Source organism: Lynx canadensis, chromosome A1 (genome assembly GCF_007474595.2).
Source record: "Lynx canadensis isolate LIC74 chromosome A1, mLynCan4.pri.v2, whole genome shotgun sequence".
NCBI classification, from domain to species: domain Eukaryota; kingdom Metazoa; phylum Chordata; class Mammalia; order Carnivora; family Felidae; genus Lynx; species Lynx canadensis.
The window spans coordinates 170697209-171273924 of NC_044303.2; the positions used below are offsets into that span (position 1 = coordinate 170697209).

Below are 576716 nucleotides of genomic sequence, written 5' to 3' on the forward strand. Positions count from 1 at the left end.
GCCAGTACCTTCTGGCCTGCAACGTTTCTTCTGAAAAATCAGCTGATAAGCTTGTGGGGTTTCCCTTCTATGTAACTATTGTTGTTGTTTTTTTTTTTTTCTTCCTCTTGCTGCTTTTAAAATTCCCTGTTTATCACTGCACTTTGCCATGTTAATTACTGTGTATCTTGGTGTGGGTCTCCTTGGGTTGATTTTTCATGAAATTTCTGTGCCTCCTGGATTTGAATATGTGTCCTTCCCCAGATTCAGGAGTTTTCAGTTATTATTTCTTCAAATACATTTTCTGCCCCCTTCTCTCTCCCCTCTCCTTCTGGGATCCCTATAATGCAAATATTATTACTCTTGGTGGAGTTGCTGAGTTTCCTGTCTATTCTTTTTCTTTTAATTTTTTAATGTGTTATTTATTTTTGAGACAGAGAGAGACAGAGCATGAGTAGGGGAGGGGCAGAGAGAGAGGGAGACACAGAATCTGAAGCAGGCTCCAGGCTCTGAGCTATCAGCACACAGCCCGAAGCAAGGCTCGGGCTTGCTCACAGACTGTGAGATAATGACCTGAGATGGAGTCGGACGCTCAACCTACTGAGTCACCCAGGCGCCCCCTGTCTATTCTTATTTTGCATGTTTTTTGTCTCTCCTGTACAGCTTGATTGCTTTCTATTAGTCTGTCATTCAGATTGCTGATTTGTTCTTCTGCTTCCTCTAGCCTTCTACTTCTTCCATCTAGTGTATTTTTAATTCAATTATTGAGTTAAGCTGTTTTTTTTTTTCACATTTTTTATGCCTTTGTTGAGGGTCTCACTGAGGTCCTATGGTCTTTCAAGTACAGTGAGTATCTTTATGACCATTACTTTTAATTCTCTATCAGGAATGTTACTTATCTCTCTTGTGTTTGACTCTCTTGCCATTGATTTTGTCCTGTTCTTTTATTTGAGGCATATTCCTCTGTATCCTCACTTTTTTTTAACTCTGTGTGGCTGTTTCTCTATGTTAGGAATGCCACTTACATCTCCTTCTCTTGAAAGTAGTGGCCTTATTAAGAGGAAGTCCTGCATTGCACTGCAGTACAATGTCCCATGTTCCCCAGAACCTGGCACTTCAGGGAGGTCTCCTATGTGTGTTGTATACACCCTGCTGTTGTGGCTGAGCTGCTTTTGCCTTTGATCAAGTCATCTGTGATGCCTCTCTTTTGCCTTTTGTGGGCAGGATTTGATCCCCCGTGTTGTTAGTGGGCCAGTCTGGGGTTACTTTGGGTTTGAGTTGAGTCAGACCACGCATTTGCCAGAGATGTGGTAGCACCAAACTGTAGGATATTTTCCCTGTGTTGTCCCCTAAGAAACTTTTGTTGTTGGGCGGGGCCTGCATTCAGACCCAATGTATGCCCCAGGCCACTGCGGGACTACAGTTGTACTCTTTGTTGTGGTTATTTTTCCCTCTTCCTGGGGTAGGAGTAATTTTTGGTGGTGCTGGTCCCTATAAGGGCTGCTTTCACCCTGCCAGGCTTGTGGCACCTCTTTGGATGGACTCTGACCAAGGACATATTGGAGAGGGCAGGTCCACAGTAAAATATGAGGCCAAGGCACATGATGTTAGCAACATTTGAGCAGATCTGCTGTGGGAGGAGATCTGGAACTGCTTTAGAAAACTGCCACAGGGTTGGGGGGTGTCCAGAGGAGAACATGAGGGCGGGCATGCAGTGCCGCAAGGTCCTGCCAGAGAGGACTTGTAACCTCCAAAACTCCAAAACTCCTGCTGAGCCTTGCCAGGTTGGAGGCTGTGGATATGCATTAGGACATGTGGGGAGGCACACAGTGTTTGCAGTTTGTACGAGTCTGCTATGGCAGAAGAACTGGAGCAGAAGGCCTGGATGGAGGAGTGTGTCCACAGGAGAACACAATGATGCACTGTTAGCAAGTTAGGTAGAGAGTGTTGCTGCTGCACTGGTTCCCCCTAGTGTCTATATAACTAGGCCAGGGCAAGTCAGAGCACTGGTGCCTGCCAGCAACTTTGTTCCTGGAGAAGTTTCCCAAAGATCCCTGCCACTCCAGCACACACTCTGAGATTAGCAAACAAATCTCTCTCCCCTATTCTCCAGGCATTTTTCAAACTGCTGCTTCTATGCTATATCTCAGCAAGGCTGTTTGTTATGCTGTGTCTTTAAGAACAGAGACTCAGTTTCCTCTCAACCTTCTGGCTCTCCCAAAGCCAAACCCACTACATTGTAAAGGTCCAGGTATTAAGCCCTGCTGATTGCAAGAACATGGAGAATTACGTCCTTCTTGTTTTCAAAGCCAAATGTTATGGGGATTCCTCTTCCCCATGGGTTCCCTATGCTGGGGCTGCTTGGTGTGAGGGTTCATTTCTCTGTGCCCAAGGCATCCCCTCCTCCCATGGACAGTCCTATGGGTCTGTTTGGTTCCTCACCATGTCTCTGCTCCTCCAACCCTCTTTGATGTAGCCTCTTCTATACATAGCTATGAAGAGTCTGTTTTTCCAGTATTTGGGTCTTTTTCTGTGTTATTTACATGGATGTGGGTGTTATCTGGTTGTATCTATGGGATGAGGTGAGCTTAGCGTTCTCCTATTGTGCCACATTCCCCAAAAATCTCTGAATAAGTGTTTTATATGTCTCAAATCTATATAAAGTATCATAGCCCAGCTTCTCTTATAGGTCAAGAATAGAATGCACACATATTTTAAAAATCAAATTGGTCACCCATATATAATAAACAGATTATTGCATATTTCAGGTAGACATCAATATTTTGGACCACTTTTTTTTAATCAGAATATCTAGCACTACTCAGCTACCCTTCCTCAAAAGCAGCAATTGAAAAGAGTGAGGAGTGTTGCCTCTTGTGAAAGGCAATATTCTCCAGTGTCTGAATCCTTATGATCCTATTGTTTCTCTGAAAATGAGGGCGAGTTTCAGTAGCCATTTGTCATTGCACTGGCATTGATGTTTTCCTTAGAATCAAGCACTCTGTCTTTAGGCATGTCTCCATCAGAGGTAGAAAATGAAAAGAGGTAAAGAAGAGGAAGTATAAAAGTGGGCTATATTATTTCTTCATGGAAGTGAAAGTATCACAGATGACTCACCCATTTGCATCCTTGCTCATTCCCAACAGATACTTCAATTTGCAATTCCAGTTATAAACCCTTCTGGATTTAGGAACCCAAGCACTGCCATACTGATCCATCATTTTCTCTACATAGAAGATTGCTGTTGCTACTTGAGATTGCTCCCTGACTAAATTTTTCACATCTTGTTACAGTCCCATAAAGTATCAACTTCTACTTAAACAGCTTTTTCAGAACTTTTATCTAAATACTAAAATAAATATTTGTGCTCTGAAGAAAGCAGAGACATATTATGGAGTAGCTAACCAGTCTTAAGATCATCTACCATCTCACTGACTTGTCACATTTGTAGGAGTGATTTTCTTTGGTGCAAATAAGATAACCCTGGGGAATTTAATTAAAGGAAATTTATTAGAAGAGCAGGGGATGGCACCACAGTCAGTGAGAGGACTGAAGAGAACCCGACCCAGCAAGATGGAAACAGATACAGCTCAGAGAAGTTGGATGGCAGGAGTGGATGACAGTTTTATTAACACACTGCTGATGACAAGCAACATCTCCAAAAGTTTTTTTGGTTTTTATTCTTCTATCCATTAACTCAAGATCCAAAGTTCAGATGTCCAGATGGTCTGCAGTGAATGACACATGTCTCTAAGGGAAGGAGGGCAGTATACCTTGACTGACAATCTCAACAAAGCTACAGACAGTGAAGCAGAGGTAATTTTGCTAAAGAAAATTCAGATGCCTGTGGCCAGAAGAAAAAGGGAATAGTTACCAGAATACAGCTTAATTCCACCATAGGATCTGTTCATTATAATCTAGCAGATGATTTCTAATGTCTTTTAATTCTGCATTGTTTTGACAGAAAGAAAAATAAGATGACTCAATTTGTTCTCTTGACACATTCTGAACTTATATTTGTACTCATAGTTTTATATTATTGTCAGAAAAATTCTTCCCAAATTGACTGAGCTTTAAGGACCAGATACCTACATCTCTCCTGAAATAATTAAACACATCATTCATAGTGCAGTTTTTTAAATCAAGGAGACATTAAGACAGACACAAGATAAATCCTACATGGGATCTTCATCAAACACTTTCTTCTCCCACTCCATCATCTGTCACCTTCTCTTCTGCCACTTTCTATCCCTCTCTTTTTACTCAAGAAACTGAAATAAAGATAAGGGTAAGAGTTTATAACAAAACAGAATGGAGTCAAAAAGCAAAGGAGAAGCCATGTTGGAGGCAAAGAATTTGAGTAGATTTTAGAGAAAGAAAAAGAATTTTGAGGTATGTAAGTTAGGCCTCTAGCAAATTTAGATGTCGAAATTAAATTCATATATTCCATTTTACTGCATTTCATTTTTGACACATAAAGAGGGCAAGATGGCAGAGGGGTGGGGGCGGGTTCACAGTCCACAGGGAGTGTGGCAGAAAGAGGGGTGGAGAGGGAAAGGTAAGGTTGTCGTGGTCAAGAGGCAAAATAGGAAGGAAACTTCATGCATGGAAAAGTCCTACACCAATCCACAACCCTCATCACTGTTTTGATCTTGTAAGTAATTCTTCCCTGCCTCTCCTTTCTCCCAGCTTAGAAGATTTGCTTAAAGTTACAGCCAAGCGCTGCTCAACATATTCCCCTCTCCCACACCTTCCCTCCTCACTCTCAGCCCACACCACACACAGTGGAAAAGCAGTTTAGAGATCTCTCAGCTCTCCCTCACAGGCCCAAGCTGCAAATGAATATTTCCAGCCCACTACAGGATCTGTTCACCATAATCAAGCAGATGACTTCTAATGTCTTCAAATCTGTGACGTTTTGATACGAAGAAAAATAAGGTGACTCACTTTGTGCTTTTGACACAGTCTCTACTGATTGCCTTTCATGGTTATAAAATCATACGCTGTCAACCTGACTCCTAGCAGAAAAGGTCCAAGCCCCTTGTATAAATAGAAAAGATTCAGTCTTGATATTTCAATTCCAGAGAAAATTTTAAGTAATGAATGTCTTGTACTGGGCATAGAATTAGAAAGTCTACTTAAACTACCATAAGGCAGATGAATAGATCTAAGTGTCAAAATGTATTTGGAATTTTCCCCCAATGTGTATGGCCCTCTTTACCATCACTCTCAGCCTGATAAAACCTACTAATCTACAGTGCTGACTCAGGATAGAACACATGTTTCCCCTCAGGATTTGCTGGGATAGCTGAGGATGTCCCATATTCTTACTTTGATCTGTGTAGTTTCAGCTATCCATAGATTGTCAGAAACTAAAAAAATTCCTTGGCAGAGAGCTGCCAGGGACCATTCATGGCTCAGGAGATTTAAAAAAATGATATCAGAGAATATCTAAAGCTTATGAGCTGCAGACTGGCTGCACAGATTTGGTAAAAGCAGAGGAATTATTTATGCTGGAGGGAAGAATTACAATAGAAACACATAGGGATTTGGGCTGATGAACTCAAAACTTAGTTGAATTTAGTACATACTATGAACCTCTGTTTTTAATATAATTCAAAAATCTTTAAAAAGTAGTAAGCTGGAAGTGATCAGTGTGCAGCTTGGGCCTGTGAGGGAGAGCTGAGAGATCTCTAAACTGCTTTTCCACTGTGTGTGGTGTGGGCTGAGAGTGAGGAGGGAAGGTGTGGGAGAGGGGAATATGTTGAGCAGCGCTTGGCTGTAACTTTAAGCAAATCTTCTAAGCTGGGAGAAAGGAGAGGCAGGGAAGAATTACTTACAAGATCAAAACAGTGATGAGGGTTGTGGATTGGTGTAGGACTTTTCCATGCATGAAGTTTCCTTCCTATTTTGCCTCTTGACCACGACAACCTTACCTTTCCCTCTCCACCCCTCTTTCTGCCACACTCCCTGTGGACTGTGAACCCGCCCCCACCCCTCTGCCATCTTGCCCTCTTTATGTGTCAAAAATGAAATGCAGTAAAATGGAATATATGAATTTAATTTCGACATCTAAATTTGCTAGAGGCCTAACTTACATACCTCAAAATTCTTTCTCTAAAATCTACTCAAATTCTTTGCCTCCAACATGGCTTCTCCTTTGCTTTTTGACATCATTCTGTTTTATTGTCTTTATTTCTGTTTCTTGAGTAAAAATAGAGGGATGTAACAAAGAAAGTAAAAAAGAAGTGACAGAAGAGAAGGTGACAGATGATGGAGTGGGAGAAGAAAGTGTTTGATGAAGATCCCATGTAGGATTTATCTTGTATCTCTCTTAATGTCTCCTTGACTTAAAAAATTGCACTGTGGGGGTGCCTGGCTGCCTCAATTAGTAGAGCATACTACTCTTAATCTCGGAGTTGTGAGTTCAAGCCCTACAATGGGGTAGAGATTACTTAAACAGATTTTTTTTTATTGCACTGTGAATGAAGTGTTTTTTTTTTAACTTTTTAAGTTTATTTATTTATTTTAAGAGAAAGAGAGGGAGGGGGCAGAGAGAGGATCCTAAGCAGGCTCCACGCCATCAGCTCAGAGCCTGATGCAGTGCTCAAACTCATGAACTGTGAGACCATGACCTGATTTGAAATCAAGATCAGATTCCTAACCGACTGAGCCACCCAGGTGTCCCTAAATGAAGTGTTTTAATTCCTTCAAGAGAGATGTAGGTATTTGAGCCCTAAAGCTTAATTTAATTTAGGGGAAATTTTGTGAAAAATAATATAAAACTATGAATATACATTTAAGTTCAAAGGTGAATATTATCTTCTACTTCTAATTTATATGAAGAATAACCAAAGAATCTTTCTGAATCATGGTAAGAGCAATATCCACAAGACAGATTAAGTAAACATCATTTCCTAAAAGGATAATGAAAAATAGTAGATATAATAAAGGCTTAGTGAACTGAATTCCAGAACAAGCAAGTGCTGCCTAGTTGTACCATAGCAGGTTCTCTACCTGAGGGATAGTTGTTGGTCTGAATATGGATGGATGGAGATGTGGATCTGCAGTAGGTGAAGAGCCTCTGCAGGGGCAAAGAGAAAATAGCTGAGTTTTACATGATACTGAGTTGGCAAGAGATGTTCAAATCTGGAAGGGTCCAAACAAAGAACAGTTAGCTCAGCCATATAAGTTTTCGTATCTGAATACTATAAGAATTCAGCCATGGAGGAGGGGCCAGTTAGCAGAAAGAACTCACATATTCTTGTGTTCCCTGGATCCCAGAGCACTGCCAAAGTTGAATCCAAACAAAAATTTCTTAAACTGAATCCCACCTTTCTCGTAGTTGAAATATGGACAAGCTAAAAAAGATAGTGATGATACAGGAGAACTGGGACAGGGCTAATCACAGGTGAACTCAGTAACTAAAGCTGTGATAGAATTCCAGTTTAGTTTGACTCTATAAAGATTTTTACCTGGCAGAGAGGGTCACTGGCTTCCATTATCTGGCAAAGAAGCAAAATTTGAATTGAAAACTTTATATTGCTTTTTATACACGTTATTCATAATACAATAAAATGTGTGATGTAGCAGAAAAATAGGTCTCATTATCAAGTGAAAAAAAGTCAATAATGTAAACATAAGTGCTTCAGATACTAGAATTAGCAGCTCCAGAATCTAGCATAATTATGAAAAAAAAGTTAAAGAATTTATGGGAAAAGATCAACAAAATGGTTAAAGGGATAAAATATTTTGGGAGACGTAGAAATTCTAAAATACAAAAGAATCAAATTCAGTTTCTAAAATTGAACTTTATAATATCTCAAAACAAAATTTTATTGCAAGAGTATTAAAGCAATTTAGATAGTGTTTCTAAAGATCTTCAGTAGAAAATTTCTAACTGAAGGTCATAGCAGAGAAAAAGGTAGAAAAAAATAAACAGGGCATCTGTAATTTCTATAATTAACAAACTATCTAAAATGTGTGTACTTGAACTCCTAGAATGAGGAAAAAAAGAATGATGCAGAAAACATGTTTTGCAAATAATGGGCAAATTTTTTTCAAATTTAACAAAAGGTATCAATCTACAGATCGCAAAGCTTAAAAAACCCCAAGTAACAAAACTCAAGTAGAATAAAGAAAATCACACCTAGGGATACATAGTGAAGTTGCTAAAAGCCAAAAAGAAAGAAAAAAAATGTTTAAAGCATCCAGAGGGGGAAAAAAAGACATGTTACATATAAAAGAAATAACTGTAAGGATGATAGCTGACTTCTGTCAGAAAAACTGCAAGCCAAAAGGTGGTAGAATGACTGATTATTCCAAGTACTGATGCAGATATGGAGCAAATAGAACTCTCATATATTGCTGGGGTGACTGTAAAATCATACACCAACTATTTAAGACATTTGAGTTGTTCTTATGTAGTTCAGCTTTCATTATCTATGACCGAAGCATTATACTTTTGGTTACCTACCTAGAGAAATGAAAATATTTGTCCACAAAATGTCTTATATGAGAATGTCTATTGCTAAAATTGGAAGCATTGATGAAGAGGGGAATGGATAAATAAACTTTGTTATAACCATACAACATGTAGAGCAGAAACTTGAAAAGCTGAGCTATCTAAGTAACTCTCATGTAATCCAGCTGAACCTCAGCTGACCTTCAGAAACAGGCATGATAATAATAAGTTATATTTAACCACTGAGTTTGGGGATGCTGTTATGGAACATTATTGCCAATAACTAACCAACAAATTCAGTAACAAGATGTTACACAGCTTCTTCTACTTATGTGTATCTTCCTTTTAAGGTCCTTAATTCACTTTGTTGTTTTTTTTGCAAACAAACATGGAGTTGTAGGTATATTTCCAATAATGAACATTCGTTTCACTAACAACCAATTTATACCCTGCTGTTCTGTTTCTGTATCTTCCTGCATACAAGCTAACTTTTGTTTCAGTGCTAAATCATAATCTAATCTTTTCAAAGACATTTTAGATAGCAAGGCAACATGACTTGTACAGAGCCAAAAATGCACACAGACCAAATTAAGTAAGGTTGGTAGTGAACAGTAATGATCGAGTTTGTGTATGCACTGACACTGATACCTGTGTCACAACTGTTGTTTGGCTGACAGCAGTTGTAAAGTACCATCAGTTATAGGAAACATTACAATCCCAAGATGTTAAAATGTGAAATAAATTTGCTTCTTAGAATCAGTGGAAAATGACACATCCCGCCACTATATTTGCAGCCAGAGTTGCTCTTTCTGGAGCTGGACTTAGCTTCCTGGAAGAGGCTCATTCTTTTCAAAATGCTTGATTTTAAGAATGTCGTAGAGATAACTTTCTATGTCACTCCTATGCCTCTGTTAAGCATCTTTAGCCCCTGCTATTTATTCTTTCTCTTCCTCTCTGACATTTAGCATGTTTCAGGATTTCCTTCCTTTCTAATGATGAATATTCTTCCATTCTGTGTATAAAACACAGTTTGCTTATCTACTCATGTATCAATGGACACTTGGGTTGCTTCTGTCTTTTGGCTATGGTGAATAATGCTACTGTGGCCACAGGAGTGTGCCATCCCTCGGAGTACTGTAATATTAAAACGATGGTGATCTTGAGAAACTTAACAGAAGGCCCTGGGGGAAGAGAAGGGGAGAAATAGTTACAAAGAGAGAGGGAGGGAAGCAAACCACAAGAGACTCTTAAATACAGAGAACAAACTGAGGGTAGATGGGGGGTGAGGGAGAGGGGAGAGTGGGTGATGGGCATTGAGGAGGGCACCTGTTGGGATGAGCACTGGGTGTTGTATGGAAACCAATTTGACAATACATTTCATATTAAAAAAATACAAGTCAATAGAAGAACTGATTACATTTGATGCTGGAGACATTATTTTATCCTGCTTCTTAGAGCAGGAAATGATTGAGATTTCAACTCCAAGCAATCCCATCTGTTGAAAATATTGTTAGAGGGAAGCTACTGCCAAATCCAATCAAACCTATTTTCTTTGCCATTGATATGGAAACTATAAAGTGAATGAAAGCCCCTGAAACACCTACATGCACACATTATGAGCTTCACAGTGCCCCAATTGCAAATTATGACTCTCTGCTTGTGTTGAAGCAATCACACCCATTGATATGATCAATACATGCCTTTCTTATTGAGAAGAAAAGATAAAGTAGTCACACTTTTCCTCTTTTTGAATAGAGCAACAATAACACAAAGAGCATCGCTCTGCAGCATAAAGTTATGCATTTTTAAATTTCTAACCTTGTTTAAACAAAGTTTTAAGACACTTGAGTCAATTTTAAGTTTTTTTTTTGTTTGGCTTTGCTTTTATCAAGTTAGTTTCATACAATTTTATAAATTTCTAAATGTTTCCAGTGGAAAAATACTTAGATCCATCCTTGTTTTATGTTGTAACTTATCCAAAATGTTGGGTTCAAGTTGAAATCTTTTCAGCCCCTAAATCGCTATTTTATAATTTGTTAAGTTCTCAGAAAAGCATATTAAGCCTTTGGTGAATTCAGTAACATCTTCACTTAGAAATCATTATGTTTTTTAACATAAGTTTCACAGTATTACAAATTAGGCTAAAGTTGTTTGCTTCATCATCCCGCTACAATAATTTCCCACCACTCATTAAAAATTCCAAAGCTAGCATCATGACTTTCATAGTTCTACATGATATGGCCCAAATTTACTTCTAACTTCATCTCCTTCCCATGTCTCTGGGACCTACTCTTCTCCAGCCCCAGTGGAGAACATACTAACTCAGTCCTATCACATCAGGATAGGCTGGGTTATTCTGCAGTAATGTAGTAACTCCAAAATCTAAAACCCTCACAACCAAAGGTTTTGTCTCTTGGGTCCATCATTTTTATTAAAAGATATAAAGGTTGGACAAGACCCAATATATTGACCATTGTTAATTATTATCTAAAAAGGAAAAAAAATACTGTAAATTTTCAATCCAAGTAAATGCTTCAGTCCAGAAGTGACACTCATTTCTTTCCACAATTGTTGGCCAGAATTTGCCATATGACACATCACAACACAAAAGTGCCAGAAAATACAATGCTACCATGTTCCTAGAAGGGAGGAAAAGAAGAAATATTTACCAAAAAAGTGTCAATGACTACAGCAGGTGTTTTTACTTGCTGTTAAAACTGCAATGTTCTTCCCTCAGGAAATTAGAATTAAACAAATTCTCTTTGTTTCAATTTTGCCAAAATCCTTAGAAAGTTCATCCCTGATGACCCCATCTGAAACACTTTCCTTTATTACTTTCTCCCTACCAGCTTTATTTTTATCCTCACTTATCCCTATGGGGAATTATATCATGTTTTTATTACTTGTTTTATACATATAGATATATATTTTTAATACATAAGATACTATATTTTCTTTGACATTCACTGATTCATTGATATATCCCCCATTCCTAAAAGAGTATCTGGAATTCAGCAGACAGCAAATAAATATTAGCTAAATGAATTAATAAATGAATGCATATATCAGATTGGTGCATAATGTTTAGACTCTCTATCCATCTATATCTATGTGATGGATATAGGTTTCACTTATATATTGCAAGAATGCAAATTTAGTTTAATAATATATTTTAAATACAAAGAGAAAATTTAGTTTCTGAAGTTTTATAAAACTGCTTGGATCTTCCTTGAGAGACTCCCTCTGCTGGTTATCTTGGGGCAGGGCAAAGATGAAGCTCAGTCTGATTTAAAAGGAAATCAGGACATTCTCTTTTTTTTAATTTTAATTCCAGTGTAGTTAGCATACAGTGTTTTATTAGTTTCAGGTATACAATATAGTGATTCAACAATGCCATGTATTACACAGTGCTCATGATAAGAGTGTTCTCAATCTACTTCATTTATTTCAAGGATCCCTACCCATCTTCCCTCTGGTAACTGTCTATTCTCTATAGTTGAGTCTATTTTTTGGTTTGTCTCTTTTTTTTTTCCTTTGTTCATGTCTTGGTTCTTAAATTCTACATATGAGTGAAATCATATGATACTTGCCTTTCCCTGACTGGCTTATTTCACTTAGCATTATACTCTCTATGCTCTACTCATGTTGTTGCAAATGGCAAGATTTTATTCCTTTTTATGGCTGAATATTATTCCATTGTAAATATATACTACTTCTGCTGTTATCTATCCCTCTATCAGTGGACACTTGGACTGCTTTCATGATTTGTCTATTATAAATGCTCCAATAAACAGAGGGGTACACATATGTTTTTGAATTAGTGTTGTTCTATTCTTTGAGTAAATATCCAGTAGTGCAATTACTGGCCCATATGATAGTTCTATTTTTAATTTTTTCAGTAACTTCCATACTGTTTTCCACAGAGGCTATACCAGTTTGAAATTACACCAACAATACACGAGGTTCATTTTTCTCCACATCTTCACCAATATTCGTTTCTTGTGTTTTTGATTTTAGCCATTCTGCCAGGTAGGAGGTGATATCTCATTGTGGTTTGATCACTGATGATGAGTGATGTTAAGCATCTTTTCTTGTGTGTGTTAATCATTTGTGTGTCTTCTTTGAAGAAATGTGCGTTCATGTCTTCTGCCCATTTTTAATTGGAATTTTTATTTTTTTCTTGGTGTCAGGTTATGTAAATTCTTTATTTATTTTGGATACAAAACCTATATCAGATATGTCATTTGCAAATAACTTCTCTCATTCAATAGGTTGTCTTTTAGTTTTGTTGGTTGTTTGCTATGAAGAGGCTTTTTATTTTGATGTAGTACTTAAAGTTTATTTTTTAATTTTATTTTCCTTGCCTCAGGAGACGTATCTAAAAAGACATTGTTTGGGTTGATGCCAGAGAAAGTACTGCCTCTGCTCTCTTTGAGGATTTTAATAGTTTCAGGTCTCACATTTAGGTCCTTAATTCATTTTGAGTTTATTTTTGTGTATGGTGTAAGAAAACAGTCCACTTTCATTCTTTTGCATATGGCTTTCCAGTTTCCCCAACACCATTTGTTGAAGATACTGTCTTTTTCCTATTGAATAGTCTTGCCTCCTTTATCAAAGATTAATTGACCATATAATCTTGAGTTTGTTTCTGGGCTCTCTATTTTGTTCTATTAACTTATGTGTCTGTTTCTGTACTAGTACCATACTGTTTTGATTACTACAGCTTTCAAATATGACTTAAAATCTGGGATTGTGATATCACTTTTTCAAGATTGCTTTGGCTATTCAGGGTCTTTTGTGGTTACATACAAATTTTAGGATTTTTGGTACTGGTTCCATGAAAAGCGGTGTTAGTATTTTGATACAGATTTAATTAAATCTGTAGATTATCTTAAGTAGTATGGACATTTTAACAATATTTGTTCTTCTAGTCCATGGGCATGAATGTTTCAGTTTCTTTCATCAATGTTTTATAGTTTCAGAGTACAGATCTTTCATCTCCTTGGTTAAGTGTAATCCTAGGTTTTTTGTTATTTATGGTGCAATTATAAATAGGATTGTTCTCTTAATTTCTCTTTCTGTTGCTTCATTATTAGGAATGCAACAGATATGTGTACATTGATTTTGTATCCTGTGACCTTACTGCATTAATTGATCAGTTTTAGTAGATTTTTTGGTGGGATCTTTAGGGTTTTCTATGTAGTGTATCGTGTCATCTGCAAACAATGAAAGCTTTACTTCTTCCTTACCAGTTGGGATGCTTTCTCTTTTTTCTTGTCTGGTTGCTGTGGCTAGGACTTCCAGTACTATGTTGAATACAAGTGGTGAGAGTAAACATCATTGTCTTATTCCTGACCTTACGGAAGAAGCTCTTAGTGTTTCACCATTGAGGATGATGTTAGCTGTGGGGTTTTCATACATTATGTTGATGTATGTTCCCGCTAAACCTATTTTGTGGAGAATGTTTATGATAAATTACTGTTGTACTTTATCAAATGCTTTTTCTGCATCTATTAAGAGGATCATATGTCTTTTACCTTTTGTCTCACTGATGTGATGTATCATGTTGATTCATTTGTAAATATTGAACCACCCTTGCATCCAGGAATAAATAGCACTTGATCATGGTGAATGATTTTTTTTAATGTATTGTTGGATTTAGTTTGCTAATATTTTATTGAGTATTTTTGCATCTGTGTTCATCAGGGATAGTGGCCTGTACTTTCCCTTTTTTGTGGTATCTTTATTTGATTTTGGTGTCAGGGAAATGCTGGCCTCATAGAATGAATTATGAAACTTTATTTCCTCTTCTATTTTTGGAATAGTTTAAGAAAAATAGGTATGAACTCTTCTTTAAATGTTAGGTAGAATTCACCCATGAAGCCATCTGGTCCTGGAATTTTGTTTGTTGGGAGCTTTTTGATTCACCTTTATTGCTGGTAATCATATTGTTCAAATTTTCTATTTCTTCCTAATTCCTTTTTGGGGGGTGATGTGTCTCTATGAATTTATCCATTTCTTCTTGGTTGTCCAATTTGTTGGCATGTAATTTTTCATGACATTCTTTTCTAATCCTTTATATTTCTGTGGTATCAGTTGTTTTTTTCTTCTCTTTCATTTCTGATTTTATTTGGGTTCTCTCTCTCTCTTCGTCTCTCTCTTTCTCACTTATTTTTTTTAATGACTCTGGCTAAAGGTTTTTCAATATTATTGATCTTTTCAAAAACCAGCTCCTGGTGTCATTGATCTATTCTGTTTACTTTTTTTTTTTTTTTTTTTTTTTTTTTTTTTAGTTTCTATATCGTTTGTTTCAACTGGACTCTTTATTATTTCCTTCCTTCTACTGCTTTTCTGTTTTATTTGGTCTTCTTTTTCTAGGTCCTTTAGGTGCAAGGTTAGGTTGTGTGATATTTTTCTTTCTTCTTGAGGTAGGCCTGTATTGCTATAAACTTCTTTCTTCGAACAGCTTTTGCTATATCCCAAAGATTTTGGACCATTGCATTTTCATTTTCATTTGTCACCATGTATTGTTTATTTCTTCTTTGATTTCTTGGTTGGCCCATTCAGTGTTTAGTAGCATGCTATTTAACATCCATGTATTTGTGTTCTTTCCAGATTTTTTCTGGTGGTTCATTTCTAATTTCATAGTGTCATGGTTGGGAAATATACACAGTATGACTTTGATCTTTTTGAATTTGTTCAGATTTGTTTTGTGGCCTAATATATGATCTCTTTTGGAGAATGCTCTGCGTGTACTTGAATCAAATGTGTATTCTGCTGTCTTAGGATGGAATGTTCTGAATATATCTGTTAAATCCATCTAGTCCAATGTGTCATTCAAAGCCACTGTTGTCTTGATTTTCTGTTTGGATAATCTTTCCTTTGACAAAGTCGGGTGTTACTGTCAATTACTTCCTTTATGTTTGTTATTAACTGTTTTAGGTATTTGGGTGCTTTCATGTTGGGTGCATTCACCTGTGATATATCACAGGTGTGATATATGCACCTGTGATATATCTTCTTTTTCTCTTCATACTGTCTTTGTTTTAGAATCTTTTTTGTCCAATGTAAATTTTGCTACCTAGCTTTCTTTTCACGTTAATTTGCATGATAAATGTTGCTCCATCCCCTCACTTTTAATCTGCATATATCTTTAGGTCTGAAATGAATCTCTTTTAGGCAGTATATAGATGGGTCTTGCTTTTTTATCCATTCCTTCACCCTGTATCTTTTGATTGGTACATTTTGTCCATTTGCATTCAAAGTAATTATTGATAGGTATGTATTATTGCCATTTTATTACTTGTGGTGATTTTTGCAGTTTTTATCTCTTCCTTTCTTACCTTGTTCTCTTCTCTCATGATAAGTTGTCTTTGTTTGGTGACATACTTGGATCCCTTTCTCCTTATTTTTTGCATATCTATCACTGGTTTTTGATTTGTGGTTACAATTAAGGTTGTGTGTAATGTCTTCTGCATATAGCATTCTGTGTTAAGTTGATGGTCACTTAAGTTTGAACCCATTCTTTAGTCCTCTGATCTCTACGTTGTAGGTATACGGTATCATAATTTTCATCCTTTTACTTTGTGAGTCCCTTGACTTATTTTTACAGATATACCTAATTTTACTGCTTTTAAGATTTCTGCTTTTCTTGCTGTTATTTATAATGTTTCCTTTCCCCTCAGAGAAGTCCTTTTAACATTTCTTGTAGTGGTGATGAATTACTTTGACTTTGTTTGTCTGGAGAACTCTTTATCTTTCCTTCTATTATAAAGGATAGCCTTGCTGGATAGCCTTCTTGGCTTCAGATTTTTCCCTTTCAGCATTTTGAATATTTTATGCTAATACCTTCTGGCCTGCAAAGTTTCTGCTGAAAACTAAGATGATAGGCTTATGGGGTTTCCCTTCTATGTAACTTTTTTTTTTTGTTTCTTGCTGCTTCTAAAATTCCCTGTTTATCACTATACTTTGCCATTTTTATTACTGTGTGTCTTGGAGTGGGTCTCTTTGGGTTGATTTTTCATGGAATATCTGTGCCTCCCAGATTTGACTTTGTGTCCTTCCCCAGATTCAGGACATTTTCAGCTATTATTTCTTCAAATACATTTTCTGCCCCCTTTTCTCTCTCTTCTCCTTCTGGAATCCCTATAATATGAATGTTATTACACTTGGTGGTATTGCTGTTTCCTCTCTATTCTTATTTTGTGTATTTTTTTCCCTCTCATGTACAGCTTGATTGCTTTCCATTACTCTGTCATCCAGGTCGCTGATGTGTTTGTTCTTTTGCTTTTTCTCATCTTCTGTTTATTCCATCTAGTGTATTTTCACTGTCATTTATCATGTTCTACATCTCTGATTGGTTCTTTTTTATCTCTTTTGTTAAGGCATCACTGATGTCCTCCACTATTTTCTCAAGTCCAGTGAGTATCTTTATGATTATAACTTTACATTCTCAATCAGGCATATTACTTACCTTCATTTCACTTAAGTCTTATACTGTGGTTTTGTCCTATTCTTGCATTTGGGACATATTCCTCTGACTCTTCATTTTGTCTCACTCTCTGTGTCTGTTTCTATGTGTTAGGATAGTCAGCTAAATCTCCTCTTGAATGTAGTAGCCTTATGAAGAAGAGGTCCTGTAGTGCCTTGCAGTGCAGAGTCCCCTTTTTTAACAGAACCTGGCACTTCATGGGTGTTTCCTATTTGTGTTGCATGCACCCTGCTGTTGTGGCTGAGTCATTTTTGACATTTGTCTAATCATCTGCAGTGGCTCTTTGCCTATTGTGGTCAGTGTTTGTTCCCTGTGGTATTAGTGGACTAGTCTGAAGCTACCTTGGGCTTGAGTTTAGTCAGACCACACATTTGCCAGAGATGCAGTAGCACCAGTTGCAGGGTGTTTTCCCTGTGTTGTTCCCTGAGAAGTTTTGTTGGTGGGCAGGGCCTGCAATCAGACCAGCTATCTTCCCCCAGGCCACTCAGTAGGCCACAGTCGGACTGGTGTGTGTGGTTATCTTTCCCTCTTCCCAGGGCAGGAGTTACTTTGAAGTGCAGGTGCAGGTTCCTTTCAGGGCTGTTGGCACACTACCAGGCTTGTGACCCTGGTTTGGATGGGCTCCTGCCAAAAGTGTATTGGAGGGGGTAGACCCCAACATGCTTGGGGGTGGGTCATGTAGTTTTAGCAAGGTTTGTGCAGTAGTCCTCTGTGAGGGAGAAATCTGCTTCTACTTCTCCTGGCGCTACTGCTGGGGCCAAGTCTGGCTGTGTTGGATGCGGCAGATCTACAAAGTATGTGAGGGTGAGGTGCCCAGTCTTTGCAAGATTTGGGCTGGTCTTCTGGGGTAGGGGCCTGCAGCATCTGGACTGAGGCCATCCTGGCTAGAGAAGGCAGATCCACTGAAGTGCTGTTGGGCAGGTTGTGGTGTAAGCAAGTTAGTTAGGGAATGTTGGTGCTATACTGTTCCCACAGGTTCCCACAACTGGTTCCAGCTGTTTATGCTGAGGGGCAGGGGAGGGAAATGGTGCCTACCAGCTCCTTTGTTCCTGGAGGAGTCTCCCATGGTTCTTTTCCCTCTAGAACATGCTTTGAGATTAGTAAATAACTCTCCCGCCTGTATGTGCCAGGAAGTTTTCAAACTACTGCTCCTATTCTTTACCTCTGTGGGCTGCCATGCTGTTTCTTCTTAGCACCCTCCTGAAGACAGTCCTAGGGTCTGTTTTGTTCCCCACCAACTCTTCACCTTTCCTACCCTCTTTTATGTGACCTCTACATTTAGTTTTTGAGTTTATTCTGCCAGTCTTTGGGTCATTTTCTGAGTTATTTACACTGATGTGAGTATTATCTAGTTGTATCTGTGGGATGAGGTGAGCTTAGGGTTCTTCTGCTTTGCTATCTCCCCAGCTTCTATCTCAGATTATTTAAATGTTACCTTGTTTCTTTTAGGAAAACTGCTTTGCCTTTCAGATTCTCTATCTCCCAATCTCTTTTCTAAGATGACATTTGAATACATGGAGAAGATGTATGGCCTTTGTAAGGCAGTGGAGGGGCAACGGGTCCTTAAATCTTCCCAGTGTCTGCTAGATCCTGCCTGACTTGTACTGCAAAATGGATGGACTGCTACACCTTCTGCACTAATGTGCAAAATCCTCTCTATTTGAGCTTCTTGTGCTAACACCAGGTATCTGGCTTCTCATCTTACCCAGACAACAGACTGTGTATTTGGAAATGGCTGTATATAATACCTCTCCCTCCCTACCAACCAGCTCCTTACCAGCAGGTCATGCCACTAACCTGAGGTGCTTAGGCTCCTTATCTATCTGGATATTTATAACCACCCATCACCTTGAGGGTGTCAGGTGCCCTTAAATCTGACCATTCTAAACCTTACTCTCAGTCTCCATGCCTGAAAGAGGGTTGGGCCCTCTCTTCCTCAAGACCCATCTTTCTTCTCTTCTTAGGCCACAAGTCCCATGACCTGGTGATCATGTTGGAGGGTGAGTGCAAGAGAAGTAACTCTACTATAGGTATACTTAAATCATTGCTTTTGATTGAGAAACCAAATCAGACATTAAAGATGACCAGGAATAAATATATCGGTACAATATAAAAAACATGCCAGTATTTATAGTACCTGTAAAAATTAATTTTCTAAAGGCTTTAGTGTCTTCCTTTATATGAGGAAAAAAATGTAACAGACTCTGTCAATGAACTTGGAGTCAGGTAATCTGGGAAGGGCATTACATTTTCTACATAACTAGGGTGACTCTTCTTTCTTACAAATTTTCCCCGCTGTGCTCTGACCCCAGTATTAAAAATAGTGGCTTTGATGTGTCAGTTACAATGGCATTAAACTACATTCTGTTTTATATGTTATGTATGATGTACAAACCTTTTGGATTTATAATAGATATGGAAGCCAGCAAGCAGATGGTAAGCTTCATGAGAGTAGGCCCTCCATTGCACCCACAGCACAACACAGCATGGTGTGAAGGGACACTCACTCACTGCTGTTAAATGAACAAGCTTCTCTAAAAATGAACTTCTTAGTTTTATATAAAAATCTTAAACCCTCTTCATGTCATTAATTCATTCATCCATTTATTCATTCATTCATGCATCCATTCAGTTATTCCAGAAATGTGTTCAGAGTTGCTGTGGACTAGACACTGTTGTAAGTTCTGGGCAATAGCATCATTGAGTAAAAATACAAAATCTTGGCTCTCAAGTAGTTTATTCTCATTCTCCTCATTATCCTTGTGATTGTTAACATTTTTAATTTTAACATGCTGATATAATTGCAGATTCACTGCAGCTCATTTGCTTAAGAACATAGGCCTGGGAGTCAGATAAGTAAGTTCAAAAGGCTGACTTACTAGCTGTGCAAACTTAAACAAGTTAACTGACCTCTCTAAGCCTTAATTCCTCATCTAGAAGAAGAGATAATTGAACATATGTCCAGAGTTGTGCAAAACTAATAATTAAATGAGAAGCATTAACACAGTATTTGGCCCAAAGTAAAACATAAGGATTCAGTACACATTGACCTTATCATCCTTCTCCTACTCCTTATGATTTTCCTCCGCATCATCGCCATCCACACGTCCCCTTGCCTGCCTATTGTCCTTCTTTTAAACTGTTGCCTTGTATTTGTTTATCTACAACTTTAAGGAGGCAAGTGAACAGGAAATACAAGCTTTAAAATCATAGCAAAAGGTAAAGAAATAACAAGACCACCTTGGTAAATCCAGGTTTTAATACCTACTTTACTTTCCAAAAGCTATTTTTGCTGTCCCTGGAGGAACAGACATTCTGTGTCTACAACCTTGAATTAATATTCCATTTCACTTTTCACAAACACATTTAAAATATAGCCATCATTGTTCTTGAGAGGTATGGTGGTACTTAAAATTACCTGCATTGTATTGATGTAGAAGTGGTACAGATATAAGAATAAGAGCTAGGAAATCAGAGTTAAAATCCAAGGTTTGTCTTTTGAATTATTTGTGCCTTATGTCTAGTTGAAACTATTACCAAAATCCTTTTCTTCAAATTGTTTTGAGTATAGTTGACACACAATGGTACATTAATTTCAAGTATACAACATAGTGATTCAGCTTCTCTGTACATTATGCTGTACTCACAAATGAACTTGCCATCTGTCACCATACAACACTATTACAATATCACTAACTATATTCCCTATGCTGTGCCTTTTATTCCCATGACTTCTTCATTCCATAACTGGAAGCTTATACCTTTCACTCACCTTCACCCATTTTGCCCATCTCTCTACTCACCTCCACTCTAGAAGTTCCTCACAAAATTAAAATAAATCACCATATTATCCAGTAACTCCAATACTGGGTAGTTACCCAAAAAAAAAATGAAAACATTAATCAAACAGATGTATGCCCCCTTGTGTTTACTGCTGCATTATTTACAATAGCTTAGATACACAAGCAACCTAAGTGTCCATCGACAGAGGAATGGATAAGGAGATGTGACACAATAGTCAAAAATCATTTTTAAAAGCTGATTTTCTTCAAGGTTCAAACAATACATACTTGACAAATACAACGTGATAATAAAATAGAGTCAAGTAATGGGCAAAAAAAAAAAAAACAGAAACAAAAGCAAAGAAACAAAAAACAACAACAAAACCCTCCATTTGGTTGAATTGAATGACTCTACAAAGAACACAGAAATGGCAAAGCCAAAACTTTTTCCTATTGGATACTCCTTGCTTCCCAGATACTATTATCCTTTCAAAACCATCATAATAACTATACATTAGGATGAATACAGAATAGCATTTCACTATTCACTCCTGAATGATTACTAAAAAACAATCATGATTCATTTGACATTTCATGAATTGTCACACTTCTAATTCCTTTGAGAGTTCATCTAAATCTTTACTATCAATTCAACTTTATATGCTTGTGTTTTTATTTCTATTTTGTTAGTGTGTACTCATAAATGGCATGATATGTTTGGACAGAGAGCTTCAGAATGGTATCATAAGCAGAACTGCGTCTTGGATAAGATTCTTGATTGCTCTTTTTCCAAATCTCTGAGGAAGTGTAGTGTGGTTGTTAAGAGCTCACAGACCTAAGTGACGTTGTAACACATTACTTCTAAAAGTTTCTGTTTCTTCAGGATTCAACGGACATAATTGTACTTGCTTCATAGTTTTGTTGTATTCAGTGAACTAATGAATAGCTCGTGTTTTGCTTGGTGAACTGCAAGTGCTCAGTTTTTTCATCTGCAGAATGAAAGCACTGGATTATTGATTCTAATCACTAGCACACATCGTATAAGCTGTTTCATTTCTCCTTACGATCTCCCTCTTCTCATGAGTGTTGGCCCCAAGGGTTGTAATTGGCTCTAGAGTTTTTCTTCAAGGGACCTCAAACATTTATTATTTGGTAATTAAAGAGTAACTAGGTTTTAGGCTTAGTTTCACTCTTCTCCTTAAACCAGGTGTGGGGAATGATTGATGGCTAGTTTAAATAAAAGATTATTTCTCAGCATTATATTTCTCTTTGGCTTTTGGTTGCCTCGGTCTATTGGGAAGCTACCTATTTTCAGTCTTTCTGAGAATTTTGCATTTAGTCAAACTCAGTTTTCCAATGAAACCAAACTATGAATGTCCTTAAATTTTTTTAATGTTTATTTACTTTTGAGAGAGAGAAAGAGAAACAGAGTGTGAACGGGGGAGGGACAGAGAGAGAGGGAGAGACAGAATCCAAAGCAGACTCCAGGCTCTGAGCTGTCAGCACAGAGCCTGACACGGGGCTCGAAATCACAAACGATAAGATCATGACCTGAGCTGAAATCAGAGACTTAAGCAACTGAGCCACCCAGGTGCCCCATGAATGTCCTTAAAAGGAAACTTGAGAGTAAATAGTCATGGCATCACTGGACTGCCAGTAGTCTGATTATATATAAAAATGTTGTACTGGTGATTCTAAAATGCTTAACCTCTACCATGTTCATTAATTCATAAAAGAGAACCTGCCTTTTCCAGTATAGAGCCAGCTGGGGGAATTTCACTAGAAAGTTGGATACCACAAAGATCTTCCAACTAAAAACTGCTTTGGAAATGCATTTCTTTTTGTTTACTTTCAGCTTTCCAATGAAGCAGGAGTAAAAAAATAACAAGGCACTAGGTATTATGTAAATAGGTCCCTTAGCTAGAATGATCGGAGGAAAAAGTGAGCTTGAATAACATTACAGCCAAATTATCCTTGAAATCTATGTCACTATGAAAAATGCATGTAGCTCAAAAGTAACAAAATCATCAACAAAATTTGCAGAACTATATAAATATGTGAATTTATGTTATAGAAGATGATAATTTAAAATGAGTTTTGCTCTAAATTCCCAAACATATCCTGCATATCAGAGAAAATAGAATTAGCACACGGTGCCTTACAAATACTTTCAGTGGCCTGACTAAGGCTGTGAAGCACAGGGTGGGCTGAATTTATTACTAGACATGCCTTTTCTATACAGGCATTGGCAGAGCAGCTTCTCGTGACTTCCTGTCTTCATTTGTGTTTTGGCCACAGGAAAGGTGATACATATCACCAGTAATCACATATAAAACCAAAATCACAATATAAAATCACATTCATGTTCCCACTTCAGCAAATGGAGACATGAGGCGGCATGAAGTGGCTTCATGGGACCTATGGTGATTTTAAGTGGGAGTCACTAGCTCACCAAAAGTGAGATCTTCATGTATAAGCAGTTGACAAAATTTGAAAGCAGTCTGAAAGCAATCACCAAGAAGTTAACTTAGGAATTTGGAAGTCAAGGTCAGTGAAACTATAGACCTGTCGTCCCAAGCCAGGAGCAATTTTTTTCCCCGGGGTCCTTTTGGTAGTCAGGACTGACAGGGGTGCAGGGACCAGGACTGCTATTGTCACCTTGAGGGTAGAGACTAAAGATGCTGCTAAGTAGCTGAAATGCTCAGAAAGCCCAACTTAAAATGCTGAAAGTGCCACTTCTGTAAACCGTGCTATTGAACCCTGGACATAGTGAGATGGGTATGGTGGTATATGGAAAGAAGGAACTGTATTTACTAGTTATAAGCTGTAACTTTCTTTGGATTTATTGATATAAAAAATCCAAAACCAGTGAGAAAGGTCACTTAAAATCAACTAGTAGACAGTTGCAGCCATATGTCCCAGACATGACTTTTACTGGTAAGAGCAGAATAAATTACTTGAATAATTGCTAAACATTACGATAGAGTTTCTAAAATTGTTGCTGTGAGTCATTTTGTGTACTACCTTTTCATGCCCCTAAACACCCACTCAGTGATGTCAGAGGAAAGATATTTATTTTGGGCATTTTCTTTGGCATGCCCACAAACCTTGGTGAATCTTTTGATTTACCTTTACTAAACTGCACTAGCAGAAATGCTTATTTTCATGTTTCTGCTACTCAGAATTTATTTACTATTCATCTTTTCTCTCTTTTGTCCCCTAATATATGTTTTTAATTTACAATACCCAAGTAAACCTGGCTAAAAGTCCTATAAATATTTCATTCTCATAAGGGTAAAGGGTTTATTAGGTAATTTATGTGAGAAAGAAACTGCTTTCTTTGGTAGTTGCTAAAAGAAATCTATAGAGAATTCATAATAAAATGAACATAGGAAGACCTGGGTTTATTTTTTCAAAATAAAAGTAAACCTAGAGTAAAAGTAGCATGGAAATATGTTTTAGGTAGAAAAGAATTTAGACCTGAGAGAAGTTAGCACTTCCACGCTGGAGAGGCATTTAAAGATGAGTAAGAGCTGGGGAGGGTAAGTAGACATGGAATATGTTTCTCATTCTTCTTCCTCCCACAAACTTGAGAAGACTGGGAAAATAAGTAACTAGGGCTCAGAAACCATCAGCTGAACACAACAGGAATTGCTGAGACAATCCACCTGGTGCCCAACACACCCTGGAACTCAGAGAACATTTTGTACGCTTTGAGGCAAAATTAATATGAAGAGTAAATTACAAAGAGATCCAGTTAAGTTTGTGTTAGGTTAAGTACTTACTGGAACAATTAAGGGTTAGTTATAAAGATAAATTAGAGTAATTTTTTTTTTTTTACATTTCCATTAACTTAAAAGGTGATGCTCTCGTCCAAGCAACTTAAAAGGTGATGCTCTCGTCCAAGCTTTTTTTTTTTTTTTTTCCTTTTGGTCCTGGAAGAGCTTGTAGAAAAGAGGGCCAAAGATGCAGAAGAAAAAAAAATTGGATTAATTTGTATCTTTCAGTCCTAAACCCACCCTCTGTCTGCTTTGTGATGCTGGGGACAGGAACACTGGAGAAAGAGCTCCAAGATGGCAAAGGAAGAAATGGATTCTTTCCATTTTCTTGCTCTTCTTGGCAGCATGGTTTCAGCAAAAGACAATGTGTTCTTGTCTCCTTTTTTCTCTGTGCCCCCAAAATCACCTTATTGTGCCCTGTCAGAGGCCCCAGCAGCAGCAGGGCAGCACTTCCCTGTCAGAGGGCTGAGTCCCACTGTGTGCAGCTCCTCTTCCATGCTTCTAGATTTAATAATCCAGCCCACTTCTTTTTCATGCCCTGGTCCTAGAAGTGGTAGTAGTTTCTTGTAAGTATTATTTCTGGTTCATTTCCATGTTCTCAGTTCTCTAACACCATTAAAACAATTCCTTTCACTGGGGCATCTGGGTGGCTCAGTCGGTTAAACATCCAACTCTTGATTTCAGCTCAGGTCATGATCTCACAGTTTGTGAGTTTGAGCCCAACATTGGGCTCTATGCTGACAGCACAGAGCCTGCTTAGGATTCTCTCTCTCCCTCTCTCTCTCTCTCTCTCTGCACCTTCCCCCGCTCGTGCATGCTGTCATTCACACACACCTCACTAAATACATAAATAAATAAATAAATAAATAAACAAACAAACATTAAAAAATAATTTAAACACTTAGTAAAACAATTCCTAATGTTAAATTGTCTCTTAAAATACCAAACATTTCTGTTTTCTTGATTAGATTCTGACTGATGCCACTCATTACATAAATTGTATCCATTTTTTATTTTTTTATTTTTGGAAGATATTTTTTATCGTTTTTTATTTTTATTTTTTAAAATGTACATCCAAATTAGTTAGCATATAGTGAAACAGTGATTTCAGGAGTAGATTCCTTAGTGCCCCTTACCCATTTAGCCCATTCCCCTCCCCACAATCCCTCCAGCAACCCTCAGTTGTTCTCCATATTTATGAGTCTCTTCTGTTTTGTTCCCCTCCTTGTTTTTACATTATTTTTGTTTCCCTTCCCTTATGTTCATCTGTTTTGTCTCTTAAAGTCTTCATATGACTGAAGTCATATGATTTTTGTTTTTCTCTGACTGACTAATTTCACTTAGCATAATACCTGCCAGTTCCATCCACTTAGTTGCAAAGGGCAAGATTTCATTCTTTTTGATTGCCGAATAATTAATATATATATATATATATATATATATATATATATATATATTGCACACCACATTTTTATCCATTCATCCATCGATGGACATTTGGGCTCTTTCCATACTTTGGCTATTGTTGATAGTGCTGCTATAAACATAGGGGTGCATGTGTCCCTTCCAAACAGCACACCTGTATCCCGTGGATAAATGCCTAGTAGTGCAATTGCTGCGTTGTAGGGTAGTTCTAGTTTTAGTTTTTTGAGGAACCTCCATACTGTTTTCCAGAGTGGCTGCACCAGCTTGCATTCCCACCAACAATGCAAAAGAGATCCTCTTTCTCCATATCCTCACCAACATCTGTTGTTGCCTGAGTTGTTAATGTTAGCCATTCTGACAGGTGTGAGGTGGCATCTCATTGTGGTTTTGATTTGTATTTCCCTGATGATGAGTGATGTTAAGCATTTTTCATGTGTCGGTTGGCCATCTGTATGTCTTCCTTGGAGAAGTGTCTATTCATGTCTTTTGCCCATTTCTTCACTGGATTATTTGTTTTTTGGGTGTTGAGTTTGATAAGTTCTTTATAGATTTTGGATACTAACCCTTTATCTGATATGTCATTTGCAAATATCTTCTCCCATTCTGTCGGTTGCCTTTTAGTTTTGCTGATTGTTTCCTTCTCTGTGCAAAAGCTTTTTATTTATTTTATTTTTTTTTCCATGGGGGAGGGGAAGGAAAGAAAAAAAAGAGGTTAGAGTGGGAGAGAGCCAAAGCATAAGAGACTGTTAAAAGCTTTTTATTTTGACGAGGTCCTAGTAGTTCATTTTTGCTTTTGTTTTCCTTGCCTCCGGAGATGTGTTGAGTAAGAAGTTGCTGCAGGCAAGATCAAAGAGGTTTTTTCCTGCTTTCTCCTCAAGGATTTTGATGGCTTCCTGTCTTACATTGAGGTCTTTCATCCATTTTGAGTTTATTTTTGTGTATGGTGTAAGAAAATGGTCCAGGTTCATTCTTCTGCATGTTGCTGTCCAGTTTTCCCAGCACCACTTGCTGAAGAGACTGTCTTTATTCCATCTGATATTCTTTCCTCCTTTGTCAAAGATTAGTTGGCCATACGTTTGTGGGTCCATTTCTGGGTTCTCTATTCTGTTCCATTGATCTGAGTGTCTGTTCTTGTGCCAGTCCCATACTGTCTTGATGATTACAGCTTTGTAGTAGGGCTTGAAGTCTGGGATTGTGATGCCTCCTGCTTTGGTTTTCTTTTTCAAGATTGCTTTGGCTCTTCGGGGTCTTTTCTGGTTCCATATAAATTTTAGGATTATTTGCTCTAGCTCTGTGAAGAATACTGATGTTAACTTTGGTAGGGATTGCATTCAATATGTAGATTGCTTTGGGTATTATCGACATTTTAACGATATTTCTTCTTCCTATCCAGGAGCATGGAATCTTTTTCCGTTTTTTTGTGTCTTCTTCAATTTCTTTCATAAGCTTTCTATAGTTTTCAGTGTATAGATTTGTCACCTCTTTGGTTAGATTTATTCCTAGGTATTTTATGGTTTTTTGTGCATCTATAAATGGGATTGACTCCTTGATTTCTCTTTCTGTCACTTCATTGTTTGTGTATAGGAATGCAACTGATTTCTGTGCATTGATTTCATATCCTGCAACTTTGCTGAATTCATGAATCAATTCTTGCAGTTTTTTGGTGGAATCTTTTGGATTTTCCATATAGAGTATCATGTCATCTGTGAAGAATGAAAGTTTGACCTCCTTCTGGCTGTTTTGGATGCTTTTATTTCTTTGTGTTGTCTGATTGCAGAGGCTAAGACTTCCAATACTATGTTGAATAACAGTGGTGAGAGCAGACATCCCTGTCTTATTCCTGACCTTAGGGGGAAAGCGCTCAGTTTTTCCCCACTGAGGATGATATTAGTGTTGGGTCATTCATATATGTCTTTTATGATCTCGAGGTATGCTCCTTCTATCCCTACTTTCTTGAGGGTTTTTATCAAGAAAGGATGCTGTATTTTGTCAAATGCTTTCTCTGCATCTGTTGAGAGGATCATATGGTTCTTGTCCTTTCTTTTATTGATGTGATGAATCACATTAATTGTTTTGCGGATATTGAACCAGCCCTGCATCCCAGGTATAAATCCCATTTGGTCGCAGTGAATAATTTTTTAAATATTTTGTTGGATCCAGTTGGCTAATATCTTGTTGAGGATTTTTGCATCCATGTTCATTAAGGAAATTAGTCTCCTTTTTAGTGGGGTCTCTGTCTGGTTTTGCAATCAAGGTAATGCTGGCTTCATAGAAAGAGTTTGGAATTTTTCCTTCCATTTCTAGTTTTTGGAACAGTTTCAAGAGAATAGGTGTTAACTCTTCCTTAAATGTTTGGTAGAATTCCCCCTGGAAAGTCATCTGGCCCTGGACTCTAGTTTTTTGGCAGATTTTTGATTACTAATTAGATTTCCTTACTGGTTATGGGTCTGTTCAAATTTTCTATTTCTTCCTGCTTCAGTTTTGGTAGTGTATATGTTTCTAGGAATTTGTCTATTTCTTCCAGATTACCTATTTTATTGGTATATAATTGCTCATAATATTCTCTTATTGTTGTTTTTATTTCCGTTGTGTTGGTTGTGATCTCTCCTCTTTCATTCTTGATTTTATTTATTTGGGTCCTTTCCTTTTTCTTATTGATCAAACTGGCTTGTGGTTTATCAATTTTTGTTAATTCTTTCAAAGAACCAGCTTCTGGTTTCATTGATCTGTTCTACTGGTTTTTTTGGTTTTGATAGCATTAATTTCTGCTCTAATCTTTATTATTTTCTGTCTTCTGCTGGTTTGGGGTTTTATTTGCTATTCTTTTTCCAGCTCCTGAATGTGTAAGGTAGGTTGTGTATCTGATATATTTCTTCCTTCTTTGGAAAGGACAGGTTTGCTATATACTTTCCTCTTATGACCGCCTTTGCTGCGTCCCAGAGGTTTTGGGTTGTGGTGTTATCATTTTCATTGACTTCCATATACTTTTTAATTTCCTCTTTAACTGCTTGGTTAACCCATTCATTCTTTAGTAGGATGTTCTTTAGTCTCCAAGTACTTGTTACATTTTCCAAATTTTTTCTTGTGGTTGATTTCAAGTTTCACAGCATTGTGGTCTGAAAATATGCATGGTATCATCTTGATCTTTCTGTACTTTCTTAGGGCTGATTTGTGTCCCAGTATATGGTCTATTCTGGAAATGTTCCATGTGCACTGGAGAAGAATGTATATTCTGCTGCTTTAGGATGAAATGTTCTGAATGTATCTGTTAAGTCCATCTGGTCCAGTGTGTCATTCAAAGCCTTTGTTTCCTTGTTGATTTCTTGATTATATATTCTGTCCATTGTTGTGAGTGGGGTGTTGAATTCTCCTACTATTATAGTATTACTACTGATGAGTTTATTTATGTTTGTGATTGATTTATATATTTGGGTGTTGCCACATTTGGCGCATAAATGTTTACAATTGTTGGGTCTTCTTGGTGGATAGACCCTTTGATTATGATATAATGCCTTTCTGCATCTCTTGATACAGTCTTTATTTTAAAGTCTAGATTGTCTGATATAAGTATGGCTATTCTGGCTTTCTTTTGTTGACCATTAGCATGATAGATGGTTCTCCATCCCCTTATTTTCAATCTAAAGGTGTCTTTAGGTCTAAAGCGGGTCTCTTATAAACAGCATATAGATGGATCTTGTTTTCTTATCCATTGTTACCCTATGTCTTTTGATTGGAGTATTGAGTCCATTGACGTTTAGAGTACTGAAAGATATGAATTTATTGCCATTATGATGCTTGTAGAGTTGGAGTTTCTGGTGGTGTTCTCTGGTCCTTTCTAATCTTTTGTTGCTTTTGGTGTGTATGTATGTATATATATATTTATTTATTTATTTATTTATTTATAAATCTTTTCATCTTTTCTCCCCTCAGAGAGTCCCCCTTAATATTTCTTGCAGGGCTGGTTTAGTGGTCACAAACTCCTTTAATTTTTGTTTGGGAAACTTTTTATCTCTCCTATTTTGAATGACAGCCTTGCTTGATAAAGAATTCTTGGTTGCATATTTTTCTGATTCAGTACATTGAATATATCCTGCCACTCCTTTCTGGCCTGCCAAGTTTCTGTGGATAGATAGGTCTGCTGCAAACCTGATCTGTCTTCCCTTGTAGGTTAGGGACTTTTTTTCCCTTGCTGTTTTCATGATTCTTTCCTTGCCTGAATATTGTGTGAATTTGACTATGATATGCCTTGTTGATGGTCAGTTTTTGTTGAATCTAATGGGGGTCTTCTGTGCTTCCTGGATTTTGATGTCTGTGTCTTTCCCCAGGTTAGGAAAGTTTTCTGCTATGATTTGCTCACATAACCCTTCTACCCCTATTTCTCTCTCTTCCTCTTTTGGGACCCCTATGATTCTGATGTTGTTCCTTTTTAATGAGTCACTGATTTCTCTAATTCTTAAATCGTGCTCTTTTGCCTTAATCTCCCTCTTTTTTTTCTGCTTTGTTATTCTCTGTTTGTCCTCTATACCGCTGATTCTCTGTTCTGCCTTGTCCATCCTTGCCGCTGCTGCATCCATCCGTGATTGCAGCTCAGTTACAGCATTTTTAATTTCATTCAGGCTATTTTTTACTTCTTTTATCTCTGCAGAAAGGGATTCTAATCTATTTTCAACTCCAGCTAGTATTCTTATTATCGTGATTCTAAATTCTGTTTCAGACATCTTGCTTGTATGTGTGTTGGTTAAATCCCTGGCTGTCGTTTCCTCGTGCTCTTTCTTTTAGGGTGAATTCCTTTGTTTTGTCATTTTGAAGGGAGAAAAAGAATTAATGAGGTAGAAAAAATTAAAGAAATTAAACTTAAAAAATATTCAAATTAAAAATTAAAAACACACACACAAAAAAATCTAATAGATGATGCTAGATCCTAGTTGTGTTTTGGTCTGGGTGTTGAGAGTGGTTTGACAGATTAGAGAAAAAAAAGGGGGGTGAGGAAGGAAATCGGTTGAGAATTTTAAAAAATGAATACACTGAAGTAGACTAAAATGAGATGATGGGGGTAAAATAGAATTTAAAGAAATATACACAAAATTAAAGAATATAGTAGAAAAAAATTAAAGAAAATATTTTTAATAAAAATTAAAAATATGAATTTTTCATTTTCTGTATTTAGAAAAAAAACAAAAAAGAAAAAAGATTAAAAAAAGAAATCATTTGAAAATTTGAAAAAGTGAATACATTGTAGTAGACTAAAATAAAATGATAGAAGTAAAATAGGATTTGAAAAAATTTATATAAAAGCAAAAAATATGGAAATAAAATTTAAAAATATTAATAGAAATTGAAAATAAAATGAAGTTTTTCTCTTTCTGCATTCAAGAAAAAGAAAAGAAATGAAAAAGACAAAAAAAGAAAAAGAAAGAAAAAAGGAAACTGAAAATTTGAAAAGGTGAGTACACTGAAGTAGACTAAAATAAAATGATCGAAGCAAAGTAGAATTTGAAATTTAAACAAAGGTAAAAAATATAGTAATAAAAGAAAGATATTTTTAATAAAAATTGAAAATAAAAATGTATTTTTTCTCTTTCTGCATTCAAGAAAAAGAAAAGAATTGTAAAAGAGAAAAAGGAAAATGAAAAATAAAAAAGAAAGAAAATTGAATAGATGAACCTACTAACAGATTGAAGTAGGACTGATTTGTTTTTTTCCCCTAGAAGTCAGTCTATGTAGCTCTTTATAGTCCATGAATTAAGCCAGTGGTGAGACTTGTGTTCTTGAAGAGCGAAGTTGGCCCAGTTGGGCAGGACTCGGTGTAACAGCTCCGCTCTCCCCTAGCTGGCGCTGCTGGCCTACTGGGGTGAATTGTTGCGGTGCTTGTTGGCGCGCATGTGCATGCGTGGGGGTGCTGAAAAATGGCGCCACCCAGCCACCCAATCTGTTCTCCCGGATCAGCAGTCGCACACCGGTCCTCTGTCCTCAGCTCTCATCCACTCCCCGCTTTTCCATTCTCCCTGACCAGGCCCCAGGCAGCACCTCTCTCCCAAGTTTTGTCTCAGATGCGGCTGTTTTCCCTGGCCCCTTACTTCCGAAGGACTGCGCCCTTGACCCACTCCGCCCTCTGTGGGAGGGTCTCACTGAGCAGTGGCCGAATGAGCAGTGGCCAAGTTTCGGCTGCACCCAGGTATGCTCGCTGGACCCTGTTGTTGCCAGTGCCCTGAGACTGCGGCCAGGTGCCAGCCTGTCCCAGAAAATGCTCATGAGATAGTGTAGCAGCAGCACCTCAGGGATTATGGAAAATCACAACACACATCTGGTACCAGGCTTCACCTTTAATGATCTTGTTCCAGCACCAGCAAATGTGGCCGCCTTCTGGGGTCTGCTGGGACCAGGTGGCTCCAACAGTCTCTACCAAATGTCCTTCCAGCAGTGGAACCGCTTCTCCCTGTGTGGCCCTAGAATCTCCCGGACCCCACTCTGCTCCTGGGGATTCGCCCTTCCCGCCAGAGCACCACCAGGTATCAAGCTGCAGAGTTGCAGCCTTTGTGCTCCCCTTGTTTACAGTCTTAATGGAATTTAAACCTTCCCCTTTCTCCCTTTTTAGTTTAGTCCCTGTGGCTGTTTACAATTTTCTACTTTCTCTCCAGCTGCTTTTGGGGAGGGGTGCTTGTTCCGTATCCCCTTGCCTCCCCAGTCTCTGTCCTCTCTCCACCCGCATAAGCGGTTCCCTACCTATTGCAGCTTCTCGCTCCCCAACTTCAGCTCTCTGCGCCACGTACCTGCCGAATTCTGTGGTTCAGTTTGTGCAGATTGTTGTGTTAATCCTCCAATCAGTTTTCTAGGTGTGCAGGATGGTTTAGTGTTGGTCTGACTGTATTTCATGGATGCGAGACACACAAAAAGCTTCCATGCTCTTCTGCCATCTTGGCTCCTCCCCCTGTACCCATTTTATAGATGAGTAAACTGAAGCTCCACTGGGTTCAGTGACATACCCAGTGTTTCATAGCTAGTAGGAGGCATAGCTAGAATGTGAACCCAGATCTATGAACCCCAGCCTTTGCTAAAATTTAAGGATATACAAGGAAAACCAAGAGAGAGATGTGTTCCTAGATTCTATGAATTTTAAAGTATAAGAAAAAAGAATTTTAGAGAATAATTTAAGAATAAAGGTATAAGCATTCTGATTAATCATCTCTTTCTCTATATATTTATACGTGTGTGTGTATATTCTTTGCTCCCTTACAAATCTCCACTACTGTGATAGAAAAATAATTACTTTTATTTAAAATATTTTTAATGTTTATTCATTTTTTAGCAACAGAGTGATACTTAGCATGAGTGAGGGAGGGGCAGAGAGGGAGACACAGAATCCGAAGCAGGCTCCAGGCTCTGAGCTGTCAGCACAGAGCCCGATGTGGGGCTTGAACTCACAAACTGCGAGATCATGACCTGAGCCAAAGTCGGATGCTCAACTGACTGAGCCACCCAGGCACCCCAGAATTACTTTTTTTAAAGGCGTAAATCCATAAGGAGAAAAGAAGATAACACATTGGTAATACTAAGAAAAACGTGGAAGTTAGAAAACAGGTGAACAATTGGGAACAGACTAAGCAGGGCAGAAAAATAAGTAAATGACCCTAAGTCTACAGTGAGGAAGCCCTAAGGCAGACCAGTCAGTGCCCCAGAGAAGGAACAGTACAGAAATTGGAAGCAGGAGGCTTCTACGAAAGTGGTTCTGAAACAGCAGGATTTGCTGAAATTCTTGAAAGTAGCAGTGAGATGTCCAGAGTCCCTCCCCACAGCCTGCCGGCCCAGTGGTTCCCTCTCTTACAAATCATCAGAAAAGTTATGACTTAAAAGGGCAGTCTAGAAAGGCTGCTATCACTGAGGGACTGATGGAGAGAGTAGTTTGGTAGGAAGGATGGTAGAAAATTGAGACCTCCGTGGATAGGAGTGAGTGATAAGGAGCTCTTCAAGGGGGATAGTGAATAGCTGATAGAGGAAGATTTGAAAGGGGTGAAATTTAGGGAAAGGAGACTGTAGGAGAGATTTCTTTTGACATGTGGAGAAAGCACATATTAATGAAGGTATTTGGAAAGGTGCATTGGGAGGTATTATATCTGAGAACTGACTTACTCTATGTAAGAGGAGACAAGGATGACACAAAGGATTTGGGAAGAGCAACATAGATTTGAAACAGCCCTATAGGGAATCATAATAAAAACACCCTTCCCGGGGCGCCTGGGTGGCGCAGTCGGTTAAGCGTCCGACTTCAGCCAGGTCACGATCTCGCGGTCCGTGAGTTCGAGCCCCGCATCGGGCTCTGGGCTGACGGCTCGGAGCCTGGAGCCTGTTTCCGATTCTGTGTCTCCCTCTCTCTCTGCCCCTCCCCCGTTCATGCTCTGTCTCTCTCTGTCCCAAAAATAAATAAACGTTGAAAAACACCCTTCCCACCTTCCATTTTTCTACTATGTGTTATTGTTATCTTAAACAAAGATTGACACTGTAAGTTCACATAATATGGGTCACAAACTTGTGGCCCATATGTCAAATTTAACCCCAAATTATATGATTTTTAAAAAAAAAAATTAGTTGCCACCATCTTAAAATTAAGCAACTTTAATTTTATTATTTTTTTTAAGTTTTTTTTTTTAATGTTTATTTTTGAGAGAGAGAGAGAGTAAGCGGGGAGGGGCAGACAGAGAAGGAGACAAAGATTCTGAAGCAAGTTCTAGGCTCTGAGCTGTCAACACAGAGCCCGAGGCGGGGCTCCAACCCACGAACCATGAGATCATGACCTGAGCCTAAGTCAGATGCTCAACTGACTGAGCCACCCAGGTACCCCTAGCAACTTTTATTTTATTTTATTTTTTTTTAATTTTTTTTTCAACGTTTGTTTATTTTTGGGACAGAGAGAGACAGAGCATGAACGGGGGAGGCGCAGAGAGAGAGGGAGACACAGAATCGGAAGCAGGCTCCAGGCTCTGAGCCATCAGCCCAGAGCCCGACGCGGGGCTCGAACTCACGGACCGCGAGATCGTGACCTGGCTGAAGTCGGACGCTTAACCGACTGCGCCACCCAGGCGCCCCGCAACTTTTATTTTAAAAAATAATCCTATTTGAGAACTTCTTCTGGAAAGACTGTATGATCCTGTATTACTAACCATACATTGCAGAGTGTAGCAGAGTGCTAGGAACTTTCTTTATATAGCGTAGGTATTCCATAGCCCCTTTCACTGATTTCTGTTACCTTCTGGAGCTGGTAGGCATTTGAGTTTAATATCCCTGATAAGCTAACTGTCTCTTGAGTATCAGCAAGTCACCTGTGTGAAACTGAGGTGTGATTATTATCTATATTTTTCAGAAAAGGAATGTAAGCCATCACAGGAATCCCAACCCAATACTCTTACCCATAGTTTGAGAGCTTCAGAGGAAGTGAAGTGCCTTTTAAAAAATGACTTCTAACTGGATGAATCCCTCTGGGAAGTGTTACTGTGCCTTCCAGGACCATCCACATCCATCCTCATAAACTCATCTTGCAAAGTAAAACCACTGTCAATCAGGGGTCTCCTTTGGTATGTGCTAAAGACCAAATCATTCTGAGATATCTGGCCCCTCCAGATTTGTATATCTACTATAGTATATCAAATTCAAGTTTCTGACATATAGTTTGATGTGGTGTTGATTGACTATGAAATACAAATCCAAGCAAGTGCCTTACTTCTTTTATTTGTATAATAAGTAATATAGGAGTATCAGTTGGTGCTCATTCTGTTTTCAAGAAATAATCCTTAAATGTGACTAATAATTTGTAATTCACTTCCATCTAACTGTCCGATGAAAAATCAATACTCTGAGAATCATTGATTAAATATGCTGTATGATCACAAGAAAAAAGTCAATTAGGAAAAGCTCTAGCCGTGTTCTTGGAAAAGTTTAATTAGTAAAATCACTTCACTCAAATGTGATTAAGAGCTGCTAATTTAGGACTAAGAACTATTAAAGAGTCTGCACCAGGATAACAACTCCTAAGAAATGGCTTCCAATTAATTAGAAGAAGTTTTTCCTAATATCTAGCTAACTTGGTCTCTTTCATGCAATGAATTTCTGGCATTATGGACTTCAATTTGGGGTGGGGGTGGGGGGGTCATTTTATTTCTAATGAAATTACTTCAGTCCTAGGAGGAAGCTCGTAGGGTTTGGTTTGCTTGTGTAGTTTCTCTTCTCTTCTCTTCATAATTTCTCTGAAGTGATTTTTTTCCTCTAACTCTTTGTCTTTACGTTCTTGGGCCTCACATATTGCATCTTCTTTCCGTCGGATCTTTAGCTCTTCCTGCCACTGTCACAGAGAGAAAGTGTCATTTACATATGAATTTCCATGAAAAAATACATCACTTTAGCTTCTTAAGATGCAGATTCTATTATCCAATTATCTTCTCAGTTTTTCTCACAGATATTCTTAAGGAACTTAAACCCTACCATAACTGGAAAAATATATAAGCCATCTATTAGTAAGTATACAATTCTGCTCCCCTCCCCTCCCCCAAAAAAACAGAGAAAAAAGAGAAAATAAGGTTTACATTTTTATATTACAAAGGAATTTCAGTTTTTCATCAATATGGATATTTACATGATAGCATGGAATCAGAAAATAAAAAATCAAGCCAAAGCAAAACAAGAAGAAAAGCCAAATTAATGTGAAAGGTAAAAATTATAATACTATTACATATGAAGTAGAAAATAAAATTGATGGGCAGACAAATGCTGATTCTGCAGCAAATACAAAGACTGCTAAAGGATTCACTTCAATTGAGCATGTTAATCATGACAATAATAACAGCATCATCTGGAGGCAAAATTCTAGGAATCAGTAGTTAGAAGTAAGGACCTCAAATCAACCAGACATCATCATGAGGACCCTTTTCCCCTTCTACTATCTTTAATGAAGGAAAGAGTGAAAGAGGTGGTAATCTCTCCGGGTAAAAAGTTCAGGGCACAAAGACCCTTAGCATGAAATGTTGCTCATTTTGTCACCCTCAGTCTGTCCATACTCACAAACAATCAGACAATGCTTAAGCACCTACCAATTAACTTACAAATTACTATAGACTAGTGCTGTGAATTATAACTATTATTTGAGATATGTAGATATTAATAAGCAGGACTAAACCACAGAGTTAAAAAAAAAACTCAGCTTTCCAAAGGCAATACATTTTTTTAAATGTCAATACACTCAGAGTAAATATTAAATGAAAAAGCATGATAAAATACTCATTTTTCTTACCCCAAGTTAAATTTTAAGACATAGGAAATACACATGTTACTTTGATAACTATGATACCCATCTGTGACATACAATTTTTGTCATATAACAAACTAAATAATAATATTGTTTGACAAAACTACCAAATTTATGTTATAGCATAAAAGTGGTAGTTGATGTAATAATGACAGTATCCATAAACAAAGGCAACTAATCCACCTTATATGAGAGATTTCAATGTACTTCGTGACCTTGATCTTTACATTGTGAAAAATCAACAGAGGATTAATTCTTAAGAACTCTCAGCAAAATAGAACCCTTTGGTTTCCCAAACAGCATGTATAAAAGTGGTAATGGGGTATCACATTGCTAATGTCCAGGAGGCAGCTCTACCTCTCTCTTAGCTCACTCTCTTGTTAGAACTTGGCATGGTTGGAATTCACCACAACATTATTATCTTTCTTCCTGGTATTCCCAGGAAAAAAAGTAAACTTTTCTTCCCCATTCTGTCTCTCTTGACCATGACAAATTCAATTTGGATAAACCATTGTCTTGTCTTTACTTTATCTGATACTGTTATCATCGATTATGGCAGCAAGAAGGAGGATGCAGATATGGTTGAAGTTGATGGGAAATGGAAGCACTATTTACTGCTTTATTTAACCCACTCAGTCAGAATTTTAATCACCATAGTATAGAATACCAGCAGTGTACATGGCACCTTAATATATGCTGAATAATTAGAGGTATCTGCCTTATTATTTGCTTAATATGGCCACTTAATAGTATTCAACTGACTTAATGGGACAACTAAACTTGTAGGTTTTTGTTTCTTGTCAATACCACAGATTCCACCTTTCCACCCTGTTAACGTTAGGAATTATAAACCAAGAAATTAAGCAACTATGAAAACCAGAGAAGAAAAGTGGATTTGAAGTCTGGAAATCTGGTTTTGTGTGTAGACTCAAAAAGCATTAGTCATTTACTATCTTCAAAACCTTAGGCAAATAACTGCATTGTAAACTACCATTCTTTTTTATAAATGTTTTACAGGCTTGTGAAGATCACATTAACTAATGTAAAGCAAATATAAGTATAGAGCACTACTGCTATAGCTATCTAAAAGGAAATGATATATACATGAATATTTTTTGAAATGTGCTACCAGGAGAAACTTCCATAACCTTCTCCAATCAATACTGCAGACTATTGGATTAGGCTAGCCACCTATCAAACAATTTGGGTTCTATTAACTGTCAAACAAATTTTGAGAAAGAATTCCTTTACACTTCCGCGAATACACTATAAACAGATCTGTGGCAGCAATTACTTAGATAATGCTTACATCCTTGGAAAGAGAAAAAGATGAAGGTTTTTAGGCGCTACTACCTGGCCTCCTCTCTACCATTCAAAAGGATGTCCTCTGTCTCTTGAACTAGCCCTAGGCAGATGTGTTTAATTACAAAATGATTCAAGTCTTATCAATCTTTCAAGGCTAAAAAACTCACTGAAAATTCAATCAAAAGGTTTTTGTTCTGTTATTAAAACTACACTACATATACGTGTATATACACATTGGCTATTTGCTATCTCTTATCATCTATCCTAGATCATTTAGTTGAAGTGAATAGTGAAATACAGATGCTGCAATTTATAAACCGTTACAAAATTTGTATAATGTTCTGTATATATAATATATTGGTTTCGCAGAAACTTCATTAGTGAATAAAAGGATGATACAATTAATTAAACATATTCTATATGCTATTGAGTCCATACTGTATTCAAAGAAAAAGAGAAAATAAGTATTTTCTCTTCTACTCCAACTCTACTCTTAAAAAGTTACAAAATTATTTCATAAATCATGAACTAAATATAGCTGAGTGGATTAAGGTGTCTTAAGTGAATGGCCTTGAATTGCCACTGTTTAACTCATACCAAGAACAAAGTGATTAAAGTCTAATATTTCAGGGGTAAAGAATGATCACCAAAAATTGAGCCAAAAGATTTTTGTTCCATTACTAAAACCACATTATAAAAGAAATCAGTGTTCAGTGTTCAATACCAGATCCTTGTCACTAGAAATCAGTACTAAATTCAGGAAGCATGATAAGGCTAGTATTTTACAAATGACAGAAAGCCAAATTTTCTGTAACCCAATAAAGGCACTGAAGTATATATACAGCACAGTAAGATATAATTAAGTTTGGCAATGCCTAATCATGGCTTCATTTCTAAGTTTGATGTGTTAATGTTTTAGTCTCAGAACTGCACTTTCTAATTCAAAGTGCATTTAAGAACAAAGGTTTTGCTGCTAGTTTAAGGAAGTCAATCTTACATGATGGTCAATGATTCTTGCCAATTCTTCATCAGCTCTGGTGAAGAAATCCGGATAAGAAAACATGGGAAGTTCTGATAAAGAAGGATGTTCCCTTCAAAAGAGCACAAGAACAATATTAGGTATAGATAGTTCTCCTTCCAGGAATATATGGATTTTCAAGTCATAATTCATTACACAGCATTTTGACTCTACATTGTTAACATCAAGTACTTATTCTTTGTAGACTACTATCTATAGCTTTTAGTTTCTATAAATAATGTTGGGTTACCTAAACTGACATTTTAGAAGGTAGGGAATGATATATAGTATCAGAACTAGAAAATAATAAAAAGGTAATCTTTGGGATGCTTGGGTACTCATTCATACTTTTGGCTTTGGCTAAGGTCACAATTTCATAGTTCATGAGTTCAAACCCCACACAGTGTGGAGCCTGCTTGGGATTCTCTCTTTCCCTCTCTCTCTGCCCCTTCCCAGCTCATGCTTGCATTCTCTCTCTCTCTCTCTCTCTCTCTCTCTCTCTCTCTCTCTCTCTCCCCCATCCCCAAAATAAATTTTTAAAAAAAGTTATCTTCTCCTAGGAGGTATAGTCAGTAGCACAGGAGATGATAGGAAATGAAGGGTTTAAGGAAGCATGAAATAAATTTTGTCCAATGGGGAGATTAAAGTTCCCATAGCCATACATAACCCCATGGCCCTGGAAGGTCTGGTGAAAGTCTAAGCCTAAGAATTTGATCTAAGATACACTAAAAAAAAAAGCAAAAAATGCTGTGATTTCAGTACTTCTCCAAGCTCTTGTAGTACTAAGGGTGAAACTATGGCAAACAGTTTACAAACAGTTCAATAGAAGTGTTGGCAGTGCAAACCGAGGCTCTAAACTAGTGGAGACTTAGTGTTAAATTGTCCACATAATAGTTGCATTGTGTTACAATTATTATGAAGAAATGGTTGTGAATCCAGAAATACGTAAAGCAACAAAATTGTTGTATAGAATATGGTTTTAGAGGATAGAAAGTGGGTTTAAGGAAAAGCTCTTAGGCAAGAAGCTAAGGAGAGACATAGCCCATGAAAATTTTCCATATTCAGAAAAGTCTGATCACTTTTAAGACAGCAATGTCTAGTGTAATTTTTGCAATTTTCTGTCTATCCAGCAAATTTTAGTGAGCTTTGTACATTTGACATCCTATGTTTCCCTCATATCACTAGGTCCTCTTGCTTTATGCGGCACTAAATGCTTCTGAAATCTTTCCATTTATCTACATTTCCACCATCATTTCCTTGGTCTGAACCATCATCTTTCGCCTGGACCAACACTTCCTTTTTCTAATCCCTGCATCCACCACGCCTCACCCTTTTTAGTCTCATCTGTATACAGTAGCCAGAACTTTTTTCAAAATACAAAGGGAATCATGTCAATTCCCTACTTCAAACTGTTTAAGAACTCCCACTTAACTTTAGGATTTAGATCACATTTAGTGTCAAGAAAGCCTGAAGTAGACTTTGCACTTGGGAAAGTGGCTTTGCATGTTTTTTCCAGACTCACTTCTCTTCTTGGCCTGCATCTGTACGTTTCTAGCACATGGACTTTTTTGTAGTTGCTGCAGTGTATCCTGCCCCACCCTACTATGGTTTCCATGTGCTGTCACCCTTTCTCCAGTGCCTTTCTCCCCTGCTGCTCTCTGCCACAGGGCTGGCTAACGTACACTTACCCTTCCACTCTCTGTGCAAGCCCACTACCATAGCCCTCAGTCCATCAGGGCCTTTCCTTCATCATACTTACCTCCGTTGTAATTTTACATTCATTTGTGTGCCTGACTGAGTTTTGTTTTCCTGAGTAGAGTATGGGCAACATGAATGTGAGGACTTCATTTGTTTATTATTGGTCTCCCCAGTGCCCACCACAGTGCCACCAGACACTCAATGAATGCTAGTATGTTTGGTGAATTCTTGAATGAATAAATTAAAGCTGGGATATGCTTTAATCCCCTTTACAGTCCAAGCCATCAATAAGCGTCTCCCAGATAGCACTCTTAGATCAGTGGAACAGTACCCAGGACAGCAAGAGGATTGCAATCCCAAGAGACAAGTCACAGAATGAAACTGATAGCAGGAGTTCAAAGGAAAACAACTCAAGTGGTAGGTGAGCAGAGAACATATATGGACTCCTCCCCCAACTTGCAAGACTCAGAAGTATTATGGGGCAGAAGAGCAATGGGCTTCCCACCACATGTCCAATAGGGGCTTGAGCCATTCTATTAAAATATTAAAGGAAAATATGATCCTAGAATGCTGAGGAATTTGGGGACATATAGGGGCAGATCCTTGGGTTAACTGTATTCGTTCAGTAAAATTTGGGCATTTCGGATATTCAGAGAATTGTGCTAAATGCTGTGAAAAGATAAATAAGACAGAACTTTTAAATTATTTAAAGGTTGGGGTGCCTGGGTGGCTCAGTCAGTTAAGTGTCTGACTTCAACTCAGGTCATGATCTCATGGTTCATGAGTTCAAGCCCTGCATCGGGCTCTGTGCTGAAAGCTCAGAGCCTGGAGCCTGCTTCAGATTCTGTGTCTCCCTCTCTCTCTGCCCCTCCCCTGCTCACACTCTGTCTCTCTCTCTCTCTCTCTCTCAAAATTAAACATTAAAAAATTATTTACAGGTTAAAAGTATTCAAGCAAGTTTCCTCAATTACTTCTTGAATCATAAAAGTTGAAAGAAATGCATCACAATATAAATAATATTAGAAAACCTTTAAAATAGGAAGATTAAATGGATATGCTTGGGCATCTGTGATTTTTAGTTATCTCAGCTGAATAGTTTATACTAAAAAAGAAAAATGAGTAGATAACTATAATAGGAGACAACATGAGACATAAGAAAGATAAACATTCAATTATATAAACTGAAAAATACAGTAAAATGGTTAAGCACAGGGCTCTGCAGTCAGATCTCAAAGCAAATTTTCATTCTGCTACTTAGTACTATTTAATCCTTATGTTCCTCAGTGTCTTCATTTTTAATATAAAAAGATAATGGTACCTACCTTGTTATATCTTTATGAGGATTAAGAAGGATAAGACATAAAGCATGTTTGATGGAGCAAATACTAAAACAAGTTCCAGCTTTTTTACCCTTATCATCAGCATTATCAAAAGAATTCAGAGGAGGAAGCCATGGCTTTGGCTGGTACCAAAAAGAGGAAAAAAGAAAAGAAAAAAAGGGATGCAGGAACAAAACATTTAAGGTACGTCATGAATGAGATGTACAATTTTGACTTTTTGGAGTCAAATGGGAATTGGAGAGAAACCTTTCCATAAATTTCTTGTATGACAATCCTAGGTCTGCCATAACAAATTACCACAAATTGATCGGCTTAAAAAAACAGAAACCCATTCTCTCCCAGTCCTTGAATCCAAAAGATCTTAATCGTGTCGGCAAGGTGGGTTCCTCTGGAGGCCCCGGGAAAACATATTGCAATGCCACTCTTAGCCTCCAATGGCTGTGAGAAATCCTTAGCATTCCTTGGTTTATAGACACAACACTCCCATTTTCTCCATCTTCATGTGATCTTCTCTGTGTTTCTGAATGTCTTCTATTTTCCATCTCTCATTCATAAGAACACAAGGACATTGTCACCCCGGATATAAGGCCCACATGACCAAGACAGCCTTAACTTTCCCCTCAGCTTGACTAAACCTTAGACAAGGCTTCTTACTGACCCTGGGTCCCTGACCATCCCTTTAAAATACAATCAATCAAGAAAGATAGTGCCCCTGTCCTCCAGATCTGTGGTAGGGTAGGAGCTAACCTAGAAATTGACAATTAGCAAGCACAGATGACCTCATCACATTGCCCCCCCCACCCCCCCACCCCCGCTCCTCTAACATCCTCCAGTACTTTTCCACTACCTCACTTCAGCACTAAAAATCCTCCTGTCTTTTGTTTCAAGGGAGTCTAATTCAATCTCTCTTCTATATTGCAAGACTTGAATAAAGTCTTCTTTGTCTGTTTAATTTCCAGTGCAATTTTTGACACATCCTAATTCAAGATGACCTCATCTTTATCTTTAGTAAGGGATCTTTATCTTAGTTACCCAAATAAAGTCACATTGACAAGTATGGAGTCTTAAAACTTGGACATATCTTTTGGAGGACACAATTCAACCCACTACAAGTAACAAAGCGGAAGTACAGACAGGGATGAAGGAAACAAAGGACTCATATGAGAAGTACTTGGACTCAGAAGGATGGAACCTAGAATACACTTAAGGGAACAGTAGGTGACTCATTTATTCACTCATTCATTCATATGTTCCACATTTATTGTGAGAGGCAAGTTATTGTAAGGACTGGAAGAAAAAACATTTTTTTTAAACTTGCATACCATGCTCTAGAAATTCAAAGTTCAGATGGGTTGTAGACATGTAAACAGAAATCTACAGTACACTGAAAAAAAAAAAAAACTTCTATAAAATAGTAAAATAGGGTTTTGTGGAGTACAGAGGTAGGAGGTAAGAGAAGATTTCCTGAATGAATTATGCATGGTTGTCCCACTAGGATGTTTATGGGTTGAGTAAAAGACACATTTAGGACATGTTCAGTTTTTTTAATATGTCAAAGATGGGAAATGTTCAGAGATATTTGCCAAAATAGACAAAAACAAAAAATAAGGGATAACACAGTTTTTTAAACAGAATTGTGGTTTTTCAGGTTCCCGAGATTTTCTGAGGATATACAAGTATGGAGTGAACATCCCATCATACCGGAGGTATTCCCCAGAAACATGTGGCATGCCCATGTCTCAGGCTTCTGTAATCCTGCATTTCACACTCTGACCTATGATTCAGTGTTGAAGCATCAACTTAGCAGGTAAAAGGTTGCTTTTATCTCAAGCAGACTAAATAACCTTTGGAATTACCCATGAGGGAAAGAAACTGTATTTTTAAACAACCCACAGAACTACCTCCTTGTTTAGCAATTCAATGACTTACCCCTTTATCACACACTGATTGATTGATTGGTTGAATGGAGAGAAACTGGGCACCCAGACTCATTGGCTGGCATTTTTCTAGTATGCTTTATTTCCTTTTTGATGTTCATCATAGATTGTATGATCCTCAAAAACATTGTGGATGTATCACTTTTCACTGATTCCAAACTTGTTCCAATCAATTGTATACTTCTTTTTCCCTTTTGGGAAGCTTAAATTTTCATTATTTGGCTACTAGAATACTCTCCTTAACCAACTTATTTCTTCAAAACTTCCTCAGTTCTACTGCAGTTTCTTCTTTTTATTTCAGCTTTATTGAGATATAATTGATATATAACACTGTGTCAATTTAAGATATACAACATGATGATTTAATACAGGTATATATTACAAAATGACTACCACAAAATTAGGTAGCCCCTCTGTCATTTCACATAACTAGCACTTTTGTATGTGATGAGAACATTTAAGATCTACTCTCTTAGCACTATTCAAGTATATAACACAGTATTGCTAACTACGTTAACAATGTTACCATGCTATATATTAGATCTTCAGAACTTAGTCCTCTTATAACTACAAGTTTGTAACCTTTGATAAAGGTCTCCCCATTTCCCCCTTCCTCCAACCCCTGGCAAATACCAGTCTACTCTGTTTCTATGAGTTCTGCTTTTTTAGAGTCCACATGTAAGTGAGATGATACAGTATTTGCTTTTCTCTGTTGGGCTTATTCATATTTCACTTACATAATGCCCTCAAGGTCAATCCATGCCGTCACAAATGGCAGAATTTTCTTCTCCTTTTATGGCTAGATAATATTCCATCATGCATATATACCACATTCCTTTATCTATTTATCTGTCGGTGCATACTTAGGTTGTTTCCATGTCTTGGCTGTTGTAAACAATGCTGCAATGAATATGGGGGCACAGATATCTTTTTGAGATAGTGATTTTGTTTCCTTTGGATATATGCCCAAAAGTGGAATTGCTGGATCACACTGCAATTCTATTTTAAATTTTTGAGGACCTCCATACTATTTTCCGTAACAGCTGTACCCATTGTACATTCCCATCAAAAGTGTACAAGGATTCCCTTTTCTCCACACTCTTGTCAACACTTGTTATCTTTTATCTTTTTGATAACATCCTAACAAGTATAAGGTAATATCCCATTGTGGTTTTGATTTGATTAGTGATAATAAGCACCTTTTTTTTTTTTTTTTTTTTTTTTTGTACTTGTTGGCCATTTGTCTTCTTTGGAAAAATGTCTATTCAGGTCTTTTGCCCATTTTATTAGTGGATTATTTGGGGCGTTTTGCTACTGAGTTGTAGAAGTTCCTTATTTATTTTATATATTAAATTATTTTCTACATAGATGTTCTGGAGGTATTTCCTCCATTCTATAGGTTACCATTTCATGGTTTGATTTGTTTTTTCTTTTTCTGGGCAGAAGCTTTTTAATTTGATATAGTTCCACTTGCTTATTTTCACTTTTGTTCCCTTTGCTTTTCAGGTCAGATCCAAAAAATTGTTGCCAAGACCAATGTCGAGGTTATTTTTTCTTATGTTCTCTTCTAGGAGTTAACAGTTCCAGTTCTTATATTTAAGTCTTTAATCCGTTTCAAATTAATTCTGTGAGTGGTATAGGAAGGGGATATGAATAGATTCTTTTGTATATGAATACCCAAGTTTCCCACCACTTGTTACTGAAGAAACTGTTTTCCATTGAATTTTCTTGGCTGCCCTATCAAATAATAGTTCACTGTATATGCACGGGTTTGTTTCTGGGCTTTTCATTCTGTTCCATTGGTCTATGTTTCTGATTTTATGCCAGCACCATACCGTTTTTGATAACTATAACTTTGTACCATAGTTTGAAATTGAGAAGTGTAATGCCTCTAACTTTTCTCTCAGGATTGCTTTGCCTAATGGAAGTCCTTTGTAATTTCATACAAATTTTAGGATTTGTTTTTCTTCTACTTCTGGGAAAAACTCCATTGACATTTTGATAGGGATTACACTGAATCTATATATTGCTTTGGATAGTATGCACATTTTAACAGTGTTAAAATCTTCCAATATATAAGCGTGGAGTATCTTCCTATTGACTTGTATCTTCTTCAGTTTTTTTCATCAATGCCTTAAAGTTGTCAGTGTACAGAACTTTCACCTCTTTGATTAAATTTATTCCTAAGTATTTTATTGTTTTTGATGCTTTGTAAAAGAGGTTATTTTTAGATAGTTCATTGTCAGTGTACAGAAAAGCAACTGATTTAGTATGTTGATTTTATATCCTGCAACTTTACTGAATTCATTTATTAGTCTAATAGTTTTTCATGGATCCTTTTTGTTTTCCTGCATATAAAATTATGTCATCTGCAAAACAGAGACCGTTTAAGTACTTCCTTTCTGACTTGGGATGTCTTTAATTTCTTTTTCTTGCTTCACAGCTCTGTCTAGGACTTCTAGTAGTATGCTTTCACCATTGAGTACAATGTTAGCTGTGTTCTTGTTATTTATAGGCTTTATTATGTTGTGAGGTATGTTCCTCCTATACCCAATTGATTGAGGATGTTTATCATGAAGTAAAAATGGGAAATTTGTCAAATGCTTTTCTGCATCTATTGAGATGATCATATGATTTTTATCTTTTATTCTATTAATGTGTTATATCACACTTATTGATTTACACATGTTGAAACATTCCTGCATCCAGGGATAAATCTTGCTTGATCATGATGTATGGTCCTTTTAATGTGCTGTTGAATTTGGTTTGCTGGTCTGTTGTTGAGAATTTTTGCATCTATATTCATTAGGATAAATGACCTGTACTTTTCTTTTCTTGTAGTATCCTTATCAGACTTTGTTATCACGGTACTGCTGGCATCATAAAGTGAGTTTGAGAGTGTTCTCTCATCTTTAGTTTTTTTTATAAGAGTTTTAAAAGGACTAATGTTAATTCTTCTTTAAATGTTTGGTAGAATTAACCAAACCAGTGAAATCATTTGGTCTGGGATTTCTTTGTTGAGAGGTTTTTTGTTTTGTTTGTTTTGTTTTGTTTGTTTTTTGACTGCTGATTTAATCAACTTGCTATTGTCTGTTCAGATTTTCTATCTCTTCATGATTAATTCTTGGTAGGTTTTATGGTTCTAGGAATTTATCCATTTTTTCTAGTTTATCCAATTTGCTGGAATATCATTGTTCGTAGTAGTCTTTTATAATCCTTTATATTTTTGTGGTATCTGTTGCAATGCCATAACTTTTTATTATTTATTTGAGTCTTCTCTCTTTGGGGGGTGGGTCTAGATGAAGGCTTGTAAATTTTGATTATTTTTTCAGAAAAACAGATCTTAGTTTCATTAATCTTTTCTAGCATTTTTTGGTCTCTACTATTTCCTTTATTTCTTTGATCTGTTAGGTCTTTACTTCTGCTACCTTAAGCTTATTTTGTTCATCATTTAGTTCCTTGAGGTATTAAGTTAGGTTGTTTGAGATCTTTCTTTTTCTCTTAAGGTAAGTATTTATCACTATAAACTTCCCTCAGAACTGCTTTTGCTGCATCCCATAAGTTTTGCTATTTGTATTTCCATTTTCATTTGTTTCAAGATATTTTTTTGATTTCACATTTGATTTCTCCTGTGATCCATTGGTTGTTCAGGAGAATGTTATTTAATTTTCACATATTTGTGAATTTCCAGTTGTTCTCCTGTTATTGATTTTTATAGTTTTAGAACACTGTAGTTGGAAAAAACTATTTGGTATGATTCCAGTCCTCTTAAGTTTGCTAAATACATGTTTTGTGTCCTAACATGATCTCTCCTGGACAATGTTCCATGTGCACTTGAGAAGAATGTGATGCTGTTAGGTGGAATGTTATGTAAATGTCTGTTAGGTCCATTTGGTCTAAAGTATAATTTAAGTCCAATGTTTTCTTTTTATTTTTCTGTCCGAAAATTCCATACATTGTTGAAAAGGAAAATTAAAGTCTCCTATTATTGTATTGTTGCCTATTTCTCCCTTCAGATCTATTAGTATTTGCTTAATATATTTTGTTGCCTCAAAGTTGGGTACATACATATTTACAATTGTTATATCCTCTTGATGAATTGACCCCTTTTTCATTATGTTATGACCTTCTTTCTCCTGTTACAGTTTTTGACTTAAAGTCTATTTTGTCCAATATAAGATAGCTACCTTTTTAAAATTTTGTTTGCATGGAATATCTTTTACATCTCTTTATTTTGCGTCTGTGCCTGTCTTTAGAATTGAAGTGAGCCTAATGTAGGCAGTATCTTGTTTTGTTTTGTTTTTTAATCCATTCATTCACTCTATAGCTTTCATTCAAAAATTTAGTATATTTATATTTAAAGTAATTATTGATGGGTTAGGATGAATTAATGCCATATTATTGTTGTTTTGGTCTGTTTTATAGTTCCTTTGTGTCTTCCACTTTTGCTGTCTTCCTTTGTGAACTGATGTTTTTTTTTCCATACTGATATGCTTTGATTCACTTCTCTTTACCTTTTGTGTATCTACTATAAGTTTTTGCTTTGTGGTTACCATGAGGATTGTATAAAACATCCTATTGATATAATAGTCCATTTTAAGCTAATAACAACTTTGATTACATACAAAATTAGATCTTAAGTAGAACTGTCCATTAATACTTCAGTAGCATCTTTCCCAATTCCATTTCAATTCAGTGGCCTTAGGAACCATGGATCATTCAGGAAACTAAAAGTTTCAAGTCCTTAGAGATATATTTAACCATAACTTTCACACTCAGAACCCTATCTATTCAAATTTAATCTTTCATACATCTTTTTAAAGGGGGGTTAAAAATTAATTACTTTCTGGGCACATAAATGGAAGATTTTTATCTCAAATTAATAATGTTGATTTTCTATTTAGGAAGGGTAATTGGTTCAAGTAATATATCATATCTAAACATTTTTATTTTCCTTCACCATAATTAGATTGTCCAAATCACAGGACCTCAAGATTACAGCTTCCTATAAGGGACAAGATTTAAAGCACAGATATTTACAAGAGCTATCCAAAGTAGGCTAGTAAAAGTAGGCTAATAAAGAAAAAAGTTGTTCTCAACTTAACTAGTATTATTACCATTACTTTATCACTTATGTTAAAATATCTGAAACCTATTTAATTGCTCTGCAATTTAGTTCCTGCATTTAAAAACATTCTATAAATACAGTCTGCTCAGTGAGAGTTAAAAAATTGTTGTGGTCTCCCCTCTCTGACATCTTCAGGCTGGACAATGATCCCATTTCTGCCTGGCATGAGAATCACCAGTGAAGGGAAACTCCAGGGACCTTGGCCTTGTTCCATTCTCAAAGATCCCATCCAATGTGCTCTGTCTTAGACATCGGCTACTATAGTTTCAGTCGTAATTTTCCCTGCCAGTCAGACTATTGATCTGGTGGTTTCCATATAAAGCACCTGCCGGAAAGTTTCAGGTGTCACTTTCACATTGACTACAGCTTACCGAGAAACTATGGAACTCAAAGTCAAGGCTTTTTGAATTTTAATATCTTTTCAATCTAAGTCAAAATTTCCAATGGACATGTCACACAAAACAATTCTTCTTGCATTTCCAGAAACAAAATTTGCAGTCGTAAGCTAGGGATGGTCCTCTGCTATCCTAGAATTGCAGATTTATCCTCTACTTTTTAGTGTTTCTACAATCCTATGAATCAATTAGCCATTAAAGTCTGGGCCATTTATCATTCTCATTTTAGACACTAATTTGTGTGGTTATCACAACTGGATTATGATTGATTGGCTGAAAGACACAGTAAAATTGATGTTAATTTTAAAAAGGATGTTAATATTTTTAAGGGCAGCTTATAGAAACTTATGTAGATGCTTTCACAAAGCAGGAAGAATGTAATCTCCCCCCAGGCAGAGGTATGCTCTAGGAACACCTCTGAAACCAATCTCAAGAATGAGTAGGAGTTACTATAGTGTTAGTGAAAATAAAGGTACGTATAAATTAACTGTGTACGTGTATCAGAGTTCCTTGAGGGATACAGATTGCATGGAAAACAAGTGATAACTTCAGGTTTGAACTTATTGAGTTTAAATATCTTTGTACACCATTTGGAACTGGTTGCTTTCTAGGTGTGCTATATCACTGTCATTCTGGGAATACCCCTGGCGAGGAGAGATACTAGATCTTAATTGTTTGGCCACAGAAGTGTCATGTCATTTCGGCTCATAGTACTTAGCAAAAAATATATTCTAATACAGGGTTTCTAAACATGACCTATTGACATTTAGATTAGACTTTGCTATATTGTGGGGGGTTATCCTGTGCATTGTAGGACATTTAGCAACATTTCAAGTTTCCAAATGATTAACACCCCTGACTTGTGACAACCAAAAATGTCCATGAATGTTGCCAGAGTCTTCTGGGAGCCAAAATTACCCCTGACTGAGAACCACTATTCTAATCTAACTGCAAGGAAGTCTTCTGGAAAAACAAAAAACACATGAAATGTTTTATGATTGCTAATGGTTTCTGTCACAGGAAGTTTTAAGTTTACTTTTTCCTTAGTTTTTCAATTTTCACAATGAAGTGTGTGGTAGGCAGATTTCCAAAATCACCCTAATAATCCCCACCTGCTAGTACTCATGCCCTGTGTAATTCTCCTACAGTATGTATGGGCTTACCCAATGACTTGTTTCTGACCAATACAATTTAATAAATGTAATGGGATATCACGTCAATAATTAGGTGTGACTTCTGTCTTGTTAGCTAACTCTTTTTTTGCCTTCTTGGCATGTATGCATTGGTAATTCAAGTTCCCATATTAGAGAGGCCTACCAAGGCAAGTAACAAAAATGGTCTATGGATATCAGTCAATAAGATGTTTAGATTCTCAGTCTAACAACACACAAGGAATTAAATCCTTCTAATAATTTATGAGTCATCTTCCAAGTGGAGTCTTCCCAGGTTTGCCTTCAGATGAGACCTGAGTCTTGGCCAACACCTTGATTGCAGCATGTAAAAGACCTTCAAACAGTGAACCTAGATAAATTATGTCTGGATTCCTGACTCAATGCAACTGTGAGATGGTAAATGTGTGTTGTTTTAGTGGCTACACTTTTTGGTCATTTATTACATATAATGGATAATACAAAGTGCCTTACAATAGGTCTTTTAAAATTTATTTTTGAGCACTATTTGGGCCCCTTAAATGTATAAATTTGTCTTTAGTTCTTCAATTAAACAAACAACAAAAAGCCTTTCATTGATAAATAACTTCCCTTAGTCGTCTTTGTTCTTTTTTCCCCCCTGGAATTCCCTTTATTCTAATGTTAGACCTCTGGAACTGTGCCTCTCATTTCTTATCTTCTTGTTCCCATTTCCCTCTTCTTTGTGTCTTTATTTTACTTTCTGAGAGATCTCTTCATTTTATTCATCCAAACATTCTGTTAAATTTTAGCTTCCACTATTATGTTTTTAATTCTAAGAATTCTTTCTTGTACTGTTCTTTTTTATAGCATCCCCTTTTCATGGATGAGAAAATTTTCATTTATTTCTCAGAAGATAATTATAGTTTCTTTTTGAACTTCACTTCTGTCCTACACAGTTTCAGTTTTCTGAATGACTTTACATTTTATTTGGGTCTCTTATGTTAGAGTCTTTTTACAAATATTGGTGAATCTATTATCTCTATTCACATTTTAACAGTTTTATTGAGGTATAATTAGCAGACAATTATGCATGCTTAAATATATAATTTCATACATTTTGATAATACATATATGCCCTTGGCAACATCATCATATTCAAGAAAATGAACATAACCATCATTCCCCAAGTTTTCCTCATGCCCCTGTTCCCAATTATTTGTGTTTAAAAGCAAAATAGTAAAAAGGCAATGGGAAGCTCTGGGTGGGTTGTTGGGGCTTGTTGAATAATGGCTCTCATCATGGTGTGATTACATTAGTTACATATTACTGCATAACAAATTACTCCTCAGTTAGCAATTTTCATACATCTTTAAAACAGGAGGTTAATCATCTCACAGTTTTTCCGGGTAAGGAATTTGGACATGGCCTTTGGCTCAGGGTCTCTCTCAGGGCTGAAACCAAGGTGTTGGCAGAGGTTGCAGGCATCAAGCTCCTTGGGGGGAAAATTCAGTTTCAAGCTTATTCATATGACTATTGGCACGTCCTTACTGGCTATTGGTCAGAGACATCAGTTTCTTGCCACTCAAGCCCCTCCTCAAGGCAACATGGTGGTTAATTTCCCTCACAGTCAGTGAGTGACTGAGTGAGAGTCTCCAGGACAGAAGCCTCTGGTTTTTTTGTGAGTTTGTTTTTTTTTTTTTTTTTGTATCCCAACCTTAGAAGTGGCATCTTCTCCCTTTTGCCACATTCTCATCACCATAACAGAAGTGATTACACCAGGGCATGGATATCAAGAAACAGGAATCAATGGAGGCCATTTTAGGGGGCTGCTTAGCACAGGAGTGAAGCCATTTTCTTGAAGAATCCAGAAATATCAGGATTTATAGGCTTTTTCTTATATGCCAGACAGAGACATCAGACAATCTATGGAATATATCATTCTGGTCCTCAAGAACAGGAAGGAAGGGGGGAAAGTGGAAGTGATAGAGATGGAAACTAGGGGCTCTGAATCTGTTCTCTATGAAGATTTTGCCTTCATTCAGCACGACACCCTTATAGTCTTTGAAAGCTTTTAAGTAGTAAAATAGTATGATCAGAATTGTGTTTCAAAATGATTACTCTGACAGTTGTGTAGATTGAACAAGAAATACTTAAAGAAGTGGGACCACTTCAGGAGTTATTGAAACAGAATGGTGGCAGAGTATGAAAGATTGGCAGAGTTGTCTTACCAGAGGAGCAATTAATTGCCATAGCAACAACAGATTTGGGGTGGGTGAAGGGGGAAATATGAGAGATGTTTTTTCCTCTTTCCTGAATCTGAAGGACTCAACTGTTGCCGGATAGAAAATATAATAGTATGAGATTTTAGGCTTGAAGCTAAACAACTTAGAATGCCTAAATATTAATATTCTGTCACTGTTTTATTCTAGAAGTTCTTGACATGCTGGCATGTTTCCATAATTATGAGATGTATTACAAATAATTTGTTATTGATAATAGCTAAGGAAAACAATTCTTGAAATTATTCATACTTTAAAAATATACTATGCTATGTTTGCAGTATCCCTATAATAACACTCTTATTCCATTATAATATGTTCTTGATTGGGAATTGATCGAAAAAATAGATAACCCAGAATCTATATTTACTATGTGCAATATTTAGTAATAGAGGAATTGGATTTCAAAATGGAAACTAGGACCCACCAGCACTCTTCTGAAAGAAAGAGGGGGAAATGCTCACATGAAAGCAGGAAGTCCTTGCTCTATGAGTATTTGCTTACAAGGTCTTAACCAACCAATAGTGCAGGTAACTATTTTGCAGCACCTAAGTGGTTACTTTCCCCCTCCCTATATCTGCTCCCCTATATATACAGTTACCTTCTCCAGGCCATAAAAATTAATTTTAAAAATTAAATAGAAGAAAATTGATGGTCAGAGATTAATTATATCATAGAAATGTTACTTACCACAAATGAAGTTCTACTGGGAGTAAGCAGAAACCTGGAGAGATAGGAAGGGCCTCTGTTTTCCAAACAGACTGAGGATAATAGCACTATTCAGCAATCTGAGATCCAGGTGGAATATGGAAAATCTCCTCACATTCCAGCAGAGCCACATTAGATAAAATCCTACTAGAGAGACTGGGAACCAGGCTATCCAGCTCTACACCTAACTTTGGGCATCCACTAGCATGCAAATGTATAGAAAGGGACAAAGGACAATTTGTAAATCCTTTCTGTTGGCAAACACCAGTCCTATATAGACCTCTCTTCGCTAAATGGAAAGTAGAAGAAAACTTCCAAAATAATCTCTAACTTACTGAAAGTCAAGAAGAATGTACATCATCCCACATATACAGAAGAAAATAAATTTTTAAACAATTATTTACAGTAGAAATCTGGAAGAAGTTACAGAAAGCTACTTTCCACTCAGTAAGTACAAAGATATAATATCTGTAAAATGGGAACTGATAGTCATAAGAATAGAAAAGTTAGAAAAAATGTGAGATGATAAAGGATGGTATGAAAAGATAAAGTGCCATTGTAAAAGACCAAGACATAGGAGAGCATTTTAAGAAAACAGAGCAGACATTATGAAAAATAAACCAGTATTAAGGACTACCAATTCAGCAAGATTTCCAAGGGTAAGAGGAAAATATAAAGTTCAAATAGAGAAGAAATAACTAAAATGGAATGTTATATAACCCAAGAATTATCAATTTTTTAAAAACCCAGAAAATTTGAAATAGAAGCAGTATTCAAAGGTATGACCACAGAAAACTTACAGAGTTGAAAGAGACCTAAGTATGTTTATTTAAATGACTTTCTATACCACTTCAAAAAATAGTGACCCAGGAAAAAAAATAACTACAAGGATAAAAGCAAAATTCTACATATATTGAGAGGAATAAACTTAAGTAAAATCAACCTTAGATTTCACTGCTTCAATATAAAATGACAAAAGAACTGTTCCCAAAAATTTTTAGATTTTCGAGTACTAAGAAATTTGTCATGTATATTTTCCTGTTATATTTTTTTTATTTTAATTTATTCTAAAATGTATTTCTTTTTTTTTTTATGCTATTTTTTTTTAATTTTTTTTTCAACGTTTATTTATTTTTGGGACAGAGAGAGACAGAGCATGAACGGGGGAGGGGCAGAGAGAGAGGGAGACACAGAACCGGAAACAGGCTCCAGGCTCCGAGCCATCAGCCCAGAGCCCGACGCGGGGCTCGAACTCACGCACCGCGAGATCGTGACCTGGCTGAAGTCGGACGCTTAACCGACTGCGCCACCCAGGCGCCCCTCTAAAATGTATTTCAACAGCATACTTAACATATAGTGTTATGTTAATTTCAGATGTAAACAATTCTATACATTACTCAGTGCTCATTGTGGTAAGTCTACTCTTAATACCCTTGACCTATTTCACCATTTCCCCCCACTAACCGCCCTTCTGGTAACCATCAGTTTGTTCCCTATAGTTAAGAGTGTTTTTTTGGTTTGTCTCTCTCTTTTCTTTGTTTGCTGTGTTTCTTAAATTCCACATGAATAAAATCATATGGTATTTGTCTGTCTCAGACTTATTTTACCTAGAATTGTATCATCTAGATCCATCCATATCATTGCAAATAGCAAGATTTCATTCTTTTTTTATGATTGAATAATATTCACACATATACTATTCCTTCTTTATTTACCTACTGATAGACATTTGGGATCCTTCCATATCTTGGCTATTGGAAATAATGCTGCTATAAACATAGCAGTACATGTATCTTTTTGAATTAGTGTTTTCATATTCTTTGGGTAAATACCCAGTATTGGAATACTGGAATATATTGTAGTTCTATTTTTAATTTTTTGAGGAAACTCCATACGGTCTTCCAGAGTGGCTGCACCAGTTTGCATTCCCACAAACCGTGCACAAGGTTTCTTTTTTCTCCACATGCTCACTGACACTTGTTGAATCTTCTGTTTTTGATTCTGACAGGTGTGAGGTGATATATCATTGTGGTTTTGATCTGCATTTCCCTGATGAGTGATATTGAGCATCTTTTCATGTGTATATTGGCCATATGTATGTCTTCTTTGGAGGAATGTCTGTTCATATTTTCTGCCCATTTTTAATTGGATTATTTGTTTTCTTGATGTTAGTTTTATAAGTTCTTTATATATTTTGGATACTAACCCTCTATCCAATGTCATTTGCAAATATATTCTCCCATTAAGAAGGTTGCCTTTTAGTTTTGATTGTTTCCTTTCTATGCAAAAGTTTTTCATTTTGATGTAGTCCCAATATTTTATTTTTGTTTCTATTTCCCTTACCTCAGGAGATAGATCTATAAAAATGTTGCTATGGCTGATGTCAGAGAAATTACTGCCTGTGCTCTCTTTCCAAGATTTTTAAGGCTTCAGATCGCACATTTAAGTCTTTAGTCTACTTTAAGTTTATTTTGTATATGAAAGAAAGTGGCCCAGTGTTACCAACACTATTTGTTGAAGAAACTTTTTCTCAGTGCATATTCTTGCCTCTTTTGTCAGAGATTAATTGACCATATAATAGTGGCTTTACTTCTGGGCTTTCTATTATATTGAGCGGGAGGAGTGCTCTCTTTTCTGTTCCATTGATCTTTGTGTCTATGTGCCAATACCATACTGTTTTGATTACTACAGCTTCATAGTATATCTTGAATCTGGGATTGTGACACCTCCAGTTTTGTTCTTCCTTTTCAAGTTTGCTTTGGCTATTCAGGTTCTTTTGTGGCGTCATACAAATTTTAGGATTTTATTCTTCCTTTTCAAGTTCGCTTTGGCCATTCAGGGTCTTTTGAGGTTTGATACAAAGTTTAGGATTTAGTACCAGTTCTGTGAAAAATGTTCCTGGTATTTTGATAGAGATTGCATTAAATGTTTAGATTGGTTTTGGTAGTATGGAAATGTTAACAGTATTTATTTTTCCATGTCTTTATATTTCTTGTGTCATCTTCATTTCTTTCATCATTTTTTCATAATAGTACTTTATTTTTTGTAGTTGTGTATTTTTTAATTTATTTATTTCTTTACATTTTAAAAACATTGTTTACGTTTTTGTTTAAATTTCAGTTAGTTAGGGGCGCCTGGGTGGCGCAGTCGGTTAAGCGTCCGACTTCAGCCAGGTCACGATCTCGCGGTCCGTGAGTTCGAGCCCCGCGTCAGGCTCTGGGCTGATGGCTCGGAGCCTGGAGCCTGTTTCCGATTCTGTGTCTCCCTCTCTCTGCCCCTCCCCCGTTCATGCTCTGTCTCTCTCTGTCCCAAGAATAAATAAAAACGGAGGAAAAAAAAATTAAAAAAAAAATTATAAATTTCAGTTAGTTAACCTACAGTGTAATATTAACTTCAGGTATACAACATAGTGGTTCAACAACACTTCTATGCCTCGTGCTCATAACCAGTGCACTCCTATTTTATAGTTTTCACGGTACAGTTCTTTTACCTTCTTGGTGAAGTTTAGTCCTAGGTATTTTGTTATTTTCATGCAATTATAAATGTGGTTGTTATCTTAATTTCTCTTTCTGCTACTTCATTGTTATTGTATTGAAATGCAGTATATTTCTATATATTGATTTTGTACCCTGTGACCTTACTGAATTCATTTATCAGTTCTAGTAGTTTTTTGGTGGAATCATTAAGGTTTTCTATATATAGTGTTATGTCATCTGCAAATAGTGAAAGTTTTACTTCTTTCTTACTAATCTGGATGCCTTTTATTCCTTTTTGTTGTCTGATTTGCTGTGGACTGTTGGCACTGTTGTATAAAAGAGGTGAGCGTGGACATCCTAGTCTTCTTTTTGACCTTTGGGGTAAAGCTCTCAGTTTTCCACCATTGAGTGTGATTCCATTGAGTTTTCCAGCATTGAGTTATCTGTGGGTTTTTAATATATTGCCTTTATTATGTTCGGACATGTTCCCTCTAAACCTACCTTGTTGAAAGTTTTTTCATGAATCGATGTTGTACTTTGTCAAATGCTTTTTCTGCTGCATCTATTGAAATGATCATATGGTTTTTATCCTTTCACTTGTTGATATGATGTGTCACATCATTGATTTGCAAATATTGAAACACCTTTGTATCCCAGAAACAAATCCCATTTGATCATGGTGAATTATTATTATTATTATTATTATTATTTTGCTGTACTGTGGATTCTGATTACTAATATTAAGGTTTTTGCATCTATAGTCATCAGATATATTGGCCTGTAGTCCTCTTTTTTGTAGTGTCTTTATCTGGTTTTGGTATAAGAATAATGCTGGCCCAATAGAATGGATTTGGAAGCTTTCCTTTGACTTCTATTTTTTGGAATAGTTTGAGAAGAATAGGTATTAATTCTTCTATAAATGTTTGCTAGAATTTACCTCTGAAGCTGTCTGGTCCTGGACTTTGGTTTGGTGGGAGGTTTTTGGTTACTGATTGAAGTCCATTACTGGTAATTGGTCTCTTTAAATTTTCTATTTCTCCTAAATCAATTTTGGGGGGTTATATTTTTCTAGGAAATGATCCATTTCTTCTAGGTTGTCCAATTTGTTGGTTAACAATTTTTCAAGATATTCTCTTATAATCCTCTGTATGTCTGTGGTGTCAGATGTTTTCGCCTCTTTCATTTCTGATTTTGTGTATTTTATTTCTGTCCCTCTCTCTTTTATGACTCAGGCTAAAGGTTTATCAATTTTGTTGACCTTTCCAAAGAACCAGCTTCTGGTTTCACTGATCTATTCTATTGTTTTCTTAGTTTTATTTCATTTATTTCTGCTTTACTCTTATTTCCTTCCTTCTACTGACTTTGAATTTTGTTTGCTATTCTTTTTCTAGTTCCTATAGGTATATGGTTGGGTTGTTTATTTCAGATTTTTCTTGCTTCTTGAGGTAGGCCTGTAATGGTATAAAATTCACTATTAGAACTGCTTTTGCTGCATCCCAAAGATTTTGAGCCATTGTGTTTTCGTTTATTTTTTTACTTCTTTTATTTCCTGGTTGACCCATTCATTGTTTTAGTAGCAGGTTATTTAACATCCATGTATCTGTGTTCTTTACAGATTTTTTCTTGTGGTTGATTTCTAGTTTCATAGCATCATCATCAGAAAAGATGCATAGTGTGACTTTGATCTTTTTTAATTTGTTGAGACTAGTTTGTGGCCTAATATGAGATCTGTTCTTGAGAGTGTTGCATATACATTCAAGAAGGATGTGTATTCTATTTGAGATAGATTATCCTCAATATATCTGATAGATTGCTCTGGTCCCATGTGTCAAAGTCACTGCCCCCTTGTTGATTTTGTTTAGATGATCTATTCATTGATGTAAGTGGGGTGTTAAAGTCACCTATTATTGTATTGCAATTGATTACTTCCTTTGTTTGTTATTAGCTGCTTTATGTTTTTAGGAGCTCCCATGTTGAATGCATAAATATTTACATTGTTTGTATCTTCTTGTTGAATTGTTCCTTTTATGATTATATAATGTCCTCCTTTGTCTCTTCTTGTAGTCTTTGTTTTAAAGTCTATTTTGTTTGATATAAACAATATATTTAGGCTTCCTTTTCACTTCCATTTGCATAACAAATGCTTTTCCATCCCTTTACTTTGAATCTGTATGTGTCTCTAAGTCTGAAATGTGTCTCTTGTAGACAGGACATAAATGGTCTTGTTTTTCATCTACTCTGTCACCCTACGTTTTTGATTGAAGCATTTAGTCTATTACATTCAAAGTAATTACTGATAGCTATGCACTTAGTGCCATTTGTTACTTGTTTTATGGTGGTTTTGTAGTTCTCTGTTTCTTTTCTCCCTGTCTTCTCTCATGTTTACCGTATTTCTTTAGTGCTATACTTGGATTCCTTTCTCTTTATTTTTTGCATATCTATCAGTGGTTTTTGATATGTGGCTTATTACCTAATGTATTACCTAATATTATCATTAGGTTTGTATATAACATTTTCTACATACAGCAATCTGTATTAGGTTGGTAATCACTGAAGTTTGAACCCATCTTTATTCCTTTCCCCTCCATGTTTAGGTATATGGTATCATATTTTACTTCATTTTATTTTGTGACTCTCTTGACTGATTTTTGTAGATATACTCAATTTTACTGCCTTTGTGCTTCCTAATTTTCTTACTCCTGCTTATGATTTTTCCTTTCTACTCAAAGAGTCCCCTTTAACATTTCTTGTAGGGCTGGTTTACTGGTCATGAGTTACATTAGCTTTTGTTTGTCTGTGAAACTCTTCACCTTTCCTCTACTCTGAAGATAGCCTTGCTGGATAGAGTATTCTTGGCTGGATAGAGTATTTTTCTTTCAGCACTTTGAATATATCAAGCCACTCCCTTCTGTCCTGTAAAGGTTCTACTGAAAAATCAGCTGATTGCTTTATGGGGTTTCCTTGAATATAACTGTTTCTTTCATCTTGCTGCTTTTAAAATTCTTTCTTTACCACTACTTTCTGCTATTTTAATTACTATATGTCTTACTGTGGACCTTGTTGGCTAATTTTGTTGAGGATTCTCTCTGCCTCCTGGATCTGGATTTCTGTTTCCTTCCCCAGATTCAGGACATTTCCAGCTATTATTTCTTCAAATTCATTATGCTCCATTTATCTCATTTCTTCTTCTAGGATCCCTATAATGCAAATGTTATTATGCCTGATGGTGTTGCTGTGTTCCCTTAGTATATTGTCATATTTTATTATTGTTTTTTGTCTCTCCTGTTCAGCTTGACTGATGTGATTACCCTGTTCTCTAGGTGACTGATGTGTTCTTCTGCTTCCTCTAGTCTACTATATATTGCATCTAGTGTATTTTTAACTTTATTTATATAGTTCATTTCTAATGAGTTCTTTTTTATGTTTTCTATCTCTTTGTTAAGGGTCTCACTGGGGTCCCTCCACACTTTTCTCAAATCAAGTCAGTATCTTTACAATGATTAAATTCCCTACCAAGCATGTTACCTCCATTTCATTTAGGTCTCTTGCTATGGTTTTGTACTATTCTTTCATTTAGGATATATTCCTCTATCTCTTCATTTTGTCTCACTGTCTCCCTCTGTATGTGTTAGCAAAGTCAGATATGCCTCCTGAACTTAAAAGTAGTGGTCTTATGAAAAAGAGATCCTGTAGTGCCCTGCAGTCCAATGTCCCCTACTTACCAGAACCTGGCACTTCAAGGGTGTCTCCGGTGTGTATTGCATTATGTACCCTGCTGTTGTGGCTGAGCCACTTTTGCCCTCAGTCCAGTCATCTGCGATGGCTCTCTTTGCCTATTGTGGACAGGGTTTGGGTCCCTGTGTTAGGAGCAGGTCTTGGGCCACTTGAGTTTAAGTTGAGTCAGAACAGGTATTGCCAGTGATGCAATAGCACGGAATGGCAAGAAACTGCAGGGGCGGGGCATGCAGTGTCAGTAGTTCACACTGGTGGGAGGAAAGTCTGTAGCTGCCAGGGCCCTAGGCAGGCCAGGTTGGAGAGGGAAGATCTAAGGAAGCCCAGGGAGTTGGGACGCAGTGGTAGCAAAGTTTGTACATTTTGCTGAGGGAGGTAACCTGGAGCTGAGGCCTGGCTGGAAAGGCCATGTCTACAGAACAAGGTGGCATAGTATGCGCTGTTAGCAAGTCAGGTGGTGAGTGCTGTGCTGTGGTGGTTCCCATAGGTATCTCTGTGTCTAGGATGCGGATTGGGGAAGGAAAATGGCACCTGCCATCCCCTTGTTACTGGAGAAGTCTCCCAATGGTCTCTGCCCCTCCAGCACACTCTCTGAGATTAGTAGACAAATCTCCTCCCAGGTATTTTTCAAACTGCTGCTTCTGTGCTAATCTCTGTGGGGCTGTTTTTGTGCTGTCTCTTTAATGGTGCTGACTCCCTCTCCCAGCTTTTCTAAGAGCCTACTGATTTTTAAAATTCCAGCTTTTAAGGCCCACTGATTAAAGAACTTGTGAAATTTGGCCCCTCTCGTTTTCAAAGCCAAATGTTACTGCTACATCTTCCCCATTCTAGTTCCCTTTGCCTAGGGTTTGAGGTGTAGGTCTGTTTCTCTCCCTTCCCTATGTCCACAAAGACCCTCCATCTTGAGAATAGTCCTGCAGGTCCTGCTTAGCTCCTGACCTTCCTTCCTGGTCTCTTCCCTTCCTACCCTATTTGAAGGTGGACTCTTGTCCACACTTGTTTTCTGAGTTATTAACACTGGATAGTCCATTACCTAGTTGTATCCTTGGACAAGGTGAGGCTAGGATCCTTCTACCCACCATCGTTCCCTGGAACACTACTATACTTTCTATAAAATACTTACATTAAGAGATTAAGAATGGAGTTAACTCTAAGCTTCAGAGTGCTTTCAACCAAAATAGAGACCAAGAAGGAATAGTTACATTGGGAGAAAGCCATTAGACTCTATGTTCTTTGAGGACAGTGATCTATTATGTAGTTCCAGAACTATCATCCAGCCAATAGTTCTACTAGCAGTGAACATTGAATCAAATGAAACATATATTCAGTCTAATTGTTTTAAATTTGTTACAAAGTTGAATAAAAATAGTGTTACATAAAGTATAATTTATAAGTTTAAATTATATTGACGTGACTTCTAAAATAGACATAATTTTAAAATCTGAAAAAATGGAGAAGAAGTAAAATGTTGTTACATTGCAGATATGTCTCTTGACACAAGTGGGGAAAGAATCAAAAGGAGAATATGATGCCAAATATTTTTTGTACACTAGTAATTTTTGACATATAGAATTTTTGAGAAATTTGAATGTAATGAAGAAGAATTAAAAATAGAATGAATATATGCCATCCAAGCATGGGGTAAATAAAAATAGGAATAACAAATTCTACAGAGAAAATACAGCAATAAAAACAAGAAATCCTACAAAACACAGCAGACAAAACAAAAAGAAGACATATAAATTGTAACAATAAAAGTAAATGCCATTAATTCCATAATAGCCAAGGGAAAAATTAAGTGTAACTTAAAAGAAACTGTTAAAATTAGACTAAATTTTAAAAAGAAAAGGAATTAAGATAATTTGTTAGAAAAAAAATCAAACATTAAAATATCAAGAGTTGCAACACTGTTTCTAGATGAAGTTGAAATTTAGGCAGAAATCATTAAACAGCTCAAAGACCATAATGTTATATTGACAAATGGCACATTTGACAACTAATGCATTGTCCATTGACTATTTCCATATACACTGAAAATGACTGGAAGGAGTATGCCAAATTAAGCAGCAATTATCTCAAGGAGATATGATCATAGGCAATTTGCTCTTTCATGATACTGTTATGTATTCATGCCCATAAACATTTATAAAGGAAAATAGTGAAAGAAAGAAAACCTTCTACAAAGTAAAATAAATGTAACTAATTTTTAACCTTTCTTCTTCCTTCTCAACATATCCTGTCCATGCCACTGAATATGTCTAAACCGTCCCCTTTAAAATTAGTTCTCTGTTTTGTAAGATTTTTTTTCTAGTCTTCCTCTTCTACTTGGGGGTTGTGTCTTCTCTGGATTTTCTTCCCTCTAACTGTCGGGATTATTCCAAAGATTTCTCTCCTTGCTGTTACCTCCATCCTCATAATCATGTGGATATAACTACTGTCTCTCCCCAGGAAGTTTTTATTACCTCTTTACCCTGCTTCTGCCTTTGCAACTACTTGGTGGGTACCTCTACTTGAACATCTTGATGACACCAAAAACTCAGCACAGTATATCTAAAACTGAAGTTAATTTAGTGTCATTCATCATTCATTAAGTGACTATGTAGCACCTCGTCTGTATCAAATTTTGGGACTACAAAGTCAATTCTTGCCTTCAAAAGGCTAAGAATTTAATGGATCCTTCTAAAATTTGGCCCTCTTTCTTCTTCTCTCTTTGGTAAAAAAGCACTATCACTTCTGAACTATCTAGGCTAAACATCTCTGGCTTGCTTTAGTAAGTTAGTAGTTAATTAACCTAGTCAGCCAGTCAGTTTACTCTTCTCCCTCTCTTGCTTGTCAAATCCAAATAGTGGCCCAAGTTATATTTTCATTTTTCTACCTGGTCTTCATCACTACTGGCTACTCTCTATTCATACTTCACAAGCCTCACCTGTATTTTTGAAATAGCCTCGTAAATTATCTCATCACCTCCAAATCTCTGTACATTTGATTCATCTCATCTATTGCCCATTCAATCTTGCTAAAGTATATAACTCTTGGATTCACCCTCACTTTTTCAGGCTTAGCACAAGTGCAAGTAAATTGTGGCAGTGACATATCATTAATTAAACATTTCCTACTTCCAGCAAGAAGTTTTCTTTTCCTTCTATAGGCTTACCTTCCTTATAGCACTTATTATTCATCCTTAATGTTATGGGCATTTATGAATAGCATTTATTGCACACTTGGTATTTTTTTTTGTTTTTTTTTTTAATATGAAATTTATTGACAAATTGGTTTCCATACAACACCCAGTGCTCATCCCAAAAGGTGCCCTCCTCAATACCCATCACCCACCCTCCCCTCCCTCCCACCCCCCATCAACCCTCAGTTACACACTTGGTATTTTTAAAGCTCAATAGTATGATATATTTCCAGTATGAGATCTTTTTCTAAAAACAAGAATTATAATTGTTACTTCCTTATAGTTCAGAAGCTTACTTAAGAGAAGATTTGTTACAAGAAAGTGCTAAAATACAGAAAGAAGTTCCAACTATTATTTTTGTTGACTCTGGCTCAATAGCACAGCATGTTCTAGCAAAGTAAACTATCGAAGACTGGATTTTTTTTTTAAACATCTCACTTCTAAAGTGGCTGCAGAATCTTGGCTTAAGGAAATAAACTAGTACGATCTTTACGACTCTAGGAGAATAATAGTTGTCCCCCTTGCCACAAAAATATTAAGTATACTTAAGTATGACATGGTACATGAACTGATTTTATAGCAATAATGTCAGATGATTAATAATTAGACATTAGGAGGAACAAAATATATTTTGTACCAGACAACTGATACAGTTTTTGACTAGTTGGTTGGTTAAACTCTTGTAGCTTCTTAGTTTCACCTCAGTGCCCTTCCCAATTCTAAACAGTATAACACAGTACATTTTTATTTGAAGAACCCATCCGGACTGCTTAAATTTCCTTGGGATTGATTTTGCAGCCTCTAAGTACAGGTAGTAGTTGGTTCTGTGTGCACACACAAAAAAAACTTTGAATTGATTTAAAATGAACCAGGTCAGTGTAGATCAATTTAGGCCACAACGACCCATGAGGAGATGCAAATTAGGATTCTCCTACTGAGACTGAAAATAGATTCCATCAAGTCTTCTCTAAGCAGATTCTGAAAATGTATCTTAAAAGGGACAGCTATAAAAATTCCAAGATTACTGTAGCAATTTGAGTAAGAGAAAATGGAAGATAGGACAGGAAATAAAAAGATATCTTAACACAAAAAAATTTCCCAACATACAACCTAGTGTTAGGTTAGGAGGAAGTTTAGGAGGAAGACACCATTGGAAGAAAAAAATAAAAGAGCAATGTACTAACGATTTTAGACCACCTGCACTTGTCAATCATAATTTCTCCTGCAAAAGTGATAAAGGGCAGTTCCAAATATGATAGAAAACACTGCATGTGCATGCATATATTCTTTCCCGTGTGTGAGGTACTTAACAGACACTTTTTGGTTTTCCAGGTGCTTTACAAAAAAGCTAATAGCTAATTCATAAAGCCCCCGCACCAAAAACTGGAGCTGACTTTATTTGAGGGTCGCATTGCTATCACACACTGTTTCACTGATGTTGTGAGATCAAAATATGGAAAGTGGAAATGATTTTACAATTACTTTTGGTGTATTTCCCTGTAGCACAATGAGCGGTTTCAATTTATTACCGGAGTGAAGTAGAGTCCCCATTCTGACAACCCCAGGTGTAAGATACTTCACTTTAAATCTCTATTGTTTAACTTTAGAACTATTGGATAATAAGGTGCTCTTTAAGGGTATATTCATTGGCAAACATGTTTTAGTTTGGGTGAAACTATAGATCACCCAGTTTAAGGATCTTAGCCCTGCCTCTGCCACTAACTAGCTGGGTGTAACACAGCCTTCAGCCTCTCAACACTTTAATCTCCTCATCTCAGCCTCTCATTTGAGCCCCTATTACCTTGTCTGAACTCCCTGAGCTTTAGTCAACCTGTTTAGTTCTTTCACTGGTTTCATTTTATAACAACCAAGACTCCGTTTTAATACCATAAGGCAAGAAATAAAGACCAATATTATAAAACAAACACCTTAAGCAGTGTTAACTAGACCTCAGAACAAAAACCATTACCAGAGCTAAAAAAAAAAAAAAAAAAAAAAAAAAACAAACAAAAAAAACCCACGACATTATGAAATGATGGGGGGGGAAATCAATTCACTAAAAATAAAAAACAATCCTAATTATGCATGGACCTAAAAGCTGTGCTTACAAATACATGAAGCAAATATGGAAGTGAAAGAGAAATAGACAAATCTATACTTCGGATTTGAAGTATCCATAATACTTGGACACTTCAACAATTTTCTCCCAGCAATTAATGTGTAACAAGTAGACAGAAAATTAATAGGATATTAAAACCAGAAAATTAAAAAATCGAAAATTAATAAGGATATTAAAACCAACACTATCAACTTTATGTAATTAACATTATAGAACATTCCAACTAACAACAGAATATATTTCACGTAGGCATGGAAGATTCACCAAGACACAGTATTCTGAGCCATAAACCATAATACATTTAATAAAAATCATAAAAAGTCCATTCTAAGACTACTTAAAAACTTAAATTAGAAAACAGTAAAAGGAAGGTATCTGGAAAAATCTCCAATACTTGGAATTAAACTACACCTCCTAAACAACCCATGAGTCAAAGAGGAAGTCATAAGAAAATGAGAAAACATTTTAAATTGAAAGAAAACAAAATTTTTTTAATTTGTAAAATGCAGTTAAAACAATGTTTAAAAGGTAAATGTTTACATTAGAAAAAAAGAAAAAAGAAAAGGCCCCAAATTGGTGATCTAAGCTTCCATTTTAAGAAACTGGGAGGGGCGCCTGGGTGGCTTAGTCGGTTTGAGCATCCGACTTCAGCTCAGGTCATTATCTCAGGTCTGTGAGTTTGAGCCCCGCGTTAGGCTCTGTGCTAACAGCTCAGAGCCTGGAGCCTGCTTTGGATTCTGTGTCTCCCTCTCTCTCTTCCCCTCCCTGCTCATCGCTCTGTCTCTCTCTGTCTCAAAAATAAATAAAACATTAAAAAAATTAAAAAAAAAGAAACTGGGAAAAGAAAAGCAAATTAAACTCTAAGTAGAAGAAAATATAAATAAATATGGATGCAATAATCAATGAAATTGAAAGTGGAAAAAACAATAGAGTAAATGGAAATCAAATGCTTTTTCTTTGCAAAGATCAATAAAAATTATAAACGTCTAGCAAGACTTACCAAGCAAAAGAACACAAAAATGGAAGCTACCAATTATCAATATCAAACTAAAAAAAGAAACATTATTACAGATCCTATAGACATTCTAATGATAATATAGTATTACAAACTATTTAATCCCTATAAATTCAACAGCTTAGATGCAATAGGCCAAATTTCCTTGAAAGGCAAAAACATCAAAGTTCATTCAAGAAGAAATCAGTGTACGTGACTACTCTAATATATATAAAGGAACTGAATTCTTAAAATCCTTCCAAGAAAGGAAATACTGAACCCATTGGATTCAATAATTCTCCTAAACCTTTAAGAAAGAAATCATATCTATTCTACAGTAACTCTTCATGAAAGTAACACTTTCTAATTCATATTATGAGGCAGCACTGCTGAGATACTAAAACCAGAAAATGTGTTACAAGAAAAAAAATCTGTGGATAAATATTTTTCATGAACACAGACATAAAATTTTTAACAAAATGATAGCAAATCAAGTTCAGGAATATATAAAAAAAAGATGATAAATTATGAGCCAGTATGTTTTATTTCAGGAATGCCATTTCAACACTGAAAAATCAATCATCATGATTACCATATTGCTAAAGAAGGAAAACAAATTACAAATGCCACAGTTAGATAATATATATTATAATGCATTCTAAAATTTGTATGTATTTTGCACATATTTGCAAAGAACAAGCATGTGTGTGTGTGTGTGTGTGTATACACACATCCAGTCAAAATACATGTACATGGTGGCAAAGTAGTCAGTAGCCTATATATATTCACTCAAAATTATGACAAAGGTAGTATATCCTGATCTGTCATCTATCTAGAGACAGAATCTTTATCACGATAAACTCCTTGAAGCTGGGAATCGTGTTTTTCTGCCATTGTTTATCACAACTTCTTATAAAGCAAGTTCTCCTTTATCTTAAAGATCCTGTCTTAAAGATCTCTTAAAGATCCTGTGTGTGTTTATTATAATTGTTTTTTTATTTTTTTCTTTTATTCTAGTTTCATCCTAATTTATCTTTCAACTATTGATTTTCTCGCTAGTTGTCTTGTAGCATTCATTGGTGGGAATTTTGGTTGTAAGCTAATTGTAGGTTGATGTTTTAATTTCTCTCTTCACCCATCACTTGTTTTCCTTCTCTCTCTCTCTTTGCTCAACCTTTCCTGTGTCTTTGTTTTTACAACCATTTTCTTCAGGTTGTCACAGTGTTCTGGTGTTCTAATACAAAATAAGGTCACATGTTGGCTTTGTGGAGCTCTCCTTCTCTAGTGATATGAAGATATTGTAAATCAATGAGCCAACAGAATCTTAGCTCAGTACCTAGTTTAGAGCTTGTATCTGTGTCCTCTTAATCTCCTGGGAATGCAGCCTGATCTCAAGTGTAGGCTCAGGCAGGATTAATAGCAGCTATCTTCAGCCCCTTTGAAGAGAGAAGGGAAGCTGACAGAAATTATAGTAGTAGGCCTGACTACACCTCCCCATCTTATGTTGGGGTGCTTTTATTCTCTGATACCCCACAGCAGCTGAACCCAAAGAAGTCTCTAGCGCTTTTGGCCACCATGCTGATCCCCACTCACTACTCTCTATTTCTTTTATGTTTTTTATATAAGGATAGGTTGTCCTCATTTTTTGTATGATTATGAATTTTTACTTTTAAAACCATTTTTATGTACCTCCTTTGTGTCTGGAGCAGTTAGAAGGGATGACATGTTCTGGGGCTTCAAGTATGTACTTCCTATGCTAGCTTGGTTAGAAGTCTTGTACCTAAAACACTCCAAATATTTGCTAAAGTGACTCATATAAATTTTGCCTAATAGGAAATATTGAAGTTATGTTATACTGAGTTATTTTCTTTCCCTTTACTTCCAGCACTGTGTATTACGTGAAATCAAAATGAGTGTCTCTTTGAGGTTAACAAGAATTAAGCCTTTGGGATGATTATCAGGCATCTTTGAGGCCACAAGACCATTTGATGGTATATGTAGAAATTGACTTAGGCACATTTCTGTTTCAGCCTTATTATTTTGTTTACATACCTGTAGAAAATACAGATATTAGAAATCACATTTTATGCTATTGCCTTGGAAACATCAACTTTCTGTTATTCTCAACTATATCAGTAACATTCCTTGCCCCCTGATGCTTGGGAAAGTAGAACTCTCTGTAGACTACAAGGACCAACTCTTATTTGCACTAAAGCTTTTATTCTTTGATCCATTAGAGGTTGATATCTCTTAATGTCAAAAGGTGCACAAAGCTTCAAAGACACATAGCACTGAGTTTGATCTTAAAAATACAAAATAAAATTTTTTCTTTAATCTTAGGAACAGGTCCTGTCTTTTCCCTTATACTAGTGAATTAAAAATATTACCAGTTCATGCCTTAGTGGCCATTTACATTAAAAATCAGCAGCTGTGAAACAGGACCTCCTAATATTCTTCAATGTACTTGCCGTGCTAAGACTCCAAGAGCCTTGGTTTCTTAATGGTTTTTAAGTATCATTCCCCACTAAAAGGAACAAGGGCTCCTTGAAGAAATGGCTAACTTCAGAACTGGGCAGGAAAGATAGAAGGTGAAAAGTATCTGGTTCTAGAAAGTCTGGAAGCACTTTTTTAAAAATACTGAGGGATGCCTGGGTGACTCAGTCTGTTGAGTGTCCAACTTTGGCTCAGGTCATGATCTCGTGGTTTGTGAGTTCGAGCCCCTCCTCCGGGTCTGTGCTGACAGCTCAGGGCCTGCTTGGGATTCTGTGTCTCCTTCTCTCTCTATCCCTCCCCTGCTTGTGTGTGTGTGTGTGTGTGTGTGTGTGTGTGCGCGCGCTCTCTCTCTCTCTCTCTCTCTCTCAAAAATATATAAATGTAAAAAAAACTTTTTCTTAAATACTGAGACATATCAAAATGACACAGGAATCTGACTGAAGGTCTCCCTTAGGCAATATACAAGACCAAGTAACGATGAGAATAACAGATTAAAACTCATTGAGAAAAACAAGGATCAATAAAATTATAGGGTTATAAATAAGGGTTATAAATGAGTAAATAATTGTATAAATAAGTCAAGAAGGAGAAAGGGAAAGCTCTTTTGGAAGAAAGATGACTCCTAAATGCAGTAGAAACAATAGAGATAGAAAATTTTGCAACTGTGATTGCTGTGCAAGAAATATGAAACAAAAAAAATCAATGAATACTGAAACTAGTGGGTAGAGGTTTAAGAGCAAACGAGGTATTAAGATAGTATCAAAATATTTTCTGATAAATTAATTACCGATAGAATATAGAGTAAGTCTATGGTGGAAAAATCTATTAGACACGACCTTAACCAAGAGTTGAAAATTAAAATCACCAATAATCAAATAGACTAATATCCTTGATACACTGAGAAGGACATATCCTTTCTGTGCTTTTGTTGCTACAGATGAATAACCTGAATCTAATTATGAGGAAAAATTTAACTCATATCATGTTTTGTTCTACAATGTAGTTTTCTGTCATCTGTAAAAATGTCAAGATTAAAAAAAAAAAAAAACATAAAGGTTGAGGAATGGTTCCAAACCAAATGAGACAAGAGAGACATGACAATCAAATGCAATGTGTGATTCTGGACTACATCCTGGAGCGTGGGGAAAAAAATTGCTATAGAAGAACTTTCAAAAAAAATTGGACACATTTGAATATGGACTGTGAATTATAGGTTAGTACTGTATCAATTTCAATATCCTGATTTTGGTAATTGTTCTGTGTTTATATAAGAGAATGTTCTTGTTCTGGGGAAATATACTGCAATATTTAGGGATAAAGGGACATGCTGTCTGAGATTTACTTTCACATGGTTTGGTAAAAATGTATGTGTGTGTATGACATACATACATCGTATGTGTGTTTATGTGGCTGTGTGAACAGATAGATGTATAGACAGGTAATACACATTGCATGATAAAATGAATGCAGCAAAATGCTAACAATCTATGATTCCAGAAAAAGATACATATGGATATCCTTTGTACTTCTCTTGCAAGTTTTCTTTTGTTTGATATTGTATCAAAATAAAAAGCTATCCCCCCTCCCAAATACTTGCATTAGAATGCTAAACATTTATTCCCAAAATATTACAAATATTATTTTGCTCAAATCATTTTTGAAGTAATTTTTTAAAAATCATCTTTGAGGATATGTTGCTACTTCTCACACACAAACACGTACACACACAAATGCTGTTACATATGTCATAGTCGGATGTTTATTAGATATCTTAAACTTTCTATGTCCCAAACATGTTATTTTTGCCCATTTAGTCCTGTCTTTTCCCTTGATCTCATTTCAAGCCATTCTTATTTTAGTGAAATGGCAAAGTTCTCCCTCTTGCTAAGTTCAGACACATGGGACTTATTCCAAAGATCCCATTTCCCCTCCTTTTGTCCATCTCCAATTCATCAGTATTTACTGTCAGTTCTACTTTTAAACACTCTTCTCTGACTCCACTATTTCTTCCCTCCTCCAGACTCTCTATCACATCTCACCTGCCCTACAGTGCCACCCTCCCACCTAATGTCCCTGTATCTCCTCTCGCCTCTGTGTTCTCCATCACACTGGCCTTCCTGCTGCCCCTTCCACAGACCAGGCTGACTGTTCTAATCTGAAGGCCTTTGTGGTTGCTATCTGACATACTCATTCTCCAAGAATTCACATGACTATCTCTTTTCATCATCCGGGTCTTTGCTCAAATATCACCTCTTCTGAGAGAACCTTCCTGACTATCCTGTATAAGGAAGCCATATTTTGCCTAACTTTTTATTCCATTGCTTGAACTTTTTCATAACACTTCCCACACACTGAACTTATGATAACAGTTATTTTTAATATAGTTATTTTTATTCCCACATTAGAAGAGCCAGAGAGGAGAAAATTGCCTCTTCAGTCTTTTATCAGCAGAGTACGGTACCTGACAAATTGTAGATGCTCAGTAAATATCAAATGAGTGAAAATGGGCAAAAGCCACAAAATAAATACAGACTTGCAATGTTATTGCTATGGGACAATAATATTACTCAATTCCTGAGTCAGCAGCTTGGGACTATGTTGATGGGGGCTGAAAAGTAGAAAAGATGGGGAGAGGAGAACAAGGGAGAAAACTACACAGCTTGATAAGACATCATGGAGGGCCAGATTTAGTCTGGGATCTAGACTGTGCTGCCAGTTTGCTCAAAATGGCATTAATGTGTAGGTGGTTGCACCTGGAAGTATGGCATAAATGTAAATGATACCTAAGAGTCCAGCCCTGCTAACGTATGGTATGACCTTTAAGTTCACATTTATTCAGGTGCACCACATAGCATCTGTCAGAGGATATACAGTTCTCATATTCAAAAACATCTTTATGTAATGAGAGAAATCATTCCATATAGAATATAAATGAAGAGGAACTTTACATTTTGAACAGGAGACATAACCATGATAATATGAATCACCATAGCATTTGGAAAGATCTTAGAGTTAAACTTATATATACCATGAAACTAGCGCATATTATAGATCGTGAAACTACTATAAAATTCCATTCTTCCAGCTCACTAACTGCAAATGTTTTCCAAGGACTTTGAGGCGGGAAATTAAAAGCAAAACATGCTAATGCCTATCCTGGTAATACTTTCACCGGAAATCAGCCAAAGCCTTGGACAGGCTTCCCTAAGTCAATAGCATCCTTATCAGCAGACAGTTTTCCTGAAGAAAACTATCAAACAAACCACACCAAGAAAAGCACTACCAAAAGGCAAAGATTTTCAATGTAGATACAGAGTGGGAAATCTGCCTTTACTTTCTAACACTGCATTAGCACACTGCCAAATGAATATGCTGATAGACAAAGACAGGGAAAACCAGGTCAAGAAGATCAGCCTGGTTGGGAAGCTGTCTTGATAAAATATTATATCGGTGAGGCATCAAACTGGAAGTTCCTCAGAGCTGTGGTTATGTCTAGCTTTCTATTTGTCACTGGGACCTCTACCTGACAAAGCTGTCACATTCAACTTCTTAAGCCATTCCATCAGTGTCATCTGTGATTGGTAGTTAACATCATATGACAAGGCAGTGTCCACGAAAGGGTAGTCTAGAGCCCAGACCCTTAACCAGCCCTGAAGTTAGGCTGCCTAATATGTCAGCTGGGTCCAATTTCAGTAAAGGGATCTGAATGTACCAGAATGTTACTTTCTTATTCTCCTTAGAGTACCTCTTGTTTAAAGAAAATTTCAATTTCAATTTGCCATTTAAGTATACTGCCATCTCAGTATTTTGGTGTATAAATTAACATTTTAAAGGTTGCTTTAACAGTTCGGCAATTCCAAACATCTAACACATATACACAACTACTAATTTAGGAACTTAAACTAAATAAATAATAAAATGTGCCCAACCATCTATCTACAGATTCACTCATCAGTGCATCGTTGGTAAAAGCAAGATGGGATGTCATGTACAACATGGTGACTATTGATAACACTGCTACATAACACACAGGAAAGTCATTGGGCAAGTATTCCCTAAGAGTTCTCAGCACCAGGGGACATTTTTTCTTTCTTCTTTTCTGCTTTCTGTTTACTTTATCTATATGAGAAGATGGATGTTAACTGAGCCTATTGTGGCAATCATGTCACAAAATATGTGAATCAAACTACTGTGTTGTATGTGTAAGTTTAAGACAGTGATGTATAAGTTTAAGACATCCAATTAGTTGTTAAAAAACCTGGCAGGGGGTGGGGGGATACAATAGGCTCTTGCAGAGCCAGACTTGGGTGGGACAGCACCACTTCCAATCTGAAACAGCTATAGAAAGATCAGTAAAATTCTATTTCTAATGACTAATAACAAATTTCTGGAAGGGAAGAAGATTAGCCAACAAATCCTTGGGATTTATTTGGCTCCCCTAAATTCAACCCTATCAGAATTCTATATTTTCTCCTAACAGTCTTCTAGGCATATGTATTACAAGCACAATCCAACAACAAATTATATCCTCTTTTAACTTAAAATTCCTGCTTGGCAATATGGTACTAATACTACTAACTGGCTAGAAAATAATAGTTTATTGATTGATTCTCCCAATATTTACTGCATATCTACCATATGCATCAGCTTGTATGTTACCAATAAGATATAGCAATGAACAAGACAGAAAAATCCCACATGACGTTTTCATTCTAGGGATATTTAATGAGTTGGGAAAACCTTCACATTCTAAGAATAACTGAAAATAGCAGATTACAAAATTCTATAAGCAAAATAATCACAATTATGCAAAACAAATAAGTTACTTATTATTAAGTGAATACTGCTATTTGATTGGAAAGACATCTGTGGAGAAATTGGGTGTTGCCTGAGAAAAGTGAATAGCTACTGTGACAGATCCCCACCATTTTATTACCTCTGTACTTTTGAGACAGATGCAAGTTTTATCAATGCAGGAAAGTAGATCACTCACTAATGAGATTCATATAAACTAAGTTTTAAAAAATAGATGCACAAAAACAGAATGCCAGATATTGATTTACAAAAAGAACTAATTTAGCAGCATAATCTCTCCCTATAGGCAATTCCACACGGGAAAGCAATTTTGTTGTTTTTTTTTTAAGTTTGCATATTGAGCAAAAGATCAGAGCAAAGGAAATTAGATAGATTAGGGCTGCTTTCTACGATGCTCACTTTTCTCTGCTTCCACTGCTGACTAGCCTCCTAAATTTACCCATTATTTCTTTAGATGAGTTTATTCATTCAGAAGAATAAAGTAACTTGATTGAATGAGGATCTTTTGGTAAGTGTAATTTCTCCCCTTATCCATTAATATGTATTTCTGGGTTTTGAAGTTCATAAGGCGACAGTGATATCTTAGTGGTTAGCCACAGTGTGTACAGGGTGTGTGTGTGTGTGTGTGTGTGTGTGTTTACTGGGTAAGTCACCTCCAAAAAGTAGATCTGTAAGGGAACACACTAAAATAGTAATAATGATTACCTAAAGGTGATAGGAAGAGGGATGTGAGGGCTTATTTCTTTTTCTCATTTTTTATGAAAAATATGTATGTTTATAACCAGAAAAGCAATTAAAGAAGATGGTGACACACCAATACTCCTGCCAAGAAAATGGGGAAAACAAGCTTAAATCATTCACTTTGCTAAAGTGGCTAAAACTTTGAAGACCAGTTAAGAAAGGTTTTCAAGGGAATATGACCAAAGAGATCAGCTAATCCTTCTTAGATACTATTTCTCCATGTAACTTGTCAATTGTGAATGCAGAATAAGAGGCTAAAAATCTGGGCTTTGCTGGGTAGAGGCATACTGGTGGGAGACAGAAAAACTAGGAGAACTTCTGGTGGTCTTGTAAGGCTGGAGAGATAAAACTGAATAATTGATGAGCTTCAAAATCCAGCCAGTTTTTCTTTAGAAGTATTGCCAAATTCTAAAACTGTGCAGTGTGGGAAGCTAGCACACTAGCAGAACACCTCTGAAAATCAAAGGAGCATTTGCAGCATAGTTTCCAAACTATGAGAGCCATCAGTTCCAAAACTCATGAAATATTTCAAAAAGCTTACAAATAAAAAATAAGATAAATACAAAGAAAATAACACTTAAGTATATCATATTTACAACTACTGAAAGCAAAATATAAAAATCTTCAAATGAGATCTGTATTAGCTTGCTTGGGCTCCTGTCAAAAAAAAAAAAAAAGTGCCACAAACTAAGGGGCTTCAACAACAGATTTTTATTGTCTCACAGTTTTGGAGGCTGTTAGACAAGAAGATCAAGGTGTCGGCAAGGCTGTTTTCTTGTGAAGGAGAAATATGTTTCATGTTTCTGTCTAAGCTTCTAGTGGTTTTCTGACAATCTTGGCATTCCTTGGATGTGGCTATATCACCCTGATATCTGCCTTTGTCTTCACATGACATTTTCCCTGTATATTTATCTGCATCCGGATTTCCCCCTTTATATAGGAACATTAGTCATAATGAATTAGGGGCCCACTCTACTCCAGTATGACCTCATCTTAACTTAATTCCATATGCAATATCTCTATTTTTAAATAAGGTCACATTTTGAGGTACTGAGGGTTAGGACTTCAACATGTTAATTTTGAGACAACACCATTTGAACCCAAAGTTATTGCCTTAAATAAATGCATAACTTTAAATATAAATGTAGAAAAGACTAATAATTAATGATATTACTTATGAACAGGGATGCGATAATGATAAATGAATCATTAGCAAATCTATTTGAGTGGTATATAAAAACCATAATATATCATGATCATATGGGTATAATTCCAGGAATACAAGTTCAGTTTATCAATCAAAAATCAAGTGGTGTAATTTATTAGTTTAATTGAATAAAAAAACATATGATCATTTTAAGAGATATATGAATATGTTTGATAAAACCCAAGATCCTTTCATAATAAAAAATATCTTAGTAAATTAAGGAAAAGGAATTACTTCTTAACTTGATAAAGATGATTTTAATCATCCACAGCTAATACCACACTTAATGATGATTCATTGAAACCTTTATCCATGAGACTGGGACTTATTCAGGAAATGCACACTGTTATCACTTCTATTCAACTATAAGTTGAAGCCCAGTATAATGAGGAGAGACAAGTATACAAAACACATAAGTGCTGGGGTGAAGAAAGGAACAGAAAAACAGTATTATTATCCTCAGTGACTGTTGTACATAGAAGAAAAAGATATCCATAGATAAATTTTTAGACAATGTCTATATTTAACAAGGCTGCTATATACAAAATTCACAAAACACTGCCATTTCTTTATGACAACAAATAGCAAATAAAAATTTTAACAATATACATTTATAAAATATCAAAAAGTCAAATATCTAGAAACAGTGCTAACAAAAGTATTTAAGATTATATACTGAATATCACCAGATATTAAAGAACATCTCAGTAAATTTATGAATGTACTATGATTATGAACTGAAAGGCTCAATGCTCTAAAGATAGTATTTTTTCCCAGATTAATTCCTCTATGCAACATTCATTAGCTAATGCTAAAATCTGTGTGAAAACTAAAAGGGCCTGAAGAGTCTTAAGGCAATCCTAAAGTAGAAGAACAAATATTTTAATCAAGAGTCATCAGATAGGGGGTGCCTGGGTGGCTCAGTCAGTTGAGCGTCTGACTTTGGCTCAGGTCATGATCTTACAATTTGTGGGTTCAAGCCTTGCATCAGGCTCTGGGCTGACAGCTTAGAGCCTAGAGCCTGCTTCTCAGATTCTGTATCTCCCTTTCTCTCTGCCTCTCACTTGCTCATGCTCTCTGTCTCTCAAAAATTTAAAAATCTCAAAAAATTTAAAAAGATTATACAAAAAAAGATTTATTATACAGTCAAAGAAATTCAGAGGATGATATTAGTTAAAAATATAGAAGCAGACCAGTGGCACAAAACACAGTCTAGGAAAAGACCGCTCACATACAGTTATTTGCTTTATGACTAAGGTAATCCTGCAGTGCAGTGAGGAAAGGCTATCTTTTTCTCTTTTTCAATAACTGTGCTGGATCCATTGGATATCCATAGAGAAGAAACATTTTGATATCTATGGTACCATTTATAAAATTCCATCCCTTATATATTGTATTTAATATGAATGACAGCTTCCAGGCAAGATGAAGTAATGGAATTTTATGTATGTTCCTGTTTGAAAAATCGCTTTTTTTAAAAAAAGTAAAATTGATAAATATAGATTTTTAAACCTATTGTTAACACTGGACATCAAATGATGATAGACAGTAATCTTCAAAGACAAGAAACAGATGAGGTCCCATTATCCTAACTCACTGCCTAGGCAAAGTCATCAAACCATGGTGTAGGGAGGGAGAATCCAGGAAGAACTCAGCGGTTGCCTGAATTGAAGAAATGGAGCTGATTGGACAAGGAGGTCAAAACAGCCAGAGTTTTCAGGGCAAGGTGCTGGAGAAGGCCCCACTCAGCTGAGTGATGGTCAACACATGCATGTGAGTGAACTACCAGGGACTGGAAAAACAGACATTGGAAAAAATTAGAGAAAACAATCCTTGGTGTTCATACAGGACCAAAAATAGTCCATTTCCAATCACTTTTTCTCCTTCTCTTCATTATCCCACCTTGGTGGCTAGAATTGCAGAAAGTGGTTATTATGTTTTTTTCAACGTTTATTTATTTTTGGGACAGAGAGAGACAGAGCATGAACGGGGGAGGGGCAGAGAGAGAGGGAGACACAGAATCGGAAACAGGCTCCAGGCTCTGAGCCATCAGCCCAGAGCCTGATGCGGGGCTCGAACTCACGGACCGCGAGATCGTGACCTGGCTGAAGTCGGACGCTTAACCGACTGCGCCACCCAGGCGCCCCTGGTTATTATGTTTTTATCTTTTACTAGATTTACTATTTACAATAAAAATTACAGGATATTTTGGATGATTTGCAACCCATACAGAAGTAAAATTCATGACAAGAATAACACAGAGGCCAGGAGGGAAGAAAGAAAAGTATAGTGTTGATATGTGAAGTATTATAATAGCACTGGGAAGCTGACTGTGATAAGCTAAAGATGTATACCATGACCCATATAAGCAACCACATAAATAACAAAGGGTTATAATTAATAAGCCAACAAAGGAGATAAAATGAATCATAAAATGCTCAACTAACTCCCAATTAATTAAAAAATAAGCACAAAAAAGAACAAAAAGGCAGCAAAGAACAGGCAGGATAAAAGAAAACAAAGATAGTAGCATACTGAAACCAAATCATATTAATGATTACATTTATTTTTTCATGTTTATTTATTTTGAGAGAGAGAGTGAGCAGGGGATGGGCAGACAGAGGGGGAGAGAGAATGCCAAACAGGCTCTTCACCATCAGCACAGAGCCCCATACAGGGCTTGATCTCACAAACTGTGAGATCATGACCTGAGCCAAAATCAAGAGTCAGACACTTACACAAGTGAAAAATCCATGTGCCCCATGTTGATAATTACATTTAATGTATATGGCCTGAACACCACAATTCAATGGTAAAGATTGACAGATTGGCTACACAAGACTAAAGTAAAAGCTGCCTCTAAGAAACACACTCCTAACCACAAGGAGGTTAAAAGTAGAACAGAAAATCATATTCCATGCTAACACTAATCATACAACAAGCTAAAGTTTATCAAAAGAATGCTGGGGTGGCCATAAAAATGGCCATTTGTGGGAAAAGCCACAGAAAGCCACAGTGATCGTGAGTGATCCTCAAGTCTAGACAGAGGCCAGTGTGAGAAGGGTGACAGATGTGAGCCCATCAGCTACATTCTCTCCTCCTTATCCTCTCTTCCTCACTGGAACTACAGCAAGCAGTTACTGTGTTTCTTTTGTTGTAACAAATGTTATATTTGGGTTCTTGTTTATAAAGAGTATTCACCACTGAGGGGCAGGTGCTTAGAACAGAAGTTCAAGAGGCCACTGTCTCTACAGCAGGTCTAGTCTGGCGGCCCTCAATCCACTCTATGCAAAACAATTATCCAAATATAATAGGATACTGACCTTTTACCAGGTTATAATCTATGTAGAAAATCTAACATAAGCTCTTTCACAGCCTTACCTGGAGCAAAGAGACACGCTATTGTCACAGTTTTTGTTGTAAATAAATTACTTTATCTTGTTGATTGTCAGAAGGCCTAGTTAGCAGATCAAAGGATATGTGAAAGCAAGTTTCTTAGTTAGCATAAAGGTGTTTCTATTTAGAAAATACATTTCAGGACATGACCTTTTTTATAGGCTAAATAAGAATTTGAAATTATTAAAATTAAATTATCTCTTGAGATAAAAAATTATTTTTCTCTAGAAATGCTATTAAGTATAGAAATGTTTTTCATAGGCATTATTTCATTTAATCCTCATAATATCATGAAACTCATGAGGCATATAGAATTATTCCAATTTCATATTTAGAAACTGTGGCTCTGATAGATCCATTGCTTCAATTCACATAGCTAGTATTTGAACTAAAACTGGAACTAAAGTTTTTCAATAACAATTAAAGTATCATTAATGCTATATCACAGCTACCTCATAACATATGTTGCTAATAAATTTAACCTGAACAATTGGCCCTTAAAGTGAAAATTATTTTTAAAACTATAATCTCTTTAAGTTTGAAAGAGAGTAATGAGAAAAAATGTTGCTTTATTTAGTATTGATTTTAATGTCAGAACCAGGGTCTATATTTAACTATCAAATTGACTATTTTATTTTTCCAGACATGTTAACCTAATTGAGTTGCTCTGGTACCATCCATTAAATTTAATCAAAAGCATTGGGGAAAACATTTTTCATTCTTGTAAAGACTCAAATCATGATTCATTGGCTCACTATTTCAAACATATTTGCTCCAATGTGCTGTGCCCTCTACTTTTCAAAATAATATAAGGTACTTTGAGTTATAATTACTTATATCCTTAAAGGAATTATTTGATCCAAGAGTTCCATTTTAGCCTTATTAATAAATCAGTTAGAATACTTGTTGAACATTTATTATCAGATGAATGCAGAAAACACAGGAATAAAATATATTATCCTAATTCTCAACAGGTTTACAATCTAATGTTGGAAATAACATAAAGGCAAACACTAAATTACAGAGTAAGGAGATACTGAAGGAAAATTAACTTTAAACAATGGGAAGTAATAATAAACATATGGTAATAAAATTATCAGTATACAAACCATGTAAAATAACGTAATTTTAGGTCTAATCTTTGGGGCATGCTCTAAGTGCTGTAAGATTTCTGAGTTGGGAAAATAATGTGGTCCGGGATATCCACGAACACTTCACAAACTCCAAAAATTACTACTGACGTGGGTATTACTCAGGAGACAAGGTAAATGAGGGCAATTTTATCCTTGGATGGAGTGATTCTTATCCTTTTAGAGATCGATCATATGTCAAGAACCCAGTCTCTACTTCTCTACTCAGAATGAGGAGACACCTCATAGGTAAATAATTCATTCAGTGAAGTAAAATATTAGTCCAATAGTAAAGTACAGACTAAGTTTCAAGAGAGTCAAAACTAGAAATGGAGAAATTGCGTTGAGGTTACTATAAGTATCACGGCAAAAGATGATGAGGGCTTGGACTTGGGGATTCACAGTAGAGAGGAGAAACACCGGTGTATTGTAATATATTTTGTCAACAGAATTCTCAAGAGTGCTAGTGAACTGAATATAGTGCTGAGCAGAAGCCTTGAAGAGGAAAATTAACATATCTTACTGAGTTCTGTTATTTGAGAAATGCAACTTTGTTAACTCCAGATAGCAAAGATCTTCCTTTGGTTTTCTATTCATTGTTCTCCTTCCATTTGTATAACTGAAGCAAGACTACAGTTGATTTCTATTAGCAATTGAGACTAGAGACAAAATTTTAAATCTTTTGTAGCAAAGGAAGTTCTGGTACAGAAAAGAGATGATTTGGAACATACTTAAAATTTGGAGTATAAAAAAAGAGAAAAGACCCAGCCAGGATCAACACCCATATTCAGACTGAAATAATGTGAAAAATAAAATTTCATAAAGCCTAGAGTTAATTTTAAATAATTTTAATGTACTTGTAAAACTCAATACAAAAATGTTAAAAATAATGTAGAAAAAATTAAGGTTGTTAAAAATTAACATTTCTACTCAATTTTGTGGTGAATTTAAAACTGTTCTTATCGCTTCTCGGCCTTTTGGCTAAGATCAAGTGTAAAACTGTTCTTAAAAAAGTGTATCTCAAAAATAAATGGATAACATGACCTTGAATATAAACACCCAGATTATTCTAAAAAATTATGGAGAAGAATATTTCAAGAGGAAAAATGTGAAAACAATTTAATTTCAAAATTTATATAAAGGGCAAATAGAAGAAGTAATAGATACCTAAAATAGCTGTCATTTACTGAACATTTATTATTTGGCAGGAACTATTCTAAATATCTAATCCTCTTGGCAGTAAAAACCTACAATTTTAAATAGGTTCAAAAAAGAGAAGAAAATATTTTCAATATTAAAAACTTAAGAAATCACATAACACTTAAACAATATGGTTTCCAAAAAGTAAGTAATGAGAAAAGGAACATATTCGCTCACCCTAAAAAGAAACAGATGCTGAGATTGGAAAAACATAAAATCCCAAAATAGACTTTTATTTAGGCATACTGAAAAAGAAAATAATACAAAGATATTGAGAAAATAGGTAAAAACTATGTAAAAATACCAATATATCATTAAAAAGTACTGTTGGTAGTAGTGATAAAAAATAAGGTAGAATATACCAGTAATGCAAGAATAGTTTAACATTAAAAAATTATCTATGGAGAGGATCCTGGGAAGGTGGTGGCTTAGGAGGACGCTGGGCTCACCGCGCGTCCTGCGGATCACTTATTTTCCACCTACACCTGCCTAAATAACCCAGAAAACCGCCAGAAGACTAGCAGAACAGATTCTCTGGAGCCAAGCACAGACGAGAGGCACACAGAAGAGGGTAGGAAGGGCGGAGAAGCGGTGCGCCCTACACGGACTGGCGGGAGGGAGCAGGGACGGAGGGGCGGCCCGCCAGCCAAGCAGAGACCCAGTCTGGATTGCAAAAGCGGAGGGGCCAGACGGAGTGTGTTCCCACAGCAAGCGGGACTTGACATCTGGAAGGTTATAAGCTAACAGCTCTGCTCGGAGAACGGGAGGGCTGGAGGACAACGGGAGGGAGAGTTGTTGAGCCCCGGACGACACAGCTCAGCTTGGTGGGGAACAAAGGCCCTCGCCAGCGCCATCTCCCTCACCCATCCCCCAGCCAAAATCACAAAGGGAACCAGTTGCTGCCAGGGAACTTGCTTGCACCGCGCAAACACCCAACGCTGTGCTTCTGCGGATCCATCCCTCCGGCGGGTCTGATTCCCTCCTGGTGCCGCAGGGCCCCTCCCAAAGCAGATCTCCGAAGGAAAAGCGAGCTGACCCTGCCCCTCCTGCCCCTGTGCACCTTGCCGATCCACCCTAGCTAATATGCCAGATCCCCAGCACCGCAAGCCTGGCAGTGTGCAAGTAGCCCAGACGGGCCACGCCACCCCTCAGTGAATCCCGCCCCTAGGAGAGGGGAAGAGAAGGCACACACCAGTCTGACTGTGGCCCCAGCGGTAGGCTGGGGGCAGACATCAGGTCTGACTGCAGCCCCGCCCACCAACGCAGTTATTCAAGACAACACAGGGGAAGTGCCCCGCAGCCCCACACCACTCCAGGGACTATCCAAAATGACAAAACGGAAGAATTCCCCTCAGAAAAACGTCCAGGAAATAACAGCTAATGAACAGATCAAAAATGATTTAAACAATATAACAGAAAGTGAATTTAGAATAATAGTCATAAAATTCATTGCTGGGCTTGAAAACAGTATAAAGGACAGCAGAGAATCTCTTGCTACAGAGATCACGGGATTAAGGAACAGCCAGGAGGAGCTAAAACATGCTATCAATGAACTGCAAAATAAAATGGAAACAACTACGGCTCGGATTGAAGAGGCAGAGGAGAGAATAGGTGAACTAGAAGATAAAATTATGGAAAAAGAAGAAGCCGAGAAAAAGAGAGATAAAAAAATCCAGGAGTATGAGGGGAAAATTAGAGAACTAAGTGATGCACTAAAGAGAAATAATACACGCATAATTGGTATTTCAGAGGAGGAAGAGAGAGGGAAAGGTGCTGAAGGTGTACTTGAAAAAATGATAGCTGAGAACTTCCCGGATCTGGGGAAGGAAAAAGGCATTGAAATCCAAGAGGCACAGACAACTCCCTTCAGACGTAACTTGAATCCATCTTCTGCATGACATATCATAGTGAAACTAGCAAAATACAAGGATAAAGAGATAATTCTCAAAGCAGCTAGAGATAAACGTGCTCTAACATACAAAGGGAGACCTATAAGACTCATGACTGATCTCTCCACTGAAACTTGGCAGGCCAGAAAGGAATGGCAGGAGATCTTCAATGTGATGAACAGAAAAACCATGCAGCTGAGAATCCTTTATCCAGCAAGTCTGTCATTTAGAATAGAAGGAGAGATAAAGGTCTTCCCAAACAAACAAAAACTGAAGGAATTCATTGCCACTAAACCAGCCCTACAAGAGATCCTAAGGGGGATCCTGTGAGACAAAGTACCAGAGACATCGCTATAAGCATGACACCTACGGACATCACAATGACTCTAAACCCATATCTTTCCATAATAACACTGAATGTAAATGGACTAAATGCACCAACCAAAAGACGTAGGGTATCAGAATGGATAAAAAAACAAGACCCATCTATTTGCTGTCTACAAGAGACTCATTTTAGACCTGAGGACACCTTCAGATTGAGAGTGAGGGGATGGAGAACTATTTATCATGCCACTGGAAGTCAAAAGAAAGCTGGAGTAGCCATACTTATATCAGACAAACTAGACTTTAAATTAAAGGCTGTAACAAGAGATGAAGAAGGGCATTATATAATAATCACAGGGTCTATCCATCAGGAAGAGCAAACAATTATAAATGTCTATGCACCGAATACTGGAGCCTCCAAATATATAAAACAATTACTCACAAACATAAGCAACCTTATTGATAAGAATGTGGTAATTGCAGGGGACTTTAACACTCCACTTACAGAAATGAATAGACCATCTAGACACACAGTCAATAAAGAAACAAGGGCCCTGAATGATACATTGGATCAGATGGACTTGACAGATATATTTAGAACTCTGCATCCCAAAGCAACAGAGTATACTTTCTTCTCGCGTGCACATGGAACATTCTCCAAGATAGATCACATACTGGGTCACAAAACAGCCCTTCATAACTATACAAGAATTGAAATCATACCATGCATACTTTCAGACCACAATGCTATGAAGCTTGAAATCAACCACAGGAAAAAGTCTGGAAAACCTCCAAAAGCATGGAGGTTAAAGAACACCCTACTAGAGAATGAATGGGCCAACCAGGCAATTAGAAAAGAAATTAAAAAATATATGGAAACAAATGAAAATGAAAATACAACAATCCAGACACTTTGGGATGCAGCAAAGGCAGTCCTGAGAGGAAATACATTGCAATCCAGGCCTATCTCAAGAAACAAGAAAAATCCCAAATACAAAATCTAACAGCACACCTAAAGGAAATAGTGCAGAAAAGCAAAGGCAGCCTAAACCCAGCAGAAGAAGAGAAATAATAAAGATCAGAGCAGAAATCAACAATATAGAATCTAAAAAAACTGTAGAGCAGATCAACGAAACCAAGAGTTGGTTTTTTGAAAAAATAAACAAAATTGATAAACCTCTAGCCAGGCTTCTCAAAAAGAAAAGGGAGATGACCCAAATAGATAAAATCATGAATGAAAATGGATTACAACCAATCCCTCAGAGATACAAGCAATTATCAGGGAATACTATGAAAAATTATATGCCAACAAACTGGACAACCTGGAAGAAATGGACAAATTCCTAAACACCCACACCCTTCCAAAACTCAATCAGGAGGAAATACAAAGCTTGAACAGATCCATAACCAGTGAAGAAATTCAATCAGTCATCAAAAATCTCCCAACAAATAAGAGTCCAGGACCAGATGGCTTCCAAGGGGAGTTCTACCAGATGTTTAAAGCAGAGATAATACCTATCCTTCTCAAGCTATTCCAAAAAATAGAAAGGGAAGGAAAACTTCCAGACTCATTCTATGAAGCCAGTATTACTTTGATTCCTAAACCAGAGACCCAGTAAAAAAAGAGAACTACAGGCCAATATCCCTGATGAACATGGATGCAAAAATTCTCAATAAGATACTAGCAAATCAAATTCAACAGCATATAAAAAGAATTATTCACCATGATCAAGTGGGATTCATTCCTGGGATGCAGGGCTGGTTCAACATTCACAAATCAATCAATGTGATACATCACATTAATAAAAGAAAGATAAGAACCATATGATCCTGTCAATCAATGCAGAAAAGCCTTTGACAAAATTCAGCAACCTTTCTTAATGAAAACCCCCGAGAAAGTCGGGATAGAAGGAACATACCTAAAGATCATAAAAGCCATTTATGAAAAGCCCACAGCTAACATCATGCTCAATGGGGAAAAACTGAGAGCTTTCTCCCTGAGATCAGGAACACGACAGGGATGTCCACTCTCACCGCTGTTGTTTAACATAGTGTTGGAAGTTCTAGCATCACCAATCATACAACAAAAGGAAATCAAAGGCATCAAAATTGGCAAAGATGAAGTCAAGCTTTCGCTTTTTGCAGATGACATGATATTATACATGGAAAATCCGATAGACTCCACCAGAAGTCTGCTAGAACTGATACATGAATTTAGCAAAGTTGCAGGATACAAAATCAATGTTGCATTCTTATACACTAATAATGAAGCAACATAAAGACAAAGAAACTGATCCCATTCATAATTGCACCAAGAAGCATAAAATACCTAGGAATAAGTCTAACCAAAGATGTAAAAGATCTGTATGCTGAAATCAATAGAAAGCTTATGAAGGAAATTGAAGAAGATATAAAGAAATGGAAAAACATCCGTGCTCATGGATTGGAAGAATAAATATTGTCAAAATGTCAATACTACCCAAAGCTATCTACACATTCAATGCAATCCCAATCAAAATTGCACCAGCATTCTTCTCGAAACTAGAACAAGCAATCCTAAAATTCATATGGAACCACAAAGGGCCCCGAATAGCCAAAGGAATTTTGAAGAAGAAGACCAAAGCAGGAGGCATCACAATCCGAGACTTTAGCCTCTACTACAAAGCTGTAATCATCAAGACAGCATGGTATTGGCACAAAAACAGACACATAGACCAATGGAATAGAATAGAGACCCCAGAACTAGACCCACAAATGTATGGCCAACTAATCTTTGACAAAGCAGGGAAGAATATCCAATGGAAAACAGTCTCTTTAACAAATGGTGCTGGGAGAACTGGACAGCAACATGCAGAAGGTTGAAACTAGACCACTTTCTCACACCATTCACAAAAAATAAACTCAAAATGGATAAAGGACCTGAATGTGAGACAGGAAACCATCAAAACCCTAGAGGAGAAAGCAGGAAAAGACCTCTCTGACCTCAGCTGTAGCAATTTCTTACTTGACACATCCCTAAAGGCAAGGAAATTAAAAGCAAAAATGAACTACTGGGACCTTATGAAGATAAAAAGCTTCTGCACACCAAAGGAAACAACCAACAAAACTAAAAGGCAACCCATGGAATGGGAAAAGATATTTGCAAATGACATATCAGACAAAGGGCTAGTATCCAAAATCTATAAAGAGCTCACCAAACTCCACACCTGAAAAACAAATAACCCAGTGAAAAAATGGGCAGAAAACATTAATAGACACTTCTCTAAAGAAGACATCCAGATGGCCAACAGGCACATGAAAAGATGTTCAACGTCGCTCCTCATCAGGGAAATACATATCAAAACCACACTCAGATATCACCTCACGCCAGTCAGAGTGGCCAAAATGAACAAATCAGGAGACTATAGGTGCTGGAGAGGATGTGGAGAAACGGGAACCCTCTTGCACTGTTGGTGGGAATGCAAATTGGTGCAGCCACTCTGGAAAACAGTGTGGAGGTTCCTCAAAAAATTAAAAATAGACCTACCCTATGACCCAGCAATAGCACTGCTAGGAATTTACCCAAGGGATACAGGAGCACTGATGCATAGGGGCACTTGTACCCCAATGTTTATAGCAGCACTCTCAACAATAGCCAAATTGTGGAAAGAGCCTAAATGTCCATCAACTGATGAATGGATAAAGAAATTGTGGTTTATATACACAATGGAGTACTACGTGGCAATGAGAAAGAATGAAATATGGCCCTTTGTAGCAACGTGGATGGAACTGGAGAGTGTGATGCTAAGTGAAATAAGCCATACAGAGAAAGACAGATACCATATGTGTTCACTCTTCTGTGGATCCTGAGAAACTTAACAGAAACCCATGGCAGAGGGGAAGGAAAAAAAAAAAAAGAGGTTAGAGTGGGAGAGAGCCAAAGCATAAGAGACTGTTAAAAACTGAGAACAAAGTGAGGTTTGATGGGGGGTGGGAGGGAGGGGAGGGTGGATGATGGGTATTGATGAGGGCACCTTTTTGGATGAGCACTGGGTTTTGTATGGAAACAAATTTGACAATAAACTTCATATATTGAAAAAAAATTATGTAGGGGCGCCTGGGTGTCTCAGTCCGTTAAGCGTCCTACTCTTGGTTTCGGCTCAGGTCATGATCTCACTGTTCGTGAGTCTGAGCCCCCACATCACAGGGTCTGTGCTGACAGTGCAGAGTCTGTTTGGGATTATCTCTCTCTCCCTCTCTCTGCCCCACCCCCATGTTCTTTCTCACTCTCTCAAATAAAAAACTTTAAAAAATTATTTATGTAATTTGTAACAATAGATGAAGAAAACCAAATTATTCAGTTCCAAGAGTAAAGCATTTTAAAACTCTGATCAAACAGTGAATTGAGGGGGGTACTTCTTAAACACTGAAGACTTTAGACAAATCTCTTTCTGACTCAGAGAAAAATGTAAAGATGCTCATTATCACCACTTCTTTTCAAGATTACACAGACATCCTAGCCTAGATATAATTAAAGAAAAAAATAAGCATATACCTAATATTGTTATTTGCATGTGATGTATACATAGAAATACAAGTGAATCCACAAACTAGCTAGTAGCATAGAGTGATCAATAGTTTTATGCTGTATCAACAAATTTTTCAAGAAATTTATATAATTACAGATCTAAATAAAATGGAGATCCCCAACATTCTCAGTTGATCTATAAACCCATTACAATGAAAATAAAATTTTAACAAGGCTACTTGTAGTATTGGACAAATTCAACCTAAAATCTATAAAAAGTAAAGGATCAAGAATGGATAAAACCATGTTATTTATACATAAAAAAATAGAAAAGAAGATATGCCCTGTCACACGAAGGCTCATTTTAAAGCTTTAATCATTAAAGCAGTGAGAAATTGGAACAGAAACAGAAAAACAGACCAAATAGAGAAACAGATTATATGTGTATGGTATATGACATAACATTACAAATCTGTTGCAAAGAATAGACTATTCAGTAAAAGAACATCAGGAATTTGTGTTCCAAGAGGGAAAATGATAATAATAGATCCCTACCTTTTACTATGCACAAAAATAAAATATTCCAGATGGGTTAAAGAACACACTGAGAAAAACAAAATGTTAGAGGTTTCTCAAGAAAATAAGGGAAAATAGTTTTAGGGTATCAAGATAGGGAAGAATTTTTTAATAAGATACAAAAATGCAGAATACTTAAAGGAAATTGTAAATTCAATACACTAAAAATTTTCATACATCAAAACACATTTAAAGAAAATGAAAACAAAATATATATTTTGGGAAAAATCTGGGCAACACTGAAATTTAAAAATCAAATTAATGAGAAAAATTCAAACAACAGTAGGAAAAAAATAGCACAGGGTATGGTCAGGTATTTCAAAATAGCCAGTCAACCTTATTAAGAGATGTACAACTGTAGGAGAAGAGAATGAAAATCAAAGCAACAATGGGACACTATTTCACATACTGATAAAGAAACTTAAATCTCTTTAAGTTTTGGAAAAATTTTGGACTATCAGGAATTCTTACACTTAGCTCTATAAATTATATAATCATTTGGAGAACAATTTGGCAATAGCTAGCAAAGTTTAATATGCACACATGTGTGACTCAACAATTCCTTTTCTGGGTATGAATCTCTTGGAAGCTCTTTTTCATGTTCCCAAGGAAACATGAGCTAGAATATTCATTCTAACACTATAAATGAAAAATTTAAAAAGTTGGAATTACCTAATTATCCATTTGTAGCAGAAAGATGATCTGAGTTTTAATATTACATTTGTATAGTAGACAGCAGTGAATTAGATACAACCATCAGCATAGGTAGTTTTAAAATACATAACGTTGTGGGGAAAAAATTGCCACATCAGTGAACTTCAGAACAGCAATTCTAAGTAAAAAGGCATGCAAACGAAAGACATTAGAAAAATTTTAGTAAAAATTTAAAACACTGAAAACAATTGCTTACTGATATATCTAGAATATGTACCTGGACACAAATGACACCCTGAAATCTTAGAATAGTGATTACTTCTAAAAAGAGAGTGAAGATACATGGAAAGAGGTGTGAAAATGTATTAGCAACTATAGCTGGTTTATCAAAAAATAGACAAAGAGAGAAAAAGAATATGAGCAAAGTAAAGGAAATGTGGAAAGAGCTCATGTCTCTTAAAACATATCCATGTATGTTCCATTATTTTTGTTATTTGGTTCATGTTGATAACTGTTTTATTTTCAATTGTATCTAAACATAAGACTCAAGTATAAAATATAAACCATATGAAGGTAGAAAGGCCATTCAAATTCTGATACTAAAGACAGAAAAACATACAAGATAATACTGACTCATTTGACTATAGAAAAATTGAAAATTAGGTAAAATGTTTGCATGGTTAAAACAAAAGAAAAGAAATTTAAACATAAATGATTATTGGGAGCATGTAATACCAACATATAGGAAAAAGTATTAAACTTTTTAATATATCAAAAGAGTTGTGACTCAGAAAAAAGTATAGACTATTTTTTTAAATGGGCAAAAGAAGGCAACTGTGGCCAATAAAATTAGAAAATGAAAACATTGTGGCAAATAAATTAGCAAAACATTGCACCTTCAACTCAATAATAACCGGAGTTAATAATAATAATAATGCAAATTATAACAATTTATAATTAACATTATGTAGTATTTTCCACTTTGGAAAATACCCCAAAAAGTTTATAACACATGCATTAAAAGTTAATGATAAAACTGGAATCAAACTACAAAAGATCATGAATAGCCAAAGCAATCTTGAAAAAGAAAAAAACTGGTGGTGTCACAATTCCAGACTTCAGATTATATTGCAAAGCTATAGTAATCAAAACAGTACGGTACTGGCACAAACACAGACACACAGATAAACAGAAGAGAACAGAATGCCCCGAAATAAACCCGTAATTATATGGTCAGTTAATCTTTGACACAGAGGCAAGAATATATAATGAGATAAAGTCTCTTCAACAAATGGGGTTGGAAAACTGCACAGCAACATGTGAAAGAAAGAAACTAGACCACTTTCTTACAACATACAATAAACTCAAAATGGATTAAGGACCTAAATGTGAGACCTGAAACCATAAAAATCCTAGAAAAGAGCATAGGCAGTAATTTCTCTGACATTGGCCATAGCAACATTTTTTCAAGATAGGTCTCCTGAGGCAAGGGAAACAAAAGCAAAAATAAACTATTGGCTTCTGCATGAAAATAAAAAGCTTCTGCATTTCAAAGGAAACAATCAAGAAAACTAAAATGCAACCTGCTGAATGAGAAAAGGTATCTGTAAATGATATAGCCAATAATGGATTAGTATCTAAAATGTATAAAGAATTTATACAAGTCAACACCCCCAAATCAAATAATCCAATGAGAAAATGGGTAGAAGACATGAACAGACATTTCTCCAAAGATGACTTTCAGATGGTTATCGACCCATGAAAAGATGCTCAACATCACTATCATCAGAGAAATGCAAATCAAAACCATAATGAGATATCACCTCATACCTGTAATAATGGCTGAAATAAAAAAACACAAGAAGCAAGAAGTGTTGGCAAGGATGTGGAGAAATAGGAACCCTCATGCACTGTTAGTGGGAATACAAACTTGTACAGCCACTGTTGAAGATAGTATGGAGGTTCCTCAAAAAATTAAAAATAGAACTACCCTCTGATTCAGTCATAGCACTACTGGGTATTTACCCAATGAATATAAAAATACTATTTCAAAGGGATACATGTATCCCTATGTTTATTACATAATTATTTACAATAGCCAAATTATGGAAGCAAACTAAGTGTCCATCAATAGATGAATGGATAAAGAAGGTGTGATATACATATACATACACATACACAATGGAATATTGTTCAGTCATAAAAAAAGAATGAAGTCTTGCTATTTGCAACAACATGGATGGATCTAGAGAGTATAATGCTAAGTGAAATAAGACAGAGAAAGATGAATACCATAAGACTTCAGTCATATTTGGAATTTATAAACTGGTAAAGACTTTTTAATGGTGGTTTGGAAGTACTTAACAACACCCATTAAAAGATATGTACCTTCTGATTCTACCCATTCATGCTTATACACTTAATCTAAGTAATAAAGATGGATATTCACTAATTATTCATTGTAAGGGTACTAACTTCAACAAACACTAGTTTAAACATGAATAAATTTAAAATAATATAAACGTCCAACAACAGGGAAATTAAAAATATACGTAACTATTCAATGGATTACTTTGAAATAAAAATGGTGCTACAAAAAATCTTACTATGATACATCAGTAAGAGAAGAACAAGTTGCAAAACTCTAAAACAGTATGCCAAATACAGTTGCATTTTGTGTATAGATTTATGATGTGTATAATTAATTGTATATGTTTAACACACGTCTCATGTATGGCTTATGTGTGTTCATACTGTTGAAATAGCAGAGTTGTATAGTGTACAGGCAAATACCTCTTTAATCTCCCCTAGCCTGCCCTTTTCCACCTGGTTTTTAGTTGAAGTCAGTTTTTGGTATATCTTGGATAAAATCTAGGTGAGGCCAGATGGTCACTCAGTTACTTGATCACTCAGTTACTATGCTCACTCAGTTACTTTTGTTATAATTTCATTTCAATACTTGAAACAAGTGATGTGTAATGGACAAGCTTCATTTTAGATTAATATTTCTATCCTCCTCCAGTGTGGAAAAAGTGCTGTCAGCAGAGAACATGAGTGACTTCTTTTTACTCCAAAAGCTCTTCCAAGCTCACCAAACTCCACACCCGAAAAACAAATAACCCAGTGAAAAAATGGGCAGAAAACATTAATAGACACTTCTCTAAAGAAGACATCCGGATGGCCAACAGGCACATGAAAAGATGCTCAACGTCGCTCCTCATCAGGGAAATACAAATCAAAACCACACTCAGATATCACCTCACACCAGTCAGAGTGGCCAAAATGAACAAATCAGGAGACTATAGATGCTGGAGAGGATGTGGAGAAACGGGAACCCTCTTGCACTGTTGGTGGGAATGCAAATTGGTGCAGCCACTCTGGAAAACAGTGTGGAGGTTCCTCAGAAAATTAAAAATAGACCTACCCTATGACCCAGCAATAGCACTGCTAGGAATTTACCCAAGGGATACAGGAGTACTGATGCATAGGGGCACTTGTACCCCAATGTTTATAGCAGCACTCTCAACAATAGCCAAATTGTGGAAAGAGCCTAAATGTCCGTCAACTGATGAATGGATAAAGAAATTGTGGTTTATATACACAATGGAGTACTACGTGGCAATGAGAAAGAATGAAATATGGCCCTTTGTAGCAACATGGATGGAACTGGAGAGTGTGATGCTAAGTGAAATAAGTCATACAGAGAAAGACAGATACCATATGTGTTCACTCTTCTGTGGATCCTGAGAAACTTAACAGAAACCCATGGGGGAGGGGAAGGAAAAAAAAAAGAGGTTAGAGTGGGAGAGAGCCAAAGCATAAGAGACTGTTAAAAACTGAGAACAAAGTGAGGGTTGATGGAGGGTGGGAGGGAGGGGGGTGGGTGATAGGTATTAAGGAGGGCACCTTTTGGGATGAGCACTGGGTGTTGTATGGAAACCAACTGGACAATTAATTTCATATATTGGAAAAAAAAAAAAAAAAAAAAAGCTCTTCCACCTGCTAGCCCTGACTTCTGATCTTGCCAGGGCACCAAGAGAAGGAAGTTGGTGAAGTAGGGAGATGTTTAGAGCAGAAATGGTTTCCACTGCCTAGCACTATCATGATATGACATTACCATTCTCTGGGCCTGACACATGCCTTATGTATGCTTCCTGGGGATTCCTTAGCAGGAATGTGACCTATGCCTTTTCAATCCAGCCACTCACTGATCCCCTCAGCTATTGATGTCCTACAGTCCCTCCATTCTGTTTGCTACCAATGTTTCTCACTCCCAGTGAGCCCATATCTTGACCATGAAAAACACCCATGTATTCTTTTGGCTTGACACAGAGTGCTGAGTATTTCAAAAAAGCCATTTCTCTAGAACACCAAGCTCACAGGCCAGATTTCTACACATGGCATCTTCCTTGGCTAGAGGTGAAGAAGACTCTCTCCTGAGAAGGCAGACACAGAACACAACATTCTCCAAAAGAATTATCTCCCTTGGACTCTTCAGAAAGGAACACTTTTATATGATGCACCCTTAGTAACAATGGTTGGCAGCTAATCGTAATCAAACCAGTTCTTCAGCTATTCCTCAAGAAGTGTAGGTAACAGGGGCGCCTGGGTGGCGCAGTCGGTTAAGCGTCCGACTTCAGCCAGGTCACGATCTCGCGGTCCGTGAGTTCGAGCCCCGCGTCAGGCTCTGGGCTGATGGCTCAGAGCCTGGAGCCTGTTTCCGATTCTGTGTCTCCCTCTCTCTGCCCCTCCCCCGTTCATGCTCTGTCTCTCTCTGTCCCAAAAATAAATAAATGTTGGAAAAAAAATTAAAAAAAAAAAAGAAGTGTAGGTAACCAAGCAGTTCACTTTAGCATGTGGGTACTTGCTGTCATTGTGCATCCTTTCGGTGCCTTGATCCATCTGAGACAGAAATAAACTCATTTCCACATTTATATGGGTTTAATATATGCACGTCTTTAAGATACATAAACATTAGGATGTTTATTTAACACATGTTATCAGTAGTTATCACTAGGAACTAGAATTGTAATGACTGTTGCTTTCTTTTCTTGTGTCTTTTTATTTACCTCGATTTTCTCCTTTTCCCACAACACACATATATTACTTAACCATTTTCTTAATTTATTTTTGGGGAGAGTGGGGAGGGGCAGAGAGAAGGAGACAGAGGATCTGAAGCAGGCTTTAAGCTGACAGGCTGACAGCAGCGAGCCCAATGTGGGACTTGACTCACTAACCACGAGATCATGCCCTGAGCCGAAGTCAGATAGATGCTCAACCAACTGAGCCACCTAGGTGCCCTTACTTAAATTTTTTTTTTTAATTTTCTTGTTAAGCTTAAAATATAGGTATTTTCTGGTGATGGGAAAAAATCTCTGAAGATTGAATACAAATTTGTGCTCAAAGAACAATGGTGCAGAAAATGAATAATGTAAACACATTTCCTAGCTTGCCCCCAAACTACCTTGTATTTCCAGTCTGGTTGAAAATGAGTATGTCAAACATTCATAGCTCTACCTTTGCCTCTGAAACTCAGACTGGCAACTAGATGGATGTTTAATAAGGAAGTATGCACAAAACCCCACCTGGATTTCAAGACAGTATAATTTTATTTCCTTTCTATTTTCTGCTCAATGTTTTTGGCTGGTAGCCATGTAATAAAATCTTTCTTAAATCTGTTTGGTGGTCATACTTTAGGAGCTAGTTTTAAGAGCTACTAAAGGATGATATTCCTAAGGTATCTTCTGTCCTAATTGAGAGTTTTTCTCATCAGCAATAAGCTCAGGTATAAAATATCTAAATTACAGCTCTAAATTAATAAGTGACTTACAGATTATTTCATCCTTACATCCATCTATCCATCCATCCAATTATCCATTTATTTCCCTAATATTTATAGAGTGAGGCCCTGTGCTAGGTATGAAGTGAATGCATTACATACTTATATAAATCATTGTCTTTTATCTCAAAGAACTTATTCCTTGTAGGAAAAATAAGACATAGAAGGAATTCAACACACAGAGAAATACTTTATCAATGTAAGAGTATAGCATAATGATATACTTGGGGTTGTGGTCAAAAGTTTAGAAGAATAAAAGTGACAAATAGTCCTTTCAACAAATAATTTTTTTTCATGTTTTTTTGAAGATCATATATTGTTATGGCTTTATTGCTAACTTTCTAGCTGGTGTTGGCAACCTATTTTCACTCAATGTTTCAGGTTTTTTTAATGGAAAATATTAAAATTCAAAGAAAATCTTATTAGTATGTATTAAAAGCTGAACTGTGTCTCCCAAATTCATATGTTGAAGTCCTAACCCCTGGTACCTCAGAAGGTGACTATAATTGAAGGTCAGGCCTTTAAAAGGATAATTAAGGTTAAAGGAGGTCATATAGGTAAGCCCTAATCTGATCTCACTAGTATCCTTATGAAAAGAGGAAATTGAAATTTATGAAAAGACATGAGGAATATCCATGCACAGGGAGGTCCCAAAGAAAAAGCAGGTCCCAAAGAGAAGGCAGCCACTTACAAGCCAAAAACAGAGATTTCAGGAGAAACCTTACCTTGCTCTTAGACTTTTAGCCTCTGGAAATGCCCCAGTCTGTGATATTTTGTTATGGAAGCCATAGCAGACTAATACAATATGTGATCATAAAAAATAGAGTCATAAAAAAATTAGCGTAAAAATTTATTTTTCCCAGGTTGTAATGAAAACCTAATGACAAGAGTATGAAAAATGTAATGAAAGTCTATCTCAACTCTACCAGCATTTTCCAGATGTCATTCTTACTGCACTTGTGGCCATTCTCACTTTTTTTTCCTGAATGGCCTGAAGGATATATGTGCTTGATGATTTGCATTTTTATAAAAAATACAGCTTTTCAGTTACCTTAATTTTGTATTTTGAAGACTGAGCTTTTAACTTTCAGATTTTTGGCCTTGTAGCAACAAGAGATGAAGGATGCTAACATAGATAGCCTTAGAAAAACAAAATTCACATTTTTTAGACAGTCAACAAACAGGACAAAAAGGTATGGGAAATCAGACCTGCCTTTGTACTATTTGGGCTCCACTTAAAAAATTGCAAAAGGTTCTTAAAGCAAACCTTAGACCTGTTTCAGATGTTAAAGAATAAGTATTTACAAATGAAACATAATACTCTAAACACATTCAATGGAATACATCCAACTATTTTTGCATTAAGGTATTTCTACAATACTTTTACAATTTCTTTTCTACAAAAGAAAGCAAGAAATTTTCCATTTTCCACTAAAAAAATAATGGTAGGTTTGGCTTAGATGTTTGAGCTTCCGTAAGAAGTCAAAGCTATCTTGCACAATGGGTCTTTGTATTATTTTTTTTCATATTTTTACATTATATTATAGTAATATTTAGAAATATGGAATGATGCTATAGTGTAATGATATCAACTGTTACTTAGCAATCACTCAAAATAAGAAAACTAGTTTTGTAAATGCCTTAGTAAAGCACTCTGAGAAGGAGTTCCACTTGGTGTAATTGTGGGGTTTTTTTTGCTCAAATAATTGTATTTAATTATTATGCTTTGCCTGTCAGCAAGTTGAAATGTGGAACTATAATATTAACAGGACTATTACATAAACTTTTTTGAGTATGTCAATCATACTGTCCCTCAACTGTTCTATTAACTATTACTTTTTTAAGAAGAACCAAGCTCCAGCTAGTCAGAAACCTCTATTTCCCCTCAACTTGAAAGTTAAATTTCCTAGAACAGCTGTATTTTCTTTAATAAATTGCCTACAAGAATACAACAATTTCATAATGATGATAAACCACTGTCAATTTACTACATCAACATATATCAAATCAATTGATTAAATCTACACACTCATCTTGTATAATAGAAATACAATCACTGCAATAAAACACTGTCATGGGATTAATGTCTTCTACTCTGAAAATGTAAGTCTTGCCTTTGGCTTGGTATTTTATGAAGCAGCAGGAGACCATTATCCTGTAACAACATTTTATTTCATTGACATCTCAAATATTCTTAATATCCTTTATATTTATGTTCAGTTTAGAATGAGAGGGTTAGAATAGGTGTTATTATAGTGGAAAGGCATTCATTATTACATTCTGAATAGCATCACCATGTGACATGTCTCAGCCATAAGAATCTCCTGGCAAACATCGCATCTTTTATTCTTATGTATATTCTTTAATCACACTAAAGCTGACTATATCCCATGCTATGATTTTTTCCTGTGTCAATCATCAACATCGACCCAATTTTGCTACTATATGGTGCCCACTTTAATTTATACTATGAAAATCAATCTGATTACTAAAATGTTAACGAAATATTAAAAAGAGCAAGTTTTCTTATGTTGAGTCAAAACAAAAAGGATAAATTCAAATTCTCACTCTACTTTAAATAGATTTCTTCCTTTCATTTTGAAATCACTGCCCTCAGCACTTTTCCACACTCTGAATTCTAAGGATTTGCCTATGCATGTAAAATACAGAATTGCAATAATTATCCTTATAACTCAGACTAAGAGAAACACAACTTCATCTGAAATATCTAGGCAACTGGGGCCATTTTTTGGCTTGGGTTATCCAGAAAATGACTTCAGTTTTCTACCACATTTTGCATGTGTATATATAGAGGCAAATACAGGGTAAATTATACAAAATAAGCTTCAGAGTGTTAAAAGTGACAAGGAAGATGGAATAAAAAACTATGAAAATTCACTTGTGGACATCGATGTTGAGAGTCTGTATGCAAAGCAAAGGGAATTAACACAATTTTCAAGATGTTGGTATCATAAGGCAATGTTTTGAGTTTATTGAGCTTTTAGGTGCCAAAGTTGCTTTGTTTGTGTTAGACCACTGCTGCAATTACAATTCAGCTAGCTAATGAAATGCTAAGCAGTGTTTCGTCTGTGCATTGTTATAGAAGAAGTAGAAGTATTTTGATTAAGACCAGATGGAGACATTGATTTTTGTGGCTCCTTCTTTGTGGTTTAAGAATAAGGTAGTAAAAAGCCATGGATTGGTATCCTTGGTTGAGATTTAAAGTATCAATGAATTTATGGTTAGGTTTACATGATCATGATAGAACCAGAAATTTTCTAAAAAGCTATTGGCTGAATAAACAATATAGAATCTAAAAAAAACTGTAGAGCAGATCAACGAAACCAAGAGTTGGTTTCTTGAAAAAATAAACAAAATTGACAAACCGCTAGCAAGGCTTCTCAAAAAGAAAAGGGAAATGACCCAAATAGATAAAATCATGAATGAAAATGGAATGATTACAACCAATCCCTCAGAGATACAAACAATTATCATGGAATACTATGAAAAATTATATGCCAACAAATTGGACAACCTGGAAGAAATGGACACATTCCTGAACACCCACACTCTTCCAAAACTCAATCAGGAGGAAATAGAAAGCTTGAACAGACCCATAACCAGCGAAGAAATTGAATCGGTTATCAAAAATCTCCCAACAAATAAGAGTCCAGGACCAGATGGCTTCCCAGGGGAGTTCTACCAGACGTTTAAAGCAGAGATAATACCTATCCTTCTCAAGCTATTCCAAGAAATAGAAAGGGAACGAAAACTTCCAGACTCATTCTATGAAGCCAGTATTACTTTGATTCCTAAACCAGACAGAGACCCAGTAAAAAAAGAGAACTACAGGCCAATATCCCTGATGAATATGGATGCAAAAATTCTCAATAAGATACTAGCAAATCGAATTCAACGGCATATAAAAAGAATTATTCACCATGATCAAGTGGGATTCATTCCTGGGATGCAGGGCTGGTTCAACATTCGCAAATCAATCAACGTGATACATTACATTAACAAAAAAAAAGAGAAGAACCATATGATCCTGTCAATCGATGCAGAAAAGGCCTTTGACAAAATCCAGCACCCTTTCTTAATAAAAACCCTTGAGAAAGTCGGGATAGAAGGAACATACTTAAAGATCATAAAAGCCATTTATGAAAAGCCCACAGCTAACATCATCCTCAACGGGGAAAAACTGAGAGCTTTCTCCCTGAGATCAGGAACACGACAGGGATGCCCACTCTCACCGCTGTTGTTTAACATAGTGCTGGAAGTTCTAGCATCAGCAATCAGACAACAAAAGGAAATCAAAGGCATCAAAATTGGCAAAGATGAAGTCAAGCTTTCGCTTTTTGCAGATGACATGATATTATACATGGAAAATCCGATAGACTCCACCAAAAGTCTGCTAGAACTGATACATGAATTCAGCAAAGTTGCAGGATACAAAATCAATGTACAGAAATCAGTTGCATTCTTATACACTAACAACGAAGCAACAGAAAGACAAATAAAGAAACTGATCCCATTCACAATTGCACCAAGAAGCATAAAATACCTAGGAATAAATCTAACCAAAGATGTAAAGGATCTGTATGCTGAAAACTATAGAAAGCTTATGAAGGTAATTGAAGAAGATTTAAAGAAATGGAAAGACATTCCCTGCTCATGGATTGGAAAAATAAATATTGTCAAAATGTCAATACTACCCAAAGCTATCTACACATTCAAAGCAATCCCAATCAAAATCGCATGAGCATTCTTCTCGAAACTAGAACAAGCAATCCTAAAATTCATATGGAACCACAAAAGGCCCCGAATAGCCAAAGGAATTTTGAAGAAGAAGACCAAAGCAGGAGGCATCACAATCCCAGACTTTAGCCTCTACTACAAAGCTGTAATCATCAAGACAGCATGGTATTGGCACAAAAACAGACACACAGACCAATGGAATAGAATAGAAACCCCAGAACTAGACCCACAAACGTATGGCCAACTCATCTTTGACAAAGCAGGAAAGAACACCCAATGGAAAAAAGACAGCCTCTTTAACAAATGGTGCTGGGAGAACTGGACAGCAACATGCAGAAGGTTGAAACTAGACCACTTTCTCACACCATTTACAAAAATAAACTCAAAATGGATAAAGGACCTAAATGTGAGACAGGAAACCATCAAAACCTTAGAGGAGAAAGCAGGAAAAGACCTCTCTGACCTCAGCCGTAGCAATCTCTTACTCGACACATCCCCAAAGGCAAGGGAATTAAAAGCAAAAGTGAATTACTGGGACCTTATGAAGATAAAAAGCTTCTGCACAGCAAAGGAAACAACCAACAAAACTAAAAGGCAACCAATGGAATGGGAAAAGATATTTGCAAATGACATATCGGACAAAGGGCTAGTATCTAAAATCTATAAAGAGCTCACCAAACTCCACACCCGAAAAACAAATAACCCAGTGAAGAAATGGGCAGAAAACATGAATAGACACTTCTCTAAAGAAGACATCCAGATGGCCAACAGGCACATGAAAAGATGTTCAGCGTCGCTCCTTATCAGGGAAATACAAATCAAAACCACACTCAGGTATCACCTCACGCCAGTCAGAGTGGCCAAAATGAACAAATCAGGAGACTATAGATGCTGGAGAGGATGTGGAGAAACGGGAACCCTCTTGCACTGTTGGTGGGAATGCAAATTGGTGCAGCCGCTCTGGAAAGCAGTGTGGAGGTTCCTCAGAAAATTAAAAATAGACCTACCCTACGACCCAGCAATAGCACTGCTAGGAATTTACCCAAGGGATACAGGAGTACTGATGCATAGGGGCACTTGTACCCCAATGTTCATAGCAGCACTCTCAACAATAGCCAAATTATGGAAAGAGCCTAAATGTCCGTCAACTGATGAATGGATAAAGAAATTGTGGTTTATATACACAATGGAGTACTACGTGGCAATGAGAAAAAATGAAATATGGCCTTTTGTAGCAACGTGGATGGAACTGGAGAGTGTTATGCTAAGTGAAATAAGCCATAGAGAGAAAGACAGATACCATATGGTTTCACTCTTCTGTGGATCCTGAGAAACTTAACAGGAACCCATGGGGGAGGGGAAGAAAAAAAAAAAAAGAGGTTAGAGTGGGAGAGAGCCAAAGCATAAGAGACTGTTAAAAACTGAGAACAAACTGAGGGTTGATGGGGGGTGGGAGGGAGGGGAGGGTGGGTGATGGGTATTGAGGAGGGCACCTTTTGGGATGAGCACTGGGTGTTGTATGGAAACCAATTTGTCAATAAATTTCATATATAAAAAAAAAAAAAAAGCTATTGGCTGGTTTCAATATACCATAGCCAGTCTGTATAATTTTGTGGCTTCCTTTTTCTCCCAAAATATCCAAAAAAGAACTCATCAGTCATAGCAATTGATGTCTTTAAGGCCTGGGGAATTAATTTCACTTATATATTTGCTTATGTATGTATGTATGTATGTCCAGCTGCTCCTGTCAAAAGACATTTAGATATAACCCATAATGGAGGTAGAAAATCTCTTTTATCCATATATCCTAGATATTTTTCTCCATGTAGACCCAATTAAATTAGAGTATATATAGAAAATAGTGCATAAATATACAACTTTATGAATTATCACTAAGTTAATGCATTATATTAAACAACACCCATATCAAGAAAGAAAACATTGCTAAACAGGCCTTTCTTTCATGCCCTCCTCCCAGTTGTCCCTTCCCAAATATAACTTTTATCCAACATTAAAACACTATATATTAGTTGTGATTCTTTTTAAACTTATGTGTCATTATCAAGTACACAATTTGTATCTTGATTCTTTAGCTCAACCTTATTTTGCATATAAATATAGTCCATTCATTTTCATTATGCAACATTGGATGACTATACTACAGCTTATTTGTCTGATCTATGGTCTGTGCATATTTTGGATTTTTCCGGTTGTCCACTAGTTTTTACTTTTAATAGTCTCTGTTTTGCGATAGTTTTTCATCAAATTCATTACTTTTAAAATGCTGTTGTTGTAGTGAGTATCTGCCAAAGCACTGCTGAATACAATTTGCTTTCTGTGTATAGTCAAGGGCTCTACCCAAAAATATAATTCTTTTTTTCAAAAGATTCACTTAAATTCATAACCACTTGTATGAAGCATGTATTATACATATATCAAATTCAACATAATATTTTAAATATATGATTTTTTTCAACTATGAGGAAAAATATATAATTCTAATTTTTCTTCCTTTAAATATCTTCAATTAATAAACTAGGTTCTTTCATATATTACTTTAAACATTCATTCTTAAAATAGCTAGTCATTATTCCCATATTTTTTCTTTTAGTTCTCAATGACATTTACAACTTGTTTTACCTCCTATAGAAATAAAAATTGGAAGTTAAAGTTAAGTAAGCAGTCTACTTCAGTGTTCCTTAAATAAATAGCAATGGAAGAAAAGGAAAACCTTTATATTCTACATGAAAGAAATCATCTCCAGAGATTAAGAAATGAATTACCATTTCCTTTTTTATACTCAGCTCTTACTAGAATAGTTTAACAGTATATTTTCATCATTCTTTATTTATACCCAAATGCAAGCCTCTGAGCAACTCACCCTACCAGGATGAATGAGAATTTAGAGATATTTATCCGAAGAAGTTAGAGATAATAAAAAAGATGAACAGTTAGAAAGTTCAGATTAAGCTACATACCTAAGTAGAAGATATGAGTTTTTTGTTGTTGTTCACCTGTTTTCTAAGAGAATACAGGGGAAATGATTCTTCTGGATGCCTATTTTTCCCCAAACCTGTAATACTTTAATTACCATGGGAGTTGTTCCTCACTCATTTCCTTTGATATTGATGGAGACTCTACTTGAACTGGTTCTCTGGAGCATGATTCAAGATAAAAAGAAAATGGCAGAGAGCCTTAAAAAGAGTTCCTATTCTATATAAGAAAGAGATGTGGAGAGTAAGGGTAAAGAAGGTCAAGTCCCCATCATCATCTAAAAATGTGTATATTGAAATAAAGTATTCCATTTTTTACTGTTTTGGTAAAATAAAATAAATATCAACCTATTTCCCAATAGCATATAAACTAGTATTTGTGTTGTCTTTAGTATCAAAGATTGGTCACTATTAGCAAGTGAATGAATGGCTTATTTTGAATCCAGATGTCTGCTTCTCTGATTTATGTTTTATACTTTAAATTAGAAGATTACTATATATCATTTTTTCTTATATAAACAATATGCATTTGATATTTATATTTTAGTTACCAATAAATAATTCAAAAGTATTTGATAAAGATATCTGTTCTAATTTGGCACATGAGAATCAAATAAAGTGATGTTAATACTGAATCTTAGACCTTTATTTATATGCAATCTTCCTTCATGTAACTTCAATGATAGCTTTAATGTATAATGTTATCTGTTTCTAAAAATTCATTAGGACTCTCTAATTTCACTTATAATGTAACCTTTTCAATTTTACTTATTTATTTTGAGAAAGAGAGAGTGTAGGAGCAGGGGAGAGGCAGAGAGAGAGGGAGAAAGAGAATCCAAGCAGGTTCCATGCTGTCAGCACAGAGCCTGATGTAGGGCTTGAACTCCTGCACTGTGAAATCATGACCTGAGCTAAAACCAAAAGTTGGACACCTAACAGAGTCACCCAGGTGCCCTACATTTTTCCATTTTAAATTACATTATTTTATATATGGATGATGATATTACTTTTCAGACTATTATTTCATTGAAAAAGCAAGTATGATATAGGGAAAATCAACACAAGTCAAGAAACTAATTTCCATTCTTAGACCTACTGCTTAAAGAGCTGAGTATCTTTAGACAAAAATTTGCCATTGGGATCTAGATTTTATATTTAAAATAAAGTGACCACTGGATCATAGTAATAGACTTGGAACACTCTCCTCCCCAGTTTTGTCTTGCCAAATCCCTGAAAATATATAACACTCCCCCCAACACACACACACACACACACACACCCCAAATAAGTAGTATCAGAGGTGAAAAACAAGGATGGGGCACATTTTGACCAATCTCTGAACCACAGAAAGTAAATGTTATTACACTGAAGTAGAAAACCACAGCTCCAAATTATAGCAGCATACTTTTATCAGAAGATGGAAATAGCACTTGTAGTTGGTGTATATGAAGAGTGGATTTTAAAGCAACCATCTGTGGGATCCCTTGGTCTTTTACATCCAAGTGTGTGACAATAGTAGCACAAAAGGGGAGGAAATGATGAAGTTATAGAGAGACAAAGTTTTTATACTGTTGAAATGAAGTTGGTAGCAATGTGAACTAAATTTTCATAAGTTATGATATTATAATCCCCAAGCAACCACAAAGAAAACAAACTTAATTAAATAGTAAAAGAAATGAAAAGGAAATTAAAACAATTCACTAGAAAAATATTTAATGAAAAAAAGACAGGGATAGAGGACCTAAAGAAAACAGAAAGACGACAAAGGAAAAATTGAAAAAATGACAGATTTAAGTCTTCCCTTATCAGCAATTATATTAGATACAAAAAGATTAACCACTCCAATTAAAGTCAGAGATTGGGATACCATTTTTTAAAATTTTGATCTGTTATCAATAACACACGTTAGATTCAAAGACAAATATATATTTAAAGTGAAAGTACATACGACACAAACAGTAATCAAAATATCCTAACATGAAATAGATTTTAAAACAAAAATTTTTACTACAGGGGAGAAAAAAGGACACTCAATAATCATAAAAATACCAGGAGTGCCTGGCTGGTTCAGTAAGTGGAGCATATGACTCTTGAACTCAGGGTCATGAGTTCAAGCCCCACACTGGGTGTGGAGCCTACTTAAAATGAAAATAAAAAATAATCATAAAAAGGTGAACTCATCAAAAAGATATAACAGTTACAAATATGTATATATCTAAAAACAGCTTCAAAATACATGAAGAAAAAACTGATACAATTTACGGTAGTAATAGATAATTCAGCAATAATAGAGGAAACTTCAATACCTTACTCTCTATATCAAAAAACAACTAGACAAAAGATCAATAAGGAATAGACGACTTAACTGACACTAAACCAAATAGTCATAATAACATCAAGAACAGCAAAATATGCATCTTTTCTCAAGTGCACATATAATGTTCTCCAAGATAAATCATATGGTGGAACATAATACTGTAGGTCTCAAGACATCAAAAAGGACTAAAGTCATATAAAGTATCTTCTCCACACACAACAGAATCAACTTAGATATCAGTAAAAGGAGAAAATTTGGAAAATTCGTATGTATGTAAAATTAAACATCACATTCATGAATAAGCATTTGGGCCAAGAAAAAAATAACAAAGAAAACTGGAAAATACTTTGATGTACCAAAATTTTTAAAAAGAAGGCAGGTCTCAAATCAATAACCTTCCATATTACATAAAAATGGGAAAAGTAGAGAAAAAAGTAAACATAAAGCCAGCAAAATGAAGGAAGTAACATTAGAGTGGAAATAAATGAAATACGGAATAGAAAAACAATAAAGAAAATTGGCAGAACCGAAAGTTGCTTCTTTGAGTAGGAAAAAGGGTTCTAAAATCAAGATGAAAAAATAAACATTACTACTGATCTTACAGGAAAAAAAAAGTTTACAAGGGAATGCTGTGGACAATAATATGCCAACAAAATAGATAACTTGGTTGAAATTGACAAAGACCTAGAAACCACAAACTACTGAAAATGACTCAAAAATAAATAGAAAATCTGAAAAGACTTTTAAGAAATAGAGACCGAATTAATAAAAACAACAACAAAATCCCCTAAACAAAAAAACCATCACAAGATGGCTTTACTGGTAAATTCTACTAGGTATTTAAGGAAGAAATGACATCAATATTTCATACTTTTCCAAGAAATAGAGGGAGGGGCACCTGGGTGACTCAGTCACTTAAGCATCCAACTTTGGCTCGGGTCATGATCTTGCAGTCCATGAGTTCCAGCCCTGCATTGGGCTCTTTGCTGTCAGCTCAGAGCCTGGAGCCTGCTTCAGATTCTGCGTCTCCCTGTCTCTCTCTGCCCCTCCCCTGCTCACACTCTGTGTGTGTCTCTCTCTGTCAAAAATAAGCAAATATTTAAAAATTTTTAAAAAGAAATAGAGGGAAACACTTCCCACCTCATTCTATGAGAAAAGAAAATGACAGACCAATATCCCTCATGAATATAGACACAAAAATTCCAAGCAAAATACTAGCAAACCAAATCCAGGAAAATATAAGTAAACTGAATACGGGCATATTGAGAAAAGTAAAATATCATGACAGATTTGGAGTTACCCCAGGAATGTTAGTATAGTTTAATATTATATAACAAATCAAAACAAAAAAGTTATCATTTCTCAATAGTGGAGAAAATAATTTGATAAAATTGAATAACTACGTTAAGAAGTCATAACTATGAATTAATTAAATATTAACTCATATTCTAATGAATCATATCTACCAAAAATGTGCAGAAAATATCATTATCAAATATCAAAACATTTCTATTAAATTTGTGAAGAAGACAACTAATACTGCTTCTGTTCAAAATTAATGTAGCACTCAAAAGTGCAATGACTCAAAAAAAAAAAAAAAACAAATTAAAGCTCTAAGGATCTGAAAGGAAGATTTTAAAAATCTCATTAGACACAAATTTTACAGAAAACACTCCAGAGAGAGATTTTACTGAGAGATTTTAGAAAATTGGCTATATACAAGATAATGATAGAAAAACATTTACTTCTTTATATGCAACTATTAGAAGACACACTTTTTCTTAAAAATTTTTTCAAAACCACAATTTGCTAGTTGTAAATGAAATGATATGATTTCAAGGATTTGCGTCAAAATAACCAGGGGTTGGAGGGAGAGAATGGATGGTAGGATACATAAATCATGATTTGCCATAACTGGTCATTGTTGTAGCTAGAGGTTGTGTAAAAGGAGGTTAATTATACTACTCTACTTTTCTACATCTTTTAAATTTTTTGTAATCGAAGTTTGAAAAAGAGCCATCATAATAGCATAAATAAATCTATAAATAAATCCGACAAAACATGAACGAATCTTTTAGGATATCTAACAGAAGACTTAAAAATCTTTTAAAAATTATTTTAAAATCACTAATTAAATGAAAACCTTTTCTGTGTTCATAGAGTAGAAACTTAGCATCATAAAGGAGTACATTTCCCAAAACTCTTTGATAAACTCAGTGCAATTTTAGGCAAAATCCATAAAAAACTTTTTCAAAAAACATACCAATCTGATTCTGAAATTTATACATAAGACTACAGGCCCAACAGTAAAAATGCTGCTGAAGAAGCATAAAGTGCAAGTAATAAGGTCTCACAAAATTGAGGACTTGATATGAATTTGTAGGGAATAACTAAAGTATCGTGATACTAACAGAAGGATGAATAAATTCACAATTGGAATATATCAGAAAGCCCAGATTAAGTCCATTGTAGTAATGGAAATTGATACATAACATATATAGTATAGCTGATAATGTGAACAAAACAGTTTTCAATAAAGAGTGTATGACTATTAGCTATCCATTTTGGGAAAACACCCTAGATTCCTACCCTACACCATAACCACAAATTCTTTAATGACATAAATATAAGAGGCAAACTTTATCACTTTGGGAGAATATTTTTTATGATATTAATATGGGGAAGGATTTTTTAAAATGGACAGAAATACTGAAATAAGTAATAAATTCAACCTCACTGAAATTAAGAGCTTATATTTATCATAAAATAGCCTAACAAATGTGGGAAAGCAAACTACAACCAGCAAAATGAATAAACCAAAAGATAAGTGGGGAAATGACAAGAATAGCTATTTCAGAAGAAGCTACTCAATAGGGAAATAAACATATAAAAATAAATTCAACCCATTATAAATCACTACAGCGAACTATTGTTTACCCACTAGATTTCCCAAAATGAAAAAGTCTGAGAGTAGCAAGTGTTGATAAGAACGTGAAGCAGTGTGAACTCTTAAAACTGTTGGTGAGAGTATAAATCAACACTACCATCTTGGGGGGCAGAGAGGGAACCAGCATTATTTATGCTATATATATCTTTAATGCTCTACCATATATTAACATATCCTATGACCCAGAAATCCCACTCCTACGTTTATCCTAGGAAAATAGTACCAAATGTACACCAGGAGTCTATATAAAAATGTTCACAGCAGCTTTGTTTGCAATAACAAAATTAGAAGTTGTCCTGAATGTCCATTCACAGAAGCACTGAAAAAGATTACTGCACATTCCCATGATGAAATATATTACCTCTGTGAAAATAATGGAATTTCTACAGTTACATAAAACAAGAGAGGGTCTCTGAAACATAATATAAATTGAACAAAAAGAATAAGTAGTCCTAAATGCTACATATAGTAAGAATTTTTTATAAAACCTAAAATCAAGCTCAACTAGATAATAAGCTAGTTTGAGAAACATACATGTTATAAATATTTTCACAAAAACAAATGAAAGATACAAAATTCAAGACAGTGGCTATCTATGATTTCAAGCAGGTACATGAAACTGTGAATAAAAAGCACACATTATAATTTTTTAATTATTTTTTATATTTATTTACTTTGAGAGTGAGAGAGAGAGAGAGCGAGCAAGCGAGCTGGGCCGGGGCAGAGAGAGAGGGAAAGAGAGAATCCCAAGCGGACTCTGCACTGTGTATGCAGAGCCCAATATAGGGCTCGATCCTAGAGAACCCTGAGTTCATGACCTGAACTGAGGTCAAGAGTTGAACACTTAACCCACTGAGCTACCAAGATGCCCCAGAAGCACACATTATAATTTTTAATACTCAAGTTATATGGTAGGTTCATGGGTATTTATTATTTTAGTTAAACTTCATATTTAATATTGCATATATTTTTTCATATGTCAAATATTACATACAATAAATTGAAGCTTAGAAAAGTTAAGTAAAACAGAGTATCATTGTAAAAGTAAAAGATCTATGGTTTAAACTAGAGAAGTCTTATCCTTATGTAATGTCAACATTCTCCTACCATCTATTTCAGTGGTTACAAACTCGGATGTGTATTGGAATCACTGAAAGGATTTTTTTTAATAATGGTACCTGGATTCCACCTCTAGAGAGTTTGATTTCATTGGGCTGAGATAGGGCCTTGACATAGAATTTTAAGGATTTTCCCAGGCAGTTCTATATGTAACAAAGTATGATACATCAAATAATAATGTCACAGAGACTATCTCACTTGGTTGAAAGAACAAAATGAAAATGAACATATTGACTAAAAAAAAATTCCACTTAGTCCAAATGTCTAACTTGTATGAAGTAATGTTGGAATAAAAATATCAGGCTAAATTATAAAAGCACAAGATATCAAAATCATAATTTTCTAATACAAAAATATAGAGGCAAGAATATATATTAATATAACCATTTTAGTAATAAATGTAAAATAAAATTGAATAAGATAGTCTACGTAGCTCTAGGAAATAAATATAGATATTGCTGAGCTTCGAGAATTAATGTCATTAACTTAATGCCACATTTATAACCTGTATATTTGCTAGAATCAAAATGAAAGTGATCTGGTCTTTTTGGAAGAGAGATGACTCAGTTATTAAGTATCAGTGGAAGGGAATAAATATTTGTTAAATAAAAACAAGAACAAATGCATGCTCCATTTGCTAGTTAAGAACCACGGAGCTATAAGTGTATTACCAGCAAAAATGTACAGAACTTAAACATTTCATGAAGAGGAGACTATCCTGTCTGCATTATTTTTAAAGTTAGATATGGTTATTTGGAATTTAATACTGTGGTTTCTTAGTAAAATTGCATTCAAAGTACAAAATTATGACAAAAGAATTCTACTTATAAATTACTATCAGAAATTTAGAGGTTCTATTTAAAACTTCTACAGTCATTTTGATAGTTCCATTCTGTAGTTCATTATAGGAAGAATTTCATTTACTGCATACTAAAAATTAGGTGAGTATATTGAATTTACTTGTAGTGTATAATATTTAAGCTCTTTAACAATTCAAAATGATAGTGAATGCAGTTGTATTTCATAAAAACAACTACTTTTTCATATCAAGCTCTGAATAAAGAAGCTGCAAATAATTTTAATGAATTGAAAATCATGAATAATGTTATTCATCTAGATTTTTGGATTAAAAAAGTATAAGTTTCATATATGCAAAGCCTTATGTTTTGACTTTGGTGGGGCATTTATAGAAACTGATTTAGGATGCCATCATGTGGTGTAATGACTATGTTCAAAAGGCAAAGGCATACAAGAGTAGAATATAGTTCTATTATAACAATGCTACAGTTTTCTTAATAAAATTTAATTCTACTTAAGAATTTATGAGAGAGTAGGTAGTTTAGATTAGAGGAAAAAATCTGTTCTTTCACAACCAGGCTCATAAGGCAAAATAGATACTATAAAATCAAAATCTTATAAACAACAGAGTTAGGCTGATCTATTATCTTCCCCATTACCAAATTGAAGTGATTGGATGCAGCTATCAGATATTCTCAATTTCACAGGAAAGATATTTTACTTTATCTCCTTGGCTCTAAAGAATCTGATTCTATGTCACTCAGCTACTCTAAGAATAAAGAACATACAGGAAGAAACAATAAATCTTTTGATACTGAATATAACATACCTTCTCCTAAATATACTGAGTGCTGTGTCTTTGGTGGAAAACCAACAAGAGGTTTAGAGTCATGAGATCTGGCTATCAACTTTCTGATTGCTCACTGGTAAATCATTTAACTTACTAGGCCTCAGTTCCTTCATTTGTCAAATAAAGGGTTTGGAGTGAATGTATCTATGATCTCCAAATCAATAATGCTTCTGCAGTTTCACTTTCCTTCACACTTTAAAAAAAGCTTTATGTATCAACACCAACTATAAATTAATAAAAGAAAATTGAAAAACAATGGGAAAAATAAAGACACTGAGAACTGAAGCACAATTCAGTGTACAAAGGCAGTAAAATTAAGTCATAAAGTGTTTTCTAAGACTATAAATATTATATATTTCACAGAAGGAGAAGATGAACATGAAGACTGGAAGACTCTCAGCAGCTTTATGAGGATGTGAAACTTGAATTGGGCATAGAAAATAGGATTTAGGTAGATTTGCACGGAGGAGCATTCCAAGTGAGTGCAGGAGAATAAGCAAAAGGAAGACAAGCCAACAATGGAAACAAGTAAACAATTAAAGAGACAAGGATTCTGTACACTAACTGCTATAGACTGAATGTTTGTGTTGTTCCCTTTAAAATTCATATGTTGGGGGCGCCTGGGTGGCGCAGTCGGTTAAGCGTCCGACTTCAGCCAGGTCACGATCTCGCGGTCTGTGAGTTCGAGCCCCGCATCGGGCTCTGGGCTGAAGGCTCAGAGCCTGGAGCCTGTTTCCGATTCTGTGTCTCCCTCTCTCTGCCCCTCCCCCGTTCATGCTCTGTCTCTCTCTGTCCCAAAAATAAATAAACATTGAAAAAAAAATTTAAAAAAATAAAATAAAATAAAATTCATATGTTGAAATCTAATCCCCAGTGTGATGGTATTTGGAGATGGGACCTTTGGGACATGAATAGGTAATAAGAGATTCATGCCCTTAAAAGAGATCCCACAGAGCAATCTTGCCCTTTGTGCCATGTCTGAAGAACATGTCTGGCTATAAACCAGGAAACAGGCACTCCCTAGATGTCAAATCTGTCAGCACCTTGATCTTGAACTTCCCATCTTCCAGAAATATGGAAAAGAAATGTTTGTTGTTTAAGCCACCAAGTCTATGGTAGTCTGTTACAGCAACTCAGGTGGAATATGACACTAATCAAATATATTTGATCTAATCTGAAGGGTATTTTTTTCACATAGAAATCCTATTTTCAGCTTCTCTTAGAAGTGGGATATCTGGCAACATTGGCCCATAGATCCCTATATGCCAAAAGCTGGTGCGGTTGAAATTTTACATTATGCATGTTTTTACCAATCTGCCTCATTTTCCAGAACTCTCTATTATTTCCCCATGCTAGCTGGCTTTACACATTTATGTTATTTGCTAGGCCTACAGGCACTAATTTGTTGAGTATTCAACCCCTGGATATAAAGTCGCATAAACCAAGGTAAAGAGAATAAGAAGACAGTTAGAAAAAAGAGTGGGTACTTTCAGTGTCTGATAACAATTTAAATGCATCTATTTTATAAAACCTAAGTTAAAGAATCTCTAAGTATCATAAATTACAGAGTATACATAAAATAAGGTATCACCAAATTTAAAGCTTTTAGATTCCCTCATCTAATAAAATGAATTTCATATTAAAGCAAGAAGAAAACAATAATGTCTGTTTTTGTCAATAAACCATGTCCCTATAATCATATCACTTGATTCAACCTAAGAATGAAGAAGCCAATGACAGAAGTGACTGTAAAAAATTAATAGGCTGATAATCTCACTGTACAGAGTTTATACATATCTAGATCATATGACTTGCTAAACCCTGTATGGTTCAGAATCTTCCTCAGCTGTTTTCATTAGGGAGCTTTGAAATTTTTAAAAAAATCATTTTTCCAATTCCAGTTCTTGGCATAACAAAGAAGTTTAATTTGAATTAACCTCTCAGAAATGACAATCATTAACTCTGGATAAGATATAAAAACCAACTATTTAAAGGCATCGGAGAGCAACCAAAAGTAGGCAAACAGAAGGGAGCTGAACTCTTGAAAGTAAGAGAATACAACTGGGTGATATCAACATTTATGTAACTTCTCTTGAGGGCACACTGCAGCCTTTCCAAATTCAGAATAGCTAATACTCAAGGAAAATCTTCAGATGTATTGCTTTAGGTGTCAGAGGATGGAGGTTGAGGCTGCTATAGTGGCTAGAAATTAACAGAGGGAATCCCAGAAAGCTGGGCACCATAAAGGATGGAAGCCTGAAAATCTGTGTACAAAGCCCATTCCAATTCTTGGATAAACCACTAACTGTACACATATGGAAGAGATTCTAAAGAGCAGAATAATAAGTAGGAGCTGAAGTCTGAAGGGCTATGCAGAAATCTAAGCTGATCATTGCAGGGAAATTTGGAATTTACATACTGCTAAGTCTGAGGAGGTTGGCAAAAATTTGTTAACTGGCCATTAAACTTCAAAAAAACCAACCTCAGGAATAAAGAAGTTTCAGCACTAAGGAATGTTTCCTTAGACTAAGGGCTATGTTGTAACAGGCCCTTCTAATAAAGTGAAAACCAAAGCTCCACAAGTTTTACATGATCAGCCAACAATTAAATTGCTAGCACTAACAAAACTCAAAACTCCTCACAGGGAGTTAACAGAATCCAGAGTCTCTACAATGTTCTTACATTTTATATGAAGTGGTACAATACTAAGGAGACTTTGATATGTTAAGGATGCATATTATAATACCTTAAACAACTATCAAATAACATAAAAGTATGACCAAAAAGGCCAATAGATTATATAAAATGGAATAGTAAAACATATTCCAATAACTCAAAATACAGCAGGAAAGGAGGAAGAGGGAGGAAAAAATGCAACCTATGAGAAACAAACAGAAAAATTGGTAGCAGTAAATCCAGCCATAGCAATATTTAATTTAAATTTACAGGAACAAAGGGAAAAAAGAGAGAGAGAGAGACAGAGGGAGACAAACCAAGAAACAGACTCAACTATAAAGAAGAAACTAAAGATTACCAGAGGGGAGTTGGTGGGGGGATGGGTGAAATAGGCCTTGGTGATTAAGGAGTACATTTGTGTAATGAGCACTGGGTGATGTATGGAATTGTTAAATCACTATATTGTATTACTTAAGCCAATATAACACTGTTTGTTAACTATACTAGAGTTAAAATAAAATTAAAAATTAAAACCTTTTATATTGTAATGAAAGAAAAAAAGAAAAATTTCAACTGGAAACTAAAAAAAACTTCTTAAATTTAAATGGAGAAAAGATTCCAATTAAAAGGCAAAAAATGTCAAACTAGATTTAAAAAAAAATAACCATATGCTATCTTCAAGATATGTATCTTAAATTTAAAAACACAGATAAGGTGAAAGAAAATGAGTGGGAAAAATATAGAACACATATCATAAAAAGGCAAGCATTAAAAAGATAGTGTGGAAATATTAATACCAGACCATGTAGATTTTCAGGCAAGGGAGATTAACCAGAAGTAAAGAGAGACATTGATCAATTCCCCAGGAAACATTGAAATGATAAATGTATGGTACTTAATAGGAGAGATACAACAAACACAAAGCAAACTCCACAGGATAAAGATGTGATATAGTCAAATCTATAATCATAATTGGAGATTTTTACACCACTCTCTAACAGATATAAAAAATATTAATTTTAATGTAATTAAATGAAAAGATTTTAATTGTACTATCAACCACTTTGAGCCAATTTGACATTTATAGAACAATACACACACCTGCAGAATGCATACTGTTTTCAAGTATTTTCAAGAATGCACCTGGCATATTTACCAATATAGATCAAATGTTTGAGCATAAAAAAAAAATCCCATTAAATTTTAAAGAGTGAAATTTCACAAAGTATGACCTCTAAAACGGAATAAAATTGTATATGAATAAATATATCTATAAACCCCCACAGATTTTGAAATTAAAAAAGAATTCTAAATAACCATGATTCAAAGAACAAATCACAAGAACAATAAGAAAATATTTTGCACTGAGTTAATGAAAACACATCTCAAAGCAGAGTTTAGAGGGAAATTTGTGGCTTTGAAGACACCTTAGAAAAACTAAGAATTTTTAAATGAATGCCTAGGCTTCTAATTTAAAAAGCTAAAAAAAAAAAAAAAGAGACAACCTATAGCCAAAGTAAATAGAAGGAAAAATAAATAAGGAAATAGACAATCATCTAAGAAAAACAAAATCAAAAATCTATGGTATAATGATACTGAATAGTCACAGAAGTACATTGAAGGCTAAAGGCTAGGCAAGGGAACAACCCACCCGTAAAGGACAGCTCACTCACTGCTGCATTGTGGGGCTGAAAAGGACACTTAGGGAGGTGAAATCTCCACACACATTGTGTTCTGCAATCACAAGCTCTTCTAGACATTTAAGTAGTTCTTTAAATGTGCAGAGAATTCTGATCACTTTTCTAAATTCTTATAAACTGGTTAAAATACAAGAATTGAAACTTAACCAAAGACCATGGCGGTAGGGAGGGAGAAAAAAAATAGATACCAATAGAGAGGGAGGGAGGAAAACCACAAGAGACTCTTAAAATACAGAGAACTGAAGGTGGACGGGGGTGGGGGTGGGGGAATGAGTGATGGGCACTTGTTGGGATGAGCACTGGGTGTTGTATGTAAGCCAATTTGGCAATAAATTATACAAAAAACAAGAATTGAATGGTGTGGCTTGTTTGCAAATCATTCTTCATCTGGTTTATAAGAATATGCATTTTATTTCTGCAATAAAGTTATGCATTATATTCCACTAAAATTTTCTCGAAATAAAGTGACTTTCTTCCCATTGTTTCTAGGGCTCTTGCAAGCACAAATGGGTGAAAATAGTGCTCTGAATACCTTTTACTGCTTACAGTGGAAGAGAAAAGAAAAACATCTGCCTTCTGTTGTACTATACTGCACCAAATAAAAATGCTGAAGGAGCACTTGAGCTAAAGATAAATAATAATCTAAAGCATTAAACTCTTTGAAGATAAAATATTGGCATCTAATCTATTAATTAGCTTCTGTTGATATAGGAATTGCAAGAGAAAAGTAGAATGTAAATACTAATTAGTCTTACTATAATTAATCATTATACTTCTTTATCCTTATGATAATGTTATATAACCCTTAAGAGGACATTATGATGACATTTTTAAGTATAATCAAGGACAAAAACTTTTGAGTGCCTACATTACAAAGTTAAAGAATAGCTTTTCATGAGACAAATCCATCTCAGGCAGGTGTAGCCTTAGGATGAAGGCCACATACACAGCCATTTTAAGGGTCCTTATGGTGGATGTAACTTAAGGAAAGAAAGGCCTTCCAGATCCCAAATAGCCCCCACATGATTTGGCTATGTTCCTGGAATTTCCCCCATTAAAAATTCATTCTTTAGGGTCAATGGCTTTCAGACCTTCAAGAGACCTCTATGAAATTTTCAGTAACTGTTGGAAGAGAAACCCCTTAAGACATTGTAAACTAACATCTCAAGAATCATTGGTTGAAGCTAACAAAGTACACAAGAAGCATTTGTGGGAAACAAGCACAGTCAGAAGTGGGAGAGAGTTCTAGCTAATTTGCATAGGCTGAATCCGTACTGAGAATATATTATAGGCAATTTTTGTTTAGTTTTTAATAGGGCTCTATTGAATTATTCTATAGCTAGTAGAATAATCTCAGAGTCTACAGTGTAAAAAGTGTATAAAATAAACTGCAGAATTGAAATCACTATCAAAATGGCAATTTTCCTTGCTTACTGCTTGAAATTTTGTGATAACAGGAAAAGAGATGAGTACCAGAGAAATGCATTCTGTTATTGCCATTGTTGGGACAGCAAATATCTTAAGTATAAAAAAACATAAATGGTTACTAGGACATAATTTCTTTCTAAATTTGTGAGTGTGTGTTTTGTTTTTGCTATCAACTCCCTATAGACTGTATGTATTTATGTGTGTATGTATGTGTATGATTTTTAAACAAATTAAGTATATGAAAATATCTACATGAAAGCAAAACACCTAAAACTAAAGACCAACTTCCAAAGTCTGACATTTAAGATTATCATAATTAAAAAATCGGAATATCATAAATATTATTCTATTCTTATTATGCCAATCCCATTGAATGAGTTGATCAAATGTTGCCCTCATCAGGCCAGAAATGGTTTACCAGCCAATTTCTGCAGTTTCCAGGAGCTGAAACTATGGCTGGTTAATACAGCTGTAGATGCAAATGGAAATTTCAGTCAGTGATTGGGAAGGATGAGTCCTATCAAAGGAATTTTCAACAGACATTTAGCATAAACGTAGGTCATTTTCAAGTCAAGCTTTAAATCTTGAAAAGGGGATAAAAGGAGTAAGAGCAATGTCAATTTAATTCAGCCTTCACCTTCCGACCAAAATCTGTTCTCTTTAAAGGTAAATTGGCTCTGTTATGCCTCTGGTTAAAACCTTCCAGTGACTTCCTTTTGCACTGGAATGAAACCTGAATGAATTCCTTATCTGGACTGACAGCCTGTAAGACCTGGTTGCAGTGACAATTTCACCTGCTCCCCTCACTCATTACCCTGCAACCACACTGACCACCTTTTTAGTTACCACTTGTAGTAAATCCTTGCCTGTCCCTGGGACTCACTATTCCCTCTGCCTATACTCTCTCTTACAAGGCATGCTTATTCTCCTCCAGCAGGTCTCTGCCCACAACAAAAATAAACATAAAAATCTCTGCTCATAGAGATTTTCCTAGTCCTCCAGTTCTTCTGATCTTATCACCTAATTTCACTCATGGGTCTTAAAATAATCTGTAATTATCTCATTTGTTTACTGATTTATCTGTCCACTATCTTAGATTATAAACTGCATGAAGGTAAAAGGCCTATTTGTCAAATCACCACTCTACGTCCAGTGCTTAGCACTGTGCCTGGTCTACCAAAAAGATTTCAGCTCTGTTCAGCTTCCTACTATTTTTACCAAGAAGCTTAGCTAAAGTTCCTTTGACAGCGAGACTGTCCTGTCTCAAATGTCAATTTGTTTTCTTTCTTGAATCAGGTGGAAACCGTGGAAGTAGTGAAAGACCTGGGAAATATTTTGAAGGTAGAGACTACGGGGTTGTCTGACAGCATACAATGTGAGTGAGTTTAGACCCAATGATGGTTACAAGATCTCAATTAACAGAAGGATGAGTTTTCCATTTACTGAGAAAATAAGGGAATGGGCCAATTTGGGTCGGAAGGAGAAGAGTGAAAGTTTGGTACATTAAATTTGAGATGCTTGTAAGACCATCTAAATGAAAATAAGATGTAGGTGACTGTATACCTGAGTACAGAATTCAAGGGAAAAATCAAGCTGCTAAGGGACCAAGAGGCCAACATAAAAATGCTCATCATTTTGAACTTCATGAACGTAACTGAATGATTTCACTTTTCATCCATATATGTCTGCTACACACACCCAGATCCTCATTTGTTCAAGTTTGCATAGATTGAAATTCTATGGGATAGATTTGGCCAAGATCTGTGTTCTTCTCTATAAGCTCATTCTTCTAGCCATACAAAAATACAGAGCATACCTTAAATTTTGCTGCTGAATCCATAGCAAATGTTTTTCCTTCACCTTATCTTCTAGTTTCAAAACACTAACCTGTGTGGTTGTCAAATGACCGAGCATTAAATGGAGCTGTGAGACTTTTTTCTTTTTTAGAGGAAAATGATGCCCTTGACTTCTATACCCAAGCACCCTTGAAATTATATGAGAACATTGGAAAAGTGATGCTTTGTTGGGTTTTTTTTTCCTTTATTCTCCCTGTTTGTTGTTTGGAAGTCATACAATGTATTCCTTGGAATATCTTGGCAGCTTATAAACCTAAACCAATCAGGCCATTTACAAGCATTAAACAAGATGTATATGTGCAGCTATAAATGAAAACAGTTATTTGTCTATCTTTACTTGTAACAGTCACTTAAGAGAGTGTCATTTTAATTATTCTTAGTTTTGGCACTAGTCTTCATCTTATAATGTGGATATTTTACTATCCTCTATCAAAACTCTCCTTTGAGATATAGAGCTAAAGAATACCAATCAGAAAAAAATAAATATGGAAGATATTTTAATATAGTTGCTTGAGCAGAGGAGAGTGGTTCCTTGTAACTTTAAAATGATGGGTTTTCAACATGAGATACTGATGCTGGGGTAGGGGAGAGCGTGGCTGTAGTTCAAAGGTAATACAAAAATTACCACATAAGTATGACTAGGCATTTATTTTCATACAAGAACTCCTAAAGATTTTAGTTCAAGAAAGTTAACAAAATTTTACTTGATTCCAACCATAAACCCTTTGAAGACAGTCAGTTTCAACTATTAGAGTGTTGCTGCATCTCTATGAAAATTATGGAAGTTTTCCAAAACCATACTGAGAAAGAGGATATCTTGGGTTCTTATCCCAAGTCGGCTGCCTTGTTCGTGGTCTTCTGAGTGACCTTGGGAAAGTCAGTTAACTTTGTGAAACCTTTGTTTCCTCAAATACTGGAAGAGCACTGGACCAAATGACTCCTATAGTTCTTCCATGGGAATAGCTTTTTTTTTTTTTTAAGTTTATTTATTTTGACAGAGAATGTGAGCACGCATGTGCGCAAATAGGGGAGGAGCAGAGAGAGAAGGAGAGAGAATCCCAAGCAGCTCCATGTTGTCAGTGCAGAGCCCCATGTGGGGCTTGATCTCCCCAACTGTGAGATCATGACATGAGCCAAATCAAGAGTCAGATGCTTAACGTACTGAGCCACCCAGGCGCCCCCTGGAATGGCTCTTGAAACTGATGATAGCTTTGGCTTGTTGGCCTCCTCATAGGTAGAAGTGAACTCCCCAGTTTCTAGCCTAAAACAAATCCTTGCAGTGGTCATGATGGTTTGCCGAGTAGAGGAAGTCAAGCAACATGACTTGCTAATCTGAATTATTTACACTGGCCATAGGTTTAAGAAACAGGTCTGCAGTGCCTTTGGATGTTCTCAAACAGGCATGCTTAGATTCACATAATTATAGAGAATTAAACCATTCTCCTTTCTAAATATCTTCTGGAATTTTGTTGCTTTTTGTTTGTTTGTTATTTCACTCAAATATCAGGGACACAGAGTGGTAATGAGGGAAAAACGAATGGTATGGGGAGGTGCCTGGTTGGTGCCACCGCTCTGCCCACTTGCATGCCCAAGTCAGACTTGCAAATCTAACTCCTTGAATTTCCTTATCATTAAAACATAGAGAGTGTTTACTGTTCTGGGCTTTGTTCACCCTCCCCGACTCCCTAATAGTAACCTGAGGGTTTTGTGTTTTGTTTTTAATTCTAGTAGAGTTAACATACAGTTTTATATTAATAGTAACCTGTTTTTATCAAGGCAGTGCCAACCACAGTAATCTTTTGCAGTCCCAGCTATATCAAAAGACTAGAAGTTTACTTTCTATCACACCTTACAGATGCCAGTTGGTGTTAAATTGACCTAGTTTTTTTTCCCACAATCTTACCTGGTGTTTTTCTGGTTTGCTTGTGTGTTTGGGATTTTTGTGGTTTTGTTTGTTTGTTTGATGCAAGCCTGTTTTCCTTCAGATTAAATCTAGTTATTTTCTAAATCTACTTAAACTTGAACATAATAGTATATTTTATGGTCCATTTTACCCCTCATCATTTTAGTCTCCAATAATCTAAATGCAAGTAGGCTGAGATAACAGAGGTGGTTGTCCACAAAACAGAGGGGAAATATGGCAATTATCCCACTGCTGTGATGTACTGAGACAGCCAAAAAGGATCATTGAAGTCCTAAAGGGAATTTCAGGGGTCTGAAATACCCACTTTGGCTATCTACATCAATCAAATTAACTGCCCTCTTGTCCCGTTCTCAGTCATGCAGTAATATATCACCACAATTAAAGGTGAACGATATGGAATGGCCGACAGTGAGCCTTGCTCAGCAACAGAGCATATGAACACCGAATAATTTCCATTTCTGATGACTGGAAACCCCATTGAGTCCCGGTTACATTAGAATGCATCCCTGAGTATGAGAAGAAAAGGGAGAAAATGCTTTTCTAAGAAATTTAGTGCTTCCATTTATTTAAGCACATTCCTTCCTAAATATACAGTGTTCTGTATATATATCATCCCAAAATACAATTATATTTTTCTTTTTCATAACCTCCAGCCAAATTACTACTACCTTGGGCCTATCACTTTATCACACTCCTCAACGTATGTGACCTAGTGGCAGTAAAACTCTCAAATATAGGGCTAACGTCACTGCTTCCTGAGCCAGGAGTGGAAGAATTTATAGTAATATTACCTATCTCAACTCATGTGCAATAAAGTGGATATTCTGGATATTCTAGCATCCAGAATTTAGAGAATTTCATAACATTGGGATTATTAATGGAGTAGAATAAGGAATTGAACAAGAGAGGGGAGAAAGGGAGATTGTGAATTATTTTCATGGACTTTTTCCTTAAAATAAATTCACTTGTCATAACCTCTCCCTGCTTGATATCATTATGTTTAATATGCCCTTGATTCTTTGGCCAGCTATGTTTAGGACTCTGTGTGGAAGCAAATGTTATTTGATGACTGAGGACAATTGGGATGAATATAGAGATGCTGGAACTTCTTCCCAAATGAAGCAGAGGAACCTGTGGGTAGATTTAGGGAGCCATGGCTTGTCGGGCTGTTTTGTCCCTGCTCCTGCCACTTCCACTTCTCTGTCACCTCCTCCACCTTCATCAACACTACTGTAACACACTGATATGCTGAGCATATTTGCCAAGCCTTCAGTCTGGGCTAATGCAATTCACACTTGACATGCAGACTAGTGGCAAAGAGGTGCTGGCCCCAGGAGTGGGGTTAACCGCCCTGCTTCAGCCCACAGGCTGTGTCACCTCCAGACTCACCTCCCCAACCAGACATGGTCCTATCAGGGAAGTTGTCCCGAGTGCCAAACAGAATTCACCATTTATTGTCCTTCCTATATCTTATCCATGGGCAGAAGGTGAACACTATAGAATTAAGATCCATAAGCATTTGGGAATTTGTGAGGAAGTGTAGGCTAGATTTTTTTTAAGGCCTAGCCTTTAGACACACTCCTGAAAATCACTGCTGGCTGCATACATGCTATTTGTAGTTCAGCAAGAAAAAAAATCTAGTGCAATTATTAGATGGGACTTTTTTGGGTACAATTCACTTATCACAAGCTCTCCTTGCTTGATATCAGTATGCTAATAGGTGGTTGACTTATCAGCCAGCTGTGTTTAGACTTCTGTGTGACAATATTGGTTTGCTCATGTAAATGGTTTAGTAAAATTATCATGCTGAAGATAGGCTTTTTCCTTTGAATAGCTTTATGTAGGGGGAAAAAACGGAGGAAAAAAAATGTTGAGGGGACCACTCAACATTAGTTCCAGCTTGACAAGGCTCAGGTTAGTGAACTATTGTGAACAGCCAAGAATTTAGTGACATATCACTTCAAATATGATGGATGCTTAGTAATTACTGATCTTATATTGCAGTGACAGACTTGGCGTTGAAAGTGGAAGCTGTTCAGAATGATAAATGGATGTGACAATTTATTAAAGATATAAGGCATGATTAGTGTTGGATGTAGATCTACCCTTTTAAGAAGGAGGTGAAAGATGAAAGGAAAAAAAATGAAAAGGGAATTTAGTTTGTGAGAATTAAAATTGGGGGAAGAACACTATCAGAAACACAACAAATTTATAAACAAATGCAGATATTCTAGAAATGTAGCAGCGCAATAGTTTGGAGATAATGAAGACATGCATGAAACAAGAGTCATGCAATTTTTATACATTCATGGTACCATTTCCCATTTTCCTGACTGGTATTTTCCATCACATTCTTCTTTGGCATTGCTACTCTCTACTGGGATCCACAGTGCAGAACACCTCAAGCCTGTTTGGAGGATGTTTTGAACCAGCTCTGAGACCTCTGATTTCACTGCAGTTCTTGCCGTGAACATTTTTACACAGTCTGATTAACTTGTTAGGGCTGAGAAAGTTTTACTTTCTCAAATGAAAATGGAGGACATGAAATACTGATTCTAAAAGTGCTTATGGGGGGAAATTAATGCCCTATATACATATCTCTCCATCTTGTTTATAGATAAAATGGTAGAAGAGACATACTGTGCCATTGCTAATGACATAAATATATTTTTAACAAATCTTATCTCTAAAATAATTTGCAAGACTAGTAACAATTTTAAAAAGCCTGTAAGCCTGAGAAATAATCAGAAAGGCCGTTAGGTTTTGCTTCTATGTGACAATCTACCTCAAAATTTTCTTCATATTTTGATGCCAATACTGGTATTTCTTGATACATGCACCTGTTTCATTGGAGAGTAGAAATTTGTTACTGCTGTGTACACATACATATACCTATATTATGAGCATTATACCATATTACTGCCCTTCCTGACTAATGGATCTTTTTTACAAACTTGGAAAGCTTCACACACTGGTCAGGCACTTAATTTGTTTTCATTAGGTGGGTACTGCAAGTACTTTGAAAGTATGCTTCATATTAGCATTTTTTTTGCATTTATATTTTTTTGTGCAGCAAGCACAAAATGCTGCTTAAAGATACCCGAAGAAGATTCTATCACTATTTTAGTAGATGATTTAAGAAACCATCCCTTATCCGCCGTTGATATCAACACCTCCATACACTAAAAGTTTCAAAAAGCATTACTGTACCATGCTTTACAGTTATCACAACCATCCATAATTTTTTCTCAAGTTGTTTTAAGTCCTCCTGGATTTTCTCCTTCCTCTTCAGCTGTACCTACGGTTTGGTTTGTTGTTTATTTTCCTATCATTCTCCTCTTTTCAGACATTAAGTGATGGTAATCTTCAAACTTCCACCCTAGCCTTGCCTCCCTTCTCATTTAATGTTTTTTACCAAGGCAGTGTTGTTTGTGCCCATGACTCAGTCAACACATTCATTCTATAACTCAGCTCAGACTTCTTCCCTGAATTATAGAAGTGAAATTCACTGTTTACTTGACATCTCCACCTGAAGAACTCAAAAACGTTACTTCAGATTGAACATGTCCAAACCAAACCACAATCTTCTCCTAACCCCAGTTACACTTTGCTCTCCCCAATCATTCCTTGCTTTAGTGAATGACACCATTATTGGACAAGTTGCTCGACCTGGAAAAGACATTTTCTTCTCCTCACTCCTGTCACTTTCTCATTCTCTGAGATGAGAATCATCCTCAAATTCTGTTGCTTTTTCTCCCAAATATTATAAAGATCCATCTGCCTCCTATCCATTTTTATTGCCACCAAAGTAGTGCATGTTATATATAGCATCCTATGCATTTTCCCTACATAACAAAGCCATCAACAGCAATAGTGAAAATAGTTATGATGTCTACAATATACATCATAATGTAATCAATATAATCATATTGGTCAATAATATGTATTTATTATGTTGCATTTATAATTATACTATCATATGGTTACTAATATAATAATAGTTAACATTTTTGTGCTTACTTTGTGCCATGTACTGTAATAAGCACTTTTAATTGACTTTCTCATAGGTACCCAACAAGAAAGGTACTATCATTACCCCATTTTACAGAAAAAGACATTTAGGTTTAGAGAAGTTAAATGACTTGCCCAAGATCACTTAGCTATATAGTACTTCACACCTATGATCATACCATAACTCAAACACATACACATAATACACACAAAAACACCCTTATACTCATCATTGACTCATCATTCCATCACAAAAACACATTTAATGCCTTCATTGCCTTCTAAGATAAAGCCAAAAACTCTGACCACATTTCTAGCCTCAGCCTCCCATGGTCTCAGTGACCCAGCCACACTACTGTTCTTTTAGCTCTTTGGATGCTTGATAATCCCTTTCACCAAGGGGACTTCCCACATCTTGTGCTTGTTTGGCATACCACCTCCCTTCCCTGACCTCCCCTCCCAATTCCATGTCTCATAATACCATGTACCTCACCCTCAAGGCACTCATCATTATTTACATGTACTCCTAGTACTTACCATTATAGAGATTTAGCACACGTATGTGTGATTTTAATTAACATCTCCTACACTTGTTTGTAAGTTCCACTGGGAAGGACTGTAACCATTTTGACTTATTTTGTCTGACACATTTTATTTCATAGTATTTGACCTATATTAGGAATTAAATAAATAATTATTGAATAAATGTATATATATGAATAGAAAGTTTTGTGAGTACAAAACTCAATTAGAAAGCAGGGAGACTATCCTGATCTTATTAATGTCACATCCAAGTTTACATTCTAATTAAGAAGGTAATACACAGTCAACCACTGCAAATCCATTTCATCACAAGCTGAACACTGTCCTTTTCTTTGAAAGAACTAAGTGCTCTTTGTGAGTTGTTTCTCTTTTCTCTCCCCTTTGATTTACAATGAATTAGACATCCATAACTGGGAAAAACAAAAAACAAAAAACACCTCTGCACAGCATACCAGCACACCTAAGAGATCCATCCATCCGTGAACCCACAAGAGTGTGGACTGGACCATGGAGGAGGTAACAGAGTGAGGCAAGTGGTAGTGTTGCCCACAACAGCAGAGGCAGTGATAACAAAGAAAACAGTGGAGGGTCCAGGAGTGAGCCAACACAACTCGTCTAACGGAGGAGGTGACAGTTGGAAGTGATGAGTGGGAGTCTGCTCAGCCAAAAGACACTGACTGTAGTTGGAGGGACTGGTTGCTATCTTTAAGGCAGACCACAGTGACTAGAGGGAGAGAAAGGAAAGGGAAGTAGGCAAAGAGAACTGAAGGAAAGCATCGTCTGCTGTCTTCTCTGGGAGGCAAGAGGAGTATACACAGACCTCAGGAACCCCTTCAGTTGAGGATCGCCCTACCAGATTGTGGGCAAACCCAAAGGCCCAAGTGCTAAGTGTAACCTCCTCCAGGCCCCGCCACAAACTTTTTGTTTTTTGTTTTTTGTTTTTTTCATGTGTAAGTGCCCAATCTTGGCTGTTAAGAGAAACCAAAAACTTGTGCTATAGCACCATCTTCTGGAAAACAAAAGGCAGGTTCCTAACTACCAACCTGTTGAACTATTAAAATCAAAGTACACAAAACCTTGATTGAATAAGAAAGGTGTTCTCCATTTCAAATGCAGGGAGAGAGGCACTTCTTATCAAAGACCATGAAAAATCACAGTGATATCATATCCCAAAAAGAAAATGACAATTTTCCAGCAACTGAACCCAAAAATGCTTGGAATATTGCAATCTAACTGATAAAGAATTTAAAACAGCTGTTCTGAAGAAATTCAATAAGCTGTAAGAAAACTCAGAAAGGCAACACAATGATCTCAGGAATAAAATTAATAGAATTAACAAAATTTGGTGCTTGACCAAAGGAACTGAAATTCTAAAAAAGAACCAAGCAGAAAGCAGAAATTCTAGGACTGAAGAACTTTATAAGTGAAATGAAGAATGCATTAAAGTTCACTGGAAATAGAGCAGATCATATGGAAGAGAGAATTAGCAAGCTTGAGGATAGAAATACAGAAATGTTTCCAGCGGAAGAGGAAAAGAGAACGAAGATTTTTAAAAAGTTAACCCTATGAGAACTATCTGACTCCATTAGAAAAGCCAACATAAGAATAATGGGTATACCAGAAGAAGAGAGGGAGAAAGGAGCAGAGGGAATATTTAAACAAGTAATAGCTGAGAACTTCCCAAACCTAAGGAAGCAACTGTATATACAAGTCCATAAAGCTAATAGAACATCTTATTATTGCAACACTAAAAGACCTTTTCCAAGAAACATTTTATTGAAACCATCAAAAGTTAATGATTCAGAAAAGAATTTTATAGACAATCAAGAACACAATAACATACAAAGATACCCCCATTAAGCTATCACCAGAAACTCTACAGACCAAGAGTGGAAATGACATATTCAATATATTGAAGACAAAATCTACCAGCCAAGAATATTCTATCCAGCAGTTATCCTTCAGATATAAAGAAGAAAGATTTCTCCAGACAAGGAAAGCTGAGGGAGTTTATCACCACTAGACCTGCCCTATAAGAAATGTGGAAAGAAGCTCTTCAAGCAGAAACAAAAAGATGAAAGTATAAAACTCTGATTAAGGTGATAAACAGACTTAGAATATTGAAACTTTTTTTAAATACTCTATTAAACTCTTAACCATTGCATCCAGGTTAAAGGAAAAGAGAACTAAAAATAACTTTAGCTACTACAACTTGGTAATCACAGCATAAAAAGAGATAATTTGTGACATCAAAAACATAAAAGGGGAAGAGAAAAAGATGGAACTTTTATACATTAATAAAGATAAATTGCTATCAGCATAAAAAGGACCATTTTATCTGAGATGTTCTATATCAACCTCATGGTAATCACAAAGCAAAAATCTAGAGCAGATACATGAAACTTAAAAAAGCAGGGGGAGATACTGAGCCAATCACCATGGGAAACTGCCAACTTACATATGTGGATAGAAAGAGAAGGAAAAACAAACAATGGAAAAAGAAAATAATCAGAAGGCAAAAGACAAAAAATGGCAATACTAAATCCTTACATATCACTAATCACCCTAAATATAAATAGATTGAACTCACAAATCAAAAGGCACAGAGTGACTAGATGAATTGAAAAAAAATCCACTATATGCTGCCTGTAAGAGACTTATTTCAGCTCTAAAGACACACACAGGCTCAGAATGAAAGGATGGTAGATGATGTTCCAAGCAAACAGAAACCAAAAAAAGCTGATACCTACTCATATCAGTCAAAATAGACTTGAAGCCAAAAGAGGTAACAGGAAACAAAAAAGTTATTATATAATGACAAAGGGGTCAATACATCGAGAATACATGTAACAAACATATACACTCCCAACATCTGAGCACCCAAATATATTAAGCAATTAATAACAGATCCTAAGGGTGAAATAGACAATACAATAATTGTAGGGGTCCTTCAATACCCCACTAACAGCAATGGATAGATCAACCAGACCAAAAAAAAAACAAAAAACAAAAACAAAAACAGTAACAAAATGGTGGAATTGAATCATATTTCAGAACAAATGAACTTAATAGACATATACAGAACATTCCATCCAACAGCAGCAGAATACACATTCTTCTCAAGTGGACATGCAACCTTCTCCAGGATAGACCATATGATAGGCTACAAAATAAACATTAGGAAATTTAAGAAGACTGACGTCATACCATCTTCTCTGACTACAATGGTATGAAACTAGACATCAACAATAAGAGTAAGAAGATCTAAAAATATGTGAAAACTAAACATTTATTTTTTTAATGTTTATTTATTTTTGAGAGAGAGAGAGAGTTCAAGCAGGGGAGGGGCAGAGAGAGAGAGAGACACAGAATCTGAAGCCGGCTCCAGGCTCTGAGCCGTCAGCACAGAGCCCAATGCAAGGGTTGAACTTGCGAACCATGAGATCATGACCTGAGCTCAAGTCGGACACTTAAGCGATGGAGCCACCCAGATGCCCCCTAAACAACCAATTTATAAACAACCATTGGGTCAAAGAATAAGTCAAAAGAAAAACAAAAAATTATCTCAAAATAAATGAAAACACAACATATCAAATACTGCAAAAACAGTTCTGAAAGTTTATGGCAATAAGTGCACATAGTAAGAAATTAGAAGAATCCAAAATAAATAACCTGGGGTGCCTGGATGGCTCAGTCGGTTAAGTGTCTGACTTCAGCTCAGGTCATGATCTCTCAGTCCATTAGTTCCTGCCCCACGTCAGGCTCTGTGCTAACAGTTCAGATCCTGAAGCCTGCTTCAGATTCTGTGTTTCCCTCTTTCTTTGCCCCGCCCCTGCTCAGTCTCTCTCTCTCTCTCTCTCTCTCTCTCTCTCTCTCAAAAGTAAATAAACATTACAAAAAATTTAAAGAAATGATAAAATAAAATAAAATAAAACAACCTAACTTTATACCTCAAGAAACTAGAAAAAGAATGAAGGAAGCCTAAACTCACCAGAGGAAAGTAAATAAGAATTATTGCAGAAATAAATGAAATAGACACACACACACACACACACACACACACACACACACACACACACTAGAAAAGATCAGCAAAGCTAAGAGCTGGTTCTCAAAAAAAGATGAACAAAATTAACAAACCTTATCTAGACTTTTTTTTTTTATTTTTTTTCAACATTTTTATTTATTTTTGGGACAGAGAGAGACAGAGCATGAACAGGGGAGGGGCAGAGAGAGAGAGGGAGACACAGAATCGGAAACAGGCTCCAGGCTCCAAGCCATCAGCCCAGAGCCTGACGCGGGGCTCGAACTCACGGACCGCGAGATCGTGACCTGGCTGAAGTCGGACGCTTAACCGACTGCGCCACCCAGGCGCCCCTAGACTAACTTTAAGAAGAGGGGAGGAGGGGATAGGACATAAATAAAATTAGAAATGAAAAAGGCGGCATATAATAGACATTACAGAAATACATGGAATTATAAGAGACTACACCATGAACAGTTATATGCCAACAGATTACATAATCTAGAATAAATTGATACATTTCTAGAAACATACAACCTACCAAGACTGAATTAGGAAGAAATAGAAAATCTGAACAGAACAACAAAGAGATTATAATAGTAATCAAAAAACTCCCAACACAGAAAACTCCAGAACCAGATAGCTTCACTAAAGAATTCTACCAAACACTTAAAGAATTAATACCAATCCTCTTCCTGTTGTAGGAATGCAAACTGGTGCAGCCACTCTGCAAAAACAGTATGGAGGTTCCTCAAAAATTTAATAATAGAACTACTCTATGACCCACAAGTTGCACTACAAGGTATTTATCCCAAGGATACAGGAATGCTGTCTCAAAGGGGCACATGCACCCCAATGTTTATAGCAGCACTATTGACAATAGCCAAAGTAAGGAAAGAGCCCAAATGTCCATCAACATATGAATGGATAAAGAAGAGGTGATGTATAGAGGCACCTGGGTGGTTCAGTCAGTTAAGTGTCTGACTTCAGCTCAGGTTATGATCTCATGGTCTAAAGGTTCGAGCCCCATGTCAGGCTCTGTACTGACAGCTCAGAGCCTAGAGCATGCTTCAGATTCTGTGTCTCCCTCTCTCTCTAACTCTTCCCCACTCATGCTCTTGTCTCTCTCTCTCAAAAATAAAAAAAAATGGGGCGCCTGGGTGGCGCAGTCGGTTAAGCGTCCGACTTCAGCCAGGTCACGATCTCGCGGTCCGTGAGTTCGAGCCCCGCGTCGGGCTCTGGGCTGATGGCTCAGAGCCTGGAGCCTGTTTCCGATTCTGTGTCTCCCTCTCTCTCTGCCCCTCCCCCGTTCATGCTCTGTCTCTCTCTGTCCCAAAAATAAATAAACGTTGAAAAAAAAAATTTAAAAAAAAAATTAAAAAAAAATTAATGTGTATTTTAAAAAGCAAAGGTGGTATATATATGTGTGTATATGTATACATACATATGTATATATATGTGTGTATATACACACATATATATACCAATATACAAACATACACACACACACACAATGGAGTATTAGCAATCAAAAAGAGTGAAATCTTGCCATTTACAACAACGTGGATGGAACTAGAGTGTATTATGCTAAGTGAAATAAGTCAGTCAGATGAAGACAAATATCACATGATTTCACTCATATGTGGAATTCAAGATACAAAATGGATGGACATAAGAGAAAGGAAGCAAAAATAAGATAAAAACAGAGAGGAAGAAAAACCATAAGAGACGCTTAAATACAGAGAACAAACTGAGGGTTGCTGGAGAGGTGTTGGGTGAGGGGATGTGCTAAATGGGCAAGGGGCATTAAAGAGGACACTTGTTGGGATAAGCACTCGGTATTATAGGTAAGTGATGAATCACTAAATTCTATTCCTGAAATCATTATTAAACTCTATGTTAACTACCTTGGATTTAAATTTAAAAAATAAAAAATAAATGAAAAAATATAAAAATCCTCTTCAAGCTTTTCCAAAATATCAAGGAGGAGAGAACACTTCCAAACTTATTCTACTACAAGGCCATTACTGCTTTGATAACAAACCCAGATATGGATACCACAAGAAAGGAAAACCATAGACCAATATCCATGGTGAATACAGATTCAAGAATTCTTGACAAAAATATTAGCAATCTAAATTCAAGAACCTGTTAAAAGGATTACACACGCAAGGATTGTTCAACACCAATAAATGTAATTTATCACATCAAAAAAAGATAAAAATCACACAATCATCTCAATAGACACATAAAAAGCATTTGACAAAATACATTATCCTTTTATAATAAGAACTATTAACAGAGTGGGTATAGAAGGGACATACCTCAACATATCTAGGACCATATATGACAAACGCACAGCTAACATTATACTCAGTAGAGAGAAATTGAAAGTATTTGCCCTAGAAGCAGAAAAAAGACAAAGATGCTCACTCTCACTGTTCCTACTCAGTATAGAACTGGAACTCCTAGCTAGAGCAATTAGGCAAGATAAATATATAGCATTCAAACTAGAAAGAAACAAGTAAAATTTTTATTTGCCAATGATATGATCCTATGTATAGTAAATCCCAAACAATCAGTGAAGAAAAAAAAAAAAAAAGACTGCTAGAATTAATCAACAATTTCAGTGAAGCAGCAGGATACAAAATCAACATATGGAAATCAATTGCATTCCTTTACACTAATGATGAAGCATCTGAAAAAGAAACAAAACCATACCACTCACAATAGCATCAAAAACAGCAAAATACTTAGGAATAAAATTAACCAGAAGTGAGAAGTCCATACAATGAAAACTACAAAACTTTGCTAAAAGAAATTGAAGACACAAACAAATGGAAAGATATCCATGTTCATGGATCACAAGAATTATTATTGTTAAAATGGCCATACTACACAAAGCCAACTATAGATTCACTGCAATACCCATCAAAATACCAAAGGTATGCTACACAAAAAAATATTAGAAACAATACTAAAATTTAAGTGGAACCACAAAAGACCCCTAATAACTAAAGCTATCCTGAGAAAAAAGAACAAAGCTAGAGGTATCGTGTTTCTGGATTTCAAGCTATTCTATAAAGCCATGGTAATAAAAACAGATGGTACTGGCATGAATATGACACAATGACCAACAGAACAGAATAGAGAGTCCAGAATTAAGTGCCAGCATACCAGTCAACTAATATTCAACAAGGGAACCAGGAATATCCAGTGAAGAAAGGATGGTCTCTTCAATACATGGTGCTGAGCAACTGGAGAAACACAGGCAGAACAATGAAATTGGATCCTTATCTCACACAACTAGCACGAAAAAAATAATGCAAAATGGATCAGAAACTTAAACACAATACTTGATACCATAAAACTTTTAGAAGAAAATATAGGGAGGAAACTCACTGATACTGGTCTTGGCAATAATTTGAGGGGAACGACATGAAAGGCACAAACAATCAAAGTAAAAGTCAATAAATTGGACTACATTAAACTTAAAACCACCTGAACAGCAAAAGAACTTAACAAAATGAAAAGACAACATACAGAATGAGAGAAAATTTTTGCAAACCATGTATCAAATGAGGGGTTAATATCCAAAATACATGAAGAGTTCAGTCAACTCAGTAACAAAAATAATTCAATTTTTAAAATGGACATAAGAACTAAATAGACATTTCTCCAAAGAGGACATCTAAATGCCCGACACGTGAAAAAATGTTCAACATCACTAACCAGGGAAATACAAGCCAAAACCATGATGAGATATCACTCCACACTGTTAGAATGGCTATCATCAAGAAGACAAGAGACAACAGGTGTTGGCAAGGATGTGATGAAAAAGGAATCATTATACATTGTTGGAAGGGATGTAAATTGGTCTAACCACTATAGAAAACAATATAGTGGTTTCTCAAAAAAATAAAAATAGATCTACCACACGATCGAACAATTCTAATTCTGGGAATATATCCAAAGGAAATGAAAATAGGATTTCAAAGAGATATATGCACTCCCATGTTTATTGCAGCATTACTCACAATAGCCAAGATATGGAAACACTTCAAATGCCTATCAGTGGATGAATGGATAAAAAAGATGTGGTATAAATACACAATAGAATATTATTCATGAGAAAGGAAAATATCCTCCCATTTGTGCCAATATGGATGGCCCTTGAGCACATTATACGAAGCAAGGTAAGTCAGAGAAAGATAAACACTGCTATTACTTGTAGGAGAAATTTTAATAAGTTAAACCTGTAAAAAACTGAGTAAAATGGTGGCTAACAGGTGATAGAGGGACAAGAGCGATGGTGCTTAAGGGTACATACTTGTAATGAGTAGCAAATAAGCCATACGATATAATGCCCAGTATAGCAAATATAGACCATAATATTATTGTACTGTAATTATGTAATGTGATAAATATCACTACACTGGCGATCACATTATACTATATAAGGTGTATAAAAGTAATATGCTGTACTTCTTAAACTTATACAATGTGACACAAATTTATTTTTAAAAAAGAGCAAAGTTCAGGGCACCTGGTGGCTCAGTCAGTTAAATGTGTATTGATTTCGGCTGTGTATTTTTATATTAACAAACTTTTTTTTTTTTAATTTTTTTTTCAACGTTTATTTATTTTTGGGACAGAGAGAGACAGAGCATGAACAGGGGAGGGGCAGAGAGAGAAGGAGACACAGAATCGGAAACAGGCTCCAGGCTCTGAGCCATCAGCCTAGAGCCTGACGCGGGGCTCGAACTCACAGACCGCGAGATCGTGACCTGGCTGAAGTCGGACGCTTAACCAACTGCGCCACCCAGGCGCCCCTTAACAAACTTTTTTTAATGTTTATTTCTGAGACAGAGAGAGATAGAGCATGAGTGGGGGAGGGGCAGAAAGAGAGAGAGACACAGAATCAGAAGCAGGCTCCAGGCTCTGAGCTGTCAGCACAGAGCCCAACACGGGGCTCGAACTCACAAACCATGAGATCATGACCTGAGCTGAAGTCGGTCACTCAACCGACTGAGCCACCCAGGCACCCCTGCAGCTCTCCTTTTTTAAAATTTTAATCTTTCTTTCTCCCTACCTCCCTCTCCATTTCTTCATCTATATGCATTCTACATTAAGGAGGAGGCATCTTCTATTAAGTTAGTATGATTTTCACTAAAGGCAATGGAGGGGAAAAATAATCACACTGACTTACTGAGAGTGCCTTGACCTTGACATAGATTTCCTAATATTAACTAGAGGGATGCAGAGCCCAGAAAAAAAAATGTCCCTTAATCAAAATCAAGTTCTGAAAATCAAGAGCTAGAAATTGAAAAAAAAAAAAAAAAAGAATAAAACCCCTTTTCTTATGATTTGAAGTTTTTTAACAAACTGCTCAAGGCTTTGCCATCAGATGAATTTCACAGGATGGGAAAGAAAGCAGCACAGTAGACTCAGTAGTCAGAATGCTTTTAAGCTCCAACTCCCACACTTAATGATTGTGAATACTTGGGAAAATTACTTAAGCTCTCAGATTTCACATACAAAATGAGTATTTTCACAGATACATAAAATCCATAAAATGGATAAAATAATCGTATCTACCTACATCTAAGGGTCTTACATCTGTGAACACAGGGCCTTGTTTATAAAAGGTACTCAGATGGGGTAGCTAAAAGACTTGTTCAACTATGACCTCAGAGACTCATCTTGAATTGCCTGGCAAATTGCTGACTAGAACGAGGGGTCCTAAAAGTCCTTCATTTGCTGGAGTTTCTCCTAAACCCAACTTCAGAAGTTTCCCAATGGCTTTATTTCACAACCATTAAGGAAACGTCCCCAAAGCTCCAGGTTCTGGATAGCTGGAATTTCTAGCATCCCCTATCCAGCTGGTGCCCAATCTCAGATGGCAACTGAGCCTAACGTGTTTCTTCCTTGAGAAGCTATTTTTCACACTTCCATTATTAGAAGGTAAAGTAGCCATCAGGCAGCATCTCTTCCCTCAAAACACAAACCCAGTGAATGTCCAATTGCTTCCTCAACTCCAGCGCCCCTCTCAATGGGATAATAAAAACCATGTGCCTCACCATGACCACTGGTCCCTCCAATAGAGCCTGTTCTTATGGGACACTGTGGTATTTACCTTTCCCTGACTCGCTGCCATTCAGCAAATGTTCTATCCTCATTCTATTTGGAGTTAGCTCCATTTATAACGGAAGCTGCAGAGATGTAGTAGTAGCTTTGGGTACAACCACTCTTTTATGAAGTCAGCTATGTAAAATTTCATGCCTAGAGGACAACAGATATTCCCAGCCCATCTTTGCTAGTTTCACCTGGACTCTATTCCATGTGCTGGTCTTATGAAGTCTTTCAACATGAAATTCGTGAGCAAACTAAGCACAATCAGAGATCAAGTTTTAAGTTAGGCTTCTCTGAATCGTTATATATGTGCAAAAAATTAGTTGTTTGTGAGTTCATAGAGATTCAAGGCATAAGCTTAACACATACACTTACAAGAAACTTCAGAACAGCAGATGTGGGAACTGGTTTTTGAAAATTTGGTCTTCAGAGTTCTCAGTTCTCAGCCTTAAGGTAAATTTACGTTATTTTTACTGACAAAGAGAGAAAAGGAAAATAGTATGCTTTGAAGTAGAAGTATTATATGCCTAGGTTTTTGGCTGCAGTTTTATGATGCGGTAAAGAACCATAATGATTTTTTTATTTTTAAAAAAATGCTGAAGGGCAAAAAGAGCATGTGCTCAATAGCATGTCCCACTATCTTAAAGCAAAACAAAACAAAAAAAATCAATATACAGAAGCAAAACAATAAATTTTCTTTTGAAAATTTTCATAAAAGAAAGAAGTCAAATCTGCAAATCTTTCAGAGTAAAATATATGTTTATAAACATACAAAAGACAGAATTCCTGCTCTCAAAGAGTTTTATAGTCTACAAACACAAGTGAAAAGTATTTTTGGAAAAAATTATAGGTCATAGCAGATGCTTCATCAATAAGGAAGCTCCTGTTTTCTCCTTACTAGTAAATTTTCAGATTTTCACAATGAATTAAGTACGCTTTAGTGCTCCAAGGCAATAAAGAAACATATTCTCTTAAATGTCCTGTGCTCCTGCCTCTTCAATGTGTCCCATCTTCTATGAGTCCTTAAAGGTTGGCCTTCTTGCTGTCTTTCACAGTGCTACTTGTGGAAAGCACAAAATGGATGTTTCTAGGAATACTCAAAGGGAATTGGTGATATGACCCTGTACCTGAAGAGCTTTAAGAGGTGAAAAAGAGCTGAGCATTCAGCAGGCTTTGAATTAGGTCTTGTGCTTTAGCTACAAAACTTCAACATGCTCAGATGTTCATTAACTGCACTAATTCCAGTTTGTGGACCTGGAAGTGGAAAGAGGTAGAAAACCAACAAAAGGAGCTAGCTATGAGACTGCTGAATAGATGCAGAATCGAGCAAATGGAAGAATTAACATTTCCCACACCTAATGTTCAGTAAGCCAGAGACATTTTGCCAATGCATAGCTTAGAATGAAATTTGCTTTTCAACTACTTTTTAAAAAGCAGGGATTTTCTGGGGTGCCTGTGTGGCTCAGTTGGTCAAGTCCAACTTTGGATCATGATCTCGTGGTTCGTGAGTTCAAACCCCATGTCCAGCTCTGTGTGAACAGCTTGGAGCCTGGAGCCTGCTTCGGACTCTGTGTCTCCCTCTCTCTCTGACTTCCCTCCACTCGCACTTTGTCTCTCTCTCAAAAATAAACAAACATTAAAAAAATGAAAAAATAAATAGATAAATCAAGCAGGGATTTCCCATACCCCTAATGGACAGTAGCGACTATTTCAGCCAGGCCTGACTTAACTTTTATTTTCAGGCCACTGAACTACAGCCCTGCACCACTCACCTCTGCTGCACCCAGAGATTAGTCTACCCCTAAAGGAATCCAGCACTATGCACAACTCCACGGGGCACTGTTCACACACACTACAGCATGAATGCTGTGATGTGAAAGCTGGGCCACATGAGGTTCTCCTGCCAGAGGGATGCTTGGGCTGCTGGATTCTCTCATTCAGGCCAGAGACACTGTAAGCTGAATTGCTAGAGCCTGTAATGAGCTGTGAAAAATGGATAAGGAGATAACATTTTTTTGAAAGATCAATGATGAATGTCATTTGTGTAATGAACTAGAGGCGCTGATGAGAAGTTTAATTTACTAATCCTTCAAAACCTACAGGACTTTTTGAGTCATAACCCCACCCCAGTACTCTTTTGTCTCATTTCCCTCTGACTGTGCATATTCTCTTCCCCTGTCCCCAACCCTCGTGTACATCTCTCCATTTGTACCTTTCACTAGTATTGTATGTCTTCTCAGTTGTTCTCTTTAATCTTTCCTTTCGCTCATACATTTATTTCTCTTTTCTGCTATTTTAAGTATTGCCATTGTGTCTCCTCTCCTCTACCAGTTTTTCTTTTCTGTGTCCCAACAGGAACCATTCATCTCCATCTGTCTTTTAACCATCTAGTGACTTTCCCCTGCTATTTCCTTCATCTCCTCTTATCAAAATCCAGTTTCTTCTATCTTTCTAGTTTTCTTTCTCTTTTCCTTTAACTGACCATAATGAGAAACCAAAGTACATTTGTTCAATGTCCTCTCTGTGGTCCCAGATTGATTTTTTTCTTCCATGCCTTTGGTCCTTGAGAATATACAGAATACAGTTGTAGATTCTAAAGTAAATCTCAATACCCTTGATATTTAAAGCTGGCATTTTCATTGTACTTTGACCTATTGCAACCTTACAAATATTTAAAATATTTGCTGAGGAATGTTTTTATCATATTTACTTCTTCTGAATTACTAACATCCAGGTAGTGTAATCCTTAAATTCAAATGTACCGGGGCGCCTGGGTGGCTCAGTCGGTTAAGCGTCCAACTTGGGCTCAGGTCATGATCTCGCAGCCGGTGAGTTTGGGTCCTACATCAGGCTCTGTGCTGACAGCTCGGAGACTGGAGCCTACTTCAGATTCTATGTCTCCCTCTCTCTCTGCTCCTCTCCCCCGACCCCACCTCTCTCTCCCAAAGATGAGTATGTAAAAAAAAAAAATGTACCTATCTTCCTTACTAATTTTAGAATTCTTCAAAAAATGCTCAAAGCTAGGTCAAAACTCTTCCTAAACATTTGTTTATTTTCCTATGGACTTTTTGCATACAAAAAAGTAAAGCCTATCTACTGACCTTATTCCACCAAATTATCATACCTCCTGCCTTTGGGCAGCAACAGTCTCAGAATTTGGAACACAAATAATGATTTACACAGGCTGAGGAAGAAAATTTCCCATACAACTTAGCACCTTATTCAAGAAATTAGAAAATGAACCACAAAATAGATCAAAGGAAAGTAACAAATTCATAGGCATAAGAACAAAAGTATGTGAGTTAGAATCTAAACACTAGTTCACTAGAAAAATAATATAAAAAGAGTATGACACTGAATTAAGAAGAATAAAAGGGACAAAACACAAATACATAAAATGAGAATTGGTTAAGGGAGAAAATAACCACAGCAACAGGAATCTTAATACACATCTTCGGTCAACTGTGGCCAAATAAATTCTGAAAAATGGGTTAAAATAAATAGTATTCAAAGGAAGCACAATCTGCTAAAATTGACTAAAGATGAAAGAGAAAGATCTAAAGAGACTGAAATTCAGGATTGATACTTCAGATACTTTTATGGCATGGATCTCAAATAGTAAGAACTGAATTTAGCTGTACCTATGCATCGTGGCTGAATCAACCTTGTCAATGGACATATAAAATCAAAACATTTGACAAAAGAGCTACCCTTAGAAGAGGCATAAGATACTGAAGATTAAAGAGGGAATTCTACCAAACCTTGAAAGAGTAGATAATTCCAAATTACTGAAGTTCTTTTAGAATATAGAAAAAGAAAATAATAAGAATTTACTATTTAATAAGCATAATATTTTACATCAGAATAAATATTGAAAGGAAATAGATGACTCAATAAATTTTGTTGGGACAACTCAGTAGCCATATGGATTGACAACTCACACACAAAAGTTTTCAGATGGACCAATGATTAAAATGTTCAAAACAGAGGCGCCTGGATGGCTCAGTCGGCTAAGCGTCCAACACTTGATTTTAGCTCAGGTCATGATCTCATGGTTCGTGAGTTCAAGCCCTGCATTAGACTCTTTGCTGACAGCATGGAGCCTGCTTGGGATTCTTTCTCTCCCTTTCTCTCTGGCCCTTTTCCTCTCTCTCTCTCTCTCGCTCTCTCTCTCTCTCAAAATAAATAAATAAACTTAAAAAAAATTTTTAAGAGTCTTTAAAAAAAAAAAGTTCAAAATAGATCCTTAAAAGTACCAGAAAACAATGTGATAACATTTCAATCTTAGAATGAAAAGAACTTTCCTAAATAGATATAATTACATAGAAAAATGATAATAGCAAAAAATGCTACAAGCAAAATTTAAAGATAAATAAAATATATAGGGAAAAATAAACATTTGTAGTTCTTACCATAGACAAAGGGACACATGAATTAATAGGTAATAGTTCGTGCAAAGATAAAAACTCAGTGGGGAAAATGGCCAAAAGAAATAAAGAGTTAATTCCCACATAATGAAAAAACAAAAGGCTCTTAACATATGAAGTTATTCAAACCACTCACCTTAAGAAAACTATATTTAAATAAAAAATTAAATTAATATAATAAAAAATAAGAACTTAGAAATTAAATAAAAGTTATGTAAATTGAAAAAAAGCTTTAAGTTTCTTATTAGGTCTGTTGCTAGCTGTAGGTTTTTATTTATCTTCTTTATCATGTTGTGGTGGTTCCCATACACTTGTAGTTTGCTCAGTTTTTATCCTGAATTGGTGTTTGATTTTGTCAAACCATATTTTGATGCTAGTATTCTATTTTCATTTTGACTTTCTGTTAATTTAGTTTCTTATACTTGCTTTAGTCTTTTTCTTAATTATTTCTTTTAATGTTTATTTTTGAGAGAGGGAGAGACCAAGCATGAGCTGGGGAGGGGCAGAAAGAGAGAGGGAGACACAGAATCCAAAGCACGCTCTGGGCTCCAAGCCATAGGCACAGAGCCCAATGCAGGGATCGAACTCACCAACTGTGAGATCATGACCTGAGCCGAAGTCAGACGCTTAACTGACTGAGCCACCCAGGCGCGCCTACTTACTTTAGTCCTAAACTGTTCTGCTCTACTTGCTTAAATATATGATTTATCATCTTTACTTTATTGATGCTGTGGATTACACAATCTAATAATGTTGAACCAGCCTTGCATACATGGAATATAATTTAAATGTCAAAAAAAAAAAAAAAAAAGAAAACTGTATTTAGAAATCATATTTCACTTTTCAGATTATCAAAATCCAAATGTTTGTCAAATCCTCCACTGGAAAGACTGAAGAGAAACAAGTACTCTCATATATTGCTAGTGAGGATATAAGTTAGTACAATTCTTCCGAAAGGCAATTAGAAGATACCCACCAAAACCACAAAGGCGTATATCCTCTGACTCAGAAATCACACTTCCAAGAATTTATTCATGTGCATTAAAAGATATATGTGGAAGTTTCAATTCTATTGTAGTCTGTAGTGGCAGACAGTCTAAAACAACCCAGATGCCAAAAGGAAACTGATTAAAAATAAACTGTAGGACATCCATACTAAGGAAAACATCATAACCTATTTAAAAAATAATAATGAGAAAATTCCCTGTCTCCTGGAATGAAAAAGAATCTCTAAGAAATGAAGTTAAATAAAAAATGTAAGATGCCAAATATATTTAGTAGGCTCTCATGTAACAATGGAGAGAAAATCTAAAGTATAATTTATTTTGTTTATATTTTAGAGACCTTGTAAGGATACACAAGCAATTAATCAGGGAGAGATAGGGATAAAATAGGCAAATGAAGGTCAGTACTGGGAGGGACACTTCACTGTATTAAAACATTGACTTATATAACAGTATCTATTTTAAACATGAGGAAATAGTTTCTAAGAAGAGGGTACTTGCATATGACAGGATACCTAGAAGTTGTTGGAGCCCAGAGTTGAAGTGAAAAAAAGAGAAATGGAGTTAAATAATGTGGTGCATGATTATATATAATTTGTATGATTTTGAAATGCAGTATATTATAATAACAGGACTATTTTGAATAGTGCTTCACTTTACCTTATAGTAACATGTACAACTCTTCTCTTCACGGAATCCTTTTTGTTCAGGTATTTCATTTGATCCTGTTTTGTCAATGGTTTTTTCAAAGGAAGAACGTAGGCATCGGTGGAGGGGAAAAACAGTTTGGAAAGAGCAGTGGCAATTCTCCATCCTATATATTTAGAGAAAATTTCATCCCCTACATTTGATGAGACTTTTGCACTATAATTAGTGAAGGGATCAGTTGGGTCATTTAACTCAGCCTGTTGAAAGAAAAGAAAAAGCAATCTGTTGAGATAGAATTAAATGAGAGGAAAAATTCATGTATCATTGAATAAAAGATGAACGTGTGTTTTTTTTCTTTGACTAATGTCACATTCTTCCTATTAAATAAAAATAATCTTTTTAAGAATAAAAGCAGATTCCCAAAAGATTTTTAAAATTGTAACAGTTTTTAGTGAAATAAACAATTAAGCATGAACAAAGCCAGTCTTGAAGTTACAAAAATTTGATGATATAATTGTATTTTCAACTTGTACATTTCCCATACAAGAATTTCCTATTTATAATATTTATTAAGAAATTATGCAATCGGGTGTGCCTCGGTGGCTGAGATGGTTAACTAACTGCGTTTCAACTCAGGTCATCATCTCATGGTTGGGGAGTTTGAGCCCCACATCAGGCTCTGCACTGATAGGATGGAACCTACTTGGGATTCTCTCTCTCCCTCTTTCTCTGCCCCCATCCCCCTCTCAAAATAAATAAACATTTTTTTTTTTAAAATTAAGCAGTTGAAGTATATGTTTTATTAAAACAGAGCTTCATCTGTGCATAATGTAAATTTTCTTTCAAGCTAACAGAAAATGTTTATTGAACAAAATTTGTGTTAAGTAAAAAACAAAAAGATTTGTATTTATTGCACATTGAAGACGTTCTAGGATTTAGGTTTAAATTAAATTTAATAAGTTATAATATTTTTTAAAAATATCTAGCACAAAAATTCTACAATATTTAATCAATTTTTAGTCAGGAAAGAGCTTTTTGCTGAAATTTCCTATTTATGTTCAATATTGTCCATGACTGATTTTTAATTACAACTTCTTTTGAAATGGCTAGAGGCATATTTTCCTTGGTTAGAATTGGTAATAATAAATGAAGATGCAAGTTTCAAATCTCATGTGTTACATTTTTTTTTAATGTTCACAATATGTTCATGTTAGGAATTCCTTCTTGCAAATAAATTGGATGCTGCCTCCTTTCATTAAGTTTTTTACATTTTTTTATTCAGTATTATCCATCTTCAGGCAGTTTATTACCAGTCATTCAGGATTCACTTTATATGCCTATTGATCTTATGGTAGGAAATTAAGGAACAGAAAATATTATTCTGCATATGAACATCTAACTTTAACTCTAAGGTTCCAAGATCAGCTTGGCTCAATCAAATTACTGTTTGAAGACTGAATATTCCATTATTTAGACAAAATTATAATGGGAAAAAATGAGAACAATCTCATGATAAAACTGAAAAAATAAAGGGTCAAAGCAATGAAGAAAACAGCAAAAGGCAGGTAAGTAAATAGGGATTATTGTAAAAGTTCTGGAGGCTGGGAAAGAGTAAAATGCAAAAAACATGTATGTTTATAATATCCAGTATGAACGAACAATTATGTTCATACTATTCCCAGTTGTTGCTATCTTATTAACTAGGTCAAAATCATAGCAAGACCATTCAGTTTGAAACAAAAAATGAAACTGTCTATGACACTTCATAGCTGTTGTGACTTTGAGGAAATTAAGGTCTCAAAGACTACAGGTTCACCTGTTCAAAGGCAATTACAACGCTGTATTTTTTGAGCTATTTCCTTTTACTTATAGTTTGTGTCCAATACAAATCAATTCCATAACATGAGAAGTTATTATGAATAAAAGCACAAGTACACAAACACAATATATAATCCAAAATAGATGGGGAGGGGGTTTGGGGGAGAGGGAAAGTGGGTGATGGGAATTGAGGAGGGCACTTGTTGGGATCAGCACTGGGTGTTTTATGTAAGCCAACTTGACAATAAATTATATTCATTAAAAAAAATAGATTCACAGCATTCAGGTATGAAACAAAATGTAATGTTCAGTCACATACTCCATACCTTGACATCTGCTGAATATGGTGTCCAGGGTAGGTTTCTCAAGACAAAAGAAATGACTCTAGTTATCAAGACTACCGTGGGGATATTAGATATTGGAACATGTAAGCATTACTCTGTGACCATGTGAGCAAAAGACTTTAAGGAGTATCTATTTTAAAAAAGGTTTCTGTGCCTTGAAGCAGCTGCGAAAGATTTACTTTCCAGAACTCATCCCACTTTAGGCTGAGTTTTAACTATCTAAAAATATTGACTGATAACAGGAAGTGTTCTAAATGAGGCTATTCTGTTTCATAGAGTTTATTTAAAAGTATTTACAGAAAGAGTACAAAAATTCTTCTGAATTTAATGTAAGTTTCCCATCTTCACTTCCCAACTACTTGATTTACAGTTTTGGTTCCTTCACATCTTTACATTTTTAATTTCAAGACTTGTCAATTTTACCTTCAAAACATCATCTTTTTTAAATTGTAAAAGTATTCAACATATGCAGAAATAAAAAGCATTTTGAAATTAGTTGAGGTCAATTACTTTTTGGAATCATTTGAGTAAATGCATCTGGCACTTCTGGTGAATTCTAAGAGGTGTAAGTATATATATAAGCAAATTTTACTCATTATGCTTGGATTTGGGGTAGACTCAATCCATCACTGCCCTGGTACATGTCAGTTACTGTAGTAAAAACTCAAATGCAATGTCAAATCCAAAGCCTCAAAACAAAGTGTTCAGTTCTCGAGAGAACAGTGATAGCTTAACAATGTAAAACTTTATCTAGAGCACATTGGCCTTAAATTAGTACAGCTGAAATGTATTAAGGAATTGCACTAACACCTGAAAGTACCTTCCAATGTACATATAAACAGAATCAGAGAAGATTTTTGTATTACCTATTTTATGGCCTCAGTGAATCAAATGAAACCTGAAATCTCTTTTCCACATCTCATCCTTTATCTTTAGATAAGATAAAATCTATTCTCATTTTTTAGGTAGGGCTTTAGGTGTCTATATTTAAAAAATAAAAAAAGTTTATTTTCAGAGAGAGAGAGAGAGCGCAAGCACAGGCGAGGGGAAGAAAGAAGGGGAGAGAGAGAGAGAACCCCAAGCAGGATCCACACTGTCTGGAACTTATGAACCAAATCATGAGATCATGACTTGAACAGAAAGCAAGAATCTGGCGCTTAACCAACTGAACTAGCCAGACACCCCGATATGTCTATTCTTCTTAAACTACATTTAAGAGGGGCGCCTGGGTGGCTCAGTCGGTTGAGCGTACGACTTCGGCTCAGGTCATGATCTCGCGGTCTGTGAGTTCCAGCCCCACGTCAGGCTCTGTGCTGACAGCTCGGAGCCTGGAGCCTGCTTTGGATTCTGTCCTCCCCAGCTCGTGCTCTGTCTCTTTCTCTGTCAAAAATAAATAAACATTAAAAAAAATTTTTTTTAAAACTACATTTAAGAAAATCATCTCTTCACTAATTTTGAATGTTGTTTCCCTTCATCTTATACTTGACACTCCAGCAGACTTAATACTGGGATTCATCATTTAGTCAAATACTTCATATGCTCAATTTTGAGATCCTCAACATTTTCTGTGCCAATAAAATAAGGTATGGAATTGGCAGGTTCAATGAAGGCCTGTTTTTGTCTTGTCACAGTGGGTGTCTACACACCATCTGGATTGGATTTAGAAAATGGAGAAGTACAGAGGATGCCCCCCTTCTCCATGAGAGATGCGTTCCAAGACCTTCAGTGGATGCCTGAAACCATGATAGTACTGAACCCTATATATACTGTTTTTCCCTATGCATACATACCTATGATAGTTTATTTTATAAATTAGGCACATTAAGAGATTAACAACAATAAAATAGAACAATTATAACAACATTCTGTAATAAAAGGTAAGTGATTGTGGTTTTTGTGTTCAAAACATCTTATTGTCCTGTACTCACCCTTCTTTGTGATGATGATATGTTAAAATGCCTATGTGATGAGATGGGAGGTGAATGGCGCAGGCGTCGTGACTTAGCATTAAGTTTACTATTGACCTTCTGATGTTTGGTGGGTCAGGAGGATCGTCTGCTTCCGGACCACGGCTGACCACGGGTAACTAAAACCTCTGAGAGCAAAACTCCTGATAAGGGAGCACTACTGTATAAGTGTTTCTTGACTTGAGTCTCATAAGAGTCAAGATATACAAAGGAGAATAAGATCACGAAGAGACTAGCTGTTGCTTGCAGAGCACCACTACTTATACTGGTGGCGGAATTAGCTAGATTTGGGGCAGCCAAGGTATTCTGGGAGGAGTTACACGAAAGCATTACAACAGCTGCTTGCTGTGAATAAATCTGCGTGGGTAGGAGCCAGAAGCAGCAGCCCCAGTCTGAGCCTGGCTACAAAAGCTTTTGCCCTCTTACTTGCGTCACCTGCCGCATGCCTCACTGGATACCAGGTGCATGGAGAACCTCCAGCTGGGGTGGGCTCAGGCAAGGTGGTCAGTACCAATTCATTTTATTCTGCTTATCCTCCCTGGCTCAATCTTTTTATAAGAAAAGGTACTTCAAAATCAATAATAATATGTAGTATTGCATAAATATATTGCTATGAGCTCTTCCATTACTGAGAGGGATGGAAGAATAAATGTGTGAGTAAACGAATGAACAAAAATAGTTTTTGGTATATTTCTGGCAAAACGCATTGTTTCCAGACATAACATTACCCTGCAGTACAGAATGTTGATGCTATTTTTATCATGTCTCATTTGGCTACTCCTTGCTTTCTTCCCTCCCAGACCAGATAACCTGTAGATCAGGTTCTGTTCCTTCATGAAGCAAAATGAAAGCATGTCCACATCTCTCATATGGTTCACTGACTGAAAGTCCAGGTAAACTTCTCTCCCCCATTGACGTTCAAGGCATTCAACCAATGGAAATATAGCCTCAAATATCAGTCAAATGTATATTTGCCTTATCTTTAAGAGATTTTGTTTGTTTTCCCAGAGGAAGTACCAGGAAATAATATGGGCTTCACGTTAGATCTGAAGTCAAGCAGGACTTTTCCACTTGTTAAAGAATGTAAACTTTGGGAAATGTTACCTCTCTAGGCCTCTGTGTTTAGTTTAGTTCTGACTTGTTTTTCATTTGTGATAAGGAGTTAATGGTAACTACTCTCTGAGTTTTGTGAGGGTTAACTTAGTAGGCAGTGGGAAGTTCAAGTATCAGTTTCTTTTAAGAATTCCCAAGGACACAGCACTAAAGGTTGAGCCTTTGCACTTTACCCCAGAGAGGATTTGATACAATTTCTGCCAGGGTGAAAACAATTTTGTTATATTTTCACTTTCACATTAGCAAATCTGTAAAATAGAATCATGGTTCTACTACCATAGCTATCTCTCTTTTTTTTTTTTAATTAAAAAAAATTTTTTTTTAACGTTTATTTATTTTTAAGACAGGGAGAGACAGCATGAATGGGGGAGGGTCAGAGAGAGAGGGAGACACAGAATCTGAAACAGGCTCCAGGCTCCGAGCTGTCAGCACAGAGCCCGACGCGGGGCTCGAACTCACGGACCGCGAGATCATGACCTGAGCTGAAGTTGGATGCCCAACCGACTGAGCCACCCAGGCGCCCCAATAGCTATCTCTTTTGAAGAGTCTTCCTTCTCTTAAAGCCATTATTCTAATGTTGTCATCCAGAGACTTAAATGCCAACTATGCATAAATACATATCTATACTTCTTGGAAGTAAACTAACACAAAATATTAATGGCCATTCCTTACAATAGATTCCAAACTCACAAATTTACTACAACTTACCCTACCAATAAACATTACCTCAAATTCCATCTGTTAACATTATTTATACATTACATATATTGATACAGTTTTATCAAATGTCCCTACTTTTTAGCAATGTCCATGTAGGCTTTAAAATTCAGGATTTTCTTTATTGTATTGTTGAAACGAATTTTTTTACTAAGAACCAAATGGCAATTTTGGAATATCTATGTTAATTTTACTAATCTAGTATTAAAATTGGAAAGGTGATGTTCTTGGAGAGTATTTCTTTCACACACATGTTCTAGCTACGTGTAGGGGCAGATGCCCACCATTTCGCCTTTGTATTGAGTATAATGGTGGTAGAAAAAACAAAACAAACAACAACAAAAAACATTCAAGAAGATGGATAAATCAGCAAAAAGGGAAATTCTCTAAGGAATCGCGATGTGGTAGCAAAATAAATAAATAAATAAATAAATAAGCAAGCCAGTCTCTCCAGAGTTCTTCATTTTCTATCAATAATTAGGGAAATGTAGTAAACACATCAAAAAGTAAGCTAGCTTATATTCTGCTTGACATAAGAGAATAAAAGAGAAAGAAATAGGATGTTAGCCATTGCAAAAGAGTTTACAGCAAATCCTATCTCTGTCTATTGCTGTCTCTTTTGTATCTTCACCTGTCCTTAAGTAATCCTAGAGCTGGAAATATTTAACTTGTTTGCAGGAAAAAAATGATAATTTTTTTCTTCAAATTTCAAATTTTAAATAGAAGTGACTCATTGGTAGTTACAAAAGATTATTTCTTACAGGAGTTATAAAATCTCACAAGGGAAGACAGCACGAGTAACTATTATTACTGGTTATGAACTATTAAAATTGCAGTCCTTGGACCATCATTATCTGTCATTACCTGGTAGCATGTTATAAATACAGAATGTCAGGCCCTCCTCCTCTATGTGGTAAAGTCTGAGAAAGACTGATGTAGTAGATTAAGAAAAGGACTAATATGGGAATATCCGTTTTCTAGTTGTGTGATCTTGCACAAGCTGTTTAACATCTCTGAGAAGTTTTCCTTATTTCTAAAATGGGAAGGTGATAATACTCCCCTTTACAGTGTTATTATAAAGGTTAAACACAAAAATTGAATACATTTTCTAGCACAGTGTCTGATATAAAAAATTCTTCAATAAATGTTAGTGCCTTGTTTATATTTAATTTTAGAGAAAGAGGACACAACAGAGTGGAAATAGCAGAGCCTTGGGATTAAGTTCACTCATAGATGTATCCACCATCAGCCACTTATTTTAATCACGTTTAGACTAAGACACTCCCATCTGGGTGGATCATGGCAGTGGTGGGAGAGTTATGAAGTGTAGATGAGTTAATATATGTAAGATACTTAGCACAGTGCCTGGCTCACTGTAAGTTCTACAAATATTTTTGTTCTCCTAAAACAATGTATCTGTTACATTAGAATTCTGTTGATAAGTATTTAAAGAGACTGTACTCTTCCAAAAATACATCTCCCCTTCCACACTCAGACTTTCTATTTATGTCAAAAGAAGAGCCATATGTGGAGGAGGAGAGAGGTAGGTACTGAGAGAGGAGTTCTATTAGGAGTTCTAGTTTGCTGCTTTGTAGAGTACATCACGAGTATGGGAATATCATTAAGAATAAAAAATGAATTTTAGTTTAAAGACCTCACCATAAAATGTTAACCATGAAGTATGTTACCTGATGAGTCAAAGGTCCTCTGAATAAAGTCACGTATTCATTTTAGCTGTACATATTTCTTTTTGATATTTTAGGTCATATGCCAGATGGCAGAAAGCATTTATACATGATAACTTTTCCTACATGTGCCGACATATGCTGCCGAATTGCCTCCACAGAAGAGTCTTGCTCATTGCAAGTCTCCCTGGAAGTATTTCAAACAAAGCACATCAATTAACATTTGTTTATTATGCCACTGTGAGTATATGACGGTATTTTATTTCTATCCCAAATACTCAGGCAACATTTGGGTTTATATTGAATTTGTCAGATGAAGGGCTCATGTTTAGGGATCTATTTAGAATTATTTCTCTTTTCAAATATGCTATTAAATATTTCACCTCTCCTCTAACCTCCATTAAGGATCAGATTTCACAAACAGATAGAACGAGAATTATAGATGATAGAATGCTATTATGGTCAAAAAAAACATGTAAGACATGAGAGCACATATAATATCGTTAGTAAAAGGTTTACAAGTGATGCAGATAAATTGAGGTATTAAGTACAAAATTTTATTCATTAACTTCCATAGTTTATCATATGAATTGCATATTTATTTTTAAAGTATAAAAAGAGAAAATTTCTACTTAATTCCATAAACATTGAGGTATATTCAATCCTTCTGAAATAAATCCTTCTGACTATAATGTATGATAGTTTATAATTATGGCTATGTTTCACTCTGTGTAGGGAATATGATGATTACCTTACATGAGGAAAGGTTCTGGCAGCAAGGTGTTAGGAAGGAAAGAATAAACAAAGGTTGTGCTATAAACATAGTCATTTGCATTAACTGAATAAAAGTGGAAAACCTATTTTATTTTAGACACAAGCATCTGAGGGTCCTCTGGGTGACTCAGTCAGTTAAGCGTCCAACTTGGGCTCAGGTCATGATCTCACCGTTCGTGGGTTCAAGCCTCTCATTGGGCTCTGTGCTAACAGCTCCGAGCCTGGAGCCAGCTTCGGATTCTGTGTCTCCCTCTCTCTCTCTGCCCTCTCCCTGCTTGTGCTATGTCTCTGTCTCTCTCTCTCAAAAATAAATAAACATCTTAAAAAAATTTTTAAAAAGAAGCATCTGAGACACAAGCCCTCATAGCTTTTTTTTATATGTTCTCTATCCACATGGAGCAGTGAGGGAGCACCTAAAAACTGACAGTTTTTATGACATGTAAAAGAAAGATTATGCCCATTTTATACCATAGAACTTTTTACCAAAAAAGGTGTCACAGGCTAATAATGTAAGTGGTTCAATGGAATTGGGGAATTAGTAAGCTATTAAGGAAAACTAAAAATGTTTAGTCATAAATAACTTTTGTAGTTTTATGACTGTGAATGTCTTCCCAATGCAGTGTCAAAAAAGAAAGAAAAGGAAACCTTGATTTTACCATGCTCATCTTCTACTGTAAAATTAAACACACTTGCAAAGATAAGTTACATAGAAACTATTGAGATTATTCCAGACAAGAACGCACAATATTAATAAATTCAAACTATTTGTTGTAATACATTACACCTATAGACCCTATGTGTGCACACTATTTTAAAATAGTTTGCTTTTGACTTCTTCAGATGTGAGAAGTTAACTTATTTTACAGTATCACGATTAACTCCCTTAAGAAGGCAGCTTTTAAAATCTGAAATAAATATGAATATTATTTTCTTCAGAGAAATTAAGCATAAAGAGAAGGGATATCAGTTGTGGAATTTAGGAGAGAAGATCACACAGGAGTAACATGAGAACACAGCACAGAGACTACGGAGAGAAAAACTGAGAACTGCACAGATGCTAATCACTTTGGTCATTTTCACTTGGTCATAATTGTTACTTGGTCATAATTACTTGTGGGGAATTTAAAGGAGTTAGTTTAGACATTATTCTTGAAACCTACTATAGACATGTTAATATGCAATCTGACATTAGAAAAATACCAGCTAATAATAAACTGAAAAAAAAAAAAAACTTTTATGACCAAAGTCATAAAACTGATGAAAGGAAAACCACTGCCTGGGAGAAGAATAAACAGAGCAATTGATTAGACACTTAACTTTATGTCATATCTAATACCAACCTAGAATTCTTGGCCAATAAAACTATCCTTCAAAATTAAATTGAATAAAAACCTTTTTAAGTAAATAAAAATTGACAGAATTAGCCAACAAGAGATATTATTAAAATACAAAAGGATTTTCTTTGAGCAAAATAAAAATAATCCCATTGAGAAGGCCACAAATTTAAGAAGGAAGAGTAAGAAAAGAAACATGTAAATATGTGGGTAAGTCTAAAGAATACTGATTGTAAAACATATTAATAATATATGGATATCTATAAACCTACACATATACACACACAAACACCCCCCCACACACACACACACAACTAAAATGTTCAACAGGAAGATTATGTAAGTAAAGAGAAATAAATGGAGTTAAAATATTTTAAGGCTGTTTTAAGGTCTAGAAAAATATTAAATTTTTTATATTAGACTTCAATACCACAAGGATTCACTTTGTCACATCTTGGGTAACAAGTAAAAGGTGTAACCACCAGACAAATGAAGGGGTAGGATGAAATAATACAATATATAATAATAAGAGCATCGTCACTGGGCACAATAGAATTCAACAAAAATCAAAATCCTAAGTGTAATAGCAAAATCTCCCTATATGTGAATATTAAGTGATGAGCTTGAATAATCTGTGGCTCAAAACAGAAATAATAGTAGAAATTAGAAACTCTTTTGAATTGGATGATAATTAAAATATTATTTATCACAACTTTCGGGTTACATCTAAATTAACATGTAGAGAGAAACTAATAGTATTAAAATCATATATTTGGAAAAAGCTGCAAGTCAGTGACAAATATGGTTTAATAATTTTGGAAAAGGAGCAACACATTAAATGAAAGGAAGTTATCAGAAGAAAATATAAATCTAATATAAGATATTAAAAATTAGAGAAAATATAATACAGAATATCAGTATCAAGAGAATCAAAAGCTGCTTTTTAAAAGACAAAGAAGTTGATGAGACCCTTGGCCTGACAGCTTAAAAAGAAACAAAAGCAAAAATAACAAGAGTAAAGAATGAAGGAGATAATACCATGTCAGATCCTAAAGACCTTAAGATATCATAGAAAGATAATGTGAAAACCTTGATAAATCTTTTAAAATGCAGATGAAATTCCTAAAAAAAAGAAAAGAAAACTAATGCAAGGAAAATTAAAGTATAGGAAGGTATATAACTATAAAAATTATTCTGCAATTAGAAACTTTCTGTAAGTATCCATGATGAAATGGCTCCATTGTAAATACTACAGAATTTTTAAGGAAGAAATGATGACATATTACAAAATCCTTCCAGAGAATAGGAAAAAAAGATAATCACTTCCCAATTCATTCTATAAATCCAGTATAACTTTGATACAAAAATTTATAAGAAAACATTGAAGGAAAAAATATTAGAGAACAGTTGTACCCATTGAACATGGATGCAAAATGTTAAGCGAAACATTATCAAAGCAAATATGACAATATTAAAAAGGTTATTACATCAAGTGTTTTTATTCCGGGAATGCAATGACTCTTCAACATTAGAAAAAGCAAGCAATGTAATTTACCACAGCATCCATGGGTAAATTACTTCACCTCTCAAAAAGTTTAAATTCCTTATTTAAAGTTTCAATTTCCTCATCTGTAAAATCAAGAGCATGAAAATACAAATATCATGTGTTTTGTATGAGGATTAAATAATTAATGAATGTAAAGTGCTTAGCACATGGCACACAGTACATGCTCAACAAATCTATTATCAGTGCCTTTTAAAAATGATAAATATGAAAGAAAAAAAGCAATATTTACATTGAACAATTTAGCAGACTGAAGTCTCATTTATGCAATTCTCGGAAACCTCTTATTATGCAAACAATTCACCCCAAAACTTTAAGGTTTAACAGCTATTTATTCAGCCCCTAGTTCCACAGGTCAACAATTGAAGGTAGAGATAGCAGAATGGTTCTTCTGGTCTTAGCTGGACTCATTCATGTGTCTGTAGTTAGCTGTTTGGTCAGTTAAGAACTGGCTAGTCTCGGGAGGAAGCACTGGATCAATTAGGATGACTAGTCTCTGCACAATGCAGTCTCTCATTTACCATCTGGGTAATTTGGATTTGCTCACATGGCAGTTACAGGGTTCCACGAGAACAAGAGAGGGCAGGCCCCAATACATAAGTGTTTTTAAATTTCCCATTTGTATAACATTGATATTGTCTTATTTTCTAAATCAAGTCATGTGATCAAGCCAAGAATTTGACTATAGAAGGAATCATGCCAAGGATGTGAATATAGGGAATCTTGAATAAAATGAAGACAATTACTCTAATAATATACCAAAAGTCCTAAGCAATTATTCATTATTTTAAAAAGATATAAGAAATTGTATACATGATTTTACCTAACATAAATTACCCACCTATTAAAATTGTTCGTTAGAACAATTTTCTCCCAAAACTCATCGTTTTACTTAGCATTCCTATTTTTATGAAACCATTTCTAAGTCTCTAAGACTTTAGCTTGGTAACCCAAACATAACTTTCAAATATAGTGCCTACTACTGCCGAATCCAAGACTTTTTCTCCAACGAGGCAAGTAAACCAATGGCTTTTTCGTACATGGTGTTCTTATTTCTGCTCGGCTCACAACGTTTCCTTATCTAAGAGATTCACTCTTTGACGCTGCTCCCTTGAGTCATTTAACATAACTCATCATTTAAGTTTCCAGCTCAAGTACTACTTAAAGATGACAATAACGTATTCCATATTAATATAAGAAGAAAGTTAGAAACCAAACATCTGAACTCCCTTGTGTACCATGAACTTTGATGGGAATAGCCATACATATAACATTCCATCTTCTGAATCTTCTGTCTTCTGAATAAGACAGTAAAAATTATTGTATAAAGGTCATTTTTTTGACTTCCTGTGTCTTCCATAGAATTCAGCATGGCAAAATAGATTTAGGATCTAATATGTACATATTTATTTCATATTTTTTAATGAATTTGGTAAAAAAATTTATACTAATTTCTTAGTGTATATACTTGTAGTATCTTATTATTAAATAAAGGAATTCAAACTAAGTTAAGTGATATTTCAAAGACACTGACTAGGCACTCTATTACTTATAACCATAAATCATATATTTTGTTATCCAATAATCTAAATGTCTCTATCTCTACCTAACTTATAATATAGATCTAGAGTGAATTGTATCTTTTAGTCAATCTATCTAATGCAAATTAAACTTATTTCTTATATTAAATATGTACTATACCTAAGTTAATTTAACTGCCTTTAGAAATTTCTAATTTAGATTTTTCTCTGAGGAAAACTTGCCTTTCCATACATTTACTATTTAAAATGAATGAAAGTATCCCTTAGAAGTCTTCTAACTAAACATTAAAAACTAATTAGCACATCTAGTGGTTATGCTTTCGTCTATTCTTTTATTCTCAGAGCTGACTGCTTGAGTAAAGAAAGGTCTTTCCTTGGACCTAGCAAACAAAAAATATTTGCTATGGCCGATTAACTGTCTTATGAATGTCAAATGCAATTATCTATAGATACTTAGTAAAATTTTGAAGAAGGAAGACTATCCTATACCAAATGAATGGCCCTGTAAGCAGGCATTTAAATAGAATTCTAATTATAGAAATGACAAATTTGAGTTGGCTTAAGTATTTGGTTACAGTATACAATCCATTTGAGATGTGAAGTGGCATATAAAAATAGATACAAAACCAAAGAATAATATGAATAACTGAAAATTCATGTAAAATGAACAAAGACAAAATAATAAGACTCAGTGAGATGAATGCATGTCGTCCTCTATTTCTATTTCAAAACTAGCCAAAATTTGACTCTCATTTTTTTAAAAGCTCTATTGAGCAGCTTATCCAAAATAATAATAAAGTTCAGACAGCACATGAAACTAAGAAAGATTTATTTCTTAAATCTCAGCAAAGAGGATACTCAATGATATAGTGGTCATCACTATAATAGATCCAGTAGTGATTATTTTAAAATTTTTCTATGTTCTGTCCACAAGTAAGGATAAAACTGAAGCGTGGTTGCATAAAAGCAAGCCCACGGAATCCAAAACAACGTAGTTCAAGTGGACAGCTCTTGACTGTCTTTCTCTGTGAAAAATATATTAGACATCTAGAGAAAAGGAATGCATATTTTTAGATAGTCCTCCATAAAGATTCTTACTCGAAATCACATTTATGTTTAAAAAGCAAGGAGTTTAAGGTTTTGTTTTCTACTAAGAATCTAGAGGGTAGATACTCTGTGTTGCAATGATGGCCCACCCATATGCTTTGGCAATTGATTAGGCAGAGTGAATTCATTATTTGTTCTTCTTACTTGTTAACATTAATTCACATCCCTAATTATTATTAGAAAACAGGATATTAAGGGTGTTAGGATAATTGCATCGGTAAACACTAGAAAGAATCAGAAACTTTCAATGAAAGGGTAAAAAAAAGTGTACTTTAGGATAACAAACAAATTAACCTAGCTCAAAATAAGACATAGAAAAGAAAAAAACTGGTAGGAGATTAAAAATATCATAGGATACCATATGGATAAAGCATCACTGGAAAATCACATTTGCATTTCATGAAGAATGGATAGCTAATTTCATAATGATTTTCTTTGAAAGTGAAGAAAAAAAATTATGTAGTCATTCAAACAGAACTAGAAAAACCAAGAACTTGTAAAATACATTTTTAACTTTAAAGAAAAAGACTAGTGTTAGTGAATCCAGATTTGCAATTTATATTATCTAACGCTAGAAAGAAAAACTTACAAATAAGATAACTAAAAATAACTTATCCAAATTGAGACACTTTTGAGAGTGAATTAATTCATTACTTTCTTATTAGAAAGCTAGAAAATTAGGCCTAGACCAGGCTAACCTGGGCAAACTGGAATGCATGGTCAGTATACTTAAAATTCTCACAGTCACAAACCTGAGGCAGAAGTTATTCCTTCCCCCAAATCACCTCCTCTCTTCAAGCTTCTTAGTCAGAAGAGTACCAACACTCTTATCTTTAACTAAACCTAGATCAGTATTCAATTTTAAAAATGGTTTTCCCAGCTGTGAGTCACTGACACTCACTGAATATGGACATTCTCTTTTCCTTAGAGAGAAAGGACAAACACTTCTTGATAATGGAGGTACCAATTTATTGCCCTGGCTTTTATCTTACCTGAGCTATATTTACTGCATTATGGATTCGCCTGTCTTTCTCATGATCCTTGGTCTTCTGTAATGTTTGTAATATTTTGTTTCTAAATCCATCCTGCTCATCATCTCCCCGAAGTTCCCATGACATTTTCACCAGGTTATACACTAAGCCATAGTATCCAATCCATATCACTGGATTACCTGTGGAAAAAGATATATTCTTTGGGAAGACATAATCTTATTCATCTCAGTAATGCACAATTTTGTGAAAAAGAAGAACTGCGGTTTTACTAATACGGTGTTGTAAAGTCTGAAATTCTGAGCTTTGGAATTTGTTTTACTCTTCACAGCTCCTACTCCTTTAATTTTAAAAGATCACAGCTTACTTTAAAATTTCTAGTCGTAAGAAAAGATCTGCACCTAACTATTATCATACCTCATAAATGTAAAAGTTGGGCAGGTGAAGTAGGAACTATATATTTAAAAAAAAAAAAACTTTGGAATTCAAGGAAAGAGGAATTTGTTCAAGGCAATATGAATATTTAAAACACCATAGTGAATTTTTATAACAAATTAGAGAATAGGAGAAAAATCAAGCTCTATGAAACACACCATTTGAACCAAGAAGAAAGCCTTGAAAATAATGTGAAAAGCAGACAAAAATTGCCAATATAATTATAGGCTGGAAGTTTTTTTTTTTTTTTTAATAGAGACATAAATCAACTGAAACAGAGGAAAGGGAACAATGAATCCAGAAGAGATTTTTAAAAGTCTAAGACAATCTTCTTTCTAAAACTTATATACCAATTAGTAATTTATATAAATTATCAAGGTCCACATTTAAAATACACCTCTCCCATACAGAAAGGAGGAAAAAGTTTCTCTTTACTCTTTATCTTAATTATTTCTTACCTCAGTGGTATAGTGCTATATAATACTATTCAGGAAAAGAGAATTCTAATTTAGATAGAGATGGGATAAATTTGTAGAATGAACTACTACAGCAGGTCTCAAAGGGGATATGAACTGAAGTTAGTCAAAGAGGAACATGAGAGTATGAGTATATGCGAAGCAGGTAAGAAGAACAGGAGGAAGAGAAGGTTCAGGAAGGGCTTTAGAGTCAATTGAATTTTGTATTGTACTGTCCTCCAAATCCTGATGACAGCCTGTGTGTCACTGGAACTCATCAGTTCTCTTCTTGAATAAAGATAAAGCACAATATGAAAAAATGATAATCCTCAACTTTTCCTAATTCAATCTAGATTTTTATAATCCAAGCTACATAATAATAATTTTTTTTTAATTTTTTTGTTCAACGTTTATTTATTTTTGGGACAGAGAGAGACAGAGCATGAACGGGGGAGGGGCAGAGAGAGAGGGAGACACAGAATCGGAAACAGGCTCCAGGCTCTGAGCCATCAGCCCAGAGCCTGACGCGGGGCTTGAACTCCCGGACCGCGAGATCGTGACCTGGCTAAAGTCAGACGCTTAACCGACTGCGCCACCCAGGCGCCCCTAATATATTTTTTTAATTTTTTAATGTTTATTTTTTATTTTTGAGAGAGAGAGGCAGAGCATAAGTGGGGGAAGAGCAGAGAGGGAAACAGAATTCGAAGCAGGCTCCAGGCTCTGAGCTGTCAGCACAGAGCCCAACACAGAGCTCAAACCCACAAAGAGATCATGACCTGAGCCAAAGTTGGATGCTTAACTGACTGAGCCACCCAGATGCCCCAATAATAATTATTATAGTTATAACTAGAAAACTTGGGCATTCCTACTACTATGTGCCCTTATTCTAGGCCTCATTACAGTCCTGCTATGATGACCGTATTACACTTAGCATAATAGAAGGAACATATGACCTTCAACTCAGGTTAGAAACCCCCCTAGCAGGGGCACCTGGGTGGCTTAGTTGGTTGAGCGTCTGACTTCAATTTAAAAGTCATGATCTCATGGTTTGTAAGTTCAACCCCACATCGAGTTCTGTGTTGTCAGCACGGAGCCCACTTTGGATCCTCTGTTCCCCACTCTCTCTCTGCACCTCTCCCACTCATACTCTCTTTCTCTCGCAAAAATAAATAAAACATTTTTTTAAAAAAGGAAAATCCCCTAGCATGACACAGATGATGAGTGACAGAGCCAAGTGAAGGAGAGTCTAATCTTACGCCATGCAGCATAGGCTCTCCAATTCAGACAAGTGCTTGCCTTCCTTCTATTCCATTCATAGGAAACAGACTAGAAGGTAGAAAGAGGAGGCAGAATGGAAAGTATGTACACGTTTTACAAGTGGGAGGAGGAAGGCAAATGTCCAGCTTCCAAACTTAAGGCACCTTTCATCCTTTCTATTGATACTTTGAAAGAGATAGTGTAAACTATAGGTAGGCAGCCAATTCTTTTGAAAATGTAATTCTCCCCATAAAAATTTTACAAGTTAAAATTAGTATGCTGCCATATTTGAAATTACATGTATGAACTGATATCAGCAAGATGGCAGAATAGGACATCCCCAGCATTCATCCCCTCATAGAAACAACAACTTGGCAGCCATCCATAAACAAAAGTGCCTTTTTCAGGACCTTGGGACCCAGGTAGGAGGTTGTGCAACCCCAGTGGAAACAAGACTGAGGAGGCAGTCCCAGCCCAGGTGGAACACCTGTTGGCAGTAATGTGGTCCCAGCCACGGACCTGGAAGCATCCTTGCCCACCCTGTGAACTCGGCTCCAGCCCTTTTGATCCACAAAGGATCTCCAGCAAAGGACCCAGGAAAACCCATGCCTGTTGGTGCCTCTGGTAACAGGCCTGCTGTCTGTTGGCCCTGAAGCAGCTCTGTGACCTGGCTCCAGCCTCACTCTACCATGGTACAGAAGCAGCTCTTCCGACCCAGAAACCCCCCCACGGGCCCTGGCAGGAGAGTGTTCAGGGATGTGGCAGGGGCCAAATCTACTTGCATCCCAGGTAACAGGCCTAACATCTGGAGATACAGAAGTGGTTCCATAATCACATTTCCACCCTGCTCAACCATGGTCCTGGCGGTGGTCCCATCCACTTAGGGACCCAGCAGGAACTCTGCCTAGTCATTCCTTTGGCAATAGGCCCACTGACTCCTCGTCGAGAGGTAACTCTAAGAAGACAGAGGTAGAGGATGATAGTGAGGATCTCAAATTGAACTGAGGTAGAGAGCTCATATTAGAAATGGATAAGGGTGCCTGGCTGGTTCAGTGAGTGAAGCATGCAACTCTTGACCTTGGGGTCATGTGTTCAAGCCCCATGTTAGGTATAGAGTTTACTTTTAAAAATAGAAATTTTGGGGGCACTTGGGTGGCTTAGTTAGTGGAGCAGGCAACTCTTGATCTTGGGGTGATGAGTTAGAGCCCCAAGTTGGGTATGGAATCTAAGAAAAGAAATGGATAAGGTAAAATAACTAAAGATAAATGGGATCAGATTAAGTGGTAGATGTTTGAGAAAAAGAGTAATGTTATATGTGTTCCATGACATGTTACATCTATTCCAGCAATAAACTGGGAAACCAATGTGGGAGCTTTATAAGGCAATCTAGGTCTTTATTGTGATAAGCAGCAGGAGCTTGGAGAGTAAAGGACAATCTTAAGACATTATGGAGAAGATCTAATAAGAATTCTTAGCTACAGAGGAGAAGAAAAACATGAAGTAGAGAGGAAAAGTACATATTTAAGGAACTGGAAACAATAATGAAATCACTTATAGAAAAGAGATTGTTGTAGAGGAGCCAGTTTGGAGAGAAAGGAAATAAAATAGTATTTGGAAAATGTGGCATAACAGGGTGTAAGGGGAATCTAACTTTCAGAGGCCTATAGCTTATTGTAGAAATATAGCTAAAATTTAAGTGAAATAGCAAAAGTGAAATTATGGATTTGTGAATCTAACAGAAAAATAAGTTTGGAACTCAATATGAGCAACAAAACAATTATGAGTTTTAAATTAATAATTCTGGAATTGAGAACCTCAAAAATAATGCAGTTTTGAGCAATATGACAAATAAAACATACTGTGAATTTTAACCTTTTCATATATTTGTTTAAAGGCTCCCAAACTCTTTACATTAATAAGAATGATTGATATAAGTACATATAAGCTACCTTCATATATTTTAAATTATCAGTTACAGAGGTTATAGTCAGTTTAGTGTCCAACTCTTGATTTTGGCTCAGGCCACAATCCCAGTCTTAAGATTGAGCCAGCATTGGGCTCCATGCTGAGTATTGAGTCTGCTTAAGATTCTCTCTCTCCCCACTTCTCCCTCTACCCCTCCCCTGCTTGTGTGCGCTTTTTCTCTCTAAAAATATAGATATGTAGAAGATAGATAGATAGATAGATAGATAGACAGAATCCACAAGACCAGTGATGAGCCCATAAAATGTATTTTGGTAACTGAATTCTCAAAACTCACCAAACTTTTAAAATACTGTTGTTGATTTTTAAAATGAGCTCTTCACCTATTCATTTAAACTACAATGAAATGGGGCGCCTGGGTGGCTCAGTCAGTTAAGCATCTAACTTTGGCTCGGGTCATGATCTCATGGTTTGTGAGTTTGAGCCTTTTATCAGGCTTTCTGCAATCAGCACAGAGTCCACTTTGGATCCTCTGTTTCTTTCTCTCTCTGCCCCTCCCCTGCTTGTTCCCTGCTTGTTCTCTCTCTCTCTCTCTCTCTCTCTCTCTCTCAAAATAAATAAACAAACTTAAAAAAAGTAAACTACAGTGAAGTATTGCTTATGAATAATATTTGCAGGGAAAATCTATTACGGTTCCAATCCACTGACAGTTAATGAAAAAAAAAAAAAAAGCCTTACAAAGACAGCTGAGATGTGTTACAACTGTCATAAAAGGTAGAATGCAGTCCAATATGCACGTCTTGACATTTGATAAGAAGCATGTCTGCTATGAAACTCCTCATCCAGGGACCAAGCTGAAGAATAAGGCACTCTTCTGTTCTGCTTTGAGTGACCCTGTGGCAGCTATCAAAGATGTTCCTTTAAATATACTAAGAGAAAATGTGTCTGTCTGCAGCTAAGCAGACAGTATTCTAGGAAATAACAAAGCTGAACCAAAACAAAATTCTTAATAAATCTTGAAAACTTATTAAGAAACTATGCTGTTTGAAAATCAGTATTATGATCCTTTCTTTGTAGCAATGTTTTATTTTAGTGTTTTGAACTCCAGGGAAGCCCTTAATGGCCAGTCTAGATATTTAGATTTCACAAATGCAGTGAATGTGGAATATGAGTATTTCTACTCAGATGAATGAGTATAAATGAACACAGCCTTTACAATTTTGAGAAATATAATTTGGCAGAATCAAATGTATCACTAAAAGGTAACCTGAATGTAAAATGTAGTGTAAAACATGGTCTTTGTGAAATGCCATATATAGGAAAAGAACTAGATCAATGCCAAGAAACCAATGGATAAGAACCAGTCAGCAAGCCAGGCATTTAACAAATATTTACTGAATCAATGCTATGTACCAACTGCTGTTCTAATGTGCCAAAGAAAAAGACAGTGTAACTGCTCTCAGGACACTTAATGCTAGTAGAGAAAGACAGATACTAAAAAAGTAAACAGGACAGTGTCAGTTGATAATGAGTGTTAGGAAAATAATAGAAGGTGTTAATGTGTTCAACAGTGACTAGAGAAGAAAACTATAGACACAATGAGAGAAAGACCACCATGAAGACATCATATTCAAGACAAGATCTAATGCATTTTTAAAAAGTTAACCATCCAAGGAGCGGGAGGAAATGCAGCATCTGTGAGTGCAGAGGCATCCTCTGAATGATCATGGCCAATTTGTAAGCCATGGAAAGGAGTTTGGAATTTATTCTTAGTGTAATGAAAAGCTAACAGAGCATTTGAAATGAACAAACCTGCTTCATGTTTTAAAAATCTTTTGGGCTTCCTGATGGAAAATGGGTTCTAGGGAGCATTAAGGAAACAGGGAGACTTTTAGTTTTTTGCAGTAGTCTAGAAGAAAAGTGAGGAGTACATAGACTTGGGAGTTGTACAGTTAAGAATTAACAATGTCCAAAGAGAGGGCTGGCCTTTGCCATTGCCTGACTCTTAGGCATTAGAATGTCCTGTCTGATAAGAATGTTTTTGTTTATCTAGGAGCCTTAGGCCACGGTATCAATTTGGCCTCTGGAAGGACCAGAGACCAGGGTCAGCCATGTGCACGTGAATGAGCCCCAGTAAAAATTTTGAATACCAAAGCGTGATGACCTTCCATAGTTGACAACAGTCTATGCAAATTGTGATACATCACTACTAGAAGTGAATGGTCTCTGCACAACCCCTCTGGGAGAGGACAATGGGTAGCTCAATGCTTGGAACTATCTTGGACTCTGCCTTATGTACCTTTTCCTTGGTTAATTTTAATCTTTATTTTTTTACTGTAATAAACTGTAACCATGACTAAAATGTCTTTGCTGAGTTCTGTTAGTTCTTCTAACAAATTAGCAAACCTGAGGGTTGTCTTGGGGATGCCCAAACTCATAGGTGATTTCAGAAGTGAGGGTAGTGTTGAAGACTCCTGAACTTCATAGGAAATAACAAGAGAGATGGGGGGGTATATTTTGGATGACTAGTAGAATAAATAGGAATTCCAAGGTACTCTTTGTTTTCAGAAAGTTACACTATAGAAATAATTATGTATCTAAATCCCCATACATATTAAATGTGGATAAAATTATTTTGAATATATCATCGTATTTGATCATTATGCATATTAAACAAATACCCAACAGAATAAACTAAAGAGAACCAAAGTATTACTAACTTACTCAGTGTTTGTTGTAGGTAATATAGAAAACAAAAAAGCAAAAGGCAGCTGATTCTTATATTAGCATGGGGCAGTTAACTGAAATGTGATGGCAAATAGGATGCCAAAATGACTATAGACATTTAAGGAACTGAGTAGAATTTCCCTTTCTTAACTTTTATGATCTTTTGCATTGTCAAGTAATTTGCATTGTTGATTAAAAATAATTATCTTCAAAAAAAAAAAGAAAAAAAATAATTATCTTCTGGAGTTTTAACTGGGAACCAAAGAAGAAAGTGGTTCATTTGCTTTTCGAGAACTATGATTCTTATAAATCAATTAAAGAAACATCACATTTCTATTTTATGGATTTATTTTCAATTTCATTAAACTAAAGAATATCACCAAGATTTTAGATTATCTCTATGGAAGTAGTTAATCCTCACAGGTTTTTGTATCCAAGGGGCAACAAACAAAAAAAGAAAAAGAAGAAAATAATAAAGATTCTTTTGGAAATTAAAAAAAAAAAAAAGAATAACTTTACGTTTATAAGCATGGTACATGCAAATTTCTTTTAAAATCCATAATCTTGAAGAAACTAAGATTCTGAAAGGTATAGCCAGCTACCATAATCTAGCACATGACAGCTGAGCTGAGACTCATCCCAAACTTCTGACACCGAGTCTAGTTCAGTGCACATATATTCATCTACAATGCCGCCATTTTGGTGCTGTTTTTCTTCCTCCTGTTACCTAATTTTTTCATCCTTCACCCTTTTGGGGGGGCTTCTATTATTTCTTCCTATAAGTAACTACTTAGCAAGTATTTAAAAAGAACTATTCACTCAAAACAGTAAGAAACACCTGGATCAAACATAGGAATAATGTATTAGATTAGAGACCTCTGTACCCATGAACATATTATCAGGTTACTTTTGATAGATGTGAGGGGTAAAAAGCAAACTGACTCTAGGGTATTATATTCATTTCTGGACCAGATTAATGACAGAAAAAAATCAATCAAAAACACTCTGGAGAATCTTAATATAATTCTGGCTGGTATAACAAAGGAAGTTACAAGTACCTAACTGAGCTATTTTCATTAATGTATATACATTTGCTTCTAAATTAATTTGCATAGAAAGCCAACAACTATATTATTCTTTTTATTCCCTGCTAAGGCATATTATTACAAAAATTGGTTTCTAAAACTGCACATTGTAACATACTTTAACACCATTAATACTTCTACAAAATCTCGCATGATTTCTAGTTCCTGGGTCTTTTTTTCACTATGTTCAGCCACAGATGGATTTTAGACCATTGGCTCAAATGGGATATACCTTTGTATTTATGCTTCAAAAATGTGAGGAATGTTCCCATGAGATTTTCAGCTCCTCTGTTTGAGTAAGTAAAGACTTTTACACAAAGGCTTTTTGGCTGAAAAGTCCAGCATGTTGTTTTAGCCTGTCCAACCAAAAGAAATAGTAGCAACCCAAAAAAGAATAAACAGAATGAGGAAATAGGAATCTTTTAGTTAAACATATACAGAGCTAGATTAAGATTTATTTGTTGGATGGGAGCAAAACTTCCTGGGAAAAGTAGCAACATTTAACTTTCAAAAATCATGGTAACCCTTTATCCTAGTTATTTGTGCTTTATGAAGATCCTCATATAAAGTTAGAAGATTAGGTCTTGTCTCTACAATTAAAAACTATTTTCTACAATCCATACAGATTAAGTTTTGATTGCTGAGACAGTATTGACAGAGAAGAAAATGATTAACTTTTCCCATGTTTGTTGGGTATAAAGTAATCTTAGATCACAAAATATAGCTCATATCCAGGAAATATTTGACCACAGGGACTCTTCTTCCTTCACCTCATACTTAAAGTTCTCAGCTCTTCTCACACATTATGAACTGAAGCCATTGTCCTCTGCCTCCACCACCCCCACACTCCCACCCCCCCCCACCCCCCCACCCCCGCATCCCCAAGGGCGCTGACAGCAGCTCAGCCAAAGGCTACATTAAATGGAAGGAAAATAGAGTACCTGTAGCAGTTCCTCTCTCAGCTCCCCACAGTCTCTGAGATCCCAGGCTCAGGGCCAGTTGCCTAGCAACATATCCAGGTATAACCCCTTCCCACCCCCACCATGAAGTACTAATATACAAATGTAACTAAAGTAATTCAGTATCAAAAAAGAGACAACTCATCAATTTTAAATGATAACAAGGACAGGGGTTATCAAAAATTTTAGAGGATCAACATAATGGAGCATCACTTTTATTAAGAATATATGTACTATATATTCAGGTAAAAACAAAAATAGCACAAAAATACACCAGGTGAATACGAAAATAAAATATGTTTTACTGGTATTTGACTAATAATGTGACAAACTAATTTTCCACTTTTATAAATATCAACCAAATACAAAGTGTTTCTGACACTGGATATATTATCAAACAAGATGGTAAACTCCAAAGGAGTATACACTTTGACTATTCAAATTGCTAACACCATGACTATTAAAATTTATGCATCATAAAATACATTACTAAGTTGTGTTAGTATGTTGAGCGGATGGCACAAACTTTCCATCTTTTCTAACTTTTAAACACTGTAGGTAGTTGCTGACCTACCAGCCAAATTTTGCCCCTTTCTTAAAAATAGAACCCTATTTGTACCCCGATAATGGGAATGAATTCTCCAGAGCCATCACAAATGCTTCTCTTCACCAGGCATTTACTTTTCCAGCCTTCCTTGTAGCTAGTCATGAAACCAGTTATCCTGTCAGTTTCACACAAGGGACAGTCTTCTGGAGTGCTTCCTGGAAATCTTTTGTTTTATAAGGTGGACAGACTCTTCAGAAAAAAAGCCAGTATCATCCCTTCTCTTTCCTCTTGCCTTGCATGCTACGTGAGTCTGTGATGTCTAGAGCTAGAAACCTCTTTTAATAATGAGATAACAAGCATAGGAATAAAAATCCAACATCCCTGAGAAGTAGAATAGAAAGACATAAAGAGACAGAATCTTGATGACATCTGTGAACCAATAAAAGTCTCTGTGTTCTTCATTAAGCAAGATAATAAATAGCTTCCATCCTGTTAAGTGGTTTACCCTAGTCTAATGTAAAAATCAGATGGGTGAGGAAGGAATGAAATTATGAGACAAGTGTTGTCCAAGCCTTGGACTATTAGGGAAAATGGCATCACATAATAGAATTTGTTAAGGAGAGAATTAACTACCCACCAAGCTGACCAGAAAATTTCTGCTTTTAGATGTGTCAATCAATAAGGTATTTGAAGGAAGGATGAGTAATATGGATAGATACCAGTTCCGAATTTTGAGGTGAGAATAATAAATAAAGGAAAAGACCTAAACAACTACTCAAGTTGAAGTTGAAGTGTGTTAAATGTCATAGGGTGGAGTGAAACAAAAAATAGCAATGGAATCATTTTAAAAATGGAATTAGATATGTCCTTTGTAGTACTAAGGACAATGTGCTGTCTCATGACTCTGATGACCATCAGATCCTAAAACAGTAAATGTCAACAATAAAGACAATCTTCTGGATCTCTGCAGGGATGAGGGGTTTTCAAATTTTGGAATCATGATTTACCTAACTTGAAAGATAATGATCCTCTGGAGTTTGAGAATAAAAATTGAAACAATTACAAGTACTTATTTTCATTTTTGCAGCCTACTAAGCCAGAAGGAAATTTAGTGAAAGGCAGCTTCCTATTAGAATCTCTGTCATCCCTTTCCCACCTGTGTTTGCCTGTATACTAACATTCAGTAAGATACTTACTCATGTATAAGAATGATCTGGAAATTCCTTCTAAAAATCATTTTGCTACATGCTTTTTACTGTGGTGTGTTTTTCAGGAATTTACCCACTTTTTAAAAACTTAATGGTGTTCTTGTTAGTTTTCAGTGTTAACTAAAATGTGGAACATTATTTACTTTCAATGAACTTCATTCATACTTTCTAGTAAAATATGACTGCATCTCCAGTTTTTATGATTTCCAGTTGATTGCAGTATTTAATGTAATCTAATTATATTCACAAATAATGGGTTTAATTGTACAGGGATACTTTAAAATATGCCCAAATGATAGAAGTAATTAATATTTTCTTTTTTTTTAAATATATGAAATTTATTGACAAATTGGTTTCCATACAACACCCAGTGCTCATCCCAAAAGGTGCCCTCCTCAATACCCATCACCCACCCTCCCCTCCCTCCCACCCCCCATCAACCCTCAGTTTGTTCTCAGTTTTTAACAGTCTCTTATGCTTTGGCTCTCTCCCACTCTAACCTCTTTTTTTTTTTTTTCCTTCCCCTCCCCCATGGGTTCCTGTTAAGTTTCTCAGGATCCACATAAGAGTGAAACCATATGGTATCTGTCTTTCTCTGTATGGCTTATTTCACTTAGCATTACACTCTCCAGTTCCATCCACGTTGCTACAAAAGGCCATATTTCATTTTTTCTCATTGCCACATAGTATTCCATTGTGTATATATACCACAATTTCTTTATCCATTCATCAGTTGATGGACATTTATTAGAAGTAATTAATATTTTCAAAAATAGTTCTTATAAAACTAAGACATCTTATATACTAATGCATCTTCTATATCAAAAAATATGGCAAAAAATATGGCAAAAGGTAAATATCGTAGTCACAGATACAAATACAAATTTATATTCTGTTATGAAAATCTATTAATCCAGACAGACTAGTTATTTTACTAGTAGAATACAGAGAATTTTGTATTGTTTTATGTTCAAGAAAATGCCTGCTATTTTTCTAAGTTTTCTTGACTATAATCCTCCAGATTTTCTATAGAATAGACTTGCCAACTTCTATTCTTTTGACTATTCTCTTAGAATTACATTTAATTTCTAGATTTAGGGAGAGTCTATTTCTTTATAATATGTACATTTATATTCATTTATTTCAAGTCTTCTTTTATGGGATTTGTTCTTTCATATAAGAATTCCTTACAATTTTGCTGTTTTTACACTATTATCAGAGGGTTTTTTTTTCCTATTTAGTTATTACTGATATGTTGTAAAGTTATTGACAATAATGTTTCTTGTAAGTAACCAGTTTATTTAATTAGTGCTAATATTATTTTCATACTTTTGGCTATTCAAAATAGACATTGGATCACTCATAAATGCTTTTCCAATATTATACTTGCTTTTTTCTTTTTGTTTTATATTGGCGAGGATATCAGAATGTGGTAAAATATAAGCAATTAATATAGAAATCTTTGACTTTCAGTTAATTTATATGGGATTATTTTTAGTTATTCTTAAGGATAATGTTAATTTTGGTTTCTGATGAATACACATCAATTTAAAAAAGTACCCTTATATTTCTTGTTTTTACCCTGTTTGCTTTATCTTTTTTGAAAAATCAGGCATGTGTTTTTAGTTTAATCAATTCCATTTTGGCATCTATGAAGAACAACTCTTATTTCCTGGGGTGCTTGCATGACTCAGCTGGTTGAGCATCGGACTCTTGATTTCAGCTCAGGTCATGATCTCATGGTTGGTGAGATTGAGTCACCTGTCGGGCTCTGCACTGTCAGCAGATTGTCTCTCTCCCTTTCTCTCTCCCTCTCTTTCTCTGCACCTCTCCTACTCATGCTTGCTCTCACTCTCTCTCTCTCTCTCAAAATAAATAAATAAACAAAAAAAGAGTGACTCCTTTTTCCTTAGTTATAAGATATTTAAATGTCCTAATATTGGTCTCTCCTTGGATTCCTAGAATGAACAGAATAAATATGGTATGCTGTTCTTTTAACACACTGCTGAAATTGGTCTATTGGTATTTCACTTAGGATTTGTACATGTACATGCATTCATAAGACAGAATGGTATGTTTTGAATATTCTCTTCACCAAGTTTAGGAATTGGAAGAGAACACATTTTGAATTCTAGAAATTATTCTCCAAATTATTCCTAAATACAGTATTGTGAGTTTAATTTGCCCAGTACATTCTAATCGTGCACCTAATGCTAGATATATTTTGAGTGAGTATGTTCATGCAGGTATATAAAGATAACACTGACCTGTGGCAACAGGTCAAGAGCTCTTCCATCTTATAATTGAAAGTAAAATTGTCTAAAAAGTAAATATTCTTCTGTATTAATATACATTTTATTACTTTTCCCTGATAACTGGTTGTAAGGATACCCAGAATAAACCATATTTTAATGACAAGGTTTGGAACCAGCAACCACTCTAGAACATTTGAGAGGGAGAGAGATATTCATTATGATTCAAAAATAATTTTAAAAATAACTTTATTAAATTACTCTTCAACTCTACTTATAATTGTTTTTGCTAACTATAATTATCCTCAACACATTGAATGGTCTTTCTCAGTTACCTAACAGGCTGGAAGTTATTAAGTTTAATTCAATACACATAAACTTGATAGAATACTTACTGGATGTAAAGAGCAATGTTAATATTAATATGCAGGATGGTTATGAGTTGTTAGTATTTAAGGTACTCCAACCTGTGAGTGAGGCAGATTTAGATTTTATAAGAGCATAAATAATTTTGAAGCCCTCTTTTACAAAAACTATAAAAAATTCTTGGGGCACCTGGGTGGCTCAGTTCGTTAAGCGTCCAACTCTTGATGTTGACTCAGATCATGATCCCAGAGTTGTGGGATCGAGCCCCATGTTGGGCTCTGCTTTGACAATGTGCAATCTACCTGGGATTGTCTCTCTCCCCTTCCATCTGGTCTTCCCCTACTCATGCATATTCTCTCTCTATCTCTCAAAATAAATACATGAACATTTTTAAAAATTCTTATTTTTGCAAGTTTAAAAAAAAGACATTTTTCTATGAAGAGATATTCCAAGTGTCCTTCCTATGGGTATTAAGGAGGGCACTTGTAATGAGCACTAGGTGTTACACGTAAGTGATGAATCACTGAATTCTACTCCTGAAACCAATATTGCACTGTATGTTAACTAAATAACATTTTTAAAAAATAAAAAATAAAAGGGTCCTATGTGGTAAAATATCCTGAAAATTAAATGTCATTAGTTTCTCTGTAAATAAAGCTGTGCTCATGGGGAAATTGAAGGAGATTTTTCTACAGATAAGTTAATAACATTTTTGAAGTAGGAATCCATAATCATCACAATAAGCCCTACCTTCAGTGAACTAAAATTCCAAATGTTCAAGATAAGAGTAGATAGGATGTGTTTACTTTGCAAGTCTAAATATTCTGATGTCCAAATTAATTTTCCTCACATGAAAGTTTTGTCAAATGCTACCAGAAACGTCCAATGTTTAAAGAGAAATACAAATTCATCCTGAAATCCAATGCCTTTATTACTGTGTATATTACACTTTAGATTCCAGGACCAAGGATCCATTTCTGATAGGCTGGTTTCCATAATAGCTTCATTAACTATTCATGATTATTTAGCACTCACCATCTTTACTTGCTTCATCCCCAGTTCTTCCCTTCTCCAAATCAGAAGTAAGCAAAACTGCCGCTTCAAACTACAGATTGAAATCCTACTCTCCATAACCACATGATACCTATGTTTATCCAAAGTTGCTTTTAAATTGTTTTGATGTTGCATGAGTCATTAGTATAGAATGATGCACCGAATACACATTCACATTATAATGAGTAAACAAAAACAACTCCTTTCTTGTGGATTGAAAAGAATTTGTGCTAAATATTTTGGGAAAAAAAAGAATGAGAAAAAAATGAAACATTTATACACATACAATGGGTAAAGATGGTGTTTAATAACCATTTTGGATTGAAAATGTCATCTCATAATTAGATCTCAATACAGTATCCATGTCCTTTTCTTCATCCATTCAATATTCAATACTTGTTTATTGAGAGGCTACTCTGAGTCAATGCCTTAGTTAATATACGATGAGGCATGAAAGGCTAAAATATGTTCTCTGACCTAAGAGAGAACAAAATTTGCTAAAAGAAGCTTTACACAGATTGTAAGTTTCTTCACAATATTCATTCTCCCCTTCTTCCTTAGTAATATGAATCACTACCCTAGCTTGGCTTATTGATACTTAACTTAAAAAACAAAACAAACTCTCCTTAGGTGTGGCCATATGATTACATTTAAGCCATTGAGTTTACAGCGGTAATGCTATGTGTACTTTCTATTAAGAAGACTTAGTAGAAAATGGATATAATTATTCCCTTCTAAACCCTCAGAATAGCAAAGAAAATGAACCTGCCTCCCTGAGAACCTCTTAATCCCAAAACCAACTTTAGACTGCCTATTTCTGGATTTATTTTATGTGGGAGAAAAATAAATTTTCATTTTGTTTAATCTAATGTACTTTTTACTACATGTAGCCAAGTCTACTCCTAACAAACAAAGAGATGTAAAACAATTATTAAAAATACAAGCTATAATTTGACCAAGTCCACTGGAAAGGTACAAAAGAAAGTTCAGAAAAACATGAGGTAACATATAAGCAAGGAGTCTAGGTATTAGGGAAGATTAAAGGTTTAGTGTTGAAGCTTGCAAAAGTTAGTAAATTAGCCTTTCTGTTCCATATATTTATCTTATATGTTCCACAACAGATAGCATATAGAAATATGAGAGGCAGAGAGAATAAATATCTAATATCCTTATTCAATTGGACTGGATTATCTATTTGCTCTTTAAGCCATTTATAATATTCTCTATACTTTCCTGCAAATAAAGAACAAACAGGTACATTTCATGTTGTCAGTATCATGATATCAACTGAATATTCTATTTTTTTTAATCTCACAAGCCTGATGGAAGTGGTAATTTTATCTGAGTAGGGGTTAACTAATTTTCAGTGACTGATATTTGGTGCATTAAGTAGCACCTGTCACCTATATTAACAAGGTATGAGATTGTTTTGGATGCATAGGGCTTTTCAGGAATAGTGAGGTCAGTGATACCTCTTTTGAAAACTATAGTTTGTTTAAAAGGATGACAGAAAGAAATAAAGAATGATATACCCAGCAGGATAAGCTACAGACCTACAAATACATCCAAAAGAAAGCAGGGCATGTAGATCTTCAGATTGATGATTTCTGAATTCTTCCTTCATTTTAAAAATACAACTGTGTTTTCTAAAAGATATAGACTAAACTTAGAGATAGCATATGTGAGAATAGATCAAATATAAATCTCCAAACATATCCTACCTAGAGCACTAAAAATAATATAATTTATCCTGGAGTAAGTAAAAGATGATTACGGCAAAAGTTTTTTTTTCAATATATGAAATTTATTGTCAAATTGGTTTCCATACAACACCCAGTGCTCATCCCAAAAGGTGCCCTCCTCAATACCCATCACCCACCCTCCCCTCCCTCCCACCCCCCATCAACCCTCAGTTTGTTCTCACTTTTTAAGAGTCTCTTATGCTTTGGCTCTCTCCCACTCTAACCTCTTTTTTTTTTTTCCTTCCCCTCCCCCATGGGTTCCTGTTAAGTTTCTCAGGATCCACAAAAGAGTGAAAACATATGGTATCTGTCTTTCTCTGTATGGCTTATTTCACTTAGCATCACACTCTCCAGTTCCATCCACGTTGCTACAAAGGGCCATATTTCATTCTTTCTCATTGCCACGTAGTACTCCATTGTGTATATAAACCACAATTTCTTTATCCATTCATCAGTTGACGGACATTTAGGCTCTTTCCATAATTTGGCTATTGTTGAGAGTGCTGCTATAAACATTGGAGTACAAGTGCCCCTATGCATCAGTACTCCTGTATCCCTTGGGTAAATTCCTAGCAGTGCTACTGCTGGGTCACGGGGTAGGTCTATTTTTAATTTTCTGAGGAACCTCCACACTGTTTTCCAGAGCGGCTGCACCAATTTGCATTCCCACCAACAGTGCAAGAGGGTTCCCGTTTCTCCACATCCTCTCCAGCATCTATAGTCTCCTGATTTGTTCATTTTGGCCACTCTGACTGGCGTGAGGTGATACCTGAGTGTGGTTTTGATTTGTATTTCCCTGATGAGGAGCGACATTGAGCATCTTTTCATGTGCCTGTTGGCCATCCGGATGTCTTCTTTAGAGAAGTGTCTATTCATGCTTTCTGCCCATTTCTTCACTGGGTTATTTGTTTTTCGGGTGTGGAGTTTGGTGAGCTCTTTATAGATTTTGGATACTAGCCCTTTGTCCGATATGTCATTTGCAAATATCTTTTCCCATTCCGTTGGTTGCCTTTTAGTTTTGTTGGTTGTTTCCTTTGCTGTGCAGAAGCTTTTTATCTTCATAAGGTCCCAGTAATTCATTTTTGCTTTTAATTCCCTTGCCTTTGGGGATGTGTCGAGTAAGAGATTGCTACGGCTGAGGTCAGAGAGGTCTTTTCCTGCTTTCTCCTCTAGGGTTTTGATGGTTTCCTGTCTCACATTCAGGTCCTTTATCCATTTTGAGTTTATTTTTGTGAATGGTGTGAGAAAGTGGTCTAGTTTCAACCTTCTGCATGTTGCTGTCCAGTTCTCCCAGCACCATTTGTTAAAGAGGCTGTCTTTTTCCCATTGGATGTTCTTTCCTGCTTTGTCAAAGATTAGTTGGCCATATGTTTGTGGGTCTAGTTCTGGGGTTTCTATTCTATTCCATTGGTCTATGTGTCTGTTTTTGTGCCAATACCATGCTATCTTGATGATTACAGCTTTGTAGTAGAGGCTAAAGTCTGGGATTGTAATGCCTCCTGCTTTGGTCTTCTTCTTCAAAATTACTTTGGCTATTTGAGGCCTTTTGTGGTTCCATATTAGTTTTTTAAATAGCTGTTTTATAATTCTTCATTTTTATAATTTCATAACTAATATAAAGCCAGTGGATGAAGAAAATGTGGTATACACTCACAATGGAATACTGTTAAGCCTTAAAAATGAAGGAAATTCCATCATATGCAACAGCATGGATGAATCTTGAGAACATCATGCTGAGTGAAAGAGGACACTCACAGAAAGGCAAATACTGCATGGTTTCATTTACATAAGGTATCTATAATGGTCATATTCATAAAATCGAAGACTATAATCAAAGAGTATGGTTTCCAGAAAGTGAGGGAAAGGAGAAATTGGAGTTACTAACCAAGAGGCATAAAGTTTCAATCAAACAAGGTAAGTTCTAGGGGCGCCTGGGTGGCTCAGTCGGCTAAGTGTCCGGCTTCGGCTCAGATCGTGATCTCGCGGTTTGTGGGTTCAAGCCCTGTGTAGGGCACCGTGCTGACAGCTCAGAGCCTGGAGCCTGCTTCGGATTCTGTGTCTCCCTCTCTCTCTGCCCCTCCCCTGCTCATGTTCTGTCTGTCTCTCAAAAATAAACAAACATTTAAAATTAAAAAAAAAAAAAACAAGATAAGTTCTAGAAATCTATTGTACAGCAATGTACCCAGAGTCAACAATAATGAACTGTGCATTTAAATTTTTAAGAGGGTAGATCTCATGTAAAGTGCTCTTTCCACAATAAAATTATTTTTAAAAAAGAAAAAGACAAATAGATACATTTGGTTAACTTCCATATATGTATATAAAATACTCGGTGGTAATTTTAGATTTGTCAACACAAAAAGTTGTGACTTAAGAAGATTGCCTGAATTCTATCACTAACATGAATGTAGATTTTTAAAGGAGTTAAATATTTTCCATGTATAATAAATACAACCTTGTTACTGTATACTTTTCTGAATAACCTTCACCAAGGTAAAAGTTATGCTGAAGATTTAATACAGTACCATTAAGAGTTTCAATTGTTTCTAAGATTCCAATTCACTTACATTTGCTTTTTAAAAGGAATTATTGCTCTGTGCTAATGTTTTTTCAAAACCAAGTTAAAATGAATCAAAATATAGCATAAAAAGTTATTTTACAACTGAGACCTATATTTCATTCACCACTATCATTGCATAACCAGATTAAGAAAATAATTCTCAACAGAAGAATGAAAAGAAGAATGTCATATTTACTTTCTTTCATTCATAGACAACATTGAATGAAAAAATACTTGGGTCTCACATCATATTAAGACACTGGAATAAATTATTACAAATTCTAAGTTAACAACATTATGTATTACGAAAAGTTTGCACAGGAGCTTGGCAGTAAGCAGAGATGGGAGATGATGGCAAAGTGAAGAGGTGGAGAAAGAGAACCAATGCAATTATCTTCAAATATTTGAAGGGCTTGCATATGGGAAATGCAATAGACTTTTTTTTTCTTATTGCCTCCAGGAGGCAAAACCTAAACCAAAGTTAGAAAAATAGATTTCATTTTAATATAAGGATGAATTGTTTACAGTGTTTAAAAGTGGAATGACCCACTTTGGGAGATAGGGAGTTCCAGATCACTGTTGACTTTTTTTTCTTTTCTTTTTAAATGTCTATTTATTTATTTTGAAAGAGAGAGAGAAAGTACGAGCAGGGAAGGGACAGAGAGAGACAGAATTCAAAGGAGGCCCTGCACTGCCAGCACACAGCCCCATGTGGGGCTCAAACCCATGAACCGTGAGATCATAACTCGAGCTGAAACCAAGAGTTGGATGCTTATCTGACTGAGCCACCCAGTGCCTCCTGTTGACTTTTAGGCAGGATATGCCTGTGGACTATTCGCAAATGGTCTAGCAGAGATTTGTACATTGAGTGAGACTACAAGACCAACAAGAATTTTACTTTTCTATGATATATTTGATTCTTTCATTCATTGTATGTTTCTTAGACAAGACACACTACATCAGTGTCTGAAGGTTTCTCACAGAATACACCATTTTCAGGTGTTAATTTCACAACACATATTCCAGATAATCAAGGCTTGTTAAAAGCTTCTCATTTTATCATATGTTAACTAACATGAATTAAAAAAAAAAAAACTATCATTTTAACACTCTGAAAACCAAAGTAGGAGCACAGAAGATGGTGTTTAAAATATAGAGTACAACACAAAGCTATGTTTCCCTCTTTGTAAAATTATATATAAATCACCTGACATAAATAGTCTCCAATTAGATGCATAAAGGTCTGCAATAACAAGTAAGAGAGATATTTTCCTCTATGATTAGGACAGCATTTTAGCAGCTTGTTTAACAGCTAAATTTATAGGTTAGGTTTTCTGTAGGCTTAATAATACAGATTCCTACACTCCAGTTTTAGGATTTTTTTATTCAAAATTTTAGAACAAGTCCTAAGAATTCAGATTAGAAATAAAGACCACACATGACACAAAGTCTATGAAAATGCTTTTACAAACAGTGCTGTAGGATAATGACTGTCAGAATTTCTCACAGCCATCTTCTTCACATTCAACAACATGCAAATGGATAATTTTTAAAATTTTTCATTCAGCAGGTCAACTAACCTACTTAGTTCAGCATAGTGAGGTAGTCAGTATGGACTCTGAAGCCAGACTGCCTAGGTTAAGTCCCAGATGTACTGTTTCCTAAATATATTTCCTTGGACAAATAAACTCTTCATGTTTCAGTTTTCTCATCTGTAAATTGAGGATTATATGAATATCTAGGTAGAGTCTCGTTGTAATGATTAATGAATTAGCCTAGAATAATACCTGACATATAGTAAGAGCTCAATAAATGTTAATTAACTATTATCATCCTTTATGACCCATCAAGGCAAAATGATTCCCAAAATTGGAATTTCAACAGGGATCATGCAAAATTCTGTGCATTTAAATAAATTAATTTTTATCACCTTCCCTCATGTTTTTCCAGCTCAAAACTGTCTCATCTAGAGACTATGCTGCCACTATATTGTACACCCAAAACAAACATAACACTATGTTAACTAAGTGGAATTAAAAACTTATAAGCAAACAAGCAAATAAATAAAATGGAGTCTCTGTTGCAAAAATTTGTGTTTCAGATAAGGATTAGTCAGGCACCTGAGCATATTCAGATCTGCCTACAGCACACCACCCATTGGGAGGCATAACTGAACTGCCATAACAAAAAACCGTGGATTGAGAGTCTTAAAGATGGGAAATTTATTTCTTTTCTAGCCAAATCCTTGGCTAGGATTTCCAAGATCAAGGTGCCAGCTGATTCTGTTTATGGTGAGGGCTCTTTTCCTGGGTTTTAGACGGCTGCTTTCTTACTGTGTCCTCACAGTAGAGAGAGTGAGCTCTCTGGTGTCTTTTCTTACAAGGACACAAATTCAAACATATCAGGCCCCACCATCGTTATTTCATCTCCGCATACAGTCACATTGTGGGCTATGGTTTCAAGATACGAATTTTGGGGGACACAGTTAAGTCCACAGTAGCAAATGTTAAATGTATAATTGGTATTTATAAGCATACATAGAAATTTCTATTCAATCAACTAAAAGGCAGCGCTTCAATCACTGGCCAGAGACCTCACTCTAGACTTATTATATGTCTGATTCTATGAAAAGCTTGTGTGACACAAAATCACAGAATGAAAATGGAACATGCTAAATAGTCATTCTTCTAGATTGTTTAAGTTCTGCTCCCATATCAGATGAGATCACCAGGAAATTATCTTCAAGGAAATTATTATTTTAGTGTCCTATAACATTGCCTTTATAAAACTATGATTTGAGGTTTTTTCCTATTAAAGCCTTGATAACACGATTTGACTTATTAGTAAAAAGACTATTTATATATTATATATACCATTTAAAATATTTTTCACTGTCATTTATATCTTTATATATAAATAAAACAGCATCCCCAGGATATAAAGTGTACATAGTACTAAGTGTTAGGAAAAAAAAATCCCTCCTCACTGATGTTTTCTCACTATAATATTAACAACTACATTAACAACCATAACAACTATTAACCTTTATTGAACCTTTCCTATGCACAATGTACTATGCCACGCATTTATATGTTTCTATATTTTTTCTTATAAAAAGCGTTATGATATGAATAGTAGTCTTATCATAATTATCGAGTAATCATTCAGAAAAATTAAATAATTTGATGTAGGATTCCAAGATACAAATTATAGAATTAAAATACAAATCTGTGTGACTTCTGACCAGTTCTCTCACTCTAAACAAAAAATTTACTTACTTGAAGGATAAAAGTATGGGAAAAAATCATTTTCAATTAAATACAGCAACAGCTCCAGGTTCTTTAAGTCACTTTCCAAAAAAGATAAACCTATTTTCCCCAGTAATCATTTGACAATGCCTGCACAGATTATACTACTTTTGGAGCTTTTTCTTCTGTGGTCTTACAAAACTGGTGATCATTATCAATGATACAGGACAACCCAGACAAAATCATTTTCCTCATGTGGAAAAATCAATCAGTGATGCTGTAAGAATCAAGGTATAATGAATCACATCAACACAGTTTTTAAAACCTATCATTTGATGGTAAAAATAGTTGACTAGGCATTTGTACCATCATGTAAAGCAAAGGAACATATGGTAATGACTGATACAGGAAAGCCAAAAATCCTGTATGAACATGAGGAGGAGATCAAATGTTTATTTCCAGAGGGTGTACATTCTCTGGTTCTGACAAAGATGAAGAAAATTTTGGGTGCCTGGGTGGCTCAATAAGTTAAGCGTCTGACTTCAGCTCAGGTCATGATCTTGTGGTTTGTGGGTTTGAGCCCCATATCGGGACTCTGTGCTGACAGTATGGAGCCTGGAGCCTGCTTCGGATTCTGTGTCTGCCTCTCTCCCTGCCCCTCTCCCACTCAACCTCTGTCTCTCTCTGTCTCTCAAAAATGAATAAACGTTAAAAAAAAAAAAAGTTAAAAATAGAACTACCATACAATCCAATAATTGCAATACTGCGTATTTACCCAAAAAATATAAAAACACTAATTCAAAGGGTTACGTGCTATGTTTATAGCAGCATTATTTGCAATAGCCAAATTATGGAAGCAGCCAAATGTCCATCAATAGATGAATGGATAAAGAATATGTGGTATATATACATATTATTACTATTCCGTCATAAAAAAGAATGAAATGTTACCATTTGCAATGACATGGATGGAGCTAGAGTGTATAATGCTAAGTGAAATAAGTCAGAGGAAGACAAATAGCATATGATTTTACTCATGTGGAATTTAAGAAACAAACAAAAAAAAAACAACAAAAAACAAGCAAAGGAAAAAGGGAGAGAGAGAAAAAAAAACCCCACAAAACAGACTCTCAGTATAGAGATCAAACTGATGGTTACCAGAAGGGAGATTGTTGTGAGGGTGAATTAAATAGGTGATGGAGATTAAGGGGCACACTTGTGATAAGCACTGGGTGATGTATGGAATTGTTGAATCATTATAATATATACCTGAAACTAATAAAACACTATATTGTAAAAATATAAAATAAAATATAAAATACTTATTGCTATATGCAGATAGAGACATTTAAGAAGTGCTTCTCAACAAGTTGAGAAATAATTTACTTACAATTATCTGACATTTTTGAAGAGAAATAGTCCAAAAGACCTAAAATACTTGCTTCCTTCAATTTAGGTGGTTCTTCTGATTTATCCATGAGTAAAATGTCTTTTTGTGATCTTGTACAGACACAGAAACCAATAAAAGCAGTTTTTCTCAAATTAGAAGTGGCTGCATACAAGCAAATTTCTGCAAGAATTGTTGTGTATATGTAGACGACATTCCAGGCCCAGGAAACATCATCTACCTTGCAGCTTTCTTCCTAAAATGAGAAAATAGTTATTAGATAATCAAGATATGCTCTGTCATAATTAAAACTACATACTGTACTCATGGTAAGAAATATCTTCAAATTTTATAGAGCTATTAAAGACCATCACCAACTAATATTTCTAAAATGTACTCAATTAAAAAACAGGTTTTCTGTGGGTAGACTGCATAAAATCTACTTCAAGGAATAAAAACTACAAATATCTAAAAAGTTTATAAAGAACAACTTTTCAATTTCCTTGGTAATCAATAGAATGTAAATTAATCCCCTGAGATAGCATTTTCCATATCATATTATAAAAGAATATTTTTTTATATAAAGCTCAGTTCTTATGTGTGGCACTTTATACATTTTTCATAGGAAAGCAAGACAGTTATATCTTCTGGAGAGGAATTTGAACATCTTTTCTGAGATTATTAAAAGAAAGTTCATAGTCTATCACTCAGTAATTTATGAATCTATTCTGAAGAAATAGTCATAAACACAGATAAAGATTTTATTCATGAGATTTACCAGTTCAATATTGTTTGCAATTAACTGTGAATAATTAGAAACAAACTCACTGTTCAACAATGAAGAAATTGTTAAGTTATCTCATGCAGACTAAAATGTAAGTTTTAACAATATGTAATTACAATAAAAAGTGTTTTTTGTAATATACTTTAAATTTTCTAAAAAAGGAAACTAAACCATGTATGACTGTATGTTCTCAAGTTTGTTAATACAATTTAAAGTTCCTCTCATGTAAGGAAGCCTGGGTGGCTCAGTCAGTTGAGTGTCTGACTCTTGATTTCGGCGCAGGTCATGATCTCACAGTCATGAGATCAAGCCCAGTATTGGGCTCTGCACTGAGCGTGGAGTCTACTTGAGATTCTTTTTCTCTCCCCACTCTCTCGCCTCTCCCCCATGTTCTCTCTCTCTCTCAAAATAAATACATAAAAATTTTTAAAAAAAAGTCCCTCTCATGTATGTGTGTGTGTGTGTGTGTGTGTGTGTAATCTATTTCCATACCTCTATATCTTTAACTATACCCATCTGTCTACCTATCCATATTGGGATATATGGTAAATGTGCATTTACTTTTATATTTAATTTAAAATTTTGTTAAAAAGTTATGCTCATTATAACCCCTAATGTTATATTCAATTTAAATAGTGGCAAAAATAAAATTTGTTTTTCTTCAGGTCTTTTAGCACACGTAAATTAACAACATACTGTTACCTGATTTTGAACAGACATAACGCTTAAAAGAAAATCTCTCATTAATTCCATTAAAGCTTTCAAGCAGGCCATGTTTAATTTGGCAGCCTCCCCAAGGACCAGCAAAGCCAGTGTTGAATCCAACCTAGGAATTTTGTGAACAAAACAACAAAGACCTTAAATAAGATAATAATAAACAATTTTTTAATGAAGAGAGTAATTGGCCAGAGATAATGAGTATCCCAGGTTATCAGATACATTTACTTTTAATAAAGGCCAATATTAGTTGACACTAGTCATGATTAAAGTCTATAGGAAAGAGCCACATTTTGAAAGATATTCACATTCAGAGTAGTGTTATGTCAAAACTCTGAGAGTAATAAATACTACAAAATATCACATTTCTTCATAGATCCTGCATAACAAGCAATCAAGAGGTCTGATTCTAGAGTATCCCCAAAGTGTCATAATAGATTTTGATTTTTAACTTTTTACACCTGATTCCAAGAGGTGAATTTAAAGAGTGTTTTCCTCTAAAACAAAAAGAGAACAAATTTAAAAATGGTCTTCCTAAACACTCCAACAGTTCAGATTCTTTGATTTTACAAAAAGTATAATTTCTCAAAATCTATATTTCAGTTTGATCAGAAGACTGTCAAGATTTATCTTTAAAATATTATATAATAACTAAAAAGTCACACAACAATTTATTAGTTATAAATGTACATATACTTGATAGGTTCAGGAAATTATACATTTGGTGCTATTTTTACCCAATTGAAAAAGATATAGTTGGAAAGAGAACTGGTAAGAATGAAAATGTGAAATTGACTCTACCTAGAGCTGCATATTGTCTTGATTTCTAAGCCACTGATAAATTAAAGAGTTAGTATATTTTACAATTACATTTGACTTTCACAACTGTGATATTTCAGGCCAGTAAGTCAAGTTCATCATCATTATCAAAAGGAAACACCTCTAATCGTGGGTGAAAAGACAATTCTTTATATTTGAATAGAGCTTTACAGATCTCAGTGTGCTTTCACATAAATTATCTCATTCATTGGACCCCACTTTTTGACACATTCAAGATCTTTTTGAAAGCTTTTCTTTTAAATATTAGAAAATTGAGACATAAATAGATCTGGAGATTTACCCAAGTTCCTGTTTCAAGCTAGGTTAATGATAACTACAGTCTTCTTTCACTTATGGGTAATTCCTCTATTGCTGTTCCAAACCATTATTTAAGTACACAGAAACTAGACATTGTGGTGATCATTTGACAACATACACAAACACTGAATCATTGTGTTATACCCTGACACTAATACAACATTATATGTCAATTTTTCCTCAATAAAAAATTTAGCCTTAGTATGACAATGCTGCCTACCTAATATTGTCTGTTCCTTCTTTTTAGAACTAAACCTCAGTTTTGTTCAAGATGGCAAAATGCTCAGTTAACACTGCTCCTCAAAATGGAAATATTCTATAATCGTGATTGTGAATGCACAGGTGTATGTATTTGATCAAAGGCCATAGATCTGTATACATAAAATGTGTGAGTGTTACTGTATGTAAATTATATTTTAATAAATTTTGACTTAAAATATGAATCCCCACATTCTCTAGAAGCTTGGAATAGCCATAAATGTAGATTTAAGGCTAAATGAGATACAAATGGAAGTGTATTATGAAAGGCTTCCAGGTAAGCTATTATTTTTCTGATGAAGAAAAAGATAGGGGCACCTGAGTAGCTCAGTCAGTTTGGGCATCTGACTTCAGCTCAGGTCATGATCTCACAGCTTATGGGTTCGAGCCCCGCATTGGGCTCTGTGCTGACAGCTCTGAGCCTGGAGCCTGCTTTGGATTCTGTGTCCCCCGCTCTTCTGCCCCTCCCCTGCTCACACTCTGTCTCTCTCTCCTTCAAAAATAAATAAACATTAAAAAATTTTTAAAAGAAGAAGAAGATTAAATTTAGATAACAGGTGATTTTTTTTTTCTCCTTTGCTCATCCTTTCCCTCCTGCTTGGAATACATACATGACACCAGAAGGTTGAGCAGCTGTCTTGCAACAATGAGGATGAAAGTCCAATACAGGGGCGCCTGGGTGGCGCAGTAGGTTAAGCGTCTGACTTCAGCCAGGTCACGATCTCGCGGTCCGTGAGTTCGAGCCCCGCGTCGGGCTCTGGGCTGATGGCTCAGAGCCTGGAGCCTGTTTCCGATTCTGTGTCTCCCTCTCTCTCTGCCCCTCCCCCGTTCATGCTCTGTCTCTCTCTGTCCCAAAAATAAATAAACGTTGAAAAAAAAATTTAAAAAAAAAAAAAGAAAGTCCAATACAAACAATGGAAGAAAAGGAAGCTAGAAGGAGCTTGATTTTCTTAAGTATCTGCATATTAATGGTGTACTGCTTGTTATGTGCAGTAATTAAAGCTCTATTTAGTAATGCAATTGTAGTTAGGTTACTGTTAACATGCAGAAGAACTGAATCCTAACTGATAGACTCAACATGATGTTTACAAGCATGAACTTGGAGTCAGAAAAATTATAGATGGAATCTTTACCACTAATTAAGTATATGACATAGGGCAATTTGCATACTCTCCTTTAGTCTTAGGGAGGGATCTCCTCATCTATAATATAGATAGCAAAACCTACATTTCGGAGACTATTGTGAAATTTAAATAAAATACTCCATGTAAAATGGCTAGGTTCAAAATGCTGACCTAAATCGAATTACAAAAAGACTATTCCTTCAAAGTCAAAGGATATGAGTTTGATACCTTTTCTCTGTGAAGTCCTAGGGTGACTAAGGCCCAGATGCCCTCTGAGGTGAACGACCAGTGAGTCATTCTCAGAGTACTCCTCACCCCACTTCACAAAAAGGTCAAGCAAAGTATAATCACAGAGTTGACAAAATGTCTTTGTCCCTGAACATACCTCACAGTCCCAATATTTTGGTTTGTCTGCTCTCTTTGAAGTCTGGAAAATCATAACTAACCTAGGGCACTCACTAAAATATGGATGAAAAAAGATCCATCAGTGTCAGCCACCTATGGTAGAAAAATGCTTCAACACAAGCACACTATTTTCAATAAATGCTGATTGCAAAATTTTCTTTAAGTGAAAATGCCTCTGCCAAAAATGGGATAGAAACACCAATACTCACTTACAAATAGGGAGTTTGTTAAAAATCAAAACTGAAAATCAATGTACATTGAATTCGAGATTGATTAGGTCAGAAATTTTGCCCTAGCTTCTTAATGAACTCACCAGGTCTCAATTATTAGTAGAATAACTTGGTTTTACAATGCTGTGAAATTAAACATGTATAAAGTAATTTATAAATATTATAGATTTCCCCCTAATTTTATAAATAAAGAAACTGATGCAGAGGTTTACTGGCTTGTCTAAAATAAGTTACTTGATTCATTTTACTTTTTAATTTTTTTCACTTTTTTTTACTGTTTTACTAATTTTTGAGACAGAGAGAGACAGTATGAGTGGGAGATGGGCAAAGAGAGAGGGAGACATGGAATCCAAAGCGGGCCCCAGGCTCTGAGCTGTCAGCACAGAGCCCAACATGGGCCTCGAACTAGTGAACTGCAAGATCATGGCTGAGGTCGGATGCTTAACCGACTGAGCCACTCAGGAGCCCAAATTTTTTTTTCACTTTTAAAATTAATGTGAATCACTGTATACAGGGAAATAGTACCAGATCTGGCCTGAACTTCAGCTAGCCTTACTCCAGCCCAGCATCCCTTCTACACTAATATAGATCAGCTAAAATATAATAAACAAATATAGATAGGTAAATAGACAGACAGATAGATAGATGATAAATAAATCAGCTAAAATACAATAACAGGAGGCTTCGTAAAAAGCTACCTAGCTATTTACATACAACCTTATAAAAAGGTTAGGAACATCAGCATTCAAGACAGTTTTCCTAGATTCTCCTTACTCCTTTATATCGATTTCTTCAGTGATCAAACTGCACTTTTAAAAGATGGAATTAAAATGTCTCCAAGTCATGGGGTGCCTTGGAGGCTCAGTCAGTTAAGTGTCTGACTCTTGGTTTCAGCTCAGGTCATGATCTCATGGTTGGTGAGACTGAGACCCGCATCAGGCTCTGTACTGACAGGGAGGAGCCTGCTGGAATTCTCCTTCTCTGTCTGCCCATCCTCCGCTCGCATGCTCTCTTTCTCTCTCTCTCAAAATAAACAAATAAACTTTTTAAAAAATAAAATGTCTCCAAGTCACGACCCTTACACAGGGCTCTTTCAACCTTTCAATAGATACCTAGGAAAACACTGACAACGTCAAAAATCCACATGACCCTAAAAATGAAAGACTAAGAGTTAAAGAAAAGTCACCAAGAGCAGCAACTTTATAGGGAATGTCCACAAACCATAAAATTGATGGAGCTGGATTAGGAATAGCAATAAGGAGTGCACACATGCTGCTTCATGAAACATAGCAGCCTTCGTTCCTCAAAGAAAGTTAAAAGGAATGAAAGGGGGAAAAAAGACATCTCTACCATCCACAGTGTTTGTCATAGTTCAGAAAAAGTAAAGCCAGTCCCTTACTTTGGGACTACTGTTTTTTGGGTTTTGTTTTGTTTTTTAAGGAGCCAGAGTATTTCTGTGCTTCATCAGCATTTCTCTATACTTACTCAGAGATGGAAATTTCTAGATGCCAAGAAGGGTAGAAAACCATGCTCGTGACAATATGTGTGTAGGAAAGAGGAGGGAATGTGTGTGGGGGTGGGGAGCAGGAGAGAGGAGGAACACTATGCCAGGAACACTGGAGGGCGTTTTCTCCCCAAAGGTAAAAACATCAAAGAGGAAGAGGAACACAAGAAGGTCCCTGATGATAGTGCACATTGAGCGTTGTAGCATCTAACATCTCTGCTATGGATCCTGTGAAGACAAACCTCTTCATTTAAAATAACAAGTTTTTGTAGATTTCTCCTAGATAATAAGGTAGGTAAAAATAGAAAAGAGAAGGGGATCCTATGTGAGACTGATGAAAAATATATTAAAGCAAGGGCTTAAAGAGAAGACCAGTCCAAATACTCAGAGAGGATCACATCTCTGAAAATGATTTCTTAGAGGGACCAGAAGTTATTTTTATAAGACTCTTAAGTATCTTTAATAAAGCCAAGGAAGAAGAAAAGACCATGAAAAGCCTTGATACTGAGATGAAAGGTAATAGAGTAAGAAAGCAAGAGATTGCAAAGAAATTAAAATACAAATGTAAAATTCAAATCCATGATGAGGAAGTTAACTGTAAAAGTTGGTTGGAAGGAGAAAAGTTGGAAAATTCTTACATAATTTAGAGGAAGTCAACTGCATTTAAAGCTGGCAAATTGAGGGGCGCCTGGGTGGCGCAGTTGGTTAAGCATCCAACTTCAGCCAGGTCACGATCTCGCGGTCCGTGAGTTCGAGCCCCGCGTCGGGCTCTGGGCTGATGGCTCGGAGCCTGGAGCCTGTTTCCGATTCTGTGTCTCCCTCTCTCTCTGCCCCTCCCCCGTTCACGCTCTGTCTCTCTCTGTCCCAAAAATAAATAAACGTTGAAAAAAAAAAATTTTTTTTAAAGCTGGCAAATTGAGACCCAGTAGTATCTAATTCCCACTGAAACAACCAAAGAAACAAAATCTACGGGGGGAAATCTGTAGTACTACAGAAAGGAAAAAAAATAAAGGAACTTTAAAGATTTTAAAGTTATGAAGAAAATGGAATCCAGATGAAGGAAAACCTTTCCAATGCCAAGAAGCCAAAAATTAAATCTAAAATTTAGTGAGGCATATATGGGTTTTCCACTCTAACATAATGTATAATCTAAGAACAGACAGGCAGGAGCTGTGCATTGAGCATGTGAACAATGAATAATCAATGGAAGGCCTTCAAGATATATAGACCTGTCACCACAGCATTTGTGCAAAGCTTCACATAGCAGGACTTTTCTCTAAGTGAAGTGAAGGATTCGCCTTTACACCTTCATAAGATGGCCAGGGAAATAAGAGAGGATGCCTTTTATGTCCTGGCTACCCAATCACAAAGATGTTCCTAAAAGTTCTGGATTGAAAATAAAAAAGATAAAAGAAGCAGACTGGCTTTGAACATCTAATCACAGCTATAAGTTAGGAAATGGCATAGCAACATTTAGTGATTTAAAGTGAGAATTAGGAAAAAACAAAACAAAACAAAACTGTGAGCACAGAAGTCTATTTCCAGACAAAATGTATGTTCCACTTTTTAGGGGGAAATGAATGGTAACAAATGTTATAATCAGCCTAGAGTTGTATACAATCAAGGGCTCACCTAATGCAAGAGATACAACCTATGTTCCTACCTAGAATATACTCAAACCGACCAAATATTTATTTATTTAAATATTTATTTATTTATTTAAATATTATTTAAATTTATTTAAATATTTAAATTTCTCCTTAAGAAGGAGAAATTGTAGTGGTAAGTGGCTGATAGTGGGTGGGAAAAATAAAGTGTAATAAGTCAAAATAATATCATAAATATCACCTTAAAATTAAATATAGATATAAAACTCATTCTATAAGGAGGGACTAGAACATTTTAAAGAGTGACTTAGCCTTAATGTTATCAGAAACTCCAGATTATATTAACAGTCTAGGAAGGTAGGGTTAAAGTAAATAAATTTGTCTCAATCTTCACTGTACATGGAGAAGAGGGCAATCAGGATTTCATTCTTGGTTTTGACCATTTACGAAAACTTATTTGAAGAATGCATGTCTCTTGCCATTGTCTGATTTTTGATACTACTTAGAAACGATGGACATGTAAATCTAGTCTTTAGCATGTCTGCTAAAAGAGTTCTCTTGCTTACAGAGCTTCATTCTCAGAGCTCCAGGATGACAGTGGGAAAGAATGAAGGGCTGGCGTGTTAGACAAGCCAGGAATGCAGCTTCACCAGAGAAGGCAAAGGCAGGTGGGTCACTGACTGTCAACCCCCTCCAGTCTATCAGGCACATCATCTGTTTGGTTCATTGGTGGTAATTAATCCCAGCAGCAGGATCTTTCAGTCTTTGTTTTTGTTCTTCTTGTTTTTTTCTAATCATAGCAAGTTATAAGACCCTGATGCAACCCTGTGACCTATAAAGATGGTTGTTGTTAAATAATTTTAAGCCGGAGAGTGGTCTAATCACATTTAGGTTGTAGCGCTGGCAGCAGAGTATGACAAATTATTGATGGGAAAACTTAAGGCAAAGAGACCAGTTAAAAAGCTACAGGAGTCATGAGACAATATGGGCCTAAACCAAGGTTGTGACAGAGCAGGTAGAGAGCAGAACAGTTCTGAAATGTAGCAGTTAGGGTGTCTAATTTGGTTAAGTTGAGGAGAGGACATGTGTCACGTATTAAGATCAAAATTCAGCGGGCAGGAGCCTCTCTAGGAAAAAAATAATTCCAATCTAAACTAGTAGGGCATGAAGTATTAGGGGAGAATCAAAGTATAAAAAAGTGTTCTCATTACTTATTTAAATCTCTTAAAACCTCTCTGAGATGGCTACTGTCTCTATTTATCTGTTAACCAGACTCTGTTCGTAGGGGTTAAATGACTCATTCAAAATTAGACAGGTAGCAAGAGACAGGATTAAAACTCAGGTCTTCTGATTTGAGGTTGAATGTTTTCTTACTGCACCATAACTTAGCAAAGCATAATTACACATATACCCTTGATGTATACTAAAATGGTTAAACTTAGCCCAGAGGATCAAAGGATGAATTTAAAAATCCAGGAAATGAATTTGAAGAGTGAGGACCTATACTGCCATCTCAGCTCATAAAGAAGGCAGAGGACTATCGACAAAAACTTCTTTGAATGGTTTGGGTCAGACTGTCCCATGAACATTGTAATTGCTGGGGTTCAGGAGATAGGCAACGGGGATATCAGTGATCTCAACAGAAAGAAAGGCCTTACAGCCTATACAAAGCAGTTGATTTTGTCTGATTCATTTCAATGCAAACACAAATACCATACCTCTGGAAAACACTTGCCCTATCTATATAATTTTAAATTGTCAAGCTTTTTTGGAATACATTCATGGAGTGCATTAAATCAGCTATTTTGCTTTGGGAGATATAATTTTATATGTTATACTGCTCCACTGAAATGCCATACTGCATTTCTCAGCAGTCTTCATTGGCTAATAATTCAATTATAAACACAATTCATTATTTTCATGTTAGATTAGAAAGCCTTTTGCACTGGCTTGAGCTATCTTCCCAGAGCAAATGGGGCAGTTTATAAAAGGCCAAACCGCAGGGTGGAGCATTGAGAGTATAAAGCATCATATAAAATTTAACCACATTAAATGGAAATCTGCCTTACAGCAAACTGCTTATCTGCAGCTCAGGGCAGCTCAACTTCCCAGATAAAGGCTGCTGCATGACAGCTAGGAGGGGTTCATGTAGTCTCTTTTTCTCTGCTTCTTCACCCTGTTTTATAATTTATTGTCTTTAGTGCATTTCTTCACCTTGTTTTTTTTTTTTTTTTCTTTTTTTTTTTCCCTGTCCCTTAGTGAGCAAAGAGGTTGCTCTAATTCTGCGATGCCTTCCCTGAGTCTTTTCATGGATTCCAGGCCTGCTCTTTTTTAGGCTCAGCTGAAACCACTTGTGTCAATTTCTTTCCTTTTCTATTGTATGATCTTTATAAAGGGGGCTATAAGAAGCAAGGCAGGGATCTACAATGATGAATTATTTACTGATGGATAGCATCAGAAATGGGCAGATGAGAACCACTCACTTGTATGGGCACAAGAAATTTTTGCCACTATTAATCAAATTTCTTCTGATCATTCAGTTGAATGGTCTCCTTTCTGCATTTTAAATCCCTGAACATTGGGGCGCCTGGGTGGCGCAGTCGGTTAAGCGTCCGACTTCAGCCAGGTCACGATCTCGCGGTCCGTGAGTTCGAGCCCCGCGTCAGGCTCTGGGCTGATGGCTCGGAGCCTGGAGTCTGTTTCCGATTCTGTGTCTCCCTCTCTCTCTGCCCCTCCCCTGTTCATGCTCTGTCTCTCTCTGTCCCAAAAATAAATAAACGTTGAAAAAAAAAAATTAAAAAAAAAAAAAAAAAAATCCCTGAACATTGATTCACCATTATGGTGACTTTACTGATATGTGCGGCAAACAAAATTTTTCAGGTTACTCCTCTTAATAGTCACTTGGCATTAAATTTCAAGTGCGAAACCAAATTTATCTTCCACCAAGTGTCAAAATTCCAAGGCTACCTGGTCCAGCAAATCATGACAATGTCTTCATTTACTATCAAGGCCTGATGCCTCAATATTTGTATTTCATTCTAAATACATTGTTCATTTTCTTAATTTTTTACATGTACCAAATCTTAGGAGTATGTAAGACAAATACTCAATTTTCCCTAGAAATGGAAGGCATTTCTGTTTTGATTTTGATAATTACATCACAGTTTGTTTTGTCTTATCTGGAATAATGACTTCTTGATAGCTTTGTAGGCTATTACATAAATAAATATTTTGTAAGAAGAAAAATTAATTCTTTAATATTTGCCATAATGAGTGTTATCATTACAACAGAAAATTTGACTAACAGAAGTTAATCAAACTGCTAACTAACTTAAAAATTAATCTTTTAAGGGCTCAGAGCCTAGAGCCTGCTTCAGATTCTCTCTCTCCCTCTCTCTCTGCCCTTCCCCCACATGTGCTCTGTGTCTCTCAAAAATAAATAAATATTAAAAAATAAAAAATTAATATTTTAATGTAAATGGATTATTGTTTACTAGAGTCATCACTTTAAAAAAAAACACTGAAACCTCTTTTAAAAAACCAGTAAATATAAGAAATAGAATCAAAATTATTTGCCAGTGTTTTTTAAAGCAGTTATCTTTTCCTTTTGATTTTAAGCAGTTACTATGTTTATCATTTTTTTTCAATTTACCCCTCTGGTCATTCCTTATTGTCTAAACACTGCCATCCCCTCCTTCACTTGATCTTCACCATGTCTTCCCAGAAAAGTAGAAGTCAGAACAAGCATCTTCAGTGACAAGATGCTTCAGAACAGTTATCTCCTTCCTCGTGCAGTCAGAACGAAGCGTGCTATACTGGGGCCCTAAAAATGTCATTCCAGTCACGAGTAAGTTTAATAAACATGGCCTTGCTTTCTCCATCTGTAAAGTAAGAATCATTCTGTATGATCTCCAATGCCCCCAAATCTGGAAAATACTAAGTATAAAAAAATAACTACCAAGGTTCGTGGGTGACTCGGTCAGTTGAGTGTCTGACTCGCCATTTTGGCTTGGGACGTGATCTTGTAGTTGGTAGGTTCGGCCGGGTGGGACTCTGCACTGGCAGTGTGGAGTATGCTTAGGATTCTTCCTCTCTCCCACTCTCTGCCCCTCCCCAACAAAAAAAATTAATAAACTTAGGAAAAAACTATCTTAAAGACTGTTAAATAACAAAATGCAAGCAAGTAAATTTGAAGGTCTAATTGGCTTATTAAATGATTCATGAGTCATGAAGCACCCCATCTAGCAAGTAGAGGGGAGCTTCAAGGAGTTAGAAGGGTTTTATAGAAGGAGGGTCATTATTAGCAAAAGAAAAAGATGGCATTCTAGGGAGAAAAGCAAGGTGTCTTATTATGCTGATTATCTCATGTTTTTAGGGGAATGGAGAGGGCCCAAGTAGCAGACTCATTGGTGCAGATTGAAAAATTCCTAGCTGACCTTTTTAAGACTACATTTCCAGGAGTAGTTAAAACTTCACTTAGATTATGTATTATGCACCAGTTTGGGAACTCAGTCTAAGTGCACCATTTGGGGCCCATGGTGTGTTTGTTTGTTTAACAAGACAAATCATAAACAAATTAAATCAATGTTGATGCAGTACAGTAAAACTGAAAATTGGGTAAAGAAACAATTCCCTGACTTTAGAATTAGCTACTCTTAACTAGCCACTTTTATTATCTCAGTATTTATTTAAACTTGCTTATTTGGTAATTATTAGAATACCATATTATGGTATAGAATACCATACTTATTTGGTAATTATTAGAGTCTTCCAAGAGCTAACGTAGTTCTAGCCCCTTTTGAAAACTAAAGTGTGGGGGCGCCTGGGTGGCGCAGTCGGTTAAGCGTCCGACTTCATCCAGGTCACCATCTCGCGGTCCGTGAGTTCGAGCCCCGCGTCGGGCTCTGGGCTGATGGCTCAGAGCCTGGAGCCTGTTTCCGATTCTGTGTCTCCCTCTCTCTCTGCCCCTCCCCCGTTCATGCTCTGTCTCTCTCTGTCCCAAAAATAAATAAACGTTGAAAAAAAAAATTTGAAAACTAAAGTGTGTATTTGAATCCCTAACAATTTATTTCCTATAGTAAGAGTGGTCTGAAAAAAATCACCATGGCTTTCAGCATAACCTACTTTATACCAGTGAGAATCTCTAATTTTTGTTGTATTTATCAGCTCTATATTAATATATACTTATTGAATACTTACATTCTATTTACATTGTAATTTTCCTATTTAAAGATATTATCCTTAGGTTTAAAACATGAAGGAATCACTATCTTTGTTAACTGCAATACTGAATAGATTTCTCCCATTACAGGACAAAACAGAACAAGTTCTTGATGAAATGTCTTCTGAACTAGGCTATTTCTAGGAAATTAAACAAAATCTAAGCCATCCTCCAGAAATCTTTACTTGATCTAGGATCCCAGAAACTTCCAAATGAAACTAGGAAAACACCTTTCCTTCACAAGGAATCCTCCAGATTCTTATAATTTACATATACAAAGACCTTTGGTATAGAGCTGGCAGCCAGAGACATAAAAACAGGAACTAATTTTAAGAAAAATATATGACGATTGAATTTGCAACTTGTTACGGCATGACTTTTTATTATTATTATTATTACTATTACTATTATTCCAATAGCAATGGAAGAGGAATTCAAAACTCTGTCCTCAAATATTGAAAAGGGAAATCTCTGATCACTTGTCTCAGAAATACTCCTTTAAAATTCTTCTTTCTTCCATTGAACCCATGTCCTCTTTGGTAGTAATTTACGACTTCTTTTTCCTTCTCAAATTAATATATGTACAGGAGGAAATTAACACTTATCAGTCAAGATTTATTTTTGTTATACTTTACAAGTAAGGCATAAAGAAACAGAATTTCAGTATATTTCCTCCAAGAATAATAAACTGTGCCTCACTGCTGTTGTTTAACAACTCAAAAAATAAAGGATGTTTTAAACGTGGGGACGCACTCTTTATCAATAACAAATTTCATTTGATAAAGATAAATTATGCAATGCATGCATGCAGATTAGCAAAAAAAATGAAAGATAGGAACAATTTATTGATGAAATGAACTAATACAAAATATATAAATTGCCCTAGCATTTTGGAATAGAGATCATAAATTTTTTTCATAGTCAACTAAGGTGTGATTAACATTTAAGTACAAAGGCTATTTAACATTTAAACACAAAGGTTTCTCCATGAATTACTTTGGATTTATAGAATCCCTCTTACCAGCATTTCTTTTGAAGCTGCATTTTATGAAAGATGAGATGTTCAAGCACCTTATTCAACTGAGGACTATTCTTCTGAACACATGACCAGGCAGCCACACAGTGCCAGAGCAGGTGGTTAACTTCGTGTCCTCCCTGATTAACTGGCAAATGTTCCTAGAATTAAAATATAAAAATATATCTGGAAAAGACTTATTTGACTTGAATAAACATGAAAATATACAAATGAAAACGCATTACTTTCTTAAACTTCATGTTACACAATACAGAGCAATTTACTAAAGTACAGTTTTATAAGTACATACAGTATGGAGAAGGAGAAATAATTTTCCCTCTACCCTTCCAGGTTCCTGGATGAGACCTCCCCACCCCTGTTAATAAAAAGATTCACATGAGAAAACCAAACATAAATTTAAGAATGTGTATATATCCTGTACACACGGGAGACACCCAGGAATACTTTTCAAAATGGCCCAAGTCACCACTTCATATAACATCTCTAGCTAAAGACATAAAGGGGGGAGGGGCAGCTATGGAAGGTTAACAGGAAAAGTACAGTAAACAAGGGTAAGGTTGATATGCAGATTTGTCACTGCCTCTCCTCTGATAAGAGTTTCTATATATCTAGAGTCATCCTTGTCTTCCTGGTGCAGAGAGGGAGACACCTTACAAATGGAGATTTCTCTTAAAATGTAAATATCTCTTACAAAAAGAGTAACTTTTACTCAGTTTTCACAGCTTCTCCTGTGTCTGCAATTTCTTAAAAATAACCAGCCTAAAATTATCCTTATGCTAAAGAAGCATATTTGGGAGCAATGAATTTTGTTTCCCTTCAATTGTTAACCTGAACCTAATGTCTTAATTGATTTTCACATGGGTCCCTTGTGTTCAGTGACATCAGTTTTACACTACGACAGAAATCCTATAATCTCTAAGGGACAATAATTAGACAAAACTGTGCTTCTTAGACCCTATATAATTTAGTTCTCCTTGACACCCAAGGAGAAGAGGACAGGAGAAAGTCTGAACAATGTTCAAACAACAAATCAGGTTTTAAAATGTGGATTTCCACTAAGGGCCAAATATATGTGCCTAGTTAGACATGGTCAATGTCTGCTTAGTAACTATTTTAAAAGCCTACAAATTCAGGGGGAAAAAATGGGCTCTTACCTGTTAGTTTTTTCTTAAAGTGCTTCCTAACAGTTTCATAGATTAATTGGTCTACTAGAGTAACTGGTACAAAGAAACCTGATTTTATTGTTAGACATGATAAAATAGCACTCTCATTGAATTTTCGCCAACAATACTGTTTCAAATACACATCTTGTGATGTGTACACAATATCACGTGATATTTCATTCTTCAATGTATGCCCCAAAGAAACACTTAAAAAGCCTCCAAAATACTTTATAACTCTCATTTATTATACAAACAGTAATAAATCTACAATTGAAAGGTAACTTTCATGTTAAGTACTCTTAAGTTGAAAGGCCAGAAGTTCATACACAAATTTTAAATGAAGATATTTTGAGTTTCTGGTAAACTGTTTAGTTAAGTCCCATAGATATGTATTGATCTACTTTTATGCTGAGAACTCGGATGCTGGAGGTAAAAGTCATGAGTAAGATAAAGCTTCTACATAAGGCTACTGACTGTGGGGAACAACAATTCAGAAAAGCAAATGAAAACAAGCCAATGTTTAGAATATTAGAATACTCCATGAAAAGCTTTATTTTAAAGTAATATAAGACATAAGACTGAGATGTACTGACTTCAGTAAATGCACACAGTTTATCCAAGTAACTCAGTTTTCTGCCTTGCAGGAGAGCCTACCCCAAAATGGAAAAATCTTATAAATGAAATTCTTTTCTCAAACTGCTCTGTCTCAGCCCGGATGCCTGACAGCCCTCCTGTTGCAAACTTATTCTGAATAAATATGTAAGTAGCTATGTGAAACTTGTGAATGGCTTGACTAATTAACGGTCAATACTTTGTGTTTTTTTAAAATCATGTACACTGCATACTTCCATAGACTATTCAGTTAAGTCAAAAATTATTGGTAACAAACTTATGCACTTATCACCAGAGACAATTCCCAAATGTAAAGATTAGACAATGAGCAAGATTTACACTTTATTTTCAATTTTCTATGATACCATTTTCACTCATCCCTGAGAAAGAAAAAGCAGCCTCTGATGTCCAGCCAGAGCTGATTTGACAACAATATTCTTACAAGCTAGTCTGACGCTCACAGCCTGGTCATTTTGTTTTATTGCTAGATATAAACTCACAGAATACCAACCTTAGACAATATTATTCTGAGACCACGCTAAATAAATTTAAAAAAGAAAAAGACTTGGTAAATTTTTTCTAAGCACAGACAAAACTCACTGTACCACTTACAAAATACCCAATCACAGATTTGCCCCTACTTTCTGACAGCATCAAATCTGCTTCTTTAGACCTTCCGCCAAATCACCCAAAGTCCAAATTCTATAGTAGGTTCAATGTAACACCTTCCTACTGCCATATCCCCTAATTCCTTGGGTATGTGTTCTCTGCAAGAAATAAGGAACCCACTTAGCTTAATTGCAGGTGTCCCTGGTGGTCTTTGGCATAAGGGCATCCACATCACCAAGAGCAACTAAACCTGCCACACCCATGAATTTTCCAGATTAGTGAGGTTTATCACTTTTCCTCATGCATTTTATATAGTTCACGCATTTGCATGGAAATCTTGCTAAAGTTTCATCCTTGCTCTTTTTCAAAAGAAGAAATATATTTTCCCAACTTGAATGAATTGATATAATGATGATGATGAAGTGATTTAATACAATTACCATGTACACTATCAGTGCAGTAGGACAAGAGGGAGAAATGCTCTTGAAGGTATGAGGTAGTGTAGAGTTCTCTGCCTTTACACTAAATCAGTCCTATTCAAGGTGTGGCTGGCAGATAAGTGCCATCTGCAAATGGTTAACTACAGTACAGAAATAAAGAATACATATTTAGAAACATTTATAACAATCTGACAGTTAATTTTAAATATTTTCAGTCTAATAAAAAAATTAATGTTCCTCTTTTTATATCTTTTTTGTTTCATTTTCAGTAATTCATTATTAATGTAGTTTACAAAATTATCAGTCTGTGATAGTTTGGAATTTTTTTTTTTAAGTTGAGAGGGCCCTTTTTTTAACACAGATTGTATGAGAAACACTGAGCAGTGCATTAAATGACTCCCAGAGAACTTTTTCTTTTTACCCCCTTCCCTACCTCCCTCCTTCCTCTCTTCCTTCTTTCCTTTGTTTTCTTGGCTTTATGACTCCTTCCTATAGTTCTTTTGTCTCTTCCATAGTCTAAAGCTGGGCAACTGGACCATGTTGGTTTGCAAACTGGACCCTGTACCCAGAGATCCAGCTGAGATTAAAGGAAGAGATGGGCCTCTCTCTCAAGGCTGCATACTTAAAAATGGTTCCAGCTGTGGGAACAGTGAGCAGAACATAGATTCCAAGGACAGGGAAGGGGGTGAGGAGCCTCAGATTGCCCAGGGCCAGCTCATGGGTCTACCAGTGGCCATATCCTCTTGATTATGTCCTCCAATAAGCTATCGGTTGCAGCTGTACAATACCTATTTTGAGAAGCTCACTCACAAAAGTGCTGTTAATCTACTGTTGGCTGAAATTTCAGATAACCACATCAGCTTGAATTTTATGCAAATTTGAGTACACAAGCTCTGAATGTCTGACCAGGCTCTCTTTTATAACAGAAATGAGCTTTGAAGGATAGGCTGTATTGTGGCTGGTTAGAGATAGCTTTTGGAGTTTCATCCTTGCTTTCAGTCATTTGGTGCATGGTTGACATTGCCATTAAAGGACCTCTCAACACAAATGTCCTACTTCAATAATAGGACATGAATCATAAGATAATGCTCCTAATTTTAAAGAACCTGTGTCTCAATCTAACCCATTTCCTAGTAACCATGTACGGTTACACTATAGCACAAAATGTCCCAAATTTGATAGTGCCTTTGGCTTGCTAGTACATTAAAGGATGAGATTGCTAACCACATGTGAATGTAAATGCTGTGTGCTTCCTAGTTTTTAGAAAACGATTTGTACTTTAGGATAGCTACAACTATTTAGTAAAGGGTCTACTGCATTTCGGTTGCGTTGTAATCTACCATCTCCAAAACACTATGTTGTTATTATCATGTGACAATTGTACTCAGCAAATTCGGCTCTGCTAGTGAGCAAAAGACAGAGAACTCAATCCTGTGTTCTGGCTCTGCATGCCACAGAGCTAGTTAAAGTGCACCATTTGTCAAAGTCAATGGGAACCTTGCGTCTGAATCAGCTTAAAAGGACATTAAAAGGAGAAATGGGCTCTAGAAGCAGGGAGGGGAAATTTCCTATTGTTATATAGTGTATATAATACACTTCTATACTCTTATATAGTGTATATAATGTGTATATCCTACAGAATTCTTTATTTTTCAGCAGTGTTATAGTAGTACTTGGAAAACAAATTAAATATGCTTTTACTCCGATGCTCATAAACATATTAAAAACAAAATATGTTGCAGTGACCAAAATATGCTGGCATGGACCTTTCAGCATTATTGGAAGATGAGGGCTGTCTATTATGGTGTGCCATTAACAAAGAAGGGAGGGGGTCGAATACAGATGTATTGTTTATATTCCCTTTTCCTCTCCGTTTCCCAGGTCTTCTCGCAGTAGGTGAGAGAGATGGGTATTGAATGGCTAAGTACTCAACTGAACTGGAGGGGCTGACTTAGACAAAGCTACACTGAAGACACTGGGCTGAAACTGGGGAGCAATGTTCAAACGTGCAATCAAGCACTGAATCAGTTAGCTGAACCAGAAGTTGTAGTAGCACTGTGGCTACACTACCTTTTCTATTCTTTATATGGTGTGGCACTGGGAGGGGGCAAAAGGAGGGAATAAATCTGACAGGCTAAAAGCTGTTCTAATGCCCTCACAGAATCACAGTTATACAGCTGAGATAGAACATAGAAAAGATTGAAACAAAGCTCTTTGTTCTCTGTTGAAAAAGGAACAAAGACTAAGTGACTTGTCCCACTCTCAGCAGTTAACATTCTTTTCATGTGTTAACACCTTGCTCCTTCCAGCTCAGTCAAAGCTGTACCAGTGGTAAGCTTCCATTTCCTTGTGGCATGTGTGCACCAAGAGTGGCAAGAACAGATAGGTTCTTAAAGAGAAGCAGAGTCAACATTGAAGGTTGCCTCTTCATAACCAGAACACTCATATTGTCAAGATTTCACAATATCTTATTTTTTTAAGCAAAAACACTCAAATCACTCCATTAAGCACAACTAACCACATTGTAAAACAATTATTTAATCAGCATAATCATGCCCTTAGATGAAAATTATTATATTTAACTGTCTAAATTAAAGTGAGTTCCTAAATACAATGTTCAGTGATCATTGTTTACATTTTCATGGCACTCACTAATTTACAAGGCACATCTTCACAACTCCATAGATTAGAGTAAATATGATGATGATGGTGGTGGTGGTGATGGTGTTGATGGTGACAATGTCTTGTTTAAAGATAAGCATTTGGGGGTTTAGAGAGCCCAACGGACCTCGTCTGAATTAGTCAGTTGCTAGCAGGTCTTAACTCTTCATGATCAGTGTTCTTACAGTTGTTCCATATCTTAGATTATATATTTATTGTTAAAACATTTTTAAACTTAAAAACAAGATCCCTTTTGTTCATGAAGTAATTGGTGTTCATTAGTAATTATAACCAAAAGGTTCAAATTACTTAGCATATGTCACTCTATGTCAATGATGGAGCAACACTAAAGCTAGAATGATGACATAGATGTGGTTAAATATGTTTCCTTTAATACTTATATTTTACTTGATTTTAGAAAGGGCCCAAGGGAGGCACATGGGTGGCTCAGCTGGATGAGCGTCCTACTCTGGATTTTGGCCCAGGTCATGATGTCTCAGTTCATGAGTTCAAGCCCCATATATGGCCCATGCTGGCAGTGTGGAGCCTGCTTGGGATTCTCTCTCTCTCTCTCTCTCTCTCTCTCTCTCTCTCCCCCCCCTTCCCAGCTTGCTCTCTCTCTCTCTTAAAGTAAATACATAAACTTTAAACACACACACACACACACACACATATGCATTTAGAAAGGGCAGAAGGGAGGGGCACCTGGGTGACTCAGTCAGTTCAGTGTCTGACATTTGATTTCAGCTCAGGTCATGATTTCACGGTTCCTGAGATTGAGTCCCACATCAGCCTCTGCACTGACAGTGGGAAGCCTGCTCGGAAGTCTCTTTCTCCCTCTGTCTCTGCCCCTCCTGTGTGAGCATGTACCTGCACACGGACACACACACACATACACACTCTAAATAAATAAACAAACAAACTTTGCTCTCTTAAGAAACAAAAACAAATACAAACAAACAAAAATTTAGAAAGGGCCTAAGGGAAGCATGGGAAAATTGTAAGGCAACTCATAACTATTTGAAAAAATAGTCTTTCTCAAAAATTTTTAGTGGTTTCAACTTCTCTTATGTTAAATATATTTTTTCCTTTTTAAGAAATTATTAGAAAAACAAATTTTCTGTTTGTAAACTATGAAATAATAAGTCTATACAACAAAAAATAAAATAACAAAAGAATCAAGGTTTTAAAGTGTTCACTGCTTTCTTTTGGAGTATATGTGAGAAAAGGAAATATATTATGAGCCCCAGAGATTGAAGTTTGTCTTTTGACGTACATCAGCCTATAACATATATGAACAAATTATATGGTTCACTGTAGTTCTGTTGGCATAATACATAGTTTATTACAGACCAAGCAATTATATGATTGGGATAGTTTTCTCTAATGTTAATCACTAATGTCCGAGTTAGAAATTAAAAGAAAATTTTTCATATTTTCATATTTTCATAGGAATTATTTTATTTCCTCAATTTTGAACCATTTAAAAACATTTCAATTGATTTAAATAGCACTTTAAATGTTATTACATATGAATTATGGCAGCATAAAATACTACAAATGCTCTCATTAATAGCCTGTACTTTATGTACTTTCCTTTTAATGTAAATGTAATATCTTAAAATCCTCATTATAAGTTAATCTAAATTGGGGTGCAATTTCCAATTAAATTGCTGAGATGGAATCTATAAGGAAAAAGGCATTATGACACTACTCTATTTAAGGTAGTGGTGCTGCATATTGATGCCTACTAATCTTATTAACTACATTTCCCCTGTCCAGGAAATGTGCATATGGTTTAGTGTTTTTGCTGTTCATTCCTCTCCCCAGCCCCACCTCCAGCTAAACTCATCTTCTGCAATGTTACTGTATTGGCACGCACAATTATTTCATCATATGCTATCTGATTCATTACATACTAGGATATACTCACCATATCCGAATCTATGTTCTTATAGCTTTTCTTGTTTTCGACAGGGTTAAAAATTGATCCAGAAGGGAGTTCTCTTTTACATATTATTTCCATGGTTTTCAGAATGAATTGCATATTTGACAAGATGTTTGGATACTTGTAATATGACCCTCCAGAGAAAGAAAGTGCTATTGTAAGAAAAATAATTTGTGATAATTATGTCATTAATATCTTGCATTATGTTTCATTTTGTTTCAGTTACTAAAATATAATGAAACTTAGTATGTAGATGATGAAACTGCTATCCATTTCCGAATCTCTTCAAGATTTCTAATGTTATGTATGACCCCTGGTGGTATAATAGAAAACTGCAAGGTAAATAATTAATACATACAGTTTATAATTCAGAACAGCAATTGGTATAATGGTTGAACACCTAATTAAGTACAGTTACTGTACAACAATGCTTTGAAATTTCCAGGTGAAAATAAATACATTTATAACATATACTCTATTCATAATGGATACTTTGAAACTGTAATCCTACAAACAAACCAAGTCATTGCTTTTAACCCTACATTCTCCAGTTTTATTTCTTTTCAAGATGTTATTGTTGTTGATTTCTTAGAAAATATATTTTAAATATGGCAACAATTATTATCATTTAACATAACACTATGTTGGTATTTAACAGAACCATATTTATGCTGTTCTTTTTATAAACTTCTGGACAATTTTTGAGTTTCAATCTACTGAGAGTGGAAAAATTAGTAATAACTACTCTTCTACTGGGTGGCTACATAAATAGGAAGCAGTTGCTAATGGCCCCAGGTAGAAATCATTCTATTGTTGAAGACAAAGATGTAGCATATGTAAGGCTCTACTTAACAGTATTTGAGAGCCGGGCAAAATCTGGGGCTTTTATCCTTATATGGAACAAAGATGTTGGTTTTCTCAGGATATATCTACAAGAACAAGCTAATGTGATAAATTGAGGTTTTATGCAAATTATTTTTCAAAATTTATTTGCCACCATCATCTGATTATTTGTTGAGTCACTATGCTGAACACAGTGAGGAGCTGAAAGAGGATTTATAATGTATGAAGAAATCAAAACAAGTGGCACTCTAGCCAGGAACTCTTGCTCTGCTAGTCTACAATCTTACCTTGGTTTTATGCCCTGTCCAAATTGGTAGTAGTGGTGCATACTGGTCACTCTCCAAAGCACTTCCACCATTACCTTCTATTCCCTCCTCCATGACTTTTTCCACAAATATCCCCTTTCTTGTATCTCGAGTCTCTTAATCTCTTACCCTACAACACACTAGTCTTTTCCACTTTTGACTTTTTTTTAAATTCAATCCACTTAAACTAAAAAGTTTATTTAAAATTTTAAAAAAGAAAACCAAAGCAGGGGGCATCACAATCCCGGACTTCAAGCTATACCACAAAGCTGTAATCATCAAGACAGTATGGGACTGGCATAAGAACAGACACTCAGGTCAATGGAACAGAATAGAGAACCCAGAAATGGACCCACAAACGTATGGCCAACTAATCTTTGACAAAGCAGGAAAGAATATCCAATGGAATGAAGACAGTCTCTTCAGCAAGTGGTGCTGGGAAAACTGGACAGCGACATGCAGAAGAATGTACCTGGACCACTTTCTTACACCATGCACACAAACTCAAAATGGATGAAAGACCTCAATGTAAGACAGGAAGCCATCAAAATCCTCAAGGAGAAAGCAGGCAAAAACCTCTTTGATCTTGCCCGCAGCAATTTCTTATTCAACACGTCTCCAGAGGCAAGGGAAACAAAAGCAAAAATCAACTACTGGGACCTCATCAAAATAAAGAGCTTCTGCACTGCGAAGAAAACAATCAGCAAAACTAAAAGGCAACCGACAGAATGGGAGAAGATATTTGCAAATGACATATCAGATAAAGGGTCAGTATCCAAAATCTATAAAGAACTGCTCAGACTCAACACCCAAAAAACAAATAATCCAGTGAAGAAATGGGAAAAGACAAGAGTAGACACTTCTCCAAAGAAGACATCCAGATGGCCAACCGACACGTGAAAAAATGCTCAACATCACTCATCATCAGGGAAATACAAATCAAAACCACAATGAGATACCAACTTACACCTGTCAGAATGGCTAACATGAACAATTCAGGCAACAACAGATGTAGGCGAGGATGAGGAGAAAGAGGATCTCTTTTGCATTGTTGGTGGGAATGCAAGCTGGTGCAGCCAATCTGGAAAACAGTATGGAGGTTTCTCAGAAAACTAAAACTAGAACTACCCTACAACCCAGCAATTGCACTACTAGGCATTTATCCACGGGATACAGGTGTGCTCTTTGGAAGGGACACATGCACCCCTATGTTTATAGCAGCACTATCAACAATAGCCAAAGTATGGAAAGAGCCCAAATGTCTATCGATGGATGAATGGATAAAGAAAATGTGGTGTGTATATACAATGGAGTATTACTTGGCAATCAAAAAGAATGAAATCTTGCCATTTGCAACTACATGGATGGAACTGGAGGGTATTATGCTAAGTGAAATTAGTCAGAGAAAGACAAAAATCATATGACTTCACTCATATGAGGACTTTAAGAGACAAAACAGATGAACATAAGGGAAGGGAAACAAAAATAATACAAAAACAGGGAGGGGGACAAAACATAAGAGACTCATAAATATGGAGAACAAACTTAGGGTTGCTGGAGGGGTGATGGGCTAAATGGGTAAGGGGCATTAAGGAATCTACTCCTGAAATCATTGTTTCACTATATGCTAACTAATTTGAATGTAAATTTTTAAAAATAAAGTTAAATTATAAAATAAAAAAAATTTTTTTAAGTTTTTTGAAAAGATAAATTGATAAGACTCACCAAGGAAAAAAAAAAAGAGGACTCAAATAAGTAAAATCAGAACTAAAAGTAGATGCTACTATAGAAATGCAAAGGATCCTAAGAGACTACTATGAACAATTATATACCAGCAAGTTAGATAAGATAGGAGAAATGGATAAATTCCTATGACCATATAACTTACCAAGATTGAATCAAGATGAAAGAGAAAATATAAACAAAGTGATTATTGACAAGGAAATTGAATCAGTAATCAAAAACCTCCCAACAAAGACCAGACAGCTTCACTGATGAATTCTATCAAATATTTAAAAAGAATACAAATCCTTCTCAAACTCTTCCAAAACATATGGAAGAGAAAGGAACTCTTCTAAACTCATTTTACAAGGCCAACATTACCCTACCAAAATCAGACAAGGATGCCACAAGAAAAGAAAATGACAGGCCAATATCCATGATGAACATATATCCACAAATCCTCAAAAAAAATATTAGCAAATCAAATTCATCAATATATTAAAAGGATCACACACCACGATCGAGTGGGATTTATTCCAGAGATACAAAGATGGTACAACATCCTCAGATCAGTCAATGTGATACACCACGGTAACAAAATGAAGGCTAAAAATCATATGATCATCTCAATAAATGCAGAAAAATCATTGGACGAAATTCAACATCTATTTATGATTTTTAAAACTTTCAACAAAGCCAGTATAGAGGGAATGAAACTCAACATAATAAAGGCCACATATGACAAGGCCACAGTTAACATCATATTTATAAAAGGCATCCAAATTGGAAAGGAAGAAGTGAAACTGTCTTTTGACCTTGTTTTTTCATCCAAACTATTGACATATTTCTCTTTCTTTTATAGCTAACTTTTTGTAATAGTTCAATATCTCTGTCTCATGCTTAAACTTTCCCTTCACTCTTTATTTACCTGCAATCTGAATTTTGCTTCCACCTCTCCACTGGGAATGCTCCCAAGATCAACAGTGACTTTATGCTTACAGAAAGACATCAACTTTCAGACCTCCTACCATTTAATACTTCAATAGCTCTTCATAATGTTGATCTTCTTGAACCTCCCCTCTTTGGATTTCTATGTCATCACTCCCTCTTATTTCCCTTCATTAACATATGTCACCCCAATAATTTATTAAATGTTTATGTTCCCCAAGCCTATTCCTAGAATTAATTTCCCACTACCACCACCTCCCACCCCCCAGGTTATTTCAGCCTTGTTAACATGGATGACTGTCAAATCATGTATGTTAATATCCAAGAAATAAGTGAATTCCAGACTTCGTTTATTTCCCTTGTTCCAAGTCTATATTTCCAACTGCTCACTGGGTATATACACCTGAGTGACCTTTAAAACTCAATATGTCCAGTGTTTCTCCAAATGTTTTTCAGTTTAGAATACCATTATCTTGACTCTATTTGTCAATATGTAAAATTTAAGATTCCTCCTGAATTCCTCATTTTCCCTTATACACAGTCTGGATCCAATTGATCACCCAATCCAGTCTTTTTTTCCTAAACATTTTCCAAAACAATTTTACTCTATTTCATTCCCATTTTCAAAGTTCATAATCTTTAACATCTCCTGCCCAACTAATGTCATAGCTAACTGATGTCCTGTATCCACTCTCTCTTTACTCCAGTTCAGCATCTACATTGCCACCAATGTTACCTTACTAAAATATAAAATTAACTTTCTTGAAATCTGGAAAGGTAGACATGATTACAGATGAGGAAACTGAGTCACAGACAAGGTCATGTATTTAAGTAGGAAAGTTAAAACCCATGCAATCTGGCCCAGAAGCTGTGTTCTGCAAAACTGTACCTATTATCTTTCATGAAAAATAAAATACAGCTTATGTTCTTTATAGTGATAGTCTGAGCTTCTCAAACTATAACATAAAACATTTATTAAGTGTAGAAAATAAAAGATAGTCTACCGTATAAATATGGTTGAAGCCTAAGTAAATGTTGTTTAAAAGTTCCTAGGTGACCATGCAGGAAATATATAAAAAGTCGTAAAAAGACCAAATAGCCAATCTGTCAAAAGAAAAAGAAAAAAGTATTTTTGTGCTGCATCAATAAATGTGTAAAAACTATGAGGAAAATAAACCATTTTATTGTTACATTTGCTTTGATGAAACAATTTCAGACTCACTTGAGATTATGTGCTTTTGAAATAACTTTAAGACATTTATATCAAGATTGAAAGACTGGTTCAGCCAAAAACCTTTTATAAATCGTCTCTACATTATATATAATGACCAGTACCGACTGCTATTCTGTTCTATGTCCTATAGAACAGTATTTTTCAAATCACAAGTCATGCCCCTTAACTGAGTCATGAAATCAACTGAGAGGGGATTTTTAAACAAAATAGAAGAGAAGAGAAAATATCATAGTACATTGCACAGTTCAGTATATAAATCAGTGAGTATTACGTGTGTGCTGGGTTGCAATGCAGAAGATATTTCTTCCCATGAGTCTCAGCCAAAACAGTTTTAAACACATTTCTTTAGATAATTTTGAGAAATGTTCTGCTGGTGCATACTATGCTACACTGAGATCCCAATTCCCCTATGAAGAAAAAGTCATTGCTGAATAAACACTGCCCTGTTACCTCCATCAAGTTTCCTGTAGAGCAAGTTTGTTTGACATTGAAAATGGGAAATGGAGTATCTGCAAAAATATATGATATGCAAGTTTTCACAGAAAATGAGAGAAAACCCCCACAAACGATAGAAATAAATGGAACACAAATTCCTTAACTGCTAAATCAAAAGATTTGGGGAAAAAAAAAACAAATAAAACAGTATCATTGTCAAGATATAGATAGTCCAAATCAAATCCTCTTAATAGTGATGCAGGCTAGTGTCAGATCCACATGTAAAAAAATAATAATAAAATAAAAAGGATGAATCTACCCAGTGGCAGTGATTCAACCAAGACAATGTAACAAATAAGTGGCAACACTGGGCTTTGAACCCAAGACTATGTGTTGCACCAAAAGTCATGAACTTTCTGTTACAGCTGTGATTTCCAAATACTTTTATCACAAAATTCTATTGGTAAAATAAATTCTGAGAATGCACCATCAGTATTTATATATGTATCTATAAATTATGAACATGCACCATCTACAGACTTAAAAAAATAAAAAGAAAATGTGTATAAAGCATACCCAAGGAATCTCTTCATATAGACCACTTTGATATAGTACTGTACTTCTCTAAGAGATTGAAGTTAGATGGGAAGTGGAAATTGTCAAATCATTTAAAAGAATATTGCAGCATTCTAAGTGGGAGTATTAAAATCAAAATACCTATTGTTATAGACGTTGAATGAAAAAATAATAAGAAGGGGAATAATTTGCAAGGAATTAGAGATGGATATTGAAAGGAAAATTAATATTCAAAAATTTCATGTCAGAGAAAATCGAAAAATTCATGAAAAACAGATCAGTTTGAATAATCACTGTATTATACCCCAATTTGGTCATGAGTTTCACCTGACCCTGGGCTATCCCTAGTAATAACTATGCTTGGCAAAATGATTTGAAAAGCTTTCATCTATAATATTATAAAAGGCTAAATTTTTATCTAAAAATCTTCCTTTCTATACATCTGGAATATTCTGGGACCTTCTGTGCATCTTTCCTCATGTCTCATTTGTGTACATATTCTTTCTGTAGCTTGGCAGCTTGAACTTTGCCTCCTAGGCTGAATCTCTCTGCTTGTCGTTTTTCTCATTCCTAGCCCTCCCATCTTTCCTTCCTTTATTCTTTATTCCCCTTCTTTCCTTCTCTTTCCATCACTTCTTCTCTTCATTACTCTGATTCTGTTATCTAACTACAAAATAGAAATACTGAATAATATTTATTATGTGTTATATTTCAATAGTTGGTTATGTGTTCCATGTTTTTTATAGAAGGTTGAAGAACACTTTATATTTATGTCTAAACTATATTAAACTATTGTTCCTTATATGTTATTCTCCACACTTCAGTGGTAGACTTTGATACTTCAGATGATTCTACACACATAGATGAATAACAAGGAAAGAATGCACACAAAATCTGAAAGTAAATAATATTATGGTATCAAATATTTCTGGTACTTCCCAACACGGGGCCAAATATTACTGAACAACAAAATGGTGCATATGAAGGTGGGTGATGCTTTCCTGGCAATACCTTTCAGTATAGCATATTTTCAAAGAGAAGAGATCAAAAGAGAGGTTTCCAACTGACTGTCAGATATATAATGAAAATTCTACAAAGGGAGAGGAGTATATCTGAAATGGCTTCTTGCCTGAAATCAAAGGTATTTATAGAGCATGCTTATTTCCACTATCTCATTTATATTATCTAGAAGAATAAGGAGTAGGCTTTAAAATTAGCAAATCTGAGAGGCAAGGTAAATGTATAGCATTATGACTGACAGTCCAATGGACTCTGGGGTTCAAAACCTTCTCTGCTGAGACCTTGATAATTCACTTAGACTCTCTATACCACAGTCTGTAAAATAATGGCTAACAATAGCATCTATCTTTTAAAATTGTTTTAAAGATTAAATAAGTTAATATGTCTAATACATCTGAAGTGCTGATCATTGTTCAAGTTCTGTGCAAGTGTTCACAGCTGCTTTATGAACCTGTGCAAATTGTCTAAACTGTCAGATGAGAAGATATAGGAATCTTTTTAAAATTAAATGACATAGTATATATAAATTATAAGCAATTTGTACAATGGCTAAAACTTTATTTTATAGTCATTTATTGCTAGCAGAAATATAAAAGGCAACGAACGGAATATGTCCCTAAAGGGGATGAGAAGAAAAAGGAAGAAAAGCCAGACTTGCTCTATGTTTCTCCTTCCATTCTTTTTCCATTATAAAATATGTACAGATGTATATATCTTTTTAAATCTCTTCAATAATTATATACTCTTTTCTATATCTCCATAATGGACAGTTTTGGGAACAGAGGAAAAAGAAAGAAGATAAAGTCATCATAATCTTACCACCCAAAGACAGCCATTGGTAAAATTTTGTCTCTCTTCTCCCAGCCCTTCTATGCAAAGCTTCGATTCTTTGCACATCCAATTTCTATTATGTGTTCTCTGAATCTCGCCTGGTCTTTTTAAGTCTTTTACCCCCAAACATGTCTGAGAGGATCTAGGCTTGATTTCTAAGGACTGAAACATCATATCTTCCAAAAATGCCCTGGCTAATTCATTAATATTTTCATGGTTGATTTCTATAGTTCACAGTCAAAACTGAATAAGAAATTACTTTTGCAATAAATAATCATAATTTTTGCAAGTAATTCTTAAAATATCATATTTTAAGAGTATCTATTTATTAAGAATTTTTTCTCCCAGGGGCGCCAGGGTGGCTTAGTCGGTTAAGTGTCCGACTTCGGCTCAGGTCATGATCTCGCAGCCGGTGAGTTCGAGCCCCACATCAGGCTCTGTGCTGACAGCTCAGAGCCTGGATCTTGCTTCAGATTCTGTGTCTGCCCCTCCTATGCCCATGTTCTGTCTCTCTTTGTCTCTCAATAATAAATAAACTTCAAAAATTAAAAAAAAGAATTTTTTCTCCTAGTTTTTCTTTATCTTCTTTGCAATAAAACTACCAGTTAAGCTAAGTGTTTTTGACTAATAATAAATTTTACAGCAGGCAACCAGCATCATCACAGGGAGTAGACCCATATGACATCCAGGACCTTATGAAACATGAACTACATGAAGATAGTTTCCCATCTGATGGCTCTAAATGACACAGAATACTGAGAGAACAATTCACCTTCTCAAATTGGGCAACTGTTTAAGGTTGTCAACATTTTAAAATGGAAAGAGGTATTTAAAAATTCTTAAAATAGAAAGGAAAAATGCTATATATATTTAGACATAAATTAAACTTGATTTTAATTATTATTTTCTTACATAGTTGGTGAACTTATATGTCCTCAAACTATCTCCATTTGGATATCAAGTATCAAATTATCCACATTTAGAAAAGATTAAAATAAATTAACAAACAAAAGAATATTCCATAATGAAACCAAATGGCCTGTTTAGGTCCTAAAACAGGTGTCATGTGACCTCATGCAGTATGTGTAGCAATTAAAACACATTAAAAATATTTTAAAACATACCTTTGCCAGCTTTATTTCAATTGAATATAAGTATGCCTTTTGGAATGCATCACAACAGAGTCTATATAAAACTGATTCCGCAACAAAAAATAATGCAGGCAGATGATTATAATCAAAGGAAGCATGGTCCAGGGAAGCATAAAGCATATTTAAAGCTTCTGAAATATTAAAAGTTGGAAACATCATAATTCATAAGTAATGCTATTTGCATGCTACAATTAAGTCTTACAATTAACTATTTGCTGTCACCAAAGCCAGATTGTGGTTTTAAAATATTTACAAATTCTTTGACACCCCTCCCATCAAGAGGTGAAGTCTACACCCCTTTCCCCTTTTCACCCCTTTTATTTCACTTATTGAACCTGAGTAGGTCTTGTGACTGCTTCAACCAATAGAATGCAGCAGAAGTGACACTGCGTGATATTCAAACCGAGATCAGAAAAGACAATACAGCTGCCACTCCGATCTCTTTCTCAAGATGCTAGCTTTTGAACCCTAAGCAGCCATGTAGGAAGTCTTAATTACTCAGAAGTCACTAAGCTAGAGAGACTACAGAGATAGAGATAGAAGAGAGACAGAGAAATGCCAAAGGAGCTCCAGCTGTTCCAGCCAACACAAAGTAGATCGCCAGGCCACACAAATAATGGTGGAGAAATGGGACAGAACTGGATAACAGAAGACAGTGCTAAAGATAAGTACTATAAAGAGTGAAAAACTAGAAAATCAAGGCAGAGGAAGTAAGACCCAGGGGAGATGAGTGAGGAAGAATATCAAGCTAACGCCCCAGAGAAATTACACCTCAAATTATTACAAAGATTTTGAAGAGCTGTCATGTAAATATCTGAAAAGAACAGCAAATGCAGGGACTTGAGGAAGAAAAAGCCCTGACACATCCAAGGAATAAGAAGGAGAACAGTACAGCTGGAGCAGAATGAATAAGTAGGGAAGGCAGCCAGGAGCCAGATCATAATGAACCTTGTAGTTGGGGCTTATTTTAAGTGTAATCAAAAGGCACTAGAATTGATTTAAGCTTTGGAATGGTCACCGCTGCATGGAAAGTGGATGGACTATAGAATGAGGAGCAGACAAGAGACAAGACAGGTGTGGAGGGTTTTCAGTTGTGGAGCTGGTAAGACAAATTCATACTTAGGTTTTTTATTTGGAGTTCAATATCTTGATGAGTGAAAAAGCTTTTGACTGTGTGTAACAGGAAATATAAAGACGTGTCTTCAAAATAAGTATGTTCATTATTTCCCAAGATCGTAGTTGGAAATACTGTAGGGCTGGCTCATCTAACTGCCCTGGGTATGTATTTTTCTTTCACCTTCCAGTTTCTCTGATATACATGCTGACTGTGATGACCACACAAGCTCCATGCATTATTTTCTTACCAACTCATTTAGAGAGGAATCAAAAGGTATAAGAAGGGAAGAAGTGCTTTCTCCCCAGGCTTATTTTTTCAAAAGCAATTCAACAAAAAGTACTCCAAATAGACCTATTTTTTATATCTCTGGTCAGGACCAGGTCACGTGACCACTCCTAATCAGGTCATGTAATCACTTGGAAGCAAAAGAGAATGGCCATGATTAGTTTAAATCAAATATGACCTCCCCCCGGATGCCCAGGCTGGGAAGCGCCGGTCTTCTGAATCACGTGACTGAAGGATACCTGAACAAAACAGGTTTAATGGACAAAGAAAAGCAAGCAGCTGCTGGTTGCTGATAAGCTAGGGTTGTTTACTTCAATATCATTTAAAAATTTAGTATAGGTCAGGCTGTGGATAGCACTGTGATGAAGTGCCATATAGGTAGGTTAAATACAAAATTGTTCTTACTCTTCCTGTTGCTTGAAAAGTCCCGATAGCACTACAAAACCCAATTTACATAGGAAAATACTCTCTGACCTCATATGGTTAACATTTTAAAACTCATTGTAAAAGGCATACACATAAAATTTAGGGTAACGATAGGAGGAATTTTACCTCCTTAAAAATAGTGTTTTTTAATTTCTTTTTTAGATTGGTTGGAGGATGGTTTAAAAGGAGACATATAAATGAGAAGTGATAAATGAAAAGGTAATGAGTAAAATGGCTGTTTAAAATAAGTGAAAAACAAACAACCATTTGGCTAACGTCTTATGAGTAAGAACTATAAAAGTCCAAAACAAGTTTCTCTAAAGTATAGTGCCTATTGTAATTCAAAATCACTAAATGACACTTTATATTACTTTTTAATTAGCCAGAGCAAAAGTTTCTAAAACACTTTTGTAATTAAAATGTTGAACAAATTCATGAATTCAAAATTACAAAAGGAGCTTTCCTAATGAAACATTACCAGATATTTTGATACAGAAAGGCAAATTTTCCTTGGCTCCTGCATAGTTTTCAAATGTTAAAGTTCACAAATTATACCTTCTCTGCTAATCTAGAAAACACTTGCGGTAACTAAAAAGAGCTTAGTTAGAGCACATACCATCTTGAATTTCTCCTTTGCATTGAGCCAGATATATTACTTCCGTCCATGCAGTAGGAAGATGAACATGCTTCCCAGAGCCCAAGGTTTTGAGACCCAATTTTCTCTGTTATGGGAAAGCATGAAAAAAGGCAAACCAAAATGTACAGCTTCTTACAAATTTATGTGTTTATTTAATTATACTCTGAAGGTCACTCTAGGAGGCTATGCTCTACAACCAGAGATGTATAAAACTTTTTGTTTTGCTTTTCTTATTTTTATTTTTTGACATTTTCTGTAAATTGTTATTAATGCTAAAATGTAAGGAACGTTTGCTAATATTCTGAGTTATGTCATTAGTTATTTGCTAGAAATAATTCTTTTATTCTTTACTTTCTAAGGATTACTTCTATCTCATTTCCCCACCAAGAGAAAGCATCTCCGATTCTAGAAGGAAAAGTATATTGAACAAATGCAGTTCGACAGAAAGTAGTTTGAAGCCAGTTTGCTGGAAAACCCTGACTACTTCACTGTGAATGGACTGAAATTAATGAACATGAGATATATACCAAGATGACCAGTCTTTTCTTAATGGTCCCACTCTTAGGACTGCCCTGGGGAGCAGCTGGCCAATTGGAGAGAAGCTCACAGATGAATGTACCTGCTAGCACCTCTTGGCATGAAGTACATTATTTTTCTAATCAAATTTTTTCAAAATTTTAAAAAATATGAGCAACAGTGAACTGAAATACTGGGAAATAACAACCACCACCACAACAAAAAAGATGGCTTAATTTATGCTTCAATTTTGTGCAACTTTTATTGTATGATTTTTTTTTTGTATTAAAGCAAAATCATAGGTATATTAGTTTCTTCCAAACAAACTGGATCTAATGTAAGAAAAGTAAAACAAAGACTTATTTCACTTCTTGTTCTGTTTTGATATGTGTTTAAAAATCTGGAAATTAATGGCACACTCTTAAAGAATCTCTTTTCTACAAGTTAGGTGAATAATTTGTTACACAGAAAGAATAGAGTATTCTGAATAGTTTGTTACACAGAAAGAATAGAGTATTCCGGGCATGTATAGTGAAGGTTTAGGAAATCTTCCTTTCTTCTTTGGGACACTTCATATCTCAGTCAACCTTTTTTTTAGAAAAAAGTGGAATTTTCATAATCAAAAATTTATTCTCCAGCCTTTCATACTTTGTGGCGAGCCCTTGGTCAAGTGTCAACAGCTACATTTCCCTTTAAATTATGGATAATCTCCACCTAAAAATCCATTTGACATTGAATTATTTGGCTATAAGCTTTAACTTTATTTTGCATTAGTATCTTTAACTATGCTCACTTATAACTTTAAAAAAGTATTTCTTAATTTTCCTTTCAGTATTTTGGAACATGTAACCACTCACCATAGAACAGAAAGTCCATATATTAAGTAATCAAAGAGTGTACTATTACCTTACATCTGAGGATATTTTTTCTAGCTAGGTCCAACAATTCTTCCTTCTCTTTTGGATTTTTTGTTTTGTTGAATCTCAAGATGAATTCTTTTGTGATTGAAAATGATGGCCTAAACCAAACAAATCAATAATTATAGCTAACAGTTCCAAATTTTAATTTGGGAGTACCAGGGACTGGGTGTAACACTTTTCTTTTAAAAAAGTACTTTACCTTAATAAAAATGTTTCATACACACATATAGAAATCAGTGAAATAAAAAGAAAATATGTGTACAGACCTCCTAGACTGATCTAATCATGATCTTAGATTGAGAAACAGAATTCTCATAATGTCAAAGAATTTTGTAGTCTCTGAAAAAAAAAAAGTTTCTGAAATGGTTGCCAGAAGTCTTGTTGGTATATGCCTTCTTCATAGGTAAAACTCAGCACAGCTCCAGTTATGTTGAAGACTAATTTATCTCTTCACATATATCAGTGTAGGTTCAATTTAAGCTAAACCTTTATTCCCTCCATGCAAGTAGAATCAGTCCAACTGTGGCTGCGGTAAAATGAGCGAGGGAGGAAAGATGTATGTGGTAAGGTCAGAGAGGTGACAAGTAGCCAGATTAACTCTGGATGAGATGGGAAGTTATTGCAGGGTTTTGATTAGAGGAGTGGCATGATTTAACTTAAGTTTTAATAGGATCATTCCAATGTCATATTGAGAGCTGGAGTGTGGAAAGGTGGGAGGTAGCCAGGGAGGAGGCACATGCATACTTAGGTGAGAGATAACAGTGGCTTAGATCAGATTAGAGCAAGGTCGGTAAAGAGAAAAGTTTGGATGATGGGTATATTTTGACATTAGTTCCAGCAAGACTGCCTGAAGAATTAGAAATTAGGCATGAGAGAAAAAAAAGAATTCATGATTGAACTGAATAACTGGAAGGATGGAACTGCAATTTTCTGAGATGGGGAAGATTGCTGGAGAAGCAGGTTTGGGGTGAGGGCAGAGAATAAATTCAATACTGGACATATCGTGTTCGAGATGGCCATAGCCATCCAGGCGGGGACATGGAACAGGCAATCAGACATAGGAGTTCAAATTTCAGATGAAAAGTTCAGGCGAGATACATCAGGCGAGATACTGAGTCATTAAATACACATATGGTATTTAAGGTCTTGCCAATGAAAAGGAACCCCTGTGGGAGTGCATAGAGAATAGATGAGCATTTCAAAGAGAAGTGGGAAAAATAAGTTGAGGGTGTATGCAAAAGAATGAGGAGAGTGATTATAATGATATACCATAAGATTTAAGATGAGCATGGGATCAAAAGTGATATCAGAGGAATGATGAATAGCTGATAGAATCAATGAGTTCTTTATTTGTGTGACCAAATAACTGTTGGAGTCATGCCATTAGAAGGAGTGATCTGGAAGAAAAAAAAAACACATTTTTCAAGAACTACCATGTTCAGAATTTCGTGAAATAGTTGCTTTGTGGTCACAGGCCTTTTCAGGAGACAGATATATGTAAAAGTAAAGACAGTGCCTTATGATCACAGGATGAGGAGAGGTAATGGCATGGTGTCCTATAAACCAGAACCAAATATAGATATCCCAGTGAAGAACCAACTCTTTAACTGCCATCCTAAAATGTGCATTTATTCGGTCATTCATTCAGTAGGCATTTAGTGACCATCTCCTGTTAATCTTGGAAGTGGGGATACAACGATGGAATAAAAAGCCCTGCCTTCAAGGAGCTTACAGTAAAATAGAGGAAGAGTTCAGGTTTAGCACTCTGGTAGCATTGGCATTCTGAAATGAGTAACTCCCATTCTTGATTTTGTGTTCTCTATTTCACTCTCCACCTTAGAGACAATCTGCTTAGATAAATACAGTGAAGGTTGGCTGAAAACTCTTTCTCAATAGTCATCTAGGATGACATATCTTTGATCCACATGAAGACTCCAAAATAGCTTTAATCTTCACATGTGTACTAAGTGCTATGGGAATTTCAAGAAGGTATCCCCTTTATGCAGCTAATCTTTTATAAATTTCATTAGAAATTATCTTTTTTAAAATATGAACATAACAGTGCTTTTCATAACAAACCAAACATGAAGGGATGCATAAGAAAAAGTTAACACACTTAGACTCCCAACATTACTGCCTCCGGTCATACCCATCAGAAATAGCCAAGATCAATGGTTTAGTGCGTATCCTTGCATACCTTTCTCAATGTTCACAAACATAAATAGACCTATAAATAATTATATTTAAATAAATGGAACCATGTATATAGCACTGTAGCATTCTTTCTTCATTAAATTTATTAGACATGCCTCAAGTTCAAATGATGCTAATATGCAGTAATATGAACATACACAAATGCAACAATTCCTTTATTGATTGACATCTCCCATTACTTCCTGTATAATTTTGTCCACCCAAACTGATGCCATAATTTTATTTTTTTAATTTTTTTATATTTATATTTGAGAGACAGAGAGAGACACAGCACAAGTGGGGGAGGGGCTGAGAGAGAAGGAGACACAGAATCTGAAGCAGGCTCCAGGCTCTGAGCTGTCAGCACAGAGCCCAACGTGGGGCTCGAACTCACAAACCATGAGATCACGAACTAGGCCAAAGTCAGATAGATGCTTAAGCGACTGAGCAACCCAGGCGCCCCTGATGCCATAATTTTAAAAAATCCTTGTACATGGCCTGATATTTAACAGGTACACACTATTCTAATTTATCTATCCCCATACTATATGTAAGTGATGAATCACTGGGTTCTATACTTGAAACCAACACTATATTGTATGTTAACAACTGAAATTTAAGTAAATATATTTAAAAAAGAAAAGAGTAAATATAGGCATTTGAAAAGAAAATATGCTTTAGCTTCCCACCCTCCAACTTCTTCCCACATTCTAATTTCTTCAAAGATAAATGTAATCTATTATAAGTATATAAGTGCAGTCGTATGGAAAAGGAAGTAAAGATCATTCTAATTTTACATATACAGAAAATATACTTGGCATGAATACCCTGCCTAAACTATTTATGTTACCTGTGAATTCAGAATTATTTTAGCTGACAATTCATTTGTTCGGTAAATATTTAAGGGAAGTCTCCTACATACAAAGTATTTTGCTATATACAGTGAGGGCTAGAAGAGGAATCAGACTTGGCCTCAGAAAGTTCCCAATGTGGGAAAGAAGTGAGATGCAACAAAAAGATGTACTAAGAAAAATAAATAAATAAAGGAGGGGCACCTGGGTGGCTCAGTCGGTTAAGCATCCAACTTTGGCTCATGATCTCACAGTTCGTGAGTTTGAGCCCTGCATCAGGCTCTCTGCTGTCAGTGCAGAGACTGCTTCAGATCCTCTGTCCCCGCCCCCCCCTTTGCCCCTCCCCTGCTCGCATTCTCTCCCTCCCTCTCTCTCTCTCTCTCTTCCCCCCCTCTCAAAAATAAACATTAAAAAAAAAGGAAATGAAATCCTGTGAGAGTTTAGAAGTAGAAATAAATTCCTAGTCCCGTAATCTTGGTTTAATCACTTAATCTGTGTGAACTATCATTTTTCATCTGTGGAAATGAGGACAACATCTTGTAGAATTTTGAAAAGTATCATTGCAGTCTGGTTCCCAGTATATATCAAGTGCTGGATAACTGTTAGTTATAAGCATTACTGTTTTGGGTTAAAGATCCAGAAAAAGCTTCTTTGCAGAAATGGCACTTAAGCTGTAACTTGAATACAAAGGAACTGGAATGTGACAGAATAGCAGCTGTCCTTTCAAAATTCTTTATCTGACTTTTCTTTGGCACATGATCACCTAGCTACTCTATATTTCCCAGTCTTTCTGGCAGCTAGATGTGGGCATATGGCCAAGCTAATGGGATGTGAGCAAATGTAATATATGCAAATTTCAGGTCACCTCTAACTTGAAGGCACACCATTTTCTCTAGAATTATACCTTTTTTCCCTCTGGTGGACCGGAACACAAATATAGCGCTGAATCAGCTTTGATTAGGCAGATGAGTACAACACCCTGTGAGATAATGAAGGTCCTGAGTTTTCTCACTAAAAGCAGGGCTGTCCTGTCAGCCTAGACCCACTGACTTTTTATGTCAGATAAATACATTTCTATCTTACCTAAGCCACTGAAATTAGTGGCCTCTTTCTATAATTGTTTCCAATTTACCCTAACTATTGCAAATGGGAACAAAGAGAAAAAATAAAGAATTTAACCCAGCATAAACAGACAGAATGCTTAAAATCAAGGTAGGAAATGAACATGGAAATTCTGGGTTGAGGACAAACATAAATGGCATTGAAAGGTGGTCTGTGGCAGAGATTTATAGCTTCCTACATTGGTGTCTGTTCTCATTTTCTTACAAAAAGATTCTTTCTTGCAGTTAGATATGCCTGTATCTCTATGTTTCAGCCAGTAAAATGTAGTAAAATTCAGATAGTAGTTCTGGGAAGTTTACTACAAAGGGGGAACAGACCCTTCTGCCCTTTATCCTCCTGCATGAAGCATGACTGTGATAAGTGGAGCTTCAGCAGCCACGATAAACCCATGAGATTGCCTTATGTGTAAGCCATGTGCGGCAGAGCAGATGGATGGAACCTAGGTTCCAGATCACCATACCAGCTCTGGACTGACTACATTCAGAGAAATAAATTTTATTTTTATTTAAATGGCATTGCTATTTATGATATTCTTAGTTGCAGTGGGCACTAATTCTATGTTACGCACAGGTTTTTAAGTTTTATTTAATAAATAAAAAGGAACTGTTGTGCAGAAGAATTATGAGATTACACTGTACTTTAGGATGTCTAAATCCAAAGTCATATGTTGAATAGTTTTAAATGAGGAGTCACTCTTGGGAAGCCACTCAGCAACTATTTCAACAATGTAGGTAAGAAGTAAAAAAGGTCTGAACTACAGTTTGGGCAATACAAATGAGGAAGAGTAAATGAATATGAAAGATTAGGTGGAAGCTAAACCAATAGGGCTTGATGACTAATAGGATGTGAGAAGAATTGTGAAAGTGGAGGTAAGATAATCTCAAGGCTTTGAGCCTACACAATCAGTAGTAGAGAGCTGACATTAGGACAATAAGATGGAGGAATAAGGGTAGATGATCTGTGCTGTTCTGGACAACTGATTATGATTTACCTGTGAGGCATCCAAGCGGAGAGGTCTATGATCCAGACTTGTGAGGCAGGTATTAGGAAGTGGATAGGATATGGAAATGAAGATTTCAGATTCAACTACTATCACTGATATTCAAAAGCCACAAAATTTCAAGAGGAAGAGTACTGAGGAAAAAAAAAGAGTCAAGGGAGATCTTTGGACAAATTCCGTAGTTAGAGGCAAGAAGAAAAGAAGAGACAGTGAATATAATAAAAGGAGATTCAGGGGAACACTTCAATGGAATTCAAATATGTGTATAATTTGGGGTATAAATTCCTTCTCTGAGAATTGTCCATTACTTATAGTCCCTACTGAATCAGTAGGTCCAGCTTCTATATTAGTATCATATGATCCTACCTCCCTGACTGTAGCTGATTGGGTCACATCACCTGTCTGAATCAAGTTAGGCCACTCTAATCCTCTCTACAGGGATTTTAAATAATTACCTGATACTTTAATTAGTTGATGTTAGAGCGGAACAGAAATGTTAGAGTCTTGTAGAGCCAAGAGGTGGCTTTTGCTGAGAGGCCATTCAAGACAACAAAGCACCCCAAAACAGAAAGCTACTTGGTCACCATTGGAGCACCCAATCAATGTTTGTTAGATTATTTACTAATGTATAGCCAGAGCCGCTATCTTTTTCATGTTTCTAGTCTAGTATAGATGCAGACTACATCTGTCAAGTTGACCATTTTATCTCTTGTATCAATTAGAGAACATAATGAGTACTGAATGAATGAATGAATGACGCCTGGCTATGCCTTCTGCTCTCAGGTTCCACCAGACAACCCTGTATCCTTCCCTTACATTTTCCTTTTGCCTAAGTTAATTTGATGTTGTGTCTGTTCCATGCAAACAAGCAATTCTAGACTGAGACAGCAAAGAACAGAATGTAGAATAAGACGACGACCAAACATACATCTGCAGGGAATCAAAACTAAGGACAAAGAGACCACTAGAGTTAATGTTTAGAAAGTGAGTGGAAATCTTTAAGACAGTAGTGTCACTAGTGAAACACTGATACTGAGTTGAGTTTAGGGATAAGAAAATTCTGATGTCTGAAAACATTCCGCAAAATTCAAGCACACAAAGCTTATAAGGTCTCCATGATTAGTGCCTGTTTTGGCCATAAATATTGTGCAGAGTCTCAGATTCACTTGACTTCTGCCTGCATGATCTCCATGGGCAAACACTGAGCTGCCTCTCCTCTTCTACATTTGGAGTAGCCACCTTGTGAGTGACACAAGATGGAAATATGGTAAGTTAGCACCTACGGGGTGAATCTTGATGAAGGAAAATGCTAGACAAAAAGGAACAAATGATATGAATAACCCTCCTCATTTCTCCATTCTGTGGACTATTGTGAGATGTGGCTTCTCCTTGAAAGCAGTCTTAAAAAGTCCCATATGCCAAATATGGACATGTCTCTCCTGTGTCTCATTATGGCAAGATGCGATTTAGTGCTCCAGGAGGTAATGCATCAAGGCTTCCTGTCTCATTTTCCTTTTTTTTCCACCTTTAGTGAATTGACCTTGCATACCTTACATAAAGTATTAGAATTCTAATCCTCTTCTCATATTCTACCTTCTAGTGACTTGGGCTAAGACAGTGGTATAAGCCTAAGTATAAGAGGTCTGTGGTTTCTAAGATTTTGCAAGACTTTATGTACCCTCTACAGACATCCTCATCAGTAGCTACTGACCTCTCATTTGGGGTAATACATTCTTTTTTTTTTTTTAATTTACATCCAAATTAGTTAGCATATAGTGAAACAATGATTTCAGTAGATTCCTTACCCATTTAACACATCCCCCCTCCCACAACCCCTCCAATAACCTGTTTTTTCTTTCTCCATATTTAAGAGTCTCTTATGTTTTGTCCCACTCCCTGTTTTTATATTATTTTTGTTGCTCTTCCCTTATGTTCATCTGTTTTGTCTCTTAAAGTCCTCATATGAGTGAAGTCATATATTTGTCTTTCTCTGACTAATTTCGCTTAGCATAATACCCTCCAGTTCCATCCATGTAGTTGCAACTGTCAAGATTTAATTCTTTATATATACATATAATATATGTACATATAATTTAATTCTTATATACATATAAGGAAGATGTGGTGTGTATATATATATATATATATATGTATATGTATATATATATATATATATACACACCACATCTTCCTTATCTATTCATCCATTGATAGACATTTGGGCTCTTTCCATACTTTGGCTATTATTGATAGTGCTGCTATAAACATAGGGGTGCATGTGTCCCTTTGAAACAGCACACTTGTATCACTTGGATAAATACCTAGTACAATTGCTGGGTCGTAGGGTAGTTCTAGTTTTAATGTTTTGAGGAACCTCCATACTGTTTTCCAGATTGGATGCACCACGTTGCATTCCCACCAATAATGCAAAAGAGATCCTCTTTCTCCTCATCCTCGCCAACATCTGTTGTTGCCTGAGTTGTTAATGTTAGCCACTCTGACAGGTGTAAGGTGGTATCTCATTGTGGTTTTGATTTGTATTTCCCTGATGATGAGTGATGTTGAGCATTCTTTCATGTGTTGGTTGTCCATCTGGATGTCTTCTTTGGAGAAGTGTCTATTCATGTCTTTTGCCCATTTCTTCACTGGATTATTTGTTTTTTGGGTGTTGAGTCTGAGCAGTTCTTTATAGATTTTGGATACTAACCCTTTATATGATATGTCATTTGCAAATATCTTCTCCCATTCTGTCGGTTGCCTTTTAGTTTTGCTGATTGTTTCCTTCACTGTGCAGAAGTTTCCTATTTTGATGAGGTCCCAGTAGTTGATTTTTGCTTTTGTTTCCCTTGCCTCCAGAGACGTGTTGAGTAAGAAGTTGCTGCGGGCAAGATCAAAGAGGTTTTTGCCTGCTTTCTCCTTGAGGATTTTGATGGCTTCCTGTCTTACATTTAGGTCTTTCATCCATTTTGAGTTTATTTTTGTGTATGGTGTAAGAAAGTGGTCCAGGTTCATTCTTCTGCATGTCGCTGTCCAGTTTTCCCAGCACCATTTGCTGTCTTTATTCCATTGGATATTCTTTCCTGCTTTGTCAAAGATTAGTTGGCCATACGTTTGTGGGTCCATTTCTGGGTTCTCTATTCTGTTCCATTGATCTGAGTGTCTGTTCTTGTGCCAGTACCATACTGTCTTGACGATTACAGCTTTGTGGTATAGCTTGAAGTCTGGGATTGTGATGCCCCTGCTTTGGTTTTCTTTTTCAAGATTGCTTTGGCTTGGGGTCATTTCTGGTTCCATACAAATTTAGGATTATTTGTTCTAGCTCTGTGAAGAATAGGGGTAATACATTCTAAAAAAAGCTACATTTAATACATAATTACATGGGTTCATGCTCTTTATGGCCATCCAGATCCTGTCACCATATTTTTGGCTAAATCATCTATAGTCATCCTCAAATGCTACAATATATAGGTCTCAGGCTAAAATTAACAGGCCTAATTAAAATTTAGAATTTTACTTAAAGGCTTATAATAATTCAGATAAATGAAAAACAAAGCCTATAGACAAAATAAACAAATGATCAGAATATAAATGTTAAGTCTAGAAAAGTTTCTTCTTGCTGCTGACAACACATATTTAGAGCCCATATTATAAAGCTAAATTGTATTATGAATGTATACTTATAAAAATCAGAAATATTAGGGGCGCCTGGGTGGCTCAGTCGGTTGGGCGGCCGACTTCAGCTCAGGTCATGATCTCGCGGTCCATGACTTCGAGTCCCGTGTCGGGCTCTGTGCTGATAGCTCAGAGCCTGGAGCCTGTTTCCGATTCTGTGTCTCTCTCTCTCTCTGACCCTCCCCTGTTCATGCTCTGTCTCTCCCTGTCTCAAAAATAAATAAAACGTTAAAAATTTTTTTTAAATCAGAAATATTATATAGATAGGTACATGTATAGTATTTTTAAATATTTAGAGCATGTATTTGTAGAGCACATTTTACTATCTATAAAAGTGTCAAAAACATTAATAAAAAGAAAAAATTGGGGGCTTATTAACATTTTAGGAAACTGAAGACTCTGGCCTTCCAGATATAAAAAATATTTCTATGAAAAAGATGTACAATAATCTAATAGCTTGACTAAATCTTCCTAATGTAAGACTTACATTCCCTTTAATTCTTTCCAGTCACCTAAAATAAATGTATATATTTGGTGTAAGTCTTCAAAATCTTCTGGTCTTCACCATCTCTGAGATGAAGTAGAAAAAGCAAAACAGACTATACACAATAAAATAATCTTAGTTATAAAAGAAAATTGTGACAAAATAGTAATACTCTGAACCAGTAATCCATTATAAGATTGTGTGATTTTTCTCTTTGGTCCAGAATAGACTTCAGTACCTCATCTGAAAGATTTACATGCAGCCCTAAATGTGTCTCTAACAGAATCCATACTAGGCCTGCAAAAATCCATGTTTCTAAGGAAGAATAAGTGAAACAAATACAATATGAGGCATATGACAATTCATGTAACACCTAAGAAGGAAAACAAAAGTGATGTCCCTTCATACAAGACAGTTCTCTGCTTCATCTCAAACAGTTTGTGCCAGGAACAGAATCTGGTTTACTTGGTACAAGGGGTCATGGAGAGAAGACCAAGTATGTTTTCTAAGTGACTGTGCAGTACGAAAAACCCAGAGCTTCCAAGGTACAGAAAACTTGGACTCCCTTCACATTGTCTAACTAAATACCTGAGGTAAAAGCAATCAGAACTAATCCCAATCCTTTCTCTCCAACTCCAGGGATATGTAAAGAAGGCTGTCTTGGTGCTCAGCAGAGAAAGAAAGAGAAAGGAAAAAAAAAAGTGTGTGTGTGTGTGTGTGTGTGTGTGTGCGCGCGCGCGCGCGCACGCGCGCATGCATGCTGCTGAGATCAGCCTCAATGCAGATTTATACTCCAGGCAGATTTTAAAACTCAATTGGTAAATATGGTAACAAGAGAAGTAGTCACGTGGAAAACAGATCACATATCAGAATAAATTGTTCCAAACACTACAGTAAAAAGAGACCAAAAAAAGGAAAATACAGACTAAAGAGTGAAAGGTGAGGGGCGCCTGGGTGGCTTAGTCACTTAAGCGTCTGACTTCGGCTCAGGTCATGATCTCACAGTCCGTGAGTTCGAGCCCCGCGTCGGGCTCTGTGCTGATGGCTCAGAGCCTGGAGCCTGTTTCAGATTCTGTGTCTCCCTCTCTCTCTGACCCTCCCCCGTTCATGCTCTGTCTCTCTGTCTCAAAAATAAATAAACGTTAAAAAAAAATTGAAAAAAAAAAGAGTGAAAGGTGAAATATACAATGAGATGGTCTAATATACATGTAGTCAAGACTCCCAGAAGGAAAGAAAAGAGAAAATGAGTTGTCAAGGTAATTTCTAAAGAAACAATATCAGATAATTTTTTAAGAATTATGATACAGTCCACAGATTTAAAAGGTTTGAGAGATCCAAGCAGAATAATTGTTTAAAATTACATTCTGACACACCATAGTAAACTGCAGAAAGTGGAAGACAAGAAAATTTTGAAAGCATATAAGTGGAGGAACACAGATTAATATGAAAGAAATAGCACCAAATTTCACCTAACTTCTCAATAGCAATAATAGAAGCTATGAGTAGGACATTAATCTGCTGAGGGGAAAAAAAGGAATGAAGAAATAATTATCAATAATAAAACAATTATCAGTACGGATTGAATTAAAAACATAACACTGACTTAAGAAACCAACCAGAGATAAATGAGTTAAGTATAATTACATTTTTATTTATCTGGAAAATGCAACTTTATATTCATGTATATTAAAATCAAAAAATGAACTGAAATGATATCTAGCATAATTATTTTAGTTGGGAGGGCACGTGGTCAAAGATTTTCAAGTTTATCTGTTTGTTGATCTATTCTTTATTAAAGAAAGGTATTTGAAACAAATGTAACCATATGTCACCATGCAAGTTTTATTATGTATTCTATAATTCTCTTTACTTTCAAGTTTTTAAAATTTTCTTAAAATCACACACAATTTTTAAATTATCAACAAACTTTGATCTAGTGACTTCATTTTAGAAACTTTACCCCAAGGAAATAATTTGAAATGCAGAAATAAATTTTCTCTTGTCTTAATTTGAAATAGCAAAGGACACAGAAATAACTGAAGTGCTTCACAATATAGTAGTTATTAAATACTTTCTCTTTTGCACTTCATAGATTATTATGGCAACTTAGCAGACATATATGTTTATAGGAAAAATGCTTATTTTAAACAAAAAGTATACAACTCAAAATTTTAGAAATATATGATCATTGCAAATTATGAATCCATTTATTTACAAAATAGTAAACCTTAATATTTTTATCCTTAGTTATAGAATTATAGGTGATTTTTAAAAAATTATTCATAACAATTTGTACTTTCTAAATTCTGCAAAGCATATGGGTCTGCTAGTTTAATAACATGAAAACTTTTTCAAACTTACTTTGATTTATTACTCCTTCTTTTCCTTAAATTTTGAAAATTCAACGTCAAGAGTTTTTCATGATAAGAGGAAGATATCACTGCTAATTTACTAATCATGGGTGATTTGTTGACAGGCATAGTCACAGATCATAAACCTAAACAGAAATATTAAACTTTGTATTAAAATACAAATGCACTCACAGTACCACATAATACATTACATGCAAATTCATGATTTGTGGGGAAAAGGGTGGTAAGAAGGAAAATCAGGCTGAAGAAAGAAATTACATTAAGGAAGAATTTAAATTTAATTTAAAATGTCAGACCCAGGAATCAAACCCAACTTTGAATTGAAAACCCATGTGCTTTCTATTATGTTACTATTTAAAACTTATTCTTTCATATAATATTTAGCTTTCATTATACTTCAGCTGTTTTATCAGCAAAACCATTGGAAGATCATGGCATCATAGTTCAGAGTATACAATCAAACTGATTTACTTTACTGCTCTGTGCCTCAGTTTCTGCACTTGTACAATGGGAATACTACCTCCTTACAGGGTTGCTGTAGGAAATAAACAGGTGCATAAATGTAGATTGCTTAGAATTGAGCATGGCATATAGGAAGCTTTCTGTACAGGCTTGTGATCATTATTAGATCACTATGCTTTCTATTTCTTAAAATTACTTGCAAATTTTTCTGTCCTCTGTCTTTTTTTTAGCATTTAGATTATGTTTTCCCTGCTTGCTCTCAAATCCAGATGTATTTTCCTTTTTAAGTACATCTGAATACATTTTATGAGTGTATGACCCAAATTAGAACGTACTATTTTTGTTTGGTAGAGCATTTAAACAGCAAATGAAGTAATGAAATAGGTAGTCAAGTTTTACATTGAATTGTTTTGCACTTCACTTTCAAGCTAGCTAATTTTTAAAACTGATCATTATATTAGTCAAGGTTCTGGCAGGAAGCAGATGGCACACTCAAATGGAGTAAATGAATAAAGAGACTCAAAAGACATATGTAGAGTTATTGAAATAAAAAACATACAATAAAATAAAACCCAAGATGGTGCCATTCTCGGGGTCTGGAAGAAGGGGGTGACACACCACTGTCAGAACTGAGAAGAAGAGGGACCCAGAAAAAATAGCTTTGGAGAGTGGTGCTTAATAGAAAACATTGGCCTTTGGTCTAGACATGCAACCAATCTGAGGCTGCTTGCTAAGAGGGATCCTGGAGAACAGGAACTTTGATCTCACTCTCCTGTCCTCCACTCCAATCACCCACCTGTGCTTCCCATTAGCTAAGCCAAACTAGAAGCCAGAGAAGGTGAAAAGCAGAGTGAAGAAGGGTAGAAAGTGGATCTGGAAGAGCAATGGGAAAATATCCAGCACAAAATGGATTATAAACACACAACATTATTACCTATTGCTATTGGTTATAGCAAGTTCTGCTTCTAAGAATCTATATCCATTAGAGTGTAAATCAAATGTATTTTTAAGTTTATTTCTTTATTTTGAGAGAGAGAGAAAGAGAGAGTGTGAGCAGGGGAAAGGGCATAGAGAGAGGGACAGAGAGAATTGCAAGCAGGCTCCATGCTGTCAGTGCAGAGCCCCAAGTGGGACTCCATCTCATAAACCATGAGATCATGACCTGAGCCAAAACCAAGAGTCAGATCCTTAACAGACTGAGCCACTCAGGCACGCTACAAATGTATTTTTAAGTCAGCAGCCATACTGGGTTATATATAGGGATGTCATTTAGAGTGGCCCTAACTTTATTTTTTTTTTTTATTTTTTTTTTCAACGTTTTTTTTATTTATTTGTGGGACAGAGAGAGACAGAGCATGAACGGGGGAGGGGCAGAGAGAGAGGGAGACACAGAATCGGAAACAGGCTCCAGGCTCTGAGCCATCAGCCCAGAGCCCGACGCAGGGCTCGAACTCACGGACCGCGAGATTGTGACCTGGCTGAAGTCGGACGCTCAACCGACTGCGCCACCCAGGCGCCCCTAGAGTGGCCCTAACTTTAAAATACAAGTTATTCCTAAACAGGACTAATATACTTAGGAGTTTAACTTTTTAAAGTTAACAACAGCACATTGTCTCCACATTGGGTAATTCCACCTTAAAAGGAACTCCATAAAATAGCTACAAACAATTATTAATGATGCGTGATAAAGTGCACAGAAGCACTGAACAACAATAATAAAGACATAGGGATATTCAAAACAATTAGATAAATGTAGCAACAAATGTTGGAAATTCACTATGTTGGTATTATATTTGGCAAGTATCTATTGTGAGTCATGTAAAAATATGAAGATGTTTAATTACACTAAGACAAATTCTTTTTATTTTTTTAATATTTATTTTATTTTTGAGAGAGAGAGAGACAGAGCATGAGCAGGGGAGGAGCAGAGAGAGACACACAGAATCCAAAGCATGCTCTAGGTCAGGCTCAAACCCACGAACTATGAGATTATGACCTGAGCCAAAGTAGGACCCACAACAGACTGAGCCACCCAGGAACCCCACTAAAGGCAGTCTTTAAGACAAAAAGAAACCCATCATTCATAAAACATCACATGTTTCAGAAATAGAGTTTAGAAACACAAATTTGAGTCAGTAATACTCTAAGATAAATTCATTTTAAAAATTTAATTCCAAATTAATAGAAAGGAAAAAATACAGGCCACTTAAGAAAAATAACTGAAGGGAAACTGAAAGCATACAGATCTTTGTTTGCATGTGTTAAGCATACTGACCTAGAGCTCTTAGCCATCTTGTGATATACTTCACAGGACTGACTACAGTTAGTCATATTTTTTTGAGATTTCAAGAAGTTGGAGACTGTTTTAGAAATTCTCTCTTAATCATTGAACCTATTTTCCAAAGATCCCACACATCTGCTGGTACTAGTGATAAGTGTTTGAGCTGTCTGCTCAACATGCAAGTTCTAAAATACAGTTGATGAGACTCTCCCAGATTGGATGGGTTGAAAATGTCAAATTGCTAGAGAAGTTTCTATATTCTTACTCTCTATTTCTACCTTATGTTGGGAGTATCTACCTATCTTGAGAGTAACAGTGCCAGGGCTTAATCAACACTAGTTTGTTATTCAAATACTATTTGAATAGCATTGTGATATAGAAGAGAGACATATGGGGGCACTTGGGTGGCTCAGTCAGTTGAGCGTCAGACTTCAGCTCAGGTCATGATCTCGTGGTTTGTGAGCTCAGGCCCCGCGTCGGGCTCCGTGCTGACAGCTCAGAGCCTGCAGCCTGCTTCTGATTCTGTATCTCTCACTCTCTCTGCCCCTCCTCCACTCACACTCCGTCTCTCTCACTCTCAAAAATGAATAAATGTTAAAAAAATTTTTTTAAACATGTAGAAGAGAGACATGACTCCCCAGTGTATTTTATTAGTTAGGATTGCTTTTGACTAAAACAACCAAATAAACTCAAGTTTCTGAAAAGAAATGATGAATACCTTCAAAAATTTTTCCCATTGTGATGTTAGGATTAAATCCTCAATGGGGTAAATAAACAAGGAAAACTCCCCTCCCCCCAAAAATATCTCAAAATAGAAAATCCAAAAGTGGTATCAACTGTAACCAAATTTTTAGTTTTTTCATAAGAATATTCTTCATCAAATTCTCAGTAGAATCCCACACCTGAAGCTATCAACAAGGAGTTGTTGTGGTTGTTGTTGCTGTTACTATTATTGTGTGTACAGTTGGGCCTTTTTGCATTATACTAATATAACTAGAGTTACGCGTACTAACCACTACCAGGGACAACACACCCAGGTTCTAACACACTATTTGATGAAGGGTTTTGTTGAACCATTTACTAGAACCTACTAGGGGAATCATTTGTACCATTTTATTCCTTCTCAGGACAGTTACACGCAGGGATGTTGACTGGTGAATTGAATGAAAAGGGACAGATAGAGGCATATATATCATGCTCTTTATTAACACCAGATCACCTTAAAACAAGAACAGAAAATATGAGAACAAAAATTTTTCTTTTTCTGCTATCAAATACAAGACACATTTCTTTTACGCTGCTGGGAAATCGCAATAATTAAATGCAAAGAGATTAGAATGGCCTTGTTAAATTGGATCATTTTACTTTTACATCATTGTCAAGAAATAGCCATTTTGCCCTGAATCAGCAAAACATGATGTAAATTTTAAATCGGCTTTTTATTATAAGTTAAATAGATCTTCAAAATTTAAATATCCTTGTATTCTCTATAGTACCCAAACACATGGTGCTGACTGAATTTGTGGATTGAAATGAAAACAAAATCTTAAGTGAATAAAAATGATCTTTAAGATTGAATTTTTAAATAAAGACTTCCTTCAAATACTGAAATGAAAAAAAAATCATTTTTGACAGCAACTACTTCTTAGACAGACCTGTTCACTTGCTCTAATTTTCTTCATTTAGACAGCTCTCCACCATAGAGGATGGGCTACAATAACTCATATTTTCTCTACCACTTTCCAGGGATGGTTTCCAATAATTTAAGTAAATTCCACAGATTTACCTTGCATATTTGTCTGAAGCAGGCAAAAAGTGTGATTTTACCTTTAGCTTATATCAGATATGATTTTTATATTAAGTTATATTTACCCTTGAATTTATTTCAGTGCAGAAAATGCAGTATCTGGAACCGAGTTTCTGTTGTCCTGGCACTGAGATAAACTTCCCAAGGCTGACAATGATTTCCAGGTGAACAATCCCACTAAGCATTTTTCAGTACTGATCTCACCTGATGCCTCTATAGTAACTGACTCTGCCTACCACCCCTTCTAGAAATAAGTGTCTTCTTTTTTCATTTATCATGACACTCCTCCCTTGCCTTATCACCTTACTTCTGTGAGGTCTCCATCTCTCACTCCTATGTGGTGTAGCAGGGAACCATGCACGTGCAGGAATCAATAGCTTGCTTTAAATTCTGGCTCCAGCACAGATTACAACTCCGTCACTGCACAAATTACTTAACCGCAAATTAACTAAACTACCTTAGTTTCCTCATCTATGAATAGGGATTAGAGTAGTATCTCCTGCTAAGGGGTCATTACTATCCAAGTGAAGAGTAATATTCATTACTTACTATTTGTTCTTTGTATAATATTCTTCTAACTAATCATATAAATGCATTAAGTAATAAACACGTTAGGCATAAAAATGTTATATAACTAACACATCACAATGTATGAACTTAACTGATAATTGTTAAATCTGAGCTAAAAGTAAATGAGGATTCATTTACTAATCTCCCAACTTTTCTGCATGATTGAAGTTTTTTTATAATATCACGTTTTAAAGCTTTGATTCAAACTTACATAGATTTAATTGATTTCTTCTCAGCATTTAATTAAAAAGTCACGAGGACATATAGATAGACAAATATGAAATATAAGATTTTCTCTAATCATTTAATCAACCTCAAAACAGACATAATATCTAACATTATGATAACCAAAAGAATAAACAGAACACTTAAAAACTACTTTTAAAATTGCTAATACAGGGGCACCTGGGTGGCTCAGTCGGTTAAGCAGCTGACTTTGGCTCAGGTCATGATCTCACAGTTCATGGGTTCAAGCAGAGCGTTGGGCTCTGTGCTGACAGTGCAGAGCCTGGAGCCTGTTTTGGATTCTCTCTCCCCCTCTCTCTCTGCCCCTCCCCTGCTTGCACTCTATCTGTCTGTCTCTCAAAAATAAATAAACATTAAAAATTTTAATTGCTAATACAATTATTTAAATTTACTTATCATTTTCTTCTATTCTTATTATTTCTCCCCAGAATACCTTTGTAAGGTTTTCCATAGTTTTATTATTATTTTTATGCCTATTTAGTTTCACCGATCTTAGGAGATTCTATACAAAAGAGATAAATTTCTAGACCATTAAAGGTAACAGGATTTGGGTCAGTACGGGGAAAATGATTTAATAGGAAAATCTCACCTATTAACATAGCTGCAAAACTTCCAAAAAAAAAAAAAAAAGAACAAGGAAACCAAGTCCAGCAATACCAATAAAAAATAATCCATTATAACTGAGATGAATTAGTCTAGAAGAGCAAGGATGATTTAATATTATAAAAATCTATTATCACAGACCATAACATTGATGGATTTAAGACAAAAAAGTAGGAAATATTTTTATATACACCAAAGATTAATTCAATTAAATCCAGTTTCCATTCATGATTATATATTAAAAAAAAAAAAAAAAAAAACCCTGCAAGCAAGGGATGTCAGTATTCTTTAATTTAAACTACCTAAGAAAAACTAAAAGAAACATAATTAACAACAAAATTTTAGAAGCTTTATCTGAAAAGCCAAGAACAATAAAAAAGAACAATAAGCCAAGAACAATAAAAGTAGTATGTACTTACTACTTAATTCAACATTTTATAGGCAGTCCTAGCCAACAAAAATACTGTATAAGAAAAAGAAAAAAGGAGTATAAATACGGGGGGAAAGGGGCAGTATTTTTATTTGAAAAATACATTAAAAATCTCAGAAGAATCTACACATACAAAAAAAAGTAGATTACGTCCAATAAAAAAAAGATTTTGGAATAAACAGTATAAAAAAATAGTGATGTGGGATTCAATACCTTTAATAAAGTTGACTAATTAACACAGGCTTTAGCTACCTGTCTTTAAAAACAACTTTGCAGCACTAAGAAATTTGAAATCCAAGAAATTATAGAGGAAAAACCCTGAGCTAAGCTACTGGGGAACTGAAGGGCTATTGTTACCTGGTCTATGCCAGGTGGAGAAAGACGTAAGCAGTGTGGCTCTGAGAAAATAAATTAAGAACAAGTAGTTTGAGCCACACTTTCCTAACTACTAATATGTCAAGTAGTCAACAACGAGAAATAAAATCAGCTAAGGTACAGAAGATTTAAACAATATAATTAATATAACGGACCAAACAAACCAAATTGAATTCTGTATTCCATCACTAAAGAACATGCGTTCTGTCCAAGCACACGAATACAATTTCTAAAAATTGATCATATTCTAGCCTAGAAAGCGAGTCTTGATAAATTACAAAAAGTAGGTAATCTACATAAGTAGATTATATTTCCTGGCATCAAAACATGAATAAGTCAGAAAATTATAATAAAAAGATAAATTAACCCTCTATACAGTGAGAAAAAGGAAACTCAATTTTAAGTCACCTCTGGATCAAAGAAAAAATAACAAAGGAATTTCAAAATACTTAGAACTAAATTATAATAAAAACATTGCATATAAAAACCTACAGGATTCTTCTCAGTACTAACAAGCAAACTAATATCACATGCTCCAAAAATTGAGTGAAAGAAGCCAAACACAAAAGTGTACATACTGTATGATTCCAAATATATGAAGTTTAAGAATAGGCAAAGCCATTACGTGGTGATGATCTGTGGGAGGATGGAATGTGGGGGTGGAGATTGAATGGAAGGTACAGATGGCAATGTTATATATTGGAGGTGCTGACATGAGTGTAAATATGTACCAAAGCTCACTGTAGCTGACCACGTTGTTAAAAATGGTACAGCAACAGTATCTTCCATACTCTATGTTGTTCTGCAGTGTGGCCTTGTATCTCCCTCACAAAAGATGGAGTCTAATTTACTCTCTCCATGAATCTGGGCCTAACTTTGTTACTTGCTAGACTAACCAGATGTAGCAGAAGTAACACTTTGGGACAATGAAGCTAAACCGTAAAAAAGCCTTGCTGTTCCCCAGTAGGTCTCCTAAGGATGTTCTCTCACAGTCCAGTCACTGTGCCGGGAGGCCAACAGTCATATGGAAAGTCACCAACAAGAGCTCTGGTTAACAGCTCCGGCTGAGCACCCAGCCAGGCTGTCAGCAAGCAGCAACTGCCAGCCATGCAATGAGCCATTTGGATGTCCAACCCAGCCAAGCCTTTGGATGACTAGAGCCTCACCTGACATCTAACTGAAATCAAAGGAAAGACCCATAATGAGAATTACCCAACTGTGTATAATCAACTCCAGTTGATTTTTAAAAAATTATTTGTCACTAAGTTTTAAAATGGTTGTTTCTAGAAATAGATACCCAGAATACTCATTGAATTGTACAATGAACATTCATGCATTTCACTATATGCAATTTTTACTTCAATAAAAATAAGATTGTAGGAGAATATATGGTATTAGAATTAAATTTATTGATATAAAACAGAAGTAAAAATGACAATGGCTCAAACAAGATAAAAAAGTATATTTCTCTGATATTAAATACTTTTAACTCCAAAACTAGACAATTTAGGATCTGTTTTGCAGCTTCACAATCATAAGAAACCAAGGCCCCATCTAAATCTCCCTTTCATGGTCATTGTCAGGCCTCACCTTGCTTCAGGTTTTTCACTAGATTGCAGAGCATCAAAACAATGGGGAGACACTATTCGTCATTATGTTGTATTGATTCCCATCTTCAGAGGATATCTGTTAATCAAGCCTCCTTATTTTTTATTTAAAAAGAGTAATTTTTAATGTTTATTCATTTTTGAGAGAGATAGAGACAGAACACAAGTGGGAGAGGGGCAGAGAGAGAGGGAGACACAGAATCCAAAGCCGGCTCCAAGCTTTCAGCACAGACCCTGATACAGAACTTGAACCCATGAACCGTGAGATCATGACCTGAGCCAAAGTCAGCCACTTAACAGCCTCAGCCACCTAGGCACCCCTATTAAGCCTCCTTCTAATGCCTTCTGCCATTCTCCCAGGTCAGGATGCCATTATCTTTGTCCTGGATTAATACCATAACTCCTTATCTTCCAGTCTCCTTCTGATCTCTTTTCCTCTGGCCTCATCTTTTAGATGACTGCCAGAGTAACTTTTCCAAATATACATCATCTGAGCCTTTTCCCCTTCCCCTAGACCCTCTTTCCTGTTTAAGAGCTTTTAGTATAGCCCTCCTGCCTACAATAAAATCCAAACTCAGAGTAGGGACTCTTCAGATTGCTGGAGCATAAAGTTTGAGTATATGGATTATATTGATATCAACTGTGTTTTTTAAATAGCTATTTTTTTATTTGCCATTGCAAAATTAAATTATGTGTATCAGTTATAAATCTTAATTACAAACATTTTGTGCAAAACATGATGGGAACTGAATTATCTCATCCATTTGGGCTCCTATACTTACATTAAAAGACAACCAAGTGAACTATTTTACCAAGTGGCATGAGGGGATAAGTGAGGAGATATAAAAACCATGTCACCTTTTGGAAATGATTAAAAGATTAAAAATGTCCAGTTTGTAAAAGAGAAGTATGAGTGATTGAGTCTCATGGATGCCTCTTAAGTATGATGGCTTTATTTATTTTAAGAACTCTCCCTTTTGGTTTGTACTTCTCTATTCTGTGGAGTCATATATACTCAGGTGCTCTTCCTTGCCTGAATTTCTCCAAAGCAGAAAGCTAAAACTGCCTTTACTCTCTGGCTCTATCCCATCTTTAAAAAGCAAAAACAAAAAATTAAACCCATTGAAGAGATGACACCCCTGTAGGGAGGAAAAAAGCTTTGGGGATTGTGGAGAGAGATGTTTCCTGAGACTGGAAGGTAACAGAGGTCATTCAGAGTCATCTCCTTTCTTGTAGCAATATCGCCTGGAGGTGACAGTACCATGGAAGAAATGTTTGTGTATTGCATCTTGTGAGATTGAACCCCCCATCATAGTAGAGGCATAAAATCTTCTCCCAGTCTCATTATGGCCCAGAAGGTATGCCAAAATACAGAGGACCATATAGACGTGACAACTGCCCCAATGCCCCATGGTGACCTCCAATGTTTTAGTGATACATAAGTATCAAGGACCTTTGTATAACCCCAGGGCAGGGGCAAGACTAATCAAAACCAAGATTGAACATCTAACCAGTCAAGCAGAACAGAAGCTTGGAGTATAAATAGTCAGTTTAAAGTACAGAAATATTTCTTGCAATACATAAGTCCATTGACTATGATTCATAACTAGTACATCTATTTTAACTTTGTAGTAGCAAGTAAAATAATTATTCATAATATGAAATAGGAGTATTCAAAATACTGAAAACTGAAGTGTTTAAAGTATTTACAGATGATTTACAAACCTTTGGACAATGAGGAAAATGAACTAAAAAATATTAAAATTTAAACAGGTACTACTTTCATTCATCACCCATCAACCACCTATTCACTCATTTATTCAGGAAAATTGCAATGATCTGATACTTAAGTGATAAAGTCTTCTTCTGACTTAAATATCTTACATATCTTTCACTCATTGTGAAAGGATTTCAATCAGAAATGGAACCAGAGGATATGGAATGGAGAATCTCACTCATGCACCCTTAGGAAAATGAAAGTCATGAAATAAAGAGACCAACTATCGAAATGCCTGACTTACAGAATATGGGGACTTATTTTCCCACCACTGAACATCCACCATGAATCTTCCCCCATCCTCAAGCCAATGAACTTACTGCTTAGACTCTGGCTGGACCTCCCCCTTCTTTGCACTCCTTTCCCATAAATATAGCCCGCCCCAAACCTTCAACAAATCTGCCTGTAGTTTGCTATAGTTTGTGTTTCCCAAATTGCAATTCCTGTGCTATCCCTGAATAAACTCGATTTCTGATCATTCAAGCTTGCCTCAGTTTTCCTCTTTGTTTAGGTTGATATTCACCATAGGAAGTGGATTGGCTTCAGTACAAACTACTAATGTGATCAATGGTCTGTGAAGAAGTTGCAAAAATGGATGCAATTGTCCATGAATTTTTTTATTAGGTTTATGTTGTGTGCCAGTACTTTTTATTCATTTGCAACATTCAACATATAAAATGAAATAAAACTATACACACACACACACACACACACACACACACACACACACACAGACACTCACACACATACTTACATATAAACTAGAAATAAAAGAACGTTTTTGACCATTTTATATTTAGCACTATCAAACAATACATTATTCGTTGTCAGTGGTTACATTTAGGGAATTTGATTCAGTTTTCACAAAAATAAAAGTGCTAATGATGTTTGAGCTTCCTGTGTCTGAAATTAATTACAATATAATCTCTTCCTCAAGAAATTATAATCTGGAGAAAAAGGTCTACAAACCAACATTATCACAATTCAAAATGCTGAAGTCCATAATAGGACTCCAGATTATTTTAGGAGGACAAAAAATGCCCAAGAAAAATATTTTGTCAATATGACATTCTATAAATATATGACAAGATCTAGAGAATAGTCAAATTTTCAATTTAAATATGAGTAAAATATGTTTTCCATCTCTCTGTCTCTTAACATGACTCTTTATTTTGACCCTGAATTCAAATAATGTAAGTATCTTTATCTAATGAGCAGAATACGTAAAAACTGAAAGTACTTAACACAATAGAATTCTTTCAGCACCAAACTATGAAATGGCAGTTTCATAAATATGGTAGTCTTTAATTGTTCTTTTAGAAACTTAAAACAAGCATAAATCAAAATCTTTAGGTCATTCTTGAATGAGCAAAAGAATCATTAGAGAAGAAACAGAAATCAAAGAAATAATGGAATAAAATCCCTGAAAAAAAAGACAAATTTTGGATTGAGAGAGCCAAAAAAAAAAAAATAACCAGGGCTATGAAGAGTAAAAGCAAGTGACTGATGAGTATATAAAACATATAAAATGATGCTAAACTTTCCAAACAGGGGAAATGACTGATTTGTGGTTCAATAAACAGGATAGAATTGACTGTGAAAAAATGAACACTGAACATGAGTACCAATATTCAGAAGATTGACTATAGAAATGTAAACAGCTTCATGGTATAAAATATCTGAATACCTTCATGAAAAGATTTCTAAAAGTTACATTGATGAATTTCCTAAGGTGATATCTGATGAAAACCTTAGTTCTGAACCTGATGAAAGATTCTGTACTGTTGCTACCTTCTGGAAGAAATTTAACCATGGCTGGGGAAAGGAAGACCACAGGTTTTTAAGGACCCTAAGCACTGGTTGGCTGTTCCTAGGGTACTAATGTTATAGGGTGAACTTGGCAGTAATAGAAAAGCCCAATGTCCACAGTATATGAAGGATATACACAATTTGTGCATGCATCACCAAGCAAAGTCTGAAAAGCCTGAAAAGTATTTGAGTGATGTAAGAGCTGAATAACCACTTCATATCAGGTGCATGAAGTCATTACATGCAATCTAGGCAATCTGCGCTAGATGAAAACTGTAAAATTTATTCTTCTCAACAACTGCTCTATATCCTCTCCTGGGATTCTTGTAAAAAGTAATGTTTTCAGTATTTGTTCCCACCCAAACCTCCGTATGCACACACACAATGTAACATTAGTGATAACACATGTGGCTATGAAATTTTAAATTCTATAAATGTAAGTATAAACTTGTCTTAACCATGGACTTGCTGACAGAGATCCAAGAATCCAAGATCTGAATGGGATCAGTCCTAATTATGCCATTAACATCATGTACAAACTTATGTGTGCACATGTATTTCCAATTCTCTTGAGTATTTACAAGGAGTGAAATTACTGGATCACATGGTAACTCTGTATTTAACCATTTTGAGGAACTGCCAGATTGTTTTCCAAAGGAGCTGCACTATTTCACATTGTCACTAGCAATGTGTAAGGGCTCCAATTTCTCCATATACTCACCAACATTTGTCTTTTTATTTTTATTTAAATTATTTATTTAAGTAATCTAATCTCTACTACACCCAATGTGGGGCTAGAACTCACAACCCTGAGATCAAGAGTCACATGCTCATCCAACTGAACCAGCCAGCCACCCCAACACTTAACTTTTTAATTACAAATATTCAAAAGGGTATGAAGAGGTTTTATTTGAATTTTCCTGATGGCTTATGATATTGAGCATTTTTCATGTGCTTACTAGCCATTTGTGTGTCCCCTATAAAGAAATGTCTATTCAGATCCTTTGCCCATTTTTAATTGGGTTGTCTTCTATTATTGAGTTGTGATTATTTTTATATCTTCTAGACATAAATCATATCAATCATGCATACATACATACAAATCACATCAATACAAGTCATATCAATGTATGATTTCCAAAAATTTTTCTCCCATTCTATGGGTTGTGTTTTCACTTTGTTGATGGTGCCCTTTGAAGCACTAAGATTTATAATTTTGATGAAATCCTTGGGGTCTGTTTTTCTTTGATTGTATGTTTTAGTTGCCATATCTAGGAAACCATTCCCTAAATCAGATTTATGCCTTTTTTTTCTAAGGGTTTTACAGTTTTAACTGTTACATTTAGGTTCATTTGAGTTAATTTCTGCATGTAGTGTGAGATAGGATTTCAACTTCATTCTCTTACATGTGATTCTTGCATATTGATCTTATATGCTGCAACATTGCTGAACTTTTTTATTAGATCTAATAGATTTTTAGTCGATTCTTTAGCATTTTCTACATACACCATCATGACATCTCCAAATAGAGATAGTTTTACATTTTAAAAACTAATCGAAGGCACCTGGGTGGCTCAGTTCATTAAATGTCCAACTTCAGCTCAAGTCATGATCTCACAGTTCATGGGTTGGAGCCCCACATCGAGCTCTGTGCTGACAGCTCAGAGCCTGGAGCCTGCTTCAGATTCTGTGTCTATTTCTCCCTCTCTCTGCCCCTCCCCCACTCACGCTCTGTCTCTGTCTCTCAAAAAAATGAATAAACGTTAAAAAATTTTAATAAAAAGCTAATCTAATTGTTTTGATGGAAATATAAGCAAAAATAAAGAGTACACTGTTTAGGTTTGAATAGTAATTCTCAAATATGTTTTGTGAAATACAGATTCTTGGGATGTAGTTATGTCCTAAAAGCTTTTTGTTGTGAAGTTTGAGAAATACTACACTAAACAAAATTGAATAGGTTTGCATATCCTAAGACCTCTAGGAGTGGTTAATGTGTTCCTGTGCACTGCAAATTTCCCTGAGCAGCAGTACAATGTATAATTTTTACATTTGACCAGGAGGAACCTTTAGGATACTATCACCTAGAGTCACATGCAGGACACATTTTGGAAAATTCTAACTGATAGCACTAAACTGTTTACTAAGCACTTGTGACCATGCACTTTACCAGAAGCTCTGGATGGACAATGAACTTGAAGAGAAAAACACTTACCAAGTCTATCATGCTAATGAATGATCCTAATAATGAATCAGATGTTCCATAAGAAGAGAGCATACAGAATAGTTCTTACTGAAACAAAAATCTGGTACTCACCTTGAATCTAAAGATTTATGTGGGGCAGTAAAACAAAAAGTCTTTACACATTGGAGAGATATGTTTCAGCTCCTACAATGGCTCCAACAAGCTGCCTGGGTGCTTGGCAGTTCATCTGCAACTTGGCACAGATTTAAAAAAAAAAAAAAATTAACCTTAAGCTCTAGTGTATTTTTTTAAGCCCCAATGAAAACAATGTTGGAAAAGTACACTTTAAAAGACAATTTCTGAGAACTAGACAATGTTAAAATTATATCGAGTCTTTGGGTAGGTTATTTGATTTAAAGAATGCAAGATTTAGACTATAACCTTAAAGATCAAAAGATAAATTGATCAAAGACAGTCAAAAAGATAGAATCCATTCAAATATATTGTTGAGATAAGGTAAAGGGATCCTACCATCACTTTACCCCCCACCACACACACACAGATTTTTTCCTAATCGATAGCTTATATCTTTTTTCCCAAGATAAATTGCGTTTTAAAAATCTTTTTTATTTCACATCCTCAAGGTACGCACCCCCCTCCCCCCCCCCCCCCCCCCCCCCCGCAACACACACATCTACACTCTTCTCCAAACTTTTAAACTTTCTCTTTTGAAGTTCAAAAGAGTCTGGATACAAAAAATGGGAGGTGAGTGTAATTTCACCAACTATACAAAGACTTGAAGACTCTCCAACAACGCAAGGAGAGTTCTGAATTAAGGGTTGCCCGGACACACAAACCCAGTCCAGAGAAAATACCCTATGAGTTTTCCCATTGATACCAGGGGAACTTACCACATCTCCTTTAGTCTCCCAGCCAAAAAAAAAAAAAAAGTCATTTCCCTGTCAAAAGGCCTGGTGGCTGACTCCCCACCTTCACCCTTCACCCTTCCTGCCCTCGAGGGAGATTCCCCGGTACTGCTTAGATTCTTAGGCAAGCGGGGATGGTGAGCCTGGGCTAGGGGCGCGAGTAGCAGAGGTTGTTTCCTACAGCCAGAGCTATGGTATCTTAGAAGGACGCTCCGCGCTCCCATTTTGGAGTCTTTATGGGGTTCCCGGCTGCCCTCATGGTGGACGTGGCAACTTTAGTTCTCAAGTCATCAGAAGCGGGACTCACCGTGGTGCTCGGGGTCGCTGGGGATCGAGACTAGTTGCTAAGGACGCTGTGGAATTCACTTTTAGAGCCGGAAGTATGCTCTTTTAGCTGCTGACCAGGGCTTAGCCAATCAGGACCAATAGATGCAATTCCACATTCTTTTCCCCTCCTTCACCACGTTTGTGTTTAGTTTCCAACGAATAGATGCAATGATGCGTGAAAGACTTTTGTTAGCTTTAAAATACAATGATAAAGCACATGGTAATGATTCGTTTTAAATACTGTATGCTGGATATGCAGCCAGTAGCTGCAGTGAGAAGAGGCTTGGCAGTGCTTTTGGGTCTCCTCAACATTTATCTGCCTCCTCCCAAATCTGGCCCAATGCCCCCCATCTACATGAAAAAAAGTAAATAAAAACAGCATGATTGCTGTATAAGGGTACGTTAGAAGGTTATGTCTTCTAGTCAAACTGTTGTTCCTAAGCGCCTTTTACATAGAAAATCTAAATCTGCTAATGTCCTCTTTATTTCGGATAGTGGGTAAACAAAGCATCCAGGGTGTTTTGTATGTACTAAGCACAAGAGGGCGAATGTAAATGCAAAAGAATGATTAATTTTTAAAGATAGGATACAATAAAATTAATTCGAATCCTTATAAGATTCCCACCTACCAATGGATGAGGAACTTCAAATATTCTGCAAATGTTCACAGGTGTTTCACTATATGGAAGAGCAATTCTGATTAAACTCAAAGCTAATGTGCAGGTATTGTCCTGGTGAAATAACTGCCTAAAAAAATTAAAACTTCATAAAAATTTTAAAAAATTAAAAAATCAAAAACTTCAAGAGAATTTAACTGATGTAAACTTGAAATACATCAATCCTGATTTATTTCTGTTCATAATAAGCACCAAATACGTTTTTTGATTTTTAGTACATTTTGATATTTAAAACAGAAAATATTGGTCCAAACCCATAGAATGTACAACACCAACAGTGAACTTTAACATAAACTACAGACTTTTGGATGATTATGATGTGTCAGTCCACGTTTGTCAACTGTAACAAATTACTACTCCAGTTGAGGATGTTGATAATCGGGGAGGCTTTGCATGTGTTGAGGACAGGGAGTATATGGAATCTCTGTACCTTCCTCTTAATTTTGGCATGAACCTAAAACTGCTTGAAAAATAATAAATAAAGACTTTTTAAAAAATTAATTATAGGGGCGCCTGGGTGGCTCAGTCGATTAAGCGGCCGACTTCGGCTCAGGTCATGATCTCACATCGGGCTCTGTGCTGACAGCTCGGAGCCTGGAGCCTGCTTGGATTCTGTGTCTCCTATCTCTGCCCCTCCCCCACCTGTCTCTCTCTGTCTCTCAAAAATAAATACATGTAAAAAAAATTTTTTAATTAATTCTAAAAAATGATAAAGTCTAAGAAATTACAGTATCAGATCCCAGGCTTCTCTGAAACACATTCTTCCTAATAGATCAGTAAGTTGAGGGTAAGAATAAAAGTAAAATTGAGAAATACTATAAAAGACACATCTTAGAAAGCAGATCGTAGAGTCCCAGCCCACATAGAATGTGTTCTAAAAACAGAGAACAAAGATATAAATTATAATAAAGTATAGCAGGGGAAAATCTTTTGATGAAAAAAATACTTGAGATAGCAAATTAAGAATGCTTACCACATTCCTGCCATAGCAACATATTTCTTGGTATGAGACAAAGGAAATAAAAGCAAAAATAAACTATTGGGACTTCATCAAAATAAGTTTCTGCACAGTAAAAGAAACAATCAACAAAACTAAAAGAAAATCTACTACATGGGAGAAGACATTTGTAAATGACATAGCCAATAAAAGATTAGTATCTGAAATACATAAAGAACTTATACAACTCAACACTGAAAAAATAATGCAATTAAAAATCAGCAAAAGATATGAACAGACATTTCTCCAAAGAAGACATCCACATGACCAACAGACACTTGAAAAGATGCTCAACGTCACTCATCATCAGGGAAATGCAAATCAAAACCACAATGAGATATCACCTTATACCTGTCAGAATGGCTAAACTCAAGAACACAAAAAAACGAGCGTTGGCAAAGATAGGGAAAAAAAGGAAAGTTCTTGCACTGTCGGTGGGAATGCAAAGTAGGTGCAGTCACTGTGGAAAACAGTATAGAGGTTCCTCAAAAAATTAAACATAATACTACAATATGATCCAGTAATTTCACTAGTGTGTATTTACCCAAAGAATATGAAAATACCAATTTGAAAAGATATATGCACTACATGTTTATAGCAGCATTATATAGAATAGTCAAGATATGGAAGCAGCCCAAGTGTCCATGAACAGATGAATGGATAAAGATACACACACACACACACACACACACACACACACACACACATGGGAATATTACTCAGCCATAAAAAAGAATGAGATCTTGCCATTTGCAATAACATGGACGGGTCTAGTGTACACAATGCAAGTGAAATAAGTCAGTCAGAGAAAGGCAAACATCGTGTCATTTCACTCATATGTAGAATTTAAGAAACAAATGAACAAGGGAAAAAGAGACAAACAAAAAAATAGACTCTTAAATATAGAGAACAAACTGATGGTTACCAGAGGGGAGATAAATGGGAAGATGGGTGAAATAAGAAAAAAAAAGTGCTTACCATATTCAAAATAAAATAAATATGGAAAAACTGCAATTTGATGGGGGTTTTTGTATTTCATGAGATCTAGGAAAAATATTAAAAGCATTAAAATACAAACTACTAAATACATTACTCACAAAAACTAAAAGGTTGGATAAAAATTCTTCTTCAAATATAAAAATCAGTTGATTCTGCAGAGCATTCAGGAAAAAAAGTAGCTTCTCATGAATTCTATAGGGAAGACAACTAAAGGACATGTTTATATAAGGGAGATTCCACAAATTCTTCCCTTCCTCCTCCTCCACTTTAAGATTAAACTACTCAAACCACTCAAAGAACACATCACCCAAACATTAATCAAAGTTAACAACTCAAAAATGCAGAAGTTGTGACTGGAAAAAACTGATGTTGAACTCTGAAACCAGATATACCTAAACAATAAATTTTCCCTTGGCCACAAAATGAAATCACAAAAAACAATTTGAAAGAGATTTGTTTATAGCTTCTGTAATCCAAGTTAAAGTATTGAAGTGCGAGAAAGGAGTAGGGACGTTTCTGTTTTCATAAAGAAGTGTAAAATAAAGATGTTACACTATTGTGGGGTGGAGGAATTCAGTAAGATTCTCAAAGCAGATTGTAAACTAAATGTTGGATCTCAACAAATAGAAATATATAATATGTTTTTGAAACAGAACATTGGCATAAATATAGACCTAAGCAAATGAAATCGTTGAATCACTGAAGGAAATATTTTAAGAATATGAAAAAAATCTAACATCTTAAAGTTAACCATAAAAATGTTGTGAGTACACTTTGAATCCCAAAATGTGTGTGTGTGTCTGTGTGTGTTTAGAAGAATGAGAGTGAAGAATTAAATGTTTTTTTAAAGTTCATTTGGAAGACTAAATGGCAGATTAGCCAAGAAAATTATCAAAAAGAAGCAAGTATAGGAGGATGTGGCTTATTACATACTAAAATTTATTTGGAAAACTTTTTCTTGGTCCCATATGCATGAGAAATAAATATTTTCAATATCTTCAAATTCCATCCTTGAGAAAATATATAGCTGCATCTTAGTACCTAATACAGTGACTTGCATATATTAGTGCTTAATAAATATTGCTGGGTGCATTCCTGCATAGATGATTTTCATTTTATCCTGTGAGCTAAATTCACTCATTATAAGAGTCTCTGAGTAAAATATTGATATAATGACCTGCTTTTTTTGTACTTTCAATGAGCAGGTAATATATTTTGTGCCAGTTCTTGGAAAACTGTCAAAATAATCTGTTATTCTTCATTTCTTTTTTTTATTATTATTTTTAGTGGTTTCAGGAGTAGAATTTAGTTATTCATCACTTACATATTACACCCAGTACTCATCCCACGTGCCCTCCTTAACACCCATTACCCATTTAGCTGGCTCCTCCAGCAGTCCTCTGTTCTCTGTATCTAAGAGTCTTTTACGGTTTGCCTCCCTCTCTGTTTTTATCTTATTTTTCCTTCCCTTCCCCATGTTCATCTGTTTGGTTTCTTAAATTCCACATGTGAGCGAAACCATACGTTTGTCTTTCTCTGACTGACTTATTTCCCTTAACATAATACATTCTACTTCCAACCACATTCTTGCAAATGGCAAGATTTCATTCTTTTAAATGTTTATAGCAGCATTTAGCCAAATTATGGAAAGAGTCCAAATGTCCATGACTGATGAATGGATAAAGAAGATGTATATATACACAATGGACTATTACTCGGCGATCAAAAAGAATGCTACTCTTCATTTTTATTTCAACTTTAATTGAATGGCTAGACTTAAAAATATTTAAGAAACTATTTCATGATTATAAATATTCTATCATGTGATTCTTTTCAAAGCAAACAAATCCTTCAAATCTATTTTGGGGGACAACTGGATGGCTCAGTTGGTTGAGCATCTGACTCTTGATTTCGGCTCAGGTCGTGATCCCAGGGATGCAGGATACAGCCCCACATCGCGTGCGCTCTCTCTCTCTCTCTCTCTCTCTCTCTCTCTCTCCTTCTCCTTCCCTACCCAAATTAAGTAAATAAACACCATAATTTTGTGGAATTTTTCCTGATTAGTAAATTTATATGCCTCTATAAATCATTATTATGTAACAGTTTAATTGTAGTTACTTAAAAATATGAACACAAACTATTAGGTAATCCTTTCTCCAGAAGATGGAGCCAAATTCCTTCCACTTCAGTGTGGGGTGGGTTTAGTGACTCACTCCTAGAGATTAGAATGTGACAGAAGTGATGAAGTGGGGTTAGGTCATAAAGACAGTGTAGAATCCTCCTTGCTCTCTCTCAAAGCCAACTGTCACATTAGAAGGACACTCCAAGACTTCTATGGAGAGCTCCATGTGGCAAGGAATTTAGACCTCCTGACAGCAAACCAGCAAAAAAAGAGGCATTCTTTCCACAGTTAGCTGAGTGAGATATTTTGGAAGTGAATCCTCTAGTCCCAGTCAAGCCCAGTTAAGTCTAAATAACTGTACCTCAAACTGGAGTTTTGACAGCAATTTCATGAGAGACTCTGAGCTTGATCCACCAGTGGATGCCTGAAACTGCAGATAGTACCAAACCCCATATATGCTATTTTTTACTATACATACATATCTATGATAAAGTTTAATTTATAAATTAGGCACAGTAATGAATAATAACAGAACAATTATAATGATAAACTATAATAAAATTTTGTGAATATAGTCTCTTTCTCTCTCTCTCAAAATATCTTACTGTCCAGTACTCATCCTTCTTCTTCTTCTTCTTGTGAGGATGCAAGATAATAAAATGCCTACATGATAGAAAGTGAGATAAATGACACAGGCATTGTGACGTAGCATTAGGCAACTATTGGTCTTCTGACTATCCTTGTGAAGGAGAATCATCTGCTTCCAGCCTGCAGTTTCCTGTTGGAAACTGAAAAGCACAGGAAACTGAAACCTGGGAAAGTGAAACCATAGATTAGAGGGCACTACACTGCTTTCAGTGGTCTGCTAGTAGAGGAGGCTTCCACCTTTGCCCCATCCAGAACTCGGGTTTGTCCTTCTAAAATATCATTAAGGTCGCCTCATTATGCTCTTAAAAGATCTAAGTTCTTGTCCATCTCCAACAAAGTCCTGCCAAATCTGTCCCCTACCCTTTCAGCTCTCAGTGAGCCCTTGCACGTTGACTACCTACCTAGCTCGTCATCAGCACTTTAGACTTCATCCTGCCTTGAAAATCTTTCTTCCAAATATTCACACATGGTTCATTCCTTCACTTCATTTACGTCTGTTTAAAGATCATTTCCTCAAAGAGGATGTCCTTGACTAAACAATCTAAAAATGCTGCCTCTATCACTTGATCGATTTTATTAAATATATATAATACATTTCATTGACATTGCATTATATGTTTGTTTCATTATTTGACATATTTATTTATTATTTATCGCCTAACTAGAATGTGAGTTCTAACAATGCAAGTACTTTGACTTATTTATCATTTTAACTTCATTGTTTAGTACAGTAACTATAACCAGGATGGGTGCTCAGTAAATATATTTTGCTTAAAGGATCATATAGATGAATCATTTTAATTAATAAGTAATGGATAATAATTACTTGATATTTAGTATCCTGTTTTATGAGAAATTATGTCATAAATATGTGCATAAGTAAATGTATACACCTTATATTTGTTTCCTAAGAGTTAGGAAACAAAAGAGATGATTATTTTCATGGCTTTTTAATACATATTGCCAAGCAGCCCTCCAGGAAAAAGCTGTTATGTTTCATGCCACTCCAGAAATGAATGACAGCTACTTTCTTTTCACATTGCATGACAATGTACATTTTCCCTTTTAAACACTGTCATTTAAATAGGGGTAAGATAGTTATTAAATTTTCCTTTCTTCAATTACTAAAGGGCAGACTTTTTTTTCATATAACTGTTATCCATTTGTATTTTTTTTACGACTTGCCTTTTCATGTTCTTCGCTTAAATTTCTATTGAATTACCTTTACTCGTGCTAAGTGCTCTTTTTTACAATAAAGTGACAAATTGTCTTGATAATGTTAAAATGTAATTTTGTCCAGTTTGTGATTTTTCTTTTAATTTTGGTTACTATGTTTCTCCTTTTTTATTTGCATATAGAAAAATTAAATTTTTTCTGGTCATATTGATGTCTTTCCCTACATGGTTTTTGACTTTACTGTCACTTTTAGAAAGTTTACCAATATTGCTGGAAAAATAATCACCTATTGTTTTCTCCCAATATTCAATCTTTTTAAAAATAAAGAAAAAAAATATGATACATTGCAGCTGGAATTTACGTGGGGGGTGAGCTGTGAGGTGGGGCTATTATTGTTCCTTCCCCTCAACTGGCTGGCTACCCAGCTATCCTTTTACCAACTCATCTTTTCTTCATTGATGTGGATGTGAAATTGTGACATGTTATTGTTTTTTACATTAGAAGTGCACACACACACACACACAGATGCCTTTTTGTCTCCTTTTAAGAAACAAGTTTTAGACCTGAACCAATCACATCTTTAATCCAATCATTTCTAAGGAACAGAGAAATAGTTCTTATTGCCATGCTCAGTAATTAATTTGATATTAGTTGCCCGGTAATTTGGTATTAGTACTCGAGTAATACTGGATACACTTATTAAAGGAGAGACTCAAAACACTTGCCTAAGCCACATATCAACCCAATTTAAGAACATCAATCCCCTCAAGATGAAGTTATCACTTTAAGGAAAGGGTGTCGTCTGGAAGATTAAGAATAGCACGTCATGATTCTCTTCTGAAAGCCCTCGGAATCCTGGACGTCCAGTGGGAAAGAACAGACACAGGAAGAACCCATGGAAGACTTGCTCAGATCTAGGAAGAGCAACTCTGCCCGAAAAGCCCATGGAACTGATGCAAACAGGTAGTAGAGGACTCTGTTCACAAGTCCTCTTGATTGTTCAACCAGGGTCTCAATTTTGAACAGTATCACTGGGCTTTACATACACGGAGTGATTTAGGTGTACCAGCAAAACAAACAAACAAACAAACTATTTGTAGCCTTAGAAAAGCAAAATGCTTAATTTCTAAATCCGAGAGCAGTTTACATTCTTGGGAGGAGCGGAGGGTCAGAGGGTTTTCTCCACCGGCCGTCTTTTCTAATGCTTGGTCTGTCGGTCCATACTACCTTTGCGTTCACGGTGCAGAACCAGCTCGCTCAATAGATGTTAGCTAAAACGGCAAGTGCGGGAGGCGAAACTAGAGGGAACGTTACCAACACCCCACAACTCTAACCTCTAATAGCTCTCTCGCAGCGGGTGAGGCACTAGACCAATAAGGAAAAGAAAAGACCTAGATCTGAGGCCTTGGGGTGCAGCAGAACATTTCTGGCTGAGATCTCAGTGAGTCAGCTCCAGGGATGCGTTTGTCCCTCGGTAAAACAAACGTCTTTATTCGATCTCCGCTCATCCAAGCCGTCCCTCCCACTCCAATTCCTTTACGGTATCTCTTTGGTACAATGTTCCATTAACTCCACAGTCCTCTTCCCACCTCCTCCACAGAGACCTTTTCAAGGCTCGGCCCTTGGTTGCCTCCGCGTCTCCCTAGCAACCATCCCTCTAGAAATCACCGGAAAAGGCTAAGATCACGTGCTCACCAAACTTCCGGGGTTGCAACGTGACTTCCGGTTGTCAGATTTCCCCAGACGCGGCGCCGGCGACGAAGAAGCCGTGTGGCCCGAGGTCGCGGTGGCCCTAGTGGTGGTGGGCCCCGGGGGGCTCGCCTCATCCTGCCCCGTCTCCGATGCATCCGCGGCGCCCGGACGGATTCGATGGCTTGGGCTATCGAGGCGGTGCCCGGGATGAGCAGGGCTTTAGCGGCGCCTTCCCTGCCAGGTCCTTCAGCTCCGGGTCGGACCTGAGCCACTGGGTGACCACTCCCCCAGACATCCCCGGTAGCCGCAACCTGCACTGGGGAGAGAAGAGCCCGCCCTACGGCGCGCCCGCCCCCTCCACCCCGCTCGAGGGCCCCGCGGAGGAACCGTTTCCCGGCGGCAGCAGCAGCGGCGGCGGCGGCGTGCAGGGGCAGAGCAGCGGTGAGGGACGTGGGAGCAAGGCAGGGGTGGGTGGAGTGGCGGAGCCGCGGCTCGAGGCCTGCAAAGCGCGGAAGCCACGCGGAGGGTGCCGCCTTCGGTGCCGCTGGGCCTATCGCGCGCCACACCCTCTGCCCTCCTTTCGTCCTCTGCCCCCTGCAGTGGGCCTGCTCCCTCTCCCTTGCAGAAACCTTTATTCCGGGATCACCTCCAGAAAAGACACCTGCCTTAGCTCTGGTCTGCGCAGTAGGAGTTTCGAAGGGTTTGGGTGTATTCCATCCCATGACCTAAATCAAGAAGGAAGGAAATTATTTACTGTTCACTGGGAATTATGTGAACAGTAACCTAATTCACTGACAGCTTTATTTCTTTGAATTGTGCTTTGTGTTCTGGAAAGAAGTTTTTCAGCACTGACAGGCTTGGATTCAAACCTGGCTCTATTTAAGTGTTAAATGAGGTGTAAGTAATGCTTAGTACAGTATGAGCATATAGGAGACTAAAAAGTATTCGTTTCTTTTCCTTTATCTTTTAATCATAGGAATTGTGTCTATTTTCTAGACGCTGAAACTACTCCTATGTTTTCCCACCTCCTGCTTTCCTATTTCTCACCTACAAACTTCACTAAATAGTAAAAAACATTGAGACCATTTCAAGACTTTGGAATCAAGACCTAATTATTCTCTGCAGGATGTCAGAAGACCAGTGTTATAATTACAACACTGATCTAAATATTCTCAACTTTTTAATACATAAAATGGAAATAATAACTGCCTCTCCCCATTTTGAAATCATTAGAATAATAGGCTAAATCATTAAATATTAAGTATATTTTAGATATGTTTATTCTCATTTCTTTGGTTTTAATTTGGGAGTACAACAATTTTTATTTGATTTGTGTTAACTGAGAGGAATAGACTTTAAATATCATCTAGGAGCAAATGAGGATGTGGAAGAAGATCCATGACTTACACAGTGTCATACAATTTGCTTTTTCAACCTGTCTCGTTTTCTTTCTGTAGGTCCCAAAAGAAGTACTGGGAAGTTATAAATTAAATAATTCAAAATACACATATGATTGCTACACAGTCACCTTCTAATGCAGCAAAGCTGAGGGTTTTTCATCTTTTCATAATTCATGCTTTGATGGTTACAATGAGGAGGAACTCTTAATGAAACCAGGGGGGTGTTTTGCAGCAGTTAAGAGGCTGGTGATGATAACTGCAAGAGTAGAAGACTAAGAGACTTACACAGCTAACGAAAATAAACCTTTCTAACACTTTCCAGAAAATATCAGTGGCATTTTCTGCTAATATTGGGGATGATCTGTACACGCAAAAAGGAAAAAGCTGAAAGAAGAACGTATCTGAGTTGGCAAAAGAAACTTCCATCTGGCTTGTACATTTTTCAAGGCAATAGCTAACCACATAGTTTGCCAAGGGACCTGTTTACATGGCCTTATTCTAACTAACGAAATAGTGAGGGTATTGCTTCATTTGAAAGATCAAAGAGCAGAGAGAGAAAAGAGGATGAGACAGAAAAATTATCCCTTGTGAATATTGTATTATAGTAGAAATTGTATATCTAGTCCCTCGAGATTGTGATATTTTACCATCATGTTTTTGAGTTGTTTAGCCAAGGAGAAAGTTTTTTGTTTTGACATATGCATAGGAATGTTTCCAGCTGTAAACTTTTCTAAGATGATAGAAATGCCATCAGCAGTAGCACATATGTATCCAGTAGCCTGTCGCAGAGACCTAATTAAGCAGCTATTCTCAAAATATTTAAAACCTGGGGAGAGAGAAGAAGAGACCCTTATTTACCTCTTTTGATTACCCTAAGTACTGTTAATTTAATACTTTTGCGGTGTTTCACTTGCAACTGTTGGTTCAACATAGATGCTTTCCACCAATAATAGTAAATGACTAGTTTTACAAGACCGGAGGTAAAGTTGTTGGCTGGTATAGTATCAGAACCTTTTTTAGAAAAAAAATTAAGTTGTTTTTAGTTAGAATTTGAAAACTGGTAGTCCTTAAATTCTACCTGCAGACACGTTTGATTTGGCCTACCCAGTATGTTAGTGCTTTTAAAAATAGCCCCCTCCCATGGGCGCCTGGGTGGCTCAGTCGGTTAAGCATCCGACTTTGGCTCAGGTCATGATCTCATGGTTTGTGAGTTCAAGCCCCATGTTGGGCTCTCTGCTGACAGCTCAGAGCCTGCAGCCTCCTTCAGATTCTGTGTCTCCTTCTCTCTCTGCCCCTCCCCAACCTGTGCTCTGTCTCACTATGGCTCTCAAAAAATAAGTAAACGTAAAAAAAAATAGTTGCCAATATTTTAAATTTGGAAGATACTATGTAAAAACGAGAATACTGTTTTAGGAAAAATGACAGTTTAGAAACCCTGGGCCCACATTCCCACATCTCAACAATGAAATGGAGCTGAAGAGTGGTTCTGCCTTTTAACTTCCCACAGCTTCCCTGGCCCATATCAGAATTTGACTTTGGGATGTGGAATTTAAATAAATATTGTGTTAATAAAAGAAATTTTTTTTACAGTAAACCTAAATATTGGTTATGAATAATGTTATTTCTTCTGTTTTAGAGCAGTTGAATAGATTTGCTGGATTTGGTATTGGCCTTGCAAGGTAATGTTTTATCTAAAGATTTTTAATTTAAGTTTTTATTTCAAGTGTCTTCTGTAATATATAATATTAAATGATTAGTATTGCTTCCTTCAGATTCTTTGGAGCAGTAGATTAAATGTTGAATAATATTTTGCAGAAAAATTATTATTTAAAATCTACAGCTTGATTTGTTTTCAGGAAGAATAGAAAATAGTCATTCAATTTTGTAATCAGAAAATAATTTTGTAAGTTATATTGTAACAACTTTCATGTGTCTATCCAAAAAATCTGATCTAATCTCCTCCAAGACAAAGTAATTTTGCATTGAAACTTTCCCTAAACATTCTAAATATAATATGATATTTAGCAACATAGAGTCTAGGTCTTGCTTACAATCAGCTTTTAATAATACCATTTTTTTTTAATGATCATTTTGTGAAAGAAAAGCCCCCAATCTTGACTATGTGATCTTTAGTGAATATTATTCCAGATACATCAGAATTGCACAAAGAGTTTATTGCATGCCAGAATAACTCATTGTTTTAAAATTTTAACCAAGAAAAAAATGATTTTATTTGCATAATTAGAGCATTAACGTAAATAGGAACAAAACTGTGTTTTGTTTTCTTTCTGCTATAGTTAATTTTTCTTTAGCCTCACTATTTATACTTAAAGCTGTTGTTCATTTGATGTATTATTTATATATGTGTGTGTGTGCATACCTGCTGTGTCTCTGTCATTGTTAGTATGTTAGCCCGCAGTTGTACTTATTTTGTGGTGATTCTTTCAAAGAAATATTTGATACCCAAAATAGTAGTCAATTAACAGTCATTGAAATCCTTATCACTTAAATATAGTGTACCTCGAAACTAAAACTTACAGAATGGGGCTAATGAAGAATAGATGACTCTTCTGATAGGAACTCTGTTCATAGGACATTTTCTGGGGAAAAAAAAGGAAAGCATTTAAGTTGTCTAGGAAAGGAGTTTGCCAAATCAGGCATACGGACATGTAGTTTCATCTTTAGACTATACATATCAATATTCTATGTTATTTCCTTTGCTTACCAGTTTGCAGACCTGTCTTTAATTCTTTTCATATTGAATTTTATTATTGGTAGAATGATTTGCAAGCATGTCTAGCCTTTTTTTTAATTATTATTATTTTTACTTTTAGCATGGGAAACATAATAATGTGTGATTCTTCAAGCAAGAATAATTTCAGATACATGTTATAAATTAAGTTTTGGCCATACACACACACACACACACACACACACACACACACACACACATATACATAAATTGTTCTTTCATAGTCTCTTTACAGAAAATGTACTGGCCCATCCTTGCATTGTCCTGCGCCGCCAATGTCAGGTAAATGTACTTTTCTTTGACCTTCTAAACATTAATACCGACCTGATTTAAAATACAGAGCTCAGATAAATGGCTGAGACTATGTAACAATTATTCCATGTGAAATGTACCAGAATCTACAATATACCAGTCTCAAACATTTTGGTCTTGAAAACCCTTGGGTTGTAAAAATTACCGAGGTCTCCAAAGAACTTTTGTTTATATGAATAATATCTATCAGTCAATATTTAGCACTTCAGAAATCAAAACTGGGAAAATTTTAATATATATTCCTTGACTTCATTAAAAACTAATAAACCCATTAGATATTAACATAAATAACAGTTTTATGAAAAAATAACTTGTACTGTTTTGTAAATATCTTTCCTATCTTACATAATAGAAGACAACCAAATTTTCATATCTGCCTCTGTAGTCAAATCTGTTGCGGTATATTGGTTTTGAAAGAAGAAAGTCTAAACTTATACACATTATGTATTTGAAAATGGAGTGTCTTATATCTTTTTTTAGATAATTGGCAGATTTTGTTGTTTGTTAGTACACCAAAACTTAATAAGTAGTAATATATTAAGGGTTATTTACAATCAGAAATCTGAGGTATAAGTTAACTTTTTGTACTCTCTAACATTAAAATCTGTTGATCTATACTGCATGTTGAATGGATTTTTTTTATCCATTTATGATTCTATAACATCATGTGTTGGTTATTTGAAAAATACTAATTTACTGAGTTCTTTAGATCTTTTAAATGTTAAGATATCTGGATTATACTGTGTGTGTGTATATATATATATATATATATATATATATATATATATATATAAATCGTCATTAAATCACTACCAGTCCCACCAGAAATGAGTTCCAGTATTGGTAAGTTCTTGATGGTAGATGCAGGTTTTCTACAATTCTAATTTTTGCTTGTGAAGTCAAATTTATCATTGGCAAAACAGTGTCAGTTTTTTTTAAAATCAACAGGCCCACTGTGTGCATTTTAAAAAATATGTCTGTCTCGGGGCACCTGGGTGGTTCAGTCATTTAAACATCTGACTCTAGGTTTCAGCTCAGGTCATGATCTCCTGGTTTTGTGAGTTTGAGCCCTGCATCAGGCTGTTCACTGACACTGCAGAGCCTGCTTGGGATTCTTTCTCTCCCTCTCTCTCTGCCCCTCCCCTGCTCACACTGTCTCTCTCTCTCTCTCTCAAAATAAATAGATAAGCTTAAAAAAAATAATAGAATAAAAACATGCCTGTCTCAAGTGTTAATAACTATCGTCTGTCAGTTTTTCCAGAAGAAATGGTGCTACATGAAAAAAGTGGCTAGTTCAGCTTGCAACTCCATCAGACAAGTGCTTTTCCTCACAACAGCCATAAGCCATCTTACTTTATGATCAACACACAGAATATTAATTTAGAAAGATGTAATTCAAGAATCAAGATTTTATGAAATTAATATATTTTGCTGTTTCGCCACAGACATTATTTAGTGAAAGTGGCTTTTTTCTCCTTCCAAGTGAGTGGGATGAAGAATACAAAACATACAAAAGTATAGTTTGCTGCCAGCTGCCTTGATGCATGCTAAGGAATTAGCAATTTTACCCACCATTGTTTTGCGCTGTTACTGAAAATATCAACACCCACCATTGTTTTGCACTATTATTGAAAATATCAACACAATAAAAAAAATGATGCCTTAGTGTCATTAAGAAAATAATTTTGGGGGCGCCTGGGTGGCGCAGTCGGTTAAGCGTCCGACTTCAGCCAGGTCACGATCTCGCGGTCCGTGAGTTTGAGCCCCGCGTCAGGCTCTGGGCTGATGGCTCAGAGCCTGGAGCCTGTTTCCGATTCTGTGTCTCCCTCTCTCTCTGCCCCTCCCCCATTCATGCTCTGTCTCTCTGTCCCAAAAATAAATAAACGTTGAAAAAAAAAAATTTAAAAAAAAAATAAATAAAAAATAAAAAAAAGAAAATAATTTTGGGGGCGCCTGGGTGGCTCAGTCGGTTAAGCGTCCGACTTCAGCTCAGGTCACGATCTCGCGGTCCGTGAGTTCGAGCCCCGCGTCGGGCTCTGGGCTGATGGCTCAGAGCCTGGAGCCTGCTTCCGATTCTGTGTCTCCCTCTCTCTCTGCCCCACCCCCGTTCATGCTGTGTCTCTCTCTGTCTCAAAAATAAATAAACGTTAAAAAAAAAAAATTAAAAAAAAAAAAAAAGAAAATAATTTTGAACTTGTAGATCCCCTGCAAGGCCCCAGGGGGTGAGTGGACAACACTGTGGTAAAAAGCTTCTATGACCTAATTTAATCTTCTGTGAAAATTGAGTTAGAAAGATATAAATAATTACAGATTAAACTGTTCATGCTTAGAACCCCCCCCCAAAAAATAGTCATTAACAGCATGGACAGTGTGTATCCCCTAAAACTGGATTCCAGACATGTTTTACAAAGCAGCAGTGTCACATTGTGATCCACTGTATACATCTATATGAGTAACTTAAAAAAATGTTTTATGGAATACCATTAGAATGTGTGATGCATTCTAATACTTTCTTTTTTGTTATTTCACTTAGTAAGTATTGGTTCTGACCCCCTTTACTGATTTCCTAATTTATCAATTTATAGCTTATAGTATGAAAAATCCTTGCTATTAGGAGACATGAGTCTCCTGTTTCCTGAATTCTTCATGGTTCATGTGTGTTAAAAGGCATGAATGTTTTGCTACATGGAATGTAATTCTAGTGTTTATGGAAACATAAATATCAAACAGCATGGGCTTCTTTATCATATATTCTACCTTACTGTGTATACTGTGTGTTGGTTTTCTGGGTTGTGTGTGTGTATACATATATATATACATATATATGTATATATATATATCCATATGTACTGTAGTTGTAATAAGTTATTTCATGTACTTTTAAGAGTAGTAATTTTGTTTATGTGTAATTACTGATGACTTTAGAATTGAACTTTTGTTTATACTGTGACTCCACTGTATATCTTTCATGGCTTGGTTATTTCTTAAAACAATAACAAAAAATAATTACTAAATATCTTTTTTATAGGTTAATTATCATGCTCGGCATTACCATCTCACTCCATTTACAGTCATCAATATTATGTACAGCTTCAACAAAACTCAGGTAAGAATTAGTCTGTAGGTTCTATTAAAGTTATTTATAATGTAAGTACCATTTGGCCTTTGTAATAAAGCAAGAATAATTTCTTTTAATTTAGTTAATAAAAATATTTTAACTCTTGTACTAAAATTTAATGCAACATAGTAATTATATCTTTTAATGTCACTGAACAATCAATAAATTCACGTCTTTGCCGAAATTAATTAAAAATTAGAGATATTTAATCAATATTAGGGATTTAGTTAATTGGAGTGTTCAGATTTGCCTAAATGTAGGCCACTGGACAAATGTTAAAATGATAGGAGTTAATGTAGTTGTAGTTCTTTACTAAAATGTCTTAGAATAATGCTTTATTGGCATATATTAGTAAACATTCAATGACAAATTTTATTAAGACCTCTCTGTCTCTTATTCAGGCACTAACAGAAATAACAATCAATTTTGTTCATTTTAGGGACCAAGGGCCCTTTGGAAAGGAATGGGCAGCACGTTTATCGTCCAGGGAGTCACGCTTGGAGCAGAGGGAATAATCAGTGAATTCACACCTTTACCAAGGTACCTTTTTGGCATCTTTTCAATATTAGTTTCATATTAAATTTTGACAAAATATGATAGTTTGTAAAAATACCTTGACTTTGAAAAGTTGTCTGAAGTAGCTAAGAAAAGAAACAGACTAAAATTAGTTCTATCTTATTGAATGAGTATATGATAAAGAAAATGCTTCCTGGTCTAGTATCTATTGAGATTGGTCATTCAGCTCCTACTGCTGTTTCAGCAACTCTCTACCGAGGAACAAATATGAGTATATGAGCAGTTCTTACTGTTGAAGTAGCCACTTGGATAAAGGAGACACATGTAAGCAAATTATAGTACATCATGATTAGTACTGTGATTAAACAAACTCCTTCTAGTGCCCAAGGGACACTTTGCATTAAGTTATTGGCAAGGATTTCAAAAAAAGAACTGAAATCTGAGCTGTATGTTGAATTATGAGTAGGAATTGATTTGTTAGAGAGGGAGAACATTCCAAGTAGAGGTGACAGCAAACCCAATTTAATGGATGTCGGAAGGTCTGGGTAATAAGTGTCTTGTGCTTAAAATATTGGACATTGGGGTGCCTGGGTGGCGCAGTCGGTTAAGCGTCCGACTTCAGCCAGGTCACGATCTCGTGGTCCGTGAGTTCGAGCCCCGCGTCGGGCTCTGGGCTGATGGCTCGGAGCCTGGAGCCTGTTTCCGATTCTGTGTCTCCCTCTCTCTCTGCCCCTCCCCCGTTCATGCTCTGTCTCTCTCTGTGCCAAAAATAAAAAAAACAAAAACAAAAACAAAAAAAAACGTTGAAAAAAAAATTTTAAATATTGGACATTTATGGGGTGGAATAACAGGAAGAGAGACTGAGATGCTCGATTGAAGTGTGGTTGTGCCTTTGTAAGGGACTGTGGCTTTATTCTCTATGGAGTTGGGAATCTAAGGTGTTTGTTTCAGTTTGTGGCTTCTTTGGTCAAGGATTTACTCAAGTGACAGTGTTAAAAAAAAAAGGCCGGGGGGTGACTGGTGTAGCCAGAGACTTGTGAAGAACTGTTACAGTAATCTAGGCCAGACTGAGAAGTCTGAAGTGTGGAAAAGAACAGAAAGGGATGAGCTGAATATACAGGTTTTTTGTTTTTTTTTTTTTTTTTTTTTTTTAATTTGTTTATTTTGAGAGAGAGACAGCACAAGTGGGAGAGGAGTAGAGAGAGGGGGAGAGAGAGAGAATTCCAAGCAGCCTCTCACTGTCAGCGCAGAATCTGATGTGGGGCTCGAACTCATGGAACCGTAAGATCATAACCAGAGCCAAAACCAAGAGTCATATGCTTAACTGACTAAGCTACCCAGGCACCCCTGGATAATTTTTCTGATAAATCCCAATTGTTAATTTATTTATGTAGCTAATATTTCCTGACTACTTACTATGTGCTAGGTCCTGTGCTGGAAATCTGGTATACAGTGAGGAGAAAAAAACAAAAGGTACCTGAGACCATGAAGCTTAGAATCTAGTAATATAAGGGACATTAAGTAAAATTAAGTAAAATAATTTTACTTAATTTACATTAAGTAAAATAATCCCATTAATGAATAAATAACTACAAATTGAGATTTGTTCCCTGAAGGAAAAGAAAAGGATCTGTGAAAATGTTAAAGGTTTAGGAACAGTGTCCCTAATAAAATAACACATAAACTGACATCTGAATGGTGATTAGGAGGCTGAGGCCCATTTGTGTGAAGACACTGTCACAAGGAGAACATGGAGAATTTGGGTAATTGAGAGAAAGCTCAAATGGCTGAAGCTCAGAGAGCAAAAGAGAGAGCAGTGTGACAGAATGCTGAAGAGGGAGGTGAGACCCAAGTGTATGACGTTTAGGCCACTTTAAGAATATTGAAGCGTTTTAGGTCAATGACATGACCTAAAGACATGAAGAGAGGTCAGTGACATTATCGGATTTATGTTTTTAAAGGATCATTGCAAATGGAGATGAAAATATTATCGGAGGACCAAACTAGGTAAAAGGATACATATTCACATGCTATAACATTAATCTAGGTGACAAATAATGGTAGCTCAGACCATTGGGTGGCATCTTTTGAGATAGATCTAAGTGGATACTTTTGCAATATATTTAGGTAAAACTGATGGAACTTGGTGATAGACTAGGGATGGTAGGTGATAGAGGAGGAGCTATCCTCAATGACTCCTAGGATTTTGGCTTATGTAACTAGATGTCAAATAAAGCCATTCTCGGAAGCACAGCGTATTTTTTTATTTAATTCTAACTTTTTTGGAGCAGGCTTGACCTTTCTTAGGGGAAAGCTTAGTCATAGCAGACAAGGAAGCAAAGCAGTAACCCAAAGTGATTCACAGATTTGATTCACACGAGAGGAATGAGCTTTGGGGCTCTCCTAGACTGAAGTGCCTTAACTGCACAGTGATCAGTAGATAGAACAAGTGAGACAGTATGGATTCACCAATATTTACATTTTTATACTCATTTTGATCACATCTGAGAGAAAAAGAACAAATCTGTAGTGTCCATTAAGTCATCAAGCTTAGAGTTTTGCAGTATTACTTCTTAAAAAAAAAAAAAAAGTGTATATAACTCAGGATCATCATCTGTGATCTCTTTATCTAGTGCCCAGATCCCTCCCTTGTCCTCCCATAGATCTTCTCCGAGGTGGAGTGAGTGAGACTATGTGTTACTCTACCCTGAAGTACCCTTTACTTTCCTGTAGGATTTCTCATATTCATGTAAGGACCACCTGTAACCAAGACTACCTGTGTAGTTCAGTCTTTCACAAAACCCATTTGGTTGATCTCCAACTTCATTTGACTCATTATTTGTAGTTTTACCAATATAAATACCTAGCAGTTTCTGCTTATGTTATCTGTTTCTTTTAACCATTCCTCTGAATTCACTAACTTTGAACATACTCTCTTTTAAACACAATGAAATCTTTCACCAATTAGGAGATTTCCCTTTGATTAACAGTTTCTAGTTGGGGAACACAGTAGAGTCTAAGAGTAGGAAAGAAAGATCATAAGCTTGATATTGGACAAGTTCATTTTTAGATGCTTTGCCATATCCAGGGAGAGTTATCAGGAGACAGATGATACACATGCTTGATATAGAGAAATTTAAACTGAAGGTAATCGATTTGGGAGGTTTTTGAAGCCATCATCTTAGATGACATTGCCTTAGGAAGGAGCATAATATATAAAATAAGAAGAGGGCCTGATCATTTAGGAACTCTAGAATAGGTGGCTGGACTAAGAAAATACTTCAGCAAAGGAGTCAAAAGTAGAGATTAGAAGGGAGGAGAAAAATCCAGAAGATTGTGGTGGGATAGTGGAATACAGGGACAGTGGGCTTCAAGAAGAAGGGAAGAACCTGGGGGCTGATGGCCATTGAAAGGGCAAATTAGGTATATACAACATCCAGTGTTTATCACAATCCTTAATACCTATCCTCCTGCCCACTTCCCCTCCAGCAACCCTCAGACTTAAAAATGGCCATTGGATTTAGTGGCATGGAGGTAATGGGGACCTTGACAAGAGCTGTTTTTGTAAAATAATGGAGTAGAAGCCAATTTGGAGTGGGTTCAGGGGTGAGTGGGGAGCTTAGGATGTGGAAATAGCAAGTTTAGAAAGTTGGCTGTGCAGAGGAAAGGTGAAGAGAAGTAGCTGAAAGATGGGTTTGGTTGAGGGAAGATTTTTTTTTAGGAGGTCAGCTGTCTGAACATATGAAAATAAGAGATAATGGTAAGTAAAGGCTATTTAAAAATAGAGTTATTTAAAATTCTGTTGCTTTTGTGTATTGATTATGCATGGGAACATGTATATCAATCTGTCAGATGGAGAACTATTTTAAGAAAAAGCAAGTCATTTCTCTTAATTTTGTTGCTCTTTTTCAAGGGGAGGTTTTGCTTGTGAAAATAGTGAGTTAAATATATTTACTCATCTTCTGGAATTTCTGGTAATGAAATAGAAAGAAGTGTAATCACAAGTAGATTTTTATACTACTGTCTTTCCTGAAGCATTTAAATGTGCTAATTTAGATTTCTAGAGCTGTGGCAATAAGTTTACCCACAGATACATACTTGATTCTAAATTTCATTTTCCCCATTTTTACTAGTCTTATTGATGTTAAGAATTGGCAATAGTGATTAGTATTGTATTCAAAGGTGAAGTAGCCCAGTCCTTACAGAAATACAGATCACAGACCCATCTGTCTATAATGTTAATGATGATTTCATCCTTAAAATCAATGTTATAATCCCCTTTGATACTTTCTGAGGCCATGATAAGAGTAATAGCAGTGCCCTGATGATTTACAAACCATGTAGCATATATTGTTTTACAATCAGAAAGTCTCTGTCAAAAACTGGGAAGCTTCATCTTTTTTATATTTTTCATCTAAATCACTGGTGGTCATCTCAGCTATATTTTTCTGCGGCTGTTCAGGCCTAATATAATAGTCTTAGTATTAATTTAATCAGAATGTGACCCAGAAACCTCTCTAAGGTCTTCTTAACCAGAGGTGGTTGGGCTGTTTTCTAAAAGTTTTTCTGCGAATCTTTCATTTTCTTAAAAAGTCCACATACCACCTATGTTATAATTGTATGGACTTTGTTTTTAGAGGACTTATTAGTGATTATTTTCTACACCTTTTAAATATAAAATATATTTATTTTAGAGGACTTATTAGTGATTATTTTCTACACCTTTTAAATATAAAATATATTTATTTCCTACCTCCTTATATTCACTCCTTTCAAATAGAAAATGTTTTCTCGGCTTCCTGCCATGGCCGTGGTACAGTGGGTGCCCATTCCCTCAGGGGAATGGGTCACATTGTGATTAAATTAATACTAAGACTATTATATTAGGCCTGAACAACCACAGAAAAATATAGCTGACATGACCACCAATGATTTAGATGAAAAATATGAAAAAGATGAACTGCGGACAGCAGTTCTCCTTGTTTCATGCTTTATTTTGACATGGCAAACCCCTTCTTGTTCTCCTGCCTCGCCCCCTTCTCCCCGTCTCCTGTCCCTCTCTCTGCCTTCTCATTTTATTCTGCCTCCTCACTGACTTTCCCTTTTGCTCTCATTCCATATTCTTTTCTCCTTTTTGACTTTTCTCTTGAAACAGCTTTCTCCTTTTTTGTTTTTATAGCTCACCTCTCGTCTTCTTCTTTTTCCTTTTCTGGTTTCCACGGGTAACCTAAATAGCAGGAAGCACACAGTCCTCAACCTTACTTCCAGACCAGATGTTTTGCCTGTCTCCTGATCATGTCCCCGTGGGTCTTCTTACCTTCATTTGTCTCATAAGTAAAACAAATCGGGCCACCACTGTTCTGCCTACGTCACAGGATGCCTTCTTGTATCAAATGAGATGAGAGGCAGTGCTGGCAGAGTGTGCAGACTTCAAGTCCCAGAGACCTGGGTTTAGAACCCAGTTCCACCACTAAGTAGTTGTATGGCTTTGGGTGAGTTATGAATCCTCTCTGAGCTTATTTCCTCATCGATGAAATGGGGATAACAGGGTCATTGTGAGAGTCAGAAATAATTCACGCAAAGCACTTTGCACAGTGCCTGGCATACAGTAGGTCACACAATTAATGTCATCAGAGTAAGGCAAGACACTTTGGAAATTCAGTGCTATGCAAAGGTTGTGTCATTCATTCTGCATTACAGTTACTTGATTTTATTTTGTTTTTAAATTCTCATTCTTAGTTATTTTTTAAAGCTTTTTCTTCCTTTAGCCTATTCATTGTCTCCTCCTCTCCCCAACAATTCTTTCTTCCTCAGCCTGTCATTTTATATCTCCTTCTTTAAGTTTTCATATTATTTTTTATAATCAGTTATAGCTCTTTGTCCTCTGTCAGCCCCTTCCTGCAGCACATAGAAAAACAGCTGGGATTTTTTTTTTCTTTTTAAACCAACATAATTGTTTAAGTGTGTGCCAGAAAGGAAAATGTTTACATTAGAATATATTTCTCCTACAGATTTTTTTAAATTAAAATCGATTACCTTTTTGAAAATCAGGCTGATTCAAGGTGTTTCAAATAACATGGCTTTTGTTTTATTCAAATTTATTTTTTAGAGAGATTTCACATAAATGGAATCCTAAACAAATAGGAGAACACCTTCTACTGAAATCGTAAGTATCAAAAGTGGCACTAATATTGAAAATTTCCATTAATTTTTATAGTGTTAGGACTGAAAAAAAATCTTAGTATGGTGAAGAAAGAGCAATAAGATATTTGTGGGACTAGAACTTCAAAAGGCAAATAACAGGAATGAACGAAGAATAAAATCCTGAAATACATACATTATCTTTAAAATAAATCTTCCTAATTTGAAAGGCTGAAATCACAACCTAATTTTTATCTGTGTTCTTAGGAAGTTAGCAAAGGTCTTCAGTTTGTTTAACCCAAATTGCCGGAAAAATTATCATTTAATTATTAAGCAGAGACAAAAATTTATCTGTAAAGTGATGAGCAAATTCAAACCTTAGCGTTATTAAAATGTAGTCCTAAAGTCACTTAGTGATTTTACAACACTGACCATTTTTGTAGATTAGAATTTTACTCTTCACTTTTTAATTTTTTTTGAAGATTGTGAATTGGAAATCCCCCAGCTTGCTGGCTCCCTCTGTGGGACATTCCAGCACATTATTACTTAGGATGTTCCATTCACCTTGAAAACTACTACTTGCCAGGACCTGGCCCCATAGGGTTAGGTAAGTCCCACCTTGATATTATTTTAAATAACTATATTTTGCAGGCTTGCAAAGTTGTAATATTACTATGTCTAAATAGTGGTGATAAGAAACAACTTTGCAAAGCTGTACAATATTGTTTTTTAATAATAAAAGGGGACTTGACTCACCATTGAAGACTGGCTTAGCTCTGCTGGGTGGGAAATCTGGGAATGGATAATGAGAATATATAGGGTAATAGCAGAACAGTTTACTTGTTCAAATGTCACTAAAAAGGCAGACAATGGAATGGATCCCTCATCCTAACTTCTAAGTATCAGATTTATAGGCTACATTGGCTATGTGCAGGTAGACAACAAGGCTACATTAGCTATGTGCAGGTTGGACAGTGACTCATAACTAAGCATACGTTTTACTGGTTTAAAATAAAATCTGTTTTCCTTGCAGCCTTTCCCTGTGTAAAATTTAATACTTAAATTTTCATTGCCAGCTGTTGAATAAGGCATCTTGTGTTACAGGTCTCTGAAGTATCTATAGATATTAATAGTTGAAGTAGATACTAACAGGCTATAGATATTAATTGTTGAAACCCTTAAATATATTCAGGCTTGAATATAAATTATGTTGATATATTACAGTCGATACTAAACATGTAGTGGAAGCATGTGGTTTCAGTGTACTGATAAATTTGTTTTAATTTCTACAGCCTCACTTACATGGTGGCAATGCCTTTTTACTCAGCAAGTCTGATTGAAACAGTACAGGTGAGCCACTCTTCGTTGTCATTTTTTAGTTAAAAACATTTTTTGGAATACTCAATATATTATTTATATCAGATTCTGATTGTATACCAGACAAATTTAAGACAGTATCCTTTTAAAATTTGTATCTCACAGATAGCACACATATCTCAGAGATTATATTCTAGGCACACTGTTGGTGTGGATCTTTCCTTTGCACACTTACTTCACACTTGTAGTTTTAATTTTTTATCCTTTCAATAGGCAGCTGTACTCTTCATTCAACTCTCTCAGACCCCAGCCTATGATTTACTCTGAATACAAAGAACCTATAGGGGTTGTTCTGTTTTGTTTTTTCAACCTTTTAAGACACTTAATGTACAACTCAAATGCTTATGGCTTGTCACCGGACAGTAAATTGCTAATTACCTGAGCATAAAACATGCTGGAGAATCATCTTAACAGTGATCAGGTAGTCCCATTTGTAGTCTACTAACAGTATTCTTTTTAAATATGCCTTTTCAGGAACATTTGATGCCATGGCATGTTAAGTACTACAGAGCTAAAGCAGTCTCCTGTCAGCATTTTACAGCGTTTTACCATTTCTAACCACATGGTGGTGCTTCAAACACATTGTATTAATGTACTTTTTATTTATTTAATTAATTTAAATTCAACTTAGTTAACATACAGTGTAGTCTTGGCTTCAGGAGTAGAACCAGTGATTCATCTCTTACATGTGACACCCAGTGCTCGTCCCAACGGATGCCCTTCTCAATGCCCATCACCCATCTAACCCATCCCCCAACCCACCTCTCATCTAATAACCCTCAGTTTGTTCTCTGTATTTAAGAGTCTCTTATGGTTTGCCTCCCTCTGTATGTTAATCTTATTTTCCTTCCCTTCCTCATGTTCATCTGTTTGGTTTCTTAAAATCCACATTTGAGTGAACTCATACATTTATCTTTCTCTGACTGACTTATTTCCTTCAGCATAATATAGTGTAGTTCCATCCACATTGTTGCAAATGGCAAGATACCATTTTTTTTATCGCCAAGTAATATGCCAATGCGTATATACACCATATCTTCTTTATCCATTCATCAGTTGATGGACATTTGGGCTCTTTCCATAATTTGGCTCTGGATAGTGCTGCTATAAACATTGTGGTGCATGTGCCCCTTTGAATCAGCATTTTTGTATCATTTGGATAAATTCCTATTAGTGCAATTGCTGGGTCATAGGGTTGTTCTATTTTTAATTCTTTGAGGAACCTCCATACTGTTTTCCAGTGTGGCTGCACCAGTTTGTATTCCCACCAACAGTACAAAAGGGTTCCCTTTTCTCTGAATCCTTGTCAACATATTTTGTTTCCTGAAGTTGTTCATTTTAGCCATTCTGACAAGTGTGAAGTGTTATCTCATTGTGGTTTTGATTTGTATTTCCCTGATGATGAGTGATGTTGAGCATCTTTTCACGTGTCTGTTAGCCATCTGAATATCTTCTTGAAGAGTCTATTCATGTCCTCTGCCCATTTCTTCAATGGATTATTTGTATTTTGGGTGTTAAGCTTGGTAAGTTCTTTATAGATTTTGGATACTAACCCATTATCTGATATGTCATTTGCAAATATCTTCTCCCATTCTGTCAGTTGCCTTTTAGTTTTGTTGATTGTCCTTTGCTGTGCAGAAGCTTTTTATCTTGATGAGGTCCTAGTAGTTCATTTTTGCTTTCATTTCCCTTGCCTCTAGAGACATGGCAAATAAGAAGTTACTGTGGCCGAGGTCAAAGAGGTTGCTGCCTCTTTTCTCCTCTATGATTTTGATGATTTCCTGTCTTGCATTTAGGTCTTTCATCCATTTTGAATTTATTTTTGTGTACTGTGTACGAAAGTAGTCCCATTTTTTTTTTTTTTTTTTTTTTTTTAATTTTTTTTTTTTTTCAACGTTTATTTATTTTTGGGACAGAGAGAGACAGAGCATGAACGGGGGAGGGGCAAAGAGAGAGGGAGACACAGAATCGGAAGCAGGCTCCAGGCTCTGGGCCATCATCAGCCCAGAGCCCGACGCGGGGCTCGAACCCACGGACCGCGAGACCGTGACCTGGCTGAAGTCGGACGCTTAACCGACTGCGCCACCCAGGCGCCCCAGTCCCATTTCATTCTTCATGTCGCTGTCCAGTTCTCCCAGCACCATTTGCTAAAGAGACTGTCTTTTTTTCCATTGGATATTCTTTCCTGCTTTGTTGAAGATTAGTTGGCCATATGTTTGTGGGTCCATTTCTGGGTTCTCTGTTCTATTCCTTTGGTCTATATGTCTGTTTTTATGCCAATACTTGTCTTGATGGTTACAGCTTTGTAATACAGCTTGAAGTCTGGAATTGTGATACCTCCAGCTTTGGTTTTCTTTTTCAGGATTGCTTTGGCTATTCAGGGTCTTTTCTGGTTCCATACAAATTTTAGGATCATTTGTTCAAGCTCTGTGAAGAATGCTGGTGTTATTTTGATAGAGGTTGCTTTGAATGTGTATATTGCTTTGGGTAGTATTGACAATTTAACAATATTTGTCCTTCCATGAGCATGGATTATTTTTCCATTTCTTTGTGTCTTTTTCAATTTTTTTTATAAGCTTTCTATAGTTTTTAGCATCTAGAACTTTTACCTCTTTAGTTAGGCTTATTCGTAGGTATCTTACTGTTTTTGGTGCAGTTGTAAATGGGACTGATTCCTTGATATCTCTTTCTGCTGCTTCATTTTTGGTGTATAGAAATGCAACCGATTTCTTTACATTGATTTTATATCCTGTGACTTTACTGCTCTAGTAGTTTTTTGTTGGAATCTTTGGGTTTTCCCAGTCAAGCGAGCATCCTGCCATCTGCGAAGAGTGAAAGTTTGACTTCCTCCTGGCCAATTTGGATGCTTTTTATTTCTTTTTGTTGTCTGATTGCTGAGGCTAGGACTTACAGTACTATGTTGAACAACAGTGGTGACAGTGGACATCCTTGTCGTGTTTCTGACCTTAGGGGGAAAGCTCTCAGATTTTCCCCATTAAGGATGATATTAGCTGTGGGTCTTTCATATATGGCTTTTATGATTTTAAGGTATGTTCCTTCTATCTCTACTTACTTGTATACTTGCTCTTTATCAAGAAACGATGCTGCATTTTGTCAAATGCTTTTTTCTGCATCTATTGAAAGGATTGTGTGGTTCTTATTCCTTCTTTTATTAATGTGATGTATCACGTTGATTGATTTGCAAATATTGAACCAGCCCTGAAGCCCAAGAATAAATCCCACTTGATCATGGTGAATAATTCTTTTGATGTACTGTTGAATTTGATTTGCTGGTATCTTGTTGAGAATTTTTGCATCCAGTTTCATCAGTGATAGTGGCTTATAAGTCTCCTTTTTAGTGGGTCTTTGTCTGGTTTTGGAATCAAGGTGATGGTGGCTTCATAGAATGAGTTTGGAAGTTTTCCTTACCTTTCTGTTTTTTAGAACAGTTGAGGAAAATAGGTATTAGGTCTTCTTTAAATATCTGGTAGAATTCCCTGGGAAGCCTTGAGGCCCAGGACTTTTGTTTTGGGGGAGAATTTTGATAACCGCTTCAATTTCTTTGCTGGTTTTGGGCCTGTTCAAATTTTCTGTTTCTTCCTGTTTGAGTTTTGGTAGTGTGTGAGTGTCTAGGAATTTGTCCATTTCTTCCAGATTGTCCTGTTTATTGGCATATAATTTTAAATAGTATTCTCTTATAATTGTATTTCTGTGGTGTTGATTATGATCTCTCTTTCATTTGTGATTTTATCTGTTTGGGTCCTTTTATCTGTGTTATTTCCCTTCTTCTGCTGGCTTTAGGCTTTATTTGCTGCTCCTTTTCTAGCTCCTTTAGGTGTTGTGTATTTGGGACCCTTCTTGCTTCTTGAGATAGGCCTGAATTGCAATGTATTTTTCTCTTAGCACTGCCTTTGTTGTATCCCAAAGGGTTTGGACTGTCAGTTTTTATTTTCATTGACTTCCATGTATATTTAATTCCTTCTGTAATTTCCTGATTAATCCATTCATTCTTTAGTAGGATGTTCTTTAACTGTATGTATTTGAGGCCTTTCCACATTTTTTCTTGTGATTAGGTTTCATAGTTTTGTGATCTGAAAACATGCATGGTATGATCTAAATCTTTTTGTACTTGTTGAGGGCTGATTTGTGACCCAATAAGTGATCTATTCTGGAGAATGTTTCATGTGCACTTGAGAAGAATGTGTATTCTGCTGCTTTAGGATGAAATGTTCTGAATATATCTCTTAAGTCCATCTGGTCCAGTGTGTCATTCGTAGCCATTGTTTCTTTGTTGATTTTCTGCTTAGATAATCTGTCCCTTATTGTAAGTAGAGTACTAAATTCTCCTATAATTATGGTATTATTATCAATAAGTTTGCTTATGTTTGTGATTGTTTTATATATTTGGGTGCATGCAAGTTGGGGGCATAAATATTTACAATTGTTAGCTCTTCTCAATGATTAGACCTCTTAATTGTAATATAATGCCCTTCTTTATCTCTTGTTACAGCCTTTGTTTTAAAATCGAGTTTGTCTGGGGTGCCTCGGTGGCTCTGTTGGTTAAGGATCTGACTTCAGCTCAGGTCATGATCTTGCAGTCTGTGAGCTCGAGCCCCACATCGGGCTCTATGCTGACAGCTCAGAGCCTGGAGCCTAATTTGGATTCTGTGTCTCCCTCTATTTCTGCTCCTCCCCCACATTCATTCATTCATTCATTCATCCTCTTTCTCTCTCTCTCAAAAATAAATAAATAAACATTTTTTTAAAGATTAAAATAGAGTGTCTGATAGAAGTATGGCTACTTTGGCTTTCTTTTGTTCTACATTAGCATGATAGATGGTTTTCCATCTCTTCACTTTCAGTCTGCAGGTTTACTCAAGTCTGAAATGAGTCTTTTGTAGGCAGCACATAAATGGATCTTGTTTTTTTAATCCATTCTGATATCCTTTATCTTTGATTGGAGCAGTTAGTCCATTTACACTCAGAGTGATTATTGAAAGATACAAATTTAGTGCCATTGTGTTACCTGTGGATTTCATGTTGATGGGGATGTTCTCTGGTCCTTTGTAATCTTTGCTGCTTTCCACTCACAGAGTCCTCCTTAGAATTTCTTGCAGGGCTGGTTTAGTGGTCATGAACTCCTTTAGTTTTTGTTTGGGAAAGTCTGTCTCTCCTTCTATTCTGAATGACAGCCTTGCTGGATAAAGGATTCTTGGCTGCCTATTTCTCCTATTCAGCACATTGAATATTTTCTGCCAGTCCCTTCTGGCCTGCCAAGTTTCAGTGGACAGGTCTGCTACTGGACCCTTATGTGTCTATCCTGGTAGGTAAAGCACCTTTTGTCCCTAGCTGCTTTCAGAATTCTCTCTCTTTATATTTGGAAGGTTTCACTGATATGTCATGGGGTTGACCTGTTCAAATATTTTGTTTCTGTTTTGAGCAAGTATCTGGCTTGATTTCTTCTTGACCTTTCTTTTGGGGAGAATTCATCGGTCTTGCCATTTTGGCTAAGTTTCTGTGTTTTGTGTGTCTTACAAGCTTGTTATGTGTCCTGCACCTAAGAGTACTGCTACATGAAAAAGGAATTGCACACAGTCCAGGGCCTGGCACTCCAGGAAGTGTGTCTGGTATATGTTGCATGCACTCTGCTGTTGCATTTTGACTGTTCTATCCCACTTGTCAGTCCTCTACAGAGCTCCACCTTGCTGGCAGTGGTGGAGTGTTTGGACCTTTAACTAGGTGTGCAGTGATTTGTTTGTTGAGGTAGCATGGGGAAAAAAAAAGTGTGGGGGAGCCTGATCCCATAAAAAGAGAAAAAGGAAAGGGGAGAAAAGGAAGCCAGAGAATCAAAAAACCATAAGCCTGATTCCAAAGAAAGAGGGAGAAGAAAAATGAAGAAAAATAAGCAGAAGAAAGGAGAACAGAACAAGAATAAATTTTTTTAAAAAGCCTGATCAAAAAATATATATAATAAGAAATGACAAAAACTAATCAGAAACTGTGACCCTGATTCCAAAGAAAAAAAGAAGCAGAAGGAAAGAAAGAGAGGAAAAAGAAAAAAAAAAGTCTGTTAGTTCCTGGGGCTGGTGGCTATGCTGGTCTGGAGGAGAGGCCGGCTGCATTGGGTCAGTCAGTCTTGCCCCAGAAAATAAGCAGTTGCCAGACGTGGAGGGGCAGAATTTGGGTTGCTCTCTGAAGTCCCAGCATTTTGGTATTGGAGGGAAGATGGCATCACCCCAATCTCTCGTTCTTGGACTGGGGATCTCAACCCCTGCAGTTCAGGCAGCCCTTAAAGAATAGCGAGGACCGTCAGCTTACCCTGCACCTCAGTCATCCTGAGCCTTTCCTTTGGCACTCGGCTGGGATTCAAAACCTGATGTCTTGAAGGACCTGACACCATGTGAGTCCACTCCCATCCTCTGGAGTAGAGCCTCTCCACCCAGCTGATGAAAGGCCTTTGGCTGACTCCTACGGGGTCTTTTGTCCTTGGGGAGGCAATAAGCCCTTTTCCGAAAGTACTCCAGGAAGTGGACTGTTCTCTCCCAGTGCACCCCGAAATTGCCACACCACACTATGCGCTCCAGGGCCAGCTCCCTCCTCTCTAGGAGCATGCCCCATGGCTCCGCTCCAGACACAGTTGTGCACTTCCTGAACCTTGGAGTTTCAGCTCCAAAGCCTGTTTGCAAACAAAGAACTGGGACACTCCGTGCTTTTCTCTGCCCAGTCCATAGTCCAGAGAGGTTTTCCTCTTGTGCTAACTTGATGCCACACTTTTACAACCCCTCTCTCTCTCTCTCTTTTTTGTTTCTCCACAGAAAGGGTGCCTTCTCCTCCGTAGCTCTGCTGCTTTATCTCCCCCATTCACATACACACACATAGGTCCTGCCGAGCTGTTTCCCTCCAACTGTGGAGATCCTTCTGCCACTCCGCAGATTGATTTCCTGGGTGTTCCAAGTGATCTGACCTCAATACAGCTGTCTTTGAGGGACAAGGAAAATCCAGGTCCCCCTACTTCTCTGCCATGTTAACTCTCCCCAGAAGGTTACCTGTTGAAATGAATGTGGGAGAAAGGTGACATCCAAGGTCCCCTCCAACCTCAGTCTTGTTCACTGGATCAACCCAGCACCGATTATAGGACCAGAAGAAGAGCCAAACCCACTCAGTGTCCCTGTGAAAGCTTCTCTTGGTTGGCCATAGAGCAGGTGCCAGAAGGCAGGTTGGTGGGGCAGTGGGCAGAAGGAGGGGGCTGATAGCCCTGAGGAAACTTATGACGATGGCTACTGAGCAGGTGCAAGACAGTGTCAGGGGGTGGAAGGTAGGGGTATAATGGGGAGGCAGGGGTCCAGTGGTGAGGACAGAGTGTACAGTGAAAAGGAGCCTGGGCAGCAAACAGGGCCTGGCTGTGCAGTGTATTAATGTACTTCCTACACTTAAAACTATAAGATGATAGTTTTAACTTCACTGATACACAAAATCCAGTTAATTGTATACCGCCTATTTTCTGTCTCCAACACTAGGTCCTCTGGCTTATTTTTTGTCTTCAGTGTGTATGGATTTCCTCTCTATAAAAACCTTACTGGATCAGCCTTTGCTTTTCTAATTACTCTTTTCCACTTATCCATAAGATGGGAATAGTATTTTAATAACAGTTAGAACAATGAGATGAGTTGTCTATGTAAAGTGCCCAGCTCGCTGTAAGTTAGTTTGGTTTTTTTACCCAATATCCATCCCCTGCTTTCCCTTGCTCTGGGTTCCACCTGGAACTCCTTTTGACTCCTTTTGTCTGTTTTTCTAAAAGTCTATTTCTCTCTTGAATGTTTTCCTCTTCCTTCAATCACCTCTTTGCCATCTCTTCTGCTGTCTTCCAAGGTGTAACCTTTTTATCCTGTATTCTCTGCTTTTTATCCTATATTCACTATCTGGTAGAACTCATTTATTCTCATGAATCATTTTAACTCTAATCTCTAGCTGAATTAAATCATCTCCATCTCAAACTCAACTCATGTAAACAGTCTCATCTTATTACCCTGACAATTAGCTTCTTTTTGAGCCTCTTCTCCTTTTCTGCTAGTGGTACTATTGTTGTCTTTACCCTGAAGACTTAAAATTTTAGTTTTAATTTTAAGTAGTCTTGATTTTTATGTTTCTGTCATCCTTTATAACCAATCAGACATACGTCTTTTTCTGACTTTAGCAAGTGTCTGAGATTTGTCTGTTTCTTCCCACTATGAGGCAACCATTATCCTTTCAATGAATGCCACATCCTCAGATTACTATATTAGCTTCTCTCTTCCTACTCCGTCCATGTTCAGTGGTTTTTTTCCCCTTCTGGGGACCCAGCTCAGATTTCTGAGAATACTTTTTCCCTTGAAAATATACATTTATATATAGATCTCCTGTAGAACTTCTCCTGAAGCCCTTAAATATGAACTTAGTAGTGATCTATGGTCTTCATTAAAAATCCCTGATCTAGGGGCGCCTGGGTGGCGCAGTCGGTTAAGCGTCCGACTTCAGCCAGGTCACGATGTCGCGGTCTGCGAGTTCGAGCCCCGCGTCAGGCTCTGGGCTGACGGCTCGGAGCCTGGAGCCTGTTTCCGATTCTGTGTCTCCCTCTCTCTCTGCCCCTCCCCCGTTCATGCTCTGTCTCTCTCTGTCCCAAAAATAAATAAACGTTGAAAAAAAAAAATTAAAAAAAAAAAAAATCCCTGATCTAGCCCCTGCATCTTTTTTTTTTTTTTAATTTTTTTTTCAACGTTTTTTATTTATTTTTGGGACAGAGAGAGACAGAGCATGAATGGGGGAGGGGCAGAGAGAGAGGGAGACACAGCATCGGAAACAGGCTCCAGGCTCTGAGCCGTCAGCCCAGAGCCTGACGCGGGGCTCGAACTCACGGATCGCGAGATCGTGACCTGGCTGAAGTCGGACGCTTAACCGACTGCGCCACCCAGGCGCCCCTAGCCCCTGCATCTTAAAGTCATTCTGAACACTCCCGCCATTGTTCTCAAGTTGCAGTGCTTATACCCTTTTGGTGATTAAAGATCTGTGTTGAATCATATTTCCTAAGATCAGTTGTAGAAAGGCAGAGACGTTGTAGATGATAATGACTAACATTTACTGAGTGCCTCTGGAAGCCAGGCCTTTTTTCCTTTAATATGTCCAGCAATCATGTGCATAAAAGCTAGGTAGTACTAATCCCATTTTTATAGAATGGTCAACTGATTCTTAGGAGAGCTAACTTGCCCAAAGTTATATAAGCAGTAGGTAGTGGATGCAGGGTTTAAACCTGTACTTAAGACTTCCAAGCACCAGGGGCGCCTGGGTGGCTCAGTCTGTTAAGTGTTTGACTCTTGGTTTCGGCTCAGGTCATGATCTCACAGTTCATGGGTTCAAGGCCCACACTGAGCTCTACCCTGACTGTGCAGAGCCTGCTTGGGATTCTTTCTCTCCCTCTCTCTCTGCCCCTCACAGTCTCTCTCTCAAAATACATAAATAAACATTAAAAAAAAAAAAAAAAAAAAAAAGCAAAACTCCAAGCACCGTACAAACTCTTTAGATGTCCACTAGCTGTTGCTTTTCAAAATGAGTCCTAAGAACTCATTTGAATTCTTGAGGGTGGGGGAACCACATGTGTCTGTCCACATCTCCTCTCCTTTCCCTTCCCAAAAAGAATAGCTCCCAGCTTCACTGCTCTGTTACGGAATTTCATTTGAAAAAAGAATCTAATACCTAGGTAACACTTGAAGTTTGCAAGCCATTGGTGTTTTCCCTCTGTGGTCAATAAATTAGGATTTAAGAAGGGACCTAAAACAAATCATTTCTTGTGGCAAAATAAGCAAGTATTAATTTTTACTCATTTCATCATTTTTATTTCAGAGTGAGATAATACGAGATAACACTGGAATCTTGGAATGTGTTAAAGAAGGAATTGGAAGAGTGATGGGCCTAGGGGTGCCTCATAGCAAACGACTGCTTCCGCTTCTTTCCTTGATCTTCCCCACTGTGCTGCATGGGGTTCTGCATTACATCATCAGCTCAGCCATTCAGAAGTTTGTCCTGCTAATTCTAAAGAGAAAGACGTATAGTAGCCATCTAGCTGAGAGCACTAGTCCGGTGCAGAGTATGTTGGATGCTTATTTTCCAGAACTTATTGCTAACTTTGCTGCCAGTCTTTGCTCTGATGTTATACTTTACCCGTTGGAAACGGTCTTGCACCGCCTTCACATTCAAGGAACACGCACAATCATTGACAATACAGACCTTGGCTATGAAGTGCTTCCAATTAATACACAGTACGAGGGTATGAGAGACTGTATCAATACTATAAGGCAGGAGGAAGGAATGCTTGGTTTTTATAAAGGGTTTGGTGCTGTTATAATACAGTACACACTGCATGCAGCTGTTTTACAGATTACCAAAATTATTTACTCTACCCTTCTTCAAAATAGTGTGTGAGACCTCAGTTCCTGGTTAGTCTAAAAGACATAATCTGGGTACTTTGTTATGAAATTATGTGGGATAAAAGTGAAATACTGGGGGAAAGTGGATTAGAAAGTGAAACTGGTAAAAAAAAAGCCCATGCTGATTATATTGACCCTTCTTTTTTTAAAACGTATAGGTATATATTTTGGATGAAAAATATCCCAAATTTGAAAACTCAATGAAAGTAACACTCGTGAATTGAATTCTAGCTAATGTAGCACTCATGCTAAACTAAAAAGACCCTGTGCAGAAGCAAAAATTTGTCAGCAAACGTAAAACAATATTTCACAGAGCTAAGTTTATTCCATCTGACTTCAATATTTATTAGAAATTTATTTCACCTTCTAGATTGATATTGGTATGTCATCCTTAATCTAGTGTATAGTATCAGGGTAGTTTACCTTTAAACAAATAAACTGTGTCATCCGTGGTAAAGATGAGAAGGACTAGATTTGGCAGTGTGTAAGCAGGACTTGAAGAGTTTTAAATTGCATTGTCCCTGTACAACTTTTTAATGGCTGAATATTTATTATATAAAGCCATTTATGTGCACACATGTAACTCGGAATTTCCTTCATCTCTATAAAGTTTCCACTCTTAGATCAGCTTATTTCATAAAATGAATACTTACTGCTTGAATATCAGAAGAAAACATTAAAAGACAAGGTACCCAAAAGATGTAAGGCAAACAACCTACTTGTCCATATCCAAACCCAGCGTTTCAATGCCAGCAACTGAAACATCCGTCATATGTTTATAAAGTTTGATTTGCTTACCTAGATATGTGAATCAACAGTCTGGTTTTAGACCACTCCTAAGATAGAATAGAAAATAATCATGACAACTATTACTGTTTGCACATTTATGGATTGTGTACTGAAAGAAATGTTACTTGCCTTATATTTCTGAATGATTTGTCTTAGAGGAGAGACCATTAAAATTCACATGAGAATTTGTGCCTCTTGCCTTTTGTATAGTCATCATTAAATAATGGCTTCAGTTTTTATTTTATTCTAGTTTTTGTTTGTAGTTTCATTCTCCAAACCAGATCTACAGAAAGGGAAAAGCAAGTTTATCCTTATCACCTTTTATTTAAACTTGTTTGGATGAATAACAAAGGAAAAATAAAAACTTTAAAGGAAATTTGTCCTTGCTTTTTATGAATGAGGAAAAGAAGTAAATCTCAAAAAATAATAAGCAAAAACATTGTTATCAGTTTGTTAAAAAAAAAAACCTTCCTGTTAAATTGAAGTTGGTGGGTGAGGTTCTTGTATAATAAAATAATAAGCATTTGACTGACCCAAACTTAAACATTTTAAAGTTTCATTTCCACACATGAATGATCACAGTCAGTTTTACTACAAACTGTTTAGCACACAAACGCAGTGACTGCACTGGTGTTGTCCAATCTAGAAGGTATACAGACTGAGATTTACTTTGTAAGTGTCAGCAAAATAGTTACTTTTTGTGATTAATAGTTTTAGAACCAAAAAATGATATCCCCAAAGTGCCAAACAGTATGTAAGTAGCAATTTTCTCTACAATCTTACGTGGTAGGTGTGTATGGTTTGTTTTTTTTTTAAACTAAAACACATAAGTTTTCCCTTTTTAAATTCCACCAAGAGGGGAAAATAAAACACCACTGATCACGTGTTGTACTTTGCAGTTAATATTTTGGGTTATGGTTTACTTTGCCCTACCTATGACACCTAAATTGTTTCCAATGCTTTGAACTGCTAAATAAATTTTTAGATGTTTATAAACTGTCCAACTTCCAATCATTTTTATTGTAATCAAGATGTTTCAAATAAGAGTAAACTTCAGAAAATACCAAGTTTCAGAAAATTTCCAGCAGAACAGAATCTGAATGGAATCAAGTATTAACTAGTGAAAATCCATGAGATCCTTTATCTAGTTAAAAATCAAATATTTCAAGATCATTTGATGGAAGTATAAAGAGTCAGTTATATAAAACTGTCTCATAGAATCATTATAAGACTGATAGACTGAACTTGTGTGTACACAAGTAAGGTTGATCTTCTCTTTGGAGAAAGAATGCAAATTAAGATTGGAATGTGGCAAGTAAAATACTAATTGTTCTTACTGCCATTCCAAATTAGTTGCAATATAAAAATTCTCAAAATTCAGGAACTTAAATGCTGTCCAAATATGCTTAAATGAAATTAGGAAGGAATATGTGAAATACACATTAGGCACACTCTTTCCCTTTTAAAATTTGCTCTCTTTCTTTAGCATATAGGTACCAAAGTCAAATATCCATTGGCTACATCTTTTTTAAGATGACAGTAGCTCAGAATATTTTAAAATTCAGTATGGTTAATAGTATTATGACTAAGATCCTATTAAAATGTTCCAGAGGCCCAGCGGTCCTCTTACATAAGCCAGGGTTTGGCCATGGAGCTCAGATATGATATGCTTGCTTTACTCTGTAGGATTTCTTAATCAAGGTCAAATAGTGTGAAAGTGATTGAGTTAAAAACTGAAAAATCTGATAAATACTGAGTATGTTATGTGAATTTATGAATTGATTTAGTACATTTGCATGTAAATTTCTTTCCCTTGAGCTACCTTTCTCTATTTTATGCACCCTTGAAAAATAATCCCTAGGTTTATAAAATTTATTGAAGTTTCCAAACTCCCAGCACTAGACGTTATAAATATGAAATAGTAAAAATCAATCTGATTTCAAAATGGCTGTGGTTTGGGAGGTTTGGTAATTCAGCCAGTATTTTCAGAAACAAAACTGGAGAGAGAAGTCTCACTTTTGCAAACATGCCTGACTACTCACAGCTGTCTTTTCAGCACTGGCTTTGTTACAACTGCACATTCACCTTACTGACTTGGCATGAATGCTTCAATATTTCTGTGTATTCATACATCTGCTTAGAAAATAAAATACAGTGCTTTGCTATTTGTTTTTTTCCACTGAGATTGTGGAGGGTATTTGCCTTCAGCTTGCTTATTAGATCTTTTGGAACATGAAAGACTATTTGCCAGCTCTTGAAAAGATATTCAGGGTTGAATTAATTACTTTCAATAACATGTAAGCAAATAAATCCCCTTGGTAGCAACCACACTGCAATAGAATTTGAGTGATATTTTGGCATATCTGCTTTCTCTTCTCTTTAAAGTAGCTGCGCATTTCTCTTGCTGTCTCTAATATAAACTGGATGTATACTGTCTTTCAAGTCATTGAGTATCACTAATATGATACCAAGTTGTATAGCAGAGTAACAAAAACTTGTGATTTAACAATGAATCTTACACAGTATTACCTCAGCTAGACAAGGTGTGTGTGTGTGTGTGTGTGTGTGTGTGTGTGTAAGTTGTTTTTGTCTAGTATTTTAAATGTTTTCAGTAAATTGTGTAATATGAAAAGGTTCAATAAAATGTTGAAATAAAAACAGTATTTTTCTCTTCCTGATGCTAGAGAACTACTGAGGCTTCTGGTGAAGGAAAAGTTTTATTTTTGTAGGTAGAAATGAAGATCAGGAAAAATACATGAAGTTGAACTTTTTTCCCCACCACTTAAAAAGTCTTTCTGATGTAACTGTGATGTGGCTCACGAAACAAGTAACATATTTTCTAAAATAAGGTTTCAAATGCATTATATTCTGTAAATGTCTTCCACATTCCCATATTTAATCCTTACAACAGCCCTCGGGTATTTTCTGAGAAGTTCTGTTGAGGGAAGAAATAGATACAGAGAGGTTGTGACCTCCCTAGTGTTAAGTAACTTAGGGGAGTGATGACAGCAAGATGGCAAGTATGCAGTTCAAACGTGTCCCTCCGTAGAAACTTAGGAAAAAAACAACCAGAAACTCAAAACCAACTTTGTCAGAACTCTAGAAAACAAGTTTATAGGAACCAAACGCAGAATCAAGAAAAAGGCAACTTAATGGTAGGAAAACTTTGTGCTGTTTTTTGCTTGCCTTTGCTCCCACTGCCCTCTCGGTATCTGTGGGAGCCCCTGTGCCACTGTGGAACAGTCTATAGTCCTTGATCCTGGAAGGAATAAAGGAGATGTTATTTGCAAGTTACTGTGTTTATGCATACTGACATCTCTAGGGGCTACCTGAAAAACTAATGCAAGGTTCTCATCTTTTTTCCCTAACTGGACCTCCACTCAGGCAAGAAAAATAGTAGGAATCCCTTGAAAACATTTTAAGGTGATCAGAAAAACCTTAGCCATTTAGGGCAAAGAATTACAGTTGAGACATAACAAAAGACTGTCTATAAAGCCAAGGAGGAAAGTCCAGGGAGAGAGTTGCCTTGGGGTTTTCAAAAGTCATCATACTAGGGAATTTAGAAAGCCACGCACATGCTCACGACAGGAAGCATGCTCAGAAAAGAACTGAGAAGACCCTCAGATGAACTATAAGCTCAGTGCAAGCAGGAAGGAAGGATGAGTCAGAGTTGCAAACGGCCTAAGAATTAAAGGGGTACTCTAACACACAGCCAATCCACAAAGTAAAGCAACTAAAGCCAGAAATTGAACCTAGTCTTGTATCTAGTTCAGTGTCCTACCATAATAGGACCTCTCAAAGTCAGGAATAGATGGTCAAATAATATCTGCTCTTTAGGAAAAGAACAGTAGTTAACATTTTTGAGCACTTACTATAATGACTGGATCAGTAATAAATGTGTTATTTTACAAATTCTCTACAGCAACCTTATAAAGTAGGTCTAACAGTATCCTCATTTGACAGATGCAAGACTTGCAGCTGGGAGGTTAAGCCAAGATCATACAGATAGGAAGAAGAATAACTAGGATTTGGTCCAGGACTTGCTCAATTCTTGCACTCCTTGGCTGGTCACGAGGTCAAAGTTGGCCTTGCTTTAAGTAGTGACATCCAGTAGAAGGACTAAAGGACACCAGGGTTCTCATGAATTGATGAATCGCTTCTTAGCTTAATCTGTCCTGGGTCTATAATGGAAGAACTCTTTGGGAGATCCTTCCAAGTCCACACCATCTCCCTCCCTTCTTAGGCTGGAAACATCTCCCTTTCTCTTTAGGCTTCCATAGCCTCTTCATTCTTTCTGGTTACTTATGGACTTTCTACCTCATAGTTTTGTGCAAGCACCTCTTAAATCCTCTGTATCTGTATCAGACATGTTTTCTCCCACTCTCACTACACAAACACATACATAGACATAATAAATTACATGACATAATACATGTTGAATGAATAAATGAATCTATAAAACTGTGCACCCAACCTTGTCTGTATATTTTGAAATGTTCCTTTTTAGCTTAGAATTTCAACACTGACAGTGACCTTTGGAAATCGTCTTAACTAGAACTCTCATGTCACAAAGGTGTAAAATGAGTCCTCTAGATGTTTAGTGATTTTACTAAGTTCATAGAATCACAGAGCTGGTGACATAATCCAGGTCTTCGCATTCCTGGTCTAGTCTTTTTCTCCTACATCATCTTCCCCTTCCATTCACCCCCTCTCTCCTTTCTAGCCACACATTATCTACACAAATATACGTCCAAAAGTGAGCTCTGTGGCCCTTGATAGACCCTACTTCCAAAAAATACATACACGGGGGTGCCCGGGTGGCTCAATAGATTGAGTGTCTGACTCTTGATTTCAGCTCAGGTCATGGTCTCACACTTGTAAGATAAGCTCAGAGCCTACTTGGGATTCTCTCTCTTTCTCTCAGCCCCTCACCCCCTCACCCGTTCACACATGCATGGCACTCTCTCTCTTTCCTTATAAATTTTGATAGTTAGCGTAGTATGGGCCATGTTATAAAAGTTTAAAAATGTTTGTGACTTGGTGAAAGTCACCCAAAGTAGCAGAACTTCTAGCAGGCTAATTACGGACTTTTACTACTATTACCTCCTGAACAGACTTCTTAAGATTCAGAATAAATTCACAACTCCATTCCATTCCAGCACCTAGAATATTTCTTGGTACATATGTAAGTACTGAAAAATACTAAAACTATAAACTATATAAAATATAAACTATATGAAACTATAAACTACAGAAAATATAAACTATATTTACTATAGGCAAGTAGCTTATTAAGATAATAATCTTACAATGTAGAAGAGGCCCTTTTGATAATCTCAAATTGTCATATCTAGGAAATGAGTTTAGGACTCTTATACCTGCCAGCCTGAGCTCTAGCTCCAAGGCTGGAGTCTATCTACAGATTTATTTTGAGGACTGGCTCAGAGCCTCAGAACAAACCTAGACTTTTAAGACTACTTAGAAAATCTCTCAACCTTCAAATCATTCTACTGGAATCTGAAACTGTTTTTAAACAAAAGCATAAAGGGTGCTAAATATAGCCTATATTTGGCTGTTATGAAATCTTGTTCATCTGATCTAATCTGTTGACAGGGGAAAACTTTCCATACCTCCCTCCAACACCTAGTGCCCAGGGAAAATATGTGTTTGAAATGTCAACTTCTTTAAATTACTGATATAGTCACAAGATTTCTGCATCCAACAATGGAAACGTGGGGCCCAAGTACATTTTATTTCTTTAAAAAGGCCTGTGATGTGCTACAGCTAGTAAGCAGATGACTTCTTTGGGCTAGCTTTAGTCATTCTGTGAAAAGACAGATCTATGGCCTTGATCTTGGAGGAAAGATAAACTTGGCATCATCAAGCTTTGGTTAATAGAAGAGGTCCATTCTCACATTATAAAAAATTTTTAAAAAGAGGGGCCAGGGCAGAGGGAGGGGGGAGCACCTGGATGCCTTGGTCGGTTGAATGTCCGACTTTGGCTCAGGTCACCATCTCGTGGTCCTTAAGTTCAAGCCCTGCGTCCAGCTATATGCTGACAGCTCAGAGCCTGGAGCCAGCTTTGGATTCTGTGTCTCCCAGTCTCTCTACGCCCCTCCCCTGCTCATGCTCTCTCTCTCTCTCAAAAATAAATAAACATTAAAAAAAACTTTAAACAAAATAGAAGTCCATTCTCAATTACAAAGTTTGCCCTAACTGCTACTGAAAAATCCATAATATTGACATCATTCCCAGTCTTTTATAACCGAGGAGGAAAGTAAATAGAAAAATTGCCTGTTATATAACTTTGGATATAGCATTTTCTTGAATTACACCCTGAAGCTAAATTACACTTTTCCCAAGGGTAACAAAAAAACTCTGTTGATGATAGTTCTGTAAAAATATCTAATCCCACTTAAAATAAAATTGGAATATTTATAGTGACATCTATCTATGTATAGCAAAAAAGGGCAACATTTGATAATTCTGCTGATCTCTGCTCTTTATTAAAATATGCACCTTCAAAAAATAAGGTAAAAAACAAGCCAAAACTGGGAGAAAATATTTGCTAAATATGTATCTAATTAAGGACTCACATTTAAAATACACAAAGAATGCATAGAACTCAATAAAGACAATAAACAACTCAATTAAAAAGTGATTAAAAGTTAAAAAAGTAAAAGTAATTAATAATTGGGCAAAAGATCTGGACAGATACACAGACATCTCACCAGAAAAGATATATAGATGGCAAAAAAGAAAATGTATAAAAAGATGCTAAACCTCATATGTCATTAGAGATTGCAAACTAAAACAGTATTTTCTTGTTTATGTAACTATTATGTAACTATGTACCCAACTGAGATGAAACTTAGGTCTACACAAACACCTGCGCACAAATGTTTATAGTGGCTTTATTCATAATTGTCAAAAATTGGAAGCAATGGAAATGTCCCTCCATAAGCGAATGGATAATCAAACTGTGATACATCCATCCAAAGGATACCTTGCAAGGATATGACATCCTAGAAAAGGCAAAACTGTAGAGACACTAAATAGATCAGTGCTTTCCAGAGGATGGGGAATGGGGAAGAGAGGAAAGGATAAATAGGTGGGGCACAGGGGATTTTTAGAGCAGTGAAATTATTCTCTATGATACTATAACAGTGGATGCATTACATTACATATTTGTTGAAACCTATACACTGTACAACACAAAAAGTATTTTTAAATTATGGATTCTAGTTAATAGTAATGCATCAGTAGCAGTTCATTAATTGTAACAAATGTACCACACTAATGCAAGGAGGGACAGAGGGGAGGGGAAATATATGAGAACTCTTTATACTATTCTATACTACCTGCTCAATTTTTTTTTTAATCTAAAACTGTTATTTAAAAAAGTCTCTTGGGATGCCTGGGTGGCTAGTTGGTTAAGCTTCTGACTTTGGCTCAGGTCATGATCTCACAGTTCGTGAGTTTGAGCCCACATCCGGCTCTGTGCTGTCAGCACAGTTCCTGCTTCAGATCCTTGCTCTCTGCCTCTCCCCAGCTCATGCTCTCTCTCTCTCTCCCTCTCTCTCAAAAATAAACATTAAAAAAATAAAAATAAACAAAAGAGTCTCTTAATTAAATAAAATACAAATAATTTCCTTTTATCTCTCAAAGTGCTTTCTCTCATGTTAATATTTTTTATAACCATGGTAAAATTACTAAGAACAGATCATTAACATTGGAAATATATTATTAATTAAACTACAGACTTTATTTGAACTCCACCATTTTTTTCCATGAATGTCCTTTGCTATAGTATCTTAATACTATCCAGGGTCTCACAATGCATTTAATTGTAAAAATTTCAGTCTTTTTTGTTTTTCATCTTTCATGATCGTGACCCTTTTGAAGAGTACTGATTAGTTATGTTGTAACTTGTCCCTTAATTTGGATTTGTCTTAAGTTTTCTCATGGTTGAAACGAGGTGATGAGTCTAGAAAGAATCTCATAAGCATAGCATTGTGGCTTCCTTCTTATCAAGGGATTTATGTCACCACGTCTCGTTACTGGTGATGTTAACCCTAATTACTTGCTTAGATGGTGTCTGCTGGGCTTCTCCTCTGTAAAGTTACTGTGTGTTCCTTCGTATTTAATATAAGTGTCTTGAAAGAGATACTTTGTAACTATGCAAAGTGTATTTACTCTAAAATTTTTATCCACTAATTTTAATATTCAATATACATTGGTATATCTTGCCTGCAAAAATTGTTACTGTGATGTAAGCCCAGTGGTGATTTCATATTCCTATATTTCCTTTTACATTTACTGATTGGAAATTACATGAGTAATTTTTTCTTCTTATATGTTTATTTATAGCAAAATAAACTCATAAATAGAAGGGAAACTTCAATTGTTGAGTAAAAAGTCACAAAAAATATATCACATTTGTGAATATCTATGCAACAAACAACAGCAACTACCTTTTTAAAGCAAAAAGTAGTCAAGACGCAAAAAAAACAGTTAGAAGCTAATGATGGCAAATTTTAACGTGTCATTCTCAGTATACTATGGATAAAGTGGACAAAAATAAATACTGGTTAACATTAAAGATATAAACAACATAAATAATCATACAGAATTTATAGATATATATCAAATGTTTTATTCTGATACTACAGAATAGATCTTCTTCTAAGTATACCATGGAACAAGGTATATTAATTGAATGTTTACAAAATATTGATCACATATTAGCTTATAAAGTCAACATTAGTAAATTCTATAATGTAGAAATATTATAAAATGTTTTCTAACCACCATGCAATAGAACATTATTTTAAAAAAATTTTAAAGATTCATTCATTTAAAATTAATAAAATTTTCTACTAAATAGGTCTGGATAAAAAAAGAAAATAAAATCTGAAATGATGCTAACTAACAAAATACTACATATCAAAATTTATAGGATACGTCTAAAACAGTGATCAGGGGCGCTTGGATGGCTCAGTCAGTTAAGCGTCCGACTTCGGGTGAGGTCATGATCTCCCAGTTTGTGAGTTCGGGCCCCACGTCAAGCTCTGTGCTGATAGCTCAGAGCCTGGACCCTGCCTCAGATTCTGTGACTCCCTCTGTCTCTGCCCTTCCCCCACTCACATTTTCTCTCTCTCCTTGTCTCTCAAAAAATAAATAAACGTTAAAAAAAATTTTTTTTAATTAAATAAAACAGTGATCAGAGGAAATTTCATAGTACTATACACTTTTATCAATTAAATCAAATAATTTAAATAAAATTAAATTCCAAGCTTAAAAAAAGCAAGTAAACAAAGTATTAAAGGGAAATCATAATTTAGATTAAACAGAATTAATGAGGTAGAGAAAAGAAATAGAATAGGTATAATTTTGAAATGATTAACAAAGTAGACAAACCACAAGATAATTTGATCAAGAAGCAAAAGGTAAGGCACAAATATACAAAATAAGAAATAATAAGAGGCAAACAGTGACATGCAGAACATTTTAGAAAGTCTAAGAGGCCGGGGCGCCTGGGTGGCGCAGTCGGTTGGGCGTCCGACTTCAGCCAGGTCACGATCTCGCGGTCCGGGAGTTCGAGCCCCGCATCGGGCTCTGGGCTGATGGCTCGGAGCCTGGAGCCTGTTTCCGATTCTGTGTCTCCCTCTCTCTCTGCCCCTCCCCCGTTCATGCTCTGTCTCTCTCTGTCCCAAAAATAAAAATAAAAAACGTTGAAAAAAAAAAAAAAGAAAGTCTAAGAGGCCACTTTGCAGGGCTCTATGCAAGTGTATTTGAATGATTTACTAGTGAAATATAGATGAACAAAAGCAGCATGTTTGAAAATGAAAACTTAAACAGACTAATTTTAGTATAGGCAATCGAAAAGGGTATCAAGGAACTAACCCACAGGAGCACAGGCCAGATGGTTTCACAGGAGATTTCTAAGAAATGCTCAAAAACCATAGGTAGTCACAATGCTCTGTAAATTGTTCTAGAGCACTACAAGTGAAGGACAGCTTCCTAATTGTTTTTATATAGCAAAAATAACTGAACCTGATAGTACAAAAAATTATGAATCAATATCACTTATGAATATTAATGCAAAATATTTGATAAACTACGAGCAGAGGACAAAAACCACATTAAAGAAATTCCATGATCAAGTGGAATTTATTACACGAATGCAGGATTGTTCTGTATTCTAAAACCGTCAACATAACACCATTTTAATAGATGTAAGGAGTAAAACATGAAATTATTCATGTTGAAAAATCCTATGACAAAAACCTATTTCTAACAACAAAAAAAATCAAGAAAAAAGAACTTGATGGATACTCTCTTAACATAACTACATATATAAACCCAAGTTAGGCTTACTTACTAAATACACCTGAAAGATATTTCCACTGAGAGTAAGAACAAAACAACAATGCCCACAATCTTGACCCCATTCTACCTAGTACTGCTGTTATTGGCCAATGCAAATAGACAAGAGAAATCAATTGGAGACATAAAATTGTTTTTAAAAATCTGAAACTACCCCTATTTGAAGATAAAATTTTTGTATGCCTAGAAAACCCTAATGCATCAATAATAAGACTTAGAAATTTTAGTAATAGTTAGATAAAAATTAATACACAGAAATTAATTACCTTTCTATATTCAAATAATAGGACATAATGGTAGGGAGAAAAATCCTTTTTTCAATAGTAAAAAAAAAAAAGATTAAATACTTAGGAACAAAATCAACAAAAAATATGAAAACCCATATAGGTTAAGGGAAGTTTTTAAACCACTGCTGAAAGATACAAAGGTACAGTATATTTAAAGAAATGGAAAGATTTCTGTTCTTGGATAGGATGACTCAACATCGTAATGATGTCAATTCTTCCTAAATGACTTATAAAGCTGATGCAATCCCAATAAAAATACCTATAAGACTTTATGGAGTTAGACAAGTTAATACTAAAGTTGGTATGAAAAAACAAATTTGCAAGCCGAGACAAAACTGAAATAGAAAACTCTTGAGAGACATGTAGTCTTGCTAGACATTAAAATACATTGTGAAATCTCTAACTAAAACAACGTAGGCCAGAGTAGTAATAGATAAACAAACAGAACAGAATATAAAGGTCAGAAATAGATCCAAGTGCATATGAAAATTTAGCATGTGATAAAGGTAGCATCTCAAATCAATGCTGGAGAAAAAGATACTCTTTAAATAAAATGTGCTAGACAATAGTTTTGTTACTTGGAAAAAGGCAAAATTAAATACATACCTCAGAGCTACCAAAGAACTCTAAATGAATCAAAAATCTAAATGTCAAAAAGGAAAAAGGAAAAGCAAACAGTGTTAGTACTAAAAAAACAAAAACAAAAACAAAGGGGTGAATTTCTTTATAACCTGGGTGTAGGAAATTTTTCTAGCTATGATTGAAAATCCAGACCATACAATTTAAGGTCAATAAACATGACTATATAGCATATTTTATTTTTTTTTTAATTTTTTTTTTTTAATTTTTTTTTTCAACGTTTATTTTTGGGACAGAGAGAGACAGAGCATGAACGGGGGAGGGGCAGAGAGAGAGGGAGACACAGAATCAGAAACAGGCTCCAGGCTCTGAGCCATCAGCCCAGAGCCTGACGCGGGGCTCGAACTCCCGGACCGCGAGATCGTGACCTGGCTGAAGTCGGACGCTTAACCGACTGCGCCACCCAGGCGCCCCGACTATATAGCATATTTTAAACAATCATAATAAACAAAAAAACCCATAAACACATTCAAAGGACAACTGACATTAGAAGCAAATATTTGCAACATAATGCTTCTATCCAGAATATATGAAACACTTTTAAAAATGGATGGAATGAAGTATAAAACAAAAACAAAAATAAACAAACAAAAACACCTGATAGAAAAATGGCAAAGATACGACACAGAAAGAGTGTGAAAAAGATATATGAATAGCCTTTAAGTATGGGATAAAATTTTTGCTCTCACTCATAGTTACAAACACACAAATTAAAACTATACCATAGATACTATTTCTCACCCATGAGGTTAAGGGAAATTTAAAAGTTTGACATATTTTGGCTAGATAATGAGGAAACAGATACTCTGGTGCATTTCTCATGGATATTCAACTGGTACAACCCTTTCGGAATAGACTTTACGCATTTACTATTTGACTCAGCAATCCCATATCTAAGGTCATGGCTGCAAGGTGGATCCAAAAAGAAGAGGAAAATTAACAGGGGCATTATTTGCATAAAGAAAGGAAATATTTTTCCTAAAATCCCCCAAAGACTTTCCCTGTTACTCATCAATTCCAAATGTGTCAGATGGTGACTCCTCACTGCAAGGAATTGGGGGAAGCAGGAAGTACTGTTAGTGGAACACATTGGCACTCAGTCTGGTTAGTAAGAGTTTGGCTACTAAGGAAAGGACGAGCCTGGGAACTGGGGACACAGCAAGGAGCGCCTGTCACAGCTGTGTTTTTTACAGGGCGCTCAGTGTCTTTTGATAACCTTCTTGTATTTGTGGAATGTCCCACTGTCTGAATCCCATCTCTCCAAGATTCAGAAGCCAGAACTCACTTTTCCAAGATCTCTTGCATCTAAGACAGAGAGACATGTGACTTAGAATTTGCAGTCAATGTGCCTGTGTGAAACTTCAGATCAGAAAATGAAAGAGTACCGCAAAATCCATCTCTTGGTGAGGATATAACCAGAACGTTTTGCTTTTCAGGAATAGTGATGATGAAACAGTATCACTGTTGTAAACTGTGGTGTCAGTTTCCGGTGGTGGCACATTGGGATCACTTATAAAGCCATGGCATGGCATGGGTTGTGTGTTAGTCCTTACTGCACATCCTCTAAGCCTGGCTCCTTGGTTCATCCAGGCATGCTGCAAAATACTTAATATAATTTAATATCCTCTGTGTCTGCTAAAACTAGAAATTAAGTATATAAGTATCATAAATACAGTATGCTATAAATAACAATCATCTAGACGTATGTAAATATATATGTTAAATATATATAAAATAGTTATGATTATCATTTATATGATATCATTTATATTATATAATATATATAATCTGCAGGGGCGCCTGGGTGGCTTAGTCGGTTAGGCAACCGATTTTGGCCAAGTCATGATCTCACAGTTGGTGAGATCGAGCTCCCCGTTGGGCTCTGTGCTGACAGTGTGGAGTCTGCTTGGGATTCTCTCTCTCTCTCTCTCTCTCTCTCTGTCTCCCCCTCTTTCTGCCCCTCTCCCACTTGTGCATGCTCACTCTCTCTCTCTCTCTCTCTCAAAATGAATAAAAATTAAACATTATATATAACATCTATTTGTTAACTATCCCTCCTAGTATGTAAATCCATATGGACAGAAATCTTGTCTCTCTTTTTTCATTTTCTCCCTAGAGTCCAGCATAGACCACGGCATGGACTCAATAAATACTGACTTAGGTAATGAATGAGGAAGGAAACTTTTCCTCTGGTAGGTGAGAAAAGAAATAGCGACAAGCTCAAACTTAGATAAGTTTGCAGGTGAGATTGTGGGAAGTTGAAGAAATTCTACAGGAAGTTCTAAATTATCTTGCACTTTATTCTTTAGGAAATAGAGCATATAAAACAAAACTGAGCTTTTTTTTCTTTGATGGTTTGGGATTATCATGATAACTATCAATTATTGACTATGCCTCAGTAAGATTAGGATAATATTGAAAAACACATATGCTAACACTAGTATTACCATTAAGGTACCATATTCATGTTAGTTTTTTTTGTTTGTTTGGTTTTTTTCCTGATTCTTTCCAGCGATTCCCATGATCACTTCTTGTGTTATTTGTAAACTTGTCTGATTCCTGACTTTGAGACGTTCACAGAGTATACTGGAGAGAAAATGGATTTTAGAATTCAATCCATTTTTGAATTCTAGTTATATCCTTTACTGCTGTTGTGTCGTTGAGAACATTACACGCCTTGAGCTTCAGTTGCCTCTTTGATAACATGAAATTATTCTACCAAATAAATAAAGATATTGAAAATGTTTTTATAAAGTGTGTAAGGTTTTCGTCCATAGTAAGCTCTCAATAAAATGTAGCTGTTATAAGAAAGTAGACCTTAATCAGTTTAGAACTCTGGGCATTTTAGCCCATTTCTTTGCTGTATCAGGCGCCTGATAAATGTTTGATTAATTCCATCTGCTGTCAATGAATCTGTTTCCCTTTGTTTTCATTACAACTTGTGTCCTGATGTTGCTGATGTTTTCCCTTTTTCCAGTCTCTTGTTTCCTTTTTTTATTTTCTCTCTCCAATTACAGCCATTTCTTCATCACACTGTTGCAGTAAAATTTAATCCATGTATATATCTCATGAGACAGTACTTGTTCTAGGTGCAAAATCATGCTGTAATTTTCTCTCTTCTAGTTTCTCCAAATGTCTGTTTTGGTGTCTCTCCTCCAGCAGAGGATTTTTTGCTTATTTTTGTTTCTGTGGTTAGAGAGGTCATTTGAGGGGTACTTATTTTAAACACATTTACAGTGCAGCCTCTCCAATTTCCTATTGAAATACCTCCTAGAGAAATAAAAGAAAAAAGAAAACTCAAAGCAACAAAAATGAGGACTGTCAGTCAACCAGCTGTCAGAATCCCAAAGGACTTTTCACTTATTAAATATTAGGAAACCTCACTGTAGGTCGCTATCAGAGACTGACCCACAGGAAATAAAGCAATGCTGGTGTCCGAAGATAGGAATACTGTCTATGTTTTTTACCTCCTTTGTCTGCTCAATCCTATTTTTGTGTTTTAGTCAAGGAAGGAACCTTTGTTATTATGTGCTGACAAAGTTCCAATGCTAACCAAAGGTTGAGCTGCCAGAATAGACTCCTACGAGACATTCAGGTATCTATTCTCAGTAGGTAAGTCTATTAGGCTTTACAGACACAAAGAGCTCTTCAAATAGCATCAGAAGCCAGAGTTCTATAATTGGCTCTGAAACCCAACTCTAGGAACATCAGAAGGTCAGAGTTATTGCAGCTCTAATCTGGGATTTGGAATAATAAACTCTTCATAGTTTGAGAACATAACTTACTTAAAAGCAAATCATCTTTTTGTCATCCTTCAAGTACATGTGGGTTTATTCTGTTTTACAGGTGTTTGTTTTTTCTGCTACCCACACTCTACCACTTCCAAGCCCAGGAGTATCTAAGTACATAAGGTTGGAGGTGGTGCCATTGAGGACCAGAGCCTTGATACATGTAAAATATTGTAATGGAGTGTACAAACTGCCTTGTCATTTGTTTCATCAGTTGTTGGCAAAGATGGGTATGCATTTAATTTGGGCTTTTGTAGTTTGCAATGGCCTATTCAGTCACTTGTGATAACTGACTTTGGTTAACTGTAACTTTTGTGGGGGTTATCTGAACCAAGGTAAATAGTACCAAGGACTTTCCTAATCATACAATTGGAGAAAGATGTGAAATAATAGATGGTTGTGGTTGTGATAATTTCTTACAAAGAAACTGATAACCAATACCATTAATGGTTTTACAACACCTTTTCAGAGAATCTGCACTGATCAAGAAAGAGGGATAAATTGCAGTTATTTATGGCCATTGGGAAAAGAAAAAAATGAACACCTTATAACTGTGATGTCTTCTGACTTTAACCACTACGTTTTAGTCTCATAAGGGATACAGATGGCAGGGATCACCAGTAACTTTCTACAGACTAGGAATCTGATAGGTCCAGAGAGGCTTTCTGTCCCAGCAATACCGTGCATACAGCAAACCAGCCAAACCTGGACAGGACCTCTACTTTTCCTAAGTCTACCCCCACAATTCTCGTTGCTAGACCACTGTGCCTGCTTGCCATGTCTATTCAACACTTGGTTGGCAGTCAACCAAATAAGGAAGCTGGGAAGCATTAAAGTGTTTAGCTTTAACCTGTAATGCCCAATATAAGAGTGGGAGTTGGAATGAGACCTACCAGCTGTTACATTATTTTATAAGATACTTTATTAAACCAGATAAACTGTCATATTATATATAGCCCATGACCTAATTAGCAGATCCCCCATCTACTCTTCCTGTATCAGCTACTCAGTAAAACTGGTTCTATTTTTCTGGTTTTATTGAGGTAAAATTGACATATAGCACTATGTAAGTTTAAAGTGTAGGGGCGCCTGGGTGGCGTAGTCGGTTAAGCGTCCGACTTCAGCCAGGTCACGATCTCGCGGTCCGTGAGTTCGAGCCCCGCGTCAGGCTCTGGGCTGATGGCTCAGAGCCTGGAGCCTGTTTCTGATTCTGTGTCTCCTTCTCTCTCTGCCCCTCCCCTGCTCGTGCTCTGTCTCTCTCTGTCCCAAAAATAAATAAACGTTGAAAAAAAAATTAAAAAAAAAAATAAAGTGTACAGAAGCATGATTTGACTTACAGATATTGAGAAATGATTATACTACAGTAAGTTTAGTTAGCATCCATCATCTAATATAGATACAAGAAAAAAAGAAAAAAAAGGTTTTTTACCTTGTGATGAAAACTCTTAAGATCTACTCTCTCAACAACTTTCAAATATGCCATATAGCAGTGTTAATTACAGTCATCATGTGGTACATGACATCCCTAGTACTTATTTATCTCGTAACTGAGAGGTGTACTTTGACTAGTTTCGTTTGATTACCCCTCCCCCAACCCCACTGCTGGTAACCACAAATCTGATCTCTTTTTTTTTTCTGTGAGTTTGGGTTTTTTAATTTCATTTTTTTTTAGATTCTACATATAAACGAGATTACATGGTGTTTAATTTTATTGCATGTTAGTAAAAGCACTTAAGACTGAGATGGAATTCTGTTTCTAGAGTTTCTTCAGTGTTTGGAAAGGCTCACTTAGAGCTTATAAAACTTTATGAGGCTGGAGATGAACTGGAAGAAATTAATAAGCAGTTGAAAAGGCTTACAAACTAACAACCAAGATGGTTTAGCTTCCACATTCAAGAATGCACCTGTTCTAAATCAGGAGACTATAGATGCTGGAGAGGATGTGGAGAAATGGGAACCCTCTTGCACTGTTGGTGGGAATGCAAACTGGTGCAGCCACTCTGGAAAACAGTGTGGAGCTTCCTCAGAAAATTAAAAATAGACCTACCCTATGACCCAGCAATAGCACTGCTAGGAATTTACCCAAGGGATACAGGAGTACTGATGCATAGGGGCACTTGTACCCCAATGTTTATAGCAGCACTCTCAACAATAGCCAAATTATGGAAAGAGCCTAAATGTCCGTCAACTGATGAATGGATAAAGAAATTGTGGTTTACATACACAATGGAGTACTACATGGCAATGAGAAAGAACGAAATATGGCCCTTTGTAGCAACGTGGATGGAACTGGAGAGTGTGATGCTAAGTGAAATAAGCCTTACAGAGAAAGACAGATACCCTATGTTTTCACTGTTATGTGGATCCTGAGAAACTTAACAGAAACCCATGGGGGAGGGTAAGGAAAAAAAAAAAGAGGTTAGAGTGGGAGAGAGCCAAAGCATAAGAGACTCTTAAAAAGTGAGAACAAACTGAGGGTTGATGGGGGGTGGGAGGGAGGGGAGGGTGGGTGATGGGTATTGAGGAGGGCACCTTTTGGGATGAGCACTGGGTGTTGTATGGAAACCAATTTGACAATAAATTTCATATATTGAAAAAAAAATAAAAAAAATTAAAAAAAAAAAAAAAGAATGCACCTGTTCTGCTCTAGGATGAATTGGTATTTGGTTATCTGAGATCTATGTTGACTTGTGAATCACTAAAACTATTTCTGCATGACCTTAGTTTCAGTCTTGTCTTTAGATGTTTGGATAAAGAAAGCATGAGGGGCGCCTGGGTGGCTCTGTCGGTTAAGCGCCAGACTTCGGCTCAGGTCATGATCTCACGGTCTGTGAGTTCGAGCCCTGCGTCGGGCTCTGTGCTGACAGCTCAGAGCCTGGTGCCCATTTCAGATTCTGTGTCTCCCTCTCTCTCTGCCCCTCCCCTGTTCATGCTCTGTCTCTCTTTGTCTCAAAAATAAATAAATGTTTAAAAAAATTAAAAAAAAAAGAAAGCATGAGACATCATGATAGTAAGACATTTGGCATCATTTTATAAATGAGGAAACATATTTGGGAGGACAAAATTATTTTTCTCAAGCTAAGAAAGTACTGAAATAGTCATCTTTTTTTTTTTTCAACGTTTTTATTTATTTTGGGGACAGAGAGAGACAGAGCATGAACGGGGGAGGGGCAGAGAGAGAGGGAGACACAGAATCGGAAACAGGCTCCAGGCTCCGAGCCATCAGCCCAGAGCCCGACGCGGGGATCGAACTCACGGACCACGAGATCGTGACCTGGCTGAAGTCGGACGCTTAACCGACTGCGCCACCCAGGCACCCCTGAAATAGTCATCTTAAAACAGACATCCTTAAAACAATTGCTTTTCTCTGATTTTTAGTTACTTTACTTTAGTGTTGGATCATTTGAAATTAGAGAGCCTGGCTAGGATGGTAGCATTGTCACCAATCATGATACTTGATTAAAATTGTAAATCTTCAGCTTGTTTACTATAAGAAGAGATTACTGATGCTACAATCCTTGTAGTATTTTAAAGGTAGGATCAAGCAACTTAATAGCTATAAATTACATAGTATGGTGTCTATGACATAACTTTAATTGAATGCTGAAGATCTATTGTTATTTAATAGTAGTTTCTTGGGGCACCTGGGTGGACTTCAGTGCCAGACTTCAGCTCACGTCATGATCTCATGGTTCATGGGTTTGAGCTCCACATTGGGCTCTGTGCTGAGCTCAGAGCCTGGAGTCTGCTTCAGATTCTGTGTCTCCCTCTCTCTCTGCCCCTCCCATGCTCGTGCTCTGTCTCTCTCTCAAAAATAAATGAACATTGGGGTAGCTGGGTGGCTCAGTTAGTTAAGCATCCAACTTCAGCTCAGGTCATGATCTCACAGTTCCTCAGTTCAAGCCCCACGTCGGGCTCTGTGCTCACAGCTCAGCCTGGAGCCTGCCTCACATTCTGTGTCTCCCTCTCTCTCTGCCCCATCGCCACGCATACTTTGTCTCTCTCTGTCTTAAAAGAAATAAAACATTTTTTAAAAAATAAATAAATATTAAAAAAATTTTAAATAGTAGTTTCTTAAATGATAACAATCAGGCGATGGGGCCATGTTTTTCCTGCTTCTGGAGAAGAAAACTAGAAAAATGATGTGAGTGAGAAGGAATAGGGATTAGAAAAGAATAAGGTAAAATCAATTATATTTATTAATTTTAATCCACCTTATCTAGGAATAGATCATATCAAACTTTGGGAGGAAACTATGTATTATGAAGTACATATCAAACATTAGAAATATTCTTTTACTCCATGAAACATATTTTCCAAAATATTTACCTGGCACTTAACCTATATGCTTTTGAGAGCTAGTTACTTTATTTCTTCATTTAAGTTGTGATGTACACAACCATCTCTCCCTAGGTGACACTTTGAAACATGAAGAAGCCTGGTTTCTAGTTCTACAACAGGTTTGTACTCCTGTTAGAATTTCTGGGCATTCCATTCAATAAGACCCAGTTGAAATGTGTCCTCTTCCATAAAGCCTTACTGAAGTCCTTCAGGCAAAGGAGCTTTTCCCTTGGGCTTCCAAAGACATTTGTAACTACTCCTGTTACACTGCATTCTAAACATTTATTTACATACTTCTTTTCTCCACTAGATGGCAATCACAACAGTACAAAGTTAATTTTTTTTTAAGTTTATTCATTTATTTTTGAGAGAGAGAGAGAGAGAGAGAGAGCGCACCAGCAGGGGAGGGGAAGGGAGGGAGAGAGAGAGAGAGAGAGAGAGAGAGAGAGAGAAAGAGAGAGAGAGAGAGAGAGAGAGAGAGAGAGAGAGAGAGAGAGAGAGTCCTAAGTAGGCTCTGCACTGTCAGCAAGGCTTGAAGTCACCAACGGTGAGATCACAACCTGAGACGAAACCAAGAGTCAGACGCTTAACCTACTGAGTCACCCAGGCACCTCTGAAATTTTTCTTTTTATTTCATCTTTTTCAGAGAGGGCATACATAAATATTAACGAAGTAAGTAATGAAAGGGACAAAGTTGATCCTCTACTGTGGAATGGAACACAAAGACATATGTAAGATATTGACATCTGTATCTAAATGTCAATGTAGATACAGATGTACACACATGGTATTTAGAGAGAAACACAATCACTTTCTTGCTTGACCTCTGTGGTTACTTCCAATGGTACGATGAAGAAGGCTGAGACTCCTGACAATTCCCTCTGCTCCCACAGTGGCTTCCCAGCAGCTCCTTCTGGCAATTTTTCTTGGCAGTGGCTCCCAGCACAGGCTCCCAACAGCTGCTCCCATCTGCAAGGGCTCTTCTCTGAAATGGGTCCCGCTAGCAGTGAGTTCCATTACCAAACTCCGGGCAGCAACAACTCATCCTACCTTGAAGGACACTTGCCTGTTCCCTGCTCTCCTAGCACCATTTCTAGGGACAGCACCTAGCATGATCCACACAGAGCCCTTGGGGCAGTTATAGAGTAGAACTTCTCTTTTCAAGAAATAAGTTCAAAGGTATGAAGATAAAAATCCTAAGTTATAAAATATATTTGCTATATTCTCTGGAATTTTCTATGGTCTACTCAAGGCTTTCAGAGGTTTGGAATTCCCCTCTGGAGTTGTAACTGCTTGTGGACATTCCACCAACCCTCAGTGACTGGCAGAACACAAGCCTACTGGACACGTTTTTGTCTTACCTTATCTGAGAGCACACATCTCCCCTTTCTTCTGATGAAAGCACTCTGATGTGCTTTGAGGGATGCTTCCCTCACCTAGTGTCAGTGCATGTGGCTGAGCTGAAAAATAGATGACACCTACCAACCCTTTTGTTCAAGGGATTATGCTATGTTCTATGTAGCACAGATTCTATATTGTTTTCAAGCAATAGAATTCCAGGAATTTTATCTATAAAATCTATTTAATCTATGCATTAAAAAGATAAACTTTCTGATGGCCTTGTTAAAGATAAAAGATTATATAATCTCTAGCTGCTCATGGCAGTGTGTGGAGATGGCCTGCTTATGAAGATGTGTGTGTGTGTGTGTGTGTGTGTGTGTGAGAGAGAGAGAGAGAGAGAGAGAGAGAGAGAGAGAGAAGGCCCTGAAAATAATATTTGAATGCCAGGACTTAACCTGCCTGACCAGCCCTACCTATGGGCTTCTCTGTTACGTGACTTAATAAATTATTTTATTTTCATTTTTATTCTTATTAGCTGCATAAATTAGTTTGAATTAGCTTTCTGAAACTTGTAAACAAAATGGCTCAACTAAGTGATCAGGAAACTAATAGAATCATGGAAGCACTAAATCCCACTTGCCCATCTTTCTCTAAGTAGCAGCCATACAACCAGGTCACCAGAATTCCTAGGACAGTTTTATTTCAAGTATTTCCTCCTATTTTCCCTATCAATATAGTTTTAATTTTCATATTTTATACTTTATTACTTATTTTCTAGAAATAAACAGTATTATGCCCATTGGGCTGAAGGACACCAATGAGAACCAAATTGCCCCATAGTTACTTTGGAACTTGCAGTATTCTTTTACAAATCCTAAAGCACAAAAGGGGTTAATGACAGCTACTCTTCCACACAGAATTGTTGCAAAAATTAAATAGCATTTGTAAAAATAGGAAGATATATATATAGAGAGAGAGATAGATAGATATAGATATCAAAGAGTAGTATGTCAGTTTATGTAGTATATCAAATAACAAGTGTATAAAAATGTGTGGTTTCAATATTGTCATTCCTATGAAAACTTTGCAATGATTGTGAGGTGCTTATGGATGGCCACATCTTCCCCAGCGCAGCATAAGTCCTAGAAATAGCATTGGTGCCCTTGATGGCATTTAGCACAGTTTTTGTTGCATGTGAAAATGCCCTTGGTTGGCTGCTTGATCTGGATATGGTCCTCAGGAATGTTCTAGTTGAGAACACTTCACTAAAATCAAGTGGTTCTAATAAGTAGGGGGTAAATGGAAAATGCTCATCCAGATAATTTAATCCTCCCCAAAAGTATAAGAAAATTTCCAGAGAAATGAGGTATGTTGTAGGAATAATAGTTAATTGCTTTGTATTTCTGTTTCATTCTACGTGTGCAGATGTACTTAATACTTACGTGATCTAGTTGGAATTCCATAATAAAATCCTTATTTTATCCTTGTCCTGGGGAGTAATTTCCTTACTCATGCATGAGTTGGGGTGCTAGGAAACTAGCTTCAGTCTTTCCTGGGAAGTCTTCCTAGATCCAGTCAACACTGTTTGAAGAAGGCTATGAGAAGAAAACCAAGAACTTAGTGTAATGCCCGAAGTTCCGAAACCTCCCACAAAAGTCCACCAGAGTAGTAAGTCAAAGCCAAGCGGCAAGGGTCGTTTATTGCAGGTTCGAACCTGGTCCTCTGCGCACTCGTCGCCGGTGACGCAAGAGGCCACGATCAGGGTTGGTACAGCGTTTTTATAGACAGAGACAAATAGCACAGGGGAGGTTTCAAATTATGAGGGGCCTGATTAGTTGATTTTAAAGTAAGGACATTTGTTGTTCTCTGATTGGGCGTCCTTTGTCTGTCCTTTGGCGGGAAGGCTTTGTCTGTTACTTGTGGCGGGAGGAAAAAAGGGGGAAGGGGGAAGGGGGTAGGGTAGGTGAGGAATGTGCTAAGCAAGCAGGTTTACAGAAGCGAGAAATGCCGGTTAGTTTATGTACAATCACTCATTCCATTACATATCAGACTACATTTAGGAAGGTTTACAACCCATTCTACTACACAGCGGGTTACATTCAGGAAAGGCCTCACAATGCTCGTAGCAAACAGCAAGCAAAACAGACTTCTCAGCAATTGTATTTCTTATCAAAGATCCATAATAAGCAGAAAAGAGAACTTTAGCTTTAAACTAAGGCAGGGCTGTCATTTGGATTTAAAGCTGTTCTTTTCACTTAGTGCCCACCCATTTCATTCTCTCACTTTTCACATGAATAAATCAAGCCGCAGAGAGCTTTCACTGACACATGGATATTCACTTGCTGCTATAATCCATTGCCATATTCTCCATTACTCTGTCACAAATTCTACTGCACTGGGCATAACTGGGGCATACATAGAAGAGCTTTTTGTTTTAATAAACATATATTTAGCTTACTGTATATTTAAAAATTATAACAATCAAACTTGAGATTTCATAAGTATTAGTACTAAGGACAAGGATAAGTTAAAAATAGTAGAGACAGTTGGTTTAAGTTGGATTAGTGAAAATTAAAATGACATGTGAGAGGTAGGTGGCTGTGGCCAAAAATTATGAATGTGATGAGACTGGCAAAAATCTGAAAAACCATTCTTTTCATGACATGTGGTATGACAATATATATATATATGCATACATACTATATAATAGGAAAAGTTCTTACAAAGATGTAAACTTGAAATAATTTTGTTTCATTTTGAACAACTGATTCTATTGAAAGTAATAAAAGTTCAGGAAAATATAAAACAAAATAAGCATCAAGTAAACGGTTTTCTATTTAAAAATTTTTCTAATATGGAAGTTCAATTTTCCAGGAATTCTGTTTTCTTCAAAATTGTTAGTTCTCTTTTTTCTAACAAGTCTTGGCAAAAATAAACAAGTTATTTGGGTAACTGAGACAAATTAAACTTATTCATTTGTTAGTGATGGTTTTTTCAACTACTAAATTACTCATTTGATTAAAATTATTAAAGGATCCCCACCTGCTTGGCACTATTCTAGGCACTGGGAACACAACAGTGAGTAAAAAGTAAAAATATGTACTGTTCTGGAGTTTACATCAAAGTGAATGAGGAAGGCAATAAAGAATGGTTATATAATATGTTAAAGAGTGTTAAGTACTATCATAAAATGTATAGCAGGGCAAAGTGATAGAGATTGACCAGAAGAGACTTCTGTGTTAAAAAAAAAAAAAAAAAAAAAAAGTCCTCTCTGAAGAGACATATGAACACGGTCCAAATGAAGTAAGAGAGTGAGCCTTATGAATATTTGGGAAAGAACAATCTGGGCTGAAGGAAAAGCATTTGCCAATCACTTCATAAACCCAACATATCTTCCCTATCCCTTAAGTAGTATACATTTTAGGCTGTGCCTGTGATTCTCACCAACATGCAACAAAAGAAATTTCCAATCAGGGTGTGATATTTAAGGCATGCATGACAACGATATATTTAAAAGTCCTTTTGTATGCATTGTTATATTTGGTATGCACACCCACCTTGTGGTATGGAAAAGCACTTTTTATCATCTCTACTTTATAAGATAAAATTTTTAGAGAAGTTAAGTGATACCTCTAAAAACATTCAGGTAATATCCAACAAATCCTAGCCTCAGATCTAGGTCTGGTGTAGGAAGTCTATTCCATTAAGCAGGGAAAGAGGGAGGAAGGGATGGAGGGAAAAAAGGGAGAAAAGGAGGGAAGAAGAAAAAAGTTTACTTTGATTTCTTAAAGTTAGAAATATTTCTTTTAGAAACACTTTAAAAACAAGTAAAAGAAAAAGAAAAAATCGTATCTACACTTTGATACACATTCAATTATTTTATACATTCATTCAAATAATATCTGAGTTCCCATATGTGCCAGGTACCGTGGCAGGTGTTAGGGATACAGCAGTGAACAATTAAGACAAAAATCTCTGTCTTAATGGACCTTATATGAGGCCCTTTTCACAGAGTAAGAGGGTCAATAAACAAGATAAATAACTGAAATATAAACATGTTAGATAGTGATGAGATCTGAATATACAATAGAATGGGTATATACCATGAAATGATACTTCACATTTAAAACAATGTTTTACAAATAAAAGTATTGGAAACATGTGCCCTAAGAGAAACTCACTTCCCCTCTACTTTTAAGTCCGAGTGAAAAAGCTAATATGGACTATAGGTATTTTGATCCAAAAGAGGACACTAACAAGAATAAACTTATATATAAATGCTTTAAAATCTTGAGTTGGAAGAAAAATGATGTAAGGAAAATCCTGATATAGTCCAAACATTCTAGAATAAAGATTTCTAATCTACTTCAGCAAAATGTAGAAATTGGGGGTGAGGTTGGAGAGAGAAGAAAGACACTTGGTGGACTGAGGTGGGGGTGGGAAAGAAGGGGTGTAGGGGAGAGTAAAAATACTTTACAGATCTCTCATCTTATTTGTGTTCAAAAGAAATGGGGGATAGTTTATGTTGTGGGAGAATGCATTTGTATTTTATTTTCAAACACTATTAAAGATATGGGTGTGGTTACGAGAGTGGGGAGGGGGAAGGTAGATATTAACAGAACAGAGGAGTAAGGCAGGACTTTCACTAAACATGAGGAATAAATGAAAAGAATAATAATTTGATCCAACTAGCAAAGAAAAAAAAGTAGAACTAGAAACAGAGAAGACTAATGCAAAGTAAATTTAATCTGGGGCGCCTGGGTGGCTCAGTCAGTTGAGCGTCCAACTTCAGGTCATGATCTCATAGTTTGTGGGTTGGAGCCCGGTGGCTGGCTCTGTGTGCACAGCTCAGAGCCTGAAATGAAGACTGCTTCGAATACTGTGTCTCCCTCTTTCTGCCCCTCCCTTGTTCATGTTTTGTCTCTTTCTGTCTGTCAAAAAAATAAATAAAATAAAATAAAATGTTAAAAAAAATTTTTAAGTAAATGTAATCTATTAGATGGACTCTATTAGATGGAATGAATAAACATGACTCCTTATACTGACAGGAAACAGACCATTTTCTCCAAACCGGAGAAAAAAGATAGTAAAAAATGGCTGTTAAAATAAAATCTACATACTTTTTATTAACACACATGCACACATGTACACACACACACACACACACACACACACCTAAAATATAGTGGCAAAGATGGTTTAGAAATTAAGGAGATAGACCAAGAAACACCAGTTAAATCTAAGCAAAACAAAAAAATTCAAAATTGGAATATCGATATTGAAAAATCACTATTTAAAATTCACTATTAAAAGAAGTAAACAAAATAAAAATAAACATCATATAATTATAAAAGACACAATTTATAAAGATACAGCAATTACAACCTCTATGGCTCAAAAACATTGCATATGACTATATAAAATGTTTTAGAAAGAGATGTTAAAAATGAAATTTTAGAGAAAGACTTTGAACTATACATGTAGTGTATTGGACAGATGTATAAATCCCTTCACTCCTGGTTTAAAAAAAAAAAGCTAGGGGAACAGCATAAGTCAATCAAAAACCTTGACTCAGTAGATCCATATAATTTCATGTAATACATACATATGCACTTATGATTTAAGGGACATTATTTATTTATAATCCATTGAACATTTTCATAAGTTACACATGTACTTGGCCAAAAAGAAACTTTAACATATTTTTAAAAATCACATTCTCTGGAGGTGCCTGGGTGGCTGAGTCAGTTAAGTGTCTGACTCTTGATTTCAGCTCAGGTCATGATCTCATGGTTCATGAGTTTGAGCCCCACATAGGGCCCCATGCTGACAGTGTGGAGTATGCTTGGGATTCTCTCTCTCTCTCTCTGTCTCTCTCTCTTGCTCTCGCTCTCACTCTCACTCGTGCTTTCTCTCTTTCTCAGCCCCTCCCCCGCTCTCTCACTCTCTCAAAATAAATAAACTTAGAAAAAATCATTCTCTGACTATAATCTAAAAATTAGAAATTAATAATAAAAACAATATTTTGAATTTAGAAACACATTCCCAGATAGCTCTTAAATTTAAGAGGAAATTAAAAAGAAAAATCAGGGTGCCTGGGTAGTTCAGTTGGTTAAGCATCTGACTCTTGATTTTGGCTCAGGTCATGATCTCATGGTTCATGGGATCAAGCCCAGCACTGGGCTCCAAGCTGACAGAGCAGGGCCTGCTCAGGATACTCTCTCTCCCTCTCTCTCCCTCTCTCTCCCTCTCTCTCTTCCCTTCCTCTGCTTGTGCTTTCTCTCTTTCTCAAAATAAACATTTCTTAAAAAAGAAAGAAAAAGAGAAAAATCAAACTATATGGAAAGCAATAAAAATTTCATAATAGAATCTTTGGACACAAAGAAAGTTGTGCCAAAGAAAGAGTTTACAACATGCTTTTAAATGTTTTTATTAAGAAATAACAGTAAAATTGTGAGATATATTAAAATAAAAAATAATTAGAAACTAGGAATAAAAAGAGAAAAAAGCTGAAATTTATTAAATAGAAAAATAAAAAATAGAAAAGGGAACAAATAAATCCTGCCTTGAACCTTCATGTAAGTAAGAAAGAGAGCGAGCGAGAGAGGGAAGGAGAGAAGGTGTGAAGGAATAGAAGAGATGGAGCAAGCAAAAAAAAATAAGCAATGTTGGGGATCAGAAGATATAACTATGGATACAAGAAAGATGATAATTGTAAGAGAATACTACATGCAGCTCTATTGAAACAAATTTGAAAACCTAAGAAGTAATATATATTTTACAGGTAAAATAAAAATTATTAAAATTTACCCCAGTTGGGGAAAACATGAATAGATCAATTTTCATAGAAAAAACTAGAAAGGTGATTAAAGACCTATCATAGAAATAAGAACCTGGTGGACAGAACAAGTAGCAGACAAACCAAAAACCTACCGCCCCCCCCCCCCAAAAAAAAGGAAAAAAAGCCTCGGAATAAAGTTTCCTGGGGGTATACTTGTTCAGAAGACCCATCTCATTTCCTGAAGTAGATGTAGTGCCCAGAACTAGACACATGATCAGAAAAGACCAGAGAGAACCCTAGGCTTGCACCTCTGACAGACATATAGGTTCTGGACTCTGCTCAACATGCTGATAAAAGCTAAGGCTGTTTTATGCAGTGCATCTTAGTGACGAGGAAGTGATCAAACTTCGTGCCAAGCTGCAAAAAACTAAGAGAGTGGTATTTATGCTCATCCTCTTGGCTCTACTAATTTAAGGAAATCTCTGTCAGGTCACTGACTGACAACTGAGAAAACAGACAGAATTCAGTGTTGATACTTAACAATGAATACAATCTCGGCAAAAATAGTTTGGAAACACCGTCAAACAGTCGGATGACTGAAGCCCTCAATGGTTATCAACAGAGAACCCCGGAGAAGAGAAAAATTTGATTTCCTGAATTACTACATGATGATATTCAACATTTATTTTCAACAAAATAAAAATGACAATAAAAATCATAAGGCATACAAAGAAATAATGAAGTATGGCCCATTCAAAGGAAAACAAAAAGTTGACAGAATCTGGCCCTAAAGAAGTCTAAACATTATACCTACTGGATAAATACCTAAGGCAACTGTGTTAAATATACTCAAAATGCTAAAGAAGACTATGGACAAAGAAGTAAAGGAAATCTGAAAAGTGATGTATGTGCAAAATGAGAACATCAATAAAGAGATAAAAATATTATAAAAGGAATAAAAAAGAAACACTGGAAGTAAAAATTACAATAAACAGCGGTGCCTGGGTGGCTCAGTCGATTAAGCATCCGAGTTTGGTTAAAGTCATGACCTCACGGTTCATGAGTTTAAGCCCTTCATCAAGCTTTCTGTTGTCAGAACAGAGCCTGCTTAGGATCCTCTGCCTCCCTCTGTCTCTCCCTGTCATGCGCTCTCTCTCTCTCTCTCTCTCTCTCTCTTTCTCTCTCTCTTTCTCTCAAAAATAAATAGACATTAAAAAATTACAATAACTGAAAAAAATTACAATGACTGAAATAAAAAATTCCCTAGAAGTATTCAATGGCAGGCATGAGCAGGTAAAAAATCTGTGAACTTGAAGATAAACAATTGAAATTCCCCGGTCTTAGATCCAGAAAGAACAAAGAATGAGGAAAAGTAAACAGTCTGAGGGATTGTCTGGACACTATTAGCAGATCAATGTATTATTGTATGGGAGTCCTTTAGAAAGAAAAGTGAGGAAACACTGTTTGAAAAAGTAATGGCTGAAAACCTTGCAAGTTTGATAAAAGATATGAATCTACACATACCAAAAAATCTCAACAAACTCCAGGCAGAATAATGTAGAGATCAACACTCAGACACATTAAAATCAAGTGAAAAACAAAGAAAAGCTGAAAATACCAAAAATAGCAAGAGAAAGTGACTGCTCATGTATACGGTATTCTCAATGAGATTATTAGCAAACCTCTCATAAGAAACCATGAAGGCTAAAAGGCAGTGGGATGAAATATTTAAAGTCTTAAAGAAAAAAAATATGAAGGAAAAATTGCAAGTCTGGCAAAACCATCCTTTAGAAATGCACAAATTAAGACATCCCCAGAAACAAAAGTTAAGAGAGTTTTTTGCCTATAGCCCTGACCTACAAGAAATGCTAAAGAAAATCCTTCAGTCTAAAATGAAAGAACACTAGACAATACCTCAAAGCCATATGAGGGCATAAAGAACATTGGTAAAGGTAAACTACATAGATAAATTTAAAAGCCAGTGCCAATACATTCTTTAGTTGTAACACTTGCTTTATTTTCTACATGATTTAAAAGACAAATGCATAAAATAGTCATTCTGAAACTATGTTAATGGGAACACAATGTATAAATATAATTTGTTAACAATTTAAAGGGGGTGGGAGAAGGAGTTGTCTTATTTCCTGAAAACTAGAGCTTACAATTTATCCTTATCTTGAATCTCTTCCCATTGCCTTTTGCCACAACATTTACTATTCTGCCTTTAAGCAGAACCTCTCCAAGTTCTGTTTTATATGAAGTTAGTCCCTTTGGGAAGAGATTAGGAGTTAACTTCTTATAACCTGCTTCTCCACCCAGAGAAATTTCTGAGCCAGAAATCTGGAAGTGGGTGTCAAAGGGGTGAGGTGGGAAGGGAAGAGGGACAAAAATAAGCTTCTTTCTGAGTGATACACTCACTCTAAGAGCTAAGTGCTTGGTGTTGGTGGAGAAAGTAGCCTGATGTCATTTTGGCTTGCCTCTCCTGGTATGGAACCAACATTGCATGAGCTGAAGTAGGGATATTCAGAGCCCCAACATTCTCAAGATGCTGTGTCTTTGGTAGAGCCAACATTCCACGAGTGGAGACTGGATGGAAGACAGGAGTTCCCATCTCTCAAATGTACTCTCCAGGAACTTAGCCTTAGCAACAGGCTGTTTTCAAAAGACATGTAATTATTTAAATAAAATATAAGATTATTTTAAGGGATTTATATATGAAAGGTAAAAGAAACAAAAACAGCACATAGGATGGAGAAGTCTAATGCAATTTTTCTATCATAAAGTTCTTTAGTACCATAATATTAGTATCTAAATAGACTGTTATAAGTCATACTTAATATTGCAATCAATAGACCAATTATTTTTAAAAATTTATACAAAGAAGTATAACTAACTTGTCACTAGAGGGTAAATAGTAGAAAAGGAACAGAAAGCAGAGAGAAACAATAGAAAAAAATAGCAAAATGGTGAACACAAACATAATAATATGTATATTACATATAAATATAATTATACTTTACATTTATAAATATTAGCATATTTTATAAATAAAAAGCCGTTGACACTAACAAAAAGGCAAAGATTGATGGTCTCCATATAAAAATATCAACAACCAACTCTATGTCTTCTATAATGTATAAACTTTAAATATAATGATATAGAAGTGAAAAGCAAAATGATAAAAAAGACATACCATGTAAATTAGCATAGTCAGCTGGCCTGGCTATATCAGTATCAGATGAAGAAAATTTCAAAACAAGGAGAATTACCAGAGATAAAAATAAATATTCTATAATGACAAATGGGTCAATTTCTGAGGGTGGCATAAAAATCCTAAATAAATAAGCTCCAAAACTAAAAATAGAAGGAAATTTTTTCAATATGATAATTGATTTTTTATAAAGGTTCAAAAACAATTCAGTGGAGGAAGATAGTCTTTTTATTAAATGGTGTTGGAACAATTAACTGGACATCTGTAGTCAAAAATATGAACCTTGACTTAAATGTAATATATAAACACTAACTCCCAATAGATCATGGATTTAAATGTAAAACATGAAACTATGAAACTTCTAGATGAAAACATAAAACATCTTTGGGATTGAGGACAAAGATTCTTAGACATGATATTACATGTGTGATACATAAAAGAAAATAACCAATAAGTTGAACCTCCTCAAAATAAAAAGCTTTTGCACTATGAATGACTATTAACAGAATGAAAAGACAAACTACAGATTCAGGAAGAAATATTTGCAAACTATGTACCTAATATATATTTTTATACACATAGACTATGTAGAGAACTCTCAAAACTCAACAGCAAAAAACAAACAAACAAAACAAAATAATCTATTATAAAATGGACAAAATATATGAATGGATATGTCATCAAAGGTATAATATGGATGGCAAGTAGGCACATGAAAAATTACCAATATCTTAGCCAAAACCATAGACAAGGGGAACATTTCAGTAGTTGCTAGAGAGCTGGGATTGGATTGGGAGGAAGGTGGGTGAGAACACAAAGAGGTAGCATGAGGAAGTTCTTTTGTGGTAATGGAACAGTCCTATCTCTAGATTGTTGTGGTTACATGCATATACAGGTGGAAGAAAATTTCACAGAACTATATACATAAATGCACACAATGATTGCAGTTATAGAAAATGGTAAAAACTGGTCAGGTCTGTAGTCTAGTTAACAGAAAGATACCAATATCACCTTCCTAGTTTTGATATTGTACCACACCTATAGAAGAGATCACTGTTTGGGAAAGCTAGGGGATGGGTGCAGAAGACTCTATACTATTTATACAACTTACATTGAGCCTTAATTATTTCAAAGTAAAAAATTTTGAAACATACACCAATCTCCATATGTAAAAGAACACAAACCCATTTTCTGTAGTGAAAGAGAACCACAATAAAGGGGGGAATATGATGAACCTACAGAATATTTAAAGTATAAAGAAATAGAGTATAAGTAGATGGGTGAATCTAATGCAAGAAGTGGTGTTTGAGTTCAATTTCTGATTCTGTTAAACTTAGAAATTGCTGAAGAGTGACCTCAAGGAAGAATTAACACATTACCTTCTTGCCTTCTAGCTTTGCAAGAGTATGCTAAGTGCTTCAGACAGGTCTCCCTAATATATAAAGCTCTTATGAAGTATTTTCAGTTTCTGATATTCATCATGTACACAAGAAGAGCAAAAAATGGCATACTGTCTGAAGGCTGCAAGGGATCACTCACCCCCAAACAAGCCTGGATCTAACCAGTGAGATTTTTTTATAATTCTGGAAATGCTGAGTAATACAGCTTTGAATATACGTGCACATTTCTGACTTAGCCAGTCAACCAAAGTAAAAATGCAGTTCCCAGGAAAAACTGACTATTCTGGTTTTTAAGTGTCCCTTAAATGATATCACTTTGCCGCTTAAGCCAACAGAAATTGAATTGTTGCTATTCATTTCTGATACTTCTCAATCCAGTCCTGTTCACTCTGCATGCTTTCACCATCTTCTGCCCTTTAATACTTCCTTAAATGGAACTGTCCCTTTACTTTCTCAATCTATACATATTTTCTTTACTTTTTCTTATTATTTTTTAAGGTGCTTTGTTTCACTCTTTTTTTTTTTTTTACACTCAGGACTAATACAAAAGAGAGTTATTTATCAAGTATTTCATATAAGACTCTAGCTGTTGAGATATCTTGCAGTTGTACTCCAAGGGAAGTGAGACAAAGATATGAAACAAAGCTAAAGTATAACAGAGGGAAAACACAGTTTGACAAAGTTTATGGAATCTTTAGCTATTTTATAAGATACTGTAATGTTCATTGATCCATAGGACTTAAGCTGTGGATCTATCCCTATAGCTTAAAGAGAAACATCTGTTTAAAACATTCAATAATTTTAGTAACTTTATATAGTTGTGCAAACATCTCTATAGCATCTTTTAACAGGGCTTGGCGTACATTTCAAAAACTACCAGTCAGAATTACCAGTATTTCTGAAACCTGAATATTGGCCCTAAAAGTTTGGCTTGAGTCCTCCTTGTATTCACGGTAAATAGATCAAGTAGATACCAAAATTAGACTAATAACCATTACTAACTTGTGGAAAGAGTGCGTCAAAACAATGTGTCAAAATAAATTCAAAATATTGCCAGGTGACTCTATTCAATAGATGAGGAAAGATAACAGAATTATAAACTAGCTTGTTTAAGAAAATAAAAAGGGAAAGGAGAAGTTTTGCATTAGGAAGCCACTTTTTAAGCTAAAATTCTCTTCTAATTCAATTAGACCATTCTAACCACATATATTCCATAATATAAATAAAATTATATTCTTAGATCAAAGTAGATATAGATGTATGAATGAAAATAGATCAAGTTGAGGAAACTATACGTATTTAATAAGTGCATGGAGTTAGCATCATTTGTTTTAATATCCTACTTATTTAGTAGCTTTCAGAGAGAGCATTTTAGTTTATCCCTAATAAAATGAGCAGGATGATATTGATTTTTACCTCTAAATATTTCTATTTCTCTTTGCCTCTCCATCCCCTTGTTTATCATTGTCTGATAAATCCTCTCAGTGTCTAGCATGGTGCTGAAAACAGCATATTGCAATATATTCTTGTTAATTGAACTAAAGCATCAGTGACATACACAGAAGATGGGTTATACTAAAAGCCCCAAAGTGAAAACGGGAGTAAGCCATGATAGGTCCAACAAGGACGTGCCCCTGGTGAAAGTGAAAAGGGTAAAAGTATGGAAAGAGTGAGAACATGTAAAAACTGAGTAAACCAGGGTGAAGCAAGGTCCTTGAAACTCAGGTTTAGGAAGTGTGTATTTCTTCTTGAATTATTCAGAGCCCATGAAAGGTCAAGAAAGCATTATCAAGTAAAAACATGTTTCTTTTTAATTAAGAGTCTTGCAGCTCCTTGTATAAATGTGTATGATTCACTTGGCACACCTAGAAATTTATTGTTTCATCTTCCTGTCCACTTTCACTTTTCCTGATACAGATGAAACATGACGAAAAACAGGAATGAGACCATAATATCAGAATTCCTTCCTTGGCAAGGCCGTGCAGGACCAAGTCTGAAGTGCATATAGGGAGCCTATTGCTGTATTCCAGGCTCTTGGCTCATGTGAATGCTCAAAAATCTCGTAGGTGTTTGCAGCCTGAGCGGCAGTCCTGCTCTGGAATTGCAGAAAATGCCAAGAAGACAGCTTTGTAGGGTAGCCCTCCCCATGGTTTAGGAATGTCTGTTGCTTCTTTTTTTTTTATTTATTTTTTATTTTTTTTTTTAACGTTTATTTATTTTTGAGACACAGAGAGACAGGGCATGAACGGGGGATGGTCAGAGAGAGAGAGACACAGAATCTGAAACAGGCTCCAGGCTCTGAGCTGTCAGCACAGAGCCCGACGCGGGGCTCGAACTCATGGACCGCGAGATCATGACCTGAGCCTAAGTCGGACGCTTAACCGACTGAGCCACCCAGGCGCCCCATCTTCTTTTTTTTTAACAGCGAATTTTTTTCTCATCCAAAATACAAAATAATACAAGTGATGATACAAGAAACAATACTAGTGACGTCTCATGTGTTTGTGTTTTCCATAGTGCACAGCCCTTCCTCACTTCTCAATCTCCTTGCCATCCTCTATCTCCCAGGCCTACTTTCTCACAAGTTTGCAGTTGTACAACCATCTTGGTCAATTTCAATATGCATGTTGACAATATATTATATAGACTGGGTTCAGTATATTCAAGTATATATTCAAGTATAAGGGACTTGTTTCTATTCCACACTCTGCTCCCTTTATTTCTGCCTGGATTTTGCCATTATCTAGAACTGTCCCATACCTGAAATCTTCTTTTAGAAAAAATTTTCCCTTTAGTAATAATTGATCATTTCAGAAATTTTGAAAAAAAAACACGCACAATCCTATCATCTAGAACCATGTCAGAGTTTATTAGTGCCTATTCCACCTTTTAAATTAGGGAATCCAGCAGTGGGAATGGGCTGAATTCTTGTTGGCTCCTCCACCTCCTTCTAGGGATTTAAGTATGGCTTTATCTGGTCCTGCTAACTCAGTTCCACTCTCTACTCATTTTTCACCTTCCAAAATTCTTGACAACTCTTTTTCTGCTGTATCTCCTTCTTTTAATCCTTGTAGGGTTGTATCTTCTTGTTTCTTTTATCAGTTTTTGGGAGGGAGCAGAGATAAACAAGTGTATTCAGTCTGCCATGTTAAACTTCCCAGTTACCATCAGTTCTCAGCACTGGCCCACTCAGCTTTGCTTCCTACCTTCCTAATTACCCTTTACCATCTCCTTCAGCCCCTTCACTCTATTTTTCCCACTGCATGTGCCAGTATCCAGACATACCCACCCTTTGATGTTACACTTGGGGAATCAAGATCCTTAAAAAACAATATGGAACCTGCCACTGTTCTTGTGACCTGTCACTTGTGGTCTTAACTATACATTAAAGCCATTCAACATGGGCATCTGGGTGGGTCAGTTGTTTAATTATCCAACTCTTGGTTTCAACTCAGGTCATGATCTCACAGCTTGTGGTTCGAGGCCCACATCAGGCTCTGCGCTGGTAGCATGGCGCCTGCTTGGGGTTCTCTCTCCCTCTCTCTCTCTGTCCCTTCACCACTCAAACTCTCTCAAAATAAATAAATAAACATTTTTTAAAAAGAGCCATTCAACAATCTTCTGAGGTTTTCTTCTGTTTCTTTTTGCAATCCCTCAGCCACAGTTCTAAGCCTTCACTATGCTTTTCAGATCATGAAGTACAGGTCTCTGGAAGTTTATTGCCTGAGTTTGCATCCTGGTTCTAGAATTTACTAACTCAGTGACCTTGAGCATCCTGCCTAACTTCTCTCTGTCTAAAATCACTCGTCTATAGGATAGCGATGATAATAGTTATTAATATAGTTACAGGACTACTTGAATCATAGGAATATTATACTGATTAAATGTGTTAATGAATCTAAAGCTTCTAGAAGAGTTTCTTATATATAAAAAGTGTTATGACCCCTTTCCTTAAATAAGGAAACTAGTTCCTTTCTACTCAGAGAAAATCAAAGCTACTCATTGTTAACTCCATTACTTTACCACATACTCTTCACAAATGTTTATACCTGTGTACGTATTTCTTTCCTTCTTCCCTATTTCAGAGGAAAATGTGCACTACTACAAAACAAAGTACACATGATACGTATAAGGTAATGTCTGTATAGGAAACTTGTAGTACCTAAGGCATCCCAACACCCTAAGAAGGCTTTCAGGAAGAAGTGACACAGCTGGGTTTTGAAGAATGGATATGAGTCAGATGACAGCCTGGAGAAAGCACTTTAGGCAAAAAGAATCTCATGTACAAACATGTTAGGATATACATAGTATGCCACTTTGAGAACTATAACCATTTTTAATGGAGCAAAGAATCCCTATGTGTGAATGGTGAATACATGTGGGGGTTTCTCTTCTTTTTATACAGCACTTCTGAGCATTTTATTAGCTGATTTACATTCTTTTTCATTTAGTTTTTAAATCTATATCTTCTCCTCAAGTTGTACATCTCATGTGGTTTGGAATGACGTCATAGACTTCCTTTGACTGCTCATGATATATACCACATTGCCAAATGTGGTAAGCCTCAGTAAATAATTATGAAATAATTATTTTTTTGAAACTCAAAGATATTTGCATTACTTCACTCAATAATTTTTTTAGTGATCAAGAAAGAGTTAATTTAAATAGTCATGCTTTTAAATTGACAGTAAACATGTAAACATGAGAGACATTAACATAAATTGGAGCTTCACATTATACCTATAGTTAATAGAAATAGAACAATGAGTGCATGTAGAGAACATAATGATTTTATATGCTCTCATGCTAACGTGATAGTCCATATGAAGATGCAACAAAGTAATATATTCTTCAAGATGAAACTTCTTTTATTAAATGTATTCATGCTTACAAAATTTTGATGCATTCAAAAAGCAATGTTGATCAATGGTAATGCTTATATTAAACTGAGTTTGCACAATTATAAGGGGAAAAACTCCCCTAGAATAGCTTTTACTTCTGCCCTTCAAGTGCAGAAACTGGAATGTATGTCTTCTGCATCAGGAGCTTCCCCCTCTGTACTTCTCCTTTCCACTCCATATTGGAGTCATTATCCTTTCCACTTTAAAGCCTCTATAGAGCCCTTCGACCTCCTGTGTCACATCATGCTGTTGAAAGATGGAACCTAGCTAATGCAATTTGGATATGCTTTTCTTAATGCCTCCACCTTTTTGATACTTCTACTGCCTTTTTTTTCAGTTGCCCAGAGTCCTTTTTCTGAAAATTCCCTTCATTTTATGGACAAACAGGAAATGATGATAATATGAGCCATTTATATATGATGAGTTTTGACGAGTTACATATTAATATTAAAACATTTGAGTCAAATGTTCCTTCACTCATGATTTACATGTCAATTGCTTTTTTCTTCTGATGGCGAAATATAGGTTTTTATTTCTGTCTAAGGAATTTAGGTTTTCTGCCAGCAAGTGAAGAAATGTGTAAGTTGTGTTCTTCAGGGATATTCTGAAGTCATTGTGAAGTATGTAGCTTACACAGACAAAAGCTCTAGTAAAATAAAATTCTGTAAATAGCCTGGTCATTTGGTGTTGTCTCCTCTGGACACTCAAATCTTCACTCTAATGATCAGGAATAGTACATTCACTTCAGGTACTTAGGAGCACTTATCTACTTTAGACTTTGTGGAAATGGAAATGGAAATGTCAGATATAATTGAACCACTTTTTGAAAAACCCTGACACAAGCATAAAAATGCATGGGGTTGTGGCCTGCCTTTTTTGAATTAGTCTTCTGCCAGATTCTATGAGTCTCCTTTGGAGACACCTACTATACTTTACCTGTGGATATATTACTTGCTTCTGTGTGTCAGTTTAATTCTTCTAAAGATAATAAAATTTGTTACACATTTATCCTGTAAAAATCACAAGGGCCACTCTACATTTTTGATAGTTCACTACCCGACTCCTTTGATCTGTCCAATGTTTCCCTGACCCATCTTACAATGTATATTTTTCGAATTATTAACTCTGAGCTTCTCCCCAGGATTTCTCTTCTTAGGTTCTTTAGCTTGTCCATGTTCTTTATTCTTCATGATCTCTTTCTCCATTTGGATTCATGATGCTACATAGTGGGGAGCTCTTCCCACAAAGGGGCACCTGTACTCCTCCCTTTGCCCCTCCTGCTCCACCACAGGCTGCCCAGACCAGGTCAGCACATCCCACCTGACCAGATTCCTCCCCTATGCTGTTGTCTATCACAGATGCTCAGCACATCTTGCTTATCTCTCCAGCCTGGCCTTGAGCCCTTGAAGGCTCCAGGCCCATTGTCTGTGCTAGTGACAGCAACTCAGAACGCACCCAACCTGTTCCCGAAGCATCTGCACATCCTTCACCTCATTGGACCCTCACAATATCCCTGTGAAGAGGACAGGAGGGGTTTTGTGCCTATTTTGCAGATGAGAAAGGGAAGCCTAAGAGAGGAAGGTGGCTTCCCAACACTGTATGAGACAAGGGTGTGGAGGCTGAACTCACCCCAAGGTTTGGCTAAATCCCTTGTATTTACTGAGAACAACTACATTTTTGAAATCATAAATTCAGGCATCCTTCTCTCGTGCCACTAATTCCTATTCCTCCAGCTTTTTCACTTTATTATTTCTCCATAGAATATGGGTGATTACATGCTACAGTAGTTAATGGCATAGTCTCTGAAGCTAGATTTCCTGGGTTTAAATCCCATCCCTATCACTTAAATATATATAACTTCGTGCAAATTGATTAGTATTTGGAGCCCTTAATTCCCTCATCTACATATAGAAGGAAAAGCATCTAATTCACAAAGAATTGGAGAGCTCTGATAGGTAGAGTAATAACGTTTATTGAATACATATTATATGCCAGATACTATTTTACATGTTTTAATATGAATTAATTTAATTTTCAAAGCAATCCTATGAGTTAGATGTTATGTACTATCTTTTTCACTATCTACAAACTGCTTCATCCATTTTTCTCATTTCAGCATAGTTTCTATCAGGATGAAAATTTTTCCTCTACTACCTTAGGTTGAAATGAATGGGTGCCTGCAAATTAACTAACAAGAGACAGATTAACAGGGGAAAAGACAAAGTTTATTCATATGCAAATAGAAGAGCACAAAAGAAGTGGTTTTCTGAACACCCAGAAGTAGGGGTTTGTTTAACAACTTTATACAGGGAAACAAACAAATGGACTTTTAGGAAAGAAAACTGGGCTTTGTGGGAAACAAACGGAAAGTATGACACTTTGTGATAATGTTTCTTTATGCAGCCTCTCATCTTGGTGCTAATGATTAGTTTCCTCTCTAGGGGATTATGGCAACTGTGTGTTTTGAGAGGCATATTTTGTCAGCCAAAGAAATTTAGATGATATTTGTTCAGAATTGTTTAGTTTAAAATAATCTTTGTGCCAGTCCAGAGAGCTGAGAATCTATACATTTCCAGGGCATTTAAATTTTTTGCTAACAATCTCAAATACCATATAATATCATTCTGTTGCATGGTGAGGGTAGTATGACAGCTCTGGATCAAGCTGAGAATCTACTTTGTCCATTCTTACATCTAAGGGAGTGAATTTTGTAGAATTTTTGTAAGATGTGTTAGTCTGTTCAGGCCGCCATAAAAAAATATTGTAGACTGGGTATCTTAAACACATTTATTTTCTCACAGTTCAGGAAGCTGGAGTCCTAGATCAAGGTCTGGCAGGACTGATTTCTGATGAGAGCTCTCTTCCTAGCTTGCAGACAGCCACTTTCTCATGTATTCTCATATGGTGAAGTGAGAGTGATCTCTGATGTCCCTTCCTCTTTTATAAGAACACCATTTCAATTTAATCACCTTTTTAATGGCTCTTATCTCTCATAAGGCTTCAACATATGAATTTGGGGGGAAACCCAGATATTCAGACCATAACACATGACCATACAGATAGGTAAAACTATAAATTCATGTGATAGACTTTGCCCACACCTTCAAAATAAGCCACAATCCTTTAATTTTTTATTATTCAATTTTTTCCTCCCATTCTTCACAGTACTATTTAAAATCTTTACCCTCCTCAATCTTTGGTCTTATCATCTCCACAGGTCCTGGGCCAAAGACCTCTCTTATTTAACTTATAAAATAGAAATATAACAACTTCTGTTATGTAACCTGCAAAAATCTTTTCATGCTCATTTAAAAGATTTCAAATGGAAAAATTATTTAATCTTGCTTAAACCTAATTCCTCTACTTGTTTTCTGGATGTCATCCTTTTCCATCTACTCAGGGATCACTTCTCACTCCTACAATTCACTGTTTCCTTCTACAGGCACCTTCCAACCAGGATTTAAATACACTATGCATTACCCATCTCAAAAGTATAAAACAGAAAACTTCCCTAGTTTCCATATCTTCCTTCAGCTACCAGCCTATCTCTCTCCATCCATTCACCGCTTCAGAAACAAACTTCCTACAGTTTTGTGTGTACTTATTCTTTCCTCCTAGAATTTGTTTCAAAACCCGTAACAGTCTGGCTTCAATCTCCACAATTCCACAAAAACGCTATGACCAGAAAAAGCAACTTGACAGCATATTCAGGATGCTTTTCGAGATTGACCTTTGCTACATTTGATCCTGTTAATTTCATATTCCTTCCTGGAAGACTTTCTTCTCTTGCATCTGAAGATGCAATTCTCTTCTGATTTCTAGCTGCCATTCTGGTATCTTGCATTCAATTGTTTTTGTGAAGTCTTCTTCTGACTTTCTGCAAAATGTTGGTGTTCCTAAGGATTCTATACTAGGCCCTCTTTTCTTCTTCCTCTAGACACTTATATTTAATAATCTCATCCACTCCTATGACTTCAATTCTACCATGTTGACTCTTTTTAAATTTCAAGTTTTTGTTTAAATTCTATTTAGTTAACATATATGGTAAAATTCATGACAGATGTAGAATTTAGTGATTCAACACATACACACATAACATCCAATGCTCATCACAACAGTGCCCTCCTTAATACCTACCACCCATTTAGCCCATCTCCCTGCCTACCTCCCTCCATCGACACCTCACGTTTTTCTCTTGGTTAAGACTCTCCTATTGTTTTCTTCCCCTGTCTCTTTTTTTCCCTTCCCCTATGTTCATCTCTTTTGTTTCTTAAATTCCACATATGAATGAAATCTTATGGTAGTTATCTTTCTCTGACTGACTTATTTCATTTAGCATAATATACTCTAACTCCATCCACATTGTTGCACATGGCAAGATTTCATTCTTTTTTGATGGCTGAGAAATATTCCATTTTATATATGTGTGTGTGTGTGTGTGTGTGTGTGCATGCACACACACACGTATGTATACCACATCTTCTTTATCTATTCATTAGTCAGTAGACATTTGTGCTCTTTCCATAGTTTGGCTAATGTTGATAATGCTGCTATAAACATCAGGGTGCATGTGCCCCTTTCAGTCAGTATTTTTGTATCCTTTGGTAAATACCTAGTAGTGCAATTGCTGGTTTATAGGGGAGTTCTATTTTTAACTTTCTGATGAATCTCCATACTGTTTTCCAGAGTGGCTGCATCAGTTTGCATTCCTATCAACAGTGTAAGAAGGCTTCCCTTTCTGTGCATCCTTGCCAACATCTTTTGTTTCCTATGTTGTTAATTTTACCCATTCTGACAGGTGTGAGGTGGTATCTCATGGTGGTTTTGATTTGTATTTCCCTGATGATGAGTGATGTTGAGCATCTTTTCCTGTGTCTGTTAGCCATCTGGATGTCTTCTTTGGGAAAAAATGTTTGTTCATGTCTTCCACCCATTTCTTAACTGGATTATTTATTTTTGGGGTGTTGAGTTTGACTCAACAAAGCAGGAAAAAATATCCAATGAAAAAAAGTGTCTTCAACAAATGGTGTTGGAAAAACTGGACAGCAACAGGCAGAAGAAGGAAACTGGACCACTTTCTTACCCCATAGACAATAACAAATTCAAAATAAATGAAAGGCCTAAATGTGAGACTGGAAACCATCAGAATCCTGGAGGAGAACACAGGCAGCAACCTCTTTGAGGTTGCAACTTCTTACTACACATGTCTCCTGAGGCAAGTGAAAAAAAAACAAAAACGAACTATTGGTATTTGAGCAAGATAAAAAGCTTCTGCACAGCAAAGGAAACAATCAACAAAACTAAAAGACAACCCAAGGAATGGGAGAAGATATTTGTAAAAGATGTATCTGATAAAGGGTTAGAATCCCAAATCTATATAGACTGATGGATCTAAATTGCTTTATCTCCCTCCATTTATCTTTCCTGAGCTTCACTCAGGAGTAAGCAGGTTCATTCAATGGCCCACTAAATATTTCTGGATTTCCTACAAGCACACATAATAGTCAACATAGAAAAAATAAGATTCATGTCATTTTATGCAAAACTACTCCTCCTCCAGTGATTTATAACATAAATTCAGTCATTTATTCATGCTAGAAACCCAGAAATTATCCTCATGCATCCAGAAATGATATACTCAGACACTCCTATCCATAATCTGTTCACTGCTATCTTTCCCACTTCCCTTTTAGATGATCACCATTAGACTAGTTGCCAAAGTATAAATACTGATGTCCTCCCTGCTCAATAATAATATAATTCTTGTATTGCCAAGCAATTGTCTAAACGCTTACTGCACATTAACTCATTTAACTCTCGTAACAACTGCACCAGGCACGTGTCGTTGTCAGTTCCACTTTACAGTGCTAGAGGGAGGGCTGGAACTAGGGGTTGGGCTCTATAGACAGTCTGAAAAGGATAGAATACCCAAAATATAAGATGAGAAATCACAAAATTCAAACATTAACTAAATAAAGTAAAATTAAATAAAGATAATACAAACATTTCTCATTCTTTGTTGCAACCAGATTGCAGATTTAGATGGCTAACTAAAGAAAACAACTTCATACTAGAAGGAATTCCATTTAGACAAGGATGTTTTATATTGCTCCCTTGATGGTTTTGAGAGACTAAGAGAAAAATAACCAGGTGTACTCACAACTGCAAAGAAAAGACCTCCCCCCCCAACCCCCACCCCGCTGAGTGGTTTGAAAAAAAGGCGGGAACCAATCAAGTTCTGCTGAGTGTTCAAATTTAAATGTCAACCAATAACAGCTCTGTAACCACAAAAAAATCCCTAACTTGTTTGTGCCTGTCTATAAAAGAAGCTGTAAGATCCTCGCTCGGGGCCTCTTAGCGTCACCGGCAACGAGTGCGCGGAGGACCGGGTTCAAACCTGCAATAAACGACCCTTGCCGCTTGGCTTTGACTCTGGACTCTGGTGGTTTGTTTTCGGGGGTCTCTAGAATCGGGGCATATCAGTTTCAAGAAGAGGAGACAAAATTAAACAAAAAAAGTTCTTTCTTCCCTGATGATAAGCAGACATACTATATCTTTTGAAGCTTATCTCAGAATCTGATATTAGACTTGCTCTGGTCAAGAAAATTACTCAAGTCACATCTGTGTTTCTTCATTCATTAAGGGAGTTTTAAAAGATGGGCAAAATACAGAAAGATGGAACAAGTAAGAGATCTGACTATTAGGTGAAAAAATGAATCTTGATTTTATTCCGATGAGGACCCAACATCAAACATGTTTTCAAACATTTTTTGCAAAACACCAAAAACTATAAGATCAATGATAGAGGAAGTTGTATCATAGCACAAAAATACAGACTGAAACATTCGGCTGACTCCGGCTTTGGTATCATTACCTGTCCTTGCCCGTCACTATCCCAAACCGCAGTAAAAAGAACAAAGATAATATCAACTCTGAACCTGGATTTAGCTAGTTTTTTAATACTTACACTAAGAAGAATATCTATCTACCTATTTTTAAAATATATATATAATTTTATAATGATTTATGTATATAATTTTAAATGATTGAGACTGTAAATTTTTTTTTAACATAAAACTTTATCTGCTCTCCAGGTATTATTTTAATTATGGTCCATGGCATTTTAAAATGTCTTTTTTTTTTAATGTTTATTTGTTTTTGAGAGAGAGATAGAGAGCGAGCAGGGGAGGGACAGAGAGAGAGGGAGACAGAATCCCAAGTGTAATGCCCGAAGTTCCGAAACCTCCCACAAAAGTCCACCAGAGTAGTAAGTCAAAGCCAAGCGGCAAGGGTCGTTTATTGCAGGTTCGAACCTGGTCCTCTGCGCACTCGTCGCCGGTGACGCAAGAGGCCACGATCAGGGTTGGTACAGCGTTTTTATAGACAGAGACAAATAGCACAGGGGAGGTTTCAAATTATGAGGGGCCTGATTAGTTGATTTTAAAGTAAGGACATTTGTTGTTCTCTGATTGGGCGTCCTTTGTCTGTCCTTTGGCGGGAAGGCTTTGTCTGTTACTTGTGGCGGGAGGAAAAAAGGGGGAAGGGGGAAGGGGATAGGGTAGGTGAGGAATGTGCTAAGCAAGCAGGTTTACAGAAGCGAGAAATGCTGGTTAGTTTATGTACAATCACTCATTCCATTACATATCAGACTACATTTAGGAAGGTTTACAACCCATTCTACTACACAGCGGGTTACATTCAGGAAAGGCCTCACAATGCTCGTAGCAAACAGCAAGCAAAACAGACTTCTCAGCAATTGTATTTCTTATCAAAGATCCATAATAAGCAGAAAAGAGAACTTTAGCTTTAAACTAAGGCAGGGCTGTCATTTGGATTTAAAGCTGTTCTTTTCACCAAGCAGTCTCCGTGCCATCAGCACAGAGCCCAATGTGGGGCTTGAACCCATGAACCATGAGATCATGACCTGAGCCAAAATCCAACCTGAGTTGGATGCTTAACCAACTGAGCCACCCAGGCGCCCCATGTCTTTTGAATTTACATAGAATTGAGTTCAATTTATCCTTCAGTTTATTGTAAACTATCATTATCATTCCATACAAGGTTTTCTCTTTATTATTATTTATTACTTTCAATTCCACCTCTCATGCCAGCCACACCTCTCTTTAGGCATCCACCTAAAGGGTTTGATATTCGGTTTTCAATATGCATGTATCTTTGGATATAGTATTTGTAATTACAGTGTTTACTTTACATAGGAGGTACTGTGCTATAAACTTATTCTCTCTCTCTTTTTTTTTTTCACTCAGACTTTGCTTGGAGGATCTATGGTGCTATGTATGTGTCAAGTTCATTTTTTTTTTTCTATATGGTATGTGCCTACCACATATTGTCTCAGACTTTGAGTCTGGAGTTCTCTCTTGTCCAGCAAGAGAGTAGATAAGGAATTAAATATGAGAGAGGCTGATGTCCAGGAGGAGACAAGAGCCCCAAGTAAAGGTCCTTGCTCCGTATTTGTTAGGATCAGAAGGCTTACAAATGTGATGATGTGCAGAAAGAGAGAATGAAACAGTGAGCATTAACTCACATGTGTGAAAGAAAGGGGGTTTCGAAGATATGCAGTGTTAAGGGTTTGGGTCAATATAAAACAAAATCCCAGTGCTGAGCAGATGGCTGTTTAAGGCAGGCACTAGGCACCATGTCTGTCTATCTTAACTTGCCTATGGGGTAAGACATATAGAGCATCCTACCTCAGGGTCAACAAGACATCTTTCTTTTGCCAGTTAGCTCCAGGCAATTTCACCCTGCTGCAGTGGCCTATCGCCGTTTACCTGTTTACCTATTCTGTACTCTTCCATCCTGTGGAAGTGGCTTCCTACTTTTGTTCTGTGCTGGGAGTGCTTTTGCCCTGTTTACCTATTCTGGATGCTTTCGTCCTAAGCCTTGTTAACCCATCAATGCAAGCTCAGGGGAATTCCTAGACTTATTCCCCACAATATTACTAACCATTTCCCTAAAAATGGACATAACCTATGTTTCTTTCAATTCTCTACTATCATGGGGTATAGAAGTGCCATGATGATAAGACTTGTTATGATTAGAAGAAATAATAAATGCAAAATGCATTAGAAAGTTGTTTGACACCCAGCAAAAGCTACCTGAATGGTAACTATATATATGTATTAGCTCCCTTATGAGGGACAGGCCTCAACACCCCCACCCGTCAACCAGGTGGGATATGTGTGATATTCCTCGGGTACTCCTGGCTGCCCAAGAACAAAGGAAAGGGGAAAAACAAATGGTCAGCTAATAAAGAGATCATAGTCCTGCAGGACCTAAGTCTGCATCGCCTCTCCATAGTAATGTGGGAAACAAAGGCAGAAGGAAATGGCAGATAGAAATAAATTTCCTTATAACCTGCAGCCCATTGACAAATACTTGAGGCTGGCAGAGTAAAATGTTTCTCCAGGGACTCCTTATTGTCTTAATGTTAATGGTTTGCTAGAGGGAAAAACAACCTTAGCCTGACAATAGCTAGGCCTCCAGTATCCTGTGAGTCTTCTTTAGCAGGTGAAAATCTCACTGGAAACTTCCCTTGGACTTTACCTCACCCCCAACCCCATGGTATAAAACCAGTCTCTTCTCGTGGTCCTGGGGCAGCTCTTCCTGCCCACGGGTCCTGTCTCCATGCTTCAATAAAATCACCTTTTTGCACCAAAGATATCTTCAAGAATTCTTTCTTTCTTGGCTGTCAGCCCCAGACCCCACGAACCCCATTGTCACAGCCAAAATCCTCATCTATATCTATATCTATATATTTTTTTAACTGAAAAACATTTTGATTATAGCTACCAAGCTCTCATGGCCAAATGTACCTTCCAAATAGACTTGGAACAAAAGATCAGAGCCACATGTCATCACACATCCTGTCCCGCACAGCAGTTCCTCCATCATTTTCCTCCAAGTTCTTTCCTCCTTGCCAACACTTTAATCATGGCATTCTCCAGAAGGTACGGAATGGAGTGGAGAGCTAGGTGATGCATCAACCTTGAGTACTTCCTGATGCTGTACTGAAGCCTTTTCTCACCAAGACAGAGTTCCAAATGGGCCCAGAACAGACCAGGCCTCAGCTTGCAGCAGCACACCTGAGTTAATTCTCACGCCACAAGTCAGGCTTCTTCCCAATTACAGAGAAGAAAGAATGAGACTCTCTTTGAAGAGGTTGTTACAAACATTCTCATGGCAGCCAAATTATTGACATCCAGGCTGTTGCTAAATAACCACATCTCCAACCAAGTGTATACCAGGGAACCAGTGAGAAACAATATGAGGTAAATAAACAGTTTAGGGTTTACTTAGCAGGAGCAGTAATATTTAATAAGCCAAAAAAAGAGAAACTCCTGATAGGCTACTCTTTACTTTCAAAATCCTTTAGAGACCCTGCTGCCTACAAATATATGCCACAAATCTGGGATGATGAAACAAGCAGTGGATGGAGAGTAGGTTCTGCTGGGTTCTCTCAGGGCTCTGGAACCCTCTGGTGGCATGATCTCAGACACTTTATATTCTTACTCTTGATTCAGTTTCCACATCTGTAGCCTGAAGACATTAGATGATTTTTTCTTTATGTCTTCTTCAAAAAAACTAGTCTCCATGGGGAAGCTAAGGTGGAAAACTAAGAAAGTGAAAGCTGTACTGTAGGAAGGGAAGCTGACGTGTAAAAAGAATACTGGCTATGATATGAACTAGCAAATGGTGGTTGTCCATTTGGTGTAACATTCTAGATACTCTGTGAGGCACTGCTTGAAATGGTGTCCATTTTGCTACCAGAAGCAATCAATACTTTTTCTCTTCTGGAAGACTTTTGGCACTACCCTGTTTGTAATTTCCCTGGGCTAATCCAATGAATCATGGCTAGGGATCTGCATTGCCCTAAGGATAGGCTTATGAAGAAGGAAGACTCCCTAATTTCAGGACCACAGGACTGCTGAAGAATCACCTGCATTCGATTAGATTCAGGTGAGTTTTGCTTAGATTTACCTGAGACATCATACTTCACAAAATGACCCAGGATTGGTTTGGAACTCATGTAACGGGAAGACCGTTGTATACAGGGGTACATGGTTCCCTTTTTGCTACTTGCTTTCAGTCTGGCTCAAACCTGCAGTAGTTTCTAAGTTGTTTTATCATTGCTAAGTCCCAGCCTAGTGCAGAGCCAGTTGAGGTGATCTAGTTATTTCTCCTTGGGTAACCTATAGTCTGCTCTTTGCAGTCTTCATATTTAATCCAAATGGAAATCCACACCCACAGTATATAATAATAATATAATATAATATAATATAATATAATATAATATAATATAGTAAATACAAAATAATATTTGGAATGTATGAAACATGGAAAAACCCAAACTGTTCTTTTTATTCTCACTTGCACCCTTACCCACTTGCTGGCCGTCTCTCATTTTCTCCCCTATACTCATTTTGGAACCTGTTCAGAAAATTTACTCATTGAATCTGAAGGAGGAGAGGAATATATTGTGTTCAAAGTGTGATGGCCTGGTTTGACTCTCAGTTTAGCACATGAGCCCTGTCCCTGCAGCCATCTTTATTTCAATCTAATAGAAGCCTTCAGTACCTCTATTTCTCCACTTCTGATGAGGCTTACTCCATGATCAATAATATTTTCCTGAGAGGAATATCTAGGGTATTCTATGGTCACCCTAAATATTTCCCCTCACTAGAATGAATATGTTTGCCACATGAGTACATCCTTACTTCTGAGCCAGAACTTTTCAGATGTATTCCTACACAAACTATCTTCTATATTAAGTCCCTTACAATGCTAAATAAATGCCTTAGGGGTCAGGATGATTGGCAATATTACCTCTGTAAGGGAATAATTAAAATAAGTAAATTATACATTTATGGTCAGGAGGATGGCTATTGATTATGCTGTTTATTCTCCATTAAATTACTTCTAACACCCACTTTTTCCCTTACTGATGGATAGCCTAGCAATGTACTGTTAACACTTTTACACTTACACACAGAAAAAAATTTTCATATTCAATTTGACCATGAAATGTAACTGTTTAATGAAAGGTAAGTGAAGGAGTAAATTATTTCTGGGGTATCTTTTTAACCCACCATATCTGACATAGGTGAAAAAATAAAAACAAAGTAAATATATCCAAGTATCTCCAAAATTTAAGTAGATCCTAAAGATACCTCTGACTGAAACAATCTGGAAACAAACCTTTCTCCATTTCTGACAACAATAACTTTATTTTTTATGTCCAGGATTTTTTACTTGTGGAAGAACAACGGTCTTTGACCTGGTAATAACACCATATTTCTGTTCCACTCCAATTCTTCTAGTCTGACATTTTTCCCAACCCCTATTCTGCTTTCACTCATCCCAAAAGACACAGGAAATGATTTCAACATTCCCCTGGAGGATGTGCAAATTGGTACAAATCTTCTGAAGGGTAATCCCACAACATCTTTTAAATAAAACACCCATACCTTATGACTAAGCATAAAGTATTTGCCCTACTAGTTATCCACCCTAAGAGAAATACCAGTCTAATGAAGACAAAGAAGCTTGTCCAAGAATACCTGATGGTAGTTTTCTTTCTAACAACAAAAATTGGAAAGAACCTCTTAGATTTGAGGAAGGGTGATATCAGCGGAGGTAGTGAGAAGTGAATAAATTTGATATAGGCCTAATTAACAGCATGTGTTGATTGATAAGTTAAGGGTGACGGATAAAGCACTGAATCCTAAAGGTCTCAAGAACCTTTGGCCCAAGGAACCTGGAAGAATAAAGTCGCCATTTACTAAGATGAGGAAATCTGTAGTTAAAGCTACTTTGAGTGGTGGTGGTAGAAGGGGGGAATCAAGAGATAGTTTTTGATTAAGTTTTAGGTGCCTATTAGAAATATGTATAGAGGTTCAAGTAGATAATTGGATATATAAATGTGGAGCTCAAAAGAGAAGCCTAGGCTAACGGCATATATTGGGGGAGTAATCAACAAATAGATGGTATTTATAGACATAAGATTGGGTAAGTACATATAGGGATTAAATGTAGAGAAGAATCTCAGAATTTAGAAGACAGGAAGATAAGTAGAATCAAACAGGAAGGAGAAAGAGCAGGAGGTAAGATGGAAATCCAGGAAGGTTATCTAAGAAGGCAAGTGAAAGAACAAGGTGCAAAAAGGGAGTGAACAATTGTGTTAAAACTTGAAAATGCTAAAATGGTGTCAAGTTGTGTGTTAAATTTTGAAAACAGCATCTGTGTTTAAGTCAAATTTCCAAAACATACCAGAATATGCCAAGAACCTGAAATATTTGAAGCATTAAGGAGTAAAGCCAAGTAATCTGTGTGGCTCATGACTTTAGCAACTTCCCTATTTGCAAAGCAAAGTGTGCTGTTGAAATTTTATTAAGTCATTTACATAATTCATAACTTTTATGAAGAGAATACACATTTTATTTTCATTGGTTTTCATGTGATTTTGGAACCAATTTGGTAACTACAGATTTAAGTTTCCAGTTCAGTTGTTCAGAATGGTTATATAAGTGAAATTCTGATAGCTTGGAGCATGTCTGACATGAGTAAACCTACTTCTTAGGTAGTTGGGTGGTTTCAGTACCAGGAGGTTTAGACATATTTTGAAAGCCTTCCAATTTACCTGAATTTCATACATGTTTACACATGTCAATAGGCAGTCAGTTTGTACTTTTTTTTAAGATTTTGATCCTGTACCAACTTCTCATTTGCTTATTGCCACTGGAGAAAATCATAAACTAATTAATCATAATTAATTTAAATGGCCCTATAAATTAATATTCTCCAATTATAGTTCAATTCTTAATGCTTCCTGAGAATCCTTCTAGGTTTCTCAATTATTGTTGTTATTATTATTATTATTATTTCTATTTTTCTGTGGTCTCCACTTGATTAAATTCTTTAACCTCTTTATACTTCCCAAATATCTCTCAAAACTAATAAAATTCATCTGTGCAAACTCCTTTCCGCACAAAATCTACACATTTACATCAGCACTATCCTTTCTTCCTTTCCTCCTGCTGGTGGAAATGATACCACCCATCTATATATGGTATACTTTGACAACCACATTCTGGATGCCCCCTCATTTAGAGACCTCCGTCTACATTGTTAGTTTTCTTTCCTGTATCTTCACACTTTTCCTCTTCATTTGTTTTCATTGATATTTAAACATGTTTAAGTTTCTACCATCTTAAAACAAAACACAAAAACAAATTTCTCCGTGGCCCTACATTTTCCCCTAGCTACTTGCCCATCATTCTCCTCTCTTCACAAGCAACATTCTTATCAACATGATTCTACCTCCCCTTCAAATCACCCTTCAATTCAGGAAAGTTTACCCTCTGCTCCTGCCACTGCACTGAAATTTCTCTTGCCCAAATCACCAGCGATTTCTTTGTTCCTAAATCCAAAGCACATTTTCTTTTAGTGTAATTGAACCCTTTAGACCATTTTATTTTTTTATTGTTTTTAAACATTTATTTATTTTTGAGAGACAGAGAGAGACAGAGCATGAGCAGGGGAGGGGCAGAGCGAGAAGGAGACACAGAATCGGAAGTAAGCTCCAGGCACAGAGACCCATGTGGGGCTGGAACTCATGAACTGTGAGATCTTGACCTGAGCTAAAATGGGATGCTTAACTGACTGTGCACCCAGGTGCCACATAGACCACTTTATTTTTTTAATGACATTTTCCTATACTTTGTCTTCTTGGACATTACATTCACTCCCTTGGTTTGCTTCCTCTTTTTGTCCATTTCTTCTCCATTCTCATGCTGTTCTGCCTTTTCTTTAAATGTTGGTCTTCCTGAATATCACGATTTAAGCCTTCTTTTCCTTGCATTTGAGACATTCTTCCTGGGTAGATTTATCCACTGTCATGGTTTCAATTATGATGCCATAATGACATTTATCTTTTAGGCAAAACCAAATTGAAATCAGAATTACTACTACTAATAATAAAGTATAAACTTTATGAAAAGTGTTGAATTAGAAGTCAAGAAATCATGGTTCCAATACTGTGTCTACTATTCATAATTAAAACAAGACTTTAGGAAAATAGTAAGCTTCCCCTTTAAAGATTTGATTTTTTAAAAATAGGAATTAAGGGATGCCTGGGTGGCTCAGCTGTCTAAGTGTCCAACTCTTGATTTTAGCTCAGGTCATGATCTCACAGTTCATGAGCTGGAGCCTACTCTGTCAGTGCAGCTTGCTTGGGACTCTCTCCCTTTCTGTCCTTTTCCCACTCACACTGTCTCTCTCTCTCTCTCTCTCAAAATAAATAAAGTTTAAAAATAGTAATTAAAAGACTTCTACTTATAGACAAAGTGGTTTTGAAATAGAGTAAGATTATTAAAGAGCAGTGAAAATTATATAAAATTATATAAAAGTATATGAATATAGATATTTTATGATTATATGTAAATTTGTACATATATATCAATGGTTTTGTACACATGTATATTATAGGACTATAAAATGTAATTCATCATATAGGACATTACTGTTCAGCTTAGACTTCTAAAATACATATTTTTCTAATGGGTTTATTTTATTCCCCATGTGCTTAGAATATAATGCTTTAGAAAGCTATGAGGTAATCAGTATGTTTTCCATAATATACAAAAGGAAACTATAGTTAATAGATATTAAATAATTTGTCTAAGATCATACATGTAGAAAAGTACAGAAATGTAGTTGGACACAAAACTTATATATTAAAAAAAAAAGCCATCTTTCATTTCCTGCCACATTATCAGTTCTCAGTCATGCTTTCAAGAGGTGTCCACTTTTAATCATCTGTTTCTAGTTCGCCTTTTTTTCCCCTGGTGATTGCCATCAAGTTTCTACCTTATATATTTATGCTTCCCTTACTTGATTTATTAACTTTCAATATCTATTGACTTTCTCTTGGGAATGATGGAGTATTTTAGCTCATTCATAGTTTTTCACTTCATTTCCTCTATTTTTTTTAATTATTATTTCATTCAGTGGCATGGTAAGTTAGAAGTTAATTTTTTTGCTTATAACATTCAAATGTGAGGCAATTTCCCTCCATTCATGGGGGGCCCTTTCAGTCTTGTGGCTCTATCATCTCAGAGATCTTCACTATCCTCTGAATGCAACCAGTAGAATGCAAAAGAGTCTGAAAAGCCACATTCACTTCTTAAAGCCCTTGGCCTGCAAGTAACATACATATCACTTATGATCTCATTAAACTGGCAAGTGCTAGTGGCACAGCTATGCCAAGGGCAGATGATGAAAGCAACAAAATATAGTGCTAGGCTGGACAGCTGCTTCCCAAAGATAACTGTGGAAAGGGAAGCATGAATTTTGGTGTACAGATGAAAGTCTCTACCCTCATTTATATCATAATAGTGAATCTCTTACTGGTATCTCATTATAATTTTCATTGCCACACTAAGAATCAATCAGCTTTAGAGGAGCTCTTTCAACTGTAGGTTTGTTATTTTTACTTCTAGGTTATTGCCACAGTTGCCCTTTGCCTCTACACACAAACAGGGGGGTGGTAGACTGGATGCAGGACACCACAGTTAAGCATATCGTTTTTGAAATAATAACATCAATTACTATCACTGCCCCACAACACCAGTCCATTCTTCACACCTGGTGATTCTTTGTGGTCCCTCTAGGATAGATTGGTTTCATCTGTCATATAAAGAACACCTACTTCATTTGCTTTATGCCTTCAAACTAGTCTACTGATCTGCTACACTTCTTGTTCTCAATTCCATTATGGATTTGGTGCATTTTCATTCTTATTGCAGTGGGGTTCAGGAGGGAAGATCAGTAAATGGTGTGTGCTCCATTTGCCACGGAGAACTGTAGTACAAACCAGTGTCTTTTCAAGGACATAGATACTGAACTGTTTCAGAAAAACATTTGCTTGTTATTGCTTATTTTATCATTTGTCATTTACACTAGGTCTATTAGGAATATTTTGAAGTGCTGTTTACATTTTTAAAATTAGTATTATATAATACTATATATTATTGTAATGAAGTGAGCAGGAGCATAAAAAACATCAAACCTAGTTCATAATTTTTGGGTTTTATTTTATCTTTATAAATAAAGAGTAGCATAAGTAAATAGCTCTATATTTATCAACTATCATTTGTGTGTTTTTATTTGAAGTTTGTATCAAAATGCTATCACCTTCCAATATTTTACCAGATTCCAATGTAATTTGGGCAAATGAGTCCAAATTAGACAATGAAACTGCCCAGTAACTCACATTAAATACTTTATACTCCGTTCAATTCCTTACAGTAATGTAGAATTGAGTCAATTTTGAATGTATGGTTGCTTAACAGGACACAGTAGAAAATGCATTCCTTTACCTGATTATGGCAGAGAAGTCATTTGGACATTTTTTTTTCCTGAATACCAGACAAATAAATCTGACTGAAATTTGTTGAAATTATTGATTGAACTTTCAGTTATTTGAGCCCTTTCAAAGAGCAGTAAGGGACTTAAAATTAATCTGTAAGAGTAATACGGAAAGAGAAATTTTGATCTAAGGTATGAAATTCAGCCCATATCTCTGTAGTGTCAGAAATTTTAACTGTTATTTGTCCAAAGTAACATAACAGTTCTACAAACAGTTATTACTGTCCTCCCTTAGTCAACCTAATGTTAAACATTAATTACAGCTCTATCTTCCAATAAAAATATAATATCTTTATGTAATTGGTCAGTTCAATTTGCCATGTAAGAAGACAAGTGTCTGGCTCTAACTTTTCTCCAGTAAGACAAAGGTAAAAACTAATATTAAGATGTAAACACTATGACAAGTAATAATGAATATAATAGAATTAAAAACCAATGAAGATTTTTTACTAAAGCAGTAAGTGTATTTATTGTGAGTTCTGCTAGAGTTATTAAAGTTCCTGAATCCATATATAAAATGTCTGGTTTTGATATTTTTTTTCTAATTTTTTACTTTATTAAAATTCCAGTCAGTTAACATACAGTGTAATTATTAGTTTCAGGTGTACAATACAGAGATTCAACACTTCCACACATCACTCTATGCTCATTGCAACAAGTGTACTTCTTTTTTTTTTTTTTTTTTTTTTAAATTTTTTTTTTCAACGTTTATTTATTTTTGGGACAGAGAGAGGCAGAGCATGAACGGGGGAGGGGCAGAGAGAGAGGGAGACACAGAATCGGAAACAGGCTCCAGGCTCTGAGCCATCAGCCCAGAGCCCGACGCGGGGCTCGAACTCACGGACCGCGAGATCGTGACCTGGCTGAAGTCGGACGCTTAACCGACTGCGCCACCCAGGCGCCCCACAAGTGTACTTCTTAATCCTCATTACCTATTTAACCCATCCCCCCCCCACCCCATCTCCTCTCTAGTAACCATCACTGTGTTCTCTATAGCTAAGAATCTGTTTCCTGGTTTGTCTCTTTCTCTCTCTCTTTTTCCTTTGTTCATTTGTTTTGTTTCTTAAATTCCACTTATGAGTGAAATCATATAGTATTTGTCTTTCTCTAACTTATTCACTTAGCATTATACCTTCTAGCTCCATCCATGTTGTTGCAAATGGCAAGATTTCATTCTTTTTTATGGCTCAATAATATTCCATTGTACATATGCCATATCTTTATCCATTCATAAATCTAGGGACACTTGGGTTTCTTCCATATCTTAGGTATTGTAAATAATGCTGCTATAAACATAGGGGTGCATGTATCCCTTTGAATTAGTGTTTCCGAATACTTTGGGAAAATACCCAGTAGTGTTATTGCTGGGTCATAAGTTCTATTTTTAACTTTTGGAGGAACCTCCATACTGTTTTTCACAGTGGATGCACCAGTTTGTATTCCCACCAAGACAGCATAAGTGTTCCTTTTTCTCCACATCCTCACCAAAACCTGTCATTTCCTGTGTTGTTGATTTTAGTCATTTTGACAGGTGTGAGATGATACCTCATTGTAGTTTCGATTTGCATTTCCCTGATGATAAGTGATGATAAACATCTTTCCATGTGTCTATTGGCCATCTGGGTGTCTTCTTTGGAGAAATGTCTGTTCATGTCTTCTGCTTATTTCTTATTTGGGCTAGTTATTTTCTGGGTGTTGAGTTTTGTAAGTTCTTCACATATTTTGGAGACAAGCCTTTTAACAGATATGTCATTAGCAAATATATAACATGTCTGATTTTGAATTCCAACCTTGCTACTACTAGCTGTGTGGCCTTGGGCAAATTACTTAATGTTTCCAGCCTCAGTACCCTTATCTTTAAAATGGGGATGATGATGAGGATGATGATAATGATGATAATACCTAAGTCATAAATCTATTGAGATGATTGTATGAGGTAATAAAAGTAAGCAATGCCTGGAATATGGTGAGTGCACACAGTAAATATTAGCTGATTATGATGATAATGATAATTACATTCAATTTTCAATCCACTAAATGTTACAGTTCTAAATGTTTAGTATATTAATAAAGTCTCAGAAATTTGGAAATCTTTTTTGAATTTAACTGATATTCAAGTGTTGGGGAAAAAGTTGACAATTGATTGTGATACAAAAGCTCATGAATTCCAGGACAGACTATGGGTATTCTGTATGTTGCCACTGAGCATTCATTGCACTGACTGCAATCCGGGCTGAGAAATGCTAGTGGGTTTCTTGTGGGTTTTTTTTAGGGGGGAGGTGGTTATTCCTCATAAATGCTTCATCTTATTTGGCCATTTGGCTGCCATTTCACTTTGGGCAGAATGAGAAAAAGAAATGCAAACAGCACACTGTGGAAAAGAAAAGTAAAATTTGATATAAGGTGGGTTTGGTGGCTTATTTAAGAAGTTCAAACCTCAATATTTCAACTTTACATAAATAAGTTGAAGCTGCGAATTATATTGATCTGAGTTTTAATAGTCTTCCAAGTTATCTCTCTAAGAGTGGACATAAATTGAAATCCAGGCTTTATCTGGGAATGGTGGAAAATTGGAGCTTTACTTAAAAACGTATAGACTATGAGCTACTTGTGTTTGGTAAATTATTCATTTAACAAGTACTAGGTACTCCATTTAAATGACTTTTCAGACACACAATGATAATCTAAGTGATATCTGTTCAGAGAGAGGCAAAATCAACATGTACTGCTAAGGCCAGAAAATATGAGGAATGACTCTTGAGTTATGTTATAGAGGGTGGGTAAGATTTGGATGCTTGTAGAGATGTGAAGAGGAAATTTGAGGTCTTGAGATCAAAATGAGCAAAAGATCTAAGTGAAGCCTAGGGAGAATCTGGGATGATGTAAAGGTGAGATGATGAGCAGACACTGAGATTCTGGGTCTAATACTACAGGCAAGTTTACAGGAAAGTCAGAATTGTTCAAACGAGATTAAGAACATGAAATAAACTCTTTAAAATAATCCACTTAATTGAACAAACAAAAAATTGAAGACAAGAAGTCTAAGATTAAAAACCTTATCAAAAATATATTTAAAAATGATATTTTAAAGGTTTTGGATAGGCTAGAAAGGGAGGATAGGGAAGAAATAGGAGGAAATAGAGAAACATATTGATTAATTAACTATAGAATATCAAAGAGCAAGAAGAAAGGAGTCACTGCGACTTGAGCATGGTCATTATTGACAGAGTGGGACAGTTTACAGAGAAAGCAAATTTGTTGGTCTAGATAGTAAGTTCCTTTTTGAATTTGGTACATTTTAATTGACATGTGCCTGTTGAAATATGGATGTGAAGATAATAGACATTTTTTTAAATCCTTGTCAGTATCTAGCTTAGTGTTACAAGCAAAAAAGTACTTAGATAATATTTATTAAATAAACTAATTTGGACATTTTTATTTGAATCGTGACATTCTATCATTATGTGCATAACACAAAACATGAATTTGTATCACCAAAACAATGATTTTATTTTGTATAAAAATTGAGTAGCTTATAAAATAGCTACTAAGGAACCATACATTTAATTACATATTTTATCAAACTGACCTTATTCTATACTCTTCATATGAAATAATTTCCAGAGACATCACAATTTATAGCTACATTTAAAGTTCTAAGATTCCTTTCTAACCATTTCACTTCTAATAAGGAAAGAGTAACTAGCTAAGTAATGGACTCATCACTTCACATAAACAACTATAACATTTTACTAAAAAATCCATTAAATAATTTATGATATGCCTTAATCATCCAGACACAGAATTGTTGTAGTGATATGCAGTGACCATTTTTAGATTCTAGTTTATTTTCCTATAATATTTATTAGGACATGATTTTTCATAATTATGTCTCATAAAAACTTCAAATGAGATATAAATTGTACTGTAAAGAGGTTCCAATGATGTTAGACTGTCAGACAAAATATATCACTAGAGCTCTATTTAACGTTTCCTTCAGAAGAAAGATTCTTGGAGAAGCATCCTATCATTTTGCCAGCATGGTGATGTCATATAACTAGTAATCTAAACTTCTTTGTAGTATATGAGTCCTTTGATCTTCTTATGAGCACTTAGCTTAATAGTGCCTAAGAATATAAATTATTGCCATGCAAAAAATAAGCTTGAATCTAAAACCTGTCACTGAATGTGAGAAAAACTCTCCAACCATTCTGTGACTACACAATTAAGACATGTCACAAATTGTTTAGTTGAGTTGGCATAAATTTCACAGTGCACAAGGAATAGAATGCTATATAAGAAAAACTTGGCAAATCTTTTCAATTACTGACATTAAGGAAGTGAGGACTATACAAATACATCTGGAATTAAAGGTTTAAGCACAGTCATTAAATCACTCTTTTAATAAAAGTCGTCTGGTAAGAACATTTAATCTGACTTTATGTAAGTGCTTAAAAACATAGAAATTAGAGTATGATTCAGATCTGTGGACATTCAGACCAAATGATCTGTGGTCAACAGTAATCCCAGGTCATGGATATCCTTCTTGATGATGATTTTTAATGAGGTGTATCCTTAATTATTTCAAGAAAATGGTTCTTCTGTATTTAAATTTATCAATACATTTTAGTTGATGGATATTTCCTGTGTAGTAAGTCTTGAATCAATTATTTCCATTTGCTTATTTGAGACAAATAGCACTTACTTGCATTAGTTAAGGGTTGTCTCATTTAAGCTTCAAATGCTCTTTCTCTGAGTCATCTGAAAAAAGTTTCTGTTCACTTTATTCATCTTATTCATTGTGTCTAAGTTTCTGGTCGTCATACCCTTCTCAGGCTACAGCTACTGCACTTGTCCATTTACCAAGATTGGGCAAGACAGTATGAAGAGGAATTCAGGTGGATTATGTACCCACAAAACATATTCTTCCCTGTTCCCATTGTGTAAAAGCAGTCCTACTTCAGGGTCAATATTTCAATGTCAATTGCCTCTGCATCTCCTTTTATTGCCAACATTCTTGGTCATCAGCCTGAAATGTCAATGAGGCATCAGGTCTGCATCTTACTTTAAAATAATTCAGGGAAAAAAATTCTTTTTTTCTCTATTCTGTAAGGTTGTGGTTGTTTCATACATATAGGCAGATGGATAGTTACACATATATATGCATTATAACATCAAATATGCGTGTTTTACAGCCTTCTTTATCCTCTGAGGGTTTCCTTAACATTGTTATTACTTCTCCCTTAATATTTTTGTAAGATCGTTATTTTTCCTTCATATTTGTATAAGATTGTTACCATGTGATAGAATTCACCAGAAAACTGTCTGAGCCTGAAGTTACTTCTGAGCAAGGTTACTCGTTTTGAATTCAATTCCTTTCTTTTTTTTCCACTGAATTCAATTTAAAAAAAATAGGAATAGAGCTATTTAGATTGTATATTTCATATTGGGTCAGTTTTGCTAGTTGTTTCTCAAGCATTACGTCCGATTCCACTTAGTTTTCAAATATATTGGTTGAAAGTTGTTTATGCAATTTCCTTATTATCCTTTTAAATTTCTGTAGTGAAATCATTTTACTCATTCCTGATATTTCTCTTTTTTTAAAATATATATTTATTTTGAGAGAGAGAGAGAGAGAGAGAGAATCCCCAACCATGGGATTTCACCAATCGTGAGATCATAACCTGTGCCAAAATCAAGGGTAGGACACTTAACCAACTGAGTCACCCAGGCATGTCAGTTCCTGATATTTCTAATTTGTACCTTTTCTCTGTATTAGTAAGGTTTCAATCATGAAACAAAACCACTATGAATATTATAGAAAAAGTGACTTATTCCCCAATACAATTGTAGGCTATTGGAAAAATAAGAGTCACATAAGGTCTATTAGTGGGTCACAAAAAGCTCATAAAGCAGCTGCATCCACCATCGTGAAAAACTGTCATAATTAGACAATTTGGAGCTGGTAAGAGAATTTAGGGGGTCAGGCACTTCTAGCTGCCAGATCTGATGATCTTCAGAAAGTAATGGCTGCTGCTTCATTTCTGTTTTCCAATGTTTGTTTGTTTGTTTATTTGTTTGTTTTTAGTAGGCTTCACACCCAGCATGGGGCCCAATGTGGAATTGGAACTCATGACCCTGAGATCAAAACTGGAGCTGAGATCAAGAGTCCAATGCTTAATCCACTGAGCCACCCAGGCACCCCATGTCTTCCAAATTTTGTGCAAAATTCTCCTGGTCAACTCTAGTTCAAAGCCATATATGGAAAGAAATTATAGGAAGCATCATCACCTGGTTTTATAGGCATTAATGATCCCATTGCCAATGGTAAATGGAATACTAATAGTCTATTGCATGCAGTAGTAAAATAGTAATTTATATTATTACTCATTTGCCTGTAATCAAATGATTGCAGCTTTGGGTGGCTGAATTATTGTTTCTGTCAGATATTTTAATGGATATAAGAACTATAGTAAGGTTGGTTGATGACTTCTTTTTTTAAATATCTTTTTTTAAGTTTATTTATTTATTTTGAGAGAGAGAGAGAGAGAGAGAGAGAGAGAGAGAGAATGAGAGTGGGGGAGGGGCAGAGAGAAAGAGAGAGAGAATGAGAGTGGGAGAGGGGCAGAGAGAGAGAGAGAGAGAGAGAATCCCAAGCAGCACAGAGCCTGATGTGGGGCTCGAACTCACAAACCATGAGATCATGACCTGAGCCCAAATCAAGAGTTGGACACTTAACAGAGTGAGACAACCAGACACCCCTAATTGATGATTTCTAAATGCTTGTGAGAACTTGAAAAAAGAAAATTATGTTCTCAGGACATTATATTTCCAGATTTTACTCCTGCTACTTGTCTCCCTTCTCCATACTCATACCTATAGCTTCATAGGGAAAGAAAAACTTCAGGACAGGTTTACAGATGGTTGCGGACTATATGCTGGCATTTCCTGACATGGACAGTTATGGCCATGGAAGAAACTTTCCAAATGAGTACAGATTGTAAAGATATTGGTCCCACGCAAATGTTCACCAAATAAGCAAAGGTGGATCTTAATAATCAAGTGGATAAGATGATCTGCTTTGTAGATATCAATCAGCCTCTTTCTCCAGCCACGCCTTTACTTGATAAGTGGGCTTATGAATAAATTGGCCATGTAAGCAGGGTTAGAAGTTATGCACAGACTCATCAAATGATTTTCTACTCACTAAGGTTGACTTGGCTAGAGCTTCTTCTGAATGCCTAATCTGCCAATACCAGAGACCAACAATAAACCCGTCATACCACATCATTCATCAGGAGAACCAATCAGTTACCAGTGGCAGATTAACTACATTAGGCCATTTCCTTCATTTAGGGGCGCCTGGGTGGCGCAGTCGGTTAAGCGTCCGACTTCGGCCAGGTCACGATCTCGTGGTCTGGGAGTTCGAGCCCCGCGTCAAGCTCTGGGCTGATGGCTCAGAGCCTGGAGCCTGTTTCCAATTCTGTGTCTCCCTCTCTCTCTGCCCCTCCCCCGTTCATGCTCTGTCTCTCTCTGTCCCAAAAATAAATAAACGTTGAAAAAAAAATTTTTTTTTAAAATAAATAAAAAAAAATTAAAAATAAAAAAAGGGCAGTACTTTGCTCTTATTGAAGTGAATATTTACTCTGAGAAACATTTGTCTTCCCTGATCACATTACTTCTGCAAAACCACCATCCAGTCTTACAAAACATCTACTATTCCACATAGAATTGCTTCTAACCACAGAACTCATATTTCAGCAACTGAAATATGGCAATCATCCCATGCTTAGGGAATTTACTGTCTTATCATGTTCCTTATCACTCTAAATCAGGTGACCTGAGTCCATAGTGAAAACCATTTTTAATGTTACATTCATTCGTTTGAAGGTAGCCCATCTTACTTCTCTGGCTGATTATGAGATTTTTCTCTTTATTTTTTTTTGTTTTCAGCATTTCCATATTATATTTCTAGGTGTTGATTTCTTTTTATTTGCTTTGCTCTGTATTTTTGGCCTTTAAATTTGCATATTGTTATCTTCTGTCTATTCCAGAAATTCAACAGCCATTATCTTTATATTTTTTTTTAAATTTTTTAATGTTTATTTATTTTTGAGAGAGAGACAGATTGTGAGTGGGGGAGAAGCAGAGAGAGAGGGAGTCACAGAATCCGATGCAGACTCCAGGCTCTGAGCTGTCAGCACAGAGCCCAACACAGGGCTTGATCCCAAGGACTGTGAGATCACATTCTGAGCCCAAGTCGGATGCTTAACTGACTAAGCTACCAGGAACCCTGCCATTAACTTTTTAAATATTGTCTCTTCCCCATACTTTTTCTTCTACACCTCTTGGACTTCAATTAAATATATGTTAGATCTTTCTATTTTATCTTCTATGTTTTTTGCTTTCCCTCTCCTGTTTTCTTTTTTTCCTCTCACTATTGTATTTTCCATAGTGTCTCCTGACTCTGTTGTTGTTTTGCTATTGTTGTTGTTATTCTTCATGCATTTCTGAAAATCATTTTAAATCTATTGGAATAAAGTGGAGTATAAAACATAATTCTCCAGGGCGCCTGGATGGCTCAGTCGGTTGAGTGTCTGACTTCGACTCAGGTCATGATCTCGTGATCTGTGAGTCCGAGCCCCACGTCCAGCGCTGTGCTGATAGCTTAGAGCCTAGAGCCTGCTTTGGATTCTGTGTCTCCCTCTCTCTCTGCCCCTCCCCTGCTCATGCTCGCTCGCTCTCTCTCTCTCTCTCTCTCTGTCAAAAATAAATAAACATTAAAATTTTTTTAAAAGCAATTCTCCACATTTCCATGTTTCACTGTATTTTCCAAATTATTATTGCATTCTCTGTATTTCTGTGAATTTTAACTGAAAAGTAATGAAGATAAAAAGGACAAAAAGGCAGCAGCTTAAAGATGGCAGTGTCAGCCTATTCATACATATAAGTATTAAAGTAAAGCAAAACAGATCAGAAATAGCAAAAAGGAAGCAGTAACTTGAGATATGACAATGTTATCAATAATTATGAGTAGGGCAGGTAAATTAATAAAAAATAGGGATCAGAAAGTGCTAAAAAGGAACAAACAGCTGGAAACATGGGAATTTGATCTCACTCAGTGTACAGTGAGTGATACAACTTTTACATATTTGTTCAACAGTAATTGAGTCAGAAAAAAATTAAAATGGATGTTCTGTTTTTAAAATTTTACTCACAATTACAGCATCTGTGATGGTTTATGTTGTGCATTCCCTCATTTCTTGCCAAGTGCTTATTTGAATCATCGACAATCTGCTGCTACCTGCTAACAATAGCAATGGGTGATAGCACACTGAGTACAGTAGATGATGTAAACACATTCAACAGATAATAATGATGTAAGAACATGTGTTCTTTTAAATTATTATAACAGATACTTCTTCTTAATAATCAGTAACATGCTTGAGGTATGTTTTCATGAGCACTGAGAAAAAAGAACTCTTCTTGACCTTGCCTTTAGCATTTTCCCCTCATATTAAAGCAAAATAGTATAGTGGTTAAATGTACTTTTTGGGCTGACTGAAATGGTTAGATATTTAAAATCTATTGTTTACTATACACGTTATTTCACTTCTTTAAGCTCTAGTTACTTAACTGGCAAAATGAAAATAAAATGTTCACTTATGTTATAGATTTCATTGTGTTCCCCTAATGAGAAAATGCATAAAAAGCACTTAGTATGAGTTCTTGACACCTAGTAAATGTGAGAATTGTAGGCTATCACTATGATCTCCTGGTGGGGCTGGCTTCCGGGTAAGGATATATCTGTATGGAAGGAAACATTGAATTTTACTCATGGTAAAAGAGACTAGGGAGCCCAAGGACTTTCAAGGTTACAAATGTTTTGAGGTCCCCGTAATATCTAAGGATGTCACATGCCTAGGGCTACAGGAGGATCCGGGTCCTATCTCACACCACACTTGAATCTTTCCCCCAACCCAGCAATTTCATTCAGGGCTGCATAATACTCGAGCTTCCACATAAAACAAAAATGAAGCAAAACTTACGATCATGGTGGGGTGGGGAGTGGAAAACCAGGCAAACCAAGAAATAGACTCTTAATTGTAAAGAACACACTGATGGTTACCAGTGGTGAGGAGGTGGGGGGATGAGTGAAACAGGTCATGGGGATTAAGGAGTACACTTGTTGTGATGAGTACCAGGTGCTGTATGCAAGTGTTGAATCAGTAAATTGTACATCTGAAACTAATATTACACTATGTTAACTAACTGGAATTTAAATAAAAACTCGTTAAAAAAAAGAAGCATACTAAAAGATCTGTATGCTTGAAAACAAATAGAAGAGAGCAGGATATAGTAGAAATTCTGGAAAATGGGCAAGTGAGTAAAATCAAGAATGCTTCTATAGGAGGGATGGAAAACAATACAGAACAAAAACATTTTAAGACTTTGTGTTGATAGAGAAAACTGGTGATAAGTTTCGAAACTGGATATTGAAATACATGGACAGGGGCACCTGATTGACTCAGTTGGTTAAGCACCTGACTTCAGCTCAGGTCATAATCTCGCAGCTCATGAGTTCAAGTCCCATATCAGGTTCTGTGCTGACAGCACAGAACCCACTTAGGATCCTCTGTCTTCCTCTCTTTCTGCCCCTCCCCAGCTTCTGCTTTCTCTGTCTGTCTCTCTCTCCTTTTCCCTCTGAAAAATAAATAACAATTAAATAAATAAATAAATAAAATACATGGACAGTGTCTACCGGTAGAGTTAGGTTGTATGCATACATGAGAAGAGGGCGTGTAGGAGAAAGAAATAGGATATATAATCACCTCTAGACTTGTTAATAAGAGTGCCTATTTTTCCTGTAATTTGAGGGACTAATGTAAAAGATCATAATAAATATAATGGCTACACAGATTATTGAATAATATGTCATCTCACTGTGTCCCTCCTATCTATAAATAAAGAAGGCTCCATATAGGCATAGGGATAATAAAAGTACTATCAAGGAAATTGTAATAGATTTTTCTGGTTCATCAACTATACTGAATAGTTGAGTAAAATTTAGATCAGTCCCAATCTGCCCCTGAGTTAAGATGACTGTAAGGTTTTTTTTATTTTTTTATTTTTTTGTTTTTTGGTTCAAAAAGGTGATTTTATTGAAGCACGGGGACAGGACCCATGGGCAGGAAGAACTTCCTGTAAGGTCATTTTCAACATAAGGTTTAAATAAAAAATTAAAGTTTAAGTCTATAGAAATTATCACAATAGCTTATTTACTTAAGCCAGTCAATGGAAATGTTGCTAAATTTATAAAATTTTGAACCTTTTGAAGGCTTTTAAAATTAATGTCTCCTATCAGAGAAACTCTCAACAAATAGAAATTTTTGAAAATTATTACAGGTATACAATATAAGGACTTTTTTTCTCTTCACTAGATTAACATGTTATCTCCAAACTTCTTAATATTCATATATTTCAAACTTATAAAAGTTAGGTTATATGTGTGGGGGCATGAGTATCATACACTTGTAGATGAGGAAATGACCATGCATTTACATTAGACTCCCCCCCAAAAATATTTCACCATCAAAATAGAGGCTTCATTACTTCTGAAAAATGAAGCAAATTTTAGTATTTAATAATACTAAAATAGAAGATATTACTCTTAAAGTATCAACTTAGGTCATATATATAATATTAACTCCATAATTACTTCATAATTTCTTAGTGGAAATATTCTTCATTTCCAGTTGAAGGCTATGTATTAATGAAATTGGCATCACAGTAGCCCCACTAAATATTAATTAAAATGGCCAGAACAAAAATCAGAAAGAAAAGCTAACTTACAAAAAAGTAAGAAATTAGCAAAATCAAAGCTATGCAGAAAAGCTGCTGATAGCAGTGAAGACTGAAGAGAAAGCAACAAGGAAGGGGCGCCTGGGTGGCGCAGTCGGTTAAGCGTCCGACTTCAGCCAGGTCACGATCTCACAGTCCGTGAGTTCGAGCCCCGCGTCAGGCTCTGGGCTGATGGCTCAGAGCCTGGAGCCTGTTTCCGATTCTGTGTCTCCCTCTCTCTCTGCCCCTCCCCCGTTCATGCTCTGTCTCTCTCTGTCCCAAAAATAAAAATTAAAAAAAAAAAAAGAAAGCAACAAGGAAAATTTAACCTCTGTAGGTCTTGGTCAGGTACACAGTCCTCTGAAAATAAGTTAAACATTCTGAGGGACTGGACCAATTGTCTCTTGTTTGGAAAGTCAAAATTTGGAAGCATAGGAATCTTGAAAATGTATTGTTGAGTCCCATTTGACTCCCAAAATGGCAGAAACAGGAAATATATATAGATATGCCATCTTTGCAAAAAGTATATTTCAATGTGGAAAGATTGAGAATAAAAAGTGCAAACAGTTCTTTGGCTGATGATTTTAGAAATAAATGCAAAACTTCCTTATAAAGAACTCTTAAAATACAAGAATTCACTACTGGCCAGAAATAGCACCTGAACTTTGAGAGTATAGATATACCTATAAGATAGTAATATCCATAAAAGTATTCAAATAATTCTATATTGTTTATTTCTGCTCTTATCTTTATTATTTCTCTTGTTCTGCTGGGTTTGGGGTGTTCTTGCTGCTCTGCTTCTATTTCCTTTAGGTGTGCTGTTAGATTTTGAATTTGGGATTTTTCTTGTTTCTTGAGATAGGCCTGTATTGCAATGTATTTTCCTCTCAGGACTGCCTTCGCTGCATCCCAAAGTGTTTGGATTGTTGTATTTTCATTTTCATTTGTTTCCATATATTTTTTAATTTCTTCTCTAATTGCCTGGTTGGCCTTTTGTAGCAATGTGGATGGAACTGGAGAGTGTTATGCTAAGTGAAATAAGTCACACAGAGAAAGATAGATACCATATGTTTTCACTCTTATGTGGATCCTGAGAAACTTAACAGAAGACCATGGGGGAGGGGAAGGAAAAAAAAAGTTAGAGAGGGAGAGAGCCAAACCATAAGAGACTCTTGAAAACTAGAACAATCTGAGGGTTGATGGGGGGTGAGAGGGAGGAGAGGGTAGGTGATGGGTATTGAAGAGGACACCTGTTGGGATGAGCACTGGGTGTTGTATGGAAACCAATTTGACAATAAATTTCATATTAAAAAAATAAGAAAAAAGTATTCAAATAAAATTTAAGCATGTTGGCTTACCCCAATCCTTTAGCACCTCTTTACACTATCCTTCAACAGATAACTGATCTATTAAGAGTGGGGTGACATGAATTCAGCAGAGTCACAAGATATAAAATCAATGTACAAAAATCTGTTGCATTTCCATACACCAATAATGAAGGTGCAGAAAAAGAAATAAAGGAATCAATACCATTTATAATTGCACTGAAAACCATAAAATACCTAGGAAAAAACCTGACCAAAGATGTAAAAGATCTGAATGCTAAAAATCATAGAAAACTTATGAAAGAAATTGAAGAAGACACAAAGAAATGGAAAAGCATGCTCATGGATTGGAAGAACAAATGTTGTTAAAATGCAAAAATTCCTTATAAAGAACTCTTAAAATACAAGAATTCACCAGAATTAACCAGAAACAGCACCTGAACTTTGAGAGTGTAGATATACCTATAAGATAGTAATATCCATAAAAGTATTCAAATACTACCCAAAGCAATCCTTACCTGCATTCTTCACAGAGCTGGAACAAGCAATTCTGAAATTTGTGTGGAACCAGAAAAGACCCCAAATAGCCAAAGTAATATTGAAAAAGAAAACCAAAGCTGGAGGCATCACAATTCCAGACTTCAAGCTGTATTACAAAGCTGTAATCATCAAGACAGTATGGTATTGGCACAAAAACAGACACAAAGATCAATGGGACAGAATAAAGAACCCAAAAATGGACCCACAAATTTATGGCCAACTAATCCTTGACAAAGCTAGAAAGAAAATCCAATGGAAAAAAGATAGTCTCTTCAGGAACAGGTGTTGGGAAAACTGGACAACTGGACAGCAGAAGAATGAAACTGGACCACTTTCTTACACCATTCACAAAAATAAACTCAAAATGGATGAAAGACCTAAATGTAAGACAGGAAACCATCAAAATCCTAGAGAAGAAAACAGGCAACAACCTCTCTGGTCTCGGCCACAGTAACTGCTTAGTAGACATGTCTCTGAAGGGAAACAAAAGCAAAAATGAACTTTTGGGACCTCATCAAGATAAAAACCTTCTGCAAAGAAAAGGAAACAGTCAACAAAACTAAAAGGCAACTGATGGAATGGAAGAAGATATTTGCAAATGACATATAAGATAAAGTGTCAGTATCCAAAATCTATACAGAACTTATCAAACTCAGCACTCAAAAAACAAGTAATCCAATGAAGAAATGAACAAAAGACATGAGCAGACACTTTTCAAAAGAAGAAATCCAGATGGCTAACACATGAAAAAATGTTCAACATTACTCATCATGAGGGAAATACAGATCAAAACCACTATGAGATACCACCTCACACCTGTCAGAATGGCTAAAATTAACAACACCAGAAACTATAGGTGTTGGTGAGGATGCAGAGAAAGAACACTTTTGCATTGTTGGTAGGAATGCAAACTTGTGCAGCCACTCTGGAGAACAGTACAGAGGTTCCTCAAAAAATTAAAAATAGAGCTACCCTATAACCCAGCAATTGCACTACTAAGTATTTATCCAAAGGATACAAAAATGATGATTTGAAGGGGCATATGTACCTCAATGTTTATAGCAGCACTATCAACAATAGCCAAATTATGGAAAGATCCCAAATGTCCATTGACTGATGAATGGACAAAGAAGATGTGACCTATATATACAATGGAATACTACTCGGTGATCAAAAAGAATGAAATCTTGCCATTTGCAACAACGTGAATGGAACTAGAATGTATTATGCTAAGCAAAATAATTCAGTCAGAGAAAGAAAAATATCATACAATTTCACTCATATGTGGAATTTAAGAAACAAAACAGATGAATATAGGGGAGGGGAAGGAAAAAAGATAAAAACAGTGGAAGGAGAACCTTAAGAGTCTCTTAAATACAGAGAACAAACTGGAGGTTGCTGGAGAGGTGTTGGGTGGGATGATGGACATTAAGAGGGCACTTTTGGGGATGAGCACTGGGTGTTACATGTAAGTGATGAATCACTAAATTCTACTCCTGAAATCATTATTACACTATATGTTAACTACCTTGGATTTAAATAACATTTTAAAAAAAGAAATTAAAAAAAAAAAAAGAATGGGTGCCATTTGGGAGCCTAGGTCACTCAGTTGATTAAGCATCTGACTTTGGCTCAGGCCATGATCTCATGGTTCATGAGTTAGAGCCCTACCTTGGGCTCTGCTATCAGTGTGGAGCCCAATTTGCATCCTCTGTCTCCCTCTGCTCCTCCCCTGCTTACATGCATGAGCTTTCTCTTTCTCAAAAATAAACATTTTAAAAAATTAATATAATAATAATAATAAAGAATGGGTGACATTTTAACATGAGTATGAACAAGAAAGGAACCAGCAAGGAAATGGGAAGAAGGGACATGCCAAAAAAAAAAAAAAGGAAAATGAAGAATATAAACCATAAAAATATGCATATGAAGTAGATAAAAAATGCAAATAATTCTTTATAAAGTGAACATTCTCTCTGAAAACTGGTGAAATAAGAGCTATAGAAGCTCAATGAAGACATAAGACTATTGAAAACATCCAAAATTAGCTCAGAAAAGAATATAAGTCAAACTATTTCAATTAAAAGAAGTATTCAGTAACATTTTTATATACCAGGTCAATGTGAAAAATACATTCCTATAAACTAACAATCAGATAATATAGTCTTTTAAGTCATATATAGCACATATATGAAATAAATCTAACCAAGGATAACTGAAACAATCCTTTATATGTAGATATGCCATCTGAAAATGTATTGGAATATTTAAAAAAAAAGACCAAAATAAATATAGATGAGAGATATATAATGTTTATAAATGGTAAGACTCAATACTGTGATGATAGAAATGTTCACTAAATTTATCTATAATTTTAATCACATATTTTTTGTAGAATACAAGATAATCCTAAATTTGATATGGGATGGTTTAAGCATCTTGAATGATCTGGACAATTCTGAATAGAAAAAGTATAAGAAAATAATGTGTACTATTGAAAATCAAGAAATATTATAAAGTTGTACTAAATTAGTGAGTATTGATGCAAGGTAGACAAATAGATCAGAATAGACAGCTGACAGAAATATCTATACATATTATACATGTTAAATATATATAATACATATAAGAATTTTATAAATGAAATAGCACGAGAATTCAATGAGATTTATGAGAAAAAAATTAGAGTCCTATTTTATACCATTTACAGAAATAAGTTAAAGGAATAGAATATTCAAAACCAAGAAGGGAAATATAAGAGATTATTTTTAAGAATTAAAATTAGGAATTTTAAAAATAAGACTCAGAATTTACTAAATTTGTTAATTAGTTACAACAGTTTTCAGTTGACCTTTAGGATTTCCTACATAGATCATATCATCTGCAAATAAACACACTTTTATTTCTTTCTTTGTGATTTTGATGCCTTTTTATTTCATTATCTTGTCTGATTGCTGTAGCTAGGACTTTCAGGACTCTGTTAAATATGAGTGGTGATAGTGGACACTCTTGTCTTATTCCTGATCTTAGAGGAAAAGCTTTCAACCTTTCACCATTGAGTATGATATAGCTGTGGGTATATGATATAAGTCCTTTATGATATAGCTGTGGGTATGTGATATAAGGAATTACATTCTTGAATTATATTCTTGAAGGTTTTTATAATGAAAGGATGTCATATTTTGTCCAATGTTTTTTCTACATCTATTGAGATTGTCGTTTGGTCTTTATCTTTCAATTAATGTGGTGTACCACATTTATTGATTTGCATATGTTGCATCGCAGGGATAAATCCCACTTAACCATGGTGTATGTGCTGTTGAATTTGGGGAATGTAAATTGGTTCAGCCACCATATAAAACAGTATGAAGGTTCCTCAAAAAATTAAAAATAGAATGATCATATGATTCAGCAATCCCACCTTTAGTTATATACCCAAAGGAAGTGAAAACAGGATTAACAGAAAGATATATGCATTCCCATGTTTACTTCAGCATTACTGATAATAGCCAAGATATGGAAACAACCTGAGTATTCATCAATGGATGAATGTATAGAAAAAATATTATACTTATATAGGTGTATATATGTGTATATGTATATATATAAGTATCATTCAACCATGAGAAAGAAAGAAATCCTGCTATTTGCAACAACATGGATAAACCTTAAGGGCACTATCCTAAGTAAAACAAGTCAGACAAAGAAAGAAAAATACTGAATGATCTCACTTACATATGAAAGCTAAAAAAAGCCAAATTTATAGAAATAGAGAGTATAATGGTGGTTACCAGGGGCTGAGATGTGGAGGAATTGGGGAGGTGTTGGCCCAAGAATACAAACTTACAGTTATGAGTGAATTCTTGAGATCTAATGTACAGTATTGCGGTTATAGTTACCAATACTGTGTTATATACTTTAAAGTTAGTAAAAGACTAGATCTTAAATGTTTTCACTACAAAAAGGAAATAATAACTATGTGAGGTAATGAAGGTATTAGTTAACACTATGGTGGTAATCATATTGTAATATACACATGTATCAAATCAACATGCTGTACACTTTAAACTAACACAGTTTTATGTCAATTATGTCTCCATTTTTAAAAAATCTCAAATCATAAAAAGATCAATAAACCTATCTCAATAAAATTTTAAATTTCTATATGACAAACAATACCATACACAAAATAAAAAAGCAAGCTCTTGACTGGAACAAGATGTTTAAAAATATAACTGTCAAAGAATTAATATTAAAGTATTTTTTAAAGAAATAGAATAATGAAAAGCAAGCAATCTAAAGAGAATGATCAAAGTATGTAAAAATACAATTCATAATAAAGAAGAGCCAAATAGCCAATGAAAAAAATTTTAAGTGTTCAGATGCACATTGAAATTCTATTCCACATCAGTCAGAACAGACAAAAAATACGTCTAATAACAAGTATCTGTAAGTACGTGAAGGTACAGATTCTCATACCCTGATGATGGAAATGGAAGTTGGTATAAACCCTTTGGAGAATTATTTGATTATATTTATTAAAGTTAGTATGTGCATACCGTATGACTAGCAATTCTGCTACAATGTATCTGCATTTAGGAAAATCCTCACAAAGAAAGTATTTACTGGGATATTCATAGCAACACTGCTAATAATAGCCAAAAAAATTGATAAATCCCATTTGTCTTTCTATAGGGTACAGAATAAACTTTTTTTACAGTGGAAAACTATGCAGTAGTTAAAATATAATAAATGATTCTCATTGTATTACCATCAGTAGCTCTCTAAAAGTAATTTTGGTCTTAAAAGTCAAATTGTTGAAAGAAGCAGTATAATACCATTTTTTAAATTCTTGATTCAAAAAATAATTTCTTATCTTGTTTATAAAGACAAATATTTATGGTCGTAGTTCAAGAACATTCAAAGACAGGAACTGTGATGATATCAAGGTAGTAATAAACTTGTGAGGCACAACAAAGGAGAACATGTGTTGTCAACATTTAATTTCTCAAAAAGAAATCTGAAGCAAATATGTCAAAATATTAACAACTAATTTAAGGGTTACATGTATATTTGCTAACATATTAGCCTCTGTATTTATGCACTTTGTTGTGTATTTATAACTTATTTTCAAATAAACATTAGAAAGATTTTGCCACAAAAGGGTCAAATTCTTGACCCAAAGTATCTTTCCGGAATCAAAGAACTTAAAGAAAATGTCTTGTTCTCTTTGATCTATAAAAAGGAGAGATACACGGGCTTAGGAAGAAACTGATAGGTAACGGAAGGGGATTAAAAATGACCTGACATCCTTGCCACTTTGACATACTGGTAACTAATGTGCTGATGTTCCTTCCAACTTGTTGGGGCTCTGCACAGTTTACTTGCTCCTTTTGGTCAGTATCTTCTCATCCTCGTGTGCTCTTAAGCATTTGGAAGACAACACAAAATCCTTTAAAAATTTTTTAAATTTCAGTATCGTTGACACACAATGTTACATTAGTTTCAGGTGTACAACATAAGTGATAAATTCCGCTATGCTCCCTAAAAGTATGATACAAGAAAAGAAAAACTAAATGAATAAAAACATCATCCCTGTGGGGACGCTCTGCAAACCTGAAAGCCACAGTGAAGTAAATCTCCACGTGTAGCCTGCAGTAGTGACATTTTATCACAGTTTTAGAAAATGTCTGATTTCTAGCAATGTTAGTGCCTTGGACTCCTATAACCGTTGGTTGACTTAGGCCACCAATATCCTTGTGATAATATTTGAACATAAAAAGTAAAGAAAAAATTTTAAATGACCAGATAGATGTCAAAAATCAAATGCAAGAAAGGGCGCCTGGGTGGTTTAGTCGGTTAAGCATCTCACTCTTGATTTCAGCTCAGGTCATGATCTCATGGTTCATGGGTTCAGTCTCCACATTTGGATCTGCACTGTGTGGAGCCTCCTTGGGATTCTCTCTCTGCCCCTCCCCTGCTCGTGCTCTCTCTCAAAACAAGTAAATAAACTTTAGGGGGAAAAAAGTAGCAGAACATATAAAAAAATGTACATTTTTTCAATTGCTGACCATATTTGTTGTTTTCACTTTTCTCTCTTCAAAGAAATTTTAGATAACTTATCTACCAAAAGTAAGTAAAAGTCATTGGTTGGACTTGATCTTGGCCCTGGTGGGAGCCTCCCATGGTTTGAAAGCAACATTTCAAAATATTGTTTTTCAAATTCAAATGGAGATATTTCAATTGTTAATTTAAAACTTGTAAAAAGAAATATCCCAACCTTCATATTCAAACATTTAAATTGGCTGCTGTTAAGAATATTTATGTACAGGAATTAGAAAGGTAATTTGCATTTGCAGGATAATAAATAAAGAATCACCCCTTCAAGTGTTTATTTTCATCATGTAACTGCTCCCATTTCACTATTATTACCCTCTTCCTCTTTGGCTTGTACCTGTGTGTGCTTCCACATGAAAAACTTAAGAACGAATTGTTTATTAGGCAACACACCTGGATGAATGACCATTGGTTTACATTCAGCCGGTTGTCCCCATCATTAAGTGAGGAAAATAACCCTGGCATTGGTGGTGGTGTTGAATCAGCTAGTTAACAGAAAAAGCCAGAAAAAGCTTTGCAAAAGAAACAATTTTTTTCATTTTCAAAAAGAAAGCTACATCTTTTTAAGTAATAGAAGAAATGCCTTTAAATCTACAGGTGGGATGAGTCATTCAGGCTTTCTTTTTACAAACTAGTGTGAAGAATAAGTAAAATCAATCACCAAAGTTAGAGACACTTTGGTCTTTTTTCTGGGCGAGAGCCACCCATCTCCAAATCTTTTCAAGGACTCAATTTTTGGAGTGAGTTTTAGAGAGAGCTGATTAGAGGGTACAGAAAAAGGAGAAATATGCCAATTGTTTTGAGCTAAAATGTGTTTATTCTGGAAGGGGAATTGTTATTTCAGTAAAAATCTGAAATAATATTAGTAATAAGACTTTATTTTTTCAATGTTTTTTTTTTTTATTTATTTTTTTGGGACAGAGAGAGACAGAGCATGAACGGGGGAGGGGCAGAGAGAGAGGGAGACACAGAATCGGAAACAGGCTCCAGGCTCTGAGCCATCAGCCCAGAGCCCGACGCGGGGCTCGAACCCACGGACCGCGAGATCGTGACCTGGCTGAAGTCGGACGCTTAACCGACTGCGCCACCCAGGCGCCCCAAGACTTTAAATGAAGTACAGAAAAAGGTAGAGGGGGTAAATTAGCATTCTTATCCTTACGTATCTTTTTGTGTGTGTTCATATTTCTTACCGGAAAACATTTCTGCTAAATGTTATCTCATATCTGTAAAATTTTTAAATTTTAATAATTAGGTTGCAATTACCAATGGAAAAAAAATAATTTGTTAACTCCATGAAAGACTAAATATCTCTTATTTCGAAATTTATCTTCAACAAAGCAAAAACTGTCTAAAATTTCACTGTCAGTAATTCACTCTGCCATCTTATTTATTTTATAAACATAATTCTTAATGTTGTCCCTCAAAGTTCCTTCATCAGAATCACCTATTTCAGTTCACTGAAATCATCTAGTCATCCAAGTTACAGACCTTTGAGCTTTTCTTTTTAATCACTTCATCTTTGTGAAATACTATACTTCCAAACTCCAAGAATCTCTCTTCTCCATCCCGATTTTCATGACCTAATTCAGGCTTCTTAAAAATGCTCAGATGGGGAAGCCTCGGTGGCTCAGTTGGTTAAGTGTCCAACTCTTGATTTTGGCTCAGGTCATGGTCTCATGGTTCGTGAGTTCAAGCCCCACATGGGGCCCTGCGCTAACAGAGCAGAGGGTACTTGGGGATTTTCTGTTTCCCTCTCTCTCTGCCCCTCCCCTGTTTGCACTGCCTCTCTCTCTGAAAATAAATAAACAAACTTAAAAAAATTTTCTTTAATGCTCAGATGGATCACAATATAATTATCTCACAACGATTCTTTTGCTTGCCAGACTATCCTCTTTTTTTAAATTCAATAATACATTGTGTATATATATATATATATATATATATATATATATATATATATATGGATATATCCTTATCCAATACCTCATGCTGCTTCCAAACTGTCCATCTACCATGGACTTAATCAGGACATCTTGGAAGTAAGGAAAAAAGAAAATAACAACAACAACAGTTAAAAAGACAGATGGTTCCTGATGTTACCCACAGAATAAAAATTTCAAAATCCTCACTGAGTGATTGAAGATGGTATGGAAAGAACATTGGTTTTGCATTGTTGTTCTAGTATTTATTAGCTTTTTAATCTTATAGAAATTATTCAAATTCTCAGTGTTAATTTCTTTATAAAGGCTAGTAATACCTACCCAAGAAAGTTGCTATCATAGTAAAATAATACCATGCACATGAAACTGTTAGTAGAGCAGAAAATCTAGAATATATTTTTCTCAATATATTCCCAAACTGCTTTTTAGATCCTCCTGCCAGGCCCAACCCCTTGCAATCTGAGCTCTAACATTCCAATTTCCCACGAATATGTGCACACCTGTATCTCATTTCTTTTGCCTGGAATTCATCCCTCTGTTAGGCTTCTTCACTCAGCTAGCTTCTGCTCATCTTTCAAGACTTACATCAGGTATTACCTCTCCTGGGACAATCTCCCTCAGCCACCTGCACTTCCCAATCAGAAGAGATTTCTGAGTCCTCTGGGCTGACAACACCACATTTCTGTGTTTTCACGTGCTTTTTTGTCAAGAACTATAAAGGATGTGAATTTGTATCTACTCTCAAGCTGACAAGTTAGTCTGTCACGCTTTCATGCTGGTAGAAGACAAGAGAATCCTGTACCAGAGACAACAGACTGTGTTAAGCAACAGCAAGCAGCAAGAGTTGGTTTTCCTTGCTCTCCAAGTCCCATGGTATTGAGGCAGAAGGGGCTCAGGTAGGTACAGAGCATACAGTGGAATCCTGAGCTTAGAGAATCTGCATCTGTTAATGAGCTGGGAACAAATCTGCCAATGTTTGCCTCACCTTTCTTATACTGGACAATACTTGGCTCTGCAAGGAGAGGCTAATTTTAAGCCTTTCACTCTACAAAAATATGTGAAAAGGTAAACTAGAATGAAAGAGCAAGTAGTTCTGCTTGCAAATTTTGCAGAAACATGAAAGACTCATGGGATTCACTCCCAACACTTGCATGGGAACTTCCCCTTTATTTCCAAGTTGGTGGTAGAGAAGGAGGATATACACACATTGGACATTGTCCTCTTCCCAGTGTCCACAAAACAGACATCTGCTGTATGTTTCAGAATAGAAAATCTCCAAAGAGGAGCAAATCAAGTTGATAATCCAAAGTAGGTAAGGTAAGCCCAAGTTCTAGAATAGTTTCAAATATACATTTTTTTCTCTTTAACACAAGTAATTATAAATTATTTAACTATAGATTTTTGACTTTTGTAGGGTTTCTGATGTAAATAAAATCACAAAGCCCTACAAATTTTCTTTGTTTTTGGTTGGAAAAGTACAAGTCTTAGAGTTACCAAAAATTCATCTAAAAGCTATAAAGAGTAGCTATATCTTAATGGGTATATTCTGTGAGCCTCACCTTTTATCTACCTCATTAATCTTCATACCAACCGTGTGAGGAAATTTCTATGTCCCAAAGTTTTGGACTGAGTGGTTAAGTGGCTTACACAAAGTGACAGAACTAATAAGTAGAGGACATATGTTCTCTTGAACCCAGTCTTTTTGGTTCCAAATTCTATAAACTAAACTTTCTCATGCAAATTCTCCTCTAAGCTTTACTCCTCATAACTCCACTGGTAGTTGAGACGGCAGGACCCTGTGACTTGGAGTTAATTCTGGAGGTTGGCCCAGACTCAGGTCTGTGAGTGACTACGTGGATAGTGCTAAGCAATAAGCAGTAGCCACCAAGTGCAGATGGAAGAGCAGTAAGTCTCACTTCACCTACCTTCCAATTTGGGGTGACGTCTGTCCTAATTGCAGGTATACTGGAACACAGTGGTTCTCTTTTCACTCTTGGGAAGGGCAGAAGAGCCTCTCTTTGGTAGAAGAGATGGGACCACTTAGAAATGCAGAACAATTTTATAAAGACTCCTATTAGCATTTCTATTTCTCAGATTAGCATTGTCCACAAAGCCTCAGATGGCTTCTTTCAATCATCCATTCATTCGTCTCCTCATCTAGTCAACAAATATTAGTGGAAGCCAATGAAGTGCCAGATAACTCTACACAATAAACAGAGGACTCAGTGTAATGAAAGGAATGTGAACTTTGAAATCAGACAGAGCTTAGTTGGATCCCTGCCTCTATCACTTATAAGATAATTTTTCTAACCTCTCTGAGCTTCTGTTTCATTGCATGTAAAGTGAAAATAATAATCCCCCTTTCTACAAATGTATAAAGATAAAACCAAAGAACTGTATCAGTTGCCTAGCAGAATGCCCAAACAAGAACGTTATCTCCTTCCTTCCTCTTTCAGACACTATAAGACTATGATGTATTATGTGCTACTCCTGGGAGACTAATGGATAACATAGATAAAGAAAAAATTTGTCTCAGATAACTCAAATATTTAATTTTAGATAAAGCTGTCTTGCAAACTGGATTTGGATTTTGGACCATAAAAGGAAGAAGCTAATATGCCTAGGAATGCCATTAAAGGAACAGCAAACCCTTATGCTCAGTGCATTTTTTTACAGAGGAAATTCAAAGTTTGGCTTCAAAGTTTTAAAAGTTGGATTATCTGTGGCTGTTGGACAAATTGGGTGGAGCACCCAGAGGTGATCAGCAGACTATTCTCTAAGTTGACTAATACTCCAAAGGAGACAAATCTGTAGAAATTCTGTAAAACATAGGTGATGAAAAAACTATGGTTTTTGTTGAAGCTAAGAAAAAAAAAAGCAGATTTTATTGCAACTTTTCTTGTTTAAGAGAAGAGTAGCAACTAAAAGTACTGATAGTGATCTGGAACAGAGAGAGAGAGAGAGAGAGAGAGAGAGAGAGAGAGAGAGAGAGAGAAAGAGAGCAAGCTCTTAGGAATTTTCACTGGGAAAGTGCCAGTCCCAGCTACTTTGGTAGCTGGCAGAGAGCTAGATATTGAAAATGTTCAATATGTTATCAATTTTTATATTCCTTCCACTAGTGAAGAAAGTGTTCTTTGAATTTGGTGTACTGGTCATCGAGGGAACACTGGCAGAGCAGTTTCCTTTTTTTGCTCAGATAACCATCAGCTTGGCATCTAGTGAGAGTACTGTTGAATCTCAGCAGAAGGCTCCTGCCTTGAGTGCATATGTCCTGGCTTCCGTGACAGTATAAGAGGAAATGTGTTTGCATCAGTTAATACTCAAAAGAATTATCGGGGTGCCTGGGTGGCTCAGTCGGTTAAGCGTCTGACTTTGGCTCAAGCCATGATCTCACGGTCCATGAGTTCGAGCCCCGTGTCAGGCTCTGTGCTGACAGCTCAGAGCCTGGAGCCTGCTTCGGATTCCGTGTTTCCCTTTCTCTCTGACCCTCCCCCGTTCATGTTTTGTCTCTCTCTGTCTCAAAAATAAATAAACATTAAAAAACAATTTTTTTAAAAGAATTATCAAGGCAAGAGCGCTTTTAAGATACAGAATCTTTTCCACAAGCTCCCAATCCAGTATGATGATGACGAGACAGGATTAAAGTTAGAACATTGAAGTTTGTGCTATAATTTTATTGCGGAAAAACAGTTTTGATTTTTGAACTTTTAACACAAATGTGAAACCTAATATTCTTGTGTCTCCTGTCCTTCTATTCTCGCTCCTACTCTTTAAGAAATAAATCCTGGGTGCCTGAGTGGCTCAGTCGGTTGAGCGTCCGACTTCGGCTCAGGTCATGATCTCACGGTCTGTGAGTTCCAGCCCCGTGTTGGGCTCTGTGCTGACAGCTCAGAGCCTGGAGCCTGCTTCGGATTCTGTGTCTCCCTCTCTCTCTTCCCCTCCCCTGTTCATGTTCTGTCTCTCTCTGTCTCAAAAATAAATGAAAACATTAAAAAATTAAAAAAAAAGAAATAAATCCTTACTGATTAGTTAATGTGAGATGCCAAAAATAGCAGTGTTGCAGTTACCGATGCAAATGACATGAACTACAAAGATGAAAGCATTCTAAAAGCCTTGCAAAAAAATAAATTCCTTTAAGGAATTTATAGTTTATTTGGACAGAGAATAGAGACTAACCGGAATAGAAGACAAAATATTCTTCAGGCCATAAAACAGAAAGTTGGTACAATGGGAATATAAAGGAAAAGCTACTTCCAGACTGTGATACTGAGAATTTCATCAATGTGAACTTGCCCTTCCTAAGTCAGTAGTAGTGACCTATGAGATGGTTTTCCTTCTAAGCAGTTTGATTGCCCCCTTTTGTTTTTTTCACTGGCTGCAGCATGATTAGAGAAACAGAGAGGAAAGGGTCAGATGGAATCAAGAAAAGGCACAACTTGAGAATCAACTTTTTTTTTGCCCTTTCCAGAGAGGATAGTATTGACATCAGTTCTCCACCCACATCTCTACCCTGTGACTTTGCCCAGCCTATCTGTGGCATTTGTCTAATCTTTTGTAAAGAGTCTGATGGTGTGCCCTTGAAACCCATATATGAGTGAAAGCCACATACGGCTCTGCCAAGTATAGCTCATCCCTTAACATCTTTCCTCGGTGCTGTCAGTTTACCCTGGTGGCAGTGCAAGTCCTTTAAAAATGGAACAGCTTTTGCTTCTACTTTTACATGAGTTATCAATAATTTGTTTCCCAATTCTTATTCTTTCTGCTCCACCCTCTTTCCTTTTTAAGGTAGCAGAATTTTATTTTACTCTTTTATTTTGAAATAATTATAGATCCACAAGTAGCTGCAGTGTAACCTTTAACTCGTTCTCCCACTGCTTCCATCTTTCATAATTATAGTATCAAAAGGAGGACTTTGGCATTAATACAATGTATGTGTATAGAGGTAGCGCATTTTTAGATTTTTACTTTCTTTATTGCTTTTTCTTTTTTTTAAATTTATTTTTGAGAGAGAGAGAGAGAGAGAGAGAGCAGGGTAGGGGCAGAGGGGGAGGGAGACACAGAATCCAAAGAAGGCTCCAGGCTCTGAGCTGTCAGCACAGAGCCCCACGTGGGGCTCCAACTCACGAACCACGAGATCATGACCTGAGCCGAAGTCAAGTTGCTTAACCGACTAAGCCACTCAGGCGCCCCTTTTTATTGCTTTTTTTAAAAATTCTTCTTGTGAGACTCACAGTTTCTTGCTGTGATTAACCTCCAAGTTGGGCTGACAGTGTGCAGAAGTCAAAATGATGCCAAGTGTGTCCTGTGTCAATTTTTCTTCGGGCACAAGTTTTCCAAGATAAATATGTCTCAAATGTCAGGAATCCTTTCTATATAAACTTTGGCAAGACAGTTAAAACACACACAGTGCATGTAGGAAATGTGGTTTGCTTAGGAAAATCTCAAAATAAGATATTTGGTTACTGTATTGCATTTTAATTGTTGTTAGAGCCAATAATTATAGTTTATACTAACTTTATTTTACTGTACTGTGGTTACTTTAGGCTACTTTATTGTGGAATGCTTTGCAGTTAATAAAGTGTCTGTATATCTACATTTTCATTTCCCTTTTAAATTACATTATATTGAAAAGTATATTTTTTTCCCATTTGACAAATATAAAACTGTGGCTTACAGACAGTGGGAAAAAAATGGATGGAATGGATGGAATTCAGTGCTATGAGAAAATTGTCCTACTTAAAATAAGAGCATTTACCAATTCTATTTTCATCTGAATATCAGCAATCTGGTTAAAAACTAAGGTAGAGTTTAAGTAAACTACCTTATCCCTGCTACAAGAGCAGGCTATAGTAGCAACTTTTGATCTATAGGTAAAATTTCACACTCTAACTAGAGACCAAGAAGTAATTAAGAAAGACCGTTGTTATGGACTGAATGTTTGTGTGTCTCACATATTCATATATTAAGCCCCAGCCCTCAGTGTGGTGGTATCTGGAGGTGGGGACTTTAGGAAGGGATTAAGGTTAGATGATGTCATGCTGGTAGGGCTGTCATGATGAGATGAGTGCCCTCATAAGAAGAGACACTGAGGGAGCTTCCCCCATCTACCACCACCAGGTGGTGACATAGCAAGAAGGTGGCCATCTACAAACCAAGAAGAGACCCCCTAACAGAGAGTTGTTACTAAAACTTGGTCATGCTGGCACCTTGATCTCAGACTTCCAGCCTCCAGAACTGTGAGGATGTAAAGTTCTGTTGTTTAAGCCCCCCAGTCGATGGTATTTTGTTTTGGCAGCCCAATCTGATTAAAACAAACTTAGTCTTTGGAATAGTTGTCTCCAAATTTCTATACTCTAAAGCTCACTAAAAAACTCAGGAACTTAACTAAACATGGATTGAAAAATGACCAGCAAACTTGAAAGTGTGGTCACCTCCTGAGATAGAAATTAAGCATGAGAGGGCAAATGCTCTCATTTTGTTCAATATATTTTGTATACTGTTCAAATATTTGAGTATTTTACAGTTAATGTACTTATTAAGTTAAGTTAATGTACTTATGTAATTCTAAATCAAAAAGTTGGCATTTTCAGTGCCTTAATCTGTGTGTGTGATAATGCATTTTGTTCTTCAAGTTGTGGCAGAAAAAACAGGTGAAAAAAGTTAGCAAATTCAGTCTGTAACCTTCATATAATTTTGAGGCAGCTACTCAAGCCAAAAATGTTACCTTAACCTTCCTGACCCTCATGCCATCACTATTAAAAAATCTGAGCCACCTGCTCTTACCTGCACTATGGTAATATTTAGGGCTATCTGTAGAGGATTGCAGGGTCTGGGAAAAGTCACACTCTGTACTCCTCTCCAATATTTTTATTAAGAATAAATATTTGTAAGTCATTTTCAAGAATAGCATCAAGGGGAAAACCAAGCTAAATAACACAGTATAAACACAGGTTTGTACAAATATGAGTGCTGAGTTGTACAGCCAAGCAGGCAGCCCCAGATCTGAATTGAAATGTTATAGATCATTTTCAGAATCACTGACATCTCATTCCAGGGATAGCTGCAAAGTTGTTGCAGCTGATTCTCTACAGGAAAGAGGCTAAGAACACAGTCAGCTTTGACTTAAAAAAAGTCGTTCTTTTTCTAAAACATGCTCATGTATTCAATAATTCAACAAACATATGTTGAATACCTATAATGTCCCAGGCACTAGACTAGTGCTGGGTGAAGAGCATGGGACAAGCAGAGGGGGTACACAGTCTAATGATTCTCAATACACGTTTCTCCAAAGGACTCTCTTAAGTCACAAGAGGCTGGAAAATTTAGTTGTCTGATAAGCATGCAAGAGTGGAAAAAGAAGTAAGAGTGTGAAAAGGGAAAACACATATCAAGGTTCAGAGGCAGGCTAAGGGTCAAAAGCAGAACTATGAGTCTGAACCAAAGTAAATCCAAGGCATCTATTCTATCCACCCATCTATTTCAGATACCACTAACCAAAAGTCTGCTAAGCATAGGCATCTCACTATCTGCTATGGGGAATGCAGATATGAAAACCATAGGTCCTGCCTTCAAGGGGCTTACTTACAGACTAATGAGGAAGATAGTATAATAAACAATTCTGACATAGATCAGCATGCATTAAATGTCATAACAGAATTTCAAGTCAAGGGCCAAGAATCCCATGGGAGTGAGGTAGAACTTCTGGCTAGGCAATCCAAGAAGTCATAATGGAAGAAGGTTTATTTGAATAAAGAGAATGATTTTAACAGGAATGAAACTGTGGAACACCAGAGGAGGGGTTTTGGGGCTGTGCCACTGGCAGAATCAAGGACATAAAATCAGTCAAGAGGAAGATGGGGGCATTCAGTGCCTTAGGACTTGTGAGAGTCCACTGACCCAGAAATGGGGTATTCAAATGATCTTCAACAGATCTTGAGGCAAGTGGCCAGTATAGGTTATTTGTCAACCTAAGTCCTCCTACGATATTGTCTTTATCTGACTTGTAACTTGGGAGGAACCTGGGTGGCTCAATCAGTTAGGCGTCTGACTTGATTTCAGCTCAGGTCATGATCTCACAGTTGTGAGATCAAGCCCCGAGTAGAGCTCCACTGTGGAGCCTGCTTAAGATTCTCTCTCTCCTTTTCCCTCTGACCCTCCTTTCTCTCTTTCTCTCTCTCTTTCTCTCTCTCAAAAAAAAGTTATTGTTTGTAAATTGGATTTCTACATAAATTTTATTTGGGGAAAACAAGGCTCTATTCACTAAAAATATTTTAAAGTCTGAAAAATCACTTAACTAGCACATTGGTTATGTATGGAATGAGAGAAATATGCTCAGAAGAACTTTCAATCCAGATCCTGGAAGGCATTAAATCCCCCAGAGAATGTCATTTATATGGTAATATAAAACTCTGCAATAGGTTAAGTCTACAAGACTTAGTTAGGAGTTACATTAGCAAACATCTGTTGTGACTTGAGCAGGCTCTTAGGGGTCTCACTCTCACACAGCTTATGAACTCACTTTCCCTCATAAGCAATGTTCTCCCTGAAGACTTTAGATAGATCTGTTTTCTCTCCATCCTTTCTCACCTTTCCAGTTATGTTTGGTTCCAGTGATGGTCGAACACCCTTGTAAACCAACTCTTCAAGTTTACTTGGCTGAGGCACCCATATAGATTCTTCCTAGCGGCCTGCGCATCCCTACCCTGGCACTCCACCTCCACTCTTATATCTCACAGAACTTCTGTCTTTCCAGCCTCAGGTCCACTTTTCAGTTCAAGGGAGTGATCAAGCCCCTATTGCTGTCCTGTTCTGTGGACTGTAGGATCTCTCCACCACCCTTCTTTCAAGCCACAGCTGACACAAGAAAAGAGAGGTCAAGTTCTTTCCTCCTCTATGTCCTTAGGACCCTAGGTCTTCTCTTTCTTGGCAGTCTTGCAGCAAACTGGACCCACATCGTTTTCTGCCTAGGTGACCATCCAAAACAGAAGCTCCTCTGGTCATCTAACTCTTCTTTGTCCCTTCCCAATGTTTAAATGTTATGACAGGATGTTACAATGGCACTCTTCCTGCCTGTTTCCAACCAAGGTACTGACACATTATATATTATAATTCAAAGTCAGTATGAAACAGATTCCCACATGCAAATTTTGCAAAGGAAATGTATTGGAATCATTACACAACGTCTGTAACTCTCAACCAGATCAAGGATATCAGGAAGCACTAGAGTGTGGGGAGAGAAGACTGGTGAGGAGATTTTTCTTAGAGCCAGCTATGATCCTGCTGGGAATCCTCACTCCTACCTTAAGCTGTGTGCTGAGGGCTTCTGTGGGATCATGTAGAAAGTTTTGAAATATGTCTTGTGTAGCTCGGAGATGTAGTATACAGATACCTGACTCTTGGAAGAGAAACCTAAAAAGTGCTGTCACAGCAAAACAGAACTGGTAGCCTGGAGTTTGGCCTGTACTCACAGAATTTGTCAGGAGCTAGGTGGCCAAAGACTATCACAATTTTTTTAAACAGACCTCTCAATGAGAGGTAGGCACTATATTCCTTCCCCTTAAACTTAGATAAGCTCTGTGACTGCTTTGACAATAAAATACAGTGGACACGACTTTCAATGCCAATTTCTGGTCCACTTCCTCTCTTTAAAAAATTATTTCTGGGGGGGCGCCTGGGTGGCGCAGTCGGTTAAGCGTCCGACTTCAGCCAGGTCACGATCTCGCGGTCCGTGAGTTCGAGCCCCGCGTCGGGCTCTGGGCTGATGGCTCGGAGCCTGGAGCCTGTTTCCGATTCTGTGTCTCCCTCTCTCTCTGCCCCTCCCCCGTTCATGCTCTGTCTCTCTCTGTCCCAAAAATAAATAAACGTTGAAAAAAAAATTAAAAAAATTATTTCTGGGAACCCTGAACTACCATGTAATAAGTTTGGCCCTGAAACTACCACGCTAGAGAAGCCATGGGTATCCACTCTGGACAACCACCAACTTCCCAGCCAATACCAACCAAACCATCAAACATTTAAGTCTTGGGCATTGCACACAGTCTGTCTTCTAGCTAAATATCACTGACTGACTTCCACCAATGCCACATGGAGCAGAAGAAGTGCCCAGTTGAACCCTTCCTGAATTCCTGGTGTAAAAATTCCTGAAATATAATAAAATAGTTGCAGTTTCAAGCCACTAAATTGTGGCGTAATTTGTTACACAGCAGTAGATAACTAGAACAGAGGCAAAGAAATATTTCCCATGCTTCTATAGGGGCCTTCCAGATAAGAGTTGCAGCACAGTGGTAGCACTTGGGTTAGGGTTATGCCTAGAGCTGAGTCCTGTCTAAAATGCCTTCCTATAGAGATGCTCGTGGACCCAAGCATCAGGAAGCTGGAGGTGAACACCAAATTGCTCAGGGCTATGGGGGGAGTTGAAAGTGGCCACCCAGAATGAAATTTGCCTGCTCTGGTCAAGGGAATTGCAGTTCAATGAGCTTTCATGGAAAAACCCATGAAAGTATCCCAGGGGAGAAGCCTTACATGACCTCTAGACCAGAGAATGCAGCTTGCAGTAAACTGAAAAAAAAAAAATAAAATAAAGTCTGTTTTCTATTGATTTCTTTCCTCCTAGAGGTGGCCATTTTTCCCCTTGTCTCTATCTTTTGTGGTATTTGTCATAAAAAGGAAAACCATAAAGTAGAATATAGAAATATGTTCTATAAGCCTGTTGTTCAAGTCAGACTCACAAGCTGGTAAGTTCACAGTTCTTACCAAAGTATCATTTATTTAGACAAATTTTGCTGTGGGTCCCCTGTGTAAAAGCTGGATGAAGTTTTCCTTTCATCTTGTTCTATGTCCTTAGAGCTTGGCTTTGTAGTCAACGAGAATATTCTCTCTGGTCTCTGCCAGCCAGAAGATGCATGTACCAGCTTATATTTGGCATCCAGTTGAATAGACTGGGATTCAAAGACATGAAGTCACAAGCAGCACTGACCATGCAGCTCTCAGGAAAATTTGTCACAAGGAGACCCAGTCCATAATGAGCCTTTGATTTCTCAACCTTCATTATCTTGCTAGTACTGGAAAAGTCCCATTCCAGTAGCACCTGCTTAGTGACATGGATAGCAAACCTGTGACTGGAGACATCCTATGGTCTCATGGGAAACAGGTGCCATTTTCTCTACATCATTCTTACCACTTGTGACAGTGAAGGTCTTTGCTTTCTTAGGCTAACTTTCTAGATCTTGTGAGGGCCCTATCTTTTGCAACCTCTTTTGGGATAATTCTTGCATCCCTTGTTATGTTATAAAAGAGCTTAATGGTTTGAGTCACTATTGAGATTAACATAAGATACTATTCATCAATGACCAGAAGAAGGATCCTTTGGAAAAATCTTCTCTACTTAGGGGGAAAAAATAGATATATCTTCCTAAATAGTTATCTTATTGCTACCTATGGAAAGACCAAATTAAAAGGCCAGAAGAAGGATCCCTTGGAAAATCTTTTATACCTAGGGAAAAAATTGGAGATATCTTCCTAAATAATTATCTTGTTGCTACCTATGGAAAGACCAAATTAAAAGTGGATACAAAGGAGTATAATGGCTAGCCATTATGGACTCCCTTCACAAGATGAGAGGATAGAAATGAGATTTAGACAAAAATAAAGTCCACATTCAACATAGATTTCCCTTCTTAAAATCTGTCCCCGTCATCAACAAATTCCTTTAACTCCCCAAACTCCTCCACCTTCCCCAGAAAATCACTTAAAGCACCCAGCTGACTATTTTAGCTTCCCTCTTCCTACAGGATTTACAGACAGCACTTCAGCCTGTTTTCTAAGGCCAGAGTATACAGCTTACTCATGTAAATGCTGGAAGCCAGAAAGCGAATATAGCAGAAGCACCCAGGATGGACAGTAAGGCTCACTTTGCTGGGCTCTATAATAAGGTTATCCCATCTTCAGGCCTTCCTGTACAATGTCCTTTGTGGATGTGTCCTGCCTCCCTTCCCCGCCAGCCCCTGCCTGCAAAGAATTCATGTCCCTTGGACAGCAAAAGATATTTCAAAGTATGATGCTCTTTTGCCTCCACTTTCATAAGATCCTACCAAACTTAGAAAGGGATTAGAATGATTAGTGGCCATTCATAACTCTGTACAAAAGGACTCTACATAACTCTACATAAATGATTGTCTGTTGAGGGATGTTCTTCCCACCCAGACATCACCATAGAGGCAATGGTGAACTGATCTAAGGTTCACTGTGTCTGTGTTAAATGCTTTATACAGACCTTTCAGAGGCATACTACACTGAACCCTGGAGATCCAGAACATAGAAATCTTTTAATTTCTGCCTTGCTAGGAAATTTTCTCCCTGATATAAAAGTTCTAAGCAACACAATGGAAACAGCTATGCAATTCTTTGAGGACAGCTTGCAGGAATTCAAGAAAAAGGAGTTAAAATCAACAATGGACTGACTGCCCATTTCCACTTGCTAGTGGGGGGGAAAAAATGAAAAGGACTATCATTTTAACCAAAAGGGAAAAACAGCATGCCCTTTTGAGTTGTTTTACTCAAGCCTTTGACTGAAATTTCCCCTTCTTTGATTACAAAGCTAGGGAAGTGGTGGTGATGTCCTCACTGCCAGCTTCTAGATATTCCACATTTGTGCTGTTTCTGTAAGGCAAAGTCAAAGGAATGGATGCCTTATGCCACATGAGGGTTGGATGACCTTGGTATATAATGGGTTTTTACCAGGATACATGAGAGCTATTTTGTTACACTTAGCCCAATGCATACCAGTTTCTACCAATGTAAAGACCTTAAAATGGACACCCACATGGCTGGAACATATCTAAATGGGCATTGATGAAAAAGGCAGGGGAACAGACCTAATACCTTTTAGCCCCCCTCAATGGTCAATTTTATCTTTACAAAGAATGCATTTTATCAGTCTTTTAAAATACATTTGTAAAGAGGAGCAATTTTATTGTTATAGTTATGCTAATTATCATTGGGCCAAAATAAAATCAGTGCATCATTCTACAACCAGGGGAGTCTTGCTTGGTCACAGTGGATACCGGCAGAGTCCCATAGGTAGGAAATGGAGAGGTAGGAGAAATCAGGAAAGACAAGGTCAGCTCTCAGAGGTAGGGCCAAGCCGGGTAAGAGCAATTACTCCCAGCACCTTGAGATACTGACAGGGCTTTTGGCTGCCAGTCACATAGACAGCAAAAAAAACAGGGCCAGGAGATGAGGCTTCTCCTGGCCAGCTATAAGGAAATTGAGATAAGGGACACCTTTTCCTCTTTTTCCTATAGATGCGTAATTCCCCAACCAAAGCCAGTACTGCTTAGGGATGCATTCTGGAAAAACTGGGAGGATTTTGACCCACAAACCCTAAAGAAAAAACAACTCATTTTCTTTTGCACTGAGGCTTGGCCTCAGTACAAACTGGGGGAGGAAACGTGGCTGCCAGAAGGAAGTATCAATTACAATATTATCTTACAATTGGACTTACTTTGCAAACATGAAGGGAAATGGGGGAAGTCCCCTATGTCCAATGTTTTTGGGATTTAAGAAAAAATCAGTATATGTGTATGCAACGCAAGGTCAACCCTGGCAGCCCTTTCCAAGGTCCAGCAATCAGAAGGAAAAAACAATTAAAGTTCCTTTGCCTATACCCAAAGCGGACCTAGAGAAGGAGGAAGGGAAGCCTTCTACTTCAACCTCTTCCTCCTTGAGTCCTCAATCTATATATACAGATTTTAAAACACTCACTTCTGCTCTCTACTGCTCACCTAATCCAGGCCCTCCTAGAAATATGGCAGGCATGTTTCCCCTACAGGAAGCTAGAGCGCCGGAAGGGGAAACACTGTGACCAAGCAAGACTCCCCTGGTTGTAGAATGATGCACTGATTTTATTTTGGCCCAACGGTAATTAGCATAACTGTAACAATAAAACTGCTCTTCTTTACAAATATTTTAAAAGACTGGTAACATTGTTTGCAAAGATAAAATTGACCATTGAGGGGGGCTAAAAGGTATTAGGTCTATTCCCCTGTCTTTTTCATCAATGCCCATTTAGATATGTTCCAGCCATGTGGGTGTCCATTTTAAGGTCTTTACATTGGTAGAAACTGGTATGCATTGGGCTAAGTGTAAAAAAATAGCTCACTGTGGTGAGAATACAAATGCCTTTTTCATTGCAAGACAGATAAAAGGAGATCTAGGTAAATTTTCTGATGATCCAGATAAATACATAAAGGCTTTTCAGAATATTACATGTTTTTGAACTGACTTGGAAAGATATAATGCTTTTGTTAAATCAAACTCTTAATGAAACAGAAGAACATGGAGTTCTGGCAGCAGCTGAGAGATATGGAGACGAACAATTTCTTAATTATCATGGGACTGGAGGTCCTATAGGGGACTTCCAGTTCCCTACTGGGGCTCAGGCAGTCCTGCCCCAAGATCCTATTTGGGACCATGACCCTCCTATTGGGGGATGGTATCTCCATGGTTTTAATATTTTAGAAGGATTAAAAAGGACTAAGGTTAAGCCCTTATATTATGCTAAATTAGCCACTATTTTATACACACAGAATAAGGGCCTGGTGGCCTTCCTGGAGAGGTTGAAGGGGGCTCTCATTAAATATACAGCTCTCTCATACCCTGACACCCCTGAGGCTGAGATGACTCTAAAGGACAAATGTGTTACTCAATTGGCCCCAGATATTCAGAGGAAGTTGTTGGCTGGGAAGGGACCCTGGAGGAGCTCTTAAGAACTGCCAATCTAGTATATTACAACTGAGATCAAGAGGAGGAAAAACAAAACAAAACAAAACAGGAAAGGAACCTTAAGAAAAAATCTGAGGTCTTAGTCGCGATCTTACATACTGTATCAAACCAAACTTCCCAAGGTTCTGGCATCAAATGCCACTTATGTGGTCATTCAGGACACTGGAAAGGAGACTGCCCTCAGAAAGGACAACAGAAGTTAAAACCCCCACAAGCCATGCCGCTTAAGTGGAGACAATCACTGAAGTCTGAATGCCCTCGGGGACCTCTGTTTGTGAGGGCTCAGATAATCAGTATCCCTGAAAGGGACTGATGGGCCCCAGGGCTCTTCACTGTGGTTCCCCCCAACCATCTGTTGGAAAACCAGAGCCTCAAGTAACTCTGGAAATAGAAGGAAAACCAGTTGATTTCCTTCTTGATACCTGAGCCACCTTTTGTGTCCTCCTTTCCACTTCTGGCCAACTATCCAAATGCAGCATAACTATTAGAGGCATCTCCAGAAAACTTATGACTAAATTTTTTTCTCAGCCCTTGGGATGCATATGGGGAAACCTAATTTTTTCTCATTCTTTTTTGATAATGCCAGAGAGCCCCACTCCCTTGCTAGGAAGGGACATTACAACTGAATTAGAGACTATAGTGCTACTAGCTCCAGGACAAATAAACAACTGCCTAAATTTATAGTAATCTGGATATCAAAGACCAATCTTTCCTTGAGGTAGAACTAAATACACCTCAGGGGCGCCTGGGTGGCGCAGTCGGTTAAGCGTCCGACTTCAGCCAGGTCACGATCTCGCGCTCCGTGAGTTCGAGCCCCGCGTCGGGCTCTGGGCTGATGGCTCGGAGCCTGGAGCTTGTTTCCGATTCTGTGTCTCCCTCTCTCTCTGCCCCTCCCCTGTTCATGCTCGGTCTCTCTCTGTCCCAAAAATAAATAAACGTAAAAAAAAAAAAAAAAAAAAGAACTAAAAACACCTCATGGAGTTGTTCCTATGGAAACTGGATGTCCGAAATTAAAAAAAAAAAAAAAAAAATGAGGATTAAGGACCGAAAACTAGTTCTGGTGCTTAATTATTCTAAACAACAATACCACAAGATTCAGATACATATGGAAGAGGGAAGAAAGACTATGGTCAAATAAATAAATAAATAAATAAATAAATAAATATATATATAGCCAGGCCTGTCAGGGATTTTTTTGAATGGTTGCAATGTGTCTTTCCTTCCTATGGTGTGACCTCTTCCCTAGGAGGCATTGTATTTGGAATATTAATGTCTGTCAGTCTAATATTCTTTTTGTGTGTCATTTGTGGATGCTGTCGCATATGCCAGAAAAATAAAACTTCCAAGAAAGTTTTGCTAGGCTGGATGTTCCAAACACCCTCCCATTATATCAGACCTCTGGATCAACCTCTAAACCTGTCCTGACTGGCCTTCCCCTCACATCACCCCCTTTCAGCAGGAAGCAGTTAGGATCAGTCATCTTCATCCTGGGTTCCTATCAGCAGTTAGGAGTCACATGTTCAGAGGGGAGAATATGATAGGTAAAGATAGGGTTAAATAGGCAGAGAGGGAAAGGTTAGGACTTGAGGCCCTTGAATGTGGAAAAAACACACACACAAAAATATTTTAAAATAGTGCCAGGAATGTCTGACCGTGAAAGAGAACCCCCCTCAGGTCTGACCATGATAAAAGCTCCCTCAAACATAAAGTTTTTCTTAAGAATGTAACAAACACTATTACTACCTCATTTACTCCCTGACTGTGATAATGTGGTTCTCATATCAGATTAAGAAACGGTTGCCTTGGCTCTTTCGCTGGTAGGACTCCTGGCTCTTGGAAAAGTTTTACACTGTGAAATAAAGCAAACTGTCTGTTTACTCAGAAGAACTCCAAATGACCCCTCACAAGCATTAGATGCTTTAATCAAGAATTAAGTAAAGTTAAGGCCAGACTCTTGGAAAATTGAGCCACCATTAATTACTTTCTGCTGCTCCATCACCTGGGCTGTGAGGCATTCCCTTACATGTGTTGTTTTGATATAAACGATAATTCCCATAAAGTCTCACAAATGATAGATGACATTCAGGCACAATTGGACAAAGTCAGTGTCTCTCTTGGATTGTTTGACTGGTTTGGGAACTACGAACATTATCCTAGAGACGCCATCTTTTTGGTCAGTTTAATCTTTAGTTTGTGTTTTTCTCTTTGTGTCTACCAATGTTTGTGCCACCTCATTCCTGCCAGCCTTCCTGTGGAACCACATCATGGACCACTCGACTGACCCTTGGGTAGACTCTGACTGCTGTACCCCCATAATGTCCCTTGTCAACTTGAAGAAGCCAGAGCAGTCATTGTCCTTGTTAGGGGCCCTTCCTATTCCAGAGGGAGGAATGAGTAGGGAATGAGTTAGCAGTAGGCAGGGAAAGATAAAGATAAAGGACCCTCAGTGAGGCTGACTGAAGCTGTGGGGGCTCCACCCAGCTGGCCACACCCTAGGCAACAAGGCTTACCACAGCAGCCCTCCTACTCATTGCAGTGTCAACCTCGTGCCCGCCACCCCTGCCTCATGCTGCAGCTGCAGTAGGAAGCTGAAGCTATGGTGGGTTTGGGGGAAAAGAAAAGGATAAATGAATTCCAGACCTGTCTACGTTACGTGCCATGAATGGAGTCTTACAAAGTGTTATCCATTTCCTGATAAGGTCCCAATAAAAAATCAGAGACAAATATCCTTAGCAGCAACCCTGCCGGGACCCCTCTCACTCTTGAGAGCTTTGTACTTTTACTCAATACCTAGGGTATTGGCAAAATTGATTTTGAAAAGGGCTCTATTTAATTGGCATAAAAATAAGTGCTTTTGAAAGTATTCCTAAAACTCAGAAATACAGAAACTAACTCAAATGTGTTCAAGTTCATGTGATTTGGGATATTCTGCATTAAATATAACGCAGACATGCAATGATTATTCTACCTGGGTTTGCTAGCCCAATAGGTTCATGTTATCTCTTCTGTCAGCAAGGAAAATACCTTGGGATTATGGCTTTCTCTAACGTCTCATGAACTTTTAATGTATAATCTAAACATATTTGTTGTAAGCAAATGGTTTAGATAGATGTAAGTAGAATAAAAGTTTATAAATAAACTTTTCAGCAATAATTATTTTTCCCAAATATTTTTGGTAATTTGAAGCCTTAGAGTTTTACTAAGTTAAATGGTGGATATTTATTAAATATCTAGATGATTTCCTGATAAGACAATATACTGACACATTAATTACTGAACTTAGGCTTATCTACTTTTGGCTTCCTATTACCAAGAAACTAAATATACTTGGTTCTGTTAGTAAACATGTCCTGTACTATACTGAAAGACTACACTATGAAGAAGCTTGTATTTCTAGAAATTATGAGCTGTATTCATAAATTTACCAATCTTTTTTTTTAAATAAATTTGCCAATCTAACAGACAGTTAACAAATGCTTACTTCTTAGTTTTCATTACAAATTAACACATGTAATATAAAACTGGGAAACAAACTGGGAAGCAACTCTGTATAGAAGGAAAGGAGGACGTGTTTTCACTAAAAAAAAAAAAAAAGGCAAGGAGATGCATTTTTATTAAGGAAAAAGAAAATAAATTTTTTCTAAAGTAAAACTACGTTTTTTTCAGAGTGGGAAGGAAGAAAATGAAGGACAAACTAAATATATATAGAAAGTTAAGACATGGAAAGAAAAAGAGAGACACAGTGAGACTTGTGTAGTCAACTTGGCTAAACATTGAATTGTTATAAGCGTTTTTAAAAGTAAGCTTTAATATTAATAGTTTGCTTATGTAATTTTCTGCTAAATATCTTGCTGAAAAGAAAAAGTTTTCTTAGACTATTGATCTGCTCTTGATAAAATATTACGAATGGTTTCTCTTTACCTTTTAAGTAATTATATCTTACTAAAATAATTTCCTATGCTTCATGTTCTCTCTATCAAGGCTTTCATTACTTAACTGTCTTAATAGTAAGACCTAAGTTTTGCTTAGAATTATGTAACTTTTTGTATTTTCCTTTAAAATCTTCTTTCACTTTGGTTAAATAGATAATTAAATATTGTTTATAGTGAACTGTGATCCTATTTAGTCAAGTGTCCAAATCTTTTGATATTTTTTAACAAACTTTCCAAAATCAAATCCTGAATGAAGTTTTTTGACTTGTAAGAAACTTGGGATTTTCCAGAGTATCCCTGAAACATCTCAAAAGATTTGTTCTCTCCTTATAAGAAGAGAGATAGCAAACTAATTAGGCTTATTTGATATGTTAAATTACAAAGAAAGCACTGTCAAATAAGTGATACTAAACCTTCTTAGATTATATTTGTGTGGATATATGTTATTAAAATGTGTTCTAGTAATTGTATAAAATTCCTAAAATTCTGATATATTTTGGTAAAATGTTATCAGTTGTAGTTGTAATATTATCTTAAACATTTTGTGTCATGGAAACACCTATTTTTTTTTTTTTTTTTTTTTTTTGCTAATAATGAACTCTCATGAGACCTTTAACAATGGCTATTTTTTAAGTCTTTTTGCAATTTACAAAAGTTATTGTTTTACTCTAACGCTTTTGCAAAAGTATTTCATCTTTAGAGAGATTCAGGGAAAGGAATCCAAAAAGCATAGGCTTCTAGTAACTTTCAGATCATATCACTAACATGGGGAAGAATTTACAGAACTCTAATGGAAAAACTGATGGCTTCATAAAAGTAACAAAATCAAGATCGACAAAAATTAATTACACAGGACTAAATGAACTGACTAGGATTATAATAATTTTTATGTTTTTTATTTGAAACATTGTTAGTTCTTTTATGTTTTATTTTTCCAGATTTAAGGAAACCTTTGTCTTTTCTCTCTTTTTTTAAACTTTTATTTAGATTTATTTTTTTTTTTTTTTGAGAGACACAGAGCATGAGTGGGGGAGGAGCAGAGAAAGAGGGAGACACAGAATCTGAAGCAAGCTCCCGCCTTGAGCTATCAGCACAGAGCCCAAACTCAGGGCTCGAACTCATGAACTGTGAGATCATGACCTGAGCCGAAGTCAGACCCTTAATGGACTGAGCCACCCACACGTTCCTCTATTTAAAAAAAAAAATTACTTATTTATTTGTTTGTTTGTTTGTTTGTTTATAGAGAATCCCAAGCAGGCTGAACGGTGCCAGCACAAAGCCAGATGCGGGGCTCAAACTCATGAACTGTGAGATCATGACCTGAGCAGCAAACCAAGAGTCAGACGCTTAACCCACTGAACCATCCAGGTGCCCCTCTCTTTTCTCTTAAGCCATCAGAAATGTGGTAAAATATAGTTTTGTGGACAAAGAAAAAACATTTATCTTTTTGTCCTTGTCTGATTCCTCCAGAATTCAGAAACTCTTAGTGAATATTCTTATCTTCATGGCAATATAGTTATTTGCATAAGCCCAATAAGAATCTGTTCTCCTTGTATCAGGACACAATTGAAACATTGATTATATTACCGAGGCTTTGACTGGAATGTCACATTTGAGAATGATGTGCAAGGATCAGATATAACCAGACAGTTTTAAGGAACTAAGGTTGACTGTATGGAAGAAATAAAACCCCTTGTTTACAGGGTTCCAGACAACCTTACCAGGGAGCAAGGAAGATCATTTCCTGGTAAGTTCAGTAACCCCAAGCTACTTGGGGAACTTCAAGAGAGGAATGTATAGGTTTTGTAGGTAGTCTGATGGTGATTCTTTGCCTTGGCTTCCTAACCTCAAGTGTCTTTTAAAAGTTCAACCCGATATTCTTTATGAAAATTTCAGCAAAGCAGATTTAAAAGAGCCTATATGTTACGGACAGCATTTGTTATGATGAGCACTGAGTGTTAAATGTAAGTGATGAATCACTAAATCCTATACCTGAAACCAATTTTACCATATATGTTAACTAACTACAATTTAACTAAAAACTTAAGATCAAAAAAAGCAAAATAAATCAAAACAAAATGCCTATAAACAACACAAAACAAACAAACAAACAAACAAAAAGAGCCTATATAGCCAATTGCTATTCTTGCTGCACCTATGTTAATAATCAGGCCAAGTTTAACAAGACTAGACTTATTTGGCAAACAAATTAGTCTTACTTTATCTCTGATAGAAAGGGGGATTACTGTAGACAGAAAAATTATGTTTCAATAGAAAACTTTAGTACACCCTTTTGGATATCCGATTCTAGTGCTGTTAACTGTCTTTGAGTTTTTGCTTCCTACCTGCAAACTAACCGAATCTTAAATTCTTCTAGTTTCTTCCAATATTTGGCTACAACTCTCCAAACTAACATTTCCAATTTTCTGCCGCTTTGATTTGGAACCACTAAGAACAAAAATTGCCCTTTTCCCAGAAGTCCTGAAAACTGAGTGCAAGTGACTTGATATAAACTTCAGAGAAGTCACCATAATAACTTGTGTTTAGACAATCTTTGTGCCTGTTGCTGTGTGGGCTACTCAGAAAGTTTGCGTGAACACCCAATGACATCATCAGAGATATTCAAACAGCAGAAGATGATTTGACCCTAACATCTAGAAATCTTCTTCACTAGCTGCCACTTAGGCTCAGAAACTGGTTTATAATTTGCTCCAGTCATTAACCATTGTTTTTCTTTTGTTTCCATAAAAATGCTTTATTAAATACCTGATTTCTCACACAATATAGGTCTAACTGTGGGATCCCAGGTGCATCACCATCTCCTAAAATGAGACACAACTGTTTAATCGAACTGACCTACTTTTATGACTGAGAGATTAAGTCAATGAAATAATAGATCAACTTACCAAACTCAGCTTCTAAATTGTGAAGCCTCTTAAAGTTTCAAAAGTGGGACTAAAAGGGCAGAATATGCCCCCCCAAAATATGCCACTTAGTCATATCGATTATTTTGAATTAAAGTTACTTAAGAAACAGCCAGTGCAAGACACTCTGACCTCCTTTGTTGCCCTGAAAGCAGGAAATAAATCCCCCATGTGAAAGGTACCCTGTTTGTTCTAGGAGAGTTGAAAGCATTCCTACCAGAGATAGGGAATTTAGGGCCAAGAAGGCTTTATAAACAAACCTTGTTACTTCATTAATTTACTACCCCTAGCCCAAACTCCTTTGTCTTGTCAATTCTTCACAAATTTGTTGTTTCCTTGTCTACAAGATACAAAAGCTGCCTACTTTGTTTGGTTAAACTTCGAGTCTCACATAGTTATGGGTTCCCACATGTACAGAATTAAATTGGTTTTTCTCCTGTTAACCTGTCTTACATCAATTTATTAGACCAGCCAAAGCATCTAGATGGGAAAAAGGGAAATTTTTTTCTCCCCTACATGTAGAACAAATGCATAGAGTACCATTACAGATCGGTTCCATCACCCTAAAAATCCCCTTCTATGTACACTTTAAAAAAAATTTTTTAACGTTTATTTTTGAGACAGAGAGAGATAGAGCATGAATGGGGGAGGGGCAGAGAGAGAGGGAGACACAGAATGCGAAGCAGGCTCCAGGCTCTAAGCCATCAGCCCAGAGCCCGACACGGGGCTCGAACTCACGGACCGCGAGATCATGACCCAGGCTGAAGTCAGACGCTTAAACGACTGAGCCACCCAGGCGCCCCCTATGTACATTTTTTAAAACGCTCTAATAGCTCCAGCATTTGTCTTGGACACAGTTTTTTTTTAAGTTTATTTATTCATTTTAAGAAAGAGAGAGAGAGAGAATGTGTGCATGCAAGTGGGAGAGGGGCAGAGAAAGGAGACAGAGAACCTTGGCACTGTCAGGGTGGAACCTGACCCAGGGCTCAAACTCACAAGGCATGAGATCATGACCTGAGCTGAAATCATGAGTCAGACGCTTAACCCACTGAGCCACTCAGGCACCCCTCTTGGACATAGTTTTACCAGTAGCTTATATCTCACTGAGCCCTAGAGTAGCAAGCATGCTTTACAAGAGTAAATAGAAAAAATAGAAACAAAATTGTTTTGCAGGAGTAATGGCCAAATTTGCTTGAAAATAAACTTAAGATTCAATTTAAAAGCTTTTTTTCCCAGCATTGTTGTTATTTATCTGAACAGTGGAGAAGGCAAACTGCTAAATAGGACCCTTTCTGTATATATACATTAAAGGAATCACCACAAATAACAGTTTGATTGTCATCAACTTTACAAATTCATGTGTCTGATGGATTTCTAGGGAAGTGAGTCATAAACCCAAACTCCTTAAATCTCCTTTGTTTCCCTATTCTTTAAAAAAAAAAAAAAAAAAAACCTCTTTTTAATGTTTATTCATTTTTGAGAGACAGAGAGTGTGTGAGCAGGGGAGGGGCAGAGAGAGAGACACACACACACAGAATCCAAAGCAGGCTCCAGGCTCTGAGCTGTCAGCATAGAGCCTGATGAGGGCTTGAACCCACGAATTGTGAGATCAGGGACCTGAGTGAAGTCAGACACTTAACAGACTGAGCCACCCAGGTGCCCCCTTTGTTTCCCTATTCTTACTGCTTTGATTCAGCTCCTATCATCTCTCACCTAATCTATTAAAATAATTTCCTATCTGGTTTCCCTCAGGCAACGTCCCGTGACTTAAAAACCTCTGCCTACACATTCTCCAAACTTAATCTTTTTAAAACCCAAATCTCATTATGTTTCTCTCTCAATTAAAAACTAGTTTGCCATCAGGAAGATCCCCAAATTCCATAGCATGGCACACATATGACTCACTGACCCTTCCAGCCAAATCCGTGTACTTCACAAACACACCTGTTTGACCACACAAAACTCATACCCATTCCCCAAATGGACCACCCGGTTTCTCCTCTATGCCTTTCTCCCTATTCTTCTCTCTTTGCAAACACTAACCTATCCTTCAAAACCCAATTAGGCTTCACCTCCTGTGGAATCTTTCACCAGTTCTCAAAACGAATTCACTTTTTCTTTTTCTTGCACTTTGTGTTCTCATGGCCCTTCACAGCATATCATGTTGTGTAGTACTTCTTTAGATCTGTCTTTTTTATAAAGTTTGAGCTTCTTAAAGGAAAGACACTGTCTTTCACCTTTGGTGCCATACTTAAGACCTAGAAAATGTCTGGCTTATTAGCTGGCATTTGGTAGATATTTGCGGTGTGAGTGAATGAGTGATCAACTAGAATGTGAATTTAGACAGTCACACCAAAAAATAAAATGACAGAATCCTGGAAGGCTTTCACTGGCTTATTCGTTTATTTTCTTCCCTAGGTTGCTTGTTGAATCAGAGAAGTGAGAAGTAGATGATTATGGGATAGAATAGCAAGGCATAAATGTCAGCTCCATCACAAAAATACATCTGACAAGGGTATAAAAAATAAAATAGTAAAAATATAGTTAAATATTTTAATAGTAAAAAAAAATAGTTACTCAGAGATGCTCTCTCCTGCTTAATTCTGGGGTTGTGTTGTATATTGTTTACCGCTGAAGTAGCTATAATCATTTTTTAAATCTTTGGCAATTGTTTTTATTTTACAGTAAAGGTAAGAGACAACTTAACATCATCAGCCATATACTAAAATCATCTCTTAGAATGAGATACTTTTAGAAAGACTTCATTTAGGAATGAACCAGTTAATTAACTAATAAGACCCAGTGTTTTTATTTAGTATCTGTCTCCAGGTCTCTCACATCCTGTGCATTCACTTTTTCCCTCGGGGCATGAGCTGAGACAAGAAGAAAAGAGCTGGCATCTTTAGTCCCTTAATACATACAGTGCCCTCCCTTCTTTTCTAATATTCCTACAATATGGGCCCCTGTGGGGTCACTATCTATACTCTGGTTGAGTAAAGAGTCAAAAATTTACTTAAGGAAGCTGTGAATGGACTTGAAGATTAGAGAAATAGTGCCTTCTGTTCATTTAGTCCTGGATCTTCAGATGAATTTACAGATCAGATAAACATTCAGTTTTTGAAACTTCAATTCTTGCCCAGGAGCTACTGGTTTCAAACTATCTAGAGTCTCAGATTTGATCTTCCCTTAGCTTTTCTACTCTCTCTGCCACTCACCCTACCTATATCACTACTTAAAATTACTATCAAACAAGGGTGCCTGGGTGGTTCATTCGGTTAAGTGTCTGACTCTTAATCTCATCTCAGGTCATGATCTCATGGTTTGTAAGATCAAGCCACATGTTGGGCTCTGCGCTAACAGAGTGAAGCCTGCCTGAGATTCTCCTTCTCTCTCTGCCCCTCCTCTGTTCGTGCTCTCTCTTTCTCAAAATAAATAAATAATTAAATAAACTTAAAAAAATTACTATCAAACATGAAGATTATTAGCATACATAACTCCACTTGAATCAAGAAGAATTAACATACATAACTCCACTTGAATCAAGAAGAATTCTTAACTTTTGAACAGTTGTCTGTAAATATCTGAAAAAGACTTGCCGTTGGAGAGATTAGCTATCAGTTATCATTTTTATTTTTTTAATATGAAATTTATTGTCAAATTGGTTTCCATATAACACCCAGTGCTCATCCCAACAGGTGCCCTCCTCAACACCCATTACTCATCCTCCCCTCCCTACCACCCCCATCAACCCTCAGCAATTATCATTTTTGAATAAAATTATATATATATATATAAAAGAAAAATCATTTTAAACTATTATATCTAAGAAGGGTTAGACTTCCTATAGTAGCACATTGTCCATCAGAAGCACATAGTTAAGATATTTAGGAAATGTGTGCATTTGAACAAGGAATATTCAATACATGAAGTGTAAACACTGGAAAGTTCCTGTATTCATACTGAACCAGGAGATTTTGTTTGAAAAGTGTTTCATAATGATGCAACAGTGCAAATGCCTCTGAAATTAGCTTTCTCCTATACCAACTTGGGAGGGCACTCATTTGTTCTGCTAAATAAACCAAGGTATATGAACACTGCCCCCCCTTAGTTGAGTCTACCCATTTCTGTTCTAGACCAAGAGTAGGTATAGTGCTCTAGGCCCTGTAAAAGAATCTAAGGAATTTACACTTGTGCCAGTTTTCATAGTTATCTCAGTTTGGAGAAAGTCATAAGTGACTAAAGGACTCACCTAAGCCATATATAAATTATAGAGAAAAGAACAACCTTTTTAAAGTGAGTCTAAGGAGGCAGGTACAGGCATTTGCTGCTGCATGGGTTGTTTTGCCCTTTGCTCCTGGAGGTATTGAACAAATTCCTTGAAAGAATCATGTAGCACTGTACTTACCATTAAGAAATTGATGCCAAGATTAAAACTTTGAGCCTCTTAAGAGAAATGTCTTATAGTTAATGTAAGCAATGCAGACTCTGGAAAAGAATATGCATTACTAAATATAAATTTTTTAAAAATATTGTGAAACATGCTCCCTCTCTTTCTTCCCCTCCCCAGCTCATACTCTGTCTCTCAAAAATGAATAAACATTAAAAAAAATTTTTTTAAGCGGCTGGGGGGCACTTGGGTGGCTCAGTTGGTTAAGCGTCCAACTTCAGCTCAGGTCATGATCTCATAGTTCATGGGTTCAAGCCTTGCATCAGGCTCTGTGCAGACAGCTCAGAGCCTGGAACCTGCTTCAGATTCTGTGTCTCCCTCTCTCTCTGCCCCTCCCCAGCTCACACTCTGTCTCTCTCTCTCAAAAATGAATAAACATTAAAAAATTTTTTTTAAATATTGTGAAACATGGATCAGTCTTCTGTGAGCTAGTTTAGCCTGTTCTTCATGGGATGCTCATATAAAATACATTGTCTAAAAAACAAAGGTCCTACAAAAGAGTAAACTCAAAGGTAAAACCACAACATTCTGTCAAACCTCTTGGTTAACTGCTGGCAGGCTTCCACAGAAGTGATCATATAGAAGCCAAGGACAGGCTGCCCCAAGATGGGCCCTTGGCATGAGGATTATTTTGAGCTGAAGGCAACTGAGACCTGCAGGCTCAAGAGAAACTTCTTTCTCTCCCTTAACTACATAGAAGAATATAAATTGGGAGTCTTTCCAGAATAAAGGTTATTACCACAGATAAATTTTATCTGAATCACCCATCTATATATATGGCAAGGCAATCATCTAATTACCAAACATCTGTTCTTTTTCTTTCCCTGTGAATTACATTCCTTCCCTTTAATTTCCCAGACAGCTATGCCCTTCAGGATGACATATATACCCCATTTTCCTGACTGTCTTTGCAAATTCCATGTCTGTGCAGATTCCCTGTACATATGCCATTAAATTTTATTTTCTCCTGTTAATCTGTCTCATGTCAATTTGATTCTTAGTCCAGCTAGAAGGACCTTGAAAGGAACAGGAATTCTTGCTCCCCAACAATGGCATTCCTCCTGCTCTGCCTGCTTTTCTCCATTTGAAATTCCACAATGACCAAATTGAATAATGAGCTCACATGGGATCTAATTCCAGAGGCCTTTTTAATAACAATTATCTTTTTGGTATTTGTCTACATATTCTTTAAAAAGAATTCTTACTATTTTTCTTACTAAAATGAGGCTTAGAGTGATTAAATAATTTATCTAGGCTTATAGCTAGTACAGAGCAGAAGTGGGATTTGAACCAATGTTGCCCTGCATGGATGTTTATGTTACCCCCAGGGTACTACTACACAGCTGTCCATCTTTTTTTTTCCTCAAATGAATAGTTGAGTAGGTATGACTTGTTTATTTGAATAACTAGCATTTTGGCAAAGATGATTATTAGAGTCTACTATGAACAAATTAAGCCGACAAATTGGATAACATAGAAGAAATGGATAAATCTCTAGAAATAGACTGAATCACAAGGAAATAGAAATTTCTGAACAGACTGAAGTATAGAGATTGAAGTAGTAATCAAAAACTTCCCAACAAAGAAAAGCCTAAGACCACATGGCTTCACTAGTTAAAGCTGCCAAACATTTAAAGAATTTAAATGTTCCAAAAAACTGAAGAGGAAGGAATACTTCCAAACTTATTTTACAAGGTCAGCATTACCCTCACACCAAACCCAGATAAGGATTCTACAAGAAAAAAGAAAAAAAAAATTACAGGCCTATATTCCTGATGAACATAGATACGAAATCCTAAACAAAATACTAATAAGAGAAATTCAAAAACACATTGAAAGGTTCATATACCATGACAAATTGGGATTTACTCCTGGAATGCAAGAACGATTCATCATATGCTAATCAAGAAATACAACAGAACACTTTAACAAAATGAAGGATAAAATTTATATGATCAGCTCAATAAATGCAGAAAATTCATGTGACAAAATTTAACACCATTCATGATATTTTTTTTTTATTTTAGAGAGAGCAAGAGAGAGAGCACAAGTGGGGGAGAGAAACAAAGGAAGAGAAAAAGAGAGATAGAGAGAGAGAGAATCCTAAGCAGGCTCCATGTTCAGCAAGGAGCCCCAGAATCTTGGGACAATGATGACCTGAGACCAAAATCACGAGTCAGACACTCAACCGACTGAGCCACCCAGGTGCCCCTCAAGACAAAAACTATTAACAAATTACATATAGAAGGAATGTATCTCAACATAATAAAGGCCATATACAACAAGTTCACAGCTATCATCATACTCAATAGTGAAAAGCTGAAGGTTTTACTTCTAAGATCAGGAACAAGACAAGAGTATCCAGTTTCTTTCTTTTTTTCTTTCTTTTTTCCAAACACTTAGGCTTAAGCATTCCCTCGTTTTTCTTTCAATTTTTTTTTAATGTTTATTTTTGAGAGAGAGAGAGACAGAATCTAAAGCAGGCTCCAGGCTCTGAGCTGTAAGCACAGAGCCCAACACAGGGCTCAAACCCATGAACTGTGAGATCATGACCTGAGCCAAAATCAAAAGTCAGATGCTTAGCCAACTGAACCACCCAGGTGCCCCAAGAGTGCCCATTTTCAACACTTCTAATCAACATAGTGCAGGCAATCCTGGCCAGAGCAGTTAACCAAGAAGACAAAATAAAATGTAGGGAAAAACAAGTTGGAAGGAAAGAAATTAAATATGCCTCTGTTTCCAGCTGACATGATCTTGTATATAAGAAACCCTAAAGACTCCACAAGAAACTGTTCAAACTAATAAAAGAATTCAGTAAAGCTGCAGGATATGAAATCAATGTACAGAAGTCACTTGCATTTCTACACACTAAAAACAATAGTTTCAAAAAGAATAAACTACTTAGGAATAAATTTAACCAAGCTGGTGAAAAATCTGTACACTAAAAATTATAAGACACAGAAAACAAACTAAAGAAGATACAAATAAATGAAAAGAAGTTCTTGGACTAGAAGAATTAGTATTGTGAAAGTGTCCATACTACCCAAAACTATCTAAAGATTTCAATGCAATCCTTATCAAAATTCCATTGGCATTTTTCATAGAAATAGAAAAACATCCTAAAATTCATATGGAGTCACAAAAGACTCCAAAGCAGTCAAAACAGTCTTGAGCACAAAGAATAAAGCTACATTCTTTCTTTGAGTTAAGATGGCAGAGTAACTGGGAGACCCTTTGCTTGCTTCATCCCTCCAACACAGCTAGATAAATATCAAACCATTCTGAACACCCAAAATATCACTGCGAGAACAAACTGTACAACAAAAAGGAGAAAAGAAGCCACATCATGGAAGGTAGGAGATGCAGAAACAGAATTTGGGGGTGAAAAGAATCAGAGGGGAGGGAGCCCTGATCACGGAAAAAGGAGGGAGAGAGAGTGACTGAGAGGGAGAAAGCGCAACATGCAGAGGATTCCACAAGAAAAACACTTCCCCAAAACCATTGACTGGGAAAAACAAGTAGGGCTGATATTGCAAGTTTTGATAAGTAATGGAATTCAAAGTCTGAAATTTGATAAGTCCACACCATAACTGGGCTGGAGCCTGGTGAGCAAACAGTACTCCTGTAGAGAAGGAGGGAAGGCAGAGGCCCAGGAGCAGACAGCATGGTCTGAGGATCCCCTGGGTTGCACTGGGAGAGACAGTTCCCTTTCTTGGAGTACCTCTCAGGGAACAAAAGAGCTAATGGGTACCACCGACCTGCCTGATTTATTAGCATAGGCACAGAGGCACCTATTCAGGACAGTTAACTTGGATGCCTGCTTTTTGCTGTAGTTTACCATGGAGTCCAAGTCCCTGCATGTTCGAGTGACTGCACTTCTGGAACAAACCAGCACCAGCCACAGTACAGTGAGACACTTCCCCAGAGGATCAGCATGAGTCTATGCTGCGCTGGGTCCCTAAAATTTGGAGTATCAAAACCCAGTTGAAAAGCCTCAGATAAAACACAGGAGCACTGCACTGCCAGGTGGATGGATGACTCAGACACAGACAGGGTAAAAGCAGGGATCTGAGGGATCCCTGGAACACACGAAAGGATATTGTACATTCTTCTGTGAGAGCTTCCTGAACAGTGGCAGGTGCAAACTCCCCTCTCCAGGGAGGAGAGAGCTAGCTGATGCCATTTTTATTCCCCACCCATCAGCACAGACTTACTTCAGTGAGCAACACAGTGTCCTCAGTGAAGGTTTGAGCTGCTTACACCAAGCACCACCTTCCTGTGCTCTTCTGGTGCTTTTTTATTAGAGCAAGAGAGCCTGAGAGCTAGAATAGTAGTGGGCCCCTCCCCCAGAAGACTAGCACAAACCCCTTGCTGTACACACACCAAGTCTACTGACCAGAGAGTCCTGTAAAACTTCAGCTTTAGTGGAAATTAGATCTAGTCTTTTTAAACAAGCAGGCCAAAACACACCTAGTTAAAACTCACCACACAGTGGACAAGGTCTAAACACTCCCCAGTGCAGGCAAGATGAAACTCTGACGTTGGCTATAACTATATCTTACTTAGATACATCTTACTAGATACATCTCCAGAGGCAATGGAAACAAAAGCAAAAATGAACTACTGAGACTTAATCAAGATAAAAAGCTTCTGCACAGTGAGGGAAACAATCATCAAAACTAAAAGGCAACTTATGGCATGAGAGGGCAACTTATGGCATGCGAGAAGATATTTGCAAATATCATATCTGATAAAGGGTTAGTATCCAAAATCTACAAAGAACTTGTCAAACTGAACATGCAATAACCAAATAATCCAGTTAAGAAATGAGCAGAAGACATGAATAGACATTTTTCCAAGGAAGATATTCAGATGGCTAACAGACACATGAAAAAATGCTCAACAACACTCATCATTAGGGAAATACAAATCAAAACCATGATGGCTAAAATTAACAACACAAGAAACAAAAGATCTTGGTGAGGTTGCAGAGAAAGGGGAATCCTCTTACAGTGTTGGTGGGAATGCAAATTAGGGCAGCCACTCTAGAAAACAATATGGAATTTCCTCAAAAAGTTAAAAATAGAACTACCTTATGATCCAGCAATTGCACTCCAAGGTATCCACCCGAACGATATGAAAATATTGATTTAAAAGGGCACATGCACCCCGATATTTATAGCAGCATTATCAACAATAGGCAAATTATGGAAAGAACCCAAATGACCATCCACTTCTGAATGGATAAAGAAAGAAGATATATATATATATATATATATATATATATATATATATATATAATGGAATATTACCAAGTCATCACTAAGAATGAAATTTTGCCATTTGCAATGACATGGATGGAGCTAGAGTGTGTTATGCTAAGTGAAATAAGTCGGTCAGAGAAATACTGTATCATGATTTCATTCATACGTGGAATTTGAGAAACAAAACAGATGAACATAGGGGAAGGAAGAAAAAATACACAGGGAAGCAAATCATAAGAGACCCTTAACTATAGAGAATAAAGTGAGGGTTGCTGAAGGGGAGGTGGGCAGAAGATAGGCTAAATGTATAAAGGAGGGCACTTGTGATGGGCACTGGGTGTTACACTTAAGTGATGAATCACTAAATTCTACTGCTGGAACCAATATTACACCATATGTTAACTAACTAAAAATTAAATAACCAGTTAAGATGATGGAGAAGTAGGGGGCCCAGGATTTCTCTTGTCCCTCAAACACAACTGTATTGAGGTCAAAACACTTGGAACACCCAGGAATACAGGCTGTGGAGCAACAGAAAAACCTCTACAGGTAGATGGAGACAGCTTGGTGGGACAAAGGTGCATGTATGCAAATTGGGAGAGATAAAAGGACAGGAGGGGAGGGGACCCCTTCCATGCAAAGACAAAACGAAGAGAAAGAGAGGCTGTGGAAGTGTAGTACTATATTTGGACAAGAGAAAAACCTCTCCCAAAACAGACTGGGGAATAAGAAATACAGAGAGAGCCTGTTTCTACTTTGCAAACAGCCCTAGGAGTTCAAGAATGGAATTTTCAGGGCGTGCGCAATTTTTCCAGACCTGAGCTACCATTATGGGTCTGCACCTTTGGGGGGGGGCATGCTAGTGATGTCAGGGGCGCACTGGGAGACAACAGTCTCTTCCCTGGAGTGCTGTGGGAAGAGGGCTTATTGCCCCCCACCCCCAAGGACAAAAGATCCTGCAGGCACCAGCCAGAGGCCCTTTGTCAGCCAGGCAGAGTGGCACTACCCCAGAACCAGCTCCATGAAGTGTGGGATCCTTTAACACATCAAGTTTTCAATCCCAGCCGAGTGCCTAGTAGGCACAAGACACTGTGGAGCAGGACAAGCCAGTAGCCTGCACTACTCTGTGAGGGCTGCCTGAATAGCATGGTTTGGGACACCTGGTCTGGGGAGGAGAGACTGGGATGTCGCCATTTTTCTCCCCATCACCTAAAGGTGGCGCTTCAGGGAACAGGACAGTGGCCCCCAGTGGAGGCAGGACCTGCTTACACCAAATCTCGCCCCTCTGTGCCTGGTAACTGCTTTTCTACTATAGTGGGACTGACACTGACCAAACCAGAAGGCCTCTCCCCTCGGACAGCCACTAGTCCCAGACACCAACAGACAACTGTCCTGCAGTTTTGTATGTTAGTCTGTTTTTAATTTTTTTTCTCTTTTCTATTCTTTCCTTCTCTTCTCTTTTCCCTTCTTTTTCTTTCTACCCTCCTCTTTTTTTCTTTTTTCTTTTTTCTTTTTTTCCCTTTGGAATCAGGCTTATAGTTTCTGATTTGATTTTTGGTCAATCTTTAATTTCTTTATTTCCTTTTTCTCTGTTCAGGTTGTTTGTTTACTCAGGCATTTTTACTCTAGTCTTTTTACACCTTTTCTGTATCTCCTTCTTTATTTTCCTCTCTCTATCTCTCTCTCTCTCTCTCTCTCTTTCTCTCTCTCTCTGATTAAGCCTATTGTTTCTTTGATTCTCTGCTGGGTCTTTTTTTCCCTCCCCTTTCATTTCTCTCTTTGTATGGAATAAGGTACCGCCCTCCCAACTTTCCTTTTTTCTAGGGTTACTTCAATGAAAAAATCAGAGCCCACCTGGTGGAAGGTCCAAAGAATCCACCGCTATAAGCAGTGAGACAGAGCAGCCAAATATGCAATAACAGAGTGCACGCAACACAATCCCCAAACACTTCCTGAAGTGCCAGCCCTGGACAGCGTATGATCCTTTTTAATATAATACTGTCTACAGGTACAGAACACATAACAAGCTATTAAAACACACAAAAGACAGAAACATAGCCAAAATGACAAAATGAAGAATTTTCCTCAAAAGAAATTCCAGGAAGAAATGACAGCCAGAGAATTGTTCAAAACTGATATAAACAATATATCTGAACAAGAATTTAGAATAATAGTCATAAGACTAATAGCTGGCCTTGAAAAAAGCAAATAATACAGTAGAGAATCTATTGTGGCAGAGATCAAAGACCTAAGAAATAGTCATGATGAATTAAGAAATGCTGTAAATGAAATGCAAAATAAACTAGATGCAGAGACAGCAAGGATGAAAGAAGCAGAGGACAGAATAGATGAAACAGAAGGTAAAATTATGGAAAATGATAAAGCTGAAAAAAAGAGGGAAAGGAAATTACTAGACCACACGGGGAGAATTAGAGACCTAAGCTATTCAATGAAATGAAATAATATCCGTATTGTAGGAGTTCCAGAAGAAGTGAGAAAGAAAGAAGGTTTATTTGAACAAATTATAGCGGATAACTTCCTTAATCTAGGGAAGGAAACAGACATCCAAGTCCAAGAGGCACAAGAGAACTCTCTTCAAAATCAACAAAAACAGGTCAACAGCATGACATGTCATAGTGAAACTAGCAAAATACAAGATAAAGAGAGAATTCTGAAAGCAGTTAGGGACAAACAGGCCTTAACCTACCAGGGTAGACACGTAAGGGTAGTAGCAGAACTGTCCACTGAAACTTGGAAGGCCAAAAGAGAGCAGCAGGAAATATTCAATATTCTGAATAGAAAAAATGTGCAGCCAATAATCTTTTATCCAACAAGGCTGTTATTCAGAATAGAAGGAGAGACTTCTCCTAATAGAAGGTTTTTCCAGCAAAACAAAAACTAAAGGAGTCCAGGACCCCTGCAGGAAATCCTATGGGGGACTCTGTGAGTGGAACGCAGCAAAGACTACAAAGGGCCAGAGACATCATCACAAGCACAAAACCCTCATATAACACAATGACACTAAATTCATATCTTTCAATAATAACTCTGAATGTAAATGGACTAAATGCCCCAATCAAAAGACATAGGGTATCAAAATGGATTAAAAAAATAAGATCCATCTATATTCTGCCTACAAGAGACTCTGTGCCAACCGCTCAGAGTCTAGAGTCTGCTTTGGATTTTGTCTCCCTCTCTCTCTGCCCCTCCCCTGTTCACACTTGCCTCTCTCAAAAATAAATAAACATTAAAAAAAAATTTTAAAAAGAAAAGCTTGAGTAGCCATACTTACATCAGACAAACTAGATTTTAAAGAAAGACTTTAACAAGAGATGAAGAAGGGCATTACATCATAATTAAGGGGTCTATCCATCAAGAAGAGCTAACAATTGGGGCGCCTGGGTGGCGCAGTCGGTTAAGCGTCCGACTTCAGCCAGGTCACGATCTCGCGGTCCGTGGGTTCGAGCCCCGCGTCGGGCTCTGGGCTGATGGCTCAGAGCCTGGAGCCTGTTTCCGATTCTGTGTCTCCCTCTCTCTCTGCCCCTCCCCCATTCATGCTCTGTCTCTCTGTCCCCAAAATAAATAAACGTTAAAAAAAAAAAAAATTAAAAAAAAAAAAAAAAAAAAGAAGAGCTAACAATTGTAAATGTTTATGACCCCAATGTGAAAGAACTCAAATATATAAATCAATTAATCACAAATATAAATAAATGTATAGATAATAATACTGTGATTGTAGAGGACTTTAATACTTCACTAACAGCAAAGAATAGATCATCTAGTCAAAAAATCAATAAGGAAACAACGGTTCTGAATGACACATTGGAATAGATGGACTTAATAGACATATTCAGAATTTTTCATCCAAAGCAGAAGAATACACATTCTTCTCAAGTACACATGGAATATTCTCCAAAACACATCACATACTGGGTCACAAAACAGCCCTCCCTCAACAAATACAAACGGATTGAGACTATACTATGTAGATTATCAGATCACAACACTATGAAACTTGAAATCAACCACAGGAGGGGCGCCTGGGTGGCTCAGTCGGTTAAGCAGCCGACTTCGGCTCAGGTCATGATCTTGTGGTCCGTGAGTTCGAGCCCCGCGTTGGGCTCTGTGCTGACGGCTCAGAGCCTGGAGCCTGTTTCAGATTCTGTGTCTCCCTCTCTCGGACCCTCCCCTGTTCATGCTCTGTCTCTCCCTGTCTCAAAAATAAATTTTAAAAAAGTTAAAAAAATTAAAAAAAAAAAAAAAGAAATCAACCACAGGAAAACATTTTGAAATCCCCCAAATACATGGAGGGTAAAAAACATTCTACTAAGGAATTAATGGGTCAACCAGGAAATTAAAGAAACAATTTAAAAATATATGGAAACAAATGAAAATAAACCATGACAGTCCAAACCCTTTAGGATACAGCAAATGCAGTCCTAAGAGGAAAATACATTGTAATGCAATTCAGGGCTATCTCAAGAAGGAAGAAATGTCCCAAATACATAACCTAACCTCATACTTAAAGGAACCAGAAAGGCAGTAGCAAAGAAATCTCAAAGCAAGCAGAAGAAAAGAAATAATAAAGATTAGAGAAGAAATAAACAACATAGAATCCAAAAAACAAAACAAACAAAAAAACCAGATCAATGAATTTAAGAGCTGTTTTTTCTAAAGAATAAATAAAATTAATAAACCCTTATCCAGACTTATAAAAAACAAGAGAGATCCTAAATAGATAAAATCACGAATGAAAGAGGAGAGATCACAACCAACACACAGAAATACAAACAATTATAAGAGATATTATGAAAAATTATATGCCAACAAATTGGGCAGTCTAGAAGAGATGGATAAATTCCTATAAACATATAAACTACCAAAATTGAAACAGGAAGAAATAGAAAAGGTGAATAGACCTCTAACCAATAAAGAAATTAAATCAGTAATTAATAATCTCCCAACAAACAACAGTCCAGGGCCAGATATCTTCCTAGGTGAAGTCTACAAAACATTTAAAGAAGAATTAACACCTACTCTTCTCAAAATGTTCCAAAGAATAGAAATGGAAGTAAAACCTCCAAACTCATTCTATGAGGCATTACCTTGATTCCCAAACCAGACAAAAACTCCATTAAAAAGGAGAATTACAGGCCAATATCCCTGAAGAACACAGATGCAAAAATTCTCAACAAGATACTAACAAATCAAATTCAACAGTATACTAGAAGAATTATTCATCATGATCAAATGGATTCATTTCTGGGCTGCAGGGCTGGTTCAATATTCTCAAATCAATCAACGTGATATATCACATTAACAAAAGAAAGGATAAGAACCATATTATCCTTTCAATAGATGCAGAAAAAGCATTTGACAAAATATAGCATCCTTTCTTAATAAAAACCCTCAAGAAAGTCAGGATAAAAGGAACATACATTAACATCATAAAAGCCATATATGAAAGGCCCACAGCAATATCATCCTCAATGGGTAAAAACTTAAAGCTTTCTCCTTAAGATCAGGAACACGGCAGGGATGTCCACTCTCACCACTGTTGTTTAGGATAGTGTTGGAAATCCTAACTTCAGCAATCAAACAACAAAATGAAATAAAAGGCATCCAAATTGGCAAAGAAGTCAATCTTTCACTTTTCACAAATGACATGATACTCTACATGGAAAACCCAAAAAACTCCACCCCAAAACTGCTAGAACTGATACATGGATTCAGCAAAATCGCAGGATATAAAATCAATTGTACAGAAATCTGTCGCTTTTCTATACACTAATAAAGAAGCAGCAGAAAGAGAAATCAAGGAATCAATCCCATTTATAATTGCACTGAAAACCATAAAATACCTAGGAATAAACCTAACCAAAGGGGTAAAAGATCTGTATGTTGAAAACTATAGAAAGCTTAAGAAAGAAACTGAAGAAGACACAAAGAAATGGACAAGCATCCCATGCTCATGGACTGGAAAAACAAATATTGTTAAAATATCGATATTACCCAAGGCAATTCCCATCAAATCCCATTCAATGAAATTCCCATCAAAACACCACCAGCATTCTTCACAGAGCTATAACAAATAATGCTAAAATTTGTATGGAACCACAAAAGACCCTGAATAGCCAAAGTTAGACAAAGTTGAAAAAGAAAACCAAAGTGGGAGGTATCACAATCCCAGATTTTAGCTTCTACTACAAAGCTGTAATCATCACGACAGTATGTTGTTGGCCAAAAACAGACACATAGCCAAATGGAATAGAATAAAGACTCCAGAAGTGGATCCACAAATGTATGGCCAACTAATCTGGAAACTGGACCACTTTCTTGCCCATACACAAAAATAAATTCAAACTGAATGAAAGATCCAAATGTGAGACAGGAAACCATCAAACTCCTACAAGAGAAAACAGGCAGCAACCTCTTTGACCTTGGCTGCAGCAATTTCTTACTTGACATGTCTCCGAAGACAAGGGAAACAAAAGCAAAAATGAACTATTGGGACCTCATGAAGATAAAAAGCTTCTGCACAGCAAAGGAAACAATTAAAAACTAAAAGGCAACTGATGGAATGGGAGACGATATCTGCAAATGACATATGTGAAAGGGTTAGTATCCCAAATCTATAAAGAACTTAACCAAACTCAACATCTGAAAGGCAAATAATCCAGTGAAAAATGAGAAGACATGAATAGACACTTCCAAACAAGACATCCAGGTGATATACAGGCATGAAATGATGCTCAACATCACTCATCATCAGGGAAATACAAATCAAAATCACACTGAGACACCACCTCACACCAGTGAGTGTGGTTAAAATTAACAACTCATGAAACAACAGATAACGGCAAGGATGTGGAGTTTGTGGAGGATCTGGATCTGCACTATTGGTGTGAATGCATACTGGTACAGCCACTCTGGAAAACAGGGTGGTGTTCCTCAAAAAATTAAAAATAAAAGTATCTTATAACTGAGCAATAGCACTACTATGAATTTATCCGAAGGATACAGGAGTGCTGAATTGTAGGGGCACATATACCCCAATGTTTACAGTAGCACTATCAACAATAGCCAAATTATGGAAAGAGAATGGATAAAGAAGATGTGAGATACACACACACACACACACACACACACACACACACACTACTTGGCAACAAAAAAGAATGAAATCTTGCTATTTGCAACAATGTGGATGGAACTGGAGGGTATTATGCTAAGTGAAATAAGTTAGAGAAAGATAGATATCATAAGATTTCACTCATGTGGAATTTGAGAAACTTAACAGAAGACCATAGGGGAAGGGAAGGAAAAATAAGATACAAACAGAGAGGGGAGCAAACCATGAGACTCTTAAATACAGATAACAAACTGAGGGTTGATGTGGGGTGGGGGGGTGGTTAGCAGGGTGGAGAAATGAGTGATAGGCATTGAAGAGGGCACTTGTTGGGATGAGCACGGGGTGTTGTATATAAGTGATGAATCACGGGAATCTACTCCTGAAGCCAAGACTACACTGTATATTAGCTAACTTGACAATAAAAAAAAAAAACTTGAAACAAACAAACTAAAAGAATAAAGCTGGAGGCATCACACTTGTGATTTCAAACTATATTACAAAACTATAGTATTCAAAACATGATGGTACTGGAATAAAAACAGACCAATGGAGCAGAATAGAAAGCCCAGAAATAAACACATATATATACAATAACTAATCTATGACAAGAGTGCCAAGAATAAACAATGGAGAAAAGACAGTCTCTTCAGTAAATGGTGTTGGGAAAACTGGATATTCACATGCCAAAGAATAAATTGGGCCCTTATCTCACACCACATACAAAAATCAACTCAAAGTGGATTAAAAACTTCAAATAAGACCAGAAACCAAAAAACTCCTAGGGGGAAAAAAACATGTCAGGTTTCTTGGCATTGGCATTGGCAACGATTTTTTTGATATAACACCAAAAGCACAGGCAACAAAAGCAAAAATAAACAAGTGACATTACATCAAACTAAAAAACTTATTTACAGCAATGTAAACAATCAACAAAATGAAAAGGCAACCTATAGAATAAGAGAGACCATAAACCATTTATATGGTAAGGGGTTAATATTCAAAATATATAAGGAATTCTTACAACCCAATAGCAAAAGAGCATAACTTGATTAAAACATGGCCAAAGGACCTGAATAGATTTTTTCAAAGAAGACATACAAATGGCCAACAGATACATAAAAAGGTGCTCACCATCACTAATCATCAGGGAAATGTAAATCATAACAACGAGATATCACTTCATAACTGTTAGGATGGTTATTGTCAAAAAGATAAGCAATAAGTGTGCGAAGGCTATGAAGAAAAGGGAGCCCTTGTACACTGTTGGTGGAAATGTAAATTGGTATAGCCCTTATGGATAACAGTATGGAACTTACTAAAAAAATTAAGAATAGATTATCATATGACCCAGCTGTCCCCCTAGTGGGTATATATCCAAAGAAAATGAAATCAGAATCTCAGAGATATCTGCACTGCCATGTTCATTGCAGCATTATTCGTAATAGCAAAAATATGTAAATGACCTGTGTCCATCAACAGATAAAGAAAATGTGGTATACTTATATACCACATATATATAAATATAAATTTGTATACATACATATAAATTTGTATGTGTATTTAAATGTATACACACTCATATACATATACCTACACACACACAGGAAAGTTATTAATCCATTAAAAAAAAGAAATCCTGTCATTTGCGACAACATGAACAAATCTTTAGGATATTATGCAAAGTGAAATACACCAGACAGAGAAAGATACATATGATCTGACTTCACTTATTTGTGGAATTTAAGTCATTGAACTTACAGGCTGCCAGGGGCTAAGGGATGGGAGAAAATAGGGATATGTGGCCAAATGGTACAAACTTTCAGTTACAAGATGAACAAATTCTGGAAATCTAATGTACAGCATGGTGAATATACTTAAAAATACTTTATTCTGTACTTGAAATCAGCTAAAAAAGTAGATCTTAAACGTTCTCACCACATCCCCAAAATGGTACACGTGTGAGGTGATGTATGTGTTAATTAGCTTGACTGTGTTAATCATTTCACGATGTATACACATATCAAACTATCACATGTACATCTTAAATATATATATGGTTTTAATTTATCAATTATGCCTCCACAAAGTTGGGGGTAAAAAAGTTCTTTATGTTGTTGTTTATTAATTTTCAGTGGGAAAAGTTTCTAGTTGGTGATTCCTGGTTTCAATTTCATTGTTTTCTCAATTTTCTTCTATCAAGTTATATGAGATAACTTATGAAAACTTCAGTTTTCTTAGAATTAAAAAAACCAACTTCCCATTTCTGTCTTTTCTCAGATCTTTCTAGGATTGTCAGAAAGTTTTTATTTCTTATATTAATGAGGTGAGTATTCCAAGTCTGACCTCGTACTTAAACATAAAAGGCCTGAAACACAGAGACTATAACATGTAGTAAATTAATCCTCTTTTACCTATGACTTTTATAATCTATATTTATAATAAACAGGAGGAGCGTGTGGGAAAGCCAGCTTTGCCAAAAATAGTAATATCCTCAGTCTTAATGCTTGATAGTGGATGAAGTACCTACAGGGCATTACTGTGGGACTGACCACCCAACCCCTCTCTCATTTTGAAAACGGCTCCCTCTTCCCCATCCATATGTTGGTAGAAGTAGCTTAATTAATGCTTAACCCTTGCATTAACTGGGTATTGGGTGTTGGTCTGGATCTTAGCATCTTACCCAAGCTGAGTCAGTGAGATTTGGCAATTTTGAGACTGGGACTTAGAAAGTGATCACACTATGTACTCCTAGTATCAATTTCCTTCCCAATTTATTGTTACCTATCTCAAGTCTATGTGTAAATGGATTCTCTTCCTGTATTGTCCACATAGCCATTATGTCACAGTCCTCACTATGGTCCACCATAATATTTCTAGCTTCTCCATAAGAAAACTTTACATTGCTGCTGGTAGCTCTCTATCTGCTGGGACGTAGTCACCTCAATAATATACTGTTGTCGGTGCCAACAAAAGTTGGTACTGGTACCAACAAAAGGGTTACTCTGTTTCAGGGTACATTTCCTGTATTGCCCATTCTTTAATTCCACTGAGTATCATTACATGAAGTTAAACAGCTGTATCAGTCTTTACAGAAAGATTGAAGTAACTAAAGGAAATTACAACATAAAAGGGAGAAAATTAAACTAAGTAGTATAACAACTACCGCAGTGTTTCGTAACTTCGTGTGGAGAAAATGTCCAGACCATGAACCATACAAAGGCGACCATCCAAAAGTATGAATAACGTGATAATGCTACAGTTGACTTATTTTTGGTCAAACATGCATTCTATTAATTTAAATGTATTTAAATATGTCTTCTAAATTGAACACTGTCAGTACTCATGTGCCTCTGAGTCACACACAAGGAACAGATGCCGACAATGTCAAAGTAAGGTGATGGGTACTTCCTCAGACTGGCAGAAACCTGCTTTGGGCAACTCCATATCTAATGAAATATGGATCTGCTGGCCTGTGAATCTCTGTGGGACCAAGAGATATATGGGGATCTTCCCTGTACCCTGTACCCATGATGGTGCCATATTGTCTTGTTTCTTCTCTAGACAGATATTTTTGAACTAAATAGCTTTCTGTAATGATGTATTTGTTGACTAGCATCTGTTGTGTACACTATCTTACAAAAAAAGGCAACCAAGAAGTTAAATATATAGACTAGCTTCTCATGGATGTCCCTGATCCCTAACCTCTTGTCTTTCTGATCTTCAGTCTGTCCCTTTTTTTAATGTTCCATATGCCTTTTGGAAAAGTATGCCCATGATAACAGGAAACTATTTTGCTTTCAGATGCATCTGACTTCTCCCTACAGCATATTTTTACAGGTCAGAGTTATTCAGTCTGAAATAACAACTCATGGATTCTAAAATTCTCTGCACCAGTAGTAGTCATACAACTTGTCTTATTCTTCCTACTTCCAACGCACATACACACATACACACACACTCCTCCAAAGTATAAATATCATGTGTTATAAAACAGGATAATCTCAACTCATAAGGCAGAAGACAAATATTTTTCTTACTAGCTTTAAGGCAAGAAATCTCACAATTAAATATTTAGTATTCTTATTGTGCAGATCAGTGTTAATTCCTTTCTTTTATCCCCAATTTACACAAAATAAATTTTTGACCAAGAGATATCCTATTTAGATTGTTTCCTCCTCCCCACCCTTTCCTCCTCCCTTTTCTTAGAAAGAAGGGGGGCCTAGTCTCTTTCTTCCAATTGCAAAGTTACCTTTAGGTGTTAGTGAGGGGTCATGTTTTCTACCACATGGAGAAAGCCAGTGCATACACATAGGGCAAGAGTCAATGGGAAAAAGAAAAGAGACCTGAGGGCATTGCAGAGACTGGGACTGGTTGTTTCAAAGGCCCAGGCGAATTCCTGTCCTTCTTATAAATGAATTATTCTCTTCCTTTCATTTCACCAGATATCATCATAGCTCTCCAATTTCCTAACAAAGGCTAATTCAAATTTGCCTTATGTTACTTAAAAGCAAAAGAAATCTCACTTGTAAACCAAACTAACAACAACAACAAAAATGCTTCCTTGTCTCAGACCACCTGATCCTGTTTGAGAAAAGGCAGACATTTATTCCAACTTTATCATTTGCATAAATGTTGTAGCATTAGCTCAAAATATTAGTATGCATGCTTCCTATGCATTTCACTCCCCCTTTTCACTCTTACTTAAGAGCTAGCTTTCCTCCTCCAGTCTACTACAAGGCAGAAGCAAAGTTAAATCTGAGAGGAATATTCTCAGATCTAGGTTTACAAAGCCAGTTTTCTTGTTTAATAGACTAGAGGATTTGGCGGGGAACAGGAGGGGGGTAGAACAAAAGGCAAAGAGTACATCCAGGATAAAGATAGATGACAGAGATCTTTGAAGAGGGAAGAAGAAGGAACATTCTTGTCTCTAATACCAGGAAGCAGAATATAAGGGACAACAATGACCAAATGTACTCAAGAGTCAGCATCATCCCATGCCATCCACCTAAGGACAAGCCACAGTTCAACAGTTCTGGAAACTTCCTTGCCCCTTAACAGGAAGATAAACATCTGGACATCCTGTGTGGGGATGGAAGCATGAATGGAGCATTTGCTCCCTACCATTGGAGAACAAAAAAGAATGATTTGGGGATATCCCTTTGTGAACCATCAGTAAACGTATAGCACCTGGTATAGAAGAAAGCAAGTGCCCAATCCCAAAGGAAAAACCCAAGATTTCAACCACTTCTCTGAGAAACTAAAACCTTACCAAAACCAAGAGAGACCTTAGGGTTTACCCATGAAAGGTAATAAGTTGCCCAAAAAAGAAGAGATAAAACCAAATAATAGTTGGTTTCAAAACACAAAGCTATAAGTAACAGTTGGTTACTGCTTTTTATTTTTCTGCTTTCTCAGTTGTCTTCACCATATACCATTCTGTAAGAATTAACTATAATATCAGTTTTTCAGGAGTTAACAGTACCTCCTTCCCTCATCTCGCCTTTCTTGGGATTCCCAAGGGGCTCCTTCTTGTTCATTTGTAATGTTAAAAATAGTCAGCACAAACCTAGGGCTTTGTGAAAGCATTCCAGGTCTGTCTTCACATTCACACCCTAAGAACAGCAGAACTACATGGAATACTCCCATTTCAAAAATACAAACTTGCACTTATCTATGACCTATGTAATTATGTATGTAAACAGGAGATATGATAGCCGGCACTTCTAAAAAGCTGTGTTTCAACATTTTAGCTCATTAATGGTGAGTTGCTTGGAGCTCCAGTGTTTATGCTGGATGACCCCTTCTGCTTTTCCAAAGAAGACAGCTGAACTCCTTTGTTTACCTCTCTTTTCTTGTCATTTATTTTTCTCTACCACCTTGCCTCCTAACTTGGATCCCTGGAGTGCATTATTTCATATCAGCAACCTAAAGAACATGTTTCTTATCTGTTCCATGATATTGGGGTGATAGCAAGAAAAGTGAAAAGAATGGGTTAGTTGGCCTCATTTTTTATATGGGGAAGTAACAGGAAAGATGTCAACACATGGGTTATTCCATGTTCAAATTCTGATTAATCTATCTGATTCAAATGTCTGTGGTTTTCATTATGGCTCTCTGTCCCTCTCTTCCGCTCACCTGTGTCATGATTTAAAACCAGATGAAGGGTAGAACTGCTAGAAACAAAATACTAGTTTACTCCTTTAATTCTTTGCTTATATTCTGAGAAATGTTGCCCAACTCCTTTCTTCTTCAAAATGTTTATGTATTCATCCAGTCTTTCTTCTTTCCCTCATCTAGTCCCCATCTTCCTAAAACTCACCAAAGTTTCTGTATTTTTACTTCCTATTTCTCAACATCTTTCCCCAAAATTATTTCTCCTTCCTTCTCCTTCCTTATTCAGTACAGGATTAAGTAGCTTGGTTACAAGGTATTGAAAAGGTTTAAGCAAAGGAGGTACTAATCAAATTGTCATTTTAGTAAAATTATTCTGAATACAATCATCTGAAAAGTGACCACAGATAAAATATTAGATAAACATTCCTCTTTAGGCTCATCCTGAATGCAATTAAAATCTGAAGGCTTGAGTTTCATGTTCACCAGGGTAGCATTAACTCTTAACCCTGAGAGTCAGAAATGTTCACAGACCTTCAATCTGTTTTTCTTGGTCACTGCCAATTAAGTTCTTGAACTGTTGTATTCTCCTTACTTTCCTCTTTCTAAGATTTATTTTCTATGATCCAAACTCCCACTGTTGATCTCATTCTTCACTCCTCCCTTGGGAATTCCCATTCTAAGATTAATAAGCCCATATACCTTCATATTCTTTATTCATATTTTTTACAATGCATATCATTTACTAAAAATGGACTGTCCCCAGGGGGGAATGGACTCCCTGAATTTGCTCAATCATTTTCCTGTGTTTCAAGTACAAGACTGCAAGATGACATCAGGATCCTCCTTGCTCTACACTGTCACTTCTGGACAATTACTCCTCTCCCTGTAAGCCCTACCTTCTACTCTTTCACTTCACTGTCACCTAACAAAACCAGTCCCACTTCCTTTTACTCATTGATGTCTTCGTTCTTTTCCTCACCCCTAAATCCTGTCATTACCCTGAGGGATATATAGCTGATCCATCCCAAATCTTAGCTCCTTAGGTTTCATCACCTCCTTATTCCTAAGGACCTCTCCTCAGCTCTATTTCAGGCACTCACTTCAATGGCCACATCTTGAGCCTCATTTTCATATGCAGTTACTTCATCACTAAAATAATACATAAAACTTCTTTAAAATGACACCTTCCTATCCTTCTAGCTTGCTTTGTCTATTATACTCAATGCGGCATCATCAATCAAGATCATCAATCCATGAATTCCTCTAATTTTCATTATCAACCATTTGTCTCTTCTCTCACCATTCTCTTTATTATTTTTGATGTTTCAATTTTTATTTAAATTCTAGTTAGTTGACATAGAGTGCAATATTAGTTTCAGGAGTAGAATTTAGTGATTAATCGCTTACATATAACACCCAGTGCTTATCACAAGTGCTCTGCTTAATATCCATCACCCATTTAGCCCATTCCCTGCCCACCTCCCTCCAAAAACCCTCAGTTTGTTCTCTATAGTAAAAACTCTCTTATAGTTTGCCTCTCTCTTTTTTTTTCTCTTTTTTCTATGTTCATCTGTTTTGCTTCTTCATTCCACATATGAGTGAAGTCATTTGGTATTTGTCTTTCTCAGATGACTTATTTTGCTTAGTATAATACACTCCAGCTCCATCCACAGTGTTGCAAATGGCAAGATTTCATTCTTTTTATGGCTGAGTAATATTCCATCATATATATGCCATATCTTCTTTATCCATTCATCAGTGGATGGACATTTGGACTCTTTCCATATCTGGCTATTGTTGATAATGCTACTATAAACATCAGGGTGCATGTGCTCCTTCAAATCAGTATTTTTGTATCTGTGGTTAAATACCCAGTAGTGCAGTTGCTGGGTCCTAGGGTAGTTCTATTTTTAACTTTCTGAGGAATCTCTATACCACTCTTTTTAAGTATAGATAATTATGTTGATGAGACATAAAGGAAAAAAAATGTGAAAATTTTAAATGGGGTTTACTTCACTGCAAGATTACAAGCAATTTGACACCAACTCCTTCATTTTCTCCCCATCAAATGTTCAAAAACATGGACCTGAACTCAGTTTGCTGCTTTCTCTCTCACACAATGCAGGCATTGTACATCTCAAATTGTGCTCTGGTTGGCACAACTTGACTTTGCAGGGTCTCAATGTCTATAATTATCTCTTTTCACTTTTGCATCATCACTGTTAGCCTCTTCACTAGATCAATCTCTATTACAGATGATCATCCATCTTTCAACTTTCAACTTCTCATTAACATTCAATGCTCCTGACTTCCTCTAACTTAAGACACTTTCTTCTTTTGATTTGATGACTATGTAATCTCTTAGTTTCCCTTCTATCTTCTGTGGTTGCATATTGTCCAACTCTAAGCTCTAGGTATTAGAAAGCCTTATATCTCAGTCCTGGGCCCTCTCTTCTTTTTAATGTAGATTCTCTCTTTGGGTAATCTCAACCAGTCTCATGATTTTAAATACTTGGTATATATTGTGTATACTGAAAACTCCCATAATCATATATAACCTGTGACATTTCCATTTGGATGTTAAAGAAGCATCTCAAACTTAAAATTGTGTTTGGCATCCCCCTTGTAGAGTAAAAAGTTAATTCAGCAGGCATGAACTATCTAAACTGCCACATTCCAAAGGTCTTCAAGCCTGGTTCTTTATTTGCTTCTAGTAGATAACCTCTGAGCCTTTAAAATATTCTGCCTAACAAAGTGCCTTTGTTTTCCTGGAGCACTAAGTCATGCTCTATCAGTTTAAAACCTAGGGACTTGGGGGTTAGACACTGACTACCTAAGGTTAGCTATATGAGTATTACATGCCTATGTGAATGATCCCCCATAAAAGCCCTGGACACTAAGACTCAGATGAGCTCCCCTGGTTGGCAATACTTCATACATGTCATCCCACATTGCTGCTGGGAAAATTAAACTCTTCCCATGTGACTCCACTGGGAGAGGACTAGAGGAAGCTTGTGCCTGGTTTCTTCTAAACTTCACCCTAAGTGACTTTCCTTTGCTGACTTCAATTTATATATTTTCACTGTAATAACCCATAACTATGAATATAATAGCTTTTTGGAGTTTTGTGAGTCCTTGTAATGAATCATAGAACCTGAGAGAGGTCTTGGGAATCCCTCAGCACTCCCCTGAAACTTGTTCCTTTTCTACTTTTCCCATATTAGTAACTGCCATCACATCCACATACTCACTCAAGCCAAGAATCCAGCAAACACCTTTGAATTATACTTTTTTTCTTATCCCACTCATCCAATCCATCACCAAGTTCTCATTGTTCCAGCTCCAAAATATATTCTAAATCTATGTGTTTCTCTCCATCTCATTAATTACCATGCCAGTCCAAGTCAAAGCCATCATTCACCTGGATTATTGCAAAAGCCTTCTGACTGGTCTCTTTAGTTCCATACTTAAAACCCTATAATCTGATCCCTATAAAGTACAAAGAGTAATCAGCCACATTTTCAACCCTACAGTAATTTATTCTTGCACTTAGAATAAAATCCAAACTGCTTTCCTTTACCTACAAGATCCTATATGATCTGTCCTGTCTATATCATTTTCTACCACTCCTCTCATAACACTGATCAAGCCCTCAGTCCTTCTCTCTACTCATCCAACATTCCAAACTCATTCCTGCCTCAGATCAGGTATACCTATTTATTGTCTACCTGAAATAGTCTTCCCCAACATTATAACTTGGCTTACTATTCAGACATCAGCTCAAATGTCATCTCCCAAGAGGCCTTTTCTAACACCTAACACTGCCTTTCAGCACCTTCCCTCTCAGTTACATATCCCTGTTGCAGTTCTTTCATTGCCCTTACCATGAAATGAAAATCCCTTTTATGTTTTGTTTAGTGATTTATTATATATGTCTCCAACTATAATATATGCAACATAAAAGCGGGATCTTATAGTCTTATTCTGTAACATACCTTAAAACTGTCAAGTATGCATTTGTTGAATGGCAGTTAGAAGAGTTAGAACCATGGAAGTTAGAGAAGACAGTCAAAGGGGAAGATATTGGCAATATCTGCTCAAGCTTGGAGAAGAGACAAATTTAATTACAAAATGTAATATATCTCCTACTCTGAAGACCATAATTATATAAGATAAATGTGTCATAAATTATATGAGATAAACTTTTATCTGATTCCAGCAGATGTATTTGTATACATCTCTTTCCACTAAGTCCAGGCTTTTTTGTCTTCACAGATAAATCTTTTTGTCCTCATAGATAAACCGAGTGATGGCCTTTGCCAATGACACTTAAAATTTGGATTATAAATTAGTTTATATTCTGATTGTTACTTGCATTATTTTCATGGCATATAGCCCCTGATATTGCCAAATAATATTTGAATACCTACTTTATCTTTGACACTGTTCATGTTCTACTTGTCCAATTCCCTCAGTTCCTTTTCTGGCCTCCTGCCTGCCTCTACTTATCCTTCCATTTCCTAAATGAAAGAATAAATCAGTTCAGTCCTAGGCCTTCTGTTTTTCTCAATATACACTCCCTTTCACACACCAGCTGCTATTTCTAGCTTAAAGATCTCAATTAGGCTTCAGTGAAACCCAAACCTGAATCTAACTCACTTTGGGGCTCAATAAATGGATTGCTGAGTGAGTTTCAACTTTTATTCTGGTCCCTCTAGGTCTCATAACTGGCCAGTAAGCATCCCACTTAGACATTTTCCCATTTTGGCTAACTGTATGTGTGTTAAAGTTTTCATCCTTCCTCAAAATTGAGCTCTTTCTTTATATTTTCCTATTTTTCTTAGTGGTGCTATTGAATTTTTTTTTTCAGTTTCCAGGGTTTAAAAGTTTGCAGCAAGTCTTAACTTCTTCCCTCTGCATCACTCATACTCCCAGGAGGAAATAGAGTTTACACCTAAATCATTCAAATTAAGAGTCTTTAATGAAAGGATTACTTTTAGAAGTATCAACAGAGTTGAGGAAACAAAGAATAGTGATAGCCCCAACAACTAGCGACAGCAGAAAGCTGTTAACAGATGTAGGGGTCAAAGCCCAGGGAACAGAAGCTCAATGAGACTTGGAATCGTGTAAAAGTGAACCACTTAATAGAAGCTACAATTGTAGAAGGCTGCAGTTATTGCCACAGCACAGATCAATAGTAGGGAGGGAAGAGGAAGACACACTCTCATCTCTGTCTTCGGCCACCCTCCAGTCTATTGTTGTTCTTCCCATTGGATGAGTCCAAATGGAAGCAACATGACAAGGGAGCTTGGGTGAGGCTCAAGGGTTAACCTTCTATGGCACAGAGCAATGCAGAGAAGGGACAATGATGGAGGGTCAGGAGGAGAAAACTCAGAACCTTTCAGGTTCCGGCTCCACCTCCACACACTTAATATTAATGTCTCAACAGTTGCTGAGTGTCATTAATTTTCCTTTTAAAATATACTCTGTAAATCAATTTTAGGGTGCCTGGGTGGCTCAGTTGGTAACATGCCTGACTCTTGGTTTCGGCTCAGGTCATGATCTCAAAGTTTTGTGAACCTGAGCCCTGCATCGGGCTCGGTGCTGACAGTGCAGAGCCTGCTTGGGATTCTCTGTCTCTGTCTCTGTCTCTCTCTCTGTGTCCTTCCCCCATTCATGCTATCTTTCTTTTTTTTTTTTTTTTTAATTTTTTTTTTTTTTAGTGTTTATTTATTTTTGAGACAGAGAGACACAAAGCATGAACGGGAGAGGGTCAGAGAGAGGGAGACACAAAATCTGAAACAGGCTCCAGGCTCTGAGCTGTCAGCACAGAGCCTGACGCGGGGCTCGAACTCACAGACTGCGAGATCATGACCTGGGCCGAAGTCGGCCACTTAACCGACTGAGCCACCCAGGCGCCCCTGCTATCTTTCTTTCAAAATAAGTAAATAAATTTTAAAATAAATAAATAAATAAATAAATAAATAAATAAATAAATTCCTTTGTAATTCTACTGCCAATACTCTTGTATAAGCCCAGATCACTATACTTCTAAATTACTGCTATAATTCCTCCCTTGAAAAACCCAAAGTACTTATCACTACCAGATTAATTCCCTTAAAACATCTCTTTATGGATGTCACTCCTTCTCTCCAACACTTTTACTGGTTTCTTCTGCTTAGGTCTTCCTGGAATTCATAATCTCATATCAAAATACTCTTCTAGGGGCACATGGGTGGCTCAGTCAGTTGAGCATCTGACTTTGGCTCAGGTCATGATCTCACAGCTCATGGTTTGAGCCCCACATCATGCTCACTGCTGTCAGTGTGTCAGCACAGAGCCCACTTCAGATCCTCTGTCCCCCTCTCTCCCAAAATAAGTAAGTATTAAAAAAAATACTCTCCTAGTCTTAACTCACACTAATAATCTACATCATCATCATCATCATCAACAACAACAACACATACTAATTAATCACTATGTCCCAAGCACTAGTCTAGGTATTAGAAGTCGGCAATCCACAAAATTTTAAAACATCCTACTTCATGGAGATTTTGCCTCGTTGGAAGAAAGAAACAATAACCAAACACACAAAAATAAGTAAATTATATAGTATATTAAATGGTAATAAGTGCTATGGAAAAAAGATGAAGAGTGTCAAGGGAGTCTGTAATTATAAAAAGAGTGATCAAGGCAGACCTCATGAAGTAGATAACATCTAAGAAAAGATTTTATGTAAGTCGTTGAAGTAAGTCATGTGAATATCTAGAAGGAAGGTGTTTGTAACATTAGAAACAGCAAATGCAAAGGCCCTGAAGCTGCCTGGGGGTGGTGGCTGTGCTGGTCTGGAGGAGAGGCCAGCTGCGTTGAGTCAGTCCATCTTGCTCCAGTATATAAACAATTACTACATGAAATAAGTCAGTCAGAGAAAGATAGATGTCATATGACTTCACTCATATGTGGAATTTGAGAAACACAATAGATGAACATAGGGGAAGGGAAGGAAAAATAACATTAAAACACAGAGGGAGGCAAACCATAAAAGACTCTTAAATACAGAGAACAAACTGAGGGTTGCTGGAGGGGGTGGGGTGGGTAGAGGGATGGGTCAAATGGGTGATGGGCATTAAGGAGGGTACTTTTGGGGATGAGCACTGGGTGTCATATGTAAGAGATGAATCATTGGGTTCTACTCCTGAAATCATTATTACACTATATGTTAACTAACTTGAATTTAAATAAATTAAAAAAAGATAAAGCTTCTGCACAGTGAAGGAAACCATAGCAAAACTAAAAGGGAATCAATGGAATGGAAGAAGATACTTGCAAATGACATCAGATAAAGGGCTATATCCAAAATCCATAAAGAACTTACCAACTCAACACCCAAAAAATAAATAATCCAGTTAAGAAATGGGCAGAAGACATGAAAAGACATTTATCCAAAGAAGACATCCAAATGTCCAGAAGACAAATGAAAAAATGTTCAACATCTCTCATCATCAGGGAAATACTAATCAAAACTATGATAAGATACCACCTCACACTTATCAGAATGGCAACTAAAATTGACAACTCTGGAAACAACAGATGTTGGTAAAGATGCAAAGAAAGGGGAGCGCTTTTACAGTGTTGGTGGGAATGCAAACTGGTGCAGCCACTCTGGAAAATAGTATGGAAGTTCCTCAGAAATTTAAAGTTAATGCTCCCCTATGATCCAGCAATTGCACTACTACGTATTTATCCAAAGGATAAAAATACTGATTCGAAGGGGCCTATGCACCCCAATGTTTATAGCAGTACTATCAATAATTCCTAAATTATGGAAAGAGCACAAATGTCATACACCACCCCCCCCCACACACATACATACAATGGACTATCACTCAGCCATCAAAAGAATGGAATCTTGACATTTGCAATGACATGGATGGAACTAGAGTGCGTTATGCTAAGCAAAATAAGTCAGTGCAAGAAAGACAAACACCATATGATTTCACTCATATGTGGAACTGAAGAAACAAAAGAGATGAACATAGAAAAAAGAAAAAAAAGTAAAAAGAAAAAAAAGAAAAAGAAAAAAAAGAAAAGGAAAAAAGAGAGAGGCAAACCATAAGGGACTTCTAACTATGCAGAACAAACTGAGGGTTGCTAGAGAGGAGGTGGGTGGGTGGACTAAATGGATGATGGGCATTAAGGAGGACACTTTTGGGGATGAGCACTGGATGCTATATGTTAAGTGATGAATCACTAAATTCTACCTGAAACCAATACTACACTATATGTTAACAAACTTGAATTTAAATGAAATCTTGGAAGAAAAAACAAACAAGCATATGCAGCTTCCCAAGAACCAGAAAGGAGCACTTTCTTCACCTCAGATCCTTAGCATGACCTTGCTCAAAACATACCATAGAGTTGGCTGGTTTACAATTGAAGAAAATAAGGCAGATAGAAGTCAGAAGCTTGTCAAATATCACCCAGTGAGGAGGAGGCAGGGCAGTCACACTTGCTCTGCCACCGCACTCCCTATTTGGTGTTCATATGCCTCCTTAGTGTCCCTGGTCAGGTGGGGAGAGGGCATGCAAGCAGCACATCAGTTGGATTAAAAAGTTAATGTTAAAAGAGAGCATATTCAATAGGCATTTCATATTACTATCTAACATTATAAAAGCTTGCAGTTTATGATAATAATAATATTCAGGGGGCACCTGGGTGGCTCAGTCATTTGAGTATCTGACTTCAGCTCAGGTCATGATCTCAGGGTTTGTGAGGTCGAGCCCCGCATCAGGCTCTCTGATGTCAGATCCTCTATCCCTTTCTCTCTGCCCCTCCCCTGTTTGCACACGCTCTGTATCTCTCTCAAAAATAAATAAAACATTTTTAAAAAATAATAATATTCAGATCATCTTAAAGCAACTTCCTTAAATATTCTTTATTAGAAGTGAATCATGGTGTGGGTTCATGGCTATAGGTTGGGTAGACACTGGGATACTGTGTGCATTACTATTATCCTGTATGGCATTTTGTATCTAAAATTAAAATATACCTTAAAATCTCTACCTCATCCACATAAAATTCAATTATTAAAGGAAATTAGTAGAGAAAACAACTTTCTCTTCAGACACCTTGGCCTGTGATAATGTTGCAAGCTAGTAAAATTAGACGAGGGCTAATTCATATTATTTTGCAAATTTTCTCTGTTAGCCTCATCATCTGCATTATCATTCTCTAAACACCTGGCAAAGAGCAATAACTTTAGAGATTTAGAAAAGGTTAGTACGTATATATTGTGTTACCTGTTCCTAGATGATTAACATCCTTTTGTTTTAGAAGTCTGCTCTTATATTCTAACTCAGTAACTTCTAGTAAAGAGGCTTTTATTCCACACCCCCAACCATGTGAGCTAAGCTAGGTCCATCAGAGTCCTACGACTTCTAAAAATGGAAATTAAAAAAATGTCTTATCTTTTTGGTACTAAATCTGTATGTGGCTGATAATAACAGTTCTGGACACCAGGAAGAGGCTCTTCAGGAGTGATTTCAACTTAGAAAAAACAGAGACAGAGACAGATGAGAGAAACTTTTGAGCCCCAAGACAATTGTTGACCTTCACACTGTTCATGTAAATGAACCAGTGAATTCAACTGTTCTTTTTTTTTTTTTGTCTAAGTTAAAGTTGGTTTTATTCACTTGTAGCCAAAAGAATAGGAACTACTATCAAGAAAATGCCTTAAATCATAATTGCAACTTCTTGAATACATGAGCTGAATCTTTGCTATATTTTTATCATGATTCTCACTCAGTGAAGTACCAAGCATATTGTAATTTATTTTTAAAAAATGCTTGTTGGCTTTCACTTAAAGGAATGGCCCTAATAATTTGAGGCCACAAGGAAGAATGGTGCAGACCCGGGGGGAGAGCAGATACTTTTGATCAGGAGTTAGATAGTGTGTCCCTCAATTCATTTTGCACAAGCAAATTTTTAGGCACAGTCCTTGCCCTAGTTGTGTAATGCTAGACCTCACAAAATACAGCTTACAGTCTCAAGTCATAGTACTGTAAATAAAAAGCTCCTAAATTTGTACAAACTTTTTCTTTCTCTCAGACTAAAACTGGTTTATGTCAAGATGTCTTTACTAATTTGAGCACAGACATTTAGGTCTTATTTAAAGACTTAGGAATTGTGGTAAATAAATGTGTCTGCTGTATGACTTCTCTAACTAGGAATACACAATCTGATGAACTCATGACCAGGGTACAGCCTCACAAGATCAAATCCTGAAGAGGTCAGTGACCACTGGCCAAAACGTGTTTACAGAGGCCATTTATGGAAAGGATTTAATTCCAGATCAACATCCTCCACATCTGACCTTTATTCTTTCCTCATTTCAAAGGACTTGACTTCTTGCCTCATCACCAATGACATGCTGATTTCCCAAAAGATAAATATTAACAGCCTAGCAAACACATGTGCTTTACATAATGCAAAGAGCTAAGGGTTAGACATGACTTGTTTATAAATTTGCTAAGAGCTTCCAGAACTACTTTAAATGACAGAGTCCCAACTTCAAGACACTTACAAACAACAGAGGAGATAAGAAAAGAACATGTCAGCTACCAAAAAATAAAAGCACAAAAGTGTATTGCTGGGAAAAAAGAGGTTGGTGATTATGTTGATAGATGGAAGAATATACTGTATAATAATAATAGCAGCTATCATTTTTGAGCAATTACTGCATGGCAAGTGCTTTATCTCAATAACTTTGCAATATATATAGAATTGTCCCCATTGAACAGAGCAGAAGGCTGAATTGATAGAGTTAAGTGATTGGCCAGATGCCATGTAATTAGTAACAAAGCTAGAGTTCAATCCAGATATAGTCATTTTTTTAATTGCTCTTATTCCTTGCCTTCGAGCTGACTGTTGCACTCCCTTCTCCTGCCCCACTTGGTTCCAGTGTTCCATTTTAGACCTATCTAATTCAGAGGCCAGGTATTTCCTACTCATCATGCTACTTCGGAATCCCACATGTTTCCTAAATGAGCATAGGTCCCTTCTACTCTGTCTGTAGAAACTTCTCATGAAGTATAAAGAAAATGGGTTAAAGAAGAGGAATTTGAGGTATTGATTTATTATTTGCTCTTCACTCCCTCATCCCACCATATCCACAAACATATATAATACATGGTCATATTCATTGCACCTCAAGTGTCAGGTCAACTTTTTGCCTAGGGAGACACTTAACATCTGGAATAGTTCATTCAGCAGCAGTCCAGCTCTCTTGGCCAGAGCACAGTTAAGCAACTTGGGACCTTAGATCAATGGTCCTTCAAGGTCAGAAGTCTGGCTCCAACAAAGTATGAAGGACTGAGAAAAATTAGCATTTGTAGGCTAACTACAATGTTAGTTAGCCTACTTGCCAATGCCTTGACAAATTCCCTTCCTAACTATCCATTACCCCAACGCCTCAGACAGTGTAGATAGAAGGTACCTAATACATAGGTGGGGAATAAATGAAAGAATTCAAGATTTATCTAAACTGTTCTTGAGCCTGTGCTTAAGAGCACCAACAGGAAATAACAGCCCACTCCAAGACTTTAACTGAAGAGAGTTTATTACCAAACACATAGGCATCCAGGGATTTCCAACAAAGGGAACTTGCAGGCCTGAACGGCAAGGAGAGGAATGATATCACTAGAGCCTAGTGAGAGTTGGAACCAGGAAAGGCACCCATCCACAGCACAGAATGCATCTTACTCACATCTCCTATTACTCAAACCTGAGCAGAAGCCAGGAAGTAAGGGAGTCCAACTGATGCCAACCATAAGGGTCGGCTTTCAGGGTACAGAGCAGGGAAAGAAACAGACTGGATCCAGGGTAGTTGGAGCTAGGGAACCTAAGGGAGCAAGTATAGAATGCCCACATACTCATTTATGTTTTCAGGGGAAAGTAGGTCTTTATTTTATCACTAATGCATAAGAAGTAGAACAAAAGACATTTTCATGAAATAATAAAAGTTCAGACTTTACCTTCTCAGATTGGGAACTCCTAACTTTTTTTTTTTTACTATCCACAGACAAATCTCTCTGTGAAACTGTGTATTTAAATGTAATAAAAATAGGCTAGAGAGCCTAGGGTCAGTGGTGAAGGTCACACTTTTGCTCACTTTTCATTACTCTTCAGACGGCTGCCCTTCTAAGGCAAAAGGGGAACCAGTGCGGAACAGGATTTGCAGAGAGAAAGATTTGTAGTTGGAAAGAATGTTTCAGCATATGTAAGCAGTTGACAACATGATATGAATACAATGGCACTAAAAATGTGCCCTATGAGCCTGCTACATAGCTGGCATTCCTTCCACGTATTCCTTCTTTAAAGTCTTTTTAACCACGAGGTACTTGGGTGTCTCAGTCAGTTGAGCTGAACATCTGACTTTAGCTCAGGTCATGATATCGTGGTTTGTGGGTTCGAGCCCGCCTTGGGTTTGCTGCTCTCAGCTTGTCAGTATCGAACAGGCTTCGGATCGTCTATCCCCCCCTCTCTCTGCCCCTCTCCTGCTCATGCTCTCCCTCTCAAAAAATAAATTAAAAAACATTTATTTAAAGTCTTTTTTAACCACAACTCAATAATGTTAAAAAAAAAAAAACAAGTCATCAAGTGACATATAATGAAGTCATGATCAACCAGCTCACTAGTATGTAGGGACCCAGCAGAAAAGCAGATTTGAACAAAGTGGGATTCTGAACAAGTATATTTTGACAAGGAAGGAGGCATAGGTGAATATTTCCAAGAGAAGATGTCCAGCATAATATTATGCAATAAGTTGGAAAGTAAAATTTTCACTTATATGACAATCTTTATTATCTTATTTTCCTCAGATAGTATTTCCCAAATCAAGCGAGAGTTTTCTGAGCTGTAATGACATGTAAACATTTGTTTTGCTGACCTTGAGTTATTTTTTTAAGGCTAATACAGTTATAAACTTAAGTCCATGTATCTATACCATGGCCAATGATACTCTTTTATCCTCAAACCAGAACTGGTTACCAGTGCCTTAGGAAAAAAATCTGCAAATCACAATCTTGAACCTGGCTCAAAATTGGGGGTTCCTAACCAAGTGTCAAATCAGAACTATATCTAGGCACAGCAGAGTCAAGAGTTGTCTGAAGTGAGGTGCAACCCAGCAGGGCCTGTCTTCTCTCCCCACTGTCCTCATTTCCCAACTGACCTGTCAAGACAATGCATCCCCACACACCTTCCTTGCCCTAACACCCTCAAATGAGTTCCTACCAAGGGCAAGGCTGTTGCCTTTAGATGATTCTTATTCATGACATCTGAACATTCCTGTTTATCAAATCTAAACAAAATTTGTCTCTGGAAAACACATACACTCTGCCCTATGTAAAGATGACACTGACAATAGGTTCCAATGACTAGACTACGACAATGCCAAAACTCCAGCAAATAAGGAGTGGTACAGCAAACAGAGAACAGACCTGGGACAAGTAGCTCAGAGAGACCACAGTAATTGTCCTGACTCTCCATATTCTTGGGATGCTTTCCCTGACAAGTATGGATGTTGCCAGACGTCCTCTGACTCACTCTTTTACTTATGGGTTGACATCAGTGATGGTGATGAGAGAGGGCCAAAACACAGTTGAGCCATCTCCTCTCCACACTGTCTGCCCAGAAGAAGCATCCTCATACTCAAACTGAACACACTTCAGATGTGTCTGACAGCAGCTAGGAACGTACAGTTATTTCTCTATTTCAAGTCACTCTGCCTCTCCTCATGCAACTTCATAGATTTCATAACCTTTTTGTCAAACTGTAAATTCATATTGAGGTTCCTTCCACACATCCAAATTCTCAAAGTTCAACAAGAACAACTTTTGGAACAGTTATTCTTCATCCTGGAGATACATGTATTTGTTGAATACTGCATTAAAGCTTTACATAATTCTGTTATGTTTTAGAAAATAAGAAAAGGAAGATAAATATTCAATAAGAAGAAAAGCAAAAAGAAAGACATGAAATGAAAATAAGTGGGCAAAATAATGCAATGCCTTTTTCATGCAGGTTCAAAACAAGGGTTGTTGATCCAGACTGTATTTGGGAAACACTTGGATATAGGAAATGAGTCAAGTCTTTTTAGATATGGTTTTTGGAATCAATATTTACTTTGACTACAGCCCAATCATTCAATATAGAAATCTGAAAATGAAATATGAAGATTGCTCAAAAAGCAAAAACTGAAAAATCAAAATATGTTTCTGTTTAATAAAATCTAATTTCCTGCTTTATCATAGATATAAAAGGAGGATTCCTCTAAAGGAGTTAGTGAAGAGAAACTTTAGAGGAGTTATAATTCTCCTCAAATATTCAAATGCTATGTGCAGAAAGCATGGACTATACAAAGACAGAATAATGAACAAATAAACTTTCCTGCAACACAAAGCAAAATCTCTTAATACTTCAAACTATTCAAAATGTAGTTGATCCTCTGCCAATACTGAAATTTCCATCACTGGAAATGTGAAATAGAGCCTTGTTATGAAGAAGCAGGTAACAAAAATCCTTATACTATATGGAAGCTCATGAAAAATTATATTGAAACCTCCCTCCCTCCCACCACCAAAAAACTGAGAGTCTCAGAATTACCTACTCAGATTTGCAGATTTCAAGAGTTGTATTTGTTTGGTTAAGACTTTGTTTTTTAATAGAAGTTTTAGGTTCACAGCAAAATTGTGAGGAAGGTACCCTACCCCCACACAAGAATAGCCTTTCCCAATATCAAGGTCTCCCAACAGAGTGGTAACTTATTACAACTGATGAACCTACACTTGATACATCATAATCACCTGGAGTACATAATTTATATTCTGGTTCACTCTTGATGTTGTACAATCTATGGGTTTGAACAAATGTATAACATCTATCTATATTGTTAGGGTATCATGCAGAGTATTTTCACTGCCCTAAAAATCCCCTGTGCTCTGCCTATTCATCCTTCCCACCCCACCTCAACCCCTGACAACCACTGATCCTTTTATTGTCTCCACGTTTGCCTTTTGCAGAGTGTCAAACAGTTGTAATCACACGGTATGTAGCCTTTTCAGATTGGCTTCTTTCACTTAATAGTATGCATTTAAGATTCCTTCCATGTCTTTTTGTAGCTTGACAGATCATTTCCTTTTAGTGCTAATTACTATCCCATTGTCTGGATGGACCACAGTTTATTTATCCATTCACGTATTGAAGGACATCTTAGTTGCTTCCAAGTTTTGGCAATTATAAACAAAACTGCTACAAATACCAAAGTGCAGATCTTCATGTGGACATAAATTTTTGACTCCTTTGGGTAAATACCAAGGAATAGAATGGCTGAATTGTCCAGTAGGAGTACGTTTAGTTTGGTAAGAAACTGCCAAACTGTCTTCCAAAATGGCTGTACCATTTTGTATTCCTCCTAGCAATAAATGAGAACTCCTGTTATACCATATCTTTCCTGGTATTTAATGTCATCAGTATTCCAGATTTTGTCCATTCTAATAAGTTTATAGTGATATCTCATTGTTTTAATTTGTCCCTCCTTGATACCATGTGGAGAATCTTTTCATATGCATATTTGCCATCTGTACATCTTCTTTGGTCCAGTGTCTTTCAAGGTTTTTGGCTTATTTTTTAACCAGCTTGTTTGTTTTTATTTGTTGGTTTTTGTCAAGTATATTTTAGTAGAAAATACTTGTATGCATTTAACCACATCATGATACACATGGCTGTAATATAATTAAGACATAATATTTAACCTGGCATTTGCCTATCCTAATTGCTAAAATATAGAGAAAAGTTACTCAGATTGAAGTCTTAGAGTCACTCTTGAGTCTCTTTTTTCAACGTGTATATATTTTTGGGACAGAGGGAGACAGAGCATGAGCAGGGGAGGGGCAGAGAGAGAGGGAGACACAGTATCAGAAACAGGCTCCAGGCTCTGAGCCATCAGCCCAGAGCCCGACGCGGGGCTCAAACTCACAGACCGCGAGATCGTGACCTGGCTGAAGTCGGACGCTTAACCAACTGCGCCACCCAGGCGCCCCTTGAGTCTCTTTTTTAATCTCACACCCCACATCCAATCAAACAGCAAATCCTATTGACTCTATCATCAAAATACATCCAGAATCTGTCCACTTCTCATCCCATCAACTATATCCACCTTCATACAAGTCACCACCATCTCTTATTCAGCTTGTATGGAATAACTTTAGTACTGTTCTCCCTGCTTCCCACCTTGCCCCCACATGGTGTTGTTTCAACACAGCAGCCAGAATAATCCTTTTAAATAAAGATTATGTTATTTCTCTGTTCAAAACTATTCCATGATTTTCTTTCTCATACAACAGTGTCTGGCACACAATAAGGTGCTCAAAAATTGTTGATTAAATATTGTTAAAGTCTTCCCAAGAGATTCTATGACATAAATTTTAGAACCATTGATCTGTGAAAAGAAAGGGTGACTTAGTATAAAAAAATTTGGGATTAGACAGTTTATCTATTAAAGGGTTAAATGTTAGCAAACACTTGAGTATAATCAAAGAAAAGATGTATAGAATACCATTCTTTTTTTTTTCTTCCAAATTTTTACTTAAATTCTAGCTAGTTAACATACAGTACAACACTGGTTTCAGGAGTAGAATTCAGTGATTCATCATTTACTTACAATACCCAGTGCTCTTCGTAACAAATGCCCTCCTTAATACCCCTCACCACCTCCCACCCACCTCCCTCAATCAACCCTGTTTGTTCTCTATCTTTAAGAGTCTCCTGGGGTGCCTGGGTGGCCCAGCTGGTTAAGCGTTCGACTTCAGCTCAGGTTATGATCTTACAGTTTGTGGGTTCCGGCCCCATGTCAGGCTCTGTGCCTATAGCTCAGAGCCTGGAGCCTGCTTCGGATTTTGTGTCTCCCTCTCTCTCTGTCCCTCCCCCACTCAGGCTCTCTCTCTCTCAAAAAATGAATAAATGTTTAAAAAAATTTTTAAAAAGAGTCTCATGGTTTGTTTCCCTCTCTTTTCCCACCCCACTCCCATATGTTTATGTTTTTTTTCCTTAAAGTCCACATATGGGTGAAATCACGTGGCATTTGTCTTTCCCTGACTATTTCGCTTAGCATAATACACTCAAGCTCCATCCACTTCTTTGCAAATGGTAAGATTTCATTCTTGTTGATGGATGAGTAATATTCCAATCTCTCTCTCTCTCTCTCTCTCTCTCAGTGTGTGTGTGTGTGTGTGTGTACCACATATTATTTATCAGTAATATTCATCAGTTTATGAATATTTGGGCTCTCTGCATAGCTTGGGTATTGTTGATAATACTGCTATAAACATCGGGGTACACGTACCCTTCCAAATCTATATTTTTGTATCCTTTGGGTAAATACCTAGTAGTGCAATTGCTGGATCATAGGGTAGTTTTACTTTTAACTTTTTGAGGAACCTCCATACTGTTCTCCAGAGTAGCTGCACCAGTTTGCATTCCCACCAACAGTGCAGGAAAGATCCCCTTTCTCTGCATCCCCGCCAACACCTGTTGTTTCTTGTGTTGTTAATTTCAGTCATTCTGACAGGTGTGAGATGGTATCTCATCGTGGTTTTGATTTGTATTTCCCTGATGATGAGTGATGTTGAGCATCTTTTTCATTTATCAGTTAGCCATCTAACTGATGTCTTTCCAAAGTCTTCTTTGGAAAAGTGTCTCTCATGTCTTCTGACCATTTCTTAACTATTTGTTTTTTGGATGTTGAGTTTGATAAGTTCTTTATAGGTTTTGGATACTATTCCTTTATCAGGTATGTCATTTGGAAATATCTTCTCCCATTCCATAGGCTGCCTTTTAGTTTTTGTTGATTATTTCTTTTGCTGTGCAGAAGCTTTCTATTTAATGAAGTTCCAATAGTTCATTTTTGCATTTGTTTCTCTTGCCTCTGGCGGCATGCCTAGAAAGAAGTTGCTACGGCCAAGGTCAAAGAGGTTGCTGCCTGTGTTCTCCTCCAGGATTTTGATAGTTTCTTGTCTTGCAATAAGGTCCTTCATCCATTTTGCATTTATTTTTTGTATGATGTAAGAAAGTGCCCCAGTTTCATTCCTCTTCATGTCACTGTCCAGTTTTCCCAACACCATTTGCTGAAGAGACTGTCTTTTTTCCATTGGATATTCTTTCCTGCTTTGTCAAGATGAGTTGACCATATAGTTGTGGGTCCATTTCTGAGTTTTCTATTCTGTTCCACTGATCTATGTGTCTGTTTGTGCCAGTACCATACTGTCTTGATGACTTTGTAATACAGTTTGAAGTCTGGAATTGTGATGCCTCCCACCTGGCTTTTCTTTTTCAACATTGCTTTGGCTATTCAGGGTCTTTTTCGGTTCCATACACATTTTAGGATTGCTTATTCTAGCTCTGTGAAAAATGCTGGTGGTATTTTTGGTGGGTATTGCATTAAATGTGCAGATTGCTTTCGTAGTATAGACATTTTAACAATGTTGGTTCTTCCAATCCATGAGCATGGAATGTTTTTCCATTTCTTTGTGTCCTCTTCAATTTCTTTTATAAGTGTTCTATAGTTTTCAGAGTAGAGATCTTTTACCTCTTTGGTTAGATTCATCCCTAGGTATCTGATTTTTTTGGTGCAATTGCAAATGGAATCGATTCTTTGATTTCTTTTTCTGCTGCTTCATTATTGGTGTATAGAAATGCAACCAATTTCTCGGGGTGTCTGGGTGGCCCAGTCAGTTAAGCATCCGACTTCATTTCAGGTCCTGAACTTGCTGTTCATGGGTTTAAGCCCTGCATTCGGCTCTGTACTGACAGCTCAGAACTTGGAGTCTGCTTTGGATTCTGGGTCTCCCTCTCTCTCTCTGTTCCTTCCCCCATTCGTACTGTCTCTTTCTCTCTCTCTCTGTCAAAAATAAATAAAGGTTAAAAAAAAAGAAATGCAACCGATTTATGTACAATGATCTTATATCCTGCAACTTTGCTGAATTCATGTATCAGTTCTACCAAGTTTTTGGTGTAGTCTTTCAGGTTTTCTACATAGAGTAGTCTGCAAATAGGAAAGTTTGATTTCTTCCTTGCTGATCTAGATGCCTTTATATCTTTTTGTTGTCTGATTGCTAGCTAAGACTTCCAGTACTACATTAAATAGTAATGGTGAGAATGGACATCTTTGTCTTATTCTCGACTGTAGGCGAAAGGCTCTCAGTTTTTCCCCATTGAGGATGATATTAGCTGTGGTCTTAAGTATATAGCCTTTATGATGTTGATGTAGGTTCCACCTATCCTTACTTTGCTGAGGGTCTTTATCAAGAATGGATGCTATAATTTGTCAAATGCTTTTTCTGTGTCTATTGAGAGGATCATATGGTTCTTATCCTTTATTTTATTAAAGTGGTTGTATAGAATACCATTCTTATCAGGTCTTTAAAACATACTTGCTCTTGGGGTGTCTGGGTGGTTCAGTAGGTTAGGCATCTCTAGATTTCAGCTCAGGTCATGATCTCAGGGTTGTGGGATCAAGCACTGCCTCAGGCTGTGCACTGAGCATGGAGCCTGTTTGGGGTTCTCTCTCTCCCTTTTCCTCTGCCCCTCCATCCCCCTAAAAAAAGCATACTTTCTCTGGTTTTAGTTCATACTATTATTTGTCTTATAATAAAGTAATACAATTAACTTTTTTTTGTTTAAAAATTAGGAAAGGATATATATCATTTAGAGAAGAAGACCCAAGGGAGTGAGAAAAGATCTGAGAACTTAGAAATTCTAGTGAAGGGAGAATCCAAAGGTGAATAATGCTTATAAAGGAGAATTTTGGGTAAACTGACAACACTGGAATGTGAAAGTGGATTAAATTATTGTATCAATGATAAATTATATTGAGGTTGGTATCTGTACTGTGGTTATGTAGGATAATACTTCTAATCATAGGAAATATTCACTGAAGTATTTAGGAATCAACAACCATAATGTCTGCAACTTACTCTCAAATACTGTGTAAATGAAATCTTTGTTTGTATGTGTGCAATATTCTATGGCTATAGCCACTTCAAGCAGGCATAGAACCAGACAGGTATGATGCCCATGAGGTGCAGCAGGAGTCAGAACCATAAATAGAATGGGCTGGCACATGCATTATGTCCAGTGAATAGAAGGAGACCCAGAGAATTTTTTAATAGCATTTTAGTTAGCTACTTTTAAATTGACTCTGAATATTCATTCTTCCTTTATTTCTTAGTAACTGAAGTGTAGATCTCAGCTGAACACTTGATAGAAGAATGTGTTTCCAGTCTTCCCTTGCATATCCCAGGGAAGCTAATTATATTTACTTGACAAAGGTATTCTTTCCAGAGGCCTCTGGAACTACTGAGAGCATTGTGGAAGATTCTGGGAACATAACAAAGCAGGTAAGAGCAAGATCCCATAAAACATGAGTCATTACTCTTCATGTGGCCCTTTTTAAAATCTTTGTAATGAAGCCTGGAGACATTTAGTCTGTACTATAATAACAAAAAATAAAATGGTCAAACTCTTTGATGTGGCAGATATGTTTTATCCATATTATCAGATTTGATATTGCTAATTGACTCTGACAATTCATTCTTCCTTTATTTCTTAGGACTAGAAGTGTGGATCTCAGTTGAACATTTGATAGAAAAATATATTTCCAAACTTTCCTTACAGCTATATTTAGCCACATAACAGTAAAGGTGGAAATTTTGTGTGAGATGTCTAGAAAGTCTTCTGAAAGAATATGGATATGATGGCTAGTGCTCCAACTGCCATCTTGGGACATGAAGCAACATGCAAAAGAAGGCCAGAAGAGCAAGATAGAAGGAGCCAGGGTGTCTAGTGACCATGGTACACTACCAGTCCTACATTCCCTGCATCCAAACTTCCAGAGAAATAACCTACTGAGTATTTAGGATCTTCTGTTATGGGCAACCGATTTAGCCCTAACTAATACAGAATTCTTTGCCATCACTAAATATGAAATGCTTTTATTTTTTACAACCACAAGGTTTTTCCTCATTTGGTCTGATTGGTCCTATGAGAAGCCAGGGAAACCTGACATAGATAGTGCTTTAGGATAAAGTTTTTCAGGCAGAGATGGATCGTATTAGGTAGGGCATTTGCCTAAAACTGCTCTTGGGTCAACCAATTTACTCAGGTCTGACTTGAGGTTAGTTCATTATTATCATGTATTTCAAACCATTGTTTGTTTTGTCTTGTTTTCCTTCAATTTCTAAGGTAGAATAGTGTGATCTTTTCCTCAGAGAAGTGTTAACACCAACAGCTGGACCATGGCTGGTTATTAATAATGATTAGAGTCTATAGCTATTTTCCATCAAATGGCCATGTTGGTATCAGTTGTAAATACTAAGAAAAGAGTTGCTGTAAATTGTACTGCTTCCTACCAGAGTAAATAGTTTCATATTTTTGGTCCCATTCATGCAGAAGCTTGGGAAAATCAAATGTCTTGGAATTGCAGTGCCTGCCTAGACAAGTGGCAGCCATCACTAGAAGAAATAGTGTTAGAAGAACCAAACTGGAAATGGGGATACCAGTTGCAGGTTTGCAGCAGGCTTTCTCTGGTTGTCAATAGATTCCAGTTTTCCCAGAAAGGTTATGTCTGGGTGAACACCCAAATTTATTTTCTATTTAATGATCTATCCCTTTTCAGTCATAAAATAAATAAAGGGAAGTCAGAGAGCCTACATCACTCCTTCTGAATCACCACTGATCCAAATGTCATTGGTGAGGATGTTAATTCAATATTTAAGTTAGGCAAAAATACTATTTAAATCCTACTTATCAGATTATGCTTTGGTGTAGAAGAATTTAAATATCCCTGTGGTAGCACAGAAGAAAATAAACTTCTAATATTGCCATGTGAAAGCAAACTACTTCTGGGAATTCACATGTATTGTTCTTGGAAAAAAATATCTTCACTTATGAATTAAGGGTAATTTAGAGATCTTCCTGAATAGAAACCACATTAAGCACAGCACTTGCCATAGTTGACAATTCCCTTCATTTTCCTGTATTCCCTAGATAAGGTCTCACATCGGGATACTGATGGCCAAACTGGAAAATAAATAGAGGGTTGTTGGGATGGATCACCACCCACTCATTTCCGTTTCTCTATCTCTACTTTCCAATTCCCCTGTCAGAGCCCCCACTTCCCCTGAAATCTGAAACTACTCCATATTTTTATTTTGGAGGTATGCATGGCTCCAGGCCTTCCCCTTTGACATAGTTACTTGCCAGTACTCTTCACTTTATGTATTCTAACCACTCAAGAGGCTTTCCTCCCCAAAAGATAAAAAATAATTGCAGTAATACACCCAGGAAGAGGGGGATCCATCTTAAAAAATTTATTTGGTCTTCTGTGTCAAACTCAAAATGTTAGCACAACCATTTAATTCAAGAATGTTTCCTCCATATCTTTCAATGGTCAATTAGTCCTCAACAGATCCAAGCTTCTTGGAATTACAATTAGTCCTGCAATTTCTGATATTCTTGAATATATTGTTTTTTCTTAAATACTTACATCCATATTTAGGACCTATGATCTCCCTAAAGAGGTGTGATTTTTTAGTATATCTGAAGGTAAAAGAAGATGAAGTCATTAGGCCAAGACTCTTAAAATTCAGAGGTGAAAATACATTTTAAACTTTTAACATAAAAAATTATAAGTAAGATTTAAATATTAAAACAGTGATGTTGTATTTATTTATTTATTTATTTATTTATTAAAATTTTTTTTTAATGTTTATTTATTTTTGAGACAGAGAGAGACAGAGCATGAATGGGGGAGGTTCAGAGAGAGAGGGAGACACAGAATCTGAAACAGGCTCCAGGCTCTGAGCCATGAGCACAGAGCCTGATGCGGGGCTTGAACTCATGAACCGTGAGATCATGACCTGGGCCAAAGTCGGATGCTGAACCGACTGAGCCACCCAGGCACCCCAACAGTGATGTTTTAAATATATAAACTTTAAATATCATTTCTTAATGTTTCAGTACAGAAAGAATTTCACCCTTAAGATTTTTGGCCTTACCCTGATGCTCTCTATTTTTTCTCTGTCCTAGAACTCTGGACTATTTAGGCAAAGTCTACCATGACTTTGGGTCTGGTTGCAGCACTTTAGTAGTTGTATGTTTCCTGAGAATATCATTTTCCAGTGCTGCATCAATACTATCTGTAATCTTACTAACTCAAAACTAGACTCACTTGGGATTTGAAATGCTGGTATTACAAAAGCAATTTGCCATATTCAGTCATGTTCTCTCTATTCAGACTAGGTAACTGACATGTAAGCAGAACAAGAGACTGACTACTTGAAGTCTTTCTCATTATCATTCTCAATAGTATCCCTTCTCAATCAAAAGCTATATGAAGAGAATGACTGAAATCTTTAGAAAGAGCAAAGAAGTCAATTTCTTTGCACCTCAGTGAGAATCAAATTATATGGGTGATTGAGAAAATCTGTTCTGCTTATCTGTATAGCAGTATAGAGATACTCTTTTCTGACTACCTTGGCTCCTTTTATAGTTTTCCTTGGCTGAGGTGTCCCAAATTTGGGCCATCATCAACTCCATTTACTTACTCTCTATATGTATAAAGTACTAATTTCCTCCTATGCATCCAACTCTTACAGAACCGTATTTAGGAGAGTGACCTTACTAAGATTCCCTAGGATCCTACTAACAAACTCTCCAGAAATCTGGCTAGCCACTAAAACTAGTCCTTGATAGTTATGGTTCATAGAGTCTCTGGTTTAAGCCAAGCAAACAAATCTACATGGATATGACTAGCTTGCTGCTTTTTCTCCTTCAAGGGATTTGCTTATCTCATTTATGCTACAGCTGATTGAGAATAAGTGTGTCTGCTGACAACTTTTCCTTTCTCATTAAGGCATGATGAGGTAGGTATCCAATATTCTCTATCAGAGATATACAAAGAAACAAGTATGTAAAAATTACAACAATAAAGCATAGAATCTTCAGACAAAAAAACAATCGCATGTACTTATCCCATCTAGTTATATTTGTTTTTTTTTTAATGTTTATTTATTTTTGAGAGAGAGACAGAGCACAAGCAGGGGAGGGGCAGAGAGAGAGGGAGACACAGAATCCAAAGCAGGCTCCAGGAACTGAGCTGTCAGCACAGAGCCCGACACAGGGCTGGAACTCACAAACTGTGAGATCATGACCTGAGCTGAAGTCAGAAGCTTAACTGACTGAGCCACCCAGGCGCCCAGATATCTTTCTTTTTTTAATTTATTTATTTTTCAGAACAGAGTGAGAGAGCAAGTGAGGAAGGGGAAGAGAGACAGGGAAAGAGAAAATCCCAGGCAGGCACCACACTGTCAGTGAGGTGCCCGATGCGGGGCTCAGACTCACAAACCATGAGATCATGACCTAAGCTGAAGTCAGACACTTAACCGACTGAGGCACCCCTGCAACCTGCATCTAGTTATATCATAAATCATCCCTATCTTGAGAAAATAGAATAGCCTAATCCATCTTTCTTAATTATATCTTAATAGTTTACTAAGTCCATGGGCTCAGAGTTGAAGGAAGAACTGTCACATACTAGATGGCCAAGAAAATCCCCTTGGTTTGCTGAGGCAGGGGTATAAGGTCACCTAGGTTGCTAGGAGCCTATGTCTCCAATATAAAATCTGAACGAAGTAATTAATAAATAGAATAGGAGCCAACTCTCAGTTTAAATTTATTATGCTTCAGTCGCTTGCAAAGCTGAGTGGGAAGGTGTAACTTGGATCTGTGGCCAACATGTGGTTCTCCTAATACTCCTCTTAAGTCTAGATCTTGGGATCCATATGCAGGAAGAAGTGAAACTACAGAGCATCCTGAGTATATTCAGGTATTGAGACTTAAAGAAGACAGCCGATACTGTCTTAACCCGGGAATAAAGAGAGAAATCTACCAGGGTGGGCCATGGTTTTCAACATGCTAAATCTACCCATTGACAACCAGGCTCTTGTCAAGACTGTATGCTCCTTTTGATGGAGAAAGTAACAAAGAAAGTGGAGAGAGAGAGAGATCAGAAGTATTTTACCAATTCTGATTCCTCTTGGGCAATGGGGTGGGAATTTTCCCCCATCTACAGAAATGTGAGATGTGTGGCACTAAATCATCTTCCCATAAAAGAAGAACAAAGCAGAGTGTCAAAAGCCAAGGAGTTAAGAAACTGAAAATGTCAAGTGGTTTGAGATGCAACCTAAGAGAAACACAATGATACCAGAGGCCAATTCTATTGGATGTTGGCAGCACACCCACTGGCTTGAGAGAAAGTTTGTAAAAAAATGGCCATTGCCAAATCGAAGTAAAAGTCTTGGTGGTGGTGTCTTTTGGTTTTGGATTTTTTTTTCCAGGCATTGAATAATTTATTTTGTTATAGTTATAGTTGGGTATTTCAAAACATCCTGAATAGCAGGTTAAGAAGAGAGAATGGAGTAAATGCTTGAAGGCAGGAATTTTGTTAGTCATGCCTTTATTTGTTAAAGAGAAGAATGTAAGCCCTCGCCAGGCATGTGTCTTAGGGTTGTGGAGTGGCAAGTGGGTGGAATTTTTCAAGTATTAGCAGGTGTTCATTTGGTTGTGCAGTCAGAAACCTCTCCTTTTTTTTCTTTCGATTATATTGAGATAAAATTGGCTTATAACATTGCATTAACTTAAGGTGTACAATGTAATAATTTGATATATGTACATATTGTGAAATGATTATCACAATTAGTTAACATCTATCATCTCGCATAGTTATAAATTTTTTTCTTGTGGTAAGAACTTTTAAAATCTACTCTCAGCAAGGGCGCCTGGGTGGCTCAGTCTGTTAAACAGTCGACTTCAGCTCAGGTCATGATCTCACAGTTCTTGAGTTCGAGCCGACGTCGGGCTCTGTGCTGACAGCTCAGAGCCTGGAGACTGCTTTGGATTCTGTGTCTCCTTCTCTCTCTGCCCCTCCCCCACTCACGTTCTATCTCCTTCAAGAGTAAATAAACATTAAAAAAATTAAAAAATTAAATAAAATCTACTCTCAGCAACTTCCAAATATCCAATATAGTATTGTTAACTATTGTCACCATGCAGTACATTACACCTCCAGAACTTATTTATCTTATAACTGGAAGTTTGTATCTTTTGACCACCTTCTTCCATTTCCCCCATTCCTCACCACCCATCTCTGCCAACCACCAATCTGTTCTCTATTTCTATGAGTTCAAGAAAACTTTTCTTCTTTTAGTAAAGACAAATACAGATAACCTGCATTTTTCTAAATTCAGTGAAATAATCTGGTTTTGCTTTGCTATGACATTTTTAGGAAGCCTACAATTCAAGTTCAAATAAAACTAAAAGGGTAGTTGGAATGGAATGCCTCTTCTGATCTTACAATTCCATAATATAACTCTAAGGCTGGCAGTACCTGTACCTTAAAAATCTGGGTTAAGTAAGCTCAAGCAGCACTACACTATGGTCTTTTGTTTTCTTTTTTCTTTTCTAGGGCTTTTATTTTCTTGCAGGTCCCTCAGCTTCTATGTCCTCACATGTCATTCTGGTATCCATTATATTGACCCTAATATGAAAATGAATCCCTTTTCCGGTTTTTACACACACACACACACACACACACACACACACACTCAATCTTATTTATTGACTCTGCTATAAAAGATAAGAAATTTCTTATCTATCCTTGTTTTGGTCATTTGTTTTAGTTATATTGTATTACTTTTTCTATTGTTCATCTTCATGATTTTACATAACATACTAAGCCTCAATTTTGTATTGTTTTAACTTCAGAGTAACTCCTAAATATGTATTACATAAAATGAGAAAAGTGCATAGTATATTTATACCTCTTGCCATGTACATCTTCTTTTTCCTAACACTTCCCAAATTCTGTCAAGTATAATGTTTTCTAATACAGTTAGGTTTTCTAATATTTGCATTCTGTGCTGTAGCCATGACTTTTTCCACTCTTTGATCACAGGTTTGTTTGGGAAATCAAAAGCAAATAACTGTTGGGGCACCTTGGTGGCTCAGTTAGTTAAAGCGTCTGAATCTTGGTTTCAGCTCAGGTCACGATCTCATGGTTTCATGAGCTCAAGCCCCACGTCGCATTCTGCACTCACAGTGAAGAACCTGCTTGGGATACTCTCTTTCTCCCTCTCTCTGCCTCTCCCCCACTCATGCTGTCTCTGTCTCTCTCAAAAATGAATAAAAAAATTTTTTTAAAGCAAATAACTGTCATTAAGAATATTATGATAGTAACTATGCATATTCACTGCAACACCAAATGATATGATTGAACTAAGAGAAAAATGCATATATATTATGTCATAAAATCTGTTCCCTTTGAAGGGGAACGTTTCACATAACAGGCTCAAAAGGATTATCTCTAGTTATACTCCATTAATCATGCCTTATTATAATTTTCCTTACATTTGGTCCTTGATTTTTTTTGTATGAATTTTGTTTGGCTTTCATTCTTTTGGCTGAAAAAAAATGACTTCTCTTCTAATCACTAAGATATTCCAAAATGTTACACATGCTATTTGTGGAAGGCCTTAATATTTAATAACTTGAATACAAGGACTGTTAATTTGAGATTTTTTTTCATTGCATTCCTACTGAGGTTTGTATTTCATATTCATCTGTTTCTGATTCCTTCTTTGTTTTGCTAGATTATTTTCACAAGAAATTTTTTGAGATAAGAAGCATGGAAATAAATTTTGAATGCACGCATGTCTGAAAACTATTTTGCTTTCACACTTGATTGATAATTGTACTGATTACAGACTTTTGGAATCAGAAGCATTCCCTGTCATAACTTTGATGGAATCCATTGTCTTCAAGGATCCAAAGAATACTTGCCTGAAAAGACGTTTAACAGCAGCCTGACTCCTCTTCCTTTGTAGGAGGACTTATTTTTATCGTTAATGTTTGTCTCTCTATTTTATTTTATTTTATTTTACTTCATTTTATTTTATTTTATTTGAGAAAGAGAGAGAGAGAATAAAAGTGGGGGGAAGGTCAGAGAGAGAGGGAGAGAGAGGATGTCAGCTGGGCTGACAGCACAGAGCCCGATGCAGAACTCGAACGCACAAAGAGTGAGATCATGACCTGATCCAAAATCAAGAGTTGGACACTCAGCTGACTAGGCCACCCGGGTTCCCAGCTGTTTGTTTCTTATGAAAGATTTTAGGATTTTCTCTTTATCCTTGTGTTCTAAAATTGCATGAAGATGTGCTTAGGGATATGTTTTTGTTGTCATCAGTTTTCCTTTCCTACACTCTGTAGTATAAAAATCCCTTAAACTTGTCTTTCTTTAGCACTGGGTATTTTTCTGTTACTTCTTTGACAACAGTACTTCCTGCTTTCATTTTGCAATATGACTTTTTATTCCAAATATATTGTTTTGGCGTTGTGTCTTCTGGATTGATCTTCTAGAGCTCAACATTTTCTCTTATTTTCTATCTTTTTGCTATACGTTCCTGAGATTTTCTCAAATTTTTCTTATGGCCTTCCTATTAAATATTTACCTAAGTAATAATATTTTTTTAATTTTCAGGATCTTCTTCTTGGGCTTAGAACGCTTGCTTTCACTTGGTTCGGTTTGGTGTTTGAAGGTTTGGTTCATTATTTTTGCTTTATAATAGATATATACTATCTTCATAAATCTTTATGAAGATAATTAATAAAATTCTTATAAATTTAAGAAGACTATATCATATGTTGTCTAAATCTGGGCACTTTTGATAGTAGAAGAGGTGTGTTATCAATAAAAACCTAGGAAAACAGAAACAAGGTTGTCGTGCAAATTGGGATTTATTAGCAGCCTTTTAAAGGTGCTTCTATATTTTTTGATTACCTATCTCCTCTAAGTTGGTTGTTCTGTTTGTTCTTCTTGATATGGCTTCTTTGTGCAGCTATTTTTTTCCAAATGCCTAGAGAAATGGGATTGTTTAAAATTGTTTATAATAGAGAAGCTTCTCTTTCAGTTAGCATATGTAGGTTTTCTCTGACCTTTCCCTTAAAGAGGTGAAGTAACCACAAGCTCTGTGATCTTAGGTAGGTCTTTTGACCTGCAAGCATCACTAGGTACATCGGTTGGGAAGAGTCAAAGGCTCTGGAACTCAACCCCCATTCTGAAGGCATTGGCCTTCTAGGAAGATTACTGAATTTCATTAAGATTCTTTGCCTGGCAGCGCCTAGGTGGCTCAATTGGTTAAACATCCAACTCTTGATTTCGGCTCAGGTCACGATCTCATGGTCCTAGGATGGAGCCCGTGTCAGACTTCATGCTAAGTGGAGCCTGCTGGGGATTCTCTTTCTCCCTGTCTCAAAACAAATAAACATTTAGAAAAAAGATTATTTCCCTGATTAAAGCCTGTGTATCACACAAAGTAACACACAAAGAATCACTTAATCACTTCTCTCATTTCCTAACTCTTCCTCCACAACTGCTAACCCTGCTCTCAGTATATGTTGTTTTGTGCTGGTTTTGCTCTGGAAGAAAACTGGTTCTCACTTCTGCTTTAGCCATTTCTTGTATGGGCTTGGACTTTAGCTCCTTGTTTATAATTTATCCACCACTACAAAACCATCCACTTTTCATTTTCCTGAAAAGTACCAAACTCTGACCATGCCTTTACCATAATTCTCAGCACTTTTTCTTTATAGTAATTTCAATGTATTTCATAACAAAGAAAACCAATGTTTATGATTTGTCTACCAGCTACCATTTAGCAAATATTTACCAATCATATTTACTAGTGGAATTTATTTCCCAGGTGATTTTTATGCATCAAGAACTATGTTATAGAGGTAGGAATACAAAGATAAATAAGACATGGCACCTCAGAGTGCTCAAAACCCAATGGGCAATTTTTTTTCTACCACTCTGAGCTTATTATTTAATTTCAAAATGAGGAGGTAAGACTGACTATGAGTTATCATGTGTATATTTTTAGACCAGGAGCCTGCAGGATCTTCCTCCAAAGTAGCACTGCTCAAGAACAATCATTTTCAGCTCACTATCCTGTCATCCATGCCCACTAAAGTAGCCCCATCACACACACAGATCTATAGGAGTAAGACAGCCTTGCTCATCTGGCTCTGTGGGGTGCCCACAATCCTTCAGCTTGGGGAGGAGCTGTGATCTGGTCGCTCTGATTCTCTGTGAGGGTCCCCTCTATGTGGTTCTCTGCATGAGCAGACCTTCTGAAACCAGTGGGGAAGTAGCCTTGCCCCTGGCCCAGTAATGGGAGTGGCAGCCCTGTGATCTCTGAATTGCTTTAAAATCATTCTTCCCTTGCTTGAAAAACTAGTGCACATTCACAGTCAAAGAGCTCTGTGGTCACATTCTATAAAATTCAAGAAGTCTGACAACCTTCCTTCACCCCAGTCCCACTTTTTTTGTTCCTTTTAATTCAAACTGGCAGTATCTCTGTTGATAAAATCCCATCTCTATCCTGGCTTCTGTTGAGTTGTCCAGTTAAGTCCATGAGTTGCATTCAAGATCTCTTTATCAAATGGTTAGTGTTCTTTTCAGAACCTGTTTCTCATTTTTTATAATACGGATAGAATGAGAATTTTCCAAATCTCCAAGTACTGGTTCCTTTTTCAACTCATACCTCTGCTTTCAAATTTTACTATAAAGTAGTAAGGAGGACCCAGGCTACACTTTCAATACTTTGTTTAAACACAAAAAGACTCTTAAAGACAAAGAACAAATAGGGTTTATGGAGGGAACTGGGTAGGGGATGGGCTAGATGGGTGATAGGTTTTTTTTTTTTATTTTTTTTTAATATATGAAATTTATTGACAAATTGGTTTCCATACAACACCCAGTGCTCATCCCAACAGGTGCCCTCCTCAATACCCATCACCCACCCTCCCCTCCCTCCCACCCCCCATCAACCCTCAGTTTGTTCTCAGTTTTTAACAGTCTCTTATGCTTTGGCTCTCTCCCACTCTAACCTCTTTTTTTTTTTTCCTTCCCCTCCTCCATGGGTTTCTGTTAAGTTTCTCAGGATCCACATAAGAGTGAAAACATATGGTATCTGTCTTTCTCTGTATGGCTTATTTCACTTAGCATCACACTCTCCAGTTCCATCCACGTTGCTACAAAGGGCCATATTTCGTTCTTTCTCATTGCCATGTAGTACTCCATTGTGTATATAAACCACAATTTCTTTATCCATTCATCAGTTGACGGACATTTGGTCTCTTTCCATAATTTGGCTATTGTTGAGAGGCTGCTATAAACATTGGGGTACAAGTGCCCCTATGCAGGGTGATATGTTATTAAGGAGGGCACTTGTGATGAGCACTGGGTGTTGTATGTAAGTGATGAATCACTGAATTCTACTTCTGAAACCAATATTGCACTGTATGTTAACTAATTAAAATATAATAAATAAATAAATAAAATTATTACATTAAAAGAAGAAATCTACCCTGCTAAATACCCCATTTCATCACTCACAAGTTCTATCTTCCACAAAACAGTAGCATACAATTCAGCCAAGTTATTTGCTACTTCATAACAAAGATCACCTTCCTTCCAGTTTCCAATAACCTGGTCCTTGTTTCTGTGTCTTTAAACATCCAGAATGGTCTTTAAAAATCCAGTATTTCTACCAACAGTCCCTTTATAGCAAACTCAGAGTTTTCTAATGCTTGGCTCAAAACTCTTCTAGCCATAATACATTCACCCAGTTCCAAGGCCACACCCACATTTTTAGGTATTTGTTATAGCAGCACTCCACTCCTAATGCTAAAATCTGTCTTTGTCAGCTGGGGCTGCCATAACAAAGCACCATAATCCAGATAGCTTAGACAACAGGAATTTATTTTCTCACACTTCTGGATGCTTGAAGTCCAAGATGAAAGTGCCAGCTGATTCCATTCCTGGTGAGAGCTATCTTCCTGGCTTGAAGACAGTCACTTTTTCACTTTTTCCTCACTTGATGGAAAGAAACAAAAAAAGAGAGAGAGAGAGAGGGTGCCATGGTGTCTCTTCTTATAAGGACACTAATCCCATCAAACCAAGGCCCTACCCTTATGACCTCATTTAACCTTAATTGCTTTCTTACTCCAAATACAGTCACATTGCAGGTTAGAGTTTCAACATACAAATTTAGTGGAGGAACACAAATATTCAGTCCAGAGTGGCATGCCTATGCAGCTCTTTCAAATAGGACCCTGAATCAGTGTGTCCTCTTTGTTCATTTCATACTGATCTAGTTATGGCCTGCATTTAGTACTTACTACTTAAAAATAATACAAAAGAAAGTAAGTTAGATTCCACCTTCAAGGAGAGATCAGAACAGGAAACAATAACTACAATAAAGACAATTTTCTTTTTCTTTAGGAGAATTAGACTTACTGTATCATGAGGATTCAGTGAAGTGAAAAATCAGTAGAGGGGATTAGGAAAGGCTTCATGGAGAAGGTCATGCTTGAACAAGTCTTGAGATATCAGGAAGGAGGATTTCAGGATTTAGAGGGACAGCTTAATAGTGAAAGTAACTGCATAAGGAAAGTCTCAAAATGAGGAAAGTGTAGACACAATCGGGAAACAGCAAGTAATTCAAGATTGCCAGAACATAGGATGCATAAGGATCAGAGTAACCAATAAGGCTAGAAAAGAAGTAGGTGACATATTATGAAAATCTTGAGTGCTAGAGAAAGAAATGTATAATTAATTGAGTTACCAATGTGAAATAATAAAAAATTTCTAGAAAAGAGCAATGTGACCAGAGCTGGTGTTTACAGGTAACTAGGCAAAATAGGAGCACCTCTTCTGCTAATTGCAGTTCAGCAAAGAGCCATGAAGATGGTTATGACTAAAACTCTCTTGCAATAAAACTCATCTTAATACTCATCAGCAACTCAAGTTTTATAAGGTTATCCCATGAAGATGAAACCTAACTCACCCTCAGTATTACTATTCCCCACTATATTCCAGCACTTAAACAGTGCCTGGCATGTAGTAGAAATGCAATATATATATATATATCTTAAATGAGTAAATGAATGCTATAAAAATTTACATAAAAACCTTAGTTATTCCTTAAGCTCTAAAGGAACTGTCACAAACTGACTCAAATAAATTATTTTAAAATCTTGGAAACCAGTAAAAAACTATTGAAGTTGAGAGTGTTAAAAACTGAGAACAAACTGAGGGTTGATGGGGGGTGGGAGGGGGGGGAGGGTGGGTGATGGGTATTGAGGAGGGCACCTTTTGGGATGAGCACTGGGTGTTGTATGGAAACCAATTTGTCAATAAATTTCATATATAAAAAAAAAAAACTATTGAAGTTATGTGACATCAGTAAGAACTATCTTTTAGCATGCCAAACTAGTCTATTGATTTTATTTACTTTACTATGTTACTTCTATCGAGGGTACCAAATTGGAATATAAAAAATTTATTCTCTGATTTAGCATAAAGGCTTATCTGGTATCATTCATTTACAAATATTACTTTTAATTATAAAGGTTGATGGCACTGGCCCTTCTCCACTAACACTACAGTAACCATTGTTTCTTAATATTAATATTACAACTAAAACATACAATATTACATTCCAGTTACTCCTATTACCACACCTCTAATAGCCATCCCTAGGCCACTCCTAAAGCCAACAGATGGACACACCAGTGGAAACTCTAGCACTCAACAACATGAACCAGGAAAGAGAACTGTGCAAGCTCCAAAAATGACCTCAGGGCCATTTGGATGGGAAAGTCTGGAGATCCAGATGCCCTTTATGTGTCTTATAAGAGGACACACGGGCTATAGGCGTACACTTCTCATTGGACCCATAGACACCTATCCCTGTGGGCTTGGGCATGGCTGGAAATGACTCAAAGTTGGGTTCTCTATAGCATACAGTTGAGAAGAGTATCCTCTTGCCCAAGTTTCAGAGTAGTACCATCTGAAATATGCTTCTGATTTCAGACAATTGTAAGTGGAAGTTAAAGGGAAACTGACAGTTTAGCAGTGAATTTTAAGGGTTGTGGTACCTTTGGTACCCACCGTTTAGGCACTATAGGGGGAAAGCAGAAAAGAGAAACCCTTATAACAGCAAATTCTGGATTTGAGTATTACATAGACATCAGTTTGGATTACCATGCAGAGTGAGTAGAAAGAACATCCAATGAAAAATAGAGAAGAGATACAATAGATGAATGTCTTCTATTAACTAGAAATATAATTGGAGTTGCGCCCATCAATGTAATCTCCAGTTGTAGATTTAAGCCAAGGATCAACTCCCATTCCAATGGACAGAGAAGTAAGATCAGACAGAGTATGGCTATCTTTCAACTTTTTGAAGGATGCAAAAAGAAAAACAAAAAATAAAAAAGAGACCTAGGTTGGGGGCTGTGGGAAGTGGTACAAAGTAGAAGGAAATGCATCCTGGGGGCTTCAGAATATATGCTATAGCAGAATCTAGAAGAAAATTTGGTAACTTTGCTGATAACCTAGAAAAAGTACAAGACCTGGCCTTTATAAACTGGAAGAACATGTAAAGGAAAAACATTGAAATGAGAAGGTAACAGAAAAATAAAATTAAAAAAAATTAAATTAAAATTAAAAATAAAATAATGAAATGAAAGATAACAAAATGAGATGAAAAAGAAGACGGAGATGGGTGTAATGAAGAGGATTTCAGGAAATCTAAAACTGTAAAACAGCAACAGACCCACACTGGAGGCAGTTAAGAGTGTAATTAAAATCTTGGACAACTGAATCACTGAACATGAGTGACTTCCTAGGAATACAGAAGAAAATGAAAAGAAATTAAAACCATAAAGTAAAATATTAGGTTATTCTACTCAATAACTCCTATAGCAAAACTAAATTAGAGATTATCCAGATGTTAAACACAATGAAATTGCTAAAACTTTACTCAAAAGAAAATTCAGGGCATTAAGAGTACTTCTTTTTTTTTTATTTATTTATTTAAAAAAAAATTTTTTTTTTACCGTTTATTTATTTTTGAGACAGAGAGAGACAGAGCATGAACGGGGGGAGGGGCAGAGAGAGAGGGAGACACAGAATCGGAAACAGGCTCCAGGCTCTGAGCCATCAGCCCAGAGCCTGACGCGGGGCTCGAACTCACGGACCGCGAGATCGTGACCTGGCTGAAGTCGGACGCTTAACCGACTGCGCCACCCAGGCGCCCCTAAGAGTACTTCTTAAAAACAGTAGCAAACAAAAAATAAATAAAATAAGTTTTTAGAATAATAGAAGCTAGGTAAATAAAAAATATGTGCCTACAAAAAGCAAGAAAATAATTAAGAATTAAATTTAGAAATTAATAATAAATTAAATTAAATAGGAATTTAAATTAAATAGTAATTAAATTTAAAACATAGGATAAATATAGAAGTTCAAGAACTGGCCTCTTTGTAAAAGAAATACATTACAAAATGACAAGAATATTCTAAAAAGGCAGGGAAAGGCACAAATATTTAACAATTAGAATAAGAAATAAAATAATGATATAAATTATCATTTACTTATGACAATGTGCCAGAAACTTCATTGAGTGATTTACAATCAATGATATCAACCTTATCAAGTAAATATCATTGGTATCCTGATTTTCAGTTGAGTAAATGAGTCTCAAAGCATTAAGAAACACCCAAACCACAAAGCAAGCAAATGATAATGCTGGTACTGAAATCCTGCAGCCTCTGGAAGCCTGCAACCCCAACTATTAAGAAGACAAACACCCAACCCGGAGAAAAGTTTTTAAATTATGGGAGATACTGTGAGCCACTCTAGTGAACATTACAGATTTCAATGAAAAGGGTGCATTTCTAAGAAAATGTAAATAATCAAAATGTGTGAAAAATTCAGTAAGGAAAATGCATCTAAATCAATGCAAAAGCCTATACCCCAAAAGCTCTGAATCCATGGGTTTTAGTAGTAAGTTCCATAATATCTTCAGCTGGTAGATCATACTTATCCTATTTATTTTCCAGGACAGAGAAAAAGGTGAAAAACTACCGGTATGAAGCCAAATAATTAGCTGATGTCACAGACCAAACGTGAGTACCATGTAAAGGAAAATAAAGTTAAAACTTAATTGTGAATGTCTACACAAAATTTACAAATAAAACATTAGCACTTGAATCTACCAGTACAGAGCTTTCCAACTAGGAAATGTTTTAGAAAATTTTCTATAGATGTGCTGCAAATTGGATGCAGGTATTCTGGGAGATCGTGGGTTCTCTCATCCCATGAGACAGCAAGACAAGGCTTGGGAAGCTTGTACCCAGCACCTTATGTTTCAGTGACAATCTTGGGGTGAAAGTAGGCATAGGGGGTTCTCCTGACAGGACAATAAACAAGAATTAAATTTTAAGATTAATAGTAAATTGTAAAACAGAGTAGGAAAGAATAGTAACAGAGCTGTCACCACAAAAAGAAAGCAAGGTGAAGATGAGCTAGCCTGGCACTCGCTGTTCTGCTAGAACCTGCTGAATGTTGCCGAGGAGATGGTACCACCTGGACATCAACCTCAGCAGTCAGATGCCTGCTCAGGGATAGATAATGGGTTCATAAAGGCAAGACAAAGGTACGGGGTGCGGCGCCTACCTTGGAGCTGGGGACCCAGTGTGTTTGCAGCTCCTGTTCTCTTCAGGGGCTTCAAACTAGTCATGAGGGGCTGTTCTTAAAATGAATGCATGTTCTTGCCATGGGGCACCTAGGTGGCTCAGTTGGTTGAGCAAGTGACTTTGGCTCAGGTCAAGATCTCATGATTCATGAGATCAAGCCCCCACTGGGTTCACTTCTGTTGGCACAGAGCCCACTTTGGATCCTCTGTTGCCTTCTCTCTCTGCCCCCCCCCCCCAAAATAAATAAAACATTTTTAAAAGTCTCACCATTATTTTGAAGCACTTAATGTTAAAACGTTGGATTGGATTCAAATTCCACTCACAATTATGACAAGAAATGTCACCATTACATTTGTCAATGAAATAAAAAATAAAATTTGAGCTTGAAATGTAATTTCAACTACTGAACTATTTAAAAAATTAATGGATATCTACCTGTATGAATAAAGTTTCTTGGTGATAATTTAAAAGAATTTAAAGATAACATCACCAAGCCTTTCATCAGGGAATTGTGTGTAACCATTTAAGGCATAAATCCTGATACAAATTTACAAAAAAAAAAAAAAAGTTATGTCCATGGGAGCAAGATAAACTTTCTCATTAAAAATTTAAATAGTATCTATTTGTAAGTTGAAAGTTTTATTCAAATGTAATGATTAATATCTTCCCAAATATGTTATATTTGATTTTTCTTATAATATAAAATATAATGATTATTCTCTTCGCATTCCATATGGACAATCCTAAACTCCCTCCAGTATACTTCAGACAAATACTGGAAAAGTCCCACTGAAGAAATGGTTCTCAACTAAGTGACTAGGAGGAGAAGAAGGCTATGTAGAGAGATCAGAAACTTGTAACTATCTGTACTTTGTGAAAAATCCCACTGGGTATTCTAAAACTACTCTGCCCTCAACCTGAGAGAAAAGAATGCTCATGTTAGAAATACGATAGTTATTACTGCCACCACCATTATATAACTATAATATCGTATCATTTTTATTTGCCAGATTAAATAAGCAACTCATTGCAATTTTATATATGAATTACCACTATCTTCTGCCTTAAACTGGCAAGGATCATAAAGGATAGCAACATACAAATTGAAATACTTACAACAAAACAACAACCATGACATACTTCTGTTTACTACCTAGAATTCCTAAGAATTTAACATCAAATAATAACTGGAAAAACGCACAGGTCATTCAGCACAGGTCATTTATGTTCAAGGTCCTTTAACTATTTTATAACAACAAAAGAACACAACAAAAAGCCCTCAATGTCCAACAATAGAAAAATAGTTAAATATAACTATACCCATAATATTAAAACCCCATATAGTTATTAAGAGATTTAGTAGATGAGTTCTACTATCTACTAATATGTAAGAAAATATCCCCAAACTTCATGGCGTAAGAAAACAAGAACATTTATTTTCCTTACAAGTCTGCAATTTGTGCAGGATTTAGCAAGGAATACTTGTGTCTGTTCTACTCACAGTCAGCTGGGGTAACTCTAAGGCTAAGGACTGAAATTATTACGTATCTGACAACTCAAACCAGGATGTATCTATCTCTTTCCCTCCCCCTCTCTCTCATCATCTGTCTCAATCTCACTTCACTCTTGGTTACCCAACATGGTCTCCCCAGCATGACTTTTTCAGGATAGCCATACTTTTTACATGTTAGGGCTCTGAAGCTACGTGCATTTTCCAAAAGAGAAGGAACCAAACAGAAGCTGCAGCCACCTTTTACAAGATATTCTCAGAACAGTGATACTACTAATAGTATCACTATTCTGAGTATTAATAGTATCACTATTCTGAGTATTAATAGTATCACTACTCTGAGTATTAATAGTATCACTATTCTGAGGATATCACAGTATCACTCTGCCACATGGCATTCCTTACAGTCAAGTCACTAAGGCAGCCATACTCAAGAAGAAGAATTAAACTCCAACTTTGTATAGGACGGGATGGGAATACCAACAAACTCAAAAACATGCTTTAAAATATCTATGTGATGTATATTTATCAACTTTTTTAAAAAGTCTGTATATATTATGAGTCAAATGTTAACATATATACATGTTAATCACTCGAGATACATATACGTAATTATACATTTATATATTTGAGGTATAAGTAATTAGTAAACTACATATAATCTCAAGGTTATGCAGCAAAGTATTAGCAGTCTTTTTATGTGGGTAGATGAGTCAAATGGCAAAACCATTTATTTTGGTTGTTCTGTGGTTTTTCAGTAATTTCAACAAACATATGCCACTGTGAAGTTTATAAGAAATACACAAATAATCCTTTTTGTGGAGTACTGGGGAGACATTCTTTCTCAGAAAAAAGGACATTTTATAGTTGAAGACAGAGGTAAAAGTTTTCTCTAAGCACTAAATGGTTTAGCAAGTCTCGGAGAGGTGGGGTTGGAGTTCTGCTTCTTCATTTGCATTGTGGAACTTGTACTTAATCTTTAATCCCTAAAAAATATGCCAGCTCTTATCACTTAATGATCTGGACAACAAATATGTATTCAATCCTCACAGGGAACAGAGCTTCAAGGTACACAGAAAATTTTAAATGGTAACATATCCTTAATATACTTTGAAAGCAATTAAGGAAAGAAGTGACAAAGACAAAAGAGACAAGAGTTAAAATGTATAAAAATTTAAAAAGAAGATAAATAGCTGATATTCCTATATAATTAATTGGATTCTCTGCTCTTATTTCTTCTAAATTTACTTTCCTGAAGATCACTAACATTTCTGGTAAAGAGAAGGGACAAAACATTATATATAAATGTTTAGGCAAATTTCCAGCAAATATCACACAGTGTGATTTTCCCAGTTTCAAGGAAGTATGCCATTTCCTCAGGCTTTGTTCCAGAAAATGACTCTATTCACAAACAATGTACAAGCCTCAGACCTATCCCAAGCAAAATCTAGTAGTTGGGAAAGCGTGTTTTAGGTGTCTCCCCAGTTTCTTTGAGGATACTTTTTCCCCATGGTCCTTCCTTCTGTGACCCCCACAGACCAGAGACCACATGTATGCTTAGAGACCAGGATCTTCCTCTGCCCTGGATGTTCTTAATCTGTCTACAGAAAGATTCTGTGATTTGGCATCTTCCCAGCTCAATTCTTCATTTCCATCACCTCCAACAAGCATTAGTTGTGGTATGAGTCAGTTTCCTCAGGGTCTTTTTCTTTACTCAGTGACATCCAGAGGTAAAAATTAACTCACATCTGTGACGAATGAGGGGAATTCTTGGAACTCTTACATTTTCACTCATTCAACCAGTGTTCAAATCCCACCTATTTTCCATGTTTATAAATGAAGACACAGAGTTGAATGAGCCTGGCAGGCAAACATAATTGCAATGCGATTAGAGTAGCATTAATAGATAATTATTAATAAAGATTTATGAGAAAACAGGGAATGGCTGTGCCATTTCAGGAGGGATTTTAAAGGTTTCATGCAGAAAATACTTGAGCTGAGACTGGAAGGATGATTTCTTTTATTATTTCTACTATGTTTCAGTATTTTTGAAATTCTCAGAGAAGAATGAAATGGATGAGGATATTTAAGAGAAACTATTTATTCATCATGACAGACAGATGTCCAGTTTGAGGTGAAAATGATCTCAAGCCTTAAAGGGAGATTGGATCAGGAAGCTTGGAGATTCTAAGAACTGAAGAGTTCAATCAATTTTGTTTAAAACTTATTTGTTCACCTACCACATACTGAGCTCTGTGCTAAGCACTGGGGCAAGAGCAGAGTCACTCCAGTGATTTAGAGTCCAGGAGGAGAAATAAACATATAATTTAGTGCCAAGATGAAAATGTTTGAAATGTAAGTTGGGAGTACAGAGGAGTTCTTATTTTACCTAGGGAAGAATGAGCAGGATGGTAGTTTAGTGGGGACAAAAGATGGAAATATGTGAAGGACAGCGGTTTGTATTTGTAAAATTCATGCCTCCACAGGTTGGGACTTTAAGGAGGAAATCTATAGATGAGATTTCTAGATGCCTGGTGGGAAAATTATTCGAGGTTGGGATCTTTTAATATTGTACCACAAAGATTTAAAGTATTTATACTACCTGCCTCTGATGCAGCTATTCCAAAATCTCACTAAAGTATCAAGGGAAAAGTCCGATAGCTAATAGCTATTAGTATTTACTATATGGTAGGTAAGATTCAGAGAGCTATACATATATTAGATTTACACCCTTATAGCACTGTCATTACTACTCTTACATTATGAATCAAGAAACTGAGGAACAGGGAGGTTAAGTAGTTTGTCCAAGTTCACACAGCTAGTAAGTTGTTGAGCCAGTATTCCATCCCAGATAGTTTGGTCCCAAGACCATGATGTAGAAACATTGCCTCATAACTCATCACATTGAAAACTAGGACCAGTAAAGACATCTCCAGATCCAAAGAATAATTACAGATACTGTAATTTTGATGGGACTGAACTGAAATAGTTTCCTGGGCACCCATTTGTGCTATCTCTAAAAGTAGGAAGGAAAATTCTTTATCACAATCCTCACTATGGACTTTAACTGAGGAATAATAGGTCATCACTAATTTTCTTTCCAAAAAGGATGATTCCTGTTAACTTCAGCTAACTTTGTTTTGGTGAGTGGGGTTTGCAAGTTTAGGCTAGATTGCAGGAGACAGTGGAAATCTAAAAGTTAAAGGATGCCACTGACAATCTTTCTTTTTACCCTTTTCCTTAGTTGATCCCCAGCTCACTAAGTAAATATTGAAGGAATGGTTTAACTTTAGTGGTTTGGAAAGTGGGGTACAAGATAATTAGCCTACCTGGGAAGTCTATATATTTTAGCTGAGTCCAGACTCCATCAATGGCCACAGCTCATCATTGGGCCCTTGGGCATGGAAAATGGGTGCTTGGTTGACACAGTGACTTACTGAAAATATACTCACAACATTGATCATCTATCCTTGCATCAGAGCTCTGTAGCTAGGCTTTTGGCCAAGGGACAGACACCACATGCCTGAAGCAAATGCAGTTCAGGGCTCTGGACCAGAAAAACAGGAAAAGATACCTGTTTGGGGTATGCCTGCAACTCTCTTCCCCCTTCCCTCTCATCCTACTGGTGGGAGGAATAGCTGGCCCACTAACTTCAGCTCTCTGTGAACCTGATGAAAACACTTGCTGCCTGAAAGCACCAAAATCCATCCATAACACTCATCTCTACTTACCTTAATCCCTAACCCAGGTGTCCCCAAGAAAGAGCCAGCAAGGTAACGGCTGTTAGTTGGGCATTTCTGGCTATGGGGAGCAGAGAAGTGTTCAAGTAACTTTGCTCTCTTCTGATTATAGGAGAGGGCATCTGGGAGGCACATGTCTGTTCACCCCACCACTTCTCCAGCTTGAGGGAGAAAGGGAAGGGTTTTCCTCTCTTCTTCCATATTTCCCCTTCAATCACATTTCATTTTTAAGTAGTACTTACTTAATAGTTTGCTTTTGTATGGAAGGGCTAAAATTCATAGATGCTGTAGATCAAGCATGGTTTTTAATGTTTTCCAGTCAATGATAAGGTGAAAATAGGAAAAGAAAGTTGGAACACAACTGCAGGGATTTTCTCAAGAGCCATATGTAGAAACAAAATTTATATTCAAAGGTAAAACTATTGGCAGAGCCATTATTATCCGTCCTCAGATCACTTAATTTTTTAAATTATTATTTCACTTAAGGTGGTAATTTCTACTTATAATTTTTTCTCTAATCTTTCATCCACCCTCAATTTCAAGTCAAGGATTTTGGGCCACAGTATTGAGATAGAACTATAACAGGAATAGTAAAAGTATCATTTTTTTCTTTGGCTTTCTAAGTTGCAAGATCTAAGGGAATTGTTACTTTGCAAGTTTTCTTAACGTTTGCCCTAAAGACTTGCTGAGTATGAAGTAATTGTGATGACAAATATCCTTTTTTACTATTGTGGCCTCATTGCAGTAAGAAAGGTCCCTTTCTTATTTTTCTGAATTGAAAAGAATTTTCTAATTGGCAAAGGGTACTGTTGGCTGTGGCATTGTTAATTATGCCAAGGCAAGAGGTAGGCCTTGTCTTCTAGCAATGTGACCTGAATAACAATATAGTGATTGGCTGAAAAGGCATTTTGGCTAAGGCATACCATCGAAACTTCCAAATAGCCAAAGGGCATGATTTTGATAAATAACATAATTTAAATTTTACTTGCTCCTCTGAAAAACCTGTTGATTATCTTCATGCTAAATAAAGACTAGAGCATTAAATTAGGATTGTGGAAAATATTATTCCTCCAATTGTACATGTATCAATGGAAATTATGAAAATTTGGGAAAGAAACCAAAAGAAAATCATTCCACTAAACTCAACTTTTTTCTACGAGTTACTTTTTAAAATGAGTAATATCTTTTTGAAATTCCCATATTAGAGGGTAAATATTTTGGAGAAAGGAAAGGATGAAGATAATGATATTAGGAATTCTCCCAAGTTTGAAAACTTAAAACATTATAAATAACTAATGACCACTTCAACAGAGAATAAAGAATAAAAGAGTATTCTGTTTTTGGAAAATATATTTTTATCTTAGATTAAAAAATTATATATGTATATTTCTAAGCCATACAAATAGAGGAGTTCCTAAAGCAGTCTATATCATTGCTTTTCTCCAGGGTTCATATAAGAGCCTGATAAAATTGGCCTATTCTTTCTCCACACACCTGTTGTTCACATTTACTCTACTTTTCAACTTACACCCTGTGCTAGTCTGCTATTCTCTCACTTTGTTTATGTAAACCTAACTTCCACAACAAATTACAACCTCTTTAAGGTCAAACAATGTAACTTCGATAGTTCTCACAATATTAAATACTACCTACACAATAAGCATTATATTAAATATGCTTCATGATTCATTAACCCATACTTCCCTCTGGTAAAATTGCTTTTTAATAGACTTCATACCCAGTGTTATGATGCGATGTTGAGATAAATATGTGGCAAGAAAGTACATTCCCAGTCAGAAGACCCTGGGGATAAAATAGCTCCTAATCATCACTGTAATAGTTTAGCAAGTGCAAAGAAGTATACACCCTCTCCTTAACTGATGCCTTTAGCACCTGGTTTAATGTCCTCCTCTGACCCCAGACTGGCCAGTCACCTGGCCAGTCACCACATGAATGACCCATCCAAAGCTTAGTATCTTTCCTTAACCTCTCATTTCTCGTTGTATTTATTACACATTTATAAACTACTTCTACAGCCAGATACTAAAAATTATTATCCCACATAATTATCCACTCTGGAAACATTAATTCTTGATCATGACCTCAGACCATGTCAGCTCCATCACATATACCTTCCCAACAAAATTTTTTCGATTCTCTGTTTTCTCCCAGTCCTTCCTCCTCTCCTCACCTCCTTTCATATATATATACCTTTAGTTATATTGTCCACCCATCTCTTCATCCTCTATCTTGCCAATATTATCAGCTGTCTTGGCCCATTTTTTTTTCCTGTCACATCTCTCTGGAAAAAAAAAATATGTGGACAAATGCAAAAGCCCATCTGCATCAGAGCTGCTGAGTGTTGCTGGTGAAAATCATATAGAATTATACAACACATTTCCACAGGACGAGAAGTTTATGTTCTTTGACCCTCCAGAGTAGCCAGAAATTGTTTGTCTACTGAGTTTTACCTCCAAATCTCCACAGCAGTAGTTATTATAATGTGCTGGGTTTCTATTATTTTGTCTTCCCAGAATAGTATCTTCTCTTGTTCTGACAAATGCTTCTTTGAATGGGAGATAGCACTTTTGTACAGACCCCACTCACTGTGTACTGTGGATGGTCTAGGGTGGGCACCTGGGCTAAGCCTGAGGAGACCTAGCTCCCTACTCACCAGCCATACTTGATTCATACAGAAAAATATTAATATAGTCCTTCTGGAGATATTCTCGAACTGGAACTGGGGAAGGAGAAGGATAAGATGCAAAGGAGAAGGGGAAAGAGAAGGAGAACCACAATTGCCATTAAAACAAATAAACGTTAACACCCAGAGCTCCCTCCCTCTGGGAGTCAGAGTCCAAATCTCAATGTGTCTGGAGCTGAGTCAGAGTTCTTTTTTTTTTTTCCAACTGAAATATAACAAGCATACTGTTATATTAGTTCCAGGAATACAACATACTAATCCAACAATTCTGTATCATCTCACACCAGGCAGAATGGCTAGAATCAAAAATACAAGAAATAACAAGTGTTGCTGAGGATGTGGAGAAAAAGGAACTCTCTTGCACTGTTGTGGGAATGCAAACTGGTGCAGCCACTGTGGAAAACAGTATGGAGGTTTCTCCAAAAATTAAAATGAGAAATACCATATGATCCAGGAAATCCACTACTATTTACCCAAAGAACACAAAAACACTAATCTGAAAAAACATACGCACCCCTATGTTGGTTGCAGCATTGTTTACAATAGCCAAGATAGGGAAGTGTTCATCAACAGATGAGCGTATAAGAAAGATGTGAGATATATATAAATAAATATAAATACAAAAATAAAAAGTATAAGTATAAATATAAGTATAAATACAAATCAAGGGAGGGGAGAGAGGTCTTAACTGCTATCAAACGGATTGCCACTTCAAGCAATCACAGCTCTCCCCAAACTCCCAGCTACCACCCTTCTTATCCAGAAGATGACCTTAATTCCCACTTTAAAGAGACAATATAAATCAAAAGAGGGAAATCCCTCAAATTCTGGCAACCATACCTGCACAGGTTTCCACATCCACATACCTCTCTTCCTCTCTCTTTATAGCATGGAAGAGAATGTCCCCTTCAAAGGCTTATCTCTCCCAGTGGTCTTATTCCAGCCTTCCAGGTCAGCACATCTCTGCCCTTTTGGTTATTTTCTTTCTCTACTATCTCCCAGCCTCATTCTCATTACTGTCTCTTTTCTACCAGCATAAAATCATCCTCAAGTCTTGCAATTCTTAAAAAAAAAAAATAACAAATTTATCCAGCATGTCCCCTCCAAGTACTACCCTACTGTTTTCTTCCCCACATTATGATAAAATATTTTTCTTTCATCTGACCTCAGGTGCATGAAACTAGATTAATCATGATTCATGATTCATGATAATTGGTGGTCATCACTCCAAGCCTGGTCCACTTTTTTGGTTGATTCCTTACTTTTAACTCTGCAGTAAGCTGCTATAGAAGGACTATCCCAAACAAAAGCCAAGTTCTTCAGATAAGCATGCTGCCTCCCCATCCCATCTTCCTACCCTCCCTGTTTCAAGGTGCCATCCTCCTGAATCCTATGTTAATCATTCACAGGCTCTCCTTTTAATATTGTTTATTGCATCTATGTATTCTTTAAAGTATGTTGTTATTTTAACCTTATAAAAACAATGGCATTAAATAACGTTAAGACTTATCCATCTTCTTATTTTTTTAATTTTTTAATGTTATTTATTATTGAGGGAGAGAGAAACAGAGTGTGAGTGGGGGAGGGGCAGAGAGAGAGAGGGAGACACAGAATCTCAAGGAGGCTCCAGGTTCTGAGCTGTCAGCACAGAGCCTGATGCAGGGCTTGAACTCACGAACTGTGAGATCATGACTCGAGCTGAATTTGGTTGCTTAACCGACTGAGCTACCCAGGTGCCCCCATCATTTTAAATGTCATTATAACTTACTTGTCTTAAGTGCTATATGGTATGCCTTTGCATTCACTGTTTATCAGGTTAAAAAAGATCTCTTCTACTTCTAATTTACAGAGTTTTAAATAATGAATGGGCAATATTATCAAATTTTCCTCTGGATTTTTGTTTTTGAGCTGGTTACATGAATTTTTCTTTTTTTAAGCTATTAAGGGGTTAGTTATATTTATTGATTTTTCTAATATTAAACCTTCCTTATATTCTGGGATAAAACCAAGTTGGCTGTAGTCTATTATCTTTTTAAAACACTATTGGATTTTATTTGTTAATATTTTTTAATTTCTTCATTTATAGTAATAAGTGAAAAAGACCTTTTCATAATGTCCTTATGTTATTTTGGTATTAGGATTGTAAGACTCATAAAAGCAGTTTGGAAATGGTTTCTCTTTGTCATTATCTGGAAGAGTTTACACAAAATTGGGATCATCTGTTATTTGTTTACTCATATTAACCATGAAGAACACAATCTGGAAATTATTTTTTGGATAGGGTACTAAAAGCACAGGCAACAAAAGAAAAAATAGATTGGACTACATCAAAATTAAAAACTTCTTTGCATCAAAGGAGACAATTAACAGGTCGAAAATTTAACTCATGGAATAAGAGAAAACATTTTCAAATTATGTATTTGATAAAGGTTTAATATCCAGAATGTGTAAATAACTCCTATAACTCAACAACAACAATAAAAAATAAGAAAATAAAACATTAAAAAATGAGAAAAGGAGTTGTGTAGACATTTCTCTAAAGAAAATATACAAATGGCCAATAAGTACATGAAAAGATTTTCAACATCCCTAATCATTAGGGGAATATAAATCAAAACCATAATGAGATATTACCTCATAGTATTGAGATGGCTATTGTCAAAAAAAATCAGAAAATAATAGGTTGTTAGCAAGGATGTGGAGAAGTTGGAATACTTGTGAACTCTAAGTGGGTATATAATGGTCCAGCTATTGTGAAAAACTGTATGGTGCCTCCTAAAAATTTTTAAAATAAACTTACATATAATTCATCAATTCCACTTCTGGGTATATACCCAAAAGAATTGAAAGCACGATCTCAAACAGATATTGGTACACCTATGTTCAACAGATATTTGTACACCATTAGTCACAATAGACAAAAGGTAAAAGCAATCAAAGTGTCCTTGGACAGATGAATGGATAAACAAAATATGGCATACACATACAATGGAATATTCACCCTTAAAAAGGAAAGAAATCATGACACATGCTACAATGCAGATGAACTTTGAGGCCATCAAGCGAAGTGAAATAACTCAGTCACAAAAAGAGAAATACTGCATGATTCCACTAATATAAGGTATTTAGAGTAGTCAAATTCATAGGTACAGAAAGTAGAATGGTGGTTGCTGTGGGTTGGGGATGAGGGGAGAAGGGGAAGATATCATTCAATGGGCATTTCAGTTTTGCAGTCTGAGGAATTCTGGAGATGGACAATGGTGGTTGCACAGCGATGTGAATGTACTTAATGCCACTAAACTACACACTTAAAAATGGTTAAGTTGGTAAATTTTATGTTTGTTTAACCACAATTAAAAATATTTTTAAATGAAGAATACAGATATCATTCTGTGTAGCTGGTGTGGCTTTCCTTTGTTTCACAAGAAGACTTGGAATTAATTTATTTAGTTTCAGTTCTACTCCTATCCCACTGCACCCTTAGTATTTGCTAACTCTTAGCATGGATTTTGTGTGACCTCCACCAGTACAATGAGCTCCTACCTTCCTAATACAACTTCCAGGATATAGTCTGTGCTGTGGAGCTCTTTACTATGCTTTATCCATCAATTTGTCTCCCACCACTTCTTTTTATATTTGTTGAAATTTCTTATTCATTAATGTCCTCAGCTTTCATATTTTTCACTATATATTAGAACAGAAGACAGTCAATTCTCATAAGCAAAGACTTTATTGCTACATACTACTTGAGAACATCACTCACCAGATTATAACTTAAACCAAGTCTCTTGGAATGTGCAATGATTACCTTTTAGATACATAAGTAAATTCAGGTTTCATGCCCCATGAATTTACAAATCCCATGCAGTCAGAAGTGTCCTTTAACTTCAGTCACATTCTTTGCTTAAATAAATAAACTTATCTAACTGAATAGTTGACAAAACTGAACTTTTATAAGTAGCTTTTGTAAACAAGAAGAAATACTTTCTTTTTTTAAACATCTATAAATCTCAGCCACCTGGGCATTTAAGGAAATTCTGAATTAAAAATTTTAAAGTCATTTTCCCCTGGAAGTCTTACACCAGCCCCCATGTATTTCAAAAGGTTCAGTATCCATTCCCAAAGTTTTTGGTAGGGAAGGAGAGGAAATTGGTCATAATTCTAAATTTTCCCAGAAAAATTGTAATGAGGCTTTCCCTGTCCCCCATTTTTATTCTTATTGTAAAGATCATAAGAGATGGAGGAGAGAAATGTCTGTGCTCAGTCTACAATATTATACTGGAATCTTCTTTATTTTTAGCTGATACCTTAGTGACTTAAAACTACTTTTCAATGACTTGACTACATGCTCTCCCTACTACCTGCTATAGAGAATAGGATATGAGGCACCTGGGTGGCTCAGTCAGTTGGGCATCCAACTTCGGCTCAGGTTATGATCTCAGGGTTCGGTTTGTGAGTTCAAGAACTGCATCGGGCTCTGTGCTGACAGGTCCTAGCCTGGAGCCTGCTTCAGATTCTGTGTTTCCCTCTCTCTCTGCCCCTAACCCGCTTGTGCGCGCTCTCTCTCTCAAAAATAAATAAACATTAAAAAAAGAGAGAACAGAATGTGGTCCTACATGTTGATGACAGATTTATTGTATGAACTAAAGAGGAATGATTTCAATTTAGGTTTTACCACTTATCATTGCAAAAACAACAACAACAAAAATAGCCTTAAAACAAGCTACCACAAAGTCAGATCAGTATTTTTGGTGGATATCTTAGAAAAAAATAATAGGTATATATGCAACAAACTTATATGGCAGGTTAACTTATTTAGGAATGAAAAGATATATTTTATTTTTTAATTTTTAAATTGTATTTAAATCCAAGTTAAATACAACTTGGATTGTATTTCAGGAATAGAATTTAGTGATTCATCACTTACATATAACATCCAGTGCTCATACTAAAAGTGCCCTCCTTAATGCTCATGATCCATTTAGCCCATCCTCCCACCATTCTCCCCTCCAGCAACCCTCAGTTTCTTCTCTGTATTTAAGAGTCTCGGGGCACGTGGGTGGCTCAGTCGGTTGAGCCTCCGACTTTGGCTCAGGTCATGATCTCACAGCTTGTGACTTCCAGCACCGCATCAGGCTCTGTGCTGACAGCTCAGAGCCTGGAGCCTGCTTTGGGTTCTGTGTGTGTCTCTCTCTCTGCCCCTAACCCACTCACATTCTGTCTCTGTCTCTCAAAAATAAATAAACATTAAAAAAAATTAAAAATAGTCTCTTATGGTTTGCTTCCTTCTCTCTTTTTATCTTTTTTCCTTCCCTTCCCCATGTTCATCTGTTTTGTTTCTTAAATTCCACATCTGAGTGCACTCATGATATTTAGCTTTCTCTGACTGACTTATTTCACTTAGCATAATATACTCTAGTTCCATCCATGTTGTTGCAAATAGCAAGATTTCATTCTTTTTTTTCACTCAGTACTATTACATTTTATATATATACATATATATATATATATATATATATATATATATGTATGTATGTATATATATACACACCACATCTTTATCCATTCATCAGTCGAGTCGATGGACATTTGGGCTCCTTCTATAATTTGGTTATTGTTCATAGCACTGTTATAAACATTGGTGGGCACATGCCCCTTCAAATCAGCATTTTTGTGTTCTTTGGATAAATACCTAGTAGTGAAATTGCTGGGTCACAGGGTAGTTCTATTTTCAATTTTTTGAGGAACCTCCATATTGTTTTCCAGAGTGGCTGCACCAGTTTGCATTCCCACCAGCAGTGCAAAAGTGTTCCCCTTTCACTGCATTCTTGCCAACATTTGTTGTTTCCTGAGTTGTTAATTTTAGCCATTCTAACAGGTATGGGGTGATATCTCATCATGGTTTTTATTTGTATTTCCCTGATGATGAGTGATATTGTGCACATTTTCATGTGTCTGTTAGCCATTTAGATGTCTTCTTTGGAAACATGTCTGTTCACATCATTTGCCCATTTCTTCACTGGATTATTTGTTTTTTGGGTGTGGAGTTTGGAAAGTTTTTTATAGATTTTAGATACTAACCCTTTATCCAATATGCCATTTGCAAATATCTTCTCCCATTCTGTCAGTGGCCTTTTAGTTTTGTTGATTGTTTCCTTCACTGTACAGAAGCTTTTCATCCTGATAAGGTCCCAACAGTTCATTAGTGATCTAGTTCTATTTAAACAAAATAGTTTTTGTTTCTCTTGCCTCCAGAGACATGTCTAGTAAGAATTTGCTGTGGCTGAGATCAAAGAGGTTGCTGCCTGTTTACTCCTCCAGGATTTTGATGGTTTCCTGACTTACATTTAAGTCTTTCATCCATTTTGAATTTATTTTTGTGAATGGTGTAAGAAAGTGGTCCAGTTTCATTCTTCTGCATCTTGCTGTCCAGTTTTCCCAACACCATTTGTTGAAGAGACTGTCTTTTTTCCATCGCATATTCTTTCCTGCTTTGTCAAAGATTAGTTGGATATACATTTGTGGGTCTATTTCTGGGTTCTCTATTCTGTTCCATTGAACTATGTATCTGTGTTTGTGCCAATACCATACTGACTTGTACAGCTTTGTAATATGGCTTGAAGTCTGGAATTATAATGCCTCCAGCTTTGGTTTTCTTTTTTTTAACATTACTTTGGCTATTCGGGGTCTTTTCTGGTTCCATACAAATTTTGGAATGGTTTGTTCTAGTTCTGTGAAATGCTGGTGTTATTTTGATAGGGATTACAATGGAAATTTGACTAGTATCTACATTTTAACAATGTTCTTCCAGTCTGTGAGCAGGGAATGCATTTCCATTTCTTTGTGTCTTCTTCAAGTTCCTTCTTAAGTTTTCTACAGTTTTTATCATCTAGATCTTTTACCTCTTTGGTTAAGTTTATTCCTAGGTATTTTATGGTTTTCGGTGAGATTGTAAATGGGATTGATTCCTTGATTTCTCTTTCTGAAGCTTCATTATTGGTGTATAGAAATGCAACAAATTTCTGTACATTGATTTTATATCTTGCAACTTTGCTGAATTCATATATCAGTTGTAGAAGTTTTTTGGTGGAGTCTTTTGGGTTTTCCAAATATGGTATCAAAAAGGTATATTTTAAGTCTAAATCAACTTGAAGAAATCACCAGTAAATTATAATAACTAAAAGTTAGCTACTTTGTTTTCAATTACTTATGATCATATAGAGTGTTTCCTAATTAGTCTTTTGAAAATTTGACACCTAAAATTATTTTAACTATTTCTGGTATAAAAATCAGGAAACCATTGGCATCTTCTCTCCAACATACTACAGTAGACCCAAAACCCACTTTCAGCCCATCTCCATGTGACTTTGAGATGATCATCCACACAGATATATATCTTAGAATGAGTTAATATACCCATGGTTTTTGACAAAAGCATATTAACTTCACGTTTTTTTCACTTGATAATACAATCTATAAATCAAACCTTAATGGACAATGTTTACTATTTGCTTGGTTGTGAGACATAATATTCTTGGATGATTGCCTAAAATAATGTATAATTTATATACTTTTCCAGGTGTCCTAGATTTTATCTTGCATCTGGGCATAGCATCAAAGAGGTATACCTATAACACATTGCTTTGGCTGCTTAAAAATAATTCTTTCTGTGTTGTAAGTTCACATCATGATATCTACTTATTTTGAGCAATAATGAAAACTGAAAAATTCATTCTATTTATCATAGTGTTTAGTTAAGAGTTTGCCCACCACATCACTTAGCATGAGGGTGACTCATGGTAGAAACACCTTGAAGTATGACATTGTCCAAAAGCCTAATTAAGGATCAAATAAAAATGGGCCTTCTTGGGGCACCTGGGTGGCTCAGTCGATTAAGCCTCTGGCTTTAGCTCAGGTCATGATCTCACAGTTGGTGGTTCATGAGTTCGAGCCCCACACGGGGCTGTCTGCTGTCACACAGAGCCCACTTGGGATCCTCTGCCCTTCCCCCTCTCTCTTCCCCTCCCTCCTCCCCCTCCCCTTCCCCTCTGCCCCTCCCGGCTGGTGCAAGTGTGCAAGTGTGCACACACTCTCTCTCTCTCAAGAGGGGCCTAAGCTCACCGGAAGTGGGGCTCAAGCTCACAAACCAAGTGATCATGATCCAAGCCAAAATCGGAGGCTTAACCGACTGAGCCACCCAGGTGCCCCTGTATTATGGATTTTTAAATTAACTGTGTACCTTTTATATCTTAATTTCTTATCCTGATTTTACCTTCGCTCATACTTATTCAGCAGTATTTTTTATCCTACTATAATTTATGTGTATGCATAAACCACCTTTACTCTTTTTAGAAAAAACAAAAGGATAATACAAAACAAAGAACACAAGTCACTCCATAGGACAAAATGCAAGCAAACAGCTAAACGACTACATCACTGGCCCCACTGTCCTCTTTAACCTTGCACTAGACTGACTTATAAAAACACAGATCTAAAAAAGCATTTATCATACATTTGTTCAACCATTTATTCAGAAACATTCATGATATACCTATGGTGTGCTAGGTGCCATGATCATTGTTGAGCTTGCAAGATATCTAACTCATGGCCCTTAATACTCAGAAACTCAAACTCCAGTAAGAAAAGCAGATGAGTGCAATAAAGCACTGTAACAGTAATAAAAATTTTAAGGTGACATGTATCTAGCAATATATAACATAATATATATATTACAATTGTTATGTCTCAGTTTGATGAATTATAAAACTTAAGATGTATCTTAAAGAAAGAGGTAAAGCAAGCCGGAAGGATGAAGTATGGAAGGACAGTTAAAGCAAAAGTAACCACAAGTAAAAAGATATGGCACTGAGAGATTACTTGTTGTATTCAGGGTTTTATACGGCTGGAGATTCTTGTGTTTGTGTGAATGTGCAGAGCTGGAGCACCATGTGAACCTGCACAGGTTGTGCTTGTATAAATCAAGGTAAGGTAGCCTCATTTACTTAGATTGCAATGTGAATTATGGCCCCTAGGGAGGTGCAGAGCAAAACTTGCATAACTATATATGATGGTAGGAGGTTGGGGACAGGGATGAAAGGAACTATGACATCCATAAAACCTTGTTACTCACTGTAAGGACACTAAAATCACTTCATTATAACAGTTCGTTCTTTGTAACATTATGCACCTTAGTGAAATTTTACCTATGTTTCACTGCTTTGTTCACAGGAAAAGAATCATATCCATACGCAACCATATGTTGATTATGTATCATCATTTATCTGGGTGAAGCTGTAAACTATGGGAGAATTTTTCAACTTTAAAATCCTTAATGTGAATGTTTGCTTAGTCAGGGCCAACTTCCCTGAAATAATTCCCTGAGATTAAGTTTCACATAAATGGTACACAGGTGGGCTGGAATTCTGGCACCATGTATATTTACAAAATCATGTAACTGTCAGCCATATCTCTCTAAATTAAGAGAAGGGTACCTAAAAACCAAGACTAAAGATTTGTATCCTATGAGCTGGAAAATTGCCATTTTAATAAAAAGAAGGCCAGTGAAGGGACAAAAACCTATCCTAGATGAGGCCATGAGGCTTTCGCACAAATCGGGAGAGTGGCAGCCAAAGTTCTGTGCTTTGTTACTGCGATAATCCTAGTAGATGTGCCAAAAAATTGGACCTATGTTATTCAAAGAGGAACAACATGACTGGGGCCAGAAAATAGTCAGGCCCATTGTAGAGAGGGGTATAATCTCATATGAACATCTCAGGACTGATCTGGATAAGTCTATGAGGAGTTTACTAAAGAGACATTTGGTGTTTCTAGATAAAAAACAAATAAACATATTCTATCATGGTTCCTGCAAGTGATAATTAATCATGACCCATCTCAAAAACTATATCAAATATGAATGAGAGATTCTCTCTGAAAAGGCAGAATTTTTAACTGGTGAGACTTCAAATTTCATCTATTTCAATCTCTTCTTTCACTTATAAGGAATCGGAAAAGCAAAGGAGTAAAGTGGTCTATGTAACAGCAAAAAGAATTTGTGGAAGAGCAGAGTTAAAACTCTTTACAATTTGACATGTTGACCCTGAGACCAACTTCCATAGCATTCAGCTTCTTCCTAAATTTTAAATTTTTAAAAAAATGTTTTCCTTATTTTTTTTTAATTTTTTTTTCAACATTTTTTATTTATTTTTGGGACAGAGAGAGACAGAGCATGAATGGGGGAGGGGCAGAGAGAGAGGGAGACACAGAATTGGAAACAGGCTCCAGGCTCTGAGCCATCAGCCCAGAGCCCGACGCGGGGCTCGAACTCACGGAGTGCGAGATCGTGACCTGGGTGAAGTCGGACACTCAACCGACTGCGCCACCCAGGCGCCCCATGTTTTCCTTATTTTTGAGACAGAGAGAGACAGAGCATGAGCAGGGGAGGGACAGAGGGAGAGGGAGACACAGAATCTGAAGCAGGGTCCAGACTCTGAGCTGTCAGCACAGAGCCCCACACGGGGCTCAAACTCACAAACCGTGAGATCATGACCTGAGCCAAAGTGAGACGCTTAACCGACTGAGCCACCCAGGAGCCCCAACTTCTTCCTAAATTTTAGATGCAGGCTGTGTGTAGTTCAGATGACATATGATCAAATGTTCTGACTTATCTTTTAGAAGTCTGGAATCCAAATATCCAAATGAGGGCCTGCTTTCTTTGGAGTTTCTAAATTTATCCTCACAACATGCTTGACTGGCATGGCTCTCTGCTTTTGAATTTTTGCCCCTACTCTTGCAAAACCAAACCTAATGTAGTGATTAATGTCACAAGGTTATTAACTCATTCATTCAGCAAATGTTTATTCCCTAACTTTTGGGGAGTTTGTTTCCCAACACCCTCTCTCCTTTCTTAACAACAATGTAGATTTTTTTGAGAAATGACCTGTTTCCTGTTTAATACAACCCGGTTAGATTCTAATTAGTAAACTTTCCTCCCTCAGTGGAGGAGTGTGACATCTCAGCTAGGTCATTAGGATGTTCTTTGCTGTCGCTTGCATCTTTAGCAGAGAGTCTAAGAGACTGAAAGTGGCTGGAATCCTATCCTCACCACCAGCAGCATTCTGATCATTGACAGGAGGACCACTGGGCTCTAGCTCCCATCAGCTCTAAGAACTTCCCAAATCCTTACCACAATTTGCTTTTGCTTATATTAGCCATAGTTGTTTTATCTTGTTTGAAAACAAGGGAGTTAGCTGAAAACTATCTCTCATGTATTCACCACTATGTTAGATGGTAAATACTAATGACAGAAAGAATATCAATTAATTAAAAGGCAGAGCCTCATTCCTCCAACAATTTCCTATACAGTGGAAAAGGCAAGACATACATATAAGAAACAAACGCATAATGCAATAGGTCATTTATTACCAAATTGATTATTCCAAACAGTAAGAGTTGTAGGAATCCAGAGAAGAAAGAGGAGATCAGAAAAGGCTAGATCTTAAAAGATGGGTATAAATGCAATAGCAAAAGGGAACTAAAATGACCATTTAGATGTGGGCAATCAAATAAATCAGAACTTTGAATCCAGAATAAACAAAGTGTGCCAATGATAGTGTTATTAATAAGACCATGCCATTTTATTGAAGGCAAGTGAATAGAGAGAGAAAATGAAAACAAACAGCTGTTGTGAGCCATGGAATGCACACAGAAAGGTGGTAGAAGGGGAAGCCAGCAAAAAAAGAAGAAGCCAGAAAAATAAGTAGAAATGAGAGAGCAATGAGCAAAGGTCATTTGACCTGGACTTTAAGGTATAGCCTTAACTTCTCCATTCCTCAGTTTCTTCATCTTTAGAATGGGGGTAATCATGATACCACCTCATAAAGTATGGTGATAATGAGTTATATATGTAAAACACTTAAAACATAGTTGTACTAGATTAATGAATGACACAAATCTACAGTTTCAAGAACAGCATGCTCTCTAGCTCTAGTCTCCAAGAAATTCAAGCCAAGAATAACTCCTCTAAATTTAGTTATTAGTTCATGGCTGAGTATCAGGACAACACTTTTGAGATAGAAGTGAGATCACAACAGTTTAAAGAGAGAATAAGTGGTGAAAACATGGGTGTGAGTTTTTTATTAAAAAGTTTGGTAGTGAAATGAAAGTGAGAGAAAATATTTTATAAAGAAGAGACAGATACCACAACATTTTTAAGTCAGGGAGAAGGATCCATGAGGAGGAAGAGGCAAGGATGACAATGAGATGAGTCTGAGCCTAAGATTTTCACTGGAGTTAAAAAAGAAAAGGAAAAAAAAAAAAAGATTCAGGACACAGAGCAATTTATCTTAGGAAAGTGAATACTTTTTCGAAATCTAGAGGGAAATGTAAGCATATTAATAGAGAAAATGAAAAATTGATGTAGAAAGGTCCATAATGAAATTCAGGGCCGGTAGACGTGACTTTATCAGGAAGGAGGAGAGACCAAATGAAATAAAGATGATGGGGTTATGGAGAGATGTGATGACAAATTTTTGTGCATCTTATTGAGACTCTCTACCATCTCAAGGAATTTTAATAGGGAAATTGTAGGCAAACTCCCCTTATGAATTGAAATATAAAAGACTTATTTTATCTTATCTTACAATAAGATAAAAATCTATTTCAAATAGCCAGTTAGGCTGAATGCTTGAAACCAAAACCCTAATTCGTGAAGAGAGAAATAGTCACTGGAAGGGCTCAGAATAGATAAGAGATATCATGGACTACATTTCTGCACAGAATAGAAGGAAAGAAAAGAGAATTTCCAATGCTCCATTCATTTCTTTGATACCACAAATTTATATACCATCATCATTCTCCAAACTGGAGATAACGTTACTTGTTTTGCAAACTTCATTGGCCACAAGGGAAAAAAAAATTAAAGAGTACCTTGAGAAACTATAATTGCACAGAACGCACTTATGAAATGCTGTTTAGACTTTTATCATTGGTGATGACATGGGTAATAATAATGAGTCTCAAAAGCTCTCTCTGGATCTCTTACCAAGAATCCTACATTCCTACAAGTTGACATCCTGGAAGCATGTGTAAACTGCCCATGACTTTCATTGTCCTCCCCTCTCTGGAGCTCCATCCACCTCTCAAAGCAAACTCCACATTTTCTCAACATGGACAGTCAGGAAGGTAGAAACAAAAAGTGTCCTGTAGTTTTCATTTTAGGGAACTGAATATTGCCTCAGGCCCCAAGGACTAGGAGAGGTAGAACATTCTGGGGAATGCTAGGGACTAAAGGGTAAGAGAATATACTTGTGAGGAGGCAGGGGTAATGAGGGGAGAGGAGAGGGGGTGTTTGATGTTTACATGCAATTTAAATGTATTTATTTATTTTTCAATATCTTTATACTTGCAACTGGTAATAGACTCAAAATATACATGGGAGTATAGAGTGAAGAGAAAGACTCTCTTTCCCATTTTCTCCAATAACCCTATATCTTGTTCCCCATGTTCCCTTATATTTTAGTAAATGAAAATGAAATACATAGACAGGCAGCTAGCTATCTAGAATCCAGAAAAGTTTATAATTAAAAACATTTTAATGTTATTCATAAGAAACTCTGTAAAATAATATAATCAATATATAACAGAGGCAGCATTTTATTTATTTATTTATTTTTATTTTTTTTCAACGTTTATTTATTTTTGGGACAGAGAGAGACAGAGCATGAACGGGGGAGGGGCAGAGAGAGAGGGAGACACAGAATCGGAAACGGGCTCCAGGCTCTGAGCCATCAGCCCAGAGCCCTACGCGGGGCTCGAACTCACGGTCCGCGAGATCGTGACCTGGCTGAAGTCGGACGCTTAACCGACTGCGCCACCCAGGCGCCCCTAACAGAGGCAGCATTTTAAATATGTAGGAGTTAACTCAATTATTTAATAAAAGAGTACGAGGTCAGCTGGACAGCAAACAAGGAAAATAATCAGATGTCAACCTTTAAAAATTTCAAAGTGAAACTACAAAATAATGTGCTATAAAATAATGCGTATAGGAGCGCTTGGGTGGTTCAGTCAGTTAAGGGTCCGACTTCGGCCCAGGTCATGATTCTGCACTTTGTGGGTTCGAGCCCCACATCAGGCTCTGTGCTGACAGCTCAAAGCCTGGAGCCTGCTTCAGATTCTGTGTCTCCCTCTGTCTCTGCCCCTCCCCCACTCTGTCTCTTTGTCTCCCCCCAAAAAATAAACATTAAAAAATTTTTTAAATAATGTGTATATATACATACATATATTTGGCATTTATATACAATCTTAGCTAAGCAAGACTTCCAGTTTTTCTAAATCATGGAATAAAAGATTGTCAAATCTGGCAATGAAAAAACTTTTAAAAACAATCTTTATAGATTAAATTCAATTAACAAATTGAAAAGACATATGGCAAATAAAAACTATTTTCAACATATCAGCAGGAGAAAAGGCTAGTTCAATTCAATAAGAAAATCCAAATTTCCAAATAAAAAAGTAGGCAAAAAACAAAAATAGGCAGTTGGCAGAAAAAGAAATACGATAAAAATGAAAACCTCACTTACAATTAGACAAATTGGAATTTAAAGTGAAATAGCAGTGCATCAATAGTCACAATCAACAGAGTGAAAAGGCAACAAAAGGAATTTGTGGAAGTATTTGCAAATCCTATTATCTGATAAGAGGTTATCATCTAAAATATGTAGTGAACTGCTATAACTCAGCAACAAGCAAACAAATTCCTATAACTCAACAACAGCAACAACAAAAAAAAAACCAAATTAACTCCATTAAAAAGGGCAAAATGCCAGGCGTAAGGGATGGGGGAAACAGGAAGAGGCTGTTAAAAGGGGACAAACTTCTGGCTGTAAGATGAATAAGATCTGAGGATCTAATGTAAACATGATGACTATAGTTGATACCACTGTTATTGTGTAATTTGCTAACAGAACAGAACCTAAATGTTCTCACCAAACAAAGGAAGGGCAAATTTGTGAGGTGATGGATGCATTAATTAACCAGACGCTAGGAATCCTTTCACAGTGTATACATATGTCAAATCACCATGATGTATACTTTAAATACCTTACAATTTTATATGACCTCAATAATGCTGAAAAAAATAAAAATCAAAGACTCAGATCTTGGTGTTTAAATAGAAATGGGCCAAAGATTTGAATAGACATTTCTTCAAGGCAAATATACAACAGCATATGAAAAGATGCTGAAACTCATAAATCATTAAGGAAATGAAAATCAAAACCACAGGTAACACCTACACCCATTAGGATGGCTACTACAAAAAAGAAAAAATAGAAAATAACAAGTGGTAGCAAGAATGTATCACTTGTGTGCATCACACAGAGTACTTGCTGCATAGAAAAAGAGCTCCTGTGCCTGTCTCTATGCCTTCCTACTCCCTTAGGAAGTTTCTGAGACACTTATTTTACAGCGAAAAGTAAAGATGACAGTGTCCTTTCAAATATAAAATCCTATAGGGGGCGCCTGGTTGGCTCAGTTGGTTAAGCATCTGCCTGTTGGCTTCTGCTTAGGTCATGATCTCATGGTTGGTGAGATCAAGCCCTACAAGCTTCCAGCTATAGGCTGACAGCACAGAGCTTGCTTGGAACTCTCTCTCTCCCTCTGCTCCTCTCTCTCTGTTTCTCTCTCTCAAAAATAAATAAATAAACTAAAACAATTATATCAAATATAAAATACTAGAAGCCAGTTACCCAAGCAGCCTTGTGTTAATCACTCAGTGGTCTGAAGCCTTCTCATCCCTCCTCAGCTCACTCCCATAAGGCGCTGGGTGAGGTATGTGATGATAATTATTCAATCTGGTCATATTAAAATGACCATAATGCATAATAGGCCAGGCCATTCTTCCCATTCCCCACTCCCTCTCCACCTCCCATCCCCCTCACCCACATACAAACAGAAGAATCAATGCATTGCAATCAGTGAGTTTAAGGGCATGTGCTCTGTTAGAATTCCTGGCAGCGACTATTATGCAAATCATGGCATTTATGAAGATTATAAATGCTGTCCAGAAACTTAGAGTGAAAAGAACTCCTGGAAGTTCAGCCAATCTTTTTCCTCCTTTACGTCCCAGTAGTACGGTCTTGAACTACCCCAAGAAAAAATTAAAGGTGTTTTTCAAAGTTCATTAGTCAGGATAGGCCATGCATTACCAATGGGATCAACAGCACCCCTGGGGGCGGGGCAGGGAGTGGGAGAAAAAATTGGTTCTTGGCAAGGGGGTGGGAGCAAAAAAAATCCTTGTCTTTATTTAAAAAGCACAGATATACATATAGTTCATAAACAGAAAAATGTTATACTTGTGGTATTAAAATTTCATGAAGGGGGAAATTATGAAAAAAAAGTCTAATAAATCTACCATGAGAAGTGATAAAAAAAAAATAATGTTGAGAAACACTGGAGTAGTGTAAACTGCTATAACAAACACCCCGCAAAACTCAGTGGCCTTACAAAACAATTTTTTTCTTACTGATAGCGCATTCTGATGCTTGATAGTAGGGGCCCTGGAGTGTGCTCTCCTCCACATAGTCATACAGGAACTCAGGCTCCTTCTGTCCAGTGGCTCCACCATCCCTTAAGGCCTTTGAGAATCTTCCAGAATCCTCTTCATCTGGCTGCCCAATGATTAAAGAAAGAGAAGCAGAAGATAATAAAGAATATTTTGGGTGCTAGGCTTGGCAGTGAGTGCACAGTTTTCACCAACTTTATATTGCCACAAATTAGTCAATGGCCTCTTCTAAATGCAAGGCAACTGGGAAATACAGTCTAGCCCCATGCACATGAGGGGAGAATAGAATACTGCAGAAAAACAAGTTAGTCTTTGCCTCATAAGACAGAAAATTTGAAGCTTTACTGGGGTCTCATAGTTGATGAAAACTGAATTATATTTAATACTTGCAATGATAAAATGTACCCTAGAAAAAAATGGAGAAGAGTTTATTTTAATCCTATTCTTCAGCTTTGGGTTTTCCTTCAATCTTCCCTACACTTTACTAGCAGTAAGCATTTTAACTGGTTAATAAACAGGAAAACAAATTAAAGGTTTGTTTCCCAACCTACTGAACATATTCAATGCTGGAAAGAATATGGAGAAAAAGATACAATTACTCTTTGTGTAAGCTGCAAACACATGTGAAGGGCACCTTGATAATATCTATAACAATTTTGCAGACACATACCCACTGACACAGCAACTCCATTTCTGGACATTTATCCTGGAGATATTATTACCTTAAGTTAAAATAGCTCACCCTTACATACTGCTTACCATGTGTCAGAAGGCACAGAACATGCAGTCAATTCCCCACTAATAACTGACAGAGCAGGAGTCTGAACTGAGGAAGTTCATCTCTAGTCTCTATCCTTAACTGCTATCTTCATCATGCACACAGACATGTCAAAGGATTGAAAATAACCTAAACATCCATCAACAGGGGACTGATTCAGTAAACTACAATAACATCCAAATATCCACAGACCACTACAAAGCTATCAAAAATAATGAGGCAGTTTTAAATATACTGGTGCGAAACAATCTATATGATATATACTTTTCAGCAAAAGAGAGAGAGAGAGAGATTACAGTGGAAAACAAGGCATATAAGTAGGATATCACTGTATCAAAAATTTTGAAATGAATTTCTTCAGGAAAAAAATTTCAAGGAATTTATTTATTTATTTATTTATTTATTTATTTATTTTTTATATATATGAAATTTATTGACAAATTGGTTTCCATACAACACCCAGTGCTCATCCCAAAAGGTGCCCTCCTCAGTACCCATCACCCACCCTCCCCTCCCTCCCACCCCCCATCAACCCTCAGTTTGTTCTCAGTTTTTAACAGTCTCTTATGCTTTGGCTCTCTCCCACTCTAACCTCTTTTTTTTTTTTTTTTTCCTTCCCCTCCCCCATGGGTTCCTGTTAAGTTTCTCAGGATCCACATAAGACTGAAACCATATGGTATCTGTCTTTCTCTGTATGGCTTATTTCACTTAGCATCACACTCTCCAGTTCCATCCACGTTGCTACAAAAGGCCATATTTCATTTTTTCTCATTGCCACATAGTATTCCATTGTGTATATATACCACAATTTCTTTATCCATTCATCAGGACAGCAACATGCAGAAGGTTGAAACTAGACCACTTTCTCACACCATTTACAAAAATAAACTCAAAATGGATAAAGGACCTAAATGTGAGACAGGAAACCATCAAAACCTTAGAGGAGAAAGCAGGAAAAGACCTCTCTGACCTCAGCCGTAGCAATCTCTTACTCGACACATCCCCAATTTCAAGGAATTTTGACAGCCCCTTAAGAGACAAACTGAGAATTTGGTGGGAAACATTCTCTGAACATCATTTTGTACCACTGGAATTTGGAAACAAGTGTTAGTAATTCCCACTTGAAACAAAAATAATTTTCATTTATTGTGCAAAAATGATGGCAATTATATATGCATTGGTTTAATCTTTTCTAATATATAAACTTCCTTTGCCTAATCCAACTAGAAGTAGAGTGGATCAACTGATATTCATTGCCTTTCTTTTCCTCCCATTACCTGTGAAGTAGCAATTCATAGTTCTATTAAACTGGGTGGAGGTGGGGGGGGGTGTCTGATTACATCAGCACATTATAGAGGTCTGATCTATTGTCTCAGCATATTTCTCATTACCTTAGCTATCTTTGTTATCCTTAGTACTTGCTGCCTCCGACCGAAATACTAGCTGGGTCCTCTCAAAACTCTCCATTCTACTTCCTGGGGTTTCCCGAGGCCTGATTCATGTTCTACCTAATTCAAAAAACTTTTTCCTGTGAGGTCTCTATCAGCATGGGTAAAGGCTTCCCCTGAAGGTAATAGGATGTGAATCAGAGCTGCGTAAATCCCCTTAGATTAGAATAAACTTTTTATTTACACATTTATTTTAAACGTGTTTGAAATGTATTATTTATTTACACATTATTTTTTAAACCCCACAAAAAAAGAAAAAAATGAAACTTTTAAAGCATTTTCAGGAATGGAGCTTGGTTTTCATAAGGCGGGGATAGAGCAAATAGAAGGTCAACATGAGGGCCAGAAAAATTAAGAAGCCTTATAGGGTTGTCCAATTGGATAAGACCTTATTCCCTCACTTCTCTCTTTCAGTAAGGATCTCAAATTCTGAACTTCCTGAACGTGTTGCAAACTTCCTCTTCTCAGTCCCACCGATCTGGATGCTCAAAAATCACCTGTATTTGATAGGATACATTTCTTCTCCAGTTTTTTCCATTTAAAGAATGTTAACTGCCTTTCCCCACCATGTGAAAGCGGCCAGTGTTTTGTGCTTTTAGGTTGCCTTTTGGAATGCCCTAGCAGTGCTTATCAATTAATGTACATTAATAGAGATTCTGTTAAAACGCAGTTTCTAATTCAGTAGCCCTGGGTGGGGCCTGATATTCCACATTTTTATCAGGTAGCGCCAATGCTGCTGATCCACAGAATACATTTCAAGTAGGAAGGTCCTAAAGAAAACTTGATGCTAAGAAGAAGCCACAGCAAGCAGTGCCAGTCTGAGTATGTGCAAAAGCGTACGCAGAATCTGTAGCAGGCTCCAGACTCTGAGCTATCAGCACAGAGCCCGATGTGGGGCTTGAACTTGTGAACTGCGAGATCATGACCTGAGCTGAAGTTGGACACTTAACCGACTGAGCCACCCAGATGCCCATAATATTGTCATTTTTAATGATTTTATTTTTGAGGTGGGGGCCAGAGAAAGGGGTGACAGAGGATCCGAAGCAGGCTCTGTCCTGACACTGGGGTTTAAATTCATGAACCATGAGATCATGACCTGGGCCAAAGTCAGACGTGGAACTGACTGAACCCACCCAGCCACCCCATATATTGTCATTTTTTCTAAGTCAGAAATGGCCAAATGTGGGTAATTTTATATGATTCAATCTAACAGCACCACTTCTTAGAGCAGTTGTGAATATTAAAATGGATAGTATATGGGATGATCATTACACAGTTCCAGGAAAGTAGAATAAGAACACAATAAATTCTAGTATATATTACTTTAATGTACACATGTATACTTTAAAGCATGAGGATGGGAAGAAAGTGGATATTTTTGTTCTTTCTCCTTTATCATTTGGAGTTTTCTTGGATCTTTTTTCTTTCCTTTTCTTTTTCTTTCTTTTTTTTTTTGAACAATATAACATTGTGCTTAAAATCACTAACTCTGGAGCCAGACTGCTAGAATTTCAATTCACCAGGTATTAGCTGTGTGACTTTTGGAAAGTTACTTTACCTTCCCATGCCTCAGTGTAAAATGGAGAAATAATAGTATCTACTTCATTAGGATTGTTGTGATACTAAGTAAGATAATATTTATAAATTGATAACAGCAGTGTCTGGCACATCCTAAAGGTTATGTAGATAGATGGATAGATAGATAAATAGACAGGTAGATAGATAGATAGATAGATAGATGGATAGATAGATGGATAGATAGATATACATATGTACATACCCTACTTCTGACTATCTGACTGCTGTTCCTAACATTTCTTGTTGATAGTTGGTTAATTCCAATAAAAGAATTATTGTTAACCAATAAAATAACTGGTTAGTAGTCAACAAAAACAAGCCAGTAAAAGTTTAATGATTTTCCCTTTTCTCTGGTCCATGTGAACACTGATGTTAAAAAAAAAAAACCCTACATAAATGCAGAATATAAAATCTGGAAGTTATCTTAGAGACAATCTGTTAAATTCCTTCATTTTACATAGGAAAATGAGATCTCTTCAAAAATGTACCTCAGTGACTTAGGGATGGGAGATGTCCATGAATTCACCCTAAACCTTCTCATCTCCCTTTAGCTACCATTGCCAATTTCCTCCCCCAGAAAATCTCTGATCAGGTACTATCAAGTTACAGAATTTTTTGGTCTCACTTTCACTGTTTTCTCTACTTTTACTAACCATCCTTTGTGGAAACAGCAGAATAACAAGCTACAGCCTTTGGAATAAATCTCCTGAAGTCATAGTTCAGTTGGCCATACAATCTATACTCATGGACTCAGGGTGGTTCTTAAGTGGGACTGCCTCAGGACCTCAGGACTGATACAATCAGGTTTAATAAATATACTTACTCGCTGTTTTCTGCAACTGTTCAAAACAAAACAAAACAAAGCAAAGCAAAACAAAACAAACAAAACAGCAGCCCAGACTGGAATCGATGTTGAAAATACAAGAGACAGTCTCAATTGTTCAGTACAAGCACAGTTTAAGACACTAGTCAGAACTACTACAATTTCTTATGTATTTTGTAATGGACATGGTGGCTCATAGAAAAGTAACAGAATGCAAAACTAATAAGCAATAGTTAAAGCTGAGAAGGAGAGCTAAATGTGGCTCTCTTGGATATCTGGAATTGACTGAGTCATAGATGATACCATCCATGATTCAAGTCAATGAGACTTTAAAGAAACAGGTACTCCTTCCCTTTTTTTTTCCCTTCCCTTCCCTTTCTTCTTTCTTGAAGGAGAAAAGGGCTACAAAGGGCTGCATCCTGTTAATTCTTTTTTGCAGGTTTAATCTTTATTTTAATAAACATTTTTAAGTGAAAAGTTTTTAAAAAAGAAATAAACATAAAATTAGAGTTAACAATTTTCCAAATAGAACACATCCCACAAAATTATATCAAAACATATGGCAGTCGTACTCATCTTAGAGCTAGATAATTTATTCTAAACTTGTACTCTGTTTTGGTAGAATACCACTATGTTAATTTGGGCAGACCAGAGATTGGAACAGAGGTCAGTCACTTAAAGAGTAAATAATTAATTTCTTTCTCATATAACAAAATAAAACATGCCTAGCTGCAAGGAGAGCTAGGTAATACAGTCTCTAGCTGGACAATCACTTTTCAGTCATAATTTTATTAATGCCAAGAAGAAAAGAACAGGTTTCAGAGAACAGCTAGAAGTCTTCACTACATTCACAAATATGATTTAATAAAATGATACCTTAGTGAATCATAGTGAGAATTTTAAGATCATCTGAAAGATAGGTATCTTTTAAGATCAATATCTTCTAAGTTTTTTGTAAAGTAGTTAATATCAGATTCCAGCATAATAACTTTGCATCTAGTAAAACTAATCCTCCAATCCTACAATACCACCACTATCAAGTGTCTTTTAATGACTAATTTCAACCCACACTGATCTTCATTTTTTCTTATAGCCTATAATATTTATTCATACTAGTCTCTCCAGCACTTCATTATATATTGATGTCCTGTGCACACTTCTAAAAGACCACAAATTTCTTAAGGATACCTTAATATTAGTAGTACTCAGTAAAATGCAAAATTCAGAAGGTATTTAATAAATTCTTAAACATTTGAAGTAAATGCATCTGAGCCAGAATCTATCTACTACATACAAGACAGAATAGCTGCTAACATTTCAATAGATACCACCTTAATAATTTACTGATAACATTATAGACTTCCTGTGACTAAAAAAAGAGTGAAAATAGAATTAATACCAACACCAAAGTGGATCACAAAGCAAAACTTTGCTCCCAGAAAAGTAGCAAAAACAACAGAAAGAAAGAAAGAAAGAAAGAGAAAAAAAGAAGAAAGAAAGAAAGAAAGAAAGAAAGAAAGAAAGAAAGAAAGAAAGAAAAAGAAAAAAGGAAGAAAGAAAGAGAAAAAGAAAAAGAAGAAAGAGAGAAAAGAAATGGTGGCAAAAACAAAGAGAAGAAAGCAGATGTGGAATTGAAATAGTAAAAAGCAAATGGTAAAGCAAAATGGTTCAACCCAATGTAAACTCTATATAATACAAAATAATGGTCAAATCAATCTTAAAGTAAGCAAAATTGCAAGAAAAAGTACATTTCAAGAAAAGAATAGCATATTTTGGATAGATCATCAATTTTAACAGTAACTTGTCATAACTATTCCCTTTCCATCCACTGCTGATTTTTTGGCAGCGGATAGCCATTGGAATCCTACAGCAGGAGATGGAGACAAGGAATAGGATGACTATAATGAAGTAATCATACATAGAGGGAGATAAGGCAGATAAGGCAAAAGAGAAGAGGTAAGGGATAAAGCCACATATATAAGAGCAAGTGAAGCCAGAGTGACAACCAAACTCAACAGATCCTCTTCAAACACCAGGCTGTCCTATCATTGTCTACGCAACACTGAAGCAGTGCTTGCATGTAGTAAAAACAAACATCAGCTAACATTTGAATTGAAGTGAAGTGAAATAAAGTAAAGTAAAGCAAAGCAAGAGAACAAAAGAAACATGGGAACAAAACAAACAATAATGACTCAACAGTCAATGCTGGAATGAAAACAAACTGAATTATGAGAAGAAATTTTTATTACCGGTTAAAACAACATAATTAAGCAGCAATAAGATCAGACTTCTGATTTCAAATGCCAATTAAAGTTGCAATGACCAAGGCAACATAAAACCAATCCAATGCTTTTGGAAAATTATGATGAATAATTTAAGAAAAATTATTCAGATAGCTTTAGTCAGGTTGCATGGAGATACAGAAAGATACCTGAGTTCTAGTTTTAGTTCTGCCATTGACAATTTGTGGTCAACAGTAATATAACCCTCCTTATATATTTTAAAAATATTGAAATTTGTTTGGGAAAAAAATAATACTAGGAAAAATTACATTTACTCAAGGTAAAATGAGAAGTTGCATTAAGGTTCAATGAATCTTCAAAGTAAAAGAGTGATTGTCTTTTTGCTTCTATCTCTTTGGCAGATCTTTAGCAGAAAGCTGAATTGGAAGTTTATAATGTATTAATATAACCAGATACAGATAATATCCATTTCTGATTAATTTTGTTTCCAAATTTTGAACAGTGTGTCCCCTTTTAATTATATTCTATTACCAAGGTGCCTGGGTGGCTCAGTTGGTTAAGTGTCCAACTTTGGCTAAGGTCATGATCTTGCAGATCATGGGTTCGAGCCCCACGTCAGGCTCTATGCTGACAGCTCAGAGGCTAGAGCCTGCTTTGGATTCTGTGTTTCCCTCTCTGTCTCTGCCCCTCGCCTGCTCATGCTCTGTCTCTCTCTATCAGAAATAAACATTAAAAAATTTAAAAACAAAAATAAAAAAAACTAATAACTATATTCTATTAGCATTATTCACTATTCCAATTACTTTTACAGTGACATTTAAAACTTACTGCCAGGAACTGTGCTAGGTCCAAGCAATAGTTATCCTTTCAGTCATCCTCCACAGTCATTATTAGTGTGATTATTCCCATTTTTTCAAATAAATTATTATTATTCCCATTTTACAAGCAGGAAATGAAATTTCTCCCAGCTGAGGAAATTTAAATTGACCAAAATTACACAGCTAGTAACAGGCGGAACTGGAATTAGAAAGTGAGGTTGTATAACTCCAAAGCATGTTCTCTGTATATGGCACTGTGTGGGTCCCCTTGGACCTTCAACTGAATACTAATTGGCACAGGCACATAAAGATAATACCAGATGCCAGGAAAAGATCACGTAGAATGGGGAATGAGAACAATCTCAAGCTCACACAAGGCCAAGAATAATATGTGACCAATGTGGAAAAGCTCATAATTCATAGGTCATCAGGTAGACTACTCAGAAAGTTATTGCCATTGTCTTGAGGGAAATACTACCCATAGACTACTCTGATTCGACCTAGCAAAACTTAAATGCAGGAATCAAAAGAATGAAACTTTCCTATTAACTATGTCCCAGAATAAAGTTCAAAAATAGTCAACTCCTAACAAGGCAAAATTTACAAATCTACAATATCACTCATCCAATCAAAAACTACTAGGAATGCAAGAAAGAAGAAAAATGCTACCCATGAGAAGAAGAAATCAATCAATAGAAATAAATCCAGAAATGACAGATAAAAGAATTAGTAGAAAGAACATTAAATAGTTAATATAACTGTATTTCATATGTTTAATAAGATAAAGACATGATTGAGCTTATCAAATACATACATAAAAGATATTTTAGAAATCCCAAATAAAATTTCTAAACATGAAAAATGCAAATCTGAAACTAAAAATACACTGGGTGACATTAATAGCATATTAGACCCAGCAAGAGAAAAAAAATGGTTAATTTGAGGAATAACAATATAAACAATACAAAATGAAACACAAAGCAAATGTTGGAAAAAAACATTTAAGGAATTGGTGAGGTGCAGGACAACTTCAAGTGGCCCAATACACATATAATTTGTGTTATCAAAGAAGGGGCATTTTCCAAATTTGATGAATTTCCAATTTCCAAATTCCAAATAATGGCATTTTCCAAATTTGATAAAAACTATAAATCCACAGATTCAAGTTCAACAAACCCTAACCACAAGAAACTTCATGGCACATCATAGCCAAATAGCTTACAACTAATGATTTTTTTCTTTTTGATGCTATCATAAATCAGATTATTTTCTTAATTTCTCTTTCATTGTTAGTGTATAGAACTGCAACTGAGTTTTGTATATAAATTTTATATCCTACAGATTTTGTAAATGTATTAGTTCTGTTAGTTCTGATAGCTTTTTCTTTTGATGGTCTTTTGGGTTTTTTATATATACTATCGTGTCATCTGCAAATAGAGACAATTTAATTTCTCCCTTTCTGATCTGGATGCCTTTTATTTCTTTTTCTTGCCTAATTGAGCTGGATAGGAATTTCAGTACTAAGCTAAATGTAAGTGGTGAGAGTGAGCATCCTTGTCTTGTTCCTGATCTTAGAGGGAAAATTTTCCGTTTTCAATACTGAATATGTTAGCTGTGGACATGTCATCTATGGCCTTTATTATGTTCAGTTACATTCCCCCTATATCCATTTTATTGAAAGTTTTTATCATGAAATGATATTAAATTTTGTCAAATGCTTTTTCTGCATCTATTGAGATGATCATATGATTTTTACTCTTCATTTTGTTAATGTGATTGATTTGAGATGTTGACTGAGATACCAGGTGCCCCAATGTATATTATCCTTTTAATGTAACTGATGAACTCAGCTCGCTAATATTTTATCGAAGATTTTTACATCCGTGTTCATCAGGGCTATTGGCCTTTAATTTTCTCTTTTTGCTGTGCCTTTGTCTGGTGTCGGTATTGGGTAATGCTGGCCTTGTAAAATGAGCTTGAAAGTATTCCTTCTTTTCCAATGTTTGGAAGATTTGGCGAAGGGTTGGTAAGACTTATTCTTTAAATGTTTGGTAGAATTAACCAGTGAAGCCAACTGGTCTTAGTTAGGAGGTTATTAATTGCTAATTCAAACTCCTTACTAGTAACTAGTCTGTTCAGATTTTCTATTTCTTCATGATTCAGTGTTGGTAGGCTGTACATTTCTAGGAATTTATCTATTTCTTCTAGGTTGCCCAGTTTGTTGGTGTTTGTTCATAGTAGTCTCATGATCCTTCGTATTTGGGTAGTATCAACTGTAAACATCTACTGTTTAATTTATAATTTTATTTATTTGAGTCTTTTTTTCTTGGTTAGTGTGGCTAAAGGTCTTTTTTGTTTATATTTTCAATAAACTACCTCTTAGTTTTACTGATCTTTTCTATTGTCTTTTTAATGTCTATTTAATTTATTTCCATATTGATCTTTGTTATATTCTCTCTCCTGCTAACTTTGGACTTAGTTTGCTCTTTTTCTCATTCCTTAATGTGCATACTAAGGTTTTAAAATTTTTTTCTTATTTATTTATATTTTTTTACTTGAGATCTTTCTTTTATGTTAATGTAGGCTTTTATCACTATAAAAGTCCCTGTTAGACTACTTTTGCTGCATTCCTTAAGTCTTGGTATGTTTCCATTTTAATTTTTCTCAAGATTTTTTTCCCAAGAGGTTTTTTATTTGGGGCTCCTGCCTGGCTCACTTGGTAGAGCATAAAACTCTTGATCTCAGGGTCATGATTTCAAGCCCCAGGCTGGGCGTGGAGCCTACTTAAAAATATTTTTTGTTAAAAAAAAAAGGTTTTTTTATTTCTTTTTTTTATTTTGCCTTTGACCCACTGGTTGTTCAAGAGTATTTTGTTTCATGTGCATATATTTATGGATTTTCTAGGTTACTTCTTGTAACTGATTTCTAGTTTCATACCATTTTGGTCGAAAAGTATCCTGGACATGATTGACATGACTTCAATCTTGTTATATTTATTAAGACTTGTTTGTAGCTTAACATATGATCCAATCTGAAGAATGTTTCATATGTACTTGAGAAGAATGTGTACTCTGCTCCTGTTGGATGGAATGTTCTGAAAATGTCTCAGTCAGTCCATCTGGTCTAATAGGTCATTTAAAAACAATGTTTTCTTACTGATTTTCTGTTTGGATGGTCTATCCATTATTGAAAGTGGGTACTGAAGTCCCCTACCATTACTGCCTTGCTGTCTATTTCTCCCTTCAAGTTTGTTAATATTTGCTTTATATATTAAGGTGCTTCTATGTTGGGTGCATACATATTTACAACTGTTGTATCCTCTTGATGAATTGACTTCTTTATCATTATATAATGACATTAAAAGTTACTAAGAGAGTAAATCTTAAATGTTCTCACCACAAAAAAGAAATGGTAATTATTTGAAGTGATTCAGGTGTTAGCTAACACTATGGTGGTAATCATTTTGCAATATATAAAAGTATCAAATCAATACTTTGTACAGCTTAAACGTACACAATATTATGTAAATTATAGTGTGTGTGTATTTGTGTGTGTGTATATATGTATATCTGGGGCGGGGGGGTGGGTGGGTGGAGGGGAAGAACCAGTGATGAAAAGAAAATCTTAAAAGCAGTTAGAGGGAGAAAACAGCTTATGTTCATCCTTATGTCATAAGGGTGACAGCAGATTTTTTGGGGGGTGGGGGAGATAATGCAAGCTGTCAGATATTAGAGGAACTCTTTAAAATAATGAAAGGGAAAACTGTATTTTCAGCAAAATATCTTTGAAAATTGAAAGCAAAAAAAAAAAAAGGAGGGAAATTCAGACATACAAAGTCTGAAATAGTTTATTACCTGCATATCTGAAATACAAAAAATGCTAAAGAAAGTTACTTATTAAACAGGGAAATATGAACATATAACACAAAGGACACAAGATCACTTCTCAGCCTTTTGGCTAAGATCAAGTGAAGAAGGACACAAGAAATAATAACTAAATGACTAAATACATAAGGTAAATTTTTCTTATTTTAAAAATTTCTTTGAAAGGTAATTGCTATTTTGACATATGATTAATGTAAAATTTAAAAAATATATAGAACTAAAATATGACAGCAATTGGATGGAAGCCAAGAGGGAGGAATCAGAAATATGCTTTAATAACACACCTATACTACATAGGAAATGGTATATTAATTGATGGCACACTGTGATAATCTAAAGATATGTACTATGAACTCTAAACAGCCAAACTCACAAAAGAACTAAGGCTAATATGCAAAAAGGCAATAAAATAGAATAAAAAATATTGAATTAATTTACAAGAAGGCAGAAGAAAAGAAAAAGGAAACAAAGAAAATTTTAAAATAATTATAATTATATATATACATACATATAGCACTTTTACACACAATTAGATACATATACATATAAAATTATATGCAATTATATTTTCTATATACATAAAAAATGTCCACTTAAGGAAATGCTTTTCCCCACAACTTGTCAGATAGATAGGTATGCTATGGAATGAATGTTTGTGTCTCCCCAAAATTCAAATGTTGAAGCCCTAATCCACGAAGTGAAGGTATTTGGATATGGGCCATTTGGGAGGTGTTCAGGTCGTGAATGTGGAGACCTCATGATGGCATTAGTGGCCTAATCCTAATCAGAGTCCTAATAAGTGTCCTGAGAAGAGACACCAGAGAGATGATCTCTCTCTCTCTACTATGTGAGAATACAGTTGTGTGCAAGCCAGGAAGAGAGCTCTAATCAGAAACTGTAGCAGCTGACATCTTAGTCACTGACTCCGGAGCCTTTAGAACCATGAGAAATAAATGTTAACAACAGTTTATGTCACCCGGTTTATGGTATTCTGTTAGAGCAGCCCAAGCAGAGGAAAACACACTTAGTCTCACTCTGCAACTGAAAAATGACTCATGAAGATTGTTACTACAAGCCCTTTGCAAAAGGAGATAAAAATGCCCCATGGCTGCTCATTACATCATTGCTCCGGCTGTTTCTCACGTGCTTGCTTGTGATGCCGCACACTCCCACTGAGACACCTAGTGGTGGACAGTTTATCTGAAGATGAAAGGAGACCCGCATGCTCAATGTTTTGCATTTTAACTCATAAAATGCACAGCTGGGCCTCTCCCCAAATACTCAAGGGCTTTTGATATATTAACTCCTCTTTAAATCACCCCAGTGAGGCATAAAGAGAAAACAGAATGTGTAAGCAAATTGTGCTGGGTCAAAGTCAGGACCATATGCCCTCATCTCCTGATTCCTGTACTGACCATTCATTGACCTGCTACATTTAAATGTTCATTATTAATAATTAAATAATATTTTAATAATAATTTTTATTATTAGCCTTCATGTTTCTTTTTAAAAATCATTTGTTTATAAAATAAAATCTACAGAGGCTCCTGGGTGGCTCAGTTGGTTAAGCGGCCGACTTCGGCTAAGGTCATGATCTCACCATTTGTGAGTTCAAGCCCTGAGTCGGGCCCTATACTGACAGCTCAGAGCCTGGAGCCTGCTTCAGATTCTCTGTCTCCCTCTCTCTCTCTGCCCCTCCCCTGTTCACATTCTGTCTCTGTCTCTCTCTCCTTCAGAAATACACATTTAAAAAAATTTTTTAAATAAATAAAATAAAATAAAATAAAATAAAATAAAATACCATAAGACATCATCTGAATCTTTGGATTTACTTCTGTGCCACTAATAGTTGCTTAATAAATATCAAATAGGACTGAATTACATTATAATGAGTCAATGTTCTAGGCCCTAAACAGAATGCAAATATAAGCATCACATTCTGGATTCAAAGGCATAGGTCTAAAATTATCAACATTATTCAAAAACAATTGTCCTCTAGAATAAATCCCTTAAAAATTAAGTCACCAATTGAAAAACTCTGACTTTACAAAGATTCGAGTATACATGGGAAAAGTAATTCAACTCACTGTATCAGAGAATTTTGAGGGGTTAGAGGGAAAACAAGTATTCTTCATTGAATTAAATTACAATGAAGGTATAAATTGGCATGTTCTTCTAACAGAAATAACACTGACACTATAATTCTACAAATCTCTTCTTTCAAACAGGTGAGAGAAGCCCATATTCTCTAAGATATAGAGTTACTGAGGTTCATTCCTAGTTTCGTAAAATAAAAAAGCATGAAGAACTTACTGTATACCTTTGTTTATAAATTTCATCTTTTCTTTTCAAATGCATTTTTAAAATGACCCTTCTCTAAAAGAGATTAATCCTCAAAACTATTCGGAGTAACTGAGAAACGATTTTGGAACATGGGAGTGTAATTAGTCAATATTTCTAGTTACTTAATGTGAATTAGAAGTTTATACTTTGATGAACAAGAGTAAGAAGTCAGAACAAAATGGGGGAAAATTCTCTTGATTGAAAGACTATAGTCAGGAATAAATTATGATCTGGGGCCACAGAAACCTTATACATCATTAATGATATATATATTTTTTATTGTAAGCACAATAAAGGGTCAACTACCAAACCTATTATAAGGCTAAGTGGTATGATTCTCTAAGTGGTAGAGATCTGTAAACTTTTTATGTAAATGGCCTGATGCCAGATATTTTAAGCTTTGTAGGCCAGATGGTTTCTGTCTCAACTATTCAACTCTCTTTGCCATGCAAAAGGAGCCAGAGACAATGCTGTAAAAAAAAATGGGCATGTTTGTGTTCCAATAAACTTTATTTACAAAAACAGGCAGGTGAAAAGGATTCAGCCTACAGGTTGTAGTTTGCTGACTTCCTGCTCTAAATTCCCAGCATCTGTTCTATAAGTGATAATACCACTTGAGGACAGGCCCCAAGTCAAACTCTTAGACCCCCTATTTCTTAGCTGTCCACTTATCTTCCTCAACTTTCCACCATCTCCTCCTCTTTTCTATTTCTTCCTCTTTCCGCCCCCACCCTGACTCTGGAATTCTCAGGCAGCCCTTTCTCAGAAACTCTGACTGGCTCTATGGGAAGAAAGCAGGTCTTAATGAGGCATAACCATAAAATGGCTATTAGAGGCTTATTACATTTAAAAAAGGAAATACTTAGGATGATTGTTTAACCCAGATACTCTTATTGATAATAGTGGGATTCACCATAGGGGAAATACTTGAAGGGCCTCAGACATACCAGATGAGAAATAAGCTAATTGTTCCCACTTGACTCACATAATGGTCATTTTTCTTAAAACCCTTTTATACACAAACACTGAGGGCTCAACTATGAAGCAAGTTACACAACAGAGTCAAGTAGGTGTGTAGCTTTCTTACAAATCCCAGCTGATGATATTACTAGGAAGAGATGTCATTTGCAAAAAAAAAAAAAAAAAAAAGGAAAGTTGCAGAATTTCTTACAACTCATCTTTTGCACTTAAACTAAGAGCAGGGAAACTTTGGGGCGCCTGGGTGGCGCAGTCGGTTAAGCGTCCGACTTCAGCCAGGTCACGATCTCGCGGTCCGGGAGTTCGAGCCCCGTGTCGGGCTCTGGGCTGATGGCTCAGAGCCTGGAGCCTGTTTCCGATTCTGTGTCTCCCTCTCTGTCTGCCCCTCACCCGTTCATGCTCTGTCTCTCTCTGTCCCAAAAATAAATAAAAACGTCGAAAAAAATTAAAAAAAAAAAAAAGAGCAGGGAAACTTTTTTTCTAAATATTAAAATTTAATTGTACAACAATCACCATTTCCTGTGTAAAAGTTACGGAACTAGTATGATGCCACAAGGCAGACACAAAAGGTGATGAAGCTGATGACTTCAAGTGAGGACACACTGATGACCTCTTGTAGGTAACCGTATCAGTCAGGGGGCCCACAGGAAACCAGTGGCACACTCAAACTGTTAAACTGTAGGAGAGTTTAACAAAAGAACTATTTACAAAGTGTGTAAGTAGGGAATCAACAATAGTCATATAATTTATTGTTAAACTGTGCCACTTTTAAGGGTAAAAACAAGTTTTATTAATAAATTATGCCAGGACAATGGGTATAGACCGGGACTGGCCCAGTCAAATTGTAACTATTGCTAGCTATACCCACAGGCTAACAAGAATAAGGGGCTATTATTACCCTTAGACCTAAGGACACAAATAAAGGGAATGGTAACCAAAACCTGGAAGTAAGCAAGATGAAAAGGTCAACTAGCAGGAGCTAGGGCCCCCAGGAGAGAAAAGCATCCAGTCTAGGAGAAGCCACCATGGAGAGAGTGGGTGAATTAAAATTCCAACTTCACTGTTCTCCTACTCCCTGATTTCTTGCCAAAATCTCCCAGTGGCCGAACCCAACCAGAAGCTGGAGGTCAAGGGAGCCTGTTGATGCAGTTTGTATGGGTCAGCTTCCCTAGAGTACAAAGCAGGGTAGGGAAGGGTGGATAGTATTTCTGGAGAAGAAAATAGAAGGTATTCAGTATAGTAAAATTTCTTTGCAAAGGTATTACAATTGGAACTATTTTTCAGCTCTGACCTCTTCTACAACTCTTTTGAAGCATTCTAAGAAAGCTCAACTGCTACCTTTTTCCTGAACAATCTTCTCCCTGTTTATTGCCTTATTAGATTGTAGAAAAAGAGCAGTGTAAGCAAGATCTTTTACCCCCAATTGGCTGAGGGTAAGACTGTTTACAGAAGAATGAGCGCAAGCATGAGGTCCTTATACATCTATTTGGCCTCTTTCACTCCCTAATTCAAAAATAGCTGGGAACATTTCTCAGCCATAGACTGGTTAGGTAGGTATCACCAGTTTAGAAATAAAATGAAATGAAATGAAATGAAATGAAATGAAATGAAATGAAATGAAATGAAATGAAATAAAATAAAATAGATATTTTTTGCATTCATCATAGGAAACTCCCTCACTACTTTCTGGTCTAGAAATGTACCCAAAGGACCTTAGAGGAAGTATGTTATTTGGTAAAACCAATCAGTGGTTCAAACCAACAGCAAGGGTGCTGGAGTACAAACGTGTAATGCAAAATTGATGGGCAAAATGGACATGTGCTGCAGTCATAACAAACCATACACTGGCCAATTCACATTACATAAACGCTTTACCTGACTATGAACAATGAAGGAGAATATGAAGAAAGAATATTCACCTCTGCAAAGTGTGGCCCATGTTTTTTGCATGAGTATGTGAGAACCAAGAGGTGGAGTGCTCATGTGACGAGAATCCTGGCAAGTTTATTGTAGTCACTTTACTTCCAGGCCCAAAAGAACACCCAGCTACTAGGGAAAGTGCATCTTCACACTTCGTAAAATATTACCATGCAAAGGTTGGTGTCATCATCTTTCCTCACCCCATAGTAGAAGATCTCTCCCCTTTCATCAGTAATATCCTTTTCATTTTTTAAGTCCAATGAAACTATGCTTTAATAAAATAAAAACTTTTAATTAAAAAAATAGCATATCTTTTTCCTGACAACTTGGATCTATGTCTTCAAACACAAACTTAATTTTGCATGAGGACTAGGCTACCGTAACTATTCAGGACAGTTACAAGAAGAGGAGAAAGAAAGTAAATTTACAAGGAGGCAGGGAAAGAATAAGAGAGGAACCTGGGTGGTTCAGTTAAGTGTCCAACTCTCGATCTCAGCTCAGGTCATAATCTCACAGTTTTTGAGTTTAAGCCTTGCATGGGGCTCTGCACCGACTGCTAGGAGCCTGCTTGGGACTCCCTTCCTCCTTCTCTGCCCTTACCCGCACTAGCACATGCTTTCTCTCAAAATAAAGAAACATTTTTTAAGAAGAGTAAGAGAATGAAAAAGAAAGAGAACTATTATGAAAAACAATAATGAAAATATTAAGAAAACAAATGAAAGACAGATGTTTCTAGTGAAGGTAAAAGAGCTGTGTTATGGGCCATTTTCTGGCCCAGCTCACGGGTGAGAGTATTGCTTAAGTTCTCTGAGCAATCAGAGTGTCCTAGAAATGATCTCACTTCTGTTTCCCACCAGAAGAAAGACACTATTCCTGACCTAACCTAATATTTCCCTAACTACACAGGTGGACATGTAGATACTGTTCATACCTTCATCATTTGAACAAATCGAAAGAGAAAACAAAAAACAACAACAACAAAAAAAAACAAGAAACAGTTATTCAGCATGCCAGGAATTTTCAGAGATTCTCTTACCTGAATGACAGCCCGAGGCAAGCCATAAGTGGATTCCAGCAGGAAGATAGCAAAAAACTAGGAAAAAAATCAAAGACAAAGATGTCTCTAGGGAGATTCTTTCAGATGAAATAATTTGCTTCCTAAGAATGATCTCTGAAGAAGGTTAATGTAATCTATTGAGGATTTATTGAATATCTATTACATGTAGCGCGTAAGACTGACCCCTGTGATGGTTATGATGAGGACCACAGGCATAAAACAACTCTTCCCATTCTTTCCTTCGCAATGGTTACTTGGGAAATCAGAACCACTTTTGAGCTTGTCTTAATTCCTCAGTTCTTTTTTTTTTTAATTGAAGTGTAGTTGACACACAATGTTATATTAGTTTCAGGTGTACAATGTAGTGATTTGACAAGTCTATTCACTATACTATGCTCACAAGTGTAGCTACCATCTGTCACATTCCAGTGCTAATACCACTGACTATATCCCCTGTGTTGTACCTTTTATTCTCATAACCTATTCATTCCCTAAATGGAAGCTTATACCTCCACTCCTCTTCACCCTTAATTCTCTAGTTCTTAATAATATTTTCTATGGATTCTTGTACCTGATCCTCGCTTCCTTTAATTCCTTGGTTTCTTTCTTTTACCTTAACTATTTCTTACCTCTTGATACCAATACAATTACTGGAAGTCACTGCGAATGTTTTTGGAAAAAGTAAATCAAGTATTATAAAGCATTTCCTTCTTCCAAAGAACTCACAGTTTAATAAAAAGACAAAGTTGAAAAATTGTTGGAATTTTACATCATGAATGGAAGTCATAACACAGAAACCCAAAACAAGTATTTCTTTTTTTTTTTCAATATATGAAGTTTATTGTCAAATTGGTTTCCATAAAACACCCAGTGCTCATCCCAAAAGGTGCCCTCCTCAATACCCATCACCCACCCCCCCTCCCTCCCACCCCCCATCAACCCTCAGTTTGTTCTCAGTTTTTAAGAGTCTCTTATGCTTTGGCTCTCTTCCACTCTAACCTCTTTTTGTTTTTTTGTTCCCCTCCCCCATGGGTTTCTGTTAAGTTTCTCAGGACCCACATAAGAGTGAAACCATATGGTATCTGTCTTTCTCTGTATGGTTTATTTCACTTAGCATCACACTCTCCAGTTCCATCCACATTGCTACAAAGGGCCATATTTCATTCTTTCTCATTGCCACGTAGTACTCCATTGTGTATATAAACCACAATTTCTTTATCCATTCATCAGTTGATGGACATTTAGGCTCTTTCCATAATTTGGCTATTGTTGAGAGTGCTGCTATAAACATTGGGGTACAAGTGCCCCTATGCATCAGTACTCCTGTATCCCTAAAACAAGTATTTCTTAAAGGGGAGGAAGGAGGTCACATGCAGGTAGGAGACCACTTGTGGAGATGTCCGGTGAAATGAGCATTGAATGACAGGAGAATGTCAACACCTGAGGATGTGAGGCTGAGAAGAAGAGAGCTTAGGGCACATTTGGAGCATATTAACATCAGATACTATTTGGCAGAAGCCTAACAGAATGAAGGAGATAAGGCTGGGAAGAGCTTGGAGCCAAGCAAGGTGGGATGATTGTAAATGTTAAGGCAACCGCTGGGAGTCATACCAAGAGTTTCTGAGCAGAAAAGTGATATGCTCAAAGTGATTTCAGAAGTCACATAATTATAGACAAGGAAATTGGGGGCCCCACGTTAAAGTGTTTAGCAGGCAAAGAGATGACTTCCAGGATGCCTGAGAAGGAGGCACCCTGTCCACATCATCTCCACCAAGACCCACAGAGATACAAAGTTTCAAAAGAAGAAAGGAGGCAACTCAGTCACACTCTAGAAAAATGCAAGTCAAACCTCAGGGAGGGCTGCTTTCTTCTGTCCCCATCCCATCAGCATACCCCAACTCAAGTGAAGAAATCTGTGTTCCTAGCTCCTGCTTGCTGACCAGAAACACCTCTGATGTCACAGCAGATGAATCAAGCTTTGGCATCACCCCACAACACCCTGAAAAGTTGGTGATGGGGGAAGGGGCAGCGAGATTTCTTTCCCAAAATTTGCTGTTTGCTGCTATGACCAAAAAAAAAAAAAAAAAAAAAAAAAAAAAAAGACACCTAAATTTGGAGGATTCCAGAAAAGCCCATTTAGAAGTCATCAGTGAATCAGCGGCTTTCCATGACTCCTGTTAGCACCACATTCTTTATTCCCAGGCCTTAACCAGTGAACTGGGTCCAGCTGTACTGGTACAGCTGTTGAGCGCCTTCTATGAAAAAAGTTCACTTCTGGCTCAAGTCTCCACCCCACCCCCACCCCTGAGTCTGTGCTTTTCCCGCTTCCCTCGCCACCCCCTGCTGTTCTTCCCAGGCACCGCTCGGCCTGTGACCTTTGCTAGGACTCACGTGGGGCGCCCTGCCTCGTCTGCTTTGGCGGTGATTCCTAGGAACTTCCCAAGGACCAGGGCTTTGCAGGCTCTGACACGCAAGGGGTGGGGGTAAAGGGAGGAAGAGGGGAGCTGGGTGTCTGGAGAGCCCCGGGCGGCACGAGCCAAGCTTGGGTGGAGTGGGGTTCATCCCCCAGAAGCCCAATGAGTGCCGGCATTCCGTCCCTTCAGTCCTTGGTTGGCGTGGCCACAGCCGAGAAGGCGGCGAGGCATCCTCTCGGGAGCTGTCCCCGAATCATTTGGCTGCGCTTAAACTTTTCCGGATGAAGGAGGGCTTGCAAGTACAAACCCGAGCCCTCCACCCTTGAGGGTGTTCAAGCCCCAGGTGCCCGAAGTTGCTAGGCTGCGCAGGCGTGGGGCTAAGCGCCTAGGACGCACGGGGCGCACGAATCTTGCGCGCCTTCGCGAGAGCTGCGCGTTGGACAGCACCTTCCGCCGGTGCGCACCGCGGCACATCGCGCGACGCAGTTGGGTCCCGCTGGTCCGGTGTCGGCGTCTTTACGCTGGCCTTTAGAGTGGGGCTGTGAAGGTGGAGGGGAGTTGGATTCTGTGGTTTCAAGAGTTTTTGACTAGAACATGCTAGAGAAGACCGGAGCCCCTGAGGTGCCCCCAGTCACCCAAGAGTAGACGCTTCTTACCTGAAATTGATAAGGGAGTTTTGAAAAGTAAGTGTTTTGAGGGCGAGCCCCATCAGATCGTTTCCCATTCATGTCAACTTCGAATCGGCCCTGAGCTTAAGGTTCTAGTCACCATTGCACTTCAGTGCCTTCGCATGGAAGAGAAGCCTGAAGCTGCACCCACCCTCCAAAGCATCCCATTAAGTAAGCACATGAGTTTCTTTAGTTGCCACAGACGAAAGAAAGTACTACTTGAAAACGGCCAAAAGAAATACTCAAGAGTGTACAGCATGAGTGAGCATTGGTACCTAGTCCTTAGAGTGGCTGCCGTTTGGGGATATTTTTTTTCTAACAAGAAAGGGGCTTGGTCATGGAAATGGCCCTGCAGGAGAAAGAGGTAGGTATCTGTTTCTTAAAGCACCTTCTGGCACATATCAAGGGTTTAGGGCAAAGATAAAAGGAGGAAGGTGAGGGAAATTCCTGATGGTTTTTTACCAATGTGAAAATTCCATAGATTTGGCTAGTTCTATTTTTTCTTTCATGTAACCAATTCAGAATTCTATGAAGGAAGAGAATGACATCAAGGAAAATCATTGGTCTAGGAGAAAAGAGCCCGTAGGCGTTTAGGTGTTATATATGTGGAGCCAGAAAGCTCTGGAGCATCAGGGAGACTCCAACTTAAGGCAACAGCATGGGTGAATATGGGCTTCATGTGCACTGGGAATGAGAGACAAAGACTGGTGCCTGGGCATGTGCCCCTAAGGCAGGCCTTGCAGATCTAGAGGCAATTCGGTGTGGGTGGAAAGACTTTAGTGGGAAACAGGCGTGGAATTGAGTTTCCAAGTATATTGCCTGATGCCTTATTATTTGTTCTGTCAGTTTTTTTCAGGAAGATCTTCATCTTACAACTGGTAGGGCTGGTGCTAACCTACAATTTCACTGATTGTGACTTTGAGAAGATTAGAAAGAAGTATCAGGAAGTCATTTATCAAGCCCTGAATAAATACATGAATGGGGTAAGTGAAGAAACATTAAAAATATTTTTTTCATCAAAAGAATAGGCATACACACATGCAAACTACAATTTAATTTTTAAGGAAAGAAACATGATTTGGAAAAAAATCATGGCCCAGCATTTTGTCAGACTTTCTTACAAGTGATACTTAAATATACTAGCCTCTACCTAGAAATTGGCACACATTAAGTGTGCAGATGCTGATGAGGAGCAGATATTGATGGATAATATATATCTATCAAGGTGTCTATCCTCTGCTGAAGTGCTGCTCTACCAGTGCAGTAAAAAAGAAAAGTGGGTAAGGGCTTGAGAGAGAAAGGGGAGTAAAAAATAGGGAATTCTTGTGAGCTAAGCCCTAACCAGAGAGGACAGCCCTGGGAAATGTGCACTGCAGGTCTTTCTAGTGTTCTAGAAGCCTTAGAATGCCATTATGGGATAAGGTGCGCTTTAGGCTTTTAATATACAGTAGTAAAATTATTTTCCTGATTATTCTAATTTCTGGATAGAGTATGCAGGTGTGAAATGCATGAATGGTTACAAGGCCGATGTGGGCTTTTGAAAGATGGCATTATTGCTCACTTGTGTAGTTTTATGTACAAGTGTGCCCAGTTTGGTGCCGGGGAGGGGGGGGGGGTGTCTCTCTCTAGGACCAGGATCCTTTAATATCCGGTTTCAAACACTAGCAGGTACTATCTGAATTCCACGTGTTTCACTACCTTGTCAATGGTAAGAACAGCTAGATGCGCAGGAAGCAAGTGCCTAAGTGGAAACTGCTTTCAGAGCATCTTTAAAACCTGGGAGCAATGGGGGCGTGGGAGGGGGGGGAATGATTTCCCTTGTGAACTAAGGCTTTACTTATTGTCTTTTTTTTTTTTTCTTCTTTCTTCCAGGTCAAGACCACCGAATTCAACAACTACATCTACTGTGAAGACCCGGTGAGTGGGTGCTGTGCACTGCTGGCTTTCTCCAGAGACACACCTGGCATTCCTGAGAGAGGGTAACCTGCGGCGCGTAGAACCGCAGGCGGTGGTGGCTGGGCTCCCAGGCGACGCTGACCGAGTAGGGACGCCTGGGCTGCCAGAAACCTCCGGGCCAGTGCCCTGTTTGGGACGCTACTTCTGTTCCAGTTTAGGGAGAGGAAGTCTCTCCTGGGAGCCAGTGGGATTCCGGGAGAGTCCCCTCTCCCCCAACCCAGGCCCCCGGCGGGAAAAGCAAGTCTGGAATAGTGACCAGGCAACGACGTCAGGGACACCTCTCCCAGGGTGCAGAGCCTCTGCGGGGCGCGCCCCGCCTCTCGGCCGCAGTCAGGGCGGCGAGACTGGGGCGGAGCCAGCACCGGCGCGCGTCCTTTCTCCTCCAGCGCGGCTGGCATGCTCGCAACGCCCCTGGTTCCTCCTCCGTACGTGGGTTCTCTCTCTCTCTCTCTCTCTCTCTCTCTCTCTCTCTCTCTCTCTCTCTCTCTCTCTCCCCCTCTCCCTCTCCCTCTCCCTCTCCCTCCCCCCTCTCCCGCCCCCTCTGTCTCCCTTTCTCCCTCTCTCTCTCCCCTCCCTCCCTCTCTCTCCCTTTCTCTCTCTCTCTCTCTCTCTCTCTCTCTTCTTCCGCCGAGATCTCTTCCTCCCCCTCTTAGCGCGTCTGTGGTGTCTCCCGCTCCCCTCCCCCACCTCTCCCCCCTCCCCTCCCCCACCTCTCCCCCCCTCCCCCGCCCCGAATCTTCACTCGTTTCTTATGGACTCTCTTTTTTTGTCTCTTTCCGTTGTTTGTTTTTCCTGGCGTTTTCCCCGGCGTTTCCCCCGTTTCTCGTAAACCTTGCCGCCCGTGAGCAGCCAGATTGCCTCGCTAAAATCGACCTCATTACCTTCTATCCCACCCACGGCTGCACGACACTGGCCAAGGAAATCTTTGCGATAAGAACTAACGCTACGCTCACTCTCCAGTGCCCAGGCTACTCAGGAACGCAGGTAAGCTTTCTAAAGCCTTGGAATTAACCTTGAAGTGGCACTCTGTTGCAGAAGTCATTACGATTTTTATTCAGGCAAAGGAGCCTGTAACAGCTGTAGACTCAGTACACACAGGGTCCCCAAACCCATCTATTTCTAGGGTTCTGATTATTTTGGCCCAATTATAGTTCTAAACCTTAGGCAGTGTTTCAGGATAAGATCAGTGAGCCTATATCCTGGTTGCCCGAACATGGGAGAGTAATTATCCAAAATGCCAATTCCCAGGGACCCAACCTAGACCTTAAAAATCACAATCCCTGTGCATTGACTCCTTACGAGATTCTTATCCTAAATTTGAGCAGCATTGTTTGGGCTTCGCACTAAATAATGTGTGTTTCTTTCATAAAATTTTAAATTATACATTAAATCTCTACCCGACATTTGCTTAATTGCTTGTATAGCTCTCTTTACATAGTGCATTTTTGCATATGCAGTTACGTGCATTTGAATGGATGTGTAACTTTAAATAGAAACAGTAGTGCAGAGTTAGGAGCAGGAAGTCTGGAAGACAGGCTTTCCTGACTTTGGATCCTAGTCCCAAAACTTCTATTTTGACATAACTTCTAGCCTCTCTGTGGTCAGTTTCATGTGCAAAATGAGAGTCACATTAGCGAGTCCCATATAGAGTGTTTATGAGGATTAAATGAGTCAATAGATGTGAAAGTACTTAGAATAGTGCCTGGCAAATGACAAGTATTCAATAAATATTGACGTTTTTATGAAGTATTTATAGAGTATTCAATAAATAATGCAAGTAAAGCAGGGCATTTATCTTCCTGATGACAAATTTAAAAAAGACAAAAGAGAGACAAGTGCAGATGTGTATGATTGCTGTGAACTTTCTCAGTCTGCACACTGTGTGGCCAAGGCCGTCACATTTTTAGGGATTAAAGATTGAGCCATATGGTCCATCCATATGGACATCCATAGAGTTGAATGCTCAATACCACACAGCCATGTGAAAAACCTGTTTGGCTCTATGGCTTCCGTCAAGGAGACGCTGGCAAATCTACAGATAGCCACAGTGACATTCATCCATATAAGAAGAGCATAGAAGACAGTCTAGATCAAGTTCTAGACAGCATGCGAGAAAGAGAAAGTCTGAGTAATTTATTTCAGCCCCCTCCCAAGCCCAAAGGGAGAGCCTAAGACCAGTATTTTAGATTCAGTAGATTTTAGAGTAAGATTTTTGCTTAGTAACCTGATGAATTTTATTGATCTGAATATTGCATGTCCAGAAGGCCTAGTCTGTCACTATTCAAGAGTAATTCAGGTGAAAGAATACACAGAAAGATTATCACAATCTTTTTTTTTTTTTTAAGTTTAGATTCCTTTTTGGTCTGTGGCACACTTCGGTGGCAGGAGGGACAGAAAGCAGCAGCACTTTGGGTCCAAATAAGAGGTTTACTGAATTACATCTATAAAGAGGCATAAGCTCTGTTCTTGAAGAATGTATGGTCTTGTCGGGGACATCATGAAACCACCAACTTAATCATTTATTTAGTCATTCAATAAATATTCAGCGTTTCCTACGTAAAAGACATTGTTGTCAGCACCACGGGGAATACCCATGATGCAATAATAAAACCAGCATGTGAGAGACAAGTTAAATGAAATACACTCTGAAGCACTAGAAGAGTTTCCAAAAGAAAAGTTTGAGCAATGAGCAGAGGGCTTGTAAAGGAGGTGGTGCTTGGCGTTGAAGCAAGAGTAGGTGGGTGGAGAGGAGGGAGGGCATTCCTCTAGGAGAAAACACATAGGAGCACATGTAAGCAGATGTTTGGGAGACACACAGAGATGGATTTGCATAAAGAAGACCCTGCCACTCAGTGGTTGTTAACGATTGTGACAGTCTTGACAATTGATTCTCCTATTCCACAGATAAATAATACCCAGGCAAAGAAGAAAAGAAAGAAAAGACAAGTTACAACAAATAAATGCCGGGAACAAGTCTCACACTTAATGGAATTGTGGCGTCGATTCAGTCGCATTTCATAGAAACAAAATACACCTTCCTTCAGGCTGTATTTCACCCCAACAAAATAAATCATCTTTATTAAGGAGATGTAATGTTAACTCTAACTGTGACACTTAAAAGATCACCAATAGTTATTTTTTTAATTACAGAAGGGTTTCTTGTTTTTGTAAGCTTTTATTGTGTGATGTGGTTTTATAATGCAGGGGAAACACTACCCCTCAAATGTAGGGGGAAACTGCCATAGCAGTGATGCCTGGGCCACTGGCCCTGTGCGGTAATTCTCTGCTGGAACTACATAAGCCTTACTTCAAGGGGAGAATCTAAACATGCAGCAGAAGGAAAAAGAGAAGGCTGAGAAAGGAAAAGGTTGAACTCAAGAGCATGTAAACCTCTGTTTAAAAGGCAGATGTTTCGTCTATGTATACTGATACTTACTGTGTTCTCATGCTAAAAATGTACAAAAGAATATAAAAGCAAAACGTGTGCACAAAAAGTTGTACACATAATGAAGCAATCTGAAAGAATGTCCAAGTAAAATATTGTGCAAGTATTATACATCAAGTTTTAAAAATTATCTGACAAGAGTGATGTATATGCAACCAGGTCCTGAATTGCCTTTATTAAAGCTAAAATATATATATTTTTAAATTTATGGAATATATTTTTTATTTATTTGTAAGCACTTTTTAAAATGTACATATTGCTTTGTAATTGACACAATATATTTCTTAATAAAACGATTCTCAAATTAGCTTCTTATGAATGGTCTTTTTAATGTGGTTAGTAGACTGAGGTGCATCACTTTTCTTCAGTTTTTTTTTGAACTCTAGCCTTAATTTTTTAATTCATTAAAAATTTGTTTTTTTATCAGTATAACTGACATTCATTTCAGATGTACAACATAATGCTTTGGTATTTGTATATATTGCAAAATGATCATCACAATAAGTCTGGTTAGTATCTATCAACATACATAGTTATAGATTTTGTGTGTGTGTGATGAAAACTTCAAAGATCTTCATTTCTTTAGTTCATTATGTCCCCTCATTCTTGGAGCCCACTGGCTATGCCCCCTCTTGCTTTGTAGCTTGGCCCTACCTATGGAGAGAATATTTGGGGATAGGTGGCTTCAGGGTGCATTCCGATTATCTTTTTCTCAAGCTATGTCTCTAGTCCTTCTTTCCCCTGTTGAATTTCCCCCACACCTGGAAGACAGTGGAGAAAAAGGTAAACAATGTCAAATCATCCATTTTCCTATTCTTGAATGCCTGCTGACAGGTAAAGCCACAGGCACTCTGTCACTCACCTCCCAGTTAGATTGTTCTGAACACCAGTGGGAGGGGCGACCCTAGCCATAGAGTCCAGGCCAAAATAGAGCAGATAGAAACACATGGATTTTTCCTTGAGTAGAAACTTTCCCCCGACCACCGCTCTGAGGACTGGTGCTCACAGGAGAAGCTCAAGGTACCTAAATCCAACTTAGCTGCCAACAGGGAAGAGGAAGCTTACATTATGTACCCAAAAAACATTTATGGAGCACCTACTGTGTGCCATCCCTTCAGCCAAGTACTAGGGATACAAAAGTAAATGAAACACAGCTTTTACCCAAAGAAACTCAGTGTCGCTGAATACGCAATTTCCTTTGCCCTGAGGAAGTTTCCTTTGCTGTCTTTCTAAAATAAAGCCCTCTAAAGAAAGAGACCCAGCCCAGGGACCTAAATGCCATCATAAGAGAAATTCCTGTGGGTATAGCCTGGGCTAGTACTCATTAATTTTCTATGCAAAAGGTGGGAAAAGAAATGACCATTTAAACCTATTAACTGCATTTTTCTAGGGATCTAGGGATTAACTGACGAGATTTCACCCCACTGTGAAAACAAATATGCTTACAAATTTTCTCAAGGTTATTGCCAGTTTCCCTATAAGCAGGGAGGAATGAAGAATTGAAGATAGAAGAGGCAGCTCAATGTGTTGATCGAATGCAGTTTCTTTGAGTTTTCTGCTTTATCTTTAAAAATGTGTGTAATTTATATATTTCATTTTTCTATGCACCCAAGGGTGTTTTAATATAAAAATAATCATTTTAATTACTAACTATCCACTAAAAGTAAAGTACAAGTAGATGCACCATATTAATGTAGTAAGAACTTTTCCAAATGTTGTAAAGGAAATGTGGATTATATATTTCTACTTTTTGAGATGAACTGAGGTTTTCTGGTGGACTCATATGTTGTCATTTTTTTCAATGTTTATTTTTGAGAGAGAGAGAGGGTGCTAGTGGAGGAGGGATGGGGGGGGGGACAGAAGATCTGAAGTGGGCTCTGAGCTGACAGCAGTATGCCAGATGTGGGGCTCCAAGGATGAGGGGACATAATGAACTGAAGAGAGGAAGATCTTTGAAGTTTTCATCACAAGAAAAAAAATCTGTAACTATGTATGTTGACACATACTAACCAGACTTACTGTGATCATAACTTGAGTCTAAGTCAGATGCTCAACCGACTGAGCTGCCCAGGCGACCCTCGTATGTAGTCAGTTTTATAAATGTTCCATGGTCAGTGGAAGGAAAGCTGCAAATTCTGGTTTAAGCATATATCAACTAGGGCTCCTGTGTTAATTATGCTATTTACATCATCTATAACCTCATCTTGTGACATGTAGACAAAAGCATGCAGCAACAATTGTAATTGGCAGTTATCGTACGATCATCTCTGAGCTAAAGCTGTGAATGGCAAATAAGATGGAAATGGCCTGAGGTTTTAAGTGCACAACCGAATGGATGGATCAACCAAAAGTGAAGTCGGCCCCACTTCTTTATTTTTCTTTGTGTGAGCTACTTGAGTAAAGGTTTTGTTTTGGCTTTGATTTTGGTTTTGGTTTTGAGTCTTCGTTTTGAGTCTACTGGTTTTGAGTCTACTTATTGCTGAAAGCAGCAATTTTTATGAGGGCCAAAAAGAGATAAGATTTGATTTAAGGAGTAATTTGAAGTGGGGCAGGGGGTAGGGGGTGTTGAGCAAGATGAAGTCAGGCCTTAATAACATGGGGAACAAAGCCTAAGTTGTGACCTTAGTTGGGGGCGGGAACCAGGTCCCGTGTACAAGAGTGCCACTCTTTAACATATTTCATATTCCTTCCTCTAACCAAGTCTCTTCTTGCCTTAAAGATTATAGCTAAGATGCTACTTTTCTAGAATGTGCTTTTATGACCCTGTTCCCTCCCTTTCTACTCTCCCTTGCACTATTTATGCTTCTTATGGGGAGGGAGATGGTAAGAGATTTCAAATTGTGTTGAGGATGAATTTAGACTGTTTGGAGGAGATATCTTGGATATGAAAATTTGTGGAATCATTTAGGGTAAATAGATCACATGGATGTGGAAGCTGAGGAAGACCTAGTGAAATCTTATGAGTACTGCTCATACTTTATCCTGGTATAATAACTAACACATGGTGGATTCTCAGTAAAATACTGAGTAAATTAAATGAACTAAACTGAAATCAAAAGTTAAATACCTGTTTCCCAAGAATAAACTGTTCCTTAAAGGCCAGCATGAGTCAGAAATGGAAATGTCAGCAGCAACTATCTTCTGGTGTCTACCACCTGCTTTCTGCCCCCCCCCACCCCATTACTTCTGTAGGTATCTAAAAGGCAAAAATATTATCATATTCCAAAATTAATCAATGTTGTTGCAGTCTGCCACTAATCTCCACAGGCTTCTTTCTTAACAACTCTCCTCTGCCTATTCCTTCCCTCCCCACAAATGCAAAATAAAGCATTCAAGCATCAAACATCCACTAAGCCTCTATTTTGTGTCATCTCTGGGCACATGGCTGAGAACATAGATAATATGAAAATCTTAAAATCATACCAAAGGATATTTATCATTTGTGAACCTTGTGTCCCTCACCTTCTCAAGAACAGCTTTAATACTTCTATAAAGAAAAACATACTACATTTTTTTAAAAAAAAATCAGTTTTATATGCTACCTTTCACACACTTCTTCAGAAATTCCTACAGGCATTCACCAGGTTACAATGAGATAATAAACAATCATCAAATCCCACTGGCTTGCGACAACAACAGTCAGTTGTCACTCATGTTGCAGATAAGCTCCAGGTTTTACCCACACATCTTCTCATTCTAGGATTTAGGCTGAAAAAGCAACCCCCATATGGGACATGCTTTCTTCTTGTGACAGAGGAAAAGAGCAGAAACATGCAATCACTCTTCAAGCTTCTTCTGGGACATGGTGTACATCACATATGCTTATGTGCGATGAACAAAACAAGTCAAATGCTCCCTATCCTGCTACAAAGGATTTGCTATAAGGCCGAGGCAAAGGGCAGGGATAAATCTTATAGGGAGGGTGTATAAATATAGGGAATCCTCAAATAATATATACTACTCATACTCTGGGAGGGGATATGACTGATCTAGGAAAGAAAAAACATTTCATATTTTTAGCATTTTATATGTAGATTTTTTTCATGAAGCAAATGTTTATTGAGTAACTCTTATGTTCTAGGCACTGTTCTGGGTGCTCGTTGTGTATCAATGAATAAAACAAAGAAAAAAACTAACCTCTACTTTCATTGAACTTATCCATTATTAAAATAAAATAAATCTATTAGATAAGTTCATAGTATAGTAAGCAGCTCTTCTCTCTTTTTGAATTTGAATAAATATTTACAGACAGTTAGCATCTTGATCACTGTCAAAGCACATCTCAAACATGGCTAGAAATGTGCACTGCTATTGTGATATCCAGAGTAAAAATGAAAGTTCAAGTAAGTACAACATGTCAAGAACTGGTAACAAACTACCATTCTGTCAGCAACTGCTCTTTAATTATCCCAAGTGTTCAAGACTATTTGTGCCAAGTACTATAAATCAAGATTTCCTTGTTCAGGAATGTACAAGTCAGATGTTCAAGTTAGCGGGCCAGTTATTCTCAACAATTCAAACCAGGAGCACTAATTAAAGAGGAAACCCTGGACTAGAGAAGTTAAGTGATGTGGGTCAAATGGTAGAAAAAGGCATCACCTAGTTCAGTACTCTGTTACACTACACTGCCTTTCTCCTTTGATTCAGATGTCCGTCTTCTTATAGCCACATCTGTGTTTCTGAAGATCTGTATAGCTCGGGACAAGGCAAAGTCAGTCTGTAGAGTTACCCTGGCTTCCCTTGTAAAGAATCACTATCATATCAACACCACTGGCACACACTTGGGCCACAATGCTATGCTAGTATAACATATATCTCCGTTAAGCACGTCTACATTCAACTGATTATTAGTGCCAGTGAGTGAAACCTAACATTGCAAGTGAAATTTGGAGTTATAAATAATTTTGCTTTGTAGGTAATGATGTTTGTTGGTACTGTGAGTCAGAATTCAACACCACCTTGGCAAAATAAAATAGTATACTGTTCCCAACTGGTTGGTATGAAAAAGAATGTCTATTGCAAAAGCACTTTTCAGTTTTCCATAAGTAGTTTAATATAACATTTTTTATTATAAAGAGAAAAGAGAAATCATATTCAACTTTTTCTGTTTCAGCAAGTTAAACTGAGCTCTATAGATCATCTCTGTGCTGTTAATGCTAACTTATGTAACATCAGAGTCTAGCCTTAAAATGCAATAATACAGAATGCTTTTTACATTATCAAAAGGAAGCTTAGATGAAGATAAAGAAGCGTTCTCATCCCTACACCCACAGAAGAGGAGAGATCATTCTTTGTCATTTACTATTTCAAAGAATCTGATTTGATTAAACATCATATCATAAATTTTCACAAGAATAATCTGGTTTTCCTGTGAAATATATGGGCTTATGTAAATAATCACAAATTTTATCAATTCTTTTTTCCTCTGTTACTAAAAATCTGGTTTGGGAAGTGGTTTTGGGTTGGAAAGCTCTTGTAAGACTGAAACTTTTAGAAATTATTGTCAATTCTATAACCTATAATTCTGATTGGTGCCATTTTCAAAAAAGTCAGGGAGGGGGTACAGAGAGGGTAGATACAAGGAAGGAAAATTTAAAAATGTGCATTACAGTTTTTCTTAGAACAAGATATTGATAGTTAGTGGTATTTTTAATTAATATTGCTATGAAAGTATTATAGTTTGCCATTTTAGTTCAAAACTATAAGAGTTTTAATTTCCTGAGAGAGATAATATGAAAAGATAGAACAAAAAACTCTCCTAAGATCTCATTCCATAAAAAAAAGAGCCCTACTTCCATTTTTACCTATTATGAATGGCATCTCTAAGTCGGGTATTTTTTAGGCTCTCCAGTTGGTGATATCACATAATACAAAAGGAAAAAATCTTATTTATGCTTGAAGGCTGTTGCTGTGGCTGGTGGTGGAGACCACCTCCCTCTAAAGATGTTGAAAACGCTGAAAAGTTGTTTTCCCTCTCTCTGTCACCACTAAAACATGAACATACAATGCAGCCTTGGTCAATAGGACCTGAGGTAAGTCTGCTGCAGGAATTCTGGAAAAGATTTTCTTTTCTTACTCTTCATAACTTGACATTTTGTTTCTACATATTATTTTTAGAATAGCTGCATTCAACTGTTAAAACAAAACAAAAACCTAGACAGACTTTTCCCAGAAGCCTCTCTCTAAAATCTCATTGGCCAGAGTTAGGTCTCAAGTCTTTCCCTAAGCCAATTTCTGGCAAGAAAAATATTAATTTCCACAATTAGCTTAGATTAGTTAATGTTCACTCACTGGAGCTGGGGAGGGGGTTAGCCTCTATTGAACCATTACACCACCTGCTATGGGAACATAATGGAGATTCTGTTAATTAAGAATGAAAAGAAAGTATTTATCTGTCACAGAAAACAAGCACTAAGTGAAGTGACACTGAAGAGTTCAGAGAAAGGAGAACTTGTGGGATAAAAAAACTCAGAAAAGACATTTGCAGAGGCAGTAGAACTTGAACTGGGCTTGGAATAAAAGGGAACTGTTATCCAGAAGGAAGGTATGGGGATGCTGTGCAGAGAAAAGAGCTTAAGCAATGGAATAACTGTTGTTACAAGACATTTAATGTGTTCAAGTTACTGTTGCTGTGTTATAAGCCACTCCAAAACAAATACTGTATTATGTTATTGATTCTGTGGTTCAGAAATTTGGAAAGAGTACAGCAGGGATGGAATGTCAGTTGAGAGAACTGAAATCTGGGAGTGACTCAACACCTATGGGCTGAAATATTCTAGAGGCATCTGTAGTCTCATGCCTGGTGGTTAATGCTGGCTGTGAGCTTAGACTACAGATGGGTTATGGGTTGTAATACTTATACACGGCCTCTCCACATGGCTGTCTCTCCATATGAACTAGTTTGGGCTTTCTCTGCATGCAGGCTAACTGCAAAAGTGGGTATTGCAAGACAGCAAGGGGGGAATGTACAGGATTTTGTCTTGAAAGTCACATGCTCACCATACTTTATTATTTGAAGAAGTCAAAAAGACCCACCCAGGCTCAAGGGGAAGAAAAAAATCCCAAGACTGGATAGTAATAATGTCAAGATCACATTGTATTAAGAGCATGAGGAAGGGGTGCATGGGTGGCTCAGTCAGTTAAGCAGCCGGCTTTGGCTCAGGCCATGATCTTGTGGTTTGTGGGTTTGGGCCTTGCATCAGGCTCTGCACTGCAGAGTCTGCTTGGGATTCTCTCTCTCTCTCTCTCTCTCTCTCTCTCTCTCCCTCCCTCCCTCCCTCCCTCTCTTTGCCCCTCCCCACTTGTGATCTCTCTCTCAAAATAAATAAACTTTTTAAAAAAAGAGCATAAGGAATAGGCAATATTGTTGTGATCATTTTTGGAAACTCAATATGCTACGGAATGAAACTTCTTCTAAAGTCTCAAAGCTGAGGGGCGCCTGGGTGGCGCAGTCGGTTAAGCGTCCGACTTCAGCCAGGTCACGATCTCGCGGTCCGTGAGTTTGAGCCCCGCGTCGGGCTCTGGGCTGATGGCTCAGAGCCTGGAGCCTGTTTCCGATTCTGTGTCTCCCTCTCTCTCTGCCCCTCCCCTGTTCATGCTCTGTCTCTCTCTGTCCCAAAAATAAATAAACGTTGAAAAAAAAATTAAAAAAAAAAAATAAAGTCTCAAAGCTGAGAACAGGAGGTTCTTTGTCTCCCTGTGTCTAAGGAAACCTTGCAAGTCATTCATTTAGGACTTGCTTAAGAGGTGGCCAAACTGATCTGGTGACTGTAACCAGATCACAAACAAAGTAAGAGAATGCCAGATAGTAATTAGAGGATTCATTGAAGAGAATTTGTAGAGGTAGAGAGAGCTGTGGTTTTTCCACCAGTCCTCACCAAGAAGAGGGGAACTGAGTTGTCCAACACCTGCAATTCTAAAGCTAAATGATGAGCCCCCCCCCCCGCCCCCTTACAGAGATTAGGAGTATGTACAAGCAAGTCAGATGGATGATTTACTCCCAGCCTACTGAGTGGCAGAATTTTGTAGGCTCAAACCAAGTCCACCTAAATGAAATGCAAGATGGTACTTGGAAGATCCTCAAATGTGTCTCTGAAGATGAGTCATAGTCATTTTTATGAGAGTGCCTAAAAACAAGGTTTACCTCTCACCGGGAGAACTCTTAAGGGGAGGAGACTGGTCAGAATAGACTCTGCAATGACTAGGATCTTGAGAGAGATCAAGAGTTGGTCAAGATGTATGACAGAGAAGGCATTTGACAGTCAAGAGACTAGTACAAAGCGTACCTTTGAAATACAATGTTTTCTTACATTTTCCTTTTCCTGACCCAAAAGGAGCAGAGTCAAGGTGGCAGGGGCAAGAAGAGTAAAAGAAGAGGTTAGTAGGAGCAGGTCCAGTGCCTGTCTTTTCTAAAGCATGGTTCTCTAGTTTTTCCTTTAGTTCTATATGCATTCTCAGCTCCTATCCCCACCCCATTGACTAGGCAGAATCATTTTGTTTTAAAGTTTGCTGCTTTCTCTGTGCTTCTGACCCAAATATTTTTATCTTTATTTATTTTTGAGAGAGAGAGAAACAGACAGAGTATGAGCAGGGGAGGGGCAGAGAGAGAGGGAGACACAGAATCTGAAGCAGGCTCCAGGCTCTAAGCTGTCAACACAGAGCCTGATGCGGGGCTCGAACTCATGGACTGTGAGATCATGACCTGAGCCGAAGTTGGATGCTTAACCAACAAAGCCACCCAGGCCCCTCTGACCCAAATATTTCTAACTAATACAGATACAAAGAGTATTAGGAGATTGAGGAGGCTATATAAGGGCAAAACAAAAGAGTTTTCTTAGGAAAATCAGTTTCTTATTTTTGAAATATTTGGATATACCTCTCCTATATCATGACATTTCAGTCAAGATATCAGCACAGCTGCTGTCATCTGAAGGCTCAGGCTTGGCTGGGACTGAAGAATCTGGTTTCAAGGTGCTTCTACTCTCACATACAGTGAAGTAGTTTTGGTGGTTAGCAAGAGGCTCTTAATTCCTTGCCATGTGAAATGCTCTATGGGACTGCTTGAGTATCCTCCCAACATGGCAGTTGACTTCCTACAGAGCAAGTGACCCAAAAAGGAGCAAGTCAAAATCTTCAACATCTTTTATGACCTAGCCTGGCTACTCAAGTCAACACTATTTAGCGCGAGAGGGAACTTTACAAGAGGAACTTTACAGGAGGTAAAAATCATTGAGGGCCATCTTGGAGGTTGGTGATCACATCACATGAAGTCACTGACTTCATGGACTTTTTATTACAAAAACTACACAGAAACAGTCATATTTAAATTTTTTTAAAAAGTTAGAAATGACAAGATGACACAGCTGTATGTTTAATTTACCTGAATCTTGTGAAGCCCCAGTGTGTTGAATCAAATTGAAAACCATCATTTGTCAATGCTCTACTACATTTCCATTTTCTTTTATTCTTTGTGACTAGTATCCTTACGGGCATCTCTAAGCAAAAAGAGTAATAGCTAGTTCCTTTTCTCCCACCACACATTCACACACTTTGCTGTCAGCTGAATAGGAAGCAACTCAGGGAGGTAACTTGTGGGGAGAAATAAACTTTGGCCAACGGTTAAACTGGAAGACTCACAATCAGCCACTAACATCCCCCTTAAAAAATCACAGCACAACAGCTGGCATGTGTATCTACTGCTAGTATACTACTAAATCTTCAATGATGGCTCTAATTTTTTAAACTTTTGCCTCACTGTCCAGATGGAGGTTAAAGAACATAAATCTGATTGTCAGAGCTAAATTCAAATTGGTGACTACTATTAATTAAGTGACCCTTGGTAAATTAGGTAATCTCTGGGAATTTCAGGTTCCTTATCTAATGTGAATCCACACCCATTCTGTGACTGAAAGTTTGGTCTTGAAAGTGTGACTGCTGGATGCACATTTTCCTATCATTTCCTTCAGTGACACCCCCCGCCCCCCAGCTTCTTCTCCTTTTCTAAACCTAGTGCTAGTCTGGATTTAGATGCTAAAAAATCTCAGAACTTTGTACAAATCACTTAACCCCAATGAACCAGTTTGCTCATTTAGAAAACAGTAATATAATATTTGTCCTAAATTCACAGCTTTAATTTGAAGATTATATTAAATAATGGGTGTCAAGGGCTTGTGAACTGTAAAGCCTGAAGACGTTTTTCAATTTTCTTCCCAAACTGTCAATACATGCAGACATCTTAAGTTTTATTATAAAAGCAACATCTGCATTGCACACAGTTTACAAAACTCTTAAAAATGCTTATCTAGTAGTTAAAATCATTTGTAAACATTTCCATCAGTCAGAGATTTAAAGTAACACATTAATATTACATTTTTTTTACTGTAAACAAACTCAGTAAAAAACAAAAAAATCTTTGTATTATGGAAAATTTCAATTTTATACTCAAGCATAGGGATAGTATTGTGAACTCTCAAATACCCAATCCCCAGATTAAACAATTACCAGCTCTATTTCATCTAAATGCTTCACCTCATCCCCAGTTATTTTGAAAGCAAACCCCAGATATATCACTTCATCCGTAAATATGCCGGTATCTATCTACAAAAGGTAAGAATCTTTAAAAGCATAATCATAATGCTAATATCACATATAAAAATTAACAATAATTTCTTTTTTATTATTAAAAATTTTTTTATGTTTACTTTTGACAGAGAGAGAGAGAGAGAGAGAGAGAGAGAGAGAGAGAGAGAAAATATGAGTGGGGGAGGGGCAGAGAGAGACAGAGAGAGACACACAGAATCTGAGGCAGGCTCCAGGCTCTGAGCTGTTAGCACAGAGCCTGACGAAGGGCTCGAACTCACCGACCCCGAGATCATGACCTCAGCCCAAGTCGGACGCTCAACCGACTGAGCCACCCACGCGCCCCACAATAATTTCTTAATATCATCAAATATCCAGTGTTCAGATTTTCTCGAGAGTCTCATGGTTTCATGCAATTTTATAACTGCACGTTTAACTTGACTCTGTCAACACTACACCTGGTCTCCCTTCACCGTCCGGGTCGTTCCGCTTCCCCTGCCGCTCGCCCTCCCCCAAGGTCCCTGTTGCAGTTTTCTTTCAACCCCACCAGACGTGGGAAACATCTCTGGAACCCTGGAGACGACCGCCCGCGGAACCGAAGTCGCGCCTCCTCTGCGAGCTCCGGTGGGAGTTCTTTTTCAATTGCACTGAGAGCCGTGTCTGCTAACCGATTGGCAGGGGAAACCGGAAGCGCTTGTGAGTTTGTAGAGCGGTTAAAGAACTGCCACGAGAAGAAGGGAAGGACCTGGTCCGCTGGTTTTCATCGGGACTAGAGCTCAGAGGAGCCTGGACCGCAGTATCGATGGAGGGTGGGACGGGAGGTCGAACCAGCAGCGCGCTTTTCGCGGGTTTCCGGGCTTTGGGGCTTTTTAGCAACGACATTCCACACGTGGTGCGGTTCAGTGCTCTGAAGCGCCGATTCTATGTGACGACCTGCGTGGGCAAGAGCTTCCACACCTATGACGTGAGTGACTTCTTCCTTCGCCAGCCTCCCGGGAACCACCCTCTTAGCCCCCAGCTGAGAGCTGCCTCAGCTGTCTCCAGGGGCAGTCCTGCTCTGCTCCCCCACTGATCAAGGGCTTGCGTTTCTGCCGTCTCTTCCCTAACTCCTACCTGTCCAGTTTCATCACGACTTTACATCCACGTGCTGTTGTTGTAGCCCTTGCAATCCGCTTGGGGCGAGTTTCGGAGACTGTCCAGCTAGGGAAAAGTACCAGAGAACATTTCAGTTCTATAGCAGTGTATTTGTTCAGTAAATATCCGTTCAGGTTCCCTTGAAGATGTAAACGTGATTAAGACCAGTTTCTGCCCCCTCTTAACGAGAAGGACTTGTAAGACATTTTATTGTGCAATTTCTGACACGCTGGATTAGAAATTCAGACTAAAATACATTGGAAGATCTTGGAGGGGGTGAGATTAATTATGATTTTGGGGACTGTTCACATTTGGTAGCAAACTAGTTTCCTTAAACTTCCCCTGAGCATCTATTTTCTACTAACATTTGAGGGTCTCGTACGGTGCTTCTTAGTCTAAGCCTGGCAGCAACTTCTTTGTGAGATATGTATCGTTTACCGTTTTCCGTAGCACCCTTGTATAAACTAGGAAACAATCTCAGAAATTAAGTTATTTGTCCCAGGGCTTCCTGCTTGTTAGTGATGGTTTTTCTCCTTTAATTTCTTATGAATCATAGTCTTTTGTTGCTGTTTACTTTTTCCCCTTCATCTTCTCCGAAGGAATGTATGCTCTGTGAAAGCAGGGAGCTTTTTTTTTATGATAAAGATGATAATAGCCAGTGTTGATGAAGCGCTTTTTGTGGAAGCTGAGCTGTGAAGTTGCATTCTTTTAAGGATTGTGGGAAGCAAATGTGTTAGTAGCAAGAAGAGTTGGTTGTTGGTAGCTGGTTGAGTTAGTGGAAGAGGAAAGTGAGGGACATGCCCAAAGTGGAGATGGTGCTGGTGATGGCAGCTAACGTTTATTAAACGTTAATTATGCCTGGCTCCGTTAACACATTTTATACATTGAATACTCATAACAACTCCATAAAGCAGGTACCTATTTTATTTATTTTTTTTTAAGTTTATTTATTTTGAGAGAGAGAGAAAGCACGCACGCACGGGCACGCTAGTGGTGAAGGGGTAGAGAGAGGGAGAGAGAGAATCCCATTTGGACTTGGCACTGACTGTGAGGAAGAGGGGCTCCATCCAATGAACAATGAAATCATGACCTGTGCTAAAATCAAGAGTCGGATTCTTAACCGACTCAGGTGCCTGGTACTTATTTTAATTCTTATTTTACAGATGAGGAGGAATTTGAGACACAGGGAGATTGATTAATTTTGTCAAGGTCATGTTGCTGGATCAGTAACCATAGATTGGGATCAGCTAATTACAGCCTGCAAGCCAGTCCTATCCTGCATTTGTTTTTGTATATCTGTGACATTTTTGTTTATCTTTTTGAGTTTAAGTGTTTTGAGTTTATTTGTTCGAGTTTATTCTAATATAATGATCTCTAAGTAAAATTTTCCACAGTAGTAGAATACAATATAATTAAATTTTGCATGGTATGGAGACCTGTGTGTGTTTACATTTAAGAAATATAGGATATGTAAAAAAAAAAAAAGATAAAAGAAATATGGGATATGTAATTTGATCTCCAAGGGCCCTTTCAGTCTTAATATTCTAGCATCTCTGGGATTTGAATTTACACTTATACCTCACTGAACTCTGTGCTTCAGAGATGGGTGGTTTTGACATTTAAAAAAAATTTTTTTTAACGTTTATTTATTTTTGAGACAGAGAGAGACATAGCATGAATGGGGGAGGGTCAGAGAGAGAGGGAGACCCAGAATCGGAAGCAGGCTCCAGGCTCTGAGCTATCAGCCCAGAGCCCGACACGGGGCTCGAACTCACGGACTGCGAGATCGTGACCTGAGCCAAACCCGGACGGTTAACCGACTGAGCCATCCAGGTGCCCCAGTTTTGACATTTTTAAATGGTTGGAGAAAAAATAAAAACTAATAATATGTCATGACATATTAAAATTACATGAAAATCAAATTTCTGTATACATAAGTCAACTTTATTGGAATAGAGCTATACACATTTGTTTATATATTATATGTGGTTGCTTTCAAGTTTTGTTAGCAGTTGCATAGTTTCAGCAAAGACCACATAGCCTGCCAAGCCCTGAAGTATTTACTATATGACCCTTTGTAGAAAACGTTTATGTCCCCCTTCCATCACCGCTCCTGATGAAATAGTTGAAAATATAAGTTTTCCTAATAATGAAAAATTAGGGTCAGTAAATATATTTTTTAGGAAAGAGAGCATAGCAGATTTATGTATGAGATTATCTTAGTTTTCAAGTGTTAAATTTTCATTAACAAAAGCAATTATAATCTAATATATTTTTTTTTCTTTTTAAAAACAGGTTCAGAAACTTAGTCTGGTGGCAGTAAGTAAGTATAAACTTCATCCTGAATTTATTCATGTTTAGTGTCTTTTAAAAATATTAAATTTGGGGGCACCTGGGTGGCTCAGTCCATTAAGCGTCTGACTTTGGCTCAGGTCATGATCTTGTGGTTCGTGAGTTCGAGCCCCGTGTTGGGCTCTGTGCTGACAGCTCGAGGCATGGAGCCTGCTTTGGATTCTGTGTCTCCCTCTCAGTCTGCCCCTCCCTCACTCATGCTCAGTATCACTCTGTCGCTCAAAAATAAATGTTAAAAAAATTTTTTTTAAATATATTAAGTTTTTGACATTAATTTTAAGACACAGAATATATAAGAAATTCATTGTGTATTTCTGATAAACTTACATAGTTAAAAAATAAGTTCAGGATAGGATCAGATGTCACATGTAGTTGTCATCTCTTTAGTCTTTTTAAATTTAGAATAGTTGATTAGACTTTGTGTTTCACAGCATTGATATTTTTGAAGAGTATAGGCCAGTTCTTTTATAGAATGTCCTTCAATTTGACTTTTTCTGCTGTTTTCTCATGATTAGATTCAGGTTATGCACTATGACAAGAATAACAAAGAAATAATTCAGAATTCTCAGTGAATTTTATTAGCAGGCACATGCTGTTGATTAGTTCTATTCCTGGCAGTGGTAACTTTGATCATTTTATTAAGGTAACATTTGTCAGGAGGCTCCATTTTAAAGTTTTACTCTTTGTAATTAATAAGTATCTTGTGGTTAGATACAGTGAGACAGTGTAAATATCCTGTTACTTTTGAGAGTTTTACCCACCATTTTGTCACTTAGTGATGGTACTTGCCTGAACCAGTTATTAGAATGATGATTACCAAATAGTGATTTTCGGGTTCCATCATTCCTTCTACTGTAAGGAAGGGTTTTCCCTTTTCCTACGTTTTGATACTTTTCCAATAGAAGGAAAATTTATTTTTTTGGAAACCGTTTTACAGAATAAAGGGCCTTCCAGGGCTGAGAGATTGTAGTATAACCATGAAATGTGATCTTTGTAACAGAAACAGAGGAGAGCTATAACGAACCTAGTGTATGTGTCTGATTAACTTAAAATTTTAAAACGATTATAGAAGGGCACTATAGCCTAAGTTGAATACAAAGTGATTAATAAACCTATGAAAATAGTATTTGGGGAATGAAATTTTTTTTTTAAGTTTTATTTTATTTATTTTGAGAGAGAGCAAGCGAGCACGTGTGTGGGGGAGGGGCAGAGAGAGAGGGAGAGAGAGAACCCCAAGCAGGCTCTGCACTGTCAGTACAGAGCCCAGTGTGGGGCTTGAGCTCATGAACCGTGAGATCATGATCTGGGCTAAGATCAAGAGTCAGACGCGTAACAGACTGGGCCACCCAGATGCCCTGGGAATGAAATCTTAAAGTAGAATATGCAGCATGAAAAATACTTAAAACAATCATCTATCTTCTAACTCTCCTGCCCCTAAAACAAGGAATAAAAAGAAAAGGCCAACGTGACCATGATAGAGAGGAATAAAGAAATCATATCGTGTGAGAAATGGCTAGAGGTGATAGGCGTATTTGCCTTGGAGAAGACTGAGTAGATAACTGTATTGTTCATTTAAAGGGTCAGGATTTAGAGTATCATAGGGAATTTTTCTGAGGTTTTCCCAAAGCATAGACTTAAATAGGGGTTAGGTCTTGATTTACTTTAAAAATTTTCCTAGAGTTATAAGTAAATGTGACATTCCTGGCATTTACATGAAGGGTTGATAACTATCTGCCAGTTTTTTATGTGAAGTGTGATTTTTTTCCAAATAACTTCAAAAAGCTTTTCATTTCTTTAGGATTACATTTTAATGTCTGTAAATATTAGATTTTAATTCTCTTAGGGAAGATCAGGTGATTTAATATTCTCAGTCTGGTAGTTATTATTAGAAGTATAAAGTAACATTGAAGTCAAGTTTATACCGATTATTAGTTTTTATTCATGTATCTACACATAGATACATATTTTTTAATTATAGCCATGAAAAATGGTATATGTATACTTGAGATTTCTATCTGTGCCAAGATCTTACAATTTCTTATTTCTTTTATATTTTCTTTTACCTAGGTAACTCTGTCCCACAGGATATCTGCTGTATGGCAGCTGATGGGAGGCTAGTCTTTGCTGCTTATGGGAATGTTTTCTCTGCATTTGCCCGTAATAAAGAGGTTTGTATCACTGAACTATTTTAATGTGTTTTTTGCAGTTAATAGTTAATTGTAGTGAAAGTGGAGGGAACTTTAATGTTACTGTTCTTCTATTAGAATTCTCTGGACATGTACTTGTTTTGTTTTAAACATTTATCTGGTTTTCTGGAGGAAGAGAAAGTTGATTTCATCAAATTTTCAAAATTAGTTAAAACTGGTACTTCAGTTTTCTTCATCAGGGTTGAACATCAGAATTAATTTGGGCAGCTTCTTCAAAAATTTTCCTGCCCAGTTGGGTCTCATATCCTGAGCTTTCTACTTTGTGTTTTTGGGTGGGGTAGGATTTAGAAAATACTTTTGAAGATGCTTTCCCAGGAGATTCTTTTTTTTTTCCTTTCCTTTTTTTTTTTTTAATCCAAGTTAGTGAGAGGCACCTGGGTGGCTCAGTCAGTTGAGCGTCTGACTTCTGCTCAGGTCATGCTCTCACAGTTTGTGGGTTTGAGCCCCATGTCAGGCTCTGTGCTGACAGCTCAGAGCCTGGAGCCTGCTTTGGATTCTGTCTCCCTCTCTCCCTGCCCCTCCCCAGCTCATGCTCTGTTCCTCTCTCACTTAAAACAGTAAAATAAAACGTTAAAAAAATTTTTTTAAATCCAAGCTAGTGAGTGTATAGTCTAATAATGATTTCAGGAATTGAATTTAGTGATTCATACTAACATAAAATACCCAGTGCTCATCCCAACAAGTGCCCTTCTTAATGTCCATCACCCATTTACCATTTAGCCCAGCCCCCCACCCACCACCCTGCCAGCAACTCTCAGTTTCTTCTCTGTATTTAAGAGTCTGTTATGGTTTGTCTCCTTCTCTGTTTCTATCTTATTTTTGCTTCCCTTCCCTTATGTTCATCTGTTCTGTTTCTTAAATTCCACATATGAGTGAATCATGTATTTGTCTTTCTCTGACTTATTTTGCTTGACATAATACACTCTAGTTCCATCCATTTTGTTGCAAATGGCAAGATTTCATTCTTTTTGATCGTCGAGTAACATTCCAATGTATATAAATACCACATCTTCTTTATCCATTAGTCAGTCGATGGACATTTGGGCTCTTCCATACTTTGGCTATTGTTGATAGTGCTGCTATAAACATTGGGGGGCATATGTCCCTTCAAAACAGTACACTTGTATCCCGTGGATAAATGCCTAGTAGTGCAATTGCTGGGTCATAGGGTAGTTCTGTTTTTAATTTTTTGAGGAACCTCCATACTGTTTTCTAGAGTGGCTGCACCAGTTTGTATTCCCACCAGCAGCACAAAAGGGTTCCTCTTTCTCCGCATCCTTGCTAACATCTGTTGTTGCCTAAGTTGTTAATGTTAGCCATTCTGACAGGTGTGAGGTGGTATCTCATTGTGGTTTTGATTTGTATTTCTCTGGTGATGAGTGATGTTGAGCATCTTCTCATGTGTCTGTTAGCCATGTTTTCATTGGAAAAGTGTCTATTCATGGTTTTTTTGCCCATTTCTTCACTGGATTATTGGTTTTTTGGGTGTTGAGGTTGATAAGTTGTTTATAGAGTTCAGATACTAACTCTTTATTTGATATGTCACTTGCAAATATCTTCTATTCCATTGGTTGCCTTTTAGTTTTGCTGATTGTTTCCTTCGTTTTGCAGAAGCATTTTATCTTGATGAGGTCCCAGTAGCATCTTTGCTTTTGTTTCCTTTGCCTCCAGAGACATGTCAAGTAAGAAGTTGTTGCAGCTGAGGTCAAAGATGTTGTTGCCTATTTTCTTCTCTAGGATTTTGATGGCTTCCTGTCTTACATTTAGGTCTTTCACCCATTTTGAGTTTATTTTGTCTGTGGTATAAGAAAGTGGTACAGGTTCATTCTTCTGCGTGTCTCTGTCTAGTTTTCCCAACACCATTTACTGAGGAGACTCTTTTTTCCGTTAGATATTCTTTCCTGCTTTGCCAAAGGTTAGTTGGCCATACGTTTGTGGGTCCATTTCTGGGTTCTCTATTCTGTTCCACTGATCTGAGTGTCTGTTTTTGTGACAGTACCATACTCTCTTGATTACAGCTTTCTGATACAGCTTGGAGTCCAGAATTGTGATGCCTCCTGCTTTGGTTTTCTTTTCCAACAGTACTTTGGTTATTCGGGATTTTTTTCTGGTTCCATGCAAATTTTACAATTGTTTGTTCTAGCTCTGTGAAGAATGCTGGTGTTATTTTGATAGGGGTTGCATTGAATATGTAGATTATTTTGGGCAGTATCAACATTTTAACACTATTTGTTCTTCCAATCCACAAGCATGGAATGTTTTTCTGTTTCTTACTGTTTTGTAGTTTTCAGAGTATAGATCTTTACCTCTTTGGTTAGATTTATTCTTAGGTATCTTATGGTTTTTGGTGCAATTGTAAATAGGATTGATTCCTTTATTTTGTTTTCTGCTGCTTCATTATTGGTGTATAGAAATGAAACCAATTTCTGTACATTGGTTTTTATATCCTTTGACTTTGCTGAATTCATGTATCAGTTGTAGCAGTTTTTTGGTTGAATCTTTTGGGTTTTCCATATAGAGTATCATGTCATCTGCAAATAGTGAAAGTTTGACTTCCTTCCTGCTGATTTGGATGCCTTTTATTTCTTTTTTGCTGCCTGATTGCTGAGGCTAGGACTTCCAACACTATGTTGAATAACAATGGTGAGAGTGGACATCCCTGTCGTGTTTCTGCCTGTAGGGGAAAAGCTCTTAGTCTTCCCCCATTGAGGATGATATTAGCTGTGGGTCTTTCATATATGTCCTTATGATCTTGAGGTGTGTTCCTTCTATCCATACCTCTTGAGGGTTTTTATCAAGAAAGGATGCTGTTTTTTGTCAAATGCTTTTTCTGCATCTGTTGAGAGGATCATGTGGTTCTTATCCTTTTATTAATGTGATGCATCACATTGATTGATTTGCAGATATTGAACCAACCCTGCATTCCAGGAATAAATCCCACTTGATCATGGTGAATAATTCTTTTAATGTATTGTTGGATCCAGTTTGCTATTATCTTGAGAATTTTTACATCCATGTTCATCAGGGAAATTGGTCTATAGTTCTCCGTTTTAGTGGGGTCTTTGTCTGGTTTTGGAATCAAGGTAATACTGGCCTCATAGAATGAGTTTGGAAGTTTTCCTTCCATTTTTATTTTTTGGAACAGCTTAAAAAGAATAGATGTTAACTCTTCTTAAAATGTTTGGTAGAATTCCCCTGCAAAGCCATCTGGCTCTGGACTTTTGTTTTATGAGAGATTTTTTATTACTGATTTAATTTCTTTACTCGTTATGGGTCTGTTCAAATTTTCTGTTTCTTCCTGTTTCAGTTTTGGTAATTTACATGTTTTGGAATTTGTCCATCTCTTCCAGATTGCCCAATTTGTTGGCATATAATTTTTCATAATATTCTCTTATTATTGTTTGTATTTCTGCGGTGTTGGTTGTGATCTCTCCTCTTTCATTTGTGATTTTATTTATTTGGGTCCTTTCTTTTTTCTTTTTGATCAGTCCTGCTAGTGGTTTATCAATTTTGTTAATTCTTTTAAAGAACCAGCTTCTGGTTTCATTGATTTTTTTTCTATTTTTTTTTTTTTTTTTTTTTTTTTTAATTTCGCTGTCATTGATTTCTGCTCTAAAATCATTTCCCTTCTTCTGCTGTTTTGGGCTTCATTTGCTGTTCTTTTTTCAGCTCTTTTAGGTGAAAGTTTAGGTTATGTATTTGAGACCTTTCTTCCTTCTCTAGGAAGGCCTGAATTGATATATACTTCTCTCTTATATTGCCTTTGCTGTATACCTGAGGTTTTGGACTGTCATGTTTTCATTTTATTTATGCCACTACTTTATGTGGATTGAATTTTTCATTATGAACAACTCAGCCCATGACTCCTTTTCTAAGAACCAAGTGGTTCTCTGTATAGAGAAAACAAGATTCTCTGTTTTCTACACTGGTAAGGAAGGGTCTTTTCTTAATCTCTCATTTGGTTTCTAAGTTTGTTCTGGAAAAACAGCCTTGAGAGATGACCTGGCTCAGGAGGTCCAGAATGAAAAGGGAAGTGGCAGTATGGCTGCCTAGATAGCCAAGGATTCGGATCAGTGTACTTGTCAAGGTCTAACTTGGACTGACATTTGTTCCCAGGGTCCTCCATCATCACTCCCTGTGGCAGAGGAGGGCAGTTTACCTGTGGAGGTCTTTAATGGGACTTGTTTGAATTTTTAGAGTCAGGAAAAATGTCCTTTTTTTTTTTTTTTTAATACAAAATACTGCAGTTTGTAGTTTTCCCTGGAAGATACAAATAGAGAGAAAGTAAGGGTGGCAAGGCATGAGAGACTAATTGCAGGAATTGTAGGAAGCTGTTACCACTTCTAGGTCCAAAGGACAAGGAGAAGAAATAACGTTTCTGGAATTTGGTGAGAACTGAAATCATGGAGAAGGGGCTGTAGTTCTTAAGGAATGCAGCTACTGTAAGGATAAGGGTCTCTGTGTGTCAAAACAGAAGTACTCTATCCTCCCTATCTCATCTGGAAGCCAGCTGGTGATGGAGCTTATAGAGTTAGCCTTCTAGAGCATAACCATTTTTTTAGGATGCATGGAGTAGTGCTGGTTAGATTGGGTGAACAGCCCGGCTGTATGTGTCCTCCCTAAGCTCAGTTGTGAGGTTGAACTTCAGAGGTCTCATTTCTGTGTTTCTAGTTTAGGCTTCCTTATTATTGGACTGGCTGAGGGAGCAGGTGAAAATGCCTGGTTCCTTGCCATTTGTTAATCTAACCTTGGATAATCAAAAGTTGGATTACGTTTCTTAATGAGAGCATCTTTAGGATTAGCATGTTTTTGGTTAATATGAATAATGTTAAATGTTGAATGAGTAATAATATTAAATTCTTTTGAACTTTAACATTGTAGGTAGTACACACCTTTAAGGGTCATAAAGCAGAAATCCATCTGTTGCAACCCTTTGGGGATCACATTATCTCTGTTGATACTGACAGCATTCTTATTATTTGGCACATATATTCAGAAGGTAAGAATGAGCCAATTTATTGCATTATCATGGGGGCAGATAGTATGTGTGCAGCTAAAATTAAAAACCTATGTAAACACAACTTCTATGTCAGAGGTTTCACATGTAATCAGAAAAAAATTTAGACTCTTTAATATATATGAAGAAAAAGGTTGTAAGTAAAAAATGGATAGATAATTTTAGTCAGCTAGGAGCTAACTATAGTATTTATAACCTTTTAATGTATTAATTTCAGCTAATACATTTTCCATTGCAGTTCTCCAAGTTCAGTGATGCGTGAATTATTTTCTCTGTAGAGTGCATTTTGGTATATGATTACACCTGAGTAACTCTTGGTTTGTATTTTCAACTTTCCGCAAAGGAGATTGTGGTAGTAAACTAAAGATCCTGTAAAGATCCTGTAAAGATCCTATAACCTAAAGGAAAGTATACATCCTTTCTCTAAGAATATGAGTCAGTGTTCTTTAACTGTGATAGTCTTATACAGTGGTAGCAAGCTATGTTTGGTGGAAATGTATGAGAATCACTGTTTTTACTTTCACCAAGATTTGCCTCTTACTTTTTACATCTTTGAGAGACCCATCAATCTCCCTAGATATTTGGCCTTTCACTCCATGGAAGAGTTCAGTATAAGTACTTCACTTTGGAATATTCACTCTGCCTCTTGATCAAATTATAAAAATAGTAAGGCTGATTCCTTTTTTTAAGCCTTATTTTTTATTCCTATAAACAAGTTCAGCAATGAGTGGAATTTTTAATAGTACTGATATTAGAATTTTAGAGAACTTTTGACAGTCTAAATTACATTTACAAGTTGCCCCTCATCACATTTAATTTCTCAAGGAATGTGTAAAGGTTCGAATGTAAGTCTTTGGTTTATATTAAGACATAAATCTCTGATATGGTAGGCTTACTTTAAGGGCTAGATATATGGATATATGAAAAATAATTACATGTTGTTTATAACTTTTACTTTTGTAGAGGAATATCTGCAATTGACTTTTGATAAATCAGTATTTAAAATTTCTGCAATTTTGCACCCAAGTACCTACTTGAATAAAATACTTCTTGGCAGTGAACAAGGAAGCCTACAGTTGTGGAATGTAAAATCCAAGTAAGCACTTTATTTAGAATATAATGTAGGTGGTTCCCATTTTATCCTTACCTACCACTCCCTAATGCATACTTAAGTCTCTCAATTCTCCCTGCCTTTATATGTTTACCTGAGGGCCTTCTATAAGTATACCTACTTTTGGTGTTGTTACTCACGGTATCACATAGGCAAAAGGTGGCATGTGGTCCTGGCATATGGTAGGCAGCTTCATAAGTATCCATTTAAAAGTATATACTAATGGCCCTAATCTGTAAAGAATCCATATAACTATAGAGAAGACTCTAGTAAAGTAACATAAGAAAATAATTATGTGTTGGTCACTGGACAGCATCTAGTTTTCAATAAACTGAAGAAGTAGGAGAAGGCAAAGTCAATCAGTATTAATTTAGTGCTAGCATTTAGGAATCATTTTTAGAGTAAAAGTCCTTGTATTATCAACCACAAACTTGATGGACATTTACTATAATATTATTGGTATAGCTGGAGGGCTAGATAAATGGTTTTGAATACCTCCACCTGTTATTTGAACATTTATCCGGAGAAAAAAGTGATAGTTCAATCTTTGTATAGCATTAAAAAGACAAAAATATTTGACCATCCAAATTGTACTTTCTAAATCCCTCATAAATTTGAAAGGGAAAATAAGATTATCAAAGGTTTAACATTTATCCTAGTTCATAGTTTTAAATCAGTGTTTTCATTCAATTTAGCAAATATTGACTACCTACCCTTGTAGGTTTAGGGATAATGACAGAAGTATTGTCTCTGCTCCTGCATTATATCTTGAGGCTCTTTATGTGATGTTTACACACTATTTTACATTAAATATTCCTTGGATAATCATTGAGTAACTAATCTGTGCCCACTTACTAAATTTACTATATGATTTAATACTTTATTGAATATCATTATAACAATTTCAGAATCTGTTTCTTCATGGACTTCTTTATCGTTTGTGGCTTGATTCTGTAATTTAGAGCAGCATCACTATTGTCATGTGACAGTTATATAACATAAGTATCATAGTTATATTCCCATTGGTAATATTTTTCTAGAAATACATTGCAGTGAAAAAACAAGATCCACCTACATTCTAAGATGGTTTTTTGTTATAGTCTGTAATATAAAATGATTTTTAGCTTGTATTTTTTTTCTATTTCTTAAAGAGTTCGCATAATGTAGTAGTTACTAGCAGCATGGGGCATAGGATCTGGAGTTGGTCTGTCTGGGCTCTATGAATTATTAGCCATAGAACCTTAGCTTAATTGTTTCACATAATTAAGTTTCTTATTTTCTTATCTGGAAAATGGTGATAATATCTACCTCATGGAATCATTTTGAGTATTAAATAAGTTAATATATATATACTTAGAATACTGTGGGTCAGAGAAACAACTTAAATATCACCCATTATTATTTTGCTTTTTAATATATAGTCGATTTTGTTTCCCTAAAAAATAAAAACTTTCAACTACTTTTCTTCCTGTAGTAAGCTTCTGTATACGTTTCTGGGATGGAAAATTGGAGTCACAGCTCTTCAGCAGGTTAGTATTTTTTTGTTAAGTCAGAGAAGAAAAGAAGTTAGTAGTGTGATCTTTCAGTTTCAGGGGTCAACCATATTTTTTAGACCTAAAGACAAAAATAATATACAAAGTAGTTTATTTTTATAAATATTGCCCTAAAAGGTAGTGTTTTGGAAATGTCATTGAAAACAATAATGCCTTTGCCTATAAACATTTATGGAAATCTTTTTACCTGGAATTAGGCTCTAAACCTATAGTTGCTATGGAACAATGTTTACCAATCGTTTTGTAAGCGTGTAGTCCAGTGCCTTGTGCAGAATGGAGATGATGGAGATGAGTTAGTTGTTCAGTAAAGCAAGGGAGATTGTAGGTCATGCAGAGAAATTTGTTCTAATTTTGAAGGTTGTAGCTTGGAATAATTGGGACCCGAATCCTAACATTTTTAATTGCACTTTTCCATAAATAACTGCTTTTGTTTTCATGAGACTGCGGAACATGTATGAATGATGTAGTTCTGCAGAGAATCTTACATTGGACACGTATACTGCCAGTATATCCTTGTCCTTCTGAATAGCTCTTGCTTATACCTGCCCAACTTATATTCATTCTTTCATTCTCTCTCAGTGCCATCAACCTTGCTGTGCTTTTGCCTACCCATAAGACCCCAGAGGTATCAGAGGATTAGGTCCCTTGACGGCAAGGAATCATACTTGTTTTAATATCCCCATGCATCATGGTCACATGATGGTAGATTAATAAAATGGTTAACGTGATTCTATTCTGTAATGGTATTGAACATTGATCTTCTGTGCTAAAATAGAGAAACTTATTATAGAGCCTGTATATAAGACCATTGATAAAATGAAGATTCTATTCATAAAATATTAGAGCTGGGACAGACTAATCCTAATACTTTTTTGCCTTTTAACATGTTTTATAGGTTTTTGTTTCCTTGGATAAAGAACTGTTCACTTCCTTTGTAGCTGGCCTTTTATGTTGCCAGGCATATGGCAAGCCTTTTTATGTTTTCTAAGAGCTGTATCTCTTTTGTTTCTTTCCAGTCACTCACTGATCTGTAGTGATTTCATACATCAGATTCCTTTTCTTTTATGGCTGTTTTCTTACTGAGTCAGCTGTGTTTTAGGAATGAGGGGATTGATGGTGACTACCAGATTTGAAGCTGGGAAGTAACTTGAAAAAATCATTCCTAAATATTGCCATGTGAAATAGCAATCAAAGTATGCTAGAATGGTAATACTTACTAGGTTGTTGGTTTTTTTTTTTTTTTTTTTTTTTTTTGCCATCCTCAGGAAGATATTCTATTATTTCTTTTACATAATTAATGATGCATAACATCAGGATTATTGAAGCTATTTTGATTAAGAATAAAAAAGTGAGTAATTTAAATTTCAGGCACCAGCTGTGGATGTTGTTGCTGTTGGTCTTATGTCAGGTCAGGTTATCATTCACAACATTAAATTCGATGAAACATTAATGAAGTTTCGTCAAGACTGGGGACCTATTACTTCAATTTCATTTCGTACAGGTAACTTTTAACTTAATTATTAGTAAGAGTTAAGAATGTTTAAAATGTATACTTCAAAGCTTATAGAAATTTTCCAAGTGGATGTTTTCTTGCAAGTTAATGTATTTAATAGAAATAAGTGAAATACTGCATTACAAATAACCATAGGAATATGGATAGATTATTGGTGCATACTTTTTTCTAACCTTATGTTTATGGATTAAGGGGATGGAGAGAAGAATTGTTACGTTTGGTGGTTTTATGGCGCATGTTTTTCTTACTGTATTTTACTTTTAATAACAGATGGTCATCCAATAATGGCAGCTGGAAGCCCATGTGGCCATATTGGACTCTGGGATCTAGAAGACAAAAAGTTAATCAATCAGATGAGAAATGCTCATTCTACAGCGATTGCCGGACTGACATTTCTCCATAGAGAGCCCCTTCTTGTCACAAATGGTGCCGACAATGCTCTGAGGGTATTATTATTGTTGTTATCATTTTCCTGGCTTCTACCCTTGGGGTTATTGCAAGCCTGTTTTAGTGTATCAGCCTAAAACCTAGAAGGTGAAAGGAAAATGGGATACAGTAATGGTATAGATGAAACAAAAGTACAGCAGGTTACATGATTGCAGTGAAGTGAAAAAGAGTTACAGTTCATCTCTCCCCAGCCCCTTCTCCAGAGTCAGCACTACCCAGTGCCAGTTGATAGGTGTAGAAGATGATCTGACTGCTTACAAATCGTTTAACACATTGTGAAAGAACCTTACCTTTTTATTTCTTGGCAGATATGGATATTTGATGGTCCTACAGGTGAAGGCCGGCTTTTGAGATTCAGAATGGGACATAGTGCTCCTCTTACCAAAATCAGATATTATGGACAAAACGGACAGCAAATTCTTAGTGCAAGTGAGTTTCTGCTTCATCCTATTAGTTTATCCCAGAAAGTATTGAGAGCAGGGTATTTAATAATTATTAGGTTTGGTATTGAATTTTCAGATTCAGATTTGAATTTGAGTGATTTGGAAATCTGAGTAAATGAGGAGATTCTTTTTGAAAACTTCAGGAAGCACTGTAGATACTGTCTTCATTTAGAATGTTATTTTATTTACTGATCTTCACAGACAGGTGGCTGGATTCTGAAACTGTGGCCCTTGCCAAGTCTCATAATCTGCTGAAAATTATTAATAACTCATATTATCCTTGGTTCTTACTAAATGGCATTCTTTGTACAAGTGAATGTTATAATGAAGTAGTTGCAATTTAGCTCTCCTTTTAAAGTATCCCAAACTGTAACTTCAAGTTTTAAGAATCATTAAGATCTGTCATTCAAATGATCCATTGTTTTGATGAAGTTTGATAGGTATTTTCTACATATATCAACAGGTCAAGATGGAACTCTTCAATCATTTTCCACAATACATGAAAAATTTAACAAGAGTTTGGGACATGGTAGGTCATTTGCAAGACGAAAAAAAAGCTACTGGTCACAAAAGAAACGTTTCAAGATCTGGTTGTGAGACAGCCAGATGAGGTTTCATTGATAAATTTCCTTTTTTCTTGGATAAAATTAAAAAACCCCTGTATGGAAGAGTAATAGATTTTTAACATCAGTGTTGCTGTAGAAGTGGTTGAGGTGCTGCTATAAGGTTATTGAAAAGAATTAGACAGCTTGGGTGGTAAAAACATACTGCTGCCACCCAAAAGACATCAATGACTTATCTTGAGCCATGTGTAGAGTGCAGGATTTTAAACATGGAAGGGACATTAGAGAAGGCATAGAAGTAAGCAGTGTCCCATCTTTTTACAGAAAGAACTTACTTTATTCTGTATCTTTTCCCATAGTTTCCAGCATTTGAAAGATTTTATAAATAAAAAAAAATGTTTTCCAGTTTTATTCATAATTACTCCTCTTTTTAGCTACTGTCCTGGCTATTCATGTTTGTATATACTTCCAGATGAGTTACAAGATCTTTTTTTTTTAAGGATCATTCTTTAATCAGCATTCAAAGTAATACTTCTAGAAATTAAATTGGAGAGATTTGATATCTTTAAGAATCTTCACATCTAGGGATATGATATATCCTCTTTCAGGTTACTTTTTATTTTCCTTAGTGCTTTAATGAAGTTTTTGTTTGTTTGTTTTTTAGTTTTCCTCCTGTTGGTCTTCCATATTTGAGATTATTCAGTGGTATCTTATGTATTTTTTTATAATATGCTAATATTTTTTTTTGCTAGTGTTATAGATGTAATCTTTGTTCATCATATTTCTATCTGCAATATTTAGTATTTAGTAATTACTATATAAGAATATGTAATATGTTATAATTGCCAACTAATAATTATAGTGATCTTAAATATTACTGCATTGTAGAACTCACTTTTTTTTATTGGTTCTGTATTTTGTCTAATAAAATGATTATTCTAATTATTATTTGGTTGTTTCTCTTGATTGACATGACTATATTACCATCGTATCATCTGTAAAAAATGATTTTTTAACCTTTTTTTCAATTATTTATATCTCATAGTTTATTTTCTTATCTAATTATATAGACTAAATTTCAAAAATGATTTAAGTAATAGTGGTTATAACATCATCTTTATTTGGTTCCTAACTTAAATAAGAGTATCTTGAGCTGTGTAGTTATATGACAAAGAATTGCTTCTCTTTTATGTTCATTTTTCATTAAGAAGGATCCATAGCTATGTTCTTCTCTCCCTCAACTCCAGGATTAATAAATAAGAAGAGAGTCAAACGTAAAGGACTTCAGAATGCCTTGTCAGTAAGGCTTCCACCCATCACAAAATTTGCAGCTGGTAGGTAACTTAACACTGTATTCCAAGAAGTTCTGTTTTTCTATTTTTCCTACTATTTTTAAGTTTTCTTCATTTTAAAGAATGTTTTTGCAGGCATTAATAAGCATTTGGAAGTACCCCAAGTGCCTACTAATCTAATGTGAAGACTGAAAAAGAATTATTTATAATTTGCAGTTATCTTTTAATTTCAGGTTTTGGTCTTCTCTGTAAGACCTTTTAATAAACAGTATTTGGTATCTCATTTTGTAGCCCTTTTTATTCTATTATATGTCTGGTGTAATGAAAGTCACTAATATAAAAAGGTAAGAACAGAGAACATAAAGTTCTATTGTAATCAAAATCAGAATACACTGAGGTCCTTATATGCTACATTATTAGAGTGGTGTTTCATTCAAAGAATTGAATTGTTGATTGTTGAGTGAAAACTACCATAGAAATAAGGCACCATTTCCATTTCGAGGTTCTTATATCAACCCGATGATGGTTTCTTTCCTTTTTTTTTTTTTTTTAAACTTTTATTTTGACCATCCTGCTTTCCATTTTTTATCTTAGAACCTGAGTGATCTCAGACATCCGAATCATGTTACTCACCTGCTTAAAAATCTTTCAGAGGCCCCTTACTGCCTGTAGGATGTAATCTCCTCTTATGAACACAGCTTTCACGACTTTGTGATATGGCCCCAGTTGCCTTGTCTGCTTCCCATCCTTCTCAGGAAATGCATCACTTACTTCTTTTTGTTCAAGTTACTCTTGAACCTGTTTGTGTCCCCACCCCCAATTAATTGATGTTTGTTTTATTGCTTCTTTCAGGGAGCCATTTATTACTGTCCTCAAGTCTCTTTGTAAACTCTTGCTGAGTGCTTTTATAAGACACTATCATTATTTATTATAATTTCTTCTAATCAGAATTGCTTTTTTTAAAAAATTTTTTTAAGTTTATTATTTATTTTTGAGAGAAAAAGAGTGTGTGAGCAGGGGAGGAACAGAGATGGAGAGAGGGAGAGAGAATCCCAAGCAGACTTCTCACTGTCAGTGCAGAGCCCAACACAGGGCTTGAACTCATGAACCGTGAGATTGTGACCTGAGCCGAAATGAAGCTCAACCAGTGAGCCACCCAGGTGCCCCCAGAATTTCTTGTTAGATTAGAAGCTCATTGCTATCCGAAATTACCTGTACACCATCAGTCCCTAGTGCCTAATGATAACATAGAATATTATATTCTTTTTTTTTTAAATTTTTTTTTTTTTTCAACGTTTATTTATTTTTGGGACAGAGAGAGACAGAGCATGAACGGGGGAGGGGCAGAGAGAGAGGGAGACACAGAATCGGAAACAGGCTCCAGGCTCTGAGCCATCAGCCCAGAGCCCGATGCGGGGCTCGAACTCCCGGACCGCGAGATCGTGACCTGGCTGAAGTCGGACGCTTAACCGACTGCGCCACCCAGGCGCCCCAGAATATTATATTCTTAATAAGTAATAGGTAAATGAATGAGTGAGGGAATGAAAAATAATTTGATTTATGATTTTCATTATATTTTAGAGGAGGCTCGTGAAAGTGACTGGGATAGTATCATTGCTTGCCATCAAGGTAAACTGTCTTGTTCAACTTGGAACTATCAGAGATCTACCATAGGCGCTTACTTTCTCAAGCCAAAAGAGCTGAAGACAGATGACATAACCGCAACAGTAAGTGAGCTTGAGCTTGTTGATAAGAGCATTTTCTCCTGTAAAATTGTCCTGCTCTTGTTATACTCAAGTTTATTAATGATCATGTGGGTTGAAACAACAGTTTAACATTTTTAAATTATTTTCTAATAGTGTTAGGTTCTCCAACTGTAGAGAATTATTTTAGATTTAAGTTAAGTTTTGCTTAATTAGATGTATATTAGTTGCTTTAGTTTTCTAATTAAGTAGGATTACTCAGAATACCCTCTGAAGATGAATTCAACATTTATCAATGAACTTTCTTACCTTACTTATGCTGAGTATACAGAACTATATTTAATGAATGTGAATCTTAAGGGTTTTTTTTCTTTCTTGATTTCTTCTGATATAGGAGTAAGATTTAGCTAACTCTTTAATGACTTATAGGTATAGAAGTTATTTAAAGCCTTTATTTTCTTATGTTTGTCTCTTGAGAAGTGCCTTATAGAGAAATTCTAATTGAGTTCTAAGCCTTTCTTAAATACACCTTTCATTTTTTATGTATATATTTTTTACTTTATTTTTTAGAGAGGCAGAGAGAGAGAAGGAGAGAGAATCCTAAGCAGGCTCCACACTCTTGGCACAGAGACCAATGCCAGGCTCAAACTCACAAACTGTGAGATCATGACCTGAGCCGAAACCAAGAGTTGGACGCTTAACCAACTGAGTCACCTCGGTGCCCCTTAAATACAGCTTTTAAATTCCAGTGTTTACTTAAGAGTTTACTCCTCTTTAGAAATTTTGTTTCTGTTTGCTTTTGTTAATATGTTAATCCACTTCTGTTGCATTCAGATTTTCAGATATAAAGAAGCAATGTTATATTCTGGTTTGCAGAGTTGTTGCTTCTTTTTTGGATTTTGTTGTTGTTTTAATGAGAGAGAGAGAAAGCACACATCTGTGCGGGGAAGGGCAAAGGAGAGAGAGACAGAGAATCTTACGCAGGCTCTGTGCCCAGTACAGGGCCTGACGCAGGGCTCAATCTTAGGACCGTGAAATCATGACCTGAGCCAAAATCAAAAGTTGGACATTGACATCCTTCTACTTTGTAAGAAACAGTTTTATTAATATAATTTATAAACCATAAAATTCTCTTTTAAAGTGTACAGTCCAGTGATTTTTAGTATATTCATAGGATTGGGAAATCATCACTAAAATCTAATCAATCTAATTTTAGAATATTCTTATCAACTCAAAAAGAAACCCCATTCTCTCACTTCCCCTCTCTCTTCTCCCTAACCTAGGTAACCACAATCTGCTTTTTATTTCTATAGATTTTCCTATTCTGGGCATTTAATGTAAATGGAATCATACAAGATATAGTCTTTCTGATTGGCTTTTCCATCACTTGGCATAATGTTTTCAAAGGTTATTCATGTTATAGCATTTATAACATACTTGTTTTATTGTGGACACTACTACATTTGTGTAGAAACCACATTTTATTTAGCCATTGATTAGTTGATGCTATTTATGTTGTTTCTACTTCTTGACTCTTATAAATAATGCTAACGTTAGCGCATTGTAGCAGGATTTTCACAAAAGAAGTCTTGACTCCCAGGCTTTTCTTTCCAGGAAGTAACTTTATTTGTGCCAGCACGGCTCAGTTGGGTTTGTACCCAAAGAACTGAGCCCCAAACTTCACATGGCATAGTTTTGTACATTTTCTATTTCTTTGTCTACCATATATGGTAACACAGAGACATGCAGTGTGATTAAGTGGTCTCATGTTACAAGGTCATGAGGGATGTTGTTATCATGTACGGGTAGAGCCAGGTTGCCTTGAGGTTTTTTGTTTTTTTGTTTTGTTTTGTTTTGTTTTCACATTCTTAGGGAGGGGACCCTACCACACATAAGTTTTTATGTGAACATATGTTTTTGTTTCTCTGCATTTATACCTAGGACTGGAATCATTAGGTCATAATGCAACTCTGTTTAACATTTGTGGGGAACTGCCAACCTGTTTTCCAAAGTGGCTGCACCTTTTTATACTCCCATTAGCAATGTATAAGTGTTTTGATGTATATACATTTTATTTATTTATTTATTTAATTTTTTTTTCAACGTTTATTTATTTTTGGGACAGAGAGAGACAGAGCATGAACGGGGGAGGGGCAGAGAGAGAGGGAGACACAGAATCGGAAACAGGCTCCAGGCTCTGAGCCATCAGCCCAGAGCCCGACGCGGGGCTCAAACTCACGGAGCGCGAGATCGTGACCTGGCTGAAGTCGGACGCTCAACCGACTGCGCCACCCAGGCGCCCCTGATGTATATACATTTTAATGAACACTTGTGATTGCTCTTTTGATTATTGCCATCCTTGTTGGTATATAGTAGTATCTCATTGTGATTTGTGTTTCGGACTCAGTGTTGAGCCTCTTTTCATGTGTTTACTGATTGTATGTCTTCTTTGGAGAAATGTCTTTTCAATTCTGTGCCCATTAAAGGGGTTGTCTTTTTATATTGAGTTGTATTAGCTGTTTGTGTATTCTGGATCTAAATCCCTTATCAGATATGCAGTGTTTTTTCCCCTTTCTGTGGGCTGTCATTTCATTTTCTTGTTGATAATCATTTTCAGTGTAAGAGTTTTTATTATGATTAAGTCCAACCTATCTTTTCTTTTTTTTTTTTTTGCTGATGGTTTTTGGAAAATTGTTGCCTAACCCAGGGCCATGAAGATTTACTCCTGTGATTTGTGCTAAGGAGTTTCATAGTTTTAGCTATTACATTTAAGCCTATAATCCTTTCGGAGTTAATTTATGTGTATGATGTATGTAGAGGTCCAAGTTCATTCTGTTACATATGAATATCTAGTTGTCTCAGCATCATTATTCAAAAACTGTTCTTTCCCCCATTGAATAGTCTTGGCGTGCTTGCCAAAAATAAATTTGACATGAATATGAGGCTTTATTTCCAGATTCTCAGTTCTATTCCATTGTTTTATATGTCTGTCTTTGTGCCAGAACCACACTGTCTTGACTATGGTACCTTTGTGTTAAGTTTTAAAATCAGAAAAATTGAATCCTCCAAGTTCTTTTTTCAAGATTGTTTTGGCTGTTCTAATCTCTTGCATGTCCATGTGAATTTTAGGATCTGCTTGTCAATTTCTGCAAAGAAAGCAGCTAGGATTTTGGTAGGGGTTTTGTTGATACCGTAAATCAGTTTGAGGAGTGTTACCATATTAATATTACTTCTGATCCATGAACATGGGATGTCTTTCCATTTATTTAGATCCTTAATTTCTGTCAGCAGTATTTTGTGGTTGTCTGTGTACAAGTCTCATACTTCTTTGGTTTTCTGGTATCTTATTGTTTTTAATGCTATTATAAATGGAGTTCTTTCTTAATTTTGTTTTGGATTGTTTATTGCTAGCGTGTTGAAATATAATTAGTTTTTGTGTACTGACCTATCATGTAACCTTGCTGAACTTATCTATTCTGTTTTTTAGTGAATACCTGTTTTTAACTTATTGAAAGTATAATTACATAGTTGATTCTCTTTTGTACAAGGCATTTTGAAAGTATGTATGCTCTATTCTCCATAGTACAAAAATCCAGTTTTAAGCTTTTATACTGTTTTGTAAACCATAGAGATTTTATCTTAAGCCTCTTAAGTTTACCTGCACAGTTTTGAGTAGCTGTTGTACTAGTAGTGGTAACGATAATTACAGCTAACATTTTTTGTGTGCTTACTTTCTTCTAGGCTCTGTGCCTAACATGCATTATTTTTTTTTGAGAGAGAGAAAGCATGTGTGCATATGCACGCACGTGAGGGGAGGAGGGGCAGAGTGGGGGTGGGGAGAGAGAGAGAATCTTAAGCAGACTCTATGCACAGTGTGGAGCCTGACATGGGGCTTAGTCTCACGATAATGAGATCATGACCTGAGCCAAAATCAAGAGTCAGATGCTTAACTGACTGAGCCACTCAGGTGCCCCTAACAGGCATTATTTTATATTATTCTTGCAACAATCCTATGATGTTGTCTGTTGTTAGCCTCTTTTTATAGACAATAAAGTTAAAGCTTAATATAATAATGATGACCATCCTAATGATATGTTTTCAGTTTTATATCTGCTGTAGAAGCAATTACATAAGGTAAGGTAAAGAAATTAGGCGGTGGAATACTTTGACTTTAGCGGTATTGTGAATAAATTAAAATTGAAAGCCAGCTGAAATACAATTCTTCTTACTTTATAAATTTCAATTGAGTTAACTTTGGTTATGTTTTATTTTCTTGGATAATAATTTCTGTATACTTCTTAGAGAATGGACATAGAATCAAGCAGTTATTTCTTATACACCCAAGTACAATGACATTATCTTTACGAAAATTAATGAGGCAGTTCATTTAGAATGCTTCTTTTTTTTTTTAATGAGGTAATTAGTAGGTGAAAAGACATTTGGAAACCATAAAGTACAGTAAAAATATTAGTTATTTTTTGTATAATTTGTGTTAAAAATTTTTTTTTTCCAAAGGCAGTAGATATAACTTCTTGTGGAAACTTTGCTGTAATTGGTCTGTCATCAGGAACTGTAGATGTATATAATATGCAGTCTGGTATTCATCGAGGAAGTTTTGGCGAGGATCAAGGTAATGAATTTTTTCCCTTTTTTTATTAAAAAGAATAATAATATACAAGGCTAATAACTAACTGTCTCTGGCATTTATTAAATTCTTGAGTGCTAGGCATTTTGGTAAGGTTGTAGATGGGTTATCGTCAACCCTATCTAGCAGTTACTGCCATTACACCTACTATAAACACCATGTTGAAATACTTAAATAGAATGAAGTTATTGATAGATTAGAGGAAAGTAGATATTATACAAATTAAAATTTGCGTTTTCTTCCCCTTTCATTAAGCAGAAAATCTTAAGCTTTCTGGCATCAACCAGATTGATATTGTTTTAATTACAGCAATATAATAATCTTCTGAAATCCAGATTAATTTTAAGATTTTAAGGGAGCTAAATAGAGGGAACTTAGAAATTTAAATGAAGGAATCACTCTTTGTGTAGTGTTTAGAGAGGCAGTGCCATTTTCTTAATGTCTTTTTCCTTTTAACATATGTTTTAAAGCTCATAAAGGATCTGTTAGAGGTGTTGCAGTGGATGGCTTAAACCAGTTGACAATTACAACTGGTAGTGAAGGATTACTCAAGTTCTGGAACTTTAAAAACAAAATTTTAATACACTCTATGAGCCTTGATTCGTCTCCGAATACGATGCTGCTACATAGAGACAGGTAAAGTTTTTCCTTTAATGATTATGGATTTTATTTTTGATGTTTTTGGTAAAAGTCATAATGTAAGTACATAATTTACCAGGTGGGAAAATTATACATTTAATGTAAAGGAACAGAATTTTGTTTAATTTCCCCACAGGTATGCTTGATTATTAAAAAAAAATTAAAATGACTATGAGATTTTAATGTGAAAGGTTTGTTGGTTTGTTTATTAAAACTGGTGTGTTTATCTTACTAGTGGCATTCTGGGACTTGCCTTGGATGACTTCTCCATTAGTGTTCTGGATATTGAAACTAGGAAGATTGTCAGAGAGTTTTCTGGACACCACGGCCAAATAAATGACCTGGTAAAACAAACTTTTGATGTTTAATTAAAACTTGACTAATTTCTGTTTCTGTTTAGGTTAAAATATATTAAAACTATTGCCCTTTAATGGAGTTAAAGTTTTCATATGAGATATTCAAAATAATTTGGAAATTAATTTTCAAAGAATACAGTTTTAAAGAAAATTTAGAATATAAAGAAGTTAATGCCGTCAGATTGAAGTATAAATAAATCTCAGAGTTCATCTTTTTCTCTTAAACTCTAAACAAGGCTAAAATATCCTTTGGAGAATAAATGATCTATTGAAACATAAGTATTTAGTATTAAACTAGGTTGAGAGAATTCATTTCTTATTTTCTGAATGCATAACAAATGAATAGTAGGGGACCTTGAATATCTGGTATCTGGTTTATTCTAGCTTAGTGTTATTTCTAGAGTTTAGATTTCTTAACTCTAAAAGAGTTTAATCAATAAAAATGTGTTTTGGCTTACTATTACGTTTTTATAGTGGGATATAAGATACAAAAAGTACTCTAGTTTGAAAAATATATATTGAGGCTATATTAAGTTTATATATTGTTATTTTTCATCACTCACATCTTGATTCACTTGAAAACAGGAAAAAATTAAAATCTGGGTTATTTAGTGGCAATTCTAACATCTATATTTATTTATCCATTCTTGTACCAAAAATCAGCAGTTTATCCATTCCCTTAAAAATATAGGGGAAAAAGCCAGGAAATTGTGTTGTTCTGCAGATAGGAAATTGGCAACATAATTTGTTGTGTTATCATCTGTAGAAATGAGGGCAGGAGTGGAGTGATTTTGATGAAATTTTTTGATGCATTTTTAAAACCAGTCGGTGCCAGCTTGCCCTTTCTTTCCTTTTCAAACCTTATTTTGAACTTGTATGTCTGGAATTTCTCCTACTCAGCAATAAATTATTCCTGTTCAGTTAAATCTGTGAGCATATAACACAGATTACCTATCAGAGTCATTTTCCCTGTCCTTAATGTACTTGATTCTGTAAATTAAACTCACTGTACCTTAAGGTTTGAGTTTCTGCTGTATCACTACAACCCAATGAACAGATTGGAGTCCACTTATCCCAGTATCATCTGTTAATATGGATGGTGATAATCCCTGTGGTGTGTTTAAACTCCTGGATGAATAATCTACCATTATAAACATTAAAGGTTTTTTTTGGTGGGGGGGGTCTTCTTTCATATATGGCCTGATCTAAGCCTCACAACACATATGTGCTACAGGAAAATGAGAGCTATTTACCCATTTATATCAACAGAAAAGATATAGCTTCTTTAAGGTGGCATAAGTAGTTTATTATTTACTTTTATTTTGCAATTCTAATTACTGTGGTGTTAAATTACATTTTGGAATTAAAACATCATTATAAAAGGATCTTTAACTGAAGCAACAAGTAAATAGAAGTTCTTGTGTAGTAATTTTAATATTTTAAGGGAATTTGCATTCCTTTTTTTTTTAATGTTTGTTTATTTGTGAGAGAGACACAGTGTGAGCAGGGGAGGAGCAGAGAGAGACGGAGACACAGAATCTGAAGCAGCCTCCAGGCTCTGAGCTGTCAGCACAGAACCCGATGCAGGGCTCAAACACATAATCTGTACGATCATGACCTGAGCCGAAGTCAGATGCCCAACCGATGCCCAACCGACTGAGCCACCCAGGCGCCCCAGGGCATTTGCATTCTTGTTTTCAAAATCATTTTGGACTCTAAGAAAGCCAGTCTAATATCTAGATTCTTTAGTGAAATACAGGTTTTGTTTCTTTCACAGAACTGTATAACTGAAATTAGGCTAACAAAATATTTCATTGAATGTTCTCAGAATAGCTAGCAGTTTTATCCTGAAAATGTTTGTAGTCATTTGTTAACTGTCTATAAATGTAGGTGGTTATGTAGTAAAAATTGAAAATTGGATGATACTGTTTTAAAACTTTTTATGATACATGTAAAAACCTAATTCTTATTTATATCCAAACAGTGGCATATAAGAAATGAATTTTTTTCTATAAAATGCAGCAGTTTAAATTTTACTCAGACTTATTTTTTTATGAAGCCTGCATCTTGTTTTCATTTCTTGCATTCTTTAAGCTGTTAAATATACAGGCACAAATATACATAAATGCACACACGCATTATATGTGTATTCTTGTTTTTCTTTTAATTTGAAGGCTTTCAGTCCTGATGGTCGTTGGTTAATAAGTGCTTCAATGGATTGCACTGTTAGAACTTGGGACCTTCCATCTGGGTGGTGAGTTTATTTTTAAACCCCTAACCTCTGTCAGAAGATTTCTCAGTCATCGTCTTTACGTGTAACTTTTACCTATAGTTAATGGTTTGTGTGCCTTTTGAATGTGAATATATTTTGGGGATTTTTCTAACCTTACTGTTAGATCAAAAACCTGTTTTTTGGGAGGGAGTAGTGCCATAAAAGATAATAGTGAGGAAAATGCAATCTCTCTTAGGTTTTCTGTACTTGGCAAAATTGAGACATAGAAAGTGAGTTGAATAAACTTTAAGAAAGCTCATTTGACCTTTTTGATACTCGAAAATAGAGTTCAGACTTTAGGACTGGAAACTCTTATTTAGTGTCTTCTTGTTGTTTTTGTTGTATTTAGTTAAAAGGTCCAAAACCCAACTTTACTTTTATATACTATGTATTTTCTGTGTCTGACATAATTCTTGTTTTAGATAATGTGTTTCTTAGAATTTGGGTAAAACCCAGCAGCATGCAGATGCATAAATCCGTTTCGTTTCGTAGATAGAAACTTGTTACAAAAACAGCACTTAAATTGAAAATTTACCTACTTCTGTTAAATAATTTGAACATTGGAGACCTACAGAGTGAGAGCAAGGGAGCTAGCTTTGTTATTAAAAATTATGTAGGAATAGACACAATTTAAAATCATATCACTTAACAGAATTGCTTAGAGTATGAAAGTAGTGATGGAAACAATGAAGTATCTATTTAACAGGAACATACTGTAAGGTGGGGAAAAATGGGAAGGAAGATGGCACTTTTTAAACCTCTGAAAAATTCCTAAATTAAGCTCTGTCCAATTGTACTTCCTCTTTTCTCAGGAATTGATAAGTTTATACCTGAAAGCAGTTTGACCTTTAGAAAGGAAAAACCCTGATAGACTCATTTCCCTTTAAGGTTGGTATAGGAATGAGGCACAGCTGTCCATCCAGCATACACACCAGATTTGGAACATGCACAGCAAGAGTGTCTAACGGGTCCAGCTTAATAACTAGGAACCTTCTCTATAGGTGTGTCTGTCTTTCACTCAAAATATAGTCAAACAAAATCTAATTCGTTGGCTGTGTCTTGTAGCTTTTAAAAGTTCACTTAAAGTTTGTACTTCCTTAATTTTTAAAAACTCCTTTTTTGAAGGCTACATTAGAAATATTGGTTGTGCTCTTCAGACTTTCACAATCTTCTAAAAATTAACAATATAATTAAATTGCCTTACAGTAGGAAAGTTGTACAAGGTATACACCTTTTTAGCTTCAGTTCACATTAGATGGGAGAGATGGGTTAATGTTGAATAGTACTAAACTGGCAAAATATTTTTTAAAAGTGGTAAGGGGCACCTGGGTGGCTCAGTCGGTTAAGCAACTGGCTCTTGATTTCAGCTCAGGTCATGGTCTCACGGTTTGTGGGTTCGAGCCCCACATCAGGCTCCACGCTGACAATGCAGATCCTGCTTGTCCTCTTGATCCTCTTGATCCTCTCTTTCCCTTTCTCTCTGCCCCTCCCCCACTCTCTCTCTCACTTTCAGAATAAATAAATTAAAAAAATAAAAGGGTAAACACGGGGTGCCTGGGCAGCTCAGTTGGTTAAGCTTCTGACTTTGGCTCAGGTCATGATCTCGGAGCTTGTGTGTTGGAGCCCCGCTTTGGGCTCTGTGCTGACGGTTCAGAGCCTGGAGATTGCTTCGCATTCTGTGTCTTCCTCTTGCTCTGCCCCTCCCTCGCTGACGCTCTCTTTCTCTCTCTCTCTCAAAAATAAACAAACAAACAATAAATAAATAGTGATAAACATATATTTGGAATATAAGAATTAGGTTCTTAAACCAGCATTCAAAGCTACCAGTCTTTGACTCAACGTTTACCCTTTTTGCTAAATTTCTTATTTCAGTAAAAAGTTGAATGGATTTAAATCTGACCGGTTTTCAACTCTGATGCCTTATTTTTAGATGAACCGTGAGACATATTAAGTGAATACAGAGGGAAGCTGGGAGAAACAAACGGGCAAGAAATGAGTCAGTCATGTAAGGATTGTTAAAAGAAAATCTAATAATTTCTACCCTGATTGGACCAAAGTATATTTTAATAAAGAAAACCATAAATACTTACTTGGTTCAGCTATGAGGCACAGTGAATGAGAAAGCTTGAAAAGCAATGTCAAACAGCTGCTGCTGCCTGATTGCAGCTAAGCTGACTTTCATATGTGCTTGTATTTCCATCTTCCTTCATATCCTAATAGCTGTAGGTACTGCTGTTATTAGTCCCATTTTACAAATGAGGAAATGGAGGCTCAGAGAGAAGTCATTTACCCAAGGTTGCATAGTTTGTAAGTGACATTTTGCTGTAATAAACACAGAAGAAAGAAACAGATTTCCCAATAATTGTGATATCAACTTTGCTTAGTTGTGTCATGCTCTGGGGATGAATTGATTTTGTAGAGATAATAAGGAAGTGAGGATCAGTATTTCATTTTACAACCCTAGGTAACTTTTGGATATTCCTAGTTCTTTGCTCAACAAGCAGTTTCATCATTTACACAACATGTTAAATATTTAAACAATGAATTGACTTACGGTCTGAAAAGTGAAAGTATGAGCAAACCTTTGGGCGTGGTAACATACATGTGTATCCATCTGCAGTACCTATCTAAAGCAAATGGCATACGTTCTGAACTGTTTTCTGTAAAATGTTTTTAAAGTGCTGACAATTTCCTTGTGTTTATAGGATTCTCGGAGAAGTAGAGTTGAAATTTTTTTCTCTGAAATTATCTGGCATCTACTACTTATTTCTGGTTGTTTTTCATCTATTAGAAATTCAGATTGAGCCCCTTTGGGGTGAGGAAAATATAAAAGTAAATAGTTAATAGAATTTTACATTTTGTTCTTTCTCACCCTCTGACCCCTGCTCTCTGTGGAGCATTACATGAAAATTGTTGGAATACAACATTGTTTTGCATTTCTCACTGAGGCAAAAACCATCCCTTTTGTTTCTATTCTTTAAGAGCCTTTTGTAAGGTAATTCTGTCCCTTTGGAGATTGAACAGTTAGATGCTGTCTGCATTTGCTCAGAATATAATCAGAAATTACTTACTGTTAACCTGTATAACATGCAAGTCTCTGTGCTTGAAAATCTGATCCCTTAAAGTTTTGTTAATGTTTGCTCAAAAAAAATTATAATTTACCTGGGGCTTTTCATTTTGTGGGATTAGCAGAAGACAGTGTGGTCGTTAGGTCTGAGATTAAGCCTGTACACTTATGCTTTATGAACTAAGGTGGCAGTGTAAAATACACTGTGTATGTGGAAACCACCTTTCTTTAATTTGATGCTTTTACATAATGGAGAGCCAATCCACCCACACATAACAGCTGTGGAAGTCAAGTTGCACAGTGAATTCGACAAAATATAGTATCAAGTAACATAAATTTGCTCAAGCATTAGATTCTCTTTTTAACAGATTCTAAATGTGTTAGGAAGTTTCACTCCTCATATAACTTTTAAAGAGCAAGTATTGATCAAGAAAGAAGAAATAGTAAGATCTGAAATTGTTGTGTTTAGGTTTAATCTTCATCTGTATGTGCTGAGATAATGTTTCCGTCTGGGTTGTTGGCATTAAGTGAATTACCATAAATAATTTGTCTCTGGTATATAATAAGTGTTTAGCAAACGTTTCCTTTCTCCCAGGTCCCCTTGATCGAAGAACAGCCATTTTTGTAAGCTTCCAAAGTAGGTTTAAACAGAAATCAGACAGGTTATTACTCATCCTTGTCCCCCGTAACTAAGAATTAAACAGCAGTCATTGTCCTGAGCACACTTCTTTGTGTGTTTGTCTTCATTGCTCCTAATTTTAGTTTTGTTTTCCTATCTTGCATTCATTATTTAAACTTTATATTTTCAATCACTCTGAGCAAATTAAGAAAGAGATTTTATCATGAAAAAGTCACTCAATGTCGCCACTGGAGAGTCTTCATTTACATTTGAGCTGCTTAGAGTATGTTCCATGCATCACCAGTGTAGGCATCCTCTGGGTCTCTATATTGCTATCTAGCTGTTTATTGTATCTTTAGTTTCAGTAGTGGTTTTACTGAGTTGATAGTGATTAAGTGTTCAGACTTCTTGGGTGACAATCTTTGGCTCAGTTGCTTTCTATCTTGAGCACATTTTTAAATCTTACTGGGCTTCATTTTTCTGATCTGTATAGTAAGGACAGATCTGCCTTAGAGGGTTGTGAGGATTAAATTGAGTAGACTTAAGTGCTCAGAGTACTTTCTAACATGGAGCGCTAAAAAAGTGTTAATTGCTATTATTTTTTAATTTGTTTTATTTAATGTGGATTTGAAACTTCAGTTATTTTGCTGTGCCTTCTCGTGGATAATGTATTGGCTTTAGTGAATAAAGTAGTATTTAAAACAGCCATGATTAAAACCCGTATGCTTCTCTTAAAGTATACAAAGTGTTCACACTCAGCCAGTGTAAGAAGCCTCCACTGCAAGATGCCAATGGGTTAGACCTTTCTGCTCCTTAGATCCCCTTGTGTCACTTCCTGCCACCACCATTCTAGTTCAGCTCTTTATTGTTTGGTTAGATGACTGCTACCATAATCTCACTATATACTTCCTGTTCACATATCTTCTACATTCTGATGGCACATTTTGTTATGAAAGTGAAGATTACACCTATATCTGCTCAAAAGCCTTTAGTGATTTTTCCTTTGATTAAAAGATAAAAAGCAAACTTAGATGTATGGTATTCAAGGTGCTGTACACAGCCTTATGCTTATGCACTTGCTAATTTATCAAACCACTTCTCTCTTACACCCAATTGTATTTTGACCTCACTTTGACCTCCCCATTTCCCTCAGCCAGGAAATACTTTATCAACGGCATCCATTGAAATCCTGTTCATTTGTAAGGCTCATCTCAGTCACTTTGTTCTCTGAGGATCCTGTTCTGTGTCTCCTGCCTGTGTGTAATTGCTTCCTCTCCCTCCCCAACTTTTCAACTCCTCCAGCATTTTAAAGTTGTGAGACTGGGTTGCATAAGCTCTATAAGGCTTTGTGGTTGTGCTCTGTAGACTGAATTTTCATGTTTCGCGTATAGCATAGTTACCTATTAGAAAAATAGGTAGACTTGCACAAAAGTTATTCCGTTACTATTTCTTAATCTTATTCACAGCCATTTCATTATTTCCTTTCGTTGCTTAAGCCTTTTTAAAATTTCACTGAAATAACAAAAATACAGGAGAGTACTGGTAATAAGACTTATTTTAAATGTGTTACGTCTTCAGAATTTGTCCCCAAGTCAGTCTACCAAAGTGGCTTTCCAGAAAAAGAGAGCATTTCCTCTAGTATTTTCCCTGTTATTGAAACTCTTTCTCTAGTTAATTGGTCTATTTAGGGTTCTAGGTCTTTCTCATTAAGAGAGGTTATTTTCACATATTAACGTATTTGACAAAGCTCTTTGTTAGTGATGGCTTTCTTGTGTTGATTTGTAGAAATAAAACATGAATATTTTCTTCATCTTTCATACCCTGTTCTTTTAGCAAAAATATATTTTGCGAGTTATGTCCTTTTTTGGTATTTGTTAAAATACTTTAACATTCTAATTCATTTTATAGCCTTATAGACAGCTTTCTGTTGGACTCTGCTCCTCTCAATGTTACTATGTCCCCTACTGGAGACTTTCTGGCTACTTCCCACGTAGACCACCTTGGAATTTATCTTTGGTAAGTTCTTATATACATTTCTGTTCTGGGTAGGGAAGAGGATGATGATACTGTCAGAAAATCATTGCTAACATTGCCATTTAGGTTTTTGTTTTTGTTTTAATTTATAAAATGGTAATTTCACATAAACAATTCACCATGAGTATATTTAACATCTACTTGATAATTTAGATAGCTTTGCTTCAGTGTGTATTCTAAACCACAGGACTGATTTTTAGTTATATTTGGTTTTTATTTGCAGAAAGGATAAGTGAATTTTAAAATTTAAAAGGCCTGGTCTGGCCTTCCTGCCACAGCCCTATTACCACTTTATGACTTTAGCCAACTTCTCAACTCAGCGTACTTAATCTGCAAAATAAGGCATAAGTATGGGCAAAATGCTTTCTAAGATTTCATTCTAGTTACATAACTCTTCATAACCATGAAATGGTATTTATGATGATCTTCCAACTCCATTATGATGAACATGTAAGAGTTCAAAATAAAGATCCATCATTTGAGTCTAGAAAAGTTTTATCTGCTTCCTGAATTTAGTTGTATAATTCCTTTAACTCTTACTATTAAGGAAGAGAAAAAAATTGATCCCTTTTCTAATTATAAAATTTTATAACTGGATTTTTAGGATATGAAAATAAATTCAATATATAATAGAAATAGACTCTGGCCACCTTAACATGCAAATTGGAATATCTCCTAGAATCTAAGAAGCTTGAATAATCAAGACAAGAAAATAGTAGAATACCTATTGGACCTCAGCAGGAGTATATAGTGTCACGCTTAATATAACTCAGAACCTGATACTCTCAATTATTATTATTATTTTTTATTATTTATTTTTGAGAGAGAGACAGAGGAGCAGAGAGAGAAGGAGACGCAGAATCCAAAGCAGGCTTCAGGGTCCAAGCTGTCAACACAGAGCCCTATGCGAGGCCTGAACCCACGGACTGTGAGCTGAAGTCAGACACTTAACCAACTGAGCTACCCAGGTGCCCCTGATAGTCCCAATTATTATATTACATTCCAGATTTATAATGTATGGGGAAGAGAATCTGATTAGCCCTTTGGGGGAGGTATCTTGGATTAGTCATCCAAGGCTGTGGTGCAGGGTCAAGTAGCAGAACCATGATCACTTTAGAGGACCGTTCTACAGAAGGGAAAGACCATGACTGTTACAGCATATTTGCTGTCTGACTTAACTGAGTCCATCTTTCCTTTAGTTATGATTTCCCAAAACGGAGGTGCCTGGGTGGCTCAGTCAGTTAAGAGTCCAACTTCAGCTCAGGTCATGCTCTCATGGTCCGTGACTTCGAGCCCCGCATTGGGCTCTGTGCGGACAGCTAGGAGCCTGGAGCCTGCTTTGGATTCTGTGTCTCCATTTCTCTCTCTCTGCCCCTCTCCCACTCATGCTCTGTCTCTCAAAAGAAATAAATGTTAACAAATTAAAAAAAAAAAAAAAAAAGACTTGATTAAAAAAAAAAATGATTTCCCTAAGTGAAGGTTGCCATTTGTCAAAACAATTTAAATGTTTGGAGGTTATGTTATCTTATGCAAGTATTCATTACTGATCTCTCAAATACTTTTCATACTATATTAAAATAAAGACTCCATGGGGTGGTTCAGTCAGTTGAGTGTCTGACTCTTGATTTCAGTTCAGATCGTGATCTCATGGTTTATGGGATCAAGCCCTGCACCACTCTGTGCTATCAGCACAGAGCCTGTTTGGGATTCTCTTTCTCTCCCTCTCTCTCCACCCCATCCCCACATTCGCTCTCTCTCTCGCTCTCTCTCAAATAAATAAAAACTGTAAAAAAATAAAGATTCCATTAATAAATAAAGTTTATGCACAACTCTCTAGCGATGACATTTATGACCTGAATCAAGGCATTTTCAAATTAATACTATTGGAGATTTTTTTTCTACTTATAAGTGATTGGAACCAAGCTGAATTCAAGATTGCAGAGATTATTAATGACCAGTAATTGAAGTTTTTCTGGAAAAACTTAAAAGTCTTAAAATATTGTTTATATTTTATTTCTCAGGTCCAATGTTTCACTGTATTCAGTTGTTTCACTACGCCCACTTCCCACAGATTATGTTCCTTCAGTAGTGATGCTTCCTGGTACTTGTCAAACCCAAGGTAATCACAACATAGTAAAATAATTTTTGAAATGTAATCTCATAAACCTAACATGGGGGATATTACTACTGAAGGCAAAGTTTAATGCATTGAATCAAAGTATTTTCCAACTGATAGGAAATATTTTTAAAGATGTCATGAATTAATGCAAAAATATAATTTGTGGTATTGATAAGATATTAATATTATACCAGTGGAGAAATTTTTTGTTTCTGGTGATGGGAATTGTAGATAATATGACAAGATGAGGAAGTAAAAGTAAATAGAGTTTTTAAGGCTATATTGAGTAAGCATGTTATGAAATACAAATGGATTTGGAATAAATTAAGTTGCTTTTATATGATAAAAATCTTATTCTGCATTAATATGTTTCACCTGAAATTTTTTTGTTTTAAGATGTGGAATTATCAGAAGAAACCATAGAACCAAGTGATGAAATGATAGAGTATGATTCCCCAGAACAGTTGAATGAGCAGTTGGTGACTCTGTCACTCCTCCCTGAATCACGGTGGAAAAACCTTCTTAATCTTGATGTTATTAAGGTAATGCTGTAGTACACTTAATACTGGTTCCTAAAGACACATTCCAGAAGCATTTTCTTTAGTAGAGATAGCTTCTTCTACTTGGAGGGTTTCAGGAGGAGCAGTTAATGCCTAAAGTAGAGCATACCATTTGAATGCTGTTGGATCCAGTGATTATCACAAGATTCTTTCTCTATTGAAATTGACTTTCAGAGCACTGAGCAGACCTTTTGATATAGCAGAAGTACAGCCTGCAACTACAGAGCCATTAGAAGTTGGATGTTTTAAATCTAACCTAATAATATACCTTTTTTAACTTCTAAAATGAGAAAAAAAATTGCTATCATGATGTGTGATATTTCTGTTGCTAGGCATTTGAGTACTAGAAGACTTTCTCTGGTCTTTTAATTAAGCTTCAGCTTCCCTTTGCCATTCTATACCTTACTCTGTCAACTCCAAGAAGACCTTCACAGTTTGCTGTGTTAAGTACAGGCACATAAATTAATATGAACTAAGTACTGGATAATATCCCAAGGACAACAGCAGTGAAAAAAAACCCAACAAACCTAGCTCCTTTGTCCTTGAGAAATTTATAATTTTATATGAAAAATGAATGATTATGGCATAAATTAGTGTTTTTCAAAGCATATTTCCTGGCCCCCATTTGTGAGTAGCAAAAATAATTAAAAGGAATAGACTAGAGTAGAAAACTTCAAAGGTTATCATCTGATAATAAGGGTAAGTGTTTATGAATGTCTTACATGTCTTATGAGCATTAGAAAGTGTAAGAACACTTACATAGATAACTATGACAAGGTATGGTAAGTATTTTTGTAACTGATTACTTAGCACCAGAAAAGACATGTGTATCTTGGGTAAGAAAAGAGTTTTCATGTGTTAGTTTTCCTCACAGAAGGTATGTTATGTAGGAACATAGTTGTGAAAAATCTCTATGATGTTATCCAGTGTGTCAGCTATAAAGGCAGTACTTTATGGAATAGCTTTAAAAGCAGTGCATTAAAAAGGACAAGTAGGTTAGTGTGAAGGGTGCAGTCAGAATAATGCCCAATTAATTGAAATAAGGTTTTGGACTACTCTGTTGCTTGCTTAGATACAGTTTTGTTTTAGAAACCAAGTGAATAATCTTTATGGTAGAAATATGCTAACATCTCCAATATTTTTATTTTTTTACTGAATGAAAGAAATTAGAATTTTGTCTTATTGGTAACTTTTCTCCTTTTGGTTTTCCTTATGAGACTATTTCTAGTGCTCCCTGTGGAGCACTTGCAAAAGGATTTTTGTTCTTATTTACAGCTCAGTGACTCTCTCCCTTCCAACTCAAGAACAGCAAGTTACAAGGGTAACTGTGACTCTTACTAGAGTCTCCACCATCCCCAAGAAGGGCTGTGCGTATGCTACAGTTGGCACTCCCTTGTCCTGTTTTCATGTAGTAACTTTCTTTTTTGCTGTGCCTCCACAAGGCCACAAGTATCCTTGGTTTTCTTTCAAAAAACGAATCTCTCTAGGGTCACAGAGCTCCTAGAGAATGGAGGAATGATGTAAGGTAAAATTGTGAGACTTTTATTGGGCAGTTTACCACAGAAAGGCCCTTTCATCAGATGCTCCTGAGGTAGTGATGTGTAGCCTGTGGTCACCAAAACTAAGTTCTGTCAGTGGGAATTCCAATGGAGGTTTTCCTGATAGAATTTTTTTTTTTTTAATTTTTTTTTTCCAACGTTTATTTATTTTTGGGACAGAGAGAGACAGAGCATGAACGGGGGAGGGGCAGAGAGAGAGGGAGACACAGAATCGGAAACAGGCTCCAGGCTCTGAGCCATCAGCCCAGAGCCTGACGCGGGGCTCGAACTCCCGGACCGCGAGATCGTGACCTGGCTGAAGTCGGACGCTTAACCGACTGCGCCACCCAGGCGCCCCTTTCCTGATAGAATTTTACTAACACTTGTAATATTTTGTAAATGAGCACTATTGTTCTCTTGCTTCTTAAAGACTCAAAGTAAGGGAAAATCAGTAGAAATTTTAACAAACTAGAAGAATTAGGCTATATTCTTCACAAGAAAATTTTATCAAATTATTTCTAATGGCAAAGTCTACCTTTGGCTCCACATTTCTTCTGGAGAAAAAAAAAAAAAAACTTGAGAAACTGTTGAGCGTTTATGTAAGTTTTGCTTTCTAGCCCATTTTGCGAAAAAGGTTTTAGAAGTTCAGAATTATTTGATTGTTATTTCTTCACCTAAATATTCATATAAATCATGTTGGAGGAAAAAGAGAGTTCATAGAGCTTCTCATGAACCGTGTCATTTTTCTTCTGCCTTACCAGCAAAGGTACTGGAGGCCTGCCTTGAGACACCCAGTTTAAAGATATCTGTAATATTGGTTGGTTGGGATTTTATTTTGGCATTCAAATTTGAAAATGTTTTGTTCTTTTATTTTACTTTTTGCACTTTGTTTTAAAATTGTTTGGAATTAAACATTAGAAACTTTTGTCACAATAATTACTTCATAGTCTTTTCCCCTTTCTGATTTTCTTTTAATCAGAAAAAGAATAAACCAAAGGAACCACCCAAAGTACCCAAATCAGCACCATTTTTTATTCCAACAATTCCTGGCCTTGTACCCAGATATGCTGCACCTGAACAAAATAATGATCCCCATCAGGTAAAAACCAAATTGGAACATTCTAAGTATATGGGGTGTGTTTTGTGTTGTGCATTTGTAGTTCTCTGTCAAGACCTATTTTACAAAGTACATTAATGATAGCTTTTAATTATAAGGTATAATTTTTTTTGTTGCATTTGCATTCTTGAAATAATGTGCATTTGTTTTTCTTTAAGTCTAAAGTGGTGAATCTTGGAATTTTGGCTCAAAAATCAGATTTCTGCTTGAAACTTGAAGAAGGACTGGTAAATGATAAATGTAAGTTAAATTGTGAAATCTTTTACCAAGTGTCATCAACGTATTACACTTTGTGTGAAGAGAAATTGAATGAAATATTAGCAGATTTTTCAGTAGCTGAAAGAACATAGTAAAAACTTAAAAAAGATCAAAATTTTGATTTTCTTATGAAATAATGTTAGCTTTTGTATCGTTATATTTTTAACAAGTGACACTGAACTCAGATGAATGTCAATATTACAATATTTTAAGAACCTCTCGTACTTTCTGTATGGAATTAGTGGGCTCCCCGCCCCCCCCCCCGTCTCTTGCTTTTGTTTTTATTTACAAATACAGTTTGTAATATGGCAGAGACTTTTGTCTCCTTTGATTTTTAGATCTTCCTAAATTTTCCCATTAAAAAGTAATTTTAAAATTTATTTATTGTACTACTAGATTTAAATTTTGAAAGATACAGTTTGTAGCTAATAGTGATAAACAGTAAGAACTATAATTTTAAAAAAGATCTATAAGCGATAAACAGACAGTCACTCTCCTGTTTGATTTATCCTCTTGTTTTTTGGATCCAAATGCTTTGTTTTTATACCAGTATCGCTTGAATCCACATTGGTGAAAAGTCAAATAATGCTACTGATGGGCCATTGCAGATGACTGAAGAATAGCAGAATCATAAAAGGAGTAACTTGTTATATGGGGGTGCACAAGGAAGAAGATACTATCATTTAGTATCTACTGGAAGACAGAAAATAAAATTTATTAGACTTTTGTCTTTGGCGTCATTCCCTTTCTAAAAGCTAAAAGCATAATCATTGCCATTGTAATATCAAATGCTTGTTGTAAAAATAGTTGTAAGTATATAGAATATATATTCATAGGATGCATATAAAAATCAGTGCTGGGCACCTGGGTGGGCTCAGTCAGTTAAGCATGTAATTCTTGATTTCGGCTCAGGTTGTGATCTCACGGTATGTGAGTTCAAACCCCATTCCTGGCTCTGCACTGACAGCACAGAGCTTGCTTGAGATTCTCTCTTTCTCTGCCCCTCCCCTGCCTGTGTTCTCTCTATATATCAAAATAAATAAATAAACATTTAAGAAAACAGCAACAAGAAACAAGAATCCTTAAATCTAGAGAAAAGGTATCAATTTGGGATGGGTAAGAATGAGGTGTAGAGTCTTTCCCCTTTTTTATATTTCTGTATTGTTAGTGTTTCATAATGATCATATGGTACTTTAAAGTTTTTTGTAACAATAAAAGGAAAGAAAAATAAATTCCCCCACCTCATCCTGTTCTCAGTGCAACTACTGTTAATAATTTGGTATGTACCTTATAGCCTTTTTATATTTGGATTTGTCTTGATTGATATGTGACCATCTGATTGTTGTAAGACCATCTTGAAATGTCTGTTGCTAGGTATTGATTAGATTTTCTTAAACAGCAGGGAAAAACAAACTTACTAAGATACAAAAAGTTTAGTGTTTTTAGTATTTTTATTGTACTAAACTGATTGCTCTCATCATTTGCACTAATTATTACTTAATTTGGGGTTCATTCTGTGATTTAACAGGAAAAAATAAAGCCACAGGAAGAATTTCCTGTGCAATTTAAATATATGTAGCTTGGGTATGAAATGAAGCTATAGTTTCCTAAGTGAAGTGATTGTAAGTAGTAATGAGATTCTTTTTAAAACTTAATGCAGATGAAGCTGCTCTTAGCCTTCTGAAAGAATTAGGCCCATCAGGAATTGAAACAGAGCTGCGCAGCTTGTCTCCTGACTGCGGTGGGTCTATAGAAGTGATGCAGAGCTTCTTAAAAATGATCGGGATGATGTTGGACAGGAAGCGTGATTTTGAGTTAGCCCAGGCATATCTTGCATTGTTTCTAAAGGTAAGTCTGATGTAAGACAGTACTTCTCAGCTTGCCTTCCTCTAGGGTAGTACTGTCTGATAGAATTTTCTGCAAGGATGACGGTGTTTTATTCTGCATTGTCCAGCATGGCAGCCACTTGGAGCTTTTGGCTATTGAGCACTTGAAATGTGGCTAATGAAACTAAGATACCAGATTTCTTATTTTATAGAGATTTAATTAATTTAAGTTTAAATAGCTGTGTGTACTATTGGACAGCTGGACAGCACAATTTTGTAGTCTTTTCTTTTACTTAGCACAATTTTGACTCATCCACCTAACTTCTCTGTGTCCTCCATTTGATTCAGTATATTGAAATGTTAACTTTTTCAAGTCATCACATTTTGGCAGTTTTTCTATGATCATAAAGAGAAAGTTAGGTTTTGTGTTGATTTTTTGTTTGTTTGCTTTTGTTTTTTCTGCTGCTGAAATCAAAATACGTCTATCCTGGTTGAAGGAGTTTCAAGTAATTTGGCAAGAACAGTTGTTTTTATGACTAACATAATGGAAAATTCCTGTTTATTGCAGTAGCATGTTTGTATTGAAGGAAGTAGATGATACTGACTTGTGTTAACAGATAATGATACTTCATCTTTCCTATTTGTATCTAAAATGAGTTTACACTTGATCTAATTATGTGCAACTTAAAGTAGACATTTAGATGGTAGAATATAGGATGAAAAAAATAGAATGCCACAAGTTTTTTCTCTATCTTTTTCCAAAATTATCAAGTATAGTTTCTGAATATAAATGTACATAAATCTTTAGAAGATAAAGCAAAGGGCCCTCAATCATTCATTACCAGTAGGTTCCAATGAAAAGAGAAACCTTAAAGAAGCACAGAAATACAGAGTTAGTGTTAGAACTAGGACCTTGTTTCTGCATCCATATTAGGACTTTCCTTAGGTAGAGGAGAGTGATGACAGCTTCAGTTCTACTAAGGGAGAGACAATACCATAAAGGAACTCATAATAAAAGTTCGATAGAAGAGAGGGAAATGGAAATTGGTAATAAACCAGCATCTAAGGAAAAAATAGAATAGTATCTTCTGCTGTTCCTTGGTAAGAAGGTTAAATCTAGAATAAACAAAATTTTAATTTTCTTAAATGTTACAATATTTTTCTTTCAGTTACATCTTAAATTGCTTCCTTCAGAACCAGTACTTCTAGAAGAATTGACAAAGTTGTCATCACAAGTGGAAGAAAACTGGATCCATTTACAGTCACTCTTCAATCAAAGCATGTGTATTTTAAATTACATAAAAAGTGCTTTGTTATAAAAACAAATTTAAATTAACAAATAAATCAAAGACTTTTGTATTAAATGGGTTCCGTTTAAGTCATACCTTATTTTCCAAGTTTCATATGAAAAGAAATGCCAGTGCTACTAACTAGTCAGTCATTCTTCACTTTAAATGCTAAATATTATCTTGAAATAAAATTTTACCTGTCATTTGTTTTAAAGACTTATAGAATCTACTCAATGACTTATTTTCCAAGTCTCTTCACATCAGTTACCTTGTATATGACTTTTTTCAATTGTCATCATCAGCTCCTATTTTTTAAATATCTATAATGTAAGAGATGCTAGTTATTTCATGTAAAAAAAGTGCTGAATTGAAAATAAACTGATATATAATATAGTATAAAAGTGCCTTTATGATTTGAAGGAAAAAGGCATGTTTCCTTCCTTGGTGGCCTTTGATGAAAACATGACTCTTAGAGCTTAGTTAGATCATTGACTCAGACATGAGTGCAGCCCACCTGTAATGCAGAAAAAGAAGCTGCTAAGGTCATCTTGGGATCTCCGTGACAGATCCAGATTTTCTAACGCTGCCCAGTGCCCTCTCCGTTAGAGCCTTTCTAAAGGAACTTGTTCTTTTATAAGTAAGGTGAGAGGCACTTTCACAAGGCAAATTGCTATAGGAGACAGTTGAATTAGATACCTAAGATAGGGGAGGGAAATTCTGGGCTCCATTGAAGATACCCTTCAAAAATGTTTTTTCCTTAAAGATGACCTTTTTATTTGGGAAGACACTACTGACTATGTACTTTTCTCCCCTAACCATTTCAAAACCAGATAGCTCTGGAAGTTTCTCTCATCATTGTTTTCTTTTCATGATTTAAGACTTGAGCGAAACGTGAATTAAAAAGAAGCAGTTCCTCCTCCTTGAAAAGTGCTGGAGGTCATCATGAAAGCTGCTTTGCCTCCTATTTGTGTCTGCTTTCCCTACTACCAAAAAAAGTCTTTTAGGATGGAGCGAAGGTCACAAATGAGTGAATGAACTTTTCAGTCTTCGTATCTGTTAACTGAAGCCCATCAGTATGAGAAGTTGATAGAGGACTTAATAGTGGGATTATGCTATCACAAATGCAAATACTTTCCCAAATAGCAGAAAAAAGCAGAGGACAGTTGCCACTTACATGGTAGATCTTCGAGATACAATGTGATATGACTGCTTTGGTGTTCTTTTTGTCCTTGTAGAGGTGTGAAAAACTATATTACTACAGGCAATTTGTTTAAGACTTGGAAGCCATATTGATAATGTAATATTTGTAAAGTTTAATCTACTTAAAAAAAGATAAAGCAATTCCTAAAAGCACAGTCCTCTGAAAACAATTTTTAGTCTATACATTCAAAAGTAGTAGTATTCATAAAATGCAGCTGGTTGTATTTGAATACCAATATTCTCATTAGAAAAAGTTTTACAGAATGATCTCTAGAAAGAATAGTCCTCACAAGATGATCAGTGATAACTTTAAATATCAAAGCATTTTTGTTTATAAGCTTAATAAAACTAGTGACTGAAATGTTAATAATGACTTAAGTCTAAAAACTATTTCCCTCTGCCCCAAATACTATATTCTAAAGATATGGCAAAATGTCAATATATAACCATGTACCATGTGAATTTTATAAGTAACTAAAAAACAAAATAATAAGAGCTTAAGTTGATACTGTATTGCTTTTATAAATCTTGAACTGAACTTTTTTCTTTCAAATGAGAATATAGGAGTTGAGTGTATCATTTCTATCAGAGGTATCTTTAGATAGTATTAACATCATTTTGGCAGGTAATCTTCCAGAATCTTTCCTGTATGTTCATATCAAGTAGGAAGGGAGAAAGAAATACAGAGAATAATTTTGAGTGTATATTTTTTCTTAAAATGTATTGGTTTGTGCATACTGCTTTTCTTTACATTTCATATTACAAATGTGGCATATGACTGCATTTTACTTGTAAAATACATCAGAGAAAAGTCTGTTTTTTGACAATCACCTTCAATCCCAATACCCACCCTGTTAAGCACCGATTGTTAACTTTCTACCTAGACCTTTTTCCATGAATGTATATACATGCTATATATAAGCACAGGAAATGAAGTGTATAGTTTCAATTTTTACCTAAATATATGCATATCATTCTACAACTTTTCTACTTGGCTTATTTCAGTATAATCACACCTAATTTCTTTACTTTTGTTTAAAAAAAAAGAAAGATTGTTCCACAATTATTTAGTCTAAAATGGACACTTAAGGGAGTTTTGTTTTGTTTTGTTTTTTTCCTGATTACAAAACAATGCTAAAGGAACATCATCCTGTATTACACTGTGCATAAAAGGATTTCTCTGTAGTATATGCTTAGGCTTTGAATTGTTGGACCCAAGTCAGGCAGTTTTAAAGGGATATTTCAAGAGATACTTCAGTTGGCTTCCAAAATGGCTGTTATCAATTTGCAGTTTCTTCGCAGCAATGGAGGAGTATCCATTTCCTAGGACACTTGATATTAGATTTTTTAATTTTTTATTTAATGAGTAAAAACTTTTTTTTTTATTGTTTTAATTCAAAACTCTGACGGTAGTAAGGATGGGCATCTTTTCATGTTTATTTTAGATATTTTTATATATCTTATGTGACTTGCCTTTTGGCAACATGGCTCATTTTTTTGTTGAATGATTTGTCTTTATCTCATGGTTTTTTTTTGTTGTTTTTCATATGGTGTAGATATTAGTCTTTTATGTCTGTTACCAATGTTTACTCATTGATCACTTGTGTTTAAGTTTACTTATGGTGTCTTTTTTAATAGATGTTTTATATTTATATATACAAGTTGATAATTTTTATTACTTATTTCAAAATATAAAACATATTCTGTATTCTAAGACATTTATCATGTGTGCATCCCATCAGTTCTTCATTGAGACTTGATTTTTGGAAGAGTAAGATATAGAGCTACTTTTATTCAAAAATTCAAAATCCATTAATGAATTCCACTCTTTTCTCACTGATTGGAAATGCTGTTTTATTATGTGCTAAATTCTTTGAGATATTTGATATCCCAAATAAATAATAAATTGCTTCTAGTAACAATAAATAATAAATTGTTTCTAGTTTGCTGATGTATTTTCAGTTTTGTTGGGGTTAACATCTTCCTAATGTTTTTCCCAAAAATGTCTTGACTGTTTGTGAGCATATCTTGAAGTTATGTTTTTGTGCTAGATTAATAGGATTTGGAGAGATTTACAATAGTATTTCTCTTCAAGAACAGTATGAATTCATTAAACTAGATCTTTTGTGGACTTGGTTTAATAAGACTTCTTTACATGCATTTTTGACAGATTTATTTCTGGGTGTTTAATTTTTGTTGCTATAGTGAAATAGACCTTTTTTTCTAATATATTTTATAATTGCTCATTGCTGTCATGGCAAAAGCAATTTTGTTTTTATATACTAATTTATTATGATGCTGCAGAACTCCTTTAAAAGTTTGTCAACATTCTTACTTAAAAAATCCACAAGAATCCCATCTTTTCCAATTGATGAGATTATTTCCTATACAATATTTGTATTTTATTTAATTGTTCTTAAGATTGCTTTAGCTAGTATCTAGCACAGAATGTTGGATACTGGAAGTGTCTAGAAAATAATAGTCTTGCTACTGACTTCAGTGAAAAAACTTTTAATGTGTCACCATTAAGGATAATATATGCTATGAATTTCTAGTAGATATCCTTTGTTCAGTTCTATTTTATGATTTTCTACTTAAAATTTAAACTAGTAGGTATAAAATTTTATTAAGTGATTATTCTGCATATATTGGAGGATCAGTATCTTTAGTGTCATTTAGTGAATTTTATTCAAAGATTTCTAATAAGTTATTTTTCATTCTTAGGATAATAGAACTGTTTCCAAGTAAGATGAAACTGGTGTATTTTTCTGTTTCAAAGAGTTATCCTTGATTTTTTTTTTTTTTTTAAGTAACCTCTACACCCATGGTGGGACTTGAACTCATGACCTCGAGATCAAGAGTTGCATGCTGTACTGAGTCAGCCAGGTGCCCCTATCCTTGGTATTTTTTTAAAACTTGCTTAGTCAAAGGGGAAAAGTCTTGCACAAAGTCTTTTTTTTTTTTTTTTTTTTTTTTTTTTAATGTTTGTGTTTGAGAGACAGAGCATGAGCAGGGCAGGGGCAGAGAAAGATGGAGAATCCAAAGCAGGCTCTAGGTTCTGAGCTGTCAGCACAGAGCCTGCTGCGGGGCTCGAACTCAGGAACTGTGAGATCATGACTTGAGCCAAAGTGGGATGCTTAACCGACTGAGCCACCTAGATGCCCCTTGCACAAAGTCTTGAGATTTTTGCCCATTCAATTTTTTCTATGGTTACTGAACTAATTCGTTTTTATATCTCTTCACAAACCAGTATTGGTAAATTACATTTTCCTTACAAATCATGACTTTAATCTAGATTTTGAAATTTATTAATGTAAGTTATATTAGGGTTATGCCTTTTGTATTAATTGCTTGGTTCCAAGTGACAGAAACCCAACTCAAATACATGAGTGTCAAATACAAAGTCCAGGGATAATGTTGGCTTTACCTACTGCTATATCCACAGATTTCTCAAGAATCAGTCAGGTTCTCTAGATCTCCTTTTCACTGCCATTATTGGCTAATTGTATAGTCATGATCTCTTCATCCTCTGACTCATCAGATACTTATTGAGGACCTACTATATACTAGAACTTTTGTGTGTGCTAGAAATATACATGATCAAAACTTAAGGTAATATGCTCTGAATTGGCATGTTTTCCCCATAAACTAATTAGAGATTATCTTTAAACAAATCCTGAAATACAAGTCTACTTAAACTTTGAACCGTAGTTGAGGGGTGGGCCGTATAATGACATACTTAAGCAGAGGGAGAGGCCAGTGAAAGTTTACACACACATTTCCATATGGGTGACATTTGGAGAACTCTGGAAGTTTCCACCTGCTTCTTGAGGGGAAATGAGGCACAGAGTTGAGAGTATAGTGCCAACAGGCTGTCTCTAGAGCCACTGGCAGAGTGATCTGTAACCCTATAGGAGGGTGTAGCGGTACCATCCTACTTCAGGGACCAGTTGGAAGGTCGGCTGAGATTCAGGGCACAGGCTAAGTAGGATGAAGATGGTGGGTGGAGGGAAGAGGCGGGGAGGATCTGGCAACACAGATGGCTTTCCGTCTACCCACATGCCACCTTGGAAAGGAGACGGGAGTGGACTGGTGTTTGTGAGCACTGAAGAAAAAGTTCTCAGACACTTTGAGCTGATGTTCAGGGCTGCTTCGGCCAGCGAAAACAGCAGCAGCAGCAAACTGCACATAGCTTTTATTTTTTTAATCAGATATCAGTATTAAAGAATATCAAGGTATAGAACGAGAAAACAAAGGATCTTCTGGTGGTTATGTGAAAACATGCAGAAAATACATGCAGCTCCAAGAAGTGCCAGAAAGTTACAAAGGATTTTGTATCTAACCGTCATCTGGGGAGATCATGGGGCTCTGTTCTCATAATGCTATCATGTGTGGCAGCCGTGAGACCAGAACATTGCTGACAACACAGCAATTACCCCATTCACCCTTCAGGACTTAACAATACATTTTCTAGAAGTAACTCCACATCTCCCCCGTTTTGTTTTTTATTAGCAGGACCAAGAGTTGTCATAGAAGTGAGCAACTGGGTATTGCTAAAGAACATCTTGGGTGACTTGTTAGGGGAGCAAAGAGACCTCATCGTTTTGATAACTTCAACAAAAAACAAGATCATTAGCAGTATTATAATAGTGTTAAACCAGGAGTATAGATTAAACCCAGAGAACCAATTTTTTGGATTGATTCAGTTAGAAATATGAATTAGAGTGTCAAATGTGGCCTGTTGGCTTTCTTGTTGAAGCTCTCGTAATTGTGCAATCTGATTTCCAAGTTGTTAATGGAGACGTTTAGGGGCGAGTCAAATGCCTGATTAAGATGTCTATGCATCTGATTCCAGGACTCATTGTATTAAATGGGAATGATACAGTAGATCGTGAAACTTGAGCCACATACAAGTTGTGATCAGGTCCATAATGCTTGTTGATGTTCTAGCCAGACAATAGCAGTTTCTGATGGCTGAAGTTGGGCAAGGATTTGTTGAATAATTCTCATTTGTTCTTCCATATCTAATATAGTATTATGCATATATTGATTTATTTGGTGTGCAGTTTTTAAGGAAATAGCTAAAGAGGTGGCTGCTGTATTTGCTGTTACTGCAAGTGCTGTATCAATGTTTAGAACAATTGTACTGGACCCTTCTAAGTTGGTCCTTTATTCTGTACCATACTTTGGGTTTTGGGAGTTCTTTTGTCATTTGAAAATAACCTGAGCATAGCAGAAGGAAAATTTCTAGTTGTAAATAATTTAATGTAAATAGGGCTCTCATTAATCTGGCTGTAGGGGTGACCTTTCCCCTTTTTTTCTTTTAGTAATAATAGCCATCAATAATAGGCCCAGAAACTTCTTGGTTCTTTTTCTTTCTTCTAATGCAGAGATAAGCTGTTGCAACGGGAACCCCCTTTGCCAAGGTCTATTTAATTGGACCAGCAACCAGAGTTGTGCTTTTTGTTTGGCGATGTAAACAAAGGTTACATGTAAATGTGATATGTTTGTAGTAGAGAAACGGGGTCACCCATGTTTTGTTTCCTATGAAAATAGTATGTATCTTATTAAAATCTGGAGTTGCAGATGTAAGTAAGAAAGTATATGATCTTGTAGTACACATAATAATGCTGTTAATTTTGGGGCGCCTGGGTGGCGCAGTCGGTTAAGCGTCCGACTTCAGCCAGGTCACGATCTCGCGGTCCGGGAGTTCGAGCCCCGCGTCAGGCTCTGGGCTGATGGCTCAGAGCCTGGAGCCTGTTTCCGATTCTGTGTCTCCCTCTCTCTCTGCCCCTCCCCCGTTCATGCTCTGTCTCTCTCTGTCCCAAAAATAAATAAAAATGTTGGAAAAAAAATTAAAAAAAAATAATGCTGTTAATTTCATTGGTATAGGACCAGTTAAATTTGCCATGCATACATAAATGTAGCAGGACCATGTCTAAATTTTTTTTGAACAAATGGTAGGCCAGTCCTCCAACAGGAAGTTTTAATAGAGGAATAGGCACTAGTGGAATATTTACATCGAAGTATCAGACCCACAAATCCGGGATTCCATCTGGGGTTAGAAGCATCATAATGGAAAGGAAGTGACCATTTCCAGGTATGTCCTTCCCAAGTTCTATTACTTTTTATCACCGTCAGTCCTTAGGGTCCCCAATTTGTAAGAATTGTATTGTTAAATAGGGATATTTGGGTAAAATTATGAGAATGGCAAAGGTTCCATGAAAAGCCATCATAGGACTCCATCTTTAGCCAGGGTCTGGTGCGTATTGGCACTGGAGGTTTTGGTATTCATTTTCCCTTAGTCATGTTTCCTCCTATTATTATTGTGAGAAAAAAAATGTTGATATTTGATAATACTTAGCCAAGATTCATCTTTTGGTGTTTTAAGTATGCTATTCATATACCACCCCTTGTCAAGAGGGATACAGAGGCTTTTGTTAATATTGCTAGTGTTAGGATTATAACAGAAACACAGAGGGATGCCCAAGTGAGGAAAAGACCAATTTATTGAGAGTCTGTGTGATGGATAGTTAGATGAATCATCAGCATTAATGGGAATCCAATGTCTTCCAGTAATAGAGGAGTCATTAGACAAGAAAGGAGTTTGGGGATCTTCCCAAGATACTAGATCAAACACAGGAAGACTAAGAAGATAAGCTCCGTAGGTAAAAGTAGAATGTGAGTGAGCAAAATCAACAGGTAAAGAATGCAGACATATTAGCAGGAATATTACCTTTACTGAGTTGGCAGGAAGGCAAGAGATGATAGGGTCATCTCTTTTCAGGGGTCACGGGCATGGCCGTGTTGATTAGAAACTCTTCACCCTGTGAGGTTAGTTTTTTAACATTGGCCTCCATCTCCAGGAGATGCCTCCATTGGCTAAGTGATCAGTCTTCTATGGATTTGATCCCGCTGGGAGGGGTCATTGTCATCATTATAACCTTGTGGGTTATAAGGAATTCCAGTGGAGTGTTACGTTCCAGGTAACATTCCAAATAAAAAGGCCCAACTGGTCAAAAGATTTCATTTATAATTTAAATCTTGGGAAGTTTGTTGAAACCTTAGAAAGTTATAAAGCACATCCTAAATAGGATTACAATAGATCATTATAAGTCTTAATTATTTATTTAACCAAGGTGGCAATAAGTGATTTTTTCAATACAAATATGTAGGGTTATATAGTTGTTTGCAAAATTTAGTTCTATTAACATTGAGAAGTTTTAACTAAGTAATCAAAGACCTGGTAAAGACAAAACATAAAGCTTTGGTTTTTTTGGCAGACAAAAGAGAAAAGACCTTTTTTACTTTTTTTTTTTTTTCTCAAGAGCAAATCAACAATCCAAGAAAATCTTGTCTTTTCACACAGACAAATGGAATAGGATAGAGAACCCAGAATTGGACCCACAAATGTATGGCCAACTAATCTTTGACAAAGCAGGAAAGAGCATCCAATGGAAAAAAGTCTCTTCAGCAAATGGTGCTTGGAGAACTGGACAGCAACATGCAGAAGAATGAAACTAGACCACTTTCTTATACCATACACAAAAATCAACTCAAAATGGATGAAAGGCCTAAATGTGAGACAGGAAACCATCAAAACCCTAGAGGAGAAAGCAGGCAACAACCTCTTTGACCTCAGCCACAACAATACCTTAATAGACACATCACCAAAGGCAAGGGAATTAAAAGCAAATATGAACTATTGTGACCTCATCAAGATAAAAACCTTCTGCACTGCAAAGGAAACAATCAACAAAACTAAAAGGCAACCAATGGAATGGGAAAAGATATTTGCAAATGACATATCGGATAAAGGGCTAGTATCCAAAATCTATAAAGAATTTACCAAACTCCACACCCAGAAAACAAATAATCCAGTGAAGAAATGGGAAGAAGACATGAATAGACACTTTTCCAAAGAAGACAACCAGATGGCCAACAGACACGTGAAAAGATGTCACTCAGCATCAGGGAAATACAAATAAAAGCCACACTGAGATACCATGTCACACTGGTCAGAGTGGCTAAAATGAACAAATCGGGAAACTACAGATGCTAGCAAGGATGTGAAGAAACAGGAACCCTGTTGCACTGTTCGTGGGAGTGCAAACTGGTGCAACCTCTCTGGAAAACAGTGTGGACGTCCCTCAAAAAATTAAAAATAGAGCTTCCCTATGACCTAGCAATAGCACTACTAGGAACTTACCCAAGAGATACAGGAGTGCTGATGCATAGGGGCACATGTACCCCAATGTTTATAGCAGCGCTTTCAACAATAGCCAAATTATGGAAAGAGCCTGAATGTCCACCAACTGATGAATGGATAAGAAGATGTGGTTTATATATTCAATGGAATACTGCTTGGCAATGAGATAGAATGAAATCATTCCATTTGCAGCAATGTGGATGGAACTGGAAGGTATTATGCTGGGTGAAATAAGTCAGAGAAGGACAGATATCATATGTTTTCACTCATATGTGGATCTTGAGAAACTGAACAGATGACCATGGAGGAAGGGTAGAGGGAAAAATAGTTACAAACAGAGAGGGAGGGAGGCAAACCATAGAAGACTCTTAAATATATAGAGAACAAACTAAGGGTGGATGGGGTGGGGCGTAAGGGAGAGGGAAAATAGGGAGAGGAAGGCACTCATTGGGATGAGCACTGGGTGTTTAAGCCAATTTAACAATAAATTATGTTCCTAAAAAAAGAACCTAGAAAAAAAAAAAAACCTTCTCTTTTGAACAGAGAAAAAAGCAGAATTTCAATCTTGTATTGGTGTATTTTAAAAATCCATTCATTTTAACCTTAGTCTTGACCGTACATAAAATTCCTTTTCAGACTTCCCTTCACGAACCTCCTGTAACTTGCCTTTGCATGTAGATTTTGTCCTAAGCCATTTCTCTTCAAGCCACCAGTCTTATGTAGGACAAAATTATTTTCTTTTACCTTCATCAAAAATATATTTCCTTTTCTTATACCTTTTTTGACATATCTCCTACTTTTCTACATACAGAGTTGCTTTATTTTCATCAGCCTTAATTACATTTAGCAGAATTTTAACTCTTAGAAACCTTAGTTTCCAGTGAAAACTGGAAGTAGTACTACTGAAGTAGTAACCAGTTGTGAACTGTTACATTCTTTAAATGTAATGTTAGAATTCTTTAAATGGCAAATTTACGAATCATTTAAGCATAAAGCATTAAGCTTTTGGGCAGGCCCAAATATCCTTAGTTTTCCAGTAATAAGTCAAAAATATAAACCTACATTTAATAGTTAATGCTTCAGCATTCCATCCGATTTGGAAAGGCTTAAATGTCCAATTAATTTAATTTTAATTTATTATCCAAGCAAACCTTTAAAGTTTTAGGTTATCAAAGACCCTGAGAGCTATCTTAACAATTATTCATGAAAATCTTTGAGATAGAATTAGCCATCATTTTAAGTCGTCTTTTTGTTAACAAATTGCAACAGAGATAACATGAGCTTATTTGACCTTCAGTAAACATAGGTAGAAAAAGTTTTATATTTAATGTTGATAATTCTAAAGACAGGTGTATTTTAATGGAAACAATAAATTTAAATCACTTTACCAAATATGTTCAATTTGGGTCCACTTGAAAATAAGCAATTTGTTTACCATTGTCAGTTTTATCTGGGACATTGGGGGGGAGACTGGAAATGGGTAGAGTAAGTCTAAGGGGATGCTCTTTGCTCCTTGACAGCAAAGGGAGGAGGTGTCGATGGTTCCAGAGGCATGGAAGATGTAGGCTGCACCCAAGGTGGTGCAGAAACCGGAGGAGGGTGAAGGGAAGGCAGAAGAGGTGAGGTGCCTCCAGGAAGGCTGGAGGTGGATAAAAGTCCAGTGGACAGAGAAAGAGGTTCTCCAGTCCTAATGCCCGTCAGCTAGGACAGATGAGCAGATGCAGGGTTTTTTTTTTGTTTGTGTGGAAATGGGAAGTTTTCCGAAACAAAAGGAGTTTCAGAAGCTTAGGAATATTCCTTAAAACCTCCTTCCTGAGGTAGACTAACCAGAGACAATTGGCTCCAATTCTCATAGTCTAATTAACTCAGGTAATGAATGAGGGAGAGGCCCCCACATACAGTTAGAGTAACCTGAGTCTATTAGGAAGGATGTACAGTGAGAGCAAAAGAAACAAGAAGACAAGGGATTGTGCATGCCTGATTGGAACAGAAAAGATTAAGGATATTTTTCTCATCTTATTATCAGCATTGAGTGCCCTAGTTCCTACCTGGATGAGCGGATGGCCTTTCCCCGTTTTTGGGCCTGAGAGATGAGATGCGCAGCTACAGCCTGGAGGCAGTCAATTCTGCTGGTCCCTTTTGGGCGCCACTTGTTGCCTCGCACCGAAGAAAAAGTTCTGACACTTAGACTGAGCTGACATGCAGGGCTGCTTCGGCCAGCAAAAACAGCAGCAGCAGCAAACTGCACGCAGCTTTTATTTTATTTTTTTTAATCAGATATCAGTATTCAAGAATATCAAGGCATAGAACAAGAAAACAAAGGATCTTCTGGTGGTTATGTGAAAACATGCAGAAAGTACATGCAGCTCCAAGGACTGCCAGGAAGTTACAAGGAATTTTGTATCTAACCGTCATTTGGGGGGATCATGGGGCTCTGTTCTCATAATGCTATCACGTATGGCAGCCTTGAGACCAGAACATTGCTGACGATTCAGCAATTACCCCCATCCACCCTTCAGGACTTACAATACACTTTCTAGAAATAACTCCACAGATTAGAGCACTGAAAATTTAGACTTAGTAGAAACTTTGAACACTAAATTTCACTATTCAAAAAAGCCTAGGCTAATGTGAAAGAGATAGCATACTTTTTATTTGGTAATTTTGTACCCCCACCCCCTACTCCAACTCCAGTTGTATAAGGGCTTATGGATGATATTTTATCAGTTATAAAACGAATTTTATGGGGAATTTTTTCAGTGTCTGTTCTATATGTTGAATTTCCCAGTTCCAGTTATCCAGCTGAATTCTACTAAATACCTGTAAAGAGGTATATACAACAGTTTTCATCTCCATTTTTAAAAAGTGATTTATTTGGGCCACAAAATATGTAGATACAATGACTTAATGTTCACTGAAAAGAAATAAGTGGTATAAATACTAGGCAAATGATTTTTAGTAATATCATTTATTTGCTGTTATGTCCAGCAATGAGTATTCCCAATCAGAGTTTTGGTTGGTTGGTTGGGGTTTTTTTGCTACCATTTAAATATTTTCCACTATCTATGACTCAGTTCCAGTCTTTACAACTTATTTATTTTGGCTCTTTTGCGTCATCTGAACTTTCCAAGTCTGGCATCTTGTCCTACAATTCTGGCCCATGTTTCCTCACTCCTAGTCACACCCTGCTCTTTAGCATAAATATTATGCAAGCCCAGTGGGCAAATGAGTGGCAGGTGACTGGGTTGCTGGGCCTGGATTCACCCTAAGAAGCATATACCAAAGGTGACAGCCTTCCCATACAGCAAGGTGTTGCACTCCTTTCTTCCTTAATTTATTCCTTCTGTCTCATCACATACTTAGCACCTTCTCTGTCTCAGATGCTGTTTTATGCTCTTGAAATGCTTAAGAAAACAAAACATATAAGGACTCTTGTCCTTAATTTTAGCTCATTTGTTTATATTATTTTGCTTGCCCTTTTGCCTTTGCTCTCTTTTAGAGCAAAGATGAAAAACAAATTGTTTCTGGGCCGTTACTCTGCCAAACACGGGTTGCCAGGAGTTGGTTTCAAAGTGCGGAAAACGCGTGCATGAGCGGAGGTGCGCGTGTGCGCGTGTGCGCGTGCGTGTGGCGCGTAGGGGCCGTCTCACGTAGCTTCTGAACGTACTTGCATACTTGCCTGGTGGCGCGGGCGGAGTGCAGTATGACAAAACCCCTGCTTGCTTTTTGCTGCCATTCTCGTTCTAACAAAGGATTTGATTGTAACTTTGAAAGGCAGTGCATACGAAGAGATAAAATAATTAGGGAGAAACAAAACAAAACAAAACAAAACACCACACTACCTCCTTTTGGAAGACATCACCTCTCCGTTGTCTGGAGGAAACTGGTTGGTATCAGATGGCCAGATTCAGGGAAACGAAGATAAGGAACAGGCCTTGCCCTACTTGTTAGACCCGGACTATGGATCCCAGGGTAACTGCCCAAGGGACGGTGAGGTATGGTGAAGGGCACTGCACAAGCCGGGCCTATAAGGGGTGAGAAAATAGGTGTATGTTGGAATTGTGTGTTTATCTCTCACAAACTGTCACATTCCTTTTCCTCAGTGGTTCATCCAGTAATTCTGTGTGGAATTCAACAAGATGTTGGAGATACGAATGCAAATGAGACAAGTTTCCTGACCCCCAACTCCAGGAGATAAACCATGCGGGAGGGGAGGCTGCACAGCACCTGCCCCTCTGGAGCCGGGGAAGGTTACGTGGAGAAGAGGACAACTTCCACGGATCTTGAAAGAAAGGTGAGTGTCAGGCGGGTGGTGGTGTAGAGACAAAATTCAGAGACCGAAGGGAAATGAAAAGGTCAGTGGAAAATCAGGAGTGACTAAATGCTTGCTAGTTATTACCTTTGGGATATATGGAAACCAGTGACCTTTGAACTCAGTACAAAGAAAGCTAACTTTTCTGTATTCTGTCGTATGTTTTATTTAAAATTAAACAAAACAGGTTGATTAACAACTGTCGATTCTGGGCTTTGTTACATATACATTTCAATACTCGTTTTTTTTACTTACTCCATTTTATTTTACTCTTCATTTAGTTTTTCAAATAAAATTTACGTATATCTTACCATCCATACATGCATGTATAGACACTATTATGTACAGATACCCTGTGTGGTTGGCCAGAATTTCATTTCCTTCTGGAAAGTGACCCCTGGAATCTACAACTGTGTTTGCTGCCTGAACAGGTTTGACGTTCCCACAAACCTCCAGGTACCACTTGACCTGATGATGCTTGGGTGTGAGCCTCTGATACTGGCTTTTCGAGGGGGGCAGATGGTCTCCAGGTTCTGTCTTCTTCTCTCCTCATTTGGCTGACATGAGCTGGAGTTAGGAAACCCATGGACGTGGCACTGACTCACCTAGTGCTTGGCTGAGCCTGGAGCTCCTCCAGGAGGTGGTGGGAAGGGCAGCTGTTGGCAGAAGAGATCCTCACCTAAATGGCACGGGGTTTCCCAGAAAGCCTGAGGAATATCGGGGTGGAGAGTTTCACTTTCCTTTAGCAATAAACAAATAATCCACTTGATTCCAGATGAACTAAATGTCAAAGAGTGACATTTTCTCACGTTAGCTTATCTCTTTACCCTTTACCAGAGCTCAAAGAAGGAAATTACTATTCCCCTCCTGCCTGGAAATGACAATCACTCAACAGATATACCACACCTTGTATCACTTGAAACCAATTTTATCTATCATCTATCTATCTATCTATCTATTTATTTAGAGAAAGAGAGAGAAAAAGAGAGACAGCAGAGGAGGGGCAGAGAGAGAGAGAGAGAGAGAAAGAGAATCTTAAGCAGGGTCTTTTCAGTGGGAAGCCTGATTTGGGCTCCATTTCACAACCCAGAGATCATGACCTGAGGAGAAATCAAGAGTTAGACACTTAAGTGCCTGAGCCACCCAGGCGCCCTGAACTAATTTTATCTTTAAAAACAAATACTAATCCATATATATATATATATATATATATATATATGTGTGTGTGTGTGTGTATGTATGTATGTATATTTATTTGCTATTTGATATAAATAGCAAATACATATATACATGTATGTATACATATATACATACATACGTACATATATACATATATATGTATGTATATACACATATATGTATATATATGTATGTATATATATATATTTTAAACAAAGGTCCTTTTTTCTTATAGTTCTTATGTAGTTATATACATATAACTATATATATATATATATATATATATATATATATAGAACTATATATAGTTCTTGGGTAAATAGCACTGCCTAGTGGCACTTAGGGTAAAATTTAGGTCATACAGAGAAGTATCTCTCACTACTTTTCCTCATCTTCAGTGTGCTCAGCCCTGGTTGGTTTCCTCCTCTTCTGCCAATATGGCAGTCATATTCTCATGGTTCTGCCTTTGCTTGTGCCCTCGAATGAACTTCCAGATTTGTTACAGAATCCATTTCAATGTTGGGCAAACAATAAGTGTTCAATAAATACCTAATTCCATGGTTTTCATTGAGTGCATCAGTGTTCCCTAGGGATTCCTGAAATCCTTTTAGAGGTTCAGCAATGTATTATGAAAAACCATTTCATAATAAGACAAAGAAGTTAGTTGACTTTTTTTTTTTTAACTTTTTGATCTCAGTATTTCAAATACGGGGAATATCAGTGGATATAATCTATATAATCAAAGCTTGGTGGAGTTCTTAGTGGTTTTTAAGAGTGAATGGGTCCTAATTACACTAAGTCCTGGAGTAATTAAGAATTACTGCCCTAATTGATTGGCATATATACTAGCACCAAGAGGTGCTAGTATATATAATATATAGTATATATTAAATATTATGCAACACTCAATTCTTCTCTCTGAGAATGTTTTAAAACCTGATGTTGCAAGATTTGGAATATGAATCAGTATTACTCTTAGATCCTCTAAGAGGATGAGCGGGGCCAGGATGGCTCTCAGGTTGTGAGATCCTGATATTCAGCTGCAGATTAGTTGGGATCAGTGGTCTGTTGAGTTCAGTTAGTACTAGATAGATGATTGGCTTTGGACTAAAACAATGAAAGGATAAATCAAGAATGTTTAAATTGTTAATGAAATGTATCAGTCTGAGTGTTTAGAATCAGTTTTAGCTATTTTCAGCAGAAGATGAATTTATTAAAGAGCATTAGGAATCTTTCCAAATTTTTGTGGCCTTTATGGCTGCAAACAGTGTCCAGATCATCCCAACACATTTATATGGCCAGTACTGGCCCTAGATGCTGGGTGTCCCTGGTGCCTCTGAAAGCTGGGGGGTATTGGCCATCACCCTAACTGGAACAGATTACACGTAGCACCTCCTCCATAGCAATGACTTAAAATTCATATTGTCATAAGAGTACATCCAGTTGGGAACAGTCCAGTCACACCTGTACCCAAGTCACAAAGGAAGCCAAGAGAGTGAGATTCTGTGTTCTATTTTGGAGATGCAGGGACTTCAAGTGTGAAATTCTCCAAACAGAAAGAGTGTGCACAAGGTATTTGGTGTCAAAAAGTAGGTCTTCCCATAGTCTTCTGTTTGGCTGTCCAACACATACACTTATTCCATACTTTAAATTCCTAGCAACAGTAATACAACACTAACCTTCAAACAAATAAAAGCTCACTTACCCTCTCCCCTAAAAAGAGAAACAATTCTCTATCAGTTAAAAATGATTTTAGGGGCTCCTGGGTGGCTTAGTCAGTTATATGTCTGATTCTTGATTTTGAATCAGGTCATGATCTCACAGCTTGTGAGTATGAGCCCCAAGTTGAGCTCTGTGCTGACAATGAGGAACTTGTTTGGAATTCTTTCTCTCCCTCTCTCTCTGCCCCTCCCCTGCTCACTCTGCCTCTCTCAAAATAAATAAATAAGTCATAAGATGGCTACCAACAGCTGTAGACATCAGATTTCATCAACCCTTCCCGAGCAGGAAAAAAATGGAAACAGGCAAAATTACTTCTCCATCTGAGGTTTTGTTCTTTTAACTGGGGGTTGGGGGGTGGGGAAACCCAACTACCAGCCAAATATTACTGGGCAGACCTGACTCACATTGCTATCATTTGGCTAGTCACTGATAAAGAGGAATGATTAACTTAAGACCAAACATGGTTTATCACTTAGGGCTGCGGAAAGAGCAATGGTCACCATCTAAACATGAAACTGGAATGCTGTTAGAAGGAAAGAAATGGCAGACATTAGTGTTACATTGGCAATGGATACTGTCTTCTGATTCATAATACCAAAAAAACCGCTTATACCATTCATTGTTTGCTAGAGATTGTTTTTATTGAGTTATGGGTTAAACATGTTTTAAGCAAAATAAATTTGTTTTTGTGTATAATTTAACAATAGCCAACTATTTTAGTATGAAAGGAAAGTGCGTGGATGTTAAAGAGTTAAAATGGTCCAAATAGTCCAACTTTTCCTGTCTTGTGAACCTGGCTCACCGTCTCTGAGTAGCTATAAGTGATGAATACAACACTTCTTGAATTGGTAGCAGCATGGCTCTTAGAGAAGAATCTAGAAGGTAAGATTTAAAGCCATAGGTGATATTTGTGACAAAGGCTCCTGTATAAATGTAACCCTGCTCTCCAATATAAATTTGCTTTAAAAAAAATTTTTTTTTAATATTAGAAAGAGAGAGTGCAGGGGGGAGAGGGGTAGAGGGAGAGAGAAAGAATCCCAAGCAGGCTCCATGTTCAGTGCCGAGCCTAGTGCCGGGCATGACCCCACTACCCTGGGATCATGACCTGAGCTGAAATCAAGCTCAACCGACTGAGCCACCCAGGTGCCCCAAATTTGCTTTTAATAGCCTCCAAAATTGCAGGCTTTCTCCAACTTAAGGTATGGTGCCGCATGGTCTCATTGCTCTCACCTGACCTCTCCTCAGGTCCTCACTCAACTGATTAAGTCAACATGAGCATAGTAGCTTCTTGGATAATTGGGGTTTTTAAAAAGCTTTATAGAGGTATAATTGCACACATGTAGTATATATATCTAGATGAGTTTGGACATATGCCATGATACCCATGATAGCATCACCACAATCACGGCTGGGTCACAGTGCCCTCTGCTGATTCCTGGAGTCCCATGCTCATTCAGCACAAGGAAGGAAAATCACTCAGATCTAGTACAGGATGTGTGGGCAAAATGCTGATGGAGTTCCTGTTTTCAGCACCTCATTGGTCAGTATCAACATCTTGTGAAAGTTAAGGATCCAAAGGGCATTTCAGTCAAGTGATGGCAAAAAGAGCTAGTTTCATCTCTTTTTCTCACTTAAAAATGTTAAGTGACCTAGTATTTTTTTATATGAAATTTATTGTCAAAGTGGTTTCCATACAACACCCAGTGCTCATCCCAACAGGTGCCCTCCTCAATGCTCATCACCCACTTTCCCCTCCCCCCCCCACGCCCCATCAATCCTCAGTTTATTCTCAGTTTTTAAGAGTCTCTTATGGTTGGCTCCCTCCCTCTCTAACCTTTTTTTTTTTCTTCCCTTCCCCTCCCCCATGGTCTTCTGTTAAGTTTCTCAGGATCCACATAAGAGTGAAAACATATGGTATCTTTCTCTGTATGACTTATTTCACTTAGCATAACACTCCCCAGTTCCATCCACGTTGCTACAAAAGGCCATATGTCATCCTTTCTCATTGCCAACTAGTATTCCATTGTGTATATAAACCACAACTTCTTTATCCATTCATCAGTTGATGGACATTTAGGCTCTTTCTATAATTTGGCTATTGTTGAAAGTGCTGCTATAAGCATTGGGGTACAAGTGCATTCCTAATATTAGAAAGAAGATGTTAGCAGGGCACCTGGGTAGCTCAGTCAGTTGAGCGTCCGACTTCAGCTCGGGTCATGATCTCGCAGTCTGTGAGTTCGAGCCCCGCGTCGGGCTCTGTACTGACAGCTCAGAGCCCGGAGCCTGTTTCAGATTCTGTGTCTCCCTCTCTCTCTGACCCTCCCCCGTTCATGCTCTGTCTCTCTCTGTCTCAAAAATAAATAAACGTTAAAAAAATTAAAAAAAAAAAAAGAAAGAAGATGTTAGGGAAGGTTTAGAATATTTTCAGGGGGGTTATATTGAACTAAAACTATCTCAAGATATCATCTACATGAAAATATACTACATTTGGAAGAAAGAATGTTTACTTATTTTAAAGTTTATTTATTTTGAGAAAGGGAGGGACAGCGTGAGCAGGGAAGGGGCAGAGAGAGAGAGAGAATCTCAAGCAGGCTCTGCACTGTCAGCACAGAACCTGTTGAAGGGCTCAAATCCACAAACCGTGAGATCATGACCTGAACCTAAATCAAGAGTCAGACGCTTAACCAACTGAACCACCCAGGTGCCCCAAAAATGTTTGCTTTTAAAAATAAAATGAACAAATCAGCAGACTATAGATGCTGGAGAGGATGTGGACAAACGGGAACCCTGTTGCACTGTTGGTGGGAATGCAAACTGGTGCAGCCACTCTGGAAAACAGTGTGGAGGTTCCTCAGAAAATTAAAAATAAATCTACCCTATGACCCAGCAATAGCACTGCTAGGAATTTACCCAAGGGATACAGGAGTGCTGATGCATAGGGGCACTTGTACCCCAATGCTTATAGCAGCACTTTCAACAATAGCCAAATTATGGAAAGAGCCTAAATGTCCATTAACTGATGAATGGATAAAGAAGTTGTGATTTATATACACAATGGAATACTAGTTGGCAATGAGAAAGGATGACATATGGCCTTTTGTAGCAACGTGGATGGAACTGGGGAGTGTTATGCTAAGTGAAATAAGTCATACAGAGAAAGACAGATACCATATGTGTTCACTCTTCTGTGGATCCTGAGAAACTTAACAGAAGACCATGGGGAAGGGGAAGGGAAGAAAAAAAAAAAAAGGTTAGAGAGGGAGGGAGCCAACCATAAGAGACTCTTAAAAACTGAGAATAAACTGAGGGGTGATGGGGGTGGGGGGGAGGGGAAAGTGGGTGATGAGCATTGAGGAGGGCACCTGTTGGGATGAGCACTGGGTGTTGTATGGAAACCAATTTGACAATAAATTTCATATTAAAAAAAAAGAATAAAACAATTAAAAAAAATGAAATACTCAGCTGTAGCCCTTGCCTACCATTCTCCGTATCATTTAATAAGAGAATACAAGCTTCAGATATTAACAAACCTGGATTTGAAACCCAGGTCTCCTATACAATGAGTACCTGACTTTGGAAAAATGTAGCATGGAAGACCTGCAGCTGCAAATATCAAAAATGGAACTTGAGAAACTCAACAGAAGACCATGGGGGAAGGGAAGGGGAAAAAATAGATACAGACAGAGAGGGAGGAAGGCAAACCATAAAAGACTCACATACAGAGAACAAACTGAGGGTTGATGGAGGGGGTGAGAGGGGAAAATTGGTGATGGGCATTGAGGAGAACACTTGTTGGGATGAGCACTGGGTGTTGTATGTAAGCGATGAATCATAGGAATCTACCCCAAAACCAAGAGCACACTGTACACACTTGTATGTTAGCCAATTTGACAATAAATTATATTTTTTAAAATGCAAAAAAAAGTAAAAGACGTCTATAAATTTTATTTTTCATTAAAAAAGTGGCAGAAAGAGAAATGACATTTTAAGTAGAGAAAACATGTCACATCACTTTCCAGGAACAATTAATGCTACATTTTTAAATGAATCCTGAAGAAATAAAATGTAAATAACATAGAATATAAGAGCGCTTCATGTTTTTTCTCTTTAAATTTATTACAGCAACTTAAAAATATATCTCTCTCCTTCAAAAACAATAACCAGCAAACTGCCTTCTTAAAAACCCATATCATTTGGCACTTTTTTTGTGACTAGAAAGTGTTGGCTGTGGAAAACTAAATTGCCAGTTACAGTTAGTGTCCTGTAAAAAGTTTGTGCTCCAGACTTTTCCCAAGTTTAAGGCTTTAACTGCTCCCAAGCCAAGGGCTTGCCCTATACAGGAATGAGTAATGGTGGCTTTAAATCATTTCATACCTAACTTTCTTAACTATAACCTCTTTGACCATTTATTTTATGAGCTGTGTCTAAAGTGATGAAGTGAAGGGATATCAGGAAAGCAGGAGGAAGAGACTGTGGAGAAAAGACAGCATGTTGAGAGGTATTGCTCCTCACCACTTGGGACTGAGTATATCTGTAATTTCTGGCTTCACCCAGTCCACATTGCAGTCTCTGGTTTGCCAGTGGATGGAGTACTGCCTCGTTCTGCCATGCAAGCCCAGAATACAACACAGTACTGGGCCTGTTTCTTTGCATTCCACAATCCAACCGTACTCAACCTCTTCTTTTCCTGAACACGTGCTAATCTTTAGGCGCTTATACTGCTTACTTGAAATTTTCCAATATGTCCATAGCTTTCCATTCCCATGCTTTTGCATAATGTTCTTGATGCCCTCTCTGCCAATCTCCAAGGATGAAAGGAGAAAGCATTGCTTCTGGAATAAACCTCACTTGCTGGCAGGCCTGATGGAAGCTTCGTAGTCTTTTCAGCTTTGAAATGAGGGTTTAATAAATTCACTGCTAAAAAAAAAAAAATGCACTGCTCACTAGGGCTCTTGGAAAATGCCACATCCACAACAAAGCCTGTTTTCATCATCCAGGTAGGATTGCATGTCTCTTGGGCACCTCCCTGTGCTATATGTCTGAGGGGGTTGACTCCCATTCTTACATATGGTGTTTTGTTTAAGTACCCTCATGGTTGAAAATAAATCTGTGTCCTGGAGATCATAGGTCTGAAATAATCTGGCCTACCTTTTTGGAAATGACATTTTTCACACTTCATAATATATGTGTTTGTTTTCATGTAAAATAATGCATAGCTTTTCAGTTGGTGTGTACCAGAACACATTGGTGATTTAGCAAATGGTCTCCAGGTATGTGTTGAGATCTGGAATGACCCCAGTCAAGTCGCCTCCAGCTTTTAAGTATTTGTTTTGTTTTGAGAGAGAGAGAGAGAGAGAACACGTTTGAGTTGGGGAGGGGCAGAGAGAGAAGGAGAGAGAGAATCCCAAGCAGGCTCTGCACTGTCAGCACAGAGCCCTACACGGGGCACAATCTCCTGAACTGTGAGATCATGACCTGAGCCAAAATCAAGAGTCAAATGCTTAACTGACTGAGCCACTCAGGCATCCCAAGGCTGCCTCCGGCTTTAATCAGACCTGTCACTATACATGAGTGTGCCGCGTATATATAGGCACTTTCTGTTTGCCAGTATGTGACACATGTTGAAAAACACTGCATAGTTGGTTCCTTGCACACATCCTGTCTCCTGCGGTCGTGCATGTGAGAGGCGTGTCTCTGGATAGACAGAGCTGGGCTATTATTCATCTGTGAATCCCCTTGTTGACTGGCAAGATGGCTTGAGTACCTCCTCAGTGAGTGTCTGCTCCAGGTAATTGAGTTGAATGAAAGAGAGAGGAAAGTGGATCAACCAGAGCAGACCAAATCAGACCCGTTGCTACAAAGCTGCAAAGACCCCAGAGCTTCCATTAGGCCTGCCAGGGTGTTTGGCTCACTCCAGAAGCAGTGCCTTCTCCTTCACCTCATTTTCTTCCTTTCTCCCTATGGCCTCCATATTAAACTTCGACATTATTATTTATTTAAATGAATATAAGCCAAGATAATGTTATGAAAGTAAAAGGAAAAAGATACTAACCCAAGAAGGAGAAAAGAGAGGCACGCATCTTGTCCAAATGCTGCTGTTGTCCCATGGATCTGGAATTCAGAACTCAGTGGTGGTTGCCTGTCTGGCGCTTGTACCTCAGGAACTTGGAGAAGGTGCCACAGTGAAATAGGAACACAGATCAGCAGTTGACAACATTGGCCAACTAGTAGTGGTGTCTCTGAGTGAATGCCATGAGGCTCTGAGGTCCTAGTCTGGAAAATCTGCTAACAAGAACCAACCATTGCTTATGGAATGAATTACTTGTCTGGATCAAAGAAGTTCAGGGGGTCCTGCTGGCTGGAACCAAAAGGAATGTCTTCTTCCCACCCTAGCTTTGCAGTCTCCCTCCAACAACCTCTTATTTGTGGAGCCTGACAGGACACTGTCACTCTAATAAGTGGAGGCATTTGAAAAAGTTTGGCCAAGACTATTGTTTAGTTAGTGGTATGCAGTCTTTCTGTCTTCAAAGCCTGTTCTACTTAAGGAAACTGGCACAGTGTCATTAATATTGAACAGGAGTATTTTTGTACATCCCATAAATTCTGGGGTGTTCTGGCTGGGATTAGTTACTAGCAAGCTCCTTTTCTCCACCTTGGGGAAAGATCTGTACTTGTGCAAATAAAAAAAAAAAAAAGGTGAGCTATGAATTTTCTTATCAACTGGAGAAATCTTCTCACTGATCTGGTGCCTTGATGTGAATAGCTGTGAAAAGTTCATATCCAGTTGCCCTCTAGACCTATTTGAGAAGTACATCAGAAAAACAACCTGGCTAATAGAGGGCATGTCTCATTCATTACTGGCTTTTATTTCCTTCAGAGCCCAGCACACTTAGGAATATGGAATTATTTGTAAACTGACTTCCTGATTCACCTACTCTTCTGGTAAACCTTCCTACTTCCAGAGGAGAAATATTATAGCCAGCCAGAAACTGATTGTTAAGCTACAAACTTCTCAGCTTTCAGGAAGGCAATTAAAACTTAAGGGTCCTTACCTTATGGAAAGTGCTAGCTAGCAAGGCTATAGGCAATGTCTGATAGCCCTTTCTTTTCTAAATTTTCTGTTTGGAATTTAATTTACATATATGTAAATGTACATATATTAAGTGCTCAGTTCAATAAATTTTGGCAATTGTATACATTGATGAAACTACTAAACAAACCAAGATCTGAACTTTTCTGTCACCCAGAACACTACCTCTTGTCCCTTTCCAGTGGGTTTCCCTCTTTTCCACACACAGACCTCAAAAACAAGTATCTTGATTTCTATAACCATAGTGTTGCCTGTTCTTGGATTTCACATACATAGAACCAGTGTGTCCGTTGTGTCTAGCTTCTTTCACAAAACAGTGTCTTGAGATTCATCCGTGGTTTTGTGTATTTCAGTAGTTTCTTCTTTTTATTGCTATTTAGTATTTCTTTGTATGAATTCCTACAATTTATTTCTCTATAGACATTTTGGTTGTTTCTAGTTTTGGATTATTTAAATTTCCTTTTTAAAAATATTCAGATTATTTAACTGGAGTAGACTTCACATAAAATTGTGAAAGGAGAGCGTGTATTTTTGCAAAGAGGAGGCTTCTTTAACAAAGATTCATTTCTTTTCTTAATAGAAAATAGAACTGGGTTTGTCCTGGAGGAGAGAGGATTTCAAACAGACTTCCAAAAGTTTTCAACTGTAAGGTCTGAGGTACATGGAATTCTTTTCCAAGGGGACATGTGGCATCTCCTTAAAAAGTAAGACCTTAATGATATTCATTCTGATTTATTTGGGATGATTGGGATGAAATTCAGAGGCAAATGTAAGGGCCAAATCAGTATACTCCAGATGTTATTTTTTAGTCCTAAGCTGATAGAACCATGATTCTTTCAAGAAACTACTTCATTAGCTCCCCAGGTGCAGAGATGTGCGAGGCTCTCTGGTTAAATTCCCCACGTTGCTTGTACAAGAACTTCAGCTTCCTTCCCCTAATATGTTGAAATTGCATCCTGTGCTTAATTTTTGTGTTCATTCCATCATTTGTTTGTTTAATGCACATTTGAGTACCACCTCTGAGCTTTGATAGAGGTGAAGGTTGAATAAAATATACTTCTTTTAACAGTATATAAATTGATTGAGGCCTCGTGTAAGGGTCCATTATAAAAGTATTTCCAGTATAGGGGAATGGGTGGCTCAGTCCATTAAGCATCTGACTCTTGACTTTGGCTGAGGTCATGATCTCACGGTTTGTGAGATCTAGCCCTGTGCTGACAGTGCGGAGCCTGCTTGGTATTCTCTCTCTCCCTCTCTTTCTGCTCTTCCCCCACTCACACATGCCCCCCCCCCCAAATAAATAAACTTAAAAAAAAAAGCATTCCCAGTATAAAAGTATTGCTTAGTATATACTTAAGATACTAAGCATATAAGTAGTAATCATTACATTTATTATGGCAAAAACCTAGCTTGTGCTTTTCTTCAGACTGGAAGGTCACTCCATGTCCACCTTGGGGTAGAATAATCCTGTCTGCTGAACCGTGGCATCGGTGACCTAACATTTAATCTTCGTTACTGGCTTTTCTCCTCCTACCCGTTAATGTCTGTCCAGGGAAGGACGGGTGACTGACTCAGATGATAGGAGAAGGGATTTTGTAAGCTCAGCTCAGTTCCTTTTCCCATTTCTCTGCTTTAGAGACTGTCATTGTCTAGTTTGCCATATGGTAATGGCCTGCCTCTAGAGAGTGAGGACAGTGAGAGGGCTGAAGTCAACTGTTCTGCTAGGAATTGGTGAGCCAAGTGAGTTTAGTTCAAGAGAAAAGTATTGGAAAGACCATTTGGCTCCAGCTCTAAAGCCATGTTTTCTAGTCAAATTTTCCAGTGAAGAAAGTAGATATTTTGAATATATTATCTTGAAGTGTACTGTCTTTCCTAAACTTTTATCTTTTACCTAATTTAATTTGTATTAAGGTGGGAAAGTGGGGTATGATAAAATGTAATTTAAAAAAATTGAAAGTCTAGCTCTCATACAAATATGTGATAAGCACATATGAAAGATATATTATTCACTCATTAATGGTGGAACTATCAGGAAAGTAAAGCTAGTTAAAAGGGAATATGAAATTGAAGAAAAGTAAGAGAAAGACTGCTAAATAAGTTAGATATAAAACTAGTTCATGTTTTACAGAGCAATAAATTTCAAACTTTGGGATATCTTTTCTTCTAAAAAGAAATTATTTTATCTCTACTGAACAAAAAAAGTTGCAATTTATCAGTCTTCTCCAAGTAAACAACTTTGCAGAATTGGGGGCCTTAGTCAAAAGTAAATAGTATGTCAAAGTATCTTCTCTTATATCATCATATGATCCTTGTTGACAATGTAGCTTCTTAAACAATGATCTAGTATGGCTTCCAGAAGGAATGAAATAATCTTATTGTCATATTACCAAGCTTGGAGACTTTTTCTTCCTTAGCAGTTATTGTTTATCAGGATACCACAAATTCTGGAAGACAAGCACTCATTGAACGAAAATAAAAGAAAACACCTTGGGTTGGAATGTGGCCAACTGAAGGCAGCTGTCACTAACTGGACACCTTAACTACCACAAAAAAATTTCCTAAAACTAATCCATATTCAATAGCACCTGTTATGGACTGAATGTTTGTGTTCCCCCAAGTTCATACGTTGAAATCCTGATTCCCCAGTGTGATGGTATGAAAAAGTGGAGTCTTTGGGAGATAATTAGGTCTGGAGAGTGGAACCCTCATGATGAGATTAGAGCCCTTGTTAGAACACATGAGAGCTTGCTTCCTCTTTCTCTGCTCTGCTGTCTGAGGATAAAAGAAAACAGCCATTTGCCAAACTGGAAGAGGCCCTTCACCAAATACCAGACCTACTGGTATTTTGATCTTGGGCTTCCTCACCTCCGGAACTATGAAAAATAAATGTCTGTTGTTTAAGCCACCCAGCTATGGTATTCTGTTATAGCAGCCCAAATTGACTAAGGCAGCATCTTTATGGTGATTGATTTGGGACAGAAATCTTTACCTTTTAGATAAGTAAGTTGCAAAATGTGCCTTCAGATTCTTAAATTGATTGACCTGTTTCGTGGAGTTATTTACTGCCTGGACCATAGCATGTGTTTATATAGGTGTTAGGCTCTGCTTTTATGGCCCATATGAATACTAAGAAGAATCTGATATAAATTATGGCTTTATTGTCAGTCATTAATGTTTAGCTCTTCTAACAAAAATGGACCAGAAAGTTTCCGTTTCTTCTTGAAACCACACCTGGTTTCTATGCCATAAACATAGACCGAACATTTTTCTACCTCTTAGCCATACCTGGAAGCGATAGAGCTGTTGATCTAAAAAATGTATCTAGTCATCCACTTAAAGATAAGTGGAACTAGGACATGAAACCATTTTATGCCATTTTGTAATGGAATGTGTTCTGTCAACTGCCTATTCCTAGTAACTCAGAGAATCACAATTATTTTTAGGAAAAAGATTCTGAGGGAGCAGTAATAGCCTGGTATCTATTTAAAGATGAAATAGCTAGGCTCTTTGATTGTTTCTTTTTATGGTATCAGGAATTGATAGCAGGGGTATAATCAGAAATTGTATTATGATTCAAAACAGTGAAGAAAGTCTTAAATAACTTTGTAATTTTCTCAATTGTAATAGTTCAGTTATACGATATTTTGTCCAAGATCTTTTTGTACCTTTCATAGAATATTCAGTTGATAAATTTGGGCTAGCATACTGTGTATAAAGTTGGTATAGATTTACAAGGAAATGCCTAAAGAAATTCAACGTTGTGCTTTTTAAATAGGAGAATGATTGCATAGTACGGTGTGTCTAAGAAGCAGGCTTAAGGTATAGATAGATATTAATATATAGGCTGTGTGCTTGGCTTGCATTAAAATTATTTTGTATACTTATTTTACCGAGATGCATCAAGCTACATTCAAAGCTTGACATTTCCCTTTTCTTATGGAAGACAGTGGAAAGGAGCATTGTTAAAGCAAAAGGTGCAAATTTTCCTCTTTATTTAAGGATATTAAATTTTGTCAGAGAGAGTGAGATAAAAAACAAGCAGATGGGAAACACTTACCTCTGTTAAGAGGTAAGTAAGTTGGTAACCCATGAGGGATGTTACACAAATAAAGGAAGCAGAGAATACGTGTGTGGACACAGAAAGTGACGGAGGGAACAAGTAGACACGAAGTATTTATACTACACTACCAATAGATGAGACCCTCCGTATTTGTGAGATCTTAAATCAACCATGTGGCACGCATTCCGGCCCTACCTATTCTCTGCCAGATTAAAGACCATAGCTCTTCATGAGAATAATTGGTGAGCTGCACTGTGGCCATAGGCACTTACCCCTAGAATAGCTTGCCTGGTAGTGTACTTACAGGCAACCGTTGCATCAAGGTAATGTCCTATGTGACATCAGGAGTTGAGAGAAAAGATATTTCAAAATGTTGGAACACTTTTCATATACCTCAGGCAATTAGTTTTATGTTTGTATCCCTTTACATTTTCTCCCATCTTTTATAATTTTTTCTCTATAAAACACATTGCTAATTCTTTTTTTTTTTTAATGCTAGTCTTTTCCCTTTTTCTTTCTTTTTTTTTTTTTAATTTTTTTTTTCAACGTTTATTTATTTTTGGGACAGAGAGAGACAGAGCATGAACAGGGGAGGGGCAGAGAGAGAGGGAGACACAGAATCGGAAACAGGCTCCAGGCTCTGAGCCATCAGCCCAGAGTCTGACGCGGGGCTCGAACTCACGGACCGCGAGATCGTGACCTGGCTGAAGTCGGACGCTTAACCGACTGCGCCACCCAGGTGCCCCCACATTGCTAATTCTTAAGTGAATCACTGATGGTAATGGCATTTATGGTCCCTTCAGAGGTTTGGATCTGCAAGCTTCCTCTTCACCTAATTGTATGTTTTATGTCCCTTTTTCTCCCTCCCTCACCCCTTCTTCTTTCTGTCCCTTCTTTCCTTCCTCCTTCTTTCCTTCCCCTCTCTCTCTCCCTCCCTCTCACTCTCTTTTTCTTTCTATTTTTCTCTCTTCTTCCTGTCTCTCTTCTTTATTTCTTTTGATCTCTTTGCTGATTCTTCTACATGGTTTATTTTAGAGCTGTCTTAAGGTCTTTTAATGGGATAAGCACAGCAAAATAGTATTTATGAAAATAGGTGAAAAAGAATAATGAAAATCTTGGGTGGAGATACAGCATGAAATTAAAAATACTACATACCACAGAGCTTGCCCTGTTCAAGTTGAGCCACAAGCTAAGTTCTAAGCCTTCTGGATTTAATGTGAAAAGGAGAAACTCATCAGTCACTACATTCCCAGTTCTCAGGCACAGAACTGGTTTGAACAAAATTGGATGCTGTTAGTAAGAAATAAAAGGTCACTGGGTAGGAAACTAGAAGTTTCTACCACATTCCATCCCTTTGGCTTTGTAACATTTATGTATACCCTTCGTCCTATAAATTGAATACTTTCCCAGCCCCTTCCCAAGTTAATCAGTCATACAGTGTGTGATATTTCTTCAGAAATAGAAATACTGTTCCCTCTAAACGTTAGTAGGCCTTCAGTCTCTTCCAGTCAATTCTACATGTGAACAACCACTGCCAGAGATCTTCTGAGTTACAATGTTAAGGCCTGAGAAATATTGGTTCCTAGTGACAAGTCTTTATTTTCCATACATCTTTCTCTCCTTTTAACTTAGTTGCCATTATCAATGTGAAATAATAAATTTGGAGGAAAGGAAACACGTTTTATCCCTTTTTACTGGCAGGTTTACTTCCTTTGTCTAGTAGAGAACATGAAAAAAGAACTGAGAACCCAATACCAGCCTCTGGTAAGGCCACTGCTTCAGCTCTGGTAGGAAAGGCTTCAGTTTGGGTAAGAAATCACATCATAGGCTTCTCAGACAACTTAGGTTCAGGCTGCAGGCAGAGACCTGCTCTCTTAGGTGTCAGACTAACCAGCTCTTGTCTGAATTCATCTTTATCAGGCAGGACTTTGCAAAAATCATCAATAAATAACTCACATATTTTGAATTTTCCTATAATTTCCTCAAATACTAGAGCTGGCATAAACTCAAAGTCTGGGCATGAAATCAAATGTTTAATCACCACATAAAAAAGATGATCAAATTTCCAGCTTGAAATGGGAGGGACCTAGTAGTCTCTCTCTCTACTCTTCTTTACCTGGAAAATTCACATTTTTGTTTTTTTTATGTGAAACATTCTGCTAGGTCCTGCATTTTGCATCTGTGAATAATACACATACAAGTAGCAGAAAACTTATTACAATGGCCTAATCAGATAGGTATTTGTATTGGTAGGCTCAGGCTACCATAACAAAAATACCACAGACTGGGTGGCTTAACCAACATTTTTTTTTTCTCATCCTTCTGGAGTCTGGGAAGTCTGAAATTAAGGTGCTGGTTGATTAGGTTTCTGGTAAGAGTTCTTTTTCTGGCTTGCTGATGGCTGCCTTCTCTCTATCCTCACATGGAAGGGGTAAGGAGATATCTTTCTCTCTCTCTGTAAGTCCAATTAAACTTTGATTTCATGCATAGAGAGAAACATATCTTTTCCTCTCCAGAGGTCACTAATTCTATCTGGTTAGGGTCCCACCCTTATTACCTTGTTTAATCTTAATTATTTCCTAATGGTCCCATTCCCAAATCCTGTCACACTGGGGATTAGGGCTTCAGCATATGAATTTGGGAGGGAGGACATAATTCAGTCCAGAATTAGGTTCTCCCTCTCCCCACTTCTAGAGGAAAGGATTTCAGGACTGGTGTAGTAGCTCCATGATGTCACCACTGTCTCAGGCTCCATCTGTTTCCCTACCTTAGCTTATGTTCTGTTCCACTGGTCACAAGATGCTTACTTCACATGTTCTCAGCTTGCTGGCAGAAAGATGATGAAAGGTCGTATGTTTATCAGAAAGCAGATTTTTTTTTCCCCAAGAAATTCTGAGCAGAGTCTTACATCCCATTGGTGAGAATTGTGTCACAGGGGGAGACCCCTAACTGAGGGGGTAGAGTGTTAAACATTGAGTTTTGTAACTTGGGATAATTTTACTTGAAACAAAATTGGAATTCTATTAGTGAGGAAGAAGCGGTGAATGGATGTGGAGAAGGCAGCTCTCGGTGTTTGTCACAGTGTCCCTTAGGTGAATAATAATACCCAAAGCATAATTCAGCTAAAAAAATCTGGAGTGGGGTGCTTCTAATATAACATATTCTGGATCTATAACCTTTTATATTTTTATTTCATCCGCAGGAGTATTTTAAAGTTTTCTCTGTAAATATCCTTATAAATATTTTTTCTGTATTAAGGCACAGTTTGAACCACCATGGCTTTCATATTCAGGCCCAGCATCAGATTTTAGTAGCTAGTACTATTCTCTACTTAAAAGAACTAAGAAAAAAAAGGTGGCTCAATCTATGTATTTGGGACCAGAAAAGCAAAAATAAAAACATGTCTTCCCTCTCATAAATCACAATTACCTTCTGAGAGGAGAAGGTGCTCTGCATTGGTTCTCTGTAGAAGTCTCCTCCCAATGCAAGGACTGAGCTACAATATCACATTTCGCCAGTAGGTGACAACACCACCTAACACATGAAGGAAGATTCCTGACTAGAAATCCCTCCAGTTTGAGACACTAATTGTTTACAGTCCTTATTTGTTTATAGATCTCTCATTTTCTTTTCAAGACTCTGATAGAATTGGATCAACATTCTGAGTGAGATGATAGCCTGCTGATGCAATAAACTAAACTAAATACGGGACAAATGCAACACCCCTCGTAGGTAAGGAAGCTTTAAAACAAATAAGAGATCTCAATATACAATGCTTTGCCTCCCTGATAGTAACCAAACAAGGGCTTAAAAGGATGGGGAAGTAGAGGATGTTGGGTGAAGGATACTTAATGGTATATTTTGGGGATTTCCTCCTGGAATGCCAAAGATTACATCTGTAGCAGCCCACTCCACCTACGCATAGGCTCTACATGAATAATCTTATCTATTGGAAAAGTGACTGTGGAGTTGCTTCGTAAGTTTTTCCAGGGAAAGAGATGTGTGTGTGCACGCACATGTGTGTATGTGTGTGTGTTCATTTTGGGAAGCAGGGAGTAAAAAGGAAAAGTCAGAATGTTTGAAGCTTATCTTTTACTCTGAAAACATTTGATTAAAAATTGGCCATTACATTGTTGGAAAAATAGGAAACATATAACTTTGATTTCTATAAATGTAATTTACATTTATGTAGCACCTATTCTAAGCTATATGCTTCACACACAGCCTGCTTCAAATTTTATCTCTTTACCTAATCTCATTAAAATGTTGGTTAATAGTTTATAACTTTTCACCAAAAATTGTGGAAATTACTGAAATTATTCCTAGGTATAAAAAAATGTCTTCCCAAATCTGAAGATGGTCATTTTCTAATTGTGCTTTTTTTTTTTAGAAGTCAAATTGTACTATGAATTGCTCGGAGTCATCTTTTATTTCCACAACAAAATGTATCTGTGGCATTTACTATTAAAAATATCTTATTGGAATCAGGGCTCAGTCGATAGTTTAAGTTAACCAGGAAGCAGCAATAAGGGAGGCTGTTGCCATCCTCCATTTTTTACCCATTCTAGTTGTTTTTCAGACAAGTTTCAGTGAGCTATTAAGCTGTGTCTTCTTGGGTTGGGAGGCCAGGTCTATTTCAAGGCTGTTTTAAGGCTGTTTCAAGGATGTTTCAAGGCTGCTGTGCCATACACATAAACACAGGAACAGACTGATAACTGAACAATAAGAACCATGGTAAAATAATGTACTTAAAATAAAATGCATAATTAAAAAAAAAGGGGGGGTGCCTGGGTGGCTCAGTCGGTTGAGCGTCCAACTTCGGCTCAGGTCATGATCTCACAGCTCGTGAGTTCTAGCCCCGCATTGGGCTCTTTGCTGACAGCTCAGAGCCTGGAACCTGCTTCAGATTCTGTGTCTCCCTCTCTCTCTGCCCCTACCCCACTTGCATTCTGTCATTGTCTCTCTCAAAAATAAACATTAAAAAAAAAATTAAAAAAAAAATGTTGGTTAATGATAAGATGAAGCAGAGTCTCAAAGGTATCATCAGAGGGATCGGCAAGTGAAGACTAGATTCTAATGACAGTCCTACCACTGCCCCAACTAAATAGAGTTACCTTGGGGAAGTTGCTTAATTTGTTAGACTTTAGTATTTTTTGGATGAAAGCCTATGAAATTGCTATTTTTGTAGATAAATAAGATAAGAGGTCAGCAATTTAATGAGACTGTTGGACCAGTATGACCACATGACACATCATGTCTATTATTTTCCATAATTATAATTTGATAACCACCATGATCTCCATGATCAGTGGTGATGAGGATGCAAGATCAGAGAAGTCAGTTGATCTCTTGGAAGCTACATTACTTAATGTCTCTGTGGGATGATTCCACCCAACCAGAAGCATGCTAAGAGGATTTTCTCTTGTGTGTGCCAGGTCAGAGCCTTTAAACTTGTATACAAAAAGCAAGAAAACATTAAGTCTTAGAATAGCATACTGTAGTCTGGACATGTGACAGATTTAAAGTATGAGGGCAGAGAACCCAAGGGAATTGATCTGAATTTTATTTTCCTTTTGCCTTCCATCCCAATTACAATACCATTTCTAGGATTGGCTGTCTCACGGAAAGCCCACAGATCTCTTTGTTGTAATCAGGATGGGAAGCCTAATGTTTTAGGATTCGGTAATTATCTTTCCATCAGCATTTCCCCCAGGGACTGACTGCAGTATTCAGAAAACTCTCCTTAAGGGAATGAAGTTGTTCTGATTTAAAAGTTGTGGTTTCTACTGATACTTGTGTGGTCTCTAGCATCAGAAGTTTAGGCAAGGAAGCAAGGGGAAGGAGCAAGTGGGCTTCTAGCCTCCAGAGCTGTGAGAAAATGAAGTTCTGTTGCTTAAGCCACTCAGTATGTGGTATTTTGTTGTAGTAGCCTGAGCAGACTAATCTAGCAATGAGTTCATTGGGAGAAAAAATCAGAACCCAGATTGAGGTAGTAGCTTTGGGTTTAGAGAAAGAGACAAACTAACGAAGTATAGTAAACAGGATTTAGTGATCTATTGCATTTGAGGTGTAAGAGAGAAGGAGAAGTCTAGGCCAACCCCAAGATTTCCTATCTGGGTAGATACGATTTCACTGAAAGAAGTGGTGAACTTGTGAGTGTGTGTGCATGTGTGCATGTGTATGTGTATGTGTGTTTTAGTTAGCATAAGGCTAAGAAGCTATAAAAAAAAGACGCCCAATAATTTTTCTGTTGCTTACAAAGATAGACCTTTATTTCTCATATATCAGTACAAGATCAGCATTCCAGGTTGGTGGGTACCCCTGTTTCTCAATGACCCAGGTTCCTAGGTTGCTTCTTCATTCCTCAAAGCCTTGTCATCATCTACATGGTTGAAGGAGGTTGCCACAGATTCCAGCTGTTGCAAATGTGAGAGAAAATGAAATATGGAGGAAACAGATCTGTACATCCTAAGTCTCAGAGCTTGTGGCACAATCACATCTGTTCACATTGCTTTCAAGAGAAATTGACAATGTGGTCACAACTAACATTACGAAAAGCTAGGAAATTTTGTGTGCCTGGGAAACCCCATGCCAAGCTAAAATTTTATTTTCTTTTTTTTATATGAAATTTATTAAATTGGTTTCCATACAACACCCAGTGCTCATTCCAAGAGGTGCCCTCCTCAATGCCCATCACCCTCCCCCCCATCAAACCTCAGTTTATTCTCAGTTTTTAAGAGTCTCTTATGGTTTGGCTCCCTCCCTTTCTATAGAAGGAAAAGGTAATGGATTTTGCTGGGCAGTGAGCAATCTCTGCCATAGTAAGTGAAGGTGGCTAACGATAAATATTTAGGAGCCATTAAACTATGAGAATGGAGGCGCACTTGGGTGGCTCAGTAGGTTAAAGCGCCCAACTCTTGATTTCAGCCCAGGTCATCATTTCTCTGTCATGAGATCAAGCCCTGAGTCAGCTCCTTGCTGGGCGTGGAGCCTGCTTGAGATTCTCTCTCTCCCATGCCCTCTGCCCTCTCTGTCTCTCTCTCTCTCTCAAAAAAAAAAACAAAAACAAAAACAAAAACAAAAAAACTATGAGAATGGAGGAGATCTCAAGAGACTGGGTATAGGTGAGAAAATAATGCACAAAAGGAAACACCAAAATTTGGAAGAGGAGCCCATGCAGGAGATCAAGAAGAACCAGACACGTCCTTATCTTTTCAGGCAGACATTTATCATTCTTTTAGTCTACCCAGCGTCTAAGCATTCTTCCTATGTTTGAGGAATTTCTCACTTCATGAATTTTGGTAGGAGGAGAACCATCTCCAGATAGATGTGATGAGGCCAGGTACTTCTCTCCCAGCTGTCGTTGTATCAAGTGTGTAAGCATGTGATGTAACTCTGCCAACCAGGTGTGTCTACTCAATCTCTAAGTTGCAACCTAGTAAGATAGAGCATGGGAAACTGGGGAATCCCTTAGCAACAGTGGTAATTGCAGTGACATGGAGTATCCAGGGCAGCCCTGCAGTAGTAAGTACTAGGGCAGTGTCCACACCCAGTGCTGGTGATGTTGGCTATACAAGCTAAAGTACTTGGTGCTTGTGACAATAATGATAGCATTGGTATCTCAAGCAGGTTACTTCTGCTGGATTATTTTAAGTATTGCTCCTGTCTGCATAGCCTGTGACCTACCTTCTTCTGCTTCTTAGATTCCTCAGATCAATGCAATAGCATTGCAATAAATTCCCCCCTTCTTTTCCTTAAAAAAATACAATCTCTTTCTTGTATATCTTTTTTCAAATGCAAATTTTGGTTTGTCTTTTCCTTTTTAGAAGTCCAGTGAGTATGTTTTAGAATATTATCTAAGAAGGAAGCATTTTTCCCAGAAAATTTTGAGGATCTAGATATGTCTAAAATAATATGCACGTGCATAATGTAGGTCATGAGATGTATGTTGTAGTTGGTTACAAAACCCTTTCCATGTTCAGGCAGGCAAACCCACAAATCATTATTATTTAGAAAATGTTGTGGGTTTTGTTTTTACTAATACAGGCTGGTGGTTTTGTAGGATTGCATGAACATTGATTTAGATCACAAGAGAAGCTGGGCAAGTTCTTTCAGCAGCGGTTAAGTAATGGGAAGTGCAGAAGAAACGCTAAGCTGCTAATGATGCAAATTTCAAACGTGATTTAAAATTCATTTTCCCCGTCAGTTGATGGTATCAGAAGTTAACCTATTCCCATGGGAATAAGTATATACTTTATAATTACAGATTTCATATTTCTTTATCCATTTCTGGGCTTAACTGTTAAGATAAATTCTTTCTGATTAGAAGGACACAGATTTAAATAGAGATAGAAGATAGCTGATTATTCCATCAAAACCGAACTCTATTGTGGCATTATGATTATTTTTTAAAAACTTACTCTTTATGTTCCCAACTTCTTACCTTCTTCTAACTCTTTTTCTACCTTCATTTACCAAGAACCTAAAAAAAATTTTTTTAACATGTACTTATTTTTGAGAGAGAGAGAAAGCGCGAGCGTGTGCAAGTACAAGTGGGGGAGGGGCAGATAGAGGGAGACAGAGGATCCCAAGCAGGCTATGTGCTGTGAGTGCCCGATGTGGGGCTCGAATTCATGAACCTCAAGGTCATGACCTGAGCCGAAATCAAGAGTCATCCACTTAACCATCTGAGCCACCCAGGTGGCCCAGTTACCAAGAACTTTTAAAGTGGGCATCCACTTCTCTATTTCTCATTCCCATCATTGGTCCTTTGTAAGTTATCCAACCATTCTTTTCATTTTTCATTTGAAGAAACTGAATAATTTTGGAAGTTTATGTATATGCTTATTTACTCAACAAGGAAATCTTAGCTGTGAAGATAGAGGCCTTTAATATGTTTGGGTTTTGAATGAATGAATGACTGAATGAAACAACAAACTGTAGGTCATGGATGAGGTCCAACAGGGGAGGACTGAAAAAAGAAATTTACTTCTAGCCATTGCTATTCTGTGTCTGAATACCTAGTCTGAAATTTACCCAATCACTGCTCCTGTCTCTCTCTCTCTATCTCTCTCCCACCCCTTCTCTCCCTCTCTCCCTGTCTCTCTCTCTTTTATTTAACTTCATGCCTGGCATGGAGCCCAGTGCAGGGCTTGAACTCACGACCCTGAGATTATTACCTGAGCTGAGATTAGGAGTTGAACACTTAACCAACTGAGCCACCCAGGTGCCCCTCACTGCTTCTCTTGTATGGAAATGAGAATATTACTTTTAGGATATAATGACTAAGAGTGGAGCTGGGCTTATGCCCCAGGGATCTGAGTTCATACCCATTATTATAATTTAGGCTGCTCCCTGTCCATCAATGAGGTGGGGGTGGGGCATCAGTCCACAGCACAACCTTAGGGAGAGTTCTTGCTGCACACCTGTCACACAGCCTTTGATGCTCTCCACCTCCACTCTACCCCACCCCATGAGTTTTGTAAGCCTTTGGAGTCAGAACATCTGGCAGCCTACATGGATGGCACCTAGAATTATGTTGCTATTTTGATTCCCTCCAGTGCACATTTCAGTTCTCTTCACCTAAATATTTCTCTACCTTGAGGCTTTACTGAAAAATAGTTTCTTATCCTTGAGTATCCCTAAAACTTCATTGGCTTCCCAGTTATTTCTAATATTTATTTTTATTATCTAAAGACTGTTGGAAAGAGTTTTGAAAATAGAAACAGGCTCCTGGCAATTCGTTTCTATCCTGCTAAAGACCTTATGAAGTTTATCTAGTAAAATCACTGGCAAAAATGAAAACGTGGACTTTATACAATTACAACAGGCAAAAAAAATATTCCAATAATGTAAATGTCTCAATACTGGTAGATAACCTTGATTATCAACAGGGACTTTGATATCAACTATATCAACAGGGACTATAAGCCTTCCTCCTGCCTCAGTGCTAGAATCCTGAGAAATCTGGGGCAGGGTGGGGGGTGCTTTGCTCTTGATTGAATCATTGCAGGGGTTATTGCTGATGACATTCAGGACCACAATTCAGTGTTTTTTGAAACACCATTCAGTGTAATTATTTTTTATAAGAATTAAGGAGAGAAAGATAAATAGGACGGAAAAGATGAAGGAAAGGAAAGGAGGCTGAGAAGAGGAAAGGCACTGAGGAGGAAAGGAGAGCTGGGAGAGAAGATGCAGGAACAGAGGGAAGAAGATGGGGAAGAGACAGAAGAAAAAATGTCAGAAAGATGATAACTATTATTCTTATAGAATTCCAGTTGCAGATTTCTGTTCCTGTTAGCCTAGGCTGCCTTGCATTAGCTCCAGAACTGAAAGAATTGGCCTCTCTTATGAGAATCTCAGCTCGCCTTTTTGGCTTTAAACAAATAAGGGGAAATTTGGCACAATGTTTCAGGGTCTTTGTTGTTCCTCATTGGAGAGCCTGCTTTGCAGGCTTGTTGGGGTCCAAACAGTTATCTCAGATAAAAGTAATTTTATGTCTCAACTTTTGCTTTTATATTGTGTCCGAAACAGTTTTGGATAATACATCTGACTCATTGGGATGATCTGCCTCACTCAGACCAGAAAAGCTTGTGTCTCCTATACATTAGACTGTAGTTTTGGGTGTAGTTTTTTTAGAAATATGTTGAACTTACTAGGAGTCAAGAAATGGGGCTTATACTCTCAATCCTTGGGCTTAGTAACTGTTAGTAACTTGGTTTTGGGCAGTTCACCTAAGCTCCCTGGTTCATTTGAGCATCCATACCATGATCAAATTGAATTAATCCTCCTCATTTTGAACATTAC

The 576716-nt window shown here is 36.6% G+C and overlaps 4 protein-coding genes and 1 pseudogene across 4 annotated transcripts; 4 read left to right on the plus strand and 1 right to left on the minus strand.

Annotated features, from left to right (window-relative positions):
* Nucleotides 1–35619: 35619 nt before the first annotated feature.
* On the minus strand, nt 35620–242249 carry TMEM232 (transmembrane protein 232). The gene is made up of 15 exons (XM_030326194.1): nt 241910–242249; nt 241131–241251; nt 226839–226974; nt 215142–215253; nt 213699–213804; nt 211228–211385; nt 207012–207111; nt 202175–202341; nt 194742–194896; nt 182220–182343; nt 180737–180989; nt 157533–157711; nt 142589–142833; nt 39513–39606; nt 35620–36250 (listed from the first exon to the last, which is right to left on the minus strand). The coding sequence occupies exons 3-15, from the start codon at nt 226955–226957 to the stop codon at nt 36059–36061; spliced, it is 2004 nt and encodes a 667-aa protein (XP_030182054.1). The 5' UTR covers nt 226958–226974; nt 241131–241251; nt 241910–242249; the 3' UTR covers nt 35620–36058.
* Nucleotides 82394–82494, plus strand: LOC115527088 (annotated as a pseudogene).
* An 8370-nt stretch (nt 242250–250619) lies between the features above and the next one.
* On the plus strand, nt 250620–279957 carry SLC25A46 (solute carrier family 25 member 46). Its single transcript, XM_030326214.1, has 8 exons — nt 250620–251003; nt 253599–253641; nt 254939–254996; nt 258055–258132; nt 258584–258684; nt 264770–264826; nt 266094–266151; nt 276052–279957. Exons 1-8 carry the CDS (start codon nt 250712–250714, stop codon nt 276628–276630), a joined length of 1266 nt encoding a protein of 421 aa, XP_030182074.1. The 5' UTR covers nt 250620–250711; the 3' UTR covers nt 276631–279957.
* A 200865-nt stretch (nt 279958–480822) lies between these two features.
* Nucleotides 480823–486134, plus strand: LOC115520545 (thymic stromal lymphopoietin). The gene is made up of 5 exons (XM_030325045.1): nt 480823–480849; nt 481259–481468; nt 482358–482402; nt 483291–483425; nt 485346–486134. The coding sequence occupies exons 1-5, from the start codon at nt 480823–480825 to the stop codon at nt 485460–485462; spliced, it is 534 nt and encodes a 177-aa protein (XP_030180905.1). The 3' UTR covers nt 485463–486134.
* An 11019-nt stretch (nt 486135–497153) lies between these two features.
* On the plus strand, nt 497154–539725 carry WDR36 (WD repeat domain 36). The gene is made up of 23 exons (XM_030326225.1): nt 497154–497428; nt 499894–499921; nt 502018–502118; nt 507039–507156; nt 508138–508270; nt 509760–509814; nt 511207–511339; nt 511622–511797; nt 512107–512227; nt 512705–512770; nt 514052–514138; nt 515678–515823; nt 520315–520429; nt 520915–521080; nt 521319–521427; nt 523614–523693; nt 529306–529413; nt 531453–531550; nt 531947–532092; nt 534628–534747; nt 534924–535005; nt 536684–536871; nt 538019–539725. The coding sequence occupies exons 1-23, from the start codon at nt 497267–497269 to the stop codon at nt 538166–538168; spliced, it is 2688 nt and encodes an 895-aa protein (XP_030182085.1). The 5' UTR covers nt 497154–497266; the 3' UTR covers nt 538169–539725.
* Nucleotides 539726–576716: the final 36991 nt, after the last annotated feature.

Coding starts and splice junctions, on each gene's coding strand:
- LOC115520545 (XM_030325045.1), top strand. CDS start 480,823: ATGGAAATGGCCCTGCAGGAGAAAGAG. Junction 480,850..481,258: donor TGGCCCTGCAGGAGAAAGAG/GTAGGTATCTGT, acceptor GTGGGTGGAAAG/ACTTTAGTGGGAAACAGGCG. Junction 481,469..482,357: donor TGAATAAATACATGAATGGG/GTAAGTGAAGAA, acceptor TCTTTCTTCCAG/GTCAAGACCACCGAATTCAA.
- WDR36 (XM_030326225.1), top strand. CDS start 497,267: ATGGAGGGTGGGACGGGAGGTCGAACCAGCAGCGCGCTTTTCGCGGGT. Junction 521,081..521,318: donor ATGCTGCTACATAGAGACAG/GTAAAGTTTTTC, acceptor TTATCTTACTAG/TGGCATTCTGGGACTTGCCT. Junction 531,551..531,946: donor TGGTACTTGTCAAACCCAAG/GTAATCACAACA, acceptor TTTTGTTTTAAG/ATGTGGAATTATCAGAAGAA.
- TMEM232 (XM_030326194.1), bottom strand. CDS start 226,957: ATGCCTGTCAACAAATCACCCATGATTAGTAAATTAGCAGTGATATCT. Junction 213,805..215,141: donor AAAATATCCTCAGATGTAAG/GTAATAGTACAC, acceptor TTCCCATAACAG/AGAAAATTGGGTCTCAAAAC. Junction 142,834..157,532: donor ATGCAGTAAATATAGCTCAG/GTAAGATAAAAG, acceptor TTCTTTCAACAG/GCTGAGTTAAATGACCCAAC.
- SLC25A46 (XM_030326214.1), top strand. CDS start 250,712: ATGCATCCGCGGCGCCCGGACGGATTCGATGGCTTGGGCTATCGAGGC. Junction 251,004..253,598: donor CGTGCAGGGGCAGAGCAGCG/GTGAGGGACGTG, acceptor CTTCTGTTTTAG/AGCAGTTGAATAGATTTGCT. Junction 258,685..264,769: donor GAATTCACACCTTTACCAAG/GTACCTTTTTGG, acceptor TTTATTTTTTAG/AGAGATTTCACATAAATGGA.